Here is a 514,800-nt window from a genome sequence, read left to right as displayed (position 1 = left end):
ATTCCTGCACTGGAGATAATGTTTTGCCAGCTGCTCGCGGGGCTGATAAAGGGCTTCCGCGATTTCTGGCCAACTTGTCTCTGCCTCGGGGTGGGATGCAGTCTATTCACTCTGTTGGGGCTATGGTCTCCCCCAGGAGATGTTACGCTACACGAGTACAGACGTCTGATTGTAGTTCACGATCGGCCACGATGGTGGTAATTCGACAAAATCGGCTCAAAATCGGGATAGACTTTGTAACCTGAACCAGGCCTTCGACAGTCTTCCTTATTCCTTTAAACACTTCCCATTAAAGGACACTTTAATAGCTTTAAAGCATGCCTTATTGACAACCAACGCTACTTTTAATGTTTACATAAATAATTTTATTAACATATAAAACAATCTGATCTGATTGCATGTCAAAATGTAATGCATAAATTGCAATCAACGTTATGTACAATACATGTACACCCAGTGAGACATAGCATAAATATTCTCTTGAATTACAGTGCTATTTCTCACTCTTAAGGGGCTGAATAAGAGAGCCACATCAGTACTACCACAGCATGCAACACAGTATACAATTACAACACTTAAGCAACTTTGAATCAGCAGTTTGCAATTTTACAAACAGTAAAAGCCAACAAAACATTTTAATCCAGAAAGCTAATAATTAAACATGCCATTGCAAAACAAATGTTCATTATTCAGACTCATAGTATTTTGACACAAATAGAGCATAAATCATGTACAGTTTTCAGGCATTTTGTCACTTTCTCTCTGTAGGTCTCTATATTTCTCATTTTATTCCTCTTTGATCTCATTTATAATGCTTCATCTCCGTCTTGACTGACTTGTTCAGGTACTTTGCCACAGATTTGTAGGCACTGAGGATCTCTGAGTCATTTGGGCAAGTGTAGCGAAACTCATCCTGTTTGTAGGCATTATCCAAGTAACGAGTCAGACCTTTGAGCTGGGTAGGGATGGCAAAGTCACGATACTCCTTACACACCACCTGAGGGAAGAGAGGTGTTCAATTTACATAGTTTGCAACAGGAATCTGTTTAAAAATAATAGTAACCCTGATTAAATCTGTATCAAGTGATGGAAAGAAGTATGCATACACTGAGTACATGTGAACTCTGCTGACCTTAACAATGTTGAGTTTGGGAAGCAAGTTGCAGTCTGCCAAGGTGAGGGTGTCACCGTCCAAGTAGCGGCGAGAAGACTCAGTGGCATTCGGGTTCTGGTCCAGCTCATGAGGGAGAGGCGTCTCTAGGTACATGTCCAGCTTCACCAGAGTTGAAAGAAATTTCTTCTCTAGCCCTGAAAGACAGAAAGGTGTAATAGGTTCACCATGTGGCTATATATATATATATATATATATATATATATATATATATATATATATATATATATATATATATATATATATATATATAAATATATAAACAGAAACGGCTGTAAATTTATTTTGAAATATGCCCTCACCATCATTTTTTAGAGGGTCGGGGTTCTTGATATATGCTGAGAATTTGTGGAAGATGTCTTCTCCAGCGCCGTTGGACTGTTTGTATCGACAGCACAATTTTGGATACCTGACATTTTATAGAATAAAAATATGAGCCTGTGGCAATGCAGTAATGAATTGACAAAAAGTGTGTTTTAACCATCCTCCTGTGTCTTTAAATGTCTCTAGGATGCAGTCTACTCACTCTGGTGGGGCTAGGTTCTCCTCCAGGAACTCCTCAATCTTGTTAGTGTCTGTTTTGACATCTTCGTTGTAGATGAGGAAGGGAGGCTGAGAGCCTGGAGCCAAAGTCTTCAGCACATCTGGTGCTCTGCAATGGATTCATGGTTATTAAATTCCTGTCTGACTTCTCTGTTCTGACTCCCTCTATCTTGCATGACTGCTTTCAGACCCTTTCTCCTCCCTTTCGAATGCATCCATGATACTGCTTCCTACCTAAAAAAACAACAACAACAACAAAAAAAAACGCCTCACTTCATCCTTTCCGCCATCCTCGGTTAAGATAAAGCCAACTGTCACATTATTAATTATTGTCTCAGGATAACAGCAGACAAAGGACAGCTTTGAGATTCAACGCCTGAAGAGTTCTTGATTGTCGTACTTGTACTCACTAACGTTAATGTAGCTAATACCACATAACTTGTAATTTCTCATGATTATTATTATTATTCCTCATTATTGCTGGTCTAACATTCATGTGTGGTGATGATGGAGAGCAGGTAGGGCTGGCTGGAGCATTTGCATGTGTTTTTCCAGTTCTCCCATGTGCATGGATGTTCTCAATGTATGTCTGTCTCCTCCTAAACTCCAAATCAGTTTGAGTCTCAATTTTATGGACAAGTGTAATCTCACCTCTTCATGTCCACAGTGGTGAGGGTAAAGTTGGCCCCTTTTAACCACAAAATCATGAAGAGCCTCTGACAGAAAGGACAGTTCCCCACACTCTCAGCATCACCACTGGCCTAACAGACAGACACACAGACACACAGACAGACAGACATTATGTCATAGACACATACATGTTTCACTGCTTGCCATCAGTGACCCAATTGCAACAGGCCAATATGTTTTTGAAACGGGACCCTGGCATCAGTTCAATTCAATTCAGCGCTTCACTGTCACATACTGCCGTGCCTTGTGCTTGTGCTGCTAATTCACTTTAAATAGCTTGTTGATGTGCTGTCACTGACAAGATGATCCACATTTGAAACACTGGAGGGGAGGGGTTTGAAGAGGGAGCTTTCAGGGCGAGAGGGCTCAGCTATCACCTTCTGCATCTTGTGTCTCATGCATGTGATATATATGGAGGAAACAGAGGAAAGGTCACAGCCAATGATCTTTTTGATACTGTCTACCACTCTGACTGACCACACTTTGACTGAGGAGGTGAGGACTCTCTCCACAGTAGCTCTGTAAAGGGGCAGCATTGCCTCCTCAGTCACACCCAGTGTTTTAGGTTGATGCAGAAAGCGAAGCCTTTGTTGGGCCTTGTTGCTGCTGTTGATCTCCCCCTTCAGATTGTGGCATACACTGGTGCCCAGAAATTGTCAACCCTCTCCAGCCACTGGTCATTGATGACCAGCAGAGAGAGGGAAAACTCACCCATCTGAGAGTCAGTTATCATTTCTTTTGTCTTAACGATGTTTAAAAGCAGGTTGTTTGCCTTGTACCTCACCACTAGGGTCCTCATGTCAGCCCTGTAGGCTTATTCATCAGCATTCCTATTCATGCTGCCACTGCCGCTCATCTACATATTTAAAAATCTGCACACATTCAGAATGGGATGTACAATCATTGTACATAGTGAGTACAGCAGAGGTGACATAACACAATCCTGAGAGGCCCCAGTGTTGAGAGTCATAGACCCAGACAACATGTCACCTATCTTAACCACCTGCTTCCTCTGCCAGGAAATCTAAACTCCAGTTGCGTAGAAACTGATTTATCACCAGCAACTGAGGTTTATCAAGCAGTGGGGCACAATGGTACTAAAGACTGAACTACAATCAGTGCTGTAATGTATCTGAGCAAAGCACGAATACCTGCACAGGTATTCTTGTCGAGCCTGCTCTGCTCTGACAGTCTAAACCAACCGTTGAGGAATTTCAAATGGAGGGTTGAGGCCGCTTTACACCCAGATTAAGCAAGTATTTAAATAGTGTTCAGTGCCTGTGCTATATTATAGATTTTGTACTACAGCCTGATATTATTGAGTCATGTGTGGGAGTAAAGGCATTTTCAAAAGGGCAGGACACAGGTTTCCAAACTGGACAGGCCTCTTTTCAGTTTCTACTGTTCTCCACACTATAGAAGCTGAAAGGATTATAAAGATTATTTCAGATCAGGTTTCACAATAAGAATAACATAAAATAACAAGAGAATGATGAAGTGAGATCAACCATGACATCAGTCCAGCACAAACCATACATGTAGAGTCACCGTGACATGCTTCGCGACACACAGAATGATAATAATTGAGTCTTTGAGAGGGTTTTTGTAACAATCGCATTTTGACAAGATGAAGCAGTAGTCGCAGACATTATCAGCTGATGAATGGAAGAAATCGGAAACTACTCATTTAGTTTTACATTAGTTAAAATATCTGCAAGCTGACTGAATGTTTGGTTTGTTTGTTAATATTAAGATTGGTTGGGATTGATTACACATAATGATGTAATGTTGCTTTTTATATTAGCATTTACATTTACACTGTGTTATCCACATTTATAGTGTGGCATTTAAGCTCCATTTCTATCGGTCTTACCTTCACAAAAAGTTCAATCTTCGGGCCCTCTGCCACCTTTGCGTCCATCTCTCTGCCTGATAATGTCCACCTGCCTCTACTGGATGCACAAAATGGTTCAAATCTGTTACTGTCAATGCAAAGACAAGTCAGAGATTTTCTGAAAGTTCTGTGATTTAGAAGTGTACATTACTGTGTAACTATGACAGTGATCTTCACACGCACTCACACTGGAGACTGACAGTAAGATGTCATATTGAAGCCGATACTCACACTGGTGGTCGCAGTCAGCACAGGATGCAAGGACACTGCTTATCTTCCCTCCACTTGTATTTTTTTAATTCCAATGCTTCACCTCTCCCTCTCCCTCTCCTGACTGTCCTCTCTGCTCAGCCTCTGCTTTTTGTTCACATCTAACCACACCTGTCAAGCTCTAAGAGGCAGCCCACACCCCCCTCCAGCCTTACCAGTCAGACCAGCAAATCTGGATCTGTCTGTGTTTGCCCCTATACACTCTCTGTCTGTCTGTCTCTCTCCTCCAAGTCAGTTCACAAGCATGTCACAGAGGCAGCCATACCACAAGGTGAAGTGAATCTCCTGTGGTTTCAAGTGTGTTTATGAAGTGAAGTGCAGATCGTTTTTAACAGCTGGAACAGAAAATATTACGTAATGATCCACTAAAAGACAAATAAAAATAAAGCCAGTGAATATGCACAGCACACGACCACGTTTATTTCTTCACAATACTTAATTTTAGTTACTCTGCTGCCTCATGGTCACAGGCGAGTTCATCTGTGACTAAAAGCCAAAGAGGTTAAATAATTGTGCAATAAAAATATTGGACAAAAGGCCAATAAGATCACACCACTGTCAATATCCAAGGAACTTGAACGTGCTAAGTTTTGAAAGCTACATTTCATTTGCAAACGCCAGGCTCCTCAGGCTGTCTGCAGCATGGTGTGACCATTACAGGCCTTTGCTGCAGGGAACTGTAAAATATCTACTGGAGTCGCTCCTTTGGCCAGATGTGCTTTTCTATAGAAGGAAGCTAACATATAGAATGCACTGCCTACTGAACGCAACACAGAAGGCAATCAGTCATGTTGTCGTTTGTGTGCGTGCGTGTCTATGTGTTGGGGGGAGTTATTGATTATTGACATAATTGAAAAATGTTTTTTTGTCGTGCTGTGAGCTGCAACGGCACTGGTACTGAAATAGAAAAAGTAACTACCCTTAGCCACTGAATCCTGGGTCTCCCAAGCAGATATGTACCATAAAGAATAATAAGAGATTGTACTGTGTTCTTACTTATGCTGCAAAGAACATATTATTTCATTGGATTAATGAAAGAATGCGAACTGTTAAAGGCTGGCGCAGAGTGCTGTTTGATTTCATACCATAAGAGTACCTTGCATGTAAATTATAATCCAAAACTGAAATACAAAGAGCCTGGTGTTTTTGCCATCATGCTGCAAGGAAGATCTATAATGTTCTTATTGAATATTATCACTGAAACCGCTGTTGTTGTGTGTATGAACCTGAGCTGGTGTTGTGTGTTTTTGGTTTGTTTAATTTTGCTGTCTGCGTGCATGTTTTATGTCTGTTATTTTGAAGGCTCTTCAAGGGACGGGCACTGGAAATTAGCAGTGCCTATAAATACTGTGAAACATTCAATATTCCAATATTCCTTTATTAGTCCCACCATTCCATTTCATACATGCAGCTCACAGCAAACACTGTAACTGTGCCTGTCGAGTGAACGTTCAGTTATATTTAATGAAAACAAGCACTTTGTACCCTGTATAGCCAAATGTGTGCAGACACCTGAGCATTACAAATGTATGATTGCTGAACATCTCGTTCAACTATGCTTCTATAAAGCCTCTTCTCTTCTGATTTCAGGTTTTATACGAGATTTCTGGAGCCTGGCTGCAGAGATGTTTTTCCCAATCCGCCTCAAGAGCATTAATTAGGTTGGTCCTGATGTTGGATGATAAGACCAGTCGATGGAATCGAGGTCAGACTCCGTACAGGAATAGGCCTTCCTCACACTACTGACACTACTTGCTCAGGCCTGAACTAAGGGCCTAAGCAATGAAAGATAGTACTAGAACAAAAGCATTTGTCCACATACTTTTGGCCAGACAGGATATTATCATAGTGAGAACTGGGGAAATGGTCACAGTGAGATCACATTTTGAAGTCTGTGCATAAAGAATAACCGTCATTCACTTTGTCTCTTGTTGTTCCTCTGTTAGTTTTGAGTTAATCCAGCAACCATCTTCCAGTTGTTTATCAGCATTCATGACTGACAGAAAGTGCTCTCATGCTGCAGGTATTCACTGAGGTTTCACTCAGGTTTCTGTGATTGGAGAGAGGAGGGAGAAACACCCCCTGACAGACACACACAACCCAAACAAGTTGACATTAAGAGAAAGATGGTTGCTAGCAGAGAGGAGTGATAAAGGTGCCAAAGCGGAAAGCAGATCGGTGGAGATATGTTCTCAAATCAGGTAGAGCAGTGTCGCTTCATAGGCGAGGACACACAAGAGGCGATTCCTATGGGTGTGATTTTCAATCATCTATGACTCTCTGCTGTGGAATCCACAGATTGGTGTCATATATTGCACAAGGTTAATTAAAGTAATTTAGTGTTTATTCACTACTGTTGTGTGGGTTAGGGTTAGGGTTTTTCATGTTGTTGTTGGTAAAGCTGACAGCCATAAAAACCCCCTCCTGTGACGCACATGATAATATGAAAAGCAATGATTGTTTATCCCCGCCTCATTTCACCATTGCTTAAACAACTGTGGTTGGAGTGTGTGGTAGAATAATGAAATGTGTAATGTGGTGTTGTATTATACAAGAAATATGGCACTTCACCTTCGTTTGAGCAGCTTCAAATAGCCTCAGATCATGTTTTGATTGTTTTTAAATGATTGATTTGATTGATCCGGCCCACAAGACAATTCATAAATGCAAAAAATCTATTACTTTTTTCAACCGTAAAGAAAATAACATAAAGTCATAAACTGACACATTCTTCCGAGTGGTCCTGAATGCTACACATGTAGCTGTTATTATCGCTATTGTTATTGTTGCCTATTTGCTGTTTAATGTGGAATCAGCTGATGTACCTGACAACACAGTATCACTGAGCTGCAAAGCAAAGACCAGCTCATGCAAAGACTCAGTTCTGCCCAAGACTGACTGACCCAAACCTGAAAAACCAAGCAGCAGCAGCATCATCATCATCACTACCATCTGACATCAGATGCCTCACCAAAGAGGAGCAGTTCCAGTCAACACAGAGGTAAGTGTGATATATGTTTTCAATGATTTAGCATTGCCTGGGCCCCCGTTAAGGGGGTCAAGGCCACTCTTCTAGAGGAGGAAGTGATGTGCACAATGATGCAGTATTTGATGGTACCTCCTCGGGATCTCCAAAATCATATGAATGCCTTCTTGAATGTTATGCTTGCTTGTTTCACACAGATTCTGTATTCTCCAGACGGTAGAAACAGAAAGATTCCAGGGAAAATATGAAAAATAATATTTGAATTTGAGTCTGCACTGGGTTAGATTAAGGTCTTGCCTGTATCTGTCTTCTGCAGCTGTCTGTAGGATGTATGACAGCCTTCTCTTATGCTTAATTGCATTTCTACAGCCATCTGAAGGCAGCAGGACCGGTCTGTCATTCTGTCTGGTTTGAGGAGTGGTGCACATTTTCAAAGCAATGTGCAATTACACACACATTATCCAGAGTGGATACTTAAAATCAATCATATGCCACCAGCACCAGGCTCCAGCAGAATGATATTTACTTCTTTGGCTCTGGACACACCAAGTACTTTTACTGTGTGAACAAGCGCGCAGGTGTCTGAGATTGTGTGAAATGCATTTGAATCATCTGTAAATATAGCAATATCGCCCCCTCCTGGTTAAGCACAGTCAATGCAATGCAAAACAGACCCCACTGCTGCATGAGCAAAGATGATCATGACCATGCTCAGACAGATATAAATTTAATTTAACAAATGGACAGGATGTTAACCGATGTGTTTGTGTTACTTATATCTGGGATCAGTTCGTCAGCAGTTGGGCACCCCCCAAAATCTAATATGTTTAATGATAATATATACTGATTTTTAAAAGAATTAATCAGAGCAGAGTGGCGCAGCGGAAGCGTGCTGGGCCCATAACCCAGAGGTCGATGGATCGAAACCATCCTCTGCTAAGGATGTATATTTTAGGCGGAACAGGTGGTAACACTGTCGCCACACAGCTAGAAGGTTCCGGTTGGAATCCCGCTGTGGGCGCTGGTGGCGTGTCCTCCATCATATCTTCAGTGCCTGCTGCTCGAGGAAAGGGGCCTTTCCCCGTGCTCACCTGCGGTATCCTCCATCAAATACCCCCACTAAAAACACGCAAGAACATCGCTACCTGACCAATGGTGACAAGGAGAATTGGTCTCCGGGCGCCGCTGTCGGATGCAGCCCACCGCTCCTGGTCTGCCGCGGAGGAAGGATGACCAGGATGGGTCAAACGCGGAGGAATTAATTTCACGTGAAGAATGTATTGTGCAACATGATGTGGGATGTGATAATAAAAAGTACGACTCTTCTTCTTCTTTACATTTGAATTTCTGCTTAAGAATTTCTCTTGTCACTATCAAAGTTGTAAATATTCAATACTTCCGTCTGAAGTTCTGCTGATTCAGTTTTACTCGGAACAAACCGTTTGTGCTAGAAATACAAAGACTGTGTTCGCAGTGTTTTGTCATGTGAGAACCACCCGCCCTGCCGAGCTGAGTATAAAAATATACTTTTACAGATGCAGATTCCCGACAGATAATCTAGCCTCACCAGCAACACATTACAATCGTCCACATCTGTACAACACTGCTCTCTTGTAGTCTTTTTGTGTATTAACAATTGTAAGCGATACTAGAAACTTGATATAAATTTAAGATGCGGTTTAAGATTTGAGTTGGACACGATTTTGATAGTTAATGAAGCATAAACTCTTACACAGACAATGTAGCCCGTTTCTGTTCTGCCTGAAAGTGTCTCTGGTGATTGTTGGGGTACTCAGACGATATGAAACTAACAAGAAACTACAGCCGCATGTAGACAGAATGAAAATATAAGGTACATATTAAAATCGGGAAGAACATTGTTCAGGACCAATGATGCCATTTTTAAACATCATCAATAGAAGTGATGATTGTGATCGAATAAAGAAAGGACAACATCCGTTTCTTTTGTGTAGAAAAAAAAGGTGCTAATAATGGAGCGAAGACCTCACGAGCACGCAGCTATGACTCATGAGAAGATATTTCTTTTTTAGAATGTTTTTGGTTCGCCACTTCCTGCAGATGATGCATTCAAATTCTTTAACTAAGCAGTTGCACTGCACTGATTGGCACCGGCTAAGAAGGCAGATGTACAAGAAAGATCTGCACTTTGATGTAGATTTTGAGCTTTTTTTCCCACTCTGCAGACAACACAGCAGAGCTTTCTAGTCTACTTTCTAGCTTTCTAGTCCTCATGTGATTAATATTGAGTCACATTTGCATGGGCAATAAATATTACATTACTACTGAACACAGCAGAGCTCCACGTGATGATTGGCGGGTGTGTGTGAGTTCACCCTTGTGTAACCTCTATCTCAATTCTAGATGATGTTGAACATTTCCCACCGGTGCACACATGCAGCAGACACCTCCTGATCATGATCAGTGGTTCTAGCAGAGTGTTGCCCACTGGATAAAGAAGCAGAACAGCAGCACATTTGCTAGAAAGCAGGAATCGAAGAGGATGTGGAAGGACAGAGAGGTTTGCTGAGCTCAAATCATATTCGAGAATCTTTCAGAGAACCACACCTCGGCTTCCTTAAAAGGGACTGCGTCTGTCATCGTGAACACTTTGAGCTCATCATCAGTTTCCTACCAGCAGCAACCAAAGTGGTATTGGTGGTGACTGAGAGCGGGGAACAGAGCACTCATCTTCAGGTTAGTGGAGAAATCCTTTTTTTTTTTTTGTCATCTGTTAGTTAGTGAGGTCTGGTTTCTGAAATGTGCTGTTTTTATGTATTCTTTTGTGTAAAATCATCAGCTGCATGTCAAAGCTGGTAGTTTGTAGTCAGCCAGCTGTGGGGGAATAAATACTTTCAGGGTGCAAAGTAAGAAAGTTGCTGTGACCTTTGCACCATAGCCAGTGAGCAGAACATTACCACTGCCAACATAAATCTTGCACCACATCCTGTTCAGAGTTTGTCTCAACTATAGAGACTTAAAAATGAGTAACTTTAATAATATCAATCATATCTGGAGGCACTCGTCTTAAACTCACACATCTGCTGACAAATATTCTGGTTGTGATATTCTACAGTTTGTATGGCTGCCTCTGTACTTCAGAAACTGCTCTTTCTCTCTTCATAATATATTACAAAACTATGTTCTACAAAGTAAAGATTTAAGTCTCAACTCTACTGAGCACTTTGCTTTTTGTTGTCAGATGACTGGTGCCACTGGTAAAGTCTAATTTCAAACTTTCTAGTTATTGATGACTTTTGAGCTGTGGTGCTTCTGTTTTGCCCAGCATGGTTAATTTTAGAAACCTTGCTCTACTAAATTTGAGCGTCAGGCTGCTCTTAAAGTTTGTCTTGTATTCAGATGGTGTGAGGGATGACAGCAGCAGGTTGTCTTAAGCGCCTGAGAGCACACAAACGACTGATGGTAAGTTTGTTTAGCTCAGTCCCCCCCCCCCCTCATCTGCGCTGACTTTTTCTCTTTCATGCAAACTCAAACTCAAAACATTTTTTCCAGAATATCTCGCTTTTATTTCTTATACTACCTTACACAGCTCAGTGTCCATTGTGCGTGTCACGTCCTGTGTGAGTCATTATCAGTTCCTTATTTGTATAGTGCTCAGTTGGAGGTCTTTTTCCTTGTCTTACACAAAATGAAAACCTTATGTTTCAAGTCTGTTTCACAAATCTGTTTCCTCTCAATCTTTACGATTTCACATTTCATAATTTTCTCTCCAAAGAGGAAACACATACTGCACCTCAGTTATGCAAGCAGCTTTAAAAGCGAGAGAGAACCACAAAGGTCTTTCTCCTATGACTGAATGATTGAATTTGAATTTGATGAATACACATTCATCTTTTTAATCATCAACCAAAATGTTTCTGTATTTATGTGGACTACAATCGTACCACCTGCTGACCCATAATTCATCTTGGGTCCTGAGTCTATTTTTGTTCTGACATTCCAGAAAAGGGTTGCAGCGTGAAGTGTTTGTGGTGACTAAACAGCGTGAATTTTACCACATCGTCTGTAGACTATTTATAGATCTTCGGTTGGCTTCAGCTTCAGCACTTGCGCGTTTCTCCTAATGCTTTCTGTCCTCTTGTCCACGAAGAAAAAAAAGGAATCTTTCACAAGACCTTCTTGAGTCGCACTCGAGCAGAAACATCTCATGGTCTCTGGTTTGAGTGGGAGGACTCTTCACACTGGGAATACCTGATGGTGAGTCCTCGACACAATCATCATGTTCCCTCTGCAGGATGATACTGTTTGACACAGCAGACTTTCACTGATTTTAAGAAAGTCCTTGAGTGCCTTTTGCTTTTCTAGGTGAATTTCTACTATCAGCTGGTGTCTGTGAATTTCAGTAGTTAGGTATTTACTTGCAAATGCTTCTTTCTGCAGTAGGTCTGATGTCTGTCTGCACAGATACAAGCGCAAAATCTGCAAATGTTGTTTTCAACTGTCTGCATCACTGGCATGCCTGCCACACCCTGAGAATCCCCCTTTGAAAGGTCTTATTTTTCCTGTTGACATATGTCAATACAAAGTACGCTCAGCAGCTGTTTGCTGCTGTCTGTTGACTTCCTGCAGTAACCTTGAGTAGATTTTAGATAAGAACTTGATACAGCTCTGACAGAAAACAGAACAGACAGAAAAGAAATGTTGTCCCTGAATATGCAGGTTCGCTTTTCATGTATTCATTAAGCCGACTTGTTTGTCCAGGAGTGACTCTCTGCGGCTTTTATCTCAAGGGTTAGAGGAAAGTAATGTGATAAGTAAATCAATTAACTAATTAATTGATTAAGAAGAAGAGGAAGATGAATTAGTAAACTTATAGCTGCAAAACTATAACACAGACAGGAAATGAAGGGAGACAGATGGGGATTCACCTATAGCAAAGGTCTCCGGTGCTTTCACTCCTCCTCCAGTTCCAGGGTGCCCAGATTGATTTTAAAAGTCTGCACTACTCACAAGGATGATTTTTTACATCATATGGAAACTAAAGGATGCATGGAACAGCAAGAAAAGTACATCCAAATTTCTAAAACACAGCAGCATAATTTGCAAAATGGTTGTGATGTTAAATATTCGTGATGTGTTCAAACATGCTAAAACATGCAAAAATCACTGATATGGTCTCTTAACATCACTCCTTCATAATTCTTCTTCTTCGTCCCTTTTTTCATCAGGGCTGTCATAACACTAAAAAGACTTTAATCAGCGCGTTGAAGAAGTGCCTCCTCTTCTTTCTCTGTGTTTTATTGCTGTGTCTTCTCAATGGATGGCTGCCAGATTTCCAGGCCATAAATCCCTCTACCTTTGGTAACTGGAGCAGCAGTAGAAATGTGACCATCCTGCTGTGGCACTGGCCCTTCGGCAGGCCGTTCAGCCTGAGGGGTGACGTGTGCTGGGACCTCTACCGCATCCCTCACTGTAGACTTGTGGATCAGCGCTCCTTGTTCCCCTCAGCTGACGTGGTGGTGTTTCACAACAGAGAGCTAACACAGGGCCAAAAGCTGCCCCTCGACCTTCCACGGCCACAGGGACAAAGATGGGCTTGGATGTCACTGGAGTCCCCTCTTTACAATGGAAACCTGCACAAGTATAGAAACATCTTCAACATGACCATAACCTACAGGAGGGACGCTGATATCACTATACCCTATGGCGAGCTGCTGCCAAAGGAAACTGAAGGTCATCCGGTGGAAGAAGTCCCTCAGAATAAGAGCTTTCTGGTCTGCTGGGTCATCAGCAACTACAGGAGGCAGCACAAGAGAAGCCAAGTGTACAAAGAGCTCAATGTCACAGTTCCTGTGAAGGTTTACGGTCGCTGGACAAAGACACCCGTCCCCTCCAGTGCCCTCTTACCTACAATCTCTCGCTGCTACTTCTATTTGGCTTTTGAGAACTCTGTCAGCAAAGATTACATCACAGAGAAGCTGTGGAGGAATGCTTACCAAGGAGGGGCAGTGCCTGTCGTCATGGGACCACCATTAGGTGACTACAAAGCTGTGGCTCCCCCTAATTCTTTCATCCACGTTGATGAGTTTGAGTCAGTTAAAGACTTGGGAAAGTATCTACAACAGCTTGCAGAGGACAAGAAACGCTATAATGAATATTTCGCCTGGAAAAATCAGTGGAAAGTGAAGCTGTACACAGACTGGAGGGAGAGAATGTGTAAGATCTGCTCACAGTACAACAGTTTACCTCAGCACAGAGTTTACTCAGACTTAAAGGCCTATGGGTATTAATGCTATTAACAGTGGCGTTTGCACAGTTCATTTTTCATTGATAACTTGCAATTTTTACGACATCCTGCAGACATCGTGGTCTCATTTCTTGCATCAGGGCTTGTCTATTTCCCTTGTGCTTATGTTATTTGTAATTGAAACTGTGTTGGAGGACATTGTGGAAACATGAAGCCTACATGCACACAATCAACACAACCAATCTGCTTTAACTAATGACCAAGAGAATTAAATCCCTCGCACTTTATACCGAACACCTGCTCTCTCTAGGGTTAAAAGAAGTTGGCATTTTGGGAAGTTTTGCTTTCTTGGTTAGATAAGAAGATCGAAACTGTTTGTCATGGTTGCATGATAAACATGAAGCTACAGCCAGTAGTTGGCTAATTTATCGTAGCACACACACTAACACAGGGGAACAAGGTAATATGAAGCTAAATATAATTAGTTTAACAGCAGTAACAGTTTTAGATGTGATGGTAGGCAGATTTTCTTGATCAGAGCTAGGCTTGCTACTTCCCTTGGTTCTAGGCTTTACGCTAAGATAAGCTAGACAGTTGCTGGCACTGGCTATATATTTTTCATGCACAGTTCTCTGCTAATTGTTAGCAAGAAAGCAAAGAAGCCCATTTCCCAAATTGTTAAACTATTTCTTTAAACTTAACTCAACAGAGCATATCTTCCAGTCCACCTTGAGGGCACTGAAACACATGTACTGTAACACCACATCATAGCACAAAGGTGTGCCGTAAATGCCACTAAGAGTCTCTCTTTGGTGGACACATTGTGGCCTTTAGAACACAGAAAACTTAAAGATGTAGTTGAATTGAAGAGAAATCCTGCATGTGGTTCCATGTTCAATGTTTTCTTCTGATGTCATACTTGAAATTAAAGGAGTGGATCCCCAAAACAGTTTGAAGTCAACTCCAACTCAACACTGCTGCAGCTGCAGTGTCAGTGCTTAATGTAATGATGCAATGGCTGAAAATTTGGCATATGCTATCCATATTCTTTTGAGATTTTCATGATACTGCACCATGCAAAAGGTAAGCGTGATGTTGAATGATCTGATATCAGAAAACTTTTTTTTTTTTTTAATGTTATTTTGTCTGCAATGTATTTGGGATTGAAGATGTTCAAAGACTTTTCATATAGAGTTTGGTCTGTTAAATTGTGACTTCTGTCCACTTTAATGTCCATCTTCCCTTGCCAATAAAAATGGTTTCCTCCACACACAGAGTGTCACTGCAGGGAACACCACAAGCTAGTTCTGAGATTAAGCTGAACTTCCTGAAACCTATGTAAAACAGGAGGTGTTTTCGTTACAGCAGTCGATGATTCACTATGCTGAGGTGCCTTATTATGAGTAAAGAACCCAGAATTTCAGTTCCTCCGTCGATGCACAATTTAACCACATCTGGTTGTAAATCAAGATGTTTTGACAATGGGAGTGAGCCTGTTATTGAACAGCACAACACAACAGAATTAACCGTACTTGGTGGGATGTGCCAAAAGATTTACTGTGGGGAAGAAAAAAAAAAAAAACATGTGGACAGTTTAAACATAAAAAAGTCACTTTTACTTGAATACGAGATGCAGATACGTTTAAGGTTCAGGGTGTTTTGATTGAAAACAGTGTAACTAACATTTCAATAAATTACAATTGAATCCATTTACAACCTGAAGAGAGAAGTGTCACATTGAAAACTACTGGTTAGAGTCTAATAGTTAGAATTGCACTCTCATGTTTAAGTATGTCAGTAAAACGATTCAATAGGAAAGATTATCTTATCAACACTTAAGTAACTCCAGGCTACAGGATTGCACCAACGTTTTACTGTCGACCCTTCCAACACTGGTCTTCCTGATAAGTTCATGGTCACCGATAGAGACTGCCGAGTCATATGAGGTCTATTCAAGAGTGATTAAATGACATTTAATGTCTTCATTTCAAAGTTAATCATCTGAGTACAAAATAAACTTCTTAAAACCAGACAAGGGAAATACTCAGAGCACCCAAACTTTTAGTATCGAGTGTTATTTCACATTTCATAAACATAAAAACCCTTTACAATAAAAACAAAATGCAGTTTGGCTGTTGTGCCCTCAAACTTGACAGCATACTTGATCCAAGTTGAGAAATTATTGAAAATGTGCAACTGGCAGAATTAGCAGCTTAGAAATTTGCGAGTTGAAATGAAAAAAAAATAAAATTAAAAAAATTGTCACACTCCCTCAAAATATTACTTTGACTCATTGTCTCCCACTGATGCTAAAAACACTCGCTTAAGATGTGGATGATGGTAAACCTTAGATCTTGGTTTAGAATACAAACTGGCCATTGTTTTAAAAAAAAAAAAAAAAAAGATCATACTCAAATTACAAAGGCAACTTTGTGCAAAAATGCACCTGGAATGAGAGGCGTCACAACCCGTTTCAATGAAATTCAGTTCAAATGATGAAGCTGAAGCTGATGCAGCTGCTCTTTTCAGGTGAGATACAGAAGTATTGCACAGTGACCGAACTGTCAAAGATGAATTCTGTTCAAAGAGGCTCACATTGTGAGTCCTTTGATAACCTCATCTGCACCACAGAAAACCTACCCAGGATTTAGTGTAAGTGGAAGGGATACCCTGGCTCTTTAACCCTGCTGGCATTTACAACCCCATCCTCACTCCACAACTGGACCGCGTGTTGCAACACCACACTGGCAATGATTAAAGCCTGCCAAATAACTTACAATGCATCACCCAACAGAAAGGCACATTCAGTTTTAGATGTTCCGCAGCTGTTGAGTTGCACGTCGATGCGAGAGTATGTAGCCCTTAGCAGTTTGTTGAGTTTCACCATCTGTACAGGAACAAGAAGCCACTTTGATCCATCTCGCTGCTGCATTCAGTAGAAGAGCCTCCACTTTGAATGTTTCACGATCCACCGATGTGATCGATCAATCTAGTCGCTGGATTTTGGGGCTCATCTTCAGCCTGATTTGGGGTTGGACAGAGAAGTTTTGGGAAGGCAATCTGTGGCTCTGGCGGGGACTACTGGAGCATGTTATCCAGTCAAGTGACTAACCAGTCCGGGGTTCAGCGCTTGTTTCAAGACGTCGGCCCGATGAAGCTGGGGCATGTAGAGTGTGGGGGGGGGGGCGCTGGTGTAGCTGGAAGCAGGGTAGCCCTGACTGGGTATGGGGGAGGGGGCCATGTTCAGTGGGGAAGGGCTCTGCTCGTAGTACTGACCGTCACACTCCTCGTCTAGAGGCAGGGCCAGGCGCTTTCCTTTCTGTCTTCGGTTGCAGAACCAAACGCGCACCACCTGCCAAGAACAGCATTTGTCTTTTAAAAATGTGACACATTCTTTAAAAATGGCGAGCGGCATCACTTTTAGAGTTTGTACCTACATCTCTTTCCAGACCCAGGTCATCCGAGATGTGTGTGATCTCCTGGGTGTTGGGCTTGGGACACTTAATAAAGTAAGACTCCAGAGCAGAGCGCACGGCCCCCTCCAGACTGGTCCTCCTCTTCCTCTTTCTGGTGTCAACAAACACTCGCTCGATCTTGTACATCTGGGGAAATCGGAACATGTTACTATGGGGTGCTATATAATGAACAGATGGTTGTCCCATTTGGGGAGTGTAATGTATGGAGGTCAAGGTTCAAATAAGGTTTCTTGTGATCAATGAACAGCTTGGTTATGGCCACTAGGTGGCATTTTACACTTCACAGGAGCTGAGGGCCTCCATTGAGGTTTGCTCAGCAGGAAGTGAGTTCGGCCTGAAAAGAACGACCGATCCCATGAAGCTTGATGATCATCTGTTGTCTTGTAAACTAGCTGGCAGATGTCAGAGTTTCAGACTTACGTCCTGGGGATTTTCCGAGGTCTCTGCTTCATTCAGCCATCTCTGAAGAAGGGGCTTCAGCTTGCACATGTTCTTGAAGCTCAGCTGCAGAGCCTCAAAGCGGCAAATAGTTGTCTGGCTGAACATCTTACCTACAGACATCAAATATCACAAGGAATTAAATGATGGAAGATTGAGTTATGCCACAAGTATGTGTGATTCACCTATACCAGGGTGCCAGTCTTCTACTTCTATGCAGACAAAACCAACATTTCAGGACTTTTTTCTTCTGCGTGCCCTGACAGTTTAAGCACATTTGTCAAACTTGGATCACCACAATCAACCACATCACCTGCTACTGTACTATTATTGATGTATGTAAGATGTATATGGCCACATGGAGTTGCATACAGTGCTACTGGAGTACCTCCCAGACTGACATTATGATCCAGGACTGACATTATCCAGAGTTTCCCAGATTTGCATTTCTGAGACTTGCATGGATTACAAAGAGCCAGGACATTATTTTGTGTATTATCTATATTATAAAAGAACAATATAAACCAGTATCTAGATATGGGAACTTACCATAAAGGTTACCCAGGGCAAGGCCAACATCTGCTTGAGTGAAACCCAGAGTAATGCGTTTGTGTTTCAGCTCCTTGGCGAACTGCTCCAGTTCTTCGGTGGAAAGATTCTCCTGTGCAACAGGAAAATTACACATGTGTGATGGAAACGGCTTTAGATACTACTTTACACAAATCCCTAACACGTTACATTGGCTCTAGCAAACGGGAGTTGGTTGATACTGCAGACCTGTTTCAGTGAGTGTCCTTACCTCCTCGGAGTCGCTGCACCCGCCGCTGGAGGACCCACTGCTCCGCGTGGAGGAGGCCGCGTTCTGCGTCTGGGGCCCGTTGGCAGCCTGTGTTGAGTTCACGCTGAAAAACGCGTTCCCAGGAAGCCCGTTGCTTGGGGGTGAAGGGGACATAGAAGGAGAAGATGCAGATGATGTTGAGGGATTTTGATTACTGCTGCCGGGTGGTGTGATGTGGGTGATCCCAGGCCAGAAGGACGTGTTCCAGGCCGTGGAGTAGAGGAGTCCGTGGGGCATGGCGGCGGAGGCTGGAGGTGTTGGGTACTGCTGAACCTTGATCTCCGTTGAGTAGTCATCGCTGTTGTCTTTCTCAGTCTTTATTTCGGGCAGTTTGATTTGCTCCCGGGTCTCGGCAATGGGGGGACTCAGGTTTATAGGCTGCGTAGCTGCTGTTACGCCGGGTACCTGGCCAGTGTACTCGGCCGCAGCGAAGGGATACCAGGGCTTGGGTTGCCCAAACTCTCCAGCCTGTACGTCGGATCCCCTGTAGTCGCTTGTGACGGGTGGGAAAGGGAAAAAGGTCTGCGCAGATGCCGGCGTGATGCCACCATACGCGGTTTTGTTGTAGAAGAGGCTCGGGTCTGGCAGGACGCCGTGAGGAAACTGGAATGACGCAGCGCCACCCACACTCTCCTGACCCAAAATCTGGGTGCAGGGGTTGGTGCGGCTGAAGTCATACGGCCGGCTTTGGCACTCCGGTCTCTGCGATCTTTCAGACATCTTCCAAACGGTGTGAGAGCCCGTTTAACAAGCGCGTGTCCAAAGTTGACAATTAAAAAAAAAAAAAAAAAAAAAAACTTAGCGAGGACTGATCGTTAAGTTGCTCATCCGTTTCAAGTTTGCACACAAGCCGAAGAGGGATGAGAGAGGAAGAAGCTCTCCAAGAATAACCCCGCACCTGCCCGAGAAAAGTCCGTTTGAGGGGGAATTGCGCAAAAATGTGGGCCTAAGCAGTTGCCGTTTTGGTGCAACATAAACACCAGTACGCTTACGGCCTACTCCATGAAGCCCAGTGTTTATCGCCTCGGCCGCTCACCCCACCTTCAAGCTCAAATGCTCCCCTCCAGCCTCGGCTTCACAGGTTTTCCTAATCACAGCTGCGGGTGTTGGAGATCGCCTTATCTCTTCGTCCATTGGCTGGCGCAGACAATTGCGCACAGCTGATGGTGAATTTGTGAATGACCTTGATTCTTCCCAAAGTAGTGGGTGTGTTTTCACTTAAACCCTGAGCCGGTTTTACTGCAGACCAACAGTGTTTTTTGCTTTTCAGTTGAATTTAAAAGTCATTACGCGCAATGCAAAATAATTAGTAAGCTTAATAATCCAACAATTCGAAGTCACTTTGAAATCTATATTTACATTGCTAAATACGCTCGGGTCTTGTAAGTAGCTACACATAGTGACACTATAACTTGCTCACCTCATACATGAATTATAATGCTTGGTTTGTTAAAATTATTCCCCTCTAAGGAGATGGCTTTGATATTAAAATCCCTGCCATTGACGCTTCAGTCCGACCTGAATTCATTTTAATTGCTAACACTGAATAAAATAAACTGACATTGTAATCCTGAATAACTGTGATAAAACAAACGCGCTTAATGGGGCCACATTTGATTTGGAACAAACGAACATACGAGCCAGCCTAAGCTTTTTTGGCAGCTCAGTGGAAACTGATGTTTGGACACATGTAGGCTGCATGAAAGAAAAAAGATGTATAGACTGTATTAGAAATGGTCTGTTGAGTGCAGTATAATATATGAGACAGCAGGGTGACATTATACGCGAGGAAGGAGAAAAAGAAGTGTTGAGCTTGTTTATGAGAATTTGTGTGTGATGGAACACACACGTGGCCTTTATTTCCCTTTTTTGTTTGTTTTTTACCGACTGGGTATTTCAGGGTTCTTGCCTGGAGTCTCTTCAGTCATCTTATTTTTATTAGAGACGCTTGTTATTTGTAACCAAAAACAGGGATTTTTGCAAAAATCTAAACCAAAACTCACGTCTGTACTATTTGCCAGGATGGATATTTGCGCAGTATTTATCTGAGGTTGCAGACAAAACGCTGTCATGATGCTCTCAAACGTTGGACGCTGAGATTTTAGCCACTTTTGATTCTGTTTATCCTGGGGGGACGGGAGCGAAATGACCAACAGCATTCAGGTGAACTTCTCCCATTCACCCTTGATCGGTGGCCATTCAGAGGCCTGGATGGCCGGAGCACTGTACAGATGCGCTCCCCCGGCGCGAGTCGTTGGCCGCAGATTGCGGCAGGAAGACACACTGCGGGACAGGAGAGGGGGTGCCATTGTACGGCCTGGCCCCGGGGCACCCCGTGGATTTCAGATCCCGAGTTGCGATGGTCGACCATTAGCTCCTTTTCAGATTGGAACAATAAGTCTCAAGCCTTTGATTCCGCCCCACACCCACCTCCTCCCCCTCACCCCTCCTGTGCTCTGAAACAAACAGTTTCACTCTGGTCTGCAGGCTGCTGAGGGCCAGTACCATGGCATCCAGTCTGATATGGCCTAAAGGTCCAAAACTGGTCTGAGGGCCAAAGTGTTGTCTTCAGGTGCAGCAATGAAGCTGTGTTAGAATATCACTTGAACATTTTCTATCCAGTTTGCGAAATTACTGGTGAACAATTAGGTTATTCTGATTTTCCATCCAGTCTAGCAGAAATTATTTTGTTACACCTCAAACTTATCTCGTGGCCTAGTTGGGGGCCTGTGGTCACAGATGACAAAGCAGTTATTGACCATAGACAGAATTTCTTCTCAACCTGAAAATCAGCTTCTACTATCCTGTAACCAGGTCCATGGAAGCTTAGGTAGACCCCAAGAGCCTGGTCAATAGCTTAAAAGACATCAAACCCCATCTATACAGGCATTGTCCTGGGCCATGGACTTGGGAGAATAATTGTCATGCAAAAGCAAGAGAGAGGTAGACTTCAGGCAGAGCTTCAGAGAGAAAGGGACAGAGCGCAGAGCTCTCAGGGTGTCCAAAAGAGGGAGGGGGGTTGCGTGTTGAATAGCTTGGTACAGTGAGGAGGAGATGTGTGAGGGGAGTATCTGGGGATTTAGTTGACCCCCCCCCCCCCCCAGATGTCTCAGATCTTGTCTTTAGTTCTTTTTAAGTGGCCTGCTCCCTGCTCGCAGTGGCTTCCAGTCAAACAGAGAGAGAGAGAAAGTTTCAGATAAAAGAAAGCCTCTTGAATCAGCAGCAGTGTGAACGTGTTGCACCTCTCAGTCAGCCACACCAGTGCAGAAGAAACTACCTCCACCTGGAGCAGTGTAATCAAAGCAAAGCATCAGTCCGTATTTCAGCATTTTTACATCCGTTGACTCATTAATGTACGTCTCTTCTTCTGCTCAGCATCACATTAGGCTGTGTACACGTAAAGGAAACCAACGCTGTGCACAATATGAGATGAAGAGGTGTTACCATCTTTATCAGTGAATAAATTCGTACTGTCAAGTGACTGATGACTGGTGCCGCAGTCGGAATCTGCCACCGTCTTTCATTTGAGCGTGTATGGGTGTTTTCATGTGTGTAGATAACGGCTTTTGAAAATGACACATTTGTGTATAGTTGCACTTGTCACCTCAAGAGGAGACACCATCAGTTTCTGTTAGCGGTTGATGCGGTTACTAAATAAACACTTCTGAGAAATTACGTTTACTAGAAACCACTAAAAGCTGGTGTCTGCTTCATAAGGGTGCCAGAAATGATAATTTATAAAGAATTTTGTGAATACTGACAATATAGTTTAGACCAGCCTTCCCCGACTCACAACTAAAAGGTCATTTTAAGTACTTATAATAACTTTTGTAATTAAAATAAATGTGACGGCATAAGTCTCAGGGACTAGTAAAAGTTACAAATTTGATAAAGTACCAAGACTAGGATCTAAATACCACCCCTCCTGTTGAGCAGCACAATTGTCTCCCACAAACAAGTTTGATGGCTTTTTGATTTTCTTCCCAACGGCCCTGCCTTTGATACCCACCTTCACAAACCCTCCACCCACCCAGGGTTTCATCTGAGGGCCAATGGCTGCCTTCCTTCCACTGTCCACCAGCACAAAGGGCTTTTAATGGCCCTTGGCATGTGGCTCAATGGGGACAGGAGACTGACCCCCCCTCCACCCCACCCCACCCCACCCCACCCCAACACACACACACTTTCTGGGTGTAATCATTTGTGTCCTGAAGGTAAAACAAGGTCAAACAGGATCACCAAAAACCAGACAGAAAGCCAGCAACACACTCCAAAAGGTGACAGGCTTATGTGCGAGTTCATCGGAAATGCACACAGCACTGCAGTTTGACTTTCTGAATCACTGGCGGAAAGCGACAAAGTACTTCAATGCAACTCCAGTACTGTACAACTCTGAGGTACTTGTACTTTACTTGAGTTTTTCCATTTTCTGCTAAATTACACTACACTTAAGATGTGAACACTGTGCCTTTTAGTCCATGTTTATTTGATATTTGTCGGAATATAACCAACAACTAAATGATGCACTATTACAAGCTAAGATAGCAAGAAGTCTGTTGATCCCAGGAGGAAGTCACAAGCTACCCAGCACCATATACAAAATGAGTTCCACCTTTACCAGCTGTCACATTGAAGCGATGAGCACATTAATACATCAATAATTATAATCCAGTAATATATATGATTCTGAAATGGTCCGTTCTGCATAATTATTTTCTTTGGTACTTTAAGTATACTTTGATACTAATACTTGTAGTATGTAGGACTTTTGCTTGTTGTGGAGTGGTTTGTTTTTCACTATCACCAAACACAGTAATAATACAATGTATACCATGTCAAGCACAAAAGAAAGAGGCCGAACAAAGTCATTTTCACATGTGGTAAAAAGTTTTAATTCCAATTCTTGGTCTGCATGTACAAATATCTATAAAAAGTGAACACTTTCACTCTTTTTATGTACATTTTGCAGCACAGAGTTAACTTGGGACAGAAGAGGACAGAGAGGAAAGAGGGACAATACAAGAGAGTGATATTTACCACCTACACATCCAGCAGTATAGTCAATCGAGTGCTCAGACGTCACTTTTTTTACTGTACATTCTCTCCTCCAGCAACAGGATGCATACATACAGGAGGCAGAATAATTCATCAAAGCATGGCCATGATTCAAACACAGTACAGTCAAACCATGCAAACACACATCGTCATGTACTTCATTTTCATATATAGGTATACTCTATAATCTTAAAATCTTTATATGCATCTTATATGACGAGGAGTGAAATGAGCAACAGCAACGGTAACATTGTCAGTGATAAACCTGGTGTTGTGTCGGGGAGTCTTATCACAGAGATCTGATTTGAAGTATTTCCTGGCTATCTGTTAGGAATGTCGTTTGGCCACAAGCTATGCATGACAAAACAAGGGACAGCACCTGTCTCTCAGCTTATGAATGTGTATGTCTGTGTCTGCTATTGTATCACATTCTTTGGAAACAGCTGCAGAAATGAAGGAAAATAACAAAGATGGACGAGAAAATTTGAAGTCGGAGAGGAACATTTAAACGGGACAAAACACCTAAAGAAGGGACATGAAAAGACAGTAATGCTCCAAAACAGTGACAGAAATAAATTAACAAGGAACCTGGCGTACATTTGTAGTATTGAAAGCCACACTTGGGGCAGATATAGTAAAGAGCCACCAATCAAACAATCATGTTTATCACCTTCTCCTCCTCCGTTTCTATGCATGCAGTGTGAGAGCAGGGTGGTTTGACATGTATGCCTGTGTGTATGTCTGTAATTTTGTGTGTGTGTGTGTGTGCGTGTTCAGCAATCACTTGTGATTCTCCTGATAATGTAAAGTCGAGTCATCAAACAGAGGGTTTTTCACTTCCATCTCTCCAGTCTGTCACAGAGAAAAAAAGACTCTCAGTCACAACACAACAGCAGAAATGATTCGGTTTGAGTGTGTGTGTGTGTGTGTGTGTGTGTGTGTGTGTGTGTGTGTGTGTGTGTGTGTGTGTGTGTGTGTGTGTGTGTGTGTCTACTCACCGGTGCAAGTCCCGGGCACTCATATACTGTGAAGTCTCCTCCCACTTCTTCCTCATCTGATGTGACCTCGGTGTCATGGACTTTCTGTTCAGGTTTGCTGCTGCAGAAACAGGAAAAAAAAAAAGCGAAGGCAAAGAGATAACAAGGTCAGAGGTTGTGGTTGAAAAATGTAGGTCCACATGATGAGAGGGAGAGAGTGGCGGTGAGGTCATAGAAAAAAAAAACATACTTTCCCAATGAGAGCATCTGCTGTTTTTGATGCTGGTAGTGATACATTTGGGCACTTTCAGCCAGAGTCTTATCTCCTATCTGAGGACGAAACAGAAGAAGGAAGCGCGGATGACACATTTGAAAACCCGGCACACAGTTGTACATCTTGTGGTTGTTGCAAAAGAAGAAGTGAGAAATGGAAACAAGCCAAGCCCTAACAATAGAGGTTAGGTGAAAGGAGAGCTGTGCGCTTACCGAGGTACCATTGACTGTGGCAGCAGACGCATCCGCCCCCCTGAAAGCAGGGTAGTCCACCTTCTGAGTTAGACGCGATTCTCTCTGAAACCTGGGGGGGCATCATGAATCTTGAGTCTCCTGCAATACTGAGAGGCTGCTTCCTCCCCCTGGCATTAAAACATCCTTTCACCTAAGCTAACTGCTGATGATACACAGACAGCAAATGCAAGTAGGCTTTGTTTTGCTTTTTTAGAGAATTTTATAAAATACTGCTCTTTACTTAACAACAAGGCCACATTTAGCTTTCACTTGCATTACTTATGAATGTATGTGTTCACACTTACTTGATGTAACAGACAGTTGCTAGGATCACTGCCACAGTGCCCACCACCACGCACAGCGAGATCACAACTGCAGGTCGGCACAAAAGAGAGGAAAAGAAAGGGGAAACAGAGCAGAGCGATTGAGTGGGGGAACAAAAGTGATAAAAGTCTTGCTGGCAAACATCCAGGCAGTAGAAAAAAACAACACCCTTATCTTGTACCAACACTCTGAATTGTCTACCATCGAATAATCAAATAACAGTAAGCCCTTTAAGACCGCTGCAGGCAGCTGATCACAGAAGATCATACTCACTGACAATAATGCTGTCATTGCTGGGTGTCCGCACAGCTATCGGACCACCACGGCCCCCAACTCCAGTGGCCCAGGGCAGGGGGGTCGGTGTGGTCAGGAGGGCAGAAACTGCAGGGTGCGGGGCTGTGGTGGTGGCGGCATGCAGGGTTTCATATGAGAGACGACCCAGGCTTTGCTGTTTGTGTTTGGAGGCAGCTGTCTGGCTTTTTTTAGCATCTGTCTGGGAGGTGATGGCAGCTGGAGAGAGCGAGGCAGACAAGATGTGATAGAGGTGACTGTCACTTGTAGGGAGAAAATTACATCACTTAAAAAAAGTTACACTTATGATCACGCTCAGGGTTCTTACCAGGATATTTGGATTGCCTTTCTGGTGGTCTGACATCTATCACTTCCTGTTTCGCGATGGCAGAGTGAAGGTAATCGATCTCTTCATCCAGTTCAGGGTAGTATATCACTTTACCTAAAGAAAAGACAAGATTCAAAGATCCACTGATTAACTTATACATAAATTAACCTGGCTGTGATTGCCTTTGTGTATGAGCTAAAAATAAAGAAAGAAAAAGCAACGGGAAAATATAGATTACGTGAAATGTTGTGTCACTCACAGCAACACTAAAGGCTTCTAACTATAAACAAAACACTTTCGTGCACGTGCACAACATACAGATCAGTAGTGACTGACAGTAGCTTCATATGCACATGAAGTCACATGGGTAAACTTATTAAGCAATTAACAGAACATGTGAACAAATATGTAGCCACAATCTACAATTAATAACACCTGAACCTTCAAACAGAGGAGTAACCATGCTTTTTCTTTAGTAGTGCACTAAATGATTCATTTCATTATCTTATTATATTCATGAATGAATTCACAAAGCGAAGCTGCGGATCCTCCCAACTTTGGCATTCTTGCTTAAAAAAAATTAACCAATCAGCAAATTAGTTGCAGATTCACCTTCTGTCAACCTCTGAATGGGCTGATCAGCTCTAATTTTCTTAGTAGTTGTGCCTACTGATGTCTGTCCCTAAACTCTCCATGTGTTTTCAGGGTCTTGTCTCTGAAGTGATGGACAGAGAGTGTGGCCGATGTGTTGTTTGTTTGTGGGCTGATAAAAAAAGGACACAATGCTAAACTCTCCTTGACAGCCCTTACAGCCAGACAGTGAGCCACATTCCTGCAGTACTGCCGAGGTGTCCAGGGCGACCAGGGCCGATAGCGTGTGTGTGGCCGGGGGAGGAAGCACCGCAGGGGGCAGGCGCAATCAGCGAAACCTTGGCTTCACTTGCTGCATTCACAATGGATTCCATAGCTCGCTGCTAATGGAGGTAATCAAAGTGCTGTTTCCTTCTGTAAAGTTACCCTGCAATGTAGCGAGATCAAATTAAAGGTATTTGCACTCAAAGCTTAAGTGGCGGTAAGTCAAAAAAAGTGATGGTTGCTTGCATAAAAAGCTAATTTAGCAGATCATGTGGCATGGCAATCCATTCAGCATCATGGTCCATCACATGTGCAAAAAGATCAGCGCCGGTAAATCTGTCGAAATAAAAGCGCTATTACACATTATTAAAACCACCTACACTGCATTAATGATTACAGTGTCACTTTCACTCCAGAAGGCCGGCCATCTGGATGAGCTAATGTGTATGATATGACATGCCAGCGCTTTCACTGCCTGCTTTGTTTTTCTCTTGCCCCCCTCCACTAATGGCCATTTAGTGCACTCCATAGCAGGTGCCTGTGGAGGCGGGATGCACCATCTGTACTTTGCAGGTGGCTGGGAGCTCCAACCGTGCCCGTGTGCTTGCCAGAGGCATGTGCTCATGCAGGTTTAAACTTTAAAGGAGACTAAAAAAAAAAAGGAAGATGCGGATAGATTTAAAATCTGCAGGGAAATAGTTAAAAATGGACCAGCAGTTTTTATTTACAGGGAAATACTCAGGATCCCACAGAGGGGGAGAAGTTGCAAATTCACCTAAAAAAGTGGTGATTGTGTGCATGTGTGTGGTTTGTCACACACAGACTAACCACACACACTTCTCCTTGTGTAAGAGTTTTGTCACTGGCTTGATAATGACCCATAACCTCTCTGGAAGCACCCGGGGGGCAGGTGGGTACGACAAACAAACACTAAACAGCTCAACAGGGATTGAGGGTCACGCACATCTGTGCTGTTCTACTTTCCCACTTAAAAACCATCCACATTTCTTCCTCCCCCAAACCACATGCATGCACACACACACACACACACACACACACACACACACACACACACACACACACACACACACACACACACACACACACACACACACACACACACACACACACACACACTTCCTGCCCCACCTTCCCCTTGTTTAAAAACTCTCAGTCAGGCAGATTTCACAGATCTTGCCACTTGATTTCTACATTTGGGTGGAAATGGCAAAATATCCTGTGTTGTAATCACACAATATATCTTCACCTCTGAAGAATCGACATACTTTCAGATGAGATTTGTATTGATTACACTGTTTTAAAGGTCTTTAGATATTTTGCACCATATGCCACAAACCAAAAATACCTGACAACGCCCCGGAAAGCTTAGAACAGGATATCATTAGCGACATGTGGTGGATCAGTCTGTGGTTACCTGGCACTAGATTCAGCAAACAGAGCTGCAATTAAACGTTTTCTTATTGTGTAATCTGTTTATTATTATTTTAATGATACATTTATTTAGTTTAATCCATGAAACATCAAATGTTCACCACCAAAACCAAAGAAACCAAAGAGATGACTGGATAAATGACAAATTGTGCCCTCAACTTTGGCAAAACAGCCCAAAATTAAGAACAAATTAAGAGATAAATGACTTAAATCATCAGTTTTTATATGATTGATATTGAGTCAATCAACTCATCATTTCAGTACTACAACAAAGCCACCAAACTACTAAACTTGGTTTGATTTCTTTCAAGTTCTTAGAAGTAAAAGGGCAAATTGAGAACAGTGCCTCCGCCTCACAGTGGACCCTTTCTCAATCCTGCCCATAGATTAATTCACACTCAGTGTGTCCTGCTGCCCTCTAGTGGCACACTCAATACACTGAGCACGCAGATGGGAGAGAGACAAAGAGTGAATCCAGGTCATTCTCAAATTCTCTGAAACCAGTCTGGCTGACTACAGCTGCTCTGCTAATTTCAGATCACTCTAATTCACACAGTGTTTGTTGAGTCCAGGTTGACGAGTCAGTTAAAAGGAAGCAGACCAAAAAAAGTTCACAAGTTAAACAGAAACTCTCCTTTATCAGTCTGTTTTTAGAATGAGGGAGCGGCGCACAGTTAACACAGAATTTTTCTTAAACTGTAAAGTGTGTCGTATAACTGTGTGAACGTCCCACCTGCTATGAAAAGCTAGTCACAGCTGACTGCAGAGCTTTGAGTCAATAGAGGAAATGTGACCGGCAATATCCTAAGAGTCCCGCCTGTCTCTCATCCATCGTTTTAATGTGTACAACACTTACTATAATCAAAGCCAACTAACAATATTGAAGATATAAAAAAAATTGTCCTTCAACGGAATCTGAAAAATCTGAATATTCAAGAGGAAATAAGAAGCATAGCATGTACATATTACACGTAAATGTACAAAAGTATACGTTATCGATCTGCTATAGGTAAATAACAGCTTTGATTCGTTCACAGATTATTTAGACAGCTCTCTATGTCTGTCTCTTCTCTTTCTTCTTTCTTTCTCTTTTTTATGTCACTCAGTTAATCTTTTCATGAAAAAAAAAGTGGAACCGTGATAGTCGCTGGCTGCAGGTGTTTGTTAGCATCAAAACTGCAGAAGGATCCGCTTTCCTTGTCGTTCTTACTTTCCTTGCTGATATGTGGAGCGGGTTGGACTGAAAGTGAACATCTGCAGCTGCAGGTGTGGAACTGGTGGCTAACTAACAACTAAACTTAGAACACATTGCTCTGGCTGAACATCAGACCCATTTACATTACATTACACAGTCACAGTGTTTTTGTATCGGCCGTGTGACTGATTCGTGGAGTCGCGGTACTTGTGGAAATGGTGGGATTAACATCAACAACCACAAATCCATGTGCAAATAAATGTAGCTGTTAAATAAAACAGGAGTAATATCAGATGATGACTTGTGAGCAAGTCACTGAAAGGGTGTTAAACAATGTTTATTTAATTCTCAGCAAACTTAAACATCTCTGACAGGTTTGGCGATCTCGCTTCCTGTAAACTGCTGCGGGATATTTGTTCATGTTGTGCTTCGCTGAGCCAGTCTAACAGCTGTCGTAGCGTCTTTTCAGTTTGTTGACTGCTCTATTACATTTTGCATAGCGTAAAATTATAGAAATGTGCGTACACAGATAGGGGGAACAAAGAGAACGAGCTACAGGAGGACAGACAGAGACATCGGGCCACATGGAGACATCCCTGCCCTGAGCACATCGACAAATTACCTGCACATGAAGAACACATACAGTACCAGTCAAAATCTGTTTGTGCGTCTTCTGAACAAAGGGTATGGCTTGAGGCATACTGCGTGTTTACCTATGGCAGTGCACGCCTCCATGTCAAACACAAGCAGGTCGTCCTTCCAATAAAAAGTGTCGCCTGCCTCACTTGGCCTGCTGAGCTCTTTCATCCTCTCTGAATTTCGTACGTGAGACATTTCAGACTCCATGCAGAGTGATTTCCAGCGATTACAACAGCAGAATAACCTCGAATTCCTGCAATTTAGAGGCAATCAAGCCACACGAACAGAACAACCAGTGCAAGGCCACAGAAACATAATAATGTACGACCGGGAAGAGCTGATGTAATAATTCTGAGTGCGAGACATGAAAGAGGGAGTGAGAGTCAGACAGAGGAACACTGGTTTACATGTAAAAGATGTGGTGCTGCTGCAGTGACTGGAAAGGGAATGCAATCCCGCTCACAGTGAGGACATGAACCGTGACATTACACGGAAAACTGAGGTAAACACTACCCTGCAATCATAGTTTATATTTATAGTAATTAAAAAATAATTGAAAAATACAGTATTTCTGTCTGTATGAGGATGACGAGGATCAACTGGACAGCTCTAAGGACACAGTTGCATCATGTCACTCTCCTACATATTATTTTTTCTGACGCACATAGCACCCAATTCTCTCAAAACATGTAACTTTTCAAATGATTTATGATATTATGAGATTATTCTATAGAACAGCAGAAAAGCTGAAAATGTGGCGGTGCTGTAGAGCCAGTGAGTCAGCTTGATGATGGTGACGATGAGACGTGGTTTTGCAGGAGTGAAGTCAGAGATGTTGCAATGATGCTAACTGTGCTTGCTGACAATACGATGCTTTAGTTATGAGCGATGAGTTATGTTGGGGGCGCAGGCAAAATAATGCGTCAGAATATCAGTTTTGAACATTACAATATTTTTCATGCTTTTGTGAAAACGCAGCCGTCGTATTTCCTCTGAAGTGACAACAACAAGAGGGAATTCAGAGGTACAATTTGCAGTCAGTAATGCTGCCAAACTACCAAGACGGCCACACTTTATTGTGTTTGGATGCCTTACGAGATGCGCGCTGCCCCCGACAAACTAAATAAGGCAAATGTGGCGTAATCTTTTCATTTTGTGTGTGTTTGTGTGTATTTGCATGTGAGCATGTGAGCGTGAAAAAGACACGAGTCAGTCTCCCGAGAGGATCACAGTGCTCTGTGGTCTCTCAGGAGGGGGTTTACGTAACCACTTTAGGGAGCTTAGCCGAGGCCTTTGATATGCTGGATTCACAACAAAACACACATACACACACACAGCAACATCACATATTTTAAAGTTAGCGTCTTCATATAGAACAGTGCACAAAGAGACACAAAAATCCAAATACTAATCAGTGATCGGGCCTTATCACCATACGCATGCGCTGCAAAACAAAGTCCTCTCTTCTCCTGCATGATGTGACCTTTCTCTGCAAAACATCCTCACACTCATCTCATGTTTACTTCTCCCTCTGATGCTGCCGCCAATAATTTGAGCCAAGTTCGGACGGCGTCCTCTCCTGCCGCAGACCCATCTAAATTATTAATCCTGCAGAGAGCGCACACGTGCCCACCAACAGATATAAATACATGCAGTCACACGCGCACATGCACACATTTGTGCAGAGGCCCGTGAGCTGAAACATACACACGATGTTTCCATTTTCTCTCTCTGATTTCTGCAGCACCTTCTTGAAACGCGGTGTGCGTGCCAGCCATGCCATGGAAATGAGAAAAATAAGATTTATATTTCAGTGCTTGGGCTCTTCCATTGAATTACATTAGATTCAATGATGGAGAGAGAGAAAGAGAGAGAGAGAGAGAGAGAGGGATGCATGTCATCTAAGTGATTAAAGCCGCCAGCACAGGGCGGTGTGTGTGTGTGTGTGTGTGTGTGTGTGTGTGTGTGTGTGTGTGTGTGTGTGTGTGTGTGTGTGTGTGTGTGTTGCAGACACAGCAGGGGCAGGGGCGGATTAAAAAACACAGAAGATCAGACCGTACAACAGACGTCAGAGATATGGATGGGAGGGGGAATCAGGACCACAACAAGGATGTAGAGTGAAGAGAACTGGACAAGAAAAGAGCAAATTGGAGGAGATTCATGAGATAGTGAGAGGAAGAAGGGATAAGGAGCTCCAACTGAGACTGACAGGGGAGGAGAAGGAGAGCGCACAATCAATAGGCATCTGAGACAAAGAGGTGGGGTGGAAGAGAGGTGGGCAACAGGATGCAGAGGCAAACAAAACATGAACATCGAGTGAAGATGTTAAAGGAAACAGAGAGTCAGTCAGTACATCTACAGGCACCCTAATAATCTGATTATCACCAGAGAGAAGCGGTTGTTGTAACTGTTATTCAGGCTATTCAGGTTTTAATTAGAATAAGCATGACCTGGTTATTCATCAGAAAATAGTGACGAATATCCAATTCCTTGTCTGAGCAAGAGTCCGTAATCCAAGAGATGAAATTTACAATGTAACGAGCAAATCATCACCAGCTGGAACCAGAGAATATTTGACAATATTTGCTTGAAAACTGTTATTACTACTAATGATTTATCAACCATCAAAATAGCTGCCGATTAACGTTTTGACAAACAACTAATCGATTAATAGACTAATCATTTCAGCCCTAATTTGAATAGAACTCATGCTTGTGTTAGGATGTGTTATTAGATGTTATCCTTCCAGACATTAATCTTATGTAAAATTACCTAATGGTACCTGAACAGACACCAACCTCACCTGAGACATCTGAAAACGCTTGACGTTTCAAATTCTGCTGCAATGTGATCACGTGAGCTGAGCATGCGCGTGTTTCTCATTCAATTTCATACCGTGCTGATGGTGCCTCTTCTTCTCCACGCAGCGTCCTTCCTGGTTCTCTTCCAACGGGGAGAGGCAGGGACCACAGTGGGAGGAGCCGGGCCTGCAGAAGTGGCGTCCCTCCTTGGCACAGTCTATATGGAGAGGGCACTTACTGCCAGCTGGGTGAGAGAGAACAACAGTTTCATGAGAATCACGACCACACTGCTGTGATCCAGAAATGGTGCTTTTAATGAGGCATTTAAACAACAGTCTCTGTGTGCAGAGAAGTACTATAAAAATACTCAATCAGGGATGCTTCAGCTTTATAAGCAACGCTCCTTTCATTGGTGGATGTGTCAGCTCTTCAGCGCCATTCACAGATGAAAGATCTGGCCTCGAACAAAGCGCCTGCTGATGTCACAATCACATCACAGTGTCTTTTAAAAGTAGCTGTGTGTCATCACTGCGTGCATATGGGCAAGGTTTGCCAGATAAGACAAGAATGTTTGAATGGTAAGAAAAGTACATTTTGAATAGTTTTCTGCATTTCGCAATGTGGTGAGCCCCGCCTGTTTGGCAATCCAAGTGAGGTTACGCCAAAGTAAAGAGCGATCGACAGCCGCTCTCTCACAGATTTGCCTGCAATCAGGTTAGATAATCGCTTGACCTGATTACCGCTGGTTTGACACAAAAACACAGCTGATTAACTTCAGACACACACAAGGGGAGAAGTGGGTCACAGAGCCACAGCAGGTGTGCTTGGTAGCAGAGGTGCAGGTGGAGCACTGAGATGCCATCAGAGCGGATAATGAGGCCGGCAGAGCCGCACAGCAGGTCGGATAAAGGTGAACTGCACAGTGGGACGCGAGACTGTCCCAGCAGACAGGAGGTGTACAAGGTACTGTAGGTATGAGACAGTGGATGAACGCAGTGTTTTTGACGGGTACTGGATCTCAAAGGTCAGGCTTGTTCAAGTCACACATTTCCAGTAGAAGACTGTTCTGCTAAATAATTTAGTTGGATATTTATTCTTTATTTCTTTTTATTTAATTTTATTTGAAAAAACTTGCATTTCCGTTTGCCGTCATGGCTCCTTTCTTAACCTCATTGTTTTTCAATTGCCACACAAGGGGAGTGAACTACACATGACAGGAGCTCGCTGAGGGGGAGCTCTCAATGACCTCCATGGCAACAAGGCCCGTGCTGCCAGGGCACATGTGCACATGGCGAGTGTTGTGGAGATGAAGAGCAGACAGAAGAGGGGCACTGCAGCGCCTGTCGTACTTGTGTACACATTTTTATCCCCACTTATATTCTGATTTAACTCCATATACCCGACGACAATGATAAACTTTAGCCATTTGACAAATTCACAGTCTCCTCTCTTACTGTCTTTTGTCACTTACAAACAGAAATTTAGATTTTATTCTGCATTTCATGGGCTGTTTTGATGAAGTAAAAAAAAAAAAAAAAAAAAAAAAAAATATATATATATATATATATATATATATATATATATATATATATATATATACACACACCCACACACACACACATGCATACATACACATACCCCTGCACTATGCAACACCACTGGAAACTAACTAAAAAAATGAAGAAATACTAATGAAAATTTAAAACTTTCAGCATCATTGCAAGTGTGAAAACACCACATGCACAGAAGACATGGACATAGACATCCATGCAAACACACACATTTTGACAAGTCTACACATCTTCGGGGAGGTGGACACACTCGTCCACATGTTGTCACAGACTGGTCTGCCTCTGGGAGTGAGCGGTGGAGTGACGCAGGTGTAACATGAGAAGCTTTATTTTCCCTTCTGTTCGTGTCAAAGATAGAGGAGGAAGGAGCAGGTGGTTGGTGATGGGAGGTCATGAGCATTTCTTTTTTCTGTGAAACATCTGTTTGTTAACTGTGGCATCTATGGGTAGAAAAGCAAATGGTTTGCTTAGCGCCATGACTCACGCTGCCACAGAGCTAACACGCAGGCAGAAAACTCCCCGAGCATGTTCGATCGTTAGCTGTTGTTTAAAGTCACGCTCTGCCTTTTTCAGTTCCCACGACCAAGCAACAGCTCTGTCACCCCGACTTCTAATTGCTGCCTCATCTGTTCCAGCCCTGTTGCCAAGTTATTCCACATCGCAGTGAATGTAACGTGCTCGTGCTCAGAGCCCCCTCATTCCGGTTAAGTCCAAGATCGCTCTCTTCATATCTTCTCTCCTCTTCCTCCCTAAAATGTCACGGCTTGCCACGTGCATGTCATTTCTCTCCAGGTATCACACTTTTTTCTGATCTTTTCACACGTTTTTCTTGGCGTAGTCCAACCGAGAAAACCGTTACTAGAAATAGACTGTTCTGCCGCACTTTATATGAATGTGCAGTTTGTGAGTGCCTGGAGCGGAATTAATTCTTCAACATGTGTCTGTGCACATGTGCATGCTATAAAATGATGCAAGACTCACATCAAAAATATCACTGAATCAATGTTTTGTTTTTTTGGCCTGTAGTCTCCCATGAAGAAGAGATTCTCACGAGCTTTCAGGCAAGTTGATCCAATAAACTGGAAAAGGTTCTTAGTTTTGTTTTAACTTCAAACATTTCATTGATTGTCAAGCATCCTTGTCAGTTATTTCTCAGTCAACTGACTAATTGATTAACTGACAAACTGCTTCAGCCCTAGTTGATTCACTTTTCAATGGTGAGGGGTATTTACTGGAATAATAGAGCTGTAATATTTCCAGCTGTCCTCTTGGGTGCTCAGCCAGTCTAACAGGTCTTGATCAACAGGTCAAGATGCTCTCGCCATGTTGAATTCTGTATGGCTGTGATTAGTTTAGCACTGCCTCGATACTTGGGGTTAGCAATGACATTAGTGAATCAGCTCAGTTCTAAACTCTTAACTCCATATCAAGCCACGGCTCAAGAAACAGGACCCTGCTGGTATCTACTTCAACATGTCTCCGGCTCTTTCTAAAAACCTTTAAAGAGCCACCTGTCATCAGCTCTCTCTTTGATCCAGGAACTGTCTAAGGATCAAGGACCGCTCAGGCCCAGATCACGCACAGACGACCGCACTCATGTCACAGATCAAACAACGAATTCCCGTCTCAAACCCTTCAACCTTTCTTCATCTGTGAGTAGAAGTCAGTTTTGAATACGTTTGTCACACATGTGCCTGTGTGTTTGTATGTGTGCATGTTATTAAGGATCACAGGGTACCTCATAATGTGACACTTCATCAAGTGTTTTTGGGGTAAAATAGTTGCATGCTGTTGCTTTAATGTTTCATACTGATATTCATTACATTACAAATACAACAAGACCACACTGGCTCTTTGTCAGAGTCAGTCTTTTGAATTTTTTTTTTTTGCAACGAAGCAGGAATTAGTCATGTATTATATTTGTTAACTGCATTACGAATGCTTTCAGTTTCATAGAAATCTTTGGACAAATGAGATGGACAAAGAAGAAACATCCCAGACTTTTCCACTGTGTGTTCACATGTGCTATTATTTAAATGTCAGACAGCCAGTAATGCGAACAGCTCTAGAGTGAAACTGCCTGTATTGCAGGCAAGATGCATCTATGCCTCAGTATCACAGGAGGACGTATTGAGACACTGGCGCAATAATGTAGCGATAATTCATCGCAAGACACTGTATCTCAGTGGACTTGCTGAATCATTTGTCTTGACCCTATGTGTCATCAAGCACAAAAAATACAATTAGTAACTCTGGCCTCATAAATGAATCACTGACGTCGAAGAGAAAAGGAAAGAGGCAATTAATCCCTGTTATGAAAGTGATAAAGCAATGAGTTCTAGATTTTAAAAGCCTGCACTCATTACAACGCAGCTCGAATCTCAGCACCTCTGGTCGGCACTTCATCATTATTCATTGCGTGGGAAGTTAATATGGTGGAACCTATTGCAGTCACATGAATGCAGATAATTATTCTCCTCACACATAAGCACCCGCACATACACAAACCCACACCCAGGCACAAACCTGCTGCATGTGTGCTTCATTCTGAATGTGTGAGGCGGGCCAACGGTGAGAAAAAGAGGGTGGGAAAAAGCAAAGAAAGTGTGAAAATCAGGGAAGAGCTTTTGCTTATAATAGCATTGCAATAATATGCTTTTGGAGCACCAAGAAATTAAAAAGCACAAGAAGAATTAATTAGCATTATTTTACCAAACTCACACTTACATAAGAGCACTTTTTCTAAACCCAACTGAAGCAGTAAAGATGCTCATCATGATAATCATGCGACAAGCAGCTCAATTCTATTTCCCAGTGTAACAAAGGAGCCACAGAAGTGAATAACAAGTCACCATAGGAGGTGGCCTTGCACCAACATGCCTCCCACACAGTGCTGTCGCTAATTAGCTTATATATTAGCTCAATCAAGGAGACAGAGGAAGAGCAACACAAAACGAGAGACAGACAGGGAGATGAAGACAGAAGAAAAACTGGAGGAAAAAAAAAAAGAAAGTCCCACACATGTTCCTGCTGAACATCAGGTCGTTTGGTGTCAGCAAAGAGGGTGGAGGTGTGAAAAAACATTATGTAACTCAGGGACTCAGAAAGTAGTCCTTGGAACGAGTGAAAAATGACTTTCCCAACCATCTGCTGCTGCTGTTGCCAGGCTGTGTGCTCAGCAGCAGCTCTGCCAGGAAGAAGTGAGAGGCACAGAGGCATTCTCACACACGGCCTGGTAAACACCTACACTCACAGACACACACACACAGATACACACTTGCAAGCAAGCGCACGCTTTCATGTCACGGCTAACTTGTGCTCCTTCAAGCTGTTCCACAGATACAATACGACAAATGTCACCCCGATGTGCGTAACTGTGTGTGTATGTGAAAGGGAGATTGAGAGAGGAAGTAGGAAATGGGTAAGCCTGGAGGGTCATACACTCCCATTGTGTGCACTTCCTGACCCTCTGACAGGCGACAGGAAGTAAGTCAAACACTCCAAATCAAGTGGAAACATTAGCTCTGCTTGGTGCGCTTCACTTGAAATGCAAACATGGATAAAGTGCATGTGCGTGTGCTCATGTGTGTGGCTTTTTGTGTAACCATGCTGCTATTCTCCTGTTTATCCATCATGCTTCACTCTCAGATGACAAAAACAAACAAATGCCAAGCAGCCTGTTTCTAGTGCTCTGTTTTCCTTGGCATTAGCCGGGACACACACTGCTATTGTATGCTGCGAATTAGGATTAGGAAACGTGGCGATCCCTGATGTAAGACATGAGACAATGTACATTTGACATTGTCAGAGATTTTGTAATACTGTTTATACAGAGCTAGATATCCTTCATTAGTCATCCTAAAAACATGGGATTTGTTGCATACACTGGACAAAACAAATGCTGTTTATCAGTTTTGAAAATTTCCAATAAAAACATAATAGACCTGTAGCTGAGTTTTTATATTGCATCAATGTGATGAAGTATCTTAATTTTTTATGCATTTATTATAGTGCTGTCAAACATATCGCGTTATTAACGCGTTTATGCAAATCAATTTTAATTTTTTTTATCGCGCGATTAACGTTCTTTGTGACCTAGTGAACTTGTAGTTTTTTATAAGCTGTGGCCACTGCCAGTAACGTTTCCAAAACTACAGGATCCAATTCGTAAACCAGAAACAAAAAATAGGCACGCCCCACGCACAGCTTTGGTCTTGCCTGCTCGCTAGCTGTAAAAGAGTAGGCGACCGGTTTGTGTGGATGTCAAGCGAAAAAAGGCCGAAATGGATGCGAACAAGCTTCTGAATGGAAGGTTACTTTCAAAAAGTTGCCAGATGGTTCGACTGACAAGACCAAAGTTATCTGTGTGTTTTGTGGGTGTGAACTGAATTATCATCGCAGCACATCCAGTCTGAAATACCACTTGATGGCCAAACACAGGGCGATGCGAATTCTCCTCCACCTCCTTGTGAAAACCAGGCGACAATGGATGGCGTTCGACAGAGGCGTATGGATACCGCGACTAAGAACAAGCTTACTGCAGCCATAGCCAAGTAATGTTCATTCTTTGTACATTGTGCATGTGCGATTAATTTGCGATTAATCGCAAGTTAACTAAGACATTCATGAGATTAATCGCGATTAAATATTTTAATCGATTGACAGCACTAATTTATTAATTCTGTTAATTAGCCAAAACCCCCCAAAATCTGTCTATTTTCCTGAAAATCCCAAATTATATATATTGATACTGTGTCACAAAATAAGCATGGATAACAGACTGTTAGGAGAAGAGATAGGAGCTGAGGAAGAACTCCTTGGCTTTGTGTAGGCATTAAAACTGCTTCTGATCAGATTGTGAGCCAGGCAAAATGCTGACAAATGCAAAGCAAAGCGTTGGTTTCAGAAGCAGCTGCCAGTTTATTTTCAGTTGGAAAGCCCTGAAGCTAAATTACATGACTAATGTGATGTAGGATTTCCCAAAATCTCCTGTTTCTCTCAGCAGTTTTTTGTCTTGCTGTATTCAATCTTTGCAGAAACAAAGTTTGTGACACAAAGCCATCCCTTCCTCCGTTGTGCCGCGTTGAATATGATGACACGGCAGTTTCACGCAACGTCGCTACAACGATCAGTGAAGAATCTCGCCTACGTCTGGGCAGTAGGTGAAAACAAAATCGAGTGCCTGATAGACCAAAAGTGAACCATGCAGTGGAAACAAAGCTTCAATGTGTGGAAACTGTCTGTCTTATCAGTTTCAGTATACTAGCATACTGTAGGTGCAGGTTTCCCAGCATTATCAGATGCCGTGACTCCCACATGTGCAATTTTCTGCCAAGAGTGGCGGAAAATGGGGCATGACTTAGCACCTGTTTAACATACATGTAACGGCACAGACACGTCATAATACAGAGGCAGGAAATAGACGATGGTTTCTTTAGCGGAGACGTAAAGGTGAAAAGGAAGTGAATGGAAAACAGTCAGAGAATTTCATACTTGATGGAATTTTAGTTTGTGGAGGAAAAGGCGTTTTCTCTGCCTGCGTTTGTCATTCATCTTTTCTGCTGCTGTAAGTTCTGTCATGTCAGACAATGGCGGGTCTCACCCACTGCAAAGGTGATGATCATTGTGTCATTATCATTAGTGTGGAACAGGGCAGCACACCCTGCAGCACACTGCACAAAGGTTAAAGGGATTTCTACAATGGCAGCATAGTTTAGTCCCCTTTCATTTCCTTTTTCCTGGTCATCCTGTTTGCTGGTTCAGCTGTTAGAACAGCCTGCGATGCAACAATTCAATTACTTTGAGAGTTGATTCAATTACGAAGAATTTCTTTAACTGGACTGACCAATGTTTTATCACAATTGGCTTAAAACTAGGTTTCATTAGCAAACATTTCATTTTTTTACTCAACAAGGTATCTAAATCAGCATCTTGGTATCAGCACTATGCACTGAAACTTGTGCTTCAGGTATTGCTGGTGCTTCTATTTAAATCACATACTGCGAACATGTCATTCTTTGTGAGGATGTGGCTACACACAAACGGAAAACTGCTGACATCTAAAGTAAAAAGGGTTGTTTCTGATTCGTCAATTTCAATCATAGGACTGGGCTGATAAAAGACACGACTGTTGGTACGACAGTTACGGTTAAGGGTTGTACTAAAACTGGAGGAGCATCGTGTAGTTTATTTCAGCTAAACTGTGCTGACTCTGGCTTTGTCTGATGTCTGTAAGCGCTCTGTAACTTGATTAATTGTGGGCCTCTCATTTCCTGGAGAGGTCTGGTAGCCAACAGAACGCTCTCAAAGGAAGAAACCAAAGGCCTTGCGAGCAGAGAAAGAAAGCAGGGGAGAGCAGCGGTTTCAAGAAGCCACCACAGCAGAGCATCGGCTGACCACTTGAGTTGAGACTGAGGACCACAATGGGGGCAGATCGATAAGTCTTTCCTGGCTGTTGCGTAATTTCAGTATGATGGTTACCACCATGTAATTAGGTGGTAATTTTCCCTTTCTCACGATGACGAAGGTAATATCAAATCCCCTCAAAGACCACACGAGCTACATAACAGATCTGAAACCAGAGGGAGCACTTGTTAGCTTTAAACTGCATTTCCCAAATTACTTTGTGGAAGCACTGATTTCTAATACAACATGTATCAAACTAAGGTTAAAAAAAAAAAAGAGAGAGAGATTTGGTGATTTTCCCATCAAATCCTTTCACAGGTGGTGTTATTATTGGTAAATCTGGACAGAGCACAATTCAAACCCACTCCAATCAGAAAGCGCTCAGAGCTTAAAGTGCAGATTTGGTTTTAAACCCAAAGCAAAATAAAAATATCACCTAACCCATACCTGGTCTTTTACCTGTGGACGAATATACGTAAGGCACACTTAATCACTAGTCCCACGAGGATACAAATCATTAGGTATGAACTCGGTCATTGACTCAGAGGTCTTTATGTCCCCTGGCAGGGTGAGAGTGTCCTCATCCCTGACTTTTCATGGCTCTCCATCCTCACTTCAACGCACATGATTTTGCTGCAGGGCAAAAAGAGGTGATTGAAAAACACTGAGGCCAGTGGCTGTGTGTGTGTGTTTGTGTGTGTTTGTGTTTGTGTGTGTGTGTGTGTGTGTGTGTGTGTGTGTGTGTGTGTGTGTGTGTGTGTGTGTGTGTGTGTGTGTGTGTGTGTGTAAGAGAGAGACAGCGTGTGATCCGGAAGATATGGATCATTAAAGCTTAATCGTGCTGGAAGAAAAGGGCGGAGGCAGTGGCTCTCTGAATAGTAATCACACCAGTTCTATGTGGGTTTGGTGAATGACAAACCTGGCAATTAAACGTAGCAGCACAACAACGACCAGGCTGAGCAGAATATTGAGAGGTGAAGATGATGTTTCTCCAGTGAAATGCTAAAATTAGAACAGCAAGGACTAGCAGTTTTTTTTTTCCACTAAAAAAAGTGACTTTCGAGATGCTGCTAATTCAACAGGCCCAACTGAGCCTCAATCGTACCACAAATCCTGCATGTTATGGTATTTAATTCTGTGTCTTGGCCAGCAACCGAGACATATTTTATGTAATCAATTGGGATTATGGAGATTTTGGACTACTTCCATCCCAAGAACCTAATGTTCTGTGAAAGCTTTCTGGCATATTTACACACGATGATGTGGCGATGTTCGCTGAATCAACCACCTGATTACTATGCACTTCATGCTGTTGTCACACTCCAGCAAAGTCATCCTGAAACCTGACTCGCTACACTACTGAATGTGCTTTTTGAGCTTCCCTAGAGGCCTCCGAAGTAAATATAATAAATCAATAAAGTGGCATTTACGTGAAAAGTGCCTGTGGAGTATATGTACCTCCAGCAAAATGTGCTACACTTACTCCCCACTCAAGTGAAACGGCATGTTATTTCGCCTCCTCTTGGTATTTTCAACACGAGATACGCAAACAATAGCCCACATACTGACACACTGTCACACATTGTTTTGAACAAGCTGTGTTCAAATGGAACAGGTGTGAAAATCTGTCATGTGTCAAACCAGCAAAATCCTAAAAATGCTGATGTCACCAAACATGTGACACAATATTGACAGCTTCGCCTGTCTCTCATCTTGTGCAAAATTATTTTATTCCGACACTCAGAAAGAAGAAGAAGAAGAAGAATCAGAGGGACAATCCCCTTTATTTGTCACACACTACATACACGCCTGCGCACGCCATGCATTGGTGAAATTTGTCCTCTGCGTTTGAGCCGTCCTGGTCGTCCTTCCTCCGCGGCAGACCAAGACCAGGACAAACTTCTCTACGTCACCAAACCACTTGCTTTTCTCCCCAGTTTTATTTTTTAGCATTTGTGAGAGGACCTAACAACATTATGGTAGTATTTTGCAACGACATGAAAAGTGGAAAATTACTGGATTTTAGCCTCCAGGGGAAAAACACCAGCTGCCACTGCGTCACATCCTCTCAATCCACGAGTGCATGAGCAAAATTAAGCTTCACATCCTTTTGATTTCATGCACAGGCTTCAGCAAGCAAGAGTGAATCAGTGGAGACGGCGGGGATATGTTTGCGTTTTGGAGGAAAAAATAAGTATTAAAACCTATAAATTCACACAAGTCCAGACCGGGGCAGTAAATATTTGAGCCAGTGCAGTGTGTGTGTGTGTGTGTGTGTGTGTGTGTGTGTGTGTGTGTGTGTGTGTGTGTGTGTGTGTGTGTGTGTGTGTGTGCGTGCGTGTCTCAGATAAGGCTAAAGATTACATGTGAGAGTCCAGCTGTTGGTTCTCCCTCAGGGTTTCTGTGTTAAAAGCCCAGGAGCAGATTACCTCCCCTCCACACATCACCAGTAATCATCACTGTGTGAAGACCCATTACACACAGCATTAAGACTGCACTCGTGTGTTTCCAGAGTCTAAAACAGTGCTCAAAACAGTTTCCAGGTAAACCAGTTACTCAACTGAGAAAAAATGAATTCACAAAGTCCTCTTCTCATAAATGTATTGTTCAGTTTCAGTTTAAATATATGGAAAAAGTGCAAACAGTTGCTTGCTTTTCCAAACACTGTGGCTGCTACTCAAATTAGGGCATCAGTATGGTTTTTAATTTTGCAACTTTGACAGGAGTTTGTCATTATCCCTGACATAATTGTTAATCAACTAATCAAAGTAATACTGTATCAATCAAAAAATAAGAAAGATTATTCTTATGGTTATTTCCTCCTGGATGTCCTGTGAAATTTGAGCACTACTCCATTTGGACTCGATTAGTTTAATATTAACCAAATATAAATCTGTGAGAATACAATGAAATGTGCACTGAGTAACCCAACAAGGAAATGAATTTGTATTTTTCTTTCACCATTGTCTCGCCCACTTAGAGGTACAGGTATAACCTGTCTAAAGCGACCTGATGAACTCATGGGATATCCCATACGAACGAGCTACTTCATCAGCAACAAAACTGGCAGCATAAACAACAATAAAAAGTAAATAAAAACTGACTAAAACGCTTTTTAAAGTCTTTCAATCCCCTGGTGTGCTGTTTCAGTCAAAGGTGCCCCAATAACGGTTATTGATGAGGCAGACAATCCCGGGATGTTTTGAAAATGAGCTTAAACTTTCGAGAGTAATTGGTTTGTCTGGTTGGCTCCACTTGTCATGTGTGGTGAATTTACCTGGAAGGCTGGCAGTGACAGGGACGACGCACAGCAGGACCGCGGCGAGCAGCAGCAGCGAGGCCCGGCGCTGGCATCCGCTCCGCGGGCTACAGAGCAACAGCATCCTTGGGGTCTTCTCGGGGACGGAGAACCGTAGACGGGGACGGAGGTCGTTGTCATTCCCCCATCACTTCTGTTTTATGTTTGTATTTTGTTTTGTTCTGTTTTTAAAAAGCGTGAAAGCGGCAGCGCGAAGTACACACAGCGATAAACCGAGCAGGTCGCGCCGGGGAGCAGTCTGTCTACACACTGCGCACTGTAATCCGTGGCGGAGCTAAAGATAGCGGAGCTTCAGGCGGGTAAGGAGGGGGTGTGTGTGCTCGTGAGCTTGTGTGCTGTATGCGTGCGTGTGTTTCACATGCTGCCTTCAGGGTCTCCTCGTAAACCCCCCCAAAAAACAGGCAGACGTGTCACCTAGCAGACTTGTGTTTTCCACGTCACTTCACGTTTACTGGTTTTTGTTTTTAAATATTATTTTGCAGAGAGTTAGAGACTACCAACCTGCATTTTAATTTCTTTTGATTGACACATACAATTAATGCGTGCTTAGGAAAACGTCTTATTTCCTTTTTGTTTTCAATAAAAAGAAAAGATAACAAAATGTAATTTTACAAAATTGACACTTAACTTTACACACTGACTGGATGCCTGGAACTCCACTGTCGAAATTAAAAAATGATCACAAAATAATTAAAAAAAACTCGTCCGCTTTATTAACAACGGTTCATCTCACGGTCTTCTTCTGTGAATGGAGCTTTCTCAGTTGTCATGGTAATAGCCCAGCTGTCATCACATGACATCAAGCACGGAAGCAAGTTTGATGACAAAGTTATCGTCATGACAACTGAGCAAACTCCATCCACCGAGGGTTTTTTCACGTTTAAAGAAGATCGTTTATGTTGTTGTTGTGTAACCTCACCCTCATGCTTCTGGTGATATTAGATTCGATACATCTCTGCTTCCCACGGCACCTGAAGGCAGCAGTTTACTGAGCGATTAGACACGGGAGAGAGCGCATGAGGTACGTGAGACGTCATGACGTAGAAAAACCGGTTTAAATAACATTAGACAGTGTGATGTGCTTAGTTACATGGCTTACATAGGCTTCTGGAGGGTGTCATGTCGCTATCGTTGGTTTATTTGTATCAATTAAATAGATCATGAAAGTTTTATTGACAACATTTTATGAAGAACTGTTCAAAAAAATCATACATCCACAGAGCTTTTAGAAATGTGTGGAATAAAAGTATTACGTTTTTGTTAATATATATATATGATTGTGAATTAATAATTATAATTGTTTAATTGTCAGTGCAACAGGAATAATAATGCAGATTGTGTTAGAGGGAGAAAATTGATGAGCAAATATTATCCAAGTTATCAGGATGCAACAGGTGCAGTAAATTGATGCCACACATATTTTGAGATGTATGAATGCACATCAAATAAACAAACATATCATGTATAATTTCTTTCTATTGTTGTTCATTCTGCCAATTAACTCTATTATTCGTTCCCAAGCACAGGACAAATGTTTATTGGCGGGCAGCTGGCGACAGGCCTGTTCTGTTTGTTTGCTTAGAGCTGAAAGACCATCTCCAAACAGAGGCCAAGATTCAGTGACCGGAGCTGGAACAAAAACCTTTAGCTGGCCCAAACCCTCTTTCTGTTAGTGATCAAAATGGACATAGATCTATACAAGCAGCAGTAACATTTCTATAAAAACAACACAGCTCATTTATCATATGGGAAATATCTATAATTGAATGACCGACTACATGACTAGCGGGAACATCATGCGCTCAGAACTATTTGACATTCAAAAAAGTGAATGATGTGAATCATTTGCAAATGCAGTGTAATGGTTTTTTTTTTTTTGCCATTGTCATTATCCCCACTGTCGTTGTCAATAACATCATCCTTCTTATGACTGTACTGTTCCATGGCAGCTGCTCCCATCTGGCACAGACAGTTTCGAGGTCTGTCTCATGTCCTCCTGACAAAAAAAGTGCAAGAATTGAAAAAAAACAAAAACAAAAAAAACACAGTCAGAGCCTAGTTTTAATAACAGAGCTTAGTGACATGAAATGGCTCAGGGGAAGCCACGACTGCCCCTGATGCTGAAAATGTAATGTTAATCTACGATTCATGGGGAAAAAAAGAGGAAAAAGGTTTGAAATTGTGATTTTAAATTTAATGATGCGACTGCCTCAGCTCACAGTCAGGAACTAAATACAGAGGAGATGTGAAACAGAAACAGGAGCCACGTCACCCATCTCTTTTGGCACTTTTTGACTTTCAGGGACCGATCAAAACAAACAAACAAACAAACAAACAAATAAACAAACAAACAAAAACAGCTGGACACAGAAAATGAATAGCATGAAAAATAAAGAAAGGAATCCCATACTTCTTGTCCATGGTCCTTTTCTCTGTACTAACAGAAAACACAATCCACTGTCCTGAGGTATACCGGTTGGCAAAGCCTCATATAGGCTAAACAAAAACAACAAAATGTCATGTTGGATTAAGTTGAAATTAACTGAGCAGCATCAGGAAACGGTCCACTATGCAAACAAAAATGAAAACATACTCTGGCACAAAGAGTGTTTTTCCCACACAAACATAAACTCACATTCCAGGTACAACACAATCACACAATAACTTATTAGTGAGAATGACGTAAGTGAGCAAACTGATGAAAGATTGATGCATCTTTCTGGATGTTTGCATCAAGTTATTACACATAAAAATGCCCAATATGTGGTTTAGTTAGTGTAGTTTGAGTGTGACAGATGAACAGCAGGTACATTTAAGTCTTGACCAAAGAGACAGCAACACCTTTTCATTAGAATTCTGTTTTTAAAGTAACCCTGCAGAGCGTTCCTTCAATTTTACGGTGGATATAAAGACTGCATCATTACACAATGGTATGATAAATGACTGCAATTAAAACTACTTCTCGCAACACACAAACAAATGCAAAGACAGGCTGAATGGTCATTTCTGTTTGACTCCGGCATTGACGATCATACCCGTGTTTCAAAGTGCATAACAGTGTGGAACTGTAGGCCGTGACTTGAAGACTTCAGCTGCAAGAAAACCAGCTTTGGTCATTTCTACAGTGCTCTTAATGTGGCATGATTCATTTCAATTCATTTAATTTCATTTAATTTGGTTGATCCTACAGAACTGTTTGCATGATGAGGGTTTCATCCGATAGCACTGATGTTTTAGCTGAGATGCTTCCTTGGGCATTGCAGTTATTACACACCTTGCACACGCACACGCACCCGCACACACACACACACACATATTATAGCAAGAAGAAAATGCTGAACACACTCACTTCATCAATGGGTCAACTTAGCAAACTGCATTCATTCTCGAAATTCCCTGAAGTTGCTTACTAGTACAAAATAAAATAAGCTCTCCAAATTGGCCCCAGCTCATCTCCTTCATCTGCTTACCTTACTGAGAAGTTATGGTAGTGAACTCCACCTACTGGCCACGTAATACTCCATACACCATTACTGAAGAGTTAACAGTAGTTCTTGAAGTGAAAAAAGGTGCAACCTACATTAAAAACAAACTGCATTGCATAAAAAATCTAGCTGAGTACAATTTTTTTTGCCTTATCTATGTTGTCCTCTAAGGTGAGGTCATTTTAAATTCTAAAGTCAATGATCTATGTCATTACCACCACGAACACCTTGTATGTGCCTACGATAGCAACACTACAGGATAGGTGTAGGCAGCACCAGCATCTTAACCTACAGCTTTTGGCCTTTAACTACCTAACTTAGTCTCATGATCCCTTGCGTCAGAGTGACCGGCACTGCACAGAATAAAAGCTTCACTTTGACTCTATGTCTAATAAATACAGAACCATCTTCAGGGTTCAAAGTCAAGACAGGATGGCAGTGTGGCCGTCACACTCTCCGATTCCTCCATGAACTGTAAACATGCAGGCTGGATCAGTTAGGGCTCCATGTAGGGCAGTGAGGGGCTCTGAGGCACATGCCATTCAGAAACTGACACCGGATCAGTGTTAGGAAACTTGGCTGCTTTGGGATCAGCAGTAATCAAGGGTTTGTGTCTGGTCCACCGTCAGAATTTGGGGATTGAGATGAACCCGCTGAGCACGGTTCAGTTCTGTCATTCTCCGCTGCCCTTGTGCAGAACTCCTGCTGCTGCGACTCTCCTCCGAGCTCCTCTTCCTCCTCTTCCTTGAGAAGTGCCTCCTCTTTCTTCAAAACAAACTCCAAGGTGGGCCCCCTGGCAGCTCCTTCCTCCAGCTCCCCCTCCTCTGCCAGGCGGAGTTTGATGTTCATGCCGAAAGGTTTTTCCGTCTTATCTGGAGGAGAACCAATGAAATGCAAAATTAAGAAGTTTTAAAGCATCAAGTTATTCATGGGATTTGGTGACAATAACCTGCTCCTGGGCCTTACCATGTCCCAGCTGCCTCTCCTTGGGCAGCAGCAGTACATCCACATTGCGATGTTCCTCCAGAGCAGCGGTGAGCACGGCACCTTCGCGGCTGAACAGGAACACCAAAGGCAGGGTGATGTCTTCAGTGGAGTCGCCATCTCCAACCATCTGGAAGAGGGGAGTCTCCTCGCTATTACTTCCCTCACGGTGGTCTGAGAAAGAGAATAAGCCAGTAATTGGAAACATCCAGCCTTCATCATTTGGCAGAGCTCAGAGGTGGCTTCAGCTCCTCTGGTAATCATCCTCACCTATGAAGATGACTCCTATGGCTCCTGCCTCCTGCAGCCGACGAGCCTTTGCAGCAAACATGCAGTCACCGCGCAGTGCCAGAGCGATGTGGCCTTTAAGCTCCACTGCATTATCTACTGGCCCACATGCAGTGTAGGGGGAGGCTTTCATTATGCTGCCCTTCACCTGAGAAGTGCAGGTAAAACAAAACAGGTAATGTTTGTGTAGTTCTGGAGAAATGTGTATCATTTTGAATTTTTGGTCATGTTATTGTTACACTTTGATGTTAATACTGTATTCCATATTCTTGTCACACTGGAAGCTCACCCCGTGCTCCTGTTTGGTGAGGTCCATTCCAAACTTGGCAGGTCCTGCTGTGAGGACCATCCTGCCCAGATATGGGGGCGATATGAGCTGAACAACATGAGGCACCACCTCCTCCTCCTCTGATGTCTGGCTTACCTCTGCCACAAGTTTTACCCGGTACACCCCTTTATGTTCCTAAAAGGATTCACATAAGAAAACAAGTGCCATGTTTAATTTAAGAAAGGAAAGTCGTATGCTATCACCACGTCAAATTTCGCATTCATTAGCCTGACCCAATTTTCACTCCACTAAAGCTGTTATTAACTCTATGCTCATAAGCTGTTTAAGAAAGCAAAATGAAATTGGTAATCTATTTACTATGATTATCACATTTCCTTTTTCTCCTCACTGTTGGATACCTCATGATGCCAGAGCAGGCATACTGACTGTAAACACAGAACGGAGCATAGCATAACTGATAAGATGATGAAGAAATCAATTAAAATTTCATTTGACTTACAATTTTCTAAATCCACACTGCTCAAAGCCCTGTTATTTGAAAGATATAATTGGCTTAACAGCAGGTTATATAATTAATCTGTTTTGACTGCTCTGCTGAAGCATGTTTACAGGATCAAAATGCATAGTTCAGTGGGTTGTTTGGTTGTTGTTTGAGTGCATCATTGGGAGCAAATGGACAAAATCAGGTCTTAAATCAGGAACTGATGACATGCCTTGGATACTTTTAACTAAAGCTAAAAATGGTGCCATTATGACCTGCTGAAAAACATCCAAACAAAGTGTTTTGTTCATGGTTTTCAGCTAGGATTCACTTTGCAGTCACAGCACAGCACAGTGAAAATCATGAAAATGTCTGAGACGACTCAGAGGTAAGCTAACAAGAAAGGGCTTTCAAACCTACAAAACAAGTACATATAGTACATAATACTTTGGCAATTACTTATTTGGCCATCTGCCTGCAACCTCAAGACAACGGGCCACCCTCATCCTTTAATATATTGACCTTTTTAAATATCTACGACTTGATGATTGCCCATTTGAGACTAGCTACAATAAGCTTTTTAAGAGAAACATCCTGTGATGCACTGTGCTAAAATCACAATAAAATGAATTACTTTAAAGAATGTCTCTGTTTTGGGGGATAATGTTGGGGCCTAAAGCTCTGGAGGTCTATATTCCAGGCACAGCAGCAGAATTTCAAGTTTCGATTGCTCAAAGCAATTTCGGCTGGGCCTCTGAATTACAGAAGTTGATACTGTCTGACTTCCTTTGATGGTTTCTAACTGGTAATCTCGCTGAAATGACTGATATCACACTGTGAAATGCACAGAGACTCTGGTTGATTTTGACAATTTTTAAATCTTTATCTACAACGTTTTCAGTGCTTAGATGGCTTATTATTGAGTTTGCATTTATTACAACTGGCACATGCAGGTATATTGCTCAAACGGTGTGAAAATGACACATAGCATCCTCTCCATCATGTTTAGTTGTTGCTGTCTTTTGGACAGTATCGCTATTCATTTAACAAGAGAGCAAACGGCACACTGTAGCTGCCCATCTTGCCTTCATTTTCTTCTAGGTTCTTCTATCCTCAACAGAAAAGGCATTTGCAGCGACCATAAAATGGCCTGCCAAACAAGAAGAACTTCAGGTCATGAGGGGAGTGCAAAGTCACTAAAATACCTTGTGACTTCTGCTGCTTCCTGCCATGACCTCATTCAGCGGAGTGAGAGAAATGCCCATGCTTTTCAAGAACTCTACTGGCTCCATGCCATTGTCATGAAGCGGCAGTTCGATTTCCCTGTAAAGTACAAACGTACCTATGTTAAAACTCCAAGTAATCATGGCTAACAGGTTTCACTAGAGATGTTGCTCTAAAATCAAATGTCCCTTGCGACTGGACACACCTGACAGGTGAGGGGTGGAAGGCTCGTCCCACCCCAGTGAGGTACTTGTAGCCGTCCCGGATGGTTTTGGCAAATGAGGGGTTGTTGGGGAACAATGTCTCCATGCTGGGGCAGGAGTGTGTGAACAGGTCTTCCTCTTGAGAGACGGGAACAGTCTCCTGAAGCGTACGACCAACAGTTAACACCTTTTAGCTCATGTGTCAATTCATACATTAGAGGGTCAGTTAGCATTTTAAGTACAAGTACAGCATTAAATAGTAATTACTATTTACTTTTACCGTATTGTTGCCTTGACAGGGCAGCTTGGTGGTGGAGAGAGATACAGGGAGAAGGTGAGCCTCTGTGGTGAAGATGTAGTCGTCAATGTCGATGGGCAGCTCGCTCTTCTCCGAGAACAGCAGGTACAGATATTTAAACATCTCCGCCAGAAAGAATGAGTCCATCCTTCACACACAGACATACATATACACAGAAAAAGACATTATCACACATTCACATGAGATGTTTTGAGGTTTCACTGCAGCAGGTTTTAACAGACCGCTACCTCTAAGGTTACTTAAAAATTAAGCCAGGGGAAACATACAGTGCAGTGGATGTTGTATACCTGTCTTCATGTGTCCCAGTGCGGACATCCTGCACAGCAGCAAACCCGCAAGGCACCCTGGCGTAGGCATTGAGCTTTTCCACGATGGACTGTCCCACTCTGAGGTAGTAGGGGTCGCCAGTGGCCTGCAGAGATCAAGATATTGACTACATTACTTATATGGAACATTGAGTTTGCTATAAAAATGCTTTGAGTACAACAGCGAAGCAGCATCAGTAATAGCCTACTTACAACTGACCCAAGGTGTCCAAGTTTTAGAAAAGGTAATTATACTTTATGTTTTTAGGTTTTTCACCTTATAGAGGTAGTAGGTGCTTTCTGCAAACTCTGGTCTCAGTAGGTGTTGGCCCCAGTGAACTCTAAACTCTGTAGTGAAAGCCTGCAGGGACATTAAGCAAAGATGTTAGTGAATAGCCAATATAGAATCACACCTTGATTCATATTCTGTCATAGTTTTGTCTGTAGATCGTTTACCTCTGGAAGAAATTTGTGCTGTTTGGTGACTTGGTAAAGCATTTCATGAGTCTCAATAGCTGGTTTCAGATCTCCTCTCAAAACCTGCGTGAAAAATCAGTGTCACTCCAGAAACATGTGTGCAACGATTTCTATGCTTTCTACTGCATTTTTAACTATAGTAAACAGGATTAATTGAGAGCAATGTTAAGACAGCATCCCTGACCTGTAAGCCAGGGAAGAATGCCAGGAGAGAGTCCATCCAGCTGCGCACGCTCACAGTGGGGTTGTGCATGTGTACATTGAGCAGCAGGGGAGGCTGACTGATGTACTTCATAATGGCACTGTAGTGCTGTTGCACACAAACACCATGAAAAATATATTAGCAAACACAGAAAAACCTCCTCAAGCCACAATCACAATAAGAACAGATGGGACAGTAGTGGACCACTGATGATGATGCATTAGGGAGTACAATACAATAGGTGCCAAATGCTTGGATGTTCTATGTGGGCACGCAGTGATGGAGGACTTACAATGTTGAACCTCTCCAGAAACACATTGTCTCCTAGAAGGATGTAGGCCTTCATCAGATATTCATAGTATGAGTCGATACCAGCACCAACTCCACTGTCTGCAAAAGAGATGTGAGAAGACAGTCAAATTAGTGCAACATGGTTCATGTAAGGAATACATCAGCATGAGTATGTACACAGGCAGTACATGCATATGTTATGTATGTATCGCATGTGTACTACTGAATGATCAATTATCTGTACCCTTTGACTGTGAGAGAACATGTGTTGTTCCAGTTTACGTCTCTTGTCTGTACCAAGGCTTTGATGGTTTAGCATCATGCAATAAGTGTGTTTAAACTGCCTCACCCCTCCGGACCCATTCTTCATTATGGATATTGATGACAGTTCCCACTAAGTCACTTCCTCTCTGTCTCCTCTCCCAGAGGACGTCCAGAGCCTTCCTTGCATTTGCCTGTAAAACAATAATTATGACATCTTTAAAATGTTTCCAGAAAAAACAAGGACAGTATTCACATATGACTGCATCTTCCAACAACTGCCATCAGTTAGTCCGCTATGATTTAGGGAACGAATAATGTTCTGTACCCTACTCTTACGACCCTGATTCCAAAAAAAGAGGCAGAGGGGAGGTAATACCTCAAACACAGACTCTCCTGACAGTCTGCTGAGGGCAGCAAACTCCAGGATCATCGTTCCAGCACATGCTGTGCAGGTGTCTGACTCAGTGCCTGTGCGTGAAAGTGGGTTTAGGACTCCATACCGCAGATTCACCTGAAAAAAACCCAAAAAGGAAAAAGTAATCTTCACTCAGCTCAAATTATTATTAGTTCCTTACATAAGTAATATAATGTTCATTAGTTCCTCTGTGGTGCACTGACGGTGAGGGACTATTTTCTATCAATGTCTGCTCCATCTCATATAATACAGCTAAAATAAGACCAGTGATATTCAACAATTAAACAGAATACCTTAGGATAGGGAAGGCCACTTGTGGTGTTGAAGGCAGGCAGCAGTCGATGGCCCAGCTCTTTGGCCATGTGTAGGAGCTCATCGCGATACCACTGCATCCTCTCCCCACGCTGCCGTAGCAGGTCAGCCATCACGTGGGCTCCCAAAAGCCCTCTGGGGAGAATTAAATGAAGGACAAAAAAAAAATTACAACATTAGACATTTCTGTCTGGTAATAGCAACATGTTGAACATTCCACTGTAGTCAGATGTGGTTATAAAGATTAATCTGTCAAAAAGGGTGTAAAAGTATATCGCGCTTAAGAAAAGTAATGTTAGACAGACATGTTTCATACCCTAAAACTCTGATGTTGGTCTCAAACACAGATACCACCACATCGTTGTCCAGGCGCACATCCCTCACCACCTTCCGCACTGCATCCTCAAACTCATCAAGCTTATTTAACACCTGCTCACACACAAACACACACACACACACACACACACACACACACACACACACACACACACACACACACACACACACACACACAGAGGAAGAAATAAATGTACTGTCAATATGAGGGGAGAGGCCTGAAAACAAATTCAATTCAATTCAATTCAATTCAGTTTTATTTGTATAGCGCCAAATCACAACAGAAGTTGTCTCAGGACACTTTCCATATAGAGCTGGTACTGACCAAGCTCTTTTATCTACAGAGAACCAACAATTCAATGCATGGTGAGAAAAAAAGACTCAGAAACTAAAGCAGCTCAAACCTGACTTTTATGCTTGTAAAGAGAGGAAGAGCAAATACTCACCACCAGGGTATCAAGGGTGTCGATGAGTGTCAGAGAAAACCTGCAGAAAAGGCAGAGGAAAGGTTGTAGTGAGAGCCTCTTGCACAGCACAGTGGAGGTGGCGTCCCACTTAGCCACTGGTCCGGTTTAATTCGTAATGAACCACAGAGTGCAAAATATCCAAACCGTTGAATTTGCAGTGAATTACATTATGCAACAAGCACAGAACACAAATGGGTGCATTGTACTGCGCGTCCATAATTTACTGCCATCTTGTAAATTTCATTGTCTTAAATTAGCATCAAATTCATGTATTCCTTTTAAAACTAGGGCATCTTCTCTGTGCTGACTTAAATCTGTTCAGAGTTTAAAAAGCAACAGTGGCACAGTCCAGACAGCGCTAAAGAGACACAGCAATCCAAGCCATTTTCTATACCTGACTATCCCTTTTCGGGGTTGCAGGGTGGCTAGAGGAGTGGTACACCCCGAACCGGTCGCCAGTCGATTGCAGGGCAACGTATATAGACAGACAACCATTCACACCCACACTCATTCCTAAGGACAATTTAGGGTCACCAAATGACCTAATGAGCATGTTTTTTGGTCTGTGGGAGGAAGCCGGAGTGCCCGGAGAGAACCCATGCATGCACGGGAAGAACATGCAAACTTCACACAGAAATCCCCGACCCGGGGATCAAACCGGCGACCTTCTTGCTGTGAGGCATGCGCACTACCTGCTTTCCCATCGTGCCGCTGCAATCCAAGCCAGTTTTTACAAATTAGACTTTAAAAAAGGTACATAATGGCTTTGGTGTAAACAGGTGCCAACTGATTAAAACTACATGGTTTGTTGATGGTGAACTTACTTCCCCAAGGAATCATCTATGTCCCCTCTATTGGGCTCCTGGCCACGCACTCTCCCCCTGCAGCTCAGAGGCATCAGCTCATCTGCTGGATAGGCATATTTCTGCAATACAGCACAGTGACTGTCAAGCTTCATTTTAATGTTGGTCTCACAATAAAGTTGTTCTTTTTTCTATAAATGTTACTAGAGTTTTGACCTCTTCCGCTCTTCTTAACTTCCAACATGCAAATATAATCGCTGTAATTAGAATTATTACATCAAAGTAAACACCTCACCATGTAACTGCCGTAAGCGTGATCAAACATTTCAATAATCTGGTCCCTGCAGAGAGAGAGAGACATTAATCAAATGTCACAAGACTGCAGACTTCCACAGCCACTCATCCACAAACACACATGAACAGTGTTATATGTTTCTGGACATATCTTCACCTGATAACAGTCTTCTCTTCCGGGGTCATGCTCTGGCCCTCTTGACATTTGGCCCAGCCAAGAAGACTGGCGATCAGTAGGGCCTTCAGCATCATCCCTGTGCCAGACGTGCGAACCAGTTCCCAGCGTACTGTATTTCCTATTCTCTTCATGTAGTCTTGCCTCAGGTAAAGCTTTAATATAGACCAACAAACTCCTGTCCTTTTTCCAACGCCCCCCACACAAAGTCAAACAGTCCAGCAGGGACAGCTGTCCTCCTTTGGAGCCCAAATCACCCACATTTTGGTACAGAGTCGGCTGTAGATAATCGTTAGCTACCCCCCAGCTCCATTTCCATGTTTCCACCGTGGTTGTTGTGTAGCTGATCCAGTATTGTTACGACCACCACATGCCCACAGAGCCCCTCAGCTGACCGTATCCATGTAAACAATAGAGCCAGCTAGCGACAGCTGAGCCACGACAACAATGACTGTTGACGTTAGCCTATTAAGAAAAACAAGAGGGATTACCAAGCCTGGCTCATAAGAAAGGCCCACACAGGGCTAACAGCACACCTCTAGTTGAACCAATAAATGTGAAGAAATGTGAAGAAAATATTTAGATATTTACCAAATTTATGGCACAGTGAGACAGTGTAGCTAACGCTTGCTAGCCATCACAGTGCTGGGAGGTTCCCTGCTGCTAGCCAGCTAACAAGTTGCTAGTTCGCCGCCAGCAATGCAGGTGAACTAAATAGCAGTCTTAACGGCTAAATAAAGAAAGTACGCTTAAATCATCTTGGTCTAACACAAATGGTCCATTTGCCGTGCAAACTGATTATCATACAGTTAAATGCTCGATGACACGTCGCCAGGTACCTGACGTCGATTCCCGAGCTGTCAAAGGACGAGCAGTTTTTTTTTTTTTTTTTTTTTTTGTAGTTTTCCTGCCCTGAGCGTCTACTGTCAGGCAAGCTTTACTCCCACACAAGCTTACATGAAGTCTCGCCCTCGGCAATTTCGACCCTTCAAGCGGATACATATGTAATTAACAAAGGTATAGATAAGGGTTATACTTAAGTTGGATTCAGACAACGTTAACAGACGTCATAGTGTCTGTCCAAGCAAGGGGCGACTTTCCCTGGCAGTCTGTACTCAGGGTAAAAGTTTTAATATCAAGATTGTGCTTACTGTCGTATTTACAATTGGCCACAAGATGTCGCAACTGCCCATTCTTCCCTCCCTCCTCCTCCTCCTCCTCCTCCTCCTCCTACTCTCAGGGTGTCACTGTCATACCTCAGCTGGATTTTATGCTTTGATTTGTTGTCAGCAGTGATATTTTCACCGTGGAGAATCAGCGACTTCCTACCTGCTCTCAATAGCACATGGTTCTCTTTGTTATCAAAACAACTGCCACCACTAAGAACAAATGAAATTGATTAATTGATATAGGCACTGGTGTCTGCAGTCAGCTGCCGGATGCCGTGTCTGTCATACACGTCTGGTTTTGCCTCAGGATATTAAGCATGACCATCTATGAATTTTGCTTAAACTAAATGAATTTATTTTGCACAATTATACAGCATATGCTTTCTCATTTACATCTACAGTACATGTAAGACAGTAATAAGACAGTAACAGTAAGAACTGGAGTGGCTTATATGTAGATCACGACATGAATTTATCTCTGTGATGACCTTATGAGGTAAGATCCAATATTTCATTCCTCTTTCTCGGTGACTCATATCTTAGACTGAGAGCACATCCGACTTGTAGGTTGTTACAGAGTCTGTCTACTATTTACTGCAATCTAATGGCCTCTAAGGAGAGAACAATCAAATGTTTTACGCTCCAGTCATGTACGACATCTGGCGGGGCAGTGAGCTGTTACTGTGTACAAACGAGGAGGAGTTTGTGGAAAGAGTCTCTATGATTCAACTTCCTCCAGCTAATAATGGGCGTCGCCTTTCCAACTTCTCTGAAAGGTGCGGCGATTTCGGCCCTCTGAGAAATTCCTCCTCTGACATCAATCCTGTCCCCTCGTTTAGGTAAGACGAAAAATACAAAGTTCTGGCTTTTGATCGCAGTTTTTACGCGTGTGCACGTCTTTATCCCGTGTCTGTGTTTGTTATGCTTTGCTGATCGGGGAAATGGTTGTTTTGCGCTGCAGTGGCGCACACAGGGTCTCATCCCCTTCACACGTGTCCTCTGGACTGTGCTGGCTCCCTCAACCTTTACCTGTAAAATGAGAGTACTTGTTGTGAATGGACGTGTTTAGAAGAATAATCCAGTGGATTTGTTGAAGTTACCCGACGTGGATGACAAGTCAGAGGATGAAGTGGAAGAGACATGTGCAGAGGGCCAAAGAGCAGAGTTGTTAAAGACATAAATACCATTAAACAGCATTATGAAGATGCTGATACTGTGTTCTTCCTCTCCTCTCTAGGTTGAGACTTTCCTCTACAAACGCAACTATGTCTGTCTGGGTGAGTACTTGCAGGCTATCTGTGAGTGATCCAAATTAGATTATATGATAAATGAACAGACAGGTGGTAACTGAAGCATATTTGTTGACTTGTGTTATAGGATGATTTGGACCTGCTCTTAGACTCCCCCTCCTCACTGACTGTGACAGTAAGTAGGATGCACTCTCATTTTTTGGTGTGCAGGAATATGGAGATGATAGATCTGCACATATCTACACTTCAAATAGTGAACAAAGAGCAACATGTACTCCTGCACATGAAGGTGTGCTGTTGTTTTACATGTAAGAAGAGGTGACTGGCTGATCCATTGTTTACGCGTGTTTCTGTGTTTATCAGTCCAATGCAAGAGGAACTGTGAAGGACAAGCCAAACCTCAAAGTGGAAGATGATGTGTCTGCAATAAGGAAGGCCATAGAGGGTGTCGGTAAGTTAATGTGTTACCATTATCAGTATTATGAGGCCAACATGAAAAATATTTTATATTTGACTAAATCTATCAGTTAGTGGAACAATTGTGTAAACCCATGAACTCTCCAAGCGCAGTGTTGGTGCTCACTTTGTGCTTGTCTTTACAGGTACGACAGAAAAGACACTAATTGAGGTCTTGACCCAAAGAAGTAACGCTCAGCGTCAGCTCATTGCTAAGGCCTATGAGAAAGCCACGGGAAGGGTATGTTGATGGACTTACTTTTCAGATATTAAGAGTGCTGTGCCAAAGACGTAGAGCAAAGCTGTGTCTTATCAACCGTCCTTCATCAGGCATTAGTAGCTGACCTGGAGGGAGACACTCACGGAGACTTTGAGGACTTGTTGGTGGCCTTGGTGACGCCTCCTGATGTCTACGACTGTCATGAAGTCATCAAAGCCATCAAGGTGAGATTGTGCTGAAGAACAGCACTTCACTGTTGGTGTTTTGTGTACATACGATCACTTGTGTTGACCACATTTTGTGTGTATCCCATTCAGGGTGCGGGGACCACAGAGAGTACGCTGACAGAGATCTTTGCCTCGAGATCCAACAGACAGATCAAGGCCATGTCTGAAGCATATCTTGCAGGTTAGTATCTTCAACACAAAGAGTCTGTAACTTCACAGGTTAGGTCGTGACTCAGATGATTGTGCAACAGCAAACGGTCCTGGTGTAACGTGTCTATTATGAAAGTGTCTGTATTGTGCTTAATTCAAGAAACTGGAAGATCGATGATTCATGATCTGCAGTCGGAGGTGTCTGGAGATTACGGCAAAGCACTGTTCATCTTGGCTGAGGTACTGTGCGTTAAATTGAAAGAGTGATGTGCCACTGGAGTGCATTCCCAACAAATGAGGACCAGACCTAAAGCAGGATATTTACTGGATCCAGACAGCTCTGAGCATTCCTATCTTAGAAAATGTGTTGAAAAAAAGAAAATCATCCTCCACCTTGAGAAAAAAACACGCTGCTAAAAAACTCATTTTCTTATGTGAGACTAAACAAAATCATAATAATACAATCAGTAAAAATGAAATGTGTTTTCTGCAAGATCTGTAAATCTTTGGAAAGCTCGTCATTGCTGTTGATCAAATTACAATGTAGAAGTGTATTAAAAATGGCCTTCACAAAGGCTCTTCACTCAAATAGACAAATGAGCAAAGGCCACATATATTGGACGTACCGTACATAACACAAACTATGTTGTCCTGGTCATCCTCGCAGGGGAAAAGAGACGAGAGCACCAACGTGGATGCTGCTAAAGCCAAAGCAGATGCGAAGGTACTTTCACTACATCTGAATTGTTCGTCTCTGCCTGTTTCTGAAGCTCATGTAGAAAACTTCTGTTTTTCAGTGATGAGTGTTCTAGCCGCCATGTGGCTAAAGTGGCAACAGGAAACACTGCAGAGCAGTTTAGTTACTACATCAGGCAGATCTGTATCAATAGGATGTGTAGTGTCTGCATACTTCTTGTTATTTTGACACTTGTAGCTTCACCTTACACTTTCATGGGACTTGAAGGCACCACTCACCACAGTTGACACAGTTCTCTGGCTGATTCAAGTCTGAAGAACCTGCATTTCCAAGGCTTAACATGTCGAAGTCATCCTCTTATTGCAGCCACTGCGTTTGTTTATACACTAAAGCTGTGTGTGTTCACTCCCACTCTGCTCAGGCCCTGTATGAAGCCGGGGAGAAGAAGTGGGGAACTGATGAGGGGAAGTTTATCGACATCCTGTGCCACAGGAGTATTCCCCAGCTTCGACAGAGTGGGTGCTACCCTGACGTTTTTCCGTAGATGCGAACATAATCAAATGACTGAGTTTACAGCCATGTGAGTGGCTCTGTGAGGCTGTACTTAGGCACAACAGTGGTTTGAGCTGAATGCTAACATCAGCATACTAACATGCTGATGCAAAGCAGCTATGTTTTCCATGTTCACCATCCTAGTTTTGCATGTTAGCATGCTAAGATTTGTTTATTTGTACTGAATACACAGCACACCAGAGGCTGATGGGAATGTCATTGGCTTTGCAAGTATTTAGTCCTAAATTAAAGTATTGGATAAATAAAAAGCTTGACTTGATGATGGCGCTAGATGACAAAAAAAAAGTAAAGTGTAATGTTTTGGCAGCTCTGGTCGAGTACAAGAACATCAGTAAGAAGACTCTGCAGGACAGCATCGAGAGCGAGATGTCTGGAGACCTGGAGAAGCTGCTGGTGGCTGTCGGTGAGCGAAATGTGTCGCGCGTCTGAGCCCGAACATCGAACAGTGGCCCAGCCTTATTGTTTCATCGTCATTTGGGATGTTAATCACTGCACATTTGAGACCCGTTTAACATAAAATTTCTGACATTACGTTTCATTGTTTTTTTCCTAGTTAAATGTGTGAAGAACGTTCCTGCATACCTTGCTGAGAGGCTTTTCAAGAGCATGAAGGTAAGCTGTGCAATATGCCCGTCTGTATCTTTTAAAACCCAAAGCTTATCATTCAACCAGCAGCTCCTAAAACAAAATCCACATATTGTTCGCTTGCACCGTCCTTTTTAGCCACACATACAATTGTATTGGTCACCAGTGGTGTGGAAAGGAATGTTAAGCCACTGTTTTATTGCTGCTGCTGCTTTCACTCAATATGCCAACAGGCTCGAAAGCAGAAAACAAAAGTCAAACTACAGACGCAGAAGCAGCATTTATTGCAGGATAATGTATGTGAACATGAGCTGCTATGGCAGAAGAGACTGCTTCTTCTTTACTGCTTTTGCTTCTTTCCCAAATTTGTCAAGGGTCTGGGGACCACAGAGTCCACTCTGACCAGGATACTGGTCAGTCGCTCAGAGATTGACCTGCTGGACATCAGAGCTGAGTACAAGAAGCTGTTTGGATGTTCCCTCTATTCCCAGTTAGAGGTCAGTATGTGCCCACACAGATGACATTTAATATGCTCATTACACTCTACATATGTTCAACAAAGGTTTGGTTTGACACACTGGACAAAGTTTAAAACCTTTTTTATGAAGATGGCGTGTTCCTACAACACAAACATGACTTCCTGTTTTCCTTTCCTCTCTCTCCATGTTTGTGTAGTCTGAAGTGTCGGGCAGTTACGGTAACACCCTCAAGCAGCTATGTGGTCAAGACTAACTCCTCCCAACTCCTGCGATGAGTATGTGGTATGAAAAGCAGCTTTACCCTTGAGCTGCTGGCAAGAACCGCATCTAATGATGAGGATGACCAGTCGCTGACCTTTATAATAGACATCACGCTGATACATTAGCTTGACCTTCGCCCAGTGATGGCTGGAACTAACCATCTAGAAATGCTTCTTAATGTGGAATTCCAGTAATGCTCAACCGGACAATGACAGTGCAGTGCAGACTGAATGATTAACACACATACATGAGGAAGCGGTTCATCATGAAGATGCTGAATGTGTTTCTGAATATATTAAACTGTTTGTATTCAGTGTGACTGATAGCTGTCAACACCTGCACATTTGTTACTTAACAAGTATTTTATCTTGTATTGAAACACAAATAGTCTAAAAGTTGCCAACACACACAAATAACTGTCATAACTTTCACATGTTAATAAAAAAACCTGTGTTCTTTACTCGATGTGAGTGAGCAAAGAGACGCAACACCGCCGTTTGTACAAAAATAGTTCTTTTATTTCAGGGTTTTGTTAATGTTGCTGTAGCCGACTCCTACGCAGGTCATCAGGACCTTGTCTCCCCCCTTTCTTTCGTCTTCTGAAGGCTTCTGAACCTCAATCTTGAACATGATCTGGAAGAAATCTCTAATGTGTCTGAGGAACTCGATCCTGGAGGGACAGTGAGAGAGATGGGCAGAGGAGAGAGGGAAGAAATTGGTAATATGATGAAATATACTGCTGTCTATAAATAATACACACAGAGTTACAGAACACAGCTTCCTGTGTCTGCTTCAGGTCATTTTTTCATGCACATTACCTTCAATTCTTACGGCTAGGATGGCAAACATTTATAAGGTGAGGGCGATTTACATAAACAGAAACCAAAAAAAAAAAAAAATGAGTATTTCAAATAAACATCACCACCAGCATCAGCATTACCTGAGCAAGAGGAGGAGTGTATTGTGATGGCACTGCCAATCTTCAGTTATCATAGTACTGTACTTGAGAGGGACACAGCACCGGTACCATGATAACTGAAAATGGACAGTTCATAGTTCGCTCCTCGTTCATGACGACGACCAAACCTGAAATCAACTTTGTCTTCCAATGCTTGACTTAATCCTTAAACATTTCAAACTGTTTGTTTGCAAGAAAATAAGGAAGTTAAAAGGCATCTTTAACTGTAAATATATTCATTCATCAAGCACCTCGTGTGAAAAACGTGAACGGAAGGCGATCCATAGTCGTCATAACGTAACTGTGGCTTGCACATCTCCGCCTGTTGTATTAAGGTAATTCTCACCTTTGTATAAGACTTTCTGAGCTTTGCTGGAGCACCTTGTGCAGCAACAACATTTTGGTGCATTGGGACATTAAATTTAGGTTCAAAGTAGTTACCTTAATCCTGGTATTTTTCAGATGCAATCAGTAAAAACAACAATGAGGCTCATGAATAACAAACGGGTGAGTCCCAGTGTTTGTTTGCACAGCATTTCAGGCCCTACAGTGGGATGAGAACTTTGGAACACTGTCACTTGCCAAGATTGGACAAGTCAAAGAATAACAACATGTTAGGTCCAGTGCGTTCTACGCTTGGACAACGTGCATCTGTTTAACAACTTATGAATAAGCCAAAGGCCTGTTTGTGGAGTTCAGAGGGGCAGCGAGCGCTGCGTCTATTACTGAATGACAGCGGCTTACGTGTATGGGGAGAGGGGTCCGAGCAGAACCTTTGACACGTCCTGTTGGCCAAGGGTCATTAAGAGCAGCGCCAGGCTTTGATTGGATGAATCCACGCAGCCACCCTAAAACAGATAGAGAGGAGGGGCGATGTGTTTCAGCAAAAAAAAAAAGACACGTCATGATGGTGGAAAGGTTTAAGACAGATTATCTCAGGTCCAACGCTGATAGCTGTCTGTGCTTTTTTTTAAAACAAATTTAGGGTGACGATGTCTTAAACTCAAACCTGGATCAACTGAAAAAAGTGCATCCCTTTTGGTCCAAATTAAAGTCAAACACACACCCAGAACAACATGTATGAAACAAGTTGTTTACAGCTTTGTTGTGGTCAGTCGTCAGAGGAGGAGTCTTGTTGCTGCAGGCTCTGGCTACAAACTGCACTTTCTACAAATTCATATATCCTTCAAGTTGTTATCTTCTTCGGCGTTTCTCTCCTAATTTCACCTGAATAATGCTTTGCCCTTTGCCTGGTGCACCCCTTTTCTTCGATATAGAGGAAATGGAGGACAGAGGACCCTCTCTCCGAGTGATCACATGCCTTCATGATTACTCAACAACAGCTATGCGCTTTTCACCAGGCTGTAGGAAGACACACCCAAGAGCATTTTATCAAACTAAACAAACTTTAAAATGGCTGCCCATTCTGTGATTTTGTCAGTTTAACTTTAGAGTACGACTTTTACCGCTCTATCTCTTCCTGCAGCCTCAGCTCAACTGCAGCCACACAAGGGCAGCCTCTTGTACTGCGCATCCATTCTGACCAAGTACGCGTGTGGCCCAGTCATGCAGTATTATGGCATCGTGACAGCTTGTCAGCAGGAATATGATTCAATTACATAATCATATCAGCGAAATCGTGGTGGAACTATGGTGACATTGTCGTAGTTGTTGATGAGGCAGAGATTTTTTTTGTAACTGCGTTTCCTCGACAAGATGATGAGATTAAAAAATAGAATCATAACTTCAGCATTTTAAAAGGCCCTTAGAGTAGAAGTATGATGGATTCATGGGTTTTCTATATTCTGTTTTACCATTAAATAGAAGTAAGTCCACCTTTCTATAAAAAGCAGTTTTCTATACTTACTGCTGTTGGGATACATGAGTGAATTTTTCAGATTTAACTCCACATTTCACTCAATTTGCCTCAAGTCAAAACTCAACAGTGTTCATTGAGAAGAAAAGACATTTTGCACAAAGTGCAGGGCAGATAGAGTCCATTATTGAAATAACACTGTGCCTGAGCACCTTACCTTTTCGTGCTGCTCTTCTGGGCTACAGACGTTCAAACAACTTAAATCTTTGCTCACAGTTCCTAGTTTTCCACTTTTTGTCTGGCATGTCCTTTTCAACATGCAGCTTCCTTTCGGCACAAGAAACGTAACACATTAACACCACCTCTGACAGCCAGTTTCAGGCCCAGCCATCCAGAGAAAACACGAGACAGTTAAGATCCCCCCAGAGGCCAGCTGCCGCTAACTGGCCACAAGGCCTCATCGAAAAGTCCCTTCAATCCTTCGAGCAAACGGCAACCCCCTTTCTCAACTAAGGGAAAAAACATGCAGACAAGCTCTATGATGCAATGAAACATACTTCCAAGCATTTACAGCCTTAATTCACTTAAATCTGTAAAGCAACATAACAGAAAATTGAGTGAACGCCAACAGGGTGAAATAAAAAAAAGAGAGAAATCAGTATTTTGGTTAAGGCCAACAGCTTCTTTAAACCTAATTCGCCACCGTTCTTACCAAACATGAGATGTTCTGGATTTAGTGAGACCTCTCAACAGTAGCACTAAAAAAAGAAAGTCAACTTGTAATCAATAACAGGGTCAACAAATTCCCTGAATATCTTCACGCTCGTTGTATAACTGTGGTCGTGCTTCTGACTCAGGCTGGATATGATCACAGAAATAACATGAAAACATTCAGGACCTGACAGAACCCCCTTCAAACGTCAAAAACCTCAACTTTACTTAACATCAAAAAACATTTCCAGAACGCACCGCTTACATCAGGTCATGTCCAGTGTTGATGTTGCCTCCAAAAACAAAATGTCCATCGAGTAGCTTTGGTTTACTACAAGAACAGTGTACTGATTAACCAGAAAACAAACAGACGCACACGTACAGAGCGCCCATGCCCTTTAATGTGAATCCTGCAAATTTCTTTTCCCCGTTTTTCAAAAATGAACTATTCCAGCACAAGAGTCACACATCCACTTTCTTCTGGTGTCTCGTCTCTGCTGCAGCCATCACCCTGTCCTCTTGCTACAGTTTGGTATTAAAATCAGCAGTTACTCAAATGCTGTTCAGTTTCCAAACCGGTGAATCTACCTGCTCTACCAGCATCTGTGGCTTCAGGTAAAAAGGAACCAAAGTTTTTAATCCACCAGCCTCCGAGGCTGCTAAGGAGCACTGTTTACCACCCTCTCCGTTGCTTGGAGTTAAGAGGATGCATCCAACAAAGTTCCCGTTTCAGAGTTAATCAGCACTACCCTGACCAGCTAACTGGACTCACATGGCTCCTATGAGAGGCAGAGCCATGTGGAGGCACACTGAAGTCACAGAGTCACTGGATCTAATTGAACATATTCTGATGAAGTGGGCTCTTTTTCCTGTGTGACTATGTGAAATCATTTGTGTCCGTGTAACTTTTTCATGACAGCAAAGTTATTCTGTCCAACTGTAAGTCACACAAACTATGCAGATAGACAGAGACATACAAATGAGACCCTGTGAGAGTTTCTCTGTGGCCTCAAACATAACTGTAAACGTCCACGAGAGAATTCCTCATTTATCAAACCTGTTTGGACGACCACTGTTCAGCTGACAAGTCACCTAATCAACGATGGTGTGAGTGAAGTCACTGACCTTTGACCTTTGCAGAGACACAACTGTGCCTTGGAGGTCCCAAAACTGTCATATGAATGAACAATATGAAAAAAATAACCAAATCAATCATTCTCTAAACATATAAATGTACAAATAAACTGAGAAACAATTTAAAATCATTCAGATTCAAATGACTTTTCTTAAAAAAGTCAATTTTGAATCCGTTCTGACATTTCTCTCAAACACTTTTATTCCAACAACCAACCGTATACAGTACATGTAAGTCTTCAGAGATTGAAATTTTGCTTCGTATACTCACTCACCCTCGTTGACAGTCACAGTCAAGTCACAGCTTATTTTCCCAACACGCAGACATGGTGGCCTCATAACAGGCTTTAAAGTCCGTCTCAACGGAACTGAGAAAATGCCTGATCAAAACATTTGATTTGAATGGAAAAACCCTTCGGCTGCTTTCTACACCGTGGTTCTGCCCACACAGTCAAGTCAACAGTTTCTCAGTTAATTTCCAGACTGGGGTGATCACCGGGGAATGTGGGTAAACAAGGGCAGCAAATGTCATTGTTGTCCAGATCGTAACGTGTCCTTCCTGCGTATGTTAGGTATTTCCCAAGACTTCTGATTTGTCCAGCAATAGGCTGTAAAGAGACTCTCCAGCTGCAGTGTGCAGGCTGGGTATCAACTTCCAGTGACTAAGGGAGATTTTCCAGCACAGTAACCAAAAAAAACAACAAAAAAAGATTTCTGATTTGAACTTTATCGTAACACTGCATTCTTTATCCAAACAGTAAAAGGGGTAACGGATTAAGTGTCACCGCGATACAAAAATACCCCTCCAAAAACTTCCAGTTCTAAATTAGTGTTGGGTGTGACCTTTAAACCGTCATCAGACTTGTTGGCGATGAGTCTGGGCAGCTAACTGTGCCTGCTTGAATTATGCAAATGAAACAGGATAGACTTGGTTTTTTGAAAAGCAGTTTCTTTGCACATCAGTTGAGTGATGACAGATCTGCGCAGCATGAGAACAACTGAGGCACAAACTCCACGCACAATAACGTAGCTAAGCCTGCAAATCCTCACTACTTTGATTTTGTCGACTGCCTCTCAGAACCGAAACATGAAGTTCATTTTCACTTTAGGCTGTTGCAAATCAATATCAAGCCCTCGCTTCTTCAATTAAAAATGCTATTTTTGACCGAAATCGTTGGCCAGATTCCAGAGAGACTGCCTCCACATGTTCACAATGAAAAACATCTAGTATAGCCTCCTCAGCCTAAACCTGTTAAAGCATTGTTGAAAGAGGGATTATAATGTAGATTCCTAAATTTTAACATTCAAAATTCATTTCCATGACCACAATAAATCTGATCCTGTTGGAAATGACCGAAACCACGGAGGTATTATTTGACGACCGACAACACTGCCACGTGAAGGTCTTTGCAGCACCTACCCGATACACCTCCTCCAATAGCAGTTTGGCACAGTTCCTGCCGAGGTCCTCTGGTAGTACGGGGTCTCCCTGCCCCTGCGGCGTGGACGTCATCTCAGCACTGAGGAAGGAGCCGTTCAGTGTCTCTGCCACCAGGGTCAGACCAAAACCTGGAGACCTGCGGTTAACCAACATGAGTTATTTTGTGTCTTCCTCTGAATGAGCTGGGACAGTTTAAACTCTGCTTTGGACAACAGCTGTTCTCACAGTTTAAAATGTTGTGACGGCCGCCAGGACATAACTAATCAGCAACCGCTCAAGGTTCCTCTATGTAATTTATCTTTTGGCATTTGTAAACTTATTATTCTGGTTTATAGTTATGAGAGCTGGTTGAGGTACTGCTGGCACCGTGATTGGTGTTTTTCCCAGGCTGCATACATATATGCTTACATATACACACAGTACGGTGCGGTACTAGTGTTGTTTGTGTTTCTGAATGTTACGTCATGAAGGTTTGAGGACTGAAACATTGTGAATGAAGTGAATACAAGTGACAAAAACAGTGTGCAGGATTTTGCAGTGGCGCTGTAATTACAGTCATGTTGAGATACTGACTTGCCAGAGTTGGCTCCCTTCATGTGGTCGGTGTAGATGTAGATGTCTGGAAGGAACTGGTTGAGGACGCCCCTGGCTGACTCCACGATCCTGTTGGCCATCTGAGGAGAAACTCGCACCGAATATCTGGGTGTAGATTGTCAAGGACCTTTGATGACTCGTACAATAGCCTGAGTTTGTGGTCTTACTGTGATGTGAGAAAATGCATCACTGACCATCACAGAAACAAATGACTTCAATTTAATGTTGAGAGCTTTTAAATGACCATTATACAAATGCTCATTTGACCACTTCTGACCATTTAACACAATTTTTTTGTTTGCAGATGACAAAAGGACACAGCTGTGAGCCTGAGAAGGATACGCCACTCCTCTGATCCTCTTGATCTTTCCTGGGTCGGTCAGCTGCATGGGCCTGATGGTCTTGCAGGCGGGACATGTGAAAACTACCTCTCCTCCTCCACCAGGTGCCATCCCCCTCTTCACCACCTGAGGGGGCAGCAGCAGTGAGTTGTTTTCATGCAGCAGCACTTCATTTGATTTATATTTCTGTATAGTTATAAATGTTTGAATTTATAACTTTATATCAAGCTTATCACCATTATGTCCTCACCTTGAGATCAAAGCTCTCTCCATCAATGCCGAACTTCTTCATCAGAGGGACAGCTGTGGACTTCAGCAGGTCGACCTGCAGGAGACAGCGTGATTAAATCCTTAAAACATGCCTCTGTGTCCTTCAAGAGGTCAGGGTGGAAGCGATCTTGCAAAAGAAGACCAGGATGGGGGTCTATGATGAACCATTTCTCATCACAGCAACAAACAGAGACGCTGTTCGCTGTTTCCATGGCAACACCTCTCTCCATTGTCTCTGCTTCCTCTTCTTGCTGGTTTCTTGTCTGTTATTTGATATTATAGACTTAACAGGGCAGCTCATATCAAAGAGCAAAAACAAAAAAACAATGAGGTGACAATGAGGAAAACAGATTTTCTTAGAACGTGAACCTCAAACTGAACATTTCAACACTTTCTCGAGTCAATATCCAAATTTATGAGGTGATCTAAAATCATGACTCCAACCTCTTACACTATGTTCTAAAACTCTCGACCGCCACCTCGAATGTCAAATGTTCATTTTATAAGGACGTCAACTTTCCATTGCATCATTGTTGATCAGGCATTTACTTGCAAGTAATGATGTGCGCACTAGAGGGCAGTGTCCATTTAGATTTGGGAGGTGTGCATTTAACCCAGAAAATGAACATGGAAAGAAAACGCTGCAGAACAAAGTTTCAACTCTGTGAACTGGATCAGTCAAAATCAAATCAAGAGAAGCAAAATGAAGAAATAACTTGAGCAGATGCACGCGCAGTGCGTCCTCACCGTTGGGTCAGAGGGGCCGTTGGTGACTCCCCTAAGCGTGGCCTTCAGAGAGGTCTTCATGAACGGAGCCAGCATGAGAAGGGCCTCCAGGTAGTAGCCAATCGAGCGCTGCGTGTTGCAGTCATGTTCTACCGAGCCACCACACAACAAGCCCGGCTGGTAGAACAGCACAGTGCCTAGTAAAGACAGACACATGAGGACAGTCAGTCGGCCAGCCCATAACATAGCGGATGGTCTTGTTTAATGAAGCGCTGGACTAAAATGGAAGAATTTGCATAGCGCTGCAACTAACGATTACTTCTATTGCTGATTAATCTGCTGATTATTTTCTCGATGCAATGTTAGAAAACGTTGAAAATGTCAATCGGTGTTTCCCACAGCCCAAGAAGACGTCCTAAAATGTCTTGTTTTGCCCACAACCCAAAGATATTCAGTTCAGTGTCATTGAGGAGGAAAGAAACCAGAAAACATTCACATTTCAGCAGCTGGAATCACAGTTTTGACTTCTTTCTTAACCAAAAAAATAAATAAATAAAGGATTGGATAGTTGATCACTGCAACTCTAAATTTGCCACAACAGACAGAAAATAACCAAGTTTTCTGCTTCTTCATGCAGTCAGCTGGGGTTTTGTATATGAAATGAAAAAGCTTCAGTCATGTTATCCATCAGTGTCGCATGGAAAAAGTGCAAAAATGGCGTTCAAAATAATTATAAGACTGAATAACTTCAGGTAAAATCCCATTATTCACAATCAGGGTGTCCATCTGTGGGTGTTGAGCAATGCCGAAATTGGACAGGTTGTTATCCCCCGACAGTAAACAGTAATTAAATAAACCACAGTCTGGGACAAAGGTAATACTACAGTCGTATCCCAATTATAACACTCACCTGTTTGGTTAATCTCTATTCTGGAGCCATTGGTCACTTTGTCGAGCAGTCTGATGAAGCTGGCCTCAAAATCTGGAGAAGACAACACGCAGTTAGAGAAACTAAACATCTCCCAAAAGCTGAATCAGTGGATTAAAGCCATGTTTTTTTTTGTTGTTTTTTTTTAATTAAGCTGAGTAAACGTGAACTTTTTTTGTCAGCAACTAGGTCAGGGCTAACAAACGCCTGCTTTTTATATTACCTCAACATATGGAGTCAAACAAGTAGATTTAAGTGTTCTTCCATCCACATTGGCAACTTCTTATAATCCTCACTCACATGCCAAAGTAAGTCACTCAATAATATGAGGCAGAGCTCAGTGAAGCACTGGTTCAATGCTCTACAAAAGCAAAACAGCTACACAACTTTGTACAGTGAATTAAAACTGCATTTATCTCGCATTTACACTACTGCCCCATCGCTTCTCCACCTCCTACGCCCAGCGATACGACACACTCCCAACTGCGTAACAGCTAGCTCGTTAGCTGCCGAGCTAACTGCGACGCCACATGCAGGCAGAAGCTGCGACTCACCGCGTAGCCCCGGGTCGTCATCTTTAGACCTTATGTTCTTTATCTTAACACGCTTCCCGCTGAGTGTGGACAAAACCAGACGCTGTCTGAAGAAATTGCAGCCGTCGTAGTCGAGTCCATGACTTGCCATGTTATTGTTGTTTCTGTCTGGCGTCAGTGGAAATCCACGTGTGTTTGTCCAGGAAGACGTTGGTGGGAGGGAAATATAGGGCAACCTAGGAGGGTCAAAAATGCTTTTTATCGAGGGTGCATTGTTTCAGTTGCACATTAGATGGCGCCAGACCACCATTCATTAAAATAGTGCGGGCGTGGCTAAATAACGTCTTTGCTTCTTAAAGGGACAAAACTGATCAATCAATTTCAAATCTATTACGAGCAATGTGTGTAGGGAATATCTGTTTTAGATCTCTTCAATATGGATTTAGGTAGAAAGTAAAGCTAATTGAACTGAGCTAAAAAAAAAAAATTAAAAAAAAAGTAATACACAGACTAACACAATGATGAAATCCCACGTAAATGTTATTGTTTCCTGAAACATGTAAGTGTTATTTAGATCAGTAATGTCTGCAAACATTAGTTTACTCCCTTAAAACAGTCCGACTTATCTACAATATTTTAGAAACTGAATTTAAGGGAGCAGATTGGTTGTTGAGTCCAGCCTGGCTGCCAATCTGCAGGTCTGTCTGCTGAGGGGATCGAGGCTCGGAAGGGATTAATCACCGCAACCTTGCCAAGCTTTTGTGCGCCTGTAGACCAATTACATAACCGTGTTATACAATAAATACATCTCCAGTAAACTACAAACAGTGAAACGGGGCGACCAAGTTTGTCAACACGGCACAAAAAGAAACTGCGTCGTCATCTGTCCCCGCTGGCACTGTGCTGGTAGCGCATCTCATCATCTTCCTCTTTCTCCAGTACCCCCTCCTCCACCCTCTGTTTCGGCAGCCCACAGGGAAATAAAAGCCGATGTCCAGTGAGCGTCGAGACTGGCTGCGGAAGACGCGCCCACGCTCAGCTACGTTGCGCACTTCTTGGAAAAGAAATTATACCTGCTCCGATCCAACCGCGGGGGCGCATCTGTAGAGGGGTTTCATTGGAAGTACACGGTCGCGGTGTTTCTAAGAAGTCAGTTTTGTCAAATTAATATCCAGAGATGGCACTTCATAAGATTTTCCGTGCAGTCATTATGGGACCTCCGGGGTCGGGGAAAGGAACAGTGTCTGCGCGCATAACCAAAACTTTTGGACTGAAGCACATTTCTAGTGGGGACATTTTGAGAACGAACATCAACGCCAAAACTGGTAAGACAGTGGTGTCCTATTTCAGAAAAATATGCCTAGAAAAGCATAGATGTGGCCCGACAGCTCAACATGGTTTTTAGAAGTCAAGAAGCTGCAACATAAGGTCATTTCAGGTGTGCGTGTTACCTGTTGAACAAAAAGACACCTCAGGGAGGTTATGTTTTTTTAGAGGGTGTTAGAAAACAATCCACACACAGGCTGTAATTATGTTCAAAACATAAGCAGATTATTACACAGAAACGACAAAACTACAGGGGGAAGTCACACTGGAGTGTGAAAATAACATGGAACCGTGAGAAGAGCTGCACGCCTTCACTAGTTTAATCTCTTATCTTGCTCTCACTGGAGTGGCATTGGCTATGTTCCCTAACCAAGGTCAAACTGGTTCACGGGTTATAGAACCTGTTGCTTTATGTTTATAATGGAAACACTTGATCTCAACTCAGTTACCTGAACCTTGGAAGGAGGCCACTGTTCCCGAGTACCACCTTGAGTAAAGATAAAGACATGGTGTAAAGATAAGGAAGGCTACTGCAAGGCTACTTTTACAGCTGCAGCTAAACTACTAGTTGGGGAATTTAATGGCAGTAATGCAAAGTTAGAGTCGGGTTTAGAGTCTCCAATCAAACCTTTATTTATGCACACATGCATGTGTCATCACACAGTGTTATACTTTCAGACTGCACACATGCAATCAGACTCCCCAGTTAAACTAAACACTTGTGTTGGTGGCAGCCAAGCAGCTCCAGTGGAGCAGCTGGCAGTTAAAGCAGATTTTTCCCCCGTTTTCCCAAACAGACCTTGGATGTGAACCAGTGACCTTCCACTTCCTGAGACTGCCTCACTAACCTTCTCTCGAGTCATACTGAAGATTAGAAAGCTGTGAGCATGGTAACTCTCAAAATATATTAACTTAATACTAATACATCTCACAAGAAGCAGTTGTGTAGGAAGTATTTAGGTCCTTTGCTTAAATAAAAGTACTTAATACTACACTGTAAAAATGTTCTGTTACAAGTAAAAGTCCTGCAGTTAAAATGTTACTCAAGTGAAAGTATTATCAGGAAAATGTACTTATAAGTCTTAAAATAAAAAGTACTCAACGCAGAAAAATGTCACCTGTATCTGATGTACTACTACATTTTATGTCATTACATTATTATTACTCTTGCATTAATGTAAAAGCTAGAGTTAACTGTTCTAGTTGTTTGACTTTCTAGTTGGGTTCTTGTAAACTCTTCAGTTTATGTGTAAAAGTCTTAATTTGTAAAGTTACTTGTAACTAATACTGTCAGAGAAATTTAGTGGAGTAGTAATTATGAATTGCCATAAAACAAAAAAAGTCAAGTCAAGTACAAGTATCTCAAATTTGTACTAGAGTACAGTATTTGAGTAAATTCTACCACTGACCAATAGGCAAATCCTCCAAAGTTGTCACTTTGCCAAAACTTGCCTTGCTAAACTGGTAGCCACATGAGAATGCATCTCCTGTCTAAAAACATCATTTTACAGGCCCAGTGAACATTAGTGTACAGTTTTAATATTTAGCATGTTCTAAAAGGAAAAGGTCGACGCATTTGTCGATGTATGTCAGAGCAACAGAAATCAACAACGCAACGGGCGTGACAGGAAATTCCTGTCTTCAGCTGTGCTTTGACCAGTTAAAGTTGAAGGGATAGGGGGGAAAAAGGATGCTGTAACCTCTGAAACCCTAAAAAAGTCTCACACTGTGTTACAGTGCAGACATATTCCTCTGTTTGATTGTAGCCACAGTATATGATTATACTGAGGTAGATATTCAACCTCACACTGCAAAAACTGCACTGCAGTATGCTGGAAATATGCTCGAAGATCTGTGCATCATTTCTCTTTCTTTTTTCTCATCTAAAATACAGTTGAGTGGTGTTGAACAATGCTTGGATACACAGAATGTCTTTAAAGTAAGGGCGCCATTACGTACGCTGGTAGGGTCAAAGTGGTTATAGACATCCAGAAGTTTTTCAGGAGAACATGAATCAGGTGCTTTTGGCAAGCAGGTACAGCTAATTGTTAATGTGGTGATGAGAGCAGCCTTTATGAAGTCAAAATTCAAAAATGCTTTCAGGAAACAAATACTACTTTTTAATGAGTATGAACAGCATCCTCTCTCTGTGTCTCTGTTTTTCTGTGTGTGTGTGTCAGAACTGGGTCTGTTGACGAAGTCCTGTATTGATCAGGGTCAGCTGGTGCCTGATGACGTCATGTCTCGTCTCATCCTGAACGACCTGGGAGGACTGAACAGCTGGCTGCTCGACGGTAAGTTTGAATCACCACTCCTTCCTGATGGGAAAGGATCACCGGTGAAAACATATCATCAGCATCATTCGTTATAGAGCTTAAAACAACTGTGAGATAATTCATTGATCTTTTAAATGTATCTACAGTTTAGTTGTCTGCTCTCAGGGGAATGTTTCCATTGACCTCTTTTGTGCTTATGCCTGGTATGGTTATTTATCACACCCTTCTTTCTTCCCTCTACCTTTTGCCTTGCTTTCTATCTGTCTCCCTACCAGGTTTCCCTCGAACAGTTTCCCAAGCAGAGGCTCTGGATGATGCTTACAATGTGGACACAGTCATCAACCTCAATGTACCTTTCGAGACCATAAAACAGAGGCTGACCTCTCGCTGGACTCACCTTCCCAGCGGCAGAGTTTACAACACAGATTTCAACCCACCTAAAGTCCCTGTAAGTTCTCTCTTACCTGTTACTCCTTCACCGTTTCAGTTTCTGTTTTCTGGAGACTGTCAGTCCAGAACTGCACCGACAACCAGCGTCTTTTCAAACAGAAATGACCTCTGAGCTTTAAAGGACAAGTGTGTCAGATATAGTGATATCTAATGGTGAGGTTGCAGAGTGTAACTCACCAAAATATCCGCTTCTGTTCCAAGCGTGTAAGAGAACTTATGGTGGCTGCAAAACTCGCAAAAAATGTGAAAAGCATTCTCTCGGGCTGGTGTTTGGATTGTCTGTTCTTGGCTACTATAGAAACATGGCGGTGCAACATGGCAGACTTTGCCCTGACTGTAGATATGAAGAGCTCATTCTAAGATACAGAAAAGACGATTTTCAGTTTCAGGTGATTATACACTAGTGAAAACATCATTATGAATATTATTTTCAGCTTCTGCCACATTATGTCAATTGATCCCCCTAAATCTTCCATACTGGTCCTTTAAGTTGCCCCAGTACTGTACTAATAAAGCACACTGTCTTGAGGTTAGTGAATTGTTTCAGGTTTTTCTAAACTTAAAAACATGAGCTCCAAAAGGCAGTATTATATAACAAGGTTAAAAAAAAATGAAATAGAGACACAAGAGACACAACATGCTAATGAGGATGATATAAGCCTGCAGCGTAAACAGAGAAAATGGGAAATAAAAAACTGGCTGCAAAACCAGGATAAACTGGAAGATAACAGAACAGGCCACTTGTTAGCTGTGAAAATCCAAGTGGGACCTTTGCTCTCATCCAGTGCAATTACACACCTGTAAGCAGGGCAACTGGCGGCTAGTGGTGCAGCTTTAGTAGGAACTTGTTTGAACTACAGTGAACTCACAAACTTGTTTGTAGTTTTTAAGGAGCAATGAAAAGAGTGGGAGGATTATGCATTCGACTGGGAGTCAGGTTTCACTGTCACTGTCTTTTGTGCATTTTGCATCTGTTTCCATGACTACAGAGACTACAGAGCACTCAGATAATAGTGTGATAATTGCTGCCTTTTTACATATTGCTTTGAACCTTTCAACATTTATTTTTAAATTGATTAGAAAATAGCTAATTAAAAGGAAATTACAGAGGAAATAGGAAATTATCCAGGATCTCCCCTGATTGGCATATCAGTAAGTATTATATAAGATATAGCAAGGGTGTGGAAGATACTCCATTTACAGATACTCATTTAGATAGACATTGTTCGGTTGTGCACACTGACAAGGTTTTGAGCTCCTGTTTCTGTCAAACTGATGGATGACTCACAGCTAACGTACACGCGGTCACATGTTCTCTGTGCTGCAGTGATTTGCAGGACGTTCCTGCTACATTTCCTGCACAGTCTGGAGGAGCAACACATTTGTAGTTAATCATTGGCCTCAGTATATTCTTCACAGTCCTGTTTGAGAGAACAGTGGGACACAAGCAAGTAAAGGGCTTAAAAATGCCAGCATTTCTTCTTTCTTCACGTTCTTCAAGCAACCAACATGAACACGCTCAGAAGTCATTTCATCAGGTGCATCATCTTTCGCTTTCAGAACAACTTGAATTGTTTGAGGCATGAATTCAATGAGGTGTTGCAAATCTTCCACAGGAGTCTTGCTCCATGTGAATCATTAATTTCATGCAGATTTTGGGACACCACATTCATGCTGTTCCCTGATAGACTGATAGGCTCACAAGGAAAGGATGTAGTTGATCAGAGTTATTGTTAATGTTTAGAGCTAAGGGCTATGTCGTGAATGCTCCTCAAAACCATTGTTATTACCCCCACCCACCATGTTTCTGTTTTGACTGACAGACACACACACACACACACACACACACACACACACACACACACACACACACACACACACACACACACACACACACACAAAATATCCCTCAGCGTAAACAAAATGCATTTCAGCTCACAAAACAAAGCGATGTAGTGGACAGTAATCCACTTTGCTACAAGCTAAGTGAGATTTAGACCTTCTTCATGACATTTTAACATGGCTGGTTCATGGTCCTGGTGTTGTGCCTGCTGCCTCTGTCATGACTTACTGTGACACTTGCATGGAACAAAGCCATCGACAATGTTATTAGTAACACCTGTGCTTTTCCATGATGAGTCAGGATGTCTGCTTTGAAACAGACCCCTTCCTTGCTTTTCTGTTGTCTTGGTTGACTGAATTTAAAGAGGCAACACTGTGTTTCTAGAGCAGGGTTTACATTCCAGTCTGTGCTGTGTGTAGGTGTGGGCTGGACAAACACTACAGCTATGGACTAGTACAATGGCTGCAAGTTACAGTGTCTCAATTATCATTTTTTGTTATTTAGCTGCTATGAAAACAGTGAACAAAACCATTCATTTGCAGCTTCAGCTTCATTTGCAGAAAAAAAAACGTTGAAAGAGAAAATTACAGCATGTTGCACTGGTGTGATTTTTAAGTAATTAAGCCACCAGCAACATTTGCCGATGTGTTTTCTCTAGGGTTTCGATGATGTGTCAGGAGAGCCTCTGGTCCAGAGGGATGACGACACGCCAGAGACAGTCACACGGAGACTGAAGGCCTATGAAAACCAAACAGAGCCCGTCTTAGAGTACTACAGGTAGGAAAGTACAGATATATCAAAATATACCTACAACTTCTACTTACTGTACGTGTGTTGATGACATCTGGGCTTTGCTTTTTGAAGTAACCTATTTTGCATCCCTGCACAGAGAACTGAAAGAAGAAAACAGTGTAATAAGTATAAGTGTTCTCCACATAAATGCCATAATGTGGCTGAAAGGCTGCAACCAAATCCTACTGAACCTTGACTTTGGCCCTTGTCCTCCCTTCACATTCCTCATGGCTGCTTTCATGCTCAAGAACCACATTCCAAGAGCACAAGCCAATGAGTGCAAAAGCCCATTTTCCCTTCATTACAGGAGAATGAATACACAGATATTAAAGTTTTACCAGAATCAATAAAACCCAGGCTAGAAGCATAGAAGTACAAATACTAGAGTTGCGAGGCTCTGCACCCAGCTTGAATGTGCATGCATCATATTTGCTATTTCTGGACTAATTAGCCTGGAAAACATATTCCTCTGTTTTCTCTCAGACCACAGGGATGTGCTCAGTTAGTGTCCCACTTTATTTTTACCACAGTGTTTGGGAGGCTGGTCATCATTTGAACTAAGTACATGAAACTACAGACTGAGAATAATTGAGAGGGTTTATTTTAATGGATGAACAAATATTTGACTTTTACTGCTGTTGAACATGTTTTGCTTGCTGTGCAGAATGCTTTAAAGCAATGTTCGTAGCTCTATGACCTGCATTAAAAGCTGATTTCTGTGTTTCTTCGTTCTTCCAGGAGTAAAGGTGTCCTGCAGACCTTCTCTGGGACAGAAACCAACAAGATCTGGCCGCATGTTGAGGTGTTCCTCCACAGAAAACTTTCCTCCATCGGCCAGGAAGCCGCATAGAAAGCCAGAACAGAACGGCCCAAGAAGAGTCCAGTTTCACCAGGAGAAACCACACTGTGTGCTTTGATCAGTCAGGTGCTCATACAGTCTATATCAGGAAGCTTTAGTAAGATTGCAGATGTTTTTGGGAAAAAAACCTTCCACTTTTGAAGTATTTTTTGCACTACTGTTGCAGTGTTTCCACAACGTTGCTGAAACTAGTTTGGGAAACGCCACAATGTGCACGTAAAATCCTTCAAATATTATTGGTTATAGTTTAAAAAGATTGTCTCTTCTTTCCATAATGTGCCTTTATGAAGCCAGGAGGCATCACTGAAGTGAATATCACAATCTTTTACAGTACAATATCAAGACAATACTGTACAAAGATAGGAATAGTTGCTATGGCATGTCCTCTCTGGTGAATGCAAACAACTTTAATGAGTGGAGTTAAGTATACATTTTTAACTTTTAGGTTTTCTAATTGCAATCATGACTTCTTGTTAGCTGATGGCAGCAACACTGAAAAGAATGGGCACAAACAAGAGCTAAATAAGAAACTTCTTTTAGTAAGGCATCCTTTGGAAGCAATATTGCATAGGCCTTTAGCCCCAGCATAACAGTCCCAATATGGCCTTGGACTGTTTCTTATGCAGTGGGTAACTGCCCAAAAGAGAACTGTGCCATGTTTATTATTGTACAATCACTTTTACAAATAAGTGCCTCTTGCTGCTTTTGAAAATATAACAGGTAGCTCTCTGAATGTAGTTTGAATACTTTCTATGAATGTGGAGTGAATAATGTATAAACTGACAACACTAATTATATTGGATATTTTTCATCTTTAATTAAGCCATCAGTGTTTGACAGCTTCTTTCAACCACCTCAAGTCTTGATAGTGTTGCCTTTTGAAATACACCAGTTTCCATTTTAAACAGGCGTTGTGATCAATCTACAAATGTAGATTTGCATTTCAATGTGAATTGACAACTGAAAACCTTATTGAAAAATGTATTAACTTAAAACATTTAAAACAGTTTATCATGTTCGAAGACATCACAACATTCAAGGTTGATCTACAGTTCTGTGTCTTTGCACTTTGACGTAAGGATGTTTCACCATGTTAAAAGCCACAGAGATGCTAACCTGCCTCACAGTGTATTGTAGATTTATGCAGTGAATGTTTCCTGAACTGTGCTGAGCATAAACACTTGAATATTTATAAAGCACGTCTCCTCTTCAAAGACAACTAAGAACTGTGTCATTATAAGAGTATTTATTAAGAACCACAATAAACTTCAGATACTAATTAATGTATTTAGTATGTTATTATAGCGTTACACCAGAACTGGACAGCTTCCCTGTCATTGTTTTAATAGGCTGTTTGCAGTCATGTGATGTTAAATTCAGATGGAGGGCCCGAAGGGATAACTGCCATGGATGAGACGAAGGAGAGTTCTTACTGTGCTAGTTAAGATGAAATAATGAGAGAAAGGTACAAACAGCGATTTCTCAACTGAAAGATTTGCTGCTACAGTGGCAGCAGATATAACAACTACCTGCTCATTCAGACGTCACTCAACTCTAGAAAACATGAAAGCAGACAAAAGTATGGAGGTATGTAACTTTGTTCTTAGCGGTCAGGTCCACGACCTCGGTACCGAAGTGCTCCGACATGACTGTCGTTTTGTTTTTGTGGGTGTGCGTAGCCGAATGATGATATTTACGTTATGGCCCTCCATCTGCATTTTGCGCCAAAACAAAAGAGTGACGTGACGTCATACGCAAACAACCTATTTGACGGCTTTTGACAGTTAACACACCTGTCCCTAAAACAGACAGCTAAAACAGTACTCGGCCGATTCAGCATTGTGCTCTTATAACACTGTCAGACTCATGATGGACAGTTGTAAAAACAAAGAAGTATCAAAATCCATGCAGCAGAAACAGAGATATTGTCATTTTTTTATTCCACGCAAACCTGGCGCCAAGATTACCCACAATGCAACCCAATGCAGAGAATTTGGGGAGTCGTTTCCATTATGCTAGTAGCGGCTAATGCAGCCAGATGAGGATGGACGAGGCTACAGAGGTAAGCTAACTTCTGTCTGTTTTTTATTTTTAAACATGTTGTCACTGAAGTAAACATATAAAATGAACATTATATTAATTTAGCAGACTTGAGGCAGGTCCCTCTGGAGCCACATATGACTTTGTGTAATTTATTTAAAATGTGCTCTCATGCTAATTAAGCTAATCCCAAACACCTGCTAGTCACCCTGTGAGGATTTAATGATGGCGCCATTTTAGGCTCCTGTCAACAGAGGCCCTTTGTATAATCACTGCAAATATACAAATACTTAGCACTGGTTTTATATTTGAATTTCTAACAGCAGCCAAATCTTACATTAGCCTACAGTGAATTACACGTAGCTAACTCATATGTCTCCAAAGCTCATAGCAAAAGACGTTAACATACAGTATCAAGTCTCTCATTCTTACACTCGGAAATTTAGTGATAATCTTTAGATAATTTAGGAAGTTAAGACACCATGGACACTGACCACAGGTATAGTACAACAGCTTTAGCCATACAGTTGTTTTGCATAGTTGATTAGTTACTGTGGACAAAAAAACATTTAAGACCACTACAGCACATTGTGTTAGCATCACTGCTAACAATATCTCTGTTTATGTTTACAGTATTTATGATACAGGTGTGAAGTTCTGTAGACGTAAATCTGTGAAATAGTGGATAGAGATGACACAAGGTGCTCTGCAGACTCAACAATACATCATACATCAGAGTAGCTTTAAGCCATAAACACATATACAGTATTGTACTTCATTCATATGGTATCTTAAATTCCAAAGTCTGCAGTTTAAGTCGTTCTGATTGCGTCACTCAGCAGATTTTCACTGTCTTTTAAGTTAAATTGGAAGCCTAATAAATCTGGCACAACCCTTGAATGCAAAAAAAGTTACAAAAAAGTCAGCAAAAAACAGAAAACAAAAGGAAAAGAAAGCAACACCATTCAACATACAAGCTCAGCTAAAGCCTGCTTGTGAAATAAAAAATGCTGACGACTGGAAAGAATAAAAAGTCGTCAGCATTTTAAAAGTCGAGTTTTTCAACTACTCCATCCCGGCCTCTTTTTTTTAAAACTGTTTCCATTTTGAAAAGAGAAATATAAAGTGCAGGACACATTCAGATACAGAGAGTTCATTACTGCATACAAATATACAGTCAAAGTCTTTGCAGAAAGCTCAGCCCTTTTTTCCACCCCCTCCTCCAAACCATTCCTCAGGTGTAAATCCCAGAATTGTGGACTGGAACCAACTGACTGACCACAGTCTGCACATAGCACTTGTATGGGGAAACTGGGCCATGCAGGCCCTGTAAAATGTTTATGTATTGAAAGATGACCTGGTTTGCACACTGTCAGCATGGTAAAATATGTTCCAAGGGAATAATAAACAAGTACAGAGACGTATGTTGTACCGTCTACACACCTTACATTACCATGCCTCTTGCACCCAGACAATACCTGGATATGGATAATTCAAATATCAGTTCAAATTTTCTAAATATCTTCCTAAATTTGGGTTGACTCTGCCTTTCTAAGACACGTTTGCATTGACAGTAACATCTTCCAACTGTTTTTCTTGTCCAACCAACAATCCAAAACCCAAAAACTCTTTTTGTACTACTACAAATGACAAAGAAAAGCAGCAAATCATTACGTTTAAGAAGCTGAAAACAGCAAATGTTTGAGATTTTTGCTTGGGAAATGACTGGAATGATTAATCGATCAAAATAGTTAATTTTCTTTCAATTGATGTATTGAATAACAGACTACTCATTGTAGCTCTACCACACAGCAGTTAGTCTGTTGTTGAATGTGGAAATTCAGTCAATTTTACAGTGATTTTGTGTTGTGACTGCAGTCATTATGTATATACAGTAGGGTGAGTTTATACGTGCTTGTCTGCAGACTTATGCTGCCTTCAAATGGAACTGACGAGCTTGTGGGAAGTTGTGTGTCGGCGTCTAGGAGCCACTGTGGCTAACAATTTAGCAAGTGAGCAAGCGGGTAACATAATGTAGGAAATGCAAAGCATAATGACAGAGAAAAGAGGGGGTCACTGGGAAAATCAGCATTTTCCTCAAACATATAAAATTACAACGAAAAACTCTTCCATGGCCTCTGCCATTTCTGAAAACATCAGCAAAGAAGACAAAACTCGTGAAGTCAGAGCTTTCAGAAAAGTTCCACTTACGAGGTTGTGAATATGACCAGAGGGGGGCGATCATACGGATTCTTCTTGTGAACACAGTAAACATAACCCCATTTAAAGGCAGCATTAAACATCAGAAAAAAATCTGAACATCAAAGAGTATGTTAATGGCAGATGTGAAGGAGGTAGCCTGATCACTGGCACACTTGCTCTTGTAAGCCCCTCCAGACAACACCAGGAATACTTTTTTTTGAAAACCACTTTGTAGATATGGTCACAACACTGAGTAAAACCCACTGCCTAAATGATATCAAATGTGAACGTAAGCTCCTATTCTGCATTTGTAAAAGCAGTGGTGTAAGATAACCAATCATTTTTATTGACTTGTTAGTCTTGTTATACTTGGAGCAGAAAGAAGGGCCACTTTTGATGGCCTAGCAGGCACAACAAGGACTGGAAACTAGAAGGTAATGATACAATAATATATGACAAAAGCTGTGTAAAACTTAAAACATTTGCACCATGAACTGCCATCATGGAACATCTGTTTTATCTGCTCATTGCAGACAACTGTGAATCAGCTAATGCTCTAGCCACCCACACTATCCTAGTGTATCCTGATAATGAGCCTACAAGGAGCCTGTGATCCTCATATGCAGATCAGTTGTTAGTCTGAGAGCCAAGGGTTGCAGGGTGAATGCGACCCAAGACCGTTTAATCCAGCCTAACAAACATTGGCGAAAAACACAAATCCAAGTCACCACAACTGGAGTGCTTCTGCTCTTTGTATTTGCTACAGATTCAGACAGTATGTTATTACCTATTACCACCAAAGCCTTGCTTTCAGGTGAACTGTGTTCAAAACACACTCAGAAGCACCAAATTATATGCAGTTTTTTCCCCCTCATGATTGAGATCAGATGATTCAACAGATCACCGCTGCTGAGCAATCACCTTCTCTCTATCTTACAGTAGTTCAGGCATGTCCAAACTATTCCACAAAGGGCCGTGTGGCTGCAGGTTTTTCCTCCAACCAATCAAGAGGATGCAGCCTGACCAGTCAGCTGTCTGAAGACTGAGATCAGCTGATGAAATGAGTCAAGTCTGGTGTGCTGCTGCTTGGTTAGAAAGAAAACCTTCAGCCACTCGGCCCTTTGTGGAATAGTTTGGACATGCCTGCAGTAGTTACTCTGGCTGTACTGAATGAAATGTATTTTCCATTTGAAGCCTCGACTGAGGTTTTCCAATGAAGCAACAAAATCCTTAGTTTGAATAAAGTGATTCGTGGGATTATATTAGTCTTCTTTTATTAAATCAACTCGTCAGTTTCGCCAACATAAATGCATGCAGGCTGTTGGCTAATCTGATAAAGGCATAAGGTATTGATGACATAATAACTGAGCTGTAGGCTTATTGCTGCTAGACTTCCTTAATACCATTTTAAAAACTGTTTCTTGACAGCAGTGAAAATGAATACTGATTGGAGCAGAATATTTTGTTAGATAAAAAAAACATGTTGTGAAATTTGGAAATGATTACATCATTTTTTTTTTCCCATACATTTTGACTTTTGGACTTTACAATGCTCTGGAGTTATCAGAAACTGGATCACACAAGTTGGAAACAATTAGTGTAGCCTAATTATTATCTTCCACTGTGCAGAAATACGCTTTAAATGTCATCCCAGAGTGTCAAATACTGACCATGCTTTGTCAGAAAGCCTTTCTAACATGTGGTTGACGTTTTGAAACGGTTACAGTTTGGTTATGTTGAGGCACCAAAATCAATTGGTTAGATTTAAGAAAAGATCCATTGAGGAAATTGCAGCGCATGGGTTTACACTGGAGATAGTTCAAAGCCGGGTGCCTGGTACTTAAAGGTCCCTTTTGTGTCTGAATCAGAGCTGTGAGTGTGTATCAGGGCCTTTGGCTCTGGTCTGTATGACCCACAGACGGGCCGTGACAAATGTAGGTATTTGGTGACCTGGGAACGAGCTCAGACTGTTTAAAAACAACAAACAGAGATGCAAATAAAAACAAACAAACAAACAAAAAACTGTGCTGCATTCAAATGTTGATTAAGAATTCAAACATCAGCCTTATGAAGGAATCCTCGAAGCCCTGAACTATTTGATACAGCCCCGTAGTTACTGTATACTGAACCTGTAGATCCATGATCAGGTAGTTTAAATTTTACATCAAGACACTTTTTCAAGACACCTTAATTAATGTCAAGCAGTGCATAGCAGACTATGAGTTAATACTCCGTATTTAAAATGTTCGCCATTGATCTGTCCATCATGCTTCTCTCATACTTGACATGACTGATTTACTGACTTTTGCCCATATACTTTATTGGTTTAGTATTCTTTGTGTTGTCTGGATTTAATTTTCAATCTGTCAATTTCCCTTAAGGATGTTTCTCTTTTTCAGCAGAACCAGCTTGAAGCATGAAATTCCATCTGCAAAACCAGGATCATGACATAAGACATGCATTTAGCTGACGAGAGACACTGCAGGAACCGACTCGCCAGAGGCCAAGCACAGTAGCATAATATCATCAGCACTGAGAAACATCAGCGAAACATTATTTCCTGCAGGTTCTCCACTGAAAACTGCAGCGCAAAGGACTGATCATCTCTCTGTTTATTGCTGCTCCACACTGGTGTTTTTTTAGCCTGGTCTGTTGAGCACAGGGGGCTTAAACGTCAGGAAGTTCCTACATGGGGAAACGATGGAGATGGAAGAAGAGCAGGGGCCGATCCTACAATCCCTACGAGGTCTCCATCATGCGAATATCGTCCGTTTCTGTAGCGTCGTCTTTTGTCCACCTCCCTACGTTTGTCCACAATCCGGCCTCTATGCAGCGCTTCACAGGATACTCTGCCACCTAGTGGAGGGAGAGAAAGACAGGTGAGCCGACGTCAAACACCATTCACAGGTGAGCACTGACATCCACAAATCAAAATCAAAAATAGGTTTAAATGGAGCTGGAGCGAGACTCTGGGGGATTAGGCTACTGTTGCCTAGTTAGAGGATTATAATGGTTATGTAACTGCACTCAGCCTCTTTAACATTTAATGCACTGATCTAAGCTGAAACCAACATTTTGATCATGAATTCACAAACACGTTCTTTAAAAAGAACAGCTTCTTCATGTACACATGCTCCTCAGAGTGACTGTGCATCCAAACTGAGGTGAGGACAGACGCTGAAAAAAAAAAAAAAAAGAAGCAAAAATCCAAACGCAGGGCCAGGAGAGCCAAGCTACAGTTTCAACAGGCTCAGTCGCATTCCTGGGTAGCCATCTTTCCTCTGGGGGAGAAGAGGAGGATGTGTTTTCCTCTCTCTCAGTAGATGTTTGGCAGCTGGTCAGACTGTGGGGCCAAGAGGGGGGAGGAGGCCTCATTCTCTCTCACTTAAACAAGGCTTTCAACCTGCAAAGATGAAGTTTACTCGAGAAGCCGTTTGGCATTTCACACTCCACATCATCTAAATATTGAAATCCTCAAATAAAAATCTCTTTCACGTCTGCCTTAAGTTAACAATGTTTTATACAATAGAGGCCTTTCATGCAGGGCTGCAGACTGACTTCTACCACTGGTAGCAATGGTGCTCCCTACTGAAACCAGTGTTTCTCAATTCCGGTCCTCAGGCCCCACTTCCCTGCATTTTTTAGAGGTTTCCTGCTCCAACACACCTGATTCAAATGAGTGGCTCGTTATCAGGCCACTGCAGAGCTTGATGACAAGCTGATCATTTGAATCAGGTGTGGTGGAGGAGGGAAACATCTAAGCCTACGTTTACACGTAGCATGGTATTTTGGAAAACGGATATTTTGGCCCCTCTGTTTTCAAAAATAACATCGTGCACACAACATCGTTTTCAAAAATGTTGTTGTTTACATGAACCCAGATAAATACGCCGTCGAGTGCATCATAACTATGCCAAACTTATGGGTGCGAGTGTAAACATAGGTCGCTCACATGACATTAAGTATTCAGTCGCATGTTGTGACGCTTCGGAACCTAAAACGCCGTTTAACCCAATTTACACGTCAACAAATAACCGGCGTTTTCAGAAATCTCCACTTTGGCTGAAGTTTTTAAAAATGATCGTTTTCCGTGAAAAAACTCTGTTTGCATGTAAACGAGAGGCCAAACCACATATGAGTAAATATGGGTTAACGGGGTCTCAAACATGCAGGGCAGGGGGGCCCGAAGACCGGAATTGAGAAACACGGACTTAAATTAACATGCTGTGCAACACAATCAGATTTTTTCCATCTTAACTGTATTACTGATAAATGATAGACAGTAATAAATAGACAGTTTTTCCATGACTTTATAAAGGTGGGCTGCAGCACCTCCTAAAACCAGATATTATAAAAACCATCAAGGGATAAAAAAGTTTAATGTCTCTTGAAATTCTATGTTCCCCTTTCTTACTGGGATACAGACTATATGTAAAACACATATTAGTGTTTTTTTTCTACGTTTAGTATCATACGCATTAGTCCATTGTTGGACTCCCTGTGATGTTGAGTCTATCACACACGAAACATTGAGTGTTTAGAGAAAGTTTTTCAAGCGTCCCACTGAATCCAAGTAACAGACCTTGTTAATAGACATGTAACACTAAATGTGAGGATCAAGTTTGTACTGTGTGGCAGAAGTTGGGGTTTCAGCTTATGAAACAAACAAACAACAAACAAAAAAAGACAGTCTGCTAATAAATTACTCTGGTCCCAGTGTTGACATCAGAAGCAGGATGGTTCAGCTGGTCCTGGTTTGTAGATAAAATCAGACGGTGCAATTGCTATAGTCACAAGTGCTTTTCCTAAGTCTCATGAATCCCTCCCAGATGTGTCACCATTTATGAAAAGCATTGTAAACAGTTATTTGAATATTTTGTGAATCGCTGTATATCGCTGAAAAACAGCACAAGTGCTGATGCGTTAAAATCCAGCATGCAGCCATAAGATGACAGTTCTATGCATCATGAGACTGATATACAGCAGCTCAATGGTGCCATCTTACAGCTGTGTGGGGTACCTGCAGTAGACTAGTCTCAGCAGCACTGGGAAAAGAGAGAAGGCACACTTACTGGAGGTAAAGAGTCCAGGGCTTCTTTGGGGTCGAGCCTGCAGTTTGTGCCAGTGTTCTGTTGTTCAGCGCTGTTAACTGTATCACCTCGACACTTGACTGGGTATTCTTTCACTCTGTGTTTGAAGGCCTCAAGCTCTGTATGGAAGACTTCTAAGTAGACTTCTTGCCCGTCCTACACCGCAACAAAGACGCTGATATCAGAAAAACGTGCGCAACGTGGCTTGAAGGAAACAACATCTGTCCGATGGGGATGAAGGAAATTTCAGGCATGGACTCTCATACTGTACAGATAAGTAGACAGACATGTGCAGTACATTCACATACAGGGTTAATCAGATGTGTGTGTCTTACTTTGGCTTTGTGGAAGAACTCTCTGAAGCAGCCTCGAGGATCCTGCTGAGAGTTTGAGGCCATCTCTAGGATGAACTGCATGACTACAGCCTGGTGCGCCACCTGTTCCATGAGTGCTTCTTTCTGCAGAACAAACACGCACGCACACACACACACACACACACACATAAAAAAAATTTAAAAAAAAAAGATTTGGTCTGTGTGTCTTAATCGGTGGCCGATTTCACCTTGTTAGCCGACCACAAGTCTTTAAAGTACCGATTCCTTCGATATTTTTTAGTCATGTTTCAAATTACTTGTGAGAGATTAGTCCTACAGTAGCACAATGGTGAATTTTTCCACCGCCTTTGCATGGTGTGATACTGCATTAGTTCAAAATCAACCTGTAAAAATTAGGACCCACATATGGAACTAACAAAGCAGGTGAGGCCATTTCTTTATTTGGAAGTGTAATACTCTCACTCTTAACACATCTGACACCGAATACCTTGAACAAATTTCAATACCCAAAAAGCACCAAGTGATGACCACTAAAAGGAAGTATTCAGCAGAGAGGAATGAGCTACACTGACCGTGTTCATCATAATAAAGGAATACACCACCTATTGCAACTAGATGGCTCTTACCACATAAGTTTTATCAGAATGGGACTGCACAGACGATACTAGTAAGCGGGATAAATTTCTTGTTGGTTTTGTGAAAAGATAAAATAACACCAGTCTCATCCTTTCAGTACATTACCCCTTCTTGCTGTAGTCTCATGCACCACAGAATTAAGTAGTTGGCCGTTTCCTCACAGATGAGCTGAGGCATATCTGCTAGGAATCGCTGACTGTCGTCCCATCGCCGCAGCATACCTGGCAGATGCAGAAAAAAAGCTTCTCAGTTCATATTTTCTGAAGATGTAAAAAAGGATCAAATGGGTGCTGTGTGAAGGTGAAACTACGGTCAAAGAAAACGCAGTTGTTTGCTATCATTTTGAATGTTACTTCAGAAATATTTACAGCACACAAGAGGATAAGACGTTTGTATCATTTGGCACTGAAGTGCACACTTTTTTAACTTTGGCTTATTACTGGAACCCCTTATTAGCAGTTAGCAGTTATTCCATTAAACTGACTGGCAGTGCCTGTTTTCTCATGGGAACGTATGAAATTATCCAGCACCTCTGCTTCCACACTAAGAAATATGTTACCTCTTTTTTACTTGCGTGCCGATCATGCTTGATTTTAAGGCATGAAAAAGTTGACGACATGAAACTTTAGGCAATTCATCAATATGATTGTATAGTTTTTGTAAAACATTGTTGCCGTGGTAATAGGTGAAAGTAAGGAGTGCGACATGGACTGCAAACTGGCTTGCTGCCTAGTGTTCTCCCCAAAAATGTATTTTATGCAATTACATGCATTTGCGTGCTGATAAACGGATAAAGCACCAACTGTGTAACGACCATCTTAATACCATTACAGCTGGTGACTTGCCCTCTTCTGCCACAGTAATGTGTTGTTGAGATGATATTCCTGCAAACACTTAATCATTCAAGTATGGACACGAACAACTAAATATGATCTCTCCCAGTGAAGCTAGTGGTAAGTTGCATAGCTAAAGCATGCCATTCGATTAAGTTAAGAACAAACCACACACCATGTTTTATCATTAGCAATTTATCTTTAGTCTGAGGGAGAGACTATTCTTAGAAGCGTCAGATCTCACTTACCAAAATGCCTGAGCTCTTGCTCATACTTTTGGAGAAACGTCTTGCACTTGTCCTGATCCATTTCTACAGGCTGACTTTGGACATTGATAATACTCTGGAGCAGAGAGAAAACATTAATTACTGATGATGTTTCTACATGGTCAGCAGACAATAAGTACATAATATAACTGAGGTCCAAGTTTCTATCCTGATTTTGTCTCCTTTAATGTTCCATGTCACCTTTATGTGTCACAGTAGCTCAGGTAGACTTGAAAAAAGCCAAACTCTTTGCACACTTACCTTATCAAAAACATCCCAACTTCCGACGGCTCCGAGCACAGGACTGCGGCTGGGCTCCTGACCTCCCAGCATGCTCTCCTTCCGGCGCCACTCCTCCTCAGTGTGCGTGAGTTCTGTGGGGCAGGCCAGAGTCCGAGCACGTTCCTGCTCCAGGGACTCTGAGCTGTGGACGCCTAGAGAACAGAGCTGATCCTGGGCCTCAGCCAGTCTCCAGCTGGAGACGATGGAGGCCTTCACACAGCGCTGCTGGCTCTGGCACAGTGACACCATGGCGCCATCACACAGATGTGATGATGGCAGCTGGTGTGAGGTCAATGAAAGAAAAAAGATTAGGACATGAGGGAAAATGAAGTCAGTGACTCAAATGAAATTAACAGTAAATCCTTATTTATTACAGACACATATATTACACATTAATCCAGTTATTAAACACAATTTGTCAGTTTCAAGTTTACACTGAACATGCAAAAGTGCCCACAAGGGGAGGTCACATTCACATCCTGCTGAGAGGATTGGCTCCAGGAGGCCTGACCAGCTGACACCTACAAACTGCCTGCTCACCCTCAATCCCTCACTACATGTAGGCCCGTAGCTTTTAAGCTTTCATGACCACAACCATGCTGCATTTGGTGCAGGGTGGGGCGAGAGGGCTAAAAATAAATAAATGCTTGTTTCCATCTGATCCATGGCTAGGCTAGTCACCAACAGACATCCCATACAGCTGCCAGTGTCTGAGAATATCAAGGACCTGGGGGAGTGGGAAAGTGAGCTGCTGCTTCATGTCCTGTTGTGGCCTCTCATCTCACTGTTTCACATACAGATGGCAGCAGTGTCCAGGATGGGACAGGATGATGACACTGCAAGTAATCAGTTTACTTTATAACCACACATTCAAGTGGAAAATAGCTACCTTGATTGCGCAATTCTGAGTTTGAATCAGGTTAGCATGCATCCAAGGCACTGATGCTTTATACCGTGAGAGCTGTTGGCTAAGAGCGAAGGCAGCTGCTTCGTCCAAGCTAACTGACAAGATAATGAGTACTGAAAAACAGACAGCAACCAATACGTTGCTAAGCAATCGAACCTGACATGAACTCATTTCAGTGATCCCCAAACAGGTTTAACGTTAGCTAGTTAGCACGCTTTTAATACCACTCCCGTTATTTCTGTGGTGCCAGGTAAGGAATACGTCTTCCGCCAACAAACCGACCGCTAGCATGAACTCATTACCTGCTGGTGAGGATAAATACCACTGACGCCCCTGGCTGTTGAAGCTGGGTCACAGCTAGACTCTTCATCGGGGCGAATTGATGCTCCGTTGCCCAGCCACTCCATCAGAGCTAAGCAGTTAGCTGACTAGCTCAGCTGTGGGACCTGCTAGCCAATGCTAGCTGTGTAATAGGACTCAGCAACAGTGTTACTCTGTGATCAGCGGTGGTCTGCCAGAGTTATGTTTGATCTTGATGCCAGTCTGAAAAGTCAGCAAAGCCGACAGAGGAATGAGATGCACCACGACGGGGACTTTTGCGCCTGTAAATAATAACGTGTGCCACAACAACAACAACCATTCGCAACCACCAGCAGCGAGAAACACGGCTGCGTCATTTAAGAGGTGACACGCAGAGCACGTGGTAAACAACATTGACCACGTGACATTTTCTCCAACGTCTTCGACTGTAGCGGTCTTCATCTGTTTTTGCGCCACGGACCTGTTTCACTCAAAGCAATAATTTTCCGGACCGACATAGAAACGAATGTAGCTGTCGTAATTAGTGCGAGCCCTGCGCTTGTTTCTCTTCAACGAGAAGGCTTCATTGGCTCATTTGCGAGCCTGTCGCCACATATTACACAGACGGGGCTTGGTGCGTGAGAATCATCTGAAGCGATAAACCCGTATTTTAAGTAGGACTGCTGATGTGGTCTCTTAAATACAGGTTTCTTTTTCTTGGAAGATAGGCTCGTCTTCTGTCCCATCATTTGGCCTTCCCCCCTTTCCGAAGAAGTTCTTCAAAGGCGTTTGTCTTTTATTCATTTTTTGCTAGTTTATGCCCTTACTTTTTTTTTTACTACCGTATCACATGACCGAGACGGGTGGTTTGAGGTGCACAGAGGCACAGACGGATGCACCTGATTTTCAAAATAAAACTTCTATCAGACTCTGACTATATGTCTATGCTGACGATCAACAAAATATTTTTTGTTCAGCGTCTCTGTGCGGCCCGGAACCAAATGTCCCGGGAAGCCTATAATATTAATATTATTAGTGTGTGTGTGTGTGTGTGTGTGTGTGTGTGTGTGTCCCGGGTCGGACCCGGGTAGGTACCGGGTCAGGTGATAAAAAACTGATTCATGAATTCAAGCTGACTCGACTTATTATTATTATTATTATTATTATTATTATTATTATTATTATTATTATTATTATTATTATTAGTGTGTGTGCCGGGTCGGAACCCGTGTCGGCCCCGGGCACTGACCTCCAGAAGAAAAACCACTGATAGACTTAAGCTTATTCAAAACTCTGCAGCTCGACTATGAACCAAAGCTAAGAGCAGAGAGCACTGTTCATATTAAAGGGTATAAATACGGTCACCTAAACGAACCCAGATGATTAAATCTACTGTAGTTTAAGTAAGCAATATTGATTGTGTTGTTTTAAACCAGGTTCCATAAACTGTATTTTCAGATTCGTCCTTCTGTTCCGGTTATGTTGAAAAACTCGTCAAATGATCACGGGAAAATGTTGCCTGTTCCGCGGTCTTTGGCCACAGAGTGACAGTAGTGCACTTTGAACCAACATGAAACCAGGAAGAAAACCTAGACCAAAATAATAGTTATTTTGCCCAATGTGAGGTATTACAGGCAGCTTCGTCAACCCCTTCCTTACATTTACCTTGTCGAGCGCGATAAAGTCTATCAATGAAATATCTGAGAGTGTAGATTTTTATGCTTGTTGTTAGGGCTATGACAAGGTTCAGGGTTTGCGATCTGTAAATCGTGGTGAAAAGAACTGGAGTTGTGTACAGTGTGAGCGCAATTTCTGCCTATGAGATTCAACGCAGGGCATAAAATGTACCCCGAGGCAGCTATTGGTACATTTTCCACACAAATGAAACTAGCTAGGTAAAACAGTCTACTTGACGATACTTAACTGGAAGCAAATAGCACGCTGTGAGTCCATTCCTATCGGTAACGTAACGTTATATTATTGTGTTTTAAAGTATTTCATCTGTCGACACACTTCAAAATAAAGTCGACTGTGTATCGGACTCTGTCATGACAACCTAGCACTGAGTTGTGAGCTAACGTTAGCCCAAAGTGAGTCACGAGTTAACCAGTACAACATCAGTGACAAAACTACAACCACTGTTGTGGATTTTAGTTTCCATTTACACCAGAAACACTCGAGTATGTATGAAATTAACACGCACGGGTGTTCTCAGAGGGTGCTCTTAATTTGTCTGGGCTAGACAAGCTAATGTTTGCTAACAGTGTGTCTGAAATGAAGCAATGAGGAAGTAGGGTGTATAGCCACTAGGTGGGGATATAAGATTTTAAAACATCTGGCAGCAGGTGCTGGAGCCCTCTTCTCTGCCATCCCCTGAAAAAGTGCTGTTGCCCCGACAGTGCCGAATGCTACACCCCGCCTCTAGAGCCTGTAGGCATCTGACAGAGAGAAACAACCATACTTCAGGCCTAAAAAACAAAACAGAACAAAAAAAACATCCTTAGCCTGAAATCAAGTCTCATAGCCAGCTGGCATCTTGCCCTTTCTCAGGCTGCTGTTCCCACAGGTTTCTCAGAAAGTGTGTGTGTGTGTGTGTGTGTGTGTGTGTGTGTGTGTGTGTGTGTGTGTGTGTGTGTGTGTGTGTGTGTGTGTGTGTGTGTGTGTGTGTGTGTGGGTGGGTGGGAATGAGACTATCAGCAAAACTGGTTCATAATCATAGAACATTTTTCCCCACTTTCTTTTGGTCTGTTTTTCGGCATGGTGACACAATTCAAGATACTACAAAAATAATTGATGAGCACTTGCCTAAGATTACAAACTCACTGCAGTTTCTTCACCATATTACTGTATGCGGTTCTTAATTACATATTATGCGAAAGTGTCTACTTTTATATTGTGATAATAATATAGTTGAGTAATGGTGGCAGACACTGTGCTGTTCTGTGTGTCTCCTTCAACAGAGTGACCGCGGCACACCATCCTGTGAACAGAAATGAGCCATACTACTTTGGAGGCAGCGGGTGTGTATCACAGTTTCACAACACAGAGTTTTCTTTCAATATTTCATATAGAAACAACACACATGAAGGTTAACTGGGGTGTGATGAGTTAACTCTGATAATCACAGGAGTTTACATCACAATCAGTAAAGCAGCACTTTAGGCATATCAGACTGATAGACTTGATAGAGTTTAGGTGAGTAGATTGTTGTGCTGAGCTACTACCTGACATGTTAAACCACCCATTTTGACTGTATTGTTCATTTGCTAACTTTACATGTAAAACATCTACTTTCTTATGAGAATGATGTCAGGTCTCTTGAAATTTTAAATTCCAAATAACACTTGTTCAGCTGCAAGAATACTTTTAAGATATTCCCTACAGTAGTGTAGATAAATGTGTTCCCACAGCATGGTGACTAACTTTGACTCATCTCTGATTTGTAGCTTTGTTGACACGTGTTTCTTGGCAATATTAGTGTGCGGAAAACAGAAGAGCTCATGGGGTGTACGGTGATATCAGCATCATTATTCTTTTTTTCACCGTTGAGCCTCTAGGTACTGTGTCAGACCACATTTGGATAAAAACCAAGTTGTAGTGGGTCAGTTCTGGAGAGTAATTAACATGCAAACACTGCTTTAAAAGGCATCAAATTATGCAAGTGCTTGTACTCTCCTCGTTTTCAAGACTCTGTAGTGGCACCTGTTGAAAGGTTTTTCCAGCACCTACAACAAAGTACAAAAGGGAAAAGTACTTGTAGAAGAATGTTGTGGCATCCTTCCAGTGGAGTTGAGCCACTTGCACAGCCTCTGCCAAGTCACACTGAAGCTGCTCTGGTGGCTGTAGTGACACCAAATGCCCCATTTAGACACTTGATCTTTGTGTTTCCTTTATTTTGGCAGCTGCCTGGCAACAGGCAGTCAGACCTGCCTGTGGATTTAATCTCTGCCTAATTTCACTGAAATTTCAGTGTGACTTTTATTGTACTGAAAGAGTGGGAGGCTAAGATCGTGTCTGATTACTTTAGGATCCACTTAGTGTAAAATGCAGGTTTTCTCATATTGCAAATTATCTTGTGTAAAAAAAAAAAAAAAAAAAAAATCAACCCTCTCAAAGGTGAATGAGTGCATGTACTGTATGTGTGTCTATGTGTATTTGTATGTGGTGATGGAAGTTATTATGTTGTAGTGAATGGGGAGCCTCCAGCTCTGTCATTCACCCACAAGCCAAGGCTATAAAGACACGACATGCTCCACATTCCTCTCCTCTCCTCTCTTTCTCGGTCCTCTCCTCTCACACACAAACAGTGAGACTGAAGTGAAGTGGGTAGTGCTGTTTGTGTTTGTGTGCGTCTCAGTGCATGTACGCATGTTCGTTGGTGGGATGAATGGGCTGGAGTGGGGTATACAACAGCAGAGAACCGCGAACAGCAAAGGAAACTCTGCAGCTATTCAGATGCTTGAAATTCAAGGACCTTTCAGTGGAGCAAAGCAGTGTTCTTACACGCCTTCGCTCATTTACTACATATCCAGCCTGCTTTGCTGTTTTCTGTAGAATGCTGTAATGTGTCTGTCAAAGCTGTTGTTTCACAGCGAGATACTTGAAGTGTAGTTTAATTTGAAAAGCCTTTGCTGCTTTACCATGCAATGCTTAAGTATCTACCACGTACCTGGAAATAGATTTTCATATCAAGTGGAAATTAATTAAAACCAGTGATTGTCTGAAAGGTTGGAAATGCATTTACAAGAATATTAAAACTTTGGAAAGTGATTGTCACTAATGTACTAAATGGGCCAGAGCATGCAAAATCGCTGGCATGGCACAACTGGCATTTCACAGTCATAGGCTCAAGCAGGTAATGTTCATGTTTTAGAGGCAACATGAAAGAGAAGAAAAGTATCAGGCCAGGGAGATCCAGTAAAGGAAGAGGCCAGCACGGAGAGAGGGAGAGGCCTTTTGGTCTGCTTTCCCAGGCTATGCATCAGGAAGGTTGTATTTTTTTACACCACGACCACCACATAGCCCTTTCCTGGGGAAATCCGAGACAAAACCGAGTGAGGCTGCTGCAGGGAAGGAGAGGGGAACAGGAAAACTAGCCCTGGGAAGGAGGGAGGGAGGTAGGGGGGCAGGTATGGTGGAGCCCACACAGCATGAGCGTCAGAGGAAGAAGCTGGAGCTTTTGGGCAGGCTCAGTGGAACACACAGACAGGCAGATAGACACAGATTGTGAAGCACACATGCATTCTTACATCTCCTCTTCTTTCTAGGCCCCTTTACCCACCATGGCCTTCCAAAAAATGTGCCCCAAGAGTCGTCTCTGGAGTATTTTGGCTGCAGATTCAGCAGGAATGCAGAGCTAATGCTGGGTTCCTCTACTATCCAACCAGCCTCAGCTGTTAATCCGATGTTATGGCTGCTCTGCTATGCCTGTTAAAGAAATAATATTTGACGTTATGGCTGCTCAGCTATGCCTGTTTCAACGAACAATATTTCCAGTATATCACATTACCTCTAAGCTAAGATTTAGGTTGGACACAAAACATGGTATTTCAAGTTTTGACCTTTTATTATCATGACTTGTACTTAAGAACAAGGGCAAATCAGCATTGCGGTTTTCAGAAAAGTTTTTAAACTTTTATTTGCACAGCAAGGTAAAACCAGGAAGAATAGATAAACAACGTCGGTCCAAGGAGGCAATTCTGCGAACTGGAAAAAAATGTCTTGTCATCAGTGGCTTCATATTTTTTATGAATTCCAGCCCTGAGAATTAGATTGAGAGGATTTGCATTTTGCAAAAGTTCCATTTTCTCAAATGAGAACTCTTTAAAGCTCAAAAGGCCATACGAGCCGCATGGTAAAAAAATGGGGAAGGGCTTTAAGTTTGATTCCTTGACAGGTTGATAGAGGTCAGAGGTCAGAGTGAAACCCCACCTCATCTCTGCATGTGTATGTGTGTTTGATCCCCCCAGGTCTTGACCCTGCCGTGCTGAGAGACAAACTCTTTGAGCATTGGAACTGCAAAGATATGGAGACGGTGAGAGTCACTTTCACAGCGTGTGTCAGTTCCACACATGCAATATTGAATGTGTGCGTGTTTACAAAGGTAGAGCGATGGAGTCTTTGTGTGTCTGCAAGGGGCACTTGCACAGGAAGGAACACGAGAGAGAGAGAGCTCGGATACCAGCATGTTTAAATGAAGCTCACCACTGTGTGTGTGTGTGTGTGTGTGTGTGTGTGTGTGTGTGTGTGTGTGTGTGTGTGTGTGTGTGTGTGTGTGTGTGTGTGTGTGTGTGTGTGTTAATGAGGAAACCAGAGTGTCTGTCAGTAGGAAGGAAGGAATTTGCGTTGCACTGAATGAACTTGAGATCTGTGTGAGGAGGATATTGAGTGCATGACATCTGTTTTGCAAATTAAGACATGGTGCGAAGCATTTTCTCACACAGATATTATTTTCTTATGTAGGAAGTTTCTAATGCCAGAGTTTGCATTCTTTTGCTGAGACCTAAAATGTGTCACAGTGGATTTCTTCACCGGCAAATTTGTTTCTGCTTTTCTAAAAATTCTCTTCTCAGTTGCCTCATTTTACCAGTAACTTTGATGCATTTACTACAACCCCGATTCTAAAAAAGCTGGGAGGCTGTGTAAACCTTTTATTAAATACAGAATGCAATCATTTGCAAGTGAACTGTGTTGCTGTCCCTTGTACAGTCATGTGTTCACAAAGTGGTGAACCTCGCGTCATCCTTGCTTGTGAACAAGGACAAGGACTCCTGAGGATGCCCCTTTTTCTTGTCATCAAATTCAGAATAAGCATATATTTACAAAATGAATGAAGTTGATGAGGTGAAATGTTGAAGATATTGTCTTTGTATCGTTTTCAGTCAAATATATGTAAAAAAAAAAAAAGAAAAAAAAAAAGAAGCAAACTGTCGCATTTTGTTTTATTTATGTATTACTGTGCATCTTATTCATTGCACATTTTCAACAGCTGGTTCATCATTGACCAGTCCACTTTAAGACTGAAAAAAAAAAAAACCCAACAGCTTTCCACACAATTCATATATGTAAATGGTCTACCAGCACTCTTAAGTTCTAAAACAGCTGTATTTTGCACACAAATTAAGATTTCCTTAAATGTGGCAGCACAGGTTGTTTGTGAATGAATACTGTCTGGCAGTCATGAATGATGAATGATTGTAATGTTCTATACATCTTGCTTCCTCTCCACAATTTTACATTTAACTCACCGCCCCACCCCCCCACCCCCCCACCCCCCTTCTCTGCCCCCACAGCTACATTTGGCAGCCCTCCAGGGATTTTCAAAGCTGTCTGAGCCTCTAGAGGACTTGCTAACGATCCTGGAAGGCTGTCCAGGCAAACAGAAAGGTCGGAGCCAAACCCTGCGCCATCACATCCTCATCAAATTCCAGGCATGGATGAAGGAACATCCGCAGGTAGTGAAGATTCGTCAAACAGACCTTTTTATATGAAAGAAATGCCCCTTCTGGGCAATTGTGCACTCCTACAGTTCCAGTCCAACTTGCTTCACCTATTACAGTACATATGCTGATTTGCCCCATAATATTTTCCATTTGTGCCATCTGTAGACAGTGAGGGTTACAGGTATCTTTTTTTAATAGCTTAAAGACCGTAATCAATTTTTGTGTGTATATTGTACGATGTAAAAGGATTTATCTTTCTAAACTGGCAGGAGGCAAGCTTCATGTATAAGATGTTTATATACTGTATCTCATGTTTTTCAAACATGATGGCGACAGGTTTAGCTGCCAGTGCATTTATCTAGTGAAGTGAGTCACTTAAAATCAAGTTTCATGATCTAAAAAGAGAATACTGGAGAGCATGGATCACCGAAACTATCCCTGTGTTTTGTACATTTTTATCAGTGACCCCCCCTCTCGATGATCCACCTGCATGGCCGCACACATGTTACCACCACAGTGAGACTAGTACCAATAGTTCCAACTATTATTGCTCCAGATTCCAGGCTCTTCTTTTTTCCAAAATACATTTTTTTTTAATCCTGCTCTCTTTGGTTCCTTTTCATTTGTGTCCCTCCACCAGGTGACCCTGAGCTCACTGCCAGAGCAGCAAGCAGTGGTGCTCCAACAGCGGGCTTTGGACTTACTCACAGATACCCAGCCCAGCTTTGTAGACAGTTTCATAAACATCTACCAGCTCAATTCGCTGGATCCGGCCATGCTGCGACTGCACATTGTGAGGTTGCAGTCTCAAAACTGCTACAAAGAGGTGAGTGCCTCTTTTGGTGTTTAGCAAAAGTCAAATTAATGGGGAAACAAAAGATTTTCTGTTTTGATTTAAACTTTGTCTTTCTCATAGGCAGCAGAGCTCAGCATAAAGCTGAAGTTACAGAAAGACCTGAATATGGAGGAGGTGTGACAAAACATTTTCATCAATGTCTGTATAACCCTTTTGCATGTTCATTCGAATGCAGTGAATGTACTGCTTGAGCATACTCAGGACGCGTTACATCTGAACAAAATGACCTCTCTTAAATCCCTAACCAACTCCAATCTTCTCCTGCAGATGTGTGTCCCGCTGATCTTGCAGAACAAGCTGGTATTGGCAGAGTCCTTTGTGACAGGCCACAGTCACCTAGAAAAACAACTGGTCACATTGCTGGACTCGTGGTGCCACCCCAACTTCCATGTGGAGGAGATAAGCAGGTATGGGGCACGTGTGAACGATTGGAACATATGAGTGTAGGCATCAGTGGGCCTCTGTGTGTATAAATGAGCTGTTGTGTCTGCATGTGTTCCTGCAGGCGGTTCCCTTACCTCTCACTGTCCAAAGAGTGCATAGGCCAGATCCAGCCCAAAATGCTCACCAAACAAGTCTTCCAACTCGTAGAGAAATTCAACATTGACCGAGGTGTGTGACTGGACATGTGCAGTGGTTCACATGTGGGTGTACACCTCAGGCCTCGTCCACACATGTATGGCTATTTTGCAAAACATTTGTGTGTTCGGGCTTCTCGTTCACACGCAGACGACATATTAGTTCACTTAAAGTTTTTTTAAAACGGCTTCTAAATTGCAGAAGTCCAGTTTCTGTGTATCTGTGTGTACATTTAAAACAGAACGTCTGGTTTTGTGCATGCTCAGACTGTTGTTCTCTAGTATTTGTATCATTGATGTAGACTTAATCGCCATCTTCCACCTGCTTGTTTTAGCATTTGGTTCCTGCGTGTGTGTCTTTTTTAAAATATCTGCGTGTGGTTAAGGTCTCAGGCAGAGGTGATTGTGACGTCATTATTTTAACACAGGACTGTGTCCCAATGCTCTGCAGAAGAGGAGACTGGACTCTTTGCGTTTCCTCATGTTCAAGAGGTTTGTGGAGGTAAATGATGCGGCAGGCTTTCTATTTTATTTAAACATCACTATATGTACCAGCTATTCAAGCGGGCTACTCATCACTTACTTGCATTTGCTTTAGCTACTATGAATCAATCAGCAACTATTTTCGTAATTGATTTATCGTTTCAGTCGTTTTTAACACAAGAAATACCAAACATTTGATGGTTCCAGGTTCTCAACTGTGAGAATTTGGTGTTTTTCCTGTTCTTGCGTTGCAGTAAATTGAATATTTGTAGTTTTTTGACTAGACAGCAGGACATTTGATGACATCACTTAGGACTTGGACATTGTGATGAGCAGTTTTGAGGGTTAAGAAGAGCTTTGCAGTACACTGCTCTGAGATATGTATAGCCCATGGGATTATGCTGAAGTTGTTTAACCACAAAATCAGTTTTTAAAATTAAATTAGCTGTATTTGTAATGTTTTGTTTGGTGTTTTTGACACTAAAGCAACATTAGCATTATTTGTTTTATTAGGTTAATGTGGTTTCCTCAGACAAAAAATAAGAAGAGCAGAAGTATGTACGTCCCTTGTGTTTTTAGGGCTTAATTGTATCTTAGAAATGTTTTTCTGCTCAGAGCTCATATTTCCATTATAGTTACACATATGTCATCTTAAATCACGGTCAGAATTGTCGTAATTCCACCTTTTATGCCAATAAAAGCCAGTAACAGATCTCTGTGGAATCTTGGTTGAAGGACAAATTCAGTTTCTGAAAACATGAGCAGTTGGAGGCATTCGCGGTTCTCCAAACAATGACTTTTAGGCCCAGGTCTGTGGGTTTCCCAAAAAAAGACAAACAATTGTATAATTATCAACTCCCCTGACTTTATCAGTAAATACATGTTACATGCTCTTTCACAAGAGTTCGCTATTAATGGTGGTGGATGAACATGTGGAGCAAGAACTGTGGGTAACAGACACTAATGGTAACATTTACCCATAATGACAGAAATGCTGGGAAGAGTGGAAAAAAAATTGAATTCAGGCACAATTTTGGTTTATTTTTATTTTACTAACACCACAGGTTGGAAGATGCAACCAGTTACAGAGTTCATAAATATTGCTTATTGTTTATTTTTTTTCTGTATTTCACCCTCTGTTTTCTTGTAGAAAAGCATGACCGAGGAGAACTGGAGCGACCTTGTAGAGGTACATGTTGATTTTCGTTGTGTATGTGAGCAGCATACTGTACTGTAGAAATATTACCACCAGTGAGATAATGCAGGATGCGTCTTTTGTGTGTGTGTGTGTGTGTGTGTGTGTGTGTGTGTGTGTGCATTATGCATGTATAGTACGTTGTGGCAGATGACCTTGAGCTGCATATCCAGTTGGTGGAGATGCTGGTGAAGTACGGTGGTCTCCGGAAAGCCTCTCAGTGGTCACTGAGATACAGAATCCCCAGATATCGACTTCCCTATGGCGTATGGGAAACACAGCAGAGTCTACCGCCTGATGCACAGTGAGTGACAAAACATGCACAAACATATCCCATTATGCAACTTGTGGTATGCACAGGCTGTACTTATTTATATAAAGAGGAATGGTTGCAGCCTCTGAGTTTTTATCCCTGACGTACACCCTGGAGCCTGAGTTTTGTTCACCACATCCCTTTCTCACACATTGCATTGCTTCTGATTAACACACATGTTGAACTGAATTATGAGTTAGACTGTTATCGTGGATATTTTAATTTTTTTCTCTTTTTTGCTCCATTCTTTTCTGTGCACACTGATGCAAATGAACACATTTGGTGCCTCTGCTCAGACAGATCCGCCTGAGCGATGCAGCACAAACTGAGGAGTGGATGCCGTCTCAGTCTCACTGTCAGAGGTTCTACCAGGTGCCACTCACCAACGACAGGGTGCATTTTGTGGACACACCGGAGGCTCTGCAGAGATGTCGAAACATTGTGCTGAAGGTACAGATGAATAAATGCCTCATTAATATATATCTATATAGAGCAGGCACACAAATAGAGTTATGCTGAATCAGTTTTGTTTGCTGTGTTATCAACCCTATCTTAATCCTTTTCTAGGAAGGTGGTGTAGTGGGAGTTGACATGGAGTGGCAGCCCACATTTGGCTGTATCTCAACTCAGCAAGTTGCCCTGATACAGCTTGCAGTTTCTGACCAGGTTTTCTTATTAGACCTCTGTGATAAGAGATTCTGTCAACACCCAGAAACTGTTAGTTTAATCAGGAGCTTTTTCTCCGCAACAAATGTTCTTAAACTGGGTAAGCAAAACAAAGAGGAAGTTGAATTCATGTGAGCCATTTCCATTTGTATGTCTGTCTCTCTAACATTTCTCCTTTCTTCCCACTCAGGTTATGGTATGTCAGGAGATCTCAAGTGTCTCTTGGCCACCTGGCACCAGTTGTTAGAGGATCCATTAAAGATGGAAGGGATGCTTGATCTTCTAAATGTACACCAGAAGGTACCATATCCTGTCACTGACATAACTTCATATGAATTACTTCTAGATTGAATCCTGCAGTCGTACCGACAATAGACAGCACACTATTAGAGCATCACTATAGTCAGTGCTGCTCTTGTCTGTGTTTGGCTTCATGGTCGTCACTCAGGTACATGCTGCAGCTGTGGTCCCGCAGTGTGTCTGAGATAAATTTAGCTGAACTCATAATCTCTGAGGTGGATAGGGATGTGGAAATGGCAACAGTAACTGATGAGGTTGCTTCACCATCTGCTGGAGTAGGCTGCATGTTGCAGGATGTGAGGGGTCTAAGGAATATTTTTGAAAATCTCTATCCGATAAAATGGTAGCAGGACATTTGATGGCAGGGACTGTTTGGAATTTTAAAGTGTATTGCCCATTGCCACAAATTCTAGTCAAAAGTTGCTGTATTTGCAAGCATGGAAATGTGTTTTTAGGGAGAAATATTCAACAATGGACCACACCATTTAATTAAACTTAAATGCCTCTAATGGCTTTTACAGATCCAGCGTGGTAAGGTTAAGAGGACTCAAAATGGACCTAACAAGGTTGTGGTAGGAGAGGACACTGCAGAGAAAGGCCTCAGTCTGCTGGTACAACAGGTCCTGGGAAAGCCCCTGGACAAAACAGACCAGATGTCCAACTGGGAGAAACGGCCACTGCGCATCAGCCAAATTAGATATGCAGGTAATGTTTGAATCATGCACAGACAGACAATGACAGGGAGACAGATGGCCGCTATTCTTTTCACACCAGAATATTAAAGATGATTTTGTTATCCCTTGACGAATTGTAAACCAATTAATTCTTCCTCTCTTCTTCTCATTTGTGTACCTTTCTCTAGTGGCTGATGCCTATTGTTTGCTGGATGTGTACTCTGTCCTCTCCAGCAACCCTGCAGAATTTGGGCTACCGGCTGACCTGTGCAGCATCTCTTCAAGCCAATCAGAGAAGGGTGGAGGAAAGAAGCAGAAAGACAAAAATAAACTGGCCAAGCAGAAGAAACCGGCCAATGACAGAGAGGTCAGGAGTCAATTTATTACTTCTCCATTAATTGACGTTATTGAAACCTTTTGGTTATTTTTAGGAAGTGGATACCAAATGATTTGAGGTCTAGAATGTGAAGATGAATGAATGAAAGTCGTAAGTTTCCAAGGAGGGTAACGCTTAGCTCAGGCAAATCAAAAGGGCCTATCTCATTAATGAGATAAGAGATTATAGAAGCTAGAATCCTTTTAGTGCCTGACCTGTTCTTGACTCTGATTTTGACAAGTTTGTGTTTGACTGTGAATAAGTGTAATATGGTCATCCTGTTAGACTAACAAACTGTTATTTCACTCATATTTATTATTAAATATAGATTTTTTTATAATTAAATTAAATTATTGTTATTTCATTAAATCTTATTTCAATTAAATCTTCCTTTGTTATGAATGGATAAAGAGCCCAAGCAAAAAAGAAAAATTGAATCCTTTTCTGCGTGTCTTTACACATTCAGTCAGCAGAACATTGACAGGGTTATTTTGGATGTGTGTTTAACTTCACACACTGCCATCATGAATTAGAGCCAACCCATTTTCTATCTTAATAACTATTGTGCTAATACATTCCACCAACCTTAGTTCTGTAATAACCAGTGAGCTCTCAAGAAAACATCAAACTGTAGAACTTGGGTTTGAGCATCCGACCTGCAGGGAAGAACAATACGTGTTTGACCAAGACACTTCAGCAGGTCCTATCAGCTCCAGGGGTGCAGTTGTATAGCTCACCCTCTGCTTTGACCTCCCTGCACTGTCGTGCAAATGAAAAGAAAATCCCCCTGCGGGGATCAGTTAAGTATCACATTATTGTCTCTGTCTTTTTAGGAATGTCAAGGGGCTCAAAGGGTCAGTCCCCCTCACTCTGACACAGAGAAAGGCCTCCTGTGTGGCGAGAAGCCCTCAGAAGACACCCCCCCTCTGCCCCCCCAGCAGTTGCGGGTTGTGTGTGACAACATGCTGCAGGGACTTGGGAGGTACCTGCGCTGCTTAGGAGTAGATGTGCTCATGTTGGAGAACACTGATGACCACAGAGTAGCAGCAAAGGTTAGTTAGCAGCCCAAGCTGAAGACACACACATTCCTTTGTGTACACAGACAGTAAAGACATTAAAGAGGGACCTATAGCCAAACTAGTACATATTTTCAATAATAGCGTTGCTGCATTTATGTTTTCTTTTGCTCTAATGTGTATTTGTTGTGTGGCAGTTAGCACAAGCTGAAGGCCGTGTCATACTCACCTGTGGACAGCCGTTCCAAAGTGTAAGCACTAATTGATATGAACTGAAATCTCAAGTCTTCAAACTCATCACGATGCATTTTGTGTGTATGTGCTCCCACTTTGCTTGCATACACGTGCTGTCTCTGTCACCCTGTATAGCTGCGGTCCCAAGTAGGTGAGGGTCGCTGTCTGTCCCTCGACTGTTCAGAGAAGGCCAGAGACCAGGCTGTTCGAGTCCTCAGACACTTCAATGTCCAGCCCTCTACCAGCGATATATTCAGCCGCTGCCAGGTAAGGCAATTCACGCTGGCTCTGAATGTCTTTTTAAAATGAACTGTGTATAAACATCAGCATTTGTTTAGTTCTGTTTTGGTTTTACTCAGTAAAATAATGTCAGTGATTATCAATATGTACAAATGAGGAAATAGTGAGTGCAGTGAGCACAGAGTCATAATTTCACCAACGGTAAAAAGAGGCAAGTACTGATTGAAGGCAAATGACATACATACAATCAAAAGTAACAATAATTCTTTTTAATAATTTACTTTTACTTTTGTGTGCCACAAACTACATTTCTGCTTTAGGCCGTTAGCTGATGCGTTTCTACACAATGACTTCCAATGAGAAAGAGGAAAAAACTCGAGTTCCTCTATCAGTGAGAAGCACAAGCAATATGAATACCCAGGCAATATTTCTGGGCTTTTAAAACATTGCAGAACTGTATAAGTTCCTGAATTATGAGAACAAAGCTTGTGGTGGCTGTGTTGTTTTGTGTAATACTGAGTGAAAGGGGAAGAAATGAATATATGATAAGGGGGAATGGAGAAGAAGGGCTTTTAAAAAAACTCTTTATTTTCCTTTTTTGCCACTTCTCTGTTGGGGAAGGAGCTGAAGCTAGTGCAAGTATATGAAGGTATATAAAGTTGATATAGGTTCGCCTCTACATGCGGCTTCAGTCTCCTTTTCCAGTTTGGCCCTTAGGCAGAAAATGTTGGCGTTTCCGCCTTAATGTTACCTTGACTGGGTCTTGTTCATTAAGATGGAGTGAGAGATTGGCAGGCAGATTGGTTTGGCACTGGCAGTAATGTGGGTGTTGCACTGGATTGATCACAGGAATGTGATTTCAGAGAACAAGGTACAATGGGCTCACCTATACTGAGAGGATGAGAAACTCTGATGGTGGAAAATGGACAGATAGATAGATAACTGGAATGAGGGAGGAATCACTTAAAAAAATTAAACATCTGGTGTTTCTTGAAAGAAAGACATTTTTCACCATGCAGTGTAAATCAAGTCTTGGGATAGTATTTTAACCACCAGAGAACCAGGACAGAAATAAGTTGAACCAGGAGGAGAAATGAAACTGGATATTTTTTAATTATGTTTCCGGAAAAACCTTTCAGTATCATCTTCTTCTTTCCACAGTTACGTAAACATTGCTTACTTGCATATGGATCCACTTAAAGGTGCCGTGCACTGAATTATTCCAACTCCTGTCTGATCATATTTGTGGAGGCAGAAAGATGTTCATTAGCCAGTTTGTTGCTGCCGTTCATTGTCAGATTTACGGTCCCTGGCCTGGAGATATCTCCGTGGGTGGCTGTGGAGGGGAACCTGTGCATGCCACGACGTTTGTTTGTTTGTGTGTCTGTGACAGGGATATCTTTCCAGGACAGTATCTAAACTTGGGTGTTCTAGCCTGCTCCTGGTAGGGGGCCCTAAATGTGTTGATACACCACTGGTGGCATTTGTCTCAAGAGCCAAAATGTAAAAAGCCTGGACCACCTTGATGCTCCCTCCTGTCTTGATGATTTAATGACGACGCAAACACGCTCACCAAAAAACTGCCTAAATCACCAGTGGCCAAATGGTCATCCACCCACCTTTCCTATTTATTGGTCACTGCTAACGGCAGTCACTTTGATATATTATGACTAAAGTAAGACCAAATGTGACTTTAGTGTGACATACCACTAGTAACAGCTCTTCCTCAGATCTTTCCCATCAGCTCAGAGAGCAAACCTGAGAAAACTTTTGTCTCAGCATGTGGGTAATCTTTTACAGCCTCGACCAGGCTTCCTCAGCCTAATTTAAGATCTCTTTAAAAAAGAATAACTAGAAATGACAGCTGACTGGAAAAGACCTGCCTTTGCCTTTCCAATGAACCCTCGAGTTGAATGTGTGAAGATTGTTATCAGAAAATGTTGTGTCTAAATGTCATGACTGACAATACCTAGAAACTATGACATGCATTTCATATTACACAATATTTTTATTTTTTATTTGTGTGTGTGTGTGTGTGTGTGTGTGTGTGTGTGTGTGTGTGTGACAGAGAGAGAAAGAGAGAGAGTTTCACCCTGGGGGATTCTCCGTGGCCCACCCAGGCAAAGTTAACCCCTTTGTTATCTGATTGTAAAGCTCTCTGATTATCAATGGACGGGTTAGTTTCTCTCCCTTTGTCTCTGTGTTTCTCCCTCATGCACATACACCACTGATGAATGTCGCAAGGAAAGAGAATCAAAAAAGAAAGACAGAGAAGAGGAGATTAACCACAGACTTGTGTACTTGTGTGTGAGGGCTGTGCAGGGAAAGGGTTAATGTTTGTCTCTGTGTATCAATAGGCCCAACAGAGATTTTAGAGGCATAGGAATGTGTGTCCAACATCAAGACCTCAAGACAGAGAGGGAGACATAGAGGGCCTCATGTATTTGTGTGTCCTTCTCTGTGTACTCACTTGTACTGATGTATAATGAAGAAGTGGTTAAAAAAAAATCATTCATGGTGTTAGTGTGGTTTATTGTTAGTGTGGCTCTGAGAAAACCAGATGTCAGAAAACTGAGAGTTGTATTCTTTCATGCATATAAGGTGAACAAAATATTTATTTCCCCAATTGGTATATCTTTTCAGTCAGAAAATGCCTGGAAAATGTGTTAAGAAGGATAAATTTTAGTTTGTGCAGAAGTTGGCACGTGTCACAATATTGAACTCAATCTGTAGTCCTTGAATTTCATCTGTATGGATTCCTGCAAGGGGTTGGGTAAGAGGGTGGAGTTGGCGACCAGTCCATTACAGTTTCCTTATTCAGCTAATTCCTATCCCTACCACTAATGCCTGCTGCGTCTATACTTTCCATGCAAACACACACATACACGAGCACTTCCGTTGGGGTTGTGCAGTTCCATGTGATGTCCCATACTGGCCTTTTATAGACATGTCGAGACAGCAGAGATATCTTGAGAGATAGACATGAAACCAACCAACACGCACTTGCATATGTACAGTGAAATGCGTATGCGCTCTAAACCCAAAACTGACCAACACATATTGACACCATCATGCACACACGCACACACACACACACACACACACACACACACACACACACACACACACACACACACACGCACACACACAGTCACCTCAGTACACACACTCAGACTCAGTCGTAGACACCATTGCAGTAGAAACACTGGTTCCCACGCACCAGACTACTGGGGAAGTGAAAACAAGAGCAACAGGAACCGCCACACCGTGAGAGGGAGGGGTGGGAGAGATGTGGGGTGAGAGAGAGGAAAAGGGGAGGGAGGGAGAGAAGTGAGAACAGAGGTGGTGGCAGGGAGGTAAAAAGAGAGAGAGAGAGCCGCAAAAGCACGAGAAGGAGCAAGTGAGTCCGAGATAGGCAAAAAAAAAAAAAAAACGTGGAGTAGTTTAAGCAGCATTACAGACACTGTGTGAGATATAATCAGTTTGTGTGCAAGTGTTTGTTGAGTGAGGAAGAGCAAGAGGAAGAGAGAGTGTCTGAGAAAGGTGGCACTGAAGGAAGAGGAGGGGTGGAGGAGGGCGAGGCGATAGAAAGACTTGTTGTCTGTCCTTTGATCTACAAAGAGAGCCGCGGGCTGAGAAACATGAGGAATGTGAGAGGTTGAGACACGTTTAAAGTTACCCTTCACTGGCTCTCTGTGTGTATCTGTGCATGTGTGAGTGAGAGAGGGCTGGTCAGTATCAGGATGTATGCTTGGGTTTGATTCCAGAGGAAAACAGAAGACACGTCCATAAATATGTATATTCTCACACCTTTATTCACACACGCACGCAGTGTTTGTCAATAACCACAAATATGCACAGTGTCACACTTCGGTCGCACACGAGCTCTGACAGGCTGACGCGCATTCTCACTTTTTCACACGTTTTGTGTTCGAGCTCTGCGGCTTCCCCTGCATTTACGTGTTGCCCTCCGTGCATGTTCCGTTCTTCGTGGTGACAAAACAAGGGGTCAGATTTGTGCGTCCCGCCGTTTTTCCCACTCTCCCTCCCCTCTCCAGAGACGAGAGGGGAACGACAGAGGAGGAGAGGGTGGCGAGGAGGGGAGAGGGGGGGCCGGCATTCCATAGGCACGCCAAGACATTCCAAGGGAAACCATCCCAAATATTTCCCACTGAGTGTGGCCAGAGCTTCGTGTCTCCTGTTACACACACACATACATACAGTTTGAGAAAGTGCTAAAAGTGAATACACACACACACACACTGAGAGAAAGTGCTGCTCATGCATGCTACAGGTCACTTGTGCCCGCATGTAGATAGCGGGTGCAGTTATGAGTGAATGATGGGCATCCTGTGTCTCCGACTCCTTCTCGTCTGGAGGGCGACGTGCTGTCGCTGCGTGTGTCTTTCTGTCTGTCTGCAGCAGAGCCAAATCAGGAAAGGCCATTGTGATTGTTGTGTCACTCCAACGCACAAATTTATGAATGAACGAGCAAGCAAGCAAGACATGACCACAAATATTAGGCTTTCACTTTCCTACTCAGGAGGTAATGTTTTCTGTAAGGAGACTTTTTTACTGGAATGAGATGTTGACTCATTGAGTAATTGTTTCTCAGAAAATGTGAATCTGTTCCTGTGTGCTTCACTGGAATGCACCGGGACTCATGAAGAAGTCAATGAAAAGGGAACCAGTGGTCTTATGCAGTGGTAAATGTTGGTCATACATTATTATTATATGCATGGCACAGATGTGTATGCAAAATCACATGTAACAATAATCATGATATGATTCTTCTGAAAGCGGTGGTTAAACGTTGAATTATTCTCGTAAATGGTGTGAAAATCCCACAGAAAATCCGTTGGTTGTAACCTGTGAGACGTGTCTTTAGCGTCCCTGACTCATTTTGAAGTTGATTCTCATGGCTGCCAGACACAATAGTAGATACACATGCACACACATGAACACGGATAGATAAGATAGAAGATGAGCCATCACTCACCAAGCATCTGCTCTTTAAGAAATCATGCCTGTCTTTTTTCCCACAGCGCAGTTGGCCCCAGGATAGCATAGCCATGCAATGACACCTGTGTGTGCAGGTGCACTCATGATATGTATCTGCGTGTTTGTGTCTGCTTTTCTTGTGTGTGAATTTATAGCTGCTCAGACACCTCTCAGGTTTCTTTGAACACTCAGAAGGATGGATGAATGTGTGTTTAAGTTGATGTTTTTCAGGACATTTAATTGCAGATCTAGGAATCATTCAAGAGGTAATGATTGTTTAAGAAGACAGCTTTCTGCTGCTTTCCCTGTGATGGCTTACTTTGTGAGTAAATCCATTCATACAGTACAGGTGTTGTCATTCATATGTTTTTCTGTTTGTATTTTCTGAACCCCACTTAAGTGTAAAGCAGAAATTCAGTTGATTAGCCAAAATGGATCGCATCTATATTGACTGTCAGTCTATTATTATTTTACAGTTGAATCATGATGTGCAGAATCATATTATGAATGTTAGTTCTCTGGAGCCAGAGACAGAAATAAAGGTTGATAAGTGCCTTTGTTGTGCAATCTGTAGGAAAAAAAGTGATCAGAGAGTCTGAGGAACTAAACTCTGTCCTGTAAACTGACAGTTTGCCAGACGGTTGGTGCATTCCCACAACCTTTTTGGTTGCTTGTTTCTTTGCCAGTTGCCTAAAAGACAAGGTGGAGCAAGGCCTTTCAGTGTGGATGGCAAACCTCCAAAAATGATTTTAAAAAGCCAGCATTGAAATTACCTGGAAAAGGTATTTTTAAAATGTCCTTTCCTACCTTAGTCTCTCCTCATCAGCCTCCACCCCCATTTTCTCTCCTACCTCCTACCTCTCTCGCTTGTGAACGACTGAGCCTTTCCAGGATGCCCCTTTCATACCCAATCATGACGCTACCACCTGTTACCAATGAACCTGTTTACCTGTGAAATGTTCCAAACTGGTGTTTTTGGAGCATTCCACAACTTTCCCAGTTTTTAGTCACTCCTGTCCCGACGTGTTGCTGCATCAAGTTCAGAATACGCAGATGTTTACAAAAATCAAAGGTGATGAAGTTTAACATTAGATGTCTTTGTACTGTTTTCAGTTGAGTACATGTCAACCAAAAGGATATCTCGCAACAAGAAATTTGTTTCATTAAACATACTTATGCGAGAAGATGAAGTTATAAAAATAAGTCCTTGCTTGTTGATTTCACTTTAACACACATGAATGTTTAAATAAATGATGGCACACACGTATACATCCTTTATATAATCCAATTTATTTGTTATTTTCCAGCTACTTTCTATCTGCAGTTGTGTGGCGGGTAGTCACATGATCATATGCATATCATGATTTTTATGCATACCACAATAAACACATGCCACCTTAGACAAGATGGGGACACATTTGCATGCAAACATGAACTCTACAGTAGCACATTATTGTTTTACTATTCTCAAATCCTTTTTCAGCCCTGCTTCACCTTCTCTAAGGCCCTTTCCAAATTCCCCCTCTTTTGCTCCCCAACATTTCTATCTCTCTCTCGCTCTCTGTCTGTTTCTCCTTCTCACCCTCTGCTTAGGCCCCCCCCCCCATCTCCCTGCTCTCTCCCTCACCCACTGTTCTCACCCTGCCTCCCTGCTCCGCTCCACTCCCAGTCTCACTCTCCTCCGTTTCAGATTAGCCAAGGCGAGGAATCCGGTGCAGCCGGCAGCTGGAATGTCCTGTTTGTCTTGCTCTGTTTGTGTGTGTGTGTGTGTGTGTGTGTGTGTGTGTGTGTGTGTGTGTGTGTGTGTGTGTGTGTGTGTGTGTGTGTGTGTGTGTGTGTGTGTGAAGTTGGTGAGGCTGGTGCTGCTTTTTGATGTGTTCCATTGTCTGAGAGCCAAGCTGCTTCCTGCCCCTGCTTTCCCCAAAAGCCTGAGAGAAACAGAGAGGAGGAAAAAGAGAAGGGAGAGAAATTGCCAGAAAACATTACAGTTACAGGTTGAGATGGATAAAGGAGATGGAAGCAAGAAGGTGGAATAAGATGGAGAAAATAGCAAGGGTAGATGGAGGGAAGATGGCTCAGAAGAGAAAGATGAGGCAGGAAATGATGGAGGGATAGAAAAGGGAGGAGAGAGTTGGGGAGGGAGGAAGAGAGGTGAGAAGGAAGGAGGGAGAGCTTCAATAGGGCTTTTCCTCCAAACACCAATACAATGAAGTAGTGCGTAATTTCCCATGTCCCCCACACCCACACACACACACACACACACGCACACACACACACTTTCTCATAGCTCATATAGCTTCATTCTCTATATGCAGGTGGTTGTACTTCAGTGCTTTCTCATTTGTCTCTCATGCATGCTCTGTTTCTGTGGTCTGTGTGTGGTCTGACACTGCAGGCAGCACAGGCAACACAGATATGAGAGGATGAGAAATTGTGAGCAAGAGATATGAGCTAACGTGCGATAAAGATAAGTGAGGAGATGCAGAGGAAGATGTCTGTGAACCACGAGAAATGAAAAACAATTGGCAAGTAAGAAGATGCAAAAGCAGAGAAAATGGCTCAAACTGCCATTTGGGTTCGCGTTGTGTATGTGGTGCATTTCTCTGTGAAAATGTGGACGTGCATAAATCATTCAACATGTGTTTTTGTGTATGTGTGCGTTTGTGTGTGTGTGAGTGTGTGTGTGTGTGTGCAAGTTGCTGGCCAGTGGAGGGGTTTTGACGGGGCAGAGCAGAGCATTCCTGCTGGGTGGTGATGTCATGAGAACTAGCTCTCCGCTCGCAGACAGACAGCCCTGTTTATGTTCCCCTCTAGAGGAGAAACCACACTGTGTGTCTGTGTGTGTGTGTGCGCGTCTCTGTCTGACTGCATTATTGGCTCATGGGGGAGGTGGGGAAGCCGAGAGGCACTCGAGAGGGTCTACTTTCCCCTGCCGCTCAGGGAGAGGGAACCACTTACTGATGCCTTCCTCTGAAACGTACACACAGAAAGAGGAAGTTTCTCATGTTTTTCAGAGCACAGTAGCTGCACAGCCAGACTGAGCTGCTGTGAGTGATTGCCCTCTGCTTCTAAATAGTCTCCTTAGGGAGGCAGAATTCTTTGCAGTATAATAACAAAGCTTGGGTCAGCTAATGACAACAGCACCACACAGAAAACTAATCTGAGCCCAAAAAAAATGCATTATTGTTCACTGCGTTGAACAACTTGAAAATGTGGCCATTTTTTGGGGGATATGCTCTAAGTCTGGCTAAAAGCTGCAGAGACTTTGACTGTATGGAGCCAACTGCAAAAGTAGGTCAAAGATTTGTTGATTAGAAATTTGAAAATACATGCAAACACTTGGACTCAGTTTGTTTTCCCGTCTGTACCCATGCAACTATCTTGTCTAGATTTAAGAGGGCTTACCCACAAATTTTGCTTGCACCAATGAAGTGGAAATGTAATAGGTAACTTTAGAAAAATGTTGTGAGAACTAGCCCTGGCAATCGTGTTTTGAGAAACCCGGATACTGCTGGTATGACTGTCTTTTTGACTGTGGTCACGGTATAATGATTTCCCTTGCGATAGTGAAATGTGATCTTCAGTCTTTGGAGCTTAGTGAATCATAGATCATTCTCCCACACTCAACACGCAGCGCAACACAGCAAAACCATCTCAACTCAGTCTGCACATATCTAGAATGATAACCAACTCTTGTCAGCCATGCTAATACCTGCCAATGAGAAATAGCTGAGAGGTTTAGGGTTGTTATTATTACAACTCTGTGGCACACGGACCCACTTTAGTAGCTCGGGTAACTCCTCCACATGCAGTCATGCTTTTGAGGCAGCCATGCTTGCTCACATGTGATATTACAAATGAGGCCTTTTGGCAGCAACCCAATTTTTTTTAACCTTCTGTTTGAAGAGGTTTTTTTGTGTGTGTACCATGATCTGATTGCTGGGAGAGAGAATAACTTGATTGCAGGTTTATGCCAAGAATATGAGGGTTACATCAGTTTTTGTGGATGCAGACAACTTAACAGGCTAACATGGAGCCAGTCCTCTGTTTACTGATTGATTCAAGACTGCTTATTACCCTGTAGTAGTCATTCTACCAAATTTACTCTGAAGTTTGTAGGATTTCATTCCAGTTTAATTACATGGCCAAACTTCACCATAGCACCCAGCTCCAGACTGCACAAAATTATAAACTAAAGGTTTTTGGTTAGGTATGTTTTGGCACATTTTCCACATGTTTAGGACACCAGTATAAGCTCTGGTAGACATTTGACAGTTATAAAACAATATTTGAGAAGACAAAGTGCCCCGTCCTAAGCAGGTTTGTGCTTACAATAACAACATCCTTTATGACATGAAGGAGTTTTAGGAAGCAAATCACGTTATCCTTCCCTGCTGTGTTTTTGCTAATGTTAGGTTATTAACTGCATAATTTTAGCTACCTCTCAGCTCATGATTGCCATCTCTCTGCGTGCTGAATGTGTGTGGTCTGTTGTGTGTGTGCTTAGTGTCACATAAGAGTAGGGGTATTGAAATTGTGTGGTTGAATGTGTCTTCCTGTCTCCTGTTTATAGAGTTTGGTGACTGTTAAAAAAAAGAGATCTGACAGAATGCAACTGGAGTCACAAAAGGTGGATGATCCACGATTCCCAGGTTTTTGTCGAATTTTATGGTGTGTGGAAGACACATACTCCCCGAGCACCTCAGATCCTGGTCCACAGGAACCAGAGCCCTGCTGGTTTTTATTCAGCCACCAATCAAGAACTGATTTACACCTTCAGTTTTCTGAGAATGTGGTTAATGCAACTGATAGGACAGAAAACCAACAAGACTGGGAACCAGTGACCTATCTATCTGTACAACAACAAGCCATCGTGGGCTGAGTGTTTTTTTTTTTTTTTTTGTTAGACACCCCTGCATTGTGTGTGTGTGTGTGTGTGTGTGTGTGTGTGTGTGTGTGTGTGTGTGTGTGTGTGTGTGTGTGTGTGTGTGTGTGTGTGTGTGCGTGTGTGCGTGTGTGCAGTTTCCGAGAATGAGTTGTGTCAACAATTAAATTTAAACCTCATGGAGACAGAGATAATGGATGGTAACCCCCCACATAGTCTGTGGCTTGTGAACTCCACCACTGTACTTTTTGTATTTGCGAGTTGTGTTGATGCTCCTGCGATGCATCCCTGTTTTTCTTGCTTGACATCATTGAGACTGTGTGTTTTCACAGTTTATGTTCTGAGCGCAGGTCTGTACTTTCTGCGAACATTCTTTAAATGTCTGATCTGTGTTGTGCCGCTTGTACGTGCGTGTGTAGATCTTGGGAATGTGAGGCCAGCTGAGCCTTAAAACTTTAACCCACGTCTTGCCGTGGTTCTTCCTAAAGCCTGCAGTTTGCGTGATGTGATGCTATCTGGAGGTTAGAAGACTGTTTGCTTTGCGAGCCGCAGGCTTGGCGGGCACACACTCACACACACACACACGCACGCACGCACGCACACACATTTTCCCTGTGTTGTTCTCCCTTTCTTCTCTGTTACTCAGAGTCAGATTAAAGTGAAAGTCCTTGCAGGGAGGGAATGGCCATAGGCAGACACCCCCTACCCCCAGGGAGCAAAGAGGTAGAAGGCTGGAGAGGTCAGGCTGCTTGGCCTGGGAAAGGCCTGAAAGTGCAAAGGGAGACGGGGGGCTAGCAGTGTGGATAGATAGAGAGGGTAGATGGATTGATAGATATCAGATGAGAAAAGAGCAAAGAGAGTCCAGAGAGGAGATCTATGACACACAAAGCAACAGAGGGAAAGCAGGAGATGGATACATACTGTGAGTTTTGGGGAGGGAGGAAGGGAGATAAAAAAAAAAAGAGAGGAAGCCAAGATTTTAAATTTCTTGGACTTCTAAGCTACTGAGAGACACACAGGATATAAAAGGGATGGAAAATTAAACCAACAGTAGGTAAAAAAAAAAAAAAAAAAGAGACGATGATGCGCAACTTGCGTCTTTTCCCCGTTTCCTCCTCCTACTCCTCCTCCTCCTGGGAACTACATCCGTGCATGTTCACTAATGCCATGAAGTCTGACATGTGTTTGGATGCATGTATTCTTGTGTGTACTCTCTAGAGAGCAGCATCATTGTATATGCACCAAATACAGTAGAACATAAACACACCAAAAATGAGTATGAACAGTAATGGCAGTATGGTAGTATATAAGAAAACAGTAGTGGTAGTTTTATTTATTTATATATTTATATTCCCGATATTGACGGGTATATCCATGCATGTGACATGGTCATTGGAGGGAATCTGACCTGCGAGGCTCTGGTACATGCAAAATAAAAACTCCTATCGTTTCCAAATGCAGATGCTCAAATGATGATAGGAGTAACAGTAATTCATAAACAATATATTACAGTCAAGATTCAGTATCATTAAAGAGCTTTTTATGGTTTAATTTCTGGTGTTTTCATTGATTGTACAAGAGCATCAGCCTGATATTAGTTGAAAGTATCCCTGCATAACTGTTCTAAATTTCAGTTGCCAATCATCCCAGTCATCTCATTCATGAACCCATGCAAACTTGTTTTTACTGAGACCTTGTGTTTGCACGTGTGCGTGGTTGTGTGGTGTGACAGGGTGTGTGATAGCGTAGTTTTAGTGTGCTGTTTGGGTGTGGGTGTTTGTGGTTCAGGGTGTAGCCTTTTCACATGGGACGCTGCTACCTAGTCACTTCTGGACCGTTAAAAGTGTGTGTGTGAGAAGAGAGCTTTCAGTATGTCCCACCAACTCCAACCAAAGCCGCATATCCATTAATGAATTAATGTAGCAACTCATGCCACCCAGCGTCCCCTTTGTTGCTGGTGGAAAGCAGAGGTGACTGGAGTGCCTGAGTACCTGTCTGTCTGGATGATCCCATGGACCTCCGACACACACACACACACACACACACACGCACACACACACACAAGCCTCCTTGGATGCAGGGAGCCCTTTCTTTCTTTCTTTCCCTCCATTTTCCTGCTGTCTATTTTGGTCAACTGGTGGCCCGTTCCCACAGTGCTGCTGTTCCCATGGTTATCGCGGCGGAGATAGCGAATGGGGGTTGGGGTGGTGGTGGGCTTGACAGAGAGTGGGAGAGACAGCGTCGCTCTGTTCGAAGAGATAGGGGACTCTGTGGCTGTAGAGGAGGCGGGGGTGAGGTGGGGTGGATTGGGTCAGGGGGTGAATGAAGGGTATGGTATGTGATGTCCATGAACATCACAGGTGGCCCATGATGTTTCAGCCTGTCTATATTCTCATTAGATTTATGATTTTAAATGAATCTGCCAGCAGGTGCTTTCCATTATATCTTCAATATCCTTAAAGTTGCCAATTAAAATGTATTCATATTTGAATTCTATATGTTTATTATATGAATTTGACTGTGTCATCATATTAGAGGCAGAGGATGCAGGCTCATATACATGCTTTGTTTTTAATGTGAGGTCAGTATCAGCCTTAGATGTCAGCGTATCTTTTTAACCTCGTGTGAGACCTTTTTCTGAGGGTGATGAGGTGCGGTGCAAAAAGAGAGGTGGCAAAGGAAGTGGAGGGGAAGGGTAGGAGCCGGGAGCTGGGGCGGGTGGGGGCAGCGAAAGGAGGGAGCGCGGGAGGGGTGTGGGTGGGAGTGCGGGGCTCAGAAAGAGGGACGGATTCAGTTCCCACACTTCTAATTACTGTGTCACTGGAGACTGAAAGGGGACTGCCCCTGGCCCTAGGGAATTTGCTGGGGCCAGTCGCAGAGAGGGAGCAGCAGCGGTGGAGGGAGGGAAGGGGACAGGGGAGGGAGGGAAGGAAGGGTGGAATTAAAGCGGGTGTATGACACAGGAACTCTCTCCATCGTCCTTTCTTTTGGTTTTACCTCATTGCATTCACACTAGAGGTGAACCCCTTCACCGTGAGTCCCCTCCCCTCCTCTGCCCTAATACCCCAACCTCTCACCTCCGACCCACTTCTCCTTAACCCTCTCTTACCCTCCTCCATCCTCAGTCCTCTCTTTCCCTTCAGCCTTTGTTCCCCATCGTGTACTGCTTCCTTTTTACCCCCAAACCCCCTCTTTTTCTTTTTTTTTTACCTCCCCCTCTACCTCTCTGTGTTTCTAATGGTGTGTCCTCTCCTGTGTCTCCTGTTGACGTGAACAAGGCTCCCAGAGACACTTTGAAGTGAGTTTGAACACACACACACACACACACACGCACACACACACACACACACACACACACACACACACACACACACACACACACACACACACACACACACACACACACACGCAGACTGATGTCTTATTCTGCATCATTATGGCCACTTAACCCTGAGCCCTTTCCCCCTTTATTTGCCTTTATCTCACCCTTCCATAACCTGTCCTGTGTGTGTGTGTGTGTGTGTGTGTGTGTGTGTGTGTGTGTGTGTGTGTGTGTGTGTGTGTGTGTGTGTGTGTGTGTGTGTGTACTGATAATATATATGAATAGTCTGACAGAGACAAAGAGGTGTGTTAGCATCGGTCGGTGTCCACATGCTCAGCAGTGGTTTGATAAGAGTTTGAAGCAGTAATGATCGTACTATCTTGCTCAGCATCTCTCTCCATTGTCTCGTGGACCAGTTGGTCATTTGTGGCCCCTATAAAATCACATCTTAACACACTTTAAGGCCTTTAAACACCAGGGAAATGACAAATAAATAAGTCTTACAATCAAAAGGCATGATTTAGCATTAAAAGAGCTCTCTCTACCTGTTCTTACTGAGCTCCACAGTTGTTCTGCTCCGCTAAAGGATTACACCGAGGAGGAATTTTATGCTTATTTAAAACTCTATGATAAATGATTGATGATTTTTTGCAGATTTGAACTAATGGGCATTTTAAGATGGTAATCATCATGATAATCAGGGGTTCTCAGGTGAATACCAGGAGATGGCGTTTGGTGCTCACCCCATACATAGCATGGTCTTAATAAACACAGTCAGAGGAGTATGTGACCAAAGACGAGACCTGTGCTTGGTTGTGTTATGTTGAGATATGAGAGTCCCCTCTCATATGTAATCTTGATATTTTCAGTGGTGTTTCATGCCTCAATGCTGATCATCTGATATGAGGAGATTCCATTCTCTTAACACAACTTCCTCAGCATGCCAGTATTTTTGGCTTCACCTTGACAATGGAGCGATTAAGTGTCCCACAGTAAAGAACCTTGTGACCAGCTGATTTCTTGCAGTTCTTGAGTTTTGGTAAAATGCTGTTGCACATACCAACACTGACAGAAAGCCTGTCTGTGAACAAGACTTTGTCGTCATGTTATCTAAGCCTGCATCATGAAGAGCGAGTCCATCCATTATGGCCTCTGCAGTTTGTCCACCACCCAATTCAATCAGTCTGAGGAAGTTTAAGGTAAACTGTCCATTGTTGGACACAGACATAATGCAAACAATGTCACGCAGTGTGGTATGCAAAGCAGCGTTTTGAAACAATTCGTGTTACACATTTCTGATTTTTGCTGCTCAAGCATCAGTCCATATATCAAACTTAAATAATCTAAACTAAAAGGTTTCTTAAATGCTTACAGAGCTCTGAACCACTTCTCATGGTCTTCATCAGTGAGTGGAGCTGTCTCATTTGTCATCACATGAGTATTGAACATTGCTTCAGGGGGAACAAGGGTTCATGTATGGAGTGGAGATTGTAACTGCTGTTCAAAGATGGTCTTTGGCTTTTCATGTGGTCTCCTTGATCTTTCAGTGACTGGTCATTCACATGCCAGTTACGAACTGTAGACACTGTAAATATTTCAAGCTGTTGGTTTAGTTCTATCTTAAGGCTGAGAGAGCTTGTAAGGCTGCCAGATATACTCCAAAAAGAGACACAGACAGTGAACGCTCATGCAGTTTTGTGCATACTATACAGGATGTTTGTACACACACCTACACCTCTGGGATCTGAACTGCACACAGACCAGCTTGCCTCACCCACCTCTTTCTGTGGGGCAAGCAAAAAACACAACTTGCATATTGAATTTTCTTGTCTGTAGTGCTGTTTCCACACAAGCAGGTGAACCGAGTATAGAGGAGGCTTGTTGTCAGTGATGAGCAGAGCCTCACTGACAGGGACCCTTGTGGTCTGATGGATGCAGAAAGTCTAGATTGTGCTTAGTGCCGCTTGTGGTGTTGTTGCTGTATCTGAAATTATTATGAATGAGAATTTTGGTGCAGATTGCACCAAAATTAGCTACTTGCTTCATTGGGATCCTGCTTGGGTGCTATATACAGTAAATAAAAGACATGAAAAAATAAGCCAGCCCCCACCTGTGTGAATCTGGCCAGCAGTGTATGCCTCAAGCTGTACAATTAGCTGGAATTTATACCACTCCCAGTGAAGTCAGGAGAGGGGAGAGAGCAGAAAAGTAAGGATGTAAAGTCTCGGTTCTCCAGAACAATGCAGCTGAAGAGACAGAAAAAACTTTGAGACTAACCAAGACTAAGAAGTGAGAGTCTTTACCGCAGAGTCTCGCACATGATCCTCCACCATGTGTTTGTTGCCATGGAACTCCCACATCAGGTTACGCAAGCATTCGACTGTCAAACCAGCAGACACGAAACCCAGTATGTAAAACGATTTGGCGCTGCTCAGCTCCGACGCCGACACCTTGTCTGTCAAAAAGCCATGTGGGAGAGTCATTTTTTTCTCCATTCCCTCAGCTCCTCAGGAGAGACCAGACCAGCAGCAGCGGCAGCAGCCACCACCGCCACCACTGTCAATATTTACAGTCCTGGATGAATCACTCTGCATTACAATAACATTCCCCGCGTGCCTGCATGCCTCTGCATCAGGAAGAGATGAGAAATGAAAAAGGAAAAGTGAGAGAAGGGGTGAAGGGGGGGGGCAGAAGGGTGAAATATGCGCCAGCAGTGATAAACGTTGAGCAGAGGAATCTGCCGGTGGCTCTCCCATGACGGGGCTGTCTGTGTGTGTGTGTGTGTGTGTGTGTGTGTGTGTGTGTGTGTGTGTGTGTGTGTGGAGATGTAGTTCAGGTTGATGGATTCAGGTTGAGTGGGTGGAATTTCAGTTTGCAGTGTGTGGGTGTAATGACAGTTTGAGAACTGTTAGCGCATGTCGAGGAAAGCTGTAGATGTCGTAATAATATCGGGTTGAATGGGTGCATTGAAGGAATGGGAATAATTAGCATATTTAGACAGTTTTAGCGTGTAAGCATGTGTAAACAGCGCACTGAATAGGCAAACGGGTGGGAAAACATTTGGAGCACTAGGTCCACCTCAGAGAGACAAATGTTAACTGACAGTTGCATGGTTGCACTATATTTGAGAGACCAGTTGTCTCTATTGCACATATGACAGTGCCACAAAAGCCACCATTTGCCTCCTCAACAATTGTGTTTTGCAAAAGAAAACGGATCCCAGGGTTTCTCCAGCCTTATGCAGTCAACCATGTGGACTTTTCTCAGTTTATTCTTGCTCAGTAGGTTGTGATAAGAAGCTGAACATTGGGAGTAACAGTTGGAAAACACAGAAGGGCAAGTGATGAATGTCATGTGCCACCTAGTGTATTGCCCCGCCAACTTGTTGAATGTTTTAGTTGTTTTAATTTTAACCCATAAAACCAAAAGAAGCAACATATCAATAGAGGCTGACTGGCGGTTTAATCCAGCTTTTTATGTTTTTGAGATGAGCTGTTTTTATCCCTCTTCAAAACCCATTGCCCAGTGAGCAGCATTGTCAACGGAGCTTTTCAGTACGTTGTTTTCCTCAGCTGTTTGGCTTAGACCGGCCCCAGCTATCTGGCGTCTGAAGAGAGAGAAAAAAAGAGTACTTGGAGAAGGAGAGAAAGAGAGGGGTTAGAGGTGAGAGACAACTAGAGAGAAGGCGAGAGGGAGATTGAAATGAACGCTGGAAGGGGGTAGATGGAGCATCAAGCAAGACATAGAACAAGAGAGAAGACGTAGGTTCAGTTAGAGAGGGGGAGAGATAGAGGTTGAGACTGAAGGTTGAGTGGGTGAAAAACAGAATGAGCCGTCTGTGCCAAGCCAAGGGAAAGCATTAGTGCTATTTGTGTGGTGGCTAGACTGTTATCTGCTAAACTCTAGACTATTATCTTCTTCATTACCCCTTTTAGTGGGCTCCAGTAAAGGGAGCAAAGGAGGGAGGGAAGAAAAGACAGAAATGTGGAGGCCAAGTGGAGGGTGAGAAACTGGTCGAAAGAGGACAACAAAGTTAATGAGAGGAAGAGGCAAAATGATATTCAGCAAGAGTTATACAAGCGGGGCATTAAGTCAGTGAAATATTGATTATAAAGAATGAAATTGTCCCATCAATATAATGCATTTCATAGGATATTACGTTTTGTACAGTAGTGCTGATGCAGAGATTTGTCTGTTAACTGAGTCACCCTCAATTAAAAAGACAATAAATTGACAGTAAATTTGATGAACATACAGCATATTTTTTTTATTTTAAAGTAAATACAGTAAAAGAAAGTATAAAATGTGCCAGACAAAATAAGGTGTATTCAAAAAAACATATATAAAAGTCATTGCAAGTCTTTCTAATATCTGAAAAAGCCATAAGACAACCACTTCAATGATTTTCAGTCTTATCTGTCAGTAAATGCTACATTTCAGATATTTAGGAAATGCATGATTTGAGTGAGATGGGATTAAAGCCTGAATAGTATTCTACTGGGTAAAAGGCTTCTCTTAATTTTTTGAACAGAAGGTTAAAGAAATCGGTTCAAACTGCTTGGCCAAAGAAAAAAGTAAAATTACAGCTCAGAGGATTTATTCACAGACATCACTGCCAATAAGAAATGGATGCTGGTGGATGGGTTCACGCCTCCTCAACCCCGTGAGAACTGACAGAGTAGAGCCCAATGAGTAACTAAGCAGTACTGGAGTAACAAAGTGAACTCGATATCGAAAGCATAGCACATCTGTCTTGGGTGATTTTAGACGAAGTTCACTGGGCATGTAATATCCTCTTAATCTAATTGTCCATGTTGTTTACATACGCAGCATATACGCACAAAATAAAATTAACAGCAGGCTCTCGCGTTGAGATTCTCAACGGGATGAGTCGCCTCTCTGAGAAACTCATGAAGGAAGTAATGTGACTTCTTCAATTTGTATTTCATGCAGGTGAAAGGAGTGGGTGCAATCGTGAGTCAGGGAAGGGTGTGCATGTGTGCGTGAGGTGCATGTGAGGTTTTACATCTTTTGCATGCCTGTGGAGTATGTGCGAGTGTGTATGTTTGTACATGTGTGTGAGTAGAGTGAGTCAGAGGAAGGTGTGTGTGATGTCAAGCCCAGACAGGCTCCGCTGTGGTCCAAGTTCAGGTTGCTGTCAGGTGGTAGTGGTTAGTTAACAGAGCTGGTAATTACCTCAGACTGTCGGGCTGAGACACTGGCCAGATACCCTCAGGATACTGTGGGAAAGTACATTTAATAGGTCACTGCAGTATTTCTCTGCTGCAGCAGGAAAGTGATCGCTACTCCAGGTGTTTAGATACAGTATATACAGGAAGAATTTATTCTTAAAAGGATCCACTATTCCATAAAAAACTGACACAATGTGCTAATAAACCACATCACATTGCGCATGCATCACACATACAATCGCGAGTGCCAGCTGGTATTCAGGCTTCATTTTCCACTCAAAGATAACTTGATTTAATGATTGACTCTGAAATGATGTCAGCATTCTCAGTGGGAAAGCGCTAAATGAAGTGAACTTTTTTTCACTCCTTTCTCCTTCCTCCCGTCCAGCCAAAGAAAATTAAACATGTCACTTTTCCGCCGTTTGCATCTGTCAGTAAAAATCATGTGTAAGATTGTTCATCGCTGCTGGAAGGTATCCAAATCACCTAGTGTGACCTTGGGACTGTGTGGGAAAGCAGAGAAAAAGGTCAATGCTTTTGGTTAGCTTCTCCTTACTCATCACTTCTAGGGAAGTATGAGGCCACTTTTTCCACCTCAGCCATCCTACTTACAATGGACCTACATCATTTCACAGAGGAAACACAATTTCATATCCGCCCAACAGAATGACAGGGAAGCGAAGATGGCAGAACATCCCAGACATGGGGTGCTGGGAGCAAACAATGAATCTCTGGCGTTGTATGTTTTATTTTTCTTCCCTTGGAAAGGCTACAGTAGTTTCTAGAAAAAAAGAAGTTCTTTTCTTATACGCTGTGTGTATGTTTTAGACCACAGCAGCCTTGGACAGAGGAATTAAGTATATTTAACCTTAACTTGGACTTGAAATTCACATTGCTAAGGAAAAGACAACATTTTCAAAGGGAAACGATGGTGCAGCTCTTGCTCCCCTCTTGCTCTTCTTTTCTCTGGTTCCCACGCTGCCCCTTACCTGACTTACCACAATTTGAATCAAATCACTAGCAGCCAATTGGCTGCTCTGACCATGTGACCTACATCGGCCCTAAACGCACCGCCTTTTGAGATTGGTCTAGGATTTTCCCATGGGAGCTGCCTACAGAGCCCGTGCAGTTTGAGCTTGTGTGTGAGAGTGTGTGTGTGTGTGTGTGTGTGTGTGTGTGTGTGTGTGTGTGTGTGTGTGTGTGTGTGTGTGTGTGTGTGTGTGTGTGTGTGTGCGCGTGTGCGTGCGTGCTTGAGAACGTTAGGGAAAAATCTCTCCCCCACCCCACCCCACCCCCCCTTCCCTCCCTCTCTTGCCTACCTCCTCCCCACTATACCCCTTTCTCTCCTCTTTTTTTTTCCACCACCTCCCATCCTTTGAAACACAGTATCACACTTTAGATAGCCTTTGTTGTCACGGCAAGGAGCATTCTTTCTCTGGCACGGCCACACAGAGTGTGAGAATGCAGAAGGGTCCCTGAAAACACAGAAAGAACAAAAGACAGAAAGAGTAAGGAAATGGATCAATGTAGAAACTGCCTAAAACTTTATAGAGTGGAAGAAATTAAAACAAGAAAAATGTTTGGGTTTGCTGGTTTAATGTTGTAATGTAATGGCAGTATTGCAATAGAAGTTGACAGGTTTGCAAATGCTGCTGAACTGTGAGGAAGACCCTGAATCCACAGTCAGTCGCGCTAATGAAGACATGCACCTGAAAGACACACTGTTTAAAACTCCATAACATGACAGCGTAGACCGGCTGCAGGCATCATTCTTTAAAAAACTCCAGAGGGTCCAGCTGATCACCCTGCACAGACTGTGGTGACTGAAGTCACATGCCGTGCTTCTTGGTGATCACAAACATTACAGTTTGCCTGTGCAAACACGCCAACTTTTAATTGGTTTGACAATACTGCCAGTCGAAGTCTCTCTGTGTCACCAGACATGCAGGAGCTGGGGAGACGACACCTTCATACCTTTCTCTCTCTCTCTCTGTGACAACTGCATGCATGAAAACTGTAGTGCTTAAGTGGTGCTGGAAAAAGTCAGTTTGTGTCCTGCAGTGACCCAAAAACTGAAATCATCCGATTCAACCTGGTTTTAAAACTTATAGGGCACAGAGCCACCATCCTGGTTCTTTCAAATATGTAAGGCACCGCAAGAGCTGACCACTCTGACCAAGTTTGTTTTGTAATGTCCATTTCCACATTAAGGCACTTAAAGCTCTGACTGCTCCCAATTATGCTTTTTAATATCACTACAACATTTGTCTTAATGTAGTTTCTAAAATTACACACAATTAAACACTTTTTCCCCAGCTTCTTTTCCTCTATTTATTTGTCCCTGCAGGATCTCTACATTTGTAACTTGCTATGTTTTGATTAATTATAGATCAAATTATTTCCATCCAGGTTGCGTGTGTGAGACGGTGTGCGTGTGTGCCTGCCGGTCCGTGGCTTATCCTTGAGAGTTCAGAGCAGGTTCTGGCTTGCTCAACTCTGGGAAACTTTGAGCTGAGCAAATAGCTGGGTCTGTTTTCCTGGCTGCAGCCACGCGTGTATGTGTGAGCCATGTGTATGCGCCGTGAGCACTTGTATGCATGTGGTTCATGCGCGCTGTAATGGAGCCTGTGCGAATTGTCAAGTGTTTTGTCTCTGTGGTGAGCTTGTGTGTGTGTGTGCGTGTGTGTAAGGCAGAATACAAAGAGGAGAATACAGAATGTACACGGGGAGAGATGAGCTTCTTCCCACAGGCAAGACAGGAGATGACACCTCTGCTATTCCCACACCTCCACTGTCTAGCCGCTCTCTCCTGTCCTGACCTCAGTCGCCACACAGGCAAACACCGCTCTGAATGTGCAGACAGAGCGGACGGCATGCTTTTTCTGATTTGCAGTCTTCATTAAATTTTTTTCTGCGTAGAGAGGGACAAACCGGCCTTGAGTGAGCTAGTCAAGAATCCTTGCTTTGTGAGGTCTGCGAGTGTGGTTTGATTTACAGCCCACCTCTAAGTGGAATGCTGTTTGCTGGGTGGAGCTCAGGTGTGTTGACAAGGCTTTTAGCACCGACATGCTGTCAGGATGGCTTACAGACAAGTGTGTGTGTGCACGTTAGGGGCCGGCGAACAAGAGGTCACTAATGTCCCACCAAGGAGACCTTTACCATGGAAAAGGACAAGACAGCATGGACATGTGAACATTACTGAGGCGTAAACGCTGCCTCTATGCACACACACACTCACACACTGATCCCATCTCTCTGTAACACAAAGCAGCTTGCCATTGGTGTGAATGGGTCAACACAAGCTTTCAGGCTCTGCGACTCTGGTCTACACCTGGTTTTAATAATAGGTCTGACTCTTTTCGACTTGAACAGGTGAACTCTGGTCACTGTAGTTACCATACCTTCACTAAAGCAAACTTATAGTTTGACCCACATTGCTGCTACATGTCTGAGAGGGCTGAAAGTCACTATATACTCCAGTCGGTTTCAGGGGTTGGTATGCTTCAAGAAAAATGCTTGTCAGATTGTGAAACAGCATCATGCTAGTTTTGTAATTTTCTTTCCTCTACATTTCACCAGAAGTTGCCATCCTGATCATCTGTTCATCTTATCATTTTTTTGCAAGTGAAAGCTTTGGAAACTCTTGTTTTTACCCTGCTGCTAATAGCTGAGTGTTTTTATGTGTCTGTCCAGGCGTGTAACAGTGATCAGTACATGGCGGTGCCCAGAAAGGACATGATGAGGATGCTTAAACAGAAAGGTCAGTCAAGCCATATGATATCATGGAAGAGGCTCATTGTGAATGGACTCCATATGATACTGAGGAGAAGATACAAACCTCTGTCCACATGCCTTTACTTCTCATGTCTTTTGGACTTGCTGTGAATAACCTCACTTCATTTTGACCGTTCAAACATAAAGTCATTTAATTTTAATATTTTGTTTGTAGGGTTTTTGCAGGACCAGGACAACACTGACCACTCACAACAACAGGATGAGGAGGTGACCCCCAGTGTGACCCCTGACCTCCCCAGGTATGCCCTTCAGTGTCAGTGGGCCCCCTTTTCAGGTCTGGACCAAGACACCCTGACCTTTCCCGGTGGGGTGCAAATACAGCTCCACACCGTGCCCCCTGGCCTCCTGCCGAGGATACCGATCTTCTATGTCTGCACCAGATGTGGCAAGGTGTTCTGGGAAGGCTCTCACTTTGGCCGCGTCGTTTCCATGTTTCAGGATCTCTTCCACATAACAGACACTGAATCAGCTGCAGCGCCCCTTACAGCAGCTGTCATGAAATCCAATTAAACTGCCTCATATACGAGATTAGTTGTATTAAAATTTTTCTGTTTATTTTTTTTATACAATGGATGATGGTTTTAATGTCAAGTTTTTATAAATTTTAAACTTGTAGTGTCTCTAAGAGTTTAAAGGACCAGTGTGTAGGATTTAGTGGTATCTATTTCGAATATAATATTCATAAGTATGTTTTCATTATTGTATAATCACTAAAAATAAGTATAATTACATTTCCGTTACCTTAGAATGAGCTCTTTATATTTACAAGGGAGTGGGTCCTCTGCTGCAGAGACCGCCATGTTGCACCTCCATCTTTCTAGAATACAATACAGGACAATAGCCCAGAATGTACAAACCAAACGCTGGCTCTGAAAAGCACCGTTTGTAGCCATCGTAGGTTCTCCTACAGGCTTGGAAAGAGAAGGGTGAGGAGAGGAGTATTCTCACTGCTAGATGCCACTAAATACTACATCCACACTGGACCTTTAAAACTCAGTGAACCAAAGAACATTTCGACTTGGTCGTTGTTGTTTTTGATCATACTCACTGTCATAACATGGCACATTCATTGTGATTTAGCATGGAGGCAGGCAGCATTCAGCAGGGACTCGAATCTTCAAACTATAAAGTGCATCAGTAGTAATTTGTTCCGTTTAACAGTTTCTTTCTTTTTTTTATTGATTTAGTTTAAAAGCTGCAGTTAAATAATGGCAGGACTCAGTTCATCTGCCTTTCTTGCAGTCTATGTTACTTCCCTTCTCTGTGCACAGATGTATAACGTTCAGTTACTTAGCCGTAAGTTGAATAAGTGTCAATAAACTGATTTTCATGTCCTTTATGAATGTGTGAGAAGTCTGCAGGTATGTTTCAGAATTCACAAAACAGATGGTGAAGGACTAAGAGGAAAGGGATTGATGAGATCATCTAAGCTTCACTGAAGTCTGTCAGGTGTAACAGTAACAGTGTGGGGGTTTCCTGGCCAGAGGCTGAAGAGCAGACAGGTCAGAGAGTAACCCAACACATACACTGCCTAAATCCCTTCATATTTACTCATACCGTTCTTTCTACTCTCCTCTAGTCACAAATCCCACATTGGATTTGTGTGATTGCAGAAAATGAGATTGTCCAAAAGGGTTTTAAGAGATCTAATGTGGAAAAGTCTGCAATTAAAGATGTTCTGGTATTTTCTGGACGAGTACATTTTGTTGAGACGAGGCTGCGTTTTACGCTCATAAAACCTAAGAAACCCAAACCATAACCAGATGTGCACTTTATTTAACTGATCACTTAGCATACATCAAAAAGGCCACAGTGATTTCCAAACACAGGTCACACTGTGAATCACTGAGGAAAATGTGCTCTCGATGACTGTGTTTGAATCACAGCAGCTGCGGTAGGAAGCCAGAGACTAACCGTGGTGCTTCTTTTAACGTTTGAGGTATTTAGTGGAAGCATTTCTCCAGAATGTGCACACTGTAACCCGCTTCTCATATTGTAAATAACCACATTGAGGTTACAGATGGAAAGTGTTAAATGTGTGGCAGCTGAAGTGTGTTTATTAGAAGAAATAGTGGAAATAAAACTAGAATAATGATATTAATAAGTTTGGAAGGAAGTGTTCTATAACCAAATGCCTCAATTCAGTCCTCTATATCCCCTTCCTTTCCATATGCTGTGGAGATGATTCATTTGGAAGAAGTTTTTCAACATCACATGTTTGAATAGCAAGTAAGGACCTCTACATGAAAGTCATGTAAAGTCATATTACCAACTCCACAATCTCAAGGGCATTACAAAATGTAGACTTTGGGTTCTTGTGCACTAAGTAATGTTACACCATCAGTAATGCAGTTATCTCTAAGGGCAGAAGTGTTGTAACTTCTCAAGAATAATGTTACAGAAGTGGGCGTGTATGGCCATGAATGTGACGTTCACCGCTCATTGTTTCGAGTGCTGGGTGAGCCGTGGTAGTCCGGATCTGAACATGCAGCTTGTTTGTCCCATCTAGGCTACCACTCCAACAAGAAGCTGTCCTGGACAAAGGAGATCATGTGGATTAGTGTCTCAGACATGACATACAAGTTCTCAAGCAGAGCATCCTGTCATATGATATTCCTATGGGTTACTATTAAAATGAAGATGTTTGAATTGACATATTTAGTATAATCCTTTCTAATATGTGGTATTTGGTATATTGGTATTTGCCAACTATACTAGTATTGGTACCACTCAAACAAAAACAGGGTTTATATGTCATAACTTATATAATAATAGAAGGTTAAAGGCACAGTTTGACATCTTGGGAAAGATGCTTATAGTTTCTTGCCCAGAGTTAGATGAGAAGATCTGTACTGCTCTGATGTCAAGGTAATGTAGCCAGCAGGTGGTTAGCTTAGCATAATTTAGCACAAAGACTGTTTTTTTTGGGGGGGGGGGGGGTATGAATTGCACAAACTAGATGTAATATGTTAATTAGTGAGCTTTAAATGTGCTGAGAGGAGGATTTTGAAACCTTTGGACAGAGCCAGGCTAGCTGTGTCCCCCTATTTCCAGTCTTTATGCTAAGCTAACTGGCTGTAGCCTAGTGTGAGTTACAGATCGCGGTCTTCTCATGTAACTGAGGAATAAACTGAAAATAAGCGTATTTCCCAAATTTTCTCCATAATCTTCCTAGCCTAATAATCGGACTGAATTTCACTTGTTTTTCTTTCTGTTTGAATCGCTGTAAACAATCAGAGACATGAGAGGTGATTCGCGGGTCTGGACCAGGCTGGCGAAGAAAGGGCCGTGCTGGGGGAGGTTTAACACCAGCCACTGGCATTTATCACAACATGAACACCCAAAAGTTGTTTTTATGAATGACAGGCACGCTAAACCCTACATAAAGTTTGTCTTAGTCCAAAGTGACATCAGTGTTATTGGAATCAGCTGCTGTTTAATGATGCCACACAAAAAATACCACAGAGTCACCTTTGAGCTTTAAGTCCTTATGAAAATATTCTGTTATACTTCATTCATGCTTTTAGATCAGGGCAACAGATTTCCAACTCTATGTTACATTATCTCAGATTAGCCTTTCAGGTGTGGACAAAGGTTGATGATAAACTGGAAGCATGACTGATCCTGTCAGTCGAAGATGAGATCAGTCTGGAGGAGAGACCGGCCTATTTTTGTCTGCAGGACGTTAAATTATAGGGGGGAAAAAGTCTATCTGCAAAATGAGGGAGACGCCAATCTCTATAGATGCTCCTAATGATGTAGTTTTACATAAGATGACGTGTTTTTTTCTCAAATACGCACACTGGAAAACCAAAAATCTTGGCACATCGGCGTGCGCTTTTTTTTTTAAGCAGACTAGCTACAGCAACATTAATCTACCCTGAACTATTTTTTTATTGCTGTAAATGAAGTCGACACCCTCGCTCCCAAATAAGCCCCTCTCTGTGTGTCTTGTCCCGTCCTTGTCCGGGTGGTCGCAGCCCCTGCCCCTGCGCAGAGCCGAGCGCGAGCTTTCTGCCGCAGCACCGTGTTATTTGATCCTTGCTCTTTCTTTGCTGGGAAGAAAAGCTCGCCTCTTTCCCACGCTCTGAGGACACGTGGTGCCCGGAATGAATTGGATTCAGAGGGCCCTCCCTCTCCTGGTGAAACGTCACCTCTCTCGCTCTCTCTCTTCCTCTCTCTCTTTCTGTCTCTCTCTCTCTCTCACACACACACTAAGTTTAGTTCAACATGTTTGTGATGTAAAAGAACAATATTTCCAACGCGTCATGCTTTGAAAAAATCATCATTTTTACGTGACAGTTCAACATTTATTTTCCCTTCCTGAGTTTTCCTGTCCGTACTCTCCTCTTCAGCTACATGCTTTTCCGCAGCATGTCGGGACGGGACGGGTGGCTCCTCCCGTCTTGTCTGGCCCCGGCTGTCCCGGGTCTCGGCGCCAAAACTCGTCGCAGCGCACGGATCTGCCTCGATCTGTCCGGCGCTCCGTTCACAAGACAGCCACACAACACTGCTCGACTCTGGGTTCTTTCTTTGTCGCTGGTCTTGTTTATCAACACAGCAATAGAACAGAGATATGGCTGCAAAAATAGAACCAGAGTAGACTTGTTTTATCTTTGTGTGAACCGTTTCAATTTGGCTTGAGAGCAGCTTCTGTGCCAAGACGACCCCTCAGGCTAGCTGCACAAAACCTGACTCTCATCACTAAAGGCTGACTGTAAGATCATTGGATTTCCATGAGGCTACTGCAAACGATGATTGTGAGTGGCGTGCGCTTTTACGCACGCACGGAATGCGTTGCGTTTTAGCCTTAACACAACTGTATTAATAATTCAGCCCATGAATGAGAAATTCAGAGATTGCAAAATAAATGTTTAAGGTATTTCGTCTCAGCTTGAAGTGCATCTGCACAACAGTCTCATGACTGTATCTGGTTTTGGCTTCTTCCCAGAGACACATTACCAAGACGAGACTCAGGAGCGAAGTGGTGGTGGTGATGGGGGGCAGAGAGAGGAGAGCAAATGCCACAGAGTTTGGGGGGAGAAACTCATCCAGTCAGAGAAACTTTTGGCTCCTGCGGTCTGTGCAAATGTTTTCCAAGTGTCCAGACGCACTGCAGCCAAAGCTCTGATAGCCGACAGATGTTTCTGATTTTCCAGAAAATGTTCTGCACCGTTCAGTAACCCAGAAAAAAAAAACATATTTATTACAAACATAATAAAACGTATAATCATCCTAAAAATATCAAATCTGAAAAAGTAACCAGAGCCCCATAACTTTGTAGTTCAAAACTGTGATGCCCATGCAGGTCAGGAACACACATCTGGTTGCTGGAGCCTACACACGTACAAAGGTCTGTGTTAGGTATTCACCACATTTCTATGAATGAGTCAGAGGTACAGTCTTTGTTTTGGACCATTTGCAGCTGTGACCACAGAGGAACAAACAGTAAACAGGCAGCACACAGACGCACAAACAGTCACCTGCAGATGCACCTCAAAGTGCTCAAAACAGATGAATCACGAATCTCCCACACAAACTGTTTGACTTATTGACCAATAAGTTAGTGACCCAAGATACAGTGGCACACAGGTTTCTGATTGGCTGGCATGTTCACTTTCATTGGACACCTTTAAACATAGCGAGCTAACATAGTTTAATAAACCAGTTTGTGCATTTATTTATAAATTGAACAGATCAGTTGATATGTGCCTTAGGTCTAAATCTTCCCCGACCATGGCAATGCACTCCAAATGTACCTATATAGGAACTAATGAACCTGGCTCTGTTGAAATCGCTGCAGTCATGTTTTTCAGTCATACACAGCTGTTTAAAAAAAAAAAAAAATAGGTTATGACCTTCATATTGCTGTCTCTCCCACACAGACGCACAATCTCACACTCATGTAGACAGATGCGGCCACAGACGTGCGCCAAATGTACAGTTCAGAGTGTGGGAAAAACAAGACAGTGTGAAAGCCACCAAACCATCAGAGCGGAGAGTGGTTTATAAAGTGTTACATAGATAAGATGAAGTACGGGCCGCCAAAACGCAGCAAACGGCCCGAGGGAGGCTGAGATGTACCTGATGTTGTTTCCACATATTTTTCTGTATCCCCGGGTCTATCCATCTGTCACTTTCGCATGCATTCTCTCTGTCAGTGTGTTTCTATCTAGCAGTATCTATCACCACCTTTTCTCCATCTCTCTTTCACACACGCAGGCACACAGGCACCCAGTTCCCACGGTGGCTGAGCGGCGTGTCAATCTGCGCGCAGCGTCACCTCTTTTCACTTGCAAAAAGGAAGTAGCGCAGGGCTTTTGTTATCTGCAGTCCCACAGTCTAGTCATTTAAAAGCAACTGGAATATATCCGCAGTTTATGATTTAAACAGCCACCTATAATCTCCTCCTCAGAGGTGTTTTATATGGAGCGGTGAGACCGTTTGGGGGTTTGTTTTTTACTGTCCTTCCCATTTGGTTCGGAGGTAATCGCTGTCTTGGGAGAACACAAAGATTTTAGATGTTGTTAAAAGATGCCGTCGCTGTTAAAACTAGGCCACATTTATGTCTTTAACCGTTTGGAGGGTGAACATCCTTGTTATATTCTGCTTTTAACTTTAAATACACCCCAGCCTCTTAGTTTGAAATAGCCTTTACCCACAAGAGCATATTGTGGAGCCAACATTTTGTCCAGTTTTTTTTTTTTTCATATTTGCGCACAAATGAACTGAGCTGTTCACCGGCACTCAGTCATCCGTTTCAGGGTCACGATGCAGAGAAAGTTGGACCACGACACAGCACATAGCTGTAAACCACACCCTCTCCTGCATAGTCTATCGTTAGCAGCACCTTTTCTGCCCCCATTTAACGTGAAAGGGCGTTAATGACACTCTTTAAGAAAAAGACTAATATCATGGAGCCAGCGGTAAAAATTTTCTATTTCTTTTTAAGAAGTTAAATCAGGAGGGATTGAATTTAGAAAATCCGACTGCATTTTTCATGAACTCTCCCTGTTGTGAGAATCAATCATATCTTTCATATACTTATTTATATGGAGATATATATCTCCATATAGACATATGGAGACACATATATGATTTTAACACTCTGCATAAAATGATCCAATTGATGTGGGAAATCCTTTATTTTTTTTAATGAAGTGGCTATTTAAGTATTCCAGTAGATTTTTGCTGTGCATGAATAAAATCCTCTGATGGTCTTAAGTCACCATTTACATCGCTGTCAAAAAGACGTGGAGAAGCTTGATGGACGTTTTGTTTCAAGTTCCTGTTGATGTTAATCCAGTGGATGATCCTCCACAACGGGCCCGCTTTCTCAGCAGTTTACAGCTCTGGCAGCACCATGCCTCTGGCTCTCAGTCCGCTTCCTGGGGTCAGCTGCAGGAGATCGGATACAGAGCTCTCCGTAATATTGCTGCGGGCGGCTTGTTTAATATTTCTACAGCAACATTTGGCTCCCCCCTCAGAAGACCACGCCCCCCTCCCTGCAGATTCACAGGGTCCTGATCCCTCCCTCTCACCGAGCCGGCAGCCTATAACCTCCCCGGGTTTCCGCCCATTCCTCCACAGTTGATTCTTTGGGATGGCATTGTCATGCAAATAAAGGACGCGTAAAATATTCCCTCAGAGCGCAGCACCCGGCAGAGACTCATACGGACCGCGCGGAGGACACAGACCGGGCCACACGGTGGATTTGTATCGTTTTCGTCGCTACGGACCCGTCCATCTGTCACAGGTAAGTCACAAAACTGCAGCGGATTACATTTCCAGGCATGTTAAGTGGCAAAAAATCAAGCAGTGTGTCCATGCGTAAACGTGTGCGCACGGAGGACTCCTCTCTCGCTTGGATGTGGCGGAATGTGGGGTCTCTCTGGCAGTCTGTTGATGAGGAATCGGGATTCATGTGGACTTCTGTTGTCCCCTTTTTTTCGTTTTTTGTTGTCTTTCCCAGACACCCTGGCCACATGAGCAACGACGTATAGCCAGGACGCGTAGCCAGGAAACGGGTCGGACGGTTCAAGGAAAACCTGCGGAGGCTGCCCTGTGGAGATAGTGGTCATACTTCCAATTTCCCCAAGTGAAGTCGGAGGTGTCTCTCTTCTCCATCCACTGCTATACGCTACCTGCTGCTGCTACAGAGAGGGAATTACATCTAGAGACCCCTGGATCGCTTGAGAGCACCCTTTTATGTATTTTAGGATTTTCAAATATTAACATTTTTTGCACACCACGTGTGTTATTTCCTCTCTTGTCCTTTTTGGGATATATACAGTGCTTCCTGTTTCAGTACTTTAAAGTGCCTTATTAACTGGTTATAATCCAGTGTAGCTGTGGCATTGTCACCAGACCAGAGACGCTCAACAGGGAGAAGACGATTATTATCAGCTTTAGAGCCCAGGCAGGATTACTGGTTCCCCACCCTCCAGCGAGCTGCAACCATGAGCCAGGCGGATGTGTCGACTTGCTCCGCGCCGCAGAGGGTTTTCCAGGAGGCGGTGAAGAAGGGCAACACCAAGGAGCTGCACTCGTTGCTGCAGAACATGACAAACTGCGAGTTCAACGTCAACTCTTTCGGGCCAGAAGGACAGACGGCCCTCCACCAGTCTGTCATTGACGGGAACCTGGAGCTGGTAAAATTGCTGGTGAAGTTTGGTGCAGATATCCGGCTGGCCAACAGGGAAGGGTGGAGCGCTTTACACATCGCCGCCTTTGGGGGCCACCAAGACATTGTGCTATACCTCATCACCAAGGCCAAGTACTCCTCTGGCGCCCGGTGATCTGTCTCTGCTGTCAGGTAAAATAAGAAAACAAAAAATAGCAAAACTGCAACAAGTGGAAAATAAAACTGCAACACACGGGAAAGCCAGGCTCTTGTGAACGCAAAAAAAAAACTGCCATTATCTACATAGTTGTGCCAAATTATATAGAAAAGGAAATAAAAATAGGCCTGCACAATAATCTTCTCTCATTGTAAACCAAACGGGGCCCTCTGTGCACTCCCGGGTGAAGCACCGCATGCTTCATACACAGCGCTTCAACATGAATCTTTAACAAAAGCAACGCCATCTCGGTGAGTTTGTTGGTACTAAAGCTTTCCTCTTGAATGTCTATACTAGATCTTGTCGTCCACTGTAAAAGAAGCCAGTGCCTGTGTATCACATGTGTGTGTTTGGACTCCACAGAGTGCAGATGGCCCAGTTTTTCTCTCCCCCATCCCCTGTACAGTTGAATGGTGTCTCTGGGGTGGTGGCAGCAGATTTGACCTGTTGCTCCTCATTGTTCACTTGTAAAACTTTTTTTTTTTTTTTTTAAGTTATTTGATATGAAACACGGCACTTGATGCTATATGGCTGCATGCTGGAATATCTGAAAGGGAAGACACACGAACTAGAGAAGAAGGGTTGCCCTCTGTTGGCTACCAGAGGTCTATTTTCTTTAATTCATTGATTCTTTTTTCTTTTCTTTTTTTTAACTCAAAGAGCGGCATTATGGCTATCCACGCTTTCAGATGTGTAATCATTATGTAACAACAAGTGACTCCATCATTGTTGTGAAGTACTGTACACAATAGCTTTACTTTGTTTCTGTTTTTGCTAAGAAAAGAAGAGACAGTAGGTGAAAGCGCTCTGCAGATCTTGCCATGCTGGCGTCCAACTTTTCAAGCCAGTGAGACCACTTTGCCAGAGGTCGTTGTGTTTTTATTTTTTTAAAGGAAAAAAAAAACCCGCTGCTTTCGCTTTGTATCAAAAAAAAGTCGCATTTGGAATTCACTTTATAATCTCCTTTCAGTATTTTATTAACATCCTAGTCATCACTGTGAAAGCAGGCTGTGTTTTTTATTTATGAAGGTACATTGAGAAGATGCATTTTTGAATATTGTGTGGTTCTTCTTAAAAAATCTATAAGTGTAAGAATATCTAGGGTGACTCAAGCTGCTTCAGACTCGTAGTATAAACTGTCCCGTGTGGAGGTAGACCTGCCACTCCCACTCACAACCAGCACCCCAGAACCCCTCTGTTATAGCTTGTTGACCCTCAAGAGGACTCCTACCCCCCCTCCTCCTTCCATTAAAAAGACTTTGTTTGGTTGCCTTTTGCCAGCTACCTCGACTGTAAAGTATTCTCAAGTTGTTCAGTTCTCACGGCTCTGCCACGTTGTGTGGAGTCTGGAGACATTCACAATTTGTCTGTGATCAACCGCATGCCAGTATGTTTTTGTTTTTTTGTTTTTTTTTCCTGCTATGTAGCCTAACAGACATGATGGACTTCAATACAGAAGATGCAATGACCCCAATCCCTGCATCCTCAGTCGGGACAGTTTATTCTACACTACAACCAAACCAATTCTGACAAGCAAAGCATCGTTTTGCCTTTTCTGCAAGGGAATCAGTGGTTCTCTGTCTGTCTGTCTGTCTGTCTGTCTGTCTGTCTGTCTGTCTGTCTGTCTGTCTGTCTGTTTCTCACACACGCTCACAGTCATTGTTGCGTGTTTTCCCACGTCTCTCTCTCTCTCTCTCTCTCTCTCTCTCTCTCTCTCTCTCTCTCTCTCTCTCTCTCTCCATCTCTCTCTCTCTCTCTCTCTCTCTCTCTCTCTCTCTGTGTGTATGGTCGTTTTTTCGTTTCCTATATTTTTTCAGTCATATAAAATAAAAACAGCAACAAAAAAGGAATTGTATCGCATGACTTATAAATGCAGGGAGTTTTATTGCACAAAAATGCGGAGCCTTGTGCGCCCCCAGTGTTTGTACGGGGTAACTGCAGGAGCCAGGGCTTTGGAATAGTTACTACTACTGAGCAGGACCCTATTACTGTTGGACGATGAAGACAAGAAAAACACATGACTGTTGCAGGATGTCACCGAAAAGGAAAAATTAAAAAAAAAAAAAAAAAAAAAAGAATCTGGTTTCATAAACTTGCCTGCTGCATTTTGGAAGTCATGGCACCCTAACATTTGTATCAATGCTGCTTGTATGTTTCTTTTCTTTTTTTTTTCTTTTTTGTTAATGTTGATGTTATTTTTTTTAAGCCTACTGCTCAAATGGCCAACAGTTGTATAGAAGCTTCACAGCAGCACTAGTTCACCTCATGAGAAGCTGTCAGGTGTGTGTGTGTGTATTTTTTTTTATTGATGTGCGTGTGATTGTGTGCTTCTCATGAGCCCCCCCCCCCCCCCCAGCCCCGTGTTGCTGTGGTAAAACATTCCTCCAGACTGACAATTTCCCATTTTAATCTCGGAAAAAACACAAATAACTGAAGCGATAGATCCACTACATCAAGGCAGAGATTGGTATCAGGCAACAAATGAAATATGCATCGCTTGTCTTAAACTTGATGATTTTTTTCTTCTTTTTTTTTGTTTGAATATTGCACTGATGACTGTTGTTGAAAAGTTGGCCTTTGTGTGTCAACATTTTAATTTTTTTCTGAATAGAAAAAAAACAAACACAAACAAAATACTATTGTATAAATATATGCTCCAGGTGATAATGTCCTAATGTGTGTGTTACTTTGTGGGAAAAACATGGCGTTTTTTTTTAACAAAGATGCGTGTATCTCTGTGATTGGGTGTATGTATATATACATATGGATATATATATCAACGCTGATGATGATGATGATATCTTGGGGCACTTTCTTTTCTGAAGTGCTGTCTTCCTGTTTTTTTTGAAAGGGGAATAATACATTTGATGGTAAGATCATTGTAACATGATTAAAAATTGCACGGTTGTGTGGTTGTTTGGCTTACCAGGGTCATAACATTTATGATGTAAGGAGCCAGCCGCCGGATTGGTGTACATGAGTGAGATGATTTTTTTTTTTTTTTTTTTTTAAGAAAAAAGTGCTGACTTCTTTGGACCAAGTAGTGTTTCTGGTCTTGCTTCATTTCAAGCAAGCGGAAACAGCTGATTTTTCATGAGTGATGCAGATGTTCCATCGTGTTTGTTTTTGTTTGTATTCTTTTATTTTTGAACGTTTGTAACACTGTGATGATGACGTGATGTCATGTGGAGATGAGTGCTGTATTATTTTTGTACGTTTGTGTACAAGCCAGTAAAGAAATCATTAAACTCAAACTCTCTGTGTATGCATACATTTCTTCCTCATCTCCCGAGCAGAAGCTACACCTCCTCCTCCTCTTCCCTCCTCCTGCATTTTTTATAGAAAAGGTTGGTTTGGGAAACACACCCCTACCCTCCTCTCTCTCTCCCTCTCTCTCTCTCTCTCTCCCTTCTCCCTCCCCTGTCTTCCAAGCCGGGCCCAACCCAGATCCCCATTCTCTCCTTTTGTCATTCATCTGGCCCCATCCTTTCACTGCCGGGATAAAAGAGCCCAGTGCATTGTGGGTAGGCTCAGTTTAAAGAAGGGTCCCCTCCCCTGTGTGTGTTGTGGGAGAGCTGGTTTTATGTTACCCCGACACACTCAAAAACTTTCCGACACACACTCCTCTCTTGTGCTCTGTGTCTAAAGACTGAGGGCCAGTCTTTGCACTTCGAGTCAGCTCTCTGCAAACAACCTGCTTCTGCCTCTCTCTCGAGTCTTTCACTCATTCTCGCTATGCTTTTCTTAGATTATCTTTGTTCCGTTCCTTTCTTTACTAACACCTTCGCATGAGCTGCGAAACTCTGCTTCCAAAAGCGACTCAGCTGGTCTGTTGGACGGAAACAAAGCATATTCCTGCTTGTTATTTTTTTAATGCCTATTTTTGTGATTTTCCTTGTGAAATGTGTGCTCCTGTAATGATGCATGAAACGGCCCTGTAAATGCTTGGTTAAAGTGTTAACCGCTCTCAGCTCGTTTGAGTCAAAAAAATTAGAACATACATTCATTTGCAGCCAAGAAATGGTTCAGAAACACTGTGTCAGTGTGTGCATTTTGTACTGGCCAGCAAAAGTTGATGTGATTTTTCAGTTAAGTCTTTAAATATTTCATTTTCAACCGTTTTGTGTGCTGCACAGTTCAGTTTTGGCTTCTTGCCCTTTGCTATCTTGTCATCACCATACTTGTAGCACTGGTAAAACAAGCACAAGGTGCTGTGGGTTACATTTTGGCCCCTTGCATTGTGCTCATGAGTCTCAGCACCTGTTTATTTGAAGCGAAACCTTTGATTGAGTCATGTTCTCCCCATTTCATGGAAACGCTGAGTTGCAACTGATATTGCATGGCTGTGGGAGGGTCGTGGGAAAAGCGACACGACAATACATCTTTCTTCACGTCAGACCTGTTCGTGTTGTAACATTCACTGGGTGTTGACCTGCTGTTAACTGCAAACGTTTGAGTAAAGAGGGTTACAAACGTGATTGAAATAACGGTTGTGGTTTGAGAGTTTTCATTTCAGCATGACCCTGAATTGAAGTGGAAAAAAAAAGAGTAGTATCTTACATCTGGTCTTCACTGGCAGGGAGACGTTTGTGCTATTGTTAGAGCAGCCGTTAAACTTACTTTCTGGGCTGCAGCTGAACCATCCGTGACCTCAGCTCAAATGTTCTGCACCGACCACACCAAGAGCACACATCTCATGCACGTCTTTGTCAAACTCAACACCAGGAAAGTTAGCTCCTCTAAACACCACCCCCTCTGTGTTTTGATACAGTGGCAGGCCGAATGGGCTCACTGGCTTGCTGTTCGCTTGTCCTTTCCTCTCTCCCTCCCAGTCTCTCACTTCTGCAGGATGTTTTTGTTGAGCTGGGTTCCCTATTGTTCACACACTGAGTTGGCTGGCCTCCCAGGGTTGCTGCTGGCTGCTAGGCCCCCTAATAGGTTCTTCATGTGCCTTGGCTTTCCTCGCTCGTCTCGGTCTGGCCTGTGCGTGGAGCAGCCTGCTTTATGGAGCCAGACAACACAAGGCATTTTGGGAGGAATTTTGACAGTGGGAGAAAATGAGAGCTGCAGTGAGAGAAAAGCAAAGCTGCATCAAAATTGCTTCACTGACAAATTAAACAGGCCACATTGTCAAATATAACCGGTTACACCCCTGCAAATGTGTGAATACTGTCTGTTGTTGTATCTCACAGATTAATTGAGTACAATATCGCTGGTGGGTCAATGTTACAGCATCTGCAATCAAGTGCATCTGTGTGATAATCTTCCACCTCTATTCAAAAGGCCATTGTTCAGTGGCTCATAAAATATTCATATCCATGCTTACACCCCGCATTTGAGATTAACTGAACATCTTGTGATACATGTAAAATGTAATTTAATTGGTTTTGCAACACTGAATTCCTCTTTTTATAACGGCTCCTGTTCAACTTGCGCACAATGACAAGAGCTTTGATTGTGAGACCCTGTGTATGACTTCCTCAAAGTGCCTCGGTATTGGCATGATTGAGTAATAATGTAATGCAAACGGCTTGTTTGAATGAGATCTGCGATCTCTTACATGTAGGACGAGAACACTTATGAGGAACTTTTTGAGCTGCTGTGGGAACCTGTGGTGTGATGACAGCCACGTAAAGAGGAACTTAGAGACATGTTTAACAGTGTTGAATTAGGCTATGCAATATGATGTGATTTTACTTGTACATGTTGCCCTCCACATGACACACATGACCTCCGCTTGCTAAGGTGGAACTAACTCACAGTGTGTAGTGTATGAATAGTACTTATTAATCGTTGTGACAACATTTTCTTTTTGAATGACCAGGCATAGCATTAGTTATTAGAGCTAGTTGTATTTCAGTGTTTTCCCTAAGAACTTCAGAAATGGTTAATAACTATAACCATGGCAGCTCAAAGCCATGTCATTGACGTTGGATTTCTTCCAAACCATGACATGGCCTGAAAGATGCTACCGCGGATTAAAGCGTTAAAGCCTCCTCCACCCATGCAGGTGTTTTCATTTATGTTACCTGATTAGTGAAGATGTGTCCAAACTGCACTTGACTGACATTTGCCACACTGTCCTCATAGTTTTTTGCACCCATTAAAACAGGACAACTTCAGTTTTTATCATTTGCATTGGTACGTAGAGTTTTGTTATGTCACCTATTTCCCATCATAGCTCCACCCAACTTCCACCTGAATAGAGTTACAGAAAAAACCTGTGTGGGTGTGCAGTAGCTTTAAATATGTTTACAATAATTAAAGAACTACGGCAGTTAAGGACAGCAGTCCTGGCTGTCCTGGGAATTTTCCACGTACACGCCTGTCTGCCTGAGGCCTCGTTCATAAACATGTTCTTAGATTCTGTATGTGCTTGACTCTGTAGTGGAATGATAACAAAGAATGAGTTTTAGAGTTAAAAGATATTTATCTTTGGTCATTTTAGGACGACACAACAAGCTGTAAAGACACTTTCATGTTATCGCCTTATAAAGCTGATATAGTGAACTTGTCAGCAAACGCTCTATCTGCACAGCCAGCACGCAGCATTCATATGAAGTTTATGTTTTACTGATGAATGCAAATCCAAGCTTCACTCTACTCTTTTGCTCTGCTTTGGTCTCCACCGTCTCCTGAGGGAAATATAGGTCTCTTTAATGGCTGAATGCTTGTCATTCACTTTGTCAGTGTGCTGTTCTGGACAAGGTGCATACATACATGTGCTGTAGGTCCAAAACAATGAGCTAAAAGATGGTAAAATGCTCTGTGGAGCTGACGGGAACTCTGGACCTGGGTGATAATTCATCACTAAAAGCGACTAGCTGGCATTACGCGTAGTCATTTGATTGATTCTTAATATAAAAATATTGATTATAGCCTCTTGAAAGATGATGCTAATGGACAAACCTTGAAAAACGTCAATCATCACTGACTCTTGCATGAACACAACTGCAAAAAAAGTTCAACCAATTTCAAAGTTTGCTGAACAGCAGCCACTGTGGCCACAAATGGTAATTACACAATGATGGCACAATGGATTTTCCTCCACTTCCCACAACTTTCTTAACTCATTTGTTCGAACGGCATCATCTTCAGGCAAACTGACTGAGAGTGAGTGGAAAAAGCACAATACCTTGACTCCGTATTATCATCTACACACAGTCTAGCTAAAGTTAGCCAACACTACCATCAACCACTCAGTACACCTTCAGACAGTAGCTGAAAGAAAACAAATTATCTAATGTTGTGTTTCTTCATTTAGAAGTTACACATGTCTATCTATCTATCAGGGCAAGTGTCAGTGTTAACAACTGCTCTAGTTAGACATAGGAGCTTGTTTGTTGTTTATCTGGATTCTGTTTAGTTATTATCTTGGCAGCAATTACTCTGTGTCCATAATCACATCCCTCTGTCTCATTTCCTAACTTATCAGCACTTTTTCTGTGGACTCATCCTGTGTGAGATCCTTTTCGACAGTCTTGCTCTATGTTGCTGACATTTTTTGGTCATTTCACAGAACCCATCATTTCAACCACAGCGCCAGCCCATATGCCGTGAAATCAGCACAGAGTCAGTGATGCTGGAGGATGACAGTGAGCTTTAAATCCTGCTGATACGACACTTTCTCCCCGACAACAAAAACATGTCTGTCGCTAAACACGACCAAGTGAACACCCCCTCCCCAAAGTCTGCCTGTGAGTAAGAAGGGGAGTAAAAGAAATAAAGTGAGAGAGGGAGAGAGAGAGAGAGACAGGTGGTCGGTCCGGTGTTTTCCTTGCCCTTCGCTCCTTTTTGAACTTTTCTTTCATTCTTCCAGTTCATTCTGTGCTTCTTTCCATAGCGCCAGTGACAAGGCGCTCCATTCACTGCCTCATTCTTCCACCCCTCCCTCCTCCCTCCATCTCCCTCACACACCCGACCCCATCCCCTCCCTCCTGGCTCCTTTGTTTAGCTTGCGGGGGCCAGCTTTATCTGCTATTCACCAGCCAGACGGACCGCCATTGACTAGACCCCCCTCTATCCTCCCCCCCATATCATCCCTCCCTCCGACAAACACCCTCACACACACAAATGCACACAGCAACCTGGCCATTCCCAACCCTACGCCCTGTATCAGGCAGCTGCTATGCTAATAGGGAGGAAGGGATGGATGGAGGGGAGGGGGGGAGGAGGGGGATGAGGAGGAGAGACAGAGCAGCCAGCCTATAGTAAAGGGACAGAGGGAGGGAGAGCAGGGAGAGTGACCCCGCTCCTCCATCTCCATAGCCATGCCAGAGCAGCAGCAGACCTCCTGTTACACAAAGGGAGTCCCCCAGCCCTCCTCCTCCTCCTCCTTCTCACCCCTCTCCCCCCTCCTTCCACCCCTCTGTTCCCCTCTTTCTCATTCAAATCCATTTTATACTCCAGTGGTAAAGGGAGCTGTAAGTGCAGTATGTAAAGTAACCTTACTCCTGCCCTGCGGGCGTAACCATTCAGGGCTCAATACACAGAGAACAGCCTGTGTGTGTGTGTGTGTGTGTGTGTGTGTGTGTGTGTGTGTGCGTGTGTCCATTCCCCTGCTTTGTTTAGGACTGCAGCCCATACCTCCACACACACATACAAGTTGCACCTGTCTGTGAGTCCAGTTGCACCTCTCTTCCTATCCAAACAGTGCCAGGCACACAGACACATGCATCCTTCACGCACACTTACACACACAGACACACACCAATCTCTGTCTGGTGTTGAGTAATTTACGTACTCAGGTGACAATTTATTAGGTACACCTAGCCAAAAATAACTCTGCCCTGCAATAAACGCTAACTTCAGTGAAAGTTGAGATGTTCAATAAAAGTGTTTTAGAGAGGTGTTGATCCAACTTTACAGACATTTTGGAGGCTGTAGTTATCCTGAGAGGTGTGTCTGATATTTTTGCCAAAGCATTTATATCAATTGCAGTAGGCTGAAATATTAGAAGGAAATGGACTAAAATATGGCCTAAACAAATTGGCAAAGCTTGTCCCTCGATGGACTTTGATGAGAGGCCGTGAGAACAGAAATATGAAACTGATAGAAAACACAGCAATAAAATAAAATGACCATAAATGCACCGTTGAACTTGATGAAAGCTTGAAAACAATCATTATCTGGAGAGTTGTCGGGCACAAATGTTGCCTGCATCTATTTTTCTATCACAGTTACAAATGAGGCTCAGATAGGTTGGAAATATTTCTCACTCAGTTTCCTTTTATTTTTCATAGATTTTTTTCCCTCTTGTCATCTGCATGAAAACCAATTTGGAAGTGACTGGATTTGATCAAAAGTCATGTTTAATACGTTACGTTAGAAGTGGCCAGACTGATCATGATTCATTGCCCGTGTCTGTGTGTTGGCATGTTTGTGTCAGCAGCTTTTTCTGGTAGCATGTGCATCTCTTTTAGTGTGTTTGGGGAAAGGGGGGATGGGGTGGGGGGTGTTGGCAGGAAGGCATTTCTCTGTCCCTCCTGTTCTGTTATTTACCCCTGTGCAGTGTGACCCTGTGCCCCATCAGGGAGGCACGTCCCATTTGACATCTGCCTGTTTGCGGGGGGGTGGGGGGTGGGGGTGGGGGTACAAGGGGTGGGGTGCCCATATGGAGCTTCGGCACCCCACCCCCCCTCCTCCCCCCAGTCCAGCCTTTGCCTGTCCCTGACAAACACACACGCACACACACACACACACACACACACACACACACACACACACACACACACACACACACACACACACACACACACACACACACACACATCAAGACAACACCATGTCTCCTGCACCCTTTGTTCCTCTGTGTGAGTGTGTGTGTGCGTGTGTGTTAAATGCCATGCCATTCCAACACACAGACCTGCTGCTAGCTGGGTGGGGAGGGGATTTAAGGCTGTGTTTGTATGTATGTATGTATGTATGTATGTATGTATGTATGTTTGTATGTATGTATGTATGTATGTATGTATAGATAGATAGATAGATAGATAGATAGATAGATAGATAGATAGATAGATAGATAGATAGATAGATAGATAGATAGATAGATAGATAGATCTGCTCATGCTCATGCTCATGGATCTGATGGGGCCACTGTGTCATGACCTCGCCCAGCTGGACTCCAAGGTGACTGTGTTGGGTGTGTGTTTGAGGCCATTTTTGACACAAATGCTGAGTCTCTGTTGAAACTCGTCTGCTCCCGTCTGCGTTCTAAATGCTTCGTTTCTACCTACACATGTCATTCGCATAGATATATCAACCCACCCATCCACCCATACCTAAATCCTGCTGTCGTTATGTGTTGCATGATAGGGTGTAACAATTACCCTGTATGGATTATCCTCCTACACAATGATTCAGTGTGCTGGACGCACAATGAGCAGGCTGGCCGCAGGGCTGGATCTAGGCTAACGAGCTCGGTGGAGTTTAAATTGTCCATCGTAACACTGACAAAAACTGTGGGTAATACTGCACTCTGTGACAGCACTTTCTCTGTCAAGGCCTGCTGCCTTTGTCTGACAGCCTGTTGAGGATAATACCTCTTGTTAAAGGGCTTACAGTGAATTAGGTTGTTAATACATATTGTGACACAGCTGTTACAGCTATTTTTTCTATTACGGTAAAGAAATTGAGGCTTAGGTGGCTTTGGAAATTAATCTCTGAATGCACTGGCTGAATTGTTTCTCTCTGGCTGTGGGCTTTTGAAAGAATGCAGGAGGGTGAGAAAGTGCACATCCCATCCTATATTTAGGTCAGCTGCAGGTGAAGAGCAAATTGAGGAGAAAGTACGCTCTGACTGAAATAGCTTTAAACTTTATTGAACTGAAACTGGCAGCAGCTGAAGGCCAAGCATGACAAAGGGGAAAGTTCAAGTCTCTAAAATAATATCCAGAAAATATTTGAATATATTGGAAAATGTAGGGAAGGTAACTATACATGTATATCACAGCTACAAGTTGACCAACCTCACTATACCAGACCATATTTTTACAAATCAAATATCCAAAATCAAAATAGAAGCAAAGGCATGACTGACATTACAGTTACAACAGTAAGACATTGCATGCATTGCTGCTGGAGCTTCAGCACTGATCAACCCATTAATTGTAGAATTAAGACAGCTTTGTGGACATACAGCTGTGTCATTTTACAAAACATCACTTCTGTAAGTGAACCGTCAGTTCCAGCTGTTGTGATGAATTCATGAGCTCTGTCATGAACCATTGAACTGATACCGGACACACTTCTAGACTGTCAAGAGTCATTCAGACTGTGTTATTTTTATTATTAGCCCATCTGCAATATTTATTTATAGATATGTATGTATGTGTATGTGTGTGTGTGTGTGTGTGTGTGTGTGTGTGTGTGTGTGTGTGTGTGTGTGTGTGTGTGTGTGTGTGCAAACATGTGTGTCAGGGAGTAATTACGGAGAATAAAGGCCTGGTTGTACAGAGTGAAACTGTGGGTTTTGAAGTGAGATGGAAGATGCTTTTCTGTTTGGCTGAGCAGACTCAATGGTCTTATTCAGCCAGCCCCCTTACTGCCCATTGTTCTCCCACCACCAGCCCTACACACACACACACACACACACACACACACACACACACACACACACACACACACACACACACACACACACACACACAGAGGACTCAGTGGAATCGGAGCTGAGGCCTGGAGGAGAGAGATGGAGCGAGCTCCTGCTGAATCTGAGAGCTGTTGGGGGGTGAAGTGAAGAAGAGAGGGCAAGACAACAGTGCAGGGTGGAGTACACAGGCTGAAATAAAACTGTGACGCCTGATAATGTTTATTTGTTTGTTTAGCAGCAGAGTCGTAGTACTCGAATGCCCAAAATAATTAATATGTTGCTGTGGATCTAAGGATCTAACAAAGACAATTTCTTTAATGTTTATCTCATTAATTTCATTGATTTTTGTAAATATATGCTTTTTCTGAATTTGTTCACCACTTTGTGAACACATGATTGTATAAAGGATATTAGTACATGGGCTCAGGAACACTTTGGAAAGCTGTCGATGAACACAGTTTGTTTGCAAATTATTTCATTTCTACTTAGGTTTTACGCAACGTCCCAAATTTTGGAATCAGGATTGTACAAATCATGAATCAGAGCAGGTGCAGAAACACGTAGGTTTGGTGCTTGGTTAGTCTGAGGGCCACAGTCTGATGATCATCATACTGTGAACTGAGAGAAAATGCCAACTATCTGATGTTGCGATAAAAGATTGTTGTTCAGTTTGTTGATTCAAAACACAAAGTCACAACTATCTCTCTCGAAGACAAAGTTAGAGTGACTCAGCAACAATAGTGGAGGAAGATGTACTGAGATCTTTTACTCATGTAAAAGTAAAAAAAAAAGTAACAGGCAAAGTTAAGTACAAGTACTCCCAAACTGTTTTTGAGTACTAAAGACCTGCATGGGACACCTTTTTTTGCACATACTAATGTCCAGTTTTCCACAGTTTTCTCAGGTCAAGACAACACATGTCCTCACCATCTCATGCCCTAAGTTAGACCCCCTCGTCAGTTAACCAGCTCCACACGACAGAAGAACCCCTCACACAATAGTGTGCATATGAGCACACAGTGATCACACAATTGTCTGGTCAGGGCTATGAGCAACTGACACTCGCTGGGGGTTAATGATTGTCAGCCATTGCTTTGGAGCCCATTAGGCCATTGATCTGGTTGCGTCTTTTAAGCCACCTGGGGAAAGGAATGCGCTGGGTCTCCTATTGTGTCTGTCTGTCTGCAAGTGTCACCGAGTGGTCATACGCCCTACGTGTGTGTGTGTGTGTGTGTGTGTGTGAGTGTGTCAAAGAGAGGCCAATCAAAGGAGAATGACCCAGAGTTTCACACACTGTGCAGTGACACTGGAGGGCTGAATATTCTTGAGGTCAGTTGGTCAAGGGTCGTGTGCTCTGGACTGACTTGAGCTCAGTGACGCAGAGAGAAAGTGCGTTTACACATTTAGGAGCTCACACTGACTGTACACATGAACGCAAACATGTCAACACATTCTGATACTCAACATGATACGCACTCAACAACACTGCGCAGCGCCTGAAGAAACACCACGGACATATATAAACGATGTTGCAGAGCTCAGCACCTTTAGCGACTACGTGAGGCGCATACATACACACGGCACACACAAAGGGAAGAAAGGGGCTTCATTCATAGCTGCTTCTATTAGTTGGCTGAATTTATCACCTCCTCTTATAAAACATCTCAATGGGTGGAAAACAACTAATTACAAGCACTCTCGTTAGTTTAATTGAGCAGCTTTTTCATGCACTTCTACTTTTTCTTTTAAAAAAAAAGGTCTTAAATCAGCGACTCTCTAAAGTGGAGTTTGGATTAGGCAGACTACTACTTAGCTAATAAACAGCACATACTTTAAATAATGTTAGCTTGGAATTCAAAGAATGCTTTTAAACTAGATTGCGAAGCTAACATATCAAAAGGTATTGTTAGTCTATTAGGGCTAGTAAAACAATGAGTAGCAACTCCCTTTAGTAAGTATTGATATTTGTTTTCCATTATTCTGTGTTGACACACTCAGATGGATATTCCATTAACATTTTATATGAATCTCTTGTCCCTCATAAAGTGATTTATGGGGGAGCTGCTGGCCACCACAGTACTGACGGGCAAAGAAATCACTTTGTAGGATTTATTCACTTTGTAAAAGCTCGTCTTTAAAGCAAATATTTATTTTTATTTTACTTCAGTTGCTTTCAGCACAAGCTTTTCCTCCTGATCTTACTTCTACTTGAGTCGTATTTGGGTATTTTAGTGCTTTGCTTCCCCATGTGAACGCCTTTGCAACCTCTTCTGGATTCTGCCTTTCTGGAGAAAACATCTGTTCGATCTCAGAGTGACTGAAAACACTCGGGTGACACAGCTGGGGTTTAGGGGAGGGGATTCGGAGGGTCTTTAAATGTCGGGGGCTGCCAGTTGGTGGGCCACGCAGAGTTGAACTTGAAGAAGGAAAGAAAATGCTGTCCAACATAAGATGAGAGTAATGTGTGTGTGTGTGTGTGTGTGTGTGTGTGTGTGTGTGTGTGTGTGTGTGTGTGTGTGTGTGTGTGTGTGTGTGTGTGTCTGTGTGGAGGGGGGGGGGGGTCCTCTGTCGGCAGGACAATAGACAGTGGCAGCAGCAGCAGCAGCTGACCAGAGAATCCCGTCTCCTTTTGTCATCCTGCATAATGACGTCTCCACCACACACACTCTGTCTCTCCCTTTCCCTCCATCCTCACCCCTCTGCTCCTCCCTCCTCCCTCTCTTCCTGATTGGCCATTAAAGGACTCCTTCTTTCTTTCTCTCCAACTTTCACTTTGTTTTAGTGTTGGTGGAGGATTTATTTTTCTGACATCCTTTGCTAAAGTAAAAGATTATTATTAATACAAGTGCTTTAGTATGTGAGCAGTGTTTTACTGTTGTAGCTGGTGCAGATGGAGCTAGTTTTAACTACTTTTTATAACTCTGAAACTTATCAAATAGTTTGTAAGTAAAATCTGACTATGAAAAGTAATTAGAACCACAGCTCTTAAATTAATGTAGTGGTGTCAAAAATACGATATTTAATAGCACAAAATGGAAATATCATAGTGTACCTCAAAACTGTACTGTGCATATGTAAATATATGTTGATTATGTGTCTGTTTTACATGTGTACTTTCATTTTTCTGCCACTGGTCATTCATGATTGGTCAAAAATGTGTGCCCAGAGAAAAAAATGCCCACGTTTCATATCTGCTAAGAGAAGCGGTTTAAGGATATGGACCCTGAGGTGTACTGCTTAAGGTCTGGCCGAGGGTGGAGCATGCTTATTACAGGATGGTGGACAATCTGGAGGCCTTCAGCTTCACATGGACAGGATTGACACTACTGTGCACAGTCGGGGAGGATGGAAGTCTGCTTTTATCCTCCTAACTGTCTCCTTTCTTAATGCGATAAACTAATTCAAGCCCTGTGTTTTATTAAACAGGAGGGAGCAGGTTTGCACGGCACCACACACTATGGGACTGACTGAGTTTTGTGTGTGGAGGGAATTTTCCTGTCAAATATGTGGTCAGCTCAGCCGGTCTGTGCAAAGGTACTGGAACGTTTTCAGCATGACCACTTGGCTCGCTTCCTCTCTCTCTTCATGGGAACTTGCTCGCAGTTTTCCTCCTCTCTTTCTCTTCTCCTGGAAAGCAAACTGAAGTGTGTCAATAAAGTTTCTCATTGAATGTGCTTCTGGTTATCTCAGTGTGTGTGTGTGTGTGTGTGTGTGTGTGTGTGTATGTGTGTGTGTGTGTGTGTACTTGTTTGGTAGCTCTCCTCCAGCCAGCACCAGGTGATATGGCCTGGTACGGAAGGTCACCGCTGTGATGTCACTTCCCCTTCCTCTCCGGATATTCCCAGCATTCTATATTGCCAGCAGCCGGGATCTCTGGGAACTCAGTCCAGGAAGCCTGGCTCCTTCACAAGATAGAGAGAGAGAGAGAGAGAGAGAGAGAGAGAGAGAGAGAGAGAGAGAGAGAGAGAGAGAGAGAGAGAGAGAGAGAGAGCGCAGTGGTGGTGAGGGTATATGGTGATTTTGTTGCATTGAACAACTCATTTGTTGTATAGAAGCAAAAACATGAGCAGTAAGGAGAGAGATTCAGACTGAAAGAAGATGAGCTCATGACACACGAATGAAGGAGGATCTGTTGTGTCTTTTACTGTATAAAATATGTGGGCATGTGATGGAGATTGTGTGAAATGCATGTGAATCATCTGTAAATAGAGCAATATTGCACCCTCCTGGTTATGCCCAGTCAATGCAAAACACTGGCAAAACAGATGGCAAAACCCCACATAATCCTTGTGTTATGATGAGATTGGCTCTATTCCTTCATTGTTTGGGGTCCCACACACAGCTGCATGTGCATGTGAATTTCTTTGTATATTAATGGATTCATACGCGAACATGAAGAGGGTCTGTATAAACAGTGGTTTTTCAGAGAGTTTGTTTCAGGGTGTGAGGGTTTGGCTGGTGTATCTAACCCCTCACCAGTCCAGTAAAAATGTAAAGATGATCCTAAAACGTCTATTCAAGGCATACCCAAAGTAAACTGATAGCTGTTGAACCATTTGGAGTACATGCGTGGTTTTGGTCTCTTTTGAAAGGTAACACTCTGAACTTGTACCCCAGCAGAATCACTGTAAGTGCTACTGGCACTGAGTAATAGAAGTTTGAACATGTTGTATATGTGTTTTTTGCAAATACATGCTTGTAGATGACTACGCGTGGCAGGGGCGGACTGGGACAAAAAATTGGCTCTGGCATTTTGGACCATACCAGCCCATCACATTCGATAACTCACACCTTTTCAGTCTTTACGGTCTCTTGAATGTGTGTACCAACTGTGCAACTCTTTAAAGCCAGTTAACAGGAATCAGTGAGAGTGGACACATTAAATACTTCCAAAAAGTCTAATTTATTAACACCACAAAAAAAAGTACACTCCACCACTCCATCACAGTAATGGATCTTTAAGCAGAATTCATCGTATTGGGTGTACCTATGTGTTTCAGGGAAGAAGAAATAGAAAGAGAGAGAATAGAGATGAGAAATGATGGATCAGATGCTAACTCTTCCAAGAGTAGTACTCAATAAATTGTGAACTAACCCAGTCCAAAAGGTTGAATGTAGCTGAACTCCTGAACGAACTTTGAACTCTCTCAAACAACTGTGTATGTATGTTTGAGAGAGAAAGCAAGAGAGATTTAAATATTGGTCAGTCTTCAAGATAAAAATAGCAGTGTAGAAAACTTAAGAGGGATGATGACACATGAATGAGGGAAAGGGAAAGAGAAATAATAGACATGGTTGATTGATCTGATTATCACTGTTTTCCAGACAGTGCTGAATAAGGAAGGCCTGTGGACTTGGGCAAATCCTTAAAAAAAAAGACATCATCCTGTATGTGTGTGACAGATAGAAAGAGAATGAGAGGATCGTCTGTGTCTTTTCCACTACATCAACAGTGAACTTACCAAGGAAAAGGGATGCAAGTGAAGTCAGTGAAGTGTGTGTGTGTGTGTGTGTGTGTGTGTGTGTGTGTGTGTGTGTGTGTGTGTGTGTGTGTGTGTTTGAGAGAGCGAGAGAGAGAGAGAGAGAGAGAGAGAGAGAGAGAGAGAGGTGTTTCATGATATGATTGGGCGAATGATTGATGATTTTTTTTTTTTGCCGAATGCATTACGCCGGCTAGACCAAAGCGAAAGGGGTTGGTGTTTAACGATGTGATGGGGCCGCTGATCGACTGTCGGGTATTATGGGCTGGTCAGACGAATATTTAAAATAAATAAAAAGTGGCCGACTATCGATCCAAATAGCACGTGGGCCACCGGGAAAATGCCCGCTATGCCAGATGGTCAGTCCGTCCCTGGCCTCCACTGAGAAACCCGAGCCGGTACATCTCAAAGGCCCAATGCCGGAATTCCCACAGACCCCTAAGCGCTTATTCTCCTGCTGGTAACTTTACCGTGTCTGTGTGGTGGTCTGCTGAAGCACCACACAGACACAGTAAAGTTACCAGCAGGAGAATATATGTCGGATATTATCTTATCATGGTTGAATTTTGCGTGCGAGGCTACGCGCTGTTGCTTTGTTGGACCTTTGTTTTTATGTCAGCCGCACAATATGAAAACTACAATTTAAGAAATTTCCCCAAGGAGGAGCTCATGCCCCTCACGGCTGCGTATGGATTGGCTTTGGACTATAACGCAGCAGAGAGGTGGGCGTAATCGATCCATTATTTGGAATTGAGTTTGCGCTTGCACCGGCTTCTTAGGGACAGCGTGAGATACTGCATGCTGCACTGTAGCAGCAGCAGCAGCAGCAGCAGCACACATGAAGAGCCGTCCTTAGCAGGAAACCTGGATCTCCGCGTCTACTGGTACGTTATGATGAGAGCGTCCTGTCAGAAGAAGTGCAGGGCGCACATCCCCGCGTGCAGTTCCCTGTCCCCGTCAGACAGATCCTGGAGGACTTCAGAAGAAGGTCCCCCTGCAGGTATCTGCACTTTGCACACTTCAGGGTGAGACACTCTATTTAAGGACACCTTATATCAATACATCATACCCGTATCTTCATCATCACCCCTGACAAATGTTTTTAAAACTAAAATTATTTAAATTCTACACAAAACATACTGTACAGCACTGGTACCGGTCCGTGGGCCATTTGGTACCGGGCCGCACAGAGATACACACACTAATGATGATAATAGTATTAATAATAACAACAACAACAACCCGGGCCGGGATCCGACCCGGGACACACACTGATGATAATAATGATGGTAACAGCTGGGCCGAGTCAGCTTGAATTAAAGGTATGAATCAGTTTTTCAGCATCTGACCCGGGATCCGACCCGGAACTTTCCCGAATCGGTCTAGAACTTACCCGGGTCGGTCCCGGCAATGTCCCCGGAAATTTCCGGGTCGGTCCCGGGAAAGTCCCGGGAAATTTCCGGGTCGGACCCGGGAAAGTCCCGGGAAATTTCCGGGTCGGTCCCGGGTAAGTTACCCGGGTCCGACCCGGGACCAGACCCGGATCCAACCGGGACAAGCACACACTAATAATAGTAACAACAATGGCCGGATCCGACACGGGACACACACACACACACACACACACACACACACACACACACACACACACACACACACACACACACACCAATAATAATAATGATAATAATGATAACAATGATAACAATGATAATAATGATAATAATAATAGTATCAACAACCCGGCTGGGATCCGACCCGGGACACACACTGATGATAATAATGATGATAACAGCTGGGACGAGTCAGCTTGAATTAAAGGTATGAATCAGTTTTTCAGAATCTGACCCGGACCGGTACCTATCCGGGATCCAACCCGGAACTTTCCCGGGTCGGTCCGGCAATGTCCCGGGAAATTTCCGGGTCGGTCCCGGGAAAGTCCCGGGAAATTTCCGGGTCAGTCCCGGGTAAATCCCGGGTCGGTCCCGAGAAAGTCCCGGGAAATTTCTGGGTCGGTCCCGGGTAAGTTACCCGGGTCTCGCAGTTTCTGTGCACCTCCTTTTCGTTTTCTCTCCATTTTCGAAGATCCTAACAGATTACGTTACCGATGCAAATGAGGGGAAGTGTTTCATGATATGATTAGGCGAGAGGAGCCCCGTCAAGTGTCAGTGAATTTAATAACCTATGGGCCGCAGACCAACGTGTGTCGAGGGCCGGTCGATGGTTATGAACAAACTCTTGCACTGACTGTTTTTTCTTTTTCTCTTTTTCGATTGCATTATGCCGGCTAGACCAAAGCGAGAGGGGTTGGTGTTTAACCATGTGATGGGGCCGCTGATCGACCGTCTGGTATTATGGGCCGGTCAGACCAATATTTAAGATAAAAAAAAAAGTGGCCGACTATCGGCCCTAAATGCCCGCTATGCAAGATGGTCAGTCTTCCCTGACGTGTGGGATCTATTAGCTGGAATACACAATTGGGCCACAGCATAAAGCCGTATACTAGTCCAAGTACCAAATACCAAAGAAACTGAATATTTTCATGTTTTCTCTAATGGTGTATTTAGTTATTCTCCCAAAAAAGCCAATTAGTTATCTACATGAATGTCTATATTTATATATTTATATCATATATCCTAAGTTTTGCCCTCTATATGCATGTATTAAGATATTTATACCTATATTTTGGTATATATTCTTAAATGGAGGACATTTACCATATTTATTACTCGCCACTTATCACAGATTGAGTGTAATAGCGCTATTATCGCTGCAATCCTTGCTTTGAGGTGCCGGAGCAGTAAATAATTCTGCGAGTGGGCCGCTAGAATATTGTGGCGTTAAACTGTTAACGAATACATTTAGTCCAATTGCTAATCATGTCCAGCCTTTGTATGAAATACGTAAATATGTATTAATGCACTCCAGGAAGCAACTGTGTCAAAGGGAATCCTATGAACAGTAAAAAAAAAGAAAAAGAAAAAAAAAGAATAATAATAACAAATAACACCAGTCAAGCAGAGTAATGTCTTGTTTTATTGGTAATCTATTGTGATATAACTTCACATATTTTATGTGATGCTAGTTCATGTTTCATCTCTGAGTTCAGATGAGCAATATTTCCTCGTCTCACTCAGTTAGCCCTCAGGAGTTCTGCATCTGTAAAAGACCAAAAATACATTAAATACTTTAATTATGTGTGTATGGAGATTTAGTACTTCATTTGCATGAACACAAACAGCTGTACAGGCCTTCATCAAATGTCCCTGTTCTGTATTTCTCCTTTATCATCTCACCATCTTTCACCACCCCGCAGTACTCCTCACACTCGGCCCTGCTGTAGAACTTGTTGGCGTTGGCCTGGCAGAAGCCCATTTTGTAGGCCACACACAGACCGGCGGTGGAGTCAAAGGCCCAGATGGGTGGCTGACCTGTGCAGGGTTGGGCTGCCATAGGAAGACGGCACACAGCTGGGGAGACAGAACAGCGGAGTGTTAATATTTGTATCCATTTCCAATGGGCAAAAACATTGATGCTGCAAATTACTGTATAATTATAGGCAGGTATTATATTTTCATATCTCACTCCTTACCTTCAGTGCGACATCGCTGCAGACACTCTCTCTCATTTTCAAAGTTGTTCTGGTTGCCCAGACACCCTCCATACTTGAAGAGTTCACAGCTCATCGAGGAGGAGTTGTAGAAGTACCGGTGGTGCATCCCGAAACATGGTCCTGTTTCTGGTGCTGCTTCACAGGACTCTATGAGGGAGAGGGATAGCACAAGGAAGGATAGATACCCATTAGCTGCAACATCAGAGTCAGGATCGCTTATCTTCTATTTAACATAACACATTCATATTCATGAATGTACAATAATATCTAAGCTGATCACCTACCAGTTCCATTGAAAAGAGGCGCATCATCACCAGAACCATCCACGTCTGCAGCAGGCAACGAGGGCAGCACATTCCTCTTTCTCCGCTGTGTCACAGATATACAAAGCCTGAACACCAAATATTCCCCTATTCCTATTTCAAAACCCTTTCAGACAGCAACACAGCTCAAAAATACATTTTGTACAGTTGCATTCTAAATATATGTATCAAATTTGTTTCTATTGTGTTTTAATGGAAATGTTAGCATGCATAATAGGCTATATTAATGAATATATTTTGAGGACCTGAGGCACAGTCTGAGCTGCTGGCTCTGCCGCCGGCTCTCCAGGAACACAGTCACCTGCACAGAGATGAAATGAAAACACGTCATACAGACAGCCATTCACCATTCGCTAGTGTTTTTGTTATACGTTTCCTCTTGGTAGACAATAAAGATCTGAACTGTTTTCTGAAGGGACATATTAACATCTCTCTCCATGTATCTTCAGTCAAATAGGTAAAAGCTACATCGGAAACCGAAAACAATGTGTGCAACTTGCTGGGGAAACATCTAAATGCTTAAACATTGAATATGGAGTGCCTCAAGGTTCAGTGTTAGGACCAAAGTTATTTATTTTGTATATTAATGATGTATGTGACGTGTCAAAATTGTTGCAGTTTGTTCTTTTTGCGGATGACACACCCTTTCTGTGTTCAGATGATAATTTAAAAACATTAGTAGCAAAAATGGAAAATGAAATGATAAACTTAAAGAATACATAATAACAGTTAACTGGAGTAAAACTAAGTTTATTGTGTTTACAAATAGAAAAATGGATGAGGACGTATCATTGTCTATTGATGGAGTTTCAATAGAAATGGTGATAGAAATGGGGTTTTTTTTGAGTGTAGTCTTGGACAATAAGTTATCATGGAAACCACATTTTGCTTATATACAAAAAAAGGTGTCTAAGAATATTTATGTTTTAGGGAAAGCAAAAAAGTATTTAATTACAACGCAATGAGGATTTTGTATTGTTCTATTATTTTACAATATCTTAGTTATTGCATTGAAATTTGGGGTAACACATATAAGAATACCATAAAACCATTGTTTTTATTACAGAAAAGAGCAATAAGAATATTTCATAATGTTGATTACAGGGAACACACCAATAGGTTGTTTAAAATATCAGGATTATTGATGCTCAAATAATTAGCATCTATCTATCTATCTATCTATCTATCTATCTATCTATCTATCTATCTATCTATCTATCTATCTATCTATCTATCTATCTATCTATCTATCTATCTATCTATCTATCTATCTATCTATCTATCTATTCCAATTTCCGATCTATGTTGATTGATTGGAATAAATAAATAAAATAAATAAAGAAATATTGTCTGAATGTTTACTTAGTATGTGTGTGTCTGTGTTGTACCCTTGTCCTTCTTAGTGATAATATTGTCGTTGCTCATTCCCTGTTCTCTGGCCAGTGTTTTGAAGTCCTCCAGCACTGAGGCTCTCACAGTCTTAGTTCGACCTGAAGAAGACAGAGTCATGAAGACAAAGCAGATGTAAACTAAAACTCCGACATGGTGTCAAGGGTTTGAGGTACAAGCATGTGTTCGGATTCACCAAAATCACTTGGGCCTGACATGCCACTGAAAAACTGCTTCTTTTAACAGAGTCAAAGCTGAAATGGAACTTTCTACAATAATAACAACAAGAAGTAAAGATCATAATGAAATGTTCCAGTGCATTTGTAGCGAGCGTCCACTCACTGTAAAGCTTAACTGAAGTGCTCTTGTTCCCTGATGACTTCTGTTTGCTCATTATCACTATCGCATACTCATTGTAGTTGGTGTAAACCACGTACGCATCCACGTCTGCCCTCCACCCTGTTGAAAGAATAAGGAGAGATATAGTCTATCATATCAATCTATTCTGACTCCCAGCTCTTCAGAATGTATTGATTGTACAGAGGGAGATAAAGAGAGAGAGAGAGAGAGAGAGAGAGAGAGAGAGAGAGAGAGAGAGAGACAGAGACAGAGACAGAGAGACATACTAGCAATGTGGTAGAAGAATCGTCCTGGTGTGGAGGTCAGTTCATAGTCCCCAGACATCTCCTTACATTTTCCATGTCTGCACGTGCACACACACAAAAAAAATAATGGAGCTGCTGTTTAAATCTGTGCAGAACATATCAGATAACCTTAAAACACTGTCAGCCTTGAATTTTAAGTAATACAATAATGTAGAAATACTCAGCTCCAAGTAAAAGTGCTACATTCAAAATCTTACTTCAATAAAAGTGCTTCAATATATCTTCATTGTGATTTACAAAATAAACACATTTGACTGTTCATTAAACCTTCATGTTTGTTTTTCCTGATATCTCACAGGATGAAAATGTTTAAAGAGTCAAAGTTTAAAAAGTGTTGAAGATGATCATTTATTGAATACATTTTCTCATTTCAATGTGACTGATGAGAAAAAATGTCTAACTTTCACAAACATGTATTTTGACGCATTTTTGTGCATTAATCTGTGTGTGTGTGTGTGTGTGTGTGTGTGTGTGTGTGTGTGTGTGTGTGTGTGTGTGTGTGTGTGTAAACGTCTGGTGTATGCGCTTACACACCTGAGTACAGTTCGGGTGGACTTGAGTTTGCCCTCAGTGGTGCTGCTCTGCAGTACCAATTTACCGATGGCTGCGTCTCTCTTTTGACTGAGCATATGGGTACATGTTGTTGCCACAGCAACATCATACCAGGTTCCCAAAAACTGTTAGAAAGGGGTAAAAAAGATCTACTTATATTTTACTGACATAATGCAGATAAAATCTATAATTGAAATAGGTACTGTTGGCTCAGTACACCAGACCAAAAACATAAAGAAGTTAAACCCAGTTTATTTCAAAGCACATTTACGAAGTGCTATAAAAATAAAGGTGTTACACATTGAAAATATTTTTAAAAATGAATGCTTAGACCAGTAATGCATAAGAAATAAAATCAGAGAAAAAAATCCAAGAGTTTGAAATATTTTGTCATATTCTCTGCAGTTTATGATAGATATCAAGCCCTTTGAAGAGCTCACTACAATGAACCTCACAATAAAAAACCTTTGGCCATTCGAGACACAGGACACAAAATCCCCCTTTATGCAGACGATGTAATACTTACTTATGTGTATTTAATGAACACATATTTGACTATTTGTCTCTATCCTAAACTGTATAAAATGCATAAAGGTCATTAGAGGTTTTATCCTCTATTCGGGATATGTATTTTCAGGTAATAATATATAAAACTTTACACTGCCCGCATGATGGAACATTTTATTATCAAAAAGGTTTTCACCTAAAGACAGAAAGGAACGGCTGGAACAGAGAACACAACGAAGTGCATTTCTGCATTGCTGCCTTTTACCTTTTTACACTGAATCTGCAACAGAACGTTACACATAAAACAGGAAAAATAACATGAAAGACTTCAGAAGTCAGGTTGCTCACCTGGGTGATATCAAAGTTCTCCTGCGTGGTGTAGAGAGGTTCTGAGAGTACAGGCAGGCCCTGGAGGGTCCAGCTCCACCCCAGGACCAGCAGGGAAACGAGAAACACCGCTTTCTGCATCCTATCGGCCTGTCTGCCTGCTTGTTTCTGAAATCTGAAACTGGATCCCAGGAAGGGGGCCACCTCGTTACCCAACAGTTTCTTACACTCCCTCTCAAAGGGGGACAGGGCATTGACCTGTGCATTGTGTGCAGTGAATGCACTCACTCCCACAGCAAAGCAAAAAACAAACAAGTAAAAGAGCAAAGTTCTGCTCCTCTGTCTCTCTCTGTGCTCTGACTTTCCTGGCAGCTGACCATTTAAACATTGGACTCCAGAGTTTTGGCAAAATCAACCGATCAATGCATGTTCTGACCAGACAGACTAATGAGTAACGGCCACATAAAATTTTATCCTGTATTGTGTATTATGTTGCATACATGCACAGAAAGCTTAGAGAAAGCTAATTAGCTTTTGAATGACATTAATCAAGACTTCCCATGCATATTCACCTCAGACCTCAGCTACTGCTTTCTGTCTATTCTGCATTAGAGGCACCTCAGCACAGTTTTGTCCATGATTAAATAAAACATGCATAATCTGTGACAATATATTATTTTGAATCAGAATGCTAACTCCAACCAACAGATCCAACTGCTCATAACTATTTATTTCATTATAAGGGGGGGATGAATTGGTCCCTGATAAACAATAAAGCACTAATTATAGAAAGCTACAGATTCCTTAATGGTTTGGTGTTTGAGTTAAAGTTTTTCTCTCTTCCTTTCTTTTATTGTCTTTATTTAATGTTTGAAAAGTGACATTCGACAACCAACACAGTCTCAACAGTGTTTCAAAACTTTTTGCAGTGTGCAGTTTGAGCACTCAAAGGTTAAATGCACTCAGATAAACACTGAATGACTTCATTTGCAAATCAGCAAATAATTTTAACATAGCAAGCCTTTCAAATACCATGCTAAAAGTACTGACATGTAGTATTCATAAAATATGTACTGTAACCACAGGAAGTCAGTAGAGTGTCATTTTATCTGCTGAAGAAAATGTTTTCCACCATCAGTGCATTAATGGTGTGACAACGTGACGTCTGGTGACTGTTTGTGTGATGATCCCCCTCTTCAGTTCCACATGATCCCTCACCCTGTAACAGTGAACAAACAGTTACTGATATATGCTAAAACTGGACAGAAACACAATGTGTTTGATTTTTTTTTTTTTTTGTATGCACACAGCTGCATGCCTTAGAGCCAGAGTGAGGATCTAAAATAAAGGCTTGCATGAAAAAGCCTGTAATAGTTCCTAAAATGCCAGCGATGACACTGTCTGATAAAGGCCAAATGTATCCCAAAAAGTAGACTAAAATGCCAATAACATTGAATATATGGGAACAAAAAACCCTTGATAGGTCATAGCTTTGCACTGCTTTTCCCACAGGCTACCACATGTGACGTGTGGGTGCCTGAGTCAGTGTATAATGAGTGGATTTTTTTTTTTTTTTTTTTTTTTTTTTTTTTAATCGAAAGAGGAAGATCAGTGTTTATGTAATGTGGCCTTTAAATGATGAGTCACTTGTCCTCTCACCTGGGCAAATATCACCAGCATCCTGCTCTTGTGCAGATGAAAATAGGACCTATTGGGAAGCAAATTCAGACATGCATACAAGGTCCCCACATTAGGTATTCAGTATCTGAACGTCATTTGAGCACATAACAGTGTGAAGCACGTACCCGAGGCTTTGTCACCTGCTCATCTGGAGCACACTGAGAAGACAACAATATGGAGAGTTGGATTGTGTTTTTCATGATTTGCCTCCTTCATGTTTCAAACTTAATGCAATTTTCATACCAAAATGGAAATGCATTCATCATTTTTGGAATTAGTTACACCTGTGCTTTTCCTGTTTTCCTGCTTGTACCTTTATTCTGGTTCATGATGATTGTCTCGTCACTCATTCCATGCTGTCTGACCACTGTTTTGAAGTCGTCCAGCACAGCAGCCGTCACATTCATAGCTCGACCTGAGGGGGCAGAACTGCATTCATACAAAAGCCTGACAAACAAACATACTGATGGATCCAAACAGTCTCACTCACCATAAAGCTTGGCTATGGTGGTTTTATTTCCTGATGGTTTCTCTGTGCTCAGCTGAAGCACCATTGCATACTCATCATAATTGGTATGAACCACGAAGGAATCAACATCTGCTCCAAACCCTGCAGAAAGGAAAGTGTTCACAGTACATTGCATGGCAGATTTGTAAACACATATTAGTGGTGGATTAGTGGTCGCTGGAGATGGCTGCTTTTCCTTTTAACATTGCAAAAACCTTCTTATTGTGGTGCGAAAGGAACAGAATATACAATTAGATGAAGAGGATGGCGAGAGGAAGGAAGCTGGAGGGACGTACTTGCAACATGGTGGAAGAATCGCCCTGGAGTGTCGGTTGAACCATAATCTGTAGACGTTTCCTTACACGTGCCGTTCCTACAGACACACACACTCACATGGACACTGAATACTTTAAACTGTGTGTCAGCTAGAATGCATGCAAGTCTGACCTGAAACTAGTGGCCGTCATTGTGAAGTTTCCCTCAGAGGCAACGTGCTGCAGCTCCAGTGCTACAATGACAGGGTTTCCACTCTTACGCTGCATGTAGTGAGGACAAGTAGAAACCACTGCTAGCTCAAACCACCTCCCCATGAACTGGAAGAGACAGCGAAACATGTACTTGACTGCAAAGTATTTGTATGTGGATTGATGTGCTGATCTCAAAACTTATAATTAAACCTAATAAATTCATGTTTGATTTTTTTTAAAAGGCAGTTACAATAGGATTAGGGTTTATCAAGGGACACAAAGGGGGTCCTTAATAAAGAATTTTAAGGCAAGAAAAATGGCATAATATTAATCATAGAATAAACAAATTAAATAATAAAACCTGTATTTCAGCTACTCACCCTGACCAGGTCAAAGTTCTCCTGTGTGGGGATAAGAGGTTCTGGGACCACAGGGGTGGTTTGCAGGGTCCAGGCTGACCCCAGAACCAGCAGAGACACCAGACTCCATGTTCTCTGCATCCTGCCAGCCTCTCGGGGTCAAACTGGTTTTGAGAATAATGTCGTCCCACAACAGTGCAAAATATATTAATCTAACAAAGTTCTGCTTGTGTCTTATACTATCTTGGCCTGTGTGTGTGCACCGAAGAGTGTCCATGTGACCGTGTGTTTGTTGGTTCATTTAATCAGCTAACAGCACTGGACTTCAGAATCTGAAGCTAAAACAAACAACCAATCAATACATGTGATAATTTAACAGCTGATAATTAGTATGGACAAGGCTGGATTGCTGTCTGACACGGCCACAGGGGGCACCAAAGCCAACGTTTTTTAACCTAATAACTTAAAATCATTTGTGTATTATAGGTTATGTGATATCAGGTTACATAGTTAGCTTTAGCTTTAGCTAGCAATAGGTGGCACATCAGAGAGCAATGAAGTCTGGTTCACAAGAAAAACATACAGATGTGTAGCATCTGCCTCCTGGTGTTCATATGTGAACTACAGCACTGCGCAACAGATACACACAGATGTACACAGTACAAACAGCAAATCATACCCGCGCGCGCACGCACGCACGCACGCACGCACGCACGCACACACACACACACACACACACACACACACACACACACACACACACACACACACACACACAAACATGCTCCTGCACTCAGACTGGAGGTTAATACTGTTTATTTAAGTGTGTCAACACAGTAGAAACAGCCCAGTTGATTATATTCAGGAGGTTCAGGAGAACATTTAAAACACAGAATTTAATCCAAAGATTTTATATGAACAATTTGATGAAAGGAAAAAAAGAGGCCACCACAACAAAAAATGTTTACCGTAAAGTTTTTTTGTGGTGTTTTGTGATCAGGAGAAAAAATAAAAAGAGAAAGGATTTAAATAACTTGGAGGTCAATATTGTTTATTATGACTGCATAGGGGAAGATGGTGTTGAGTACATTTCATCAGCAATATTTGCCATTTATCATCTTTGTAGCCAGAGCGATGGAGGAGAGTTCTTCGGCCTTCATAGTAAATGCTGGGAACAGGTGAGGAAGCTCATCAGAAAACGCTGCCACCCTCCTCTCAGGTACATCAGTGAGCCTACAGGGGGCAACAGAAAGTCATTTACACTGAAGATTTGTTGGACTGATGTTACCTACACACCTGAATATACAAGTAACTCCCCTGGTTTTCACATTTTGTTGGAAAAAATAAAATAAAAAGACTCACCTAATGTCCAGATGTTGCTGGTGGGCAGTTTTCTGTTAGCAAAAAACGATAGAGACAACAATGAAGAAACTCATTTAGCTGCCCCAATTATCTGTGCGTGCATGTGTATATGTATACTGCACGTGTGTAGATACACTGCTTGTGTGTTTCCTCTGTTTTACCTGCAGGAGGTGGAGTCAGAATAGATTCTCTGGAGAAGCCCTGGGACAAGGCAAAGGCTTTAAACCTCTGAATGACATTATTTCTGACGCTTTGAGAGCGACCTGCAAACAAGTACACAGACAAATGCTGGCTCACATTGGCTCACGTTTAGATGTAATGTAAAAAATGTGTATGTGAACGTGTGCGCCTCACCGTAAAGTGCCACCTGTGTGTACTCTCTGTTAAAAACCTTGTGTTTGAGAACCAAAGCGTAGTCAGTGTAGTTTGTGTCCACCACTGTGATGTCCTTCACCATGTTATGGCCTGACAGAAAACACAGAAGTGTTGACTTTCAGAGAAATATGAGAATGAAGAGAAACCCACGTGAGTGACACTGTGCACTGTACTCACTTTTGTGATTTAAGATGAAATTGTCAGACAGAAACCAGCACAATGTTTTCAATTGAGTATATGTCAAAAAGGATTAGCGTATCATCACGTTCTGTTTAATTAATGCTTTACACAGCGTCCAAACTTTTCTCGAACTGGGGTTGAATCTGAATGAAAATGCCTTAAACAATCTGCAATAAATAAATAATATCTGGTGCTCAGCTCTTCCTCTTACAGAGACTGATAGTAGTTCAGGCAGGCCATTTTATAGTCACATGTTCCTCCAATCAATTATGACCATGACCTCTCTTGGAAACATTTGGTGCTCATTCAGTCTGCATACAACAACGCTGAACTCTGCATCATTGCTGCCACACTGCTGCTGACCAGCTCCTTCTCTGCACACACAAACCTAAATGCATATTTCTGCAATAAATGGTTTAAACCTTGACTTTAATACTTGTCACATGTCCTGCCTGAGCACTGTGGCTTCCATCTGTGTGCTTGTTGTGGTTGTTTGCTCGCCCCGTCGCAGATCCAGATTTTAAACTTGCTCCTCTGCTGCGGTTCACTCAGTGAGTGCCAGTCAAATATTTACATTGTCATGGAAAAAGTAAATCACAGATCTTACTAAAACAACATCTCTCTTCTCTCTTGGAAAGGTGACAAGTCAGAGTGAGCAGAGACTTACGTGTGCTGAAGTAGGTGAACTGTCCGGCTACATTGGTCTTCTCATACTGGTACACCTTACTCTGACAACCTAAAGGCCTGAAGCACACAGAGGAGACGCAGTTTCTTTGGCCTGTTTTTTCCTCCCTTCTTTGACTAGAACAAACATTTTTGTAGCCACCAATTTATGCAGACGTGTACTCACGTGGCATCCCACATGGTGAGGTTGACGTTGCCGTTCGGCAGTGCTGTGACGATGCCCATGGAGGCCTTCAGTTTGTCTCTGTAGGGGACAAAACTTGGAGAGTCGTAGGCCAGGCCCACCCGGTACCATTTCCCTGCAAACTAAACACACACACATAGGCGCACAAAATCAATTTGACATATGATGCGGCTGGAAATATGCAAGATTATTCTCACTGTCAATACCTTATGACCTGCCTACCAATGGTTTCTACTGACGACATAAAGCTTTGAAAACAGGTCACATACATATATATATAGTTTCCATAAACAGCACAGTAGTTTTAACTAAGGTAACTCAGACCTGAGTAAATAGCGTGTGGGGGCTGACTATTTTCAGCTGTGGACTCGGTGCACGGGTGAGTATTTAAGGAAGCAGTGAAGGTTTTATGTGAGCTTTACCCTGAATAAAAACAGTGTGTTTATCGAGATGAAGTAACATGTCAGCTCATGTGTTTTTAATAGCTTTTGGACCAAGATGGAGGTCTTTGGCAAGGCTTTGCATGCAATACCTGCCAGTGCCATCAATTCATCGATGGTTTTGGTCTTTTTAATCAGAGATTTGTTGTTTATAAGAAAAATATAGAATATCACCAGACGTTGCCTTTAATGTGCATTGCAACTTTTTTCCAGTCATTAAGTTACAGTTTATCACCAAGCACAGGCATTGGAGAAAAATATTTTCTTTCTTTATGGAACATGTGCCATTTTGTGTCCGTGTTTTTTATAGAAACATGTATTTTTAGTGCTTACATTTTTAGCATAAAGGGCCCCAGTGGGAATACATGAAAACTGTATTTGTACCATGTTACAAACGCTGCTGCGAACCAGAGCATTTCCTCATATCTGCACATCCTTTGAACAGTGACTGATGGAGGGAGTGTGAATGTTGAATTCTGATGGAGCATCCTGGCTCCTGCATGTGTCTGCATGCTGCTGTCTGAAAGCCATTTTACCTGCTGCTGCATATTCTTTGAGCCGCCTTTGGCATTGTAGATAGAAAAGCAGACATGGAAATTATAGCGTTTCTGGCTGGATGTTATCCAGTATTTTACATTAAGTCAAACCAGATTAGCAAGTACCTGACCTGTTGAGAATACAGAGGGACAAGGATCCTTAAAATGCTTCGGGGCTAAATCCAGTCGGTTATCAACACAGACACAGGAAACAAATGAGGATCTTCCTTTCGAATATATTTCTCATGATGTATTTACTGTGGGAAACATCCAACTGACCCCTCCCAACCTTTTGTGTGTGAGGAAACCAGGAAAATAAGGATTCGCAAATGTATTAATCTTAACAATTGGCAAGGAAGCAAGACTTAGACCCATAATTGTTTGTTTTGGGTCACCAACTGAATAGCTGTTCTCAAACTTTGACTACGTGCACACACACACACGCACTTTTATACTTGTGAGGACCCTCATTGACCTAATGCATTCCCCAGCCCCTTATCCAAACCTTAATCATTACTGCTAAATGTCTGACGCCAAACACTAACATATCCTAACTCTTCAAATCAAATCTTTACCCTCAAACAGCCCTTTCCTCAAAAACTCAGATTGGTTCTCACCAAGATAGATGTACAAGTACACACACACACACACACACACACACACACACACACACACACACACACACACACACACACACACACACACACACACACACACACACACAGAACACAGCGTTCCCTCACTTGATAGACAACAACAGACAATAATGGCGCCTCAAATGAAAGTGATTCAAACACATTCATACTTAAAAAATTAAATTATAGAGCCAGATGTGTGTGTCTATCTTACCCTCTGCAGGCTGAAATCTCTCTGGGGCTTCACGTCTGCCTGTGCCATCATCATGCACAACATCACCATGACAACGGTGGCCACAGTGGTCCTCATGGCTGCGTGGAGAAAGAAAGTGGCCCGCCGGATGGACTGTGGGGTTGGGAGAGGGTATGCGACCCGAGCCTAAAGTGAACTGTAGGCAGTCGACAGATACAGGCACAGAGTGGCAAAGCCTGTGGCAATGTTTGCTTTTCTCCTGATCCACCCACAGGGTTGTCAGCCAATCATCACTAGGCATCAGGGAACACTGGCCAAGTGTTGAAGGTGTGGGGGCTCCAAAACAACCTCGATTCAGACCTCTTTTCACAGAGGTGAATCATGCTTGTGGTCTCTTGGCATCAGCTGAAGCTCATGTGCTGTCCTCACAAGCATACCGGACACACCGGTTTCACAAGGTTTGGTCCCACAAACCAAGAAGTGTTGCATCAACCATGCAGTGTTTGGGGAAGTCTTCGAGTTATTTAATTAAGTTCAAGTGGCCGTAAGACACGACAGAAATACTGTGACAAGTCAGTCATTTCTAACAAACTGTAATAACTGACAACAGTCTTACAAAGTGTTCCTGAGCTCATGTAGTAATGTCCTTTGTCGCTCCATCCTTTGCGAGCCTTTCCAGGATGCCCCTTTAATACCCAATCATGATACTATCACCTGTTACCAATGAACCTGTTTACCTGTGGGATGTTCCAGGTGGAACAGGTGTTTTTCTACAACTTTCCCAGTCTTTAGTTGCTCCTGAGCGAACTTATTTGAAACGTGTTATCAAGGATGTATTTTCAGAAATCAAAGAAGCTGATGAGGTAAAATATTAAATAAATTGTCTTTGTACTGTGTTAATTTAATTAATGTTTATTTAATGTCAAAAAGAATTCGCAAACTATCACTTTCTGTTCTCTTTATGTTTTACATAGCATCCCAACTTTTCTGGAATTGGGGTTGTAGTATTTATAGCATTTAAATAAATAGTAGAAGTAACTCATAAAAACACTCATGTAGAAGTTCAAATTTGCATGTAAGTACAGTACTTTTCCACCACTGCGAGGAACAAGACTGTCTGAACTCTTGGCTTGAAATGAAGTTTGTGCATATGAAAAGAGGCAAGTTAGCACAACTGCAGTATGAAATGCTGGTCATAATTATCCCTCATGTCATGACAAGAGAAACTATTCAGAGCTATTAGTCAAAGATGTTTCTCACAGGCTCATTTTGAAACTGCTTTTCAAGTTTCGCTTCCCTCGGTGTCTGGTCTCGATACTCAAACTGGCATTTATTAATAAGCTGACAGTTTATGGCAAAGCTAAACAATAAAATGTTGAAAATATGGAAGGTTTAAGATGCAATCTGTATTTCAGCTGAATGGCTTACATACACAACATGTGAGTAAATGAGTACGCATCGATTTTGGAGGCAGGTTTGGAGGGACTCTCAAAAGCTCGCTGTTGAGTCCCTTAGCAGTGTCATGGGTCTAATTGAATTCCCTGCAAAATCAGATTTTTCTTAAACGCATCACACTCTGAAGATGGTCTGTAGTCAGAGAAATATTGCTTTGATTTAATAAATGTCTCAGCAGTGTGGAGGAAGATACTGAGCTCCTCTCTGATGCACCTGCACTGAAATATTGGGTAAATTGAAATTAAATGTGAGCCTTATTGAAATTACATCGGATCCTACTGTATGTAAATTAGAAAGAACAGTTTGTTTGCTAGACTGCCGACAAGGGGCCATTTTGTGTCTAATGCCAGTCATAAGATCGCCTGAACCGATTGATCCATAATTTATTCTAAAGAGGCAAATGAATTCTGACAAACCGAGCATTTTAAATGTTACCTGAAAGCAATCTCAGACCAGCTCCCAGCATGTTTTAGGTTTTTAAGTCAAATTCTTGCTGGATTAGCTAAACACAGCAGTCAGGCATCAGTCAAAGCATTCAACCTGAAAAGAAAGAAAGCGGAATAACAATCAGTGAACAATCAGCCTAAGTGAACAATTTAAATAGTTTTTATTAATAATGATTTTCCATTTGCAGCACTGCTTTGATCTCATTTTCTTGAAATGCATGATGTATACAGCTAGCCTTCAGTGGACAAGAGGACATCAGTGTGTGTGTCTCACACACACAGCACACCTCACAGACCTCCCCTGCACTCTGCACGAACTGAGAGCTGCCGCCTGTGCAATGAAACAACAACAACAACAAAAACAAAACCCTTTCACACACGAACGCAGTCATGTACCAACGTGTTTCCTTCTGCAGCACTGCTGGATGTTCCTGAGGACCACAACAGGGGGAAAAGTGCTCAAAGCTGAGTGGGAAATGTTGATCAGAGGCATGAGGGACAGTGAGACACAGATGAAACACAACTGATCAGCCAGTGATGGCCTGCCTGGTGTGCAATGATCGAAAAAGGCGACTTGTCTTTTTTTTTTTTTTTTAAAATCAGTTGATCTTGACTGATCTCTTTATGAGCTGGGAAGACTGGCACCAGTTTGATGCCTCTGAGGCTTTATCAGTTTGCTCAGTGTGAACAGACTTACACTCACATCAGTCGCTGTGGATTGACTACATTTTCAGTCTGTGTGTAGTAGGTGCTGGCATTAAATCGGTTTAGTCGGTCAAATGTCAAAGTAAGCAGAGCAGGCGAGGAATTGTAATTTGTCTCTTAGATGAAAACCTGTTTTAGACAAGTGATTTTAAGTGTTATTATCCACAGGCCAGCTGAATCAGTTTCAAACTTGGTTTACAGATGGAGGAAAACATCCCACACAGATAATGTGATGGGTCATTTTTCCCCATAAATTCCTATCTACAGCAGTTGCACTTATTAGGTCCTTTCATTAGTCATCCCAAGACTGCAAGATACAATGATGGCATGGAAACTTGTGTGTGTCTTGGTGGGGACACAGCACCCTCCTCTGGTCAAACAGGTATCTCCAAACGCACTGTCCCCCCCAGACAGTGGTCCCTGCTGACCTTCAGCTGTTTCAGGTTTTACACCTGACTTATCTGGTTTGCTTTCTGCTTTTCAGAATCAATATTTGTAAGGTGGCTCCTGGTCAACATGTAAAACCACTGTAATCCAGAAATCCCTGGCTGTTCCTAGTGCCTTTTAATAAAAGGTAGAAAAAAAGAGGAAACCAAAACAAAAAAAAAACAAAAAACAAAAAAACAACTGCCATTCGATTGTCTTACACTCACGCATGAATCCTGTCTTTTAAACCAAAATCACAAAGCTATGATTTCACGCAAGGGAAACAAAAGCAAATACATTTAACAGTGAAACAATCAAAGTACAATTAACAGTTCCTTTGAAAAGAATCATTTAAAATCATTAAAAAAAAAAAAACATCATGGAAACATCTTATTCAGAGTGATCAGCTGTGAGGCTGTTCAGTCAGCGGTGACGAGCTCGACCCTCAGTCACAAGCATCATAACAGCCAAACTGTTCCCTTGGATACGTAAATCACATTTTACTTCATGACATCATCATCATCATCATTTGGTCACTCATTTGCTTTTTCAGACATTCATGAGAACATTTCACACTCATCATTAAAGAATAAATACAAGTGAGAGAGACACTCTTTGAACCAAAGACCACAGGGGAAGCAGGGATGAAATCTCCATTTTGGTGGTCTTTCCCCTTTGACTCTGACGATCAGACTGCTGCCGTCAAGTCAGCCAGTACAAAGTACGAACTAAGAAAAGCCATTTAAACACGAGAATCAGACAGAAAACAAAGCCTAAAACTCGCGAGGAGTAATAAGTCCTCTGCACTGCAGCCAGTCTCCGCATGACTCGATAAACAACCGACGTTGGCGACGGCCGGCCTGGCTGTGCTGCACTGCAGGTGACTCAGTATGTGGTCAGTTGCAAAGGTAAAACAAAAAGTCACAGGATCAGTGGCAGACTACACACAACACATGTCCGCAAGAGACATTTGAAAACAGTTTTGAGCGTGTAGTAGGAGCTTTGTGTCACCAGACCTCCTGAACAAAAGTAAAAACTAAACCCTCCATCAAACACTGATCAAACTCCACTTAAACGCCTAAATTCAATTGTCTGAATCAACGTGAGCACAGTGAGGTGACGCAGACATGGCAGAGAATGAGGCTCGGTACCTGACGGAGACGGTAAGGACCAAACGCAGGAGCCAGCTCGACAGGATGGAGGGCCATGGAGAGAGGAGGAGAGGTTATAGATGGATTCATGGAAAGGATTGGGGTGATTGGCAGAAAGATGATAAAGGCTTGGTGTAAAGGTGCTGAGCAAATGGAAACTTGGGAGAACAAAATCTATAAGACAACCCAAGAAACGAAGAATAAGACAGCTAGAAGACAAATTAAGGTTACAGTGCAGACTAAGGAAAGACCGGAGGAGACTCAAAGGACAGGAAGTAAGGAGGATAAAGTCCTTGAAAATGCTATGACAGTGGCCTTACAAAGGTTTGGACTTTTGCCCAGCGAGACATCAACACGAGCTCCTCCTGCACCTGGCAGGATGAAGGTGCCGGTCGCCAGGCGGCTAAGGATTCTTAGCAGATGATTTTCAGAATAAAATGTGAGCTCCCAAGACTTAGGCCAACTTTGCCAGGAAACTTAGAGACAGACACGACATTCTGGAGGATAGAAGCGGAGTGACATAGGGAACCATATGAGATACTACGTGCGGGCCAGGGCCTGTGAATCTGGGAGGTGAACTCACAGTAAGGCACAGTGCTCTGCTTGTGGTTGATGATGCTCATTCATGGTGCTACAACCTCTGACAATAGCTACCGTGAACAACAGACAAAACATCGATGACGAAGCATATTCTCTCTTCTCCTACGGTTCTATTTCAGCACACCCCTTCCACAACAATGTCCCGACTCCCACCGTTGAATCTTTGGATCTTTCGACTCTCCTGAATCTGGCAGAACATCCGTATTTAGCACCAGAATATTGTTGAAAACACAAGTCCTCACTGATCTGGGGCGATTTGGTGCTCCTATCTCTTCAGTCAAGTCTTCTTCATAAGAATATACACAGACATACACACACCGTAGGATAGACAAAGTCTACCTTTTAGGACAAAACCTGCACAATGCAGCCACACAAACATACTGCATGTCAGTATGTGGACAAGTCCTGTTGGTAGAAATAGCCCCATGTATTTAGCCCAGGGTTGAATCAGTCAGATCACTTGACTTTGTGTTCCAGCAGCTGATATAAAACGCAAACTGCAGCTTCATGTTTGAGGACTCCTAAGAGTCACTGAAGTGTGGATTTTGGACACACATAAAGCAAAAAAATTAACCTGATACATTTGCACGATAACAAAAGAGAAAGCTTTTACGATAACATAAATTACTAAAAACTTCAGATTTTCTTAAATATGTAAACAAACACTACAACTTAAATATATTTGGTGTGATGTAGACATATTTCAATAAAAAGCTTTGTTTTATATCAGCGCTCGGGTGGTGCGGCTGATTATTGCACTGCAAACGCTGGAGCCCTATTGCACTTGAGTGAATCTTTCAGTTTCAACCACTGGACTAATTTAACTTCTGGAACCGTGGGTTGCATGTCAAAGGCTTTCCAAAATCCCTCACGTCCTTATGTTGTTCCCTTTTCAAAAAAACAAACAAACAAAAAAACCTTAGGCGTCCTTTCCTCGTTTTCATCTCAAGCTCTTCGGGGTGAGGATGGAAACGAAGACAAGGAGACCGGAGAAGGTCAAGCAAATACTTCCTTTAGGTTCAGCTCAGACAGAGGAAAGCTGGAGTCGTCACACAGGTTTGTCACTGCTGGCTAATTGTGCAGGTGAAGTCGTGGGTCGGGGCACCAATCTTTCACAAAACAGTCTCGCTGACGAAACAACAAACCGAAAGACGGTTTAGGTCCTCATGAGTTCCTCCGCTGTCCCACACCCTTTTTGTACTGAATCCATGCTCCTTCAACTCTGTGGTTATCTGCAGGTATTCAAAGTCTTTGCATTCTGGATGCCAGGCAGCCTGCTCTCCGCATCCCACCCAGCTGTGTCCCCCAGCGACACATCTGGTTTGACGGACCGGGGTGGACAGGCGTGGATGTTTGACAGACCTGTGTGGGCGGGGCTTGTGTGGCCATGAAGGGCGGTTTCAAGTTTCCAAATAGACCTGGTTACTGGGCTTGTGCCTCTCTGTGTTTGCTGAGGTAGCGAGAGGAGTTGCCGGGGAGATTGCAGGAGGGATGGATGGAGTGGTGCTGTGTGTGTGTGTGTGTGTGTGTGTGTGTGTGTGTGTGTGTGTGTGTGGCGTGCATAAGTCTGTTTTAGGGATTTCAAAGAGCGGAGTGGTTTTGGGAATACAATGTGTATGTGGGTGTATGTATGTTTAAATATGTTGGCATTGGAGTGTGTATGGCTATTACTTTATATGCATTTGTGTATATGGGGACGAGGTCCTGCATTCAGCTATCCGGGTCACACAATATTGTCTTCTTTTCTGTATCTGTATGTGTGTATCTGTGTGTGTGCGAGTGTGCATGTAGTGGTCAGCCTGGTCATCACAATTTGAGTTTCCCTGACAGTATGGAGCTGTAAAGCTCCTCATCCAGCTGTGTGTAGCGCCCTCTGCTGGAATCCAGTATGTACAGTCTGTCTGACACCGTGCTGGGGTCAAAGCCTTCCCGACGCAAATCTGACTTCTGAAACTTAAACGTTCCTGAGAAAGAGACAGAGAGATTGTGTGGGTATTTCATTTTGCCGGATCATTCATTCATGTTAGCTCCTGAGCTCCCCAGCTTTGGACTGATTCTTTAAAAGTGCCGTGAGCAGAGCGCGTTACCTGTCTTGTTGACCTCTGGAAGGAAGCGGAGGAACACGGGTCTGGCGTATGGAGGGAGCGCCTTCTCCATGTCCTTCACAAACTTCTCCAGGTCAGAGGAGTGAGACGGATCAGCGATGGCTGCCATCCCAGCCTTCCCCTCTGATCCTGTGCACACAGAAATGGGCATGTCAGAGGATTCATTCTGTGAGGGTTTAATGTCAGGCGGATGCTTGTGTTTGTGCATCGAGGCCATGAATGAATGTCTTTACACAGTACCTCACTTGTACACTTCCTCCTTCATATACCGCTCATGCATATACTGCTAGTTTGTTATTCCTGTTGTGGCAGTGATAACTCTGTGGCAGAAAACCTCTTTCATATGTTGTCTGCTGTGAGCTGTCAGACTTGTGCATCTTCTGTTATGTGCCAAATTGCCACTGTTATGAGAAATTAATTTCCCCCGTTGGGGATTAATAAAGTTATCTAACCTAATCGCAGCGCCTGGAAAGTGGTGCCTGTGATTTGCACAGCCTGGAGAGCCTCAGCGCCAGCTCAGCTTTATATGGGATGACATTTCAAAATTCATGTAATTAATTTCATGTCACTATCAGTCAAGAGTAAACCACGATACTGCAGCTGTAATAACTATAGCACTAAACGCAGCATGGTGACCCTGTATTCTCAAATATTCAGCCTGTTTCTATTTACCTGGTACTTCCACTCCATAAACTACGACATCCTTCATGTCTAACAGCCTGCTGAGAGTTCCCTCCACCTCGGTCGTTGAGACGTTCTCTCCTTTCCAGCGGAAAGTGTCCCCCGTGCGGTCCTTGAAGTACATGTAGCCGTCCTCATCCATGATCAACACATCACCTAATGAGAGCAGGATGACAGATTACATTCATTTAGTAAGACAGCAAGGAATATGCTCAATAACTTAACATATGTGTGTGTGTGTGTGTGTGTGTGTGTGTGTGTGTGTGTGAGAGAGAGAGAGAGTGACTCTGACCAGAAAGATAGGCACTGTCTCCCTTCTCAAAGACACTGTGAGCAATCTTCTTGGTGGTTGCTGACTGGTTGACATAACCATCAAACCTCCGAAGAGGGTCGGTCTGAATGATCCTGCCGACTAGCATGCCAGCTTCGCCTAGATAGATAGAGAGAGAGAGAGAGAGAGAGAGAGAGAGAGAGAGAGAGAGAGAGAGAGAGAGAGAGAGAGAGACGGTGAAAGAACAGTAAAATGTATAAATAATGTATAACTGGTGTTTACATGAAATCGCATGACCATTTTCACACTCAAATGGTTTGTTTGAGCTGCATTAAGGGTTTCAGAAAGTCTAAATGTGTCTGTGCCTTTCTGTATGTCTACAGCACAACTCTTACATTATAAACTTGAAACTTTTGAGGAGGGTTGTTGAAGCCTTGTTGTGAACCTATTGCGCCTTTATATCCAGAAAAACAGCTGCAGCATGCCCAGAGTGGTGCTTTCTGATAGATGTGTGAGCTTCATGCACTGTACATGGATGCTGAGTCTTCAGAATGCATATTTTTATTAACATATAGGGCTGCTCCTTTCATTTAATCTTATTTATTTATCAGGACAAGTACATTAATTTTCTGTACATGTGGCAGTCGTAGCTAGCCCGCTACTTTAATATTACCAATAAGCTGAAAGACAAATGTGCACAATAAAAATGGCTCGATTCATGGGCCAGTCCAGCTTTGTTTTACTGATAATCAAACATGATGTGGATGGTATTATATGAGCAGCTGTGTTTACTCGTGAGGTCTTTTCTGCTTTAGGCCACCACTCTGCATGCATATTTAGGCTTAGCAGGTGTAAATTAGCTGTTTAATATGTATATACAGTAAACCTACCAGTTTTACTGGGAATACAGACGCCATCGGGTCCCCTAATGAGTTCCATGGTCTCTTCATCAACCCTCACCAGTCTGATGGGGTAGATGAAGGGTAGAATCTGACTGTTGAAGCCACACGCTCCGATCTAGAAGACATACAAAAAAAATTAACGACCACAAAGCTTTAAGTGAGGAGAGGATAATGAGAGGCAGACCAATTCCAACCAGCCAAAAAGCTGCAGTGCTGCATGCTGTGTTGTTTTGATGGGAAGCTACCAAAATGGAGAAAACAACACACTTAGAGAACCACAAAGTGCTTCACACGAAGAGGATTTTAGAGCAGTACAGGAAGGAGTAGATTTCAGAGGAGGGCATTTCACCAATGACAGCCAAAGTGGATAAAAAACACCGAAGGCTGAACACACTCTCACCTTGTTGTCGAAGTTGCCCAGGCTGCAGTTGCACTCTGTGGCTCCGTAGAACTCTGCAATCTGCGGGACATTGAAGCGTTGCATGAACTCTGCCCATATGGACTGGCGCAGGCCGTTGCCCAGTGCCATGCGCACCCGATGCTGTTTCTCCGTGTGCCGAACTGGCTGGTTCAGCAGGTATCTGCAGATCTCACCTATGTACTGCACGATCTGGAGGAGAATGAAGCACAGCGAGAAAAAAAAACAGTTTAGTGAGGCAGAACAGAGAGAAGAAAAGACTAATTACTGAGTTAATGCCAATCTTATCATCATGAAAAGGGATTCAAAGAGATTAAGTGAAGGGAATAACACTAAATCTTGAGATATATCTCCTCAGCAGTGCTGCGAGACTGTGGCGTGCCTGCTGAATCTGTGGCAGTGACTTCTAATCTATGTTATGCTTACAGTGCAGTTGTATTTGACACAGTCGTCCCAGAAACGCGAGGCAGAGAACTTCTTTCTGATAACTACAGTCATGCCGTGTATTAAACACTGGCCCACTCCCACAATGTTACCTGGAGACAAAGAAACAGGAGTTGTCAGGGTCATAGAAAGCTGGCCTCAACATGGAAATATATAAATGATAATTTAAAGCAACAACATGCAACCTTTTCTTTTTTTTAAAATAGCACATATTATACCTGATCTTGTTCGTCTGTGGCATTATAAGCACACACCCTTCAATTATCTGAACTTGGCTTAGAGATGTTTGCAGCAGAAGAGGTCAAGAGGCAAGAGTGTGTGCCAGAAAAGACCCATTTGTGCCATTTTTTGTGTTCTATTGGCTTTATACACCCTTAGGCTGGATGTTGTGTCAAGCTAGAAAGGTCATCAAGATCAACATTTGGAGGAACTTTACTGACTGAAGGGACTGAATTTGGACATACTGAGAAAATCTAGTTTTACCTGCAGAGTGGTAGAGTGGAAGGCAATCATACAACACGTCATGTGATGTCATCTTATAGCCATAAAATACCAAGGCTGCCATGCGGTAATACCTGAAAACCAGGAAGCACAGGAGAAGGAAGGAAAAGGAGTCAGAACCAAGCCAAAGAGACTGATGTATTTCTCTTCTGTTCTCTTCATGCTACACATGAAAGATACAGGCATCAACAAAGCAAGCAGCTGCAATTCCTGTGTGTCTGTTCGCAAGCGGCACGGCTCCTTCCTACCTGCTGTGCACAACAATAGCAGCTTTAGGCATCCCAGTGGTTCCTGACGTGTAGATGTAGAACAGGCGATCTGAAACAGACAGAGGAGTGAGATACCACACATCAACAGCCAAATGTGCTGCGACTGTGACCGGCATGTGCATAAAAATGAAGGCTCTGTCATGTTTAAGTGCGCAGTTTCCTTTTCAAACCAACATGTTGCTGAACGCTCACTTCTGATCAGCCGTGCAGGAGTGCGAGTCCCTGGCTTTGAGCCTTAATTACAGGCGCATTCACGGTTTTGATTGCAAGCTCATTTTGAGTTACAGCACTGAAGGATGGAGGCAAAATGAAGCAGAATCCCTTTTTAAAGATTGTGAAAATTGGACCATTAACTCTCCATTTTTCTCAAGGATACAGTGTGATGTGTAAGCAAAGTGGCATCCAGACGTATACCAATTAGCTCCAGATCCAGTCACAATCAAGCACTTCTGTTTAGATTTGGCTTTCCTGCTCTCAGCTGATTTTATCTATAATAAACTCCAACCACTCCTTAACAGAAGAAATAGCTCTGCCATACGGCCAGAGAAGTGGCAGCAGCACAAAGGTACTCACTGACATTCACTCTGCACAACATACCGTATGTGTACATACACATCTCCTATCACCTCTGACTGTCCTGACTGATCTGATCCTGATGCATTTTGGTTGCCATCTGTCCAGATTACCAGAAACGCATTTTGCCAAGTATGAACATGAGTAAAGGTTGCAGGTTTTATTGCTACAACAGCCTGTCAGTGATTACACGTAGTGATGAAGAGCAAAACTGAGTCAGCAGATGGGACCTGATTCTGAATAAGAGCTGACCAATTAGCTGTGTGGATACAATGAAAAAAGAAGAGTTAAATAATGGAGAAAATAAAAAAAAGGAATTAACTTTTCTATAACTCGTCTTCCTCATTTGAACCGAGGCTCTTATGACAGAAGGTGTTGCATGTTTTACAGATGATAAAGTCCTCTGAGGACATAACAAGTCATATATTTAAAATTTATATGACTTGATTATCCATATTGTGGATTCAGTGTGTTCTCCCTTTGGCCTATGTACTGCATACAGCCTGCCTTAGAAACAAGCAACCCAGATAATCTCTGCTGATGAAGAGAGTGCAGAATTCTGCTTAATAATCATTTCTTTCACTTAGCACCATATGAGCAACTAAACTTTACTTCATCAATATCTAATTAATTTAAGTCTCTGTCTGTCTCTGCAGTCAAAAATGTATTAAAAGCATCAAAATAATGAACACTGAAACTGTGTTTCTGCCTACATTCAGTGCCCACTGTATGAAAAAACAATGCAGAGATATTACTCTTGACATTTCAGTTCAGAATACGTGTTTCGTTTTTCAAAATGATTGAGCGATGTGCTTTATTTGACTGTGAGTCATTGCTGGGCTCCTTAAGCATGACTCTCCTCTTGTCAGGTGGTCTGTGCTGCCAGACAGATCAGTCAATGCAAACAAATGACTTTTTTGCACTGCTGTGTTGCTTTTGTTCGGGTCGGTGCTGAAGTGCTGTTTGCCCATTTCTTATTACGCCGCAGAAAATATCCCTTGAAACGACTCCCAGAAGCGTCAATAAAATGGCATTTTGTTGAACGAACCGCTTAGAAAAGTTCACAATGTTGTGAAACTGATCTGGGGCACTCACCTGTGAAACAGCGCTGTGGCATGGTTGGCTGATGAGACGGGGCAGCGTCCACCAGGGGTTCTAGGCACTCGGTTCCCTGTGGGACTCGTTTGGGGTCCCAGTCTCCACTACAAAACAACTGCACTGTCTTCCCCATTGAATTGTAGACCTCACACATCGCTATGAGAGTAAGAGAAACACAGAACAGTAAATCTGATTAATGTCACTGTCCCAAATTGCACATGGCCAGACTTTTAAACATCAGGACAGAGAGAAGAAGAGACGATGGTGCAACAGCAGATGAGGAAGAAAGGAGGTATGGGGCTGGGGAAAAAGGGGACAGAGTGGGTTAAAATAACTTTGGGTGCAGTATGACAAAAGAGCTGGAAAGTATCTGTGAGGGAAGCAGGCAGAAGACGGGCCATAACAAACTGAAACATCTCATATTTTCCCCTAAAATAAGACAGTGTTTCTGGATTTAAAGGCCTGATGTCATGCTGGCTCACAACTAAAGCCGTCTGGCTCGACTTGGGTCTGCTCAGTTGCAAAGAGGCTGCTCTTCCAATTACTTAAAGGCATAAAACACATGACATGAAGGAAGTCCGGGATCCAATACAAAGGCTGTTCTATCCGTCCCAGGACGAACAGCTCAAAACTCACTCACTCACTCTTTATAGCTGTTGAGATCAGGGCTTTTCAGATTGGGCAGGGACCCAGAAGAAGGTCATGAGGAGATTGAAATAGATCTCTAATTTATGTTTGACCATTCTACTGAGCTACTGCAATTTTAGATTATTCCTGCCTCCCGAGTCGAAGCAATATGAGCCATGTTTAATAATACACTGCAGGTTGGCAGATCAGACATTATCATATATTCATAGTTCTATCTGGCTCCTCAAAATACTCCTAAACACACAAATGATCAGGTACTAGCTGATTGAAATCTTATTGCCTGCCAAGTAAAATCACAAATGAGCAGTTGCTTGGCAACTAATTTATTCTATCCTTTAGTCAATATGTATCTCTCCTATTTAATACGGGTCTTGACTTTATATTGGTAGAGATACTTCCTCATTTTATATGCTGTATTTATTAACTCATAAAAGTTGTATGCGACTAAGCAGGGCTGGTTTGACCTCAGCTGTGTTGTTGTTTTAGTTTTTCCTGTAGTTTATTGTTAATCAGTAAACTCCCTGACCAACTCAGACCTTGAACACTGCAGATCAAACACCTCCCTCTTCATCACGTCTTTCTGTCCATCAGCCATTTAGAGCTCCGCTGACTGACATCCAGGAGACACCTCTTCCAAAGCCCATCTAACTTTTATGGCCCGTGTTGCTTTCTCCCCGCACCACTTACTGCTCCCATCACAGCAGAGGCATAACAACACTCAGCATCAGCATAAGTCAAAGCTGTGTAGCTGAGACAAACCTCTGATTTTTGACAACATCTGCCACATGTCCCTCAGATGCTTCTCTAACCTCTCCTCATCCTCCACCCTCTCTGCTCTTACCGTCAGTCAGCTCCGAGCCAAACACCACAGCCTTGGCATTTGAGATGGTGACACAGTGGACCAAGGACTCCAGTCTCAGATTAAAGTTGATCAGAGCGGCCTCCACTCCGATCTTGGCCATGCCCAGCCAGAGGCCCACGTACTCGGACCTGTTCTCCATGAAAAGGGCCACCACATCACCTTCCTGAGGAGAGAGACAACCAGAAGAGGGGCTTGTCAAACTAGGTAGAGCACCTCTTACGTGTTTTTCCTAATTCTTCATTATTATTAATATTTTCTTTCGCAGACCTACCTTGAAACCCCGTTTCAGCAGCAGGTTAGCCACTCTGTTGGAGTACTCATCCAGCTGTCGGAAGGTCCACCTCTCGCCAGTCCCCTCGAAGATCAGCGCTGTTTTGTCCCCGTAGCGCTGAACTGTTTCAGCAAAGATCTTGGGAATAGTGTTCTTCTCTCTAAGGTGGCGTCTGACATTCATCTTCACCTTTAGTAACAAAATCGCTGCACTGAAAGAGCAAAGAGAAAACATCATTAAAGAAGGAAAGACAGCCATGTGAACTGAGCCAGTGAAAAGGCCATTGAGCCTTTGATGGAAAAGCCAATCGAGCTCACCTAAAACACCACGGCATTTGATTTGCATGTTTTAGCCCATTAACTACAAATGGCACATACTTTCATTACTGCTCGACTTTTTCTAAGCTCAAAACCTTTCTGTTTGGCAGCAAACTTTCCAAAATCAGTCACCTTTCTGCACAGCGGGTGCATGAACTGCAAGAATTCCAGCAAAAAAATGAAGGATACCCTTTGGACAGTGGTCAGCAATAAAATGAAGTGTGCATTATTTGTAGCTAAATGGATATTCAATGCTCATCTTTAGTTGACCGATTGGCTCATTTATTACCTTGTATAAAACATTATGACAGAGATGGCTGGGTGGGTCCACGGGGCAAAGTCTGTCCTTTGATTATTTACACTGAGTGTGCGAAGACACAGATAAAAGCCATTCTCTTCTTTTTGAGATTAAATTTTATTGCCATTGCTCTGAGACAACAAAATGCAGTTCAGCATCTAACATGAAGTGCAAAAAGCAGTAAAGTGCTGAGCAATGTAAATATGTGCAGAGATATATAAATGTCGTGGATAGAGAAAAAGAAAGTAGATGAAATTAATGCACTCACAGTGTGTGCAGCAGTTAAATGTAATGTCAATAGTGGTCCCTTACACACAGAATAAACAGCTGGATATGAATACACTATAGGTCAGGTATGTACAACAGAGACAGTAGTGTAAATATGAATGCACTATGGGGTAGATATATACACTGTGCACAGTTGCATTGGTATCTGAGAGCATTAGCCTCCTAAGACCCCAACTCTTGCATGGCATGCTTTTTTCATTTCTCTTTGCTATTTGGGCTGAATGGGACCTGATGAGTGTAAAAACAAAGAATTATCAGTATATATATATCCATCCATTATCTATACCGCTTATCCCTTTCGGGGTTGCGGGGGGCTGGAGCCTATCCCAGCTACAATGGGCGAGAGGCGGGGTACACCCTGAACCGGTCGCCAGCCGATTGCAGGGCCACATACAAGGACAAACAAACATTCACGCTCACACTCACACCTACGGACAATTTAGAGTCATCAATTAACCTAATGAGCATGTTTTTGGTCTGTGGGAGGAAGCCGGAGTACCCGGAGAGAACCCACGCATGCACGGGAAGAACATGCAAGCTTCACACAGAAAGGCCCCGCCTGACCCGGGGATCGAACCGGCAACCTTCTTGCTGTGAGGCACCCGCACTACCTGCTGCGCCACCGTGCAGCCCGTATATATATATTTTTTTTATATAATATAATATAATATAATATAATATAATATAATATAATATAATATAATATAAGCAGTATAATGTCCTCGTATGTGGACACCAGGTCCTAGGAGGTTAATAGTGCAGGTGAGTGTGTGTGCAGTAGCATGGCAACGCTACGTGCGTGTCAGCCCAGGTAAGGGTCAGGCAGAGGCAGCTGCTCATTAATAAAGCATTAGAAAATTCCACTGAACCAAGTTACTTCGTGGCTATGCTGTGGTGGTGATGTTGTTTGTCATTACACAGGGGATGAGTTTCATGACGGTCCAGATAACCATCACTGACTGCTGCACGGTCGTTTCTGTCAAGTCATAAATACACTTGACCACAATAAAGCTGTTCGTAGGTCGTTCTGTTGCAACACACGAGCTCCACACACAACTCTACACTGTGCCATCCATTTCTTGAGTGGTATTACTTTTTGATCTGATTAAATCCTTCGATTTGAAATACAGGTTTCTTTGATGACGTTCGTTCACGGAATTTGATAATAGCAGCAAACTGCACTGCACCATTAGAAAGAAGAAAAAATGCTTACAACCAACTCTAGCAAACACAGACGTTCCTTACGCCAACGAAACCGACCAGCGACTATCTCTGGAATTTGCAGGGACCAAAATATGTACACTGGAGGTTGGTTTAGTTTACAAAGGAATTAAGACGTGAACCGTAGTGCTTCTTACAACGTAAATATCTAAGCCTTGTCAAAGTGCGTTACGCAACAGGAATTTACGAGTCACTGCGGAAAAGTCGTGCTTTGACAGGGTCAGATAAAATTAAATTCTAACCTTGAGGCCTCACGCGCCGTCACTACAAAGACAAATAACGACAGCATTATCAGAACTGGAGCACATGTAATAACAGGTCTAAAGAGGAACAGGACTTAGCAGTGGCACGGTGTTACTGGCTGTTGTGGGGAAAAAAGGAAGTCAGCCACGACCCAATTACCATGGTAACCCTCAACTGCAAATACTGGCTTTAGATAAGATAGTTAAAAGATCTTCACCTCCCCCATTCTCTCCATTGTCCTTTGTGTGAAATACTACATGCCATGTCACAAAGTTTTGAAACGCACACGACAGGAATACGCAGCCGGTTGCTCACGCTGGCTGTAAAACTGGAGCCTGCGGAGGAAGAGCCTCAGGTCCTGTGCTGATTTCGGCAAAGCTTATTTCAAAGGTGACAGCCTGCAGTTCTGCAGGACTAAAGACATGGCACCAATTCACTGGCACGTTCCTCCAAACAACGAGGAAGAAAAAAAATAAATCACACTAGTGCATCGCTGCGATGAATGGCATGACGTCCTCCTGATGTGTTATTCTGATGGTAGTTTGTGTGAAACCTGAGCTGATGCGTGGTTTTAATAATTAACTTAGACATTAATGGCATCACTATGAGTCCATATTATTAATACTAATTCTGATTTATATCCCTGCCATGTCCACATGTACATCTTTACCGCTGTCCTTCTCTGACTTTGCAATGCGGCACAATTTTCATGTCCACTACTTATCAGAAACTACCTTGTGCTCAAATGACAAATGTGCACCACTTTATGCCAAAGGTCTGATTTTTTCTGACTTCAAATAACTTCACTCTGACTGCTGAGATACCTGTTTGGACAGTGACATCTTTTATTGCTTTGGCTGTGCATCCAGTGGATTTGACAGGGAGACTTTTAGCTGCTCTCACGTCCATATTGAGTGAAGACTGAAGGAACCACAGCCCTTTTTAAACATTAACAGTGCAGTGAGATATGATAGGACTACAGTTATAATACACTCACCGAATCTGGATGATAACATGCTCATATTTAAGCTGTAAGCCAGCACTTTACCCCCCCCAGTCATTGTTTCACTTCTGGTCCACTATTCTGGAGTGTAGTGCCAAAACCATAAAATATCTGTCACTGTCAAATTACTTACAGACTGCACCACATATTGGCGGTGCCTCCCTTTGATGGCAGTAACATAAAACCTCTCTGGTTGAAAAATAGAAACTAATCAAAAGCAATAATTCTGCTTGGAAGAGCATGAAAAAACATTCAGGTCAAGACTTTTCTAGGTTTTCTAGGTGTAACACTGGAATCATGCAACCATGCTTACTTAAAGTCTCTGCCAATCGTTCTGGCAAAGACCTGCAGGAACCTCCATCCTCCGCTTCCCAGGTAGAAGATCAGGACGGCCGGGAGAACCTGGTACCAGGGCAAGCCCACCAGCAGCCTCAGCACAAACAGCAGGGCCGTGCAGCACGCTAGACGCATCATCCTGGAAGAATGCACACACATAGAAGTAGATGCAGATAACGGCTGCAGCAACTAAGCACAAACATTTCAGACCAAACGCGACTTCAGTGGGAGAAAGGTTATATGTGGTTTAAAAAAGAAAACAAAAGATCTCGAAGCCGCATCTTCACAAGCCACTGAAGAATGTTATCCATCATGAGTTTGTTTACACATCCTGAGCCCATTTCTATGACTCAGCTCTGCTCCGCTGAGAGGTCACCCAACCAGAGTCACACACTGCATGATATCATCTTGTAAGAAATGTGTGGTCATGAGCACATGAGTGTAATAGGTTTGGTTCACGAGCAGAGTGGATCAAAGTGAAGAAATCCTTGAGTTTTCTTTTCTCTGGCCGTTGAATGAAGCCCTGGGCTGCTGGGACCTTGGGAAAACCCTAACTCAAAGCAAATCGGCTGTAGTGACAGCTGAGTGCAGCAGAGGACAGCCTGTGTTGACGCTGGTGTTCAGTGCCACCAGATAGCTCGGAGGATGACTCTAAAGCAGTAAAGGATAGTTTACATGACTGCTTATTATCTATTCATTAGCCCACGCAGAAAAACCCTGCAGGGTTGCTATTTGTTTACCATTCACCAGGCTTTTACGGAAGGTAACTGTTTTAAGCCCATCTTCTAGAGCCAAGACGCTGACTAGGCATTTCTCCGTCTCCCTGCATGTGGCTGAAACAGCGATGATGTCTACATTATTGCAATTCAACAAGTCTGCTGCTATTTAAGACGCAGGCCGACGCTCCGTGCTGCAAGACAGCTTGTTGTGCACGTTGCAATTTCGCTGAATGACCGACATGATGAGATGTGTCACGTCAAGGAAAGAAATGCACAAAGAGGGCAGTAGCAACTTCACAGGAGAGGAAAAAAAAAGCTTCATCATTCGCTGCCGCTGCTGCTGCTACTCCCGGAAATTTAAAAGGCGCGGAGCATCATATTGCGGTAGTTGATATGGGTACTATAGAGAAGCTCAACCCACTGGTGGTGAGACTACGCCTCAGCCATGTGCGCTTGCACACAGGGCCTTCAGCCTTAGACACGGTTAGACCACATTTATCTGGCTAACCTGATGTATGTTATCATGGTAAGAGGCGCGCCTGGCAGACAGGATGCGCAGCGTATTGCGCGCATCGGCTTAAGCGAGGAAGCGGATGGACAGTGTGGCAGCAGCCTCTTTCAGGCTTTCAGGCTGAAGGGACATGCTGAATATGCTGTCCACGTTCACATGAATTATCTCTCATGAACCGACAGCTGCCGTGTCTTTAAAGTGTCGAGCCACATCTCGAGTCCCGTTAGCGACTCGATCGCTCACAAGGTTGCCAGAGGACAACAGAGTCGCCAGCCGGGACTCTCTCTTTCTGCTGGCGAATAACCGGAGCCGTCCGTGAAGTTGAACATCGCGGGGGCGCACGGTCAGCTTGGGCTGTGGCTGGGGTGATCGTTATTTTTTTTTTTCTCCTTTGCTTACATACCTTGCACCTCGTCCACACCGTCACAGCATGTAGGTGCGCAGAAAATCCCAGACGTGAAACTCGTTGTGTGCGATTCCGCCTTGATCGGCTTATAGGCTAGCCAGGTCGCCCCCTCCGCTCCTCTCTGCCGCTCGGCTTGGCTGACAGAGGCTCACAGAAACGCACAGAGAAACGGACACACGCACCGGGATCCCCTCCTGTTTAAATACCACAACGAGTCGCTGCTCCTCTCCTAGATTTCCTCCAGTGGGTCGGCCGTCAAATTCGCCTGAGTGTGCGCGTCGATTTTGACCCCGCGATCATCATCCGTTCATTGTCATAAACATCGCTATCATTTCTGGGTTCATTGTAGCCGATGAGCTCGCTAGCAAGCGTAATTCAAATGACCTTATAATTTTCTTAGCAGCGCCCGCCCACCGCTGTCAGCGTCCCATCAGTGTGTTAGGAATAAGCGCTGACGGACGGGTGTCCGGACCAATCGAGGAGGACGATTTTTTCAACATCCCATCCGGCAGGGGCGGGGTTTGCGGCACTGGTGGAGAGGAAATGCGGTGCGGCCCCCCGCCTGCTCGCCGACAGACAACGAAGGCAGCACGCGCGGCAGTTTTCACCCGGTAGTGTTAAGGCCCTGATGCTGGACATGGATTGAGCCGCGTCTGCTCCCGTAGAGTCCGCCTCGGCCCGTCCGTTCATCCACAGCGATGAGATGAGGAGCGAGGAATGAGGAAGAGCACGCTGCCAAACAATAGGCTCTGCTTTCATGTCCACTGTGGGTCAAGATCTACATGAAAAACCAGTCGGGCTTCATCCTGCAGGTTTTCACCGCAACCAAACGCGACAGCAGCTGCTGGCTTGGCTTGAAAACTGCACCAAAAGCTCTCAGAAGCGTTTCGATCTGACGGATCAAATCTTCAGCAGCCAAGTCACCATCACAAAGCCACGTAGAGCCACAAGCACATTCATCACTCAGGGGACTGTTCTGCAGCTGCAACCATTAATCTATTATTCGATTAGTTGTCAGCTATGAAATTAATTGCCTGCTATGTTTATTATCGCTGATTTAAGCAAGAAGTCAAAATTCTTTATAAGCTGAATATCTTTGAGTTGTGGACAAAAGACATTTCAGGATGTCATCTTGGGCTGTGAGACACACCAAGTATCATTTTTCAACATTTTCTGACACTTTATAGAGCAAATAATTGATAAACTGAGTAACTAATAATAAACAGTCATTAGATCCAGCCTTAAGTCAATCTAACATGCTGGTTCTTCCACATCAGGGACAAAACATGCCTCTATGAAAAGGCCAAAAACAACTAAATCCATCAAGATCAATATTATAGAGGCACACATTAAATCCAACACATTAGAATTTGAATCAAATGTATCACAAATCACATAAATAATCCAGAAACATTCATTTTGTTTTGTTTTTTTTAGCTATACAGGCAAGTTCAGCTGAGCGACTGGCCACAATTTGTTCTGATATCTACAAAAGGAAAGACAACACAATCAAAAGGGAGAGCATGCCGCCTGCCGCCTCCTGGACAGCGCAAGCAAACTCCCGTAGAACTTCAAATTAGGAGAAGGTGGTGGAAGAGGACAGCCAAAAACACTCACAAGATAAAGTAAATCAATCTGCAATCAGGCACCAAGAGAAACCAAGGAAGACCTACACCCACCTGGAGGAGAAGCACAGACCAAGAGATTAAGGCTGACGGGCCGTCATGGCAGCGAGTGGACTGAAAGGCACAAGAGCAGAGAGGATGTAGGGAATACAATGACCTAAACAACAAACACCTTCACTGAAGACCTGTGTAATGAAAAAGGATAATGTGAGAAATTCAGCACAAGCTCTTGTTCAAAGTATCCAACATGTAAGGAAGTGCAGTTTGTGGCCATGGTGCCACACACAGCTGCACCTTTCAGCTGCAAATGAAGAGAATATTTCTACCTGAAAACATTTTGTTAGGAGCACTTCGTCTCATTCTGTAATACAGGCAATCTTGGGGATCCGTGTCTGAACGAGAGGACTGAATGTCAGCCAAAGTGAGTGCATCAACACGAGAGGGATTGATTCAGATAATGGGGAAAAGAACTTCAAGGGATCGTCCACTGGTAGCCACATCTCACAGTCAGTCGACCTTCCTAGAACGGCCTGCTCACTTCTTATCGGCCATTACAAGTGTGCACAATGCACACAATGTAATCTCACTTTCAAATGTCACTCATTTGCTCATCTGCCTTGTGGAAGAAAAATAATTCAAGATCAACAGTATCATTACTTGAAATGCATAAAACGCCATCTACATGATTAAACTTCCCAGTGGCTTGGCTAAAAAAAAACGCCTGTATTTCAGAACCCTGCGGCTGTGCCTTTGCACTCACGACCCCACAAAATCCACACGGATCAACAACATCCTTTTGACAAGAGGATGTCAAAAGAGCCTTTTTTTTTTTTAACTGATTATAACTGTAAAAACATTTTTTTTCTACCTCTGACTGACAGACCGTAATTTACAATTTACAGGACTTTTTATACGCTTACACATAAATGTACAGTTACTCTTCACACTTTTATTGAGGAACAGAGGCATCAAAATGCACTATGGAGGTCACTGCTGCATAATCCAAAGACAAAGACCCCACATTGCTGGTCCTGCTATGAGTGGTGGGGCTTCCATTTGCAGGTAATCTACCAGTAATGACTTTATATCAGGCTTCTGATTGGCCAACACAGCTTTAAAATTAGGATTATATTGCTTAAAAAATACCTGCGTATGTGTGGTGCAGCTCAGTTAAAACTGCTGTGCTGCTGGTTAGCACAGTGCGGGATCACTTGTCTGATTCGAGCCTTTAGTGTGCGTTTTGATCCAGCAGCTGTAGAAGTTCTTTGGATGTGCCTACCCAACCTGTGCTTGAACTGAAAGGCCTTAGCTCAACTGAAACCCTGCAGGTAATTTTGAACCTCAAGGCTGGAAGCCATTGAATATGAAAATATAGTATATGTAGTTTACATATGCTTAAATATGGAGACTGCAGGACCAGACAGACCTGAATGATGAGAGCCTTTTGTCTTGGATTTAAGTTAAACTTTAGCCCACAATGACAGAATGGAATAACTTAAGCCTACTTTTGAATGACACAAGGAGGCTGACGTTTTGCACAGTGTCAATTACAGCAATGGCGCACGTTACGAAACACGTTGCATAATCATGGAAGATTGCAAAAGGTCTACTATATCAAACTGCTACAGGTCACTGCAGTAGGTTAACAGAGGCTGCTTCCCCAGTGATTTAGAGAGGTCACATTAATGGCGACGCATTCATTTGTTAACTCTTGCGAAACACATTGCATGTAACCCATCTTCACATAGTTTAGCGCATCTGCAGCACTACCAAAGACTAATATGGTAAAAGCCAAAGTTTGCCACTTCAACCATAATCACCTGGATGCTAACATACAGCATTTGCACCACATTGACCTGAATATGTGAGATTGTAAACAAACACTGGGCGACGCAAAAATTAGGATAAGTGAGTAGGATGAGCTTTGACTGGCAAATGACAGATAAAAGTACGTACGCACATTTTTTTGGGTCGTTGTGTACACATACTTCAATATACAGCCATCAACACACAGACAAACGGAGCATAATGAAGGCCGTGAAGCTCCTTCGCCGTTATCAGTCCAAGAAGAACATTAACAGTGGGGCACACCCAGTGTATTATGCCACTGGTCTGCGTCCTGTGCTCTGGACATATACTCAACATTTCAGGCAAGCATGGCAACACTGGGGAATATCTAAGTAAAGAAAGTAGGTACCCAATCTTTTGGTTATAGTTAAACCTTTAGATGGTCCTGCTGAGACACACAGGAAACTGTAAATGAGTGTGACAGTTGCCTAATATCCCTTTTCCTTCCACAAAGATTTTTTTTTTAAAGTGGCAGGGTGGTGACCTGACCTATTTTTAAGTTTCACTTTACTGAGATGAATGGCTTAACTTAAATGTATTGTGAAACTCCTTCTGACATAGTTCACCTCAGCTGTTTCAGTCCACAAAATAAATGCTAAAACTGCGATGGATCTGAACTCTTTTTAGTTTCGACGGTGGTTTTCGAGGTAGCAATGCAATTAGGAACAGACTGTCTGTGGTGGTCTGTGTGACTTATTTATTTCATTGTTACAAAGGATATTATATGGGGAGCCAGCATATTTTCTTTTATACTTTATACTGACACTCCAGCATTCCAGGAAATAACGAACCAAAGTCAGAGAAATAACTTGACATTCATGCAGCCATCATGAATGAATTTCGAACTCCACTTAGATAAGCTCAAATGTCAAAACAGGCCCTTTCAAAGTTGCTAGAGCCTTAATACAACTTATCTTCTTGCACAATCACGATAGTGAATAAGCTGAAGAACATAAACTTCTAAACATTTGTTTCCTGTCACAGCCAAAGTTAACAGTTTGTGTAGGTGGTCTGTTTGAAATATCAGGCCTGGCTGCTGGACTGACACCATTCTTGTATAATCATGCTCATTAATCAGATGTCTCTGTACAGAGATGAAAATAGAGCCAAAGAAAATGGGCAAACGTCTGGGCAAAGCTGTTTGAGGTCAACAAAGTTCTTTAGTCCAAAACGTCCTCCTGTCAAAAGGCTCTTAAGTCTTTCCCTTTTCCCTTTCTCTTTCCCTCACTACTCTAATTTTCAGACATTTCTTCCAGTCTTTTTTCTTTTTTTCTTTCAGTCATCAAGTTCCAGACCAAAGTGGTTGTAGAGATCTCGTGTAGTGGTTCCCCTCAGAGCAGCTGCAAGACAGAGAAAAGAGGGGGTTAGGACCCTTCAGCATATTACAGGGTCAAAACCCTCTGGTCTACTTTTCAAACAATCCTCAAAACACTGAACAGACCAAGATCGCAGCCAGAGCAAATGAATCACTTCAAACATGAGGCTTGTACTCGGCGAAGAGATTTTATACAGTGGCCTTAAAATGCTGTTGAAAAATAAAACCGATCTCTCATCTCAGCCTACCTTCATTGTCATTTTCATTGCAGTGTCTAAAATCAGCTTTTATATATAGAAAAAAAAGTAGTTCTAGTAAGTGACGTATAGCTATGCTGAGCTGAGCTGTGCCAGGCTGAGTCTGATACTGGCCTTTTGTTTTTTTCCTATATACAGGACTGACAAAGCTGTAGCATTTGTTGCTTACAGCATGCTAATATGCTGTACTGGTAGGATGCTGCCAGGGCTTAAAAGATTAGATCTTATTGACACTCAATGCATGGACATTTTTAGATCAACCAATAATGTGTAGTCTTTGAATGTTAAAAAACAAACAAACAAAAAGATGTGAAGCAGAAAAAAGCAAACATTGGTGAAGAATAAGAAACAGCTACGATATGTCGTCTTCGTCTTTTGCTCATATACCTTTACCTGGTCGTAAAGTGACGCAACAGTTTCTCTTTGACCTAATGCAAATCATGTTTGTTCACTGAGGGTGTGTACATACAGAGCTGTTGGAATGAGGAGGTCTGAAGGCTTGGAGCAAGAGAGTTTTTAAATGTAGTTTTGCAAATCATCTTTGCATTTCTTATAAAGTTACATATCCCTGGAACATTTGTGAAATATTGGCCATTTTTTGGAAGATATCTCTGATCATACAGAAAACCTCTATTTGGGGATAGCGGTCAGATGAAGCCATTTATTGTTACATAGTTGTGTGTGCCCTTCATAGTGACACAAACACACACACACACACACACACACACACACACACACACACACACACACACACACACACACACACACACACACACACACACACACACACACACACACACACACACACACACACACACACACACACACACACACACACACACACACACACACAGGGTAAGTTTCTATACCTGTGATGTGTTTGATTGTATCTAATGTCTATGTATAAATAGCTATTGGATTTCTGAGCTCTTGAGAGACGCCTGCACGTTTCATGCAGAGCTGCACTGACTGGATCCTGAGTCGTGGGGAAAGCAAAAGGACAAAAGGTAGCTGAACAATTAGGAAAAGCACATAACAAGGTATCCAGAGATTTGAAAATGGCAATCAGTGGTGTTCAAACTCTGATAAAGAAGTGGAAAATTAGGGGTACTGTTGATACCAGTACGCAATTGGTTGGGGAAAAACCCGCGAGCAACTTCAGATGAAATTCAGGCTTCTCTGCAAAAAAAAAGTGGTGTGGCTGTTTCAAGATGCACAGTAAGAAGATACTCGAACAAAAATGGGATGCACGGTCGAGTTGCTTGAAAAAAGACGTTCCTGCACCAATGACACAAAACAGGCTGCTTAGAAAATACCGAACAGCACTGCAACAGACCTCTGGAACAAAGTCATTTGGAGAGATGAGACTGAGGTTGAACTTTATGGTCACAACCATAAATGCCACATTTGGAGAGGAGTCAACAAGGCCTATGATGAAGCCAAGGCCACCCTTTAGTGGCTACAGCAGAAAAAAAGGTCAAGGTCATGGAGTGGCCATCACAGTGTCCTGACTTAACACAAGTCCAACCAAGAATTTACAGGATCTGGAGACTTCTTGCCAAGAAGAATGGGCAGCTTTACCACCTCAGGAAATAAAGAGCCTCAGTCACAAAAGACTGCAATGCCTAATTGATAATAAGGGGGGCAACACACAGTATAAAGGAAAAAGGGTCAGCAAACTTTTCAACTGGGACAATCTCAGCATTTTCTCTGCTAAGTTTTGTTTAATGATTGCGTTATTCTGTGACACACACAGACACTTTCATATACATATATACGTACATATACGTGTATATACAGACATTTCTCGAGAGATGTGACAATGACCTTAATCTTGACAGATGGACATGGTGAGAGACAAAGGGACAGTTGTCTTTAGAGGGTACTGCAGGGCATCTCCTCTTGTCTCCTCTCTCATTCTACAGTCTGCCCACCCATCTCCTCCCTCTCAGAGTTACAGCATACAACAGCAACTCAGTGTTTAAGTGTACACTCTTTGTGAACGTGTGTGTGTGAGGGAGAGGGAGAGAGAGTCTGACAGTTTGTGTACACGTGAGTATATGCATGTGTCTGTCTGCATGACAGAGACTGTACTTTTGTTGTGTGTGTGTGTGTGTGTGTGTGTGTGTGTGTGTGTGTGTGTGTGTGTGTGTGTGTGCTTGTATGTGTATGTGTGTGTGTAAGTGATGTGAATGACTGTCATTGTGTCAGAGTGGAAACGCCACCTCCATTCACTAAGAGGTCATTATCATCCTGACTCCCCACTGTACTGACAGAGAATTTAAAGAGATAGCAAGCTTTTAACTCACAACATAGATTTAAGACAAGAGATGTCCCAGTTCACCGAGACCACCGAAGAGGTGGGAAAAGAGTAACATGAGAGCATTCTGGGAATGTATAACTGTATGTTGTTCCTGTGTACATTATTCAGCAAAGATCAGTCGACTCAATCAGGGGACGTCCAGATTTGATTCAACTGCACACATTCACACACACGAGCATGTGAAAGTAGAAATGGGTAAAAAGTCATGTTTGTTATGATACACGCACAGACCATAATGTGACTTGGCTGCTGCTTGACACCAAAACCTCCCCAGCAGAGTGAAATGTTTAAACTTCTCCATGTTTCCATAACCTCGTGCAGTTGCAGAACATGCACACAAATATACTTCAAAGACACACATGCTTACAATGGTCTTTCACTCACTGTGGCCTATTTCCACAGACTGGAGTGTCCCTAGACTGGCATCACTCCTTCACCGATTTACTCAGTAATATGCAGTGTCACAAGAGTTGTAGGGAGAAGGTGAAATACCAAGACAACTTTTTGATCTCTCAGAAAAGGAAAAGTGATTGGTCAACAGCCTGCAACTTGCCACTATCTGATCTCTGATTTGAGTTCAGTGATCACAAAATGATGCACCAAAAGTATTGTTATTTCAACTAAATTACTCCTTCTGTCATCATGTGATATACGGTGACAACAATGATCAATATTAGCCAACACATGACTGGAAAATTGAAGAACTTTCAGTGGTTTATTTAAGGAGTGTGAGGTGTGAACCTAAGTATAACCCAGCTGGCCCAAATGAGAGAGCCACTTCAACCCTGACATTTATTCTGTGAAGTGTTAATCTAACAGGATTGAATGTTTTAAAGCCAGGCCAATCTAAATGCAAACATAATCAGTGCTGTATAAATACTGTCCAAAGTCAAATGAAAGACTGCCTTTGGATTTGATACAGCCTTCAGAGGGACAGAGACACACTGCTCTGCTGCCATCTGATGGCTGCCAGCAGAACAGCATGAACCTCAACCAATGTCAATATATTGTGATGAGAGAGCAAAGCCCATCATTTATAGTTTACATTTTTCCTACAAGCTACAATTGCAATATCTAATCAGATGATAACTAATTCAAATGTTTCTTCTGCAATATATGTTTAAATAGCATAAATGTGATTTTTAGCATATATAAAGATGGGCTTGTAAACATGAGTCAAACAGACTGTTTTTGTTTTTTTACATTTATTTTTTTTTTCGGTGTGAAGAGCCCAGTGGATGGGTCATGTTACTTTCATACCATAGATTTTCCACACCTCAGTCCACTTGAAAATAAAATTAGACCTATTCATACAGTCTCCATGCGACTGTGCGCCTGCATTAAAAAGGCACTGTGCTAATTTCATCAAAAGAACTGAGCTAATGGAGTGAAAGCTCACAATGGGGTTGGATGAATCACAACAAAAAGGCGAAGCATGAAAGTTCTCATGCTTGTGACACCAAACAAGCATGTTCCTATATGTCTGGGGACTATGATTTGTAGGCCGGGGAATCTCTATAGCATCACAGTGCTTCGTGTTTAAAGTATGTTGTTAAACATTTTACATTCATAAGAAAACTGCAGCTCTTGCAATCGGGATATTGCACTTGGCCATATTGAGATTTCAATAATATTTCAATTAATTGTTCAGATCTGACTGAAAATATTCAATTATAAACATTACAATTTCAATCTTGGCTTTGTAAATTCTGCATGTATAGGCAGCTATCATGCTCTTTTGAATGCTACTAAAAACAAATGAATTAAAGCGTCTATATGAGCATTTCTCTTACCAATACGGCCCAGGAGTGATTGTCCAATGTCTTTGATGTCATTGTATTCATGCAGCATATCAATATGACGCTCCAGCTCCTCGACTCTGTATCCTCTGGGGAAACACACACAACTGGGCTCACACAAAAGCAGTTCTGTGCAAATGCTACATACAATGCTAAGTGGGATCATGGGAATTGTTGCCAATATTGTTAAACAATCACACAATCAATCATCAGTTGAAAATCTATCTGAGACAATGGCAGAAATGTTAAAGCGTGACGTAATGTCTTTTACGTTTTATTCATGCTATTTTATTTAACCAACTTCCATTTTCACGTCAACATATCATTTAGTGTTCCCCCAGAAGTTAGAGCAACTAGAGGAGGTAAAGTTGACCAAATGAAACACAAAGAAAGATTGAAAGATTTGGGATAATGTAAGTACACAACAACAAAAATGTCCTTTCCTCATCATTTTTTGACATTTTCATGCAGAAATGTTACATATTACTCCTTTGAGTTGAACCTCAGAGACAGAAATGCTGGATGACAAACACACAGCTGTACTCACTCAGCCTCCAGCTGTGCTATCTCTGTATCCAGCTGCTCTCTTCTCCTCTCCAGTTCTGCCACCTCCTCTGCACGGCTAACTTTAGCAGTCTCAGATACTTGAAGCTGTGAGGTGCAAAACAGACAACCATGATACTGTCATGCACCTGTGGCACTACATATAGGATTTACGTATGTGTACACGTGTGTGTGTGCGCGTGTGTATATCACAGTGAGTGGGGGTTTACTTACAGGTGATTTGAAGCTGGAGTGTACTTTCTTAAACTTTGAGAATGGAGTTCTACAGACAGGAGGGAGGGAGACTATTCTTGAGAAAATGTAAGGAATAAAATGCCATTGAAATGTCCAATTACAGTTAAACGCAGTATTCATTAACTCTCTAATGCCTAATGTTCAACAATAGCAATACAAACTGTAGTGTGTGTGTGTGTGTGTGTGTGTGTGTGTGTGTGTGTGTGTGTGTGTGTGTGTGTGTGTAGATACAAAGAAAACAAGATGTATTTCTCCCACAAATAACCCTGTCGAATAAACAACGCAACGTCTTATGATGTCTGAGGTTACCTAATAAGCATTTGTCTTCCTTAAAGGCCTCTCCGAACATAAACAAGTGTTTCCGCCGCTGACACACTGATATCCCTGCGCCATACATACACAGTTAACGTTACAGTTGAAAACTCATGTCGGTTCAGGAGGGTCCTGGGGCGATAACACACCGAGCCAAGGGCACAGTGAAATATGCCCGTGAGTAACATGCTTTCACAGCGTTTACAAATAAACAGCAATACTCGAAAATAATACTAACAAACGACATGCTGGCTAGCTACCTTAGCATTAGGGCTAACTGTAAACAAGTTACCTTTTCAATAGTCCTTTCTTCGAGTCCTTCCCCTCTGGCGTCAAAACTGAACAATTTTTGGCACTACGGAGGGTTTCAACGGTCTGCTCTGTGTTCATATTGCCTTAAATGTTGTGAAAATATGTTGTCTTATGTTTAACTTAACGCAGTAAAAGCAACATTTTAAGAGACCGAAGTAGGAAGTTTGCAATTCGCGGCTGATGGTAAATAGACTCATGCTAAAACCGGATTGGCTCTTGTTAACCGAGAGGCGGGACTTATGGCGAACACGACTGTGACTCTTTTTTTTTTTTTTTTTACCATAAATAGTAGATTCCATAGTATCCTTATGGGACCACCAGATGGCGACAAAGTACCACTTGACTTCATTTCTGTATTCATCCCATCTTCACTTCTCACAGCATTGAAATATAGACCCTCTCTCTGTCTGAAGCAACCCACACACTTGTTGACTGAGAAGAATATTGCATAATCAGAGAGTGATGTGGTGGCATACATTCATGCAGTAATCTAAAGGGAGGCTACGCTGAATGGCTCTCCAATCAAGGTGCCACTCTGACCGATTCAAAGCCACCAGCGCTCTAAATCTAAATCTGTGGTGGATTAACGAAGCAAAAGGTCACCTTCAATCCACAAAATCAGACACACACACACACACACACACACACACACACACACACACACACACACACACACACACACACACACACACACACACACATGCGCCGCACACACATATAAACCCACTTTATTGGAGCCAGGGTCTTAGTCTCAGTGCGGTTCACTGGGCAAGTACCAAAGGAAGAGGAACACAGGGAAAGATTTAACTCTCTCTCTCTCTCTCTCTCTCTCTCTCTCTCTCTCTCTCTCTCTCTCTCTCTCTCTCTCTCTCTCACTCACTCACTCACTCACTCACACACACTCACACACACACACACACACACACACACACACACACACACACACACACACACACACACAGCATGAGCTGGACAGAGAGACACGGTTCATAGAGAAAAGAAGAGAGTGAGACAGGAGGAGAAAGGCAGACAAAATGTGTATCTAGGGGAGCTGGTGTGGAGGACATAAAATCAAATCCTTTCTGCGTTATGTCCAAAGGATTCATTGCTTATTTATCAGTTGATATACAGAGACAGAGAGGGTGGAGAATGAAAAATTCAGACAGGAGGCATGGCCTTTTCTCCTTTTAGAAATTGCAAGATTACACACACTGGCCAGTAATGGGTCCTGCATGCACTCATGTGTGTGTGAGGCAGAGAGGGAGAGATTGTGGAGGATGGTTATTTCTCCACATCTCTGACACAGCACTAAGCATCTCTGTGTGTTTGTTACTCTGTCACATATACACTCACACATGGCTGCTATATATCTCTGAGGTTTGTTAATTAAGGACATAAAGTAATGTAAGTAAGAATGTACAAAAGTTCCTGCAGTAATGACGGGGATGTTTGCTTTAAATGTCACAGCAAATCCAACAAGAGTATGTTTGTGATGTTGATTGGACTGTTGTCTGCAGTGTAGAGGAAAGATACCCTTTCTAATATGCTATAAACCTCTCAAAGGTTGGACTGACTGTACTTATTTTTGGCAGTCTGGGTAATGTCCACACTGTTAGTGAGGGGTCTCAAACATGCTAAAATGAAGGAGTCAGTCTTTGTTCATGCTGAAGACCGCTGAATACGAACCAAATTAGATGCAGTCAAGTGTGCAGGTGGATTGGTGAAATATCTCATTAAGTCATGACAGTGTGACAGCGAGCCAGCATGAACGAGCACCTCGCAACTGGAGCAGAGAAATGTAATGATTAATTCATCAATTTTATTATTTACACATGTGCTTTTCCTACTGTGGCATGTTGAAATGTCTTCTGTGAAAAAGGCCTTTTGCGTGTTCAGACTACCATATTAGCTTCTATATTGACTGTTTATATAAGCACTATTAATTCCACCAACTAGTCTTCATGCAGTTCATATTTGTATTTGTAGTTTTTAGGGGGAAGAGGAAGCTGTGAGATGTGGTTGGAATCTCTGGACCCAGTTTCCAAGATGAAGAATGAACTTTAAAACTCAACACATTTGTATTTCCTTGGACTTGTGACAGGCATAAGCTTAATTCCAATCCCTTTTCTTTCTGTTTACATTGTTGACCGTCTGAAGAAAGTTTCATATCAGGAGTATATAGAGAAGCACTATTTGAAAATAGGGCATAAGTGGGAGGAGGTGGTGGAGTAGGAATATGGAAAATCTGAGCAGGAGAGGAAGAAGGTCTGAGAATGAGAGGAGGCGACAGGACAGGGGGTTGAAACATCAGGATAATAAGAGGAAAGGAGGAGCAGGGGTCGGAAGCTTTGGTTTGTAATATTAGATGGAAACCTTCATCATATTTATCATGTTCATAATTCATGGGATCCCAGCCGCTGCTCTGTACTGCATCTAAATTCCACTGTTGGGAAATTATGGCCAAGGACCATGAAATAGACACACACATACACCCACACACACAACATGTAGTACTAGAGAGTAATGGAGGGGGGAAAGATAGTAGAGGAACAAGAAGAAGAGATGGAGAGAGAGGCCATGTGCGATGCAGCGGACAGATAGAGCGAGAGAGAGAGAGTGGGTGCACTGCTGCAGGACGAGGGGTAGATGAGGGGGATGATTCAAAGCATGTCATAAAACATCGATACACCTCCAAAGGCCATGCTACGAGCTCTGCTTACACTGGAGGCGATTATGCCTCTAAATAATTCACATAGCCCGTGCAAACGCTTATTCAAACAAATACACTTGTGCAAACAAATGCAAACACACACTTGACCCAAAATCAACACACAAAAATGCATCCTGCTGTCGTGCGCATGTACAAAGCGGTCAGGAAATGCATGCACTTGACACAACCATGTCACTACAGATCAGCGTTTTCACTGAAGCACACACACTTTTTGAAGGTTTGGCGGTCAGAGGGAAAGATTTTTGTTTAGAGTTCGCTTGGAAGACTATTCAACCAGAGCCTGAGTGAAGGACTCTAAGATAGAAAGCAGCTGACAGATTGGCTGTTTCAGTTACGAGGCAGACTCTCGCTGAGCTGGCCAGTGTCAGCCGTGATGGAGGCATACTGTCACAAACCACACTTTCACAGCAGCATCTCAATCAAAACAGTATTGATAGATCTCATTCCCACATCGGGGGGGTTTAACTGAACACTTGACACCTGACAGAGCGGAGATTGCGTTTAGCCTGCGCTCTCAAGTTTACACCTGAAACCGGGATGCAGTGTAATCACACAAGTCGTCCTAATATTATCACATATAAATTATAGTGACTGTAAAGAGAATCAGTAAATACATTTCCAGCCAATTTTGCCTTGTTAACCACAATGCTTGTAATTTCATGCTACGGCACTTGCAGTTCATGTAGAAATAAGTGGGAGTATGAATGTATCCACATCAAAGGGAATCCATCATAATCTGAAAGGTTTTTCATGTCTGAAGCAGTGCTGTTGTATTAATGCCATCCCAGAATGGCTATTCATGTCTCTGCCAGGGAGGCCTCGGTTTGATATCAGCTCCTCTACGCCTCCATCTGTCTGTGTATTCTGTGGTATGTGCTATTTCTCATTCATTAGCTCTGACTCATTCTTCTAATAACTACCTCTATTTCCTCTCTGAAATAGTTTTCAGTTGTTTTTCTATTGTGTGATAAGTCTGTTTGCCTCCCTGAGTCACACGGTTTATTGTCAGAATAAAGCTTCCAATTTCCGTCTTCTAGCTTTCCTGTGCGGATGACTTTTCATTGTGGCTATCATCTCCTCGCCTAGAACTGTCAGGTTGGTTTATCGTCACGTTTAAGCGTCCCATTCTTGTCTCTTAACCTCTTCATTCAAACATATTTGCTGTCGTGACTCTCACCTCGTCGCCTCGGGGATGACTGGATCTGTGTGCAAACACACATCGCTGTCGCGGTGGTAGTAGTTTGGCAGGCTTCACTGTTGGCTCCTGTTCACATTTTATCTACTACAGTGTGTGTGATGCTTGAATTTTAACAAACCAAGAAAAACGTATTAGTAAGTTCACTGGTTTCTCTTTCAGACACACCTGTAAGCTTTTATAGAGTACAACTTTTGGCTGCTATTGGGCAGTAATAATGATTTTCCTCTACAAGTTGAGCTGATGAACAGATGTTGCTTATTAGCTTCATCAACAACAAATAGCCAACATATGCACCAAACAAAGCAGAATTAGATTGCTGTTTTCAATCCAGGATGACGCAGATTCATTTTTCTTCAAAGAGATATCCAAACACGGCTGCTTTGATCAGTAAATCAAATGGTCTGAATCCTGCTGTCTAGACGAAAAATAAAGGTATTTTCTACAAGATGGCCTGCAGGACTCTGCACGGCCATGCCGCTTGGACGTATTTCAGCTAACTGATATTTACCCTGTGTTCAGCAGTTCACTAGATAATCCAGGATGATGCACCATGCTTTTAGATGAATCCACGTTTCAACATTAAGGCAGTAAGCAGACACATGGTCCTATGGAGCCCTGCTGAGGGAATGCACATTCTCATTACAGCCAAAACCTTTCGATCAAGAGGTTTCACTTCATGTAGAAGAAGCACAATGAAAGCACCCTTTTATATGTGTGTCTGAATATGAAAATCTGAATGGGGAAAAACAGCAACATCAAAGCAGATCCGAAAGATTTTCACACCATTTTATTAGCAACAATGTGTCTGTTAGTTATACATTAGAAACAAGGACAGAAACATTTCTGCTGTACTGTACTGAGTCTGAAAAACCAGCTGGATCATTAAAATAAAGCAAGTAATTCAAATACTTTAGGGTAAAAGCAACACTGCGTTTGAATAAACACTTGTAATAATAATGCTAATAATAATATTAATAATAATAAATCTCTCATAATTCTTTATGGCACGACATTTCTTGTGCAACTGTCACATTTCTGTTTAAAAAGTAAGGAAAGCATAGCATTGAGAGGTGTGTGTGTGTGTGTCTGTGTGCATGTGTGTCATAATGTATTTGCAGGGAAGCACATGTCACAAGAGGAAAAACTTAAAATCACTCACTGTTTCACCCTTTGGGAAAATAAATGAGCATGGTTAAATCAACAGAGACGAAGCGAGAGAGAGAGAGAGAGAGAGAGAGAGAGAGAGAGAGAGAGAGAGAGAGAGAGAAGAGAGAGAGAGAGAGAGAGAGAGAGAGAGAGAGAGAGAGAGAGAGAGAAGGGTACAAGAGCATTTACCATCCATTTTGAGGGGAGGGGCAGGTCCAGAAGGGACAATCCAATCAGCTTCAAGCCCCTAATACAACCATCAGCATTTCTTCTTGAAATCAAGCAGTAAATAAATTCATTCATTAAATGTGCGTCCTGTGTCCATAAAACTCCAGTCAGAATATCAGCCCTGCAGCCAGGCGCTGAAAATAAAAACAATCCCAAGAAGGAACTCTCTGAGTGCCTCAGAGCAAGAGCAAATATTCCTCAGTCCAACGAGTCGAGAGAAGAGAGACAGAGACTGGAGTGTATGCTATGGCCTGTTAAATATTTATAGATGTGCCTTTAAAGGTGAATTAATCTTTAGCCCATGAATCCATATATCAACAAACCAGAGACAACACAAGGAATGCAGTGAAGAGTCCACGAAATGAAACTTCAGTGAAGAACTAGAATGAATATCACATTGTAAAGTTCAAAACTTCTCGCTCCTCCGACTGCCACCTACAACCTGAGTGTGTGTTGTAGCATTAATCAGTAAAATAAACATTTACAGAGGAGCTACAAACCCACTTAGAGTTCGCCGTATCGTCTGGTTGGGTCATTCTTAGCTTTAACATGACTTTAAAGGTAAAGTGGCACATGGAAATGAATATAATCCCTTCACCCTTTATAATACATGTTTCAATGTTATTGCAACCCACCACAGGGTTCAGTATACATACAGTAGGGGTGTCAGACTGACTTTAATTGTATGGAATCAGAGTTCTGGTATAACAATTGATCGAGTTATACACACACACACATACATGCAAGCACACTCACACAAATGCAAGAACCTGTCCCCCTTTGGCACCTAGTCCACCCTGCCTGCAAGAACACGAGGCCTGTCTCTGCTGAAGTGTAGTATTCTGTATATACACTTTGTGTTGTCACCAGACGCTCAGAGAAACCAGCCTCCCGTCAAACTGGAGACCTCTATGAAAGGATGTGGAAAACAAGCAGGGATTTCCATCTTCTGTGAGCCCTTTATGTCTTAAAATATTATGGCCTAAGTTTAGTCTATGTAAAATGTCTGGGGGTGGCAGCTAAAACACGACATCCCCCTTTCTCCACTAGTCTAGTGATATTTTGGATTCTCTGTGGTCTGTGGACGGAGGAGCAGACAGATCATCCCATCATAGCAGGGGAAACACTGGACTTCACCTAGTCATATTCTGTTTGCAGCAGCTATGCTGCAATAATGAGAAAATCCCTGCCGATGATGTCATTTTGACATGGCGGGAATCTGTCTTTCTTTCAGGCCATGGGCAGAAGAATCCAGAAGAAGTAGGGCTAGACAAACTTTATCAAATTGTAAAACAAATTCCATTCGTTAAAAAAAGAACCATTCAAAACTAAACAAACCAAGAAGTTCACGTTGGTGATAATTTTACATTTTTTGAATACTTTAAACTCTCCATTGGCCCAGGTGTAAGGTCTTAGACCTGAGCATAGTACCTTTGAAAATCCTGTCCTGAGAGCCATCTGAGTCCTCCATTCTGCAAGAGGTGACCAGCAGGACAAGACCAGACTAGATCAGACCATACTAGACTGGACTAAACTGGTCAAGATGACAAAAACACAGTCTGACTCAAGCGCAGTCCGGCCTAAGCCATCCCAGTTCATTTAAGCAGGAACTTACACCAAGGTCCCACCTCAACCAGCTAAACATCAGTGCTGATGCTGCAGCTGCGGGTGAACATGTCCCTCATGGTGACCGACCGGGCGAGGTTTGGTTTACGGTAGTTTGAAATGTTCACAGGCACTGGCAGTTCCAGGTCCTGCTGCTGGACGCTGCGGTAGCTGATCCGGTCACCTCCATTCCTCAACCCATCTGGTTGATGGTGGAGCTGCGGCTGAGGGGGCTGGAGGTAGAAAGGCAGCTCATAATGTGTACAGGATGGACAGAAGGTCTGTGAGCGTGTTAGTTTCCTGGCCAGTGGAGGGGTGCAAAAAAGGTCAGGGCCATTTGGGATCGAGGAGGCGGCGGCCGTCGCCGCCACAATGTTGTGATTGGAGTGGACCGGTGGGAGGCGGGATGTAACGGCAAAGTCCGGCTCCTCCTCCTCCGACTCGGACTCTTCCTTCTTGCAGCAATAATACTGGTGGTGGGAGAGGAAGGAGGATGGGATATGAAGATCAGAGATGAGAGGGGAAGATGAGAGGAAGGGAGGAAGAGGTAAGGAGAACAACGTACCGAATGATGTAACATGTAAGAGAGATGAGGCAGAGGGTGGGGAATTAAAAAGAGGCATGACAGAAAGTTAAAGAGCATAAAGAGAAAGAGATAAGAGAAAAAGAAGCACATTCATTACAGTGAGACGTCTGTTTGTCTGCGGTTTGCACACTGCGGACAGAACATCTGCTCTTCAGAGGGACGGTGTCTCTTATAATCTAACCCTTTTCCCCATGAGGTGCTCTCCATCAACATCACCCAGATGTTCATATGTGTCATCTCAGTGAAGCTGCTCGCGCTACAGTATGATGTGAAAATATTTTATCTCTATTTAAAACATTTTTTTTAATCGAGCCAAATCCTCAACAATCACAGTGCGAACAGACTTGAATACAGAATCCACTTTTCAGTGGAGAATTTATGGTTGCTATTTCTGGTCCACAAAATGTAGCTTTCATTCCTGGCATCCCGCCAGCTTATTTGAAGGGATAATTTGGGGATCACTTTTGATTTTGCTGTGAAATATAAGAATCCTAAGAACTGTAATCAGGTCTAAGTGGAGAGGAGCATATAATTTCCACTCTTGCAGTGCTACCTTAGTTTCCAGTCGATGTCAGTAAATGGACTGCATTCAGATAGTGTTTTTAACCAAAGTCATTTGCAATTTTCCCCTCATTCAATCATTCACACACACTCTCACACCGATGGCAGGGAGCTCCTTCACAAGGCCTTAACTGGCTCACTCAAGGAGACTTCAACACATGGCGAGGAGGAGCTGCAAACACCTACTCTACCTGCTGAGCCACAGGCACCCCTAAGCAGGAGTTTTACAAGTTTTAAGTAATTGTCTCGGCCCCCTTTTCAAAGCTTTTGAAACCAGACAAATTTTTAAGCCATTATACACATATTAATGTAGACATAGGTTATTAGACCAGTCATGACTGCTCTGCTCCCTTTAAACTCCATAAGCCATATTTTTGACATTAAAACCAAATGAATGCAGGCAACGTGAAAAAAAAAAGACTCTCCCCACTGAGAATAAAGTCCCAGTTTTGCAGCATTCAACCTCTTTCAGCCCATCGTTTTGGTTTTCATCCCCTCTTCCCCTCTTTTCCCATGTGAACTGTGTGATGGCTGAATTCTAAAGAATAAAGAGCAGAAACAGCATGTATGCAGAGTATTTTACAAAAAAGAGAATTTTGTTCACTATACTTTCAAAAAAGCATCTTCCATCAGCTCAGATGGGCTCTTTGAGCCCATTTGAGTATTTGGAGGAAAGTCGATAAAAATATTTCAGGGGGTTCTGAAACTGAGCTTGAGCAGGAATTTGGAATTCTTTGATGAAATCATTATTATGCACCCTTGAGGAAAATTATATATTTTTCATGTCCCCAGACCCAACTGTTGAGATTTAAATCTTGTAAAAGTTATGAAAGTAATTCATGATTCCCACATGTTCCCAGATGTTTAAATTAGGAGCTACAGGATAACAAGATGAAGTTGCTCTCGCTCTCACTCATATTTTCTGACACCAAGGATGAATTTTAGTGTTCAGTTTTGTGATAGCAGCAAACTTTTACTCAGTGTTTGCTCTGCTACAGCATTGGGCCCAGAAACAAGGGCAGTGGCAGTCGGTTGGTGCAGCTACTCAGTCATTTTGTCAGTTCAAACCACTTTGGCCTGAGTGGGTTTCATGCATTGTGATCTCTAGTTTTCACTTTGAGGTCATTTAGACAGCTTGTACAAGACAAAGCAGATTTGGGGTAGAAGATTTACTACAACAAAATTTCAACATTTTGTTAAATATGCTTATTTGATTTGTGGTGTAGAGTTAGATGAGAAGAGTGACACCACTCTCATGTCAGTAAATATAAGCCTGCAGCCAACAGCTGGCAGTCTTAACTTAGCATAAAATGGTAACAAAATCTGCCTACCAGCACCTCGAAAATTCACATATTGTGTCTTATTTGTTTAATCCGTACGAAAACTGATGTGCAAAAAAAGGTTTTCATTTTAAGGGATCAGTGCGTAGGATTTAGTGGCACTCAGTAGTGAGGTGGCAGATTGCAACCAACTCAACACCCCTCTCCATATGTTTAGGAGATGCTACGGTGCTCGAGAAACTCTGCAGAAAAGGAAATTCTTATTTGCAGGTTATTATACATTATTGACAACATGATTACAAGTATTATTTTGCATTTCTACATTCCACTTCTACCTATAGATGCTCCTAAATCTTACACACTGAACCATTTCTTGGCTCTAAGGAGTTGCTAGGCAACCAGAAGAGACTCCAGGAAGTTACTGGTCTTAGCCAAGAAATAGTCTAGCACATAACGATCCATCCATCCATCCATCCATCCATCCATCCATCCATCCATCCATCCATCCATCCATCCATCCATCCATCCATCGTCTATACCCAACTATCCCTTTTCGGGGTTGTGGGGGGCTGGAGCCTATCCCAGCTGTCAATGGGCAAGAGGCGGGGTACACCCTGAACCGGTCGGCAGCCAATCGCAGGGCAACACACACAAACAAACAACCATTCACACTCACACTCACACCTAAGGACAATGTTAGAGTCACCAATTAACCTAATGAGCATGTTGCATGCACGGGAAGAACATGCAAACTTCACACAGAAAGGCCCTGCCCGACCCGGGGATCAAACCGGCAACCTTCTTGCTGTGAGGCACGCGCACTACCTGCTGCCCCACCGTGCCACCATAACCATCCATACAATGTCAAACTGTGATTTTTACACTTCGGTTTTTGCATAGATTAATTAATGAGATATAAGGTTTTAGTCAGTGAGCTTTGCAGGTGCTGGGAGGTGGATTTTGTCACCCTTTGGCAGAGTCAAGCTAGTTGTTTCCCCATTTCTCCAGTCTTTGTGCTAAGCTAAGCTCACTGGCAGCTGTCTGTAGCCTTATGTTTAAAGGACAGGTATGAGAGTGGTATCAATCTTCTCATCTAACTCTCACCCAGAAAGCAAATGAGCATACTCCACAAAAATGTTGAACTATTCCTTTAGAAATGGACTAAAATTTAATAAGCCTTGTTTTAGTTGTAACTCAATTTGTTGCATATTCTGTATCATATTTTTTAATGCTCCATTGCAAGTTCAGTGTAACAGAAAGTACACAGTATAATGTAAAACTGAAACAAAACCACATGCTGGAATAATAATGCACTAACTGCAGTAATGCTTCCCGGTGGTGTTATTAGTGTGATGTTTCAACTTAGCTGGAGTTTGTCAAACATGAAAATGCAAAGCAGTTCTTCACACCTAATCCCATTTTCATTTTGTTCATACACAGCCCAGAGCACCTGACCAAGACCGGTGATCTGAACACCAGCGCACAACCCCACAGACAGATGGACAGTATAATGACTTTTTAAAAAGGAACATGATGTGACCTACTTAGAAAGAAATGAAACTAAAGTCTGCAACTAATGTGAGATAAGAGTCGTAGGATTGATTTGCTAAACTTTCAGACTTTGTAGAGAAGACTGGGTTCAGACTGAGGCAGAAGTGCTGCTGAAAGCAAAGCGCTAACACGTTCATTTCTTCCTTACTGGTGTAAAATAAAAAGCGTTAGAGCTTATTTTTGTGAGTGCAGATACGTATGGCTTTTATTCCTCACAGTGTTGTATCACTCTTCTATTTTTCCATTACACTTTCCATTCTTCTAGCTGTAGAACAGATGATTCACCTGATGTTCCAATGATGATCTGTCCACTTGCTACAAAATTAATGACTTTCCCATCAGCCTCATCAATAGGCTACTCTGTGTTTAGTGGCAATGAGCAACTAAGATGTTGATTATTGTAAAGATTATACCTGCTAAACATCAGCAGGTTTGCAGTATCAGCACGTTAGCGCTGAGGTGAACTGAGGCACTGTGCCTACGAATAGCCTCACAGAGCATGGCTGTAGTATCTTAGTTTTGTTGAATTCTACTTTGCTTTGTTTATCTGGAGTCTCAAAAACAACTCAACACACTTTCCTGAAATTTGGTGAGAGGTTTTTGCCATGAGCCATGAAATAAATGTTTGTTTCTGGTGCTGAAAGCACCACCATGTGGCCATATGTAAACCGCTAAATGTTTTGACATGCAATCATATTTTGATGATTGTGCACATCCTGAGCGATTCTGCAAAATCTGACACCATTTCAGTATGTTACAACAACATAATCAATTTAAATGACTATCTCCAACGAGCTTCATGACTTCTCCAAAAATCATGGTCACCATTTCCCATCACTGTATCTGATGCAATTCTGATTGCATATTGTTATCTAACACCGTCCTATGACCATCAACAAAGTGCCATAGTCCTTGTCAAAGCATCTTTGCAGCATTTCAGAGGAAATACATTGAATTCATCAGGGACTGAAAGCAGCTGTGGCCTCACCTGCAGCCTACAGTAGCACAGTACTGCGATGATAAGGAGTAATATAACTGTAGCTAGAATTCCACCAGTGATGACCACTGTCCCGGCTGTCATTCGAATGGCTCTCCATCAACACCCTGCAGAGAGTAAGAGGAGGGGAGGTTGGGAGAAGAGTACAAAAGAGTAGAAGGAGGGTAGAGAGAGTAGAGGGTAGGAAGTGAGTGAAAGAAGGAATGATGGAGGAAAAAGCACACAATTCATGAGTACAGTGGCTTCATTAAGTAGATTATAACTGTGTGTCATCTCAGCTGTGCTTATTGAATTATCCAGCAGTTAGGAGACATGTAATAGAATCATCCTACAAATGCTGCTCATAATACAGACGGGATCTCAGGCCAGAACATATAGAAAAAAATAAGTGAGACGGAGAGAGGGAAAGCAGCATTCAGCAGCGGAACAGCAATAAAAGTGAGTGGCAGAGATGACATGAGAGTGGCAGAGATAAATGGATGGTGGGAGTGACGAGAGGTGGAGCGACTGAGGCAGGTGAGAGACACAAAGACAGTGTGAGCAGTGAATTGACATGGAGCGGGAGGGAGAAAGAGGTTAAGATGAGCTTAGAAATAAGTATAGAAAGGGATTTGATGAATGGATATGAGAGGGGGAGACAAAATGATGGAGGGGATGAGGAAGGTGGTGCAGAAGATCGATGGGGAGAGGTGAAACATAAACAGAGCGCCCATGGAAATGAAGAGGAGTGGATGGGATGATGACAAAAGAGACTTTGCTGAGATTTTGTGTTAAGAAATCATAAAGCCAAGCCCATGACAGTCAAAACAGATATTTGTGTGCATACAGCAGGACTCACAAATGACTGATCTCAGAGACTTTTGTTCTTGCCCACTGCTTAAAAATTACAAAAAACAAGTCAGTCTACTGTAAAATACAATAATGTCAAATGCAATACATATATTAGCTGTTATTCACTTGCTCCTGCACAGTGTCACAGCTGACAGTCAGTGATTTATGATTCACTATGTGAATCTTTTTCAAAATATGAACTGAACTGCATAAAGTAGAATTATGTCTACCAAGATATTGACTGGGTAGATGTATAACAGGTACAGGAGGACAGACATCCTTGGTCAGTGTTTATGTGATCGTGTCATGAGAGGGTTTGCAGAGAGCATTGCTTCTTCAGTCAGATGCATCTCTTGATGAAATAGGGATTATTTAAAAGTCTAGACCACAGAGATAGCAGATGAAGGAGACAGAGAGAGAGAAAAAAACGATCTCATGATGAATATGACGAATGACACGACAAGCAAAATATGCAAACAAGGTGATGAAGATGTATTTAACTTTGCTGCGATCCAACAGTGAGCAGATAGTAAAGAAACCACGACAGAAACAGAATAATGTGAGGTACTGTGCAAAGCAGACAGAAAGAAAGATGACCTTTACTGCATCAATCAGCAGGAAACATCAAACCGGACAGCTGTGAACTCTGACCTTAAATCAGAGCTCACAACAAAGACAAATGGAGATGTTGACCCATGTGCTCAGAGCTCATTCATCAAGCTCTGCAGAGCCACAGCGCAGATCTACCTTCACTGTTGTCCTTCTATCTTGCTTCTATGTGATTGCACCATTTCTTTTTGATAATTTGTATGATTTATTCCAGGTTGTGTCGCTGTTCTTTGGCATGCTGTCCTTTGAGGTGAGTCATAAATCCCAAGCCAAGACCTTCTTGCAATCTATGAGACTAAATATTTGTTGATTTTGTCATTTCAGGTGGTTGACATTTGACACAGTTTGAGCATTGGGAAATCACATGCAGACAGGAAAGACTGGGGAGTGAACGCTACAGAACATGATAAGAACATTTGCAGGAGTATGACTGACTTGAGACTGAACTGACCTCATTCTCAGTTTATTAGATCAATGCTTCCCTTTAATTACCTCTTCTCAGTCCCTACAGCAGCTGGATTACCGGAAGAAGCCTTGAGCCTGGAGGCTTTAAATATTCATTTTACTCTTGAAAGTAATGCACATGAATCGCAAACACTGTAATGTCACTAAGATTTTTCAAGTTATTCCTTTGTTCTGCCTTCCCGTCTCTATAAAGTACTCAAGGCAGTCACATAACTGTAGAGTTTTGTCTGTGCAGCAACCAATGTGTCCATCAACAATGCACTGAAGCATCACTCACTCATGTGACAGCATGAGGAGCTCCAGTGTATCCTGCATGGAGGATATGCATTGCTTCCCTGAGCTCAATGGGTCAACATTGTAGTTAAGCAAGGTCATGCTGGTCTGCTGCAGAAATATTTGGGTGTGATGCTTGTGATGACACCTAACCCTTATGTATGCTACATGAAATGTGAAATGCTGTACTGTGGAGGATGTAGACAGAGCTCACAGCATCCACAACAAGGAAGGGAAGCAGGATTTTAATAATAGTCATATGACAGTAAAGAGGAAGAGATGAGATGCATCTGTACATTATGTTGCTTCAGTAAAATAAATCAACAATAAAAAATGCAAGAACACCCACCAAGAGCTTTAGTATGCTAGAAGAATGATGCAAATAATTGACGTAAAAACTGTGCACTTAGTGTGACCTTTTGCCCTCCTGTGCCTCGTATGTGTCACTGAGGGAAAAATCTACTGTCTGTGCACAGACATCACCACACACTGATTAAAAAATAGAAATAAAAAAGTCGTCATCGAGCTCCCAGGTTTAGTAACATCCTTATGTATTTGTGGAAAAGCCTGCAGATACTTGACAGATGTGGGTACAGACCTGTTTCCATTCATTACATCCACAATCTGGAAGTGTCATAGGACCACACCATCATACTGCATTGTGGATAATTGCCTGAAACCAAAAATAGGCCAGCAGGCTTGTTGCTAAGCTATGACTCAATGGTGCAAGCCATTATCAGCAGCTAGCACACAGCAGTATAGGCCTGTGTTGTCAAGATCTAACTCAACTGTGACATGGACACACCCTAAAATAGAACCAGTGAAAAAAAGAAAAAGCAGGATTGCTGACACAAACTGGAGCATTTTGATGTAAATGTAAACAAACAGTCACACTAATTCCTGCGTACCCAGTGCACAATTTACATTGACTGTGTTCCAGTTTCCACTTGCACATCCTGGTGTAAACAATGCTCTCCATCAGCATCCCTCAGCCTACTCACATACACTTCACTGTTAGACACAGGGAGTACTATTCACCAAGAGACTGACAGCTCTGACCTGAAACACCTCGAAACCACACTGAATTCCTTTGTGGGTAACTTGTCTAAACCATATTAGATTACATTGTGATATGTGTCTCCAGAGATGCTCGATAAAGTTGGAATGGATCAAACTGTCTCTACAGTAGCTGTCTGTCCTGTCTGCAAACACAACACAGCTACTCTCCCCTCAAGCTGGAATACAGCTGGACTCTAATCCAATCTGCAGGCCACCAACCAAATCAATATGGAGGAACAAGAAGAAAAACAAGAACAGAGTGTTTTAGACTTAAAGGAGCTGAACTGGAAAGGGAAAATGCTGGGATTTATTTTGGGGAACATTTTTGATGTCAGGAAAAGAGAAATCAAGGAGCAGAGTTTGAAATCGAAGGCTTTGTCTGACATTTAGGTGAAGCTTGTTGATGTAATGCACTGCAGGACTCTAATCGAGTCTTTACTTTTCATTTAAGTTAGTGCTTTATTAAATATGAATAATCTATCGATGAGCTTAAAGCTGAACTAAGCAATATTTTCCTTTTCAATAATGGATCAAATGACAATGTGTGCTCACTTATGTTAACAAACCCTCAGAGAATTAACTCTATGGAGTGTTTAATGTCTTTCAGCTCATTATTTTGGTTGAACTAACTTCAACTTGTCTGTTTTGGTTCACTCTTACTACTCTTATCAGTGTCGCAGGAAGCTGTTTTAAAAACCCATTGTTCCACCTGCCCAGCACCAAACGGCAGACGGACAAAAAGCAGCTAGAGAGACATATTTTCCCCCCAAAACTGGTGGTGACCAAGAACAGAGCTAAGAGGAGAACGAATACAGGACTTTCATGACAGATTCATCAAGTGGACAGACACAGTTTTCACAGGTTGTTTCTGCTGTCCCCAAGTAGCCAGTTATTGCAGGTTTAAATTAAAGCTTTATCAAATATTAAGACATATGAGACAGACAAGCACACAGTATGAATCAATATTTTATGTTAACAATGGATCAAATGACTATGTGTAATATTAAAGGGCTCACTTGTTGTGACATACCCACAGAGAGTTATCACCCAAGTCTGCAGTTCCCCTCCGTTCCATGGAACGTTTTAACATCTTTCAGCTACTTGTTTTGGTTTTACAACTTGCACCTTTACTGTTCTTGTTCAAGTTTGTTTGCAGCTGCAGCAGGCAGCTGTTTTCATTGACAAACCTCTAAAACCCCAAAGTACACTCCCCGCTCAGCACCAAACGGCATGTAGACGAAGTTAGCAGCTAGCTGGTGAACACAGCGGAGCATTCAGTAGCTAAAGAGCTGCATATTCCCCTCAGGAGCTGGTAGAGACAAAAATAGGGCTAAAAGGAGAGAGACTTACATTCACAAGGTGGCCAGACGCAATACTCTACATGAATGCTAATGTGGCTCACTGCCTGCTGGAGGTGTAAACACGCAGCTGTTTGCGAACAAGGTTGCCACACCAGCTTTATAAGGTTGTCACTGACCGGAGCGTTATGTGAATGCTGTGACCGCAGCTTGTTCCACTGTCCCCAAGTGGCAGAAAAGCTCTTTATTGCTGCATTACAAACACAACAAAATATTCATCTTCTGCTGCCATTTCTGAATTATTTTTTTTTTTTTTCAGTTTTATGGTAATGCTTCACATAACGAATACAGCCCATGAGACAGTCTTCCATGTATTGATTTTTAATAAAACATACAAATCAAGGATGTGGTGTAATTTGACGTATATTATGCGAGTGAAACATATTATCTATAAACCTTTGCCCATGTTATGAGCAGCATTTGCTGTCTTGGTATTGAACTGTTTCTGTAAAAAATTGGTCCTGCTCCTTAAATTCTGCACAGATAGTAATAGCTTGCACAAAACACGCACACACGTACAATGAAGGGACTCAACACACAGCAGCCACATGGCAGAATATTTATATCTGTACTATAGGATGTCTGTGTATTACTACTGTGAAACAGCTACTCAAAACACACACACTAATGCAAAGGAAAAATCTGTATAAACACACACAGCGTCTTAAACATCCTCCAGTGTCCCCACACACAAACACACACACACACACACACACACACATGCACATACATGCATTAGTCATTGCGCAGGGTAGGCAGGCAATGTGTATCTCCTAGGGCTCCCTTAATCAGAACAGTGTGTGAGGGATGTGTTGCAGCAAGGCGACGAACAGCGTTAATTATTTAACCCCACACACACACGCACCCACACACACACACACACACACACACACACACACACACACACACACACACACACACACACACACACAGGCACGCACGCACGCAACCCAAACTCCATTGTGAAATAGTACTGGACAAAGGCAAACTTGTCTGCTCAGCTCCTTTTGCTGGTGTTTGTCCACAGGAATGACAAGAGGTTAGGGGCGGAAGAAGAATAGCAGCGGACACATGCACACACAAACACACACAAACACTCACATGCAATAATTATAGTACTAGCTAACATGCTCAGACAGTGGGCTTTGGAATAAACTGCCACGCTGTGATGAAACATGGCAGGGATCATAGCGGAGGTCTTGCTTGGAATAATGGCTGTTGACAGGCTTTCAGCTGAACGGGGATGTAGCACGCAGTAGGTGGCGGGTTCAAGTCATACACAGGAGACAATAACATGCCCTGAGAACAATGAGATGAGCTCCATTACAGCTGTAGCCGTCAAAGAGTGATTTCACACATGTATTCACAGCCATATACAAAGACACGGGCGCACACACACATACATGGCACAAGCCAAACAGTCCTAAAAAATGTATGCTTGAAAGTTCAGTGAATGACGTCCTTCAAAGTTTCTGGAGTGTTCAAGCGCACGAACAGACAACAGAGCTCCAGTCTTTTAATATAAAGGAAGCCATAATGGCCCATGCCTCATTAAGTGTCGTGACAAAATCTGTTGAATTGCAGCATTTTGTCCTCGATTAGTCTTTGTCTACCCTCTAATAAACTGCAATCAGTGGGTATTCAACTAGTATTTGCCAACATAATTCACGTCTTACATAACTTCCACCTACAATATGCATCATCTCTTCGGAGGAAATTAAAATTAATTCAGATTTCCATTACGCAACATTCAACTCATCTACCATTACTTACATACTGATGTGTGATACATGCAGTATATGCACCATCATGAAGATAATGAAGTGCCACTGTGATCCACTTTGTACACTTCATTACTCTTCCTTTGGAGCTCAACCTGTCCCTCTGTGATATGCTTGTCATGCAGCGGTACAGTTTTAAAGGAGTAGTTCAATGTTGTGGGAAATGTGGTTATTCGCTTTCTTGCTAGATGAGATTATCAATTTACGCTGATTTGTGGGGTGAGTGTGGACCTACAGCCAGGAGGTTATCTGAGCTTAGCATAAAGGCTGGAAGCAGGGGGAAACAGCTAACCTGGCTTATAACAAAGGGAGATGAAACACAGCTTCAGAGGAAGTTTCATGCTTAAACTATTTCTTCATGAACAACAGTTTATCAGTCCACAAGGCACATCTGTGCTGATCTCCACCGTGATGACAAAACTCCAGGAAAACACTGCACCCGGCTGCTGTTCGCCAAGAAATGGCTATAGCATGTAAATCCCCCTAAAACAAGGCAAATGGCCCCCTGACTCCTCTGTACTTGCCACACTGACATGAGAGTAGCATCAAAATTCTTATTGAACTCTCTGAAAGAAATGGAATAAGCATATGTCACTAAACTGAAATCATTTCCCTTTCTGTTGGATGAAATAAGTGGTCAACATTCCTGCGTAATGCAGACGAGGAGGGGGTTTTCACTGGCAAACTCAATCTTCAATGCTAAGTAAAGAAAATTGAAATTAATTCTAATGAATGAATTCTAATTAAATTGATTTGCTCAAAAAGTCATTTCAAGGCTGGAACATGCATGAAATGTCAGTGTGTCAATACAATTTAGTATACAAATAATACTGGAGGTTTTGCGCATGTGCAAGTGTTCCCCAAGAGCTGACTAAACATTTTAACATGATGGAGAAGTTAAATTCATGAAAATGAGCTTTAGCTATGATGCAATGGTGTAATTTTCTAATCTCCATTAAGCCTCAATGCAAGTAGTCATATATGTAGTCCCAAAGAAATCTTACCAAACCCACATCTCCCACACTAACAGACTGAAGTACACATTTTTTAATAAGCTTACAAATTCCTCCTTAAGCTCTGTCACAATATTACCCCATCTGGCTTCACTGACCCTGACTGCAGCATCACTTGATTCTCCCTCTCTGGCTCCTGGCTCACCCTGTTCCAGCATAAAATTTCACCAGACACACACAAATTTCTTTTGCTACCCTTTCTTTATGTCCCTGCACCCACCTCCAAGAATAATGACAACACAGAGCAAGCCTCCGGTAAAACTCTCCCTCCTCATCCCTCTACTGAAAGGCACTGACCGGCTTAGCTCACCCCAGATTCTGACCTTGAGCAAGGTGTCTGGGAAGTCCCAAAGGCTGCCAGACTGAGAGGAAAAGGGAGAGTTCAGGATTGTGGATGCAGAAAAGAGAGGAACTAGTTTACTTGTAGTAATGGTTGGAGCACAGGAATACTTTTTATCCCCCTCATGTGTGCTGATATTGCCTGCGCAATGTTTCTGTAATTAGCGCTCCTCTGTGAATGATATATCATAAAAATGTCTCTCGGCTAGTATGAATATAGAACCACGAGGACGTTGGGAAAAGGCTTTACAGTGACCTGGGGGTCTCTTCATTTAATTATACAGCTCTCTAAATGTCTCTCATCCATCTGAATGACCTTGCATGGATGTTCTTTCAGTTCAAATTGCATGCTGATGTAAGAAGCGCCGCTGTAATGTTAAACGCGTTGTGCATGCACTGGAAGCAGCCTTCCTTGTGCATGCCAGACTTTATTTTTAGACAATGTCTAATTAGGTGTTCCTCTGGGTTGCCAGGCCATTTTTTTAGAAATGTTTGGGAATGTTGTGGCACTATTAATGTCAAATTGTTGAAAATTAAGCCTTTTCAAAGGAATATCACCTGCCTCTGTGGATTTGTCTCAGTCTTTGGATTAAGCCCCTACAGGTAACAAGTCACACTCATTTAAGGACAATGAATGCTTCGTCTATATTTGCTTACAGCATTCAATGGGCACTTTCTTCTGAAATTGTTGGCAGACAGTGGGAAATATTTTGAATATCTTTGAAACTTATTTTGAATGTTGCTTTAGTTCCTCTTTGGTGAGCCACCACTACTATACAGGCCTTCATAGCTATAAATCTCTTTTGTAAGTAATGCGCTTTAGCATTCATAATCAGTGTGGGCTCTACTGTAATTATCACCTTTATACACCTGAGTCCATGGCAGAAGCAGTTATCTCTAATAAATTGCACAGAAATACAGGACATGGATTGTTTCCCAGTTAAGTGCTGTAATCAGCTCGTGGACAAAATCACATAATGAGGGTGCATTTATTAGTCACATCACTGCTCAGCTAAAGGCTTTTATCATGTCAGTCTGAAAGAAGTGATAATATGTTAAAACACATGTTTTTAGTGTGCTTGTCTGCAGACACACTTTGCCCTGGTGGTGTAAGGTGCAAACCAAGCCTGACATTTTCCTGCATCTTTGTTTTGAACTGCCTCATTTTGAACTTTTAAAAGGATGTCATTTTTCAGTACACTTTTTTTTTTCTTCAGAATTGGCTTTTCTCCTGAATGGTTTAAGAAAATGAGCTTTCACTCTCAAAATCTCGTCTCAAAAATAATTGCATGTAATCACATTTTGTCAGTCTGCCACCGCACTTCCTGCTCCTCCCCTCTGCCACGCCATGCTCTACCCTCTGCTGTGCAAATAATACCACTAGTCTCTGTGTGACAGGCTATAATCTTGGCACCAGCAGGAGCTGAAGTTGGCTCGGAGATATTACAGTTCTTTGAACTTCACCGTTGATGGATTGAGGAGCAGTTCTGAGCCCTGAGACTGAGTGATGCAAGCAGTAAAAAGGTGTCCTTGGTGCGCTTCAGCTCTCTTCGAAGAAAGGCTTGGACAAGTTCAGGGTTTTTAAAAGGCTGTGAAAGTTACAGCGCAGGCCTTAATCTTTACTTTAGCCATAAATGTTAAGCAAATGTCGTCACTTTTAACAGTAATCCTATTTTACAGAAATATTGGTTCTAGACACTCAAGCCAAATATGTTTATGAGTATCTGGATACACTGATGAACTCTAACCCAGTAGAGGAGAGAAAAAAGCTGCCCACAGCAACAACAGCAACAAAAAAAGCTGCAACAGGTGTTGGAATTGGAGGTATTTTTTCCCAAATAAGTCTGTCTGATGTAAACAGTATCTCTCTGACTGACTCTGCTGCCAACATGCTCATGATCAGCCACTGATGAGCCCTGACTGGTGCCAGCGGTGCTGGACACACTGCAAAAACCACAGCCAGTAGTCGGCTACAGAGGCTCGAAGATGGCCCAGCGCCACCGGATGAATGAATGTTAGCTTGGTGCGTCAAGGCCATCAGATGCACGTGGTGGTCAAGCAAAACAGGCTTACTTACTGTGCCTATACCTCTGTTTAACATAGAGGTCATAATTGAGTGTGTCTGTGTAGGAATATATGTCAACTATTTATTCCAGCATCCCCTGCTCACACACATTCTCTCTCTCTCTCTCTCTCTCTCTCTCTCTCTCTCTCTCTCACTCACGTACCTCAAGCTACTTCACCCTAATAGCAGGAACAGTAGTTACCATTTCAGCTTAGCGCGGCACAAATACAACAGACAAGAGCAGCGCTACAGCTCAACAGCATCTCCAGTGGCCCCTCTGAAATAAAGTGCTGTTTATGACAGAATATTAGTCTGTCGAGAGATATTTATGCAAACTCTCTGCGCTGTTTGTTCTTTCATACTAAATAATAACCACAACAATTATTCAACAAGCAACAACAAATCCCAGCCCATTTCTCTCAACCCCGGCAAGGAATAGAGTCCGCATGATTGTATGTGCATATAAGTGGGACTATTCTCTTCTCTTCTAGCTCTGAACCAGATTATAAGAGAAGCTGCTGTCTGCTGCTGGTTCGCCCCTAGTTTATAAGTTCAGTGTCAGTCATGTCTGCTTCTGAGAAATCGCAGTGACAGAGGAGACAGTTTGTTGTGACACTCAGAGCTCCGTTCAGAACTCCTGGTGAGAAAAACACTCGCCATGAAAACGCTGCGGAGATAATGCTGTGTTGAGTCTGCCCCTCAGGCAGGTTAATACGTTATAGCGAAACAATAAAATGTGTAATAATATGTAAGCAGACACACACATACACACACACACACACAAACCTTCCCTCTGGCTACACAGTCTGTTCAGGGTAATACACTGCCCTCAAATAAATTTAATTCCTTTCCCTCTTCCTGAATTAGACAAGATACCATTAAATTACATTTGCTCCTTGACACTTGACAATGAGATCATTCCAATTTTAGACTTTTTCCTTACTTTCCTTATCTCCCCAAGCAACAGCGTGCTGCATATGATTTCAGCTCTGGGCTGGGGACTGGATACTGTATATGGGGTTGACTGCTGAAATGTGTCTTGAAGCATCTCCATGTGTCTCAGATAAGATCCCAGTTGACACGTATGATATAATGTGCAAGATTAAACCCGTGTAAATATGTACAAGTACTTGTTTGGAGACCTATCACCTTCATGAAGCTCTGAATTCTCAGATTCAACATTTGCTGGAGCCCACAGGAAGTCACTTCACAGATCAAAGGTAATGTTAGCATTCATATCATCTCTTGTTTGCTCCTGCAAACTTCCTTCCGTTTGCAGTTTGCATGCATAGTCAGCCCCTGTGTGTGACTGGCTGTCACCTTGTCAAACAAAGTTTTGTTGTGGACGGAAAGAATACGTCCACGTTTACCAACACAAGGTCTTGAAAATGTAAATGCACAAAACAAGCATTTATACAAGGAAATATCATCTTTTGCTGATTTTTACTGAGCTTCTCTAACTTGAACTGAAGTTGAGGGCAACCTGTATGTCTTTGAGGGATGGTGCAACAGTTTAGCTACAGCTCATACAGAAGACCTTTCGATTTTCTAGCTATAATCAAATGTCTTTTTCTCTGTGATCCTTTTAAATCTGAAGAAATATGTCCGCATTAGAAGAGATACGGTTGAGAGAGAGGCAGGTTATTTCTGCAGAGTGTGTGAATGTAAAGTCCTGAGCTCCTGGTAAGTCAAGGACACGCAACCTGATCAGTCATAATGTCCTCATACTGGATACTTGATATTTCATCTGATACTTAATCTAAATGTGTGCATTAAAAGGCACCATACAGTACCTGCTCTCACACTTTGCAAAGACACACACATGCACACACAGCTGGCCAGATGCCACAGTAAATGTAGTGAAACAAACGGTGGTGTAGCGAAGGTCAAGTCGCATTAAAACATCATAACCTGGTTATCTCAGTGCTCACTGCTACACAACCCCAGCTGCTGCTGTTGATGCACACATCTGACAAAGCATATGGTTTGTGAGCCGGAGAGGAGAGGAGAGGAGAGGAGAGGAGAGGAGAGGAGAGGAGAGGAGAGGAGAGGAGAGGAGAGGAGAGGAGGAAATCTGTGTTGTAAGAAAACCCAGGAGTCCCTTGGCAGCAGTTCTACCATTGTTAGTCGAACAAATCTTCACTAGAAAGTTATCTGTGCACGTGTGTATTTTTATGAATAAGGGGGTGTTTATAATATAGGTTAAATTGCCTTGCATCTGCCTGAGTTTGTGTGTGTGTATTTAGCTTCCTGTGCGGGCAGCTGGGCACCTGCACTGCCTGCTTCATCTTTTTATATCCCCATCCATATTCTTCGCACACTGCCAGTCATGTCGTTCACTTTTTGTCATCTTTGCTTTTGCATTGCGCTGCTCTCTATCTCCACCTGCTCTCTCGCTCTCTCTCTCCCCGTGGCCTTTCTCTCTCTGTTTAGCCTCTCCTTCCATTTGCTTTGCTGTCTTTGTCTCCCTGTCTGCTCTCCACCACTCTTGCTCTCTGTCTGTTCAGCTGATGTACACCGCCTTAGGGAGCACGGACAGGCCTCTGTTTTAAAGCGCACTTTGAACAGCAGTGCCACCCGCAAGCAGAGACAAGCACCTCTGACATGGAGATTGATAGAGCTTGCTGTGTGTTGCTTTGCATATTCAAAGCACAGACTGTCGAGCAAACACGGTATTTACATGAAGTCCAATCACCTAGAAGAATCACAGGTAGGGATGCAACTAATAATTATCACGACTAATTGATGAACTGCTCAGTCTACAACCAACAAAGGTTTTGCAGATTTTTGCTTAAAAATGAGTGAAAAAAATTCAATTATCAAAGTTGGAATTTAATTTTCTTTCCATCGACTAATTGTCGCAGCTCTAGTCACAGGAGAGTCAGACATTACTTCATATCTGAGGCACTGATGAAATCATCATACAGCTGTGACATTCAGCAAAATGCACTGTGATGTATGATTGACACACACACACACACACACACACACACACACACACACACACACACACACACACACACACACACACACACACAAAATATCATCAGTTATGTGACCTTCTGAATGCTTTGATTTCTGAGAAAGTTCTTTTTCTTCTACCAGAACCACATTTTGGGATCTCTCCATCTGTCTCTATAGCTGACACATGCTCTCCTCCTCTGTGTCATTTAAGACAAAGACAATTATTCTGTTGAAACCAGATGGAGGACATGAAGTTCAGTCAGTGTCACAAAGATAGGGAACTGGCACAGGCAGTGGCGTAAGGTGGTTACTGCAGGCCACAGTGCATGCTAACATGACAGGTCGTAGTGCACACTAGTTATGACGCACACACACGTCATCTAGTCACATGATCAAATGGAGACTTGACATGGGACAGAAAGAAAGAAAAGAAAAGAAAAGAAAAGAAAAGAAAAGAAAAGAAAAGAAAAGAAAAGAAAAGAAAAGAAAAGAAAAGGGAAAAATGGTAAAGATCGGTTTGCCTTGAGAGCATATATAGCAAATTGGACTAGTTTTAATTCAATGAACAAAGGCATATTTCAGAGGTGACAGTCTGAATCACTCACGAAGGCCTGCTCTGTACAGTTTGAGGGTGCAGAGCTGGTCTTTGTGCCTTGTACCTGCACATTCATAAAGCCCTTAATGTCAGACTTAACCTATATTTACTTGTACATGAAAAAGGCCTCTAGTGAAAGTGCAAATTACAACTCTGGCCTGTCAGGAATAAAGGCAGTAGTAATGTGATGTTGTTATAGCAGCACAGATGCATGGCATGTTGACATGGGACCACACTGTCTGCATGCTGTTTTCTAGCAGTAGTTAATGTTGGTTTCTTTTAACCATGGCCATGATATTTCCCTCGTCCTTTCCCTATTTGTGCCCAAACTTAACCAAAACACTGTCCGTGACATATGAATCATTTCTGAGAGAGGTAATTTTAACGGCGTTGGAAGGCACTTATGATGTTGTCTTGTTGATATGGGCATCAAAGCAAAAAAGCAGATTTTTTGTAGTTTAGTTTGGCGGACTTGTTGCAGATCATTGCAAGGATTCAACATGAATGTTCTTCTCTGCTTTCCAAACAGTTTTACAGAAATGTGTTTCATTCGTGAAATCCTGCACAGTGAGGATCGTGTCCTCTTTTATTTTTGTCTTGATATTTTTATCTGCTTGACTTTGGGTAGAACAACCTGTGCAATTTTGATAGAAATCTGCATCGTGCTGGAAAAGGATTTATCCAGGAAAATCAGACCGAGTTATGTACAGCTTTAATCTCTGAATTTTCCTTGGTCTTCTTATCTGACACACACGTGCGATGTGCATATGCAATATACAGAAACGATGTTCTGCTTGCATCTCTGTGCATGTCGCATGAATTTTCTCACTGTCAACCATTGAGAAAGACGTCCTGAAGGGAGAAATCATATGTGCGTATACATCAAATGCATGATATTTCCAGTATTGTGCTTCATTAGTTATCTCTGTGGATGTGCCTGCTGCATGTGTGTATGTGTCTTTAAATGTCTTAAGGTCCATGCAGGACCTTTAGTTAAACCTTGGGCAGCAAGGAAAAGGTAGAGAGGGCCAAGATGGAAAAAGACACCATGAAGGAGGGTGATTAGTGGGTGCAGACAGGAAAAAAAGGTAGAAGGCAAGAGAAGCTGCAGAAAGAAAGAAAAGGTGGGGGAAACATGTAGAAACATGTCGAGAGCAGATGAAGAAGAAAAGACAACAGAGGGCACCCTGGAGAGGATGGACAGATACGTCCTCAATGTAACGTATAGATGCTTAAAGGAAATGTGTTAAAAGCTCAAAGCTGATGATTGCTTGGTTGTTAGTGCTAACGGTCAGTGCTCGAGAGGCACTGTGTGTAAAAGTACGAACGGTTACTATGGCGACGGGGCTATTACAGAGTGACATTTTACCATTGCCTTTTCTGGTTTTTGAGTGGGCGCTTTACGCTTAAAAGTTCCAGCTTTATTGTAGCTGGAACAACTTTTCCCAGCTCACTCACATTGTTCGCTAATCTCTGAGCGGATGAAAAAGAAGCAGAAAGACGCAAAACACATGGGAAAGAGGGGACTTTATGAATGAGGATCTCGCCTCTCGTGTGCTTTTGTGTTGTGACCAACTCTTACGGCAGGCAGCGAGTCACGACCTTGCTGAGCTTGCGTGTTCTTCAATTCTTTTTGCTTCATCACTTTCCAAAGGGACCGTGTTGACGTTTGCAACTTTTTTAGTCTCAGATTTAACATTATGCAGCTAAACTTGTCTGTTCCCATGATGAGCGTGAAGGCTTTGCAAAAAAGGCCTTGGACCATGAAGTTTGTAATGACAGAGCCTATAGGCTTTTCTCAAATGTACTGTATATTGTAGGTTGTACTTACTGACATCATGCATTTTGTAAACTTATTCTGAGCAGCATGCCGTCTGCCTTTATATGTACCATGTAATATATGCAGTGTGCCGTAGGCCATGTGCACAGACATGCCGGCTGCACAAGACTTAAAGGAAAATTCAACGTATTCACAACATATGTTTTATTTGTGTAGCTTCAGCAATCCTTCCTCCCAGTCATTTTAACTTTTACTCATTTTACCAAATCCAACACTGAGATCTGACCACAGCTACACTGTTAATCCAACAGGGTGAGCAACATGCATTGTCAGATAATCTGAAATCCCCCGTTTCACCATATTGTCCTACTTATTATGTGAAGTTCAAACAGAAGTAAATCTTAAAATCATTGAATTGTAAACACCAGTTTCTCTTTGCAGAGGATCAACTTTGCCCTTGCACGCTTACCCTGATTATGACTGTGCAATTTTTCAGTGCAATGATTGACAGTAATGAACTTCAAATTAATTCATATTATGTAAAGGGGGTAAACTGGGGTTTGTTCACAACCTGTCTGATGTTGAGTACTCGTTTTGCTTGACCCAATTCTTAAATGTGTGTAGTGATGCCATCCTGTCTCCAGGTCTCAGCACTTAATTTGCTGAGTAATATGTAACAGCAAGATTGATGGCCAAAACTATGGAAATGAGGTCCAGACATTCCTTTAATCACAGTGAAAATGAAGGCCTCTGTTTAGCGTATTAGCCAATACCATTACTGGCACAACACACATCACCTTTGCATGGAAGTTCACATGCTCATGATAATGAAGCCGCTCTGTGATGAGGCACAGCGAAGGCTAGGACACACAGAGGAACAGTAAGCGTTCTCCTGCTGCTGCTGTTTCTCTTCATTCACTTCCTGTTCTCCTTCCCTCCCTCACCTCCCTTCTACTCTTTGGAATGAGCTTCAGTTTATTTTTTACGATCACTCATTGGGATCAGGGCAGCTGACCAATGGCTTGTGTGTGTGTGTGTGTGTGTGTGTGTGTGTGTGTGTGTGTGTGCGTGCGTGCATGCTCCTGGACGCTTTGTATCGCTGATATCGGTGTCTGCGTGGGAACCCATCTGTGCGTGAGCGTGATCTGTGAGCATGTCAGGGTGTAGCTGCAAGGGGAGAGCAGAGCATGGTGCCGAGGGGGAGGGGAGGAGAGGCGGGTGGAGGAAGGGAGGAACGGGAGGTGACTGTTTAACATGATCTTTGAACAGCCATATTCCCTTCCCCCCAGTCTCAATCCATCCACCCCACTTCTCCTCATTTTCTTGACCACAGTGGATCTATCCTGAGCCCCCTCCCAAAAGCACATTTTAAGGTAATTAAGCTGATATGTGAGCACACTTTAAACGCCCAGAAAAAAAGAAGTGTGGATAAGCTGCCTCTGTAATTGCATTGACTCTTGACTATTCTGCCAGCGTTTAAACCTTCCCTCCTCCTCCTCTTCTCCATCCCTCTCACCCTATTTTATATGCGTTCTTCTCTCCGCACCTTTCTCCATCTTTTTTCATCACCCATCTGTCTTTGAAATTTGCTTTTCCATCCCACTCATCTGCTTGTCCTTCAACTCCCTCTCTTTCTCCTCCTCCTCCTCCTCCTCCTCGTCTCTCTCCTGCTGTAATGACTGAGAGGCTGGTAGAGCAGCAGCAGCAGCAGCAGCAGCAGACAAGAAACACACAGTCACTCATAGTCATGCTCCGAGGGGGACTTGAGTGTGTGTGCGTGTGCGTGCGTGTGTGTGTGTGTGTGTGTGTGTGTGTGTGTGTGTGTGTGTGTGTGTGTGTGTGTGTGTGTGGGTGGGTGCGCACATGCAGGAGTATGACTGATCTCCCAGGGGGCCAAGGTTGTTCCGAGGGTCACTGAGGAAGTCGCCATGGGAACACAAGCCCCGCCTTGTCTTTTCCATTGTTGTAGGCCCTCTAAAAGCACAGTATGTGTCTGTGTATTAATTTTCAGTCCGCAACATGAATTTTGCCCCAGTTGTCATTCCTAACACCAGTTTTAGGTCAAACTGTCTAACTGTGTTGTTTAGAGCATTTCAAACCAGTCATTGTGAAGCTAAAGCTAAAGCAGTGCTGGCATGACTTGGAAAAATAATTCATTCTAGCTCAATGGACAAGCACACACCAGAGGACTCCAGGTATCAATCTGAGTAAGTGTACAACCTTCAGCCCTCTTCATCCCCCCAGGGAAATTAAAGGAAAAAAAAAAACCCACATTAAGCATCTTAGTTAAGTGTTGGAGTGATGAACAACATTCCTCCAAAAGATATTCCCTCATTGGGTGTTTTGTTGATGAGCGTAGAGATACGGCGCCAGCTTATGGTTCACAATCGTTTTCACACCTTTGGTGACTCTATATTTAAGCCTCTGCACACATTGTTTCTCTCCACTTGTCTATTCACTTTTTTTTTCTTAAATCTGCCATCCATCTGCCAGTGTTAAGATCTTTTAAACTTTTCAGTGCATGAGGAAGAAGTGAGGCCAGAATAAATGTTGATATTTGACCACGGACATGTTGGAACTTTATGCGTCTTTACGTTCAAACTTAACGTTTCTCTAAATTACAATTTTATATTGTGACAGCACAGTGGTTCAGGTCTGGTTAGGTTTGGGCACAAAAACCACTTGGTCAGGATTAGGAAAATATCATGTTTTGCCTTAAAATATCTGATGTAGTCACCACAAACATGGCTGGAAAATGTCCCATCATCTTGCTACCTGTTAGGCCACCACATCCCCTCCACCTCCTGAGGAGAAACTCAGCTCAAATACCTGTACCGGTGATCTGAGCGACGTCATTTTGATACCTATGGCAGAATGGATGCTATGATAAATATGAAACGTGCAAACGTATCTGTATCCATTTATTCTGGTGATTAGGCTGGGTGTTTAGGGAGATTAGCTAAGGTAAACTCAACCAGTAACTCCAAATCATGCCTGCTGATACATAAGCACAGTAGAAAGCAGTGATTATTCCTCCATTGTTAGTTTAAGCAGCCTAAACAATGGCTGAAATTTGGACTGAAGCAGCATAAAGGAGTTTTGATACTCTAACAGGTAGAGATGTTGTATTGCGTTACGATGATGCTTTGAAAAAAGTTCTTTTCTTATCTGGGCGGTATGAAATAGTCTGTTAGTTGTAGTAAAACACTCTTAAGTATATTCTAACTACACACTGCAGTAACACTGTACACTACAACACCTAAATACAATTAAGGTTTATGAGGTCTAACCTTTAAGGAAGGTTTATGTCATAACTTTCCCCAATCACTCTTACCACACATGAACTACAGCATTGCTGCAGTTATATTTTTCTAACGTGGCTTGTGCAAATTCCTTTTTCTGGGACCAATTTCCTGCTCCCCTGCGCTGTGCTTAGAGACAGCAAGCGTTATCTAAATACTGTAGCAGCAGCAATTCAATCTTCCCGGCCACACTTGTGGGTTCACATTTTAGCTGGCTAGTTATTACTTCAGCCACCGCAGTGTTTCCAAAACACCCAGTGGGTGGCGTGTCCCGGGTGTTCGCCTTGACTAAAATATTTTGTAATTTTAACCACATTCAGTGGAATGTTTTTGGTGTTGCACAGCCTTAATGCTGCTTGAGATGCATTTCCACCCTGCCTAAAAATATCCGAGGCGAATGGTTTGGATGTGACCATGGCTAACAGTTGGTGACAGTAGCTGTGGCTCACAAGCCATGCTGTTTTGTCAGCATGTGGCAAGCCGGCCAGCCAGCATGCCTGTCATACAAAGCACCTCTCTGAACCTCTCCCTCGCCTTTACCCTCGCTTTCTCATCTCTCTCTCTGCCTATTTGTATATCTGCAGTCTATCCTGTGTATCCACTACTGTATCGTGGCCATGGTTTAATTCAAGCTGCCAGAAACACACTCTGATACACTGATTGAATGTTGGGTATATGGACTATGATGAATTATAAATGTGCTGGGTGAAATAAGGAGAAGAAAAGCAGATTCCTCACATACTGCTGCAAGACAAGTGTGGTTCTGTCCATGGTGCTGAAATGAGAAACTCATGGAGGGCTCTGCTTATTCAGCCCAAGCATGCATCTGTCTATCTACAGTACTCTATCTATCTATCTATCTATCTATCTATCTATCTATCTATCTATCTATCTATCTATCTATCTATCTATCTATCTATCTATCTATCTATCTATCTATCTATCTATCTATCTATCTATCTTCTAACAAGCATAACTTCTCAGTTGCATGCATGAGTCAACAAGCAGATGTATCCATTTTGCGATAATTAAAACCAAGATAAACACAAAAGGCTGAATGGAGCAGGAGACGAACCTTGTCCCTGAGAGGGTGAGATCTTACCTTCAGAGATAAGAGGAATTCACCGGGTCACATCTAGGGTAGTGGTGGCTCCTCGGAGCTCAGGTCCCGACCTCTGCTGGTTGTAGTTTGCGTCGACCTCAGTCACTGAATAATGAAAGCAGTAAAAAAAAAAAAAAAAAAAAAAATGTCGGCAAAGTAATCAGCAAAACAGAAGGTCGACCTGTCGGGCCTGATCCTCTTTAGTGGTTAATTTAAAAAGACAAAAAAAGACGAAATAGCTGATGCGTCCTTTGCAAAACGAAATGTATTGTATTGTTTTTCTCTGCTTCTGGACTACTTTTCCCGACACACTCTCGTCATTGCCGTGCAAAACAATTCCTGTCCAATTCCAGAGTCGCGGGAAGACAACAGAAAAACACTCCAATGACGAAAAATTTTTTGAACAACAGTAGTAATATCTCTGGAAAGATGCGTTTGGAGCAGGCAGCCAGGCGCGCGCGCGCACACACAGTTCCATCCACCGCTTGTCTGGAGTTGTTTGAACAGTAGAGGCTGGTTTACCATCAGCTGTCCGCAAAATAAAACACTCCTACGCAAACATCATCATCAGCAGCCTCACCAGCATGCGTGTTGGAGGAGGAGACGGGATGATGGAAAATCTCGACATCTCCATTTCAACAACCAGTTTCCCACCGTCCGAGGAGGTCGAGGTCAGATGTTTGTGGTGTAGCGCTGCTCCGGGTTCCGCGGCCAATCGATGCGGAGCTTTTTATTTTCCCCCCTTCCCTTTTCTGTTCTACTCTATCTTTTTATCTATCTCCTCCCTCCCTCCAGTATGCATCTCTCTTTGCATCCCATGCTTGCGAAAAGCGAGCTGACCGGTGGCTCTCTGGCTACAAAGTGTCTGCAGCTGGCTCGAATATAGGCTACTGTCTATTTGATGCACGGTTGTTGGATTTCCGTATATTTGCTGAATCCTGCAGAGCGACGTCCAGGATTGCGCGGAGACGAGAGCAAATGCGCTTTAAATTCAGACGTGGCTCTGAGCGCCTGCAGACCCAGCGAGTGCAGCCTGGAGTGTGCAGCCTGAGAGATGGCGCTTTAGTCACAGGCTCGGATTGGATATGGGTGCTAGAGAGGAGAGACAAGAGAGAGGGGGAAAGGGAAAACAGATGCTGGATGAGGTCCGCTTTTGACTTCCTAGCGGGAGTCTGTGAGCTGTGATGAGGATGCTGAGCTTTTGTAAAGGGGATGTGGCTAGAAATTTTCATTACATAAAAGAAAATTAATTTCTGAGGAGCTCCAAGCCTTTCACAAACAGGTCTACACATGCATAGGAAATGAGTTGAGTCAAAAAGTCTTCATCACCAGTCTGGAGAAATAAAGTGCACGAGCAGCGGGATGAAGAGGAAGTGACACAGCGAAGTGTAGCCTAAACTTGAAAGTCAAACCTCCACTCTGTCCTCCTGCTACACTGGAAACCAGATGCTGCTGGAGCAGTTAATGGAGAGCCATTAAGCTTCCCACTTACAGTCACAGCAGTTCATCACCCAAGTTCTAAGCATAGGTGACAGCCAACTCTATAAAGATAATTAAGAAATTACACCTGTCCTCTGCCCAAGGTTCAGCCAAGGTGGAAAAACAAACTGGTCCTCTGTCTGGAACATAACGTTCATTAAATTCCATTAGGACAATGGACACAACTGTCCCCTGGAGGATAATTTTTCTCTCTGTGTGCCTCTCACTCTCCCTCTGACTACAGGACATATTAGGAGGCCATCCATGGATGTGAAAGACTCCTACTTGTTACCCTCAGTCATGTGTCTTTGTGTCACAGTATTCCCCCTGCTCTCAGCCTCTGAATCTGACCTGCTTCACCACTTTTTCCCCTTCCTCCACCCCTCTCTCTTTCCTGCTCTCCAAACTCTTCACTCGTGGTCTCCTCTAATGATCCAATCCACCCCTTCAGCGGCTCGACTCTCCCATTCAGATCAGATGAGGGGCAGTTTGAGGCAATGTTAAGAGTAGCAGTGTGAGTTTTTATTGCATTCATTATTCAAGCTCACAGAAGTGGAGATTAGTGCACTTTGAGAGTGTGCGGCATTGAAATATTTATATTAGGAGAGAATGAGATGGTTGGATTGGTCATGTTGAGGTGAATTCTGCTTTTATCCATTCCTCTCGCTTTCTGTGTGTGTGTGCGCGTACACATGAATGCAGGGCGAGGTGTGTCAGAGAGGCTGAGAGGCAGCTCAACTCACATTCACAGCTTTGATTCTTCTTTTTTTGCTGAAAATAAGATAAGATTCGAGCACAGAATTTAAATTAAGCTTTGGTTACACAACAACATAAACACCTGCAACTGAGTACAATTCTTGTCAAAGCTGGATTACTCAGCAGGCAAAGTGGGCTAACTGCCCTGGGGCACCGGACCCCTAAGGGCCAGGAATATCTACCTTCAGGATATGTCAGGATATGTTTTGGTGGTTTAAATGTGTGAAAGTTGTGAGGACTTTGCACCACTTAAAAGTTAGACTACGCAAATTCAAAAAGTAGAAAAAACACAATCTTTCTCTTATAAACAATGAAAACAAATCCATGCTTAGTTCAGTGCAGTCTGGGATTTTGAGTGTCGCAGCCTTACTCGGCTGACTAAAGCTAGCTAAAACTAGCAGACTTTAGTTTGAGGATGTTGCTGTGTAACTGACCTCATTGAGTAGTTTCAGTGTTGACTTTATGACTACAATAGTTGTGGTTCGATTACATTACATATTAGCTTACGCCATTATCCTGTAATTGCCACATGTGCCTGCAATGACTGCTGTTCAGCAAATAATGCTTTAAGTACAATATCAACTTCAAACCTCAAACGCGTCTTCTACCTTAAAACTATTACACTGCACCTGTAACAGAGACCCTGGCAGAGACCCAACAATGTTTGATCTTTGACTGCACACTTGTAAAAAAAAATAATGCTTATTAAGGGATATTGGTCCCTGCAAACAGAAATCAATATCTGTCTCTCCCTAGCTTGATGGTTTTACAGGGAAAACATAAATATGCGAATCAGCCTTCTGAGAGACGTTTTATGTTATTTTTTTTTTCTAAATAAAGGCACAATTTACAAACCCCAAAAAGTTGGGATGCTGTCTAAAACATAAATATAACACAATGTGATAATTTGCCAATCCATTTTGAAACTGTGCTATTTGATTTAATGACTTTAAAGGTTTCAAAACATGTCATCAAAGGAGTGCAGTTGAAAATTAGCCAGCTGGCTTACGCTGGCACATTTACAGAAATGTTGACTAATGTGTGTTGTCCTTATAAATAAAAAAAAGAAAGAAATACGGGCATAATTTCAATATTCAATTGAAAACACTACGAAGACAATATATTTAATGTTTGACCTCATCAGCTTAATAGATTTTTAGGGACAAGTGGGGACAGGAGCAATTAAAGACTGGGAAAGATGTGGAATGCTCCAAAAACACCTATTTGGATCATTCCACAGGTAAACAGGTTCATTGGTAACAGGTTATAGTGTCATGATTGGGAATGAAGGTCACATCCTGGGAAAGCTCAGTCATACACAACCAAGGATGGAGAGAGGTTCACCACTTTGTGAACACATGATTTTATAAAGGATATTAGTACATGGGCTCAGGAACACTAGCAAACCTGATAATAGATGCAGTCTCATAAGTTAATATAAGAGAAAACAGGCCACTTGAAAGTTAAATCAAGACAAAGTTGAACAGGTTGCAGGCCGATTATATTGTATTGCTTCATATTTTACATATAATGCAATCAGACCTGCAAACTATAGAATAATAGAAGACATAAAATGATGTTCATACATATATATATATATAGCATAGATTCCCAATCATTTTGGCTGTGTGTGTTTGTGTGTGTCCATGCATGAGCTTCTCTCAAACTGAAAGCAAAGCATGATGGGAAAGTTTTGTGGGCAATATCTGGATTGTTCTAGGCAGGATAATGTCAGATAGACCCCCAGGGTTTTTGCATAAACACACACAGACACTATTACACAAAGGACCATCGCTCTCTCCCTAAATCTGCTTTCCCCCACCCATCCCCCATTTATCCCCCTCTTTCCATGTCGCTCCCTCTGGATCACAGCCGACTTTACGACATCTTGTCTCATTTATGTTTGCTGACACATCAGCAGTGGCAGCAGAAAGATAAGCGTGAATGTAAGAGAAATGAGAAGACAGGAGCGGAGTGGGAGAGGGTGATCAACAGTAATAGGGAGCAGTGTGACAGGGGGGAGACTGACTTTTAAAGAGGTAGAAGCGTGACGATGTAAAAGATGAAAAGAAACAAAATAGACACATAGAGAAAGAGAAGATTATTGAGCTTCATGTGAAGGGCGGAGACATTAGGACGCACACAGCTCTGTTTGTGCCTCAGGGACTAACAGTCTTTATTACATTAACCAACACGATACCAGCCTGTGCCTTTCTGTCCTGCTCTCTCTGTTTTCCTCTCAGATCCAAACCTTTCCATTTACGAGCCTCTGCCAGATGAAGAACTGAGTGGTTTGACGTCATGCACAAAATTTTATCTAACACAAGCAGAATTTGCATTCACCCTACAGTACATCTGATGACGAGCTTTCCCAGGAATTCACAGGAACTTGAAAATGATTGTAATGATTGAAAATGATGATATGAATGATCCATATAGAACAGGACGTGAAAGGAGACGTGACGAACTAATGCAAAAATGAGGTTGCATTTCAAGTACATCTCCCATCCATCTATCCTGTGTTTATCCCTGTGCATGTTACTATAAAGAGTAACCCTAAAGTTAAGCCTGTTTCACTTGGATGTGGTCAGAAACATGCTTTGTTGCACCTGTAACTGCACCCAGCAGTGATGTCACAGCATCTTAGGGTCCACCTGGACATCGCTGTAGCAATGCGAGAAGGTGAACAAATGGAGGTCAGCAAAAACAAGGTTTTCAGGAGTATTACGTGACTCTTTAATGATCAATTAACACAAAAAACATACTTTAAGCTGCTAACCTATAATGCTCTCCTATATCAACCTGTGTGCAGAGTGAGGCCCTCAGACAGGAACCTACTGGCTGTTCACTGCAATCCTTTCAATCTCCTTCTTAAAAATCATTGTATTGATATCTCTCTACATGTTTATGCATGATGTCTTTCTTTAGGGGAAGCTCCTGCAGGTGTTCACTCCACCAACTGATTCATTAAAGGAGAGGAGGAAACATATCAGTGAAATCGCTCGGAAAAAGGCTTTTTCACTGGCGGCATTTTGAAAAGTATAAAGTAGGAAAAGCACAGCTGCTACTTGCAACATCAACGGTGGCTCTGTTCCATTCAACTGTCCCAGTAAGTCATGACAGTTTGACAGGGAGCCAGCATGCACGGTGCCAACACCCTGAAACTGAAGCAGCTATATGAAATTCAGCTGCCATTCATAAATTCATTTTTTACACCTCTGCTTTTCCTTATCTTCTGTGAAAAACACCTATTGAAACCTGCAGGGTGTTGGATCCATAGCACATTGTTGGCTACCCCTGAGTTAAACATTAGACACAGACCTGTAGATTTATTATATTATGATGGTTTTATGCTGTTTATTATTATTATTATTATTATTATTATTATTATTATTATTATTATTATTATTATTATTATTATTAGTAGTAGTAGTAGTAGTAGTAGTAGTAGTAGTAGTTGTAATACTACTACTACTAATAATAATGTAAAGCACTATGTGACATTGGTTTTGAGAAGTGCAACGGTATACAGATAAACATTATATGTGGTCAGAAAAGCTTGGTGGGGTGGCAGTAACTCAGTCCATAAGGACTTGGCTTGGGGATTAAAGCTGGAGAAGTGCCAGTTCACCTCCGGGGCACTGCAGAGGTGCTTTTGAGCAAGACAATTAACCCCTAACTGTTCTGAACACTGCACTGTGGCCACCCATTACTCTGATTTCTCTCCACATCAATTGCATGTGTGTGTGTGTGTGTGTGTGTGTGTGTGTGTGTGTGTGTGTGTGTGTGTGTGCAATATAGTACTAATCAGAGAGTAAAGATGAATTTCCCTCAAGGGCCATTAATAAAAGAATTCTTCTTCTTCTTCTTCTTCTTCTTCTTCTTCTTCTTCTTCTTCCTCTTCTTCTTCTTCTTCTTCTTCTTCTTCTTCGAAAATGTTAATACCCTCAATGAGTGGAAGGCTGTTTGGACTCTCTGTGTCACAATTCATAGTGTTTGCAACCCAAATGGTGGTGCTATACAAAGAATTAACTCATGTAAACCGTTATTTGGTTTCATTCTCTCAGCCCTTTCAAATGTATTTATGTTTTTATATAACTGTATTTATTTTAATCATTTTGATTTTCTGCAGTTCTTTCTTGATCTTTTTTCTTTTGTTCCTGATTTTGCGTAATGTCAAGCTTCTTGTTTGTAATCTTTTTACACTGAATTGATTCTCAAATGTGCCTAGAAGGTGAGGACAGGCCAAAGAGCAGTGCTTCATTTCACTTTAACTCCATTAAAATCCTATAACTCACCTGTTTCTCACCAGATACAAACACCGAAAAGCACACACACTTGTCTAGGGGGGCTATACTAACCTTTTAAACCAATCTGAACGTGTCCCTCTTGCTTTAGAAACCCATAATTGACAGTTTGATTAGGTCTTCTGCAGCCTGAGGCGGTGGCTTAAGGAAAGGGCCTAATGCATTAATGCCTTGCTTACGCCTCCACAAGTGGTTGCTGCTATCTAAATCTGCTTTCAATCAAATACCCAACAATCCAGGTGAGAGGTATTGCGTTTGGAAAGCTTTTTGTCAGGAAATGCACAAGATGCATGATACATGCTCCCTAAAGCAAAAGAAAAAACCCTCCTAAAAACAGAGATGGAGTGAGCAATTAAGTTTAGTTAGTCTAAACAGATTGTCATTGATAATGTCCATGGTTGAATTTGGATCAATTAGGAGCTGGCAGATGTGTAGAATCATGGCTGACCCCAGGGCTTAAAGAATACAATCCAATTTTCCACAACAAATGTAATACCATTAGGCTGGATAAAAACAGACAACTCACAAGGGAGGAGTCTCTTAAAAACCAGGGAGGGGGATAAGACAGAGAGAGAGAGAGCCGCTGTTCAGAGGAAAGAGTCAATACCCACAAGGACGTGGAAACACAGAAACCTAAAGACTGGAAAGTTCACTCAAAAGAAAGTCAAACTTCTCAGAAAACGAGCACCTAAGAGGATAGAAAACATGGGAAGAAAAGAATAAACAACCTCACCTGACCACTGCGAGGGAGATACTCAGTCCACTGTGGCCAGAAAGCAAAGCAGAGCTGACAAGGCAAAAGAAACCAGAGTGCTTGAGTTTGGAGAGTTAGAGCTCTTACAGAGCCACAGCGTTGGTACAACAGCGCTGGAGAACAAACTTTCCTCACAGCTTAATGGATTGAACTTCAAAACAACTCTGAAGAGAGCAAAGACGCCTGAAAGACCAAACAATAAATTGATCCGCTGCACTGACGCTGATTGAGACCCATCACTGGGGCTATGAGGATTTTCAATAAGAACCTCCGCCTTCAGGACGTCACCATCATGTACTTCACTGCCCTGGCCGCTCTCATGGTCATCTTGGTGGCTTCATATCAGGCGCCCACCACCGCTGTCGAAGTGTCCAGCCTTAAATCAAACCCCACCAGCCGTCTCCCACCTCTCCCCATGCCTTTCCGCGTGCCCCTTGACCCACGTGGGGAGCTCCAGCTGGCCTGGAACATCAGCTACGCCAACCAGGAGATTTACATGGAGCTGAGGATGGCAGAGCTCAAACACGGCGTGGTCCTGGGGATGTCTGACCGCGGGGAGCTGACCAACGCTGACCTGGTGGTTCTGTGGAGCGCAGGAACTAAAAGCTACTTTGGGGTAAGCAGTTCAGTGACTATCTGCATAACCTTTCAAATGACTGAATTCAGGAGGTTTGGAGGTTGAATTTTTAAGAAGCCAGACTGACACAGGGCTTGCCTCTAAAAAGATAAGGATATGAAAGGTTTCTAAACAGAAGGTGTAATATCACTTTCTCGCTCTCTCTATGTTCACTTGTCAGATTCATAAAAGCACAGAGATTACATGACGGTCCTGAGGGAGTGGAGGTTTCCCTCTCTCTTAGTGTTCCTCATCTGTCTGCGGTCCCTGGGGTGTGAGATTGGTGTTTTTGCATGAGGAGCTGGCGGACGGCTTGCTTCATGATCACATAGTCACAATGGATGTTATCGGGCCCTGCTAATTGGAAATCACTCAAACTGCACTAATAGCTGAAGTTCATATGGGAATCATTAGAAGATATTAGCATATCAAAATTGAATTCTGTCCTCATTAAGGTGTGTAAAATGCCTTGTTTTGGCTCTTTTTAACAAAGATTTCTTTTTCTGAAAATTTCTGATATATTTTTCTGATAAACAATTCATCTTGGAATAAAAATCCCATTTACATTTCGATTCTTGTGCATTTGCTCGATAGGGTTTCTGTGGAATTATTAATCAGAAACAGGAAGCAGGGTGAATATTAATTGCAGTTGAAAATGATCCCCTGTCAATCTATCTGTGTCACATTATTAACACAAGAACTGAGACTGCCAACATCTGATTGGTCGGTGAATGGATGACATGTGTTGGGACCTTGAGGAATCTATTGTTGCAGATTTCTTACCCTAATACTTTAATGCCACAGCATTCATAGACAAAATTTGCTTTTGCTTATTTTTGAGGATCATGTCTTTGCTTCTCATCCGTCTGTCACTGCGGTAATGGCTAATGGATCATACACAGTATAAACTGTATTACTATTCATTTTATAGCTGATTGATATCCATGGAATGAAAATGGGCATTTTAGGAAAAAACAGAGGATGAGCAGTCAAGTGCATTTGTAAAGGTTTATTGACTTATTCAGCAGAGATAAAACACAGAAAAAGAAATCTCTGCCGGGAATCTCTGCCATGATTCAATCGGAGGCCGGAGGGAGCCTGCAGGACTCCAGAGGCCGCTCTCTAGGCGCAGACACCAAGGCTATTGGATGGTTTATATCAGAGTGTCAGGAAGGATGGAAGTAACACACAGTCGCTCATGTCCCTGAGCAGTCTGTCCTATTATACCAGCACATCTATTTCTGCACACATGTGTTGCTATTACTTGAATGATAATCCACAAATCAGACCACCAGTTAAATAAGCTAGTGAACTACCTTTGAGTTACCGTAGACACGTTAAGTTATCATAATCAAGGGACATTTTGGTGCTTTATAATTATCTTTGATGCAATTAAATGCAATGCAATTAAATAAGTGTAGTTAACAAAGTGTTCTTATTCTCGTCAAACTCTTTTGGAAGAACTGGAAACACTGCATGGCATTCGTTTACAGTAGCTTTGAGCTCGCTTTTATTTCCACCTAATTTCTAAATTCAGAACTGTTTCCCGTCAAGGTGCCCAAATCCCAGTGTATCACATTCCTGCAGTTTCAAATCAAACCATCTAAATGTAGCACTCGTATCACTGTTAAGTATTTTCTTGTTAAATCGATCCTCCTTGCCCGTCGACTATACCCCTCTCTTTGTCCCTTCTGTCTCTCTTCCCCCAGGAGGGTAAAACTACCAGCAGAAAAAAGGTCACTGCTACAGTCCTCTCTCTCTCTCTCTCTCTCTCTCTCTCTCTCTCTCTCTCTCTCTCTCTCTCTCTCTCTCTCTCTCTCTCTCTCTCTCTCTCTCTCTCTCTCTCTCTCTCTCTCTCTCTCTCACACACACACACACACACACACACACACACACACACACACACACACACACACACACACGTCACTTCTCACAAAGCCAGGCACATTTTAGATATGCTCTAGTTCATGGACTCCTAAAATCCCTTTTTAATTCAATGTATTCAAATCAGGCCATGTAGACTTTGTCTGAGATATGAATACAGAGGATGGGGTGACTAAAGCACATTTCTAAGTATATTCAGTATTTTTAGTGATACTAATGAGGCAGACAGTAAAACAAAAGAGATACTGATTAATTTATACCTTCAGGGATTCTCTAATGGACAGGCGGGGGTACCTGTACTTCCCTCTGGAAAGCACAACTCCCCATCAGGAGTTGGATAGGTTAAATGCTTTTCAAAACAATAATCACACACCCACATGTACACTGAATCTGTTTTAAGTCTAAGTAATTGTCCCTACTCTCCATACTGGCCATGAAGGCATTCCAATGGAAGTGATTGAGGACAAAATCCACAGCCCTTGTTCTGTGAAGTTGAGTTGAAGTTAATTAGAGGCTTCAGCAGTCTGAAATCAAGTGAGCGTCTCCCAAAGTTAAAGTAATTTTTAGAATGAAATTTCCTCTTTGTGATAATATCTCTCCACCAAAGCTCAGCAAGGAAGCAGTGTTCAGGGAAATATCTTTTGGGCATAACATGCAGTCAGTGTCTGGATAAGGAAGAACACATGCAAGGTGTAAATGCATGCAGAACGCATTGCGATCAGTATGGATTAGATCACATGTTAATGCCAGGTGTGAGTGGGGCCCAGCATAAGAATCACATTGGCAGTGGACCAGTAAAGCCAGTGTACCTATCTTTTAAGCAAACATATTATCTATGCCTCTGCACTGGCCCTTTGGCCTGTCTGTCCATCCATTCATTCTTCATTTAAACTTGAAAGTCCAGTCCAGTCAACCTAAACATAAATAAAACCAAAACTTTACATATAACCGTACCATTTTTCAAACCTTAGACCTTTTTTTAAAATTAAATAATCCAGACATGACTCTGTCTCTCACTCATCTGCAGAGGTTGTAGCTATTCTGCACGCAGACATGTAACACACCTAACACATACTGCATGCTGCCCACATTTTATTTTAGATTTGTATATACCGTATGTGTTTTAAAAATCGTTGGTTTCAGAGTCTTTGCTGTTCGTGTGGAACAGTTATATAAGAGGGACATAGAGGGAGGCAGAAATAAAGACAGAGATCTTTGGTGCTATTCTGGACAGATATGAATGTGAGAAACATAACAGAAGCAGATAGACTGAGCTGCTGCAAAGCCTCCTGGTAGAGAAGTGGAGCCTTGTACTCGGGGTTGGGAAGGTTTCCCAACACGAACCGCCACAGTATCACTGATTTCCTTCTATTAACTGGATCATGATGACATATGCGTCTCATAATCATAATTCAATATCATATAATCCACTGTTAAACAATCCATTAAAACTGTGTGGGCTTGTTTTAAAGCTTTCTTTTGTGTTCCCCTTCAAATATTTATCTGAAAAATTGAACTCCCGCTTACTTTTTTCTACAATATATATTTTGAAAAATGCACATCTGCACTTTGTATTTATTAGAGCTCTCCAGCCTGGTTTGCATGGACACACAGCACCCCTGAAATATATTCAGTATTCATGGCTGAATAAAGAGTTTCATCTGGCGAGGCCGGCTCTGCTGTGCCCAGCCTCCTTACCTCCTTTAAAATGGAAATGAGCCGTTTCTATAAACTGTTCCTCAAATATGCAGATAAGAAAAGGTTATCTATTGTCTAATCTCACTCGCACTGTATGCGATGAATGACAAGAATTACAGATTTGTCAGAATTAATGTGTGTATATTTTCCTTCAGGATGCGTGGAGCGACAGCGAGGGCCACGTTTCACTTGACAGCCAACAAGACTACGAGCTGATTGACGCCAAACAGAAACCTGACGGATACTACCTGCTCTTCAAAAGAGCATTCAGTACCTGTGATCCCAGAGACTACCTCATAGAAGTGTGCAAAGTCTTTCCTTCACTGTGTGTGCGCGTGTGTGTCAGGGAAGCAGAATGTGCCTCTATTAGTTTCAGACTGCGATTGTGAATATAATTTGTTTTTTGGACTTTTTAACAGCAATATCAACTCTGTCTGCCGCCGGGTACTCAAGATAAGCTCAACGAGAGGCTTTGCTTTGGTTGATTGGTTTATGGATGCATTGAATTTGTAGAGAAATTCGGTCTCTATCTCTTTCATCTTAAATATCCACTTTTTTGTAGTATCTTCACTTGGAAGATATTCTTAAAACCTGAACGAGCAGCAACAAGTTATTCTAACTGCTGGAGGAAGGTTCACACAGCTGACCGAGCTGTGGCTTTCTTAGCTTTCCTCGTGTTAAGCTTGTCCATACCTCATGAGCTGTGTAAACCGCCAGAGCAAACTCAGCAGTGCACCCGTTTACCCTTTACTGAAGAATCCTATATGGATTCAGCCTGTCTGTTTAACCTTACTGGCTAAGGCAGGAGATTCTCGTCTGCTGCAGTGCTCTGCTGTCAGTAGTCTCCCTGTTTTACTCTTCATCTTTCTACTGTCTTCTTCACTGGCCACCTTAAGCACTTTGGACTTCAGCAACCCCTTATGAAAAGTGCTCTACAAATCATGATTTACAGCAGGGTTTTCTCCTCGACATTTGTCACCCCGCCATTCTACCTGAGCGCGTGCAGAGGGGAAGCACACATGTTGCTTTGTATGTCGCATATATCCTCAAGCAAAAATGATGTCTGTCAATCCTGAACTGACTGAACTTGACAGTTAAGCGGTGGTGACAAGAACATGGGAGGAAGGCGGGTAAGATGGTGTTCCAGTAATACATGTGTGTAACCTAAAGACATCACAGTGTGTTCGCACTATGCCTGCGTGTGTGTGTGGGAGGGTATGCATTTTTTGTGGTATTTTATTGGTGTGTTTAGTGCATATTGAAAAAGCAATGATTATGGAGCGTTCATGGTTTCAGGTGTGGATATAAAAAAACTCTGAAAGTTGGAATGACCACCCACTGAAGTGTTCATTATAACGATTATGGTTTCCATGGCACCACATCAGACCTCTAAAGTTGCTGACACAAAGCCGGCGCTCATCACTATGACAACATAATGAAAAGCTCTCTGTGTTTGCCTTAGCAGACATTTCAGCCAAATAATAATAATCATGAGAGACTTAATTTGAAATACACGTCCCTGCTGATTATGTCCTGCTTCGTGCCTGTCTTTTCTGCTTTGGTCAGGAGGGAACTGTGCACATCATCTATGGATTCTTGGATCAACCACTTGCCTCTTTGGAGCAGCTGAACCTGTCCCAGATCCACACGGGAGTGCAGAGGGTGCTGATGCTGCGTCCCGACACACCTTCACCCACACTGCCTCCAGATGTGCAGACGCTGGATGTCTTGGCACCAAACGTCATCATACCAACTCAAGAGACCACCTACTGGTGCTTCATACAGACGCTGCCTGAAAACATGCCCAAGAACCACATTGTTATGGTATAAATGCCTCTAAAAATGGAAACAATTACATTGAGTTTATTTACACACAGTAGAGTGGGTGTTTCAGATGGAGATGGTGCACAGGCAGCTATTATTACTCCGTATTTACCAGCTGGGCCAAACAAAACAAGAGCCGCACTGTCATGGTTAGAGAGAAAAGTATTAATCCTAGAAAATATATCCACCCAACAACACCTCACTTCACATCTTTATTTTTGTCCTCTCAGAAATAGACATAGTGTCTATAATGTGATGAAATGTGAACTGCAGAATAAGATAGAGAAGTTACTGCACAGAATATTGCACTCAGTTCATTTCAGAGATGTTTTCTATTGATTCTGAGGTAACATCATTGCCACAACTTTCAGCCAGCAGAAACACAGACAAAAAACACGACTCTCTCTTTTTCACTTGTTTCTTTTTCCGCCTCTCTCTGTGTCTGTCAGTATGAGTCAGTGGTAACTCCAGGTAACGAGGCCATCGTGCATCACATGGAAGTGTTTGAATGTTCTCCGGATGTCAGCGATGTTCCACAGTACAGCGGTTCCTGTGATGACAAGATGAAGCCGGGCAAGCTCAACTTCTGTCGCCATGTGCTGGCTGCATGGGCTATGGGTGCTGAGGTGTGATGGGAAACAGACGCTCACGCACATTCTCTTACTTGCAAAAACCAGTCCTACAAACATATCCTCAACACTGAATATAACTGTAATGATACAAATAAGTCCTGACCCTGAAACTGCCCCTTGATGATGGAACAATCAGCCAGAATGTCATCATTCTGCAAAAGATTTAACACTCGGGCTGCCCACAGGGGCACCCATACAAACAGCTGAATAAAAGCTGAATGTAAAGCTGAATAAACATCTACAACAACAACAACAACAACAACAACAACTTTTTAATGCACATAACAGGCGTCGAATTGAAAAAGAGCTGGAATAGGGTTTGGTTTTGGTCCAGTCCTCGTACCTATTATAAGAAATAAACAAAAACTCCTACGTGAGTAATATCCAAGCCTAAAACTGCGAGCAGAGAACCTTGTAAAGATGATCCCACACGCAGCACAAATCTATTACAAGTGCGGAGACAGTCTGTATGTGGGAAGTACGCTCATGCAAATATTCACAAACCTGCACAACATAAACCACATATTTATGTGCATTGGTATCTTAGAAAAAGGTACATCCACAAGTTTCATCATGGCTGAAATCATGGTCTTATTCGCTGATGCATTCAGTCCTGGCTATGGCCTCACAGTAAGCTAGCCAACTACTCAGCCAGCTAATAAAACTGATCCGTCCACTCGTTGAACTTCATTTGTGCATTCAGCTTTTTCCACGTTTTTTGGAAACAGGCTTTTTTATTAGGCAGAACTCCCAAATGTAATATTAACTGCATGAGAAACGTACCTGTTTCCACAGCCAGCTAGTCAGTCAGTCATGTATCAGGCATTAAATCACTACACTTATGTACTATGGCTACCAACCAGCCAGCTGACCAAGCAAGCAAGCAAGCCTGCTAGTCACATAAAGCAAAGAGGACAGGCACCGGTGAGCCTGTCACCATATTTCTCCGCTCTGCTCGCCACTGTATCACAGCCAGCCTGGCCCCTCTCTGATTGGATTATCTGCCAGCCAAACAAAAACAAGCAGGATGCCTTCTGTGAGCTGTGAAGACAAGATTAGGTGGGAAATATTCAGGCCTCTTTCATCACCTCTTAATAGTGTTGTTTCATTCTCCCCGGCACCGCATGAGAAGGGAAACGTGGCCTTGCAAAAAATCACAAGAGAGAAAGAGGGGAAATTGAGTGGGGGAAGTTCGAGAGAGAGAAGAGACACAATAACGTATGACACTGTCAGAATGGGAAGAGAGAGGACGGCACCGGAGGAAAAGAGGTGTGCGTTGGGGAGAAAGCAAGTCTTGAAGGACTTTACTCTTACGACATGATTAAATTAAGTCCTCCTTCCATTACAAACTGCATGTATCAGCAGAAGTGGCTTATGGTGGACCTCCCTTTGAAATGAAGAAGACACTGATGATGAATCATGATTAAATCAAGATTCCGTGATAATAGCGTGGAGGTTTGACGCCCATGGGGCCAGCAAGGAAAAATTAATTTTCACTAAGATATGCAGAGCAGTTCAGGTTCCAAGGAGTCAAAGAGGAGAGAAAAAGAAATTATACCTCACAAGTTCGACCAGCATCCCCGAGGGCGCATTCATATAAGAATTATTTCTCAGGTGCAGAAATTATCCATAAACATTTTTCCCAAAAGGCCTCAATCACATTTAAAGGTCATCAGGAAGGAACTCAGCTGATGCAAAGATTGAAATGATTGAAATCTATTTGGTTTTCTGTATTATACTCAGATGAAAATGTCTTTTTCAGTCTTACAAACTGTTGCTGTTACAGTTTTAAATCCTGTGGGTGGTTGGGAGTAGGCATGCTGTTATTTTTAGAGGCCATCATCAAAAATGGTAGCGGATCACACTAGCAGGGCCAGAGAGGCTCTCTATTACCTCTGTGTTTTGGGCCAGAGGATGATATAATTGTGATTCGTTAGATATACCGCTTTGACAGGGGATCGCATCTTAAAGAGGATGGGGTACTGACTTCAGGTGGATTGGGGAAATTGAATTTTAAGGCATCCTACTGTGGGTGAAATGAAACTTTCTCACCTGGAAGCTTGAAAAACACCTGTCAAAGCCAGATAGATGTCCTTCAACACTTAATTGGTGCACGTTTGCACAGGAGTATACATGTGAGTGACTTCTTTTCTCACCCTCTGACGGCGTCTGACTTGAACAGAATGAGCAGGATATGATGCTAAAAGAAAAGTTATTTTCCAGAGAGGTCGCAGTTTGTGACTATAGTTTGGTCTCTTTCACTAAAGCACTTTGTTTAGAGAGGTCTTCCTCGCTCCCACTGTTTCAATCTCCAGTCCAATCCCTCACAATATTTGTACGACTCAACAGCTCTAAATCATCTGTACACTATGTGAGGCTTTGCAATGACTTCAAAGCAACTGTGCATAATTGACAGGAATAATGAATAATGTGTGTGTGTGTGTGTGTGTGTGTGTGTGTGTGTGTGTGTGTGTGTGTGTGTGTGTGTGTGTGTGTGTGTGTGTGTGTGTGTGTGTGTGCAGGCTTTTTACTATCCTCCTGATGCAGGGCTGCCCATGGGTGGACCAGGCTCCTCGAGATTCCTTCGTCTGGAGGTCCATTACCACAACCCTCTCCTTATAGCTGGTACATACGGAAACACACACACTTGAACCTGAGCATATACTGACACACATCTTTTTCCTTCACACATGCAAGCAGCAGGATTCCCCGTATCCCCCCGATCAGTGCCGGGCTTATCTTCAGCAGAGCGATTCATTTAAAATTTTCCAGATATACCTTTTGATCTCGCCTGTATGAGTCACAGCAGACTTTGCCTTCCTTATCCTTATCTGACCTCACGGTATGCAGGCAACTCCTAATTCTCTCCTTCTTTTTTGCTTTAGAGTTGTTTTCTGTTATTTTGATTGTGTGCATCGTCTCATCTTCATCCTTCAAACGTCCCTGCAGTTCAACAGAGATAAAGGAAAACGCTTTGCATCGATGTAAAATGACACAAATAATCGAGCCAGAATAATAGAAACACTGGTGTGCTCAGTGATCTTGATTTGGTTTGTTTTTAAAATATGTATGGAGCATTTTATGCCTTTATGAGAAGGTTGACAGTGGAGAGATAATAGGAAATAAAGGAAAAGAGAGAGATGGGGGATGACAAGCAAACAAAAGTCCTTCGCTGGAGTAGAACTGAAGATAAGGGAACCTCCTTAATTAGAAATATCACCAGAACCGCTCTTCATATCTGAACAGTGTTGTCAGGCTGTAGTCATTTCTTTCACATTTTTCCTCAGTGGGCTTAGCAACTGTAACACCGTCTCCTCTGGCCTAGATAAACTCCAGGTGATTCAAAATGCAGCAGCTCGTGCATTTGCCTGGACCACATAGAGAGCACACCTTTTGCGACGTGATCTCACTTTCTGTTGTATTGCATTATATTCATCCCTGGAATCCTCCGTTTGTTGCTCTGCAGATAAACAGCGGCTGCAGTAATTACATTTTTTCATTCATTCATACATACTTCATAGCTTGGTTTAGTGCAAAATAATTCTGACTGGAATTCTAATGCCATCTACCAGCAGGATGACTGTATGTGACGTAGTTTAATATTCCATGAAATTCCTCACGCAGGCCATCGCGACTCATCGGGGATACGGCTGCATTACACCCCCAGTCTGAGGCGGTATGACGCAGGGATCATGGAGCTGGGCCTCGTTTATACTCCCGTCATGGCTATCCCACCCAAACAACACACCTTCTATCTCAGTGGATATTGCACCTCCAAGTGTACCCAGACTGTGTGTATTCAAACAACTCCATCACTTACTGCATTATTTATGGTTCAAATGTTAAGAATGCTGGGTGAATACTTCAGCTGGTGTGCCACATTTTTAGAAGTTTTGGTCCCTAAAACACAAAGATCTTGGTTTGACCTTACAAAGTCTGTTTCTCTGTCTGTCTGCCCATTTGTCTGTCTAGGCTTTGCCTCCAGGAGGAATCTATATATTCGCATCCCAGCTGCACACCCACCTGGCGGGCCGTGGGGTGAGGACAGTTTTGGTGAGGGGAGGCAAAGAGCTGGAGGTGGTACAGGAGGACCAGCACTTTAGTACACACTACCAGGTGAGCAACAGCAGGCCTCAGTTTACCCAGAGGAACTCGGTGCAGAGGTCCCCCTCTGTGCAGTGTGTTATTCTGTATTAGACTGGAAGAAAGGGAGTTTTACTTGCTTTCAGGTACTGAAACACTGAGCTGTGTGCCACTGGGACGAAGATCATCCTCAGCAAATAACAGAAACAACGTCTGAAGCTAGTTGTTTTTACTGACTTCTCCTACTGGACTGTTTAAAACAGAAACCAGCCATTTCATTACAAATAAAATCTTAGAATTAGTTTTTAATTTCGCAGTGGGTGACCCATATATACAAAGGTTTTATAACAAACGCTTCACTCATTCATTGTTTACTTGTTGCAAACAAGGAGTTTTAAAATATTTGTTTAAGTGAAACTAATGGTCATGTAATATTAAAGAATTGGGCAAATGGAGTGGTATTGTACTTTTGATAAATTACCTAAAATCTCCTCTGCACTGATTCTTTAACACAGTAATTGTATTCCCAAGAAGTGGTGCTACACAAGTCACAAAAAAAAATTCTATATTTCTCTTATCATCAACAAATCCCATAAAAAGACCACATCCAACACTATGTCAGTCCCTGGCACACTGGTTGATACTGAGGACATAAATCTTTAAATGCAGCCCATAAATGTATAACTTAGAAAGACTAAATAATTCCCCGAAACAGCTGGGCACTGTAGTTTTTAGTATCTGTTACTCAAACAGGAGTAATAAGAGCATTTGTCGGGGACTATTTTCAGCAGTGGATTAATACACATTCTGTGTTATATTGAGCATCTAAAAACAAATGATATTGGCCATGTTTATGGAACAATGGGGGATGAGGGGCACACAGGAGCAAGTGTGTGCGCCTCTGGCTACGCAGTTGACTTGATAGTATTGATCATAAAAACACACAGCATATACCTACTTGCACTACTTTTGATTGACATACGGTAACTGGCCAATCAACGATACCTGAGCTTTTATCTGAGCTCTTGTCCAATTTGCTGACCCGTCAGGACTCTACTGAAACGATTCTGTGATCAGCAGCCTCAGCAAAATCAGTCACGACGTGAATTTAGGCCTCATAAGGTGAAACACTGACCATCAAATCTGACAAACAACAACATTAACATAACTGAGAGACAGCAGACAACATCTGTTGTGTTTTTCTTACGCACAATATCCTGAGGCAGGTAGACACACACACGCACGCACACACACGCAGAGCACAGAAGGACATCTGCTCCACTGCCTGATACAATCTCCAGCTGCTGTTGATGTCAGATTAATCTGAGCGTACCTGTGTGGCGGTGTTGTTTCAAACCCTGCAGCCTCATTAGGCGTATGAAGACTTTATCAAACCACTCTCAGCAAAGCTATTAGACCTTTTCACACACGCAGCTAATAAGTATGAAAGCTGCCTCCGAGGAAAGCTTCAAGAGCAACCGGTGTTTTATCTTTCTGTGTTTGAAATAAATCTACTGCACACAAAGTGTTTAATTAAGCCCACAACTAAGATGTTGGGGAGGGAAATGCATTGTAGAAATAGATCCACTGGTAACAAAGAAATCTATTTTGACTTTTGAAAAGCTTAAACAAAGCATGGTTCTGTTCAATCCAATTAGATCATTGTCAGTGTTTTGGAAATGGGGAACCATTCATTCTAATCACATCATAGATAACAGCCTTATTTCCAGGTTTAGTGCGTTTTTCATGTCCAAACACACAGATGAAAGAACACAGAAACCTCAAATATGAACACTTAATTTTACTGTGTCTTTCTCTTCTTGGTTACAGACGATCCGAGTTCTGAGGAAAATGGTGAATGTCTTACCCGTGAGTATGAAGTTGATCATTTTGTCTGCATTTGAAATAACCAAAGGCAGCGGGATTTTACTATTCTGCAAGCTCAGCCAGCTACTTCTGAATGGCAGTGCCCCAGATGTATTTCCCCCCCTCTTTGCATTTAAAGTATTGAATTAGAATACATAAGGTGCTTAAATGGAGTGTTAATAGGGACAGGCTGTAAAATCAGCGCTGTGATAGGAAGTTCTCAGGAGACAGACTGAAGCGAACTGCAGCAGCTGAGCTCATCAAGGCAGAACTCTGTCCTGCAAACAACTGGCTCTCTGGATAACCTTGAATTATCTTCAACGCTCTTTTGTTAAACTGAAAATATGGTGAACCGCTGGCGTGTTTGTGCTTGATCCTGCAGGGCGACGTCCTCATAACAAAGTGCACTTATAACACAGAAGATAGGAGCAAGCCTACAGTGGTGAGCAGCACCTATCATTACACAACACTGTCTATATTGCTTAAGTTCACCTTGGGCGCTGTCAGCAACAACAGAAGCCTGGGTGTAGCCTTCTCTTATCTCCCTCCGCTCTCGTAATCCTCCTGCTCTTTGTGCTATGTGTCTACGCCTTCCTCTCCATCTCCATCCAAATCTCCGTCTCCTCAGGGAGGTTTTGGCATCATGGAGGAAATGTGTGTTAACTACATTCACTACTACCCTCGAACAAAGCTGGAGCTCTGCAAGACCCACGTTGACACAGGACACCTTCAGAAATACTTCAACTTCATTAACAGGTAGCACACGCACGACCCATCTCTCTCTCCCTCAAATCATCTGCTTGTTACGCTTGTCCTTCATTCTCTCTTTTTCATTTTGCATCTTCCTCTCCATCTCCCGCGTGACTAAGCAATTTTTGGTCTCGGCATTCATCTCTTCCCCCTCCACCCTTCGCTCCCGGGAACCAGACTGATTACTTCTTTTAATCTCAAAAACCAGATGCTTTGTCCTTTAAAGTGAAACTGTGTTCTCCTAACGCCAATTCTAACTGCTTTTTTTTTTTCAATCTCGTCCTCCTTTCTCAATCTCACCCTGCCTCCCTCTTTTATCGACTTTCCTTCAACCGCTCCCTCTCTGTCCTCCCTCCAGGTTCCACGGAAATGACCAGTGTGTGTGCGCCGACGTTAGTGTGACAGAGCAGTATTCTCAGCTACAGTGGGACACGTTCACTGGAGAGGTGCTGGACTCCCTTTACAACACAGCCCCCATCTCCATGCACTGCAACCAGTCAACTGCACGTCTCTTTCCTGTAAGTCCCCAATCACTCACGCACCTGACAGGCCGAGCTACCAGTTAAACCAGTTCAAAAGCAGACATCAGGTGGAGAGCATAGTCAGACCAGATGAACGGACGGCTTATTAACTTGTAATATAAACACACTCACACACACACACACACAGACACATGATGTTTGGATCAGCACGGACAAATCAATTATAGTTCAAAAATGTGTGGTGGCCTTGATCAAGTTTCTGTCAGAAAAAAAAAAGTTTCTCCTTGATGTGCAACATCAGTTGTGCAAGAGCAAACCAAATACACAAATATACGCACATTTAACACAGAGACAAAATAAAATAAGCTGATGAGGGTTTGGAAACTAGCACAAAACCCCACACCAGGAACAGGATTGGGTTCATGAAAGGAAGCATACACAGCACACTGCTTGATCTCCTCATACGTGCATAAAGATGCTGTATTCATTTTCATTCATTCATTTCGTTAACGTCGAGCACAATGGGTGGTCTTTTTCATCAACTGTCATGCAGTCCATTAATGGTGCCGCTGCTGGAAGGCAGTTGAAAGTCTTTGGCTACAACTGCTTTCAAGATATTTTGGGTGAAGCCATCAAGCGTGAAATAATCTCAAAGTAATTCAGCAGTCAGGCTCATAGTCAGGCTCTCACACTGTTAGTCTTTGTAGTGTTGATACTCCATATAAAGGGCAGCAGATTGGCACTAAAAAAAAAAAAAAATTGCAAGGAATGATGAACAACGTTCCAACTACAGGCGGGACTTCTATTAACAAAATGGGTAAGGAAAGTAAAAAACTTCTGAAGTTCAACAAAAAAATGATTTAGAGCTGAAATCAGCCACAGCTCACACTCTCCTGCTGCAGAGAAGTGACCAGCTTTTGACTCCCTCACTTAGCTGCAACCTACCAACCTACACATGGGGTGAGCTCCACACGTCCAAAGCATTCAAAGAACATGTAATAAAAGCAAAGCAAAGCAAAAGAAATACACAAAGCAATGACATTTAAATTGAACTCTCAGCACACACAAGTACACCGGCTCCAACAGTTCTCACTTTCAGCGAATCAGACGATCAGCAACAACATCACAAGCAGGAAAAAAAAGTGACAGATTGACTGGCAAAACACTGACCAGAAAGTAATTTCTCACAAAAACACAGCGCTGTTTGACCTTGTCAAGAAAGGAAAGCAACAGCCTTTTCACAGTCTTAACGCCGTCTCACTAAAATACACTCAAGACCGCCAAAAAAAGTGTATTTTTTGAAGATGCATGGTGTTTCATACACTGGACTGTGACAACTGTGCAGTTATCTAATGAAGCCTGTCTAAATATCTTTTGGCCAAACAACCCATCACCAACATCATGTATCTGTTTCTGTTCAGGGAGAGTGGGACAAACAGCCTGTACCGGTGGTTACCTCCATTCTTGAAAAACCTCGCTACCCCTGCGAGGGAAGAGCACTTCCCACCAGCCAACCACTCACACCCCCAGTCTGAGCGCGGAGGGGGGGCATTACAGCATGCTTCAGGCCAGGAGAGGACAGCTAACCTGAGGGAGGTTAAAGAAGTAAAGAAGCTCCTGTGACTTTGCAGAATTTGAGGTGGTTCTATCTGTTTTTATCTTGTTTGGGGGACAGATAACGTCCTCTACTGGGTTGTCTGACACCTGCTGTAATTATATGCTTCTATAAACATCCACTGTCAGTATCATTAAGAGTTTGCAAACAATCATAATCGTGTTCAAGTTTCAGAGCATCAAAGGCCATTATTTCCAAGGATTGGAACTGGCATGTCCCAAAGAAAAATAAATGACTAACAAATTGGTGCTGGGGAAGTAAAGTATTTGTCCATTAACTTCTGCGGCGTTACTTTAAAAGTAAATTAATATGATATTAATAATCTTTCATATCTAATTTGTTCCACTTTGTTCCCTGTGATTCTGATTCTGACTAACAAGCGTCATTAAGACATGAAACATTCTGTTATCCGGTGAATAATATCAGTCTGTAATAAACTGTTCAATAATGAATGACTTGAGTGGTAATCAATCAAAATGGGAAAAAAAAAGAAAAGAAATTAATCTTCATTCATCACTTTTATGGTCTACCACTGTAATTTGCCCCTGTATGTCTTTGCATCATTTTTCCTTGTTAAATAATAAATATCACAAAGATGATGGCAGAAAGTAATTTATTAATACACAGAGATGGACTTTGGACAGAATCGGTGATACATATCCTTCCTCTGGTCATTTTTTGTTCTTTGAACTGGACAAATATGCTCACTAGACAATAAGAGGAATAACAATTTTAAGACGCATATTTAGAAGAATTTATACTGTTTGCATTTACAGTAAGAATCAACTCCACCTGCTTTCAATCATCAAGATATTCACACATACGCACTACAGAAGGAGAAGAAACTCTATGAACAGAATTAGAAAAAAAGAGACTGAATCAGAGCACCACTAGTGAAAGTGTTTTATCAGTCTGTTTCACATTTCCAATATAAATCTTGTTATTAACCTAAGCCACTACTGAGAACAACCACTTCAATGATTAATGGCCTTCTGGGCAGAATCAATGAATCATTCCACATTAGTAAACATTTTGTGCTGAATGTGCAGCAGAAAACATCTGAGAGGCAAGTAATACCTTTACATACAAATGCTTTCCTCTCCCTCCACGTACTTTTTAGGCTGCTGTTCTCACAGAGTGTGTGATCAACTTTGATTACTGTCTGGCCTAAACTGTGTCAGTGTGAGCGGATGTAAACGCAAATGGGAAATATAATCAATAATCAGATTCTATGTGAAGTTTCGAACCTAAACTGCATTTTGGAGCTTGTACGTGCTGATGGAAGCGCAAAGAACTGACAAAACGTCTTTGATAACTGCACTTACCTGCACCTGCATTAAAGACATGAATCACCTATCAAGGTGCTAAACGAGTGGTTTCTTTTTTGCTGTTCAACTCACAGTTTTTGCTGTTAAACAGAAAGCATAGGAAGAAATTTCCATTCCAACAACCGTGCACTGTCTATGAAGAAACTGGGCGCTTCCTGGCTAGCAAACCTGTTGGCAATTTTAGATTTTATGCATGTATACACACACAGTGTAAATAAAGGCACCGCGTTCTCAAATTAATTCTAAAATTACAACCTGTCCCAAATAACCCGTAAGGACTTGGGTAATTGATTCAACATCATTTACATTTTAATTAGTCCTACAAAACAGTCCTGATATACTCTGCTGTGCTAAGTTCACATTTTGAATGAAAGCATTAATGAGGCCAAAGTTTTTTTTCAGTGTGCTGTTGCTCAATGACTCCTGCAGATGCATCACAGTAAAAGGAGGCTTGATTATGGCCCCTGAACGGCTCGAAGGGCTTCACCGTAGAACAGATGCACAAAGGGTTCTGTCTGATTTAACAGCAAAGCAAGACAAAGCGAGAGCTCTTAAGAATGCCCAAATTGGTAGATAGCCTTATTAAATAACAAAGCATCTTCTCCAAAACTAAGAGAATTGAGCTTGCAAGCGGCAGCGATAGCAGTTTATCACCGCGGAGCACAGCGACGGGGGACCGATCAGAAAACAAGGGAGTTCTATCTGTAACAGCTGCTTTCTGATAACTCTCGTCTATTTCTGTCATTGTTTTGTCCCCAGCTGGTAAAATGGGCCTCCAGGTGTTTTTTTTCCTCCCTTTCCATCCAGCTCTGATAAACACTCAGGCTGTCTGCCTAAGATTTAGACACCACACAAGCAAGCAAAACTGCTTTTTAGTCATCGTTATCAGCACAAACATCAGTCACTGTAATCTGACTCAAACAGCCTGAAGCTGTGCCGTATAGTTTGACAATAGTTTTATTCCCTGATACAGGACTCTACGGTCTTATAGGATAAATTAGAAACATTCCAGCACCACAATGCCATATAGTACTGTGCACTGTAAGGGCAAAATTAGAATTAAAGGTAGAAGCAGTTTTTTCTTCAGTTTAAGTACACAAAGGCTCACTAATTTATGCTATTTACTTTACACTTGCATGCATTTGTAACTGTTTCAGTCCTATTACCAATACTTTGGTTACAAAGCAAAGCAGCTGTATGCGCTTCACATAAAACACTGCCATCACACCTATAATACTGTCCTCAGCTCCACAGCTGTGCTCGCTGCTACTTCTCCACAAAGTTAGATTAAGACTCTCTGAGTGACTGAGTGTTAAGGCTTATCACGGTTTTCAGTGGAGGCTTAAAAATCAGAGATGTAACTTCACCCTTTGCAAACAGATTAAGGCCCCATTCTGAATAAGCTCAATTTGAGTTCAGTTTAGTTTCTCTTTATAAAACTGGCTAAAAAAAACAAAACAAAAAACGATCGTGTGCTGTTTGAGTCGTTCAGTCCAGGAAATGTGCAGGCTTATTCAAAGTTAGCTGGATCATGAATGGGTCTTTTTCAGTTTCTCCAGGTGCACCAGAAAAAAAAAAAAAAAAAAAAAATCTTATTACTGGAGATACAAAGATTGAATCTGTCTTCGCAGTAGTACTTCTGCTATGATAGCATTCGCAAGGTAACATGTTTACTCTCAAACCTAGAGTGGGTGTAAAAAAGATTCATGTCAGATTTTAATGGACACCTCTTTCACATGTTGACACAGATTTCAGATCATCAATAGAAGACTACATTATAAAGTGGGTATGAATTCCGTCACATCCCCCATTTCCATCAAATCACAAATACACTTGGAATAATCAGCATTTGAGATACCTGGCATGTCACAGAGAGGTTAAACAGTTAACAGCTGCACCTCCACCTAAAAAACCGTCTCTGCCTCATTCCTCGACCACAGGGCCTTCACACGCTTGGTCCTTCTCAAGCATAGATGCCCTTGACGCGTTTATTCTCAGGGTCAAATGGAGATTTGAGGTGGGCCTTGGCCTTGTATGTCACTCCCATCCTCTCCAGGGTAAACTCGCCGCTCTTTATGAAATCAGCACTCACCTGATAGAGACAGGAAGAGAGAGATGGAGTGAATATAGGAAAGCGACAGGGCGGGATAAGCAAGGGAAGGAGAGAGGGGAGGGCAACGAGGACGAGGAGATGACGGAGATTAAAACAGGAGTGAAAATGACACGACCAGTTAAATCCACGCTTTGCAAAAACTGTGTTGCAGAGCGGACATTTTCAGGACGCTCATACCTGAGAGCAGAGAACGGCGAAGGAGTTATAAAACACAGAGAGCAGTTCATTCACTCATGAGTGAATGTCAGCTCCCTCATAACACACAGAACTCATTTTCTCTCACTGACTCCTCTTTCCATCCCTGCAGCTCTCCCACTGATCTGCCGCTCTGTCTCTCTTTCATACAGACAGAGCTCACTCTCATCACCACTTACTTTGTACTACTTCCATGTTGAAGGCTTTAGAGGGAAAAGCAACCAGCAACCCTATTAAAGGACAAAGCTGCCTGCACTCCAGTAAAAAACATCCAGAGCCATGTGACATTACAGCAAAAGATACACCAGGAAGGACGCCGACGCCCTCGTCTCAGCGTGAATGGATCAGTGTTACAGACACTGACATCAACCGACAAACTGATCCATAATTGAGCTGAACTCGGCTGTGTTCACTGTTCCCTCACAATGCTCTCAGTCCCTGATTTCTTAAAAGCAGCCATGCAGCACACTGCCACTATCACTGTATTCTATTAAGATGCAAAATGATACCAGATTTCTCCTGAGCGAGTGAAGTTCATTCTTTATCTAGATCCCTTCAGTCAGGTACAACATGATGAAATATCGCTGTGCTTATTTCCTCTTTATTTAAAGAAACCAGTTAGGATTCGTTCACAGCACCCACTACAGACATTCATGTCTGATGTGCCTTTTTTTACAAATACATTAATACTTTAAATGGAGTGAACAATTTTATTTTACAATTTCAGATTAATGCAGGCAAGCTTAAAGACACAGGGACATAAAAAAGGCATTTTCCAAGTAATCCTTTGTGCCTGTGTGCGACATTTAAGATATATGTCAAAATGATCGTTCTTGCGTTGTTTCCAGATCAAAAGGTCTTTTCTCTTCCTGTAAAACATTACAAGGTCCTTGATGACTCATCTTGAAGGGTAATCAAATGTGATTTGGAGTAACCAGCAAACACACCCATAGAACCTGATCATTAGGTGCTTGTTTGGATGTCGGTTGTCAAAAATATGCGGTTGAGGTCTGATGTATGTATGTAAGTCACTCACTCCTGATCGAGCAACACAAGTGAAGGTGGCGCAGGTAGAGGCCAGTGGTAAGCCACACCCACTTTTGAGCGATCCAATCACATATGAGGAACCTGACTGTTTCCTCTTCACCCGCAAATTCATCACATCGCAGAAGTTTAACGAGCTGTAACTGCTGTTTCACTGTGAATTACTTCATTTACCATCTTGCCCATGATTATTTGGTGGTGCAGTACACACAGGCTCAGCTGAATAACAATTTATTCCTCCAGAAATCACTGAGCACACCTACTTGTCAAACACCACTGATGCATGTACAGCAATGTGTCTGACAGCAAATGAAAACAGAGGATACATTTTAAGTTTCCGCTAAACCACAGAGCAGTGAAACGGGGAAAGAAAAAGGAAGCATGAGGGACAGAGTGGAAGGTGTTTGAGAAAATGTAGTCAGCACACGCTGTGTAAAAAAACTGGAGAAACACACAAAAGGGGAATGAAGGAAGGATGAGAAAGGAGAGACGACACTTCTCACTCACACACACTTGTTTCTGCTGAAGCCAGTGATGTGATTGTAGGGGATGTGCTCTGTAATACTGAGTGACAGGGGACTAGATCCCATAGACTCGTGTGTGCGTGTGTGTCTGTGTGTTTGTCTTTGTGCACGCGTCCACATTTGAGTGCATTTTCAAACTGAAGTGCCCGACAAAGCAAAGGGTCAATCCGCTTTGTTTTGCCGGTCACGACTCCGGGAAGGATATTAAACCAATGAGCACGCAAACACAAAGGCAGACGTGCCACAGTACCACACGCAAACCCACACTGTGCGTGTCCATTGAGCACACATTCATAGATACAGATCTAAATACTCAACAAATCACAGAAGGATTGTTCTATTTTTCAGAATCTAAAAAATGTCTTTGCTTTTGAGCACGCCACTTCAACCAATAACTCTGTGTGCCTCTCATGCTGCTTCCATCCTCCTGTTTGATGTTCCATCTGTTATTCTGTGTGTGTCTGTATTATCATCAGGAGAGAAACACACTAAAAGCTCCATGCTGGCCAATAAAACTTATTATTCACTGTGAAGTGAGTGGTGGGGCCTGACAGAGAGCTGCAAGCACCTAAGCTACCTCTGAAAAGGAGACTGATGCACCGGCTCAAACACTGTATGTAATCATTCCAAGCATTAGGAAAATGAGATAAGGTGTGCCAAATTTAAGACAATATCAAACTCCTCTATTACTAAGTCATCAAATGGTAAGGTCATAAAAACACTTGTGTGATGGTTCACCTGCTTGCAAACTGAGTTTTGCAAAGTCAAGATGTTTTCTTAATGTTTGTGGAGGAATCTGCCTTTTTCAGTCTTAATTTTAGGATTAATATCACCACGCTGACAAAACATTTCCTTGATTTGAAGAAAAATCCCCAGAATATGGAACAAAATTAGTTCAGAAAATGTGATTGAATGTATTACATACAGAGCGATAAAAAAGGGTAATGATAGGGATACAGTGTGCAGGTGTTTGTGGAATTTACCACTCCTCCATCGGGTTTGCGTATATATCCATAACCGATGGTTTTATCGATGAAGAAGCCGTAATCAGAACGCCGCAAGTGACCAATGGGAACTCCGTTACGGAAAATGGCCTCCAGACCAAACATCGGCACTTTCCTGGTAGGTTGAGAGAGAGAGGGAGAGAGAAGGAAGCCTTTAATTACACGCAAGCAAACACCACACATGCAATGTTTATTTCACGCACGCGCAAAATTAATTTATCCAATCCAAGTTGGTGGTAAACCCAGAGCATATTTAATGAAATCTGCTCATGTGCACAGCTACATGTACAGTGCGGAGGTCTGCTGAGTGTAAACTCATTAGACTTAGACTCTAGCCGACCTCCTCCCGTGCATACAAGATTCACCTGTATATGCATACACATGCACAACTGCACACATTCACACTAATCATGGCTGTCAGGCCCAAACACAATATGTCAACCTCAATAATATCTCTTCCTCACAAAGAAAGCAATAATTTAATGATGGCAAACTGCTTGCATGGCAAACATTTAAACAGGGTCAGGAGTAAAGGAAACATTTATTTTTAGTATCACCATCATGCACTTTTGAGTCTGATAGACTGGTTTGATGCACACACTGTATGGTTTGTAAAACTCATTTGAGGATGTAACTCTACTCTCCAGCTGAAGATTAAACATTAATTATAACCAAACCACAAGTTGGTGTAATTACATCTTAGATTTTTGTCTGAAAACATATAAAACATTGAAAGTATTTGACTTCATTTAGATTATAACAGAAAAAAGAAGGAAATGTTTCCAAAGATCCAGTTCGGGGCTGTTTTTTTTAAAAAAAAAAGAAAAAAAGCTTGTGTCTTCTCTAGAGCATGAAAATTTCTGTTGTCCTAAAGACAATTTGCTCGTTGTTGATTCTATTTGTACTGACTAGAACACAATATCAGCCTTTTTTACTGACTCGTCAATGGTGAGGCAGATGATGCGCCTCCTCAGTCCCTCCTCCTTCTGTTTCTCCAGCCTATCACGGCCCTGGAATGGGATCGAACTCTTCATTTTGCAGGTGAAGGCCAGGCCAGACTCCAAGGGTGTGTCATCTGGGCGAAGGTCAGCGTGCCAATGCCTGTACCCTGATAAAGAGAGGATGAAAAAAGAGCAAAGCCATCAGCTATGAGAAGCACCTAAAGGAAGGTGGACGTGCGAGCAAAACAACTGTGAGCCGTTTATTTTGATCAACAGGTAGCTCAAGTCTGTGCAGTATTCTTTATAAAGTTACAGCTTGATATAAAGATAAAGCTGCACTGCTGAATATTTTTGTATTAAAATGGTAACCACATAACAAACCCCCAGGATAAGAGATAATTCTTTCATTTCCAGGCTGAAGCCCAGGCCACACATACATAGATTTCAAAATGTAGATTTTTCTATGCATTTTGGCCTGTTGTCCACATACAAATGCAGTTTTAGGTCACTAAAAACAGAGCTTTTGGAAAACACCCCGAGTGTTAAGATATCCAGAAACTCCAGGTGCAGGTAGCCTACTGGGAATAGCTTTGTGTGATATTGCAACCATACTGTTGGTTTTTCATGCCCTTGACAGTGATTCAATTGTGCTATTGCGTAATCATGAGGACAGAGAATTTTTTAACAAGTACTGCTGTGAATTTGTGATTTTTGAGGTAAAAACCTGTTTTAAGAAATACCTGTGTATGTGTGGACCAGGCATAAATTCCAGTAAATCTCTACCTGAGCTAGATTTGTATGTTAGAGTTAGCTATCTATGATCTCTGATTGAAAGTTACCTTTCTCTATGCTGAGTGAGTCGATAGCCCTGTAGCCTGAGTTGATGATGCCGTGTTTTGCGCCAGCAGCCATGACAGCATGGTAGACTGGAAGGCAAGAGTCTTTGGGAATGTGCAGCTCCCAGCCGAGCTCTCCGACAAATGACAGACGCATAGCTCGCACCTGGAGGAGAGCGGGGATAGAGAGATGGAGAGAGGCATGTAGAGGACCAAGCTGCCATGGTTATGCTTGTGCACACACACACACACACACACACACACACACACACACACACACACAAGCACAGAAAACAGAAGAAAAGACCTGGAATAGAATAGATGCAGGGATAAGATAAGGCGCACACAAAGGGAAACAGGGAGGCTGTAATCTCCCTTTAGAAATGGATGTTGTCCTGAAAGGTATTAAAAAAACACCTCTGGGGGTTAAGAGGTTGAAATGATGGGAAGCACATTAAGGAGGTGAAAGGACAGAGAAAGAGTGCAGAGAAGCAGGTAGACGGAAGCCTGACAGGTGGAGAATGACGGAGGAGAAAATTGAGGTTGCAAAGGAGACACTATGAATCAAAAGGAAAAGGGAGAGCTTATCAACCTGGATGTTATTCTCATATTTTCATCCATTGTGAATACTGGTCATGAAAACAGGACAAAATGCTACCAAACAGTGCTGAATGAGGCAAAGAGTGCAAGCCTCAGACAGCCTTAAAAAAAAACTCAATCCAACAAATATAATCCCAAAAACATGTGTATCTAACTGCAAAAAAACACAGAAAGTAGTCCTGGAATCCCTGTAGCTGCTGTCCTTGCAGACACAAACTGTCATCCTGTGTTTTCTCCCACATCTCTAGGATGCACACAAGCATGCTACAGTGTAAAGAAACCGGTGTGTGCACATTAATGTGTTAGAAAAGAGGCAGATCTGCCACGCAATGCAACAACAGCTACAGGGATTTCCACAGGACTGCTTTCTGTTTTTAATTTAAATCAAACTTAGAGGGTTTAAGATGATTCCTGTTTAGATTTTTCCCTGTATCTGTCAGGCTACTATCGTCACAATATGAGAACAACAACAAAACAATATGAGAATAACATCCAGGTTGACAAATACGGAATGCTGAGGGTGCAAAAAATATACAGCATTTATATTTGATATCAGAAAGAGGAAAGCTGAAGGGGAAAGGAAAGCAAGCAAGTGAGAAAATATGCAAGGGAGTGAAAAATGAGGAGAGAAAACTCTCTCCAACAGTTTCCCCAGTGGGTGCTGTGACAGCCAGGCCATCTGGCCAGCCAGGGATCACCCTGTGCCCCATATGTACACCATGAAACTCTGGGGAGGACAGAACATGTAGGACTGCACTTACACTCAACACACTCCACCAGACACAAAGGCGACAAACACACAGAAACACATGCATGCCTCATGCACACCGTCACTCCTACATTTACCAGGCAAACATCAAACACACACACACAGCACAGACACGAGAACAAAAATGCATATAAACATGAATTCATATGATCTAACACGCATGCAAGCACACTCGCCTCAACTGGCGAGATCGGAGGACAGAGAGGGGAGAGAGTCTAATGAGCTATGAGGGGAGCAGAGGGCAGAGAGAGGGAGAGAGAGCTCTGTTTTCGCAGCAGTGCAGCCATTAAAATGTCACCCAGACAAGGCCGGCAACCAGCTGGAACGCAGCACAAGCAACACGCACACACGCGCACAAACACTACTGCAGAGCTGTGAGAAGACGCTGACTGCAATCACCGGAGCGTTGCATAATTCATGCAAGAGCAACTAAGACAGAGGGAGAGATGGAGTGTGTGTGTGTGTGTGTGCGGGGACATATGTGTCACCGCATGTGCCGGTACAACATGCTCTTTTTGATCCGAGGCCAGCAACAGTGTAGAGGTCAACCTGAGAGGCTGGAGCTACACTACCCCACGGCCTTATTGTGAGAAACAGAAGCAGTCTAAATATGTGAGTTCCTCAGCGCTTGTAAACAACAGCGCCATAAACTTTGCTCGAGTTGCTCAACCTCAGGGGAAGAAGTAGAAGGAAGAACAAAACATGTGGACAGACTTGATATCTAAGTAAGTCACAAGGACGCCTTGAGACATGCCATCTGTCCCACACACACACACACACACACACACACAACCACACGCTAAGTCTACGATCTCTGTTGACTGAACCTATAAAATAACAAACTGGTTTCACTCATCAGCTTATGATTTGCATGGATTTTTTTTTTAATTAATTCACAGACGGGGTAATTTTCAAGCTAACAAATGAAGCACATCCAATGAGCTGAAGCCCCGAGTGTGAGTGGACTGCATGCGTGTGGTCTCACCTGATGCCCCACCGCATTGACAACTTTGTGGGTGGAGAAGGGGAAAGCCTCGTTGCTCAGGTCCGTGTCCAGCACCTCCTGAAGTACCTCTCGGCTGCACACAGCAGAAACACAGAAACACCATAAATAGAGGAAGTCGGTCAGTGTATTACCTGTGCAGCTGACCTGTAACCTGTATGCTTTTCAACGCTCAAATCATCAGATTATACCACACATTTCAAGAAAACATCCCATAACTTCAGCAGGATCTGTCATATTTGCTCCTTTTCCCACAAACACACACACGCTCAAATCAATATTACATAAAGATGAGTCAACAGAAAAAAAAAGGGACTAAGTTTAGCTTACTTTGCCGCTTGTATGTTTGTGAGTGGGCAGGTAGAGGCCTTTCTGGGGGATATTTTTGCAGCAGTATGGCAGGAAGCCAGAGATGAAGATATTTGGGGAAGGGTTCAGGTTACGTTTGTGTGTACGCTACATGTTTGTGCATCTGTGTGGGTGTGCTTTTTTTCTATAAAGTAATCGATGCTGTCACTGCTGGATGAAGAAAAGTGTGCACACGGATATAGTCTTATGTGAGTAAAACATCCCTTGCATATATGCATGTGTGCAGGCTTGCATGTATGTGCTAGTGTGATGCAGATACTTCCTTCAGTTGTGTTCTCCAGTTTCTGTCCTCCCCTAAGCATTTATTTACCGGACTCAAGAGCGTAAGAGCAAGGCCAATTAGTTATATATAATCAGTTTGTGTGTGTGTGTGTGTGTGTGTGTGTGTGTGTGTGTGTGTGTGTGTTGTGAGGGAGTTTTGCAACCACCAATTTGTTTCTCTGACTTGGCACTTAGCCGTGGCTCTCAGCTGCAGATCAGAGAACGCACACACACACTGCACTGTTACGGGAGATCACATCATTTCATATATTATAAATGAGGCTCATAATTACAAAGCAAATGACAGAGCCCGAGTTGCAAACTTAAGAGCACGCTGCCAAGCTGTGTGAGACAAAAGCTGCTAGTTTACAGACTCCCCCCTCTCCAGAGAATTGGAATGAGACATTTCTGGGGAGAGAAAACGGAGATAAACGCATTTCCATAAACGCTGTAATTTTCCCTCTCCTCAAGCTTTAAAGAGATCAATTTGCGCCGTAAGAAAACAAAACCCAAACATCAGAGGGTCCATTTGCTGCAATTCCTCATATGTGGCAGAAACAATGAGGAGGAGTCGAGGATCATTACAGTGCATGCAGAGGCAATGCAGATGCTAATATTATTGACACACACAGAAACATCCACAGATGCAAACACACTCACAAGCTGAATGCATTGGATGCTTGAGAAAAGTCAATGAGCTGCATAATCAACATCCTATTGTGTGGTTGCATGTATGTATAATCAAACACTCGCATATATTGGGCTATTGCTGCTAGTGACGCACATTTCTGGTTTGACGTAAGAAATAAAAGCAAGAGGGATAGAAAATAGGGAAAGGACTGGGGAGGACTGGAGAGTGAGAAAGAGCTGGATAAGATCTAACAGAGATGGAGAAAGACAAGAAACTTAGGAGAACAGAAGATGAGAAAAGCCTCAAGGAGAAGAAATCGACAGCCCACACAGGGTGGCCTAACCCTGCTGCTGGTGAGAAGGAAGAACAAAGACGGAGGACGGTGAGGTGGGGAGGAGGGGAGGTCAGAGGGGAAGAAAGCACAGATGAGGAGTTCAGAGAATGAGATGTGGACGAGGTGAAGGCGGCCCAGCTTGCTCTTTGAGTGAAGAACACAGGAAAGCTGTAGGAAGCCAGAAGAAAGTGACAAGCATGGACTACATCCCCTGTCCGAACGTGCAACACCTGTGCAGAAAGAGTAAAAAAAGGAATACTGCGGAGTCATTATGGCACACGGAGCAGGTGAGGAGATGTGATTCTAAAGGAAATATATTATTTATTAGAGAAGTTTAATGTGACAATCACTCCAGCGTTAAAATGGCAAACATAGCTGGAAGCAGATCATATCAGCGGCTTGCTAAATAAATGTTCCGATGCGAAATAAACAGCGAACCTGATAGTAACTGGGTAAAATTAAACTGTCCGTTGGTTGAAGTGTCTCTCTGAAGCCGGCGTCTGATGAGATTGCTGATGAGGGAAGAAGCTCCACTCTGTGACACCAGTGTATAACGACGAAGAGCTTAGAGAGTGAGTTTCTCTGATGGACTGTCGCATAGAGTTTAGGTGTCACGTCCTCCAGCTAAACTTTTATTCACATCACAGAGTTACACGCTGACTGCCATAAAGCCACCCCTGACTGTTCATCCATTCAGTGGTTGAATCCATTCAACCGCACATTTATTTTGAGTCACGTCACATTCAGGTCCTTACAGACTTGAATCCAGTTGGTCTTGCCTCCATCAGGGTGCATATGTTTTTAAAGGGACGAGTCCTCCTATGAGTCTGGCTTTTAAACTCATAGACCTGCAACTGAAGAAGTAAACTGTTGTTGAGATAGACAACACAACTGCTGTGAGTTATCTTTTTCATGATCACTCCGACGAAAAATAGATTTGAATTTGCTTCCTGGCATCGTGACACAGAACGATGGTTACACTGCAGAACTGCCCTTGAACCTCTTTGCTTCTATCTCCTGCCTTCAATCCACCTCTGTCCCTGCACTCACTCAGCTCTGATGCCTATGGCCATGTCTTGAGAATAGGCTCTTAAACTGTTCTCCCCTTATCGATCCTACGGCTCGTCTTTTCAGTTTCCCCACCTCGTTTCCACCATATGAGTCACAACCCGTCTGCAGACCAATCATTGTCCTTTTTTTCCCCTCTGCACCGCTCTTTGCCCTGACTCACTCACTCCTTTTGTTCTTTTCTCACCTGGATATATAAATCATGAGAATACTCCCCCCCCGACTCCCTCTTCCTTTTATTCCCCACCTCTTGGGTCCCTGGATGCTGATCATCCCCATGTCCTCAGAGTGGTCTGTCAGCTGGCAGTGGAAGCCTTGGTCATGAAGAACTGTTCTAATGTGGTTCCAGTTGTGTTCTGCTACACCGCCTCCGATGGCCAGGTAGTAAGCATCACCTGGAGCAAAGGGGAGCATGACAGAGGGAACATCAGACAAATACAACGAACAGAAACTTTTATCGAGAACAACAGCGCATAAATGGATAGCGACATTAAAATACAAGAAAAGGCCGAACGATAGAAGGACAGAGGTTATATGTACTTTAAAATGTTTTAAGCTAATGTGTGACGTTTTGGCAAAATTGAGTTGGCGTGTCGAGATTGCATAACTAATCAAGCGCCAGCCATTTTTACACATCATGGCACTTAATTGCTGCTTCCCACCTAAGATGGTATGTTTTAAATAAATCAACTCGTCTCTTCTGTGGGTGTGCCCCGGGGGTGAGATGCAATAAGGTCCCCCGCCCCATCTTGACTAAAATTGGAGACGCTGCGGTTACGTGCATCCCTGACAACACCACTCCTTTTATTCTTATTTTTTTGGGGGGTTATCTCTTTGATTTTGATTTAGATTTCTGCAAAACTTGAGCTGTTTTAGAGCAAACATCCTGTGGCTCCCCTTCGCTTTTGGGTTCTTCGGGCATATTGAAAATGATAGAGAAACTGGTGGGTGAAGACATACATAGAGAAAAGGGTGAAATGACTCAATAACAAACGTAACAATAGATGGATACAAAAGAGCTGCAAGATGAAGTGACATGAGTTGAAAGATAGACAAGGATACATTGAATTGTCACTGATAAAGGACGACAACAGAATGAACAGAAGATTAACAGAAGAATATAATAGTGAATACAACACATATACCGTACTGGTAGACAGACTTGGAGACAGAGCAATAAATAGAACAGAGCAAAAAAAAAAACAAAAAACAATAAATCCAAAATAAGATACAACAGAATGACAGATATATCCGGCAACTGATAAAACACAACAGTGATGGAATGACAAACAGAAGAATAACAGAGAGAGCCAGATATAAGAGTACAGCGGATAATTATGAAAAACAACACTCACGCACACACATACACTCACACACCCACCATTGGACTGCGGTGCCAGGGGCAGGTTGGCAGCACCAGGCTCCAGTCTGCTCACTGTCAGGTCGGCCTCCACCCCTCCTCTCTTATTCAGCATGCAGGTGTACACAGTGGAGCCTGAAACGCACACAAACACGCACATTAACAATTAATTCTCGTGGCAGGCTTTGTAGGCCAGTTTAAAGTGTGCAGCGTCTTGGAACGGAGCCGATGGAAATCTGAGAATAAAAAATGAACCTGAATCTGGGGTCAGTCTTCTGTTTTGTCTTTGTGAGGAATCCAGTTTGGAAGCGTTTGTGTGCGAAAAAGAATGAATTTTTAATAAACTCAGGTGTACTTCTTTCACAACTTGTGAAAGAACTCGTGTTTAAGGGGCAATCATTATCAGTCTCTGCGGGGAATGCACTCACCCTGACGACACGCGACCCTCATCATTTTAGAAAAGGGTTACCAAGGAAACGCCTGAAATATGATCCTCGCTGAAACTGATTGCTGAGAAGATCACTGAAAGACGTTCATAGTGAGAACATCATCAAAATAATTCCCCAGCGAATGGAGTCTGGATCTAACGACAAAAGACACAGGACAACATTTCAGTCACGCGCTGGTCAAAGAGGCTGACGGCTGCGGCGACATGCTAATATGTGACTGTCCCTCAGTCATCTGTCATTTGAATGAACTGCTGATGATACCGTTTCTGTCACTGCCAATAAACAAAACGGGGGTGCGAATGTGTTAGCATAAGTCAGCCTGCTGAGACATTAAACATTCTCAGAGCAAGTGTGACCACTGTTGTCTATTGAGGAGTGGGAGCAAGAAAGGGAGAGCGATGGACAAAGACGTTGAGGAGAAGCAAGGTCGGATGATGCATCATCTACACGGCCGGGAAAAAAGCGAGTGGGGTGAGATCTAGATGTCAAAACACACGGCCATTTAGTTGAGAGGTTCAATTAGTAGGTTTCTAATCTGTCCCACAGCAGACAGACCACAAAAGAAGAGTTCAAATTGGGACATTCTGACTTTCCTTGTATTCCCTCGCAGTCCCTAGTATGAGTCAGGGATAGACATCAATCATATCATTACAGCTTATACATATATATTTATATGTTGTATCACACATCGTTGCTTATTAGCATGCATATTAGTTGTATATATCTCCCAAGTGTGTATTTGTCCAAACATTAATGCGGTGAGTGTGTTCCTTTCAGCCCATTCATTCAGTGTCCGTGGGTCAGATCTGAGATGTGGTACCGCTGGGAGTTGCCAAAAACCAGAAATTTTCAAATCACACCCAAAACTAGAAAGTCAGATGACAGATTTCAGTTTCTGAAAGGATACCGCTGTCAACACGGAGGCGAAATATCCTGTTCAGTGACGAAACCTGACAGTGGGTGAAGTAGGAATGTGAGGAAAGTGGAGAAAAGAATATCAGAGCATTTGGAGCTCTGGCCATTTTCACATCTGCACACACCTGTCACATCTGCAGACGGCAGGTGTAGCTGTCGGTTTGCTCTTTTTATACAAAGAAAAAAATAATCTGGCACTGCACTCTTGTCTTCACTTTCAACAGAGCCTCAGAGAGCCTACAGTACATACTGGCATACTGGCATTTAGTGTTGGTGATATTTTGAGATTTTGTGGAAGAGTGGACTGTTTTGCTCGTGTGCTGGCGTCTTGTTTAGTCCCTCTATGCCTCTATCTGCCCTCTTCATTCTGTCAATCTTTTCTCCCATCTGTCTGAGCATGTGTGTGTGTGGTTGTGTGTATGTGTGTGTTCTTGCTGTGGCAGACCGACCCGGCTTCTTGTTGACATCAGCAGTGAACAGCCAATCGGCCGCCTTCTTGGCATCTGGTCCAGTGAGATAGAACTTTCCAAAGTAGGACATGTCAAACACGGCCACACCGTGTCTACATGAGAGGCACTCGCTCTTAATCTGCATTTTAGAAAAAACACATCTAATTAATGCAGACCCTGACATTAAATCAAATGTCTTCCTCTCTGCCAAACATGATAAGATGACTGCACATATTTGGAGCCAGATCCTTGACGGATCTAATCACAACTATGAAATTAAAGAGGGAGCTAATGGAGAGGTTTTGACGTTGAGGTCGGCGATTCTCTCCTTGCGGTATGTCCTCTGAGCTGCTGACTTAGTTTGGTGTGCACTTTGTGCACCATAAACCTCACTGACTGTACTCTCATCACTGTCAGTTGTGCATGATGGTTATTTCCCATGAGGACACATGTTCCCTTTCCTCATGGGGGGGCCCTTCAGAGAGTGTTCACACCATAGTTGTTTCACAAACCTGGAAGTTGCACGCAATTCTAAGAACATTGTACAAATCAATAACACACATTTTCACACTTGGTATCTTACCACGTTGTGATGTGGAGGGAAGTCAAAGGTGTACTCTTTGCCCAGCAATTCGTTGTATTTGTGGTTCACATTCTTCTGAATGTTATAAGCTCCATAGTAATCGTAGTCTTTAACCTTTGCAACAATAAAGACGAACAAATAGAAGCTAATTATTCATTAGTATTTCCAAGTACAGAAGAAGGACAAAGCATTGGTCCAGATACTGCCAGTGTTGTCCATTATTGGCAGTCAATCTGTTCCAACAGTCCCCCATCCAGCAAGCCTCGTGAAAAAAATTGGCATCTTAATTGTTTCTATCGTTACAAGTGCCTTTTGTCAATATGTGGATGTAAATAAATCACTGTGCATATGCTTGTGTACAGTATATAAGTGTGCAGTGTCTCACAGGAACGGGCCCGTCTTTGTTGAACCAGCCAGGTCTTTCCCAGCCATGTCTCTCCTGGAACACACAGCCCTGCTCCATTAACACCTAACAATCAAACAAACAAACAATCACAAACACAAACAAAAGACATAAAATCAGTACGGAGAGAACATGCAGCTGAGGAGGTTTACTGTGGAATCACTGCACTGAAATGTGTGGACACTGGCATTAAAAGCATATCTTCAGATCATTGCAGAGCCATACTGTACATTTCTTCTCAAATTCAGCAGCTTCACTCGTCACATCCGCAGAACTGAACACTAGAGCAACCACAGCTGCTGAGTCTGACTCAAGGGCATTTTGACTGCTGCTTATGAGTATTTAAGCAGCATTCATATTGTTGTGGCCACTTGGTGGCAGCAGAATGAGCTCTAACTACAACACTGGCATATCATCGCCTTACTACCTGTTATGGGGAACTTGCTAGCAAACATTATATGGTACAAATGAATCCAATATTGGTAGAACTGATGAGAAGTGATGGTTAAAACCCTGTTTTGGCCCTAAGTGTTGCAAGTGTAGTCCACTTGTTAATTCTTGATTTCGTGACCGGAGAAGATATTTCAGCGCTCACCAACCTCCTTGTTAAAATTGACAGTCGCCCACAGTAGGTAGGTATGTTCTGCTATGCTCTCCTCCTAGCAGGCAGTTAGCTGTCTCTTGCCAAAACTTCCCACACCGAGCTATATTTACCATCCGCGCTACCGGGGTGGAGAAAACGTGTGAGCAGCAGTGTCAGAGATGGCCTGTTTGCGCTCTGAAATCTCGTGTTGCCTCCTAAAAGTCTCATTATTGGCACAGGGGCAGCTTCTCTGGTTGATCACACTCCTCAAGCACTTCTTAGCCATAACACATGCAGTCGTGATTGCGAGCAAGAGCCGGTATCGTGAGCAGAAGCTCATTTAAAAGAGAAAAATTAGACTTTTTCAGTGTTTTTCCTTCTTCACTCTGCCACCCCTACATTTATCTCAGGCTCTGCAACAGTAGGAAAGCTAGTTGCTAGGTGATGGCCCTCGACGAGTGATTAGCAGGGGTCTAATGGGCTTGCAGCTGAGGGTTGGACCAACCCAGTCTCGCAGGGACTGTGCTCTCCTTCAGCTGCAAGTCTGTCTACCTGAGAGCAGCTATTGGTGTCTTTTCAGTGCAGGGATGAAATCTGGTGTTGGAGTTATATTGAACATAACATGATATCACCTGAGCCTGCACGTGTTATCATGAGAAGTGAGGGCTTTGCTTCTGGCTGGAGAAAGGGCTAATGGCCAGGAATTAAGTCTTAATAGTACAGTGTTGCACTACAGGACACCAGAGCTGCCACAGCTGCCTGACAATAACACAGCATGCTGACATAATGTAGTGTATGGCACACATTAGACAGAAGTGCAACTGGTAATGACTCACTGAAAGGCGATGTGAAAATTTTAGCTGAATTCTACAAATATTTGTGGGGAGAAAGTTTTGCATCACACCAGAACAAAAAAGTGCATCAAACCCCGGTCATGGCGGGTCATGTGTCATTTTACGTGCATTAACTACCAGTGTGTAACACACACCCCATCAAACAGCACCAGGTTGTGCTGATCTGGGGAGCTTTTCTGCAGAGTTGATGCAGACAGTGACACATGCCGCTGGGGTGTGTGGTCCTCAGAAAGAAAAAGAAAGTTGTGGGCGTTTTGACGTGCATCATACATCCCTGATGTGATGCTCTTAGGACAGACTGAGCTTCTTTATACAATCTAGGAGAATAAATAGAGCTTAAGAAGTTTATTTTTGTTTTGTTTTGTTTTACTGTGGAACACCAAAAAAATAGCTGGATTTTTTTTTATATAGGAGCAGATTAGTTATTTTACTATTGATTTTCCATCCCATCCAAAACGCATCTGAAAGTTGCTGTAAATTCTGCTACAGCAAGAAGCTTATCACCACAGATCACAGTAACCAAGCTTGTCCTGCAGTGTGCATAGCTCAGAAAGGATCCCAATAACAGAAAGTGAGGAGAAAAATTAGAAGAAAATGCAAATGAGCTGCTGATTATGCATTTTGAGTCCCTGTAAGTATTAAAAAAGACGAGTAAAAAGTGAAATGACATTGTTCGCATTGTTTCTAATTTCTGATTTTCACATAATAGTTATATCGTTGAGTTTTTTAATTTGACTTTCCACTTTTATTCTCATGAAAAGACTAAATTATATAGAAATGAATCCAAAATAGAAAAAAAGTGCATTTTTCTTCATTATGTAAAAATCCATTATGAGGACACAAAGGACACTAAATGAAAAAACATTAACTTTTCCATCCCTTCATGCCATTGCACATTCTAAGTAAAGCATCCTTCTAAAAAGTCCTTTGGATAAAAAATAGTTAATTATGCATGAAAGGTGTCAGGGAAGCCAAACAAAACAAGCTCTAAGAAAGCAGCAGACATCATCTACAAAATACATTGACAACATTGCTGATGCAATTTGTGTGACAGTAATCTGTTCTGAAAGAAAGCCTGCACGCGTGAGCGGGGGCAGAAATTGCAACAGTTAAAAGGTAAATGTCTGGAACAGGGAAGCAAGGCTAAGTGGGTCATTAATGCATAAAATATGGTGTCGAGGCCCATGAGGAGTTTGTGCCTGGCTAAGGAGAGAGAGGAAGCTGAAAGACGTCGGAGACCGAAGCTAAGTGTATCACTTATAGTCATGTTGGCGCAGAGTGCATTAATAAATGTAGCTGCTAGGGATTAGTTACACTGCTAACTGCTATCTGCCGGGGCTTGAATCAGCTATTTGCCTCTAAATCTGAGCGGAGAAGACAGGAGGTGAGAGAGAGAGGGGGAGACAGACAGGGGTGACACAGAGAAACACATACTGAGAGAGAGAGGTCAGAGTTTGACAAATAATATCTTTGCAAACATTTGTACCAGCCAATGAAAGCACACATACACACGGTTGGTTCAGCATTCCCATTTGCATCTTAAATCTGATTTTCAGCATCCGCAAGTGAGGTGCACTGTATCTAATTTTTAGCGCTGCACAACCTGGGGTTTGAGCAGCATTGTTTGCTCTGACGACATTACTGTCTCAATTATCCAATCGGGCGCTGAGGTTGCAGAGGTTAATAGAGGGAAAGAAACAGTGGTACCGCTTTTTCTCTCGCATGGAACAGTTTGTAACAAGAACAAAGACAGTGACAAGCACAGGGAGAGAGAAAGGGAGAAGCTAATATGAATAGCAGGATGAATAGAAGAGGAAATTGTGTTGGGGAGGATATCAAAAAGAGAGAATACCACATGAGGGACAGATGTGTGAAGGCCGTGGGTAGATACATTGAAAAAAAATGAAAAAGGAGTTGAATGAATGGCAGAAGGAGAGAAATCTGAGAGGTAAAGGAGAGAAGGAGTGAGTCACACAACCTCTAAAAATGTAGGACTTTATCAAACATGACTGGTCAGATAAAGGCAGTAGAGATGCTCCCATGACTTAGACTGGAGAACTGTTCTCACCTCTGTAAGGAAACCCTGTCAATATGACTGTCTGTCTACAACCTGAGAGATACACAACACTGCCTACATGTTTAACAAGAAAATAAAAGCCCCGCTTACCTGACTGACAGTGTTTAAATAAAGCCAAGGTCATACTGAACTTAATGTGTATCAGATGTACATACTTGATCAATAAAGACACAAACACTGTATTCTGTGTTTATGTTCATATTCAGGGTGGAAAAAATAACAGGAACTCCATAAAGGCTATCCCCTCGTTATTTTGTTCATCCCAGTGCATATTTGTGTTTTTACTAACTTTATAGTGAGTGAGACAATATTTTCCTATAATATAAAAATGTGTCTATGTGTATAAAATGTTATAAAATGAATGAATAATCTGTTCATAGCTCTTTTCATTCTTGTTTTCTATCATTTATAAAGTGTTACATTACAGGAGCAAAGAAACAGGAGCAAAAAAAAAAAAAAAAAAAAAAAAAAAGATTTCTTAAACCGGCTGTGCCTTGATTTAAATGACTCATCGCAGCTGAAACGAGTCTGAAAGACTTGCACCAGAAAGCTGCACATTAGGGTTACTTCCTTGAACTCCTCAAGAGAGACCGTGTTTAACCATCTGTGCTGGAGATCAAATCGCTCGTCTACCTGATGGAAGGGGTCCTTCCTCATGTTACGGCTGGCCAGCGGTTCATCAAAGGGGAACACCACAGAGTAGTTTTTAGCGTACGACTCGTGGCTCCTCTCTCTGATCCAGCGCTGGTTGTCTGTCAGCGAGTTATGGAAACGTCTGAGACAGGAGGGAGAGGGATTCAAAGAGATTTAAGCCTCATTTAAAGTCACAATCACTCAAACTTCATTAAAACTTCATTATTCTGGCTCCTGCTGCCCTTTCACAAAATGCCAGTCAGAAGCTCAAATCCGTGTTCTGCTCTGTGGAGGGGCACCACAGCCATGACACTTCCTCTGATAAGTGCCGCTGCTCAAGTACTTTGCGTGCATTGATGTACCTGATGTCGTAACCATACATATCCTTCTCAGGGCGGCCATGTATGATCCAGTGAGCCAGCTCTCGACCACAGCCGCCTCCCAGCATCATGCCTGATAAAAGAAATGTTATGAACAGAATCTCATAACCACATTCAGCTCCTTGCAGAAAACACTACGTCATTCAGAAAGTCAGACAAAACAAAGACGTCAGCTTGGAATTGAGATGGGAATGTTTCCCTTCTGTCTTTACATTAAAAGAAACGATTCACTGATAAATCAAAAATACCTGAAAACTACTGTTAGTTGCAGAATAAATACACAGCTTTGATCCAATTCTGAGAGATTACTGGGTCTGCAGTTGCACAAGCACCAGTTGGGAAATAAAAGTGGAAAGTCTGAACAACAATAGGACCTCTCTCCCCTGTGCTCTCACCGGTAGCCTGTCTGGAGGACTGTGAGTACGTCTCATTAACTTGGACAAGAGAGAGAGCAGTTTTTGTCCTCTGCTACAGCCTCTATATGTCATACGACCTACAGAGGATTGTTTTGACCTTTGTTCCATCATTTGACCCTTGCTCACAGCTTCCCCAGAGCAATCTGACCTCATCAGCTGCACCCCGCGGCTGCAGCATTGTGTTTATTTCAACTCCACCAACAAACACTGGCAATGCAATATTTCATCCACCCAGTCCCAAAACTGCTGGGTTAATGAGCTGCTCCCCTTTAGCAACCCCCTTTCTTGTGTTGTGTCGCTGGTAATTTGCATACATCATGAGTGTGTGTGTGTTGTGCGCATGCATAGATGCTCTTGCATGTGTTCCGAGCACAAACATCACTACGCAGCAGCGTGACCAGCGTGTCCTTGCATCCCTCCATCTCCGCTTCTCACGGCGCACCCCGCCCCTCCATCTCTCTTCACTTCACTCATCGGGCACCGTCACTCCGGGCCAAGCCTGGGTGGACGTTTGAGTGGCGGGACGGACGGATGAATTGGGGCAGGGGTAGAGAGATAGAGGAAGGAGGGGGGGCTAGGAGGATGATGGTTTTCTTCCAAGACAATGTAGAGACAACCAGCAAGGCGAGGTGGCACTGATAAATGTCACCTCAGATAACCACGCTGATGTGTGAGCGTGTATCTGCGTGTGAACCCTCATGCTTGTGCTTCCACTCATCTTATCATCACCCCCTCTCTGCCTTTTCACTTCCCCTTTCCTTCCCCCGTTATCGCTATCTCGCTCTGCTATTGTTTGTTTAAGCTTTGCAAACATTCGTTCCTTTCTGTGCTGTTATCTACCACTCCCTCTCCTCTCTTCTGCATTGCTCTCAGATTACTTTAAGATATTTGCTCTCTCCCACTTTTGTGACATTTACAGTGATGCTGCTACTGTAGCAATGCAAAGAAAATGTTTCCAAAGGGGGAGAAAACATAGATATTTGGGTTTATCCTTCTCTACCATAGACGTGTTGATTTGCAGGTGAAGATACATTTAAAAGTCTGGGTCAAAACAGTGCTAAACATGGTTGTGTCGGGGTGCCCCTATAGCTCAGTTGGTAGGGTGTGCACACCATGCATTGAGGCTGTCAGTCCTCTGCAGTGGCTGCAGGTAAGACTCCCTCCTGTGGCTCATTTGCTGCGTGCCGTCCCCTCTCTCTGCCCCCTTTCCTATTGCATCTTCAGCTGTCTCTATCATAAAGGCTAAAAAGCCCCCCAAAAAAGAGTCAGCTAACCTGACTCTGTTCAAAGTTCAAAACTTTGGCTACCAGAATCTTTAAAGTTGGTTAATCTACAAACTGCATCTAATTTTTTTTAACTGAGTTAATTCTTAACACACACTAGTTTATCTGTTTGCACAGCACTTATGTGCAGCATCTCAAGCCGTGGAAGGTTGCCAGATATGGTTGGTGAAGGGGGAAACAGCCAGTCTATCTCCAATCAACACTAACAAAGTCCACCTCCCAGAATCTCTACAGCTCACTCCTTGTTTACAGTCTTTATTCTCAGCTAAGAGTTAACGGCCTCGAGCTGTAGCTCTCCAGACATGAGAGCGCTACAGCCCTTCTCATCTTATCTTAGCAAGACAGAAAATAAGCATATTTCCCAAAATGTCAAACTGCTCTATTAATGCACACACGCGATTTCTAATTGATCCTGCTCATTTTAAGTCTTGGACAGAAAGAGCTGTTTCTCAAAATGCCAAACTATTCATTAACTGTGTCAACAGCATTTAATAGATATGTTTAATTCTAAAAGTCCCTATGGAAATACAGTCAGTGAAATACTGTTGCAGTTCACATTTGACATCTTTAAAGTGCAAATGAACAACACTTCAGTAAGAGGTGATTTTGCTTCAGGCCTCTTGCCTTTTCTTTTCTTTTCTTTTCTTTTCTTTTCTTTTCTTTTCTTTTCTTTTCTTTTCTTTTCTTTTCTTTTCTTTCCAAACTAGCTCCTCTTCAGGGCTTCCATCACCATCAACCCTCCTATTTATCTCTCTATCCTCAACCAAAACGCAACTGCAGATTCTCATTGCTGTTTGCGTCACTGTCTATCCTCACAAAAAGCATTATGCCACCGAACCCAGTGGTTATCTCAGCGCCTTAAACACGGGCAATTTTCTGTGCCTTATGTGATAAAAAGCCTCAGCTGGCCATCATACCTGGGAAGGTGCTCATTACTGTGATTATGAGCAAGACGGTGATGCAGCTGGGTAAGAGGTGCATCGGTTTGAAGCAATCAACGAAGCATAAACACAATAAATAAATGCACTCAGAGTTAAGAGTTCAGCACGATGGCTTTGACACTAGAATTAGAAAGTATAAGTAACTTAAGATTGCCGGGCGACAAACTAAATAGTAAGAGTAAGCAGAGTTACTGATTACTTAGAAAGAAAAACGAAACTAAAACTAAACTTATTGACGGATGTCTTAATGTGATTCTGTTGACTTTGACCCTGTGGTGTCTGAACTACCCCCCTTGTCTTGCTCCGCCTTGGGCCGAAAAAAAGCTGAGAGCTCAGTGTGTGTGTTTGTTTCGTGATAGAGTGCAATGGACAGAAGACTTTTCCCTTGCCAGAGGGATGAAGAGGCAGCAGGAAGAAAGAGTGACAGACGTAAAGAGAGAGAGGGGAAAGGAGGACATAGATATTACCAAGCTCCTGCTTTGATAAAAGTTAGGATATTTAGTGCATGTGTGTGTGTCAGCCTAGTGGAGGGCATTTGGACCATCCTTGCTGTGCATGACTGGTGGAAAGTCCCAAATTATTAAACCAGGTGTGATACATCTGTGATGCTGGGCCAATTTCAATGAGTTCAGACTCAGCATGACACTTCGAAACACTGACTAGAGGACGAGTGGACTGCAATGTTTTATCCACCTCCATCCAGGTAGGAGTGTTTTTGAAGGAACTTTTTTTGCATGAAGTACAACCCCGATTCCAAAAAAGTGGGACGCTGTGTAAAACAAATACAACAGAATGTGATAATTTGCTAATCCTGATGGACATACACTCAATTAAATGCTCCAAAACACCTGTTTGGAACATTCCACAGGTAAACAGGTTCATTGGTAATAGGTAATAGTATCATGATTGGGTATAAAAGGGACTGAAAATAGTGAAAAACTTCCAAAAGCCCAAGGTGATGTATCCACATCACGTGCTTTGTCTGAGCAACAGAGGCAAACTGAATATCCCTGATATTCATCTACAATGATCTCTGTCAGAGAAAGCAAGAAAAACCTTTATATCTGAGACACTGGAACAAGCATTTGTTTGGATTTTATGCTTTAATAATCCTTTTTCAGATTCATTTTCTGTTAATAGACTAATTGCTGAAGCAGAACATATTTTCAGCATATTCTAACACCATAAGCAATACAGGTCTGGTGGATAGGCTGGTATGAGGGAATATGTATGATAGACAAGGAATCCACAGCTGAGGGACAGGAGTGTAAGAGCCCTTGTTACTCTGCCAAGATACGAACTGACCTACGATCAGACTGATGGACAGAATGAGTGTCTCATGCATAAGTGGTTGGGGAATGAGAGCGCAAGAACAACAATCAGCAAAAAAACTCGCATTCAACTAGCATCCAACTTAGAAAAACGACACTTACGAAGCAAAAAAAAGGAAAGCGCGTAATGTGCGAGTGTTAACAACACTGTGTGCGAACTCATTACAGCTCCGCCTGCACCTCCTCAGCTCTTGTCATAACAACTTTAAGAGCTCTGCCCCGTTGTCTTTTGCCCTTATGCAGAAGAAAAGCTTTCTCGCAACTCTCCGTCAACGCCGCATGCCGATTACTTTACCCTTTACGCCTCCTCTCTGTTTTTCAGATTGCTGAGATACTCGCATTCCTCGGTCTAATGTCAGAGGTAAGCGAGCAGAGTGAGTAACTAATGGACTGACTTGGGTTGTTGTTTGTATGTGCGCGTGTGTGCATGCATGCGCGTGTCTTCTCTATGGACTTGAAATGAAAAGCACTCCATTATTCATTTGTGCCTTGAGAGTGTCCACAGAGATTGGCGATGGCAAGGTCAGAATCTAGGAAAAACACTCTTTGGCCATTTCTCCTTGCTTGTTTTGTTCCTGTTTATCGTGTCATATGCTTTCTTTGAAGATTCCTTTGACCTTTCTAGCTCTATCATTTCATGGTTCCCTCTAGGGAAAGCTCTACATCCATGAAATATCTGAGAGCATACAACCGTGAGAGATATGTTTCATGGGTTATAGGCAAAGATTATGATGCTGACAATCTGACTGCTGATGTCTTTTTACTCTCTCATCCTTGTGTGCTCCTAACTGTGTTTCTTTTAAAGTCGTTTCCGATTCTTTCTCGGATTTTTCCATCCTTGCAGCACTTACCAGCACTGTTGAAGCCACAGCCCAGGAAGAAACCTCTGACCTCTGGGGCTTCTCCCATCAGCGGCTTATGATCTGCTGTGAATGATTCTGAAAGCAGAAGGAGAGAAACTTTTTAGAGAAAAGTGGCAGCAAATGCAAGACACAGAGACTTATCAGAGTCATATTTTCCTTTGTGGCGTTTATTACGATTTGTCCATGTCTTTCAAGTCTTATTTTACTGTGCTATAAGTGATTAGTTAGCTATTTGTTGATAGCTACATTCTGCTAACATTTTGGCTTGTTCTCTTGTCGGATCTCTCGTAAAAGAAACAATCCACGTCAGATTTCCTGGTTAAATAAATACAGTTAACCTTTCCCTTTGTGTCATGTGATCAGTCAGGCAATATTCTAATGGATCTAATTTACACCGTCCGCATTGCTAATGAGTTCCTGTGTAGCAAATAGGTTCTTAAATGAATGGCGGTTTCAACACTTCAACAACTGAAGATGCAAAGTAACAGAGAGGGAATGCACATAAATATATGAAGTATCAGTCATCCAGTGGAACTGAGCTGAAAGAGACCCAAGGTCATGCACTTCACTCAGTGAGGCTAAAAATACACACACAGACACACACACATATTATGACACACATGAAGATGTTCAGCCACAGTCCATTTCCTGCGTTTTTATCCATTTTGTTTTATGTGTTGTTTATGTGTTGTATGTAGGTATGTATGTATGTATGTATGTATGTATGTATGTATGTATGTGTATACACACACACACACACACACACATATATATATGAATATTCTCAGTATTAATATTTTGTTTTTGTATTTGTTTTATAGTTTTTTATATATATATTTTCTTTCTCTTTTCTTTTCTTTCTTTTCTAATTTTATTGTTGTATGGAGCACCTGCAACAAAAACTATTCCCCCTCGGGGATCAATAAAGGAATTCTGATTCTGAATATGTAAAAACAAATAACAATAACATGATCTCATCCTGATTAACTTCTGATCTACTATCTCCGACCTCAACTCTAAACCAATGCTCTGAAGACGTGCATTAACAAAGCACCTTTCTAGAGGATGTCTTCTGTCCTGTTGAGGACATACTCAGAACACTTGAATCTTGGTGGTGATTTCTGCTCGATTCGTCCTGAGGACTCAGAGAGCTAGCTGACTGTGAAAAGCCCTAAATGTGGCGTACTCCTCATGAGAACACAACGCTCGGGGTCATGGGCGACAAGATGCTCTGCGACAACAACAGGACTCTGATATAATCCTCATTTTTATCACTTTATCTGAGCTTCCTCTCCCCCTGAGCTCCGTCTTTGTCGCCTTGTGGGATTCATGTATTTTTTTTCCTCCCATCATGGAAAGAAGTTTTCCATTTCTTCCACTTCGTGTGTCTCTGTCATTCTATACATTTCCATCCTTCTATCTTTTGTCTCTTTTTATATATCTTTATTAACATGTCCAATTCCACTTTCCTTTGTTCATGCTTTGCTGTTTCTTTTTAGCTCTTTATGACTTCCTCCAATTTCTGTTTTTCCTCTTCCTGTGGTCATTCACCATTATGCATGTGTGCATTGGTGTAAATGCACGTTTCAGCTATCATTTGTTTCACTTCACAAATTCATACTGACTCTGCAAACAGCTGCAACACACAACGACGATGAAAAATCCAACTCGATACTGTAACTTTTCAGGCTGCAAAGCTACACACCAGCTCACTCAGCCACTTTGATATTGCCTGGACAGGAAGTCAGGCTTGAGCTAATCAAACTATCTCCTCTACAAACATGACACATAGCCTGCTAGTTTAGGTATTCATGAGCGAATGCAGTATGGGAGCGGTGCATCAAATATTTCACAGATGGATACATTTCACTTTTAAATTAGAATGTGTCCAATTTAAGAAGTGTCATGAAAGTTGCTTGTTCCCTGCTGTAATGCATAATGTTACAAGGCATTTGCAAGAAGGGCTTACAGGGTTTTCATAAAAATTGATGCTTCAGTGGAACTTATTTTTTAGTGTGTGTGTGTGTGTGTGTGTGTGTGTGTGTGTGTGTGTGTGTGTGTGTGCGTGCGTGTGCGTGCGCGTGTGCGTGTGTGTACCTGGTCCACAGACAGTGGATTTGATGCCAGTCTGCTCCAGAACAGGAACTCTGTTGATAGCACCCTCAATATGTTGCATGAACACATCCCAGTCCAGGTCAAACAGACTGAAGGCAAACTTATCAGACACCTGGGACACACACAAACATGCACCTCAATTATTTCCTAAAGGAAAAATGTATGTGAGGACTTGGTTTTCTTACACAAGCAAAACACAAGTGTGTCTTAAAACAGTCACCCGCTTTGGAGGTTTTAAGTATCATTGTTTCCTTCAATCTTCCATTGGGGAAAAAATAATATGAAAAATTAAGAGAATGATTATCTCTTCAGAGGCAGAGGAAACAAGTTAGGAAGTTGATATGGCAAACTTTTTAGCAAGCAGTTCCTTGCATACACATGCAGCTCCTACAGTTTAACATTATAATTCATTCTGAGTAAGTATAACACGGTATTCACTCGCTGTAAGCTCGATTTAACTTAAGTTCTCTGTAGGTTCATCACTACAAGCGATCCCTTTCACACTGTCACATTATCAACTGATGCATACTTATTGTAAAACATTTATATACGGTCACTTGGCAGTTGTTTCCTTGCTGACTTGTCAGTTGCAAAGAACGTCTGTGTCTGTACAAGCTCATATAATACATGTAGTGAAGACTTTGAAGGAATTTAATGAAAGGTATTAAGTGTATTTTTTGGTGAAATGGAAGTTAGCACTATATTGACATGTATGATTCCAGTGAGAAACATGATGTCTGTCCCCTTTTCCAGAGGCGTTCATAGGACTGACAGAGAGCTTCATCACATGGGTCAACAACAATCACTTGAAGCTCAATATCAGCAGAACCAATGAGCTTCTGGTGGACGATAATGCTTCAAATATGGATTTTGCTGCAAAGAAGCTGCAGACTGTAACACGTGGATGCTTCACACACATCTTCAACCCACAAGCACAGAAGATCTATAGATCATCACAGTTTCAAGGTGGACACCCAAGATTAATGTCACCAATTCAATATGCAAAGAGGACACAGACTGCAGCCACAACACAATCCTGGAGCATCTGTTGAATCCACTCTTTCTCACCAGGGAATCAACATCTGTCAAATCAGACCCTTCCCTCTCAGTTCCCTGTCCAAGCCTTAATTTGCTCCCATCTGGACTTCTGTAACGCCCCCCTTGTCAGCCGGGCCAAAATGGAGCCTTTAGCTCCTACAACTCATGCCAAGCAGTGCAGACCGCCGTGCCTTAAAATCCTCCTGTCCTACACTAATCTGACTGACTCAGGGTGCTCAAATTGAAAAAGTCCAGCACACCAGCTTATGCTCTGTGCAGCTATTTCATCTGTCATGTACAGTGGCATGTGAAAAGTCTGGGCAACTCAGCTCAAAATTTCTGTTCCTGTAAATAGTTAAGTGAGTAGAGGCTACACTGCTATCCAAAAGGCTTAAAGGTGAAATATTCTTTTCAACATTTTAAGCAAGATTAGTGCATAATTTTTGTTTTGTACTATTGTAGAGGGGGAAAAAGGAACGGAGCACCTGAGCTTTCAGATAATTTTTACCAAGGTCTCTGACCTTAATTAGCTTGTTAGTGCTATGGCTTGTTCACAGTCATTGTTAGGAAAGGCCAGGTGATGCAAATTTAAGAGCTTTATAGATACTTTGATTCCTTAAACCGTATCCCAACAATCAGCAGCCAGGGGCTCCTCTAAGCTGCTGCCTGGCACTCTGAAAACTAAAATAATTGACGCCCACAAAGCAAGAGAAGGCTATAAGAAGATAGTAAAGCAGTCCTAGGTAGCTTTTCCCTCAGTTGGTTTAATATTTAGAGAGAACTGCTTGTAGGATTGCTAGAAAGGCAAATTAACCCCCCCTCCCCTGTTTGACTACAATGGACCTTCAGGAAGATTAAGCAGACAGCAACACCTGCACAAATATGCAGGTAAAAGACAAAAGAAGAAAACTTTCCTACGTTCTCAACACAAAATTCAGCATCAGAAGTTTGCAAAGGAACATCTAAACAAGCCCGATGCATTTTGGAAACATCATGTGGACTGATAACGTTAAAATAGAACTTTTGGCTGCAATGAATGAAGGTATGTTTGGAGAAAAAAGGATGCAGAATTTCATGAAAGAAACACCTATCCGACTGTTGAGCACAGGGGTGGATCGATCATGGTTTGGGCTTGCATTGCAGCCAGTGGCACAGGGAACATTTCACTGGTGGAGGGAAGAATGGATTCACATTAATTCGAGCAGATTCTGGAAACAAACATTACAAAAAGGCAGAAGATGAAAAGAGGATGGTTTCTACAGCAGGATAATGATCCTTAACTCAAAATCCACAGTGGACTGCCTCAAGAGGACCAAGCTGAAGGTTTTGCCGAGGTCCTGACAGTCCCTGGACCTAAACATCATCTGAAATCCAATGTTACTGTTTTCACAGTAATATTGCATGCCACAGTATGGAGAATGGTGAAATGCAATTCCAACTGCCCTGAAAAGCAGTCATCTCCTACTTTCTGGGTGACTGCCTTTCTGAGTCATCGCAGATATATCAGGCTTGAATAACGACATCGACTCACCACCTAAAACGTCAAATAAGTTAAAGATAATTGATTCTTTAAGTTAGAAGTACTGGTGGAGAAAGGACTGCCTATGGCTTTACAATTGGCATCAGTGGTGACACTTTCAGTCTAGATTAAGAGTCGAATGTTACAGGGATGTGCGAGCTGACAGTAGCTGCTTTCATGTGAACAAAGAGTTTCTGCATTATTACCGAGCGCTGACACTCCACTGGAGTATCTGAGGAGCAGCGTTCTTTGTCCTAGACACCACGGTTCTCTCAATCCCTCCCAAGCCATCGATCCTGCTCATCTCCACTCAGTAGGCATCCGCTATTCTCTCTGTCTCCCGGCTAATTCTCCTTTCTGTATCTTCTCTTTCTTCCTCCATCCGCCTCAAGACATCAAAGCAACGCTCAGCTGCAGAACGAGAACAAAAGGAGCTGCTTCTGCACAAAGAAATCCTCTAAAATGTAAAACCACTGAGGAGAGTGCAAAGAGGCAGGCGGACGAAAGTCGAGAAGTCAGTGTGATAGGCAAGAAGATATTATCAGCAAAAACCCATCTGATGCCTTTTAATAAAAGACTACATACTTTTCCATTATTAACATTTTGAGGGCTGGATACACCTTCTGTTTGGTTTGCTTCATTTAAGTTTTACCACTTAAATGTACTTTGACACAGCGTTGTTCTAAAGCATGAACAGGCTGAACAGACAGTAATCTCTACCTGTGAATGCTATGGATCCGAGTTATATTGCATTGTAAAGAGCACAGATTTAAAGGAATAAATGAATAAATTGAACAGGAGTGCTGCGAAAAGGTTTAAATGTAGAACCAGAAAGGGAAAAAGAACCGCTGCCTGCCACCAAACTGCTTTAAAAACCAGTCATTGAGAAAAAGTGCAGATCCTTTAAGAGCAAGACCACCTGTCGATTCAAAGGCTTTCATAAAGATCAACCTCCAAAGTCAACCACCCCTCTGAAGAGCCAGCCTGTGCAGGAAACAACTGCCTGTGCGATTACTTTTTACTGCTGCCAAAGAGTTGTTTGAATAATATGTCTTCACAGCAGTTTAGGATTTCAGTCATTTACACAAATGCTTTGGTTTTAATGTTCCAATAAAAGCGAACTTCCCCAGTAGTGGCACTAAAAATACAAGCTTTGCAGGTGGCGCTACAAGAAAAGCCATTTGGCCATTAAAATCCACGTCTTTGTCTCCCTTGGGGCATGCGTTGTGCACATCAATCTGACTATTAGAAATGAAATATCTAGCGTGCAGGCAGTAAAACACTTCAGTTTCACCATAGATGACAACACGACACATTTTTGATTAACATACTCAGCAAGGCTGCAAAAAACCTTTTTATAGATTATTCATAGGCGCCGATGTTTAATCTTGATCCTTGGAAGAAAGAAGCCATGGAAGCATTATCTGAGTACAATGTTAGTTTTCAATACTAATTCATACTGTTTTGGTACAATTGGACACATGTCATTCACAACTGAAAGAGTATAGAATTTGACATCCAGCCCTACCTGCAGTACCTACTAACCATTGCATTGCCCTGTGATTAGAGTGGAAAAACACTAGCACTATTCAGTATACTGTTACACCTTTGGCTCAATGTACCACCAGCGACAAGTATGCATGATTGTAGTGTTTTTGCACTTTGCAAACGTTTTCTGCTTAATGACTACTTTGACATTTTGGGAAATATTCCGGGTCTCTCTATTGCCAAGAGCTGGACAAGAGGACTGATACACTCTCATCAAGTCTCGAGCACATGACTGTCCCTAAAACCACAATTTGAGCGACTGTCAACTGGCGGCCCGCGGGGCGCATTCGGCCTGCCAACGCTTCCCGTGCCACACATCCATTTTCTCATGCAGTGAAACACAACTTTATAACTGATTCAGGCATGAACAGAGGACACTGACAGCTCGCAGACAGACAAGAGTCAGCAGCTCTTCTCTCTCTCCTCTGCACCATGCAGGCAGGCAGGAGCGAGTGAGGGTCACTAAGGTCACAGGACGCACTCTGTTGCTCTGAAACTTTATAGCAATTCCCAATAATAATTTATCATTAAGTTAGCGTGCCTATGCTAAATCATGAATGTAAATGGGCACATCCCCACATACGCTGGTTAGGTTGGGTCTCCTGATTTAGGCTACACTGTAGAGTAAAGTATGTTGATCAACCATAGTCTGCTCATTCATCACTGATCATGATTATTGACTTGATGATCATTATGACCCCAACCCCAGCAGTGGGTTATGTCACAGAATGCCTACTGTAGAACTGAGATGATATTTTAATTTACTAATAGCTGCAGTATGTAAGATCGAGAAGAGAGCAGAATTAGCCTGAAAATTTGAACCAACGCAAGTTCCACGTCACTCCCCCTCCCTCTCTGCTGCACTCATGCCCTGCCTCCAAGCCCCTCCTCCCTGTGGCATCTGTGCGGCTGCCGTGACAACCAGTAACGTTAGCCTTAGCATCGGAAACAAGCTAACTCTGCCCAGCCGCTCAGAAGCAGGTGGGATCAATGGATCCGGTTTTTTCCACAGATTACATGTTTCATGTACTGCCGTCTGGGCATAGGGACAGTTTTAGCAAATATGACAAAAAATTACTTTTATACAAGTTACCTACTGCAGCTTTAAGAGTGCATTTACTTTAAATGCAGGACTTTAATTTGTAATAGAGAAATTCTACATTAAGATCATGCTCCTTTTACGGGAATAAAGGATCTGAATACTATATAAGACTAGCGAATGCACACAGTTCTGAGTCCTCTTATGAATACAATTTGACCTCCAAGCTAATACAGCAGCAAGCGAAAAATGACAACGGGAAGAGAAACAGACTGAACGAGGGACAAAGGTCAAACTGACAGAGAGAATGAGAAGTACATAAACAGGATTAAACTTTCTTCAGCTTCCAGATTGAAGAATTTGATTTTATGTCAAGGAAGACAGATGCTGCGTCATGGCGCTCACTGACAGTCAGTGCTTAAGGTTTCCGAGCGTCAACGCCATCGACAGTTAATGGCTGAGATCATATTCGAGCTTACCTTATCCCAGAAGATGGGGTTGTGTTCGTATCCGCCGACAGACAGGGCGTCACCTTGGAGGCGCAGGTACACTGACGCATCGTGGTCCCTGACATTTGGCATGTTCTGCACAGAGTGAAGATTAAAGTGGGAACATTGAAAACATCATTAGTCCAAACACATTGTGCTGTAGTAACAACACAATGAGCATATTTGTCTCCATAAATAGGTCTTTCTCATTTATCAATTAATTGTTCGGCTTTTAAAGTGTCAAGCATAATAGCAGCTGCACAAAATTTGTGCAATTTGTTTGATTGGAAGTTAGAACTGTAAAATATTCATTCATAATGACAGCAAATAAAGAAAGGCGAGTTGATGGCAGCAGATTTTAAGCTGCAACAGCAAATGTTTGACATTTTACCAGATAATGGACTAAAATTACGCTAAACTTAAAAAGACATGTTTTAAAAGGTATCACGATTCTTGACTTCTTTATGTCAATCAACGACCTGATTTATTTCAGCATAACTTATCTTCTCACAAGGACTCCAACACTAAGACCGTCATAAAGACCATGCTGTTCCCCATGTGTTAAAAAAAGCTAAGCCTCTGCTCAGCCCAGATTTACACATGGGACTGAGAGCTTTTTGGTGCTTTACACAGTGGCCTGTGTACAGAACAGGATCTACAATAGCGGACATAACAACCATAAAAATCTTTACAGCACCAGTCGCACATACCATGACTCACCTTAACAAACCATAGCGTCTCTTTATGTATGGTACCTCAGCTACTGACACACCATGAAATCTTACAGCAGAGTGAGGCATTCATCCCCTTAAGTCACAGTAAACACTCTTGTAGAAGTGTCTAACAAATAGTTACACTTTAAGTATGTTGTGTCGTTTATATTCATCCTGTCATGAGCGCTTTTCACTGGAAAGTCAATTGGCTCTCTGGGTACAAAACCAAAACACCAGTGAACAAGCTGACATTTGGAAAACGGCACACTACATATAATAAAAGCCAGACTGCGCTCTCCCTCTTGCCTCTCTGCCAAGTACAGTATATGCACCCCATGTGATCAATACTGAGCACTGGACTTCCACACACACTGTACCTCCATACACTCCCGCGGACAAAAACAAACAAGTTACGATCCACAGGGTTGCTACTTTTTGAATTTAAACCCAAACGCAGCCTCAAGGACAAAAACACATCTATTCACACACAGGCATGTGGTCAGCATGAGATGTTTGACCTGACAAGTAACACACCCTGACGGGAACAGATTTCCTGATGGCATCCCAGTGTGTCATCTTGTGTCTGGGCTGATGTCTGTGCACATGATGAAGCAGTAATGCTGGTTAAGCTGCTCTTAAACTCCATAGCACAGGGAAGCTCTGTCAGCCCGCCTAAAACCACCAGCCTCTAGAGGATCAGCGCAGTTATGCATGTGTACATTAACTACATCTAACACACACACACACACACACACACACACACACACACACACACACACACACACACACACACACACACACACACACACACACACACACACACACACACACACACACACACACACACCCTCCAATCACAGAGCTTCAGTGGATCATGGACACAGGGATGTCAGAAATGTATCACATCTGCATATAGATGCTTCCCACCAAACACACACATTCTGAGCATTAAAGGATACAAACAAAACAATCTCCCCTTCTCTTCTACGTGTTCTCTCTCTCTCTCTCTCTCTCTCTCTCTCTCTCTCTCTCTCTCTCTCTCTCTCTCTCTCTCTCTCTCTCTCTCTCTCTCTCTCTCTCTCTCTCTCTCTCTCTCTCTCTCTCTCTCTCTCTCTCTCTCTCTCTCTCTCTCTCTCTCTCTCTCTCTCTCTCACACACACTCACACACACACACACACACACACACACACACACACACACACACACACACACACACACACACACACACAGTAGTCTAACACTCACTGACAGCCTGGTAGTGGAAATCTATGTCACAGTGCCCCCTGTTGGTCATGCAGACTTAATACAGATGAAGGAATTTCTGCCTCCAAGAGGAATTAAACGAACAATAAATTCTAAGTTACAGTAGTATTATAAATCATTCACAATGTAATGTTAGGCTTTAAGCTTTCCAGATGAACTATGACACCTTCCGATTATTGCCACAGGGTAATATTAGCTTTGTATCATTAAGTATCATAGTTATTTATGAGTGCTCTGCCCTCTTTTGTTTGAGTGGTTGTAAGTTGCTTGTCATAAAAATTATCAAAGCAAGGTTGCAGACAGGCGGTGCATTTGAGCATCATGGACTGTGTTTGGGCAAAAATGATTTAAAAGACGTCACCTTGGCTACAGCTATGTATTACAAAGGCTGTATTATGTTCTGTTCACCTACCTTTGCTCAGTATGAGCCACAGAAAGAAGTGCATAATAGAAATAGTGCTGTTATAAATCAGGAGCCTCTTCCATCCTCTGGTATTAAGAAAAGACTTTTCACGCACAGCTTTGCTGCACAGGTCAGCATTTTCTTTCAGGATATGAGACTCAAAAAGCAATTACATAAAATATGAAAATCACACCTGCCATTTGCCAATGTGCTATGTGGCTCTAGAGAACCGTGTGCCAATGGTTGATTTTATTTTCAGTATAACACCATGAACCACAGTCGAGCTGCTTAGATAAGACAGATGGAGGTCCCACCTGTATGCCTTCAATTCTCTCCGTCACCACATAGGCATGATGCATCGCGATAAGAGGCACCTTGACTCCGGCCATCTTCCCCAGGCTGCTGGCCCACACACCTGCATGCGACACCCAGAGACAAAATATCATAAAGTTTCAGATATATGCAATTTGGGCAAAAACACCTGCAAATTGATATCAAACCTCCCAGCACACCTATCCCCATTTCCTCAGCAGCACTGTACTTGCCCACTTCCACTCAGTCCCTGGCTGCCAGATGATCTATTGGGCTTCAGCCTTTGCGTTCCACCCTTCTGTAACTGCCTGCATGCCTGCCTGCATGCTAGACTTCTGCTCCCCAGCCTAACCCATGTAGTTAAGTTTGCCTGTCCTTCTCCACCTGTCTGGTTTTCATAGTTGCTCCTCCACGTCTACAAGTAAATGCAAAGTTCTACTTTCCTCTTGGTCTCAGAGTCGTGCTTCTGGGTTCAGACAGTTGCGACTGAGCATTACATGTGGAATATGTGCATCATCGAGGAGATGCTCCTTCTAAGTTACATAAAAAATGCTTCACACTGTGCCACAAAATGTGCCCAGTACAATGTTTATTTTGCATGTCAGATACAACCAAAATACTGTGGTTTTGTCATCTTTGGAATGATTAGTTAGCCAAATCTCACCCGCACAGTTCACTACACAAGGCGTCTCAATTGTCCCATGAGCGGTCTCCACTGCCTTCACCTTCTTCATACCAAAGTCATCTGTCCGCACTTGGATGCCAGTCACAGGGCAGTTCTCGATCACCTGGTTTAAAGAGGACAGTATGGGGTCATTTACACGCAGCATGGGGATCGTGTATGTACTGTATGTGCTGTACTCCATCAGTGTATGTAATATACAGAGGAGATGTACGGTAAATCAAATGAATACTATTAGTACAGTAGTAGTAATATTACTATTAGAGCCCATTTCTGCACACTGAGGCTGTGAAAGATTTTCTATTCACATGCGTTTCCCTCCACATGGAACAGCAGTAAAAAAAACAGTACAATACATACAGTCTGCCACAGAATGATTATATGGTTTCAAGTTGCTTTAGCATTGTATGGCTAAGTATGCTAATGTAGGAATGTGTTTCTTTTTTTCTCTCTGTGTGACTTTGTCTGGGTGTGGCTCTCTGTTCCCTGCACACCTGCATCCAAGGCATTCATCGAGCTCCTGTAGTAATACTACACTCTCTATACTCTATACTGGCCTTTATACACACACATATTTTTTATTTTCAATTTATCTCAAGGCTTGAACCTATATTTGTTTAAAACGCACAATGAAAGCACTGCTAATACATTACAAATGCATGTCTTAGGCTACAGGTGCGTTTAAAAGTGTGGTATTGTGAGATACATTTACTCACTGCCATTCAAGACATAACTTGTTCAAAACAGCACTTAAAGCTTAGCTGCACACGTGGTTATGATATGCTATCTAAACTGGGTACACAGGTCACACAGGGTGCTATTTTTACACAGTACAGCGCTGACACACAAAAGCTGCAGCTCACTAATGTGACTACCTAGTCTGAGTGGCAATTAGGTAAGAACAAGGTAGAGTTCTTCAACAACAACATGCCAAAAGGTAAATGAAGGGGTTTACAATTACCAAAATAAACTAAACTTTATTTACTTATTTCTAGCATTTCTTTGAAAGCTATTTGCAGTTCAAATGGGTGGGATTTAATATATCTAGACACTTAACATGATGGAAAGCACACAGAAATGAATGCAAAACTAAACTGAAACTTCAATCACGTGCAGCTGATGGTATGAGCTTCTAACTGCAGCGTTGGATTGTAGCTTTTGGCACACTTAACCTACCTGCTGTACTATAAGTACAAAAACTGGTCAAAAAGCGACAATTCGACTGATTCCTATTTCACTATGTACACCCACAAGATCACAGAATCACACAGTACATCCACTGTAATATGTGACATTTTTCCATGAATAGAATAAAATATATACTGCTGGCACAAACGAGAGGACCACCAGTCAGCAGAGCGGCTCACGTTACCTTGGCTCCCCTGGCAGAGGCGGCTCTGGTCAGGGTGGTGCAGGTGCCTGCTGGGTCCATGGTGCCATCCTTTGGTACATACAGTGTTCCATACAGATCATCAGTGTTCATCAGGGGATACAGGTCTTTGGTCTCCGCAGGTGAGAGGACATGGGACTCGATACCATAGACTTTACCCAGCTAAGAAAAAGGGGAGACGGCACATCTGTCATTTAAAGACGATCAGCTGTATCTACACCAAATTAGAAAACTTTGTACAAAACTTCCTGCGTGTACTTCACAGAAAAGCTTCACATCTGATGACTTGTCTTACTGCGGGGCAGCTACAGGACAAGTGCAGTTATAGTTACTTCAAAAATATGATTATGTTTTAACTGAGGGTTTTGATCTTAACAAGTCAACTGCTTTTTCAGGGCAGAATCACCTTACTGTGCATTGGTTAGGTCTCCTTACAAGTGAACTTTGAACCGCCAAAACAAATAATCAAGGTAAACAAAGCTTCTTCCCTGGTTATGGCCACCATGTGATGAGCAAACAACACCAAAATACAAACCCAAATATCTAAAGCTAGCTGATTTATTAAAACTGCTAGAAAATAATTATTTAAAATACAAGGATAAACCTCAGTCTTTCGTTTCATACCACTGTCTGTTTGTGATATAAACCTGCAGCCTCGATTTCATCAAACGTGACAGCAAAGTTCAACCTCTCACATTAGTTAATGCTATTATGTTGAAAATTATAAATGAAATTATTAATAACCGGGCAGCACGGTGGCACAGCAGGTAGTGCTCATAGCAAGAAGGTTGCCGGTTTGATCCCCGGGCAGGGCCTTTCTGTGCAAAGTTTGCATGTTCTTCCCGTGCATGCGTGGGTTCTCTCCGGGCACTCCGGCTTCCTCCCACAGACCAAAAACATGCTCATTAGGTTGATTGGTGACTCTAAATTGCCCCTAGGTGTGAGTGTGAGTGTGAATGGTTGTTTGTCTTGTGTGTTGCCCTGCGATCAACTGGTGACTGGTCCAGGGTGTACCCCGCCCCTCGCCCATTGACAGCTGGGATAGGCTCCATCCCCCCCGCAACCCCGAAAGGGATAGGCGGTATAGAAAATGGATGGATGTATTATTAATAACCTTTACTTAACCTTGTTTAAACGTTGGTATTCCATTTTCATTTTCGTTGGTATGGAAAACTTGGAAAACCAGTTACTTCAAGTATACCAGTTACACCGGTAGCACTAGATCTTTATCCTTATCTATCAATGCAACAACATTTTCCGCACAATGGCCGAAAAACCAAGCGATCCTGATTATTACCGACATGAGGCGCTTGTACTCATCCAGCCTCTGCTTGTTGGAGGCGATGAAGAGTCCTCCATTCTGGATCCATCCTGTGTGCAGACCCGTCTCCTCCTCCAGGTCTTTGCTGATCACATTCCTGGTGTGGGCCAAGAGCTCTACCTCGACATCACTGGGACGGAGCTGCCACAGCAGGCCTAGCGAACAGAGACGAGCGAAGAGAGGAATCTATGTGCAGTATATGAGTGGTGCACATGCAAACATGCAACTGTGAGCACGTTATGCACAGCAGCCTCATTAAGACTTGAAGGATGTGTGAGAAAGAAGATATTGTAGGTAGACAAGGAAAGAGTGGATGGAGGGAGGATGGTTTGGATAGCATCAGTAACAGAGCACACTATAAGCACTGTATATGTACATTTCATCATGCATCATCTCATGTACGCACACACTCCGTAAACCTGTCCACATGCTTACGGTTTGTTACCTGCAGTGTGCCACGTGGTGCCAGCAGTCAGTCTGTCTCTCTCCAGAAGAACTACATTGGTCATCCCCATTTTAGCCAGGTGGTAAATGGTCTGACAGCCTAGACTGCCTCCTCCGATCACCACGGCATCCGCTGACCTGAGGCAGGTGGGAGGTAACTACAGGTGAGCTGAGAACCTGACTTTCAAAGTGGAGTAAGGACACTGCGTTATCGCTAATGGGCCTGTTTACTTTCCTTATTGTGTATATACAGTGCTCTCTGTGAAGATACACAGCTGATTTGCTTATCTTAGAACAAAGAATTAAAAGAGTGGAATTACACCATTTCCAAAAGGAAAGCCAGTGTGCCGAAGGTTAGTTTGTGGGGATGCAGCTGCAGTGCTGAAAATGGCTAACCGTGAGTGTTACAACAGCTCTGAACATGCTAAACTGGATGAACTGCAGGGAGGCTCTTTGGTGGAGATTGGCTCGTTGGATGAGCAGCTTTCAGAACCACATTCTCACAAACACAGTGGGAGGAGCAGCAAGGGGTTTCAGGCCATGAAATGGAAACAAAAGGAACTGAACATATTTGCTACATCATTAAATGTGGAACCGGCTGACGTGCCTGACAAACAATAGCATGAAATCATTGAGCTGCAAAGAAACAACACGTACAATTGCAGTTCTATAAACATCAAGGATTTTCCCATTCTGAGGAGACATGCACTGAAGTTGGCGTCTCTGTTTGGGACAACCTACTACTGAGAGCACTTGTTTTCAAAACAGACTAATGCAAAAATTCTGTTTCGGCACATAACTCAGTACAAAACCCCATCCACCATCCGCTGAGCTAACCTGGGTAGAGGTTTAGTGGGTCCAGAGGCGGCTCCATCCTCCTGTTTGAGTGTCTTCTCATAGGGAACATTTTTTTCCTTGGTGGGCTCTGAGCTGTAGGACCGAGCAGTTGTGCGGCACAAGGGAGAGAGAGGAGGCCGCACTGCCGACACCACCCGCCGAACTGCTCTCCCTAAGAAGGCCATGGCCCCTGTGGACAGCCAGAGGACACAGAGGCACAGAGTGATGCTGCAGAGGCATATGTGGATTGTATTGGTGAAAACAGTCAAGGTCTCACAGTAAGGTCATGTCATCTGTTTGTTCTGGTTGCAGAGGATATGTCACACTTATTTATAGTAATTTGACAGTCAAATCTAAAGTTTGTGTACCATCACACCAAATGGGACTGTGCATTACTGTATATACAGTACAGTGGAAAAGTCCAAGGAAAGTCAGGCCAAACAGGAAGTTTGAGATAATGTTGCTGGATAACTCCAGTTCCAACCAGCAAGCACCTGTTTTTATTAGCGTCCTAGATTTCTTCCGCCAAAGGTTGCAGGTCTGCAGCCGGCTGCAATCTGAACAAAACTGAAAACAAAATTCCTCTATGGAGATCAAGGTTCAAAAAAAAAAAAATTAATAAGATTAAGCTGCAACTTTATCATGGTCAATGAATGACAGTATTGTTTCTTGAGGTAAAAAAAAAAAAAAAAAAAAATGCATCCCTGCTGAGTGTAATGCTTTGTCAGCCACATTGCTGAACTAATAAATCATTCGTCATCTGATAGGTGGCCTGTGACCCAACGACAGGAGGACCAGAACAAGCACTAGGATGACACCAGCTGGCTGCACAAACCAATCTACAAATATTTGAGCTGAGAGTGAAGACATCAGTTTCAGCTGGATAACTGGGGACATGCATGCATTGGCCTTGCTGTGGTTCACACTTAAGAAACCCTCCAACACCCTGATGGCGAGCAGAAGACTAGAAAGTGTGCAGAAACTGGCTGACAACGTGCACTAACAGCAGGCACCGCCAGGTCCAGCGCCTCCTGTTTAAGTGCACGAGCATTTACACGAGTGTTTCTTCATTGTATTAGAGAATAAACAACAACACGTACATCAACGTGAATAACAGAACACGCTTGAACAGACCGCATGCACTAACATGTTCGCGCCACGTCCCAAAACAAAAACAGCGGCAGCCCCCGCAGGCGGTAAACGTGGCATTAACGCTGCATGGGATCTGTCCCTCCAACGAGCACCGACCACAACCCAGCGTCACCCAGACCTGCAAGTTTCATCATACAGTAACTTTGCTGGATGACGGCAGTTTGGTTCCCACATGCACACTTACACTCGGTTCCGCTACGCGGTAGGGACTGTCCCGGAAACTCGATGCAAGATCTAAAAAGGCGAAGAGAAAAAACAGTTTGCAGAGCCCAAGTGGCGAAAAATGGCCGAAAAGTTACAAATACCAGAAAGAAACCGAGCTTGATAGTGAGGCCCAGCGGCTGCGGCTCAGAAGCTGTCAGGTAATGTGAGCTGCAGCTGACACCACAGTTGTAGTCCTGTCCTAACCCCTCCCCTCCTCCGCACCCGTCCCTCCAGCATACTGTACCACAAATATTACTTGACTCCAGCTCACAAATGTGTTCAACGAAATAAAATGATGAAGGGCTGAAACAACACAACAGAAACGTATCTGCTCCACTGATTTTATACCCTTACGTCTCCTAAGAGTAGTTTGCATTGAGAGGTAGTCAGAAAAAGGTCAAATATGCATGAACTAAAATATGCAACGGTGCTTTAAGTGGTTAACAGGACCTTTAAAATCTCTAAGAATAGTCTAATTTAGGATTTGCATGTATGGATTTACCGACCACATGTTATGCTGTTAAGTCTGCACAGGATTTTTAAATACGTACAAAAAAAATGTCTTGGCTCTCTTCTTTTTCGACATTTGGGTAAAATGGTCATTACCGCAAATCCTTTAAGGAAATGACTTAAGACAATGTCGAGAGAGAAAGCGAGAAGCAGCTGATGTGTTGTTGGTTCTCTTTAGAGTCAATTATATAAAGTGTGTGTGTGTGTGTTGTGGGGGGATGTCAGGGTAGCAGCTGTTGTTGAGAGTCCTCAACCAAGCAGAAGTAAAACATCTGAGAATGTGCGCGCGCGCGCGCGTATGAGGCTTTGGGTACATAGTCGTGGGATCTATCAGCGAAGGAAATGAACGGTGAGAAGACGTTTCTTATCTCCCTAAACTCCGCCGCCGACATTTCTCCATTCTGAAACTTTACGCTGCCTATCCCCTCAAGCTGGTCTCGTGAGTCCCCCACCTCCAAGCCAGCAGCCAATGAGGCGCTGAGATCAGGCTCCCTCCTGTGATAGGTGGTTCAGTCCAGTTCATGCAGCCTTGTGCAGAATGTAGGCGCTGCAGCCAATCCCTCTGTCTCATGCACTGCGTGTGCGTGCGTGCGTATGCGCGCGTGTGTTCTGCTATACGTCTGAAACTGGAAAATGGTCTACACACTAACCTTTGAACTTTGCTGCCCGCTCCCACCCCTTTCATGTGGTGCGCGTAAGTGTGGAAGTGCGTGTGCTATGCTTGTGCATGTCATCCTGCCCGATAGGTACTGCGCATGTGCATACGTCAGGTCCTATTTACGCCGGACACGTTGGTGATTCTACCTTTACCGCCGCATTTATGCACGTGCGAAAAACGTTTTTTCCTAGGATGGCGAAGGAATGACCCGCCCTTCTCTGCCTACGATTGGCTTACCCTGCTACCATCATCACTTCTCATGACAAAACATCAACCAACGAAGGGGACGTGTACTAGCCAATCAGAGGCAGAGCAAGGAGGGCCATTCCTTCGTTTTCCTAGGAAAAAAAAAAGGATCGGGCCTGATAAATGGAAGTAGTCAGATCTTTTACTTAAGTGAAAGTAGCAATACCACAGTGTAAAAATACCCTGTTTCAAGCAAAAATCCTGCGTTCAAAATCTTGCTTAAGTAAAAAATAATTGTCAAGAAACTACTGTCAAGATACACTGGTAAAAATGTACATTATGCAGAATGGTCTTTTTCAGAACATCATTGCATTATAATTATTATCTTAATCTATAATAATACACAATGAGTCATTAGTCTTTAGTCATTGGTCTATATGTTGTATTATTTATCAGAATGTACAAAGTAACCAGTCACAAACATCAAAAGTAGTAGTAGCAAGAGTTTGTTTGTTTGTTTGTTTGTTTGTTTGTTTGTTTGTTTGTTTGTTTTTTCATTTGGTCCAAATGAAACACAAATTCCAGCCACAAACATGAAAATTTGCAACTGTATTTCCAAATTCTGTCATGCTCAGGAAATGCAGAATGGAACCCTATTACAGAATGAGGAAGGCAGCAGGGTGATTTCAGTGATTACTGAAGCAACAGCTTACTGGCAGGTGCAGGTGCAAGACACACAATCAAAAACAAAAGCACAAAGCCACAAACTGAGAGAGGCTCTGGATTGGTACGTGGTACGTGACTGATGAGGGTAATGAGATGTGGTGTGGAGACGGGTAGGGAAGCTCAGGTGAGCAGAATGAGGTGACTGCAGGGCACATGGGAGACGCAGGATCAGGAATGGAAATAGAAACGTCTGGGGGCATCTGGTGGAAGAGATGTGGTTAAAGACAGAGACAGAGTGGTGGACACTATGACAGTTTTCATGAAATCCATGGACTAGCATCATGTCTGGTCCAGCTGGTGACTACATAAAAGATCACACTGTGCCCTCTTGTGGTGGATTCTTGTCAGTACAACATCTGGTGGCACTTCTATCAAATTACCATAGCCATAGATAATTCTCTGCCCTCAGAAAGTTTGCTTCTTAACTAGTACAAAATGCATAACCATGTTCAATTAATGGGAAAATAAGTAGAAAAAACATTTTTTCTTAACGTTTGCAAAGTTTTGCAAAACAGTTGTTCTTAATCTGAATACGATTTATTGCTCAAAGACACAGAAAGAGGGAGCAGGAGACTCTTTTGGCAGAAAAGCCATCGCACTTTGACTTCTTGCTTTACACCGTGTTGTGTGACTCATTCATCAGCCACATTAACAAAGACTCAACCAATACATTAAGACACCGGAAGGAAAAGCAACACTTATGATAACAGGCAGAATGTGAATACATGAACTCAGACCATCATAACTGCTTACGAAGACAGACGACTGTAACAGAAGTTTGGTGTAACTTGATCATTGTGATATAAATCCATGAGGGAGATCAGAATTACAACATCAGTTACTTGCATTGCAAACCTGTGCTGACAAAGTGTCAACACATTCAAAGACTTAAGGATCCCAGTGATGCTACAAAAGGTGTATTAAAGGCTGTTCTTTAACATGGCTCTTATAGACCTCTGCTACAGGTGTGGGGTTAGCGTTAGGGTTAGCACATAATGTAGCGCAGGAAAGTGGCCGGTTCTCCTCCAAAAAGTAGCAGCAATCTGCCAAAATGGACGAATGCTTGACACCACAGGGGCCAAAGACACCCTCTTACATAGAGCACTCCTTAAGTGATTTGCTGAATGTCTAAACTTGTCACCATTTATAACTATGATTAACATAATTGTGCAGTATTATAGTGCCAGGAATATGTAATGTCAATTCAAACATCCTGAAACCACATTTTGTTTCTGATTACTGTTGCTCAAAGTGAAATGACATGAAATTTTTTTTAGATTTACTGTCATTTAAAATAGCGCAATGTAAACTACATCTAAATTCTGAACCTGAAATCCAATTTCTGCAACTAAATATAAAAACTATTAGACGACGGCCATGGAGGGGAAGGTATTCTAATGAGTCAATGTTATTTCAGTTAATCTATTAATGACTAATAGTCTAAAAAAAATTAAAGAAGCTTAAATTATTCAAATGCAAACATTCAATGTGTTCGTTTCACACACAAAATACTTCCTGAATACAATCTGGTACCAATGAAACAGTCTTATACTGTCCCTAGAAACCATGAGGTACATCAGTTTTAAGGCCACGGGAAACACCAGTCAGGGTCAGTCTAGCTATGTGTTAAATACCCGATGGAACACATGCACAAATGGAGAAATGAATGGACAAATATACCAACACTGAAAACAAGAAATGATAGAATTAACAATATGTCGCCTTTGTTCAAACTTTCCAGGATTTGTGACCAGGGCAGCTACTGTCGCCCCAGTCAGCGCTCAACAGACTAACCAACAAAAAAAGTCTTTGTTAAGCTGCTTCTCCCTAAAAGCCTTGTAATTAGCATTAGAAACACGGAATCATGACAAGCACACACACCATCAGGAGCATACATTCAAGCAAAAATGCTCTTGACATCAACCATAAAAACTTTATCTCATAATATTAAACACATCTGAATAAAGTAAAAAAAATGGATTGTTCTCACGATTAATGTGCAAGTTCAAGCATGTGAATCGCTAAGACATCTGTACAAGTATTAAAACACCTGCTGATTGACATGTCTTTACAAACAGCCTCAATCAGCACTGTCCCTTATATTGTACCCCCTCCCCCCACAAAAAAAACAACCATCTTGTGCCATGCACGCGACATGACTTGAAAAATCCAAAGTCAAAAAAATCCAAAGTTTGAACAACACTGAGCATGTCAGTGGTGTGACACAGAGTGGACGAAACAAAGTCTGAGAACACTTTCTCTTCTCAGCGTCTGTCTCTCTGCCCTCGTGGCCTTTTGACCTGCAGGTCCTCCAGACGGCGGCGTCTGCTCCGTACTAAAGCTCATCCCTGTAGGTCCCTGACAGCATGTCAGGAGGCGGCGCAGACCCTTTCAGGGTCTTGTGGGAACCCCTCCAATCAGTGCGCACAGAGTCATCGTCCCACAGAGTGGACGTCTCTGTGTCGCTCACCCACTGGGGATCACCGGCGTAGTGACACGGCTGCACCAGGAGGGGGCGTGTACTGAAGGCTTGTAAATTCCTGTTGGGGAAATGGGACTTGTAGTCCTCGCTGCAGAGAGAGAACAGTGAAAGTTTATGTACATATGATTCATTTGAGACTTTAACACATATTGAATGTGTCAATAAAATATATAAAAGTATGGAAAACTGCATAAGAGTTAAAACATTAGTGCACTTTTAGCAATGTTTCCTGTATTTGGAATACACTGATGTGACAAGAGATGGAGACAGAGGCTGAGTTTCAAACACAGTTCAGTTACTCTTAGCGTGAAAGGCGACAGCAGGACCAGTAGGACCAATGTGTGCTGTGCGGTCGTTGTGTACTCTTAGCGGACTAGTCAAGCATATCGAATTGGAGTCACAGAGGTGAGAGAGAAAGAGAGAGAATAGAGAAAGTGGGTTGGCTATAAGCCAGTTTTCCACACATGGTGGAGCACAGGGACACTGCCAGGCCTTCTGGTTTGTAGGCCCTTCAGCTCAGGCTGCATTTCATCTCTTACAGTCAGCTCCTCCTATGTGTCTCAGTTACTCTGCTAGATCACGACTGTGGGATGATGAGGAAGTCATTTGATGCGGGCTAATTTCAGAGATATTAGGGTCAGAGTTGCATAGATGCTATCAATAAGTAAATAAATAAAAAAAATACAGACTTCAGGTGATTTTTTGTGTTTGAAAGATGACACAATGAGTGCATGTCACACTGTCTTTAGAAACAAACAAACAATCACTATGACAACACCAAACATCTTGAGTGAGTTATGGCATTGTGGGATGGAGGAGTAATTTGCGTGGGAAGGCAAAGAAGAGCATTTTCCATCTGTGGGAGGATCTAAATGCTGTTGCTGCTTCGAGGCAACCTTGGCTGCGCAACATGAGGAGCCAGCATGAAAAGCAGAAAGTAAACATGCCATGCTAGCAGCTCTGTGAGGCTGTGCTCAGGCCCAGCTGCGCTTTGAGAACAATGCTAACAATGCCAGGCTAACATGCTAGCATTTAGCAAGTGTAGTGTCTTAGTTTAGAGTTTTAGCATGCTAACACCTGCAAATTAGCACAAATCATGAAGTATAGCTGAGGCTGATAGAATGTCAAATCTGTACATCATCAGGAAAAAAAGTTCAGAAGGATTAAAGACCTTCTTTGAAATGTGGTGTTTTTAGCTTCCAGCAAGCACAACATACTAAACTGACAAGAATAGAAATTATGGCCAACACTGACCTTATTTTCAAAGAACCTCATAGACGCAAAGCACAGATTTCACTACAGTTCTTGAATCGACTCATGCCACAAGAAACTAGGCTAAATATGCAACACGTATTCAAGTTTAGGCCACTGTGAGGAAGACTGTTTTTGGCAGTTACAAGGTCAGTTTTAGCTTTATAGGTCTGGCAGCAGAGGGAGGCTGTAGAGCACTGAAGGAGTTTTATCACATCAGTGTCAGGATGTGAATACGATTGACAAAAAACAGTATTTCATCAAAATATTCGTAAGGATTAAAACAAGAGAATTATAATTTGAGCATGCAGGGTGAATATCTGGATTCAGTGCTGTTGTACATACTTTGGATGCTTGTCATACATGATGGGCAGGAATTCATCGACGGGCAGCATCTTGGACAGTGGCTCAGCGTTCAGCAGTTTTTGAGCTCCCTGCAGGGAGATGGCGTAGGACAGAGTCCAATACGAGTAGTCGGCCATCACCAGGTTGCGTACGTTCTCCACCGCCTCCTCCTTTCCAGGATTCACCTGCTTCCTGCCGAAGTATCTGCAGCGACATGAAACCAAAACGAGAAAAAACGAGGGTGAAGGAGAGCAAAAACAGCAGTGAAGAAGAAAAGAAGAAGAAAAGAAGGGATGTCCAAAACATCTGGGTCCAGAAATCTGTTGCAGAGGTGCTCTTCTTTGATGCCAAATGGGTTGGAAATCATTTTTGAAACATCGTCTTTTTTTTGCAGCTCTTGTTCTGCACATGTGTGAGTTACAGACGCACAGAAATACTTTCAACATGCGTCTCAAGTTTTGTGTAATCATGTCAGCATGATTTCAGAGAAAAAAGTTTGTTTCTATGACTTGTGGAAACCTATTACCTATTTAATTAATTATTGAACCTATTAAAGCAAGAACCACACAAATAAAATGCATCCTTCTTACATGATGTCCCAGTCCAGCTCCACCAGCTCCACCTCCTCCATCAGTCTGAGGACGCGTCGTTTGAAGTTGGCCTGGAAGCGGACGTCGTCCTCAAAGACCAGCGCCTTGTCCAACTGCAGGTCCACCATCTGAGGAGAAGAGGGACAAACGCTTGAATGACCAAGAGGTGGTGAAAGAATACAGAGAAGGAAAACATTCAAGAAAGAACAGCGAAAAGGAGGGGAGTGACTTCAACAAAACACGAGAGAGTTTTGACTACATGGCACTGTAGGCTTGTGTTTTGATAGTTTGCTCCATTTTTGGTCAATTTCCAAGTTGGTAAAACCTCAACTTTAAACTTTTCAAATCAAACCTCCTTTTTATCGCAGGGAGAAAAAATAAATAGTTATCAAGCTAACTCGCAAATATGACATCTATCTTGCAAATTCGAGTTTTGGTTCCTTGTTTTTATTTTATTTTAGTTTTTATTTATTTGCAACTTACTGACAATCTAAGATTTGTATTTTTTATTGATAAATTGTCCCCACTCCATCAAAAAGGCCACTAGGATTTTGAAGGTTGTGTGTTTGATACACAGAATTAATATGAGGTTCAGATACAAAATAATTCTACTTTGTCTACTCCACAGGTCTCAAACTCATTCCACAAAGGGCCGAGTGGCTGAAGGTTTTCTTTCCAACCAAGCAGCAGCACACCAGACTTGACTCATTTCATTAGCTGATCTCAGTCTTCAGACAGCTGATTGGTCAGACTGCGTGCTCTTGATTGGTTGGAGGAAAAACCTGCAGCCACACACCCTTTGTGGAATGAGTTTGAGACGCCTGGTCTACCCGAACCCTAGACCAGCATGCCGACATTCTCTCATATCAGTCTATAAAAGACCACAGCCAGCACCTGGTTAGCTTAGCTTAGCTTAGGTTAAATGCTGGAGACATGGGGAAACAGTTAGCATGCCTGGATAAACAGTTTTTTTTTTTCCACACTTACACAGTTGTTCGGTGTTAATCAGTCAGTCATGCCAATAAAGACTTTCATGTGTAAGTCTGTGTGTGTGTGTGTGTGTGTGTGTGTGTGTGTGTGTGTGTGTGTGTGTGTGTGTGTGTGTGTGTGTGTGTGTGTGTGTGTGTGTTTAAGAGCATGAGTGTCTTCTCACCTCCTTCCAGATGAAGAAATGGCTGAGGAAGCAGCCCACCTCTCCTTTGGTAAGCGTGCGTCCAGAGAACGGGTCGTAGTAGCCTGGCAGGAGGTCGACACCCAGGATCTTGATGTCACTGCTGTTCAGTGCACTGCATGCACACACACACACACACACACACACACACACACACACACACACACACACACACACACACACACACACACACACACACACACACACATCATATCTATAAATGAAAAAATCTTCCAATTGCCATCATTGCGAATGCGATTAAAATATCAGGGCACTATCTGAGAACCCAGCACGATGACTGAAACCAAACCAAGAGCTGATGCTTCAGTACAATTCTGCAGAGAAAAAGTAGAAACACACATCTGAGAAACATCTTTCCCCGATAGTGTACTCACTTTCCATCCACAGCGTCCACCACCTTGACGTCAACCTCCAGCTCATTCAGAGAGAACAGCATCCGCTCTCTACGGTCAGGACGCCGTCGCAGATTAATCAGGTATATCTGAGGAGAGGAGGAATCCTTATTTAAGTGCATGAAATGTATGCCATTAAAATAATTCCTGCAGAAAACACTTTTGTGTAATAATGCTCTTTGCACTTCCTCTGAATGATGAAAACAGCACAAAAAGCCTTTAAAAGGTTGATTTCCTTCATGCTTTCATTACTTCACAGCCCTTTGTGTGAGTTTCAAAATGTAATTAAATGCAGATGTCTGGACTGGTGAGGCACAACCAGGCACAACACCAGACATTTGATTAATACCATTCATGAATCAGGGTAAATATATAACAAAAGACCGTGTTATAAACAATAAGTTCAGATGTTCAGGTCTGGTGTTTTTTTCACAGATGCTGAGTCTACCATGTTGATTAGGAAAAAATCTAACGTATATTAATATATCAGAAATGACCGCATGTCTAAAACAGAGCTACATCTCCAACAGACAACCAACAGGACGTCTCTTACCTCATCAAAGCCCATGAGGTCTCTCTGTTTGGGGAACATGTGGACGTAGCGCGAGGGGTGCATTGGAGGACCGTCAACTGTTTGACAAAGAGCAAACACAAGTTAGAGCCAACACAACATGATGAATGCTGTTTGTTGCTTTTGATCTCTCTGTCTCTTCTTACTTATGGACTCAAGGTGAACATGGACAAAGTTGAGGGCATCGTCCTCCAAGGTGTGGTGAGGTTTGGCCGGGACATTCAGGTAGCCGTAGCGTTCCTTGTTACACAGGTACATCTGTATCTCTGAGCAACATCAGAGATTAATTGATCAATAAATGAATGAATGAGATATTAGAGGAAGCCCCATTATTCGTCTTTTTCTCTCTGTTTTAAGTGAACATGATTAAAAAATGGAACCACAAACAGGCGCTAACAAACCTGCAGCCCGGCACGAGAAGGCGAACACGATGATGTCGTCGTAGGGCCACGAGTAGTCTTCGTGAGGAGGGAAGAAGGCTAGTTTCTTCATGCCTTCCTTCCTTAAATCCAGCAGCATGGTGGAGTGGACCATGGGCACGGGGAAGCAGCCCAGTCTGTGGCGGTGACGGGTGGGAAAATACTCAGCTGTTCGGCGATAATACCCCTAAAAGACAGTAAGAATGGCAGGACAAAATAATCAACACAGAAGTATGACTACTTTGAACATAACTTTTATCTCTCTCCTGTCACCTGGAAGCAACTTTATACAATCAAGGAATGATGCTGACTTTATTTTAGAACACATATTTAAAGTTGACACTCACCTGCGGAGTGATGCCGCACCAGTAGTTGGAGTACGCTCCCTGAGAGTCGAGCATGGGAGCGATGACTGACTTGTTCTCCGCTATGAGCAGGTTGAGCGTGTCTGGGTTGGTGAGGATGTTGTCTGTGTCAGCATACTGCAGCAGTGAGACGCACAGGGGACAAAGGACAGAGAGAAAAGCAGGAGAGTGACTGTGGTGTCCTGCCTCTGGAACAATGGATGCCAGAACTTTTTTTCTTGGATGAAACAACAGCAGCGAAGACAGAACAAATCTCATCAGATAAATCAAGAGTATGAATCATACGCTGCGGTCACAAGAAAGATTCTTTTATCATGTACCAGGATGTAATCAGCCCAGCGTTTCCTGGCGAAGTTTAGCGCCGCCTGCTTCAGCTTCATCACGTATTCATATCTGCTATTGGGCCAATGCTTGGGGCCCAACTCTCCTGCATAGGACCTATGACATAGAGAAGCAATAGACTATTATTATTATACTGTTTTACCCAAATGCATTCTATATGTGGCCTATATATGTTCAAAGACAGGGTACAAAGAAGCTTAGCAGAGTTCATTCAGACTGTATAATTGACATGCACAAATAATTTCTACTAACAGCCTCTTCAGCTCAAACAGATGTCAACACAGAGTTTGGCGTATGGACAAGCAGAGGCGTGCTGCATCATTCCTTATTATGCAAAGTGAAAGTGAGTGCTATCTGTAGGCTGTACAGGCTCCACCGTGACTAACAGGTGTGCTAGAAAGGTCTGCTAGTAAACTTTCACGGTGCATCAGACCAAAAGAGTGAGAGGGAGTGATCAAGATCAGTGCTAAAAATGTAGTTTTGGACCGTTTGTTTGTGTATTTTGGTCACTCCCATTTGATTAATTCAGCTTTTCAGCAGCTGAATCACACAAGGAAGCTTTGACTGTGATCTTTTTGAAAATGAAAGAGAGAAAATAGTCTTTTCCTTCTTATTAATACACCTGCTGAAGTGTCCTGGGTAAGATTTGCTTCGACCTACAGGCTCAATACTCTAAATCAAAGTGCAACACATTCAATACATTAGGACTTACGTGGGCTGCTCCATCGGCCTCCATTCAACATAATGGTAGAATTTCTGCATGACAGTCAGCCACTCTTTGAGAATGGCTGTGGTGTTGTCTGAGTTGTGATCTGTGGCTGCCCTGAGGGACACAGAGAAAGCAGAGTGTAATGCAAACGCAAGGAGAAGATCAGACTTAAGGTGCAGACATGTTTCAAACACTGGTTGAACGGAGGGAAAATTAATTTCACCAAAATCTTTAAGATGCACAAATAATTACCAGTCTCATCCCTGTGACTGAGAGGCATTTTTACAGCATATGATACTCCTCTGAAGCTTTGGATCTCTTTCCCCTCATAGGACAATATCTGAGAAAGCTCTCTTAAAAAAGAAGATGGTTGTCACTTTGAAGAGCATCACTTAATTTGAAGAGGAACTGTTTAATGGGGTGTCACACTTCTTGATACCTGTATATAACTTTGTAACTGTGCATAATCTTAAAAAGTGTTATTGCTACAGTAACAGTAACCTTGCTTCCACTTCAGAGCTGGAATATCGACTGCAGAAAACTTTTACTTGGTAGGAAGCAACTTGGTATTAACCCTCAGTCAGTGTACAGTCAGAGATTTTGCAATGTTATTCAATCTCCCTTCAGCTCTCCCGATGATATCTATCAATTAACAGAACTTCTCTGCTGCCGTATTGAATATTTACAGGATTTTTTGCATCAATGACAGGAAATATTTCGATTTTTCATGTATCTCTTTTGTTGGCTAAGCTGAAAACACACTCTTGTCTAGTTCTTCCATCCATTATCAATTTCCAAATGGATTTCTGGAAAACATCCTGTGCTATTGTGACATATGATGCCATACACTGTGACGTATCCTGCGCACACATACCGCTGTGAAGGCACCACCTACAGCACCCTTATCGCCTTCATGCAGTACATAACATCCCTTTTTTTCATGTTGCCACATCAGTATTTACCACAGCTCAGGCCATGTACATATCACAGCTCTGTTTTGCACAGTAGGCAACCCAGCAACAGTTCATATTTCCTCTAAGGTCCAGATTCGTCAAATAAAACTTGGCATTTCCAAGCAGGATCTCTTTTAGATGAGATCAGAGTCACTTTATGACACATGAAGTCCCGCACAGAGTTCAGTTTGAGGGTTTCACTCATTAGTGTTATGCCTATTTTAAAATAGCTGCTAAGAAAGCATGTCAGTTAGCAGAAACAGCAGATTAAATGTCATGCAATCCACAGTAGGAAATGGATGTGGCGGAGTGGAGGGCAGCCTGCGCTGTGAGGGCGCAGAGGGGATAGGGGAGGGGTAGGACGCTGCTGCTTTCACAAACTCATTTAAATGCCATTGACCTTTTGAACGGCTGCTGTGGTCGGATAAAGAAAAAAAGCAGAGCTCTGTACAAACAACCCGGCAGTGCATGCAGTGAGCGGTGTCCATGCAGGAAAACCCACCACACAGAGATGCGATCTTTGGGATAGTTGAGTCTCTCCAGAGCTCCGAGGTAGTACGGCAGAGAATGAGCAGTGTTTCTGGCTATGATCGCGACAACCACCGTAGGAGGCTGCATTTTCGACTCCTCCGGGTACCTCTCCTCCGAAAAGTAGCAGTCTGCCTGGAAAACCAAGGCCCCAAAAAGTACAAAGTAAAGTAACATGGTGGGAGCTGTGAGGATCCGAGTCCACGGTGCGTCGGCGCAGCACGTAGCCGCTGGACGCGTCAGCAATCCAAGAAGAGAAAAAAGGGCATTCCCAAATCTTCTACCTCCCCCTCTGACATATTGTACAAGCTGGCTCGTTTTTTCCAAGAACAAGTCCAAATCCAGTCACGAGAGGCTTAAATTACAGCTTCCGCTTCAGGCCCGCGGCACGAGACCAGATCTGACCGCGTTATCCAAAAATGAAGGCGTGATTTGGCCGGATTATAGTTCTTCTACACATCTCAGCAAACAATGGTGACACAGTGTGAAGGGAAGCTATGACGTTCATCACTGAACATGCAGTCAGACAAGCGTCCAAACATCAGTCTATCATTAGTTACAGCAGCATGAATGTGAAGAAATGCGTTTAAAGTAGCAATTTCATGTGAGAAGACGTTACTTTCTCCACTTTTAGCATCATTTTCAAGTTTAAAGAGGAATCATGTTTTATTTTAAACATTTCCTATTTATTTAATGTTATGAAATAACAATTGAGAGAGACAGGTGTTGGCTAAAACTGTAAAATGTGGAAAGATGAAGGCTGAAATGTGCATCAGTACATGGCAGCTTCTGTTTGCTCTGGCAGCAATTTCACACATTCACCAGCAGAGGGAGGATTTGATCCAAGAGAGGGTCCATCCCACAGCCGAGCGTCTGTCCGAGGAACGTGTCATGGTTTCTCTGGTTAACTAATTACAAGTACAGCGCTCCAGTGCTATTCTGGGGCCACTTTAGTTTTACATGAGTACTTTCATGCTGCTTTAAACCTCTACTTCTCGGCATTTAGAGGGGTATATTCTTCTGCTGACCAGTGTCTTTGCAGCTAAACCACGCTGCAAACAAATGATCAACTTAAAAAATATGATGCATTACAAACAATACGTGCAGTGTAAAGCAGTTCACATCAGCTAATATAATAATAACACACTGAAAGGGGGCATTTTGCAAGCTTTAAGTACATTTTGCTGATAACACTTCTGTACTTTTAATATTTTTACACTGTGGTATCGCTTCTTTCATTTAAGTAAAAGTATTTCTTCCACCATTTGGTGAATTACAGTCACTGCATATGGCCTAATGTGCTGAAAGCCACACTGAGCTCCCAAAGGAACAACTCAGAGGCTGTTTCTATGCATCTGCTGCAGCTCATTGGTCACACAGTCTGTGGGGCTCACACACTTATGAAGCAGTCTGAAATTTCTCAAAACAAATAAATGAATGAAATAAAAAGATTGTGTTCAATGAAGAAGATAATTGGAAAAAAGAAAAGACAGTTTGAAATGGGATCTAAAAGTGTGTTTGTGAAGGTGGCTGCATGTTTGAAACACTGGCGTAATGCGGTGCCACGGTGACTGCATCATGGCCGCAGTAGTATCCCATAAGAAGGGTTAAGTAATGAGTTTAAAGTAGTAAACAGTGGAGGCTTGATCAGGCAGGCCGTGATCAATAGGATTGATAGCTGAATGAGTGGAGTCATGGCAGTTCTTAACAGCGATGTCAGAAAGTCTCTGGTACTCAGCCAAGAGGACTTTTTAAATTTTAAGTACAGCTTGTAATTTGTCATTTTCCATTTGCACTCTAGCTTTATTTATTCATTACAGCTCTATAGCTTTAAGTGGTCTGATGAGAAGAGGCGCTGTAGGTTTTGGTGCTCGCACAGAGTCCATTGTGGGGGAAGAAGTAAGAAAATAGGGATTATTTCCTCAGTATATAAAAGGCTCAGAGATACCTCTTTAATGTGCTGAGTGCCAGTGTGTGGCCATCAGACAATCCATACCTGAGCAGAGGATGGAGGAGCAGACAGGTGCACTGGGGTTAGAGTTTGGGAGTGGGGTGAGTTTCAAAGCTGTGAACAGATGAGGCTAGAGGATTAAATGTGTGTTGGGTCACTTACTGATGGAACAAGGCCAACAATCACAAAGCAAAGGACTGTGCCAACCAGGGATGGATGGAAAGGGACTCCAGAGATCCATTACTCACTTCGATAAACAGCCACTGGTATTTTGTCAATCCTAAATTCCTCTTTATTAATACTCTCCTCCTAATGAGGTCATAACTGGTGGTGTATATACTTGCAGTCCAGTCCCCACTTCCCATTGTGCTCCTCAACATGCTGGATCAACACGTGTTCAGTCCAGGACCAACTTGAACCTCCTCAATGATCCTTTGGGGGTCCCTGGGGCCCAGTTTGACAAAGTCCTTTGACAGCTGTTGTCATGATTTTAAAATGTGTAACATCCCTCTATGTCATAAATGACATGTCTGTGTTAATGTAACCTGGAGCAATAGTCTACATTAGATATGTTAGACACAAATATCACTAAACTAACCATCTAAATTGTTCTAAATCTATCACGCTGAATCACTCATACATTCATTATGCACATGCACAGCGTTAAATCTTCAAGGAAATGTTAGAAGAAGCACACTTTTTTAAAAAAAACTGAATAATAAATATTTCAGCAGCTTGGGGAAAATGCTCATTTCAAGTGGAAAATGACAAAATTTGATCATTTTTCCAAAAGATGTGGAGGCAGTTAAGATGAGGCATTGACTCATTGTGGGCATTTTTATCTGAGAACTGAGTAAACCCACAGTGAATTTAAGGAGGTAAATAGCGTAGTGCTAATGCTCAGCACCCAAGTGAAAATTCAAGATCAGAAGTCGCCGGATGGAGGCTGTGAAAAAAGCCAAGGGAGGAGTGATGGGAGCAGGAGAATGAGGATGATGGAAAGAAGAAATGAGGAGAGGCATAGAGGCGTAAACGTGGGTTGAAAATAATAAGCAAAGTGGTATATAATGAATTTTGACTCTTTCAGTGGGCTCGGTGAATAAACAAAGGCAGTCATAGCTGTCAATAGCGGAGCTGGGTTAAAGGGGCCGTTTGTGAGGACAGGTCAGGGGGTCGAGGGTCAAACCTCTCCTATTCATGACACCCCAAGTGTTTCCACACTCATGCACACAAACGCACACTCGCACGCGCACACACGTATGTCAGGGCCACTTTCCCAGCGTTTGCGGCTGAGGCAGATCTGGGAGAGTTCAACCTCGGGTGTGCTAACTTTTCACTGTGAGGTCAAGGGTGGAGGTGGCGTTTGTGCGTGCGGGGGTGTGTGAAGGAAAGAGAGAGAAAGAAGGACAAAAGGAAAATCTTCATTGTTTTGACCAGATAGCAGGAAAAAAAAGTGGATAAACTGCAGTTACTTAGGACTGTATACCTGTGGTGGGTCTTAAATAGTTGGTTCTCCCAGATTACAAAAAACAAACAAACACATAATAATTTTCTGCAGATAGTTTTGGTTTTATTTGTGCATGTTCTGAAACATCAAACCCTGAAATATCTGAGAGATTGCTGCCTCCTTCGCGATACAGTGGAGATGAATGGAAATTTGTTTGCAAAGTGCTGAAAAAATGACATTTAGAAAATTCACTGAGACAGTTGTCCACTTATCCGGGATAATCCACAGGCCTTGCTGTGACTGTCAACAGTGAAATACTTTACAATGTGGATTATTCTCAGTAGACACTGATTCAAGAAAGTTTTCATTGCTGTTAGCACCACAAATTAAATCACACAAACGCACATGTGCACCTTTATCTTCTCTGCGTCCAGTCAGGCTGCTGGAGTGAACATGAGAGAATGAGAGGCTGAGGTTAGGATGTGTCAGAGTGAGAGTGTCTCTGTGTGTTTGTGTGTTGGGACCAGGGCTGGTACAGGCGGCAGAGAGTCGTGACATTCTCACAAGCTTCCGGGACCTTTATTGCTGTGGCAATAATCAATAGCGTTCCCACAGAGACGTCTTTTGGCTGGGCGGGTCAATACCTGTCACTCAGGGTCTGAGCTGTGGCACATACCCTCTTACTCAGCAGCTACAGCAGCCTCACTCTGTCTGCTTGCCTCCTCCCATGTCATCCTATGTATCTCAGGAGCGTCATGTTTTCACAATTTAAGGAGTCCTGGTGTTTCTACACTCTAATAGGACTGCAGCCAATGATGATTTTCACAACTGTTATCAATTAATGGATCCATCCAAAACTCGGTGGTATTCCATGTAGCCTACAGTGGTATAAAACAGAAAAACAGCAGATCTGCACATTAAAGAAGCTGGAACCAGAGAACGATTTTTTCTTTCTTGATAAATGACAATTAGTCAATGATCCGTATTGTTATCAATTATTATTCTGTCAATCTACTAATCGGTTCATCACTACAGTCCAGTTGTGATTATTTGCTTCATTGTAAACTGAATGATTGCATATCTGCTGGTTCAGAAAATTCCATAATCACTGAAAAATCTCTCAAAGCACAGTAGCGATGGGCGACCATGCAGCTGTTGCTAAAGGTGGTTGAAGTACATTTTGTTGTATTAAAATAACATTCAATCACTATGTGGCTACGTAGATAAACGTCTAGAATTTAGCTTAAACTCAAGAATTTCCTCTTAAAGCTCACATATAAATAAACCAACATCTGTGACAGTATTTGTGCACATTAAGGAAGCGACAGACGGAGCTTTTGTGCATGCATTAGTCATAAATATGTTTAACTCAGCCTTACAGACGTCATGTCTCTGGTCACATTGGACAGTGTGAAGAGGGGAGGATGAGGAGCAGTATAGATAAATTGACTGTCAGGCCGGTGGGCTGGGCATTTTTTTCCCCAGGTGGCCAATACTGCTGTTTGACTCAAGCACTTAAACAGAATTGCTTCAGTAAAAAAATGACCAGTGCACGTCAAGTCTTGCCTTTGCACAACACCACTTAGTCAGCACTAAGAAGCTGATGCTCCGACTAAATGCTCTGGCAATGCCCGAAATAATGAGATTATGAGGTCAGTGATACAGGTATGATTGCATTATCTGTTCTCATGAATATGAAACAGATAATCAACAAAGCATTTATAATTTTTGATTTCATTCCTTTAAATGTATTCAGTTTTGATATCAAAATACCTGATGAGGGACTTGATTTTACACAAAATGATGGCAGTTATGAGTCTGGTGTAAAGTGAAGAAGCCTAATGGGTTTGAACAGAAAAAAAACAGCCAAATATCGCCACAAAGATCAGTGTCCAAGCGGACTGTGAGCATTTGGAAGTGTGTTTCTTATTTAATTGACAAGAAGCACATGTAACCTCACCGCATGCACAAGTTAGCACGTTGTTGGCAAGTAGGACTTGGCCACCTGGAGGATCTGAACCCAAGACTTTTGTATCTCCAGAGAAGGAGACTTTCTGACTGGTCCACTGGGGGGGACATGGCACCTTCGTACATCTCCAGGCAATGACATCACATGTGCCAGACTGGAGTATTTTTGTCTGCTTGAATATTGAACTAAACAGCTGTTATGATTTTGATACTGATTGCTCAAATTTTAGAGGAATTTTCTAAGTTGTCATCCTGGTTACATCTCCAACACTAGAGGGTGCTGTTTTAAAAACTCTAGCAGTTTAATATGCAGCACTGTTCTCAACCATAAAAGTAAAAAACAAACAGCTCTGTTTATGTTAAAAAATGTAGTATGTTCAATTACATTAGATTTTATATAGCTAGATATTAGAATAAAGGAGACAAAGGTTCATTTTAATACCTCAACCACAGTCCTGTACTAAAGCTAGCTTGTGGTATAGCTATCAGGAGTGCTTGTCACTCTGGGGTACGTTGCCTCAGTGCAGGATATGTGGAGGAACATTATCCAGCTGCAGCCCTGCAGAAGCTAATTCTGCCAGTTGCTAAAGTTGATGGTTGCTACGCAACCTGTAAACAATAATGTGCGAGTTGTTATACTGCTTTGTACAGTATGGCAGTAGTAATTAAATTGTTAAAAACGATATGGCCACTAAGTGGTTAAAATGCACAGGAGGGTGCAGAAAAAGCCTTTAATTTGAACAAAATTACAATGATGAAATGTCTTTTGGTAGGAATAAACAAACAGAGGGAAGAAATTAAGGAAGGAAAGACAAGGGACGCCTGTTAAATGGTTCTGAAATTATAAACAAAGGCCGGCAATGGCGACACACCGTCAGACGTGATGCTAAGGGCAGTGAGGCATGTAATGCTGGAAAATAAATCTAGAGACAGAGGCCATAGAAGAGGACAAAAAAACAAAGCAAAAGGTGGGAAACAGATCTCTAAGAAGCAAGAGATGGAAGGGCAGTTGGAACCTCACCCAATCAGATCAGCGAGCCAAATGACGTAGTAGAATTGCTAATACATCTTTTCATCGAGAAAATTCTTCTGATTTGTTCTTTGCTCTTCTTTCAGTGAAATAGTTCCTCGTGGGCAGCTTTGCAAGGAGGGGTGAATGATGGCCGACCAAGTCCAGTCGCCCTTGATTCAACCGTCCTTGGATAAGCACGACCTGGATGACTGAGAATCTTCACAGACACCTCACAGGATGCTGATTGGTCCACACAACTTGAAGCCTTGCAAGATGGATTCTCGGCTAGCGTGATCATGTGTGACCTTGTGATCTGGTTAATCCAGCTGCCCTGCAAGGTAACCACCATCTGGGCAACTGGTATACTTTTTTTTTTGAGTGGGTCGAGTTTGGTGATTGTAGCTGTTATGGTTTCTGAGACCAAGATGCGTTCAGGGCACAAGAAGACTAATTCTAACAGATACAATAGGTTGCAGCTTCAATGCTTGCACCCTTAACAATCAGACATTCTCCTCAGCTCATCATCTGCCTTTATGCTGCTGCAGTTTAAAGTCAATTCGTAAATCTTGGTTGCAGAGGCAGGATTTTACAATTTCAGCTTTTTTAACTTTTAAAAACTGGCAGAAATCCCCGACCTTGCACACTAACTCAGAGCGGGCTTTACTGTCGTATCTTGTGGTCTTGCAAACACTGACACACAATAACAAATTACAGGATATTTGTGAACACCCTTGAGCCCCCGTGATCTCTACAAAGTAATGGTGAGATTAGTGCAGACTTCTCTGCTTCTCATCCTCGCTGCTACTCCCTGGATGACGCTGTCCGTCGCCTCGTTGCCAAGCAACAGCGCAGCCACTGTCAAAGAATTCTGGGGGATGTTTAGGCAGGGGCATGCTTGGAGGGATGGTGTGTGTGTGTGTGTGTGTGTGTGTGTGTGTGTGTGTGTGTGTGTGTGTGTGTGTGTGTGTGTGTGTGTGGTTGTAGTGGTGGCAGAGGAGTGTGTGTTGGTCTGAGCAGAGAGTAGCAGGAAACACTCAGTTGTGCATTTATATGAGAATTTTCTTTTAATCTTTTAATCTTGGCCATTATGCCACTCTGTGACTTCTCAGGATCTCTTTTACAATCCAGGCTTTTCATCAATGTCACAAAGTACAGCCCTGATCTGTGATGAGTCAACTTTCCTCACACCAGCCGACACTTGCTCTTTGCACTCACACAAATGCATGTTTCTGATGTTTGCGGTGTGTTGTCATTGGTTCACAAGGTCAAATTCTTGACCCCCTGCAGCATGTGGAGCAGTCTCCCGCCATGGATTGGTGATATGAGGTTTGGCCTATAAGCAACATTATTGCTCGGAACATGACATGCAAGAAGTCAATGAATGTGCGGCACTGTGGGACATTAATATGAGAGCTGAAACCGTCTCTCTTGTGTGCCTGGCTTTAAGACGTCATTTTGCCTTTCTGTAATTGGCTTCCTGCATTTGCCGTCTGTCTCCTTTAATGCTCCGGTTGTGCATCATATTTCCTCTCTATCTCTTACATTTTCTCTACTAAACATTTTAAGCTGGCAAACAGATGAACACACTTTTACCATGAGTGCAGAATGAAACCGCTTAGCTGCTCCTGTAATGATCTTTTTAGCAGTGCTCCAGCAGGCAGATATATGGATGGAGGGCCTGTGTTTGTCCACTGAGCCTGTTCAGAAACTCTCCTCTCAAATTTACCTCTTTGTGCATTTGACTCTTTGTCCCGTCTTGCCTAAACATGCCTCTCACTATAAATTTCAGTGACATTCCCTGCCACAGCGCTGCCTCCCTCTCTCTAACCTCCCTGCTCTGCTCTCCATCCCCTATAGCCGTGCCCTAGCAGCAGGGAGGAGATGCCTTCACCAGGGGAGGTTTATTTTAAGGATTCCCCAGTTCCCTTTGTCCTCTCTCTCCTCTCCATCTCTCAACGGGATGGTTTCATAGCCCACCCCACCGACTGGGCCTCCCTCTCCCCTGCCAGGCCTTTTAGCCAGCGGGTTAAACATTGATTTGTGAATGGAGGGAAGCACAGTGGCCCCTGCGTAGAGTGCAGCGGTCCCCTACTGTTTCTGTGTGTACACACACACACCCCTACTATACACCACCAAGACTAACAGCCAACATGAAAGCTACTGAGCTAAAAGGCCTTAATTCAACAAATGAAGATAGTTGATAGTGTTTAAAAATGTTTTTATGCTCCTATTTAGCCTTTAATTGTTTTGATTTTATTTTTTTTAAACTGCAATTTTCGTGCCCAGCATTGTCTTTTCTCTCAAACTGAAGCCAAACACACACAACTTCAGAGGAAGAACGATAGGAACATTTTGAAGGGACAAACTTTTATCAGTGATTGACCTTAAAGTTGTCCGGACCACCAAAAAAAACCTCACATTTTAAAATTATCCCACATGCGTGAAAACTATTTTGCAGATCAGCTTGTACTGAAATTGACCCCACATATCATATGCTTCACTTGTTGACTTGTTGAGTTTTTGCCACACATGGGCAACATTTTGAGATGAAAAGAACAAACTTCTGTGGCACATGAGTCTGTGATCTTAACAGTATGTGTTCAGTGTGGTTACAGGGGAAAAAACTGATCTCGCAGCGTGGATCTGGCTCACAGTATCAACCAAGAGCTTCAAAACTCTTCAGATCCACAACCCGGAGTACCACAAGAGAAGGACGGCAAGGTGAGAGTGAAAGTGGGCCCTGTTGACTTCTCACTGGGTTTCCCGCCTCTGGAGGAGTCAGGGCATGAAAAGGCAAAGAGAGAGACAGAGAGGAGTGGAGATGGAGGGGCTTGCTTTTCACCACTTAAAAAAAAAAAGAGCAATGAAGGAGTTACTGGGTGAATGAATGAGAGGCGGGCTGAGGCTGAGAGGGGCTCTGGCCCTGTGGATCAGCAGAGGTTAACTCGGCTTCTTCAGGAGGATGAAAAGGGAAAAAACGGATTGAGCTTTAAAGAGGAGGACCCCCTGCGCCCAGGGCGGGATCAGACAGGATGATTTATTAGAGAGAGAGAGAGAGAGAGAGAGAGAGAGAGAGAGAGAGAGAGAGGGAGAGAGAGAGAGAGAGGAGGTGGCGTTTGTAAGCATCAAAAAGCTGCAGCGCAAACGCAGCATTGAAAAGTGCTGATATGCACGCCATGAGAATGGGCTTGATTCAGATTCCAGTTTCCAGTGAGAGACACACTTCGGCTCCTCACCTCTTCAATTACACTCACATTTGGGGCCATTTGCGCAAACCCGTTTTTCGCATGAACACAGCAGGCGACCCTCCTGACAGGATATTTTCAGCATGCCCAAAATGCAGTTACATGTGCACACAAAGCGCAAACGCTCTTTTAATTTGGTTCTTTTGTGTTACTGCTTGTAAAAATAAATGAATTGATCTCATTAGTCACCGTGTTCATGGTTTCACCGGGTGCGCTCGAGGCTAAACATTTTAACCTTGGCATTTTGAAATAAATAAAGAAGCAGCCACACAGGAGCAACATATCAGCAGTTTAAAGTGTGATGGAACATCGCTAAACCTGCGCAAAATGATCGTTGCACTTTGCACAATTTGTTGATGTTTCATTGCATCTTTTCCCCCTCACATGTGGCATACAAATAAAGATTGGTCGCTATTTAAAATCTCTAACAAGCCTGCGTTGTCCTCTGTCACATGAGCATCATAGAAGCCACTCATTTTCTATCACTCCGGACAACACTTGCCACACAGGCCTACAGTAGGTTGGCCTTTCTGCAGCAGGACGGCTGCACATGGCGCTGAAGGCACCGCTTTATGCCCAAGTGCCTGGTTACAGCGTTGCACTAGTTTGCTCACACAAGAGAGGGGGCACAAGACAAACACTAAACGTCATGCAGTGCGGTCAGAGAGTAAACAGTGTCGGGATTGTAATCTCTTTCTGGGTAGAAAATAGGGCTGTTGTGTCTTTAAGAGGGGCTGCTGGTCCCTCATCGCAGCTGCTGGCGTGTGTGTGTGAGTGTGTGTGTGTGAGCGTGTGTGTGTATGTGTGAGTGTGAGTGTGTGTGTGTGTGACATAGAGGACAGCGGAGATTCATTACTTAAGCAGTACAATGGACATTTATCACCCCGTGGTGTTATTCAAATTCAGTACCAAGCGAGGACTTTCTCCACTCCTCTCTCCGCCTTGCGTCGCGGCCGCAGCGTTTATTGTCGGAGCAGCGTAAGAAAAAGCCAGGAGGGCAGAGAGGCATCCATCCAGTCAGCCAGCCAGTCAGTCCGAGAGACCCGGAGAGGGAGGATGGACGGAGGGAAGGCAGGAGCGTCTGTCCGGAGTGTACGAAGCCCGCTTCTCTCCTGCTCCTCAGCGTCTTGTTCGCCACCATCCGCCGCTGTTCGCTGGGGGGGCATTTGGACGGAGCAGAGAGATCCGAGGGATTCACGTCGTGGGAACTGAACCAAGGACGCACCAACGGGAACTAAGGGGTTTCCTTTAAAAAAAAAAAAAAAAAAAAAAAAATTCGTTTCATCACCAGCTATAAAACACCAGAGGAAAGAACATAAACGCCCCAAGTGTCTTTCTTCAAATAGGAGGGGATTTTTAATTTTTATTATTATTTTTATTATTAGATTTAACATCCGTGGAAAGCCATTGTGCATCCTGAGGCACCAGAACCGAACAGTCTTCCCCTAAATCGATGACAGTACACAGGTGCAGAAATGGCGAAACGTTTTCGTGGCGTTCACACCTCGGACTTTAAAAATGAAAGAAAGTGCACTTGAGCTCCTTTGATCCGCGTCTTTTTCATCCCTTTTTTTTCATGAGACACTTTGAAAGTGAGACTCTCCGGTGAACCAAAGGAGATGACATTTTACTTAAAGATGCAACGGCCATTCAGCCATCTTAAGGGCCCAAAGATCTGGACAGACTTGGTGTTAACTTTACAACTAGCAACCGGTGCAAAGGCATGGAGGGACAGCGGTGTAGCCACGAGAGAAAGTGGGAAATAGGATGCTTTCAAACTGCAGCAGAAAAAGTCACCAAGTGATTGTGGCTGCAACAATGGCTCCATAGCGTTATCAAACAATTGCTTAAAAGGATGGAATTTCTTCTCATGTGGCGATCAGTCCCACAGAAGGAGATCAGCCTTTAGCCGGCGTCAAAAAGGGAGTGTGCTCAAGCATTTTTGGATAGTTTAGGGGGAAGTTGTACTCCAGGCTGCATTTGAAAATTTTCATCGAGAGAAAAAAAAAAAAAATCTTGAGGTGTAGTTTTCTGCTGCAACAGCTCAGTGTTGCACAACGAGAAAGCTGATTTTTTTTTTTTTCAGAGGAAAAGGCAATGCTGAGCAGTGAGGATGTCAAAAATAATGCACAGTGCTGCAACTCCCTGTTTGTGGGAGGAAAGCAAACAGTTTCCAGTGTCAGACGCAGCTCATACTGTCAAAGGGCATTTAGGCAGCCGTAGCAGGTGCAGCCATGGGCCTACACTTTAACTGCCCGTGCACGCTTGTGATTTAAATAATCAAATGCTTAATTTCTTCCCTTCATCTTGGCAGAGGACATACAGAGTCTTTAGCGACTGATTGTCCAAACGCAATTCTTGAGTAAACTCAGATTCAACCCCAAGAATTGTGTATGGACATCTGTTGCTGCAGGCTCACATTCATCACTGCTGTCTCTGGCCAAACGCCACACCAAGAACGTAGGCCCCCCCAAAACCACAAAGAAGGCATTAGAAAGGCCCTTAGCCTCGTTTTGTTGTGTAACTGTCTCATTTCAGGTAAGACACAAGCCATGTTTCGCATGTTATGGAGGAAAAGACGCGGGTCTGGGCCAATAAAGTGGAGGAAAGCGTATCCTGCCTCATGTAATGTGTTTTTCGGGCTGTGCGTTGTGGTTGGCCCGATTGGTATTTACACTTTGTCGAAGATCTAATCAAGACTGTTTGTTTTAAATGGCAAATATCGACTGGAAGCATCGATATATTGACTGTGTTTGGCAAATAGTAGAAAGCAGTAAGTTGAGTGCTCGCAGAGTGAGGCCTGCATGCAGCACAGAGGCTCGTTGTGCATGAGATGAGCAAAGCAAGAAAAAATGAAATAACTAGAGCATCTCAGACACCAGGAGAATAAATACGAATGAACGAGGCAGAGCAAATAAATAAAAAAAATCGTTCAAAGCTACATTCGGCTGTAAAACAGTTTCTTAAATAATTCCTAATAATTTATTTATATATTAAGAGCATATTTAGAGCCTATTAAGGCAAAGCTAAAGTACATCCTGCAGGAAGACACTGAACCACACGTGTAGCATTACTTAAAACGCGGCTTTAAAACGCATTTAGTGCTTTTAGGGCAAAATCAAGGCGGTGTGCTAAATGTCAAGGTGTGAAAACGGAAAAACACAGAGAGGAAGAGGTCTGATTGGACTGATGCTGCCAAATCTGTGGAGCCCAGCAGCGTCACTGATAAATCACGTGGGACACTTTAAGGCCTATTACGTGTTTTTATCCTTTTACCTTTTCCATTCTTTTTTTTTTAAATGAAGGATTTTACTGCTTGAAATAGTTAAAACATCTTCTTTTATTAAACACTAAATTACATAACATTTATATCCATTTATTTGAAAATAAAAACGACTCAAGTTTGTAATTGTTCATGCAAAAATATAGACAGCAGATGACCGCAAAAAGATATTTTCTTATTTTAAAAGAGCATTTTTTTTAAATGCCCTTATTTTGTTCTCAGTTGTAGACTCATTAATTAATTCAAAACACCACACACACACACACACACACACACACACACACACACACACACACACACACACACACAACGTGTGTGTTGTTGTGTTGACCATTAAAGGCTAACCTTTCTTAATTCCGGGGATCAGTGCATCGTGTTTGCAGAGGTGCTTCTGTGTGATCTGCTGCTCTCTGCTAGGCTACTGTTTCCTCTGCAGTTATTTCATATTGGTAGCTTCGAAACGGTGGAATATTTGAAGTCTGCTCTGCACAAATGATTGATGTGTGCACGTGTTTTCTGCGTGCAAACAAAAAGCAACTACTTAACAGGGAAGTGGCTCCCGTAAAGAGCTCCTTCTTCAATAATAATCACTAAATCCTGCTGCCTTTTGATTGTGGTGACAGGTGCTGAAAAAAATGCTTCCAATTACGTTATTTGCACATGCAGGCTTTGAGCTTAGCTTTCATTACTTTGTGCAGATTTAACTGTATGTTTCCAACTAGAGTGTTTTGTTCCCATGCAGCTAACCATGCACTGAGTCTCAGCTCTGGACTCCCTGCAGGAAGCTGTGGGTGCAAAAGGAAAACATGACGGAGAGCAGATCTGGCAACAGTTGCTTTTAGCATAAGGCAGGAGTCACTTTATTTAGCAAACAATCTCAGATTGCACGAGAACAGGCACAAAACGGTCTAAATAGTCCTAACTTTTGTCAGCATTATCGAAATATTATTGGTAAATACACACTGACTTTGCAATACAGGGATGCAAGTTAGTTTTGCTTTTTCGTTCTAGAAAAATTAACTGTGCAAATAAAACCATCCTGCCTGCCTGCTAGATAGATAAAGAAAGAAATGCAAAATCAATGCTATTATGTAAAATCATAGTGTAGCAGTTTATTTTTATTGGCTAGTGTTTACTTTATGGCTCCTTCACCACAGACTGGAGATCACAGACCATTTTTATATACACACTGTTGTAACCTGGACTGCTCACAGTCGTTATGATACGTGTGTGTGTGGTGTGATGGCGAGGCCAGGTCGACCCTCTCACCACCAGCATCATCACCAGCAGCTCTCCTGTTGCAGCAGGCAGCCAGTCAGTGTGCAGGCCCACGTAATAATCGGAGCCCTGCGGGACTGATGGAGCACGTCCAGTATTTAGACGTGTGTGCTCACGCTGTTCATTCTAACAGTGGAAACTGAGAGGGAACCACGTGTGAGTACAAATCATGATATGCGCGCAAATGGTGGGAAACTAGAGTCTCATGTGGAATGTATAACAGATAAAATTTAAGATTGTGCGCTTTAAAAAAAACATCAGCTCTGACACTTTTCATATTTGGCCCAAATAATCAGAAAAAACAGAGCGTGCACACATGCAGAAAAATGTTTTGATCGCCTCCTCCCTCTGTAGAAGTCTCTCCCTGTCCCAGGCCTGGCTGGCACAGAGCTCCTCTCTAACCCCCTTGCAGCCTGATTAGCATTTCCTTTCTAGCGGCCATTATCGGTCGGTTTCCCGTTGCAAATCGGACTCCGCAACCGAGAAAAGGTTTTAGGTCGCCCCGGGCGCTCAGGGGAGGGCAGCCCGGAGGCTAGACCTCGACCTCCCGCAGTGGTCCTGTAGTTCACACCCCACCCACCACTCCATCACCACACACACATATACACACAGCCCACCACCCCCCGCCCCCTCCTCCTCTTATGAATATTCCAGCTGAGAGGGGCTATAGGACGGCAAAATCTCCCTCAAGTCTCGCCTAATCAGCCTAAAACTGCAGTGTGATCACAGAGCTGGTCTTAAATCGATCAGATATAAGCTATCACCGGGAATTATCGAGGCGTGATGGAAAATCCTAATTGAGAAGGCCTCTGTGTGCGGCACAGGCTGGTCTGGATCCCTGCAGCCCACTTTAGGGTGAAATTGTAAAGTGCAGAAACACACAGCGAGACTTTGGTGTTTGTGAAAAAATGATTTTTACATTGGACAACAAAAATCATAACATAGACGACAATTAACACGGAACAGTAGAATTTATTACACAGATATTTATTATTTATTGCAACTGAGTTACCCTCCGCCAATTGAAGAGGGTATAAGAATTACAGTTAAATATTTAATTTGTCATTTCACGTGTTTTTAACTGAGAATATTCCCACAGAAATAAAGCAAAGAAAATATATTGTTCTAATACCTTAAATAAAAAAAAAATTAAAAAAAGCCTTTTGATCATTAAGAGTGTAGTTGCAGAAATTAAGGTGTAACAAAGATTCAGGTACTTAATTTGTCTTAAAAAAAGTTTATTTTTTTATGAGGAAAAATATCAGAAGCAATAAAGAGACTAAAAACGCATTTTACATATATATATACATATTAAAAAAAAAAAATCACAACCCCCCCCCCCCAAAAAAAACAACCCATAACTTTTCTTGGCAACACTTTATTTTAAGGCCCTCATTAGAATTTCTAAGCACATTATAAACACTTAAGGGTTTTTAACACACTACAATGTAGTCTTAGGCACATGTAAGGAAATTGTCTCTTATTTGTTTTCTGGTGTATAAACAGATAATGAATAAGATTAGTAGACCATGACTGTAATCATATAAAGTTATCATTTTTGACAAATATATGAATAAACACTTCCAACGTTCTTATATCTGCTCACAACTAGCCTACAGTGTGTTATTAATGTTGATACACTGCTTGGAAATGCTAATCAGGAGGGTTTAAGTAAAGTGTTGCCTTTTGTTTTATACTCATGAATTAAAGGTCACTGTAGACCTCAGGAGAAGGTCATTTTGTCTTCCTCAGTCATACTGAAGGAGAGGATGCAGGGAGGTGAAGGTTTACACGCCGACTGTGGGTATTTACACTCTCCTCTGTGAGCTGACCAGTACAACCACAGCTTCGTATGGTTGCCCTTTAAACCTGCTCAGCTTGATTGAAAAAAAAGAAAAGAAAAGAATGAAAATCTGTTGGTGTTTACACAAACGTCCAAAAAATTCCTGTCCACATTTACTCTTGGTAACCATCTCTGAATTTCTCATTCCTGCAGACCGACATCAATCACCTCGTATGTGACGGTGCAGGCCGACACATCAGCAACGTCCAATGGGGTAGCGCGTTGTTGAGATGTTGGGGGGAGAAAGAGTGAAGAGTGGAGGGGATGTGGAGAAAAGGCTGTTACAGAGATGTCAAGGCTATGTTTGCCTTCCTCAACCCGTTTTCTATCCTCCATGAAGAGTAGAAATGAACACGACGTTGTCTTGGTCTTGCAGCTGGTAGTCCAGCTCTCCCTGAGGTTTAGAAAACACACAAAATATTCAATATTCAAACAGAAATGTCTGTCTTTACTAATATGAATATGTGTATCACTCCCATGTTCCCACCGAAGCCCAATCAATGACAAACTTTTCATTTCATTTACATCCTGCGTTGCGTCCTGTAATTGAATCAATGGATTCAAATTGAAGCGTTCAGACTGTGTGTGCATGTAAATATGTGCTCAGATATGAGACCCCAAGGACAAACTTGTCTTGCAGCTGCTTTCACATGATGTAACACGTGAACTGACACAGAGAAAATGAACAGTGTGAGGGAACATATAGGCTTCATGCTCACAGTCTTCCTCTTCCTGATTTAAACGTGCACACAAGCATTTTTATATGTCTATGGATCTACGCATGAGGGCATGAAACCGCACATGATCTCCAATCATTTAACACTGTAATGGTGCATCCTCAAAACAGACAACATAGGTTAAAAGAGCTTAAAATAGAAATAATGCATTTTTTTACAAGCTGCTGCAAGCAGGCACACATTTCACCATCTGACAGTGAACGTGGCTCCCAGTGCTCACCATTAGCTCCCAGTCTGCGTCATTGATAAGCACCAGAATCCCAGGTCTCCTGTGGGAAAACACAGCGCTTTGAGTCAGACGCATTTCCCAAAGGTAACACAGGCGCAAACACACGTACACATGCGTGTAAAAGAAACACGTAGAGCAGGAAAGCCTACGTAGATGTACAGGAAAAAAACATCTGAATAAAAAACAGTCAAGATAAAATCCAAAAACTTTCAAGCTTTTATGAAATATGAAAAGTAAACCGGTGAAAGAGAAGCTAAAAAAAAGGTTAAAATGATGCTCAACAAAGGAGAAATAGTATAAATAATGTATTGCTTTCCCAGACCTGACTTTTATTTCCTCTCTGAATGTAAGCCAGTCCAATTAAACCATATTTAGAAAAAATAAATATATTATTACAAATTAAATTCTTACTAATTATTATCAATTACAGTTTAGTCTTTAATGTTTCGGGGTGGTGGATCAAGACTCAGAGGTCACAGCCCGTGTAACAGTTACTCAGCGTAACAGTTTGCTTTAAGAAGATACAGATAATTGAGAAATAGACCTGAAAGTAACAAGAAAAGACAGTAAAAAATATGTTGGGTTTTTTTTTTGTGTGGAATCTTTTCAGTCAAAAAAATTCTGATATCGTTTTAATTTTATAGCAAAATAAAGCTGTAAGAAATCAAGTCTGGTGTTTTAATTTTCAACACTACACAGTATGAAACTAATATAAAGCCAGTATTATATTTGGGAACAAACACTGTTGAATTTATGATAATCAAACTAACTAACTAATAAAAAATCAGGATAAGTGACTGCAAGTGTGTGTTTATGTGTGTTATGTTATGTATGGGGTTATTCTCATTGCTGCTATGTACACTGAGAACGCTCTATCTACAAATACACGGAGACTATTTGTATTTCAAATCACAAAATAAAAAAAATTAAATGTATAAAAATATATGAGATGGAGGTAAAAGAGTAGGAAGATTGTGGGGGGAAACAAACTGTCACCAGAAATTAATGGAGGCCCTAAAATAACATACAGATAAAGGCTAAAAAAAAAAAAAAAAAATCACCACCCTGCAAAAGAGGATAATGGGGATAATGGGGGAGGGTAACAACAGGCACCTATGGGTGCAGTCTGCTCCACACATGTTGGTGTATTGTTTTCCTGAAAGGCACAGAGGAAGCAGTTTAGGTGAAGTGGATGGTGAGATAATGCCTGAAACAGACACCTCTCACAGCGTTCAAGTGAGCCTCTCTCCACCTTGTGGATGCTCTATGACGTCAATGAGAAAGGGCGATGTGAGTGGAACCTGTGAGTACAAACATGTGGCAAAACACACACACACACACACACATTAAAAAAAACATGGCTGAGCTGAGAAAGAACAAAAGGAAAAAAAAAAAAAGCTAAAGATTGTAAACTAACACACACAGTGCCCACCGAGCTTTTTTAATAAGATAATGAAGAAAACACCTTGATGATGGTTTGCTCAAAAACAGTGTGTGCTACCAACATAAAGCACACACAAACACACACATCTAATCTATAAGGTTTATAGGTAGGCCAGCTTTTTCTCCATTCATTGGTTAGGGGGAGCTATAAATAGTCCTGCACAAAGGCAGCTGTAAAAGTCAGCCAGTCCTATAAGACTGCTGTGAGCCCCGGACCCACACACACGGACGTAAACACACACGTGAGTGCATACAAACACAGAGGCTCACATGTGCACGCGCGCACACACACTTGCAAACAGGTAATCATCTTACTGAAACCCATAACCTCAAGGCTAGACTGTTTTTTTCCAGCATTTCAGCAGTTTCAAAGTGCAGGAAAAAAGGCTCGAGAAAGCTCCTCGACTCAAATTTTCAACGGGCCGAAAACTGTCCTCGTCCTGTTTGTGATCAGCTGTAACAGTCATATTTGGCATTTAAGGTTTTGTTCCAGTGGCCGTGTGATGTATAACACGTCCTTTTAGGTTGTATTGTTATACACAGATCAAGTGTGTGTCAAGTGCACACACACACACACTCACACAGAGTCTCCCTGGACAAAGAGCTCGGGCCGTTCCTTCAGCAGGTTCCGTTGGATCCAGACCAGCAGCTGCTTCACGTCCCCTGGAAAACACACACACACACACACATGAGACCCATACACACACAAAGCCCATACAGAGGCAGACAACAGAGGTCACAGGTCAGGGGTTAAGGGTCAAGGTGCACGGTTCCAGCCCCCTGGTCGATGTGACGCGACGGAAGCACCAGGCGGGACGAGGCTGTGTATATGTGTGTGTGTGTGTGTGTGTGTCTGTGTGCATGTATATTTATGAGTGTATGTGTATGTTTGGCGGGCGGGAGAGGAGAGGACACTGGAAATGGGGGAAGGGTTGACTTGTGTCAATGGCCAAGAGCGACATTGTTCACCTTGGTTGGAAAGAAATAAAATGTATGATCTGTGCGTATCAGGCCTGATGCAACTGATCGGAGGTGAAAACAAAGACCATCCGCAGCATTTTTCAAAAATTAAAACGAAGGAAAAAAAAGAAAATATGAAGCCAGACATTTTCCAAAAGCGGCTGCTTCTTCTAACATATGCATTTCATTCCTCTCCAGCCTCACACCTGCAGTGCATATTTTCAGGACTAAATAAAGCGAACAGAAAGGCGCAACGCTCATTTTCTTTGCGAGAGTCAAACATTAAATCGCCTGAGCTTGAATATCCGCGATGCTTGAATTTTCCATGAGTCTGACCTCTGGAACAATCAGATTGACCTTGTCTCAACAATAGGTTGAGCCTCACTCAGACCGGCTGACAGAAAGCCACAAAGGCGACGACAATGAGAGGTTTTAGGATAAATCCCCGCTAAACAACTATTAATGAATATATTATAGTTATGGTGGTCGTTAACATTAAAATTCAAGGTGGTCTAAGAGCTGTTGAGCGCCTGTGTATTCACAGTTGGTGTGTTTGCTTACAAAACTGCGTGTTTTCCTTTAAAAACAGTGGTCTAACATGGACACACATGCAGCAAACGACAGAAATCTAATATCTGCATGTGGCTGTTTCCTGGTTGTGATCAAATGTGGGACGTGTGTGTGTGTGTGTGTGTGTGTGTGTGTGTGTGTGTGTGTGTGTGTGTGTGTGTATGATCACAGCTGTCCACTTAATGTACAGGAGCACAACGAGTCACGATAACACTTGAGAGCTGCACTGCAATTGCTGGCAGCCATATAACACACACAGACACACACACACACACACACCATCAAAATGAACAGTATCAGCATCTTTGAACAGTTTACAATGGAATGAAAGAAGAGAGGGGATGAGGGATGGAGATGTGCAATGAGAGAGTAAATAAACAGAGGAGAGAGAGCTAATAGAGAGAGAGCGAGTGAGAGAGAGAGAGAGAGAGAGAGAGAGAGAGAGAGAGAGAAAGAGAGAGAGAGAGAGAGCAGCAGATGGAGCAGATATGAGGGGGACGACGAGAGTCATCCCGAGACAGGTGTAAGAAGAGCGGTGAAGCCGTAAGCAGGTAGGCGTCGAGCCACACGGGGTTCAGCTGGACCAAACGCAGAGCTAACATCCCATCAGCGTTCAAAGAAGGCGGGTTTGACATCAAGTACGTTCAGAGAGAAGCAGGAGGGAAAATGCTGCGTGCTCACAGCGGAGCAAAACGTGGATTTTGTTTTACTTTTCAGTGAATTTCTTCCTTAGATAAAGAGCGCAGGCTTCCAGCTCACGTGGAAAATTACTGAGATATTGTGTTGTCTAAAATCTTCCAAAAATTCACCAAATTGGGTGGGTGGGTGGATGGGTGCTATGACCGGGGCTCAGGTGTTTTTGATTTCAAAACTGGCCTCCACACATGTGACAAATTTGTTGTTTTTTTTTAAATTTTCTGTGGCAGAGGCATCTTACAGAGGTGAAGGTTTAATTAATGCATCCATAAAAATTGAAGAAATCACAGCGCTGCCATCTCGATCAACCGCCCCTGGTTACAAAACAGATAATACACACCCAAAAAGGAAACGAAGAAAAAAAAATAAAAACAAATGACACTAAAAGAAATATCACAGGGCTTACTTGCAGCATTTAGCTTATGACAATAAATGATTCGTGAATTTGTAGAAGCACCTGCCCGGTCACCGTGGCTATGAGGGCAACAGACTGCGTGGATGATGTGTGATGTATGGAGGCGTGTGTGCATGCGTGTGTGTGTGTGTGTGTTACTGCACATGAGTGTGTGTTCAGGTTAATTGCAGTGCTGTCGGCCAGCTCAGTAGTATAATGATAGTGCTGGTTTTCTACGGTTGCAGGCCTCCGTATAAAAAAAGACAAATACCTCCCTTTGAAACACACACACACACACACACACACACACACACACACACACACACACACACACACACACTACAGAGTCCTAGGCAGTGAATATTGACCGGCACCTCTGTGGGGCTAAAAACAGAACTAATCTCTACAGAAGTCATAACTCCTTCTTTCTGGTGACTCCTTCCTTCGCCCTCTCTCTCTGCCTTTGACTGTTGGTAATTTTTCTCCACCATTACCCCTTATTCGCTCTTTCATCCTCTCGCCCCCCATTTACTTTTTCATTTGCTCTCTCTCTCCCTCCATCTCACGCACTCTCACACTCTCTTTAATTCTCTCGTAAAACCCACTCTCCTCCCATCATTCCCCCCTTCATCTCTTTACATCTTCTGCCTTCTTGTTTTTATTTGCCTCCCCCTAAAAACACACACAAGCAAACATGTTAAAGTTGCACGCAGGAAATAAACGGGATGTCCTCGCTCGATATGCAGGTCGATGATAATTCAAGCTCATCAGTTAAGATTTTTATAACAGAAACAGTCATCAGGCGGTGCCGTTTTAATGGCTTTCTTGGAAAAGCTTACACAAATTTAAATGATCCAGAGCCAAAACAACAGGCTTACACACATGAACTGCATGAGAGAAGGGACACAATGTAAAGCATTAGCAACCAGCAGCTAGAGAGGCGAAAGGACGACGACACGGAGCGACTGAGGGCTTTTGATCACGCTTTGCAGTCCAGGTAGACGGGGGAAAGAAAATGAGGGAACAAACAGACAAGAGACAGGGAAAATGCGTCACAGCCTCCTAATGCATCTTGGGATAGCTGCGTTGCGTGGGTGGAAAGGAGACATGGAGGGAGGGGAAGGAAAAGGCGCCATTTTGACGGCGATTCAAAACCGTGCCCGCTTTTCTTTTGTGCGTGCAGTTTTTCCCCCCTTTCTTCTCCCTTTGCTTTTCCGTCTTTGTGTGATTATGACGGTCATGTGAGGGGGGATGAGCTATCCATCTTTCTGCTGATGCGAGGGGCAAAAACTGTGTGATCCTTCGACCACGGGGGTTTTGTTGTGTGCGTGCATGAGAGGGAGAGAGAGTAAGAGAGAGAGAGAGACGGGGGGGGGTGTCTTTCAGTCGAGGGTCATCAATCACCAGCTGGGGTCAAAGAGAAATACGAAGGATTCAGAACCAATTATATCTGCCTTCACTGCTCCCCTTCTGTATGAACACACACTCATGCGAACACACACGCGCACTGACGCGTAACGCGAAATTAGTTCGGAGCAACATTTTCAGGATCAGCAAACCTGCCAGACACACAAACTTAAGATCACAATGAGCCAATACATCCAGGAAATGTTATGTCAAAATGTCCGCGCTGCTGGGACGTTACAATGATCAACTTCGTGCACCGCATGGCAAAACACACACACACACACACACACACACACACACACACACACACACACACACACACACACACACACACACACACACACACACACACACACACACACACACACACACACACACACACACACAGGTCGGCTGGTGCAGCAAGGTCATATCTGGCTGACATTCCCTGTTCTGGTCAACTTTTGTCTTTTTGTTGTCGTGGTAACGTCAGCGCCATGGATGAACATGCTTTGTTTAGTGAAATACCAAAGACACACACACACACACACACACACACACACACACACACACACACACACACACACAAATATATATATATATATAAAATCACAGTTTTAACCTCTATGCAGCTGCCATTCACTGCTTTTTCTCTCCTTATTTTCTCAATAAGCCGAGTCCTGAGGTGGGTTTGGGAAGTTAAATCAGGCTGTCAGCAGGTTTTCCCTCGACCCCTCCTCCCCCATGCTGAGTTAGTGACCCACATTGGAGGAAACCTGAATCTCTCACCAAATTAAAATCTATTTCATTTGAATCCTGAGGTAGAAAAGTTTTATGAATTGAGAAATGAGCCCGCCAAGCCAGCTGAAATGACCCCTGACTTGAGGGTCTGTCGCCCCACTGCACTGTTGCAACCCACAGAAAAAAAAAAAAAATTAACTTCCCTTTTACCCCGTTTACTACACCCATTCATGTACACACATACATCGGCTTTAGCAGTGGGCAGCTTCTCCAAGTGGCAGTTTAGAAGGAGAACAGGCAGCCACACAGATGTTATGATGATGGGAGGACAATGGCTTACAGGAGGGAGTCATGACATTGAAGGGTTAATGATGGCGCTCGTATCCATATTGAAAACTGAGCAGATTTTTCTGTTGTGTGATGTTGTTTCCTGTAGTGTCAACAAAACCTCATAACACACATTTCAACATGGCTATATCAACAGTCACAATGCAAGTGTGCTTTTAGTGTGATCTTGTAAAGGAGAAACTGCCTGAAAAGAGCTCCTGGCTAAATAAAGGTTAAAGAAATAAAACGTGTGGCCATTATGATCTAAAAAGGCACCGTGTCTGTTGCTTTGAGATAACAGCTGGAATTATGCGAAATGTGTACAACGCTGATGGTCTTGCATTTTCATACAATTTATCTTGAGATGACCGCCAGTCATTTCCAAACCACTCTGTAAGCAACAATTCTGAAAACGTGCAACAAAAACCTCACCGACCGCAAACTCTTGACCGCGAGGGAAACCAAAGAATCGTGCACACTATCCATCACTGTTGATCGAAGGCAAAGCAAAACGTCATCGACACAGTGAGCAGCAGTGATCCACAGTGTGAGGGATTGTTGCTTTCTCCACAAACCGTCATCTGTTATATTTCTTTTCCTATTTTCCCCATTGGTTTCCATTCATTTCAGCATGTTATGGCAGTCAACGTGATGAGGCTGCAAAATGAATGCATGTGATCCATCACACTGAAGCGCATATCTAATTTTAATTTAGTTGATTTAACATAATCATCACATGGTAATGTAGCTAAAAACAAGCAGGCAACATGAATTTAAAGTGAAATGTAAAAGCTTGTAGAGTAAAAAGCTGTCACCTGGCAGCCAAGATGTCTGATGTCTTGTCCATGAACACACTGCGTATAATACCAGTCTGTGTGCTTTGCAGTGAATGTACTGAAGCTTGCAGAAACACTGGACGGGTCCTTGAGGACATCACCGTTACACAATGAGGCTCTAAATATGACACGAGCAGACAGGTGATACTCACAGGGCTGAGATTGGCTTGGAAGCGTCACATGATGTTCCTTCACGCCATTAAAAAGCAGCTCTGCTCCGCCACTAGACAAAAAAAGAGTTAGACGGATCAATAAAGTGTGTGCGTTGTGGCATTTAGAGACTGGTGGGGGTTCTGTCAAAACCAGCTGTTGTGCTGTGTCAATCTACAACGTAATTAACTATTTCCAATAAAAGTACATTTCAAATATATAAAAAACAAGAGCACAGAGTGGTGTTTTTCACAGGAAAAGAAGTCAGAAGCACACCATCAAAATAAAAACAGCTTTACAGATATAGCAATTAAACAACACACACACATTTAAGAGGCCGAAGCAGGTTGAAAGATGAAATATATAAAACCCATTTACACCTGCTTTCCATCACTCTGAGCCTGAGGAAAGCTTTTCTATATTATGTGGGATCTTGAAAGAAACCATTAAGACACAATGGGAGGAAGTTTCAGCTGAAAAGGGTCTGAAAGGTTCAGGTGTACAAGCTGCTGCTCCCCAAATATCACGACCAAACCGCTGAGTCACATGTGGGGAAAGCAGGGCTGGTTTCAGTATTCTGGGCTAAACCCTTGAGCAGGGCAGCTCAGGTATTTCATTCACTTGACTGGCCAATAACAGAGATGTGTGTCTGGTTATTTTATGCATTCATTTGTTAATTGATGGTGTAGAAAGTTAGGTAACGCTTTAATTTAAAGTCTGTGATATTCCCACTCTTTTCTTGAGGTTTCTTTGAAAGCGTCAAAGGTAATTTCGTAGTGATTATAGTTACTGGTACTGCTGCGCTTTGTTTGTATGAATTGTACCCAATAAATGTCTGAGGACCAAAATGTTGTTAATAAAGAGAGTACAAGAAAACGGATATTTTTTTGGTTATTTTTGTCACAATTTATGATCCAACGCACTTGTCCATAAGACTTTCTGGGGTGCAAGAAATAGTAATTTCAGAGCAAATAAAGAAAAATTCTGAAATAGTCATTTCAGCTTTTAGTTATATTAGTTAGCTGTGCTGAGTTTACAAACAGTTGTTGAGCAGTTTGTTTTAAAATCTTAACGACTGGAAAAACTGAAAGAGATCCTTCTGAATGTAAGATAATATTAATTTAGCATTTCAGAGTTCATCTGCCAGATTGTTTGCATGCTTTTCAAAAAACAAAAGTGATGAATTACCGTAACAGATCAGTTAAAATAGGGAATTATGGGACCCATAATTTTTTTTTCCTTAATGCAGGAACATACATAAACTGAAAAGGGACTTTTTAAGTATCCCCCACCCATGTGCTGCTCTATTGCTGTCATATTTATTGGTTTTATTGTTTAAGGATTTTACCAAATCAAAACTTTATGCTGAAACTTGATTGCTGTCAAGTCTCACACAAGTCTCTGAGGACTTAGTTTGTGATGCATGTCTGTTTTCCATGCAGGTCTATCGTTCAACGGGAAACTGTTTTCTTTTTGTTTTGCAGTTCATTGATTATGTTCAGAAACAGTTTCGGCATGTTCTTCCCTGCAGCCTTTGCACATGTGGCTGAGCTGCAGGAGGAAGCGGGGAGGTACAGAGAGGGACGCTGTCTGTGTGGAACAGGTCTCACAGTTTTAAATGTTTCACAGGCTTCACAGTGCAGCCCGGTCAGACTGAAGACGATGTTAAAGGTCGGTCAGCTCCCACAAATGCCCATTTTTGTTTTGTTCAGCTCTGTTTTAAGGCACCTCCCTCTCTGTTCCTATCAAATTACAGAGAAGAAGCGATCACACGTTGATGGATATTTCATAAACAAACTGAAAACTAGCAGGTCAAGCTAGCTGTTACACTGATATAAGGACTTTTTTAAGTAAACGAAGAATTACGATACAACAATAAACTAATACAAGGGTCGCCCAGCCTTTGGTCTCCGCCTGACTGCTGACGGAACGTTAAAACGTGACGACTAAACTGTCAGAAAGGGTTTTAATTTCGCCTACCCAAACTCCAGGTGAATCGCTAAGGGCGCTGCCATATTGTCGGCAAATGCAGGAAGTAGTAAGATGAAGTCGGAAGTGACGTATTTAGATACGTTTTTCATTGGTTGACGGGAGACTAGACGTGGTGAGCAAACTGAATGCAAGCTCAGAATTATCTTTCAATGAAATGTCTGCCCCCCCCCCCGGTTCTTCAGATATTTAATTTGAATTTTGATTTTCAATGTTTCCAGAATTTCAGTTTTTACACTTTTACTCATGTTTTTGAACTTCAACCTGAAAGCATTTTGGAGACTGTTCTGCACACTCCAGAGTCAGTAATGCAAATACCAGCTCCTTTATCCCAAGGCAAGGCAAGTTTATTTGTGTAGCACATTTCATACTCAAAGGCAGTTCAAAGCAATTTACATAATGCATTAAAAACATATAATGGAGAGGAAAATACCATAAAGCATTGAAATGCAAATTAAAATAAATCAAACCTTTCAAAAAGAAATCAAAAATTGAATTGAAATTGAATCCAAAATTGAAACCAGACATATAAATACACAATATATGAATAAGATATATCATGAGGTGTATTCAAGGTTCAATCAAAGGCTGTTCAGACACAGATTTAAACTTGGTGCTAATACCCTCTGGTTGTTTGTTTTAGCTCTGTTGTGTTCAGGAGCTAAATACTGCTTCTGTGCGCTTAGTTTGCACTCTGGGAACAGTTAGCAGCCCTTTACCAGATGACCTGAGAGGCATAGAAGGTGTATTTTGGTTCTGAGCTGTTGAGAAATTTATAGACAAGCAGCAATACTTTAAACTCTATTCTCTGAAACACTGAAGACCAGTGAAGAGACCTGTGTGATGTGAGCAGCTTTCTTGGTCTCTGTAAGGACTCGAGCAGCAGCATGCCAAATTGCCAGTTTTTAAATTGTATTGTTGTGTGTTACTGTCTAACTGCTTTGCAGTATAAGGACTGTGGTTACCATTTTTAAGCTGGACTTGAACTTGTTTTGACTGAGTGCAACTATAAGCTTTACGTTGGTGCCTCCATTTATGAACTGGTATTCCCTTGGACTTTAACTTTATTTGAGAAAATCATTATATTGGAAAGTCATTAGTATACAGCACTCTCCCACACATGGCCTGTGCAAGTGCATGCATTTGCATTGTATGAGTCAATATTTAAGTGTGTAGAGGCATGACATGAGTGTGTGAATGCACATCTGTCTCTCTATCCCCTCTCTCCCTCCTTACATACATGCTCAATCATACTGGTGACAGTTCCAGTCCCAGTATACAGGGCTGGGAGGCTGGGGTGGGGGTGGGAGAGGGTCGGTCAGAGGTTTGAATTGCAAATCTGCTGCCTTCTGTTGGCGTCCAAGCCTTAGTAGGCCCTTCCCTGTCTACATTCATGTGTTAATGAGGAGTCAGTGCAGGGGCAGATAGACAGATCGACCAGGGGCCTGGCGGGGGGTGAGGGAAGAGTGGGGCGTGGATCAGGAGACGGGCGGGAAAACGAGGGGGTCCTCTGATGGCGGAGGCCGCAGTGGAAGTTTTGAAAGATAATGAAGACATGATGTGTACCATTCGTGAGTGCTGTCTTTTGGTCCTAACTGGGGTGAGGAGTGTCCTCAAAAGTGAAAACAGTCATGGGGTGAGCTCAGAGGGAGGCAAACAGGCAGAAGATGGGGTGTGGGTGGGATTGTTATGGCTGTAAGTTTCATGAGTGATCCAGGAATGATCGCAGCATTACTGGGTGTCACGTCATATTTGCTAAGCTGCCTTGAAGTTCACATAAAGCTGCGGATGGTACGCCTTGCTTCTGTTGTACTCTGATGGATTTCTTGTGCTTTCTTCATCTCAGTGTGCCGTGATCAAAATTGAGCCTTTATGTGAATTTGATACGTGCACACAAATAGTTGCATTTACATTTTATATGATTCTTGATTATCATACAATAAAAACTGAGTGTGTAATATCAAGGAATACACAAGGATCTGCTCTCACCCAGTGCCAATGTTCATATTAAATTACAATGTCTTCCTCCTGGACTTACTAAATATGTGATTCACTATGAGGTCAAACATTCTTTCATCAAATTATTTTTATTAGATTTTATTCTGTGAAAGAGCAGTGGTGACCTCTTACGTGACAAATATGTAACTATGCTTTGTCTCTATGTGCAACCTATATCCCACCCAAGCTATAGTCGTTCTCATCCTGGCCTGTCATTACAAAAATGGAGATTACATCTCATTGACACTGACATTTTAGACATTTATTGACAACGGGAAATGTTATAATCAAGCAACATTACAACCCTAAATCCATTTAAACAGACACAACTTTGGATCCCACCCCCCCATATCTGCCTGTAGATGGACGTCAAAAGTCAGTGCTACGCTGCCAGGCACCGGCTATAAAGCAGCCGGGGTCACACATGATCAGATGACAATGACCAGCACAATGGATTAGCTGTAAAAGGACTGGGGGAGAGATTAGGGGTGAATTGATGACGGTTGGTTGGCTGGTTGGCTGGCTTGCTGGCAGGCCTGGGAGATCTTGGGTCTGTTTCAATAAGGAACATAAAGAGCTGAAATTAACATGTACCATGATACCAAGCAGAGAGAATCCTCTTAGAGATTACATCCATAACATGTTACGCCTATGGAACTGTATGGAAAGGGGAGACAAAGAGCACAGCGAATGATAATTTTCTATTGTAGCAGATTACGGGGCATCCTATTCTGTTCTATGCTGCTGGATTCTGTTCTGTTTTTTTCCACAACTTAGCTTTCTTAATGACACAAATGTAGTCATTCTCCTAATTTATATTTTTCCCAGGAAATTTTTCACCTGGAATAAACTCAACCCCCTCACCGCCTCAGTATAACATCTGCCAGGCCGCACTACTGCCTCCGTAATGAAGGGGGTAAGCAGCAAGAGCAACAGCAGTATTCCTGCAACATCTGTGTTGTGGCACACATACACACACATGTTGACAAAAGCACACTATGATACAAAAACACATTCACATACATTCACACATACGGACACACGCTCACACACGCATGGATACACACACACGCACACAGTCCATCTGTCTTTGTCTCCCTCCCACTGCCATCGCCATGGGTTTGCCTGAAAAAAAATGTGTGAGGCCTTGCACAACACGCATGCTCAGTGCTCTTCATAAGGTGTATTTTCAGTTAAACACAACATACACTGCACATTTGTGTGCATCATGAGCATTAAAAAGACTAAAAATAGAGTATCTCATCTGTGCTTGATCCAAGAAACTAGCGGATGAAAAAGGACATTCTTGTCTACCTGGGGAGGAACCCTGAAAACTCAGGAAGTACTGCTCTGCCAGCCACCTAAACTGGACCAGGAACCAGGACGCTCATGTCTGCAGATGGCTGGATGATAACTGTGGACTGTACATAAAAGACGGACCAGCGTTGGTTTGACAGTGAAATGCTGCCCTCTACTGGTCATGCATGCGCATTGCACTGCAGGCCCTAACTATTATACATACCTATTCTAAAGTCGTTGTTGCCTTCATCATTCATCCTCATCTTCTCCCACTACAACAAGAAATGCATTGAGAGAAGTCCCTTGTGTGTTTATGTAGCTCAAAGAAGTCTGTCAATATTCTGCACTTTTCTAAGCCCATTCTTTCCTCCTGAGGATGTAAATTTTTAAAAACATGTCAAAAATTTATATTTTCATTTACAAAAAAACTTAAATATTTCCTTAAACAGCTGGGTACTGTCATTTTTAGCAAACACTACTCAAACAGGAGTCAGTGGTGCATTTGTTGCATGTAAGATGAATGTTCATTGTAATGAAGGAACATGTCGCCCAATGCAATAGTGTAGCTCACTGATGTGTTTTAAATAGTTTTTGGACAACCCTTGAGGTCTATCAGACCTTTCATGGGATTTGATGGCAGCTAGAAAAACTAAACAAAAATAAGACACCCCCTTAATAACTTTAGGACATGCTTTCTTTCCAAACAAAATCAAACTCTTTGACACAAGCAATCATTTTATTTGAAAAAAAGTGAATTGCTATGTACAGTACGTAAAAAAACATGAGATCGGTCCTAAAACATTTCTCGTCTTTTTGCTTTTCAAGTTCATCTCATACAGCCCTGTTACAAAAAACAGGAGAATTCACACACGGTCAGCGCATTCCTGTACAGCATTCAGCAAAGGACAAATAAAACAGATTACATCATCATCATCATCATCATCATCATCATCATCACTTTGTCTTCATCAGTGTCATCAGACCTAAACCAGTAGGTTTGATATCTGATAGCAGTGACAGCAAACATTGGTCTTAAAACACACAATCAATGTGTTTTTCCCGTGTGTGGTGTGTGTGTGTCTTCCTGTTATATCATATTACAATTCATGATTCAGTGTTTTTTGCTGACTAAAGATCGCCCCCTGTTGGACCACAGTGGGAACTGGCACATAGCTCCTCACCTACTGAACTGCTCTGTAGAGCTGAACCTAAATATGGTTCAGACTAGAAAGCGGGAGAATCAAACATCCATTCAAGGATCTCTGATATGCAACTTTCAGATAGAAGGATATTTTTAGAATTATTTCTGTTTGATTGATATCTGATAAGACTTTATCATATAGAGATTAGCAATTTGGATAGGGTTAGAGAGAGGATAGGCATCTTAAAAGGAAGGGGACGTAAGAAGTGGAAAACTGGCTGTCTAAAATATTCTGAATGGGGGGGTCTCAGCCCTTGGTTGAAATGATTGCATAGCTCTGAGAGTTGGCTCCAGCCCTCTCAGGCCCAGGCTGTAAATACAGCAATGATTTAACACAAAATGTAATCCCACAGCAACAAACAGATTAGGATCATTTTAGCTCTACGGCCCAAACACAAATTCAAAACATACAACCCAAAGACATTCTGTGTTGCAGGGCTGTGGTCAACATGTCCTTATCTGATTCAGTTTTTTTAATCATTCACTGGTTTTCAAGCAAAGATGTAAGATGACAGATTTCTCTGTCTGTTCAGCATCATTCAAGATTATCCACAGACATGAAAGATCTCCACTGTATCAGCTGTATATTTCTCAACTGTGACACATTCAACACATTTAAATTAGTCGTTTAAAGCAACATTTTACTTGGTATAACATTTATAGCTGCATGCATCAACCATTTGAATTATTTCTGCAAATGCACAAAACGAAGGTAGTGATACCAAAGCATGTTCATAAATGTTTATATACTAAGTGAAACATTGCTTTGACTAAATTTAAACAGAAGACACCCCATTTTTCCTGTATTATTGTGCTGTTTTTAGTTAAATTTGGTGCACAAGACACACAATATCAAATGTATTAGTCGAACAGCTACAACAGAGGGAGGTTGCTTTCTAATTTTAATGTTTTTAGCAACTCACAAAGCCCTCATATTGAAGTTTCAGCATTACTTCTCCAAATGTTTCATTTCTGATACATTTATTAATGCATGCCTGATACATTTTTAATGGGATTCAATGGGACTGCTTGATACATATTTGATGAGATTTTATGAACATGGTTCCCTCAGAATGAGCACTGACAGATTCTCACGAGTTTGGTGAAGCAACGTCCATGATGTTTAGATATCCTCTCATCATAACGAGTCAATAAGACAAAAGAAAAGCATAAAACATGAATCACATACAAAAATGAAGGAATGTAAACACACACACAGATGCACACGCACTCACTCACACAGACGAAACATCTATATATGAGCTATGCACGTTATTGTTATCATTTCTGCTACAGTGTATGACAGCAGTTGTTTGAAACAAGAGAGCGTCTGTGTTTTCTTGGAGCAAAATCAAACTCTGCTGCTCTGTTTGGCCCTCTGGACACACCGTACACGTTACTGTTTGTACCAAACAGAGGAGCCGGTCACCCATCTGTCCCCGTCTTCTTATGCACTCAGCTTGTCTCCTCTCTGATGCCATTTAAATATTTTAGTGCTAAGTGAGGAAGTCCACAGGGAGGAACAGAAAGAGAAGTCCACAGTGAATGCAACACATGATATAAGTGAGACCCTCTTCTCTCTATTCCTATTGCTCACTGCACATGCATCTGTTAGCTGCCTCTTCATTCGCTCTCACCTCTCCCAGTATTCACGCTGGACTCTTCATATCATCCTTCGCGATGCAAAACAAGACCACAATGAGTGGCGAGTGCAGATGGGCGTGTTTTGGTGACGGCGGGTGTCGGGGCAGGTGCTATAGCTCGCTGTGGCGTACAGGGGGCTCTAGCTTGTGTGACAGGGCGGTGAGGACCTTGTCGAACTTCTCGTAGCGCTCCGATTGGCTGCCCTCAGAGCCGCGGCTGCCCCACAGAAGACGCATCTGAAACTCTGTCTGGAAGATTTCGTGAATTTGTGCTCGCTCCTGGAGTCCTAGAGAGGAGAGTGCAGGATGTTACTCTTAACTCACACCTGAGAATATTAGACAAGGTGAAAAATGAAAATAAAAGAACACCAAAGTGCATGTTAAAAGGTAAGTAAAGTCAGTCACTGTTGAAAGACAATTTGAAAATTATATGAAAGACTGAATATAATGAAAATACAAACTACCATCATATCGTGCGACAAAATAATCTTAACTCAAAGGTTCACTGGCTGATGAAGGCTGTGAGATGAGGGTGAAAGCTCTGAAAAGTGGGCCTCTGAGTTGAGATCACATGTACTGTCCAACGTCCATGCTTAAATATTATCCTTCTGCTGCTCTTTGCAGTGAGGCCACAGGGAATGTAACCTGCATGCCTTGATGTTTACTAAGTACATTCCTCCCTCGTGCCCAATTAAATAATTCAAATTCCTGAACGCCACCCTTAAGATGAATTTAAGACAGCTTTTGAACATAAACCAGTTTCAACAACTGCATGAAGTAAGCATCTGAGCTTTGCTTGGCGCTGTTGATGAAGGGAGCAGACTGAGGTCAAGCTGATCGATAGTGAGATATAACAGAAAACAGAGATGTGAGCTGATAGCTATTGACACGTGGTTCAATAAAGCAGTAATGGCCTCAAACTGAGAACCATTGGGAAGGTATTAGGGATCAATACAGTTAACATAGTGACCGCACACACATACAGTCGTTTCATCAAATCAGCGATGTTGTAATAACACTCATACTGAAAACACGCCTCACTATTAACAGCAGTACATTAACAGCATGAGGTGTAACACAAAACCAGCTGTGGCGAGAAAACGGCTTATTCTAATCAATCTGAAGGTCAGTGTGAAGGCTGACTGCATTAATGAGGTTAAACCAAACAGTATTAGGGGTAGAGGGGCAGGGAGAAAATGTATTTTTCCTCAGAAAAATATATGGATGACAACAGAGATGTATTTTTATTTAAAACGAGGGTCTAGAGGAGCCTCTGTTTTTATTGGGTCGCCAATTGGCAGAGTAAAATGCAGAACAAAGCGATGATATGTGGATCCTATTTCCTAATTAAAAAGGAAGAAGAGAGGGCTACACGTATAATGACAGAACTGGAGTTACATCCAGTAACTACTATGTCTTTTTTGCTTCACTTCATCTGTTCAGCTAAGATCTGCCCATGAGTCAGTAATGAGGGTCTTAAAAATGAACAAGTTGGACAGACAAACACAGCACTCTCAGCTTTGGGGCAAAGTCAAAACTTTTGAGTGTTCTGACAGCGGAAAAGAAAGTCATGTGTTTGTGTGGCATTTGAATTGGTTGGTGTTTGCTGTTAGTTGAGGCTCGTGTGTCGTTAGCTAGTGAATATCACTGGTCAGTGTTTGCCACTGACATTATCTTGTGTCTGTCTCCGACTCGAAGGCTTATGTGGATTAGGCAGCAAAGTGCATTCATTCGACATTGTTTTGATTGTCTCAAGTCCTGCTTCCAAACATCGCCCTTGTCCTTACCCTGCAGCTTGGTCTCGGCGTTAGTTCTATAGATCCCCCCGTGATGTGCGATGGTACGAGCTGCCTCTAGGTGGTACATGACTACATCTACTCCCACCTCAGCACTCTCCCAGGGCTCCAGCCCCTCCCCGAGAGCCATGCCCCGCTCCAATAAGGACAGGACAGGAATGATGTGGGGGAGTGAGGTGTTGGACAGGGCGCTCGATTCTGTAAGCAGGACAGTTTTGAATTCAGTTGGAAATAAACACACACTTATACATTTTTGTATATAATACGCACAAATCACATAAACTAGGATCTCACCTTTGCCATCGTTCATATTTTTCATGAAAGGTTTAAGTTTCTTCTCATATAGAATAGCGCCCTCTGTGTGTCTCTGGCGTAATGTCACCCACGTCTGCTCCAGGCGAGAAATCTGAGGAAACGAGCGACACAACAAAAAATGTAAGAATGCACTCAAAAAACATTCTTTGATGGAAGTTTTTGTGCTGACAATGGTGACTTTTATCTGTGTCTCTGTACCTGTGGCAGCTCCAGGGCTCTCATCACTGCAGCAAAGCCAAACATGTTGCCCAGGCTGCTTTTCAACTCTGCGGCCAATTGGATGGTCTTGTGGAGCAGAGCTGCCCTCTCCTCTGTGCTTCCTGTACAGCCTAGCAGGTCCACGGCCACCATGATCGACATGGTGTAGAACCTGAGGAAAGAAGGCAATATGCGGCAATATGGCAATATGGGGAAGTAGAAGATGTTAAGTCAAAGCCTTTCCTGAAAGGCGCTCTGGAAATTCACTTTGTGGCAGATTGTACTGTATTATAAGAGTGATGTAATGTGACGGAGCCCTCAGATGTTGATGAAATATATATTATTTCAAGTACTCAAGCAAAGTTAAGGAAGAGGAATTCACGCAAAGCTGCAAAGCACAGTTTGATGCCTCACATTCAGCTTTTATCAATTTTGCGTTCAGTAACACAATGTTACAACAATAGGGAAATATTTATCATGTTGTACAACGAAAACAGAGGCAAAAAAGAGATGGAAGAAGATGAGAAGGGAGCGAAGAGGACAAGAGATTTGGTGGGTGACGATAAGAACAGAAGAGGAAAGAGAGGAGATGGTGGAGAAGTGAGGAGAACAGATAATTAATAGCTGAATGAATGTAGAAGTTATTGAATGTTGAATAAAAAAAGACAGTGAAAAAAGTGTGTTTGTACCTCTCCAGCAGGTCAAGTCTGAGCTGGTGTCCATGTGGTAGTGTCAGCAACTCCAACCCTGAGGACACTCCCATCATCCTTTGCATCTCTGAAGTCACGCCTAATATTCGAGCCACCTGTCCAAAGAGTTGAAAAAAAAAAAAGATTAGCTGTATACGTAGTGTGTGTGTGTGTGTGTGTGTGTGTGTGTGTGTGTGTGTGTGTGTGTGTGTGTGTGTGTGTGTGTGTGTGTGTGTGTGTGTGTGCGTGTGTGCAGCTTATTTGTTAGTGTGTTCACATGCATGTGTGCCAACATGGACGTCTATTGCTGTTCATATTTGTGCATTTACTGAATGTGATTATGCCAGTCAGCATGTGCATTTAATTGCTTTTGTGCGCATTTGTGCTTGCAAGTGCACTGCATACATTTGTGTGCGTGTGTGTGTGTGTGGGGGGTATGTACCGTGCAGTCCACCATGGTGATGTGTTTAGCCGCGGTCCTTGCATCCACCTCAGCCAGCAGCTCTTTGACTCTCTTCAGCACTGACATCTCCAGAGGCTTATTCTCAGCTGGCATAAGGCAAGACTCGTACCTGCACAGGAGTGATTACACTGTATTAGAAAGTACTGAACCAGGACAGGACATGAGCACCGGCAAGGACTGCAAGAAAAAGATTTGTAAAGATGAATAAGTTACAACAAGATGGTTTAAGCTCATCACTGGGTCCACTTGTTTTAGTCAAACATGGTGCACAAATAATAGGCAATTTCATGTTAGTTATCTGCCAACATATAAGATGATAGCAGTACATCTGCTGATAAGATCGGTCATGCAGATATGGAATTAGTCCGACAGCTCATTAAGAAGGGATCTTAAGTTTTGTTTGAATTGGTTTATGTATTTGTAATTTAAGCCTATTTGAATTGAGGTGACATGTTCTAAAACTAATAATGTCGACCTGAAAGCTCACCACTAACACAATCTTCCAGCAAATGCATCATCAGATGCATCAGCAAGTTACTAACAAATGGTAGGAATCATGAATCCAGTCAGTCATAGATCTTTAAGACCATTGGACATATTGACAAACTGGACTTATACACCAGCGAAACAAACCAAATGCGCAGCATATATTCTGCACCATGTGACATTCAACACTTTGTCCTAATCATACCCTTTTCTCCTCAACCAGCCACTCACTGGCTCGCACTGGTGCCTCAAACATAAGTAGCCTTTACTGCCTTAGCTGTCAATTTCCCCAGTGGTGTTAATGCTGACAATAATCCCCCTGCACCAAAGTTTCACAGCGGATGCTGAGATGCACAAAGCTGCTGCCTGCTCCACCGCTGCTGCCAACTCAGTGTACCTGACAATTTTCCCTTTACAAGCCTCATCTGCTGTGTCCTCCCATGGCACCCAATAAAATACAGTATCCGCTGTGTCTCTGACCACAGCACAAATCTGCCCTCAGGCTCTTTCCCACAGGATTATCAGCTGTTTACTCAAGTCTATTTCCCAGTCCCCGCTCACTCAAAGCTGTACCGCAGTGTCTCACTCCGATATTTTTGCCCTCTATGACAGAATGCCAGAAGGTGTATTGACCTTTGAGGACACCGATTTACCATCCTGAGAGAATATGCTTTAGTGTACTAAAAGCTGAGCAACAGTCAGCTGCGTATTTGCTACACAAGTCGGCCTCTGCCTATATTAAAAAGCGTGCGTGTCTGTCATACCTGGATGGCCTGAACGAGGACGTTGTCTCCACCTGCGGGGCGCTGAACATCCCCTCTCCTTCATCCCTTGCTCCGTCCTGCCTCCCTTCTTCCACTCGCAATCGCTCCACATAGCTCTTCGCCGGAGGTTTAGGGGGCCCAGCGGGGCAAGGTCTGAGGTCACAGTAGCTCCCTGCTGTTTCTGAGGAATGCGATTGGTAGCTGGGATGATGGGCGGGCGAAGAGTGTGCTGAGTGAGAGGTATGTGCAGGATGCTCTGGAGGGTTGTTACTGGCTGAGGGGCTGAGCTGAGGGTCGCTAGAACGACGCATCACGGGGGAGGGTGGGACGACGGCCAGGACTCGCCCACCTGAGTGGGCTCTCTGCCTGGTGACTGAGGAAAGAGAGAAGAGTCTCACAATTTCTTATGGAGACTGTGTTTGTGTGTGTGAGGGGAGAAGTTTTTTATTGTCTCAGTCTGTGTGTTTCTGGCACTTACTAGCACTATATGCAGGAGACAGTGGAGCTTCTCCAACAGGTGACAAGGGGCGGCGATACTCCTGAATCTGGTCCATGCTCATCGCACAGTTCCGCATTGCGTCTTTATGATGGTGGATTGTCGACGGGCTGCAAACACAGCATTTTTAGGATGTTAAAAATCTTTGGGTATGAATTTAAAAGCTGTCAATGCTCTGAAGGGAACCTCCCAAAACAGTGCACTTCAGCATGTCACATTTATCAGTTTCAGAGGAGAGGAATGGTGTTAAGGATGCAAATGCTAATTATTTTAGGGTGAGAGAAGAGGGAGGTTGGTGCAACCTTGAGGACAATTCTTCTTCATGATACACACAAGTTCTTCTTATTTATGAGTTAAAAACATGTAAAACCACTTCAAAGCAGGAGCAGAGACTGTAGTAATGTGGTTTCATGGAAAACTGTAAACATGAAATACATAGCTAATGTTTATGATGCATAATCACCATTTTTTGGTGAACTGGGAGTTCTTTTTAACATTTGTGCCCAAATATATATTTTGCACACATACTTGCTTTCTAAAGGCCAGTGTGTCATTGGCATTGGTTTTGTACAGGCTTTAAAGCTTGCTCAAGTCCTCTGCATTTCCACTGTACACAACAGGTTTGTCTGCTCCTTCTTTGTAGATTCAAGTTTCAAACAGCCTTGTCCTGTTTGAAACTTTCGCGATCCAGCGCACAAGTGGCCAAGTGGACAAGTCATTTTGTAACTTCACTCCAAGGATGCTAATGGCTCATTTATGCTCGCTTTATGGACAGAAAAAAAAAAACACGCGTCCATTTCGAACGATGTAATCGACACTGCCCATGCACTTCCAGGCGTCCTTTACGTTGGCATGTTAAGCAAAAGATCCAGTAGAGGGCAGCCCAGAGTCAAGAGGTTCTGATAACAACAGACATGGCGACTCACGTTTGATTCCCTCCTCCCAGCCCTTCAGTTGTAACTGTCCATAGTAGTGCTCTGTTTCATCTGTACCCATAAGCTTTCAGAAAACGCGCACAAATGCAGACGAAATGAAGGCACGGACAGAAGGCTCCGTCCATATCTGTATCCATAACACTGAGCATAAATGAGCTTTAAAAGGGTTGATGCTCATTACTACAGGAGGTGCTATTAGTGTCTGTGAAGTGAGGGAACTGCAGGGACGTGGGAGGTAAGTGCACTCGTTTAGTGCTCAAACACAAAACTGGTGTCTCACACGCACACACACACGCACGCACGCACACATGCACACACACACAACCTGCAGTTGGGCACAGGTTCCGGCTCTGGTTCTGGTGTTGCCACTGGCGTCTTAACTGGACTGGGACTGTCTGAGTCACTGATCATGTATATAACATAAAGCAAGAATGAAACAATGGCAAATATGATGAAGACTGCAAAGAAATAAGTCAGTCAGGGTGTTAATGCTGGCTGTCAACTCTCACCTGTGAGGCATCATCTTCTCAGTCGTCAGTCCATCAGTCATGGTGACGCTCCTCCTCTTGATGTACGCTCCCCTCTGACTGGACGGCGAGCAGGCGGAGCCTTGTTTGCTGTTGGCCAGAGCGAAGGTGGCCTCCAGGTAGCGCAGAGGGAGAGTCCTGCTGACCGGACAGTAGATGTGGACGCCGCTGGACTCGGAGACCGGTTTGCGCTGGCCCACGTAGAACCGCACGAGCTCCTGGACTGAGTCGAAGCTGTCAGACTCCAGCATATACTGCACCTGAAGATGAAGACAGAAGTTAATATACCAACCTTTATTTTTTATTTTGTGCATGTCTGTATATATTTTGAAGTGAGTCACAGGATTTTTTCTTCTGCATCTGTGTTCCCTGCATGTTTTTCAATCAGAGTTACTTATTCCTTATAGTGAGCACTACAAAATGTTGCTGCTCCCCTTCAATTCTATTATTTTTATGCTGTTTGAAACCAGTTTGCACAGAGCAGACTTAATCAAATAACTGCTTTGTGCAAAATAAAATGAAACAGCAATCAGCAAGCAGGGCGAGAATGGAGATTGGAGGCGGATAGAGAGACAAGAGAGGCACAGCCGGTCAACAAGGCACACCTGCACCAGATTAGCCTGCCTACGCAACTATTTCCATCATTAACAGCAAGAGAAAATAGGCCTCTTAGGATGGATCTTCATTTGCCAAATGGAGAATGTTAGAAAAGCATTGCATTCAGGGTCTGAAGTGAGATGAGAAGAGGAGGGTGACACGGCCATGTAAGGCCAGCAAAGACTACAGTCAGACTCAATACACCCTTCACACTGTGAACAGTTTGACACGTTAAACACAGGTGTGACTAATAACATTACTAATGGCTGGATTCCACTTAGCTATGCTGCAAGCACAGGCTGAGAAACTTATGTGGAACAGAACCATTTTTAATGTTATTAGTTACACCTGTGCACTTCCTGAAGGTTTGATGTTTGATTGTCTAGGATGTTAAATAAATGCAAAGCGCCCCAAGGTTTAAAACTTAAAGTCACTGAATAAAATCATATGAGAGGAAATTTAAAAGAAAAGCAAAAGACATCACTTACAAGCATATCAATAAACAGCAGCAGCTGGTAAAAGCTTTGATTCGTACCTTGGTCTCATTGGATTTGATCAGGACTTTGCTGATCTTGAAGTGCAGCACCTCATTATCCCATCGACAGGTCAGCACGTAGTCACCCACACTGGTCAGAGAGTCACGCACGAGGAAATCTCCATTACGTAAAACCAGAGTCTCTGACACCTAGGCGGAGAAAAAATGCATATGGTTTTAAATTAGTAAAAGGACACAAAAGGCTCCAGTCCTACAGACCTGGAGGCCATCTCGGCTCACTGAGCTCCAGCATGTGTGTGAATATTTTGTTTCTCACACTTTGACTGCTAAATAATTGAATTTAGAGAATCGTGATTATTTATGACAGTGCCTTAGGACAGTTCTGAGCAAACACAACTATCTCTCTCGCTGCCAAACTGTCTCCGCTACGCTCAGTTTGAATTGGCACTGATGGATAAAATGCCAGCGAGCGTGGCCCGAATGATGGTCTGAGGACACATTTTATCCAGTTCAGCGCTATTGTAAAAATGACAGTTATTCTGAATTTACTGACAAAACAAACAATCAGGAAAAGCAATCTCCAGATTCATGGTCAATGGGACAGCTTCAGGCTGTACATCTTTCTGATTCAAAACACTGCAGATGTGTGTCTGGCTTCTGTGAGAAGAGGTCACAAATATTGATCTTGTAACCGTGCAGTTAAAGAGACACATATTTCAAAGTGAGCACTATTCCCTTGAAAATTGCCTGCAAAGAGGCTGCTGATGAGGGCTGTGACGATTTAAATTCACCCCACACAAGAAACGAGGCAGGAAAAATATGCATTGCAGCACAGCACAAGGTAAACTATGCTTCCACACCAGCAGGAGGCAGTATATACACAGATCAAACACTCAAAACAAGCGCAGTGAGTGAGTTTTTGTTTCTTTTTTATCTGCTCCCTCATTGCTCTTAAGAACATATCATGTTTCACACTGACAGTTAGAACCAAAACATATGAAACAAAGGGAAAACCACACTGGTCCATGCACTCTTGACTGGAAGTGTTAAGTCTAATGGGAAGAAAAATGGAAGAGGAGGAAACAGGAAGGATAAGCTTTAAGGAAGCTAATGTACAGTACCTGCTGAAATGTAGTCACTAAGTGTTGTGTTAGTAACCGGGGCTCAGGGTTTCCCCAAGTTTACACAGGGGCAAATCCATGAATACATGAATATTTTATGTAAATTAAAAGAGGAAAGACTCACAGATGGCTGATTTGAATCTGTGTCTGTGTTTATGTGTGTGTGACAGAGAACAGAGGTTGATCAAGAGACACAGGACGTGTTTATGAATGAGGACCCTCCACATGTGCATGCAGTGTGTGTGTGTGTGCGTGCGTGTGTGCGTGTATGTGTGTGTGTGTGCGTGTGTGTGCAGGTCTGTTGCTGTGTGTCTCTGTGTATCTGTGTCTTAGTCACCAGCTGTGAAATGCAATTGCGTACATCAGCAACACACGCAGCTGTCTGTTTGGCAGAGTTTCCCCTCCTTCTGAACGCTAAAGCAATTTCTACTGAGCTGTGACAGATGATGGGATTCAGTAATCAGTGTCATTCTGTGTGTAAAGCATTTAAACTGTGCTTTCAAAGCCAAGAGACTTTGGCCAAGCAATCGCTCAACTAATACTATTGGTTGACAACCACATCAACCCACACAGAAATACTATTATGTTTGTGCTTTTATCTCATTTAATTCTAGCTTTTAAAAACGTATCATGAAACGTGCGGGATTGAAATACAAACCACAGCAGCAATACATCATTTTCATAAATTATTTTTTTATTAATTCATAATTTATTTCACTGCCACAGGGGCTGACAGGCTGTGACGTGAGGTTTAACTTTTAAGCTTTTTATTCAGATCTTATTGGATTTCTTGATAACTGAAGCTTTGAAAACTGATCACTTGTAATAAGTTTTGGTGCTATATACCTGTAAGTTCTGCGTGTTAGCTGAAACACATTAAACTTTAATTTATTTAATTAAATCAACATAAAACTAGGGCTGCAATGCTGCTAACTAACTTTAATTATCAATCAACCTTAAAAAATGTCAGAAAACGCCCGTCACAGCTGCGCAGGGTCCAACGCTTGTTCTTTCCAAAACACTCATTCAATTTACAATTTATCTTGTCTAGACTGACTAATCAATTAATCCACTAATTGTTTCAGCTCTCTCATACGTGTCTCCAAAGGACTACCTGCTTGCATGTGCGTCTGTGTATATGTTTGTGTGTATGTGCTGGGACATGCTGTGCACATACTGTACAGGCAGCGTCTTATCACAGCGGTTTACTGCCTTGGATCGTGTGCCCGTCTGTTCTCAAAGATCCATTCGGGACTAATTGAATGCACGCTCCTGTGCATGTACACAGATTGTACAGTGCACTTCACACTGTGTGTGTTTACCTCTCTGGGTATGTGTCCATGGTACCAGCCATGGCTCCTGATGTCAGCGGCGCTCAGTTTCAGCTCCTCCTCCAGCTCCTTACGAAGTTTCTCAGGAGGAGACTCCAGCAGGTACTTCTCCTTGGAGAACTGCACGGAACAAACACGAGAGGAAAACAAGACATCAGTGGAATTGAGTTTACACAAGGGACTCATCACATGCAGCTCGCACAGCGTATACGCACAGAAATGGACCGTAGATTAGATGCAGTCTATATATAACTTTTATTTATTCTGGTAAATCCCACAGAGATTAGGTTTTCATTTTCAGGAGGGATTTGAGTACATAAATATATTTGGAACTACATAATACCACAGTTTATGGCATAAACAAATCATGTAATAGTATAATAATGTAATATGAGTGTATGGTGCATAGCTACAGCAGAGCGTCGTTTTACACAAATACACACAGGCATGCACAAAAACACACACCTGTGTTACAGAAGGCAAAGCTGCAGGGAAGCAACACCGCGTGCCGCCTTCCACATGAGCATGCATGCACTCACGCAGTCGCACACACACGCACACACACACACACACACACACACACACACACACACACACACACACACACACACACACACACACACACAAAAAACAATCCAATCGACCCTGACCTGATTACTAAGAGGCAGAAATCATCATGTGTAAGCTCTTATTGTTCTCATGTACTGTGGAGCCCTAGCTTTAGCTTTTGAGTATGGTCACTCAGGATGGATTGCAATAATGCCAAATCCATACACACACACACTCACACACACACACACACACACACATTCATACACTCCACACACCGACAAACGGATCATGTTTCAGGTTTCAAAGCTTTGTTCCTGTTTGCGCAAAGAAGGGCAAACAGGGGAAATCTGAGTTGTAAAACATCAAAATAAATGCCGCTGACTGTTCTCATGCTTACTGACATCCACTCTTCAGCTGTGTGTGTCTGAGCTTATGATAAGGAGCGTAAGTCGAGTCTGCGTTTGCATCGGCAATCAAACTCAGAGAGAAAACAGCGCACAATTCATAGAAATGTTTGAAGGGCTTGATTTAGCTCGCATTTCTCTACAGAACATGCACGACTCATCAGGCACTCTGCATAAACTCTATTCAGGAACTATGTGTGTAGGCGTGGAAAGAAAAATAGGGAATCCCACACTGGGACCTCAGCGATACGTGAAGGCACCATAACGGCCCATGATTGCGGAAAGATTGAGTTCAGATAGACCATCTCAGACGGGGCAAATAGAGGACACACAAGAACTCTTACACACATAACTACACACAAGAGAAATACACACAGGAATAAACAGCGGAAGGAAATCATCTCCAGTCTGCCAGTATGAAGAGAAATGAGACTGGAGACCAAAATAAACAGTAAACAGCCTTGTCGCTAAGGCTAGCCTGTCATTCCTCCTAATATTTTCCTTCAATCTCTCTCTCCCTCCTCTCTACCTCTGTCCCAGTGTTTTCCTCCTCTTTTGCCGCTTGCCCACAGTTCCTCTCATCATCCCTCGCAATCAAGTTTCAGTAAGTTGCTCGACTTTTGCTGAACATGTGCGACCAACAGACAGAGAGGCAGAGGCAGCGCGAGGTAGCAAGGAAAGCAGTGATGATCTGTATATGTGTGTGCGCGTGCGTGTGTGTGTGTGTGTGTGTGTGTGTGTGTGTGTGTGTGTATGGAGTGTGTTTCCACCTGTCTGCATGAGTGTGTGTCTGTGTGTGTGTGATATGAGGAGACTACAAGAGCCAAACAATCGATCTTATCGTCTCCAGGTCACTGCGAGATGAAATTATTAGCTTCCTCCTCTCCCCTTCTCCTCTGCCTCTCCTCTCCAATCCTCAGGGGAAGATGGAGGAATATCGCTGTGGAGGCTCACTCTCTCAGATTAGATTTGAGGTGTGTGAGTGTGTATGTGCGCGTGTGTGTGAAGGGGAGAAGAGGCCAGAAAAGAGCAGAGGGGTCAAGTGTGCAGTTATTGCTTTTCCTTGTCTCTGTGGAAACCCAGGAGAGGCCTGCCACTGAACTGATGCTCAACAATGAACTTGGTGTGTATATGTGTGTATGTGTGTGTGAATATATGAAGGGTTATGGGGCAAATTGAAATGTCAGTGGGGCTCTATTTATGATACGGTTCAGGAAATAGGCTGACATCGGAGGGGGCACGTTGAAACAGGGAGGAAAAATTGACAGGCAATAAAGGAGTGGTGGAGAAAACGGGATTTGACCAAGAGACAAAGACACAGAAGACATCAGCTTTTGTCAAATTGTCAAGAATATCTTCCCATCAGCCCATGCCTTACTAGCAGTCATCAATCTGCATCCTTCCCATGTTAATATCCCAGAGAAATTCCTCTTTGGGGCTATTTGTACGTACTGAACGCGTGTTTCGCTGGCGTCCCTTACTTCAACTCAACTGCACACTGTGCGCTGTGACGGAAGACACGCTCTTCTCTCAAAGGAGGGGACACGAAACAGAGTCGAGGTAAAGAGGTGAGAATAAAGAAGAGGAAATTCTATTCAGGAGAAATATGTGTGACTGACGACAAAAGGCGAATGAGTACAAAACATCTACAAAGACACGACATTTGTAAAGGAACTACAATCACTGGCTGCGTGCCACTCGTATCACCCCATGATGCTGAGTCCTTGGTTACCATAGCAACATATCATTGCGTTTGTTCGCCTGTCAGGGCGTGAAGAAGAGTATGGTCTTCCACCTTTCATCAACCACAGTGGTAGGAACTCCACTTACTGTGTACTACTACTACTACTACTGCCACTAATACAAATGGTTATTCTGATGAATAAGACCAATTTCTACTCATACTTCATCTTAGATTAATGTTAGCAGTACAGCATCAGTTACCACTACTAAAAGTACTTCCATTAGCTGTTCTACTTCGACTACCACTACAATATATAGCCTACTTTTTTAATAGTACTTTTACCACTAATACCTGTTAGCTGTTAGTTATGACTTAAATGACCTCAGCTGCTATGACTACTGCAACTGCTCTACTATCATGGTAATTTTGTTACAAATGCTACTCCTTTTATTAACACTACTAAAACTACAAGCTACTACTATAGCTACTACTGCTGCTTTTTCTACTCTTATTGGTTCTGCTCTACAACTAGTTTCCATATACATACACATGTACATACAAAGAAAATATTGAAATACAAATAAAAGCATGCTCCCTTATTTACTTTATTGTCTAGCAGCATACAAGTGTATGATATTTCCTTTGAATGATATGCACATCGAGAGCATAAGCACGAGAGAGGATTCATCAACGCAACAGCCAGACAGAGAAGCAAAGGATGTCAGATCAAAACACAGAGACCAACAGATTTATGAACCAAGAGGCAGGCGGCAGAAACGGTCCTAGACAGACAGACAACACAGGCAGCATACATAAAGACGAGACATCAGACATTCAGGAAGACACAGAGGAAGGCAGACAGACGGACAGACAGCAGAGCCTCATTAATGTAGACAGAGAGGCAGACGCGCAGGAAGACAGGTAGCCCATTAGCAGATGAGAGAGTTTAGGCAATTTAGCAGCTGATGCAGGACTTTGTTTCCCCAGGGGGGGAAGAGAGGAAAGTGATTGGTGTGTGTGTGTGTGTGTGTGGGTGCATATGCAGGATGTGCACTCATCCATGTAGGCGTGTGTGCATATGTGTGTGTTGTGTGCTCTACATGGGAGGCACTATTAATGGATGGGGCTCTATTTTTGGTCTGAGTTGGAGAGAAAGTAACACCGGGTTACCAAACATAAGAGCACTGTTAATACAAAGACAGGCGAAGATACATCCACCATACTGGTGGGTATACGGTACAGTTTGAAATGGATGGGGGTGAGTCAGGGAAGACGTTGTAGGGGTTAGGGGTGTGTACGGATGTGTGAATGTGAGTTCTAGATAGCAACACAGTGTGATCCATCACCTAATTTACACCAACATGCACTTAAGGCTCTTTTCCTCACAGCGAGCCAATTAGGCGGTTTCGTCTGATGACATCACCACACCCTCAGCGAGTGAAAACTGGCATTGATATCACTCAACATCAGAAAAAATGACCACCTAAAAGGAAAATAAATGAAAGGGATGATAATGCGGGGAAATCTAAATGTATGCACATATTTATACATATATTATGCAAACACACACACACACCCCTTTTTTTAGCAGGTTGTGTGTGTGTGTGTGTGTGTGTGTGTGTGTGTGTGTGTGTGTGTGTGTGTGTGTGTGTGTGTGTGTGTGTGTGTGTTACTGTGGGTCTTGGTTTTGTTCTGCTGTCTGAACCGCACTGAAGTGGCTATTTTTTAGGTTGATTACTTCATCCAGTTTGCATATTTGCTGTTTTCTGTATCTTCTGTGCATGCATGCAGGGTTTGCAGTTCTAAATACAGATAATGATCATGTTTTGATGACTGCAAGATTCAGCTGAAAGTTACACTTTCCATCTGAAACCAACACATCATTTCACGTGGAAGCGCGGTTTCTGTTCAAATACAGAGCCGCAGGTATTTCTAATGCTCAGTGCAGTGGAATAGAGTGGTAATTCTGGCACAAGTCAGCATGTTGTTGTTTGCGGCTGAACTAGTTTGTTTGCTAATTCTTGTGGAGGGAGCACAAAGCCAAGTACCCTGAGCAATTTAAAGGGATGCAAAGCAAAAACAAACAACTCCAAGAGCAGAGGCATGAATGAGAAATGAAATGGAAGATACTGTAATTGCTGACAAGTATAAAAACCTGCAGGGAGGAAAATTAAGTCTCTGGCATTTACCAGCGTGGATGCAAAACACATTCTCTCACACACACACACACACACACACACACACACAAAAGCATCAACAAAGGAGAGGAACGCATTCTAAACAGGCTGCAGCACTTGGATCTAAGCTCGCGTCAGAATGCATCTTCTTTCTTTTTCAGCTCACGGGCTAGCCTCTAACCCCGCTGTCATGGCAACGCCCCAAGTGGTGGTGGCAGTGGGGGGAGGAATGGGGGGCTGGGGGGGTGGATCCAGGGGGGGTCCAGGTCTTGAAGAACCTTTCTATCCCTTATCCTCTTCTCTTTCTTCTCCTCTCTCTGCCACCCTTCAACTCTGTATCTTCTCTCTTTTGGGGAGATACAGACCAGGATTACTGTATAATGACCCCTGTATGCTCCTATCTCCTATTACACACACAGAAGCACATTACAGGCGTTGTGTGTATATACGTGGCAATATCACCCCTCTGCAGACTGTTATAATCCCTCTGTGCCCTCCAGCACAGATTTCCACTGTTATATCCACACTGGTTCACACGGGTATGATAGTCTTTAACACACATGTAAGATGATATGAGCGCGAGAGGGAGTGCTGGTAACATTAGACTATATATATTTACTCTTTATTTTTTCTCAGCAAGGTGAGAATGGCATTGAATCAAAGCTAATGAAACTGCTTTTGCTGGATGCAATAAGCTCAATAGCTGGTTTAACACTTTGCACATTTTAAACGCTGCCAAACAAATCATATTCTTGTTCCTGAGAGTATGACTGTAAGCAAGAAATACAGTATATATTAGGGAGTGGTTTGCAGGTTGAATGGTATATCAAAGAAAAGTTTTAGTCTCAAAGCAAAATGTGGAAGAAAAAGGGAATTTATGTCCTTATCTTGTTACACCTGCAGTAGAAGAAGTTCTGCTCACCTGACCTTTTTGAACCAACTTGTGTTCAGCCTGAACTCAACTTGAGCCTGAGCCTCTGCAGCTTAACAAGCCTGAACCCTGATTTAATTCCCTGGGATTTTTTGATGGAGTAAGAGCCATTCTTATGGTAAACTGACTGCACTTGCAAAGCATTTTTTTTACTTAAGCAGACAAAGGGTTTACAATTCACCTCTCACTCACTCACCCACTCACTCACACACACACACACACACACACACACACACACACACACACACACACACACACACACACACACACACACACACACACACACACATCACATGAAGGAGTCAGATATCAACCCACAGAGGTCATAACTAGGCTAGTTTTCAGCAGCATTGCCTTCACCTCCGTTTGGTTTTCACAAACTATGACATTATCTCCTTAATGAATATTTATACAAATGTAACCTCTATTTAACCACATTTTGAAAACAGTTAATGGTCCCTTCAAACTACAGTTAATTTATGATTTCTGTATTTCACAGAACTGAGCCTGAACTTCTTCAATGAACGAGTTGCCCTGCTAAAGACATCCTCTAACCCTGTTCAGTCTATATCAGATAATGAAGAGGACACAGCTCAACGCCACTGGAATAAAAAGATAAATAAACATCCTTTTCAATTATTAATTCCTAATGAAATGTGTCCATTGCAACATTTATTAAATAACAGCTCGTAAAACACCATCAAACGCTCAGCCAGTGTGGTTTGTTGAGAATCTGCGCCCCCTGCTGGCCATTAGAAAGAATGCAGGTTGAAGGCACTTTTGCACTGGCTTCACTTTTCAGCAACATTCACTTATTCTACTGTCTATGATATTAGATAACAGTGCAATGACAGCTCACATGCTAACAGATTAGCTTCCCAGCAGTAGTCTGTAATGCTAGCGCAGCTGTCCTCGTCACCTAACCCTCACCTTGCAGGTCACAGTGGTCCGTTGAGAGTCTCCCTCACACCAGCCTAATTGATGCAGCTGAGTAATCAGCTGACACACATGGCATTTATCAAACGTTGTTTCCTGACACCTGTGCTTGCTTGAATAACCCTGCTGCTACAAAGTGCAAAATGCTGTCAGTAATTAGGCTTCTTTCATTGATTGGGCCTGTCTGCCTTCCTGCAGAGACTTTACACCACACAATCCTGAACTGTTTGAAACCTGTTGGGCCGCAAACCTGTTTGGGACGAGAGTCAAAGCTCCGACTTTAAGTAAGAACAGTGAACCATGGGTGACATAAAAAACGTATTCATATTTTGCGGTATTGATTTCACTCTGTTCCTTAAGCCAGTACGTGCATGGGATCTGATGGGATACACCGGGTGTAAAGAAGATAAAAATAACAGTGGTGATGTCTCATAAGATCAGACAGTATCAGAGAACCAGCTCTCCAGACAGGGAGAGAGTGACGACTGGTGGAGAGACAGAAAGAGAAAATGAGACTGATAACAGTGACCTTCTACTGTCGTTAGGAATGAGTGTCTCTGACAAACGCATACACACTCAAACACACACAGGGCATTCACCCCTTGAGGCAGCTGGATGCCAATATATGTCACACTACGAAAAAAATATACACACACACACAGATATATAGAGCAGTGGTGTGAGCTGTCAGTCAGTATGGTGTCAGAGAAGAGACCCCCTGGTTTGAGTGACAGCTGGTGGACAGGATATGACATACAGCTACACTCCCACAGAGACTGCAGGAAGCACAGTGCCGCTCTGCACCGCACGGCTCCTCTCTGTCTTCTCATAACTGCACTCTCCTGCTACTGTACATTCTTGTTTTCTCCATCAGCTTTGTTTTTCTCACTTTCCCCACAACTTCCCAGGTTTGAGGTATTTTATCAGGTCCTGAGTGGCGCCGTTAGTCCTCCTCTAGGGTTGTAGGTACAACCCCCACCAATCAGAAGAAAGGGCAGTAGCTTCTATGCAGCCTGAGAGACACCGCCCTGGGGAAAAGAAAGTCCTCTGCTCATTCTCTTCTCCTCGTAAAGCTTAATTGCTGTGACAATTGAAAGTGACCTTGATGAGCATATCAACATTTTTATCAACTCCTCTCCCCTCTCGTCTGCATTACGGTGGCAGGAGCTTAAATGGGATTTTGAACAGGGTGTGGGTGGAAGTAAAAACAAAAGTGGATGCAGCCAAATGCCTGTTAGCATCATCCTTGGCACCGTGGCGCCGTGTGAGCCACAGCTTCTGGTCCATCTCAGCACATTAAGTCAAACCAGGTCGAACGAAGAAGCAGCTCCGCAGAATCAGTTTGGGTAATAACCTTTAAAGCCCCCACCTCTGGTTTCAGCGCTGTAGTAGAACTGTGTGTGAATTTGTGATGCTTTATTTAACACAGTTGTGAAGCTTCTACCTCACAGTGTGTCCAATAAAACACACGCTGTAAAAAAGCTAACTGTCAGTTAATATATTAATGCAGGTCTCAATGGACCGAACACATCTTTCTCTATGTGACTTGGCCATTCATATTCTAATGTCTCTTCCTCTATGAAGCACTTCATTTTCCTGCCTTTTGTTTTTCCCTCTCTCCATTTCTTTCTTCCTCTCTCTAATCAACCCGGTGAGCAACACCTATCAGCACTACGATGAGAAGACCATCGCTGAGCGTGTGCTGACGATCCGCTGCGCTGAATCTCTGGATGCGTCTGCACTGCATGTGCGAGCGTGGTGAATGTATCCACAATGTCGTCACTCCTGTGAATTGAACTGTATCTTTTCTGGCTCTTTTTTTTTTTGTCTTAAAAAAAAAACAAACTTGTGTACTGAGTGTTTGCATATGACAGCGCTGTCGGCGACGATGAGAGAACACAGAAAAAAAGTAACCTAGATATCACAGGCATGCAAAAGAAACTTTTTATCCCCATGAACGTGAACAGACCGAGAAACACACTTATGCACGCTTATGCACACACACACACACACACACACACAGAGGAGCAGAGAAGATTTTAATGATGTTTGACTGTTCAGTACGACTCCTGACTGCACGTCTCTCCCTCGCCTCCTGACCCATTGTTTCTCTGTTAAACAGGCCTATAGGCTACACACAGTCTCTGCCTCTCTCTCTCTCTCTCACACACACACACACACACACACGCACACACACACGCACACACACGCACACACACACCTCAGAGGAGTAAGGGGAGTAAACATCCATTTCTCCAATGCATCTGCAAAGACACAAACCCCCTTTTCCCCACAAATAAACAAAGGCAACAAACAGAAACACAAAAATAGCATGTAAACAAACACTGCATAGGAATGCACACAGATATACTCACAAAAGTATACACACGCTGTTAGACGCAAGTGTAGACACAGGTAAAAGCAGAGATGACAGAGATCTATTTTGCTTAAGGTGCTGATAACGTGTTTGGTTATTAAAGGAACAGACTGGAGTGTCGATGTCTCCTCGAGTGCGATGCAGATGCTGATTAGAGATTACACACATTCAATTAGACGATTCTCTGGCTGAAATTAGATGGCTTGCATGAACTTAATTCAATTCAAATTAGTCTAACACTCCTGCTAATGACACAGCAACGCAGCCACACGCATTGCATTGCTGTTATTGGATACACATATGGAATTAACACCAATGACTCACACCCACAATAAGGTGATGTCGCGTACGTCCGAGCACCAATCAGGACTCACCAACAGTCAATAAGAATCTGATGACAGTGAGATCAATAGTATGTAAAGAAGATTTTACTTGTGTTGCTTATTTAGTCATTGCATCTATTGGAAAGGAACAATTATTTCATTTACTTTTTCATTGAAAAAGCCAAAAGACTGCATTGTTTTGCTTGAAAAATGCAAAAGTCAGGTTATATTAATAAAGAAAAATGACAGGGCTGATGAAAAGTTGAGAGCAGCTTACTTTACATTTAAATGTTACAATGTAGCATTATGTTGCTATCCTATGAAAACTACGTATCTCCAAAAAATTCCACTTTCTATATGCTGCTTTGTGACCGTGAACGAACATTTAAACGTTCAGTTCATCTCAAAATTTGGACATACATGGTTTTCACTGGACATGGAAACAAAAGCATACGATGTAGGAAGCAGCGATGCAATGCCAGGATTTCAGCAATGTTTCTCTGTTGATTTCACTCATAAAAATATTCACATACTGTGCCAACAGCTTTTAAAAACACTGGAAAACTGTAAGAACAAAACAAATGTCGCTCTTTCTATTTGCTCATAATCTGCACAACTATTGTGCAGAAATGTGTGAGACAAGGAAAGTCTGGCACCGCCGTGTTTGACTGCAGAGCTGTTATCTGTCTGTTCGTCACATGCGAAGGCTCAGCGCTGCAGTGGTGAAGGGACGGACAGATGTCTCCCACAAGATGCCACACATAAAACTACCACGCATAAAACCAGGCACACGCAAGCGCGCACATTCACACCCCGCTCCCTGACTGTCGACTCAGCAGTGCCACACCTATAGATGCTGTTGCCATGGTAACCCCATACTCTGCATGCCCCAGCTGGTGTTTCCCTGAGGGAAAAAATGTAAGGGTGTGTGTGAGTGTGCGTGTGTGACAGAGAGAGGTTAATGTGCCCCATGTGTGCTTTGCTCTGTCATGTGCAGTGGAGTGTACTGAAGAGGAAAACATGGCTGGTTGGGAGCAGTTATCATGGTACCCCATTGTGTGTATGATTATTTGTGCGTGTGTGTGTGATCTTTGTCTGTGGTTGCTTTCTATATTTCAGTTGCTTTTGGTCGAGTGGCTCACCCCTGAGCGAAGACCACGAGACCAGAAAAACACGGATTCAGCCTTCCTTTTAAGAAAAGATCCACAGAGCTGTGAATGAAGAAGAAATTCCGCTGAACCCCTGAGATCAACTTCACTGCCAACAACGTGCTGCCAAGCTCTGAACTCAAATGAAACCCAAGTGAATTAATATCTGATCGTACAACCACAACAATAGCTGACAACAAAGTCACAGAGCCACACCAGAGTAAACAAATACCCCAGCAGCCCACTCAATCACGCAAGCTTTTTGCTATTTTCTTACAGTGACTCATGCTTTAAATTTACACACATTACAGTGTGCGGTGACCTGGGTTTCTGCCAACATGGCTGAGAGGATTTGAGACAAGCACAACATTTAGTAGTCATGCTCTCAGGCTTGTTCACTGTAGCATCACTCATCAAAGGACCTTACATGAAGAACAATAAAGGATTTAACAACAGTCTGACTTGGATGAATGTTCAATCTATGATACAATCTATGCAATAGGAACAAGTGGCTAATTGCTGTGGTATTATGTTTTGCTGTGTACATCACTTTCTGTGTTGAGTAACATGGGGCACATGTCTGACATAAAGAATGCAAATGCCAAGAGCTAATCAAAAGCATCACATGTAAGCAGAAATGTACAGAATAATACACTCACAGGGCAAACAATGGCTCAGCTTGCTGCAGTGATGTAGAAGTGACATCAAGAAGAATTCATGTTAAGTCAGGTCATAATATCCATATTTGCTTATAGCATGCTTATTCTTCTTGCCACTTTTTGCTGCATTATTATATTTCATGCCACCAATCATTGTGGAATACTGTGAATTTACTGTATCAGCTGTCTTCAGTTACTAACAAAACAGGGATCCACTCTTAAAACACTGCTCAGCAGCACTACTAGTCATCCAAAACTCCACAATACCTTTAAAATAGGCTGTTAATTAATTTATTTGCCATATTTTGCCAACAGTTTTTAATGCCCTCACAAAGCCACATAGCAGCCAGAAACTGAACCACACAGGGAAATTCAAACTCTGGTGCAGACACACACACCTCTGCCCTCGGTACGAGCCAACATGAGGGGTACTGAGTGGACATTAACTGGTGTTGAGCACTCAGTGTTTCTGACTTCGCATCAGCACCTGGTAGGGTGCTGTCATTGTGCTTTAGTTAAAAAAAAAAGGCTGCTGACCGTGTGAGCTGTTTGCTCATCATGTGACCAAACACCTGAACTGGAGACCTGTTGTAGCCCCCCCTGTGTGCACGCTGTATCACTACTGCACACTGACGTAGAATAAATTCCTGACACTCTTATATCCAGGATCACGCAGACACGGTTTAAAACAGTCCTCTCTCAAGATGTTCATTAGCCCGGACCGGCACAGCTGAACCATTCCTGTCCATCTTTTCCTGGCTGGCCAAAGCTCAGAGTAATCAAAGAGAATCGAGGCTTTGCTGTTCACTCACTGCATTTCCGCCTGATTTCCTGCGCCTCTCATACTTCTCCCTCACTGTGGTGCAATTTATAGACCACTCAAATGTATACACACGTCTGACTCATCATATGGCTTTCCTTTACTTCGCTGCTTTATTTTCCACCACTTTTCTCCACCGTTCTCCACCTAACCTGCTTTCGGCCGACGCTGCAGACTTTCTCTGCTCTTCTGTGTGCTCTTTATTTGAACGTTTCTCCTTTTATCCTCCCCTTGAACTCTTCTCCTTTGTGTTTATCATACATCTGCTCATTCTGTACCTGTTTACCAGGTAGATCTGGGAATGAGTGGAGGCAAGACTAATTGTCTCATTCCCCTTTCTAACCAGCATCACGGCTGATATATCCTTCCCATCTCTTACTCTTTCTCTCTCAACATGTACTTTATTATCCATTACCTTTCATCTTTCTCATCCTCCATTCCTTTATTCCTCCACTCAAAATTCTCCTCTATCCCCCCTCCTCTCAGTCAATCATCTCAGCTGCTCCTTCTATCTCTCAGCTGCCAGTTCATCTCTCCCTCTCTGCTCCAACCTGCCTCTCAACCACATATCATATCATTCCCCTCTCTGTGCACTTTCCCTCACCGATCCACTCAGCCGGTCTGTCAGCATGGGTGTGTAGTCGTTTGAGCGTGTGTGTGTGTGTGTATGTTGATGTAAAACAACAGCGGGAGCATCAGCTTGTTTCACCAGCGAAACAGACAGAGTTTGAGAGTGATGCATTAGGAGGAGAAGGAGATAAAAATGCTGTATGCTAAATTAAGCATTTAAGGTGTCAGCATTAAAGCGACTCTATAGGCTTCTGTCAGGTAAAAGGTTTCTATGTTTTACACTGCAGGAAATGTGTCGCTTTCTCTCATTTGACTAGTCATTTTCACAAAGGTATATTTGCCTTTAGTGATGTCTTAACGTCTTATTTATCAGACGCCATCTCAGTCTTTCATCATTAAATTGGTTGGTGCTATTACACCGAGGTCAGGTACAAAATCGACCGGACCTCTCTGGTTTTTGTACAATTTCTCTGTCTTTAATTGAAACAGGAGCTGTTAGTGTCTATGACAACCAGGACCAGCTGGGACAGCTGAAAAATGCTCCGGGCAGTTTATTCGCTCAGTCGGAAATACAAGTCTAACCTTTCCTCCTGGCAGCTCAGAGAGGAGCTTGTGATGGGTGGGGGCGGAGGGTTGGGAGAATCATGAATGTCAGCCAAGTGGGAAAAGGATTATTTTAAAAACAGACCTCATCATGACAAATATGTCAATCGTGCTAGGTTAAATCAGCATCCACTCACAATGACAAACACCTTTGCCCAGCCTGGTCGCCACTCAGTCGCACACACAGACACACAATTACCCCCTGAGGGCGGTGCCACTTGCTGTCATCCTCTCCTCCATCCTCTGGGCTGAACCATTAATGGCTAATTTGCAGGCTTTTGGGGGTAAAAGGTCATCACACTGATGGATGGAAGGTCTAAGGGCTCATCAATACTAACCTTCCTCTGTTAACACACACACAAAAAGGCACACAGACACACGTCTAGGTGCAGAATGAATTCAAACATACATTTCTACCAATCAGATGTACACACTGATGCACATGCACACATTCATTTCTCATTTTTAACCATTTAACCGCAAGCATTACCATCCATACTAGTGCAATCCATCTTGACAATGGCAGGCGTGAAAGAAAAGCCACAAACCCACAATGCATTTCTCCAGTGCACTTAAACAGGAAAGGGACAAAAAGGGAGGAAGCAGCAGTTGAAGGACAGGCAGCAGAGAGGTGGGGGTTGGGGAGGAGGGAGGAGAGGGCCTTGGTTGATTCAAATTGGAAATAGAAATCTGTATCTCTCATTGACTTGTGATATGAAGAGGAATGCTCTGACACAAAGACGTGTACATGCCCTCTTCTTGAGCAGATTGTGACTTGCTTTAATTCTACATTACAGTAAAAACATAACATTATGGACACCTATTCCTTTTATATGTGCCACACTTATCCATAACATACATTCAATATCACTGTTTTACTGTTAATCTAACTTCAAAAAGGCTGTGGCCTAGGCTGCAGCCTAGTTACCATGGACACACACGCATATGGTGACACAGCATCTAATTAATTAATCAATGACTGACAGCAGAGGATTAATCAGCTTTGCTGGCTGAAACAGCCAAATAGCAGAATATAAATACAAACACTGACACCCCCAGACAAACACACCCACCGCTTTGATGATTTCTGTTTTTACCATTATACACAAATTCAATTCAATTGTATACATTAAGGGATTAGGCTCGACTTTAATCTTAAAATGGGCTAAAATCAGGATTCATCGCCTTGTAACCAGAACTCTCTCTGCCCTTACCAAAGGTGGGAAAACTGTTCGCTGTCTTAGAGCGAGATGAAGTGACATATGTACTGTGTCAGTCGTACCTGCGTGTTCAAAATGAAGCTGGTGGTAAGAGACAGTTATCTTAGCTTAGAACAAAGACTGGAAGCGGGGAGAACATACATTTCCATTAATTGCATATAAGATTAACATAATATCTTACAGCCACTTCACATACATTTTTCATGTATAGCTTATGCATCTCAACAATCATTTTTCCTGAACAGATACAAACAGTGGCAAGACAGGGGACACATGATGCAAACACTCATTTCAGATGGAAGGTCACAGCAGGGAAGTGTATCATAAACAAATGTATCTGTAGATGGGTCACGGTGACATCCTACTCCCTGCTGTGTCAGTACACACACGCGCACACACACGTGCACGCACATAAATTTTGCCTAGTCACAGTGCAAACAATGACCTATTGACTGGCCTTGGAACTTGGACGCACAAACGCAGCACGTGCAGATGATGATGATGCAGTTGAAGATGAAACTGTAGAGGGCAGAAATAAAGAGAGGTGTGATGTAAACAGCAAAGAGACAAGACAGATGAAAGAGGAAGAGCCAAAAAGTTCGAGAGGGAGGAAGACGGGAGAAAACAGAGAGCAGGGAGGAAGCGATGGAAGAAAAGAGAGTGGTGATGGTACTTGATGAGATGGAAATGAGGAATAGTTTGATCCTCTACGTAGACCGCGGAGGCATATCAATCAGTTTTATCTCCCTATTACCAGCCCATGTACACACACACAACCTCCCTCGTCACTCCCAATCATGCAGAGTGGCAGAAAGAAGCACACCCTGGAGCTGTGATGCCATTGGCCAGCAATGATGTCATCTCTTCCTGGAGGTTCAGCAACGAGCTGAACAATTGGCTGGCTGAGGCAGACAGTGGGAGAGTGCTGCTGAGGTATCAATTCCATTCATACATAGGCAGCAATGGAGCGTGTGTGTGTGTGTCTGTTACTGTGTGTGTGTGTGGGTGTGTACAGGTGCGTGTGTATGTATGCATGTGTGTGTGTGTGTGTTTGTGTTTGTGTGACCACTCCCCACTGAGGCATATAGGCAGACCTATTAGGGCCATGTCCATCATTCAGGGACACAGACAGTACCTGCTGGGATGCTCCCTAATGGACGCTCTCTCTGTCTCTCTCTCTCTTACACACACACACACACACACACACATACACTGGAATTTCGCTCAAATGCACACTATCAAATATGCAAGTAATCATGCATGCACACACACACTCTCTTGCGCACACACAGCTGATGGGGGTTGGGAGGGTTGAGATGGGTGTTGTCTCCCTGTTGTTACCGGGCTGTTGTCATGGTGATGCAGATGGAGCTTTTACTGCTAGCTGGGACTTTGCAATAAACTGCAAACACACACGCGCGCCGACACACACTCTTGTCACTGACGCGTGTACGTGCACGCCTTTTGAGAGCAGCGTTGCCCTTGCAACTGCTTTCAAGCAACAGACAAAATGGGAAACAGAAAAGGACCGCTTTCAATGTCTGGAAGTGTGTGTGAGTGGGAAGGTGTGTGCGTGTGAAGGTGTGAGTGTAAACACTCCCAGGAGACACGCTAGACACGTTCCTCTAAGAGATGCTCATGGGAAATTAGCCTGTGATAGCCTGTTACAAAGTGCCGCACATTCACTCTCCTTCTCTTTCTCTGCTTACATGTTTTGCACTCCCCTCCCCCTCTCACCACCCACCACCTCCCACTCCTCTCCCAAACAAGTATGATGTCACTCGCGGCTTTGTAATTGCCAGCATAGCTGTTGGGATTTCTTCCAAGACTTCACGTGTGAACACAAGATGCAAACCAGCCCTGAGTCTCATTTAAATAAGCTGTAATTTAGTTTATGTGAAAACTGTAACTCACACAATATAGATAGATAGAAATCCAGATAGCACATACTGAAAGCCATTTCACCAACAACGATAAAGTAATTTCAGATGTCCTGATACAGAAAATGATTGCCTTGCTGGAGGACGTTCTTCGCCTGTGTCTTGTCCATTACTCTCTTATATCCGGACACTTGTACTGCTTACTTATTACATACCGGAAACATAATAATAACTGATATCTACTGTTCAATCGACCCAGTCTTCTCTCCACCTCTCTGCCTCTCTAATTGCTTTTACTAAAACCCAGTGATTATGTGTATGCATGAGTTATATGTGTTCCAGCACACGATCGGAGTGTCCACACCGCATGAATTCTATCTAATTAGCAGAAGTGCAATCTAATTTGAATTGAATTACATCCAACAAAGCTATCAAATTTCAGTCAATTAAATCTGTTTCATCTCCAATCAGTATCTGTATCTGGATCCACATTAACACCCCAATCTGCGTCTTTAATAACTAAGAAATGTTATCAGCACCTTCAGCAAAACGGCACTCTATCTTCTCCATCTCTGTGGGTGAACCCTCGTGTTTAACTCGTGCATCCGCACCAGAGCTGAAACAACCAGTGAACTCAACTGACAGAAAAAGACTTTTGAAAATCATTCAAGATATTTAACAGAAACAAATGCAAATTAACTGAATATATTCTTAAATTAATCTAAAAAAGAAAAAAAAAGTATTACTTCTAGCTCCGATCTATGGACCCATGCATGCATACATGTGTAGGCATACATGTATGCCTACACATGTAGTATGTACGATGTGTGTGTAGTGCCACTCTCAGCAGCTCAAATCACCCAGAGACACTCAAACAGCCCCTGGTACTTTTCTTCAAGGAAAATGATGCATTAAATACTCCGCAGAGGTCCAGGGCCTTCTGTAACTCAAACACACTCCACCCAGTGGGATTTATTAGAAAGGATAACAGAGAGCATCACTGGCATGGAAAGCTGGGAAACCTAGAGAAGATACACTTTCACTGGGAAAACAGACTCTGCACTGAATATTCAGCCTACATAAATAAATGAGTAATCAGAAAATAAGACTTAAGTGAAGGGCAGGGCAGTGTGGTAAAAGTCTATTTTCTGGTATTGAGATATATGACATGATCAAACTTTGAAGCACTGAACTGTGCTGCACTGCTTTGAATTACATGAGTCAAAACACTTCATAATATTATCACAATAAGATTCAGATGGAAGTAGATCAATATTATCCTTTAATGATACCTAAATCGACACACTCACTACGCTTCCCGGTTGCATTCATTATTTATCATTTTAAACCAGAGGTCCCTGCTTTTTGTATCAAAGGCTTTGCATTAAAAGCACGAGAGCACAACTCCCCGTGCTGTTTCATTTGGGAGAACTGAACCTTTAAAGCCGCCGGTGATCCGACAGCCTCCGCCTTCTCCGAGGTCAGGTGAGGTCAAAGATGAGGAGGGCAAACAATTGGCAACCTCCTGCTCCAAATCCCTTCAGTATGCCGCACTCCCTCTCAGCTGTGTCATTCCCAGCATATGTGAGCACGGTGTGTGTGTGTGTGTGTGTGTGTGTGTGTGTGTGTGTGTGTGTGTGTGTGTGTGTGTGTGTGTGTGTGGATCCACAGGCATGTGTGATTTCTTCAACGAGAGACTAGTGGAGAGACTTCAGAGGACTGATTCACACACACACATGCACACATACACACACACACACACACATACACACACACACACACACACACACTGCTCAGCCCTCCGCGTCAGTTCTGAAGGTTTGCTTGTAAAACTAACAGACACTTGACTTCATTCATCTTAAAACTCACCATTAGAATTTGTGAATGAATGCAGCAGTAAGAGAAGAGTCAGAAGCAAGAGAGTAAGAAAAAAGGAGGGAAGAAGAAGAAGAAGAAGAAGAAGAAGAAGAGGAGAGGAGAAGGTGAATAATCTTCTTCTTCTCTATCAGTGGTGAGCTAAGTGGCTGCAATACATAAAGCGTGCTAATGGGCGACGCAATAAGCCAAAGTTCAATGGGAAATTACACCTTTAAGTTCAAGAGCTCTGTCGCAATCTGTGATCATCTGTACATCATTTCTCTTCATTTAAGGGAGCGTCTGCGCTTTTCAGCATTCACACCTCCATTCAAGTCCAGGAGCAATCAGCCCTCCATTGTTAGCATCCCCGTGAGGCCACAGTTGTTATCGTTTGTCATGTTTTACGCAGCTCTCATAATCCCCAAATTCAAACTAATCTTCCAAATCAAATAATGAAGAATCCGATTCAGCAAGCAGAGCGAAGGAGAATTAAGGAGAGCATAGACTGTGATTGTAGGGAAAGATGAAAAAGCAAGATGTAAATATTCACCAAAGCAATTACTTTAAGCTCTACTTCTTAAATGTTGAGAGAGAGGAAGATAATTATAACACTGAGTTGAAGGGCATTTTCAGCTCTGACCTGCAGGCAGGTATTCTTCAGAATAATCACCTCTTCCTCTCTCTCCTCTGCTTAAATACCATATAGGTTTATGCTCTTATGTTATTCTATTTTAATGCTTTCCTTTATCACGCAGAAGAGAGCGACCACATGGTTACACGAAGCACTGAGCTGGAAACCTCTGTGATCCTGGCCTGCAGCTACAAGTCATGATATGCAAGAGACCATTTCGTTTTTTGCATTTCCACTTGTTTGAATGGTGAGCGCATTATGCGCTTGAGTTTGCTGAACCGTAAGTGCCTGAAGACACATTTCTACACGCCAGCCTGGCCGTATTTATTTAAATTATATCATTTCTACCTCTTTCATTAATGCCATCACCTCATCGCTCATAGGTCTAACAACGGCTCTCGTTTAGAGCTGAGCTTTGACCGTGAACAACTATCCTAGCATGTAAGTCAACATTATTTTATATGAACCACATGTAAACATGTCTGTTAAGCCACATTTTATCTCTTTAGGAATCAAAGCACTCTTTCTACCTTTTAGAGTAAGCAGCAATAGTGACCTGCAGCTGAAGGACCACTTAACTCTCTGTGTTTGACCTTCTGGGCCAAGATGAAGATTAAAAGAGAGCCAGAGCACAATGCATCAGAGGGACAAAGAACTGCTGAAGAATAAGACAGCAGCGGACTCTTTAGTATGCTGTTAAAGCTAACTCAATACTTTCTATAGCTGCTTCATGATAAGCCTTCAAGTGAAGGTAATAAAAGCCTTCAGATGGTTAGATTTTAAAGCGAAGAGGGCCTCAAACATCTAACATATACAATCAAGGTAAGGAGAACTTGTGATGTTCCTGACTAACCTTGACATCACAATCACATTCTTCTACCATGCTAGCATGAACGCTATCCAGGAAAAAACCCAGAGGTAGATGCTCCGAAGGAAACTGTCCTCTCTAGACATCAGCAGCACTGATAATTAAGTAAAACACATCAGAGGGGTTCAGGCAGAGCACTGAAGTCTTGCCTGTATTAGCTGATTGGCATCAGCTGTTTCGTTCATGCCTCACAATCACTGGCTCATTCACAGCTGCGTGGCAATCAGCTGATGAGTAATGTCCAATCATATTGAGGTGCAGCCATTGTGACCACGACACTTGACTCCCGGACTCTGCTGATGCACTAATGCCAGTTCCTCCACCTGAACCTCCTCCTTATGTTTACTGGTGATTGATTTAAGACTTAGGCGTTGTCCACATGTATATGGACATTTTGCTAAACAAACATTTTCCTCTGTTTGGAGCTGTTCACACAAAAAGAGTGTTTTAGGTCAATGAAAGAGACCTTTTGTTAAACAAAGGCTGTGTGGACAGAATTTTGTGGTCAAGGCCCGAATCTCCCTCAGTGACCAGAGTCTTTTCCGCCAAATTTACCTGGACATGGTCAATTCCTTGACTCTAGTGTCTTTGACTAAACCTCTTGAGAGTGCAAGTTTTCTATCAGAAGTGAGGTCAGGAGTAGGAGGATGTTATCATAACGCCACAAAAGCAGTTAGGGAGGAGATTGAGGTGGATGGTTGGGGCATAAAAGGATGTGATTTTGACTTTGACCACAAGCAGTTGTAGAAATGCTGGTTTCTTTAAACCATGACCCCAATCTTTGCCTTAAAAGTAACCAAACCTTCACCACAGAGACGCTGGTAATTCATATGATTTGTTGTCCTGCTAATGGGAGCACCAGATCAGATGATCAGTTCAGACCATGTTTTGTTGTTTAGGTGCAAGGAGAACTCATTATAAGTAATGAGTCCAAGGAACTCTCACCAAATCAAAGAGAGGTTGCAAGTGTCAAACCAACTTGTATAAAGTAGTTAATCTAAAGAAGCGATGATCGATTACACCGGCTTAAACTAATCCTTCTCTTCAGCCGATGCCCAAACTAGAATGGTTTAACATGTTCACCATAAGCCACAAACTAAAATGTAAGATTTGATGCTTGGCATAATCCAGACATTACAACCCAAAGAAGATCTGAGAACAGAGACATGTGAATGAAGAGCAAATTCATAGGATGGTCTGGGGCACCACACACACAGTCATACACACATGAAAAATGCATTCAGTACATGGCTGACACATACAAAGACACACACACACACACACACACACACACACACACACACACACACACACATGCAGGCTTGCTCCTCATTACTGCCAAAAAGATATGGACTCTGGAACAAGGCAGTTTAAGCACACACGCACACACACACACACATGCACAGCTGCCCTTCACACTATGAGCCTGAGGGTGTGACAGGCAGGCACGCCAAAAGAGGATTTGTGGTGAAAAGCTTTGGGGAGGAGGGTGAGAGGGAGAGGGAGATAGGAGGAGTGGAGAAGAGGGGATTACATGGTGAATATTTCAATACTAAAACATACCAATTGGCTTGGGCTCCCTTTTTGGCTTGGACAGACAAACACACACACACATACAAACACACACACACACACACACACACACACACACACACACACACACACACACACACACACACAGGCATTAGCAAGGCCATATCTTCTACAGCTAGCTTCATAGTGACTCGACAGAGAGCGGGTGCTGGGTAAAGCTAATGCAAAACTACAGCTGCCCTCCTGGGGATCTGATGGACAAGCTGATTGCTGGTTAACCTGCTGCGACTGATTGACTGGACCCAAACCAAACAAGCTCTCCCTTTCAATTCAAGGAAATGTAAAAAGTGCACAACATCAGACATCACTGAAAGTAGCTCCAACTTGCAGGAGGCACGACTGTACGAGGCGTTTTTTTTGTTAGTGTAAAAATAATCACTTCAAAGTGCAGACTGAACTGCGTAGACGTAAAGTAGATGAGGAACTATAGAAAGGACATATCGCCACATATCGCCACTGGTATCAGTTCAGTTTCTGTTATTAAACTGTGACCTGCTCTCGGGAATAGAGATGAAGCGCAGGCGAGATACACAGAGGGGACATCAGTGCAATAAAGCTGGCCAGTTTAATATGTATGATCTATTTGTTGCAGGATTTCTAGGAAAACTCTTCCTGCTGCATGTAATAACTGGAGTTCTGTGATGATCTCACTTCTTTATATCACTATGGCTGAATATTATCTGCCTTTTCTTCAAAAAAATGTGTGAATTTAGCATTATTTTTAGGTTTATTGCTAATTTTGATTAAAAGAAATCAACGATACTAAAGCCCTGGTAAAATCAGATTTCAGCTGGATAATGTACAATGATAACAACCTTTATTTTTACTTACTTAGATGGACTCTGTCACACGAGTCCTTCATTTACCGTAAACTAAGGTGATCGGCCTGTTCCTGCAGCAGGAAACATTTGAGCACAGGGGCAGAGAGTCAAGGTGGTAAATCCAGTGAAACGCAGTGTTAACAAAAACAGTTAGCCTTATATTCTACTGTACCGTCATATTATGGCCTGAAGGGACTGAAAGCAGAGCAATGGTGCATTTTTCTTGTACTGTACAGAAATCTGGTGTCCAAACATATCATGAGGTGCTGAATGGCTGAGAATGTGTTTGCACTAACAGAAATTTGGTTAACAGTGTATGGGACTGGATGGCAGAGAGGTGCCATGTTGCGAGGTTGGAGGTCAACAGCAATGTTCCAGATACAGTCGGGCTGCAGGAACGCTAAAGGACAGAGGGGCCGGCTGCTGGCTGGCATGATGGCTGCCACATGCTGGTCAGGTCAGCAGGGAATGAGGCTACAGAGTCGAGTAGCGGAGGGGGGAGGGGGGCAGCTGGAGGAGGAGGAGGAGGAGGAGGAGAGTGAAAGTGGCTTGCAGAAATAACGGATTAACTTCAAAAACAATCAAAGTGTAGAGTGGGGGGATAGTTCTGTGTATTTGTGTGTCCGCGCATGTGTGTGTGTCTGTCTGTGTGCTTTTCTGGGGGCTAATGGGGGTTTTTACCACTGCGGGAGTCCAGCGGACAGTTACATTGTCCCAGTTACAGAGATGCGCTGGAAGCATTGGGTATAATGCAGATACAATGGTTAAGCTGCATGTCTGTCTATACTCTATGTGTGTGTGTGTGTGTGTGTGTGTGTGTGTGTGTGTGTGTGTGTGTGTGTGCCCATAGTTAGCATACTGCAGTCTAGACCGGGGGATCAAGTGTAATCTCTCTCCACTGATACAGCTGATGAGCTGAGGTCACACACCGCTGTCGCTGTATCAACATCATCTCTGCGTGTCACTTAATAATGTCATAACGTGTAATAATGCAGTCTTATTTATTCATTCATAAAATATATACATGTTCTCTATTTTGTGTTTGAAATGAAGCAGTGGAAGTGGAAGCAGTTTTTCCTGCTGTGGTCACTGACCTCTAACCAACACTCATGAAGAAACGACCTGCATGAACAAGACAATCTGCAGTCACTAGTGGAGCACAGGAGATTCACTGTGAGCAATTACTCTCAGCATTCTGAAAAACATCATATTTCTTAAAGATTTATCTCTTTTTTGGCATTCCTGCTTTATTTAGGTGGAAACAGCTGGAGAAAGACAGGAAAGGCAGGGGAGAGAGAGATGGGACGACATGCAGCAAAGGGCCAGGGCTGGAACCGAACCCGGGCTGCGGCGCTAAGGACTGAGCCTGAATACATGCTACAGGCTCCACCATGTCTACTTCAGTGTTCATGGAAGAAATATTATTGCTACACACTGGCCAGATGTTGTCCTCTGGGTTTATCATTAAGTATCTGGGACACATCATCATCTTATCAGAGACGACAAATCATTAAGGATTAATGTTGAGCAGCAAACAGAACAAAACAGTGTTTCAGCACTGGCAGTGACTCTGTAGTTACCTCATAAAAGCAAGTTAAACAGGCAGTGAGTGATCCTCATGCCTTCAGATAAACCAACACTCAATCACCAGCTGCAGGAATCTAAGAGAAAAGTAATACCTGAGTAAATATTATAAGGAACAGCTGCTCCTTAGAGGAAAAGAAAAAGCACCAACATGACACCGAACGCACAGAAGAAGTAATGATTTCGGGATCACTTCTCCGGGTAGCAACACTGTTTGGGTTACGTGACACACAGAATTGTGCTTGACAGGCTATGTTTAATTAGAATGGAACGGTGGATCAATATTAGTCTACAGACAAAATCACACTGTTTGTAAACAACCCCGAGTTGCAGGGAATTAAGTAATTATTTCTTTTTTACAGTAGAATTGCTCCCACTTAACTCTAACCATTCAGCGACTGCTAATTAATTTACCCCCCGCACACGCCCACATACCCCCACCACAACCACCACTACACAGGAACCCCATGACAGATTCAATTAAAATAACTTCATTACTCCGAGCTTTGAAACACTTCACTCTAAACAAAAGCAGATGCCTCTAAAACCTAGAAAGAAGAGTGCCAAGAATCTCTCTCTCTCTCTCTGTCTGTCCATGTTTTTCTACAAGACAGATACTTGCTTTAAAGAGCTGCAAAACAGCAGAAATAGTCCAGCACGAAGGCGCTGACTGTCTCAGCCAATTGCCATACTGACGAAACGTCCTGCTGCCGGGGGACATGGTGGGACACGCCAACACCTAACATCAGGATTACTGCCCTCAAAGCAGTTAAACCACATGCACAATACACCTCTGTGGCTCTGCCGTTTAAAGTGGAGCCATAATTATAACAACACAGTCAAACAACGTGGCAGAGAGGAGAGGAGAGGAGAGGAGAGGAGAGGAGAGGAGAGGAGAGGAGAGGAGAGGAGAGGAGAGGAGAGGAGAGAAACTTCATGTTCAACTACAACCTCTTCAGTCCAGCACAGTATCATAACCCCGGGCAATAACATCTCTTGGTTCGTCATAATCTACTATTTCCCATTATCTCATCTATTAAACAATTCCCTTTACGCATTCCCTTCGTTCATCACTGCTGTCATGTGAAATCCTTGCAACTCCGACTCATTTCGGGTCATATCCTACAAACTTCGAGCTTTGCGAAACCGAATCCTGCCAGATCCCCTTCAAACAAACTTGATTTTGTTGGTCCCTGGAAAGTTGACATTTTGAAAACACAAGTTTTTTGCAGAAGAGCATCAAATGTCAAGTGTGGCAGACACAGAAACATACTGTATACACACGCATAAAATACACTGGAGGTGTCATTTCGTCCCAGGAATAAGGTCAGATATTAGGTTTCAGGCATGAAGCCAGAATTAGACCAAAGTAGAAGTGATACTGTACCCTTCACAGTCTCCCTCTCATACACAAATCACAAACCCATGTGCCCTTTCTCTTTTTCTCCTCTCTCCCTCATCATTTCCTCTATCTCCCTCCACGCGGTGATTTTGCACAGTCCATCTGACACCCAAGCACTGTACAGCATCTATGATATCATCAGTCTGCCAGCTATATAGCAGGCAGGCTGACATTACCAGCTGCCGGGACAGAAGAGGAGCCAACAGTGAGCACACCTCCCACAAATACACACAAGCACAAACACACACACGTGCATGATGAACAAATGCGCCAAATACAAGGAAACTTGGACGGTATATGAAATCGGACCACACATATGCCGGGTAATGACATATCATGTACCGAAAGCACTTTGTTACACACCAGGAAGCACAGGCTCTCTGTTTCTATATCACAACACATACAAAACAAACAGAAGCACAAACACACACACACACAAATACTCACTCACCTGCACCTGCATGAAAGATCCCCGGTAGAAGCAGCATGCTGCAGCCGACAGGGCACTCCACAGACTACACCTCTCCGTCATGGTGGGAACACACCTTCCTCTGCTACCTTTCCTCAAACCTTTCCCCCCCTTTGCTCCTTCCTCCTTTTGCTCTACCTCACCTCTGCCTCTGATTCTCTTCCCAGTCTCCTGTCCTCTTCTTCCTCTCTTTCCCTCCCAGGGTGTCCTATCTGAACCCCAGCCCCTGGGCTAAGCCTGTCCCACCCCTGCCAGCCTCCTCGCCTGCCTGCCTGCCTGCCTGCCTGCCTGCCTGCCTGCCTGCCTGCCTGCCTGCCTGCCTGCCTGCCTGCCTGCCTGCCTGCCTGCCTGCCTCTGTGCCTGGCTAACAGCCCCTCAACATAGTGCCACCACTACAAAACCAGACTACAAGCTATACCCGCTAACACCACAGCTACAGCTTGCAAGCAGCTGCTGGTTACCACATCAGCTATTACCTACGAGTGAGCCGCTAACAGCTGGTACTGATAACAGCTAGTGATATTACAGCTCCTGACATCTCCGCTGCTTCTGCCCTGCACCGGCTTCTTGTCGCTGCTGCTCTCGCTTCTCTCCCTCTCACTGCACTTGCTGCACTTCACGCGGCTGCTAGGGATTACCTCATTGCTTGCTGATGAAAGGAGTGTGGGTGGGGGGAGGGCGGACCAGAGGGAGAGAGAGGGAGGGTGGGTGGGAGGGATGGATGGATGGAGGGAGGGAAGGGGGGGGTGAATGCTAGCAGGCACTAGCAGAGAGAAGTGCTGTCGAATTGCAGGCAGAAGCCCCACCCACCCTCCTGACGACCCCCGCTTTAGTGCTGAAACAATGCTGACACGGGGTCGGGGGGGGAGAGAGGGACGATGGAGGGTGTAAAACATGGAGAAAGTGAGAAAAGATGGGAGGAGGGAGAGAAAAGATAATTAAAAGATGAGATGATGGATGGAGAAGATGAGGGTAGAAGGAGAGAAAGGAGGAGTGCAGCCTCCCAAAGGAATCTAACCTTTCTTTTGCCATGAAAGGAACTCAACAGGGGTGCCCCCCACCCTCTGCCATACGCTTGAATGCAAATTCACACCTTTTATTCCACCTACAAGCCGACACACACACACACACACACACACACACACGCACGCACACACACCAGTACATACTACCAGGCATAGCAGGGGCTACAGAGCTTTTGGTTTCTGTGGTGAAATAATGTTGATCCCTCTGTGTGTGTGTGTGTGTGTGTGTGTGTGTGTGTGTGTGTGTGTGTGTGTGTGTGTGTGTGTGTGTGTGTGTGTGTTGTGTGTGTGTGTGTGTGTGTGTGTGTGTGTGTGTGTGTGTGTGTGTTGTTGTTGTGGGGCCTTGCCTTCCTTATGGGGAAAAAAATGCAAGTGCCCATAATTCCAGAAATTTTAGGGTGAAGACTTGGGGTTAGGGTTAGGGTAAGTCTCCAGGAAATGAATGTAAGTCTATGTAATGTCCTCTGAAGTGACTGAAACACAACTGTGTGTGTGCGCGCGTGCATGTGTGTGTGTGTGCAGCAGAAAATAATGATGTGTCTCTAAAAAGCAATGCAGACTGCAGCTAGACAGCTCATTATAAACTGAATCACACAGGCAGGTGTTTCAAGGATAACACGCCATGATTTTCACCGGCCCATTTCACACACACACACACGCACGCACATAGGCACACATACCAGCAGGGAGATGTCAGGAGGGGTGGGGCTCTGTCTCTGGAGGCCTGAGTGAGTGACATCATTGAGGACGCTTCACCATAGCAACACAGTGAGATCCTTGACAGCATCCAAAATTCTGACACTGCATTTAGTCGGGTCTGCACCACTGCAGGGAGGCACAACGTAAGAGAGAAACACAACCAGGGAAGGAGAGAAATATAAAGAAACATACCAGGGCGCAAGAGATACTGCATGGTCCTTCTTCTCCTTTTCTTACTTTGTCTTTGAGGTCATCTCTGCGCCACACAAACACCGCATCAGATGATGCCAGTAATCACTTTGCCAATCTGGCTTTTGAATGCATGCTAGTGGGTCACGGGCGGAGAGAAAATGCCAAGAGATAAGGAGCCGCAAGACACAGGATGGATTCATTAACTGCAGCTTCTCCTCTTAATGTAATCTCAAACCATCCAGCGCTGGATTAGACAGATTACACAGTGGGGACACAAATAATCTCATAAGAGGGGCCCTGTGCTTTCCTTCCCTCAATCCTCTGTAATACCATGCCAAAACAATCACAACGTACAGCGTGTTACATCTGGCTGCCGCGCCACACACGCACAAGCCGAAATGCGGGGTGCAAGAAAAACATATGTGACAATATGACGGATGCAGGATTTGAAACATAGGTGGGCTGCTGTAGCGTTTAGCATTGAAACTGGCAATGCTGACTCAGACAGGTCCTAATGACAACATACAGCACTGTAAGGTGCATTAGCAAAGAGCTGCTCCACAAAATGATACTTTTAAAATGTATGTGTTGCATATTACACTAATCCTTTCAAACAAGTATTTCCACTTGCACAAGTGAAAGGAGGCATTGTTTTGAAGCACAATGCTTTCTGAGTGTTCTCGCTTGTGTTTCCGCGTGTCATTCTGCATCCTCGGATGAATTAAGTCAAACAGATATCAAAAGGCTGCTGTGGGGAGCTGTGACATTAAAGCAAAGCAACAGATGCACCCCAACCGAGTCACACCGTGTTCTCTGAAAATACTTGACGCAGAGAAAAAGATACTGTGCTCTGTGCTATGATATAACACTCAAGGGCTGGTATTCTGGTGCATCAGTAACTCACTCTCTTCACTTACTTTACTCCAGCAACTAAGAACGATGTCTTAAATTGGACTTATTGAAATACTAGTATCATGAAGCTCTCAAAATATAACCCATTCCACATCATTTAACTGAGAGTAAAGCAGTGACAATCAACTGAACAGACCAGATTTTCATATGGCCATCCTGTCATTCATCAATTTAAACATAACAGAAGAAGCAAGTCCACATAAGAAGGGAGAGATCAAGTATTAAAAACTGCTATTAGTACAGGCTTGTGAATGAATGAATGTGGCAACAGGACAAACTGTCACTGCTCCGTACCGTTTAAGGCGCTTTAATGGAACAGCCTGAACTCGGCACGGACACAGGCTGAGAGGAAAAATGCTCGTAAATTTGTCCCATTTTGTGCCTTCGGTAAAACTAGAGACACTCTCATTCTTACTTTCGTGTCTTGTACACTTCATTACCCAGAATCGCCTCTCTTGTTCTTTTTCTTTCCTCGCCTCATCCCGTACTTTGTTTCCACTATTGCTTCCCTTTAAATCCTTTTATCTGTCTTCCTTTCATTCTCTACATACACAGCAAGTGTTTCTGTCAGTATGCAGGTGGTTGTTACCTCTTGCCTCTTCTTCTCTATTACTCTTACTGCTATCCATTCACTGCGCCCACCCTCAGGATTCCCCTATCCCTCAACTCCCTGTCTCCATGCTCAATCGAATCCAACCTTTCTCCAACCCTTCTTATCACCGTGCTCCTCCCCTCGTCTCTCCCTCTCCCTCCTTATCCAGACCTCTCATCACTATCCGAACCTCCTCCTCTCTCTGATCCCTGCCTTTCCTCCCATCTCTCCTCTGTCCTTCCCTTCTCCTCCATGGTCATGCCTCCACCTTCCCCTCCTTCCCAGACCTCTATCTCTACATCTCCTTCCCTGCTTAGAGGCAGTCTTCAGTTAAATATTAATTAGTGAGCCCCATCCCGCAGGCTGATAGGGAGCACAATGGAGAATCCCTGCATGTGCCTGCAAGCATCCCACTAATGAAAGAGTGTGTGTGTGTGTGTGTGTGTGTGTGTGTGTGTGTGTGTGTGTGTGTGTGTGTGTGTGTGTGTGTGTGTGTGTGTAAGAGAGACACACAGAGATAGTGTGGAGAGCGAGAGAGTAACATGCGTGTATGTGCATGTGTGTGAGAGATGAAAAGAGACGCACCGAGGGCAGATCAAGATTATATGAACACACATGAGTGTCTATGTGTGCACACGTGCGCGTCTTAAAACAAAGGCCGGGCTCTGCTGGGGGTTAGGAGGGTACAGCTAATGATCTGCGTGTGTGTGTTATTGTCATCAGTGTGTTTTCACAGGGTGGACCCCATTCACCGCCTGGTTAATCCGTATCGAACCACCAGATATGTGTTTCAAAGCCTGTTTGAAACATCGGCCTGCAATAATGATGCAGGCAGAGAAAGAGGCCTGCAGGAAATGCTGCGACTTTGTCCACACACACGCAGAAAAATAGTCATTTAGGTTTGAAATAGCGCAATTAAAGATCAGCTGCCCTGCTTTAATGGCATTAAGATGATGACTTAACCTCACAGGGATGTGCCGCTGTAGAAACTAGACACACCTTTAGCGTGAATAAAGCCGTGTGTAATTAGTAGAGTGTCTTGAAGAGATCAATGTGTCATTATTCTCGACCACGTGTGTTGCTCAGCAGCACGAGCGCGTTGACCTTGAAGAGGGTGGACAAAATAACAGAAACATCTGAGATTACAATAGCCCTGCCGTGAATGTCAGAGCTTTTTTTTCCCCTCTCTCTCTGAGACTCTCAGAGGTGTTGATTCAAGTCACTGGCTATTTTTGAGGTTGCAGTTTGTGGAGCAAGTATCCAGAAAGGTGTCTTTCAGTGAGTGTTGCTGGTGGTGTGCAGTTTTCCTGGTTTTGCGTGCAGTATTAAGATTTTGGAGACTTTTCTTTTCATTATATTATCATTATACATTGTTTCAGTGTTTTATGACTGCGGCACCAGGAGTTCAGGCAGTGACCTCTCCACTGTAAATCATCATTACATAGGCAGCTAGACAATGAGTCGTTTTAAGTTGAAAACCAATTAGCAAAGTGTGCTTGCTGATAGTCAGCATTTTTAGGCACACTAGAGCCAAAGTCGGTCGAATGGTCCACTACTGTAATTTAGACTGAAACATCTTAACAACCATGAATACATGAATAAATGTGGCACAGAGCATGAATCCCACTATCTTTGATGATCCTCTAGGTCTTCCTTTGGGGTTGAAGTTTTCACTTATACAGTGAAATATCTCAATATTTACTATGCAAATTGTTGCTACAGACACTCATGATCCCCAGAGGATGAAGCCTACTGACTTTGATCATGACCCGATTTTTCCTTGAGGCTTTCATGAGGTTGATGTTCTAACCAACAAATGTTAGCATGCAAACATGCTAAACTAAAATGGCAAACATGGTAAACATTACCTGCTAGCATTGTCATTATTAGCCTGAACTGTTGGTGTGTCAGCTGCAAAGACTGAAAAATTATATGTGTAGCAATGGAAAACTCTATCATCACTGTATTTACTGCAGGTTATTGTATTGTATTGCATTTTGAGGTGTTTCTTTTATTTTGTCCATGTCCTGTGAATCAAGTCTGAGTCAAAATTTTCAGATGACTATGAGCCATAGAAAGATGTTGTACATATCTAGGCCCCTTTCCCTTTGGTGACCTAAATAAACTGGTGTAAGATGTAAATTGAATTTCAGTAAACACAGTGTATGTCCTGTATGTGTGTGCAGTGTGTGCGTGTGTGCGTGTGTGCGTGCGTGTGTGTGTGTGTGCTCTGAGAACAGTAACTGAAGACTTTCCAGGGGTGTGTTACCGAGCGCCTGACAGTTTACACCCCCTCTCATTTACAGAGGCGCCACATTAATTCAATCTACTGTAACACACACACGCGCACACACATATACACACACACACACACACACACACACACACACACACATACATGCACCCACAGGGCACTGCCTTAATTTAATGAGGCAGCACACAGACACATACAGATTTTGGAAATTCAAACCACTCACATAATCAAACATGCAGTAACCTACGGACGCACAGCTGAGCCCCTTCACAGGCACACACACATGTTTTTAGAGCACCGGTGTGAGTGTAGCGCCAGACATGATATATATGTCAATTATGAAAGTCTCTGTCTAACATATAAACCATCCCCTCCTGCCCCTCCCATCAACGTAGCACCAAACCACAAAAAAGAACAGGAGACAAAGCAGGGCAGGCCTGGGCTGCAGGCGAAAACAAACGCACACACACACATGTCATACACACCATTTGAAAACAAGCTCACACTTCGACTGAGTCTGAACAATGTGGATTAGCTACTTAATAACACAGTATGGTCAGTTTTTCCACCAACCCCAACCATTTTAAAAACCGCTTTCTCTAAAAGTCACCAAAACAAAAACATTAGATGCTGCTTGACCAGCCATGCGTCCTCATGAAAAATGAATGATGATGGATATTTTATGATAAAGCCTAAAAGATGAATAACTCGCCTTGAATGCTTTGCGTTTTTTGTTTTTTTTTACTTTGCTGATTGCTTATTTTCTTTGAGCATATTCAGACCAGATTGGTTCGTCTGTCTTTCTCTCTGGCACACTTTGTCTCATTTTCCTCTTAAGTGTGTGTGTCTGTGTGTGTGTGTGTGTGTGTGTGTGTGTGTGTGTGTGTGTGTGTGTGTGTGTGTGTGTATGTGAGTAAATAAGTATGCACGTGTGTGGGTGTGCACATGTGTGAACCAGGAGGGGTGGGGGTCGGGAGGGGGGGAGTCACTGGCCTGGCCTTTCCCATTTTAACAGGGAACATTGAGGCCAACTCCTGATTTAAACATCAGCTGTCATAAATGTTTCAGAGAAATGGAAGGAGACGGAGGGATGGCTGGCAGCTTCCCGGGGGTGGGTGGGGTGGTGGGTGGCGATGGGAGGGGCTGTTGTGGCGTGTAAGTGCGAGAGAAGGAAAGACAAAACAAACATGGGTGACAAAATGTATGAGGATTTGAAACCAAGTAGGAAATTTGGGCTTTAAAGCAAAAACCAGCAATCCTGCAAAATCTGCAAAATCTCCAATGTTACATCTGTGAAATATTGCAAAAATTCATGTTAAAAGCACTAAGTGAAAAGCTTCAGAACCAAAAAAAAGGCAGGCAATGTTTCGTATCAGCGTGAGAGTTAAGTACCGGTTATAGCAGGGGCGGCTGAGAGTACAAGTCCACCCCTCCACCCACCCGTAATCAAATAAGAAACGCCTTGTTTTATGAGGAAACAGTAATTGCAGCACTCAATTGGAACTTATCACTCCAAAGCTGATTGACAGGCCTCAATACACAGCACAGTTTACTGACAGTGTTTTATGGGTCGCCTCGCCTGACATAATGACCACATCACTGCCATCACAAAAAATTAATATACCTTTATAAAACAAAGCATTAACGTTCAAGGATAAACAGCAGAGGCACTGAGTCAGACTGCCACATATTCAATGAGCTGTTCAGGTGTCAGGATCTGGGTGGGTTGCCACATTGGCTACACGAATATTGTTAATTATGAGAAACTGAAGCTGGTTTTCCATCTGTAATAATCAAAAACTCTTTGATTATATCTATGACTATAATTCAGTTTTGAAAAAAAAAAATAGCCAACTGGGTCATAAAGCAGAGTGAAGGTATTAACTACAGCCCGCGTGTTCTGGTCAGAGGAGGTTGCATATATTTGTTTTACAAAAGGAATACAGGTCAGGGTCATAGGAGAAGTCTTTTGCCACCCCGCCTGTGATGTAAAATCAATAAATAAACAGATCCCAAGAGCTCAACAGTTCACTTAATTCCTTCCTTCTCTCTGTCTCTTGCTTCCTTGCTCTCACCTCCCACTTTTGCTCTCAGTTTAAAGCCCGACATCTGTATTAATGTATGTTTATGGTACACAGCATGTATGAATCCCTATCATCTCTCACCAAGGTCATGAAACGGCTTCACATGCGCTGTGAGCTTTAAGGAGCTCACAACTCAAGTGTATGGCCCCATCTACTGGCTGCGGCACAGACTGCTTGCTGGCCACACTGCTTCACTGCAAATTTAATTAGCTAAATGGCAGACTGAATTAGGCTAAATGCAGAGTGAGCCTGCTGAAATGAGCAGAACTGTTGAAGACTAGGGGCTAATAATCAGCCACAATTACATCTGAGCGCTCACAATAAAAAACTATAATTCAATCATCGGGGAGAGGAGGAAATTCAAAGTGAGTGGCTCGTGTAGGCTAAGAAGCTACAACTCATTTGTGGTGGTATCTCGCGCTACATGTGTGACAGAAAAAGACCAAACCAGAAAGGAAAAATTCTAAATTATTATGGCAGGAAAAAGCTGAAAAGAAGAGGACAGGACAAGGGCGCACGCACCTGGACGGAGCGGACTTACCTGGACGTACTCCGCCTGGCTCTCTGCTGGCTCCATGTGGCTGGTGAAAAGAAGGAAAAAGAAGTGAAACGGGGGAAATGTTAGGCTATGTCATGACAGGAAAAAAGGCTGTAACCCTCTGTTGTTTCAATTGTGCACACTGACACACATGAACACACGGTTGAGACTTTGTGTTTGATGTGGTCTTGTAACAGGTGCAGTGCATGCTAGCACAGACAAAAGCAACGCCTGTATTCCCATGACCTACTTCTGCAGCGGCCTATCCGCTGAGTAAAATGCTGTTTCACTCAAGCTTTGTGGAAAACAGACAGATAACAAACCCCACTGAGCATCTAAGGTTGCTGAATATGGAGCCGGCCTCTCAAATCTCTCGGGCACCATAACTCACACTTTTATTTCATGATGGATCCGGATCATGTGTCAAAACCCCGCTGTGCTACAGTCTTGTGGAGCCATACTGGGGCTACTGCCTTGAAAGCTCTGTGATATGGAGCCAGCCTGAGCTAAAGGGGCAATTACACTCCCAGACAAGTTTTAAGATCAATCAGCACAGTTCCCAATTGCATGATGGGTCTCATAGGGCCCAGAGCAAAGCCGTGTTACACATGACCACAGAGAGGCCAGATCAAAGGGTCCCATCACGGCAGCGGGCTCGGGAATGTTAATAGGTCCCACGACAGAGGAGCTTTACATTCTCCCAAGCTGCTCCTGTGCTTAAAAAAATGGTTGAACAAATGTAAAATATTGGCCTCCATCATTTGCACTGATAACGTCAGTATTTATCCAGAAAAGAATGTAAGTAACATACCAATCATACTCGAGGCTTTGAAAACAGCATCAGACTGAGATGGGCAGAAGGCCAACGAGCACTGAAGCAGAGCTGAAGTCAACGTCAAGCACGCCAGCTGTGCTTTAAACACTTACTGACGCGCCTTGTGTTTATGTTCTGAAACTGTATTAAATGGTTTAAATGACGTATTCTGACAAGTCAGATTTGGATTGGTAATTCTAAATATTCCAAAAACAGTTGCTCCACAAATTGTCGTACAAATTGTAAAACCCCCCGAGAGAAAGTTGAGATTTTGTGCTGAGGGCTGCAATTCACGAGTATTTTCATCATCAATTAATCTGCAGGTTATTGTCATGATTAATCAATTAAACGTTCTGTCTATGAAATACCAAAATGCCCAGACTCCAAGGTGTCGACACAACCAAGTACACACCCAAATAATTTTAGTCTAACGGCCTATATGTCAATTAAAAGCATCCGATTTAGACATTTGAGATGCTGGAACCAGAAAATCCAATTATTGCTTGAAAACTGACCATTAAATCGACAAATTGTTTCAAACATGAGTTAACAGGGGCATCCCTGTTCCTCCCCCTTTCAAACTAGTGCCAAACAAAGGAGATGACATGCTTTGCTCCAAGAGGGACGATGAGGCTAAAGAATAGTGGCCACAGCTATGCCAGCCCCGCACCATGACAGCACACAGCATCATTTCAGAGCCAAAACTTACCAGCCACCAAAGGCACCACCGACTCAGAATAGACTGAAAGCGGGTTTCCAGAAAAGCAGACAAACCCTGGCAAAGAAGTGAAGAGCTGCACTTTGGACAGAATGAGAATAAGAGAGGGAAATGGACAGTCAGGCCGAGAGGTGGAGAGTCGTGTGATTTAGGGCTGAGCTGACAGGGAGGAGAGAGAGAGCGCGCGCTTTGATGTGCCCATACTGAACTTGCAGTACGCCATATATTTCCCACGATCCCTGAGCTGAACTAATGGGCCAATGCTGCGCACACACGCGCGCGCACACACACAGTGCAAATTCCACTGTAACACGATCCACGCACTCTGCTATCATGCAAGGAATATTGAAGGCAGAGAGACCTTGGCGTGTCATGGGAGAGCAGCGATAAAATGCAATCTGCTCGACTGAGAGGAGAACAGGGGGGCACTTTTCAGGAGTTTCAGCGCATTTTCCCTCAAACTCTTCAATAAAGTTCTGACTTTGTTGATAAATCGACTACAATGTTATGAAATGAGCACAGAAAAAGCTTTTTAATGTCGGTGTCCCGTGTGTCCGAACAAATCGATGCGATATAAGAAAAACATCACACCAATAGTGCGGCAGCTTTCCAGCAGCATCTGATCAATAAAACGAATCGATGTTACCTGCTGCCTTTAACAAGTGAAGTAATGAATCCTGTTATCTTCTCACTTCACACCCATCGCCTGAGACAAGTCCCGTCCACCGCAGTCAGCAAAAAATGTGAACCGTCCAGCTTCCCCCGTTTACGCGCAATTCAAACAGATTTACGCACAGAGCATGGCCGGATTCATCTGTCATGAGGGCCCGGGCCAAATTTGTGCAGCCGCGCCCCTCCTCACCCACATGCTTTCCTTATGCAATGTGTACATTTTTTCTATGCTGGTATATAGCCAAGGCCAGATTTGATGTAAGGCAGTTAAATAATTTGTAATCACAAAACTGAAAAAATGTAGTTTTAGACTTTAACCCAGTGGTTGAAGAATCCTTTCCAGAATTAAAAGTGCAAAAATAAATAAATAAATAAATAAATAAATAAATAAATAAATAAATAAATAAATAAATAAATAAATAACAATAATATAGAAATACTCAATTATGAGCAATAGCCTCATTCAAATTTTTACTAAAGGGCCACACAATGAGGAGCAACAGTGAAAAAACGCACCCAGCTAATGTCTGTCATCAAAGTAGGACAAGTATACTCAGAAGTGTTTAATGAGCTGCGCTACACATAACAAATATACTGTCTGTCCTTGTCTACTACACCAACATCTCCTACCTTGAGGTATGATGCCTTCAAGATACTGTTGCTATGGTAACTTCCATTCATCACCCCCCCCCCCATACATTCTCTCACAACATTTTTCATAACGCACTTTAACGCATAACCAGAAACAAGGTTTTTATCTGTTTTTTCTTTTAACACCTTTTTTTTTCTTTTACTGTGAAACCCATCTCTTCTTCCTGTGTCTGTCCTTGCTCCTTACCAGGACTAATGTCCCCCACAAGTCCAGCCAAGGGGCTGGTTTGCACACTCGACCTGGGCGAGTGACAGCAGTTGTCCTTTGTGTGCGTGTACCAGCCACCAGCCAAAGTGTTTGTTTGATCATTGTTTGTTTCAGTCCCAGAATCCTCAGACACCTCTACAGTAACCTGTTCTTTAGATGCAGGTGTGTGTGTTTGGACAGTGGGTGCACTCAACAGATGAGGACAACACATGAAGGCTATCTCTCTTGTCCTTGTAGAGGTCCCTCACTGTGGTATTTTCCCTTCATAAACTGAACAGGCCGACTGGATGAACTGCCTCACTACCTGGAGCTGAGGCTCTCTGGCTGTGTCAAACTTTTAAATAAATTACCTTGATACATTTGCCTGTTTTCCTCTCACCTGTTTGAAGTAGGCAGGACTCAGTTGGAAAAGAGCAAATGTCATGCATATCGATGCACAAATTAGGAACATCAAGGTGGATTCAGACAGCAAGGAGCCGCCTTGGCTGCCACAGCAGCATCAATATTCTCAATGACTAGCTGGCAATATGACACAAATGTTGTGTAAAATGTCCTATAGCGATGGTACCATGGGTATCATGGGTGGGTGTGTCACACCAAAATACTGGAAGAAGTCGCAGATAGTAAGGGACACTTTCAGCTTCTGGGGGAAGTGTGAAGTCAAGATATGAGCAAGGAGACAGAGAGACACTGACTGCAGAGGTGAGGATCCTTTTTACATGCTGCCTCTCTGGTGCACTAACCTGCTATCACCACTCAGGGTCAGCAGTTCATAACCCTTCATGTTACTAACTACAGCAGGTCTCTCCCCTGAGGTTTCACAGAGCTGGATCATATATAGATTTGTTTCTCACATGCTTTTCCTGTCATGTTTGCTCATGTATAGACTCTGTTAACAGAGGATGAGCCCAGTATGATGCAAATGCACTATTCATCTAAACAAACGCTGCAAATGTGTTATCAAGGAGGATTAAGAGACCACATTTGTTTTTAGGCAATGGCCAAACTTTTCCAATTTTCCCAAGATTTTACACAACAAAACAATAAATCAAAAATAATAAATTAAATAGAAGAAATGTGACAGGGTCCCCAACTACACACAGTTTCCCAGTTTGGAAGTCCAGTCTTGGCACAGAGGAAGACACTTTTAATCAAAATGTAATATGTAGTGCTGAATATGATGAGAATTATCATAAGACAAGCAACCATTAAATTAAAACACAGAGCCTGAAATCAGGAGTGCATAAAAACATTTTTTCTTTGTGATCTTTGCACAGTCTCATTAAAACTTTCACGAGCCTTTCACTCATCTGCTGTGGATACCAAGAAAATCTGAGTAAAACTGCTACAGAACAGGCCCTTAAACCAATGACATGAACTGTTCACGTTTAGGAAAAATTAAAGAATTTCTGAAAGAAAATGAATTACCTGTAAATGCTGTCAAAGTTCTGGTTTCCTTTATCTGCTCCCTCTGTCAGATCTTTGCTCTCAGCCTCCTCCTTTGGTTCAGATACAACTTTGGACTCTAACCCATCCTCCTCATGAGTCTGATCATTCTCCAGGCGGAGAGGAGGGGAGGACGTCTCCTGAGGGTCCAAGTCTGCCCCAGTCTGGGTGACATCCTTCTTGACACAAGTCTCGGGTTGAAGTGAGGCACTTGAGCCACCAGATGGCGACACATCTTCACATGCAGCTGTGGGTGCAGAGGTGGTGGTTTGTGTGCTTGAGAGATTAGTTTCGGGTGTAGGTTGGGGCTGGGTCTTCGGATCAGGAAGAGAGTCTTGGCTGAGCCCACTGTCGGCTTTACCTCCAGCTTCATCCACTTTGGATGAGGCAGCTGTGACCCTGAGGAGCCCACAGTCCTGTTGTCCTGCAGGTCGCTGGCTTTGACTTCTGCTGATGTTGCTCTTGTCCTTACGCTTCTTACTGCTGCTGGAGGCTCCTGGAGAGGAGGGGGGCATCAAAATTAAACAAAGCAGACAGACAGCAGAGAAGAAAAGAGAAAGAGGAGACTTGTCCTGGTGAAAATTGTTGTCCTATTTCTGGAAGTCTTGTTCATGACTTCTGCTGCTTTACCGTTAACACTCTTGTCTCTCCTCTTCATCAGCAACCTTGGCAGTGTACCCATGTGTGTATAGTTCTCACTGGAACGGACATAGCTGGCGGTGCGAGGACGCATGGCTCCCATGTCATCCACCACTGCCTCAACAACTGGAGCCAGGATCGCTGAGGTGACGCTGTCATCTCCAGGCGCACCTCCCGCTCCTGCGCCAGACTTCAACTGAGAGGACTTGGAGTCTGATTTGTCGGTGGAGCGGCGGAAAGAGAGGTTGGTGAGGCTGCCAAACCACTTGAAACCTTGAGAGGGTTAGAAAAGAAGAGGAAATGCTCATAACGTGGCGACATAACTATGACACTGTGTTGGTCCATGTGGTCAGCCACTGCCCTGTTTTGCATCTCCTCCGTTTTTTTGGTGTTTCTGTACTCACAGTGCCAACTCGTTCTTATGCCTCCATTTTTAGCTCATTGATTTGGTTTTCCAACTTACAAATTTCAGAGAAATGAGTCCTGACATATTTTCTCAGCTGCCAAAGACTAAAAAATGAAGATGAGAGTGAATATTGGACTGCTAACGCTGCTTTGCGTCTGATGGATGTATAAATAGTTAATTGTTTATTTAGAACAACAACATCTGGAAAGTTTGTCAGTGAGATGGTGCTTATTCTTATTATTCTTATTCTGCTGACTCCAAGTGGCAAAAACAGAAACTGCAGCTTCAATGAACAAGTTCCTCTCTGCCCAGCAAAAAGCCCCTTTGCAGAGCCAGTGTTCTGAACATGTTACTCTACAGATGATATGTAAAAGCAGTCAACCATTTATAGCTCCCCGTGTGTGTGTGTGTGTGTGTGTGTGTGCGTGCGTGCGTGTGCGCGCGTGCACACATATGGTCCTGCTTGGTTGTCTGTGTGTGTCAATACCAGTAGGCATGCAAGTGTTTTGCATAAAAGACCTGCTTTTACAAAAAGACGTGCTGCATACAGTTGGTAGAGTGTATATGAATTAAATCTAATAAACACTGACTCACTGACTCAACTGCAACCAAAATGTTACTAAACTGACATGATGGAATCTGACAGTCAGCGTTGGTTAACCGAAGTGCTCACACCCTGGCTGACTATGTATGCATAAACATATGAACAAAGTGCAGCTGCTCACACACACACACACACACAAATACTCACTCAGTTTCCGTATGCTCATGTTGCGGCTGCACTATAAGTTCAGCTGCAGGTGGGTGATAGATGGATCATCTGCAGTTGATCAGAACAGGAGAGGCATATAGGGAGGATCACTTCTTGTCATAGAGGAGAACCACAGTTCCTCTCTGTGGGTGAGATACTGCACACACTTTGCATGCGTGAGAGAGACAAAACTGAGAGATGAGAGGCAGCGGCAGGGGCAGGGCAGACGTGACACTTCCTGTGTAAAGCTGAGACGACCAATGGTAAGAGGAAATGAAAAGAGGTGACAGCGGTTGAAAGGGTAAGATAGAACAATATGAATATATGAAATGTGAAGGTGGCCGGAAGTGTTGACAGAGAACAAACCAAAAACTGTACAACAGAAGTATGGGTTGGTGACTTCTGCCCCGTTGAAAGCTGGTTATAAACTCATAAATATCACCTTTCCTATCAGATTATTTACTTCCAGCGATGAGTCCTTTCATGTTCCCAATGCCGTTTAAATACACAGTTAATGTTTGATGAGGGTAGACATTCTTACTCACAGTGCTGCTGCACACTAATGCATAATGAGGATAATTCTGAGGTGCACCTAAGGCTTAAGGAGAAATGAATGAGGCCTGTCTCATTCAATTAAGTGTGAAAGAATATTTGTGTAGTAGGTGGAACATGCTGTTTGTCAGCATGCCTCTGCTCAATGCAGGGCACCCAGAATCTGAATTTAATTAATGTGAATGTGGCAGTGAGTCACACTGGATGCTAATGCTCACGGGGAACATGTTCATTGTTCTTGTTCTTTTACTTCAGGCAGCACTGCTGTGTATGTAATTGTTTCCACAGGATGGAAGTGCTGCAGTCACAGCTATTCAGGTGATCTTCTTGGATTTCTGATGCAAGTGCTGTATACGAGCTGTGAGTCATTTGGCCTTATTAAGTTGAAGCTTGGCATCAATTATGCTTGATTAGACTCCAAAAAGCTCAACATACTGTAAGTCTGTGGCATCTGAGAATCATCCGTCTTTCAAACCCAGTGAAAAGCCCACTGGTGGATACATCATCATGCTGCGCAGCAAAGCAGTTTTTAAACCCACCAAATTTATTTAGCATCCTACCAGAAACCCCAAAGATTTTAAATATGAGGGGTTTGAATCTTGGGTATATGTGTGTAAAATTATGCAAAAGAATAGGATATTCAAATGTAATGGACTCAGGCAGTTATGAAAAACATGGAGTCTTCACTGGGTTTCACTCAGTGTAAACATACTGTTGTTAGGATCCGCTACCTGTCTGTCCCTAGGGTTTTCCTTTTTCCCTTTTCCCTCAGGCTGCGTTTACACATAGCAGGGTATTTGGAAAACGGATATTTTAGCCCCTTCATTTTCACGCGCCATCATAACTATGCCAAACCTGTGGGTGCGAGTGTAAACATAGGTCGCTCACATGACGTTAAGTACTTTCAGTCGCATGTTGTGACGTTTCGGAACCTAAAACGCCGTTTAACCCTGTTTACATGCCAACACATAACCGCGTTTTCAGAAATCTCCACTTTGGTTGGAGTTTTTAAAAATTATCGTTTCCCGTGAAAAAAAACTCTGCGCGTGAACGAGAGGCCAAACTGCATGAAAACATATGCATTTTCCCAAAGTGTAAACGTAGCCTCAGTGCTGTCTGTCTGTCTGTCTGTCTGTCTGTCTGTCTGTCTGTCTGTCTGTCTGTCTGTCCCCCGTCTGTCTGAGGCTGGGTGTGGTCTCCCACACTCAGCTGGCTCTGCCTAATCACCTGCGCACCTGTGGCGCATCAGGCCGATTAGGCCAGGAGCATTTAAACCTTTAAACTCTTTGTTCTTCTGCTTTGTCTCTTTCCCCTATTTACATCATTTCTCTTGTCATTTCAGCACAAAGCAGGAACAAACTCCACGAATGCAAAACACAGAATAGAATTATTATTTTTTTAATTTCAGTTTGGCATTTCATATGTACAGGTGGACTTTTATTTGTTTAGAACCCTGTTTCTAAACAAGGGAGGCTGTGTAAAATGTAGATTAAACAGAATGTGATCACATGCTAATCCTTTTTGACGTACACTCAATTAAAGACAGTAAAACAACATGATATTTAACATTTTACCTCATCAGCTTCAAATTTCAAATGTCAAATCAGTTAAGACACTGCTACAGTAACACACGTGAGTAATATTTACTGTATAGTCTATACCAGTCACATAGTGTCGTCTTGGGTTTTCACTTATGTCTTACGTCTTGGGTTTTCACTTCCTGATGACATTTGGGCGTGCAGCTTCTACAACAACGCCTTCCTGTCAACACTTTATCACACCAGCATATGAAGTGAAGAAACAGTGAACTGTGAAGCCATAGAATATGGTAAAATACATGACAAACTCCAAACAGCCCCTTTACTAATATCAGCTGCTGAAACTGGAGGTAATATCACCATTTTAATATGTTTATCGTCCCGCATCCTCAAAGAGCAACAAGGGTTTGTTGTTCATTCTCCATTCAAAGATGCCCTGAGGATAATTTTTCAGACTAAGACACTTCACTGCTCAGTTGTTGCATCATCACATTGTTTTGGCTTTATCATGTCATCAAAATTCAGCGTCTTCTCCCTGAGACGAAAGGCCCTTCGAATGCACACATGCATCAACCAAAAAGCTTTTTAGTCATACAAGTTGATCCCTACAGGCAACAGCTATAGACTGTTTAAAGTGTCTCAGTGCATCTCAGAGCCACTGAGGTCAGCTGATATGGAAACAGATGGAGATAATCCCTCATTTCTTCATCATCCTCTAGGTGGCACTAAAGGCCCCTAAAAAGAGAACAGCCACACTTCTGTCCACACCATTTGTACTTGGCCACAGCTTACGGTGGATACATGCATGTTTGATGTAAACAGGTGATGATGAATTAGCCTAGCACATTTTCCAATTAGAAGTCATCAAGGTTATTAACATTTCATCATGATTCATAAAGAGGATTTTTCATTATTACCAGCCTCATGGTTCATTTGATCCCATCATACATGTACATATACTGTATAGTACATCCCATGTAAATATTTTTCAACATGTGCTTTTGTGCTGCCATGAATCACTGGATGTATATATAAACCCATCAAGATGGTTCTCTTAGGGAACAAAGTCCAAGGCGAGCACCAAGTCCCTTTGTATCAGCCTATAGGCAGAATCAGCTGGACGTGACTGCTGACTACCGGTCTGTAATCTATCCGAATGGAGGAAGATGGAGTGAAGTGAGAAATATCGTATACTGTGGTAAATACACACAAAGGCGTGAGCACACACACCCTGAAGTCATGTATTTTTTGTGTCCGAGCCAGGTTTTTCCACAGAAGTAATTTGCTGGAGTGAATGATTGTGTGTGTCTGTGTGTTTGTGTGTGTGTGTTATGTCTGCGTGTGCTGCTTTAATTTCACCTCGATGAAAAACAAGCCTTCAATAACTGCCTCCTCATGCGATGACAAATGTCAGTCACTCTGACCCAAGGCCACGCCGACACACACAGCCCCGTGAGAAAGGCACACGAAACTGAAACCTCGTTCAGACAAAAATAACCAAACACTGTCGTCCAGACTGCGGTACGCCCCACCTTTCGCTTAGTTTCACCTTATTCTAGATCTGATCCTTCACCAGACTATCACACATCTTAATATCAGTGACTATAGCACCAAATAATAGACAATTGTTTGATGTTTGTTGATATATTATGATCTAGTTCCTGTCAGAAATAGAACAGACAAATGCTTTTCAGTGGAACCTAGACACATGAAAACACTCAGTTTTATGATTTTCTTCCTTGGGGTGCTGATATTGTATTCACAGGCATAATTCAGTTTGTAGTAAGAATGCTTATGATTATCTTACCTGTTGTAATTTAGAATACATTTGCAAAAACACTATATAGTACCTAAACCGCACATGAATAAATTACCTGAGCTGTTTCTCCTTGAATGTAAATTCTAAACTTATTTCTGCATGTATTGTGCGTCTGCTGTGTGCAATGCAGTGTTTCGTGCTACAGTACATTAACAAAGTCATCTATCCTGACTCTACTGCAAGAACAACTGAATTAGTATCTGCGGTCTTTATTAAAGAGTGGTTGGGACCTTCAGGATGATCCTGCTGTCAGCTTTCCTGTGGATGATCGATGACGACTGCTCTCACTGTGATTTACTGAGGATGCTCTGAAAGCTGTAGGCAGTGGCAGTGGTGGGAAACAACAATGTGAAAATCCTGCAGTCCAGATGATGTTTGAAAGGACAGAATATTATCAGCAAAATGTAAAAAAAAAAAAAAAAAAGTGCTCATTGTGCAGCTGAATGACTGCATTTTGAGTTGTACTATTATGTATGAGATTATCATATAATTATCAATGACGCATACATGCAAGAAGCATTTCAAAGTTGCAGCTAGTCAAGATTTAGTGAGCTGCTTTAAATACAGTTGGATTGTTTAATCTATTAAAAAGTGGTTATGTTTCATAAACTGCAGGATTTGGTTAAATAAATATCCAATGAAGAAGCAAAAATGCAGCAGAAGAAGCAGTGAAAACGGTTTCAGCCAAAGGATAAAAATCCCAGCTGCTGTATCACTGAACACTTTGTATTGACCCTGGAGACTGAAAGGTCGAGGGTAGGAAGCAGCAAGAGGTAGATTTTATATATAGCATGCATGTTTTTCTCCACTCTGTTGAAAGTTTACCTTCATTTGAAGCTCTCTGTTTATGTCTTGTGCGTATGCAACCTTGTCTCTACTGTATGTCTCCTTTTTCCTTTATGTCACAGCACCTGCCTTCATTTCAAGCATTCCAGCTGTCACTTATTATTATATAGTGTCCTATAAAAGAGAAGTGCTGCAAAAGACAACGATGGTAAACTGAAACGAAGGCGAGGACAGGAAAAGGTCAGGACGACAGTGTTTCAGATTGTGTTGTCATCAGGTTTTGTCACTTTGTATTGATGTGGCCTCTATTTGTCAAACACAAGTGAGGCACAGAACTGAATTATTGAAGCCCTGTTTGTCATCAAGGCGAAATTAAAGCAGCACACGCACACAAGCACACATTCATCCTGGCCTTCACGGATACATCCTTTGCTGTACTTGTGAGGACCTTGACTTGATGTCACACTCTGAACACACCTCTCTGCGCTGTTGCTATTATGTGCAGTTTGGTATGAAATGTTGGTGCATTACATCGTTTTGGTCTTGTTTCTTAAGAATTTTTAACAAGAGCTCCACTGTGACTGATGTGCTGCTTTGAGCATATAAAAAGGCTGAAATAGTTTTAAACAGTATCAGGGTTTCCATCCATTGCTTGCAAAAAAACCCAAAACAAAACCAATAACAAATGGGGGAGATCTTTTCCAGAAAATGGGAGAAATTGATCAGCTTTACTGCACAAAACACAAACACATTCATACCTGAGTCTGGACAAATATGGGTATAAAGCCAAAAAATGTATGTCTCACTGGGCTCTCATGCTTTGCTGATGTTTGTTTTCACTGTTTCCTTTGTAAAATATGTCTAAATCATCACAAATATACGTGACAGTGTTGGACATGTGTAATAGTTAAGAGTGGTGTTTCTAATTTTTTGTCCCTCCCAGTCAGGTGGCAGAATATTAGAAACTCCTCTCAATATAATGCAATCCAGCACCTGATCTTCACCTGCTGTGACCTCAATGCTAAAGTATATTGAATAACACATCAATGACAGTGTCAACAAAACCTGAACGTTAGAGACATAATAAAACTTTATGGCATCGACGTGTATCTATGAAAGTGCTCACCGAGTGTATATATTAACTTTCTAACACAACGTGTAGTGTTATCGCTAGTTATTGTGTATTGCACATCTCCAGACACCATCTGCTGCTGGAAGAGTGACAGAGATTCCTGTTAATGTTTGACCTGTTTTTATTGATCTCCAGTAACTGCTCAGAAACTGTTCAGCTCAGGGAAGTGTCAGACCAAGCGCTTTAGATTTAAGTAGTGGTTATGGCCAAGTTATGGGTTATGGGTAAGTTGCTAGTAAATGAATGGAAGTCCATGTAATGTCCATCAAAGTGATGGAAACATATACTGTGAATGAATGTAATTAATGTCAGGGCTCCATGGCCTTGTAAATGTGTGCACTTGGATAGTAGATTAAAAAGGGTGAAAATATCAAAAATATGTCATTATGTGTTTCAACCTGCGGGGGGCGCCAAAGATAATTGAATTTTACATTAGAAAGAAGTCCCCTGCCTCTATTTGGCCCAACACAGACAAGTTGAAGCAATGAACTGTAATGCATAACACACAGCCAGACATTAAAATAAATGTACAACTGTGGAGAATGACATTTTCCAATGAAGGGCTATAGCTAATAAACTCTGTATAAACCTAATCTACTTCACGCATGACGGAATCAAACACATCACCAAGCCATTAATTAGGGCAAAAAAGTTGTGCATGAGTAATCATAAGCTGTCAATGGCTGTAATGACTCCTACATATTAATGAATAACGTTAATTTATTTGCAGTTAGTAAGATCAGACATGCATGCACTTAAAGCAATCAGTCATGAAGCACACGGGGTAAAATGAACAATGTATGGCTGTGGGTTGGTGGTTTGGGTGTCATGCAGGGTAAGATTAACAAAAGGTGAGTGATGTGGTATGTTTCTGTACAGACAGGGATGCCAGAGCTCTCTCTGTGATGCTCAGATGTTCGCTGAGTGAGTTATTTTGGGAAAAATACAAGAAGACCTGAGAACACTCCACTTTGCAGGAGCAGTGCCAGCTTTGATTTCTGGCAGCTTGTGTCTCCCTGCAGACCAGGAAGAGGAGAGCCAGCAATCTGAATTAGTATTCTTCATACTGTGGACACTGGGCTGGGGATGTCTTTACTTCAGAACCATTACTAAATACACATTTGAAAGGCATGTGATTAAGACAGAAGCTATTTAATTTGAATTAACCAAAGGACTGAAGAATGAGATGAATAACCTCTTGTGAATTATTGTTCATTGTGGCATGAACTTGCTGCTCTGCAGCTGGTGTACCTCTACACAGTCACAGCTGGAATGACGGCTTCCTAAGAATGTGGCTTTCCCAGACTTGTGAAGGATGTGGATGGCCTCCATGCTGTTACTAGTGAGACCAAGCAAAGGAAGAAAGGATGTAAGGAAGGACACGAGAGGAAAGGAGGCGAGAGCAAAAGCACCTGCAATGAAGGTGACAAGGACGAGAGTGAAGGTCTCAAAACTTCAATAAGAAAAAGCCCTGAACAAAATGAGCAGGGAATGCCTTTTTATATGACATAATAAGAATGTAATGCTGACAAGTCATAGCTGATTACATGTAAAGATGCACTGTGCATTATCATTCTTATGAATACATTATATTTCTTTGCCATAGAATAAGATTAACTGACAGTAAGTGAGCTTGTTTACGGTCATGTATAATATAGCCAGTGTGTTTGATGGGTGTTATCAGTAAATGATAAGAGTCAATAAAAAGCACAAAGCTTAAAGGCACCTAAAACACTGGATTACCCAACAATCTGTTGCTGGTCGGCAGCTATCCATTTCTGTGTCATCTCCTCTGTGTTTTGGGATGTGAGTCAAGAGGCCAGTTTAGTAATAAGGAATACAGGTGTGTGTGTGTGTGTGTGTGTGTGTGTGTGTGTGTGTGTGTGTGTGTGTGTGTGTGTGTGTGTGTGTGTGTGCGCATCAAACTCTTTAATGAGTCTATTATCAGTCCAGCTAGCTGAAGGTGACTCATCTGCACCAGGTGCAGCTCTCATACTATCGCTGTTCTTTGTAGGTGAGGTGTTGAATCATCAGGAGCAAAAAGTGACTCCTCAATGAAAACTGCATTTTATTTGAAGCTGCGCGTCTCTGATCTTTTACCATATGTCCACAACTCAGTCTGCATTTTGCTGTGTCTTTGTGTTATTTCTGCATACTGGTGCATTATCAGGGCTGAAGTTATATTGATACTGGTTTGGATAATTGGGATATTACAAATTCAATGCTTCCCATTTGTTTATAACTGTAAATAGAATGCATGAACAGGTCTTTTTATGAAAATGTACATACTAAAGCACTACAGTCCAGGCAGTAACACTATCACAAATATAATTTGATGTTAATAAAGCAATCAACAGTTGAAGGTTGGGAGACTTCTTCTGCTCCACTTCCTCGTCAATCATCGAATTCAGCCCACTGGCATTCATCTCATATACCATAGAAATGCTTTGGTACACTCCACTGTAAATTCTGTGCCTGCTTTTTCCATCATGTCCTGTCAGTTTCCAACCACTAGAGGACTGCAAATAACTGAGTAATAATGCATCAAACTTGTATGCTTGGTTTGAATGTGAGCCACTTTCAGTAGTTCATACTATAATTTTGTGCATTTAAAGCAGCATGCTTGTGTGAGACTCAATACATTCAGTGCAATAGTGTTTGGTACCATTTATGAAATTTAAAAGTTGTACTGAATGTGGTGAGACTCATAAATTATGAGTGGTGTAGACCATTCATAATATCAACACTTTTCATGCCATAGAAGTACTTTATATTCTCAGTATTTGATAAATTTGCGTATCAGTTGTAGTATAATAAATGGTAGTGTGGTAACAAGCAACAACAGTGGTGAGTTTTAGCCATGGGATAGTTAAACTGTAGAGATTGATTTTGTGTGAGAAGTAAAGCTCAGGAGGGCTGTTTGAGTATGGTGATAATTCTCAGACCGTCAGTGTTGAGCCTTAAATGGATCTTCATAATAACTGAGGTTGGTCTCCCGGGGGAAAAAGTTATAAAACAGATGGTTCCCTGGTTGAGTGGAACCAGAGGCAGGTCCTGTCCTTGTCCTTGCCTGGTGACACTCTCATACATTGAGTGAGGGAAGATTATCAAATCAGTCATCACATTCATGGAGAAAAGAATAATCTGGATGAAATTCTGGGCATGAAGACACACTGACATGCTGCTTCATTGTGGCTTAAATCCCCCCCTCCATCAGCTGAGGCTAAAGAAACAAATTTACATGGTTTTGACCCTGAATTCTCACATATGTTGTAATCTTACTCTGAATGGACTCTGAGGACAGGGGCAGTCAGCACCATGGACAGTGTCCACAGAGGAAAGTATGCAGGAAATGCTGAGAATACAGGGGAAAAAAAGCTGACCTTAGAGGTCCCATTAAATGGTATCATTGCTTCCCTACTGTGAGGTATTTCTTCCAGAAAGGAGCCAATAAAGCCAACGTGTAAACAAATGAGCTTTGAGTTTGGAGAGATGGGGCAAAAAGTGGGATTACAGAACAATTTAAAGACATTTAATGTCTTTTTTAGTTTGACTCTTCTTAGGATGATGTCACCTCTGAAGATGCAATGTTTTTCAGGAAGTTACCATTTGATAGGATCATTGCATCTTTAATACTGAAAACATTTTGCATGTTTTCCTCCTTGTAGATATTGGCTCCTGACCTTTACCAGGCACTACCCGTATCATGGATCCTACCTTTTACCATAATACCAGAACCACAGTGTCAGTAAAACTAATAAATATTTCTAGAAACTGGGCCAAGGTTAATAAGGAGTGTGGCAATCCCTGTCGCGAGAGAGACGCATAGGCAGGCCTTCAATCTTCTGTCAAATCTACACCTACATGACTCGAGTCAGGGGTGTGTCCAGAAGGGGACTATGTCATTGGCCACCTTAAGCTCTACCCCATTATTCTAAAGTATGATTGGCTATCTGTCCAGAGAGAGGCGGCGTTTTGAGCCAACTGTCTGACAAGTATTTTTCAATGTACATTATTTTCTTTTGTAGCTGAGGTACAATTATTTTTGAGGATTAAAGCATAAAGTGAGGGTGCTATATATTTGTATGGTGCCACTCTGTCGCATTGTGATTGGTACTATTTATCATTTCAGTCTTTTAAATGCACTTATTCTGAGTCACTTTGGATGAAAGCGTCACCCAAATGAATGTAATGTAATGAAAATGATAAAAGAATGTAAAAATAACATAAAGGATAAAAACAATAAACACAGGAATAAGAGAAAGAATAAGATACTGCAATGTTAGAAATGAAAGTAGATATTAGAAACAGTAAATTAGTACGATTCTGATTCGATATGATACCTTCATCCCAGCTGTCTCCATGCCACCGTTTGCCATTTCATCTGAACAAGAGCACTCGGCAATTCTAAAAGCAGCAGATACATTTATATTTTTAAAACATTCCAGAGAAGTAATCCCTTAAATATTTCATTACGTCTTATCCACTGCGTCTGATAGCTCACTTACCGCTCTGCAACGAAATATTTATAACATATTGCACTAAAAGCAGTACAGGTCCCAAAGAGGCATCATTAAATACAAATCAAATTACTTTTGATAATAAATGTTTAGCAATATGCATGAGAAAGCTCATTTTGAGTATGAAATGAAAGCATTTCTATTTCACTTTCCTCTCCTCTGTCTCTCTCTCTCTCTCTCTCTCTCTCTCTCTCTCTCACACACACACACACACACACACACACACACACCTCGGCAGCTTAATCATAGTCTTTGCTTATTCTCTCAGCATCCACTCAGCTGGCACAGACCTTGACCCAGTCAACATGTGACTGTCATACTGAACTGCCAACTGGAGAATGAACAAAGGAGGACCGTAAAGAAAGAAAAGGAGGTGTGGTAAGGGTGAGAGGTGACAAAAGTGTGTGTGTGTGTGTGTGTGTGTGTGTGTGTGTGTGTGTGTGTGCCCATGTATTCACACTGCGTGAACATGAATCTGTTTACACACTCACATTGTGGGAACTCACCTTACTTGTGGGGGCAAAATACAAGTCCCCATAATGTGAATGATAAATTTTAGGGTGGTGATTTGGGTAAGGGTTAGGTTTAGGTTAAGGTTAAGGTTTAGGTTAAGGTTAAGGTTAGGATTAGGTTAAGGTAAAAACACAACATCCTATTGGACGTTACGATAAGCGCGGGCTCAGGGGAAAAGGGGAAGACACCGTCTTGTTAAAAAAAACGTTTAAAATGAAACCAAAGACGGTTAAAAGAGGGTCCTCCCAAAATAAAGAGAAGGGTAGAGTATAAGCTTGAAAAAGGTTCATGATGCCTCAGTTGGTAAAATCATTAAGGGGGGTTAAAAGGCGCAGGTGGGGTAGCGAAAATATAATATGAGATGAAACCATTTTTTTCTTTAATAAACATCTACCTTCATTTATAAAAAGCGTGTGTTCCCTGTCAAGGACAAATAAACAAATAATTTAACAAGAGTTTATGAATAGATTAAATTGCAGTTAGGTTTAGGTTTAGGTTTAGGCAAACAGTGGTTATGGTAATGGTTATGGTAAGTCTCCAGAAAATGGACAGACTCTCAAAGGGCTGTGTGAGGGTTCAGACTTGGTTTAGAGGGTTTGTTTACAGTCAGGTTTACTCCTTAAGGTTACATTAACGGGCTAGGGATGGCACGTTGTCCATTAGTGTCCTCACAAGGATAGAAGTACAAACATGTCTGTATATGTGTGTGTGTGAATGCTTTATTTTTGGATCTCCAAGCCTTGATTTTTTCGATTCATCTTTGCGTCATTCATCATGTGTGATCCATTTTTTAGCTAGCTAGCTGTCTTGTGTCATCTGTGTGTGTGTTAGTGTGTGTGTGAAAGAGAGACTGTAAAACACAAAGAGAGAGAGGACAAGAGGGCGAAAAAGAAAAGCAAAGAGAGGAAGACAGCAGATGGTGTCAGGGATCATTGTGAGCGTTATGCCTGCCAAATTAAAAAAACAGCTTGATGATTTTCCTTAATTTATCTCACTCCACTGGGTTACTGTCTACGTACATCACATTCAGAGAAAGCAATTTTTGTGCCATCTATCTATCTGTCTATCTATCTATCTATCGCAGCAATTAAACAGTTTCATATTCCCTTGTTAATCTTTAGTCAAGCAATATCTTTCTGTCCTGAAATAACTCAGCTCCATCTTCATTTCTTAGCAGATCCCTGATGGGAATGCGCAGAAAGACTATTATACGATAAGACTATAAGACTATTATACAATATGCTCTCACAAAATAGAAATAAAATGTAACCATCTACAACTCAAGCGGGCAGTTCCATCTTCTCTGGAACAGCTACAAATGGACCGACAGCCATTTCTGAGGCCAAGATCGATGTTTCAGTCTCACATTTAAACTGTGGTTGTTTTGAGCAGTGTATTCAAAGCGTAACAGTGAAGCTTTGCCTCTTTAAAATAATAAGTGGCTCTTAATCAGCTTACTTAAACTATTAGACTGTTACCCTGCATTTTGTACCTTGTACTTTGCGTTTCTATTTAAATGAGATCCCTCTGACTGTTTTCCTTCTTGTCACATACGCTGTAATCACACCAACAGCTCAACTTGTCAGAGGCATCACTGGAAAGAAATTAAGGGTTCACTCTGTTTTGAAATTCATGAGACATATCAGAAGCTAACAATGTACATTTGCATAATTCTGTATTAATGTTCTTCTATCTGCATATTGCATGATGTGAGCAGATAACCGTCACACTTGCATGTATCTGATGGGTGAATCCGGTCCATGTGAAGACCCTCACCGACAAACCATGAGCATCTGCTTACCTGCAAACCTGTTACTGTAAAAGTCACCATTTAGTGACCTGCCAATCCTTTCCCATCTTTTCACATTTTATATCTCTAGATTTTAAAAAACAAAAAACTGTTTATTATTTTCTCTCCAACATGCTCCATTTGTCGAATAATATCAGTCTGTCTTGCATCCTGCACTGTGACCCAGTTTCTACATGCAGATCATAAATGTTTCATCTACTCTAATCTAAAGCTACTCCACTGTATTGTTATTTTGTTAACATGCTTCACTTTATTCTATTTATAGTGTACATTTTATTTTGTATGGAGCTCTTTTTTTCCATTTCTCTGTCACTTTTCTCTTGGTCTGTCCATCAGTCCCTTCCACCTGAAATAAAACCAGGATGCTCCCTGCCCTTTGATCTCTCTGTTTCCTGGTTCACACACACACACACACACACACACACACACACACACACACACACACACACACACACACACACACACACACACACACACAAATGCACATACAAAATCACATTGTTCAACCTTGAGTGTCCTTCTCCACAGCTGACTGAGACGGTGAGACAAAAAGAGAGAGATTGAGAGAGATGGGGGAGGTGCAAAGTCATCAATTATTTATGGTTGAAATCTAATAAGAGGCTGGAGTTTAGATGGGCGACGGGCATACTGACAGATAGACGGAGTCCCTGTTTGTTGCAACGTCACGCCATTATTGTGCAAAACAAAGCTGGAATATGAACATCTAATTTTCCTTTGTGTTCCTGGTATTTAGATACATTTGCAACTGTATGCAGCATTCAGCTATATTTGCTTCTCAGCTGGATCAGCCTTATCAGATTTAATTGTGTTACATGATGCATTGCTCTGTTTGTAGGTGTGTGTGGTTGTGGTGCTGCATGAATTTGAGGGAGCATTTGCATTGAAAAGTCAAGTAGTGTTAAATAAAAGCATTGATCTGCACTATCAATTGCTCTCTCCTCCTTATTAAGCCCATATTTGCAAGTACAGTTGATGTGGCTTCCTTTGGTGTATTTCCATCATAAGCAATTGGAAGATTTGGAAGTTGTACACACAATTTCACAGAAACACACTGAAGCGCACAACACAGGGGGGAAAACAGTCTCTGAGACACCCAGAGATAATTTCTGTTTGAAGGTATTCCACTGTCCTTATTTGCATACTTATTTGATTTGTGGGGTGAATTAAGCAGCTGGTGCAGAGCTTATGGGAAATGGTGTACACTGATGGCTGCTGAAACAGAAATATTGACTAAACAATGGCAATATAAGGTGTTAATATGTCACAGCTGTGGTTACAGCTTGTTTCCTCTGCAGCTGAGTGGCCCAAAAAATGAGTTAATGCAGGTTAAAGAAAATGTAAGAAATGTAATCAGCAATGTATGTAAGGTTTAGTGGATTGTCTATGTTACTCTAAATGATAATTTACACGTTAGTAAGTCATATATTCCTCTACATTTGGTCAGTTCACCAATATTACAAAAAAAACTCTTCTCACTTATCCTGAATGAACGTCTGTAAATAAGGTCGCAGCTATTTCTATTGTTATTGACCAGCTGACTCTGAAGGCAATGCTCCAATGTCATCACCATCTTCCTCCTCAGCATTGCTGTAATCACTGTAAACTACACTGAAGAATGTTATAAGACACTTCAGGTCAAATTCTGGGAGAGTTTTGACTGAGACCAGATAAAAGCAACATCTTTATTAGTTAGAGAGCAGGGGGGAGTTTAAGGGCGTATGTGCGTCGATGAGAAAAATACAACTGACGGTAATCATGATGTTTTTCTCCAAGTGGAAATTGTTCCAGTCAGGGAAAGTTCAACCTAAATCTTACATCCAGCGACCGTGAAATAATTGGCTCGAGATTATTTCTGTATGTTAAGTTAACCACCTCTGTGTCCATCATTATTTATGGTGAAAACAAGTTCTACCACTCAAAAGAAGTATAAAGCTACATTTCTGTGACTCACAACAAATGTCTGTGGATATTCTCTGTTACTCACTGAAGTGAGCATCCTTCACAGTGGTCATAAGGTGGCCTTCATGTCCCCATACAGAAAGGTGGAGATGGGATTTTCTTTTCCACAGCTTGGGCTCTCACATCTGGGTTCTGTCAGTCAGTGCAAGGTGCTGAGGCTCCAATAATGAGCATGATTTACTCTTTCTGCTGTAAACGTTGGTGACTTAAGAGTTCTCTTTAAAGCGCTTTAAAAAGGCCAGAAGTATTACAGTTGTTCTGAAGACTTCAGTGACCTTCAGTGATATGGAAATCACAGCACGACATGTGAGAGAAAGAAGCTGACGGGGCTGTTTGGCCCTCACAGAGGCTCAGCGGCACAGGGCCCAGACAGCGTCTGAGTCAGACAGTATCAGCTGAGAGAGTTTGGGAGTTGCAGGCTCCTTTAGCGTATGTGTATGTACTTATATCACAGTGAAGCAGGAGGTCCTATGTCATTATCTGCCCGTTCTTACAAAGCCCTCACATCATTACTTCCATCCACTTCAGCGAGCCAGTTGGGCCTCAAAGCTACAATGAATGGAAGATTTTAGTAATGCTTTAGATCACAGCCCAGAAACTATAGTGTCACTATTTTGTACAAATCTTTAGTATCTCACCGCTTCCCAGTTGATCAGCAACTGGAAAGACAATCAGCAGTGAAAGGGGCATCAGGCCTTTTTTCAAGGTAAACGGGTAAAGCAAGACACTGCTTTATTTTACTCTACATACATTGTTACTCCGCTGTAATTACAGTGAAAAGGTGAGAAATCAAAGGACCACCTTCTTTTACAGCCCGCTAAAGGAGCTTTGCTCTACATTTGCATTTGCTCTGTCCTGCTGGTTGGGTACTGTCACACAGCAGCAACCGTCAACGGAGTCACTCATGAATGCCTCTTTTTAATTAGTGAAAGGTAAGTGGAAAGTCACGTGTGATTTGTTAAATTGATGAACAGCTCACCACTCTGTCCTTTTCCCTGTATGTTAAATTGCAATGAAGTCACTGAGTAACAGTAGTAGTAATGATCTCTACTAAATACTGAGACTGTGTGCTGTGATCAAATACGTTACCATTTCAAAGGAAACTGATTATTTTTCTGCCCACATATATAATACAAGGAGTTTTTTCCCCATCTGAGTGGAGTTGAGTTCAAGTCCTCCAGTTTAAGGCCTTCAGGGACTGTACAATCAAGCTGATGAATCTTTCCATTGAAACCCTACAGCCAGCAGCAACAACAGCCTCTCCTCAGTGGCATGCCCTTCTCTTTATCTCCTCACAATGCCATGCTCTGACAAATGTTTGAAAAAACTAGTGTCAGGGGGTAAACGGTATGAATAAAGCAAGCAGCTGTCCGTGAGGCTGGCACAGTTCTTCTTTTGAAAGGTGATCTCGACGAATGCAAAGAGGAATGAAGATGCAGAAAGTTTGAAGACGCAAGTTCAAAGATAAACAGATATTTTAAAGATAGACTGTCTATTCAAAAATGAGATATAAATAAATAATACCTGTTTAACATGACCAACAGGAATCATCAGACATATAACAAACAAACAAAGCAGGCTGTCTTGTCTTTTTCTTTCTTTGCAGTAAAACCAATGACATTGAATCTGATTCGAGAGACAGAAAACAAAGAGGGGGATTTTGTGAGTGCGTGTGTGTGTGTGCGCGTGTGTCTGCCAGTGAACAGGATTTGCTGATGGCGGCTATACGTGACAGTGTCTGATGCCAGTGTAATATGGAGGATCAGCGAAATATATACACAACATGTTCGATCATGCAGAGCCACATGCTATCACGCTCACGCCAGTGAGTGGAGATGTGTGGCACTGGCTTTTTAGTGTTGAGCGTAAAAAATCTCTTCTAGAGTAAACTCTATAGTACTTACTGTTGCGTTAACTTCAGCAGGTTCAAATATATTGAATTATGTTTAAAAACTTAAACAAGGGAGTGGTGAGTAGAATGCAAGCACATGAATACAAATCGTGAACTTAATGTGCAGTAAATAATGCAGGCGTCATGCTTTATTATGGCAGTCTTGTGCAAAGCCTCCCTAAGTGGCAGGAGCAACAGAAGAACAGTTAACTTTAGGGTCCCTGAGGTCACAACAATTACACATCTGGGCCTCTCTGGTGCTCCTCTAGTGTGACTGTAATGTCCTACTAGGGCACAGATACATCCTGGTGAAATAAAGGTTTGCTTCAACACTCACAGTAATAAATAGAAACAGACAGAGAGAGAGAAAGGGAGATTTATAAATACATAACCTCTGACCATGGCGCTGCCCTTGTCTTAACCTCTCATCCTGATTTACTGGAGAAAAGGCTTTTCTCAAGCCTTTTCCACTTCAGCTCTCACACCAGACATCCACGCCAGCAAAACCGGGAGCATCTGAGGCATACATGCGTCATGGGCCACTTGCTGCCTGGTCTAATGATGCCCCAGCTGCCTGCCTGCTAAACTGTGTGCGCACTCCTGACAAGTCGTCTGATGCATGACTTGATCTCGCTGTTCTTATGACATCTGTCTGAAAAGAATGTTCATTTGTACTGCAGCATGAATCCATTCAACCCTTACTGAAATTATGTTTTTTAATGTGTGTGTTTTTACTTAAGCTGCAACACCCAATGAGTTTGCAGAATTCTTACCGGTTTGCACACCTTTGATCAATCATAATGATGTGCAATGCAGTAATTAGACAGCACAATTGCCATCTGTTAGCAAGCAGTCAACATCTGGATAGCTATACTAAATGAGGAAACCTAAAATTTGCTATTTCAATTTTATTTTATTTTATTATTTAAAGGAAAGACTACTTATTAACAAATCTTTCATGTATTGAGTGCAGAACAAAATAAGGCACTTTCAGCTGCTTTGTACTCAACTGCATTATGACATGATCCATTGCTATGTCTCTCTGATGAAAAAGAATTTATCAAGACTTAACTATCACAAAAAAGCATAAATTTATAGTCAATGTTTGCTTCATGTTTCATTATTTGACACAAACATAAACACCTTTGCCCTGCAATTGGCTGGCGACCGGTTCAGGGTGTACCCCGCCTCTCGCCCATTGTAGCTGGGATAGGCTCCAGCCCCCCGCAACCCCGAAAGGGATAGGCAGTATAGATAATGGATGGATGGATAAACACCTTTACCACCGATACATCTAAGATGACTCCTGCCGCTCTGCTGCGAGCTCACAGGGGAGGCTGATGTAGTGGGGCCTCAGGTGTTCAGGTGTTTCACAGAAGAGTCTGATGATCCTTCACTCCTCCTTGTCCCTACCTCCCTATAATCAAGAATCATTTTCATGCATGTGGAGACTAATCAGAAGACAGATCAAATAAACCAAAAGCAAATTCACAGGTTAGTGGTCAGCCTGTTGCAGGACTGTATATTTTGCAAATCTAGGTCCAAAGCATGCAAACACAAGCTTACCGCATGTGAATGGCTATAAAGTCTGAGATGTGGGAAGCATACAGCAGACTGTTTGTATATTTTGGCTATGGATGCCATTAGAATTAAAGGCACATGCAGTGGGAATGGGTGCTGTTTTCACAGCCAATTATAATGCTAATAAAATCTAGATTGGTTGTTCAGCACCCACCATCACATCATAAAGAACTTCTCTAAAATAGATAAAGAGATGAGAACATGCACATCGAACCCAGCTAGCTAATGTCTCATTAAGTGCAAGAGTCTTTGTTTTGGTTGGATGAGTCTGTATGTCAACATGATTGTATTTCACAGTTTTGCCACAGTGATATTAGTCTTTGTTGTCTAGCAAACAAAACACCCTGCATTCTCTAATACTGACTCATTTAGCTCACCATTCCCCCTAACCTGCCCCTTTATATCAATTATTCTTTATTGCACTGAGACACAAAAGTCCTACATGACAAATCTCTGCACATCCTCGCTGATTGATTGGTTGGCATCTCACGGCACAATGATTGGGAAAACAACTGAGTCATGTTCGTGAAAATTTGCTCGATGCCTGGAGATAGATATTGTTAGTGTTTCAGGCTGCAGAACAGAACAGTTCAGATCAATTACTCTCGGCTTTTTGCCTTTTTTACTGTTCAAAATCCGTATTTCTTCGCCCCCCCCCCCCCCCTTCCCCTCTCCCTTAAAAGAGCGTGAAGGAATCTTCACAGTTATTAAAGTAAATATAACCTTACCCTAACCTTAACCAGAGTCTTCAACCCAAAATGTAATGATTTACATGATAGCTACTTTGCATTTTGTCCCTACAGGCAAGTCCCCACAATGTGACTGTGTAAATGAGTCCCCGCAATGTGAGTAATACATGTTTATACACACACACACACACACACACACACACACACACACACACACACACACACACACACACACACACACACACACCAGCCCCACACAACCATTAACCGAGGATAATGAGCAGGCATAGATAAGTTGTTGGCTGTCTTGTTAGTCTTGTGCTTCACACTCCATCAGTGCTCCACTTCATGATGCCAGAAATAATCAAACATAATCGGAGGCTATAAACTGAGTGACAAGTAATATGCATGTTACTGTTGAGGGCTATGAGAAGAACACTTTTCTATACTTTGTTTTCTTATGGCAGGTGGTTCACAAACTGGGCGGGACAAATATAACCAGGGGAAAAATGTGGAGTGACATTGAAGTTGAAGCAGACATTTGATACACAGACACAGGCGTTATCGGTAACATCACTAATTGTTGGTTTACACCGCAGTAATTGCATGGAGCCATCCTTCGTGGTATTAGTTCCACCGTTTGCCTTTCCTGCAATGACAAGTCAAAACTTTCTTCAGCAAAAAAGTGAATAAATCTAATTTATTTCAGAATGAGAAAGGCACAAGAGCACTCTGATACACACAAGGCAAGATTCAGGTGAGCAAGACTCTTTTGAAATTCTTGTAACATTTTAGGAAATAGAATTAGGACTGCATGACATATATACAAGGTGAAATTCTTTATTCTTATCTGTAAAGCAACACTGAAATGTGAAATAAACTTGTCTCTCCTGAAAGTTCAACAAAATGTGCATGAATCAGTAGCTTAATTAGAAAAATGTAATCCTTTATAAATTTGCCATTTGCCGTGTGCAAATTTAACAAAGTTATAAATCTAAAATTATAACCCCAAAGCCAAAAAAGTAACACATACTGTGTAAAATAGAAATAACACAGAATGTGATAATTTGCTAATCCTTTTTCACATATCCTCATGCTCCAAAAACACCTTTTGTTTGGAACATCCCACAGGTAAACGGGTTCATTAGTTACAGGTGATAGAATCATGATTGGATATGAAAGGGGCATCCTCGAATTGCATTCTGTTTTTATTTGAGCTCTACACAGCATCAAAACATTTTTCGAGCCAAGGCTGTTCATTTGTTGTCCTTTGTTGTTATTGTTTTATTGCTGTTTGCACTGTTGCGTGTTTCTCTTTGTGTGTGTGTGCAGCCCAGTGGCATGTGTTACCTGGATTATTGCATTCTGGGGACCTGCGCTGTGATTGGCTGACAGACTGTGTGTATGTGCGTGCTTGTAACATGCCTTGACATTTTTATTAGGCCCATTTTTTAAAATGTCTTTGCTAAGTCCGCGGACAGCTGCCTACCCCCTTTGTCTTGGATTTACGTGTTTTTCAAAACTTAAATATCTACTGTATTTTTAAATCCGATAATAATGAAGATGGACCCCCAACAAAGCACTGAAGTAACTGAAAACACGTTTCAGTAAAATTGTTGTTCAGAAGTGATTACTCCAGCAGGTTATTCTTGTACTGAGGTGCCCTGACAGCAAAAGCTCAGTCCACTCTAGTCAAATGACAGGCGGCGTACAGGCTGGTCCAGAGACAGTAACTCAGAAATGCCACGAGGTGATTTACGGTGAAAGTAATGAATCATAAAAAGCACGGGTGAAACAAATTTCCTTAACGACGGCTCAGGTCCATTAAGTGTTCCAGCGAGTTTAATGTTATCACCTGTGTCTCTCCTGCCACGGCGGGCCAAAATGCTTGCTGTGAAAATGATCTAGTCAAAGTGTGATTGAAAGTGGCATTGCTAAAATTAGGTGGAATGTGGCCAGATTTTATCGTTTAAAACGTGTGAGTTCAGGATGAAAAATGTTAGTGCGTTCAGCATTTGTCCGTGCGTTACAGTAAATGGGATTGATAACATGCTCCTGGTCCTCTTAATTTTAGTGCCGCTGCCATCTGTCTTCCTGTAATAATTGTGTTTGATGTACTCCTCAGAAGCACAGAATGCATTATATTACCACGCTAATGGCATGCTTTGGAGACTGTGAGCATTTTCTATGTGTATTATTGACAGGATTAGGGTCATTCTGCAGCACTGTGTTGCAATGTTCTCAATGCAACTGTACAGTATTTATAAACTTTAGCCGATTGATCGATCTCAACGTGCACTAAATTCACAAGGGAAATGGCCAACATTAGGCGCCTCAGGCTTTTGCCTTGTGCTCAGTATTGAGCAGATGATCCCATAACATCACACACAATATGTGATGGATTAACTTCACTGTGTCCTGCTTTACATACGTCATATCTCAGAGTGTACATGTGTTAAATCAGCCTCACTTACTCAGGAGAAGTTCAGGTGAAGGTTACAAGCAAATGGCTTCTGCACTCATCTCAGATCACTTTTTCAGTTCCTCTGCACATGGGTAACCTCACCCCTGGCCAGCGTTTGAAGGAAAGCTCACCCTTCCATTGGCTCAAACCCAATTAGTGTGAGTGCATTGATTTCAGCCAATTATTCGGACTGTCCTTAGGGACCCCACATTCCTTGGGGCTGAAGATCAATAAACATGATCATTGATTACTTAGGTTTAATGAGCATGGATTTAGCTGCATTTCTCAGCAGAAGTTCTAAAAAACAAAACAATTACAGCTGTTAGAAAGCCCGGCAGGTCCCTGCCCTCCATTTCAACAGCACTGTTACATTCCTTCCATTTTTAACCACGATCAGGATGCTTCAGAGAAAAAACAGTGTTTCATAGCAGAGGAAACATTATTAAAATTTCTACATTTCTAATAAGATCAGACATTCAAGGACCAGTGTGTAGGACTTAGTGGCATCTAATGAGGTTGCAGATTGCAACCAGTTGAACACGCCTCGCCTCAGCCTTCCTTATAGTGGCCGTGAAAAAACATGAAAGACCCCCTCTAAAGCTGCTGTTTGTCTGTTCTGGGCTACTGTAGAAACACAGCAGTGTAATATGGCAACGCCATGGAAGAGGATCTGCTCCCTCTGTACATGAGATCATTCTAAGGTAACTAAAACAGTCTTGGTTTCAGGTGATTATACACTAATAAAAACACACTTCTGAATAATATATTTTATTTCTGCCAATGGATGCCCCTAAATCCTTCACACTCGGTGAGGAGCACACAGACAGGGCTGCAGTTTAGAGCAATGTTGACTGACTGAATTGTCAGGAAACGAGATGTGTCAAGACGTGAATGACATGCCACCTGAGATAAACAATTTCCTATGGCAAACCCTGCATTCTCCTTGTCATTATTGCTCTCACTTGTGACAAAGTTGTCAAGAGACAAAGAGTTTTAATGGTAAATCAGTTCGCCATGTTGCTATGTGCGCTCATTGACTACAACATACTAATAATCACTGATGGTGGAAACAATATTATGCAGTTATGTCATTGTGATCTTCTGTTCTCCTCTGTTTTCCTCTCTCCCTCTTTCTTACTCGCACACACACAGACACACACGGTGGTCTATCTCAGTAAATAGTTAGAGGAACAGGTGGCTGGGTTCTTTAGCTTTACCGAAAGCTCTATAAATACTTCCTCTGCATTGTTACCATAAATATGTGGCCCTTTCTCATAATTTGTCCAATCAAATTATCATCATCCTCATTGTACATGACAAAAAGGAATATCAAGTCCTATTTTTGCAGCCTATTTAGCAAAATGTATAATATCTCAAGCAAGAACTGAAGTGGTCCTTTGCCCTCCTGCTCGTGTGTGATTGGCTTCAAACTCGGTAATAAAATGCAGAAACGAATCCCTCTTACAGTAAGCTAATAAAGCCCCCACCTTCCTGATCTATTTCTGTATGCTTAGTGTCTTTTGTTTCGCTTGAGCTCTTGTCCCCGTGCAAATATGTCAGCAACGACACATGTACTCCACAAACAAGGCCGGTTAGCATTACAGAAATTCCCAAACATCCTGGCCTCATTGCTCAGATGCTCTTTCCTTCGGCCGTGCAGCAACTGTCAGCACCACAGTGCTCTAGCATTGTTGACAAATAACCCTCATCCTCTGTGTGTGTTCCTGCTTGAGTGTCTGCATGTGCATGGAGCCTGCTAAGAAATAAGATGCCATAGTCTAAATTTACATTGGTCCTGGGTGCTAATGAAAGGTGGCGTAATTCTGCTGCACCAAGAGAAAAACCCTGGAGACCACACAGGATACACAGCTGTGTGTCAGGGGTTTTGCTTTTACACTACTTCCATCTGTCATGTGTTATTTGTCTTATTGTGCTGCGTGCTATGTTGCAAATCAGCTGTTTTATCTCAAGGGCCTCAATGCTTGGTGGAATTTAGCGGTACTATATTGCTTCATGTTCCCACTTGAACCTATACCACACAATGAAACCATCTTTGTTTGAGCTATTTTGTCTACTTGAGGGACTAAATTATTCATCAGATCTCCAGGATGGTCCTGGGTGTGAGGTAATCCTTGAAGTTTTCAGGCACAGGAAGCTTAAAAATGTCTTTGGGGAGCAGTTCAAGGACCAGAAGGGTCTTCATTATGGCAGTGCTGCTCACAGGAGACCTGACAGCAACTGTAGGGGATGAGGTCATCCAGCCCTCCAACTGAGGCTCATCTGGTCTGCATCTAGAAGGACAGATGCTTGACACAAGTAATGTAACGTCTGTAGGATTAAAGTAACAAAATATCACATTTTGGTAGACACCTTAGGACAGAGCCACTCTTACTGTTTCCTCTTGTTTCTCCATGCTAAGCAGTCAATGGTTAAATTGTCCTGTGACAACATACCCTAAAGAAAGCAGCGTATTAGTATATCCATGGCATATTTTTTTTTGTTCATGTGAAGTTTTATGTACAAACAAACAGCTAATATATGGCATTACTGTATATTTAGGACCTGTGAATGTCTTTGTCAGTATGTTCTGACCATGTGTAGCACACTGTTTGGAGCTTTTAGCCACACTAGCACTGTGACTCCTGGAATGGCAGTGTTGGTCAGTTGGTCCATCACTTTGATCCAGGCTGAAACAACGGCAACAACAACAACAACAACAACAACTATTGGTTGGATTGCCATGATCTTTGGTTCAAGCATTCATGTTCTCCTCAGTATAAACAGTAATAATGTTTGAGATTCTCTGACTTTTTCTAAACACTTTTTTGACCAATTCCTGCAAAACAGATGATCAACCTGACCTGTGCTTTGAGTTTAGTGCTAATAAACAAATGTTAGCACGCTAACATGCTAAACTAAGATGGTGAACACGGTAAATATATATAATATATATATAACTGCTAAATCATGTTAGCATGCTGATGTTAGCATTTAGCTCAAAGTATCACTGTACAGCCTCACAAAGCTACTGAACCAACTAATTATAGGGCACTCTGAGGAAGAAACACTAACACACATATATATGCCTTTTCACCATTTTATATCTTTTAAAATAAATGAATTTCATTTTGTTACATTTAGGATTTCATGACCTGTTATCCTGAAATTTCAGTGGGAGGAATTACAAGAGAAGGAGAGGAGATGGGGTCACAGGAGAGGTGAGTGTGGGACTGAGAAAGGAAGGAATAATGAGAAGAGCACTGCATGAGAAGAGAGAGATCAAAAAAGTGAGAGGGTTATAAAAAGAGAAGCAGCACATCTCTGTGGGGAAAGAATATGTGCCCTAAAACCCAATGCAGAAGTGAGAAATAAATTAATGTAAAAGTTGAAGAAAGAAAGCAGCCGAGAGGAAGGGTGGAAAAAAGATCAGTGGAAACCTGACACCTGGAGAGAGACGGGAGAGGCAAAAATGTGGAGGTGACAGATTTCTGAGTGTCTGGGAAAAAATCTTCAGCAGGTGTGAATCTAGTCTCAGTCTGCAGATCAGAGGCAGACGTCTGAACCCACACACACACACACACACACACACACACACACACACACACACACACACACACACACACACACACACACACATCTATAAGCAAATAATACACACAACTGAGACTGAGAATTTGTTTCTGGCAAGCTGTCCTCATTTTCCCTTCCTCTTTCTTCTAACCCTCTATCTCTCTGGCTCTCAGACAAACACACATCTATGTATTAAACCATCTGAAGTGGATATTAAAATATAACCACATACACTCCCTGTTCATTTTTTGCCCTTTCTTTTAAAGATATACGCCTGATTGATAACATTGTCTTAATGTGGTTGGAAAGATGAGGAAATTCAACTGGGAATATTCTGCTGCTCTTCTTTGTTGCTCAATAGTAACAGTAATCAAAGGAACTCGGACTTGAGTATTAACGTAATATTTTATACACCTGGAAAACTGCCATGGTACTCCACCAAAGCAGGGTCATGTCATCAGTAATCAAGGGTAAACAGAAACCCCAAATTCAATGTAGGTATTCTTTATTGATGAAAGTGCTCCCTTTTGCCTCTGAGAAATTTGCTTCCTCCTTCTACTCCTCTGAGCTTTTTCTCCTCTTATTAATGCGTCAGTGCAAAAAATATATTTATTTGTGTTGATGTTTTTAGTTGAACATTTGCATGTGCATACTCTCAAACTTTCACTAGGCCACCCATTGATATACAGATATGCAGACACACGCACACACGTCTCTCTGTGCTGCATGTTCTCGAAGGAGGAGTAGACAGCTGCCTCTAAAACTGAACAGTAATTAACACCTTTAAACCCAACATGCCAGACTCATAAATAAAAGAAGCCGATCAAGAGCCTGGGACACATTAAAAGTGGATTAGCCTCAAAGATGTAAATATCCTGCGCTCATTTTCATCGTAGTACCCCAGAATCCAGAGCCTGAACCATCATTAGGGAACCGAGAGGGCAGAAATATATGCAAATGGTTTTTTTTTTGAGTCAGAGGGGGGTGAGACAGGCGGGGAGATAAAATGACTTCGCAAAAAAATAGAAAGGCGGAGAGTAAGCGAGGGTATTATAAACAGAGACGTGTCAATCACACATAACTCCCTTGGATCTAAGTCCAAGGGATTTATTTACATAGCTCTTAATACTCTTCTCTAAAATACACACCCATTCACATACCAGTCATCAGACGTCAGAAATGAGCACGCAACCAATTTACATAATACTTAGCTAGAATCAATAGTAAGAACACACCATTAAGGAATAATAATGATGGTAATATATTATTTTTGCACTGACATTTGGTGGCAGTGTACTCTGCATGTGGTATTCTACGGAGACAAATTGTTAGTTTTTACATAATGGCACAATATCATGAGGTATAGTGCACAATGGCACGAGGTTACTGCCATTATTATTGTTACCAAATGACCATGCTATATTTTATGATATTAGCATTGCATTCTTAGCATACAGTGGCCACACCAGATGGCTTCACAATGATATTTAATTGATTTGACTGTGTTTCAGAGCCTACATTGGAAGAAAACCCTGGAATATTTTCAGCTGGAAGCAATGCATGGCTATAATCAACACATATTCTCATCAGCAAGGCTCTTGACGTTCTAAAACAACATATCGAATAAATCTAGAACCAGCACGGCATCATGTATGGTGTGAGTTTGCACTGAGCACTAATCATTTGTTGTGTAAATATCTTCCATACAACAAGACACAGATGGCAATACATAGAATATTGTACACACAGTAGCAGCATTTGTGTTGTTTTGCTCATAACAGTGCAACCAAGTCCTTCATTTAGCTGATGAATTCATATGAAACACTTTGTGACCTGATACCACTGCAACTGGTGCACATGTTCTTTTGCTGATCGTTAGATTTTTGATCAATATTTGCTGATGCAATTGAAGTCTGAATGAATCTTGACAGCCTGTCTAAAATCATATTCTCTCTTGTCTGTAAAGCAGCGTTGTACATATGAGCTTAAACATTTTTGGCACAGAGTTGAACCTTTTGCACAACCAGTTGGTTATACAGACCATAAATAACTCAGAAATGCTTTCCCAACAAGCTTTTAAACAGATTATTAAACCAGGTATGACTTTATGCAGTAAGACATCACAAATACAATACATCATGTTTGGAAATGCAGTATTTTATAGCTCCATACTTTTCAGATGTAACATGAATTTTTAAGTCAGATATACTCACCAAGACAAACACCACCAAATCACATTGTCTGTCACATGTCACGTAGTTGGATTTGATGAGTCAAGTCATCACTCTTGCAAAAATGTTTTTTCAGGATCAAATTATCTGTGTTTCTGTATAGGTTGATTAGTCGATGTGTTCGAGTGCATACGTTCAAATCTAGCCCAGTGAACGTAACGTAACTTCGAACAGAGTTTACCTGCTTCTAACGTATTAAGGCAATAACCAATAGAAATTGTTCCAATGTAGACATAAGTTACAACTCACAACAGCATCATTATGAAAGGTGGGATAACTATGGGGGATGAGGAGGAATGAATACAGACAAAGTTTCATCCCTACTTCAAACGTTTGCTCTTGTGTTTTAAGTTTTTTAAAGACTACAAAAAAGATTCCAAATTCCTGAAATACTGAGTATCTCTCAGAGCCTCCAGCCCTCCACATCAGCATCTAGACAAAGGCAAAGCTCAACAGACCTGCTGGTGCCTAGTTACAGTCACTAAGCTGCGATTGGACAGTTGATGTTCGAAGGAGGGGCTTAGCAAAGGGTCAAATATATTGAAAAACATTAGATATACATTATAGTGAAAACACATTGACCTTGCAAAATGTACTTGTTAAGTGTGGTGGCAAAGACTGAGCGAGTGAAGCATGAAACCAAACGTTTGACTGATGCACTGACTTCTCCACAGTTAGGAAATCAGTGATCTGGAATATTGTTGTTTTCTCCATGCAGCCTGATCTGATGGGAGGTCTGTTATTGCTCAACAGATGGAAAGATTTAGGCAGACACTCGCTGTCTCTCTCCCATACGCACTCACATGTGCTCACACATGCAAGCACAGACAAAACGCAAGACTTTTTTGTTTGTCACATCTTCCGCCATTGTGGATATGATGTATTCATACGCACAATTCTGAGTGTGATCGTATCAGGTCATAATCCCTTTCCAACATCTGCTCCCTAAAATAATTACTGCAGCATTACCAACAGTCAGTATGAGTAGCTTTAGACGCTAATTACTCATTTTAGGGAATTACAAAAAGCATTAATATAAAGAGAGTGTAGAAAATGGAGACTTTATATTCATTAACAACCTCAAGTTTAGATGTGGGAGTCGACTATGTCTCCCTCTCTTCCCTGGTGGTTCTTCCCTTGATTCTGCTGCTTTTGAAGTGCTGCAGCAGGAACATAGATGCGGGGTTTGGAGGGTATCTCGAGAGATGGAGAGGAAGGATGTAAAGATAGGGGGAAGATGAAAGTAGCGATATGTTATGTGGGATGGGGGAGGAGGGAATGGGCAGGTGGTTGACGAGATGATTGAGCATATGGAGTAGAGGTTGAACAGGGTGGGTGTAAAGTAACCAGTATTTAGGGTCAAGATCAATGCAGCAATCAGTGCCACCCTGCACGGGTTATCTCTGCTCCTCTGGCTTTCTTCCTCTGTTTTTTCTCTGTCCTTCCTATGTCGAACTCACAGCTTCTATCGTAGTGTAAAGGCATTGTACATTTGGTGGGACGCTGCACGAGTTCTACTTTACACAGCAAAACTAAGAGCCCTTCATGGTAGCTCACACTAGCCTGACTGATACAGCAGTCACTAAATATGAATTGCTGGTTTCACTGCTTTGCGTCATCTAGTGAAAACTGTTTTTTGTCAAAACTGTTCAATCAGTTTCTGTGTGTTTCCACTTCTAAAGTCTCCTCAGCCTCAGTGTTCGGGCAGGTGTGCATGTGCAGGTGTGTATTCATGCAACTGTGGGTGTATCTGTGTGTGTGTGCCCTTTCCAACTCTTTGAAGGCCCTTAAAATGTACCAGGGGTTTGATAAAAATGTAAAAGAATATTTTCAGCTCTTAGCGTCCTATTGAAGTATCACACTCGTGTTGTCACAAGAATAAAAGGCAGGTGCACTGCAGGCAAATGCTGAGACCCAATTTATGTTTCTTTTACTTACCGAATGACATGGTCCCTTCATAACAAAAATGTCAGCTCTCTTCCAATGTGGATGTTTGCCTTTTACTATAAAAAGCTGCAATGCACGACTTTCTGTGCATTTAAAGTAGAGCGAAAATGATGGAGCATCTGATATCAGATTGTGAGGTTGTGTCACCTTCTTTTTGTTGGTATGTGGGAAAATGTCATGAACCAACCAGGTAATGTGAATGCAAATATATTCTTTGGTGAAATGATGAAAATATACTGTAGTGGCTCTTTCAACAAACCCTATCAGTGTTTTTCAGTAGCACAGCATGGACGGAGGCTGTGGGGGTAAAAAGAGTATGTTGAAATGTACAGATGTGACATAATGACAGTAAATGAATAAAATATCAGATTCCAGCTTTAGCACTTTATTCGATATATGCTGAATCTTTCAATGTTTCTCCTGTAATTTTCCAAGCACACATAAATCATCGATTTTTCATCTTTAATTAATATCCAAAGAATAAATTTGCACATTAAATCATAGCCAAAAATAAAAATAAAAATAAATAAATAAACAAAGGTTGGTGAAATGAAATGAACAGATATTAATATACCAAAAAAGACAAATGCTTTCAACATCGAGCCAAAGTAAAAGCTGCTTCATTAAGGGTTTGGAAAGCAATATAAAAGAAGAGACTGAAGACGCTGCCTGTAATTTGGAACAACTAACATCATCCTATCCAGAAACGTCTGGGTGCAACGTGACAGCGCACTGTAGTGCCTGTCCAGAGGGAGCTCTGGAGGTAATTAGTGAAATAATGAGCCTCCTTACACAGCCTGGCTCTAGACCTCTGAACTGTCACTCATATCTCTGATTTGTTCTGTAATTCAAGTGCTGAAATTAAACTACAGTTCAGCCTGATGATCATTCCACTACTATTGCTTTGGATGCCTGGATGATGTTTCAATGGTTCTCAAGGGATAAATTTGTTTTTCACTTGTCCCCCTGTGCAGTGAGGCCAAGGGTCAGGGACAGCTATGGAACAATGTTGGCGCTGGAAGGCAGTCAACATATTGCCATCATGGATGCCATGATTTTGATTTCGAAATAATAAACGTGTTTATATCTTAATGTTTTTAGGGTCTGTGAAAAGAGACTGTTTCACGTGGGTTGCTGGCTATTCTGTTTTGCAGTGTGTTGTTCTGGTGGTCAGGTCTGAAGATCCGGGAGCATTACGGCTAACAAAAGAAGGTGTCAGCTCCTCTTGACGAGTGTGTATATCACGCTGTCACCACCAGCACAGAGAGACGGAGATCGAGTCTGACAGCCACAGGGTTGAGCTGCACCCAGCATTACTGTGTGTGTGGGTGTGTATTGGTTATTTGTGTGAGATTTTGGGTGGGGGCAACAGTGTGGTCTCACCTTACCATCACCTGTCACTGACAACAGATGTTCACTCCACCGGATTATTTACTCAACAACACACACATTGTGTGTGTGTGTTACTGATTGTGTGTGTGTTGGGGAAATTAGTTACTGATCTAAAGCCCAGATATGAAGCAACCCTTCCAACGCACATAAATACTTGCTCTCAAAGCAAATCCATCTCCTACGTACAATACTATTATTGTGGAGGGGTCACGTCATCATCTGATCATTCCACATGATCCTAATTTGACAGCTCTTGTCTTCACCTTTCATGAGATGGAAAAGAATACCAGTAAAGGACGTCCTTGTTCAAAATGCCACTCCAAAACGTCTTTTTTCCATCAACTGCAGTAATGAAGGTACACAGTGTCTGCAGAGGAAATTTTTCCCCCCCGAGTCCATAGTCCAAGCTCCCGTCTCATCCATCACACTCCAACAATAGAGATGTCGTCCACTCCCCAGACAGCTGCTCAGCCACAGCCCCCTGAAAGTGTGTGTTTGTGCCGGTGCTTCTGTATGTTTATGTATGTGCAAACATGAGTGAGTTTGTTTGTGTGTATAATGGCCCTCTAACATTACAATAAGATCTTATTTAAAAAGTGATGCTCACTCTATGGTAAAACAAATAAGGCTGACAAAGACTCCAAACACCTGCTTGACACCAGTATTGTACTACGCTGAATGACATTAATTTATAGATACTTAAACAGATTGATTATTCCTTTGTCGATAATGACATGTTCTTTCCCCCATAATACGTTGAGGAAACTTTTTAATTAGAAAATAAATTAGAACCGTGGTCTGCATAATCATGAGCGCATAAGCGAGGAGAAAAATGAAAGAAACAAAACTGGATGGAGAATTCTTTACTTAGTTGATAAATGAGTACAAAAGGCTGGTGGTGTATGAAAGTCAGATAAGTATCAATTGAAGTTCTTCCTGGCAGTCCTGGCTGTCTGACCACAGGCAGGCCAGCCTGTGTGCATCCATGTGTGTGAGTCCACCTTGCTCTTATGCCGATGCCACGCTGGCACCACCATCTGCTGCCCGTCGAAGCTCTGTCCGGCCCAGCAAGACTCCTCACACACACACACACACACACACACACACACGCACACAACTCCCTATGTCCTGCTTGTGGTCAGACAGCCAGGTGGCATCACACCAAATGACCAACGGTTGATACACACACGCTGTGACCCACAGTACACTGTGGTCCACCAGCAGAAAGTCCCTCTCAGTCCTTCTGCTTCTCCCTCTTTCTTGATGTGCACGTAGGCCTGATTAACACGCCGAAAGGGTGTCTGTCTGTCTCTCTGTCTGTCCTTCCGTCTGTTTCTCCTTTATGCCACTTGGCCTGCTTCTCTGTCTTGGATTGAGAACATAGGAGCTCTTCCTCACAACCACAAAACAATATTTATGTGTGTATGTGTGTGCTGTGTATTTTAGAAGACAACTCTAAAAAGGAACTCCTTAGAGGGGTGTCAGATGGCAGGCATTTATGTTGGTGTGTGGATGGGGGAAGGAGAGATGATGGGGGCGGATGAAGGAAGGGATAGAAGGAAACAGGAGGAGGGGGCATTGCTCTGTTCTCTGCTCTTCAGCTTTTGTTCTCCTAGATAATAACTCTCCACCCTGACTCCAAAAACCAAGGGAACCCCTCCAGTCTCGAAAACTGAAGTAACTTCCAAGCTTACACTGTGGCTATGATGACAAGTTATACCAACCTGCGTCAAGTGGTGTTTATTCTATTTAAGTGGCCTGAATTTAATTGTCTGTATCTATCTATCTATATGATATTTAAGCTTGTGAGATGATTCACTGTAAATTTTCGACAGTTGGTACTGCAACTGTGTCAGATTTCTCATAGTCAATTATAAATGTCCTACATTGCCCTAAAAAACCCAACATGCTTTTAATTTGGGCCAAAACTGAGTAGGGGGAAAGCACAGAGCCATATCACTGCCAACAGCCTGGAGGCCAGTTGAGTGTCTCGGCCTAATCTGCAAGGACCAATAAAGAAAACTGAAATCTGAGCACAGGGAAGAGAAGAAGCCTCATTCAGATAGGTGAGCTGCAATGCAGGTACTGACATGATAATCACAATCTCCGCTCTCAGATTTCTTTTTAAAAAATCATTACTAAATATGGGAGGGCAAACATTTATGGGGAAACTGAGAGGAAGTTTAAAGGCATTGAATGTTACAGTTAAAACACTGTTCTATTTGCTGTGACCTGGTTCAGTAGAGCAGCATCTGCAACCCACATGAAATCTAAAAATACTCCCGCACCATTGACTGCTACTATGCCGTGGCCTCAGTAGGTAGATGAATAACTGCGTGTGTATGGTATGCTTGTGTGCATGTGTTAAAGTGGGAATGGGGTATGGGCTGTAGACTGAGGTTTGCCGCTGTCTCATTTACAAGCCTCAACCGCAGATAGGCTATTAAAACCTCTTTTCAAATGTTTGCTTGTATATTTGTGTGTGTGTGTGTGTGTGTGTGTGTGTGTGTGTGTGTGTGTGTGTGTGTGTGTGTGTGTGTGTGTATTGGCAGACCAGTGGTATACATCCAAAGCAGAGAGGCACAAATAACTGTAAATCCAAAATATTAATTGCATATGACGGATGCAAATATTATTATAATAGACATACAATACTTCCATTGCAATAGGAGCAGGTGCTGAGCAGCAGATTCTTTCCAGGAAAAAGAAACAGGTCTTTAGGAAATTAACACTCAGCCGTGTGCTTTTTGTGCTATTTTGCCACTAGCTTTGATTCACAACTTACAAGTGTGAAGCTTTCAGCTGATATTTTCCATGAAGTGTGACAGTAAGTAATGAGAGTTTGACATAAAGACAAGACTGTAGACCATCTTGCATTGGGATCACACTAGTCCACAACGCCCATGAACCTGTTGATGATCCTGCCCATGAGTACTCAGTAGTTATTATGATATTATCACTTAAGTACCCAGGACTCACGCGTTGGACTGCACATCAGATGGTTCTGGCCTGCACGTCATCCATTAATTCACTGATAATGGACACCTTGCCGGGCATTATCTCTTACTTAATGGACACCAACCAGTCAGACTCAAGTATTTGCTCAGATGGTGGCATACGTTATAAAATTAGGCTTATGGATTTGTAAATGTGATTATGTCACTCTGTTGTTATGCCATTCAAAATAGTATACCATGGCAATCCTTATGTCATGCCAATGAGAGATGTGTGACAAATGCTGCTAATATTATCAATGTCACAGTAACGACTGACTTAGTCTACAGATCAGTCATTGATATTACCATGATGTACAGTAGCAGCAGCAGCAGCAGCAGCAGCACTCAAACCCAAAGTAAAGTATCAGCAGAACCAAATCTGAATGATTTTCAAATCTTTATCACTAATTTGTTCATTTTAAGTCTTTGTTTTCTACTTAAACTTGATTTAAGTATACTGTACAAAAAATAGTAAAATAAGTGCTACTCAAGAATCATTTGTGCTCAAAACAGCTCAGTCATTCAGTAGGCTTACTTGCCCTCAGACTTTGCATTGGATACCATATGTAAGCAGGGATGTGGCAGAAGGTAGCAACACTCAGTTTACTTTATCTTTCAAGTATGGGAATTTAACCCGTGTGTTACAGCAGTCTATTTCCACTTATTGTAAGTACTGCATATTATCTAATCGTGCTTTCATGGATATGCTGATAAGATTCTTGCACATAACAAAACAACCAATAATCTGACAGCAGTCCAATTATCTATGATGGTGTTCATAATATTGGTTATACTCTCCGCAATTTACCAGATCACTATCTATCATAGGTCCATGGTAAATTTAGCAATCAGAGTATTGCAAATTCTAAATGAAATCATTAATGGACTTAATGTAGTCTCCTCTCTCTGGCACACTCACACATACAGACACGGGGTGGGGGGTGGGGGGGGACCATGCATGAAGTACCCTGCACCAATCTATTCTCTTCTGTCTCTCCCTCTCCCCCTGCACCGTCGGACCGTTCACCGTACAGGTACGGGCGAGCGGCGGCCGCTCCGCCAATTAGGAGCACCGAGCGTGACCACGTGAACAAATCCCGTTGTCTAAATTCCCGTTCAGCTCGGAGTGAGCGGCAGCGCTGAAAGCCACATTGAGTGGGAAGTAATAACGGCAGGCTGAGCGGGAGCAGCGTGCAGGTAAATTGCTTTTTTTTTCACCCTGGCTATGCACTTTTCTGCCCTCATCCCCTCTCAGCGGCTCTGCTGGGATGGTAGCCTATGCGGTTCAGATGCGGGGCTCTGGGACAGGATGTTTGGGATTAAATTTGCCTTCTCTTGCCGTTGATTCTCTGCTCTCCTCCGATCCGCGGACAGGACAAACAGCATCATCGGCTGGTTGCTCTGCACCGTCTGCGCATTGAAAGTCCGCCACCCCGCTCCTCCCTCCCACCTTCTCTCTCTCCCCCTTGTCTCTCGCAGGCACATGAGGCTATTGATAGTTGACAGAAGCCTTGTAATCCCCGACTGAGCTGGCTGAGCGGCCACAGCCATTTGCGAATCAAGAATGTTGATTGAACTTTATTTTGCTTCGAGATTTGTTGTAATTGGTGAGGCCCGCATAGATCGACGCCGTGCAGTGCTGAGGCGTCTTTCGGTGCTGCATGCAACCAGGCGAGCGGAGGCAAGCTTTTATTGCTGAATTATTTATAAGACTGTCTGGGAGAGAGCAATGCTTCTCTTGGATGGAGAGCGAGTCATAGCCAAGATATACTCCTTGGCTCTATGCAATCGTGATTTATCTCCACTCTAACTTAAATGTAGCCAAGGCTACTGAACCTTTCTCTTTTTTTAAACTTTGTCCACTTCAAGCTACACTCAAAAGACTTTGTGCTCCTTTTTATTGTTTTAGGAAAGAAGTCAAATTCGGTGTTGACACGTTTAGTCACAATTAGGAAATTAGTCGACCAACGGAAAATTATTTTGGTAACCAATAGATTTTCATTAACCAAGCATTTAAACCATTAACTCGTATATCAGGTAAAAACGACAAAACTGCTGATTTCAGCTTCTCACATTGCTCATTCAACTGATTTATACCACATTAAAGTGAATATCATTTAGTTTTTGACGGTTAATTGGACAAAATAAGCAATTTGAAGACATCACCGTGGGCTCCGGGAACTTGTCATGGCCATTTTCTGATATAGACTCGATTTGACGATTGATAGATTGATCTGAAAAATATCGACATGTCAATTAATGAGAAAATAATCAATTGTTGTAGTCCCAAATGAATTGATTTAGCTGCGCTACAGCATGTAAATAACAGCCCAATCAGTTGCTACTCTTTAGTCTGTAATTTAGAAATGTAGTTTTCTACAGCCCTCATAGTGTTGTCGACAGATTTGAGGTTGTGTATTCACAGTTACTTTTCGGTTTGTCTCAAATGCTTCCTCAAAAATAAATATATAAGTAAATAAATGCAGCTTTCTGCCCTGCGATGTTTCTGCCTTTTTTACAACCCTACTCCACCGGAATGAATCGACCCAGTCCGCGCATGCGCACTCCCGCCACCATTCATCTGTAGGGATTTCTCCCCGTTTCTCTTGTCTCGTGCGGGTGAAGAGAAAGCGGCACCAGCAGGCGGCTCCGGGCTCGCGCTCGTTGCCCCAGTTGCCAAGGCACCAGCAGTCTGTGACTTCTCGTTGCGGCTGGACGCTGACAGCTCAGATCGGCTCTCTCGTTTGTCGGACGGAGATCGGATTTTTTTTGCCTCTTTGGATTTCTTTCTTTTGGTGGGAGTGACGGACCCGCAACAGCTTAATACTAACACCGTAAGTTGGTTGATATTTCCTTTCTCGCTCTGTTTCCCCCTTTGTAATTTCCACGGCTTTACTCGCATGTTCAGCGCTGTCATCCCGAGACAGAAATTTCTACAAGCAGGACTTTCGGCTAATTTTTTGGCTCTCTCGCTTGCTCGTGTCGACTACGGTTCGGAAGTTCTTTATCTCCCGTCTTTCTTTTTTCATCGTTTCGTTATCTGTTTATCCGTCCTTGTTTTCGCTTTTGTCCAGTCCCCATTGACAAAAAGAGGAACTTTACACGTAATGAAACGGTAACTCTGGCCCCCTGTGAGTCCACAATGCTCTTAGTTGGTGTTCGCGGAAGATGTTTTGGTCTTAACCTGAATCATCCTGCCAAGAGTGCACGAGAAGACCCGAGGTGACGGTTTGACTGGAGATCATCTTTTACAGCAGGTGTCTGATAGCCTACTTCCGCACTGTGCTGCGAGATATCGATCGTTTAACGTATGTTCAACCCATTTAGGGTTTTTTAACTTATATATTTCCTCCAATTGTTGCTTGTTTATTGGGCATCCTGCTCATTGACGTGTGACAGGCGCTTATTTAGTATTATTAACTATTGTTGTGGTTTCGGCACTAGTTTCTTTTCCTTTTTTTTTTAAACTCCACGGGGCACTGTTTTAGGGAAGCAAAAGTACCCGTTGTGTTTCATCACTGAGGTTATTTCCTCAAACGATATACCTGCTTTGTGTATGACTGTTTGTCCCTGTGAGCGTGCGTGTGCGCGTGTGATCCAGTGAATGAAAGCAAGAAATGCTGAACTGCTCCCTCTTCTTGCTGAACCAGCTTGTTGGCATACGTAATCCTGCTGAAGTGATCGTAAACTAACACTTTATTTCTCTGTCCTACCACAACTAGAAAGACCACAACAGGCATATCAGCTTGTCAGGTCTTCACGCCTGCCTGTACAGTGTTATGCAAAAACTTAAACTCTTGGGTACTTGCAGACTTTGCATTTCTCTCTCTCTCTTCTTCTTTTTTTAATCTGTGAACAGTTTTATTTCTTTATTGATCAGCTGACTAATTGAGCTGTATCGGGTCTCTGCTATGGTCATGTGGTTCTCATTGGTGTGTGCTGGTTTCAGTAGTTCACTATCAGTTCTTTGTGCCTGGTGGTCTCCAGGCTTGACTAATGGCCTGTTGCCTTTGGGTTATTTTCGTTTGCTCCACCCTGCTCCACCCTGTTTCATGTACAGGAGGTTTCCCTGCTAACACCCTCACCCACACCTGGTCTGCTTAGATAGAACTGTGGGGTGTCTTTGTTGTAGTGCCCAGCCCTTGCTTCGCTTGCCTTGATAGAGTTGATTTATAGAGTGGGAACACATACTTTTTTAGCAGTTGCTTGTTACAGCCATATAATGCTCCATTTGTGCTGCGTACAGTGGACTTTGTGACTGCGAAGGGGAGAGGCAGAGATGGGCTCATTACGTTCGTGCTTTTGGTAGATTGTCAGTGATTTTACATTCATGCCTCTTTATCTGTGTGTGCATTTATGTCTCTTTTCTGCAATGGGGTGTACTGGACAAATATCCAATGGCAGCCTTTCAAAGTGAGCAGAGTACCAAAGATAGGGCAGGTTGAAAGTGTGTGTACCTGTGTGGTTGAGTGTGTATGCTCCAGGCCCCCATGAGCACTTAAACAGACTCTTTCTCGTAAGCATTGACTCGGCAGTGAACTCTCTATCACTATCGATGAGATAAGAGGATGAGAAGGAAGGAGAGTGAGCTGGTATTACGATGCACAATCTGTCTTTGCTCCTTTCAGTGTTTCTGTCTTCGACCAATGTTTTCTCTTGGTATTTCCTTTGAATTTCTCCTCAATTCTTTTGGCGGCTCTTCTTGTATTGACATTTATTTAGGCTCTTCAATGTTTCGTTGTCTTTTGTGGTATACGGATATAGATTTTAGTCCTTTGCTGTTTATTTGAAACTGTGAAACAGTAAATATTCAGTTACATACATCTGAAAATTTGCTTTTTATGTTTGATTTTCCAAGTATCAAACAGGTGATTGAAGCGCTAACAATGGATTTGGAACTGGATTTAATTTCCATTAATGGCATTTACTTGGGCCCAGATTAAGGACACATGAAGAACTGGCAGTACATAGATACACATAAACAAGACATACACTGAGCATGCATGGTAAAGACAAAGACACACACCAACACAGACATGGTGGAGTGACACTTCAATCAACAGCCACAAACCAGAAAATCAGTTTTGTCAGGTAAATTTGTTCTACTCTGTTCCACACTCCGTCAGATAAACAATCAGCATTCAGTTTGTTTTCAAGTCAAGTCAGTATTTACATAGCGTCAAACCACAAATTCCCCTCAAAGCGCTTTACAATCTGTAGAGCATAAACCTCCCTCTCCTTCCTTGATTCTGACAAGGAAAAACTTTCCTCAAAAAAATTGCAGGAAAAAAGGAAGAACCCTCATGAAAGAGTAGCAGTTCTTGTCTAAAAAATTAAAATACCTGATCCCTCTGTCCTTTTTCAGGCTTAAGTTTGTCCTTTTCCCGTTGTGTGTCTGCTGTCATCTTTGTATATCTTCAGCTCTTTTTTCTGCAAACCTATCCCTGTGTAAGTGTCTGTTTTATGTACACCTGGGAGCAACATCGTAGCCCCATGACTGCTTGGGTTCTGGTTAGTTTTATGTTATGTTCTTGGTTTAAACAGTTTAGAATCTCAGCAGCACACACTCAGCAGGCAGAGGACACGCAGTAACGTCATGGGATGTCTCTTCCTCCTGCCACTGCCTCTGCAGCATGTGTATATTCTGGTGCCCAGTGCCTGTCAGCGAAACAGGAGTCTGCCCACCAGTTCTCAGATTCTAGCATACAGCAGCACATTTAGAGTCTCGTCTGGCAAGGAAATGTAGCACTAATCCAATTGGCTGGAGCTTTAGTAAAAGCTTTTCTAATTGGCTGATATGGAAGCTGGATGCCAAGGTTCCAGTAAGCACAACAGGGAGTTGGGGAGAGTCCCAGTGGTGCTGTAGTGCAGAAGAGACTGAACAAAGGGCAGATAGCAGAGAGTGTGCTACTGTTTTGAATATTCCTTCACATGGCTATAATAAAAGACCCATCTGCACCCTGCTGACTCAGCTCCATCCAGATGACCATATCTCATTTTCAACTGTGTCGTTTGCCAAGCACACATGCAAATACACACACGCGTGCATGCAAACACATTCCCCTGCATTCCATCTGCAGGAACAGGAATGGCTTTCGTCACACAAACATGTCCAAGGAAACATCTTCCCAACTGGCTAAAGGAACAAAGCCATTAACACAGGAATATTGACTGTGTGTGTCTGTGTTACAAGCGGAAGAACGGTTCTTTGGAAAGAAAAAAAAAATGCTGCTACTAACAGCCACTGCAGCCATTCCTGTTTCCTTTCACCTCAGTGTGGAATCCAGGAATAGCTCAGAGTGACAGAGACGAGAGATGATAGAGAGGGATAGACAGGCTGTATGGCCAGAGAGAGAGAAACAAAGACAGACAGTGGGACAGACAGAGGCAGAGACTGTGAGAGATGGCCATGTAAGGTTTCCTGCACCACAGCTTGCACCACTCCATACAAACAGTGAACCTGAAATGAACTGTTGATGGTTTGGTTTCTCAAGTCACTGTTAATTTGACCTTTGGCTTTATGTGGCTGCTTGACAATGGAACAAAGGCTGCCTTCACCATAAGATGCATTAGGGAACTTTACAGAAATAATAGTGAGTTCCTCCCGTGGAGCAAAGTCTTGTTTTGTTTGCATTCACATTTTATTCATATGTATAACCGCACTGTTGACGCTTATTGAATTGTATGGGATTATCTCTGAAATTTCAAAATGCATTTTCTTTCAATGAATAGTTGAAACAACTTATAATTTGTTTACTAGTTACTGTAGGCTTTTATACAGGTATCCTTGTACTTTTTGGTTAAACCATTTGTTATATATTTGATGCTCTTAGTACATTACAGCACTCATAATTTACAAGAACCAAAGTTTCATTTTCCCTTTTATGCTTGGTCGTTAAAATGAGTGCTGTTTATACATTCCTATGGAGAAGTGACTTGTTAGAAAGCTGTTATTTGGATTCTCTATTCAGTAACCAGTGTCTTGGTAGCATCTGAATGAAACTTGTTAACTTGAGTTATTGCAGCCATTGTTCACACACACACACACACACACACACACACACACACACACACACACACACACACACACACACACACACACACACACTCATTTAGTTTAATGTAAAGGTCAGTTTTGAAATGAATGTAGGAGCAGAATTAATACGAATTTGTTCAACCTGTCATACTTTGTTTTTTCAGAGACAGAGTTCGGTGTTTCTTTAATTAGTGAGGCCAGTGAAGAACGAATGACATGCAGCAGAGTGTTTATCATCTTTGCTTTGCACAAAGAATTGAAAATCAAATATTGACATTGTTTGTCGCAAGGGAAAATGCTCCAGATGGCATTGTAAACCACTTGATGTGGGTTCATGCAGAATCCCTGTTCTACAAAGTGACATGAAGCTCAAAGAATTCCGACCCCAAAGGAAAAGCCATTCACTCTTTCCTTAGCTATACGTGTGTACATGCATGTCATAATTTTTTGATCATTGTAATTATGAATTGAAAAATACCAGAACCAGGAAAAGCATTGGTCTCATTGTCACACAAAGTCCTCCATGATCACATTCACAAGTGGGATGAAGTGATTGATTGAAGTGTGTATGACCATATTTTTCCAGTAGAATTTTGACAGTCTAAACCACAAGTTTCTCAGCTATTTGAGTATCACTGCACTATCGTTGGGTGAAGGCCATATTTGTCGAGGGAAGCTTTCAGAAGTCCACTCTTCTGCATATTCCATTAAATTTGCTGATGTGATGATGGATTTACCAGGAAAGAGGTTGTTGTGATGGACATGTGGGCGAGGAGAGTTAAGAACGTGCCTTTTTATTGTATTGGTAGGTTTGTTAGAGTGCAGTTAACACTACCACAGCAGTTATTTTAACATGTTTAAACCATATCTTTTACATTACTGATGAGGTAATACAAGTATGAGGTTAGACAGTGTAGAACAAGATTGGAGAGTAGATGGAGTGGGTGTTGACACACAGAAGGAAAGAGGATAAGGTGTAGATGGGATTAAGAAGTGGCACCGTGGAGGTTGTCCTGACAGCTCCAGCTCTCAGGAGCCAACCAAATATTTATATCCTTGGTTCATATTCAGTTTGTGATCTTTGCTGTTTCCCTGTCTCTTGTTTTTGCTGTAAATCTCAGCTTTGTGCTACATTATCTTGTACGAGAGAAACTTGTAGTTACACGCTTATACATGGCCTGATTACTGTGAATACCACTATGAAGGTAACAGCAAAGGTGCATTATGTAATATATGTAAAAGAATTTCAGTTTAACAAGAAGAATACAATTATACACCTTCTGAATCCAAGTTTCTGTCTCTACCATCAGGGAAGACTCAAGTCAGCTGATAGGGCCACTAGCTGCACAGCTAACTGTAGCTAGTAGCTCCAACCATAGATAGCTACAGTGAAGAGTATAGCGAGTGGCAGTTAGCACTTACTCTGGTAATATGCTGTCCCTGATTTGTTTGAAGCAACCTTCGACAGGTGGCCAGTTCTTACACATTACACCTTTAGGGGATTTACATGGTCCATAAGTTGACTTACCCAACAACTCAAATTAAGCCTACTTGAGCTGATAGTTGACAAAGCATCTGTTTGGATATGTTGTAGGAAACTGGAGGAATATTGTTGCTGTTTTCTTGTTTTTTAATATTGTGATCGTGAGAATATTGCATTTCTCGGGTTTTAACAACTGCTGAAGGAGTGAATGGATTGGGTGAAGAGAATGTCCTCTCTGACAGTTTGACAGTTTGATATGTGAGGTCCATCTGCTCTACCACTCAGCTACTGTGACTCACTGAGTGTCACCTCTCTGCTCTGCCTAGTACAAACACACACTGACCGCAACATATAACACATACAGCATACGCATGTTGATAACCCATTTGCACAGACCCCAACTAAACTTGGAGCTCTCCTTCTTTCTCTCTCTCTCTCCTTTCTCTCTCTCTCTCTCTCTCTCTCTCTCTCTCTCTCTCTCTCTCACTCACGCACTCTCTCTCTCCCACGAACACACACACACAGATACACAACCCTCCCCTCTCCCTGCCTTCTAATGTCCCAGCTCTGCTTACTGTGTCAAAAAGAGCTTAGATCAGGGAAACTATAGCTTGCCCTCATTCGGACTTCCTGGAAGATTGGGCTATTTATTCAAACCAAGCAGACCATGTTTGGACTGCGAATGGCAGGTTGCCAATTTGAACCCCAGTATGGTTTAACAAATTTGGTTGAACCAGACGGCTGACAAGGTGCCATAGAGCAAGGCAGACACCTCCATTCACTTCAACAAGCTGTTGAAGGCCATGGTTGTACTGGGAATGTTTTTACAAATTATTAGTATATATTATTCTAATCTATTCTAACAAGTGTGAATAAATGAGACAAATCAAATCAGCATGTTTTAACTTAAGGAGTTACAGCAAATTGTATTTGTAACGGTCTGCAGGAACAGGAATGGCTTTTTCACAAAGTGAAAGGCTGTTTGTTCATCACAGTGTGATGCGCTGTGTTTATGAGCTTCATCTGTCTCCATTAAGTCTCCATTCATTTTTCTGATTAATACATTAGACAGAGCAGATGAAGGGTTGTTGGCTACCCTCTTTGTTATCAAACATGAAAAATACTGCCAGCTCTTGTTGAAGGTTGATAATGTCTGTCTGTTATGTTTGTGGCAGTTGTTGCCTTGAAAAACATGATCTAGCTCAATCTGCCTTAACCGGCAATTGACAACAGACCGTGCTGAACATTGCGTGGATCAGCTTGTTATTTTCAATCCAAAGAACCACTTGAATGTGCAATGTAGATATTGTATGAGGGAGCCTCCCTAGCACCATTCATCGCTTGTATTTCTTTCCTTCATATCACAAAAGTTACAAAGGAAGATGACAAGCCAGTCACAAAGGAGAGAGGCAGAGCTGAGGATTCTTCTTTTGACTGACACACAACTCATACATTATGTGTACGAGTGTGAGGTTGAGCAGTGCTGAAATACAGCATGCCTGGTCACACACTGAGCCTTAAAAATACCAGTTGGATCCTCCAGGGTTATACTCTAAAGAACTTTCAGCAAGTCTCTCTCCATTAGACCAGTCTAAAGCATACATCTGTGCTACTTTCATAGGAACCCACAAGAAAAAGTCTTGGGACCAATTTTGAGTCCTTCACCGCAGTTTGAGAACACAGGCACAAGATGGAAATAAGCCTGAAAGGAATACACTACATTTGAACTGCATGTCTGAAGAAATGAGGAAAAATTATAATAAACTTGAAAGCAATGAAAAAAAGGGAAAAATGGCAAATATATCTCAATGATAGTTTGCTTTCTGTGTGGGCATACAGTGTGTGTGCCTGCAAGCAATATTTTCTCTCTACTACGATGACCCGCTGGCCAGTATTAACAGATTAATTGCTGCTTTCATGTTAAGCTGTGGTGTATCACCCGTAATTGGAGATTATCAATGAGATGCTGTGTGGATCCCTGTATGTGTGTGTGCTTGGGTTGTGTGAGATTTCTTTATCTGATTTGGAAGTTTGTCCAGTAAAGTAGGATTTATGGGATTGTAGTCTCTCTGCTATGCACACACACCAGCGCAAACTGACACACACACACACTAGTGGAAGAGGAGCGCAAGCAGAATGCATATTATTGACTGACTCATATTGAATATTGCAATGCCAATGTACAAGGCACATATGGACACACCTATATATGACCTATTTTTCAAGGCTTAAAGCTAAAATATGTCATTGTTTTTAGAACTGAAATGATTTGTTGTTGATTAGAGAATTGAAATATGATATATATGTATATATATATGTCTTAGGAAGACTGGTATGTATAAATGTGAGACTTCATGGACATGCAGCATGTAGAATCAGAGATATTAATGCACAGTAGAGGGGCATATTTGTGTCATATGCCTCAAAGCTACTGAGGTGTATCCACCCGTGTTTGTTGTGCTTGCTAAGAGCATGGGGATAAAAAGCAGAGGATACAACAGTGTAGCACCCTCTTCCACAGATACATGCCTGTGAGCAGACACATAGCACTCGCAGGGTAGCTTTATCATATTTCTCCTGAGATCTTTTGGAGGCACATCATCGTCTCACTCCATCACACACATCAGAGTCAGCCTGACTTGCGTACGCACACAGCCACCACTCAGCCACCACTCAGCCAGCTGCCTTTGTGCGTGTGTGTGTTGCTGTGAAAGGAAAACCTTGGACAGAAGAGCAAGATATGTCTATATGTGCAAAAATGTTTGTGTCTTCGCTTGTGTGCATCCATATGGTGTTGGATTAATTCAGAAGCCACCTCACTTCCTGTTAGTTGTAGCTCTGCAAAATATTTTTCATAATTTATAGCATACAGCTCATTGTGTGTTGTGGTATTATACATAAGCGTACAGAGGACACAAAACGGGATCAAAGAGCGAGTATCATCTGTTGGATGTTAATTAAAATCATGTACCCTTCTCCAGCCTGTACCATATGATTCTTCATTACATGACACATGGACTCTATTATACACACCGTGTGTTTGTTAGCCTACCCTGTGCTAGACAGCATATGGCAATTGCTACATGTGTAACAATACTGCTGCAAGTGCAGCAAGTGCATGCACATGTTACAGCTGCATGGCTGGATGTGTCTCAAATATTTTGCACTCAGATGTGGACTTTATGTGTAGGAGGGAGAGTACACATGAATACTGTGTTAAACGCATAAATAAAGAAAGAATAAAATACAGATAACATTGAGGAAGAAGAGTTTTGTAAATATATCATGTTTTAAGAACACTGTAAAGCATTTACTGCACTCTACAAGAACTTTGTTGTGTAAACCATGCCCAGGCTACTGTGGGATGTACCTTTTATATTGGAAATGTTGTGCTGGTCCAACTCACTGGCTTTTCATCCCCAGCTTGTTAGAGCTTTGGTCCGACAGCTCCCACACAGCTCTCTCCAAACAGTCTCTCTTGCCAGCCCAAAACACAGAAAAGCAGTTGAAACCACACATCATGCTGGCTTAAGCATGCAGGGTGCACCTGTGATTGGAAACTGACTTGACCGACAGATGTAATTCATTTGTAGCTTGGATCGGTGAGCGCTCATAAAGTGGTGCAATTAGAGAGTTCAACTGAAATAGAATCATATGTTACCATGCAGAGGAATGCTATAGCAAACAAACATCAGGCTCTATGGCGCCATCAGACTGGCAGTGACACTAACCGCATGCATGCAGTACTTATTCTAGCTTTCAGGCTGAGTGAGTGTGGGCATGTCATTGTGGTTACCAAGTGGGCACTAACCTTCACAAATGACTCATTGAGTTAGACACGATACCTCAAGAAGACTGAATAGCGTGTGCCAGTGTCCCTGTAACACCCCCCTCTGTTAACAATCTCAGCAGAACCAGTCACTTCGCACTGGTATCGTGTCATGATCTTGGAAGCATGAGCTCCTCTTGCAGGAAGTTGCAAAGCCTGAGAGCTCTGATAGTAAAGGCTTAGTCACCTCTGTTACGGCACCAGCTCAGTGTGTGGAACAAGCAGTCGGGCTCTGCTAAGAGGACCAAGCTGTGCCTCAGCTCATTAGTGATAAAAAGCGGTCTGATATGTCGCTGGGGGGCTTTATTCAGTAAATTTAAAATGAAATCTAAAAAAGCAGCCTGGGTTGAGAAGGGGTGATATGATTTGGTGCTGCAGTTTGAACGGGCAGCAAGTGGGAAAGATAACAATACAGAGAACATGATGGTCTTTAATCAAAGAGAAATATGTCTTGCATTGCTTTATAATCTATTGACACTGCTGTTCATGGAAAAAGGAGCTGTCTCTCCCAAAAGTCATATTGTGTACTGTGCAGAGTTTACAACAAGATGTTCCAAAGCAGAGAGAAAGATCTTCTCTGTTTGGTTTCCTCTGAGTATTTGTATCCTGTGGGAAGAGGGCCTTTTTTTGTTCACAGTGATGTAATGATGCACTGTGAGTTGTAATATATTTTGTAACTCGGCATAGACTGTTTGAACAAAATATACATTGACATGCGTCTGCAACTGCACTAGCTTCTGGTGGGTCCATATAAAATGATGTATGTTGTCTAGCTCAGTGGTTATTTGTTCTTTTTGCAAACTTTGATCTGATCTGTTGTTCTCTGGAGAACATTTCTGTATATTGTGTTTAGTTAGAGATGTTTGCTCTCCATGGTGCTGAAATTCTCTGTTTCATTCAGAAGTGAGTAATTATTGTCTTAGTTTGAATTGCTTTTGCACCAATTGATTGGTATCAGAAACACATCTTTACCTTGAATTGTTTATTAGCGTTCTAACGGTTGCTGTTTCCATTGGCAGGTACATTGACTGCTTGGTTGTCCTGTCAGCAATCCACAATGTTGGACTTCTGATAAATGTGATTTTTATTTGATTTTTTTTTTTAAATAAAGGTTGGCTGTTTGTGTGACGTGTGTCATGGATCAATCTGCTTCTCTCTGCTGTAGATTCAGGCCTATTGTCCAAATGGCTCAGACCTTTATCCGTGCATTTACCTCCTACTCAGGACTGCTTTTATGCGGTACGTAGACCATGACTGTTATTTATGAGTCTCCTGGCTTTTGTTAGGAAGTTTGAATTTTACAGCATTAGTGATAATTTATGGGACCACTCATAAAAAGAATTGGCCATTGTGGATATCACATTTTTACCATTTCTTTTTTTTTTTTTAAACTCTGTAGCCATTGCAAGTGACAGGACAGAGGAGCCGGGGTCTTTTGTTTGTTTGTTTTGTATTTGTGCTTGTTGCTATTTGGGATGCAAGATGGGCATTTCAGTTTCATTTGCATCCACTTTGAATAAGGCATTTTGTATATTGTGCTATGATTGAACTGCATTTATTGGAGTGCCACTAATAGTGAATTTGAGAAGGATAATGGATTCATGTGGGACTAGGAAATGGATAAAAACTTTATCTTCACCTTTACAAAGATGATACACTTTGATATTTAAGCAATTTTTTGTGGCAGCAGGAGGAGGGGAGAAAGAAACCCAGAATTGGTTTGCATAGATAAGGAAAAAAATTGACTGATGCAGGTGGAAGCTGTAGTTAATTGGGAATCCATGCCAGGGTTTATTTCCGCTGCAGTGCGTCACTATCTGCAATACTGTATGTTGCTTAATGATGATGAGGAAACATAGACCACAAAGAGAGAGGCAGCAAAATACTTTTAGGGCATGTCAGGGGAAAAAGCAAATTATGAGGTGTGGAAATGCATTGTCTGAGCAACTTCCCTTGTCTGGCAGTGCTTTGAGCCTTTCAAACCGAGGGAATCATCTCCTTCGAGACCTGTCTGTTTTGGGATGCCGAAAAGCAAGGCGTGTTTTTGCGAGCTGAAATGAACCAACCCAAACAACCAATACACTCAAGAGGCGAGTTGTTTTTCTGAATGAAATTAAAAGGGCATAACAAAGAGATCAGCTCACGGCATTAGCAGGCCCGTGTCGTATTCATCCTTACTGAGGATTCTTGATATTTTTTGTTCAGCGCTTTTCCTGAAACAGGATCTTGATTTAATCTTAATCAGCATTAGCAAATTAAGGTTAAGCAGTATGGGCAAATTTAGGAATGAGGGAAAGAGAATGCAGCACCCTGTATTGGCACAGGGGAACAGGACATCTTCAGCTGTAGCAGAGGGGAGGGGGGTCCTCCTCTACATGGTTCAGTTTGGCATGTGATCACTTTCGATGGTCAGAAATCATTTGGGGGCAGAATGCTCTCCTTTGACATGGATTATTAGTGTGAGTTTTATTCATGCGTATCCTGTTTTCAACCCTTATCTTTGGCAGAGGGTCAAAGAGGAGGTGGCTTGGCCCTCAATTGTAAACAACTAGTTGTGATTCACAAGCAGATATAAATTTTTTTTTTTTTTTTTTTTAGTTTGTTAATTATTGATAGCATGATAATGTAAATGTGTCAGCTATTCTTATCACTCTGTGTTATTCATAGTAACTTGATCACTGATTAGTGACCTTTTTCCTATTCTCCATTTAATGAGTGGTGCTACCTTTAGCCAACTCTGCTGTGCATTTTGTGGTGATATTGGCAGTTCAAGTTTGCATTGGCACAGGATTTATTGTTACCCTGCCAGGTCTACTGGCTGATTTTATGCCTGCGTGCTTGCTACTGTACCAGTTTCATGTATGTCAGGATAGCCATGTTCATCTCATGTTCTGTTTTTGTATATATGAAATACTTTCCGTGCCCATTGTTTCATTGGCTCATTACTTAATAGCCATGCAACAATAGATGAAACTGTTGAACATCAGTATTTTTACTTTTAAGATTGAATTTGTTGTGGTCACATCACACAAATCAGCTATAGCTAGTCAGAGGACTCTGGGGAAGAAACTTATTTTCTTCTGAAGATTGCAGTTACACAGCAGCCAGCAGGTTAATAATGTGTTTTGCATCGTATGCATTAGTTATTGTTAATTTGTTAAATTTAATGTGCACAACGCACATATATACAGCATTATATTTATTGTTAGTTTCATAAAAATAAATCCATGCTAAATTGGATGCCTGTGCTTCGTTTTCTCTGTCTTTTTTCCTTAAGGCTAACCATCCTGCCTCCTGTGTTATTTAAACCTCATTTCAAACCATGTGGTCGTTTCAGCACTGCTGAATGGGGCTGTTATCAGAGAGGTCCGAATTGCATTTTCTCACTGTGTGTAGTTGTAGTCAGACCTCAGACTTTATCTATGGATTATGTGTAGGCTGCACTCTAAATCTGTGTCAACTTGATAAGTTGTTTCAGGTAAATGCACACACACACACAGCTCTGTAAGCACAATGTATGTCATAGTTTATAGCTTCAGTAAGGTGTGTTAAATTATCTATGCGAGATGTTTTTTAAAGAGCAAAGTCTCAATAGAGAGGCAAGAGTTTCAGTTTGCTATCTTCAGCCAGTCGTTAAATTGCTTTATTGTTTTAATGCTTGTGGACTTTAAGCTTTTCAGTTAGTGGATTTTAAGCAATGCATTTCATTGTTTTCTGTATAAACCATACCGTAGCAGGTTGCTAAACTGTTAAATCTAATCTTTAAATCTAGTGATGCATTTGATGAAATGAAAGAAGATAGGTACACATCTGTTTTGTGTTTGTGGGATAATGTGAGCAGTTATGGGGCTGTGGCTGCAGTAGAGATACACAGAATTATCATGGACACACTCTCGTAACAAGATATTTCATTGCTAAGTTGTAAGAAAGAGACATCTGTTGTCCCAGTAGTTAAAAAACAAGACAGATACATTTTGCAAAGATGTGTGCTTTTCATATTACATATTTGCAAGTCAAAAAATTATATGTAGAGCACTATTCAAATGCATTAAAAGACTTTTGATCATGAATACTGTTACAAAAACACCACAAATGAAAAATATCAGATACTGTATTCCATCGTCAAAATTTTATGGAATAACAACTATAAATATAGTTTGAACTACAAGTGCGTATGTCCAAGATGGCTGAGAAAGAAAGTGCAAGTTACAGCCTTCAGTTTAAACTCACAGCGTTTTTAAGATTTATTAAATAATTGCATGAATCCCAAAGGTGAATTGTTTTTCAAATAGTTACAGAGCTCACTATGAATTGTTTCCACAACCAACACACAACCCAACATTTTTTAGTTTTTCACTTATGCATAAAAAGGCTTACAAAGACTACATGGTGCTTTCTCTGAGCGATTCTGATTGCTGTCAAAGGTCTACTGTAGCAAAACTGTAGTGCAGTGTTTCTTCAACTTAAGGCCTCCCCGTGACAAGGATGATATTATGTTTTATGTTTATTAGGATAGACTAAAGTTACCCTTTGGGCCCTGGGTGTAAAAGACTGCAGTGTGCCACTGCACCATGAAGACATATGGGAAGTTATTTAAACCCATAAATATTTCTCTTCTTCTTTGTGTTAACACACCAACACAATGTGTCACCATCACATGTACACAGTCCAGTACACAAAGCGGTTCTAATGAACAAACACAAATACAGTGGGGGGTTTAGATGCAAAAACATGGAACCCTCCAGGGCTGCTGCAGTGCATTACATATGCTGTAGTCAGCTCAGGCTATTTCTGTTGCCTCTAGTCAGCCAGCCAAGAAGCAGCCCTGCCCATTTCGGACAAGCCCTGCAGGTTAATCCTTGAAGGCCTTGAGTTCTTAATCATTTGAAGCTCTGGACTCATTTTAAGCAAATTTAGCTCTATCCAGACACTTGCATGTCTGGATTCATAGTGGAGATTGGGTAATTTACATATAGTTAACAAGAAAGATTACGAATAAGCTGAAGTAAAAGGAACAAAAAGGTAAAGGTGAGCTTAATTATTCTGCAGTAGATTGACCTTCACTGAAGAGTTATTTGCATACCCCTTTTTCACATTATTGTTAACCTTTGCCAAAAGAATTGTCATGTTCTGGCTATGTGAGTTCAACAGAAAATACACAGGTGGGAAATCCCCCAATGTAAGAGTGCTCCTATATTAATTTGTCTTCTAGATGTATGGATCTGGCTAACACACACACACACCTAGTGTAGTTTGCACAGTGTCTTGATAAATAGTTTGCAAAATAGTTAGTATGCTTACAGCATTCTTCATCAATAAAGATGTTAATTATGGCTCAGAATTGCTGACCAACGCACATTGTATGGTTTATGGGTTACTCTTACAGCTGCAGTGTTGACTGGGGCAAAAATAAAAGCCCAGAAACACAGCAGACCATAAAATATTTGGTGCATGGGATTACATTTCACAGATTTAAAAACTGTGAGAGAGAAACTATGAAAAAGCTTCACGGTGTCTTTGTAATTTAGAGTCAATCTGAAAACGGCTTGAATATTGAAACGCATTTAAAATGGTTGGTTTTGTCTGGTTATATAAACAAGTAATGCTGAATCCTCAGATCTTTAACCCACAGTAGCTGCATAGACATGGAAGAGAAGCAGCAGCTGACTTTGTACTGTGGCTAAGAGGGGAAGACGACAAGTTTTAGGAAAAGTTGTTCACATTAGTTTAACTGTGTCCAGGTGATACATACATAGATATGCTTTGCTTTGACAGACAGGTGCACAGGCTGAGATAGAAGTAGCATGGGTTTGATGGATATCAATTAATAAAAAAGGAAGAAATTCCTGAAGGAAAGAGGATAGACCACAGAACTAATGCATGACATGGAATGTTGTGCACAGCAGTGTGTGGCCAAACAATTCAGTAACTTGACAACAATATTGCTGTAAATTAATCTGTGAATTAACCAAATTAAAATTAAATTAAATTATATTAAGGTAAGGTAAGGCATTCAGGACTGATTTTGTGCCACTGATAACACAGACTGCAATTTAATAACTTGAGTTAATACACTCATCTTAATTCTACAAGGTTATCAGTTGGTTTCACCATCATTATCATCAGTTCAAGATGTGTCACACTGCTTAACTGCTGGGTAATTAAATGCTGCATTATTAATACATTAACTGGCAATGCATTACACACCAAAATTCATTCGCCGTTTTAGTTGGATGTGTTCGAAATGTGTATTTACAGTGACAGTAAAGAGACGAAAAAGAGAGAGGGAGATCGAGAGCAGGGTTAATTGCAACAGAGGATCCCGGGAGCAGAATGTGAGCGAGGTGAGCCAGTGTATGTGATAAAGTCAAGGATGTGTTTATTAGCTGGAGGAAAGGATGAGAGTGTAAACAAAGGAACTAGAGATGGAGGACGGGGGGAGATGAAAAGATGTGGGATGGTTGGATGGGGAGGACAGACTATTAGAAGGATAGAAGGAGGAATAGATGGATGAACAAATGCATGGAAGGGATGTGGGAGAGCCTTGGCAGCCTAAGGTGAAGAGAGAGACTGACTTGTGCTTCACACTGATACCACAGACTGAATCGATATTATACCTCTCTCTCTCTCTCTCTCTCTCTCTCTCTCTCTCTCTCTCTCTCTCTCTCTCTCTCTCTGTGGGAATTCTCTGACCCAGTTTGCTCCTCCACCAGGCAGCACCGGAGTTATTTTTACATATTAACAGGAGACAATACTTTGTCCTTTACTTGTCCTCCCCTTCATTCGTACGCTTCCTTCCGCTCTTCCCCTCCTCCATCTTAGCTCTTCCCATACTCTCCTCTTGTACCATCCCCTGCTTCTTCCCCCCCTTTTCTATATTTGTCTCTGCTGACTGTGATCCTTTGTCCTCCTTTAGGGATGTAAAGGTTCATCAACTCTCTGCTTTGTGTGGTACAAGATACCGGCTTGGTTGTTCAATATTATCTCAATAAATTGTGCAAAATCGCAGAAAAGTGTGCTCCTGAAACAAAAGTATATCATAAACAAATTCATGGCAGTATTTTGAGATCTCTGAAACAATTTTTAAATCGTGTACTTACCGTGCCTGGTTGCATCTAACTCTCGGCTAATCCAAAAATGGGCAAAGAGCTGGAGCCTGAGTGAAGCCTGGTTGCATGGCTATCTGTCACTCAAAGCAGCGATAACTTTCATTATGCAGAAATTCAGTCCTTGATATCATTTAGATGAAAAATCCACCTCCTTTACAGTTGTCACGAATGGAGAAATTAGCTACAGAAACCAAAACCTTTTATTTCTGCTGTAAAGTTGGGCATTTTAATATGGGGTCTATGGGGAATGACTCACTTTTGGAGCCAGCCTCAAGTGGCCATTTTAGGAACTCCATTTTTTTGGTATTTAACTAAGTGGATTCACCTAGCCCCTCAGCAAGAGTTCAGGCACGTAGGAGTCCTTTTGCGTGATTGCTGACAGGTGTGAAGTCTCCCAGCTATCATTTTTTCATTTTACAGTTTTATAATTCAATAAATATGTGATTCATTGCATTGTGGGATTGTAGGCAGAAAGTTGTGGGGCACTATACATGTAGAGATGGGAATTGATGATTTTGTTAACCAATGCCATTATTGTTTCTGCTATTGGTCCAATTCTTTATTGATTCCTTTATTGATTCCTAATCAATTTTAGTCGAGCTGGCTGTAGCCTGAGTGCTTGCTGTGGCAACAGTCTATCTATCATCATCTAAAATGAATGAAATGAGAGAACATTTGTATAGATTTTGTTTTCATTTAGGTTTTTAGGTTTAGTCAAAGAAAAAATCTGCAAGCCTGCCTGCACGACACAACGTCATTGGAATGTTTACCGTCGGTAACGCACATGCTGCTCTATTGGGAAGCGCAGAGTGTAAAATACATGGCATCCCTGCAATTCAAGCCCATGTTATGTAGGAAGGTGTTTCAGCATATTGATGGTTTTTCCACCCATACCAAAATTATCATTTTACAGACATTACAACTAGCGCTGTTTTCATCTCTCTTCATGAAAAGAAGCCACACATTGTACTGTTTCTTTCTGTCCGCTGTGATTCCTTGTTGTTGCAAGTTTCCAGCAGCCTCAGCGTCATTGTTTTGCAGTGTGCAACTGTTGGAAAAACACACTGGCATCGATAAAAGGAACTGATAAGCTCGGCATACAAGCTGTACCGCACAATTAACTGGTACTCAACAGTTTTGGTTCTCGATACCCATCCCCAACTGTACAGCACATAAATTTCACACTGGAAATTCAGCTGTAGAATTGCTTATGGCAGTGGGCACATTGGTAACTCACTATATCACTATAGACATACTGAGATATTTCCTGGGATGTATCATAAAAGAATACAGTATATTGCTTTATATTGCCATATCTATTATCACTTTTAATTCAGAGTAATGAGATTGTATTCTTCACATATATGAACACACTGTGTGATTTAGACTAGGAAAATAAATAGGCTACACAGCTTCTTTCAATGCATCTGCATTTTTTTCCTTTTATTGAATCTTTCTTAAATGGCCTTCACCTTCCACTTTACCTGCCTCTCCTCTCCTCTCCTCTCCTCTCCTCTCCTCTCCTCTCCTCTCCTCTCCTCTCCTCTCCTCTCCTCTCCTCTCCTCTCCTCTCTCCAGAGAGTAAAGGGACAGAGAGTGGTTGCAGGTGTAGACAGGTCATCTATTTGCCTCCTAATGATGATGGATGGCAGGACTGCAGAGAGCAAGAACAGAGAGAAAAGTGGAGCGATGCAGGGGGATAAAGAAATATCAGAGTAAGAGAAGAATGTGTTTATATTTGTCTGCTGGCAGGCAGATGGTGGGAGTTTTAGTGATATGTTGATCCTCAAGTGTTTGTATTATTCTTGTCATCTACCTGACAGCAAACAAACACATAGACACCTGTGTGGTGTGTGTGCAAGGTGACATCTGGTGTAGCGCATCAAGAAGCCCACTTCTGAAGACACACATGCACCTTGAGCATGCATGCACACACACACACACACACACACACACACACACACACACACACACACACACACACACACAGAGTTCCATCTCTGCCAGTTCTGACTTTTGCATCCTGTTTACAGAAGTAGGTGAACGTGCTGGTGATCTCTTGGGGTGTTCTTACACATTCTCTTTTACACACACACTCATTTTCTCACCATCTCTGCTAATAGCTTCAGAAAGAGCGTTTTACTCTCTTGCTGTATTTTAGTTGCATTATTTTTTTTTTTTTTTATAATAATCAGAATTATCTTGACATCATCTCCCAGTGCAGTTTGACAGTGTTTGTTTGGTTAACAGCAAATCACTTTATCTCAGCAGATTATCATATTGTTTTATCATAAACAGAATCACCAATGTGTAGCGAATGCACACAGCAAGAGATAGAGGCTACTGACACACAAGTACAGAAAAGGATTAATTTTATAGTATTGTTATGATGATACCCATTAAAAAGAGAATAAATGTTAGATATTATTAAGAGTAGGTCCACAACTTATGATTATTGTTACTATCATTGTCCCTAAAAGTTTAGAAAAAAACTACCAATTGCTTGTTTTTTTTCAGCCAACAGTTGAGAAAATCAAATCCTCACATTTAAGAAGGTGGTACATTTAAATGTAGGTATCAAACCTCAATACTTTTTTGTTTCCAAAATATGCTTGCACCACCAAACCTCAAAACTGGTCAAATATTGTAAAGTGGCATCAAATAGCTTATTCTTTGATCAGTTTTGACTGTTTTTTTTTTTGTTTGTTTGTTTTTTTTAAAACAAAGTCACTGTTTTTAGACAACATTGTCATTTTGGTTGAGGTTGATTAGATTTATGTTGATCAACTAATCAATTAATTTGTTCTTTGTTTCAGCACTAATTAGGAGTATACTAATGTTACATTGCCTCAGAAATTATTAATTTACCTCATTTAGCTTATCTCAGAGGCTGATCAAACCAATTCCACTGGAGCTGCTGATGCTGAAGAATGCTTGTTTGATGTATTGAAAAAAAAGGAAGCACAGTCCATACTCTGATCCCCAAAGAGAGCCCAAGTTGTTGCTCTTTAGATATTGTGTCGCTGCTGAATGGGAAGCCACATGTCGGCTCACAAGCAGTCGCATCCACCACAGTACAGGTTTTTTCTCCCTGCTTTCTCTCGACGCAGCTCACCTCTGCTATCTCACACCTTCCCACCTCAGACCTCCAATAGGAGTGTGAATTTAAGGCTGACAGATAGGAAGTGTTAAGACCGCATCTGGTGGGGTTGCCACACAGCACACACGCATGCATATGTGCATGCACGCACACACACGCGCGCACACACACACACACACACACACACACAGTGGTAAAGTCTCACCCTTCCCAAAGTACAGACAAGGAGGCAGGCTGTAGCTATGGCAACCTAGAGAGAAGGGAAATGATTGGGCAAGGCTTGGATTTGTTAAGAGCTACTGTATGAAGCCTAGGGCGAGACTTAGTCACTCCTTCTCATTTGGTGCGTGTGTGCTCGTGTGTGTTGATACAAGAGTGGGTGAGAGAAACACGAGGAGTCAAAACTTCCCTTCCTTATTCCCTTTCCTGTCTGTCTGCCTTTTTCATGTTCTGTTTGAGCACTCTGTCAGTTGTCAGGCTGACATATCTGGGCGAGTGCAGCATTTACTCAGTGCAGCATGGTCTATAAACCTGGGAAAAGACTGAATTGCATCATTGGTTGTATACACTTGCATGCCTAATTGAATGAAATAAAACACTTCACAGGGGAGATACAAAGCAGCCACAAGGTAGCTGTGACATCAATTAAACCATATACTGTAAGTCCAATGTTTCACTGAAAGACACGCATATGTTCATATTTTGCCTTTGGAGGACAGCTTCCCGGTTAGGTTCCAGGACTAAGCAGAGTTCCCTTTTCATTGATGATGGTTTGCCCCGCCCCTGTACTTTAGCCACACCCCCAACAAATCTGTTGGTCCGTCTGTTCATTGGTCCACATATCTGTGCCCACCCCAGCAACCACAGATTATTATCCATAAGGCTAAAATTTGACATGGAGGTCAAGTATTTATGAGATTTTGTGTGTGTGTGTGTGTGTGTGTGTGTGTGTGTGTGTGTGTGTATGTGTGTGTGTGTGTGTGTGTGTGTGTGTGTGTGTGTGTGTGTTATTTTCTTGATTACGCAACAATCATTTGATAAAAGGTGGTGAAAAATGTAATTTCCTAAAGCCTAAAGTGAGATTTTTAATGGCTTGTTTTGCCCGACCAGCAATCCAAAACCCAAAGATATTCAGTTTATTATCACTTAAGACAAAAAAAGCTTACAATTGAGAAGCTGGAACCAATCAGTGTTTTGCATTTTTGCTAGAAAAAATGTAAGTGATCATCAAAATAGTTAGATATTTTTCCAGGTTTTTTTTTTTTTTATCCCCAATCGAGGATCCCTAACAGTTTTACCACAACCAAGACTTGCCATTAATTTAATTTCCATGGACACAAAACAACCTGTCAGATATCATTACAGCTTGGAAAATTAATGATATAATATTCTTATGTATCGCACAGTACTGCGTTACTCGCAGTACAAGTAGTTCTTCCCATAACATCATAACATGAAATGCACATTTTCAAAATAAAACATCAGAACATCTTGGGGAGTTGTTTTCAGAGTTCTTTCCTTGGTGTGCCAGCTTTTATTGGCGGTTCAGTACAGGATGTCTAAGTTATGCCTCCTACGCTGCATTCGTGTCAAAGGCTCTTTGCACTGTCTATAGGGTCCTATGTGTATATCTGTGTGTGTATGCATGTGTGCTGTGCTGCAGATGGGTTACTGTTAAACATTTAAGCCCCCGGTCAGCGCTGAATATGAGTAATTTGAGAGCAGTGATTTTAGGGACGTACGCCTGGACATACAAATGTGCCCACTAACTAGCACCAATTGCTGCAGCTGTATGGAAAACATAGAAGGGGTCTTTAGTGATGTTTAAAACAGAGGTGTCTTTGTCGATGTCAGATCATCACAACCAAAGACTGTGGCTTGCTGTGTGCATCTGTGTGTGTGTGTGTGTGTGTGTGTGTGTGTGTGTTTGTGTGTGTGTTTTGCAGATGTTGTGCCTGAATCCATGTGTGAATGAGTGTGTAGTTCAGAACAGTGTTTGCATTCAGCTGTTATTAGTGTTCCAGCTCAGTGTCACAGACAAGCTTTGCTTAAATGCACTGAATGAACAGAACTGAGACAGCTGTTCATGTTAAGGAAAATTTTAGCAAAGTAAAAAGTTGCTGCACCACGTTTAGTACAGATACTACTATTCTTTATCCTTCTTTTTAATGGAACAAAGGGGTGAGTAACCCTTTGATCAATAGTGGAAAGATACAATGCTGAAAGAGCATTACGTTGTCTTCTTAAAATCGTTCCTCTTCTAATTGGGCTTTGGCCCTTCAGAGAATTTGGAGGTTTCATTTCAAACCCGACATAAAAGCTGTGTTGTTTTGTGTGTGTGTGTGTGTGTTTGTGTGTTTTAACAGCATTCATAGGAATTCTCTATGATGTTTTTTGCATCAGATCTGCTGTACTGTATAGCCGAATAATTTTCAGCCTATTCGTTTTTTGTGCGTAGTAGAATAGGTAAGTGATTTATTCTCAAACTCAAAATTTGTGATTCAGCTGGTCACTAGATCATTTCATTTACGTACGTAAGAGAGGGCCATTTGATTTCCCCGAACACTTGCTCCTCAGAATAAAGAAGTCAGCAGTAAATTGCTCTGCGGTGGCTGCTGCTGTGTGATCTTAAATTGCTTTTATTGTTGAGTGGAAGAAGGCAGAGCAAAGCTTCCTGACCCACAAGAACAACGAACGAACAACAGGCTGAACCTGGAAACCACCTCCATCACTGTGCATTGGGCTTGCATGTGATGTATCACCATCAGCGTCTCTCACCCTCTGTCCTCCCATGTCACTGCTGCACTCTCTAACCTGTTGTAGCTGAGGAAGGGATGCAAACATAGAGTTTATCAGCATCTTTAGTATACAAGCCAGGTCTTCCTCTCTAGTTCTCATCCATATATTCATATTGTCTTCACCTGGAAACCCCCACCCACACTCCATCCAGCCACAACCCATCTCACCCTTCACCCTCTACTTGTTTCCTGATTGGAATTCCAAAGTCAAGGCTAAGTCAGTGGAGATCTATGCCTCCCAGCCTGCCTTATACACTGAGGAAATAAAGAAACAGAACCAGTTGCAGGGTTTCCTCCACTCTGTGTGCATTGCGTGTATGTGTGTGTGCTAGTGCACAGATGTGCATTTGTGGGTTAAGAGAGAGATTTGTTCCTGTTAGGCAAGTGGTTCTCGATGTGCTGCATTCTTCCTGTGCAGCATGTGGTTGTACGCCCGTGTATGTTTTATATCTGTGACTTTTTAAATTGTCTGGTTACCTGGACCTCAGGCTAGAACGTGCACAGACGCTCACATACTGTGCACACGCTAGTCTGAAAATTCAGAAAATTGCCCTTTATGTTTTAAACACATACAATTCTGAAGCGTGCATGCAAGAGCATCACTGTAATGAAAATGATTTACCACTGAGATTATCTGGATTAGGATTACATGTGATATTTTTGAATTAAGTGGGAGGTTAGGGATACTCTCTCACATCATAATTACTGTTAGAGTGTATGAATATTAAAAAGGGATTGTCATTTTATTTTATTGAATAGCGAAACAAATTCAGAATTGAAAGCAAAGTGGTGTTTCATAGTGAGATCAACTAATGCGCCTCCCATGACATGTCTTCCTTGGGCTCATCAATATTAATGACTATATAAAATTAATATTAATTGATGATTAAGCAATTACTAAATAAGATGCATTTCCTGATTAGTCCATGGTTATAATAATGAGGCCTGGAGCACATTACTAAACCTAATAGAATGATGGTTAGAGAATACAAGGAGTAAAATCAACAGTGTCACCTTATCACATGGTAAAAAACCAGCAGATATCAAGTACATAACACACTGCACTGCTCTGCCCTGTTTTCGTCATTAAGCAGGGGGGTCTCATGCAGCATGTGGACCGGAAAGCTCAACCCTGACCTTGGTAGTTGTACAGATGGAGAGACAACAGAGCAGAAAGACTGACTGTACAAACCTGTCATTTTTGGAAGCCCATTACTTTTGTGCAGATTACCATGTTGGTGTTTCACAAATGTGTGATTTTGATTACATTTCTTCTCTGATTAAAATGGCAATCAGTAACTCTAGCAATCTGTCACTAACAAGCTTAATTTCTCACAGGTTGTGTTTTATGCGCTGAGTCAGGTTTTAATACCACCTACTGTGGCATAAAATGATGTCTTTGTTTATGCTTCACTGCACCATCGCTTCTCGGTTTGACACCTACCTTCTTATTTCTCACTATCAGTAATGGTTTCCAAATGAGATGTGAAGAATTGGCAAATTAAATAATGCTGTCAACTGAAGGTTTATTTTTCTCTCATGAGCACTCTATTGAGAACACGTGTCAGTCACTGGAGACCATTATCTGATGGTATGTCTCCATTCACCCTTGTAGAAGTGCTCTGCCACAGGGAGAAGGAATACATATCCATGATATGTTTTTTCTATATATATATTCTCCATCTTATAACTGATTCACCAGGCCAGTTAGAGGTGTGAAAAATGATGTACAGCTAATCTGTGTGTCATACTTTACCTCTGCCTAATACATCTGTCAGATAGAGATCATCTGTAGATATAATATTAACGTCTCTCAATTGGTGTGGTATTATAAAGCAGTTTTGTATGTGATCTCATTCATATGTCAATTCCATATTGAACATGATGCACAGTTTGATCACTGTAATTGCTAAAACAGATTGTTGTCCAATGTGTTTTAATGATGATCAGTCTTGAAAACTTGAAAAATTTTGCACCTTGTGTCTCTCTGCTTGTAATAATGTACTTTTTGCTGTGTATGGTTCTTGGCAGTTGGTCTGCACTTTAGGAAAACACAGGCCTATTTAACTTCTTGCTTGAACTATTTCAGTAGTGGTTTTGAATGTCTTTCCTAGGCACAAAATGCTGAGTAGTGGATTCTTGCTCATTGTATGACATATAAGCTTTCAACAAAAATAAGACAGTCAACACCCTCCACAACTCTCACAGCCTCAAATTTTTATGCCTACTCCCTCTTGTCACATCTTGTTTGCCAGTTGTCCAACTGTCCACAGTTTCAAAACAAAGCATGCAACATAAAAATATGTGTGATGAAGTGGAATGTGTCAGTGACAGAGGCATTACTCTGCATATAAACAAAGTTAAAGAGTTCAACACAAGAGTATTTTAGATAATAAGATTTGTTTTATTTGTATAGGATTTGAATAATGTGATGATGTTTTGTGCTACTCAGACTATAAAGGTTTGAAGCACATTTTTTAAGTTCTACAGGAAGAGTGTTTGTGTGTGTGCCATACCTTGTTTACTTGTAAATCTGATTTGTGTGTTTGCATGTGCACGCATGTGACAGTTAGTAATAGACTTCAGACAATCAGAATGCGACTGGGAACCAGTTTGTCTTGCAGGGCCATGACATTTCATCCATTACACAACAACACCCACCTCAGTTATGCTCTATTGTACAAGGTGTGACTGCTTCTCCAAACAGCACAAAGCTAATCCTGTACATTTGCTCTACTTTGATTTTCTTGGCTCTGTTTCTCATATTTGTACAAGGTGCACCAACATCTTTTAGGTGTATCTGGTTTGACAAGTTCGTCGCTGTCAGACTGCATGTGATTACGTCGTGTCTCACAGGGCTGTACTTTGTGCACTGTCATACAACGAAACATCTGTATTCTGTTTAGATGGCCGCTGTTTCAATTAGTTTTTCATAAATACTGAGCAGAGCAGATAGTTTTATATTACCCAGCAGTCCAGCAATCAGGGTTGTTATTATTGATTTATAAATGTACAAATGAAACCCAGCAACATCCACCTGGTTCATCAGTTAATGGGGCCCAAAGATGGTTTAGCTGATAGACACACAGTGGTCTGCCTAAAAAAACAAACTAAAGAGCAGTCATGTTATCATGCTGTGTTCACAAGCCCCACTGTCATCGCACTTTTCTTTTACAGGAAAGTTTCAAATGGCTGTGACAATGGTTGTTAGGTAAAAGAGGTTTCAGTTGATTATATACAAGGTGGTTTGAAGGTGAGAGGATATGGATTCTTATTGTGGTTTGGTTTGGAGCTAGGCTTTGGAATGTGGCTGATGTTGGGAGATTTCACCGGGCAAGCTAGGAGGCACCTTTTATTAAAGTCAGACATGTCTTCGAGGAATAAACTACAACATTCTCTGGCAATCTGCGATGCAGTGCTGTTTCAGGCTCTGTAATCTGTTTGCATGGAAAGCAAATGTGGAAATGGAATTGATGTTGTATGCACTTATTTATGTAGCGACACATATGCAAATGTGAAGGGAGGGCCCAGTTCCTCCCAATTTTCTGGTCAGTGAGCGCTTCTGCACTTCCAATATAGAATATTCTTGTTCTCTCCCTCCTTATGATCTCTTCTTTTACTCTTCTCTTTTATCCATGTTTCCTTTCCAAAAATGTCTTTCTTCTAGCTCTAGCTCCCTCGGCCCATACCCCTCTGTCCTGCCCTTTTTGGTGATGTTTGCGAGAAGGAGATGAGAAAGTAATATAAGAGTAAGAGTCTGCTGTGTGCATAAGTGAATCAGTTGTACATCAGTGCAAAATAATTCCTCTTATCACACAGAGATTTGAGATTCACTTGCCAGAGTGCCTAATGGAGGTTTTAGTCTGTTCAGCTCTCTTTGTCTGCCTCTCTCTCGCCTCTCTCTTTTCTCATAGATAGCAGTGTGGGTGCATGCACTTGTGTGTTTGTGGGAATGCATATCTTTATTTGCAGTAGGCTTGCGCAATATGAGGAAAATTTGCCATGTGCGATAAAATTGTTCAATGTTGGGATGAAGACATGACTTGCTATAAATAAACAAATCTTGGGTGTGCATATTAGCTATACAAGTCATATATCTTCCAGCTTTAATAGCTGCTAAATAGTCTATACCCACTGAATAAAGAAATGAAATTATTTATACCGACCAAAATGTATTCACTTCGAGTGTGACTTTAGTAAAAATGTTGCATTAAATAACTTGAAAATTGTCACAGAGGTTCTCGGGGACCTGTTTAACTAGAAAGTGTCTGAGTTTGCTGATAATGATTCGATAATGTTCTTTTTGATAGAATTTTTCGAAATGAATCTGATCTTGCTAAGATTTTAGCATCAAATTATTAAAAATGTTGAAATGAAAAAACAACACAGTAATGACAGTTGTAGGCACATGTATTTCAACAAAGGAAAATAAGAAAACAATGATAAATTTTCCTATTTTAAGCAACCTCTGTGGCCATTCAAGTATAGATTCCTGAATTTACGAGGTGTACTGGAATGCACCATGACGTCTCTTTCCCTGTACATCTCTGTTTCAAACTCTGACACAGACAGCACCCAGACGCAACACGCTCGTAAATGTCACCAAAACACCATCTCAGAGCATGGAGTTTTATGACATGACTGTTTTGGTGCAAACATTTACCTGCCAGTGTGGCGGATAGCCTTCTGAGATTTACTTGCCAAATGGAAAATCTACCTGCATTTCGTGCTAGATGGGTGTTAATTTCAGGCCCACTGTCACATAAAAAATTTAATGATTTTTCATATTCATGACATTCCAAGCTGTCTTTTGCAATGTGTTTATTGTACGCGTTGCTATCGCGATGATGATGAAAATGACTCGGTCAGCATTAATTTGCCCTTTTTTTTCACCTCCTCCTTTAATATCAGCTGCCCAGTGTGCAACGTAAGTCAAGCTGAACATAACCCTTAAGAGCTGTCGCACTGATTTAACTGACCTTTGATCGTTTGTCTTCTCAGGTGGTGAACCCTGCCTTCTCTGACACCGCAACTCCAGACAGACGCAGTGACTGACTGACAGACACTGAAAACGAAGTGGGCAGATAAACAGATAGGGAGGACAGAGGGAGGTGAGTGAAATGAATAATGGAATCCATTCTTATCTCTCTGTCTATATATCGCTGCATACTTAGTGGCCTGCCCTCCATCTATGCTCTGTACGTAACGGGCTGCTGCAGGATCGGTGGCTCATTGTTTACAGAGTGGCCCAATCAACCAGAAAACAAGAGAAGCCCTGTTGCAGGGAGAGATTGGCTGACACCCCTGCTGGGCCCAAGACAGTGTGTGCTTGAGTATGTGTGTGCGTGCATGTGCGTTTACGAGCGTGTGTGTGTTTGTTGTATATATTGTTTTACCATCATGAGTTCATGTGGAAAGAGTCAAGATTTTTATGTGAGAAGGAATTTAGTAGGAATTCTTCTGCGCTAAATTAAAAGTTTAAATCTCTCTCTGTCTTCCTGTATATTTCATGTCCTCCTACCATATGCCTATCTGCTGACCCACATGTGCTCTGTACCCATCTGTGTATCTGAACAAACAAAAGCCCCACAGTCATCTTGTGGTCTGGTCTTCAGTATTAATATACACCGAGGATGCTTTTAGATTAGACACTTTTTTTCATCGCAGTTGGTCAGGGCCTGTGGTCCAAGTGGCTGCAGAGTTCACTCACTGCTTTGGTAAACTGCCCACTTATGTATGTAAAGTAGCTTTTATGCAATTCAGCCAGCGGCCTTCCCCACTATCATCTCAGTGGGAGTGTTTTGGGGTCTGCGTGTGTGTGTTTATGTGTAAATAATTGATTGCTGTAGAGGTTTTAGTGGATCGCTGGTGAGACTGAACCAGGCGGAAAAGGCTGCTCCTCTGCTGTGCTCCACAGCGTGCATAACTTAACTATACCATGTCTGCTGTTGCTCAGGGGGCTTTTTATGTTGTCTGGGGTGACCTGTTGGTGTTGAGTCAGTTTACTTGGTGTTAGCGCTGCGGAAAGGATGAATTGTAGAAAATGTGAACAACAATTAATTAACTACTTTTATATGAGTCACTAAAATTATTTTTGAAGAAGAATTCCAACACATTGGCTGCTTCTCTATGTTTCATCACTATCAGTATAAATTGAAACTGTCGTTTTGAGCTCTGGTAAACTATGATCGGCATTAACAATTTCTAACCATGATTTACACTAAATGATTAACTGCTAAAACTAAAAATCGATACATTAAGTGATCATGGCAATCATCAGCAGTTGTAGCCCTGGTTTGTACTGTGTGTACCAGCTTGTTGAACAGCGTGTTTTCTGGTTACTTCGTATACTGTATACCTTGTGTTTTTCCAGCAAGAAATATTATCCACATAGAAGCATCTCCCTCTCCTTTTCATATTTTCCTCATCCGCTGCCTCTTTCACTCTCATTTTTTTCAAGTTTTCTCCGCTTATTTCTTTATCTCCCTTGGCCTTCTATCACTGAACATCTTCCTTTATTCCTGCCTGGTTCTTGCCTCTTCTTCCTGTGTGTCATTCCTTCTCTCTTTCTTGCCCCTTAGCCGCAGTGTCCTTGAGAAAGCAGTGACTTTGCCGGTGAGCGCAGCAGAGCGCATCACACTCTCTTACTCTCTCTCTCTTTTGCTCACACGCTCTCTCCCTGACACTCACTCAAGCCCCCCAACACACACCCGCACACACACATTTGGTAGGTCCAGGGAAACACTGTCAAGCAGAACCAGCCCTTACAAGTCTGTTTCCTTTAGTCTCCATAAATAATTCATCACCTGTAACATTGGCTGTACTTTATGCAAATATTGACAAACCTATTGCAGAGAAAAACTGAGACAGTCATTTCCTGTGTCGAGCCCAATTTCTGCCCACTTACTGTTTTGAGAAGCATATAGTAAATCATCAACAAACTCCTGATGCAAGCAAAAAAATCTGTCACAATATAAGTCACAGCACAATAGAGTGTTCCCCAATCAGTCGTTCAGAAGGGCGTGAAACAGAGTTATGTTATTAATTAGGTGATAGATATTTTTTCCTTATTAATGTTGGTGGTTGCTTGTCAGTCAGACCCCACAATAACATGATGTGTAACATAAAATTTGAGGCTATGTCCATTGAAAAGACAACCACTAATTCAGGGTTTCGGTTAAATTCACTCAAATTCTGACACATTTAAGAGAGCTGGATTTAATACATACATTCAATTACTCTTCCTCAAGGTTTGTCACCGAATTCGGACAAATTGCCCACAGGTGATACTCTAGTGAGCCTGCCAGCACAGAAACAGGATCCCTCTCTGCCCTCCTCCTCATTAAAGGTGCCCTCCACTAATCTTGGATCATGACAGCCCATTGTCACAGTTTTCCGTAGCTTTTGAAATATAGATGGAGTCTGATTGTCTGGTGGTAAGATGAGATGTTATAGTCTCTTGATGCTGTTTGTTCTCGTTGGGCTCTGTTTTCCATTAGAGTTCATAGAGTGCATATTGGGTCACTGCTTTTTCCTGTGGCCTTACGTGCATTCTGTCGGAGATCAGGTATCTTGTGGTTACCTAGCTGCAGTGCTGCATGTGGCGGATGTGTTTTTGTTATTGCATCCTGACTGTTTACCATAGATGAAAGATCAGGATGTAATTATCTAATATATTAATATACCGATATGGGATAATCTACAATAATTTGTATTAATTTAGTCTTTTTTTTTTTACTTTCATTACTGTTTTATGCTATCAACATTGCATCTATATCTATATATTTACATTGACACATATCATGGCAGTGTCTCAGTGCCACCATGTTATCCCTGTCTCTCTCTGTCTCTGTGTGTATCTCTCTCACTCTTCCTTATGTTTGTCCCACATTCAGATGAAAATGCTTCAGTAGCCATGGCGACCAATCCCAAGGGAAAAAGTTGAGGCTGCATCTCTGTCTCACTCTTTCCCTCCTTTGTCTCAAGCCATGTAGCAATATAATGCTTTTCTCACACACACACACACACACACACACACACACACACACACACACACACACACACACACACACACACACACACACACACACACACACACACACACACACACACATACGTATATGCACACTAGCATGCCAGAATGTCATGTGTCACATTGTGAGTCACAATGTTGTTTTGGTTTTAGCTCAGTTAAGCACTGATGTAAAATATGTGACCACAGTGCTGAGAAACACCAAACCTGGTGGCAGAGACGAGGATCCTTCTTTTTCTCTGTTTTCTGCCTTTTTCTTTTTCTTGCTTTCTTGCTTGGCAGTGACCATGACTTGGACCTTTGCAGATTGAACACACACAAAAAAAGGCTGATGGAGAAAAGACTACTGAAAAAGGAGGAAGATGAAGAGAGGAGGCAGAATGATTTTAAGTAAGAGCTTGAAAAAGAGGCTGTTGTGCTGATAAATAGAGTGAGCTGTCAGACGTCAGCTTCACAAGGGTGTCATCACACTATGTGTATGCGGCCTTGTGTGTTACTACAGTATAGGGTCGTGAAAGCTTCCTCTGACATCAGTAATTACTTTGTTTTTATAACCTGCTCCTTATTGACTTGCAGCTCGCAACCATATAAAAATATTTTTTGTCTTGTTTGATAAGCTTAGTTAAAAAGATGCAATTGAGATATATATACATATGTATCAATTCATCATTTTCACCTGTGAGACATTTGTTTGAATTTTTTTCATAATTAGCATATGAAATCTTGAGCTATGGCTATTGTGTGACCTTTGACCTTTAACCAGCAATATCTAATCAGTTCATCCTTGAGTCCAAGTGAACATCTGTGCCAACCTGTAGATTTCCTTTAAGGCTCCTGAGATATCTCGTTCACCCTCACAGATGGACAACCTGAAAACAAAATGCCTCTGGCCGTGGCTGTTGCTGGCACAGAGGCATAATAAGTCTTTAAGGTTTACAATTATTGGAAGCAGCCTGTAATGTATTCATCTTAGTGTCTGGTTTGAATGGAGGTGGCCAAGACACAGTCTGAAAGACAAACTCAAATTTTAAATGTGCTAGAAATACAATTTTGTGATGTCATGATAATGAATTGGCAATTATTAATGAGAAGTCCAGTTCCTGTGGTGAGATAAAGTTTGTTTTAGCATTAATATAAAGCATTTTGTTATTAAGATGGTTGAAATGAATCCTTTTATGGATTCTCAACATCATCTTGTGTCCCTTTTCTTCTCTTCATTCCTTATTTCTATTCTGACCCTCTTTTTCTGTTCACACCCTCTCCCTTGTTCTTTCACCCCACTTCCTCCCCTTCCTTCCTTCCTGTCCCCACCTTTCTTTCTTCATCCACTTTTGTCCCTCTCAGTCTCCCACTTTCTTCTGCTATTAGTCCCTTGCACTTCTTGTTCTTCACTATTCACCAGATTTTTCCTCCCTCATTCCCTTTCTTTTGCATTGCACGTCCTACCTTATGGCTCCATTATTCATCTCTAAGTCAGTCACATCCTGTCATTCTGCCCCTTTCACTATGTCTCACTCTTTTATGTCATCCTGATTTCTCTCTTCCTCATCTCCCATCCTCCACCCCCCCACACATCATATTGCACTTATCTCCTGCTCTTCACCACACACTGTAAACCTTTCCTTTCTACCCTTTCCCTCTCTTATTCCCTTGTTTCTAACCTTGCTTATACTTTTTCCCTCTGTGTACACCCCCATAAATCCCACCCCTTCCTCTTCTCTCTCTCTCTCTCTCTCTCTCTCTCCTCCTGTTCCTTCCTTTCTCCCTTTCAGTCCTACCGTCTTCTCCCCTGAGTCGGACAGACTGACAGGAAGGAAGTGTGTAATGAAACAGCCATATCGAGCACACTGCCCAAATTGACCAGGAATGAATGGAGTCACTGATCAGCTCCTGCTAAAGCAGTGCAAATGAAGAAGTAAGGGGGTTGGGAAGGAAAATGAAGCTGCTTAATGTAGCACACATTTTAAGAATAGCGCTATCAGGCAGAATGAGTACACAAAAATGTTTACTTTGTCTGTCTGGGAGTCAAATGGCACAATCAGTATCTGTTTATTTGGGAACTCATATTAATGTCATTCTATTACTCATGAACTACATGCAGAAAAATAACTTTCCTGCTGAATTTGCCTGAAATCAATAGCTGGCAAAGTCCATATATTCAGTCATTTCAGCTGAAGAAGGCAGCAATCTGCATTCAAGAGATTTTCTGCCGTTTGAGCAGAGAGGCAGACAGGCGAGGCAACAGCTAAGAAGAGTGAACATTAGAAAAACACTGACAAACAGAAAGAGACAGACTGACAGGACAAACTCTCCCAAGTTACTGAAGTTGGTCTGTGTTTATTAATGCCCCAAAAACATAAGATTATAACATCCAAAGTCCATCCTGTGGAATTAATTTCTTAAAAATACCTGATCCTTCAGTGTGATTTAGCTTTCGTAATACATCTCGCTAATCTGCTCATCTGCCACCCCCCATCCATCATACTGCTGTTTTTATTAATGAAAATGGACAGAGAGAGAGAGATGAATAGAGAAAGGCCACACCACTGGGATACCAAACAGTACTACAATGTTTGCGTGCGTGTGTGTATTTCCCAGCTTGTCTGCCACTGTGTTTTGTGGAGTAGAAGCCCATTAGGGAATTAGTCCACATCTGGACAACCCTAACTGTCCTCATGCTCTCACAACTTGTAACATACAGTATATGTGTCAGCATTGGGACGGTTTCAAGTCAACCAATGATTAACTGGACTCCTCTACTTTTTATTCTCCATACTGATCTATTGAATGAGATGACAGTTCAATGAGTTGATAATTTGCTGTGTGTCTGGAACACTTCCTGTTTTTAATTTATTTTTTGTTTTGTATTCATTCTCAAATAATAGTCAGGAGGACACAGCAAAAACCCACACTCTTCTTTACCTTAGATGCCATTTTTGTGAATGTGTGTTTGTAAACAATTACATATGCACAAACCCATTCGGACAGGCACACAAATACACAAAAGGGTGGGGGTGTGACAAGCCTGTGTGTTGGCAAACATGAGCTTAGCAGTGAAGAGCCTTTCAAGCAGGATTAAGCTGCTAAGTGTCAATGGAACAGACAAGTAGGCCAAAGACCACTAGGATATCACTTACACTGCAACAATCAGTGTCTGTGTGTCTGTGTGTATGTATGGTTGTATGTAAAATGGATTTGGTACCAGGAAATGTGCAGAAGATTAATCGAGGAAAAACAGAGGAGGAAATCAGCAGGAGACACACACACACACTCACACTGTACATACATTCACAAGTCTTCTCACAGACTATGGACTGTAGAGCCTCGGCAGAGCCCTGGCAGGACCATCTGTTCCTGCTGAAATCAGCACAGCAGGAGCCTACCGGTGCACACACACACACACACACACACAAACAAACACAGTTGCAGCATGCTTCAATTCTGACATAGTGATAGTCTATTTATTCCCCACACTGATGCAGGACAGTACTCAATTGTGTGTGTGTGTGTGTGTGTGTGTGTGTGTGTGTGTGTGTGTGTGTGTGTGTGTGTGTGTGTGTGTGTGTGTGTGTGTGTGTGTGTCATTATTGCAGTTCAGTTTTCAGTTAAAGGTAAGGTACCCCTGGAGATGACAGGTGTACCTGAGATGACTAATGCTTCACTAATTTTAAGATAAAGTGGATGCACAAATACATAATGCAAACATACGGATAGCTGGCTATCTAGCTATGGACAGATAGACAGATTGACGTGCACATGCATCTATCCTTGTTAGCTTGTGACCCCAAGTCCCTCCAGTCTGACCCACCGTCAGCAGGAAATGCGCACACATACAGCTTTTCTCCATTTTAATAATTGACCGATGGGAGTTACGCTGCCCTGTCAATGTTATCTATTTCCCTCCCAGAAGCAACATCAGCGTTTTCTCTGCATTCTGCCACCTCATCAATACCCTGTGCTCTGACCTCCCCTGGCCTGCACCTGGACCTAGTCAAGACGGAAATATAGTGCAGTAGTTAAAACATATGCAGGGTAAGAGAGTGCCATTTCTTCTGTAACCTGTGTTTTAGAGTTATATTTGATGGCAGGATCAAAGGAGAACCTATGTCAACAAATACAGAGAAAACAAAAGACTGGTAACTAATGCAAGCTCATCAGTGGTCACAGAAATCAATGGCTGGCTTCAACAAAACTTGACCTAACCTCATCCTGCTGATAATATGGATGAAAATTCCAGTTTTAATCAATAAGTCAAAGCATGGTAAAATGCTTGTTTCCAAGGCGCTTGCATTTGTCAGCTGCATCAGACTGTGTACCATGCAATATATATGGTGTGTTTGCTTGTTGTCCTTGTTTTGGGCATTACTGACGCACTTCTTGATTGCAGGCTCTCAAAAGAAGCAAAGACGTAATTAAAGGTAATTGCCTGTGGACCGCTGAACCCTGTTATTGTAGCAAAAGTGGACCTGCAGTGTTTGGTCATTGTCATACCAACCACCTTTCTTTTTTTTTTTCTTTTTGAAGGTCGTTCATAAAGAAAACAGTAATGTAGAAAACATTGTCTCGTTGATTTTAATGGTTAGTGGTACAGCAGATTATAATGGTCATTAAAATAAAATGAGTTATGTCAGCCTGCAATGTTGAGATTTTGAAAGACTTGAGAGATGAGAGAGATGTTAATAAAAGTAAGAGAGCACCATTGCATCCAAAAAAAAAAGAAAAGGACACGGGAATATTGAATATTATACAAGTATAATGTTAACAATGTATGGCAATGCAGGAATTAAAAACCAGCAGGGCTCCTTATAATGAGGAATGGAGTCAAGTGGCATGGTTTTAAATTGTTGTGTAATATTTTAATGAGCCAATTCCTGACAGTATTTTCAGGTTGCAATTGCCACTTGTTTGTTACACCTGTTAATTTCCCTCCATGCCAAGTGCTCAATATTAACAATGTTATAAAGGAGAGAAAACAAAATAGAAAAAAAAAAAAAAACAACACAAATCTGTACAGGAGGAACAAATTGGAGGCAAGAAGAATGAGAGACAGAGACAGATAGCAAAAGTAGCTATAATAGAGCTTAAATTCTTGATTAATTCTAGGAGAATTGTGTCCATACACCCCTTTTGCTTGGAGAGAGGTGCTACTAAGAAGAAACAGGACATAAGAAAAGACAACGACATGCCTCCCCACTGTTACCCACATTCAATAGATACCTGACACCATTTCCCCTGTGTCCTTTGTTCTAACATCCTTTCAGCATGTGTTGAGCCTGCTGCATAGTCCTGCATTAATGAGACATAATGCAGGCAATATCCACAGCATGTTACTGCCTCCTGATCATGCCTCTAGTATATTGCGTCTCTCATATTTCTCATATTTTTTACTACTCTCTTGTCTTTATCGTTTTATTGTGAATGTTTTCTGTGCGTGCTTGTGCAGAAGTATTGTCAAAAGAATCATCATTGCAATCTGCTGATGAGTTGGCATTGCTTGTTTGTTAATTGCTATTGCCTGTAAAATCATCACCTGAGCACTGGTTCCTCAACTCTCATCAATTTGAGGTTACAAAAGACTTGTTTTTCACCCTGCAGTATATCCTAAGAACAATCAAGGCTGATCTCACTAATGCAGCTCCAGGTATTTGCGAACTCAGGCATGAGAGATTCTACTCAGTGTAAAAGATGTTTTGCACATCTTTGCCAACAGGGATTGGTTTGTTTCGCGCATCTAATATTTAGATATTAGAAGGTTGAGATATAATATTTGTTAGTGGCCCTGTCGCTGCTACTGGCCAAGCATTCCTCCCATAATTTGATGACTGGAAGATTATTTTTGCAAGTCGGGACCAGGCACACTCTCCTCTGAGCCTCACAGTGAACTACAGCAAAGGCAACCTTAAATCCAGTCAGCAAGCGGCTTATCTGGACTTGTCTCTCAACTCTCAGTGAAATATAGGCTCTTCCGTCAGCTGCAGGGCATGCTGGCTGCACTCTCCACTGTGTGCCATTAGACCTTCCCCTCGCGTCTTCTTCAGATTGGGATAAATGGTCTCCTAGACACCAAATGGTGCAAGAAGAGGACGGTCAGGGTATCCAACCTTTGCCTCTGCCCTTAAAACCGTAAAGAGGACTGTATCTTACAAGGAGGTTTCCCTTGTAAATGTCTCTCTTGCTCTGTTTGTCTCACAGGCTGTCCTAACTTGAGACTTTCGTAGAGACCGAACACCCAATCCAGCTCCTGATATTCTGGCCATTTTCATGCCCCAGTTACCGTTACTGTCTGTTTCTTCTTATTATTCTCATGTTTCCTTATCTGCAAAGGAAATGCTTTCTTAATTCTACAAAGGTATTTGAATGTAAAACCGATAACCACCTTATCTAGGAAGTAATGTGTGTCCTTATCTGAGAAAGAAATCACTGTTTATTTCTAGAAAGGAAATCAGTTCATTATAAGAAGGAAAAGCCCACAAAGTCAAAGGTCAGACCTACTATCAGCAAAACTATGAGACATTTTTTGCACACAGTTACTCTTTTGGCAGTAAAAGAATACCTTAAAAACCTCCTTTGTCCAGGCCAGATTACACTCAAATTATTGCCGCTTCTATTTTAGACAGCATGTTTGTATTCTAGTTTATTACATTGAGCTATATTGGATATACAAGCATTAACACTGCTCTGTTTGCAGCACAAAAAAGAATAAAAAGAAAGAGCTGAAATAAGGAAATAAATGAGGGAATTACATGTTACAAGGTTGGAGGAGAGATGACACATGAATAAAAAATGTTGGAACATGGAGCACGGAAAGAAAATTCATGAGTTTGGTGAATCTTCATTTTCATCAAAATTCAGATGTGCATTTTTACATTTTCAAGAAGAACAGAGGCTTCACTCTTCTCTGCTTTGAGCATGTGGGAGCTTTTTCTGTTATCTCCTCTGCAGTCAAAAATTTAATTTCTCTGTATTTCCATCTCTCCCTCAGTATGCTTCTGTCTTCCTGTACCACTGTCTTTGTTTCTGACAGCTTGTCTCTTTCTCTCTCTGTCCTGCTGCTTCATTCCAAAAGAGAAATAGCCGGGCAAACAGACATCTCAGTCAGCTAGCACCTGTTTACACAATGCATGCTTCTTCGCAACAGAGGTGGTTAGAGGGGTACAGGAGCGTGATTCTGCATCCATTCTGTTTATTGTGTGCCACCTGGTCCTAAGAGTTCCATTATTTATGTGTGTGCATGTGCGCATGTGCATGTTTGTCCAACTCATTACCACACACTTTTGCAGATGTTTTTTCAGATGCAAACATTATGGCACCAATAACCCTGGAGCCAGCCACACATAAGTCAGCACTATTATAACATAGAGGCTACTCACACTCTCAAGCAGCCTTTCAGGTGTATAATGAATGTTTAAACACCATGGGTCAGAAATAGCATAAGTGGGGAAAGCATTCATGAGACCTAAAATACCTTACCTAGGAATAGTTATGTGAGAGAAAAATCAACAGTCATACTTTAAAATAACTCAGAGACTCAGCTGCCACAACCAGCGGCCATATTTACACCTGCTCATTGCTTTTCAAAGATTAGCTTCATAGCAGCTCTGCTTCACTGGAGTGCACAGCGGCGTCTGTGCAGTTGTTGGTTTAGAAAAAGAAGAGTATGACATGTGACAGCAGGGCAAGAGCTGGAACTAATGTGCGGAGCGGCAAGTACATGATACCTATTAACGCCCATTACATCTTGAAGGGTCCCTCAGCACCTGCTTTTTTCAACACTACATGAGATCTTTCATCTCTTCATCAAACAAACTTATCTGCCAGAAACATAGATTCATACAAAAGCAAATAATATGGTGCATTAATAAAAGCTTGAGTTTTAGATTTGAGTTTTTATGAGTCAAATAAGTCATATTAAGTGCATTTAAGGCTGACACAATTAGTTGATTAATGGATGAGTTGGAGGTTTGGACTGTTGGTAGATAAAACAAGCAGTGAGACAACATTGCCTTGACCTGAAAAGGCCTGAAAACATATATGTAGCTGTAATAACTAGAGAGGAGTTGCAGGTTGTGCTGTACATTACTTGAACATGCATGCATATTTATAGGTGGATATCAGAGCCTTCCAAAAAAAAAATAAATTAATGAATAACAGACTGCAATAAAAGAAATACATTTGCAGAAATGACAAGCTAGATGGAAGTAAAATACTCAGATTGGTGTTCTGTTTGGACTTTGTGTTTGAGATAATATCTATCCAAAAACTGAGGCCAGAAGCTTTTTCCTGGGACAGGACCCAAGGCTCGGTGATAATCACACTACAGATGGTTTTTTATAACAGATCACTCATTTTGGGGTTCTCTGAAACTCCCAAACATAAGAAAAGATACTAAATTTGTGACAGTAAAACATCAAGGTGTTTTAGGATTCACATTTTCTATGAAGTGCCAGCTCATTTTTGTTTGGGGTTTTAATGTTAGATTTCCCTTCCCAGCTATTCCAGCATGTAAACAGAAATCAAGCGAGGTCCCTTTCAACGGTGTGTTTTGAATTTCGGCATCCTGCTGGCACTGGGACATAAGTCCACAACATTTCAGTTCGAAAGCAGAATGATTCAAAAGACTGATAATCTGATTACAACATTAAGCAGATAATCAAAGCTCTAAAAGGGAATGCATTGTGAAAATAAGCTCCTCCAACGCTAATTAGCACACTCTCTCTCGCTTTTGTCAATCCTCTGTCTCCCTTCACTCTGCTTCTTCCACTGCTCATCTTATTTGATGGTTATCAGATGAGAAAGGTGTAAATTGCTGCTCAGAGCCATCTCAGCAAATTCCCCAGCTCTGCTATCTCTCCTTCATCTTTCAATCAGCTCCCATCCCCCAATTCTTATCCTCTGCCTGATTCCTTTCATCTCTGTAGGGAAAACAGGATATAATCACCAACTCTTGGCGCAGTAAGGACAGCACAGGTGTGGGCGTGTGTGTGTGTGTTTTCCCTTATGCATAAACTTTCAGGAGAAATATTCAATAACTAAATTGAGGTGATGGTGTCTGTGCACATGCTTGTGCATGTGTGTGTGTGCCATGAGAAAATCTGTGCATGTGTTTGTGCACATGCTAAAGCCACGAGCAAACACCAGTGTTAATGAGGCAGGGTTTCTTCTTCCTGTTTTTTCCCCCGTTTCTCCTCTCCTCCTCTGGAGAAAAACACACAATCACACATTAATGACCCACCAGGATGGTGTTAATAAGAGAGAAGAAGAAAAATGGAGAATGGACACTGGTGGGAGGTGTACAGAAAGAGATGGAGGGTGGATGCAGGGAGAAATGTAATAATTGGTCAGTGTGAGCCCAGGGATGAGAAAGCCACAAGAGGATTTACGAACAAACCAGCAGATACAGTTTGTACAGGCAACATGCAGCCATCCATGTGAGAACGTGGTCCTCTTAGCAGCCCTCAGTCCCAGTGGGAAACAGAGGAGGGTGGGCATACTGTAGGCCACATTGTTGTTCTGAATATCCAGGGCTTCATTTGAGCTATGACTCTAACAAGATAAGCATTCTATCCTGTTTTCTTATATTTTTAAGCCGTGATGCGCATGTTTATTTTTCACTCGTGCACACTTGATTTTAATTAAAGAAAAATGAGAAGCAAAGTGTAATGTGGGAGAAACAGAGGGAGGGAACAATGTTGTTGTTTATGTTCGAATTGCACTGATAATGAGAATTGAATAGGGGCTGGCACGTTGTTATTATGCTTCTTGGCAGGGTGTTTGGGTCTCTGTGTTTGTGTGCATGCACTATAATCATGTGCATACAATCCTAAGTGGCAAGCCATGTTGGAGGAGAACTTACCCCCTCCCCCCGGCAAGGAGTGTTGGCTGTAAGGTAACTGGCAAAACACAAGAGCGTAGACACAGACACTGTCGCTGCCAGGTGTGCTGAGGAGGTAATTGTCAGTGTGGCAAGCCAGCTGCCAGTGGCTTAGAGAGGGAGAGCTGGAGAGAAAATGAGGAGCAGCCTCTGGTTGAGTCTGTTTGCCCGAGGGGGCAGCTCAATATCTGCGGTTGCTGTTTATCCAATTCCCCTCTGTCCCCTTGCACCTCCTTGTATTCTCCTTATAGTTTTTGCTCTTTGCCTCTTCTGCCCACTCTTCTCGTCCTGCTTGCTCCTGCACATGCTCATTTTCAATTCTCTCCTTTTTTTTTTGTCTCTTCTCTATCCTGCTCTTGGTCTTGTTCTCACAGGATCCCAACTGAGCTTTCTCTGAGAGGCTGCAGCATCACCACAAGTCAATCCCCCAGCAGGTCTATCCCAGTAGAGACCTTCTGTGTCCCCAACAGCACCCAAAGAGAACCTTGGATGTATGTAGTCTCAAAGCGATGAGATAGAGACACTGTTTATTCATCAGGTAGCGTGTATAAAAAGAGATGTAGCCTTCTGTGTATAATCGATTTAAATAGTTGTTGTTGCTGTCATGGAAATATTTTGTCACTTTTCATCAATGAAATTCACACTATGAATTCATTTTCTCTCACACCTGCTTGAACTGCCAGCCCCTGAATCTGAAAGACCTTTGAGAAATCATCTTATGCACTCTTGTGTGAACACACACAGACACACGCAGCTCTATAAATGTCATTGCTCTGGTTTGAGTGTGACTAGATGCGTCTGTGTATTGTCAGTGGTGATACTGTTGACATTTCATGTTGTGAATACGAACGTTGTGTATCTGTCCACCTGCTCCGCACTGATAAAACTGTCCTGTGTTTTCATAGCAACACGGCATGTATAGTTTACTTTTCGCCCTAAGATGAGCTTGCAGTTACAGTTAATACACTCATGAAGAAAATCGTGAACTCATTATTAGACGCAGGGAAAACCAGAAAGGTTAATTACTTAACTGGTTTTGCATTTTTTCATACAGTAGGTTTTATTCTGTTTATTCTGAGTTTTACATCTTTTCTTTCAGTGTTACATTACTATCACCTCTGATTTTTGTTCACTGAATGGAAGAAAAGCCAGGAGGACATAAGGTTAGAACCATTACTGTATTGGTATGAGCACTCTGTAGCACAGTGGGGTAGCTCTCACCATGCACTAAGTACTGTTAAGTCCAGCTCTGAGCTTTGTCAGTCCCTTTTCACTCAATTTGTTTCCTGTAGTCATCTGCACTGTTCATCATGGGGTCAAACAGAAGTGCTTTATAGTAAAACACAGTTTTGTAGAGTAAAGCAGAGATCCCATAATAATTATTTCAACAATTTTCACCACTCATTCCTTTGTAATGTTGTTGGAAATGTCACCATGTATTCATGATTTCCGAGGATTAGTGTAGTACCATTCACCTTTAGACAAATTATATGTATACATTTTGATGTGTGTGCGTCTGAATGGAAGAGTTTGTGTTAGGATTCAGAAAAAACATAAGGACATGTTTGTATTACAACCCCCTCCTTCAGAACCCTGCCAGCTCATGAAAAATGAATGAAGGCCTGTGTGTGTGCTTGGGTGTGCGTATGTATGTGTGCATGTATGTCCACATGGGTCCATCAGCTATTTTGTCAGATCTTTTACTCAAGGTCGGACAGGGACTGCACCCCTACTTAGACAGTGTGTCTGTGCGTGCATTTGTGTCTGTGTGTCATAGAGATAATTGAGTGTTACAGAGGAATATCAAGGTATGTGTGGAAGTGGGTTGTGCAGGGTTAGCCAGATATACGTTGAGTCTGCTGGTTAAACTATGATCATGCTGCTGTCTTTTTATCTGTTTTGCTCTTTGTTGTATGTCATATTGTTCATTTGGTTATTTATGAAATTAATATTTTTTTCCTTTTTTTCTGTTTATATCTGTAAAAGTTCTTCCCGTGACACTTCCTCCTGTAGTTGTTGAGGCACTGATCAACCTTTTCTCCCCTCTCTCCTCTCCCTGTTTCTCCATCTCTTAGAAGTACATCCTCTCGTAGAGTGGTGGCCAGAGCGACAGAGGATCACATGAGGAGCGGAAACAGCGTGACAGCTACATCCTGACTGGTAACCTTGCTTCTGCACTGACACCACGTGCCCGCCAATTCCTGAAGCGGGTGTCAGAAGGAAGGAAACGTGTGACCACTCCTCCTGCAGGCATGGTAATGCACTCTATCTCTAGTTGCTGAGTGTGTGTGTGTGTGTGTGTGTGTGTGTGTGTGTGTGTGTGTGTGTGTGTGTGTGTGTGTGTGTGTGTGTGTGTGTGTATACATAGAGTAAGGAAACACTCTCCAGACTGGAGGTTGTAAGAGTTCAATCTGATAACTAGTTCTAGACATGACAACAGATTGTGTGTGTCAAAAAGAGATACCTGATAAGAGCGAGTGCAGACAGGAGTGTGTAGCTTTGTGTTTTTGGGGAGTGGATGGGGAGAAACTATACAGGCAATATGTTTTCATCAGGGGAAGAGGAGAAGGAGAAGACAGAAGAATGAAAGGGACAAAGGAGGTTAAGAAGACAAGCAAATGAAAGGAAACAGAAGAAGACAAGCATGGGAGGTGGTTGTGAAAAAAGAAGAGTGGTGATTAACAGAAAGCAAGAAAAAATGAACAGTTTAATTACCACTGGTGGTTCATAGATATAATGTATGAAATTATGTATGGAATTAGTGTGATACATCCTGCCGGTATTCATGTGCAATTTGTTTTATACGCAATAGCACAGGAGGATTGTTATGAGAGGAGGAAGACACGGAAAAAGCACCAGTGTTGTTTAGGAGGATAGGGCGGCTCAAAAGATCAAAGAGAGCAGCAGAGGCAAAGAATGACAAGTGGGGGCAGATAAGACCATAAAAAACATAAATGATAGACAGGAACATGAGAGATGACAAGCGCAAAGGATGTGGAAAGCAAAAAGAGAAGTGTAAAGTGGAGAAATGGAGGAGAGAAGGGATGTTAAGAGCTGAGAGAGGTAGAGAGAGAGAGAGACGAGGGATTGATTAATGGTCTTGGCCAGTGACAGTGGGAGCTTTTCTCCCGAGGGGGGAGCAGAGCAGGAGATGAATTATTAAAAACCAGAACAAGAGGAGGAAAGGGGAAAAATGAGTATGAAAATGAAGAGAGCGGAGGAGCAGTTTGAAGGGGAGGGTGGAAGAATGGAGGGAGGAGGAGAGGAAAGGAAAGCGGGCGAGGAGGAGAAAAATGAATGATTGAGAGAAAACAAGATGTTGCTGAAGGTGCTGAGGTTGGACGCTGCAGAAGAGGGCGCATGGTTGAGCTCATAAATAACCAAGCGTAATGAGACTAGTGTGTGTGTGTGTGTGTGTGTGTGTGTGTGTTTTGGCAGCTTGCAAACACAGTACTGTGATTAGTCTTGAGTTATGGTGATGCAGCAAATACCGTGGGTGACCTTGACCAGGATGTCACCACGTAAACTGCACAATACACCAAACAGCTTCTCTATCGACCTTCCTCTGAGCTGCTTTCTGTTTTTAATGAATACGCATGCCACTGTGCTCGTTTGCCTCTTCACACCCCTTTTTTTTGTTCCGACATGCACGCGCACACACACAAACACACACACATTTCGGGTTGATTATGCTGTAGCTATCCAGCATGTTGTTTAGATTGGTCAGTGTCTGTATCATCATTAGCTCACTGCTCGGTTTCTGGAGGAGACACTGCAGAAGTTGCCAAATACAAAGTTTCGACAATTTTGTGGTTTCAGCTCCACTTCTGTAAGATGCTCCCATCTTTATAATGTCTTTGATGTGCAATTAGAAGGCACTACCAAATTGCCTTAAGAAAATAAAAACGACAAGATTTTAAAAGCTTTTCTCAAATCAGGTGAGCATATTTTATTGGAACATTTCCTCTTCTTCTGTATGACATCATCTTATGTTTATTTTAATGTGTTCTTGTATTTAGGTCCTCAAGACATGGCCATACTCAATACTGTTATAGCATGCCCAGAAACACTGTAATGTCAGCTCATCTGCTTTTAGCAGTCCGGTCATAATATTTTATAGGCGGGCCATAAACCCTTTAAACAATGGCAACACATTAAAGGGGGCAAAGGGCATAGACAAAAAGGATCTCTTCCTTGATTGCAAAGTAGGCTGGGTAGTGTAGTTTAAGGAGGCTGGACTATAAGCTTGATTGATGACACCAGACTTTAGATGAATGTTGTCCCCGCTGAAACAAGATAGGCTGTGAATTTTGCAGACAGGGATGGCATGTGCTGTGTATTGCCCCGTATTATATTTTTCTGTGTTTTATCTTTGGTTTATCTGGACACTTTACAGGTCGGGCTCGACACAGACCGCCTGTTTATTGTTTTGCTGCTAGATCATGCTGCCATGAATGTGATTTTGTCTCTACTGTATATTTTGATGTATGTGTACCCAGCCATCATATGTGTGTGTGTGTGTGTGTGTGTGTGTGTGTGTGTGTGTGTGTGTGTGTGTGTGTGTGTGTGTGTGTGTGTGTGTGTGACTGCATGCATGTGGCAGTTTGAAGAGGGCACAATAAAACTGGATAGAAGAAGAGTGTGGCGGGCCGGCCTGCCAAGCAGAGTGCAGATAAATCACAGAATGAATTTTTAATGCAATCTCCTCTAGGCTGCTGGATGTTACAGAGACAGCGCTGAGGTTTTTGTATTTTTGTGTGTGTGTGTGTGTGTGTGTGTGTGTGTGTGTGTGTGTGTGTGTGTGTGTGTGTGTGTGTGTGTGTGTTGCTTGTCCCATCACCCCAAGCCTTTTTGTGATGGATTTTTGAAGTTTTAGAATTTTCTTTACCCCTTCAACTTTGCTTGGTTTCATGTTGGACTAAAGAGATGTCACACCTCTTCTAAAATGGCTCTGTCTGGTATTTCTGGGTGGTGATTTGTTTTTCGGGGGTTTGGTGTAGTTTTACTATGAGGGTGTTTTGGCCTGTGTTGTCAGCTTTATTACAAACAAACCTTTGTTTCAGCGGCTGGCTAAAAATATTAAAATCCAGTTTGTCTTCATCTCCCTGCACCTCCTTCTGTCGATTCCTCTTTGTTTGTTTACTTTCAGAGGCTTTCTCCCTCTCTCTGTCATTGTCTTCTGTCTCTCATTTCTCATTCTCTCTTCACAGCTCCTTTAGTGTGTGTGCTCTCAGCATGCACTTCAGGCACATGACTAAAAATAAGAACACACAGACACCTCCTCAGGCACACTGCCTCAACACAGCACACAAACACATGCAGTACAATATTCCTAAATGGTGTTCTAAAAATAATAATAATAAAAAAAACAGCTCCAACAAAGACACAGGTATTGAGTATCGCTCCAATCACCGCTGTTATCGTACCAGTGAGTCTTCTCCATGACATTGGCCCATGTAATTTATAGCAGATGGCCACAGAGAGACAGGATGTCACAGGAAGAGACAGGCAGCAATGGAGAGGAAAGGGATTGGATTCTGCTGCTTCTAAAGTGAAGTAGCCGCGACTGACAGTGTGCGTGTCTAACCACAACACCTTGAACTGAAATGGTTTTACTGCAGGGCATTAAGGACAGAATGGGAGGTGATGCATGGAAGTGATGGAAGATGGGAATGTGCGCGTGTGTCTGTGTAACACACAGACTGTGTGTAATTGATTGTATGGGTTTTAGGTGCATACTGTATGTCACTCATGACTTTCATGTTTAGTTTGTTGCATATTTGCTGTGTTATGTATGATGTATGAGTTTTCTTGTGTTGCTGTGTGTGCACATTAGTTGAGTACACAACGAGTTGTAAATGCTGTGTAATGTGGTTATGTAACATGGGCCTGGCAGCCGGTTGGCCTCACTGGAGCATGAAATGGAGTGTAATTGGTAAGTGTGTGGTCTAAAAGCACTATGCAACAATGGCATATGAAGGTACACACACACACGCGCACTGACACACAGTGCATGTGTGTGCTGGTGACTTGCAGACAGCTGGGATTTCACAGTTGCATGTGTGCATGTCTGTTTCTGATTCCTTAGTAGGGGGTAAGAAAACAGAATTTTTTTCATCTCCCATACAATTTTACCATTTCTGTATTATTTATAGTTGGCTATAGCGAAATAATTTGCTTTAGAGCTAGATGTTAAATTTATGCTAAAACTCTGAAAATACAGTCTGATCTGACTTATACACAGGTCTGTGTCCAGGTTTTCATTTCACAGTGAGCTTAAAAAATGTTAATCTTACACTTTGTACTTACTTAATAATAATATGCATACACAGACAAATCATCGCTATATGTATTAAATTTTTAATAACATTAATGATTCTTAAAACAATGGGATTCAAAAATAGAAGGAAAAAGAAGACATTAAACAGCTTAGTAGGAAGTTGATAATATGTTAATATTTTTCTTACTTGGGCTAAATGTGTCAGCCATTGTGTGGGAGATTTTACCCTGGGAGATCTGAAAGGATAATTTGGGTGTTGTGTTATTTGTACATTTGGCCATTGTTCAGTTTTTAATGATAATAATAATTTATTTTGGAAACCTGAACAGTGAGATGAGTAGACAGGTTTTAAACAAAACCCCATATTAGCTAATTAAGTATTTGTAGCTTTTGGAAAGATTTCCTGGTTGGAAGTAGCAACATTGGCTGTTTCAACACAGACAACTTGCAGCATTAAAGCAGCGTTTTTTTCATTACATCTTGAAGAATGTTATGAAAAACAGTGTAAAGCATTTAATTTTTACTCTTATCAAATGAAATGTTCACTCACCCGCTCTCTCAGACTAGTGTGCAACCTGTGAGATCCTGCATCATTTCCTACCTTGGCTGCAGTTGTCACTTGTCTGAATGTCTGCAACATTATCTGTGCACAGGCTTGCCTAAGAGGTCGATTCCTGTCAGTGAGTCCTCCTTAACTGCTCTGATTTACATGGTGATCAGAGTGGCTGGGCAACAACTCCCCCATGGTCGAATAGTACCCACACACACACACACACACACACACACACACACACACACACAGAAACATAGACACTCTCTTTGCAATGTGGTTTATGGTTGCTGAAGCTCCCATTAGCAACGGCTCATAAAACCTGCGACTGTTGGTCTGTTAAACACTGCTCTGAGGCACACAAGTAAAAAGGTGCACACAGTATTGCTCACGTGCATGTAGGTTCATACACACACACACACACACACACTCACAGCTACACGATTATCACCTTTTTTTGTACAATATGCTTAAAAGAGAATTTAACATTTAAAACTTCACTTAGAGGAGAAAAGGAAGAAGGTTCAATATTGACAAATGACAAATCCCTCATAATTAAGTACTATTGAAAACAACATTTCAAGTTGCATTTAAGTATTGATTTTCTGAAAAAAAATTGTCAAGTGACAATAACAATAAGACACGATGATGCAAAGAAACCAGACTGCATATACAGTATGCATTCTTTCAAGGTATCTAAATTCACCCCATGTCACTCCAGTGTGTCTTGCCAAAGTGTTGGAGAAACACAGTCGCAGTGGGAATGCAGTGTGTAACCCTGCCAAATGTTTGTGCCACACTCTACACACTGAGCTGCACCGGCTGTGAGGCTGCAGTTATTGTGCAGTGCTTGTCCTCCATTCAGTTAATGGCTTCATCTCACTCACTCTGCTGAAAGTGAATGTCACCAGTTCAATTAGGAATGGGATGAAGTGTGTGTGTACATGTGTTTTTGCATGTATGTGTGCAAATGTGCAGCTGGTCCTTGGCTTTCAAGTAGGTTGATCGTAACGCTCAAGCTACACTATCCTTACTACTCTGAAAAGGTCATCTCTCCTCTGTGTGAGAGTGTGTGTGTGTGCGTGCGTGTCAGTTGGCAGGCCTGGTGTGTGGTTCTCTTTGAGTAGATGTGTGTAGTGAATAAAGGGAAATGTGGGTCTTGGAGATAAGCAGCTTGTTGAGAGCAGCCTCCTCATGTTCAACTGGGTTATGTACCTCAGGATTCAGAGCATGCTGTGATTACCTCTAATGAGTAACAGTGAATCTCACTCTTCACATTCAGGTTAACAAATCATAGTGTAAACAATACCTTGTAATCTTAATTGTTTTTCTCACATATATTATCTTTATAATATAGCACCCCCCCCCCCCAAAAAAAGAAAAAAATAGAATGAATGTGAAATAATTAGCTTTTTAATATATTAATTATCTGTTGCATGGTTATTTGTGTTATTCATTATAGAGTTGCCCTAGATAATTTACATTATGTGTCTTGCTGCTTTGATTACTATGCACTCTTGATGTCCCATCCCTACATTGCCACTTAAGTCCCCCACTGTATGAGTTTTAAATTCCTGAAGGGTTTGAATAATCTCTAACATAACAAAGTGTTGTCAATTTAGCATTTGGCCATTTAAACACAACCCCAACAATAAATGCTGTGACACATGAAAATGTAAACAGCTGATGTACAATTTACAAGGTGTTTTCATATGAATGCACAGGGACACATTTGGGTGGTATAAATGTCATAATGTGCATCACAAAAACCTCACACCTGCTCCCCTCCTTTGCCTCTCTTTTCCATTTATCCTTGAATTCAGCCTCCCCTCCTACAACCATTTTTTGCCCTGTTTCCTTTTTTTAAAGGTTCTGTATTAATCCCATAGGTCTCCTCTGCTGTCCTCTATTCTCCTTCTTCTTGGCCTCTCTGGCATGCCCCCTCTATTTTCTGTCATTTCTTCTCTGTGCTACCCCGTCTGATACCTCCCACCTGATCTCCTCCTTCCATCGTTTTCCTCCTAACATCAGAAGGACAGAAGAGCTGACATAAATTCCCAGGGCCAGAATATCTGATTGAATTAGGACAGGTGCAGAGGATGTGAGGGTGATGGTCAGATGAATTTCAGATAGCTGTGTGTATATGTGCATGTGCACGTGCATGTGTGTCAGGGTCAGTGCCATTAAATTGGAGCTGTCACGGAGTTAAGGATTGATTTCTTTCCCATGAAACAGATACATGTCCAGTCTGCATGAAAGCGTTTGTATTCAGGCTTGGTGAGGCAGTGCGTGGTGGTGTGCTTAGTGTTTGTGTTGAATTGGAAAGTACATGTGCCAACGTTTGTGGGTTTTTTTGTTATTGTGTTGGGTTTTTTTCGGGTGTGTGATGGGGAGACGTTAGTCCCCAACAGGGAGACCAAAGCTCAGCTTGATGGATTGAAGCTCAGCGTGTTGTAGAAAACCTGTCCCCAGTGATGCCCTTGGTCTAGACGAAGATTGTAAAAGTGTTTTTCTAACTCTTTCCTATTTCTCACCCTTCTTTTCCTTCCAGAGGTCCTTCCGTTCCTTTAGTAATGATGACCGCCATGTCATGGCGAAACACTCCACCATCTACCCCTCCTCTCAGGAGCTGGAGGCTGTTCAGACGCTGGTGTCCACTGTCGAGTGTGCCCTCAAACACGTCTCCGATTGGCTGGATCAGAGCAGCAGCGATGCCCACAGTCAGGTTGACAGCCAACCAGCAGACAGCACAGAGGAGGATGATCCTGGCGAAGAGCCCAGTGACGAAGCTGAAGATTCCAGTGACAGCTACAGGTGGGGTTGTCTTTTTTATTATTGATTAGTTGATGAGTTCGTCTATAAAATCTCCAACAGTTGACATGATGTAGGAGGCGACATTTTTTTGCTTGTCTGAGCAAAAATCTTAAATATCATAGATCAACATTTCAGGAATTTTGCTTATTCGCTTGCTTTCTAAGAGTTCGATCCAGAGGAAATTAACTTAAAGCCACTTGACAGTCTCTGAGCACAGTCCCCATGGTTGGCTATCTTCATGAATCTTTTTATTAAGGGTTCACTACTTCCCATTATTAAGGTCTTGCATTGCCTTGTCGGGTCTGATTTTGAGACTTTAACTGCACCTTGTATTTTAATCTGTTAATCATACAGCTACTACCAAAGATTACATGAAATATCGAGACATATTATGTTGCTACATATTAAAATATTTTTTGACACTGACAAACCTCAACTGGGCCTTTTGCTTGCAGAGTGGTTTAACAGACATGAAAGTGGAAAATATGAGTGACAAAAATCTGTTTTTCTCAGTAATATTCAGTTAACTCCCTAAGAGCCAAGCATAGATTTTAAAAAGGAAAAAGGAATGTGATAATGTTTGAATTTTTAGCTGTAAATTGAAATAAGATTCAAGTGTTATCGATGGTGTGTTTTTCTTCAAAAACAGAGAGTCCAGCAGTGGTGGCGTGCTGTGTGGAGTGATGAGGATCGGCCTGGTGGCCAAAGGCCTCCTGATCAAAGGCGACATGGATCTGGAGCTCGTGCTGATGTGTAGAGACAAACCCACACAGACACTGCTGGACACTGTCTGTCACAATTTACCCACACAGATAGAGGTTAGAGACACACACTCACAGATCCATACATGTGCATGCTTACAGACATATAATTGTACTTCTTAGTGTCTGTCTTTCGTTTTCTCTCACACATCCTGCTCATATACACACACAATTGCATCTTGGCCTTGCATCAAACCTTCACAGTCTGCCAAATTTAGTCCAAGAAAGATCTATTTTTATTGCGCAGTACTCTCCGAAGTCAAAAATCAAGCTATTTGGATGAGCTTCCACATTTTACGAGTGTTTCCGCTTGAATTTGCCAACTCTCACTACCATGTGCGTGTATATAAGTTCATGTGTAAGTGTAGGGAAGCGACATGAGTGTTGGCATGGGTAGGCAAGAGATAGCAATGTCATCAAGTGAGAAGTGTTTTAGTATGTATGAGTCATGTGTGATTAATGCTCAGGTCACTACCTCTGTGTCATGTTTCTTCATTAACAAGTCATGGCACAGAAATTAAGCTCCTGATGTTCATACGCACACAGGATACAAAACGCTTTGATACCGGCAGTACTGTCAGTACAGTCCGACAGTACTCTGTGTGTGTGTGTGTGTGTGTGTGTGTAGGTATGGAAAACCCAGATTTTAATAAATATTGCACATTTTACAGTTGATTCTCTTTTTAACATCATTATTTTTATTATTACTACATTTTGCAATTCCATCCACGTTTTCTGTACCACAGTACATGCAGTGCAGGCACATGCTGTGACTTGACCCTTGGACTTGGTTGCTCGTAATGTCAAATGATCTAGGAATTCCCTTGTATTGACTTTTTCAGTTCCCCATGTAAATAGCTTTAATAATTTGTTCGATTTGTATTTGGACAGCCAGGTGCATCTTTGCATTCACTAAAAATCTGTTAGAAGTGAAAGTATTTAGCAGTAACTACGAAGGTGGTAAAAACTCCTCAACCTGTCTGTCTAGTGCAGAAATTACTCAATGAATAAATTCTGCCCCTGTGCCTCCTCTCTGCTTGTTCTCTTTAGCAGTTAAGTGGTGTGAGAGACAGAATGACAGGAAGGAAAGGTGTGCGTGTGTATGTGTACGTGCGAGCAAGCGTGCATGTGTGTGGTGTGTGTCTGGGTGTGTGTGTGTGCGGGCAGAGAGGTAATCTCATGTCTCGGCCCAGTGACCAGAGATTCTGATTTTCTCATCAGAGCAAAATGGGATGTAGATGGGCCCTCTGCGAGTCACTGCTCATTTAAGCCGTGTAGGAAACACACACACGAGCACACACACACTTGTTTTGGCCACTTAGGAGGACACATGCATTGACTTTCATTAATTTCCTGGAGGCTTACCTTAACCCTAACCATAACTGTCACATAGTGTACCTAACCCCAGCCCTTTCCCTAATCCTAATTAGTTATTGCCCAGCAATGTAAATAACATACGTACACAGTACACACTCATATGAACACGGTCCGCTGGCAAATAGAGCAAAAGCAGGCACAACAGAAACAATTATGTCTACTGTACATGCACTTACAAAACATCAAGGCCAGTCCTTGATTTGTGCTGTGTTTTATTTCATGTCTTATGTTTCTTCAGTATTTGTAGTTGGTTGATGTGTGTTCATTTGTTTAAGTGTCTGCGTGTGTAAGGTTGTTGCAGGACAGAGGTGCTGTAGGTTAGCATAGTGTGCGGGCACCAGTTGAACGATGACATACATTAGAAGTTGATAAATAATCTCCCTTTTCGATCAAAGAAATTGTTTTGACTTTGTTTTGGATCTTAGATTGTATTTATTGAGGTCTTAAAAAGCATTGAATTTGACTGTAATTGGTTTCTCTACATTTTCTTGAATATTTCTCCTGTCATACCCGGTGATGTTATTGCAGCACCTGGAAGCAGCAGCAGGCTCAGATATATTTTCCTTCTTCCTTTTCATCTGTACTGAGTCATGTTGTGACCTTGGCCTCTGACCACCCAGTTATGTCTGTTTGACACATGACAGAAGCTGACAGAAGAGAAATATGAGGTCACAAGCTCCTTGCCCGAGGCAGCCATTTTGGTACGAACTACAACAGAACCCAAACTCACACTTAAGATTACCCTCACCTCACCGGCCATGAGGGAAGACGAGGAAGAAGAGGAGGAAGAAGAGGAAGAGTTGGAGAATGGGGAGGAAGGAGAGGAAGAAGAAGAGGAGGAGGAGGAGGAAGTGGAGGTGGAAGAGGAGGAGCAGGAGAAGAAGAATGGGCGAGGTAGGAACACAGATAGAGGAAAACACACAGGTTGTAGTTTTTCCCTCGTTATCAGACCACAAACACACACACAAATGTCATTATATGTTGTATTTTTATATGTTATAGAACTCAACTGTTTGTATTACGCTCAAACTAGAGGTTTGACCTCATAACAAACAGGAACAAGCCATTGAACTGAACTGGCGTTCAGTCTAATAACAATCTCCCCATCCCCCCAGTTTTCATGGGTAGCAGGAACTGGTTATAATTGGTTGTGGGAGGTGGGAACGGGAGAGCAAGGCCAGCAGGCCAGCGAAATCAATAACTGAGCAGTAGCGAGCTGCCCATCCATCCTGTGGCTCCCGTCCAACTAGGCACTCAGGTCTCAGAGAGAGATGAGAGATAGCACGGAGGTTAGCCGTACATCATGCCAAGTGCCACAGCAAGATGGAGAAGACCGCTCGTATTTTCTCTCGTGCGCGCCAAGGAGTGCACAGAGGCATGCGACCCCACTGCGGAGAAGCCACGCACACACATAGTTTGTACCTGACGGATAATTATACCTGTCACGTTGGATTTGTAATTGCTCAGATTTCATCAAGCACCAGTGGAGGTTTAGGAATGTGGGTCAGTCTTACTAATTGGGTCTCATATTAAAAGGTAGTATCTAATACTTTTACACATTAACGCATGTATTGACAGGGTTAGGTACACCTTCGGCGTTGTCCAACTCGTCTAACTCTTAGAGCTATGGCTGCTCCTGCCTGGTCAGAACTTCATTAGCAACATATTTGTAAACAATCTCTGGAAGACATGCTGCCTGCTCTGTGTGGTCACAAAGTGAGGGAGGGTGCTGTGACAGTAAATTATAGGAGACACAAGAGAAATGGGAATTTTTTTGAATCAGACAACACAGAAAGAGATAATGATAAAAGAGGAATGCTGAGTGAGGGAGCGGCCAGCAGAGCGTTTGAGTGAACAGTGGGAGGACAAGCAAGAGGAGAAAGACTGTAATGATCCACTAGCAGCAGAGAGGTCCCACATGCAGCTGAGATGACTCTGACAGACCTTGAGATACGCCATTATACATCACACAGAAACACAAATACACACCACTGCATGTATTACTCCAAGAGGAAGAGCTGTGCTGCAATAACAGCCAGATGAGTTCAGGGATAATGTGAGATAGATGTTCTCGTGCCGCTACCACTCATTAGACACATTTGACATTTCAACTTGATACCTCTTGAGGGAAGGATTTTCATTTCACGGGAGAGTGATGAGGAAAATATTTACCTAGTTATGTTTTCATAGAGACCCAGAGGGCTCTTTGGTGTGTTTTATGTCACTTCCAGTAGTTCTGCACACAATAAACCCTATTTGGAAGCCTCACGTAACCGCACTCATTCATACACAACTGTGTTTGATTCAGCTCGCCTTGCATATCATTGGCTTCTTCCTGATTCTTAAGTAGCAGAATGTGTAGTGAGAGTATAGTAACTCAACCAGCCTGGTGTGTCGGGCAGCATGAATCAAACGCTCACATATAAAAGCGTAAGAATGCTCCTCTTCTACCAACCACGATGCTCTGACTAAACCCTGCCTTGATCCCTCCTGTGTGGTGTTTGTCTGAGACTGGGTCAAACTATCTTAGATTTTTTTTTTCTTTCTTTCTTTTCAGTTCTACTTTAGGAGCGCTTGATTCTGTGTTTGCCCAGACAGGGTGTTGAATTGCTTTCTCTACACCATTTCTCTATGATTCTGTGAAATCAAGTGCACCTTAAGTAATCCAGAAGAAAAATAAACTATTTTGACTCCTGCCTGGTGCAGACTGGATCAAAATAAATGAAATCCTCTTCAAATACATGAAGGAGAGATTGATTTACCTTGCTGGGCACATTGAAGTGTGTCCCAACAATGCCCACACATTAAATCAAACACTCCTTAGGTATTTGTTTGGTGTATGTCTGTGGGGGGCTCTCCATCCCACAAAGTTGTCTCTTCCCTTGTGACCCTGGTTGCTCTCCCTTTCACTGTTTTTGTCAGTGACTGGATGGATGTCAGATACTAAATCACTGTTGAATAGCGTGTGTAATTTTCAACACATGTATGCGTACAAGGGACAGTGCATCCTGTGTTTTACTACATGCTAAGGATGTCAACATGTGATGCAGTTAACACATGTTAGACTGATCACAGTGTTGAAAATGACACACCGTTTAAAGAGTGAGGACGTTTTTACGAGCATTCATCACAGATCTGTGAACTGTAGAGAGTCGGCACTTTCTACAAGGAGAGAAACAACTTTATGGCATGAAAAGCACCTTGTATGTACCAAAATATCCATGCATGTGTGTGTGTACGTGTGCATTCACACGGTTTTCAAGTGTGTCTGCATACATTCACACACGCACAGTTCAAACACACACACTCAGACAATGATGTGTGTGTGTTTTACATTCTCTATATTGGGTTGTTATTGTTTTGTGGCAGTGTTGGGTGCTGCTGCGCAGAGAGTGGAGGCTGAGGAGGAGGAGGGGGAGGTGCTGGATAGACACAGATGTCTGTTGGCCCTGGCAGCGCTGCGACACGCCAAGTGGTTCCAGGTCGGCACCCACTCACTTCCTGTCTTCCTGCCCGATGCTTATTGTAGCCTGACGATTAACCCAGAGTGAATACACTCACTGTCAGATAATACTGCGGTGCTTATTATGCCCACTCAGTTTCAAGAATGGATAGAAATGTGGACAAACATAAATTTTCATATATATGTTGATATAGAATGTTTACAAATTATCTTATAGTTCTCTACAATATGGCCAATGAACCCATGTATTTATGCTTTCTCTTATCCAGTTTAGGCTGCAGGGTGTTGTTGTTTTGCAACATCATGAACAAAAATTGCCAAATATTACACAACCGTTACAAAAATACTTCTCCTAAAAAGTGTATTTTTGCCATATACGATGTTGCATTCCACCCACTTAGATATGAACTAGAAAAAAGATTGTATGAAAGAATGTAAGAAGTATCGTAAGGCTACAAAAGCAATTGTTGATACTTGTTTTTCTTTTTGGCTATTATGTGAACCTGCCTGCTCTGTAGAGTATGTCAACGCTTCCCTTTGATTCCCCCTCCATCCCCGTCCCCATCTATCTCCCAACTCACTTACCTTACTGACAAAAAATAAACATTGTTCAAATCCAGAATGTAGGTATTTTCTGAAGACAGAGACAACATTTTTAGGGAATTGAAATAAATTCAAAATGTTTAGTGTCTTAAACTTAGGATATTATTCTCTGTGGGGATCTCATGCAGAGTTTAAGACAGATACAATCGCTTCATTATGTGGCTTTGTGGTGTAAAGCAGGCTGTTATCTGTACATTGTGTGGTTGCACAAATACCATTCCTCCCGCACTCAATTTGTTTCCTTCCTCCTTTTTTTCTGTTTAATCTTCCCTCTTGCATCCTTCTGTCTTTCTGTTTTCTCCCCTGTCCACTCCACTATCTCTCGCAGGCTCGAGTGAATGGGCTCAAGTCCTGCGTAATCATTCTCAGGATACTTAGAGACATGTGCAATAGACACCCCATCTGGGAACCTCTCAAGGGATGGGTGAGTCTTCTGCTGTAATTGCCTGTGTTTGAGTGTTAATCCTATGGCATAAAAATAATCTTGAACTTTTATGCATTTTGATGCCCTTATTATATCAAATTGTCCTCCGTTTTGCTAATATTGAGAGTTCCCTATTTTGATTGAAATTTGAACGTCATACGTCGGTAAATGTACATGTTACATAACAGGATGAAGGATTCCGGCGCGCACTGTAAAATAGAATCTCATGAGGATCTGATTGATAGACGCTGTGTTAATCTTGATAGCAAGAAAGATTAATTATATTTAGTGGTATTAGTAAATACAGCATTTAAGTAACAGATAATGATACCTACTGTGTAAAAAGAGTAAATACCCTTATGTGCACAAACCTCATTTTCTTCACAGTTGCATGTCTGTCTGTGTGTGTTTGTGTGTTCTTGCAGCCCTTAGAGCTTATCTGCGAGAAGGCAATTGCCACCTGCAACAGACCTCTTGGGGCTGGAGAAGCCCTGCGTCGAGTCATGGAGTGTCTGGCCTCAGGCATACTGCTAACAGGTATGTAGCCATGGTGGAAGAATGAATATACATACTTCTCAACAGAGGCGCATGTGCATTTTGGTGCAAATTATTGGCATTTCCAGTGAACAGAGCTAGGGAGCATACTAAATTCGGGTGGAGAGCAAATACATGGAAGCACATTTTTGAGCTGTTGCTCTAAGAGAGGTCGAGACATTATCAATGACCCAGCAGAACACAGCTGTATGAGGAAAGCAGTCATTATGGGAGCATCTTAATTAGCAGCAGTTGAAGGGCTTCTTCACAAAATGTCCCGCATCCTTGCAAAAAGAAATCAATTATTCAGAAGTATGTGAAGGCTGAGTTCCATTTTACCTCATTTTAAAAGATTTGCTTGGATGCAAAAACCAGACTTATGAGCGCAGGTAACAGACTAACAATAGTAAAAAAAGAGAAAAGGGTTCATTTGAATGTTTTACACAAGCTGTTATTTATGTTTAATTTAAAGGGAAAATGTGCCACACTGGCAGGAGAATATTTACTCACCCACAGTTTTCAAATTTCCAAGAAACGTGGCATCACCAGAAGCTGAGGGGTTTTATCTTGTAAATTAATTTGCTGGTTTGAATAGCCTACAGCCACTTTGGCCACTTCAATATTCCTGTTGCTGCTGTGGTCCATTTCAACAGTCAGGATTTCTATTGTCGCTTGTTTCCTGACAGTGAAGCCTAATTAAATTTTGCTCAGCACCATTGTCAGTACATAAAGTGACAACAGCTGACATTGTGCGTGTGTGTCTCATCCTTTGTCGCTTCCCCCAGGTGGTCCAGGTTTGCACGACCCATGTGAGAAAGAGCCAACAAACACACTAGCTAACATGACCGACCAGCAGGCTGAGGCCATTACCTACAGCGCACAGGTACGCACACACACACACGCGCACACACACACACAAACACAAACGTCAGCTTAAGGACATCGTTGTTATCACCCAGCTATACTCGCTCTAAGCTGTCAGTGTGTTGGAATCAGTAAGCAACACGCCTATTACCAGCCGAAAGACCCCCATCACCACCCAACCACACAATTTGCATCCACATATACTTGTATGAGTGTGCATGTGCGCGTCCAGGAACAGCTGTGTGGTGCTGCATTTTAATGATTGGTGTGGGAAACTGTTGCCATTGTAAGCCATAAATCCATTTCTGACACCCCGAGGACAGTATTTGCGTGCATGCGCTTTGGGCCTGCGAGCTGTCATGTCCTTCTTCACACACACACTCGACTGAGCAGGGCAGCCTCTGAGCCGCATGGCTTAGTGAATCCTGCCGTCCATTTCCTTTGAAGGCAGCCCGAACGAGGCTGGAATGTCAATGGGGATAATTGTATCGGAGCAGATACAAGAGCAGATAGGAGAGAGGGAGCTGTTCTGTCAATGAGCTTCGCCGAGCCTCATGAATATCTGAGACACTCTACCTCTCTAATGGATTTATTAGCAGAGCCACTGTGTGCCACCCGGGTTATCTCTCTGATTGTTTGTGCAGATTGGGAATGTGTACAGTAGGTCAAGAATGATGAATGAACACACAGGCACACTGGTCAGTGTATGCTGATGTTATTGACGTCAAGAGGGAAAAAATTAAATTTGACGCTGTGTGCTTCAAGATAAGAGAATAAAATGCTTCAGGGTGACATTTATAATTAAATTTATATTTTCCCAGAGTTTCTTGGCTTATGCTTGAGACTTGCATTTTGAACAAAAGGACTGGGCTGCAAATTGGAAATGTGGGGTCTGAAGGCAGAGGGCATTTAGGAGGCAGAAGAGGTTTAAGTCACACTATCAAGTTGCATTACAGAAATGTGGGATCCAACTTTAAGTAAGCATGATTCTGGATTGCTGGAGTACCTCTTTAACAGAAAATTATTTGACAGTGTTCATGTCCATGCTCAATACTCAATACAGCTTGAACTAATCTCAGCTTTCCTTTCTTTTCTGTTTGCGTGTGTTTTACGTTCCACAGCATGCTCTCAGACTCATGGCATTCGGACAGATCTACAAGGTGTTGGAGATGGATCCTCTTCCCTCAAATAAACCCTCACAGAAATACCCTTGGTCTGATAAAGAAGGTGTGTGTACCTGCCTGTCTTCTCAGTTCACCTGTGTGTCTGCCCCCACATGCCTCGTCTTTCTGTCTTCGTCTGTCTGTCCAGGCTTTCAGTCTGTATGTATCAATTTTTTACACTGTCTCTGTTAATCTGTCTGTCAAGGCTCGTGTATTGGCTTGTCAGCATTCCTGGATTCAGTTATCTGGGTCACACATGACGTGACCTTTGATTTTCTACACACCAGCACTGACAGCACTGTCAATATTGCTGACATGTGAAACATCACAAAATATGTTTAAGAAATATGATGTTTTTTTGCCATCTTTTTCTGCTGTAATTTTTTTGTTTTGTTTTTTCAGTGTCACACCAAAAACACAGTGGCCTTGGTAAAATGTCATTAACCTGTGCATGCTTTATGGAGCAATGTTTCTGCTTTTGTTCACGGAAGTGAAACTTGGCAAATTATCTAAGTGACTTTTCATGTCAAATCAACTTGAGCCTTTTGGCATCTTGTGACACTGACATGGAAAATTGCCAGAGCATTTACAGATTAAGGTGCCTGAAGGAAAGGAGCTTATATGTCCTCGTCATTGTTTGACTGTTTGTTGGTCTGCCTGTCTGACTTGTTTATCTTGTCTGCCAGTTTATCCATCTTTGTGCTCATTCTCACATATTTCTTGTTTTGTACAGCTTTACCGCTCTGTCTTTGTCACATACAAATGGTTTTGTGTGCGCTCCTATAAACATCTCTTGTAGTTGGTGATTGATTCGCAACTGTTTCCGTATTTCTTTCTGCGGCTCACCCTCTTGCTCTCTCTCCAGGCTTAGGTCTGAAGAGGCCATACGAGGATGGAGCGATGGATGACAAGGACCTCATCAAGAAGATGAAGAGGAATCTGAGGAAAGGTACAAAAAGACAAAAGAGAAAGAGCAATGGCAGTGTTATTACCTCATTGCTTGTGATGCTTTTTCTGCTCATTCACCCCGAGCTATTTAAAGACAAAAAGAAGGGAAATGTTTAATTTAAGGGGTAAGGATAAGAATAAATACCATTTTGCAAAAGTTTCATTCAGCATTGGATTGTCATTACTTTTGTTCAAACCACTGAAAACACAGTGGAACAATGCTTAGACATGCCTTAGCCTTGCTTCTCTTCCCCTCGTCTCTATTTCATTTCTGTGTTTTTCCCTGTCTGCTTCTCTACCCTCTACCTTCCTTCCATCCGTTGGAGGCAGATCAATAGTATTGATTGCGAACGTTTTAGCAGGCCACCCAACCATCCCCAGCTCTTTCTTCATACAAGGGGAAGACGAACCTCGACTAATGGAGACAGAGAGGCATTTTTAGATATTGGCAAACTGGAGGGAAGTGATTGAAAGAGAAAGAAAATAGAGAGGCACTTTTATTCATCTTGAAAACAACCAGTAAGAGTGCTGAAAACCATTAGAATACATGATTTATTACCTACAGTAACTCAGAATTGGCCCAGTCTGTCTAATACCAGTTGAATAATTGTTACACCCCCTACTTACCCTTATTATATTTATCCTAATCTGCTCTACTTTCTACTGTAACCATACTCCTCTCCATCTTTTTGCCATTAGTTCTAGACAGTAAAGCCATAGACTCAAACCAGCCAATGAACGCCCTGATGCGGTTGAACCAGATCCGGCCGGGGCTGCAGTATCGCCTGCTGTCCCAGTCGGGCCCGGTTCACGCTCCAGTCTTCACCATGTCAGTGGATCTGGATGGAACCATTTACGAAGCTTCTGGATCCTCCAAGAAGACCGCCAAGCTCCATGTCGCTGTCAAGGTAAGAGGGCAAATGAGGGCAATCGAGTGATGTGTGTGTTCTGTGTGTGATCCTCTGATTTACATCTGTGCTTATTTGGACGTACACAAAAACAGCTGATCAAAGAAACACTAATGACAAAAAGAGATGATTCTTTTTCGGCTACCTGAAGAACTTTCTAAGCTCCAGCTGCAGCTGAGCCTGTGTGTATCTATAAATATGTTTTTGTCGGTGTATGCCTATTGGCGGGTGTGTGTTTGTGTGTGTGCGTGTGAGGAAGGATGGAGGTGGGCAAATCCATGTAATCCCAAAGTGGTTGTGAACAAAGAGGCTCTCCAGAGCACAGAGCTGGGATAATCCGCTATCCGCTCCATTCCCATAAAAGGCTCTCCTCCCTATCTCTCTCCCCCTCTTCTATTCTCCTCACTCACTTTCTTTCTCTCATGTACTCACCTTTTGATCTCCCCTTCTCTCTCTCTGTTTCTCTCCCTCAGTTTCTCTCACTCGAGTGGCTCGTTCAACAGCTGTAACACAAACACCCATTTGGGTCAAAAAGTTGTCATTTGCCTTTTCTCTTGTGTCGACATTATTGTTCTGAATCACCTTGCTGCTCTGCGTGCTGTCGAGGAACAGTGGGCTCATGTGACTCCTTCTGTATTGTAATGGCTTTATTATAACCATTGTGTGAGTTAGATCCACCTCTATCATGTCAGTACATGCAGTAGGCTGCGGTATTGCTGCTTCTGGAGGGATGTATTTGTTGAAATATAATCATTTGTGACATCAACATGGTGGAGGGTCGTAAGACGGGAATACTTACCCCTTTGGTTGTATTACCTGGCAATGCTTTTCATTCTTATTACCCAGCAGCTCTATACCTTTATAGCTGATAATGGTGATAAAGTCTGTTCAAAACAGAGTCCAAAACATTTGTTGTGAAATGGAGGCCATTTTGTCAGAGACAAACAAAGGGACATTAACGTAGCATAAAACTGTTTTCATATTGCAAAATCTATTTCATCACATTTAGTGTGTTGTTAGTGGGCAAGCTGGCAAGGCCGCTTGTTTCAAGATGTTACCTGGTTGACTGAGGACATGCCACATTGCATCCTATCAACTCCTTATTAATTTGGCATCATCTTCTCTATCAAGGTTCTCCAGGCGATGGGCTACCCAACAGGTTTCGACTCAGACTTGGACCCCATGAGTTCAGACGAAAAGTCCGACGGCGAGGGGAAGAGCGAGATATCATCACACACAAGCAATAACCCAACACACTCATCAGACAGTTCCAACACACTGGAGGTGGGGACAAATTTTAAATGATTGCAGTCACTCTAGTTTAAGGACATTAAAGGTATCCAAACTTTAATTTGAATTATGTTAACAATCTTTTCTCTCTTCAGGTGCGAACTCAGGGTCCCATACTGACGGCGAGTGGGAAGAACCCCGTCATGGAGCTGAACGAAAAGAGACGAGGCCTCAAATATGAACTCATATCTGAAAGCGGAGGCAGCCATGACAAACGCTTTGTCATGGAGGTGAGAGCTTTGTGTACACACACAGACTGACGCTGGTAAAAGATTTAAAAACATATACACATGTAAAAGCGTGTGGAGCCATGACAATCAAAATATATATATATCTATAGAGAGAGAGAAAACAACTGCTAAACCACACACACTCAGAAACAGGCTGATCACTGGTAGAGTCAATCAGTCATCTTGTTTCCTGGAGCAGGCCTATTCTCTGTGGGGTGTGTTGTTTTCCGACATGCCTGGCTGCTCCATCGCTCTGCTGATTGATTAGCAGGTCTGCTTGACAGCAGGGCATCACTAAACAAGCTGTCCCGTTCAGCCAGACTTGCTGGCTGAGTTACTGATGACTGATAAGTGTATTTGTGTGTCTGTGTGCGTGTGCACGTCAGGTGGAGGTCGATGGGCAGAAGTTTCGTGGGGCAGGCCCCAACAAAAAAGTAGCAAAGGCCAGTGCTGCTCTAGCAGCTCTGGAAAAACTCTTCTCTGGTCCCAACGCAGCTGCAAACAAGAAAAAGAAGATATTGCCTCAGGTAAAGAGACACACACATGCAGTACATACCAGGCACAGAGGGTAGTCTGGGCAACATGCCTTTACACACACACAGTGAAACAACAACACAACATATAATCAAATTGTTTTCCTTAAGAACCACACTGTCAGAACAGCTATACGATAGATTACGTTTAAACATCTTTCCCGGTCAGTGTCACCTCCGTAGAGCCGTGAGACAATTTGTCCACTTTGTTCTCCCATCAATAATCAATAGAACTGTGTATAACAGGTGTCTAATCAGATCAATGCTTGACAGCTATTAGATCACCACTCTTCCAAAACAGATTTGTGAACAATGAGGCCCATAATGCATTCGAACGTTGTCTTGGATAAGTGTGTGTGTGTGCTTTTTGGATTTATGCACTATACTATATTTATGCAAACACACATTTGTGTGCATACACTGTGTGTATCTTTGCTTCGTCAATGTTTGAAACACACTACATATGATATGTACTGTGTTCAGACTAAAGGAGCCCTGGCTGCAGCAGCAGCAGCCTCAGCAGTAGCAGCTCAGGTAGCCAGAGGAAGAGGAAGAGCAGCCCTAGCAAGAGGAGCCTTCGTCAGTGCAGCGGCACCTGGATATGTCACACCAGGTAGTGAGAGGATGGCTGTGTGTGGTTTTGTGGTTTTGTTTTTACCAAGGCATTAAGTATCATTATCTATTTTTGTATTTGGGTGGTTTTGGGGTCTTTTCAGTCTTGTAGAATTTGTGTTCTAGACGGTATTTTATTTTTATATTAACATGGTTGTTTGTGCAGGATTGACATTTTCTTTTACTGTTTACAGTGCTGACATTTTCATCTGCTGTAGAGTAAAATAAGCATCCATTTCCCCCCTGCAGTTGTTTTGGAAATATCACAGGCTTTCTGAAATACCCTACAGCATCATACAGTACAGTGGACAGCAGTTATATTGATGCAAGACTGTCTGAGAGCTCAATAACAGACAGTGTTAACAGAGAATCACGCAGAAAATCAGAATTTTATGAATTTCAGTCAGTGCTGAACCTCTGCTAATGTACCTCAACCTGTCGCAAATATTACATAATGCCTGATCATGACTATTCGAGCTGATAGCTGTTCATTTTGCATAATCTCTAGAATCGTTTCCGTTCTCCTGTGTAAAAACAGCTGGATGAACAGAAATGTAATATTTCCATTACTATTTGCACATGGCTTCCCACCATTTGAGGTTTTACTGTAACTGTTTTAATGACATCATCTCATCACCTTTCTTTTTCTGTCATGGTTTAATGGCACCTGAATTAGCGCCACCAACTGTTTATCTCAAGGCGTTTACCGTCTAATCTCTGCATAATTATAGCGACTGGAATCGCACAATAATTTGCATTTGTTTAAAATTGAGCTATGTGTGGATGGAAACCTGGCGATTAGAATTGGAAAGAGAATTAGGTGTGTTTCTATGACAAATAACCCATACCTGAGCAGGAGGTTCCAATGTCAGGAAAAAAAACATGGGGAAAAAAGAGCTTAGCTGTCTTACAGTAACTACTGCAATGTGATGACCTGGGACAGGTGGGTTGGACAGGTTGTTTTGATTCAGCTCATATGAGACCATATGTACGGTGTATGTTTATCAGTAAACTATTAGGCTCATTATCGTGACAGCTCTAATATGACCGTGTGCTGTGTGAATCATGTTCAGGATGTTAAGGATTGCAGCTTCAGCTCGGGTGTTTTACTCTGAACCCACAGCTGTCCTCAGTGAGTGCAGGATGGCCAAAACACTCATCTAAACTTACTGAAGAGTTGAAAAGTGCAGCCGGGAATTAAACAAGTGCGCAATTGATTTCGCCCCTCTAACCTCTTCCCCAACAGGCTTTGGAACACCGTATGGCTACAGCCCAGCTGCAGCAGCTGCTCCTGCATACGGTACGTGCTTCTTTCTTTTCCCCTCCTATAACCTCCTTCCACCTTCTCTCCTCTCTTGACCACACATTTCCTCCCTAAACAAACAAACCATGACTGCTAACCATCAGTTCCACCTCCAGCTCTTCTTCTTCACTTCCTTTTGCTTTAGCCTCTCCCCTTTTCTGAAAGTGACTTTAAAACTTGATCCCATTCTAATCCAAGTTTCACGGTTTGGCGCTGAATTTCAGTCGTAATTAAATAAAGCTTAAACTTGTTTGTGCCGTGCTTCAAGCAAATCTGTCTGCACTAATTGTCTGCTCACCACTTGTTTGTTAATCTGCTTGTTGCCACTCACCCCCTCATTTTGTATGGTTGGACCACTTCTCTGTCAGTAAAGAGCTGCCGTCAGTCTCAAGCTTTGATCTCAAAGACCTTATCACAATCAGGACACACACACCTGCACTTGCAGTCCTAGAACAGCCATCTACCTAACTGTACAAGCTCTACGGTCTTAAATTAACCCAGACACACTGCTTCTGCTGTCGTCATCTTTCCTCTGTTCAGATTAGCGGGACACATAGTGTGAGTTCCCCACTTTAGCCACTGTTATTTAAGACAGGATGGCAGGGCAGCTTGGCCACGGCAGTGCTGCTCCTGTCATGTGTCAGGTGTCCATGTCCTCACTGAGCTCTCTCTCTCACATACACACACATACACACCCACAAAGGAATTATAGACATTTACAGGCTAAAATCTATACTCGTCTGTGACCTTTAATAGCAGAGGTATCCATACGTCCCTCTGTCACACAGTCATATTTACCTCAACAGACTCAGCCTTGTGTAGTGTGTGTGCACGCATGTAGCATTGGGAGGCCATCCTACATCCTGTCCATCCCACAGCCTGGAGTTTGAATGGGTCTTATGTGCAAGGAGAAACTGGTCTGGGGCCCCAGGCAGAAGTTCAGTACCCCCCTGAGACCTCAACAGCCCTGAATATGAAATGCGCCTTAGTTTTTCTGTTTATGGTGGAGCTGGATCTCTACGCACACTCGAGGTGTTTCGTTTCCGTCCCTGGCATCAACACACTGTTCGCATGCTATTGTGACGGTGGCACAAAATTCAATGGTACTTTCTTTCTTTACATTACACATCCTATGTTAAGGTTTGTTAATGGCCATGACATCCAAAATATCTCTGAAAGCATTCAGCAGGCTGCTCCATGCCCGGCCAATGAAAACTTGCATCTCTGCCCATTACTCATCAGCACATGTCACGTATCCTGGTGGGCGATCATCGTGAGGTCAGCTGACCCTGAGCTTTAACCTGAGCTGTAACTTCCCACAAGTAGGTAGGACGTCAGGTTGAATGCAGGTTATTTGAAAAAGAAAAGACAGACATGAAGACCAGAGTTATACGCTGAGCATATACTTTGAGACTTTGCTATGTTGGGTTTTTTCTCTGCGTCACCTCTTGCTCAGTGACCAGAGACCCTGTAGAAATTTTGAGGCAAATCATTAATCTGTATAAAATATTAGATACACTTGCTGTTAAAGGTGAGTCAAGGTGGAAATCGTTTTTCCTTTTACACTCAGTTGATTTATGGTACAGAGCTGTAAATGAAGAGACGAATGTCAGCATGGAAATCCTTATTCTTTATGGTGGGTTCAGACCAACAGCAAAGCAATTTTTTTGTGACAAATGATGCAAACGTGAAATTCACGTCAGTTGTGTATTTGTACAAGTTGAAAGTAATCAAGTTGGGTGAAAAATATTGCCAGTGTTGTTTGGGGAGGACCCTGCGGAGCAGAGGGATTTCACCGGCTGATGTGTTGGGGAGCTCTGGAGGAGAGAGCCGGGGGCAGAGCAGCAGCTTCTGGGGGAAGAAAAACCCAGAGTCACATGGATTCTGCTCTGATCTGGAGCTGTTCATCAGCGGGAGGAGAGCAAAAAAGGCTTTATCTTCACCCCTGCATCTCAACTTGTCTGCAGCAGTGAGCCACTGAGGTGCCAACCTCCACTGTCGGGTGTTTGTAATTAGTCTCTCTCCATCTTGACTGCTGACTGGAGGGGAAGTGTACTTTACTTCATGAACAGAGAGGTGAGGGGCAAAGAGGCGGGACTCGAGGGAAACAGAAAGAACCAGTAGCTGGTGAGTGCTGAGTTCAGTCAAAGGCTGAACTGAACACTAACACATGCATGTAGTTGATGCTTGCTATCTTATGGATAATGTATAGGTATTGTGGATGTTTGGGGCAAACAAACACCAGGGGTAATTATCACAAATTCACTTTGCGTTTGGTCTGAACACACCGTAACACTGGCAGTATATTAAATCCACTTACTTTTTTGACTCAGCAGATTAAGAGGGAAAGAAAAATGTTTGGGTAGACCCTGTTGGGGTTTACTTTTCAGTCAGAAGGAAGGAAAAAGGCACATGAAAACATTGGGAATGACTCCTTTATCTTCTGGATGCCAAAGCTTTCATCCTGTTTCCTGCTTTTTCACTGTGCTCTGGCACCCATTGCTGCTTTGGGCTGTTTTGTTGGCAAACACTTAGTAGAATGCATTTTAGAATGCCGCTGGCCTCACTAGAACATTCTGAATGTTATATCATGGAACACAGAACATGACATCATATAGCACAAACCATTAGATCATAGAACACAACATCAGAATATAGAACACACACCATTAAATCAGAGAACACAGAATATTAGATCATTGAACACAGAACATGACATCATAGAACACATAACATCAGAATATAGAATACAGACCATTAGATCTTAGAGCACAGAACATTATATCATAGAACACTGAACATCAGAATATTGAACGCAGACCCTTATAACATAGAACACAGAGCTTACAATATTGCAAAGTAGAACGTTATATAAAAGAACACAGAACATTAGCTCATGCACAATATTCTAAAAGCACTTTGAGACTTATTTCCTCTACAATACAAACAGCAGCTTCTCCTGCTCAGTGATGTCCTTCAAAGGATCATTCCACTTTATTACAACTTGGGTCTCAAATGTGTAGTTTTGGGCCTCACGTCCATCAGTAATAATAACATTGAACTCACGGGTGAATTGCTGACATCTGCCAATGTGGTGACAAACCCCAGATTAGCTAAATTTATCTAAAAAAAAAAAAAAAAGTTGCAGCGTTCACCTGCACTGCTGCGCATGCCCACAGTTTTCCTGTGCAGTGCAGGGTTATTACTGAATGTTAAATCACTTCTAGTTTTAGCTCCAAAAACGTGGCACATGATCTGACTAAACTGTTTGTTCAAGTACATCCTGTCTGATCATCTGCTCAAGTTTCTCGTCCCTTCAGTCATTGTTACATTGGTACCGTCTTCCCACATCTCAACAATTAACTTGATGAGTACAATGTTTTCATCAGAAAAGAGTCCTAAAACGACAAAGACCCAAATTATAATAAAACAAATTAATCTGCAGCCATTTGTTCTCTTCTCTTTAACCCTGAATCTCTCCTTCTTGGTTCCTCTAACCACTGATGAGGGGTGTCACTTTGCGAACCGATCTTCCCGCCTGTTCTCACACACTTACACTGCCCACTTGTGGGAGCTTTGTTCGTGTAGTGTGAGGGGTGTCTGTTGGACGTTGATCTAGCCTAGTGCATAGTGTAGTTAGCATAGAAAAACTAACTTGGTTATTTGTTGCCCTGGACTCATGCAGAGCTGTGCTCTTCTCATGTCTCCCCTCTAGGTTTGCCCAAGAGAATGCTTCTGTTGCCTGTCATGAAAGTGCCCGCCTACCCCGTCCCCCACTACCACTTCTTTTAGCACAGGAGACACACATACCAAACGCTTTTTCATACATACCAAACGCTTTTCCAAACCATACAATTAAATTTTTCTAGAAGGGAAACTCAGTCTGTTTTTTTCTACAATATCTGTGATGGGGAAAGGATTAAGGACTTGAGCTGAAGATTTGTAAAAGCGCTTTTTTTTGCTTTTTGTTTTGTTTTGTTTTCATACTGTTCCAAAAATCTTTTATGAATATGAAAAAATAGTGCAGGTTTAAGTTCTTAAGAGATGAACAAAAACTTGAAGGATTTGTACTGTGAATTGTGACCTCATTCTTTGAGTCTATATCAGCCTTTTGTTATTGTGTTCATTCTTTGTAGGAAAAAGGTAGCCTTTGCAATATGATACACACAACACACACATTCTCTGTAAAAAGAAAATAATAATTTGAGCTGTGTGAAGGATGTATAGGAATAAGTAAATAAGAATGTTGGGAAAATGAATAAAGTTTATCTCGTATAAAAGCTGAACACTGCCTGGTGTATATCTGCTATAGCAGCTGGTAACTAGATGCAGCAGCACCTTTTTGTTTGGTTTAGACTTTCATCATTTTCATTCTTCATATAACCTTGTATACAATATGATATTGTGACCTAAATGTACATTTGGCTTTAATATTCCACCCTCCTACATGGAAACAGAGTGAATTTCAATCTCCCCACATACCTCGGTGTATCTCATTACATCCTTTTGACCCTCAGCTTATAGATATTCAAAGACAAAAGGCAAGACGACAAAGGATGAATTTAGAAAGCTCTTGTCAGATCCTGCATCTTACATTCAGCTGCACGATCTCATTACCTTACATGGATTAATATTTGGCAGGTTACCCAAAGCTATCAAAGGTATCACCTACTGTATATACATATGAAGATGAACAAAAGCCAACTGCAGCCTTTTTGCGAGCTAGCTGAACTCCCATGACATCGCTGTGTTTTATGTTGTTGTTATTGTTTCATTATTTCTGTATTATTGCTGTATTTGTTGTTTTTGCACATTGTTGCTGAGCCTTCAAATAAGGATCAGCATACACCAAGTGAGCCGATGAAGCTTGAGGTCAAAACTGCCCCTCTAGACTCATATAAGATATTAAGATTTGACCGAGAATGAACAAATATCACAAGTAAACAGAAATGAAAGACTAAGAGGAACAAAACAGGAGATACTGCAGTCTATCCCATCAACATGCTAGTCAAAGGTCAGTGCCCCTCCCCACGACTTGGTCATCCTGCCAGCGAGAGATAACCCCCCCGATGACGTCTCCATGGTTACAGCTATGAGGCGCAGCCATTGGATGAGAGGACCCAATGTCTTGTCCAATGGTTGGTCGAGCTCCGTTGAGTTGTTGTAAAACCTTTGAAATGATTTTTGTCTGACATCACCCGAGCTCTGCTTCAATCTCACACGATTGAAGATTCATTTTCAGCTGTTGCTTTCTCTGTCTGTTTTCTGTTTTTCATCTGTTGAAGGTTGATTTCATCTTTCAAAGCTGAAGTCCCAGAGAGTGTATATACTTTATAAACTGTCTTACTTATGCCTGATCTCATTCTCAACCTTAACATGTTTACCGCTAGCATACCATTGCTGGAATAGCTGTAAAATATTAAAGGAATAGTTTAACATTTGGGGAAATAGTCCTCTTGGCTTTCTTGCCAAGAGTTAGATGAGAAAATTGATACCACTCTCATGTCTGTGCGCTAAATATGAAGCTACAGTCAGCAGCTGGTTAGCCTAGCTTAGCATAAAGTCTGGAACAAGGGCAGCTTTGGATCTTGTGGACAGAGCAGAGAGGTGCTGGTATTTTTTTTTTTTAACTTTGGCCAGGCAGTTTGGTCTTGATGTTAAGCTAAGCTAACTGTTTCATGGCTCAAACTTAATATGTATGACAGATATGAGAGGTGTTAATGCTGGTTTTTTTTTTCCATCTTATTCAATTTATCCATCCGTTTCACACCTTTTATCAGGAGCTGGGTCATGGTGCCAGCAAGCTAAGCAAGGTACTCCAGATGTCCCTCTCCCCAACAACATTTTCCAGCTCCTCCTGGGACATCCCGAGGTGTTCCCAAGACAGATGAGTGTCTAAGGGGGGGTGAATTTGAAATTTGAAAACATCTCTTGTCTTCTGTTCTAACTGACAGGTGGGGAAGCCCAGGTATTTAACCACTGTGGGGTCGTTACCAAGGTCATCGATACCGCTCGGGTCGTTAGTGCTCCTGGTTGTGTAACAGCAGCGGTTGGAGTCATTGGGATCACTGGAGGCCAAGTGTGAATTGTAGTTAAAACTCAGAGGATGAAAGCACAACAAACTATCTGTCCTCCCTATCCAAAACAGGGAGGGCCCTCAGGTCCAGCTTAAAGATAAGGAACACTCATTTGAGGACCATAATTTGTATTTTGGAGTAGAAGGACGGATGATTTGAAAGACTATTCACAGTTGGCCTCGTGCCAACTCCAGCGACTGTCGCCTCAGGCGGCTCCGACTGCTCTAATGACTGCTGTTCACAGCCAGGACGATCCAAATGGTATCAGTAACCTTGATAACAACCCCACAGCGGTTAAATACCTCTGATTCCCCAACAGTCAGTTACAACTGAAGAGGCCACTTGAATGAGAGGCAAAACGTTGCTGTGGTTGCCCTTGATTCAACCCCCCTTGGATGAGCACAACCTGGATCACTGAGAATCTTCACAAACAAGCCAGATGAGATAGAGTCTCTCCAGTGTGTTCTGGGCCCTCCAGACCTTAATCTGAGGATGATTCATATAGCCCAATACCATAAATCACATATTTGCCTCAGAGCTTTACAATCTGTACAGCATGCAACACCCTTAATCCTTGGACCCTCGATTGTGCGTATGTGCGTCTGGGTGTGTAGAGAATATGCCAAAATTGCAGTATGGATGAAGTCTTCTCATTTACCTTTCAGTAAGATAGCAAATAGGTGTATTTCCCAAAACTATTGCTTTAATTTAATCTACTTGTCATTCCCATACAGGAAAGTTATGTCATCTAGATGTTATTAATGCCCCCCAGGAAATAATCTCTTCCCTGGAACATTTCCAAGGACCACTCGAGGATTTTTGCATCCTTCATGTGGACTTGAAGTAACCTTGTCATAAAAATAAAAACATTATTGGATTTCTTTGTCCCTACATCGTTCCCTCTGTATCCTTCATAGGCATTAAGCCGTTGTCAAAGTGAAGAAAATTTCACGTTGTGTTTCTAATAATCACTGCTGCTGTCTTTGTCTCTCTTCTTCATCTCCCTGCAGGTGGTCTTTTCATTGACAATCCCTTCTACCAGCCACGGACCATCGCCCCTTTTATCATTCATCTGGGTCCCCAGGATCTCTTCTCTGACTTCTAGAGGCAGCAGGTTGTTGGATACGCTCTACACATTTACCTGTCTGCATATGCAGGACACCTGTTTTTTCTGTCCATCTAAGCGGGCCGCCTCTCCATCCAGGTGACGGACACGCAGATCCAAAACTGTTTTGGTTTGATCCATTCGCTGGAGGAACGTACAGCGGCGGCAGGAACGGTCTCACCTACTGACCGAGAGGCCCGAGGCTCCTCTCTCTGTTTTCTCCTCTCTCCACCCAGATTATCACTTCAGAGGAGAGTAACTTTACACGAAGCAATACTCGGCTTTTACGAGAAACGTTCAGCTGCGACTACGCGAGGCTGGGCTGAACTTTGGTCTTTCTTATAGCAATACACCAGAACTCCTCTCTTTGAGCTTACTTACTTGAGAAGATGTGAATGTCCGAAGGAGTTTTGCCCTACACAGCATTGCAATAGCTCATTTTGATTGTATATTCATTGTATGTGTGTGTACGTGTGGCTATAACATGACTATATACACATATATGTATGGTGTATGTTTCTATAATGATGTGTTGACAATATTACTATATGATGTATTTATGTAAATATTCTATGAAATATAACTATTGTTGGTATAAATTATTTTAGAATTATGAAGTGAAATGTAACTGTATATCACACTATAGCTTTCTTCCAATTTTATATACACTGAGCAATTGAAGCTAGTCCTAGGAGATGCAATATTATCTTTGGTATTCCTATTAACCTGTGCTGTTAGAATTATAATGCTTCCTTCCTTTCCTTCCTTCCTTTCCTTTCCTTCCTTCAAACTTTCCCTCTATCTTTGATGTCTCTCTGAGCCTTTCTGAGCACGCTCTCTGCTGCCCGAGGTTTGTTTACGTGGCCCGGACCGGAGGTGCTCCCTATTGAACACACTCATAACCTAATCTCACACACACACACACACACACACACACACACACACACACACACACACACACACACACACACACACACACTTTTCCTGTCAGAAAGCACATTTTCTATAGTCTCACTGCTGGCAGGGAATACTGTTGTTTCAGATACAGTACTGTATGTGTATAGTATGTGTATACTCTGATATATGTGCTCCTCCCTCAACCATCAACACATGACCGGACGCACCCATCAACACTCAACAATCGTCGGCTCTGTCCCGCTCGCCTTAGGGACCAAAAGCACAGCTTGTTTTCACACCCATTACTACTTCTTCTTTCTGCAAACACACATTCACACACACCCTTCCCCCCACCCTCCTGCGGTAATTCTCTGCTGTGTAGACATGATGCTGCTGGTGGCAGAAAGCCTTGTCAAAGGGCCTTGTTACACAATGGGAAAGACGCAGAACAATCTACTGGCTCACTAATTAAAGCGCAGCAAATGAGACCTGGAAACCTGGGTGGAGATGAGTTGGATTGAGGAGGTTTCAGCTAGGGTTACACCAACCCGATCATTATTGACCGCAGCGATCTCTGGCTTCATGTTACAGGACATTAAAACGAGTCCAATGAATCCCACCATGAGTTTAACAATTTTTAAATGTAGAAAAAAGACAGCACTGGTATCTGATCGGTGCTCTGTGTCAGCAGATACCCTGAGTTGAGGTGTTGGCATTGGGGGAGTAAAGGTCAGATAGGTGCATCCCAAGTTTCAGCCACCCTGGGTGCCAGTGATGCACTGAGGCAGAGAGACCTGTCAATCAAGCAAACACATCGTAAATAGGCCTCCGTAAGGCTCTTAATTAATGTGCTCTTAATTAAACAGTAATTCTCAACATTTCCACCAAGACACACATTTGAGGGAGCCAGATTAGCTTTCAAGATCAAAAAAATGCATGTTGACTTTGTGTTACGAGAAAGAAGTTGGATCTTTTTGAAGATTTGAGTGCATTTCTATCAAACGGCACTTCTGTACTGCTCTCAGCTGCCAACCACAGTGCTGCTCATAAGGTTGTTGAACTGCTCAGGAGAGATTAGTGGAAGAGGGAATTAGTTGTGTTGTGATCGCTGTTACTCTCAAAATACACATGTATCGCTTATTAGTGGTTGATTGTGTAGTGGTAGTGTTGTGGGTTTAACCCTGCTGTGGCACATATTAAATGTTGGTAGGCAGAGAGCAGGGATGTTCTGTTAAATGGGTGTAACAACACAGAGAAAGCAGTCATAGCATACGCATCGTGCTCACTCGGCGCTGTGTGGGATTTTAGCAAATTTCTGTGGTGCTCACATGCTTCTGAAGGCTCTTCATCAGTCATTTTTGTTTTATTTTTAGCCTTTAATAGATACTAGATGTCAGTCAGCGGAGGCCAAATCAAACAGAATGTGCATCAAAAGGCTTTGATTCTCCTCTTGCTCGCTTTCATCTGGGCACCGGTTTGATCTCCTGCGTCTGTGCCAGCTTTGATTCAACACAAGTGATGTCTTAGGAAGAGACAATAGACTGAAGGCCCCAGAGCCCATTTTTCAAGACAGTAAGTCAAAATAGAGGTAGATTTTGTGGCTCCTCTTGAGCTGACAGTGAAGAGAATTTGGCAAATTTCTGGAAGATGGAAACAAATTATGCCACCAAGCTGTGATTGTGTGATTGGAGGTAAACTGAAGGATGTTATGTACTTATTTTCTAGTTGGGCTTCGTGTCTTGGAGCAGTTGAGTCAAGTTAACAAGTTTTCAGTTAAAATTTAGTTTGAACAGTTGGTTCCTCAAGTTCAGCCACTGGTCATTGCCAGAGTCCATGTCCATGCAGTATCCTCTGCACTGCCCAGGGGAAATTTGTTTATAAAGTGTGTATTATACACATAAAACCTTCATAAATAAGAGATTTCACTGGTTTTGTCAAAACCTGTAACGACACCCAGGCTGCCACTTCACTACCAATCACTGAACGATATGTAAAAAAAACCAAAACAAAACCATATTGCAATTATTTTGACAGCTTTTGAGTTACAATTTCAGTTGGGAATGGTAATTTTTGCATTTCATTTTCAGTGAAAATCTAAAAATGATGGTGTGATTTTTGCTGTATGTTCCCTCACGTCTGGAGAATATGATTTGTAGCACCACAGTGCTTTATGTCTAATGGTATGCTGTGACACATTTTACCTTAAAAAAAAAAAAAAAATCAGCTCCTGCAATTTGGACGTAATGAGAACTATATCTGGATGGGTCTTACAGAGGCTGCACGGTGGCGCAGCAGGTAGTGCGCGTGCCTCACAGCAAGAAGGTTGCCGGTTCGATCCCCGGATCAGGCGGGGCCTTTCTGTGTGAAGTTTGCACGCTCTTCCCGTGCATGCGTGGGTTCTCTCCGGGTACTCCGGCTTCCTCCCACAGACCAAAAACATGCTCATTAGGTTAATTGATGACTCTAAATTGTCCATAGGTGTGAGTGTGAGTGTGAATGTTTGTTTGTCATTACATGTGGCCCTGCACTCGGCTGGCAACTGGCTCAGGGTGTACCCCGCCTCTCGCCCATTGTAGCTGGGATAGGCTCCAGCCCCCCGCAACCCCGAAAGGGATAGGCGGTATAGATAATGGATGGATGGATGGATGGGTCTTACAGACACAAATTAGTGTGAGGATCATCTTACGTCTCTGACAAGCAGCAGCATTAACATACTCAGATGTCTTGTAAGTACATCCGTCCATGTTTATTATTGACTGTGGATCTTTGCAGTGCTTGTCTGTGGTGGAGCTTCGCAGCATATCTGTCTTAAGCTTTTCTCTGTGGTTTTTCAAATCTCAGAGCGCATCCAGTCGTCTCGTCTCTAAAACCCCGGGCGCTGCTTTGCTCTGACTTTTTATCCTCATGTGGAATTCACAGGGAGGTGAATAACTTGGAGCTTGACTGTGTGGAAACAGACTTTCTCTATCAGCTAAGAATTTCTCCTAATTTCCCCTCTGCCCTCTCTCTGTCTCTCTCTCTGCCCCCGTCCTCTCAGTCCAGATGGCCCACATTAATAAGGCAGACAGTCATACCTCAGTGAGTAACCTTTTCATTTCCCCTCAGACCGAGCAGAGACGCAGGAGGAGTCACCCTGACGACTGACCCCGTCCTCTCGGTCCGTTGGCTGGACAACTGCGTTCAGAGGAAGGGTGGCAGAGTGAGGGAGTGTAAAACTGGCACAGGCGGTCTGGTGGGACTGTGCAGGCTGGGGAGTTGTTATCTCCGGGTTAGGCAGAGCTCCCACATGTGCATTCTTTGTTAGGATTTTCACTGAAATTCAAAGAAAGATAATTTTTTAAACACTTTCGTATCTTTTATTTATGAATGCAAGAGTGAGATTAGGTGCAACAAAGATGTGATTTAAAAAAATTTTCTCTAAGTATTCAAGTTGTTTGTGGTCTAACAGGGATTATCACAAGGAAGAGGAAAAAAATCATCCCAGTTTCTTCTTATTTAAAAGTGTGTATTTGGTGATGATTTACACAAAGCACGAGAATCAAAGGGGGGAGAAGAAACTAATGCTGCTTCTTTCACAGTCCATATAAAAAAAGCTTTATTCAGCAGGAGAAATAGAGGAGAGGCAGAGAGCAGGCTTCTGTTGCACCATCACAAAGATGACAAAGGCATCCTCTGCTATGAAATGTTTCAGAGTAGAAAACATTACGCTGACATGTTGCTTTCCTGAAGAAACATGCTCACAGCAGCAGAGTTTGAAGGCTTGGACGCTTAATGTCCATGCAGATAACTTTTCGAGGGAGCTAATAAAGAGCAGTAGAGATGGATGTTCTTCCTGCTTCAGCGCTCCCCAGAAATGTCTCCGAGACCAGGAAAAAGTGGCAGCCATTGTAAAACACACACACATACACACACACCTGGAAGAATACTGCCTCTCAGCGGGCAAATACACCTGTGAATCTAAGAAGCACAAAACCCACACATCGTTCTCAGGGCTGACACACCTGACACACACATATGCAAAGAGATAAACACACGTAATCTTATATGTAAATATTTCAGCATTCAGCCGAGCACATTTGGACAGCATGACGTTCTTTGCGCCGTGGTTTGTATATTACACAAAAGATTGTACTATATGAAGTGAAGGTCACACAAGTGGTTAGGCCTTGGTTGTACTTCAGGATTTGAGCCATGTAAAGCTGAGGATACACCCTCCCACACACCCCCATTTGTTTTTTTGGTGCTTTATACCGGGCTGTGTGTAGCACTGTATGTACTGTATTTTACTTTCAATTTTGCTTTTTGGACACAGAGCAGTAATCCGTGAGCGAATTGAGCTTTGCTGTCTGGGGGGGAGGGACGAGTGTGGTCGTCAGAAAACTTTTTTGGCACCAAATGCAGGAGCTTCACACATTTTAGATGCTGCAATATGTTTGGTTTGGGTATGTTTGGGTTCTGAGTGCTTTCGTTGCCAGGTAATGTCCGGTTTTTGGACTTTCTGTTTGGAGACTATAAGAGCCAGGTTTCCCAAAGGCACTGCTTCATCCCACTGCCAGGTCAAAGGTCAAAAAGTGGAAGATGAATCATGCAAAGATGCTTCTGGGAAATGGGTTCTGGTATGTTCTGCAGGAATGGATTTATCCAGACACCAAAGACTCTGAAGCCTTTGTTGCACAAATCTGATCATCTCCGCAGCCTCAGAAGTGAGAAACCATACGGTATGTGATCTAATATTCACCGTCTAGACAGTTTTGAAATGTCAGGTAAAATGAAAAATAGCTCTCGTGTGTGTAAATCCAGGCTCTGGAGGGAAACTTTGTCTTGCTCAAGTTGAGGTTTTGAGTCTGGGAGTCATGCTAAATTTGCGTGGATGCATAGGGAGCAAAAAAGGGTACGGAAAGAGCCGGAAAGCCCATCCAAGAGTGAACTCTGAACTCTGCAGAGCAGCAGAAATAGATCCAGGATCACGTTTCGGCTGCCAAGGCAAAGTTAACCCAACTAACTGCTGAACGGATCATTTTCTCGGGGTGTGTGTGCATGTGTGTCGTGGGGGAAATGTGTGCGTTTGTGTGTTCGTCTGGCAAGCACATAAATAGGAGGGAATGGGAAGCTATTTAACACCTCTATGCGCACATACACACACATATACACACAATATTGCAGTCGCATTGAGCATGTCGTTGCATACTTCCTGGTCATGGTCCACTGATTGTTTAAGTCCAATATTCTCCTGATAAATGATCAAAGCATTTTGGTTGGGAATGTACACTGTTGTGATAGTGATTGTAGAGTAGAATGTATTTACTCATAGAACGAGTAAACTTGCTTTTTTGTAGAGAAGCATATATACAGAATATATATGGATACATACATATATATATATATATACATCTATATATCTTTTGAACTACTTGTGTGTGAGAGTTGTTTTTGGCGCATCCACCCTGTTAGGATTCATATTTCTTTCCCCTTCAACTTTTATTTATGATGTTTTGACAAAAGTAGCGTCTTATGAGTGATGAGTGTTTACTTTCTCCTGTAAATATGATTTTTTTTAATTTTATTTTTGACATAAAGGGGGTTAAAAGAAACTGCTTTACGATGCTGCCTATGAATCTATGAAGTGATATCTGTCCACAGAATCTGTCCATGAAATTTTGCAAAATGTGACACAGTGGGAGTCTCACAGGTGAACAGAGGCCAGTGACAGTGAATGAGTGGGGTCATCTAGACTCGCTGTATTGATCGTTTGATTAGTAGCAACATTCACAGCAGTGATGATCTGCGGTTGTCACTGTTTTTGACATAATCTATGCTTGATGAACTGAAAATAAATGAGAGAACGTGCTGAATTTCAATATGTGAGTATCCTTCATTCATGAAAACTGACACTGATCAACTGACTGACTCATGAAGTGAATGTATGGTTAGCAAAGGTATGAGAAAGTAGTAAAAGAAAAAGCTATAGGACATGATACAAACTACAAGAAAACAGGCCGGTATCAGCACCATGCAAACAAGCAGGTATTTGGTCACTAACCAAAGTACTGGACAAATTCAAAGTTCTGCAAGATTAAAAAATCAGGACAAAGTTCATACAAGTGCAATTCATTGTGATGGGAACATGAAGGTATGTGCAAAATATCACTGGAATCCATCAAGTAGTTGTTGAGATATTTCAGTCCAAACTGGTGGACTGACTGACTTACATGACCGTCCCTACAGCCACTGTTGGCACAGCTAAAAAAAAAAAAAAAGATAAAGCAAATTCATACACAAATACGGAAATGCAGAAAGGATTACAAAATAAATCATTTCATAGCAGAAGACTCGTTAGAAATACCAAAAACTCTGCTGGAACCCACCATCAGTACAACACAGTTACATTGTAAAGTAAATAAACAGTGAAGATTTGGGCTCCCAGCAGATTATTTTAGCTGATTTTGTATAACACATAAAGTCTTCACTTTGTCCTGTATCAAATGGCATCTTCAGCACAATATTTTGGTTTGGTTTCCACCTTAAAATGGTCACATCGTTAAGGCTACATTCTGACACCTCTGGTAATAGTGATAGTACTGGTGTCATTATGTCATACTATAATCACAGAGTCAAGTTTATGGGCGATAATTGGCAAGTTTGTCTAGTTTCAGCACATGGTGGTTCAGCAACATGAGCCGTCAATCATATTTAGAGCAGCACTGCTGACGGCTGGGTCCGAGTATCCGGTGACATCTCCAGCAGTCAATGTCATCAGCACACAGCCACAGCTGCCAGTCATCCATCAGAGCAACGAGTGTGTGTCTGAGCAGAGAAAGAGAAAGACAATAACTGACGTCAAATTAGCTTTTGTCTGAGAGAAAGCAAACGAGACAGAGAGGATGCGGATTAAACTCTCCAGCCGATGACAGTTATCCTGACAAATTAAACCCTACTTAGCAGATATCAATGGATTGTGTCATTGTGTTATGCAGCAGTTCACTTTTATTTCACTACATCAAGTTATGCTTACTTTATATTGCATTATACTTCTTAAAATGTGACAAAAATGAGGGCAATGTTAATAGAAGTGTCAAAAACCTGAATATAATGCCATGTTTACATGCCAACACCCATCAATGTGCTAAACCCTAAAAATACAGCAGAACAACCATCTAGAGTAAAATATTTTTCTAACTCTGAAGAGCTGGCGGTGCTCAGAAGAGGCCGGGGAAGGAGAGTAATTGCTTATTCCATTTAGAAACCTGCCCATGACAAGAAATAAATAGCGGCTCTTTAACAGAAGCAGAAATATCAGATCACAGTTTGATGATAAAACTTCTTCTCGCTGTCTCATCATATTCCCTCATCTCAGAGTTATGCACACACTAATCTGGAAAACCAATAGGACACAGTATACCAGAGGCATGTGCAAGCATGGGCCACATTTGTACACTGTTGTGCAATAAATGACCCTGGACTGCTGACAACTTCTTTGGATGGCCTGTATTATATTTCGAAGCTGTGATATCCTCACAAATCAGATTAATTTGACATGACTCGTTGACTCCAGCCACAGGACTTCAGGGCCCGTTTATAGCTAACAACATAGCTGGTGAAGATTTAACAAGACCAATAAACAAAATAAACCAATATTAATACATGTCTCCAGCTGGTTCTACACATTATTCTACAGTAGTATTATCATACTGTAAGTTTATATGTGACCTCAACTGCCTGTGCACTACAGCTAGGAGCAGATAGGTTAATTTAGCTAACCAAAGGCTAACACTGATAACTGTAGCATAATTTGGCAAATATGTGACTGAAATGAACATGCAGACAGACATAAAGAAGTGTATTATGCTGAAATAGTGATTCTAGTACTCTCTATACACATTTTGGTACTTTTTCACGTAAAACTGCAATGCCACTAGCCGCTGTGGGTTAAGCTAACTCTAACTGCCAAAAAACAGAGCAAGCTACAGCCTTTGACACCCTTCAATCACACAGATGGTGTGTGTTTGTTAAAAATGCAGCTTTTAGGTTTCTCTTAAAAGGTCAAAATAAGAATGATGCTGGACTGTGAAGTTATTTGCTTTTTTTGAGGTGGTACTGTTTATCAATTTCTTAATAAAGTAAGCTAACTGTGTAACTGTGTATGCTAACTGTGTATATGTTGGGGTTTTGGAGTTAGCTAAATGGCTAATTTGCACTTACGTGAAAATCAGGCTGTTATAAAATATGCTGAAGAAATGTGAATAAAATTCATTGAATAATTCAAGAACACAGGTTTTGAACATAACATACTCAAATCAGTTTTATTGCTAACGTATGCTATCTCAAATTATTTTAGGGGTCTTACAGTCTTGTTCAGTTTGGGTTTTAAACCTGTGTGCCTGTTTCTTATTTCCAGTATTCCACAGTTTTGTAATAGAAAGGGCCATTTGTCAAATTATAATTTCCCACAGAAAACATTTTGACATGTCACAGTGAGAAAAGCGCAGGCGTAAATAATGAATGGTGGCTGAATTAATTTCACAGGTTCAGGGTCCTGGTATTGCGCATGCTGACTCTGTGCTGTTATGGCTTACTGTATATGTACAGAACAGAGCCATTGTTAATGTCATCAGTAACACCTGTGCTTGTCCTGTCCTACCATGATAAGTCCACGTCTCTGCTGTGAAAAGGTTCCGAACACTGTCTCATATGACACAGAACCAATCCATGCCAAGTCTTTCTTCTTTCTACTGAACTACACCCACCAGCCGACCGTATCGCTGCACAGACGGAAGAGTGTTTCTACTCATGGACGAGAGGCTTGTGCTCATGACTGTCAGGATTTGGCAGCACTTCTCTGTCTCATGCCTGTGTTTCATATGTGTTTTCCTGTCCTGGTGTTAGTGTGAGTGTCTCCCTCTCTCTCTCTCTCTCTCTTTGTCTGTGTGTGACCTGAGCTGGGCGTGGCTACCTGATCTCTCCCGCTGCCTGCCCACCTGCACACCTGAGCTTCATCAGCTAATCATCCCCAGCTGTATGTAAACCCCGGGCCTTCACTCCAGTCTTTGCCTCAGTTTACCAATGTGGTTTTCACTCTGGGCTCTTAGCTTTGTTCTTGTTACCAGTGTTCTTGTTTGAAGTATTGTTTTCTCCACACCTCATACCTGTGCTCTGAGTCTCAGACCTCAGAAACCTCCTGCCATACATCACCTTGATCTCCTGCCATAAGCCAGCCACCCTCTGCCTAAGCCCTCTAGCCTGTGATCTGCCTATCACTCTCCTCTGCTTTCTTGGCTGAGCTCCTCTGGATTTTGTGCATTCAAACTCTTTGAACTGTTCAATAAGCTGTTGTAAACTCCTTTTCTGACTCTCGCTCAGCTTTTGGGTCTGAAAATAACTCATGACAGCAATGTTAACATTAATAGCATCCTCCTCGGCTAAGCTGTAACATTAGCTTGCAGTGTCCGTTAACTGTAAACTAATCTTCACAAGCTAGCAATGTAAGACTGGGGTTTGGAAAGTTGATGCACACTTCCTTCTGTGTAGTGATACAGTTGGTGGTACAGTTAGTTCAGTAGAAAGAAAATAATTCTGACAAGATGCAATATGTTATAATTGCCACTTGTCATATTTATACTCCAAAAATACTCCAAACAACTAGCATCATATTACCAGAGCAACTGCTAAGTGATGCTAACTGTTGCTGCTGTTAGCTCAGTTAGCCATGCAGCTAGTGGTCCTTTTAGCTGACTCTGCCCAGAGTGGGAGCTTGGAGGGAGTGTTGGTGTTGTTTACACCACAAACATATGTTACTTCACCTTTAACATCAGGGCAGGATAAAGGCATCTATGTATGTCATACACTTATTCAGAGAGGAACTAATATAGATCTCTGGGGGACGCCAGAGGGAGTCTGAAAGGATGTCCACCATTTTCAAACATTTCACACTGTGAACTGCTTGATCTGAGACCTTTAAGGTGGAAAAACCAGACAGTGGGACATTTCCACAGAACAAGAGACAACAAAAACAGTTTGCTGTGTCAGCAGAATAACTGACAGACACAATAACAGACACCTTGTGGATTATTGGACCAATAGAAGTTTGTAGTCTTTGTCTTGTTTTTGGTTTTCAGTTTTTGTAAGAAACACTGGATGTTAAACATGTATTTTATTTGTTTACAAGAAAACTCCACAAGGCATCTTTTAAGAAACCCAATTGTAATAAAAAAAGAAGAGCTAGTTTGTTTGGTTTTAATTAATTATGAAATTCAGCTTCAGGGAGATCACATGCTTAAGTCAGTGCAGACCTTGACTTTCTCCCCCAACCAGCTCTTTGCTCTTCTCTCGACTAATTACTCTTTTACCAGGCGAGCAGGAGGATTTGAAGTCTGGATAATTGATTTTCATCTGTACAAACTGACTGCTGTAACACTTCTTTGTGCCCTGCTTTTGACATGCTTGACCTTAAATGCTGTTAGCTGGAGAACAACAGCCTTGATTTAAATGAAGTTTAGTGAAAGTATTAAACCAGAGGAGCAGTCAGGAGGAATAATTGGTACAGAAAACAGTTTGTTTATTGTGAGTGCTAAAATAAATGTCCTGCCCATGATTAAAAAATCAGCGGGGAACACTAAAAAACTATTGTATAGTGAGTTTATATTTTAGAAAAAGAAAGCTGCAGTTTTTGGTGGATTTACCATCTGAGGAGGATGTGAGAAGGGATTGACTCCATTAGACGTCAAAACTCAAGACTTACAAATGTTTTAGAGATGAAGTTCTTGTTATTTTTCTCCAGCACTCCACATCCAACTTGAAGACCATGACTATGGTAATCAGATGTCATGGATTAAGAAAACGATATGTTTCTCTCCCTGAGAATACCCTTAGGCTTAATTCCCCATTAGGAGGGAAATGATAGCAAAGTAATTGGACGCAGCAGAGAAGGGTGAAATTTTGACTTAGACGAGTATCTTTCCTGAACAGGTGGAGGCTCCACTTTGTTCACACTCCTCTCCTGAGCAAATGAGATAACAGCGACAGGACTAACAAGATTCAACACTCAGGATTTCACCTTAAAGGACCGCTTCAAACACCCAGATACTCACACGTTCCCGAGTAAAGAGGGAAAAAGGTAAGTGTGTCTGCACTAGCAAAGGAGAAAACATACTGTATCGAGTCGAGTTCACTGAAAGTTTCTCTGATAGAAATAAAGAAGTATTAGCAGTGAGATGTACCCAGGAACAGTGGTGGAAGAAGTACTCAGACCTTTTACTTGAGTAAAAGTATCAATGTCATAGTGTAAAAATACTCTAAGTTAAAGTCCTGCATCCAAAATTATACTTAAATAAAAGTACAAAAGCATTAGCAGTAAATGTGTACTTGGTTACAATCCGCCAGCGTCCAAAAAGCATTTATTTAGTGATTTGCAGGTCGTCTAGGCTGAGGCTTGACGAAATTTAGTTTTTTTAAGTTGTTTCAACAGTTTTTCAGTGAATATATATCAGCATGTTGTCAGGACCTGTTTTACACTCAAATATAGGCTTGGGTATGTCAAATACATCTGAAATGGATTGTCAATTAATCAATTACTCGTTCCACAGTTGTTCCATTATTGGGAACCGATTAATTGTTTCACTCATATTTGGCTTTGGAGGTCATTTTTACAAATAGCAAGGACTTGCTTTAGGAAAGGATCTCTTCAGTCTGGGCTCAATTTCTTTTGTTGAGGCCCTCATCGAACAAGCATGTGTCCTTATGTCTGGAGAATATGATGGTGCATTTATTTATAACGTCACATTGTAGTACAATGTCTTAGTTACTTTTCATATCTGATGTTAAACGTGTCAAAGCCGCTGGTTGGCAAAGTGTGTGTGTGTGTGTGTGTGTGTGTGTGTGTGTGTGTGTGTGTGTGTGTGTGTGTGTAGTCTGCAGATCAGGTGACAGAGAGTTCAGGAGGTTGTTGGGAGGCAATGGGGTCCAAATAGCTCCACACTGCCCCCCCTCACACTCACACACATACGCAGAATTTCATCTCTGACTCACAAATCACCAACAACTGAGCCGAGCAGCAACTGAAGACGCCCGTCTCATCCACATTCCACCTTTGCATTTTACTCTGTTGCTGCCTTGCTTGTCGTATTTATAGCTCTGTAACGCAGGACACAAAGAGGAGGGGGGAGGGTGTCAGGCTGATTGCATAATGCTGACGCTTGTTACCTCCAACCGCTGGAGGTAGCGGGTTTCCAACTCTTCGCAGTGTGCAGCCGCAGAGCCGAGATCTCCACGGCCTCCACTCATCACTAAAGGTGATAATTCTATGGGCCCGCACCGAGTTTTAAACACTCCAGATGATATATGTGAGACCTCCAGCACAATCAGTGCACGCTGTACATTTTATACACCAAGGCCGTGGGAGAAAATAGCTCATCCCTGACACAGATAACAATGCAGCCATATGTTATGAGGGATGTTCTCTGAGGGAGAAGACGGGAGACAGAAGTGGAGCCAACCCAAGTAAGAGCTACGAAGAGAAACGGTTTGTTTGAGTGGCTGAGAGGTAGACTCTGTTTTCACGAGACATAATTAGCTTGGAGAAAACAGGTTTATTTTCATGTTCCAAACTCTCTCAGATGTCCAGAGAAGTGTTCCCAAGAGGTGAGTTAGAGAAGTCTCATTATAATAACAGCATGGGCCTCTTTTATCTCTTCCTGCTTTTCAGCTGCAATACGAAACGTTAGCGAGGAAACGGAGAGGAAATGTTTGGCTTTATAGTTTTTTATAGCAGCTGGCTTTGAACTTGGGAGACAGGTAACAATGCAAAACACCAATAAATAGCTTCAGAAATAGCTCAGGTTTTTAAGATTTCAGGTGACATTGAGATGGAGCCTCAAAATGTTCAGTGCTCCCATTCTTGTTAAAAGTGATGGAGGGAAGGCGCTGAAGCAGGTCAAAATGGTTCGGATGACGGTCCCATTCCTGACAACGAGGCATCATAATATGCTAATTCAGCTGGATATAGATTAGAACATCACTGAAAGAGAGAAAATCGTCAAAATAATTAAATGCTCACCTTAAAATTCAGTACTTAGATCGTGTAATCCTACTTGTCCAACAGAACTGTGTCCATAGTACAGAGTTGAAAACTTGTAATCTTCAGAACGTCTTTAAATTTAATGTGTGACCAGCAGCCCAAAACCAAAACTCACTTTACAGCGACATGAAAGAGGAAAGCAGCACATACTCATATTTGACAACCTGGAACTGAGTGTCTGACATTTTTTCTTAATAAATGACTTAAAAGATTGTTAGAGCTGTTGCTCGTTAGTTCCCTTTTGATCAGCTGACTGACCATCTGTGCCAGCTCCTGCAGACATCATTATTCTGTGTTACATTTCTGTCACCAGCAGCTGCTTTGAGCTCTTCTTGCTGTACATCCAGTTTGCTCTGAATTCTTTCATCTCAGGAGGTAGAGTGGTTGCTCACTAATCACCAGGCTGGTGGTTCGAACCCGACATCGGCAGTCTACGTGTAGAAGCATCCTTGGGTAAGATGCTAAACCCCAGACTAGTTGCCAGACTAGAAAAGCGCCATATAAATATAGAAATATACCATTTCATCATCTTTAACAACACTGCTCACAGCAGTTTTGTAGATTTGGCTCTACGGTCCTGCTTGACGTGGCGGTTTTGTCAGCTGCATAAAAAGGTGATAATTCTTTTTAACACCACGAACAGGTGACACTGAAAATGCTGCAGTGCGCATCCATCTCCCCAAAAATGTATGACAAGAACGAGGCGGACATATTTCTTGTGATGATATCTTTATATTGAAATTCATGAAGTATACACAATGCATCCTACACTATTACAATTTCCACACGTTGATAATGTTTTTGTTGTTGGATGATAAAGCTACGTTTTGGCATTTAATTAACCAAACAGCAGTCTGACTGAGAAGCTCGGAGCAAAATAAACATTAAAAACATAAAACATTGTCGTGGATTAAACTGTAGCACGGCAGCAGGTAGGCAGGTACAA

The 514,800-nt window shown here is 42.4% G+C and overlaps 23 protein-coding genes across 31 annotated transcripts; 7 read left to right on the top strand and 16 right to left on the bottom strand.

Annotated features, from left to right (window-relative positions):
• Window positions 1-741: 741 nt before the first annotated feature.
• Window positions 742-4,380, bottom strand: clic3 (chloride intracellular channel 3). The gene is made up of 6 exons (XM_070989015.1): window positions 4,278-4,380; window positions 2,366-2,475; window positions 1,698-1,823; window positions 1,474-1,580; window positions 1,133-1,308; window positions 742-997 (listed from the first exon to the last, which is right to left on the bottom strand). Exons 1-6 carry the CDS (start codon window positions 4,323-4,325, stop codon window positions 803-805), a joined length of 762 nt encoding a protein of 253 aa, XP_070845116.1. The 5' UTR covers window positions 4,326-4,380; the 3' UTR covers window positions 742-802.
• A 5,813-nt stretch (window positions 4,381-10,193) lies between these two features.
• On the top strand, window positions 10,194-13,832 carry fut7 (fucosyltransferase 7 (alpha (1,3) fucosyltransferase)). Its single transcript, XM_070988893.1, has 3 exons — window positions 10,194-10,273; window positions 11,684-11,790; window positions 12,762-13,832. The coding sequence occupies exons 2-3, from the start codon at window positions 11,788-11,790 to the stop codon at window positions 13,821-13,823; spliced, it is 1,065 nt and encodes a 354-aa protein (XP_070844994.1). The 5' UTR covers window positions 10,194-10,273; window positions 11,684-11,787; the 3' UTR covers window positions 13,824-13,832.
• A 2,980-nt stretch (window positions 13,833-16,812) lies between these two features.
• On the bottom strand, window positions 16,813-19,252 carry pou5f3 (POU domain, class 5, transcription factor 3). Its single transcript, XM_070988892.1, has 5 exons — window positions 18,494-19,252; window positions 18,244-18,355; window positions 17,677-17,807; window positions 17,218-17,382; window positions 16,813-17,132 (listed from the first exon to the last, which is right to left on the bottom strand). Exons 1-5 carry the CDS (start codon window positions 19,250-19,252, stop codon window positions 16,872-16,874), a joined length of 1,428 nt encoding a protein of 475 aa, XP_070844993.1. The 3' UTR covers window positions 16,813-16,871.
• A 4,145-nt stretch (window positions 19,253-23,397) lies between these two features.
• On the bottom strand, window positions 23,398-44,504 carry npdc1a (neural proliferation, differentiation and control, 1a). Its single transcript, XM_070989295.1, has 9 exons — window positions 44,210-44,504; window positions 33,051-33,200; window positions 26,015-26,128; window positions 25,669-25,905; window positions 25,377-25,443; window positions 25,051-25,141; window positions 24,815-24,894; window positions 24,586-24,685; window positions 23,398-24,439 (listed from the first exon to the last, which is right to left on the bottom strand). The coding sequence occupies exons 1-9, from the start codon at window positions 44,313-44,315 to the stop codon at window positions 24,368-24,370; spliced, it is 1,017 nt and encodes a 338-aa protein (XP_070845396.1). The 5' UTR covers window positions 44,316-44,504; the 3' UTR covers window positions 23,398-24,367.
• Window positions 44,505-46,425: 1,921 nt separating this feature from the next.
• On the bottom strand, window positions 46,426-56,734 carry LOC139348777 (ER degradation-enhancing alpha-mannosidase-like protein 3). Of its 2 annotated transcripts, XM_070989111.1 has the most exons (21): window positions 56,457-56,734; window positions 55,848-56,330; window positions 55,692-55,737; window positions 55,418-55,518; window positions 54,573-54,612; window positions 54,107-54,219; window positions 53,772-53,925; window positions 53,440-53,574; window positions 53,149-53,254; window positions 52,801-52,898; window positions 52,491-52,616; window positions 52,286-52,369; window positions 52,107-52,190; window positions 51,812-51,936; window positions 51,486-51,651; window positions 51,208-51,365; window positions 50,984-51,101; window positions 49,298-49,471; window positions 48,991-49,156; window positions 48,703-48,894; window positions 46,426-48,608 (listed from the first exon to the last, which is right to left on the bottom strand). In XM_070989111.1, exons 2-21 carry the CDS (start codon window positions 55,997-55,999, stop codon window positions 48,337-48,339), a joined length of 2,610 nt encoding a protein of 869 aa, XP_070845212.1. In that variant the 5' UTR covers window positions 56,000-56,330; window positions 56,457-56,734; the 3' UTR covers window positions 46,426-48,336. The 2 variants fall into 2 exon arrangements, with proteins under 2 accessions (XP_070845212.1, XP_070845213.1); XM_070989112.1 differs by having other exon boundaries at window positions 46,427-48,608; window positions 55,848-56,734.
• Window positions 56,735-57,767: 1,033 nt separating this feature from the next.
• Window positions 57,768-62,424, top strand: anxa3b (annexin A3b). The gene is made up of 14 exons (XM_070988251.1): window positions 57,768-57,873; window positions 58,272-58,311; window positions 58,412-58,459; window positions 58,648-58,735; window positions 58,887-58,981; window positions 59,071-59,184; window positions 59,278-59,368; window positions 59,498-59,577; window positions 60,005-60,061; window positions 60,456-60,549; window positions 60,915-61,010; window positions 61,161-61,219; window positions 61,567-61,689; window positions 61,868-62,424. Exons 2-14 carry the CDS (start codon window positions 58,300-58,302, stop codon window positions 61,922-61,924), a joined length of 1,014 nt encoding a protein of 337 aa, XP_070844352.1. The 5' UTR covers window positions 57,768-57,873; window positions 58,272-58,299; the 3' UTR covers window positions 61,925-62,424.
• Window positions 62,425-72,301, bottom strand: rcl1 (RNA terminal phosphate cyclase-like 1). Its single transcript, XM_070988249.1, has 9 exons — window positions 71,406-72,301; window positions 70,834-70,905; window positions 69,945-70,120; window positions 69,178-69,252; window positions 68,929-69,053; window positions 68,566-68,691; window positions 67,972-68,128; window positions 63,635-63,738; window positions 62,425-62,602 (listed from the first exon to the last, which is right to left on the bottom strand). The coding sequence occupies exons 1-9, from the start codon at window positions 71,533-71,535 to the stop codon at window positions 62,449-62,451; spliced, it is 1,119 nt and encodes a 372-aa protein (XP_070844350.1). The 5' UTR covers window positions 71,536-72,301; the 3' UTR covers window positions 62,425-62,448.
• Window positions 72,302-72,343: 42 nt separating this feature from the next.
• ak3 (adenylate kinase 3) lies at window positions 72,344-80,212 on the top strand. The gene is made up of 5 exons (XM_070988252.1): window positions 72,344-72,709; window positions 74,891-75,004; window positions 75,262-75,434; window positions 77,938-78,056; window positions 78,810-80,212. Exons 1-5 carry the CDS (start codon window positions 72,562-72,564, stop codon window positions 78,919-78,921), a joined length of 666 nt encoding a protein of 221 aa, XP_070844353.1. The 5' UTR covers window positions 72,344-72,561; the 3' UTR covers window positions 78,922-80,212.
• Window positions 80,213-81,472: 1,260 nt separating this feature from the next.
• On the bottom strand, window positions 81,473-92,221 carry cdc37l1 (cell division cycle 37-like 1). The gene is made up of 7 exons (XM_070988250.1): window positions 91,824-92,221; window positions 90,594-90,893; window positions 90,315-90,408; window positions 89,339-89,454; window positions 88,598-88,720; window positions 88,245-88,418; window positions 81,473-86,028 (listed from the first exon to the last, which is right to left on the bottom strand). The coding sequence occupies exons 1-7, from the start codon at window positions 91,926-91,928 to the stop codon at window positions 85,912-85,914; spliced, it is 1,029 nt and encodes a 342-aa protein (XP_070844351.1). The 5' UTR covers window positions 91,929-92,221; the 3' UTR covers window positions 81,473-85,911.
• Window positions 92,222-93,665: 1,444 nt separating this feature from the next.
• Window positions 93,666-129,727, top strand: exd3 (exonuclease 3'-5' domain containing 3). 2 transcript variants are annotated; one of them, XM_070989746.1, is made up of 21 exons: window positions 93,666-93,782; window positions 94,782-94,841; window positions 97,791-97,855; window positions 99,114-99,275; window positions 99,904-100,089; window positions 100,180-100,233; window positions 100,387-100,526; window positions 100,625-100,731; window positions 101,126-101,199; window positions 102,331-102,369; window positions 102,513-102,679; window positions 102,985-103,138; window positions 103,256-103,454; window positions 103,545-103,654; window positions 104,176-104,359; window positions 104,517-104,695; window positions 105,538-105,756; window positions 105,918-105,971; window positions 106,090-106,221; window positions 128,288-128,354; window positions 128,544-129,727. In XM_070989746.1, exons 2-21 carry the CDS (start codon window positions 94,814-94,816, stop codon window positions 128,897-128,899), a joined length of 2,676 nt encoding a protein of 891 aa, XP_070845847.1. In that variant the 5' UTR covers window positions 93,666-93,782; window positions 94,782-94,813; the 3' UTR covers window positions 128,900-129,727. The 2 variants fall into 2 exon arrangements, with proteins under 2 accessions (XP_070845847.1, XP_070845845.1); XM_070989744.1 differs by having other exon boundaries at window positions 93,678-93,764.
• Window positions 129,728-136,005: 6,278 nt separating this feature from the next.
• On the top strand, window positions 136,006-139,269 carry nrarpa (NOTCH regulated ankyrin repeat protein a). Its single transcript, XM_070988220.1, has 2 exons — window positions 136,006-136,145; window positions 136,362-139,269. Exon 2 carries the CDS (start codon window positions 136,849-136,851, stop codon window positions 137,185-137,187), a length of 339 nt encoding a protein of 112 aa, XP_070844321.1. The 5' UTR covers window positions 136,006-136,145; window positions 136,362-136,848; the 3' UTR covers window positions 137,188-139,269.
• Window positions 139,270-157,319: 18,050 nt separating this feature from the next.
• LOC139348804 (protein AMBP-like) lies at window positions 157,320-161,846 on the bottom strand. The gene is made up of 10 exons (XM_070989150.1): window positions 161,700-161,846; window positions 160,827-160,969; window positions 160,254-160,330; window positions 159,970-160,086; window positions 159,627-159,728; window positions 158,484-158,539; window positions 158,200-158,284; window positions 157,895-158,062; window positions 157,599-157,772; window positions 157,320-157,461 (listed from the first exon to the last, which is right to left on the bottom strand). The coding sequence occupies exons 1-10, from the start codon at window positions 161,817-161,819 to the stop codon at window positions 157,436-157,438; spliced, it is 1,068 nt and encodes a 355-aa protein (XP_070845251.1). The 5' UTR covers window positions 161,820-161,846; the 3' UTR covers window positions 157,320-157,435.
• Window positions 161,847-163,442: 1,596 nt separating this feature from the next.
• Window positions 163,443-164,833, bottom strand: LOC139348803 (protein AMBP-like). The gene is made up of 6 exons (XM_070989149.1): window positions 164,714-164,833; window positions 164,314-164,459; window positions 164,163-164,239; window positions 163,849-163,968; window positions 163,672-163,773; window positions 163,443-163,516 (listed from the first exon to the last, which is right to left on the bottom strand). The coding sequence occupies exons 1-6, from the start codon at window positions 164,831-164,833 to the stop codon at window positions 163,503-163,505; spliced, it is 579 nt and encodes a 192-aa protein (XP_070845250.1). The 3' UTR covers window positions 163,443-163,502.
• A 659-nt stretch (window positions 164,834-165,492) lies between these two features.
• On the bottom strand, window positions 165,493-169,505 carry ptgdsa (prostaglandin D2 synthase a). The gene is made up of 7 exons (XM_070989263.1): window positions 169,303-169,505; window positions 167,460-167,599; window positions 167,277-167,353; window positions 166,409-166,519; window positions 166,216-166,317; window positions 166,055-166,086; window positions 165,493-165,925 (listed from the first exon to the last, which is right to left on the bottom strand). Exons 1-6 carry the CDS (start codon window positions 169,396-169,398, stop codon window positions 166,055-166,057), a joined length of 558 nt encoding a protein of 185 aa, XP_070845364.1. The 5' UTR covers window positions 169,399-169,505; the 3' UTR covers window positions 165,493-165,925.
• Window positions 169,506-171,777: 2,272 nt separating this feature from the next.
• Window positions 171,778-188,889, bottom strand: slc27a4 (solute carrier family 27 member 4). The gene is made up of 14 exons (XM_070988668.1): window positions 188,447-188,889; window positions 186,791-186,952; window positions 183,108-183,318; window positions 182,816-182,999; window positions 181,324-181,482; window positions 179,635-179,704; window positions 179,369-179,460; window positions 178,868-178,977; window positions 178,424-178,633; window positions 178,012-178,138; window positions 177,143-177,280; window positions 176,842-177,006; window positions 176,152-176,298; window positions 171,778-176,028 (listed from the first exon to the last, which is right to left on the bottom strand). The coding sequence occupies exons 2-14, from the start codon at window positions 186,949-186,951 to the stop codon at window positions 175,871-175,873; spliced, it is 1,932 nt and encodes a 643-aa protein (XP_070844769.1). The 5' UTR covers window position 186,952; window positions 188,447-188,889; the 3' UTR covers window positions 171,778-175,870.
• Window positions 188,890-192,604: 3,715 nt separating this feature from the next.
• Window positions 192,605-199,232, bottom strand: swi5 (SWI5 homologous recombination repair protein). Its single transcript, XM_070989443.1, has 5 exons — window positions 199,019-199,232; window positions 198,394-198,442; window positions 198,164-198,267; window positions 197,611-197,705; window positions 192,605-193,262 (listed from the first exon to the last, which is right to left on the bottom strand). The coding sequence occupies exons 1-5, from the start codon at window positions 199,114-199,116 to the stop codon at window positions 193,198-193,200; spliced, it is 411 nt and encodes a 136-aa protein (XP_070845544.1). The 5' UTR covers window positions 199,117-199,232; the 3' UTR covers window positions 192,605-193,197.
• Window positions 199,233-203,736: 4,504 nt separating this feature from the next.
• On the bottom strand, window positions 203,737-231,499 carry fam163ba (family with sequence similarity 163 member B, genome duplicate a). Its single transcript, XM_070989269.1, has 3 exons — window positions 230,458-231,499; window positions 210,913-211,028; window positions 203,737-206,416 (listed from the first exon to the last, which is right to left on the bottom strand). Exons 2-3 carry the CDS (start codon window positions 211,003-211,005, stop codon window positions 205,979-205,981), a joined length of 531 nt encoding a protein of 176 aa, XP_070845370.1. The 5' UTR covers window positions 211,006-211,028; window positions 230,458-231,499; the 3' UTR covers window positions 203,737-205,978.
• A 6,379-nt stretch (window positions 231,500-237,878) lies between these two features.
• Window positions 237,879-253,702, top strand: dbh (dopamine beta-hydroxylase (dopamine beta-monooxygenase)). The gene is made up of 12 exons (XM_070988379.1): window positions 237,879-238,369; window positions 242,107-242,253; window positions 243,518-243,775; window positions 244,225-244,401; window positions 246,930-247,032; window positions 248,032-248,198; window positions 248,380-248,523; window positions 250,321-250,359; window positions 250,739-250,798; window positions 250,985-251,112; window positions 251,465-251,624; window positions 253,010-253,702. The coding sequence occupies exons 1-12, from the start codon at window positions 238,001-238,003 to the stop codon at window positions 253,121-253,123; spliced, it is 1,866 nt and encodes a 621-aa protein (XP_070844480.1). The 5' UTR covers window positions 237,879-238,000; the 3' UTR covers window positions 253,124-253,702.
• A 98-nt stretch (window positions 253,703-253,800) lies between these two features.
• On the bottom strand, window positions 253,801-296,377 carry sardh (sarcosine dehydrogenase). Its single transcript, XM_070988378.1, has 22 exons — window positions 296,192-296,377; window positions 294,856-295,045; window positions 294,020-294,156; window positions 293,551-293,729; window positions 292,236-292,415; window positions 290,846-290,969; window positions 290,184-290,284; window positions 287,482-287,586; window positions 281,841-281,970; window positions 279,732-279,818; window positions 274,892-274,982; window positions 274,530-274,671; window positions 270,365-270,448; window positions 269,980-270,093; window positions 269,397-269,535; window positions 267,605-267,718; window positions 266,471-266,618; window positions 263,543-263,636; window positions 261,192-261,354; window positions 260,351-260,519; window positions 259,391-259,526; window positions 253,801-256,623 (listed from the first exon to the last, which is right to left on the bottom strand). Exons 2-22 carry the CDS (start codon window positions 295,038-295,040, stop codon window positions 256,495-256,497), a joined length of 2,751 nt encoding a protein of 916 aa, XP_070844479.1. The 5' UTR covers window positions 295,041-295,045; window positions 296,192-296,377; the 3' UTR covers window positions 253,801-256,494.
• Window positions 296,378-298,904: 2,527 nt separating this feature from the next.
• Window positions 298,905-308,699, bottom strand: cercam (cerebral endothelial cell adhesion molecule). The gene is made up of 12 exons (XM_070988377.1): window positions 308,405-308,699; window positions 306,953-307,063; window positions 306,219-306,336; window positions 305,881-306,015; window positions 305,516-305,720; window positions 305,261-305,380; window positions 305,097-305,173; window positions 304,526-304,632; window positions 304,113-304,245; window positions 302,960-303,087; window positions 302,370-302,573; window positions 298,905-300,861 (listed from the first exon to the last, which is right to left on the bottom strand). The coding sequence occupies exons 1-12, from the start codon at window positions 308,605-308,607 to the stop codon at window positions 300,627-300,629; spliced, it is 1,776 nt and encodes a 591-aa protein (XP_070844478.1). The 5' UTR covers window positions 308,608-308,699; the 3' UTR covers window positions 298,905-300,626.
• Window positions 308,700-323,514: 14,815 nt separating this feature from the next.
• Window positions 323,515-334,960, bottom strand: urm1 (ubiquitin related modifier 1). Its single transcript, XM_070989526.1, has 5 exons — window positions 334,907-334,960; window positions 332,929-332,999; window positions 327,448-327,529; window positions 325,415-325,463; window positions 323,515-324,851 (listed from the first exon to the last, which is right to left on the bottom strand). The coding sequence occupies exons 1-5, from the start codon at window positions 334,939-334,941 to the stop codon at window positions 324,783-324,785; spliced, it is 306 nt and encodes a 101-aa protein (XP_070845627.1). The 5' UTR covers window positions 334,942-334,960; the 3' UTR covers window positions 323,515-324,782.
• Window positions 334,961-338,935: 3,975 nt separating this feature from the next.
• Window positions 338,936-391,453, bottom strand: sh2d3ca (SH2 domain containing 3Ca). 4 transcript variants are annotated; one of them, XM_070988367.1, is made up of 16 exons: window positions 391,381-391,453; window positions 390,215-390,496; window positions 389,567-390,080; window positions 385,079-385,118; window positions 351,262-351,390; window positions 348,858-349,007; window positions 347,708-347,985; window positions 347,524-347,601; window positions 346,246-346,373; window positions 345,768-346,140; window positions 344,497-344,626; window positions 344,055-344,170; window positions 343,366-343,537; window positions 343,147-343,258; window positions 342,844-343,050; window positions 338,936-341,343 (listed from the first exon to the last, which is right to left on the bottom strand). In XM_070988367.1, exons 1-16 carry the CDS (start codon window positions 391,397-391,399, stop codon window positions 341,168-341,170), a joined length of 2,904 nt encoding a protein of 967 aa, XP_070844468.1. In that variant the 5' UTR covers window positions 391,400-391,453; the 3' UTR covers window positions 338,936-341,167. The 4 variants fall into 4 exon arrangements, with proteins under 4 accessions (XP_070844468.1, XP_070844469.1, XP_070844470.1 ...); XM_070988368.1 differs by lacking the exon at window positions 347,524-347,601; XM_070988369.1 differs by lacking the exons at window positions 385,079-385,118; window positions 389,567-390,080; window positions 390,215-390,496; window positions 391,381-391,453 and adding an exon at window positions 376,762-377,088.
• A 34,376-nt stretch (window positions 391,454-425,829) lies between these two features.
• Window positions 425,830-503,053, top strand: strbp (spermatid perinuclear RNA binding protein). 4 transcript variants are annotated; one of them, XM_070988374.1, is made up of 20 exons: window positions 425,927-425,988; window positions 445,827-445,963; window positions 455,148-455,257; window positions 470,125-470,304; window positions 477,431-477,693; window positions 478,343-478,511; window positions 480,476-480,725; window positions 483,201-483,313; window positions 484,226-484,321; window positions 484,747-484,858; window positions 485,641-485,738; window positions 486,841-486,946; window positions 487,748-487,831; window positions 488,530-488,738; window positions 489,870-490,022; window positions 490,124-490,258; window positions 490,645-490,785; window positions 491,275-491,404; window positions 492,650-492,703; window positions 499,794-503,053. In XM_070988374.1, exons 4-20 carry the CDS (start codon window positions 470,302-470,304, stop codon window positions 499,886-499,888), a joined length of 2,211 nt encoding a protein of 736 aa, XP_070844475.1. In that variant the 5' UTR covers window positions 425,927-425,988; window positions 445,827-445,963; window positions 455,148-455,257; window positions 470,125-470,301; the 3' UTR covers window positions 499,889-503,053. The 4 variants fall into 4 exon arrangements, with proteins under 4 accessions (XP_070844473.1, XP_070844476.1, XP_070844475.1 ...); XM_070988372.1 differs by lacking the exon at window positions 445,827-445,963 and having other exon boundaries at window positions 425,830-425,988; XM_070988375.1 differs by lacking the exons at window positions 445,827-445,963; window positions 499,794-503,053 and adding an exon at window positions 496,422-496,992 and having other exon boundaries at window positions 425,830-425,988.
• The last annotated feature ends 11,747 nt before the right edge of the window (window positions 503,054-514,800 follow it).

Source organism: Chaetodon trifascialis, chromosome 20, assembly GCF_039877785.1.
Source record: "Chaetodon trifascialis isolate fChaTrf1 chromosome 20, fChaTrf1.hap1, whole genome shotgun sequence".
Taxonomy (NCBI): domain Eukaryota; kingdom Metazoa; phylum Chordata; class Actinopteri; order Chaetodontiformes; family Chaetodontidae; genus Chaetodon; species Chaetodon trifascialis.
This window is presented reverse-complemented; position numbering and strand designations above follow the sequence as displayed.

Bases quoted from the DNA above. Each gene is read 5' to 3' on its own strand.
- clic3 (XM_070989015.1), bottom strand. From the start codon at position 4,325: ATGGACGCAAAGGTGGCAGAGGGCCCGAAGATTGAACTTTTTGTGAAG. The intron at 1,581-1,697 runs GTGAGTAGACTG...ATAAAATGTCAG, and splicing joins GAGAACCTAGCCCCACCAGA to GTATCCAAAATTGTGCTGTC. The intron at 998-1,132 runs GTCAGCAGAGTT...CTCTTCCCTCAG, and splicing joins CCAAACTCAACATTGTTAAG to GTGGTGTGTAAGGAGTATCG.
- pou5f3 (XM_070988892.1), bottom strand. From the start codon at position 19,252: ATGTCTGAAAGATCGCAGAGACCGGAGTGCCAAAGCCGGCCGTATGAC. The intron at 17,808-18,243 runs GTAAGTTCCCAT...TGATGTCTGTAG, and splicing joins TGCCCTGGGTAACCTTTATG to GTAAGATGTTCAGCCAGACA. The intron at 17,383-17,676 runs GTAAGTCTGAAA...CGATTTCCCCAG, and splicing joins CCTCGGAAAATCCCCAGGAC to ATGTACAAGATCGAGCGAGT.
- npdc1a (XM_070989295.1), bottom strand. From the start codon at position 44,315: ATGCTGTTGCTCTGTAGCCCGCGGAGCGGATGCCAGCGCCGGGCCTCG. The intron at 25,906-26,014 runs GTAAGAACCCTG...CGCTCTCTCCAG, and splicing joins AAGGCAATCCAAATATCCTG to CTGCCATCACCTCCCAGACA. The intron at 25,444-25,668 runs GTGAGTATGATC...GCCGACCTGCAG, and splicing joins CAATGACAGCATTATTGTCA to TTGTGATCTCGCTGTGCGTG.
- LOC139348777 (XM_070989111.1), bottom strand. From the start codon at position 55,999: ATGAAGAGAATAGGAAATACAGTACGCTGGGAACTGGTTCGCACGTCT. The intron at 54,613-55,417 runs GTAAGTTCACCA...CCTTTTCTGCAG, and splicing joins ATAGATGATTCCTTGGGGAA to GTTTTCTCTGACACTCATCG. The intron at 48,895-48,990 runs GTGAGGATGATT...TCTCTTTCTCAG, and splicing joins CATAGGAGTCATCTTCATAG to ACCACCGTGAGGGAAGTAAT.
- anxa3b (XM_070988251.1), top strand. The intron at 59,578-60,004 runs GTACTGTGCGTT...TCATCCTCGCAG, and splicing joins CACTGTTCATCTTGGCTGAG to GGGAAAAGAGACGAGAGCAC. The intron at 61,220-61,566 runs GTAAGCTGTGCA...AAATTTGTCAAG, and splicing joins GGCTTTTCAAGAGCATGAAG to GGTCTGGGGACCACAGAGTC.
- rcl1 (XM_070988249.1), bottom strand. From the start codon at position 71,535: ATGGCAAGTCATGGACTCGACTACGACGGCTGCAATTTCTTCAGACAG. The intron at 68,692-68,928 runs GTATCCTTCTCA...ATCTACACCCAG, and splicing joins AAGAGGATCAGAGGAGTGGC to ATATTCGGTGCGAGTTTCTC. The intron at 68,129-68,565 runs GTCAGTATCTCA...GGTTAACCGCAG, and splicing joins AAGGGAGCCAACTCTGGCAA to GTCTCCAGGTTTTGGTCTGA.
- ak3 (XM_070988252.1), top strand. From the start codon at position 72,562: ATGGCACTTCATAAGATTTTCCGTGCAGTCATTATGGGACCTCCGGGG. The intron at 72,710-74,890 runs GTAAGACAGTGG...TGTGTGTGTCAG, and splicing joins GAACATCAACGCCAAAACTG to AACTGGGTCTGTTGACGAAG. The intron at 75,005-75,261 runs GTAAGTTTGAAT...TCTCCCTACCAG, and splicing joins GAACAGCTGGCTGCTCGACG to GTTTCCCTCGAACAGTTTCC.
- cdc37l1 (XM_070988250.1), bottom strand. From the start codon at position 91,928: ATGGAGTGGCTGGGCAACGGAGCATCAATTCGCCCCGATGAAGAGTCT. The intron at 90,894-91,823 runs GTAATGAGTTCA...ACCTCACACCAG, and splicing joins GTATTTATCCTCACCAGCAG to CTGCCATCATCACATCTGTG. The intron at 88,721-89,338 runs GTAATGTACTGA...TTTGTTCTGCAG, and splicing joins TGAGACTACAGCAAGAAGGG to AAAGAAGCACTCATGGAACA.
- exd3 (XM_070989746.1), top strand. From the start codon at position 94,814: ATGAGCCATACTACTTTGGAGGCAGCGG. The intron at 102,370-102,512 runs GTACATGTTGAT...ATGCATGTATAG, and splicing joins ACTGGAGCGACCTTGTAGAG to TACGTTGTGGCAGATGACCT. The intron at 103,139-103,255 runs GTACAGATGAAT...ATCCTTTTCTAG, and splicing joins GTCGAAACATTGTGCTGAAG to GAAGGTGGTGTAGTGGGAGT.
- nrarpa (XM_070988220.1), top strand. From the start codon at position 136,849: ATGAGCCAGGCGGATGTGTCGACTTGCTCCGCGCCGCAGAGGGTTTTC.
- LOC139348804 (XM_070989150.1), bottom strand. From the start codon at position 161,819: ATGCAGAAAGCGGTGTTTCTCGTTTCCCTGCTGGTCCTGGGGTGGAGC. The intron at 159,729-159,969 runs GTGAGTGGACGC...TGTCTTCTTCAG, and splicing joins CACTTCAGTTAAGCTTTACA to GTCGAACTAAGACTGTGAGA. The intron at 157,462-157,598 runs GTGAGATGATAA...GGTCTTTTACAG, and splicing joins CTGCGGGGTGGTGAAAGATG to ATGCAGAACTCCTGAGGGCT.
- LOC139348803 (XM_070989149.1), bottom strand. From the start codon at position 164,833: ATGCAGAGAACATGGAGTCTGGTGTCTCTGCTGGTTCTGGGGTCAGCC. The intron at 164,460-164,713 runs GTGAGTAGCTGA...TGTCTCTTCCAG, and splicing joins AGAACTTTGACCTGGTCAGG to TTCATGGGGAGGTGGTTTGA. The intron at 163,774-163,848 runs GTGAGTGAGACT...CTGCCCCCTCAG, and splicing joins CACCATAGCCAAGCTTTATG to GTCGAGCTATGAATGTGACG.
- ptgdsa (XM_070989263.1), bottom strand. From the start codon at position 169,398: ATGAGGACCACTGTGGCCACCGTTGTCATGGTGATGTTGTGCATGATG. The intron at 167,354-167,459 runs GTGAGTACACGT...TGTGTGCTTCAG, and splicing joins CTCACCATGTGGGATGCCAC to GCCTTTAGGTTGTCAGAGTA. The intron at 166,318-166,408 runs GTGAGGCGCACA...ACTTGTTTGCAG, and splicing joins CACACAGGTGGCACTTTACG to GTCGCTCTCAAAGCGTCAGA.
- slc27a4 (XM_070988668.1), bottom strand. From the start codon at position 186,951: ATGATGCGTCTAGCGTGCTGCACGGCCCTGCTGTTTGTGCTGAGGCTG. The intron at 179,461-179,634 runs GTAGGAAGGAGC...CCTGGTTTTCAG, and splicing joins GCTATTGTTGTGCACAGCAG to GTATTACCGCATGGCAGCCT. The intron at 177,007-177,142 runs GTCAGAGTCACT...TGCTCTCATTAG, and splicing joins AGACAGTGCCTATCTTTCTG to GTGATGTGTTGATCATGGAT.
- swi5 (XM_070989443.1), bottom strand. From the start codon at position 199,116: ATGAACACAGAGCAGACCGTTGAAACCCTCCGTAGTGCCAAAAATTGT. The intron at 198,268-198,393 runs GTAAGTAAACCC...TGCACCTCACAG, and splicing joins ACTCCAGCTTCAAATCACCT to CTTCAAGTATCTGAGACTGC. The intron at 197,706-198,163 runs GTGAGTACAGCT...GTGTTTCCCCAG, and splicing joins ATAGCACAGCTGGAGGCTGA to AGGATACAGAGTCGAGGAGC.
- fam163ba (XM_070989269.1), bottom strand. From the start codon at position 211,005: ATGACAGCCGGGACAGTGGTCATCACTGGTGGAATTCTAGCTACAGTT. The intron at 206,417-210,912 runs GTGAGGCCACAG...TCCCACCACCAG, and splicing joins TGTGCTACTGTAGGCTGCAG to TATTATTGCTGCAAGAAGGA.
- dbh (XM_070988379.1), top strand. From the start codon at position 238,001: ATGAGGATTTTCAATAAGAACCTCCGCCTTCAGGACGTCACCATCATG. The intron at 238,370-242,106 runs GTAAGCAGTTCA...ATTTTCCTTCAG, and splicing joins GAACTAAAAGCTACTTTGGG to GATGCGTGGAGCGACAGCGA. The intron at 250,360-250,738 runs GTGAGTATGAAG...TTGATCCTGCAG, and splicing joins AAATGGTGAATGTCTTACCC to GGCGACGTCCTCATAACAAA.
- sardh (XM_070988378.1), bottom strand. From the start codon at position 295,040: ATGGCCTTCTTAGGGAGAGCAGTTCGGCGGGTGGTGTCGGCAGTGCGG. The intron at 281,971-287,481 runs GTAAGCTCGAAT...TGTGTGTCCCAG, and splicing joins ACCCCATCTTCTGGGATAAG to GTGTCTGATAAGTTTGCCTT. The intron at 270,449-274,529 runs GTAGACGAGCGA...TTTGATTGTTAG, and splicing joins GGAAGGACCCCTTCCATCAG to GTGTTAATGGAGCAGGGCTG.
- cercam (XM_070988377.1), bottom strand. From the start codon at position 308,607: ATGTTACTTTACTTTGTACTTTTTGGGGCCTTGGTTTTCCAGGCAGAC. The intron at 306,016-306,218 runs GTACATGATAAA...TCACTGCTGCAG, and splicing joins GCTGGGCTGATTACATCCTG to TATGCTGACACAGACAACAT. The intron at 305,721-305,880 runs GTGAGTGTCAAC...ACTGTCTTTTAG, and splicing joins GGTGCGGCATCACTCCGCAG to GGGTATTATCGCCGAACAGC.
- urm1 (XM_070989526.1), bottom strand. From the start codon at position 334,941: ATGGCAGCGCCCTTAGCGATTCACCTGGAGTTTGG. The intron at 333,000-334,906 runs GTAGGCGAAATT...TTTTTTGTCTAG, and splicing joins GCGATTCACCTGGAGTTTGG to TGGCGGAGCAGAGCTGCTTT. The intron at 327,530-332,928 runs GTGAGTATCACC...TGTGTTTTCCAG, and splicing joins TCCAAGCCAATCTCAGCCCT to GGGACGTGAAGCAGCTGCTG.
- sh2d3ca (XM_070988367.1), bottom strand. The intron at 347,986-348,857 runs GTACGAATCAAA...CTTCATCTTCAG, and splicing joins TCAAATCCAATGAGACCAAG to GTGCAGTATATGCTGGAGTC. The intron at 343,259-343,365 runs GTACAGAGACAC...TCGTTTCCTCAG, and splicing joins GAGCCCTGGAGCTGCCACAG to ATTTCTCGCCTGGAGCAGAC.
- strbp (XM_070988372.1), top strand. The intron at 483,314-484,225 runs GTCGGCACCCAC...TATCTCTCGCAG, and splicing joins GACACGCCAAGTGGTTCCAG to GCTCGAGTGAATGGGCTCAA. The intron at 490,786-491,274 runs GTAAAGAGACAC...TACTGTGTTCAG, and splicing joins AAAAGAAGATATTGCCTCAG to ACTAAAGGAGCCCTGGCTGC.